Source organism: Phyllostomus discolor, chromosome 5, assembly GCF_004126475.2.
Source record: "Phyllostomus discolor isolate MPI-MPIP mPhyDis1 chromosome 5, mPhyDis1.pri.v3, whole genome shotgun sequence".
NCBI classification, from domain to species: Eukaryota; Metazoa; Chordata; class Mammalia; order Chiroptera; family Phyllostomidae; genus Phyllostomus; species Phyllostomus discolor.
The window spans coordinates 123,777,877-124,278,942 of NC_040907.2; the positions used below are offsets into that span (position 1 = coordinate 123,777,877).

At 38.0% G+C, this 501,066-nt stretch overlaps 5 protein-coding genes, 1 long non-coding RNA gene and 4 pseudogenes across 17 annotated transcripts; 3 read left to right on the forward strand and 7 right to left on the reverse strand.

Annotated features, from left to right (window-relative positions):
* Positions 1-3,335: 3,335 nt before the first annotated feature.
* On the forward strand, positions 3,336-86,090 carry P4HA1 (prolyl 4-hydroxylase subunit alpha 1). 3 transcript variants are annotated; one of them, XM_028512131.2, is made up of 15 exons: positions 3,336-3,551; positions 23,933-24,040; positions 25,137-25,233; positions 26,135-26,286; positions 28,899-29,036; positions 47,777-48,016; positions 49,790-49,986; positions 52,236-52,412; positions 54,691-54,761; positions 67,585-67,684; positions 74,936-74,989; positions 80,100-80,165; positions 82,945-83,013; positions 83,505-83,601; positions 85,065-86,090. In XM_028512131.2, the coding sequence occupies exons 2-15, from the start codon at positions 23,965-23,967 to the stop codon at positions 85,133-85,135; spliced, it is 1,605 nt and encodes a 534-aa protein (XP_028367932.1). In that variant the 5' UTR covers positions 3,336-3,551; positions 23,933-23,964; the 3' UTR covers positions 85,136-86,090. The 3 variants fall into 3 exon arrangements, with proteins under 3 accessions (XP_028367932.1, XP_028367931.1, XP_035882700.1); XM_028512130.2 differs by lacking the exon at positions 54,691-54,761 and adding an exon at positions 55,803-55,873 and having other exon boundaries at positions 3,347-3,551; XM_036026807.1 differs by lacking the exon at positions 3,336-3,551 and adding an exon at positions 18,175-18,195.
* On the reverse strand, positions 14,915-15,334 carry LOC114496568 (annotated as a pseudogene).
* Positions 86,091-120,966: 34,876 nt separating the features above from the next.
* On the forward strand, positions 120,967-138,830 carry PLA2G12B (phospholipase A2 group XIIB). Of its 4 annotated transcripts, none has more exons than XM_036026811.1 (4): positions 120,967-121,316; positions 132,669-132,745; positions 135,675-135,840; positions 135,931-136,208. In XM_036026811.1, the coding sequence occupies exons 1-4, from the start codon at positions 121,106-121,108 to the stop codon at positions 136,134-136,136; spliced, it is 660 nt and encodes a 219-aa protein (XP_035882704.1). In that variant the 5' UTR covers positions 120,967-121,105; the 3' UTR covers positions 136,137-136,208. The 4 variants fall into 4 exon arrangements, with proteins under 4 accessions (XP_035882704.1, XP_035882703.1, XP_028369587.1 ...); XM_036026810.1 differs by having other exon boundaries at positions 120,970-121,316; positions 132,669-132,757; positions 135,931-136,185; XM_028513786.2 differs by lacking the exon at positions 135,931-136,208 and adding an exon at positions 138,267-138,830 and having other exon boundaries at positions 120,975-121,316; positions 132,669-132,757.
* Positions 138,831-140,064: 1,234 nt separating this feature from the next.
* OIT3 (oncoprotein induced transcript 3) lies at positions 140,065-168,955 on the reverse strand. Of its 2 annotated transcripts, none has more exons than XM_028513071.2 (9): positions 168,740-168,955; positions 164,532-164,906; positions 162,980-163,087; positions 154,615-154,737; positions 151,466-151,588; positions 149,610-149,770; positions 147,680-148,095; positions 142,245-142,344; positions 140,065-140,844 (listed from the first exon to the last, which is right to left on the reverse strand). In XM_028513071.2, exons 1-9 carry the CDS (start codon positions 168,798-168,800, stop codon positions 140,674-140,676), a joined length of 1,638 nt encoding a protein of 545 aa, XP_028368872.1. In that variant the 5' UTR covers positions 168,801-168,955; the 3' UTR covers positions 140,065-140,673. The 2 variants fall into 2 exon arrangements, with proteins under 2 accessions (XP_028368872.1, XP_035882702.1); XM_036026809.1 differs by lacking the exon at positions 168,740-168,955 and adding an exon at positions 166,857-167,001.
* Positions 168,956-175,481: 6,526 nt separating this feature from the next.
* On the reverse strand, positions 175,482-410,780 carry MCU (mitochondrial calcium uniporter). 6 transcript variants are annotated; one of them, XM_028511835.1, is made up of 10 exons: positions 410,598-410,741; positions 397,191-397,304; positions 396,519-396,567; positions 234,158-234,227; positions 209,812-209,982; positions 208,767-208,871; positions 200,804-200,964; positions 199,201-199,404; positions 178,728-178,844; positions 175,482-177,414 (listed from the first exon to the last, which is right to left on the reverse strand). In XM_028511835.1, the coding sequence occupies exons 3-10, from the start codon at positions 396,543-396,545 to the stop codon at positions 177,337-177,339; spliced, it is 933 nt and encodes a 310-aa protein (XP_028367636.1). In that variant the 5' UTR covers positions 396,546-396,567; positions 397,191-397,304; positions 410,598-410,741; the 3' UTR covers positions 175,482-177,336. The 6 variants fall into 6 exon arrangements, with proteins under 6 accessions (XP_028367636.1, XP_035882709.1, XP_035882708.1 ...); XM_036026816.1 differs by lacking the exon at positions 397,191-397,304 and having other exon boundaries at positions 410,598-410,725; XM_036026815.1 differs by lacking the exon at positions 410,598-410,741 and having other exon boundaries at positions 397,191-397,969.
* On the forward strand, positions 215,981-216,497 carry LOC114496432 (annotated as a pseudogene).
* LOC114498307 lies at positions 239,800-239,915 on the reverse strand (annotated as a pseudogene).
* Positions 273,962-274,600, reverse strand: LOC114496430 (60S ribosomal protein L17-like). Its single transcript, XM_036026817.1, has one exon. The coding sequence runs from the start codon at positions 274,549-274,551 to the stop codon at positions 273,997-273,999; it is 555 nt and encodes a 184-aa protein (XP_035882710.1). The 5' UTR covers positions 274,552-274,600; the 3' UTR covers positions 273,962-273,996.
* LOC118500812 lies at positions 294,862-298,017 on the reverse strand. The gene is made up of 2 exons (XR_004903400.1): positions 295,609-298,017; positions 294,862-295,399 (listed from the first exon to the last, which is right to left on the reverse strand). It is a non-coding gene; the product is annotated as an uncharacterized LOC118500812 (long non-coding RNA).
* An 81,906-nt stretch (positions 410,781-492,686) lies between the features above and the next one.
* LOC114497109 lies at positions 492,687-494,062 on the reverse strand (annotated as a pseudogene).
* Positions 494,063-501,066: the final 7,004 nt, after the last annotated feature.

Consider the following 501,066-nt stretch of genomic DNA (forward strand, 5'->3'; position numbering starts at 1 on the left):
CATAAGACTATCAGCTGATTTCTCAAAAGAAACTTTGCAGGCTAGAAGGGACCGGCAAGAAGTTTTCAAAGTGATGAAAAGCAAGGACCTACAACCTAGATTATTCTATCCAGCAAAGCTATCATTTAGAATGGAAGGGCAGATAAAGTGCTTTCCTGACAAAGTAAAGCTAAAGGAGTTCATCATCACCAAGCCCTTATTATATGAAATGTTAAAGGGACTTATTTAAGAAAAAGGAGATAAAAATATGAACAGTAAAATGGCAACAAACTCACAGCTATCAACAACCAAACCTAAAAAACAATAAAAACAAAACAAACAACTATAACAGGAACAGAATCACAGAAATGGAGATCACATGGAGGGTTATCAGTGGGGAAGGGGAGGGAAGAATAGGGGAAAAGGTACACAGAATAAGAAGCATAAATAGTAGGTATAAAATAGACAGGGGGAAATTAAGAATAGTAAAAGAAATGGAGAAGCCAAAGAACTTATATGTACCACCCATCGGCATGAACTAAGGTGGGAGAATGCTGGTGGAAGGGGGAATGCAGGGTAGGTGGGGGGAATAAAGTGGAGAAAAAAATGGGAAACTGTAATAGCATAATCAATAAACATTATACTTAAAAACATTGCAGTTAAAAACATTTACTTTTATAAATTTTACAAAAGCATATACCATGTGAACATATTGCTAGGGCCTCTTCCAGGGCCTTGGAAAGGGCTAGTGCAAATGAATGTCCCTGAAATTTTCTTAGCTTTACAGTAAATCTGCCTCAAGATTTGGAGCTATTTTATTTATAGGGTAATTGACAATTTTCACTCAGCTCTACATAGGGCTGGTGGATAAGTTTACAACTCCATTTGAGGCAAAGATTTTCTAGCAGATCTTAGCCGGTTGTGTCAAGGGGTGGCTCACTGCTATTGGTTTACACTAGCAGTTCTCAAACTCTCTGGTCTCATGACCATTTCACACTCATAAAAAGTACTGAGAACTCCCAAAAGCTTTTATGTGAATCTTATCTATCAACATTTACTGTGTTAGGAATCAAAACAAACCTGTAAAATATTTTTTATTAATTCATTTAAAAACAATAATAAATCTGATGCATGTTCACATAAATAACATTTTTAAACCAAAAGTAACTATATTTTCCAAAGTAAAAAGAATTTAGTGAGAAAAGAGGAATTATATCACCTTTCTGTAAGTCTCTTTAATGTCTGGCCTAATTCTCAAATCTGCTTCTGTATTCAATCTGTTGTACAGAACATGTTCACTGTGGAAAACTCCATTGTACTTTCATTACAGTGAAAAAGGCAAATAAAATCTTACCATGAAATAATTTTGACCCTGGCCCCCCGACCATGTTTTCAGAACAGTTGATTTAGACATCACTATACAGTAGTCTCCCCTATCCACAGAGGATATGTTCCAAAATCTCTAGTAGATACCTATAAGTGCAGATAGTGTCAAATCCTATATATAATCAATACTATGGTTTTTTTTCAATGCATACATACTTATGATAAAGTTCAATTTATGAGTTAGGCACAGTAAGATATTGATAACAACATAATAAAATAGAATAAGTATAACAATGTACTGTAATAAAAGTTATGTTAAAATGGTCACTCACTTCAGGGAACCCCTTGCTGAGGATCAGTACTTTCTGGTGCAACACTTTGCTGTCAACTGGAACACAAAGCTTTCTGTTTATGCATTCCATCCACAAATGTAATGCCTTTTTCGTCTTAACTAAGGATTTGTCACACACTGTGGCCATAATTTTTTCAGTTTTAGGTACAACAGCAACACTAGCATGAATTTTTTTCTTTTTTTTCACAGTTTACAGATGGAACATTCATTTTTAGCAACCTTAAAATGTGATTTTTTTCTTTCCTTATTAAGTGAAGAATTTTAACCTTTTCATTTACAGCTTCTCTTTAGCATATCCGGATTGCCAGCCTCATTAATCTTGAGCTTTGGGGCCATTAAGTAAAAAAAAGGTCTTGAACACAAGCACTGTGATACTGGGACAGTGGATCTGATAACCTACAGGGCTGGCTACTAAGTGACTGATAGGTGGGGAGCATAACCATCGTGGGTAAGCTGGACAAAAGGATGATTCATGACCTGGGTAAAATGGAGCAGGCTGGCTCAAGATTTCATCACAGTACTCAGAGGTGTACAATTGAAAACTTATGAATTATTTACTAAATTGTTTACTTATGGAATTTTTCATATAATATTTTCATCCCATGATTGATGGCAAGTAACTTGAAACCACGGAAACTGCAGAAAGTGAAATCCCAGATAAGGGGAGATTACTGTATAGTTATTTTCTGGTTGCTTAGGGTTCCCAAAGTAAACTTTCTCTATTTCTGTATCTGTATAATGAACCCCACCTCCTAGATAACAGTCAAATGTTAATTATTAATCACTATGCTTTTTAGCATCCATGGAAAACTTCAGAAACAATTTTTGGCGGACAGTAAATCTTAGAGAAGGCATTCTTCCCTTTCCCTGACAAGAGAAAGATCATCTCCTTCAATGTATATGCTTCCTGATAGTAAGGCTTTCTTCTTTTACGAATACAATGACCAAGGAAAATGTTAGACTAAGACCAAAAACAACATTGGGTGTCTTTTATGTTACAACAACACAATCTAATATTTATCAAGTCCTTTCTGTATGTTATGCTTGTGCTAAGAACATTAGGTACATTATTACTTAATTCTCACAATAATCCTATGAGGTATCTACCCTGATTACTATTCTACACATGAGGAAACAGAGATAGAGAGGTTAACGCCCAGAGGTTAGCTGGGCCAGGAACAGAACCCAGAAAAAGAAGTGCAGAGTCCATTTTCTACCGATAAAGTATAAAGATGGGCGATGGAGCGAGATCTGCACGAGAGCAGAGGTGACAGAGGGAGCTTAAAAAGCAAAAGCCTCAGGACCACTCTCGGTATCCTACCACGGATATACTTTATTTTGTCCACCGGAAGCTTCCTTTCTGCTTTGTTTTCTACGCTATCATGCTCCCCTTCTCATATTTAGGATATTTCCTTGCTGGTGGCTTCATCTTTTAATCCTGGGGCTGATCCCGCCATTCAGGTGCTAAATAACGTGGTAAGAACGAGCAGGGCAAATCCGCGGTAACCACCGAGCCAACGGCGTGCTGAGCATTTTGCGCAGGCGCGTTAAGTCCCAGGCCTGGCTGCCGGCCCCACCCCCGGGCCTCAGACTCCACCCGCTAGCGGAGAGTGTGGGCGTGGGCGACGGGTGTGGGCTGGGGTGTGGGGGCGGGAGCGAGGCCGGGCGGGCGCCTGCGCAGTCGGTGACACGCTGGTGTGATAGGGCTCACGTAGAGAGGGCTGCAGTCGCCTCCTATCCAGCGTTGCCGTGGCGGCCTAGAGGTTATAAAAAGGCTTACTGGCTCCCTCTGCCGCCCAGTCGCGCCGCCAGCGGGTAGAAGAGAAGCAGTAGGTAACCCGCCCGTGTGCTGGCAACAGGGGACTGAAGAAGGCGCTCCTGCCCTACTTCTCAGGTGAGACGCTCCCCGGATCTTGGAAACTGAGGCCGAGGCCCTCAGGCAGCTGTGGTCCTTACTGTACCGCCCTGGTGGTCCTGTGCCTGTCCCTTTTGGTGGGATAGCTAGGGGGGCGAGGGTTCGCCAGTATTCCACCGCAGCCTCAGTGTCTTTTCTGGGAACTCGGCCCCTCGGCCTGCGCCGCGCGACCCCTGTTTGGCCCAGAGGCCCCTTTCTGCCCTGGTGTATGCTCTCTTACTCACCTCCTCCCTGGTGGGCGCCTCCAGCCGTTCGGGCTGCGGCAGCCTCCGTCCCCGCCCAGGGGACCAGAACTTTCGTGAATATTCCTTCCCGGGAAGGAATCACCCTGTTGATTTTTTCGAGCTCCTCTCATACCTGGTCCTCCCTGCAAAACTGATGGAATGTGCGTGCGGGACGTGGGGTTTTGGCTTCCCTGGCAGCAGATAGCTAGCATGTGGCCACGGACAGTGGATTTTAAAGCTCAGAGCTGAAGCCCTCCAGGCATTTTTCCCACTATCGAAAAGCCACGGGGGTCAATGGAGAGAAGTACGGGGCTAACTCAACTGTTGCGCACCGCGGTGCTGCTTTAGCAGCTAGACGTAGCCCCGGGCGGCGAGTTGCCGACTGGTTGAGGAAGTCGGCTGTCAGATCACCCTGTCTTCGGGGAAGCCTTCTTTTCCTTCCTTCTTTTTACACAGATTTTTTTTTTTTTAAAGCACAGGAGCTTCTCCCCTGTCCCTCTTTCTCAGCAGTTTGCTGTTTTTAAAGTCCACATTAGTAAAACGAATTCCATAGTTGTGTGAGAACCTTGAGTTGGAGTACATGAATGGCCCCCAAGTCTATGTCTTAAGGGGGAGCAGTGGTACCATAACTATGAGATTATTTTCCTAAATAATAGAGTATATTAAATACAGTTCAATTTTAAGAACTAAACATCTTATGTGTCCCGGATAGAGTGGAGATGACTCTTGGAATTTTTGGACTGTTTGCTTTTAGAACGGGATGAATAAGAACCTAGATCTATCTCCTTTTATGAATTGATCCGAAAGGCGAAGGCGGCTTGCCAATTTCAACTTAACTGTTTCTGGTTTCTCCAAGAGCTGCGGCTCCGACTTTCCCTTGGAATGCACTCGAAAGGGATGAAATAGCCACTACGTGAGAGGGGGAGGGGAAAAGACGTGGCAGGAGTGTTCTTTCATCAACTCTTTTGCTCATTTTTTTTTTTAGGTTCTGGAAAGAAACATATTTCTCTTTTAGGTTTAGACGTAGCTTATGAATGAGGCTAGTCTTTTCCTAAAATAATCAAATGAAATATTCATTCCGCATAGCGGGAACACTGGAATTTAATTTATAAAACATTTCAAAGGGATTTTTCCCATCGAGTTTCTATGGAGAAAACGGATACCTTAGGCAGAAAATATTCAAGAAGCTGAAAATGAACAGCCTTGAATATGTTTGGCCTTGATTTGAAATTTAAGTAGGTGTTTTATGATTTTTCTTTAACTTTGGTTTTTAGCTTGTGAGTATAAATTTCTTTTTGTGAGTATAATTTTAGAATCTGAAATATGAACTTCAAATTTAACTTTTTTTGTTCCGTGGGAAGCATAGGTTTTATCACTTACCTTTAAAAGTTATGTCATTTTTGGTTTTGAAACATTATGCCTTAAGTCCTGCCAGTATTTCAGATAGCTGATGGCAATGTTTCTTACAAATTTAACATAGACTAACTAGGAAAAGGACTACTTTGCCTTTTTTTAGGTGGCTGATGCTGTTTCCTTCACTCTTAAAACGAGTTTTATTTTTAAGTACAGAAAACCAGGGCTTTGGTAAGCAGGTAATTACATTGGCAATTTAGTATTTAGTGTCTTGGTAACTAAGGTAGTAAAATAGATGACAAATTGTATACAACTTTTAATTATTGCAGAAAAATTTAGACGGTGCAAAAACTATTGGAAAAAGAAAGTTTTTATCAGCTAGGTAGTCCAAGTTGTTGCAGGTGAATCTTGGCTTTTTGTTAAGGAGATGTTACCCTTTCTAAAACTGCAGAGTGGGTTGTATACTGACAAGCAGTGTCTTTCAGAAAGCAGTTGAGTTCAAATTCTTTTAATTCAGGGATGCAGTCATAAAGCTTGTGAGCCTTTATGTTTGTGGACAGAAAGCCTTATTTTACTTAGCAATTAATAATCACCTGAGATATAACTACTGCTGCTCTCAGATTTGAAAAGTGTACTCTGTGAAATACATAGTAGCAGTTCTCAACCTCATTTGAGTTCATGAAATCTATTGAGAATGTAATAGAGGGTGTGGGACCTGAGTGAAAAAATGCAAGTACATATACACATCTGAATGGAATTTTGTATTCCCTTTATAGATATTCTCCTCCCTCCTCTCAAGCATATGTAGAAACTTATAAGAACTAAACAATTAGAAGAGATGTGAAGTTAATCTTTAAGGATATCTAGGTATATTGAGGCAGTATTTCTTGAATATTTCTGAAAATTGAGCTGGGCTTTTGAGTCTGACTGGACTGAGTATATAGATGATAATAAATTTTTGCTAGAAGTTTTTTTGACAAACATTAATAGGTTGGTAGGAGAATTGTTGAATTGCTAAATTGTCTAGGCAGTCATATATCATATTTCCCCCCTTTGCCTCTCCCTGCCACTGCCCCCAACATGTAACATTTCTTTGTACTATTCTGAAAGTGGAAAATGCTTGAAGGTAAACAAATAAATCGCACAGGCCCTTGGTATTAAGCTCTGTTGCTCTTAAAGTGAAATCTCCAACCCTATAATTAAATCATAGTGCTGTGTGTGTGTGTGTTGTATGACTATGTAAGAGATAAGCCAAATGAATGTGTATGTATATTTGGGAAACTAGTTAAAGGTTTGCGTTTCTATATAATGAAAAATTTTAAATCTATTTTATTTTTATGTTTAATTCTCACCCAAGGATATGTTTATTGATTTTAGAGAAAGGGAGAGAGAGACATCGATGTGAGAGAAACATCAAATTGTTGTCTCTCTCATGTGCCCACCTTGGGACTGAACCCAAAACCTAGGTATGTGCTCCCACCAGTAATGGAACCCGTGACCTTGTGGTTTCCCAGATGATGCTCCAACCAACCGAGCCACACTGGCTGGGTGGTTTACTATTTTTAACTTAAATAGTGTTTTATCAAATTGATATACTAAGCCTCTTTCTCTTCTTGCTGGGCGTTTGAGCTGCTTCTCCATTTGTAAGTAGTGTCTGCCTATATAGTTACAGTAAACTTTAACCACTTTTATTCTAGCTGCATTTTCTTAAGGAAAAGAAACATGTCAATAGTTTTTTTTCTTTCCCCGAAAGGATTTTCTTGGGGAATTGGACTGGGTCCTAAACAGATGTTTAAATCTACTAGATTACAACTAAGGCACTTGACAATTTATGAAGTGTTCTTTTATATAGTTTGAGCTTTAGAATAATTTTGTGAGTAAGTTTTATATCATCCTCATTTTACAAATGAAGGGCTAATAGGTTGGGACTCAAAGAAGTAGTTTGCCCTAGATATAGTAAGTAGCAGAGCTATGTCTTGGACCCAGGTTGTCTGTTTTCTGATTCACACTTTATATTATTCCATCCTTGAGAATTGGTCAAACTGCCTCTGAAGTAATGGAAGGGGAAAAAAAAACAATGGCATATTAACAATGTATTAGAAAGTTTTCAACATTAGGAGTTGAAATAAGGTAGGGTTCCTGGTTAGTAGTAATTAACTTAGTCATTCTACTCAATTTTAAAAGCATTTATAATGTGCCCAGTACACATGGTGGGAAAAATCAAAAGACTGATGAGAAATGTTTCATAGGAGAAATAAGACATAAATGTTACATGGTATGTAAGCACGTTGCTAACATTGTACTTGATATTAAATCTGAATAAGTGTTGAATGGAAGCACATATCTAGATTCACATCCTCTACAACCATGAATTTATTTTCCTCCATTCTAGTATATGTGGTTTTATTATGTATATATTTTCGTCCATGTTATGTATTACTCCTTTTTATTGCTGAGTAGTATTACACTGTATGGATATACCACAGTTTATTTGTTTTTTTGGTACATTTACCAGTTGATAGACATTTGGGCTGTTTCCAGCTTTTAGCTGTTATAAATAAAGCTGCTATGAGCATTCATGTACAAATCTTTGGAGGGATATATACCTTCTTTCCTCTTGCATAAATATGTGGGAATAGAACAGCTACATCATATATGATAGGGAAATATTTTTTCCCAGTCTGTGACTTGTCTTCGTTTTTTTAACGATGTGTTTCAAAGAGCAAGAACTATTTTTATTCATGGACAGTATGTCTGTACAGAAAATTTGAAAGGTTGTTAAAAAAAGCTGTAGATCTAAGGTGAATTCAGCTAGGTTGAAGGACAATCAATATATAACAATCAATTGTATTACTTGATACTAGCAAGAACAATTGGAAATTAAAATTTAAAAGTATCATCCTAACAGTACCAAAACCCATGAAATACTTAAGTATTAACTTTTACAAAATATGTCCAAGATTTGTATACTGAAAGTTAAAAAAATGCTGATGAATGAAGCCAAAGAAGACCTACATAAGTGGAGAGGTATTTCATATTTATGGATTGGAAGACTCATTCTTGTTAAGATTTTCATTCCTCCGACACTGACCTATAGATTCAATACAATTTCAGTCCAGATCTCAGTAGGATTTCTTATAGAAGCCGATACACTAAATCCAAAATGGATGTGAAAAAAAAAATAGGAAAGGCAACACAATTTTGAAAAAGAACAAAGTTGGAAAACTCACACTACCTGATTTCAACTTATTATATAGCTGCAGTACTCAAGTCAGTGTGATATCGGAGAAAAGATAGGCATACAGATCGATGGAACAAAATACAGAATCCAGACACACAAAAATGATCAACTTGTTTTTGGCAAAGGTATAAAGGCAATTTAGTACAAAAGGATAGCATGGAATAGTTGGATATTGATATGCAAAAAAACAAAAAATCTGTCATGCTAGTGCACCTAGTTATCTCCTACTAGACACCCCCTGCCTAGGAATTTATTAAATATTTAGACAGTGTCACAAAGGCACTAATGGATATGAAATATGAAATAAAGTTTACTTTCACAATAAACTGCAAAAGGGTTCAAGGATAAGGGCTTAGGTTTAGTTCAGAATGAAGCAAGAGTGAAGAAGGGTGGTTGGTTTTAGTTTTTTTTTTTTTAATGTATTTTATTGATTTGCTATTACAGTTGTCCCATTTTCCCCCTTCACTCCCCTCCACCCTGTACACCCTCTCCCACACATATCCCCCCCTTTAGTCATGTCCATGTGTCATACTTATAAGTTCTTTAGCTTCTACATTTCCCATACTATTCTTACCCTCCCCCTATCTATTTTCAACCTACAATCTACGCTACTTATTCTCTGTACCTTTTCCCCCTCTCTCCTCTTCCCACTCCTCTGTTGCTAACCCTCCATGTGATCTCCATTTCTGTGGTTCTGTTCCTGTTCTAGTTGTTTGCTTAGTTTCTTTTGGTTTTGCTTTAGGTGTGGTTGTTAATAATTGTGACTTTGCTGTCCTTTTACTATACATGTTTTTTCTTTATCTTCTTTTCTTAGATAAGTCCCTTTAACATTTCATAAAATAAGGGCTTGGTGATGATGAACTCCTTTAACTTGACCTTATTTGAGAAGCACTTTATCTGCCCTTCCATTCTAAATGAAAGCTTTGTTGGATAGAGTAATCTGGGATACAGGTCCTTGTCTTTCATGACTTGGAATACTTCTTTCTAGCCCCTTCTTGCCTGTAAGGTCTCTTTTGAGAAATCAGCTGACAGTCTTATGGGAACTCCTTTGTAGGTGACTGTCCCCTTATCTCTTGCTGCTTCTAGGATTCTCTCCTTCATTTTTACCTTGGCTAATGTAATTATGATGTGCCTTGGTGTGTTTCTTCTTGGGTCCAACTTCTTTGGGGCTCTCTGAGCTTCCTGGACTTCCTGGAAGTCTATTTCCTTTGCCAGATTGGGGAAGTTCTCCTTTATTATTTGTTCAAATATGTGTTCAATCTGTTGCTTTTCCTCTTCCCCTTCTGGTACTCTTATAATTTGGATGTTGGAACGTTTGAAGATGTCCTGGAGGTTCCTAAGCTTCTCCTTGTTTTTTTGAATTCTTATTTCTCCATTCTTTCCTCATTGGTTTTTTTCTTCCTTCTGGTCCACTCTATTGTTTTGAGTCCCAGTTTCCTTCCCATCCTTATTGGTTCTCCATGCATCTTCCTTCATTTCTTTTATGGTAACCTGCATTTGTTCACCAAATTTGCGCCCAAAGTCAACCAATTCTGTGAGCTTCCCGATCACCAGTGTTTTGAACTGTGCATCTGATAGATTGGCTATCTCTTGGTCGCTGAAAAGGATGAGTCCTGGGGCATTGATCTGTTCTTCTGTTTGAGACATCTCTCTCTCTCTCTCTCTCTCTCTTTTTTTTTTTTTTTTTTTGGCCTGGCCACTCCTGTTACGGTGAGGGGCGGAGCCTTAGGTGTTCACTGGGGCTGGGCACCCCAGTTGCTAGATTGTGACATCGTATGTGGGGGCGGGAGGGAGAGGGAACAATGGTGGTATCTCTGTTCTCCTGGGACCTCAGTCTCTTCTCTGGGATCCTGGGTTGCGCACTTCACCCTGGTCCACAATCGCTGCCTCACTGGGTCTGCCAGCTGCTGCTTGCATACTCAGGGTCCACCCACTGTGATCTTGTGCGCCCCAGATGCCTTATGCGCCCAATTCACCCTGTTCTCTACCTGCCGCGATTTGCGCCCAGCTGCTCCTCTCTGCCCCTCCTACCGGTCTGGATGAACGGGTCTACTTCAACTTCTTGGCTGTCCGACTTACATTCCGATAAATTCTCTGTCAGTTCTGGGTGTTATTCTGCCTCTAAATTGTTGTTGTTCTAATCTTGGTTGTGCATGGAGGTACGGTGCGTGCACCTGTGCCTCCATCTTGCCGGAAGTCCTGGTTTTAGTTTTTATTGTGGCTTAAAGAAGGGACATGTGTGATAGTTCCCATGTCTGAGATATATGTGGTTTTAACTTCCCACCAACACTGAGGGAGGGAGTGACTGGATTTTCTTTCTACTTTTTTTTACATTTAAATATGGCTTTTATTAGATTGATATGAGTCATGTGTTTCACATTTTGATTTTTAAGACCATCTTAACAGTGATTTTTAGATGGATTTTCTTTCTTTAATTTTTTAAAAAAGATTTTATTTATTTTAGACAGAGGAAAGGAGGGAGAAAGAGAGGGAGAGAAACCTCAGTGTGTGGTTGCCTCTTGCGTACCCCCTACTGGGGACCTGATCTGGCCTGCAATCCAGGCATGTGCCCTTACTGGGAATTGAACCAGCAACCCTTTGTTTTGCAGACAGGTGCTTCATCCACTGAGCCATAGCAGCTAGGGCTTTAGGTGCATTTTCTTACTGCTTTACCCAGATTGCCTGAGGGAGTTGGGAGTGCTGGATGAAGAGGGCTAAGGGGGAAGATTAGGACAACTGTAATAGCATAATCAATAAAATATAATTAAAAATACAATCTTTTCCTTTATTGTATCCTCAGTGCAAAAAGTACCTCACAGTTTGTGCAAAAACTAGTTCAAAATGGTTGATAGACCTTGTGGTAAGACCTAAAGCTATAGAATATCTTGAAGAAAATATAAGACAAAATTGTCTTCACCTTGGGTCAGGCAAAGATTTCTTAAATATGACACCAAAAGCATGATCCATAAATCAATGCATTGTTAAATTCAACTTCATCAAGATTAAGAACTTCTGCTGCTGGAAACAGTGTCCTGCTGCTGGAAACAGTGTCATGAGAGTGAGAAGACAAGCCACAGACTGGGAATGAATACTTCTCTATCACATATCTGACAAGACTTGTATCCAGAATGTGGAAAGAACTTACAAAATTTAGTAAGTAAGCAACCTAGTTCAAAATTGGCAAAAGATTTAAGTAGAAAATTTCCCAAAATGTGTGGACAGCAAGTGAATATACCCAAAGATAAACATCATTAGTAATTATGGAATTGCAAATTAAAACCACAAGATATGACCGTATACCTAGTGAGAAAATTAATTAAAAAAATTAAGAAAAATGAAGGAAAATGACAATAAATGCTAATGAGAATATGGAGCAATTAGTGCTTTCTCCCATTGCTGATGGCAATGCAAATGATATGGCAACTTTAGAAAAACATTTGGCAGTTCTTTTTATAACATAAACATACTCTTACCATACAACCCAGCATTCCTACTCCTAGGTACCATACTTTAGCTGTGTATAATGTGCTCCCATGTATATTATGCACCCACATTTTTGTGTGCCTTATACATGGGATTATTATACCCATTATTATACCTATGGTATGTACTGTATTTTGCCATGTATAATGGGCTCCTGTGTATAATGTGCACCCACGTTTTTGGCCTGAACTTTCAGGAAAAAAATGTTTTAATTTTTCAATTCAATTTATTTATTTATATTTTGAAACAACCAATTGTATTCCAGGATATATTTTACATACAGACATCGTTATTGCTTTCTAGAGTTACACTTTTAATGCATAAACATAAATAAAAGAATTAAAAACATTTATATAGATATAGAATATAGTACCACCCATGTATAATGTGAATCCTTATTTTCCCTAAAAAATTTGGGCAAAAAAGTGCGCTTTATACATGGCAAAATACAGTATTTACCCAGTGAAATGAGAATGTATGTAATTTCTTTTTTTAAACAGCTATATTGAGATATAATTCACATACCATATAATTGATCTTTTAAACTGTGCAATTCAGTGGCTTTTAGTATATGCACAGAGTTGGGCAATCAAAGCAATACGAAATTTTAGAACATTTTATCACTCCAAAAAGAGCGCCCAGATTCATTAGCAGTCAGTCCTGTCCCCCTCCCCTAGACAGCCACTAATCTACTTTTTATCTCTGCAGGTTTTTTCATGAAGTAATGTTTCTGATGTTCATCCTGTTTACCACTGAATAATATTCCATTGTATGGATATATCATATTTTGTTATCCATTCATTTTGGGTTGTTTCCACCTTTTTGGCTATTATCAATAATGCTGCTGTGAACATTCATGTGCAGATGTTTGTATGAATGTGAGTTATCATTTCTTTTGGATATTTATCTAGGAGTGGAATTGTTAGGTCATGGTAACTCTACGTTTAACTCTTCTGAGGAACTGAAAAGCTTTTCCAAAGTAGTTTATACCATTTTACATTCTTACCAGCAATGTCTGAGTGGTCCAGTTTCTCCACATCCTTGTCAATGATGTTTTTTTCACAGTAGCTATCCTAGGAGCTGTGAAGTATTCTCATTGTGGTATTGCTTTACATTTCCATGATGACTAATGATGCTGAGTATTTTTTCAAGTATTTATTGGCCATTTGGAGAAGTGCCTCTTCAAATTCTTTTCTCATTTAAAAAATAGGTTATTAATTTATTATTCTTATTGTTGAGTTCTAAGAGTTCTGTATATATTCCACGTCCTAAACTTTTATTAGAACTACGATTTGCACATTGTATTTCACATTCTGTGTGTTGTCTTTTCACTTTCTTGAAGGACAAAAGTTTTAAGTTTTGATAAAATATATCCAGTTTATCCAGTTTTTTCTTTGGCTTCTTATATTTTAGGTGTCATATCTAAGAAACTTGCCTGGGTATTATTTCTAATTGCCTAACCAAGCTTGTGAAGATTTACACCTATTTTTTCTAAGAAGTTTATAGTTTAAACTTCAAAATAGTCTTTGATGCATTCTGAGTTAAACATTTCAGGATCAATTTAAGTTAAGCTTCATCTCAGGTAATTAATGTATTTGTTATTATGAATTAGATAATTTTTATTGTTTACTGTGATTGGTTATTGTTTGTATAAACATTATTTTCTAAAGGGAATGCCATTTTTTCAAATTATTTTTTAAGTAATATAACAAAAAATTCAGTCTTTAATGATGTTTTATTGAAAACTCTTTTTGAATAGTTTTCCTTCATCTCATATTCCTTTACTAAAGCTTAAAAAAGTCTAAAATGTATACTGTACAAAATTTTACTTTCCCCCTGTGTCCTTAGGGTGGTGAAGACATTAAAGTTCTCTTATCAGGAGTTCCAGTGTGAATCAAAACAGATGAAATTTGTTTTGGAGCAGAAGGGGGTTTATGGTGGTGTTATGCCAGCTAGTAGAGCTGTGGAGTCGATCATGTAGATTTTGCTAACTCTGTGTATGATTCGAATTTGTCTCTTCATTTTAGTGCTACTTTGACCTTGTTATTTAGCTAATTTATTTATTTATAGAGATACTCTATTAACAATATGTTTATTAAAGAAAAGGCAGAAGTTGAAGGAAGAGAATTGATTGTGAACCCACTTCTCAGACATTTTAAATATTTTTGGGGTTTTTAATTACTGTATAGTTTTAAAGTTTTTATGTGTGTATCTAAATATGTTCTTTAAATTTAAATTAGGCTTAAAAACTTCTCATATGTATATTTAGCACTCTCTAAATTAGAAAACAAACTTAGTTTTAAAAGTTTAAGTCTCTAAAGGATTGCTGCTTTTTATATTACTGCTTTTTAAATACTCCAGCCAGTGTTTTGATATTCATGTTATGAAATACAGTTTCTTTAAAAATTTATTTATTTATTTATTTTTAGAGAGAGGGGAAGGGAGGGAGAAAGAGAGGAAGAAACATTGATGTGTGAGATAAATATCAATTAGCTGCGTCTCGAGTGCCCTCAACCGCGGGACCTGGCCCACAACCCAGGCTTGTACTCTGACTGGGAATCGAACTGCCCACCTTCAGTTCGCAGGCTGGTGCTCAATCCACTGAGCCACACAAGCCAGGGATATATATACACAGTTTCATTAATATAACCAGTAATCTTACAACCAAGAGAAGATACTGCAAATTCTTTCTTAAAATGAGAAGTATATGTGTTAATATTTGGAAACACCAGCATTTATAAGCAACAAGGAAAACGTACACTTTAACATTTATGTCTTTTCCTTCTTCCCTTCCACTGCCTCTGTCCACTCTCTTTTCCTCCCACTCAAATTCCTAAACTATAAAGAATCTGCATCTGTCTGCTAATAGACTTGACTACTTATGTCTTCTTACTGTCTTAGCTCAGGTTTGAAGTCGTATGTGCTTCCCACCATTCTCCAAGTCTTTTCTTTCCCCACATGCCTTCAGACACCCATGGCAACAAATCCAGCTATTCTTGAGTTCTTGCCCCACATCCAAAAGTAACATTTTTTTTTTCTTTAAGTGAACATATCCTCATGATTTTATTGTCACATAATAAAACGAAAAATGAAGCTTAGAACTGTATCACTTGGCTATTTCTCTTATCTCCTCCCAGTTCAAAATGCTTGCATCTCTTAATAGCCAGCATTCTCTTAGATCTGCAGTTGGGCTCAACACATTCAAGCCTCAGCACAATCTTCTTTGTAGTTTTAGCCTTTTTTCAGAAAATCGGCTTAGTCTGCCCACCATAGCCACTCTGCTTCCTGTCATAACACCGCTTTCCCTGTGCATACAGAGAATCCTTGCCCTTCTTGTACTGTGTTACTTTGTGGGGTTGATGCTTGCCACACTTCTTACAGAATGTCCGGCGGGTTTTAGGGACTTTCACCATGTTTGTGAGAGCGCTAACAGCACGGAAAGCCGAAAGTAACATTTTTTAAGTGTCTTCTATGTGCCAGGTATCACCCTAGGCACTTTCATCTAAGTTACTATTTTTTTTTTCATTACGTATGGGCGGTCACATTTTGACCTCATATTTTGATACCTTATCTTTTCTCTTACTATGTTTCCTGTTAGAGGGACCACCAAATAAAGGTGGATATTCTTGATGAATCTTACTAATTTGGGGACTCTTGATCAAGTAATTTTTATGTATTCTCTGTCCTGGGAACTATAATCCTGACATTTTTTCCTACATCAGGACATGCATGCATTTCTAACTAAAGTATTTGAAATAGTTGAGAGGTATATTGTACAATTTAAAACTCAGTGAAGAATGGCACCATTTTAATAATAAATCATAAGATTTATTTATTTCTTAAACCTTCCCTATCAGCCTACATTAATTTGTAAAATGTTTCTGGTTTAGGGAAACTTGAATTTCTTAGTTGAAACAAAAATTTGAAACACTGAGTTTATTTATTATTTATTTTGCCTCTATGAATATTAACTATAGGGTTGATGAAAGAAACTGTATTACTTAGGACTCTGTGTTAAACAGAAACCCAGCTCATACTAGCACATAGTGGAATTTACTTAAATATTGTGGAGATAGGAAGTTGTCTTAACAACTGAGATCAAGGGTATGATTAGACTTCAAGAATAACTGGAACATCAAAATGTTTTCTTTAGTCTCTCATCTCTCTTTCTCTTTGCATATCTGTTTCATTTTTAATCTTTTCAGATATGCTTCATTCATTTCTTGTCCTATATGTCAAAACCTGGTTTGCAATTTCTCCCGAGCTTTATTTATGTAGATCATGCATTCAGAGAGTTCCACTTCTTTCTGAGTTTCATTTTCAGAATTTCCAGTGGAGAACTTTGACTAGTTGTTTGGTTAGGGAGAAGCGTCATGCGATATAAAATGCGTGTTGGAACTGTGGGGATGAATTAAAGGTAGAATGGGGAAGTAAAGGTAGAAGGGAGCAGTTTCCAGAAGGAAGGGCGTAGGGGTATTGGAGGTGGCATATGGGTGAAAACAAGTATTTTTGAAATTATCTTCATTTTTTTCTGACAGGGAATGTTTTGAACTTTGGAAGAACCTTCAAAATGCAGCCTGTGTAGCACTTTCAGTTAAGGATAGTATCTTGATTTAGAGCTTCTTTACAGTTAAATTTTAAATGCTGTTCAGTTGGAATTATGCCCATAACTGGGTTCACTGCTATAGTACAGAAAGCTGTGGGGAAGAGGCTACCATGATTTCTGAGGTTTTTAAAAAATATTTTATTTATTTATTTTTAGAGAGAGGGGAAGGGAGGGAGAAAGGGAGAGAAACATCAATGTGTGGTTGCCTCCCATGTGCCCCCTACTGGGGACCTGGCCTGCAACCCAGGCACGTGCCCTGATTGGGAATCAAACCAGTGATCCTTAACCTCACAGGCCAGCACTCAGTCCACTGAGCCACACCAGCCAGGGCTGATTTTTGAATTTTTATAGAAAAGTTGGTCATGCCATTAAAGCATATGTCCATCAGATTGTAAATACTAAAGATGTAGTACTCTTTGGGAGCAGAAATATGACTGGAATTCATGAAATTAAGTTAAAGCAAATGAATATTTGTAGAGGGATTATAGGGAAGAGCAGAAATATGACTAATTCTATTAGTAATCACTCTTAGTTGTCTTGGAAAATCCATCCTGTTTATATGGAAGAGACATGCCAAGTCTTTGATACATACCACATTGCAGTGGCCTGAATTAGGAGTCTGAATTTTTCATTGACCATAAAAACTGTCAAAAAGATTAAAATCCTAACACAGATGTCAGAAGACCAACAGTTGAATATGGGATATCTATGAGGAAAAATAAACTTAAAGCTGGAGCTCTCTAAAAGCAGGTTTGGAACAGTTGTGGGAGGTATGCAGCAAAACTGTTAGAAGGAGCTCTGTGGAAAATTTTTAGTGTCAGAGAAAGTTTAGATTAGAATATCAAGCATTCTTTTGTCTGCCCTACTAATTTTTGAGTTTGGGAAAGACAAACTTTTAGAAATGTAATTTTTTTTCTTGGAAGAAAAATGTTAGACTCAAAGGCTAATAGAATTATGTGTTAGGTAATTCATTGAATAACTTGTGCGTAAAATTCAGTGAATTCTGACAAATCAAAATTGTAAATATTTACAGTGTAGTAGAACTGTTTTAAAATCTGTTCCCAGGTTTTATTGACCTGTGAGTGTATGGGGACTGGACTTTCCTGGAGGAAAGACTGTAGGAAAATTTTGGATCAATAATACACTTTGCAGTTTATTTTTATCCAGGCCTACCTGAGAATAAATTTCCCAGGAAAGTTTTTTCCATACCATTTTTTTTCCATTTTTTTCTTACAGTGTTAAAACATAAGATTGATGTATATCAAATATTGTAGGGAATAGACATTTATGTTATAAAAAATAGTTAATAAACACTCATGAACTTAACTGTCCAGCCAAGAACCAAATATTATCAGGAATTTATCCATACTGTTTCAGCACTACATTTTATTCCAATATAAATTTATTTTTGTATCTTTGACTCTTTTGGCTTTCTTTTCCTTCCTTCCTCCCTCCCTCCCTCTTCTTTTGCCAAGTCTTCTCAGGGAGCTGAGATTTATTTTTTAAAGGAGATTTCATTTTCTTAAACCCATTTCAGTTCTATTTCAAGCATGTTTGAGGATTCAGAACAGGAGACATTTTATGTCTTACTAGGTTTTGATAAAGCCCTAATTTTTTTTTTTTGGATATTAGAGTCATAGCTGCTTGTAAATATGATTTGCTTTGCAAGCTGCTAACTGAATGAAGGTGGAAATAAATGGAAGTGACACTTCATCAGTAAGGAAATCGTTATGTTTTAAAAACCAGTGATTGATAAAGATATATTTAACTATGTCATGTCATATACATCACTTAAGATTTCTGAAAGAATGTGGTTGAAACATAGTATTAAGACAGATTCAAGGAGCCATTCCTTAGAGTAATTAGAAATTCGATATTTTTTCAAAAAATAAGTTGAAGTAAAATCTATTTTAAGGTCAGAGAGCACCTTTTGTGTGATTTGAAGGCATGTTTGCACCCAGTGTTTCTCAAAGTTTGATCCTAGGCCAGCAGCATCGGCATTACCTCAGAAGTTGAGTAAATTATCTAGACACCTCAGACCTTTAGGTGATTCCAGTATAGTTATAGTGCGAGAACCACTGCTATCCAGGGCTGTCTTTATTTTCATTAACTAGCTTAGGTTGGCTTGGCAGTTTGAAGTAATGCTGCATGGGTCTGAAATTCCTATTTTAAGTGACTGAAATCCTGTTGGGGGGAGCTGTGTGGAGGGAGGAGGAGGAGGAACAGCCTTGGGCCCTCCTCAGCTTTACAAAGTGTTTTGGGTGAGTGCTAATTACAGAACCAAATGGGAACAACCCCTGCCCCCCAACTGTTCTAAGTCCAGGATTTCTAAGGTTCAAGCCAACCTGGCCAATGCAAGAGGGGCTCTTGTGACTCAGAGAAGACCGTAATTGATGCTTGGACAAAAAAAGTGGGGATTTATAGGCTTCCTTAGCTGGGTTGGAAGATTATTGGGGTAGCTCACAGATTCAAAGCAATAATGGGAAAACTCAGGAGTGAGGAGTTTGGAACTGTTTGTCTCTGCAGGACTGTTTCCTGTTTGTAGATTGGGTTCCTATGTATCCTTGACAAGTGGGAGCGATGGCCACAGGCAGCTCCAGATTCACATCCTCTGAGCTTAGCAACTGCACTTAAGAGCTGCTTTTTATCATTTTACAAGTCCTCCCCGCCCCCCGGTCCCGCCCTAGCAGCTATGTTCATGGAAATGAAGGTGAGTGACTGGCTTAGCCTGTGTGATGTGTCTATCTCAGGGAGAAACGAAAACAGAAATGTGTGCTATTCCGACAATGTATGTGGATGTCCTATATCACTACTAGGTATAACTGTCTTTGAGCATGGAGAGAAATCTGGAGGCTTATAGAGTTAGAAAATGGGACATGTTCAAACATGTATAGTTAGCTACTTTTTTGTGTTACAGAGTAGTTAACCATTGCATTAAAGGCTTAGGTTGCCATAATATGGGAGTTGATGTTTTAGGTTTATTATTTTGTGTACAGTTAATGTTAATGTAAAGTGAATATGCTGCCCTGCCCGTAGTGGCTCATTTGGGTGTTATTCTGCAAAGTGAAAGGTTGTTCGATTCCCAGCAGGGCACATGCCTGGGTTGCAGGCCAGGTCCCCAGTATGGGATGCATGAGAAGCAACCACACATTGATGTTTCTCTCCCTCTCTTTCTCCCTCCCTTCCCCTCTTTCTAAATAAATAAATAAATAAACAAACAAATAAATAAAATCTTTTAAAAAAGTTAATATATCCTAGAATGCTCGAAAATACAGAGAAATAGAAAAAATCACTTAGTGTTCTGCTGTCCAAAGACAACTACATTTTGGTAAATTTTCTCTGCATGTTTTCTTCATAGTTGTGATATTATGTTAATTAAATTTTTAAAATAAGTATTTATTTATAACTTTCTGTCAGAGTAGTAGAAACTTTATCTCATTCAATCAGATTCTACCAGGGTTGTATGATGTTAATTTATTTTTTTTAAACTTTCTAAAATTTTTCTTACTAAATTATTGGGGTGACATTGGTTAATAGGATCATATGGGTTTCAAGTGTACAATTCTATAATACAATACAATATCTGTATATTGCACTGTGTGCCCACCACCCAAAGCCAAACCAGGTCTATTACCATATATTAGACCCCCACGCCCCCATTCCCTCTGGTAACCACCGCACTGCTGTCTGTGTCCATGAGTGTCAGTTTTATATTCCACATATGAGTGAAATCATATGGTTTTTCTGATTGACTTGTTTCACTTAGCTTAATATTCTCAAGGTACATCCATGTTGCCACAAATGGCAGTATTTTGTCCTTTCTTATGGCTGAGTAGTATTTCATTGTGTGTATGTACCACGTCTTCTTAATTCCAGTCCTTTTTCGAAGGACACTTTGGTTGTCTCCATGTTTTGGCCACTGTGAATAATGTTGCAGTGAACATAGGAATGCATATCTCTTTGTGAATACATGTTTTTGAGTTTTGGGGGTAGCTACCCAGGAGAGGGATTGCTGGGTCACATGGTCATGCTATTCTTAATTTTTTGAGGAACTTCCAGACTTTTTGGCAGTGGCTGTACCAGTCTACATTCCCACAGCAGTGAATGAGGGCTCCCTTTTCTCCACAGTCTCTCCATCACTTGTTATTACTGGTCCTGTTGGCAATAGCCATTTTTAACAGGTGTGAGGTGAATTTCATTGTAGTTTTGATTTTCATTTTCGTTTCCCCAATAGCTAGTGAAGTTGAACATCTTTTCATCTATCTGTTGGCCATTTGTAGTCTTCTTGGGTTTAGAGCAGTTTTAGGTTCACAGCAAAACTGAGAGGACGGTACAGATTTCCCATGTATTCCCTGCCCCGGCACATGCATAACCTCAACATCCTCTGTCAGGTGGTACATCTGTTATAATTGATGAATCTACATTGAGACATCATAATTGCCCAAAGCTCATAGTTTACATTACCTGTTCACTCTAGGTGTTGTGTATTCTTTGGGTTTGAACAAATGCATAATGACGTGTATTTATCATTTTATCACACGTAGCATTTTCACTGCCCTAAAAATCCTCCCTGCTTCATCTGTTCACTGCCGACATGTACTGATCTTTTTACTTCATAGTTTTGCATTTCCCAGAATGTTATGTGCTTGGAATCATACAGTATATAGCCTTTTCAGATTGGCTTCTTTCACCAAGTAATATGCATTTAGGGTTTCTGCATGTGTTTTCTACCTTAATAGCTCATTTCTTTTTAGCAATGAATAATATTCCATTGTCTGGATGTATCACAGTTTATCCATTCACCTGCTGAAGGACATCTTAGTTGCTTCCAAGTTTTGACCATTATGAATTACGGTGCTGTAAACATCTGTGTGCTGGTTTTTATGTAGACATGTGTTTTCAGCTCCTTTGCGTAAATACCAAGGATCATGATTGCTGGATTGTATGGTAAAAGTATGTTAAATTTTAAGAAACTGCCAAATTGTCTTCCAAAGTGGTGTACCATTTTGCATCCCCACAAGTAATGAATGAGAATTGATGTTAATTTTGAAATCTTCTCTCTTTTTTGTTTAAATTCACAAGTTAAAGGATATGTTCATTTTAAATTTCTTGACATAGCACCATCATTAAATATTTTTAATTGTTAATTTGTTAAATTTGTTTAATTGTTTATTTACTGGGCAGAAAGTATCTTATTTCAGTTTTTTGTGTCCTTCATTACTGAGTTGTTTTTTGTTTAGTTATCTATAGTTCCTCTTTTGTGACTTTCTACATTCTTAATCCACTTACCTATTAACATCTTACTGATTTGTGTGAGTACCTTAAATGAACTCTATTTTCTTTAGTTTCCCAGTTAGTAGTATAGTTTTTTTAAGCATATAAACCTAAATTATTTTGTGTATTTAAATCCCATCTGGCTTTCATTAAGTTGTTTTTATCATTTTTAAGTTTAGAAATTCTCTCCTTTGAGAGATCCAACAACTTTTTTGCTGTTATTTTATATTTGTTGATTATAACTCTTTAGTCTATCTAGAATTTATTTTGCAGCATGATAAGGTAAAGGTACATTTATTTTTCATATCGTTAATACTTTGAATTTTTATATAAGTGCTATCATTCTTAAAATGCAGTTTTTAAGCTTTTTTTAGTAATTTCTGTAGGCTAATGATTCTTGATTCATTATGAGGTTTAAGGATGAAGAAAGATGACAAGGAAACTTTAGTGACAGAATATATTGTAACAATGAAAAAATAACTTCTTACTTGACAAATCTAAACTTTCTCATAAGAGTTAAACATTAGACAGCATTTCTGATTAGCCTGCTGTTAGTACAGCAAAAGCATTTGTATTTTCTGGAAATAACATTTGTTCATGAAGGAAATTATGACATAGACCCGTTTAAAGTGAGAAGATTCTAGACGTTTCATGCAGTCCAGGATTTTGCATGAGCCTTGTGCTTTGGCAGGAGCCCAGGAGAGGAAGTGTCTGCATCTGCTACATTCTAGAAGCCTTCCCAAAGAGTTACTGTAGAGCAGCCAAGAGAGCAGTGTACTTTACTACTGTGTGGTTCTGGAAGTATCTGGAAGTTTGCAGCAAACTTGAGAAGGAGACTTCAAAGTACTTCCAGAATGTCAGTTTCTATGGTGATCAGATTCAAGTTAAGAAAGTGGGGTAATGTTTTGTTTTGGTTTGGTTTTGCAGTAGGGAGCTTTCCAATGTAAATTTTAACCCGCTGGTTTGGGTGAAGTCACTTGAGAAGAAACAGACAGAGGTGCCTGCAAAAAGAGGAATAGGGTGACAAGTCAGACAAAGGACCTGTGCAGAATAATCAGTAGCCTGTTACTGGGCAAATGATACGTTAATGGTAACTTATTCCCCTGTAAGGTATTAAGAATGACTTGAAGTCTGTGTATGTGATGGAGAAGGAACAAGTGGAGAATCAGGGCAATAGGGCATTTACGGAAAGCAGGGTAAAATCTTTCTGCTGCTTAATTGGTATCTGCATCCACCATGAAGAATACATTCTAGAAAGACAATGCTACCAGGCACAAAGAAAAAAGACTGAAGAAGTACTTTGCTGCCAAATTAAAAAAAAAAAAAAAAAAGCCACAGCTAAGTACTAGGCTGGGGATTTTTTACATAGAACACAGTAGATAAGATAAACTCGACACTGAGTCTTTTGAGAGAAATTACTAGCTTAAATCAACAGGGCTGTTTTTCCTTTCTTGGGTTCTGTACAACTTTTAAAAAATACCAGCTTCATTGAGGTGTAATGCATATACCATACAAATCACCCATTTAACGTCCATGATTCAGAAGGTTTTAGTACTGTCATTGTTTTTCCACCATCAGTCACCAGTCAGTTTTAGACATTTTCATCACACCCAAACCCCAAATAAGTTAATTGAACTTATTTTAAAATTTAAAACTATATAGGGAAAAGATGAAGCAAGTTGGAAATTAAAGGATTAATTCGAAAGCTCTGAAAACTTTGTTCTCTTTAGAATGTATTGTAACGTTTTAGAGTGTATTTTGGTAATATTTAAATTAGGTTACTTTAATAGAACAGTATATTTTTATGGGAAATTGATGGTTTAGCTCTGGATCACAGAGAAGTTATTTTTCAGGCTATCTGAAAGCAGTACTACTATCCAATTACTCTAGTTGTAGTAGTCAGTGATTAAGGAGAAAATAAACTCAGGTTGAATTGTTAAGCATAAATTATCAAGTGATAACAAACTTTTTTTTAACCTGAAATATCAAGTTAGTACTATAATTATATGAAAAATAAAATAGTGGCTCTTATTAAGTAATCAATCTATAAGAATTAGCAGCAGTTCTACAGGCAACCTTGGGGTCTGACTTACATTTTTGTTTGTAAGAAAAATAAGTTGGAAACTTTTTCTACTCTGCCTTTTAAAAATTTTTTGTAACGACCATATTTTTCTTGTAGGTGTGTGAACCTGTAAAATAAAGACTTTCAAAATGATCCGGTGTATTTTAATAGTAGGGATTCTACTTCGCCAGTCTTTGTCCCATCCAGGCTTTTTTACTTCAATTGGTAAGTCCTAAGTCTTCTTTGGTTTTATTGTTTTTGCATTTAAAATTTTTTATTTTTTTGCGTTTTAAGTTAGTAAAAAGAAATACACTGTATTCTAAAAGACATTCTCATTTTAAAATTCAGCTTGTTTTTCTTAAATATTTTTTCTGATTACAAAGGTAAAACATTTACAGATTAGAAACTTATGAAAATTTAGGAAAGCATACAAAAGAAAATTCTCTATTAATGGTTCCGCCCAGCAAATAATTTAATGCATATACTTAGTCTTTCTTAATATTTAGATATACACATTATTTCATAGCCTGCTTTTCCATTTAAGAATCTATTGTGAACCCAACTTATTTTTTCCTACATTATAATTTTAAGAAATCTATAAAGTATTATCAAAATGGCATATTGTTTAAAGGGGAAACAAATCAGAAGTACGTAGAATGTAAGACACTCACATGTCCTCTTACCCCCAGAAATATTCCTCATGGTTGGTGAGTATCCTTTTATGTTTTCCTGTATGCATACTTCATTGGTCTTAAATAGGATGTTTTTCCTTCATCTTGTTGACCAGCTTTACCCTTGTGTGAGTATAGAGCTAATTAAAACACAAGTATTGTATTTATGACACCTAATTTCAGGATATAAAATGATGAGTTCTCTCATTCCCATTATAAATAAATATGGATTATTGGATTTTCAGCTGTGAATAATGCTTTTTGTTAGTATAGTTTTACTTATGGAATAAAAAGTTATTTCTAATTAGCCTAAAAAATTAAATAATGGTGCGGGGGGAGTTGGGGTCAAGAAGAAATATTGATCTTTGGAAAGTAGTGTTGTTATATTTTTAGATGAGAAGACAATTTACTAATACAGTCCATCCTTGCAAGTTAAGGAGCTTGAAAATTAGAATTGGAACACATCAGTAGAAAAATTTTTGGCTTTGTTTTTATTTATCCGATTAAAAAAAAAGGAAGAAAAATATGCATTCTCCTGCCAGTTAGATTGTTTCATAGCAAGAAGCATTCTTGATTATTCTTAAATTAGTCTAAAATACTTGTGTTGATGAATATGGGTATTTGATAATCTTTCTTTCTCCTTCTTTAAGGTCAGATGACTGATTTGATTTATACAGAGAAGGACCTTGTGACTTCCCTGAAAGACTATATTAAGGCAGAAGAAGACAAATTAGAACAAATAAAAAAGTAAGAAAAAGTGTTTATTTATTATGACTGTGACTCTACCTGTTTTATTTCTAGAGCTAAAACATTGAGTGGAAATGAAAGCCATCTCTCAGTCTTAAAAAGCCCACTGAAATGGCTAAAATAGGAGCAAAGAAAACAAGAGTTAGGCCTGGGCCAAGAGTTCACATGGAAGAACATGGGTTGAGATAAGAATATAAATGGATATGGTTGTTTGACTGAAAAATTTTTAAAATGGTTGTTAATATCTTCTGTCCTCTAACCTCCTTAATCAAAAACACTTACTGGAGCAATTTCCCAAATCTATTTATCTTTCACTGCTATGATTCCATTCTAGAGATTACAGTGATAAGTATTGTTAGTATTATTTAATTGATGTTTTTCTTCAAAGGATAATTTGTTTTTAATTGACTTGGGTTCATAGTTAATCCTGACCTGAGAATTTGTATCTTTTGTTTAATAAGTAGCTAAGTACTCTTTTTTTTTGTTGCTATGAATGTAAAATTTTGGTGTAAGTATGATTTAAATGGACATATAACTGAATTCAGATTGGGCTAATTTGTACTTTGCAATAATCAGTCATTTGGCTTTAAGGACCTGTGCGGAAATGAATATTTAGACCATTACTAGAGGGATCCAATTACAACTTTTACTAAGATAGGTTTCATTTACTGTAACCATTTGAGAGGAAAAAAGCTAAAAAAAAGGTCTTGTAGTTATATTTATATTCTGCCATGCTAGATTTTATCCTTAGGAGCATTTTGCTTTTTAAAAAACCTTCATAATTTTACTTTTAAAAAGAATTTTTAGATATTGTTTTAACCCGAAAATCTCTAATACAGACTTTATTTTTTTAGTGCATTACTAAATTGTGTTTTCCTGATTATATGTCTTACATGTATAGATGGGCAGAGAAGTTAGATCGGCTAACTAGCACAGCGACAAAAGATCCAGAAGGATTTGTTGGGCACCCTGTAAATGCCTTCAAGTTAGTGAAACGTCTGAACACTGAATGGAGTGAGTTGGAGAATCTAGTCCTTAAGGATATGTCAGATGGTAAGTCAGGTGGTAAGAAAATGAGCCCCCCAAAGTAAGGCAATATTGCTACCACCTGTAGAAATGCCAAAAGTAGGGATATTTCAGTTCCCAGAACATCAAGTATTAACTGTTACAACTGAATTATTTCTGGGGTGTATTTATTTATTTATTTATTTAATTTATTTATATTTTTAGAGAGAGGAGAAGGGAGGGAGAGAAACATCAACGTGTGGTTGCCTCTTGCATGCCCCCAGCTGAGGACCTGGCTCACAACCCAGGCATGTGCCGTGACTGGGAATTGAACCAGCAACCCTTTGGTTTGCAGGCCTGTGCTCAGTCCACTGAACCACACCAGCCAGGGCTAGATAGTATTTTTGCAACTTAGGATTGTTTTACTTAATAGACAATAAATTTAAAAACTGAGGCTGCAAACAGTAATAAGTAATGTCTGTATTTGGAACAGTAAATTGTGATTGGAGTATTTTTTCTTTTTTTTTTTTTTGATAACATTTTTTAAAATTTTAATTGTTGTTGAAGGACAGTTTTCTGTCTTTTACTCCCATCCCAGCCCACCATAATTGGAGTATTAAGGTGTTTAAGGTATTTTATCAACAGACCCAGAAAACGAAATCTGAAGCTTAAGGAAGCAAAGGGATTGGGGTTAGTATGTAGTACAGGCTCAAATATCTGTTGAATGACTGAAGGTGGCAAAAACATTTTTTTAGATTTATTTTTTATTGTATTTTTCCATTATCATTTATCCCCCTTACACCCTCGCCCCATTGCCTCCACACTGTTGTCCATGTCTGTGAGTCGTTTTGACTCTTCCACTCTCCAACACCCCACCCCAGGGCTGCCAGGCTGCTCTCTATCCACGAGTCTGTCTCTGTTTTTCTTGTTAGTTCAATTTGTTTATTAGATTCCACATATGAGTGAAATCATATGGTATTTAAAAAATTTTTAAAGAAGGGGAGAGAATTGAGCTAGCTATATAGATGAAATAGTTATGTAAACTAAACTATTTTGCATAGGATAGGAAACTTTGAAAAGAAAAGTTAAGGCAAGCACTATGAATACTTCCTCACAATGAGAGGAAAATACCTGTGATATTTGCTGTCATATATAACACCATGACAACATTTTAAAGGTCGTGTGTGTGTATATACATATGTATTCACTCATTCATTTATTTAAAATTCTCAAATAATGATCTGTATGATCTGAGTTCTTTTATAAGGTAAACCTTGAGACTTTGACATTTTAATTGTGGTAGTCATTCATAAAGCTACTATATATATATTTTTTCTCTTTATTAAGGAGGATTTAAGCAACTTCTTAAAATTTGTTTTGGGACTAAAAGTCAGTATAGTCATCTGTAAAATTTATAAAACTTGTTTGTAAAATTCCATGTGGATATCGTGACTGAGAGTTGGTTTTACAACTAAAAAAAATGCTTTATATGAAAGCCCTTTTCCAGCTAGTTACTCATTTTTACATTTTCATTAACATAAAAATGCATAGCTCTTTGCTGATCAAAAAAGTTGGTAAGTAAATGAGAGGGAAAGGAGGTCTCATACCAAACTTTTATTGGCAAATGATGACACATTTTAAAAAATTTAAATAACTTTTTGGTTTTTTTGGTTCCTTAAAGAGTATTTAGCATCCATTCTCCTTAAGGGTTATATAGTTACCAATAATTAGTTAGTTTGATTTGTGATATATTTTATATATAAAGGTTTGAAATTAAGATTTTTATATAGAGCAAATCTTGATGAACACTATATTCAATAATTAGATCTAAATATATTTTAATAAACAAGTTTATTTGTTTATTACAAGTGTACATTACAAGTGTAAGTCTTTTTAAAGATTTTATTTATTTACTTTTAGAGAGAGAGGAATGGAGGGAGAAAGAGAGGGAGAGAAACATTAATGTGTGAGAGATACATCAATTGATTGCTTCTCACATGCCCCCAACTGGGGACTTGCCCTGCAACCTAGGCTTGTGCCGTGACTGGGAGTTGAACTTACGACCTTTTGGTTCTCAGGCTGGTGCTCAATCCACTGAGCCATACCAGCCAGGGCTGATAATCTTAAATATATAATCAATAACTCTTATTCTCCTTAAACAATTCCACCAAACTTTATATGTTTACATATTTATATAATGTATGGCACATGGAAGAAAATAACAATTTAAGAACATATATTTTACTTACTATCTATTACCTGAAAGTATAATTGGTTGCCCATGAATATCATTTTCAAATCTGTTGATTTTTCAAGCTTAGTGGAGGCTATGTTGTATAACTAAAAGCTCAATTATTATGTTAGTTGATCTGTATCTACTAATGCATACAGACATAATTTATTTGCATCTACTAACACAGGCATAATTTATTCAGTGATCTCAGATTAATACTAGCAAAGGTTTGGGAAAATAGAAGGAGTTAGAGGTATGTCATGTCTCATTCAGTGTATTTAATTTTTTCTCATTAAGCATGTGGAACACAGTATGGTAGACAATTATAATAAAATCAATTTTGAAAAAACTTTGTAAAGACTGTACTGGAAATTTGAAGTCTCTGAGGTTCTAAAGTCTCCCCACTCCCTTATTTCCTTATTTCCAGGCTTTATCTCTAACCTGACAATTCAGAGACAGTACTTTCCTAATGATGAAGATCAGGTTGGGGCAGCCAAAGCCCTGTTGCGTCTCCAGGACACCTACAATTTGGATACAGATACCATTTCAAAGGGTAATCTTCCAGGTAAGAGTTCTTTTAGTCTATAAAAAACACATGTTACCTGGCTTCTCTGTTCAGTCCTGTAGGACAGTGTTAATGTGAAAAAGACTTCACTATTTTAAGATTTTTAACTTTGTTTTGTAGCCTTTGAGGACAAAACAACCCTCTATTTCTCAAGGACTTAATAGGTGGGGGTAAGCTTCCAGCCTGTTACTCTGAAAGCTTATACTTACAAGGACTAACCTTAAGTAGGCAATTTTAGCATGTAAGAAAAAGAAACAATCATTTTCCCAAATCTTTTTATTTAGAACACCCAGTATTTGTATGTAAAGTTATAAGGGAATTGATAATCAAGGGTTATGTGTTCAATAATTTAAAAACCAAGACCCGTTGAGTATGTGCAGATTTTTTAAGTGTTCTGCAGTGTGAACATCCTGCTTTCTAATCTATTTTTGGCAAAACCCATGTTTTACACTTGATCATAGCCAAAAGGCTGGGAAGTGATACAAAACCCATATTTTAAAGTTATGGCTGATTATTCTATGATAATTTGCTTTGAAGATTTTTATTGTACAAAAACATATAAAAATTAACTATTTTAACCAATATTAAGTGTGCCATTTAGTGGCTCTAAGTAGTTCACATTGTTGTACAACCATCTCCACCATCCATCTCCGTAGCTCCTTTGATCTTGTAAAACAAAAACTCTATACCCATTAAACAATAAGTCCTATTTCTTTCTTTCTCCAGCTCGTAGAAATCATCATTCTACTTTTTTGTCTCTATGATTCTAGTATGTCATAAGTGGAATTATAAAGTATTTGTCTTTTTGTGGCTGGCTTATTTCATTTCACGTATTGTCCTCAAGGATCATCTATATTATAACGTGTCAGAATTTCCCTACTTCTTAAAGTTGAATAATAATCCATTGCATGTACATACCACATTTTGCTTATCTGTTCACTCATCAAAGGACACATGAGTTGCTTCCAAATTTTGTCTATTGTGAATAATTGTGCTATGAACGTGAGTATGCTAATATTTCTTCAAGACCTTGCCTTCCATTCTTTGAGTATATGTGCAGAAATGGAATTGCTGGATCATATGGTAATTCTATTTTTAATTTTTTGAAGAACTGCCATACTGTTTTCCATAGTAGCTATAGCATTTTATATTCTCAGTTTCTCAATATTCTTGCCAACACTTGCTATTTTCATTTTTATTTTTTTGATAGTAAGCGTTCTAATAGATGTGAGTTAGTATCTTGTTATAGTTTTTCATTTCTCTAATTATCAGTGATGTTGAGCATACTTTCATGTGCTTAGCAGCCATCTGCATACCTTCTTTGGAGAAATGTAAGTTTAAATCCTTTGTCCTTTTTTAATAGTGTTTGCTTATTTTTTGTTGCTGAATTTTAGGAGTTGTTTACATATTTTGGATATTAACCCCTTAGAATATAAATGATTTGAAAATATTTTCTCCCATTCTGTGAGTTGCCTTTTCATTCCATTGATACTATGTTTTGATGTACAAAATTATAAAAATTTCAGTGTCCAATTTATTATTTTCTTTTATTGCCCATGTCTTTAGGATCATGTGCAAGAAATCAGTGTCCAATCCACTGTCATGAAGCTTTTGTCCTGTGTTTTCTTCTAAGAGTTTATTTTATTTTATTTTATATTTTATTTTATTTTATTTTATTTTACTTTATTTTACTTTACTTTTTACTTTACTTTACTTTTTACTTTACTTATTTTTAGAGAGAGAAAGAAGGAGGGAGGAAGAGAGGGAGAGAAACACCAGTTAGTTGCCTCTCACACACCCCACAACCCAGGACCTGGTCAGCAACCCAGGCATGTGCCCTAACTAGGATTAGAATTGATAACCTGTCCCTGGCTGGCGTAGCTCAGTGGATTGAGCACGGGCTGGGGACCAAAGTGTCCCAGGTTCGATTCCCAGCCAGGGTACATTCCTGGGTTGCAGGCCATGACCCTCAGCAACCGCACATTGATGTTTCTCTCTCTCTATCTCCCTCCCTTCCCTCTCTAAAAATAAATAAATAAAATCTTAAAAAAGTTATATTATAAAAAAAAAAAAGAATTGATAACCTTTTGGTTTGCTGGCTAGTGTTCAATCTACTGAGCTACACCAGTCAGTGCTCTTCGAAGCGTTTTATTTTTTTAGGTCTCACATTCTTACATTTAGGTCCTCGGTCCATTTTGAGTTGATTTTTGCATATGGTTATGTAAGGGTTCAACTTCATTTTTTTGCAAGTGGATATCCAAATTTCCCAGCACTGTATGTTTGAAAGACTGTCCTTTCCCCAAATGGCCTTGACACCCATGTCAAAAATCACTTGACCATACATGTGAGGGATTATTTCTGGGCTCTGTTCTGTCTATGTTTATTTGTATGTTGCTACCATACTGTTTTTATGACTCAGAGCTTTGTAGTAAGTTTTGAAATCAGGAGGTATGAAACCTTCAGTTTTGTCCTTTTTCAAGATTGTTTTGGCTATTTGGGATCCCTTGAGATTCCATATGAGTTAAGATTCATTTTTTTTAATTATTGTAAAAAATGTCATTGGGATTTTGGTAGGGATTACATTGAATCTGGATTGCTTTAGGTAGTAATTGGCAGCTTAACAATATAAATTTTCCAATCCTATGGACATGGGATGTGTTTCCATTTATTTATGTCTTCTTTAATTTCTTTTTTTAATAGAATATTTTTAAAGATTTTATTTATTTATTTTTAGAGAGGGAAGGGAGGGAGGGAGAGAGGGAGAGGGAAAAAGAAAGAAACATCAATGTGCAGTTGCTGGGGGTTATGGCCTGCAACCCAGGCATGTACCCTGGCTGGGAATCAAACCTGTGACGCTTTGGTTTGCAGCCTACGCTCAGTCCACTGAGCTACGCCAGCTAGGGCTTAATTTCTTTTTTTAAAAAAGATTTTATTTATTTTTAGAGAGGGGAGTGGAGAGAGGGAGAGAAACATCATGTGTGGTTGCCTGTTGAGCTCCCCCCACTGCGGACCTGGCCTGCAACCCAGGCATGTGCCCTGACTGGGAATCTAACCTGCGACTCTTTGATTCACAGGCCAGTGCTCAATCCACTGAGCCACACCAGCCGGGGTAATTTCTCTCTCTCTTTTTAAAAAGTTTGAAATATCTCTCTTTTTAAAAAACGGGAGAAAGAAAGAGAGAGAAACATTGATGTGAGAGAGAAACATGGATTGGTTGCCTATTCCATGTGCCCCAACTAGAACCTAACCCTTCAGCCCATGGGATGACACCCAACCTACTGAGCCATACCACCCAGGGCTCTCTTCTTTAATTTCCTTCGCCAGTGTTTTATAGTTTTCATTGTACAAGTCTTTCATTTCCTTGGCTAATTCCTATGTATATTTATTCCTAGGATTGTTTTAGTAATTTTCTTTTCAGATTGTACATTGTTAATATCAGAAATGTATCTGATTTTTGTGTATTGACTTTGTATCCTATTATTTTCCTGAATTCACTTAATAGCTCTAACAGTTTGTTATGGAATATTTAGGGTTTTCCATATTTAAGATAGTATCATCTGCAACCAGAGATCATTGTATTTCTTTCTAAATTTGGATGCCTTTTACTGCTTTTTTTTCCTTAGGTGCATCTTATGGTGAGGACCCCAGATGCACCTTGGTTTTAGAGGAGGAAAATAGGGGGAAAAATTTTGAAGCAAAAAATGTGGTAAAAAACGTGTGTCTTACAGTCTGAAAAATACGGTGATTGCTCTGGCTTGAACTTCCAGCACTAAGTTGAATAGAAGTGGTGAAAGTGGGCATCCTTGTTCTTGAGATAAAGGAAAAGCTTTGCCTTTCATCACTGAGTATGTTTGCTGTGGGTTTTTTCAAATATATCTTTTATTATAGTAGGGTAATTTTCCTTATTTCTCATTTGTTGTTTTTTAATCTTGAAAGAGGGTTGAATTTTGTCAAATGCTTTTTCTAAATTAATTGAGATGATCATGTGTTTTTCCTTTATTCTGTCAATGTGGTATACTACAGTGATCAATTTTTATATGTTGAAACATCTTGGTGCTCCAGGAATAAATCCCACTTGGTCATGGTGTATAATCATTTTAATATGCTGCTGAATTCTATAGGCTTGTATTTTGTTGAGGATGTTTTGCATCAGTGGTCATAAAGGATACTTGATCTGTAGTTTTCTTGAGTCTTTGCCTGGTTTTGGTATAAGGGTAATGCTGGCTTCAGAGAATGAGATAGGAAGTATTCTCTGCTGTTCAATTTTTTTTTGGAAAAGTTTGAAAAGGATTGGTGTTAGTTCTTGAAATGTTCTGTAGAATTCTTCAGGGAAGCCATCATCAGGTCTGGGGCTTTTCTTTGTCAGGATACTGATTCAGTCTCCTTACTAGTGATAGTTCTATTTGGACTTTCTATTTTTTCCTTAGTCTTGGCAGGTTTTGTGTTTCCGGAAAATTTGTCCATTTTATCTAGATTATAGAGTTTCTGGGTGTGCAGTTTTTTCTTAGTATTCCCTTATAATCCTTTGTATTTCTGTAGAATTGGTATTAAGGCCCACACTATAATTTCTAATTTTAGTAATTTGAATCTTTTCCTTTTTTCTTAGTTGATCTAGCTAGAGGATTGTCAATTTTGTTGATCTTTTCAAAAAACCAACTTTTGGTGTCATTAATTTTCTGTTGTTTTTCTTTTCTCTACTTAATTAACCTCTGCTTTAATATTTCCTTTCTTTTGCCAGCTTTGGGTTTAATGTGTTCTTGTTTTTTTCTAGTTTCTTAAGTTGTAAATGGGTTGCCTATCTGAGATCCTTCTTGTTTTTTTAATATAAGCATTTATAATTATAAATTTCTCCCTTAGCACTGCTTTTACTGTGTCTCGTAAGTTTTGGTATGTTGAGTTTTCATTTTCATTTGTCTTGAAGTACTTCCTAATTTCCCCTGTGATTTCTTCTTTAATATATTTGTTGTTTAAAACTGTGGTATTTAAGTTTTACAATTTGTTTTATTGTTATAGCTTTATTTTATTAATGATTTTGAACCTCACATGATTATTTACTCTTTGCCATCTCTAACATTTTCTGTGACTGTGTGGCTTACTGCCATTACTATCTCCTTGTCATTATCAACTCAAGAAATAAGATACATTACCTTTGTCTTCATACTGAAATGATTTTCTTAGTAATAAAGTACAATAGGATGAGTTATTTGTTAAGATGTTTTATTGTTTGTCTCCATTCTTTAGGGGTGAAGTATCAAGTGGGAAAACTAATCATGGTGTAATGTCAAATACAATTTCTAGTAAGCTGGACTAATTCCATTACTTGGATTTCCAGAAATGTGTAAATTTAAAAATTTTATTTTGTTTCTACTAATAGTATACATTAAAAACTTCTCATTATGACTTTATTTTGAAAAATTGGCTTCTGATTTAAAACATCAATTTATTTAAGAGACATTAATTATTTAATGTGTGCCAACCATTATATTAGGTACTGGGGATGCAGTAATGCATAAGACTCACACTGCTCTTGCCCTTAGGGTGCCTACATTCTTATGATATAGTATGAAGAAGGCCTAAATGGGGATAATTGAGGATATGTGGGAGCACATAGAAGGAAACCTAATTCTGGACTTGATAAGAGGTGTAAAGGATGACTTCCTGGCAGATGTAACATTAAAAACACTGAGATATAGTCCAGCAATACATGAATGGATTAAAAAGTTATGGTACATATATACAATGGAATATTACTTGGCCATAATAAAGAATATCTTACTATTTGTGACAGCATGGATGGACTTAGAGGGTATTGTGCTGAGTGAAATAAGCCAGACAAAGACAAATATCATATGATATTATTTATATATGGAACCTAAAGAATAAAATAAAACAAAATAGAAACAGGCTTATAGATGCAAAGAACAAACTAATGAAGGCCAGAGGGGATGGGTATTGTGGGGACAGGGTTAATAAAGGTGAAAGAATTAAGAAGTACTAATTGGTAGTTACAAGGTAGTGGTAGGGATGTAAGGTAAAGCATAGGTACTGTAGTTAATACTTTAATAGCTATCTATGGTAATGGATGGGCACTTGAACTATCAGAGGGAACACTTTGTAACCTATATGAATGTATTTGCTGTGCTGTACACCTGAAACTAATACAAAAAAGTGTTGAATGCAAACTATAATCAAAAAATAAAATAAAAAATCAAAACATTGAGATATAATAGCTAAGATTTATCCAGGAAAATGGGGGTAAAGAGGAGAAGTGGGCATAAGAAAAGTATTCTAATCCACGAGAACATGTATAAAGGCCAGAGAGGAGGTGAGAGCATTTAATATCAGATATCTAACAAGTGGTTTGTTCAGGACATGAATAAATGAGTTGGGGTAAGAGATGAGGCTATATAAGTAAGCAAAAGCCATCTCTTGAAGGGATTTGTAAGCCATGCTGGGTTTTTACTATTCTTAGTGTAATGAGAAGCCGCTGAAAAGTTTTAACCAGGGAAGGTTTTAGAAATATTCTGGCTGCAGAATGGAGATTAGACTGAGACCTGGGGGTAAGGAAAAAGAAATCCAGGAGGAGGCTGTTGTAAAAATTTAAATACGAGATGACATTGGTAACTAGTGGGTATGGAGAGAAGTGGATAGGTTATCAAGCTACCTAGGAGATGGAGCAGTAGAATTTGATGATAAACTTGATAGGAGTTTCTGGCTGCTTCAACAGCTAGAGGGATTCCATTAAAAAAATAGAGAACACAAAAGAAGCATATTTTGTGTATATGGGGATAATAAATTTCATTTAATTTCCTGCATTTCTTTTCATTTGAAACTTTATTATCTTCCCTTCAAAATGGCATTGAATATTATTTAAACCTGATTTTGTTGTGTTTCTTAGGAATTCATTTGTTCCTCTGAGTACCTAGCCTTAATCTAGAGATTAGTTGGTAAGACTTTTCATAGAGAATGACTGAAAATAAACCACTCTAAGAATATGTGTAGTTTTTTGTCTGGGCAATGTTTATCTTTTCTCATGCACTTTGCGTCTCCTCATTGAATTCTCTTCTTCAAGTCACTGTTTTGGGCTAGTTCTTACAGAATTTTCCTTTTCATGAAAATTCATTATAAGTGTAGTGGCTGAAATTTCCTAAGCCATATTATATCTTGTAAGTGGTAGAAATAACACTACAGTGAACCAATAAACCTTTTAAGGCTTTTCGTTTGTTTGTTTATTCTACAAACCTTTCTCTGTTGTTAACAGTGAAAGATCACATTTATGTATAAAGGCCCCATGTGCACCTTCACTTTCTTCCTAGACGTAATGACTTCTGAACTTGGTGTGTGTTCTTCCGTCTTTTATGCTCTACTACAATACATATATTGTATTGTGTTTTTACACTTTAAACAAATAATATATTGTACTCTGTATCTTTCTGTAACCTTTCACTCAGTGTTTTTGAGTAAACTCATCCATGTTGGTCACAGTCATCTGACTGCTGTATATAGTATATGACAAAATTTATTCTTTTATGGATAGATGGACATTAAGATTGTTTCTGATTTTTTTGCCATGTTAAACAAGATTTTAGCAAACATCCCTGTTTATGTCCATGTACACACATGGAAGAGTTCATCTAGGGTATAAGAAGTCAGGGTATATGCTTCTTCACCTTTACTAGATATGACCAGATTGCTCTCCAGAGCAGGTGTGCCAGTTTACACTTTACCAGCAATATATGAGAGTTCCCATTTCTTCATATCCTTGCATACCCTTGGCTTTGTCAGACCTAAAATTGTAGTGTATAGTTTAGGTGTGAATGATGGAGGTGAGAGTTGTAGGGAAAGGATGATTTTAATTGTTCCCAAACAAGCAAACAAAAAAAAATCAGATAAATGTTTATTTCAGTGAATTTATATTTATGTCATGTTACTTCTTGATTCATTTTGTCTGTTTCTTGTTCTCTTTGGTTTGAAATGCTTTGTTAATATTTTAATATAAAATCTGGCCCTGGCTGTTATAGCTCAGAGGATTGAGCACTGACCTGCAAACTAGAAGACCATAAGTTCAATTCCCAGTCTGGGCACAAGCCTGAGTTGTAGGCCAGGTCCCCAGTTGGGGGTGTGTGAAAGGCAACTGATCACTGTATCTCTGGCATATCCATATTTCTCTCCTGCTTTTTCTCCCTCTCTCCCTCTCTAAAAATAAATAAAATCTTTAAAAAATAAAATCTGGTAAGTATATGCATTAGTATCAGTATAGACAGGTCCTTTAGTTTCAGGTTGTCCCTAACTCTGATTTGTTGAATAGATCCATGTCTTCCAAAGATACCGTACTTTTTTCTTTTTTTTTAGCTGTGATTTGGTGGTGGGGGGTTATGAAGAATGTCTTACACACAAAAAAATTGTATTTACTTTGGGTGGAAGTTGAATGTTCACACTCTTGGTCACTTGCATGACTATCTTGGTAAGTTGATAAGGTTGTTAAACCAGGGAGTAAATTCCCCACAAATCTCGAGCTCACTGAGCTATGGGTGTGTCATACTGCTTAGATGCACATACCAGCCTCCCAAGTATATGCATTTTAAATGTTTTTCTCACACAGATCAAGTTCTTATCCACAAAGTGTTCCTGTGCAGTATAAGAATTTTTAAAATAAATGTTCCAGTTTATAGATGAACAAAAATGTATTTCTAAGTAAATTTACCTGAAGTATCATGTAATATAGTTTATTTTGTGATAATAAATTAAAAGGACTCATTTTGGTGTTAGGTTACCTCATATTTGGGTTGCTACATTCAGTCTGATGTGCTAATGTCAATCATCCATGCGAATTCCTTAGAATCAAAGAAATGTACAACTTATTATTTCTTATCAAATTCTATTTGCCCTTTGTATGAAAGTTTTTGTAGTCTTTTTCTGCCAACATCACTTTTCCTTATCTCATTTTCTTTATCTTCTTGCCTATTTATTTTTTCTTTTCATGTTTTCTATTTTGGAAATAGCCTTCCCTTTGAAATGCTGCATCACTTCTTTTAAGAATCTAATTCCCAGACATTCTGCTTTTAATGGGATGTTGCATCACTTTTTTATTTCCTTCCTTTAAGAGTCTGATTCTGAGACATTCTGCTTTTTTTTTATTGTTATTAAAGTACAGTTGTCTCCACTTTCCCCCAGCCTTTCCCACCTTCCACCTTCGATCTTACCCCGCTTTGGCTTTGTCCATGGGTCCTTCATACATGTTCCTTGACAACCCTTCCCCTTTTTCTCTCCATTATCCCCTCCCACCTCCCCTCTGATTACTGTCAGTTTTTTATTTCAGTGTCTCTGGTTCTACTTTGCTTGCTTGTTTGGTTTGTTGACTAGGTTCCACTTATAGGTGAGATCATATGGTATTTGTCAGACATTCTGCTTTTAGTAATTGTGAGTAGATCAGTAGGTAAGAAGAGTAGAGATAATAACTAGCAAAGCAGAATAGCTAAAGAGCTACTATTTCCATTATGTTTTGAAATAATGTTGCCAGAATATCAGGTCATGTAAAAAGTATTACCGGTGCTACCTACGGTACATGGATTTATGATATATGTTCTTTTATGTCTTTTGCACATCCCTGAGGTCCTAATTGCTGCATTGTAAGTTCTTCTTAGAACCGTACACCAGTTCTCATAACTGAAAAACAATAGGAGAGTCAAAATGGGATATGTTTCTTTGGTTTCTGGAATTGCATCATGTTAAACTATTAAGTTTCATGGTATCTTTTCCTAGAGTGGAGTGTGTAGTAGAGACATAAGGGAAAAGTGATAAATGTGGATCTTCATCTTCATCTTAGGATACACTGATAATAAGTTACTATCCATAAGTGACTAACAGGAGGCAAAAAAAAAAGTGAATGGGGGTAGTTGTATGATTTGAATATTTGATTGTATTGATCAGTGTGATCCTTCAGTGTGTACACCTCCATGCTGGGACTCTGCCTGCTATTGGAATATGACAGGCCATCCTCAGCCTAGGGCATACTTTCCCTTAGACAGTGAATGTCTGATCACTAGCAAAATATGACGATGGCTTTACTCCCTCTTAGTTTATTTCTAATAAACTCCCTTTCTGCTAGACTTTTAAAAAATGTATTGACACCATGGGATATAGCTGAGTTTGGTTGTAGCCAATTTAGTGATTCTTTGAAGTGTATTGAATAAAAATGTATTAAGTAAAACACCATTGTGTTTCCTTTTCTGCCAGTTTCCCTTGTGATATCATCAGACATTTAACTAAATGTATAAGATTTTATCTGTTTGATCAGAGAAACTGGTTAGTCTGCTTTTGACCAATAGTTTGTTTTAAAAACTTTACCTTTCTGGAAGAATGACTTCTAGCACAATATTGATTTATTCTCAGTAGTGTATATTTGAAGGGAAATGTTGTCAGGTAAGTATTATTTATTTTTATTATCTAATTATATTTTACTTTTTCACATAGTAGTCATTTTCATTTTTGTTAATGTCAAAAAGGCACTTATGTGATTTTCTTTATAAGGCATAAAAAGAGCCCTATAGGGCATGACTTTCTCCTTTTTGGTGTTATTTATAATACATTTTGTTATGGAAAATACTAAATATAAAAAAAATAAAGGAAGTGATATAATGAGCCTCTTACTTATCCATCATTACTCAACTTCAAAAGTTTGTGACACTTTGCCATTCTTGTTTTGTTTCCTCCACTTTTTCTTGTTGCTGTTCTTACTGCTTTAAAAGCAAATCTTAGACATTGTATGGCTTTATTTATTAGTAATTCAGTATGCATATCTGATTAATTACGTCCTTTTTAAAAATGTAGTCACTGGTATCTAACCTAACCAACTAACAATGTTTTCTTAATATTATTTAATAGTTAGTGCTCAGTTTCTCTGGTGATCTCAAAGATGTCTTTTTACAATTGCATATTTTGGTTTTGTCTCTTAAGTCTCTTTTATTTTTCCTTCTCATCCTTTTTTTTCCCCCATTTCATTGATTAGTTGGAAAAACCTGGGCATATGTCCTGTGGAATGTACCACATTCTGGAGTTGTCTGATTTCTTCTTTTGTGTTGTTAACTTGTTCTTCTAACTCTTGTTTCCTGCAAACTGGTTAGCCTGAGGCTTGATTAGATTCATTTTTAAGTTAACTCTATAGGTAGCACTTTGAACTTTCTGTTAAATTGCATGACCTGATAACACTTCTTGTGATACTGATTGATGAGTAGCTTCAGTGGTGGGTGACTGATACCTCCATATAAAGTTCTCTCTCTAATTCTAATTAGACAAAATTAGAATTTTGTCTAATGCATTAGACAGCCTTTGATGATCATTGCCTAGAACTATTTCATTAGGGGTTGCAAAAAGGTGACTCTTCTTATTTCATCATTCTACTTTTATTAGCTGGAATTCTATAAATAAGAACTTTCTTGCAGGAACCACTTGGTTACCCTGAACTATATAATTTATACATGAAAGGTGAGATAAATCCTTGATTCTTTTTCTTGTGTCAGTTTTCAATCAGTTATATTCATTATTTCATTTGGTGTTCAGATTATCCCATTTTTAGGTCAGTGGAGACCTCTTTAGATTGGCTAATTGGTCTTTCTGAAGTGATTTTATTGTTATTCCTTGCTGTCAAGGAAGCTTCTTTGCTTTGTGTCCCAATTTTTTTCCAGGCTTACCTTATAAATTTCTATCCTAGAACAGGAATTAGACATTTCTATAAGGAGCTTTGATTCTTTTTAATGAGGGATGACATTTAGGGAGCAGAGTCTGGCTAGGTTCTTGGGATGTTTATTGCTGTTGAGTTTGGCATTGATTCTAGGTATATTCAATAAATACAGGTATGTGAGTTCATATTGTTAACTCTAATTCAAATTTAAGGTTACAAAGTTTATACTTGTATCTCTTTTATGTTGAAACTCTTGGTTCCAATGACATTAACATAATTACTTCTTTGTATTATACTATGCCTAAGGTAATTTCAAAATAACAGTACCTGTATCACTAGGGGCATTAAGACTATTGAATGCATTTTATTTCTTTGTACTTTTTATCCTTAGAATATATTATACTAGATATGATCAAAGTACTGTTTTAAAAACATGTTATTTGTGTGGTTATGCCCTCAATGTATTTTACAGTTGTGTTCATTTATTTCAGTTTTTTTTTTCTCTGATTTTGGGGGATCGTTCTCTTTCTATTTTATTATTAGTTTTACATTTTAATTTTTTAATTTTTAATTTTCTAGTTACATACGTAGGAGTGAAATTGTCACAGGTGGGCACAGGTAACCAGATTCTTAGTGATCGGGACAAAGAATTGAACCGAACACCCAGAATTTATAGTAGAGAACATGGGAGCAGGCCAACTCCCAAGCAGAGATTGACCTCATGGGCTGGAGGGACTCTATTCTTATAGGGCAGATCCTTCCTGGCTAGTTTTGGTGGGCTTTATTGTGCATGTACAAGTAGTTGCATTACTTTAAAGCTACTGTGCATGTGGTCTCCCATGATCCTCCCTGATTGGCCACCAGGGAAGAGGGTCCCACAATGCTACCAAATTGACCCCCGTTTCTCCTGGGGTCCCCCTGTACTAGGTTTGCCTTTCCCTAAGCCAGAGAATTATAGCTCTCCATGTTAGGGATTGGTGAAAAGGAAAGGAATTATTTATTCAAGTTACACAGCCTTAAGAGTAATGACTTAATGTCTTCGTTAGAATCGCAAAGTCCCTTAAAACACCTACAAATACACAGTCCTTCCTTCCCCCCTTTGCCCAGTCTGGGGTACCGTATCTCAGGAAAAGAAATAGCAGTCCATGGCTCAGGCAGCTCCCAGTTCTTCCTAGTAATCCATGCTCGGCTGATAGGCATCCCTCGGTTCTCAGCACCATCAGCTGTGTTGCTGGGATCTCCAGCTAAAGCTGCATGGTGGTTCTCTGCTAAAGCCACGTGGTGATTCTTTGCTAAAGCTGCAAGCTGCATGGTGATTCTTCTCATGGCTAAGGCGGGGGGTGGGGTGGGGGTAGTGTCCCCCTGTGTCAAAAGTGCGTGGCCCTCCTTACATGGCTGCAGCTGCGTGCTTCTCTTCAATGGACACTGAGTCTGGGTTTAAATATCCTTCCGGCTTTACTGGGCTCCATCATGAGTCTGCACAGGGGTGGCCCCATGTTGTGGAGCCAATCATCTCCAAGCTCTCACGCAGGCGCTGTAACTAGGGGGAGTTGCCTCCCAGTTACATCTTGGGGGGAAGTTCCTTCCATCCCTCTGGCTCAGAGTATGGCCACAGCTATTTAACATATCTATGCAACAAGTTAAAGGTTATAGATATGTGAAATGACCATGCCAGAGGGTAGCTGCAAAGGTTAGCTGCTATGCAAAACAGCTCTCAATGGCCCTGCTTCATGTGTTCCTTCCCTCAACTCACACCTGTGGTGAAGGGTGAGGATATCCTATATATCTTTCTAATATTTCCTGGACACCTTGAGTTCTGAACCCCATTACAAATCCTTCTTTTGGGGACCCTCTGGCTGTACCCTCCTACCCTCCTACAAAATTACTGGGTTACATGGTATGTGTACATTTAACTTTTAAAAAACTGCCAAATTGTTGTACCATTTTATATTTCTATCATCAGTGTTTAAGAATTCCAGTTCCTCCACATACTCGCCAACATTTGGTGTGTTCCTGACTTTGCCTCCCCCAAAGTCTCAAATATTTATTTCTTTTCTAGAAGTTCTATAGTTTCAGATTTCACGTTAAGCTATAGGATACATTTTGAGTTGATGTTTTTTGTAGAGCAGGCAGTAGGGAACAATGTTTGTTTTTAAAAATATGAATGGTTGAACAACATTTATTGAAAAGACTTTTCTTTCTCCTGTTAAATTGCCTTGGCGTCTTGGTCAAAAATGATTTGATCTATTTCCTGACTTGAGTCTGTTCCATTGATGTATATGTCCATCCTTACACACTAGCAAACAGTCTGAATTACTATAGTGAGTAATAAAGTAACATATATAAATATATAAATATAAAGTAAGCTTTATAAAGTATTGAAATCAAGTATTAGAGAGTATATCCTCCATTTGTGTTCTTTTTAAAATTGCTTTGGCCATTTTAAATTCTTTATAAATCTTAGAATCAGTATGTCAGTTTCCACAAATATGCCTGTAGGCATATTTTGACTGGGATTGTGTTGAATCTTGGGTAGATTTTGGGCAGCATTGCCATATTAACAATACAGAATTTTCTAATCTATGAAAATGCTATAGCCCTCCATTTACATAGGCCAGAGAAGTTGGGGTAGGAGACCAGATATTTTGACATTAATGTTAAACCACCATGAGTCTCACAATTACTTTCAACATTGTTGTCAAAAATTGGGTAAACTTTTCTTCCGCCTCTCCCTCCCTCTTCCTGCTCCTTCCCCTCTCTCTCTTTTGTTTTCTAGTCTTCTGTATCTTTTTTACTGAAAGCAAACTAATTACAGGCTTAGTTTTCTGTTCATACCCTATTTTTGTCCTCTTCTGTTCAAAATTTTTATATTGTTTTGGTTTCTAAGTATCTAATCTATTTGGAAATGTGTTGGCAGTGAAGCGTGATAACACATTGGCCAATATAGAACATGAAACTGTAAGTGGCATAGTGGGCAGTATCCATTTTGGGGTCTGAAATAATACCTTTTCATTAGATTGCCATGAGAATCAAATGGGCTAAAAGCTTGTGAAAGCTAAAACAACAAAATGTTGTTATTAATGTTTTTATTAACAAAGAGGCACCCCAAAAAACTTTTAAAAAATGAGATATAATTGATATATAACATTGTATTAGTTTAAAGTGTACAACATAATGACCTGACACATGTATGTATTATGAAATGATGACATATACATCATCACTCATAGTTACATTTTTCATGTGTGATGAGAACTTTTAAGATCTACTCTCTTAGCAACTTTCAAATATACAGTACAGTATACTGTTATCAATTATAGACACCATGCTGTACGTTACATCCCTAGAACTTATTTATTTTTTAATTATTTTATTTTAAATTTTTATCGTATTTTTCCATTATCATTTATCCCCCTTACACCCTCTTCCATTTCCACCCAACTCCCTGCCCCCACCCCCCCAGTAATCACATTGTTGTCCATGTCCATGAGTTCTCTTTTTTGCTCCAGGACTTATTTATTTAATAGGTGAAAGATACATCTTTTACCTTCTGACCACCTTCACTCATTTCTCTCATATTATTTGCAAAACTTTTTATTTTCTTTCAAGTTTCAGACTAGAATAATAAGATCCACTGATGTCTTGCTTTCGTTTCTGTTCCTTTCTTCTTCCTGTATGTAACTACTATTTTATTAGTTTGTCTATTTCCATTTCTTTTAGAAAATATAAGCAAATATATATTCCTATTTCATGTCAACATAAACACAGAAGGTAGCATCGTATAAATAATTTTTGTACTTTGGTGTTTTGATTTATTGGCATGCCCTATATCATCTCAGTATATAGGAATTCTCCTCATTTCCTTTTATAGCTGCATGTTACACTGTTTCATGGAAGTACCATAGATTATTTAACTAGGCCCCTATTGATGCACATCTGGTTCGTTTGCAGTCTTCCACATTTCAAAAAATAATGCTGCCAGTAACCTTGTGCATGTGCTGTTTTGCATTTTTGCTAAGTGATCTTTGGGATATTCTTCCTATTAGTGATGCCACTGAATCAAAGAGTGAATATGTAAATAATTTTGCTAATATTGTCCCAGTTTCTATTCATAGTAGTTGCATCATTTTGTATTTTCACTAGCAATCTATAAGAGTCCCTGTTTCCCCACAGCATCATCAAAAATGTTGTCAAACTTTGGGATTTTTGCCAACCTGATAGTTCACTTTTCTTTAATTTAGAGTGACTCATATGTGTACCAGTTTCTTTGTTTATCCTTCTTTCTTGTGTCTTAGACTTTTCTTTTAGAATTATTTTCCTCCTGCTTAAAAAAACACATACTTTAGAAGCCATCACATGCACTCTGTTTGGCTTGGGATTCATTGTGCTTCCTGAATCTGAAGTTCCATGTGTTTTAATTCTGGAAAATTGTCCACCCTTATTTCTTTAAATAGTGCCTCTCCCATGTTCTCTCTATTGTATTCTTCTGGAACTCCAAGAAGACATAATTAGACCTTATTTTTTCTTCCTTGCTTTTAATAGCCCTTTGTACAGTATTTATCTCTCCTCCTTGCTGCAGCTTGGGTCATTAATCCTGTGGTAATTGATTCAGCTCTCTCTTCTAGGTTTATTATTCTCTTTTTATATTATATCTATCTTGCTGTTTAACCTGACCAATAAGTTCTGATTTCATTGATTGTATTTATCATTTTTAGAAGTTCTGTTTTTCCTGTTTTGTTTTTTTTGAGTATCTTACATGTTCTTATTTTCTGTTTTTTCCCCTTTCCTTAAACATTTTATTCATAGTTATTTTGTATTCTTAATCTGATAATACCAATGTCTGAAGATCTTGGGGGATGTCTGATATTATTTGTGAATAGTTTCTGCTTATTGTGTTCATGGTGAGCTTTTATATCATATGCTTTGTAATTTTGGAGTGTGTGTACTTGTTTAGATTGTGTGTGGGAATATTGCAAAACCTGAGATGATTTTTTTTGTATAGTAGACAGTAAGGATCATTGTTCTTTAAAATATGAATATTTAGTTAGATTTCATAAAAATTAAAACATCTGTGCTTCAAAGTACACCATCAAGAAAGTGAAAAGACACTGGAATAAAACATCTAGGGTAGTTAAAAAGAAAGTGAAAAGACAACCCACAAAGTAGGTAAAAATATTTGAAAATCATATGTCTGATAAGGAACTTGTATGTAGCATATGTAAAGAATTCTAATAATCAGTGATACAAATCAACCAAATTTTTAAATAGACAAAGGCTTTACATAGATATTTTTTTAAATGATATACAGATGGACAATAAGCATGTGAAAAGATGCTCAGTATCATCATTAGGAAAGCACAAATCAAAACCACAATGAAATACCACTTCATACTTCCCAGAATGTCTGTAATTAAAAAGATGGACAATAACAAGTTATGGAGAAATCGAAGCCCTCACATAGCTGCTGTTGGGATTGTAAAATGGGCTGTAGCCACTTTGGAAAAGTGTTTGGCAGTTCCTGAAAATGTTAAACAGAATTACCATCTGACTAACAATTCTACTGCTACATATTTACTCAAGAGTAATGAAAACATGTGTCTGCACAAAAGCTTGTATACCAATCTTTATAGTACCATTACTCATAAAGGCCAAAAAGTGGAAACAACTCAGTGTCCCTACTGATAAACAGAGTGTAATCTGTCCATACAGTGGACTATTATTTGGCAATAAAAAGTATGCAGAAACCTTGGAAAGTATGGATGAGCCTTGAAAACATGCTAAGTGAAAAGGGCAGTCACAAAAACCATATGTTACATGATATCACCTATATGAAATAACTAGAATAGGCAAATCTGTAGATACACAAAATAGATTCGTGGTTGTCTAGGCCTGGGATAGGCAGGGGGAGAAAATAGGTAGTGTCTGCTAATGGTTACAGGGTTTCTCCTTTGGGTGATGAAAATGTTGTAAAATTAGACTGGTAATGGTCACACAATTCTGTGAATATACCAAAAGCTGTTGTATTTTTAAATGGGTGAACTTTATGGTGTGTGAATTACATATCATTAAGGCTGTTGGGAAGGGAAAGAAAAGGAGGAGCAGGGGAGGGGCCAGTTGACAGGTTTGCTTCTCTTTTGTCCATTCACCTCTTACCCAGATTATTGGTTAGGAGAAAGATAAATGTATCCGATAAGGTGATTCTTGATGTGTTAGAAAAATCGCATGCTTCAGCTTTATTGATGTTTCATTTTGGTTATCAAACCAAAATGACTGATAATTGACTTGTTTTTTACTTTCTTAATTGATGTTCAAATACAGTTGTCTTCATTTTCCCACCACTATTTCCCCTGCTCTACCCACACCCACCTCCCACCCTCAATCCTACCCCCCCTTGGCTATGTCCATTGGTCCCTCATACATGTTCATTTATGTCCCTTTCCCTTTTTTCCCATGTTATTTCCCTCTCCCCTCCCCTCTGGTTACTATCAGTTTGTTGTCGATTTCAAGTCTTTGGCTATATTTTGCTTGCCAGTTTGTTTTGTTAATTAGGTTCCACTTATAGGTGAGTCCTAAGGAAGTAAGCCAGGCAGTGAAAGATAATTGACATCTTGATAGCTAGGTCCCATGTGCCCTGTTGCTGTGTGATTCTTGCCATGTTTTATTATCTTATAAAATTTCTATGTATAGATTTAACATATTCCTTCCTGCTTTTCCTACCTCCAAGTATTGTTGTGAAGTTCAAATGAAATCTGTATAGTCCCAAATCAGCAATTTTCAACCGATGTGTTACAAGAATTTTTAAATCATGCAGTACCTGACTGTTTAGTCAGGGGCACTGACCTCTTTTCCCTTAGATACACAACAGTAGCCATCCAATGTGAATGAATCAAAATTATACCTACTTTCTGTCAGATTGGCAAAAAATATGTTTTTTGGTATGCTGGAGAGTTTTAGTAATTGGTTTATGTGTGCCATGAGCTTACAAAGGTCAAAAATTGCTGTCCTGAATAAATGCAGAGTAGTATTAAGAATCCTAAAGTCCTGTGTTTTCTTTCCACAGGAGTAAAGCACAAATCTTTTCTAACTGTGGAGGACTGTTTCGAGTTGGGTAAAGTGGCCTACACAGAAGCAGATTATTACCACACAGAACTGTGGATGGAACAAGCACTAAAGCAGTTGGAGGAAGGCGAGGTCTCTTCTGTTGATAAAGTCTCTGTTCTAGATTATTTGAGCTACGCGGTGTACCAGCAGGGAGACCTCGATAAGGCACTTTCGCTCACAAAGAAGCTTCTTGAACTAGGTATGTTAACTTGGCCTAATACAAGGGTATATGTAATATAGATATATTTGAATATATATCTCATCATATAGTTTTGGTACCTTTTATTTGTTAGAATTCAAGTGCCTCATTTATCAAACATATCCTCTTCCTGATTATCCTCTAAATAAATGGCAACTGCTTTTTCTCACCTAATGGTACTGTGGCAGCGACTGTGTTTCATTTCTCTGTTGTGTGCTCTTCAGGAATATCAAAATTGAACCTTAGCTAGCTAACTCAGTCGAAAATGTTTATTTACCATGTTGCTATGTTAAATGTTTTTTGTCATGTTTCCTTTAAAGGATGTTTTTGTTAATTGCGTTTCATACTCAAAAAGAGTGATTTGAAATAAATACATTGAAAATATATTTGTCATATTCAAATATTAGAAAAATGTGATGTCTTAAGAGGTCTTTAACACTAGTATTTTATTAAATAGAGATGTAGCATTTTTCTAAGTATCATTCAGGGTCCATGTGCATCAGAATTACTTGGATACTTACTAGAAATGAAAATTCCTTGGTTTCCACCCAGGCCTACTAAATCGGAATCTCTGGAGGTGGAGTTGTATGCTAATTAATTCAGGTGGCCTTTGGTATGTAATGAAGCCTTAAAACTTAAAAAATTAATTATTTTATGAATAAATAAATATGTGTATGTCGGGAGAGTGAAACAGCTCAAAAAGATGGGTCACCTGAAAGTGAACTTTTGATAATTAGGTGATTTATTAGTTGAATGAACAAATTGAGTTATTAATTCAAGTATTCTTTTTTTAGTATTTTTCAGTGATTTTTTTCCTCTAGACCTAAATGACTTTACTTATGGCACGAAAGTTTTAAAAATAGAAAAAGATAGAAAAGAGTCATCCATTGTTCAATCACCCAAAGATACCTATAAGTTTTTTGCTTCCTTGTTGTGTATACCCCCTTCACACACACACTTTTCCCTTTCTTTTACAAAATTAGGCTCATATTGTATATCACAACATACATTGTGAGCAGTTTCTCAGAGACAAGAAATATTTTACAAATAAGGCTAGATTTCCTAAACACTTCAACTAATGTCACAAGTGAAGTTTCTATATACTGTTCTGCCTTTTTTCTTTGTGTGTTTATGTGTGTGTTTTCTTCTGAATGGGTGGAGTAAGTTCTCTTTTCCCTTACTAAAAGATAGCTAAAAATTATGACTAGCAATTCAGAGACAATTAGTGGATTCTGGCTTATTTGAAAATTATATCTTGAGTTTTTCTAGTCTGTCTCATTTAGAATTTTGGGGCTAAAATCCACTCAGCCCTCAGAAGTAGGCTGTGTTCTGCATTTATAACTTATCTGTGGTAAAGGTTGCTTTTGAACTTACACAGTGTCTTTCCCATGTTAATTACATTTCAGTGTCAGAAAAATCTTTTCCATTGCTTAAAATAAGAATGAGAAATATTTTAAAATTTTACTTGACATCAAATTGATCATACATAGTTCCTTTGGCTAATTAGTAAGTTCTCAAAGTAGAAGCAGTAATTGCTACTTTGAAGTAAATGACTGGTTCTGTCTCCAGGATCCTTTTTATATGGGGTGACTGTATGTCCTGCTTTACTTGGGGCAGTACTGGTTTACACCTGTTGTTTTAGCATAATAATTTTTACTAATGCCTCTTCCTGGTTTGGAAGGTAAATTGTTTGGTTCTCTGTTTATATTATTGTATTCTGATATTTGAACAACTGTAAGCTTACTCATGGACATGCTCTTTCTCTTCTACTAGATCCTGAACATCAGAGAGCTAATGGTAACTTGAAATATTTTGAGTATATAATGGCTAAAGAAAAAGATGTCAATAAGTCTGCTTCAGATGACCAATCTGATCAGAAAACCACACTGAAGAAAAAAGGGGCTGCTGTGGATTACCTGCCAGAGAGACAGAAGTACGAAATGCTGTGCCGTGGGGAGGGTATCAAAATGGTAAAGTGGAAAAGCCAATTGTGTGTGAATGTGTGCATGTGTGTGTACATAGTTCTAGAGAGGATTGAGTATTTTTATATTTGCCTATATGATCAAAATCAGAATTACTGCATAAAGTTTTATAGTGTGCCACATCACCTTTTTTGTGTCACACTTAATATGCTCCAACTGTTAGTAAAATAGTTTTAAAATAACGCTTGTGAATCATACACCATTACATGTATTCTTGGTAATATTACACTTTTCATAGTTTAAAAGGCGAAGGATCAGATAATTTAAAGGAAGTGATAAATTTTTTTCTTATATCTTAATACAAAAGAGATCTTAGCTGTCTTAAGTAGAAACAGTACACCATTCTAATCCATCCTATGAAGCAATGAATTCATCTATACAATAATCTCTTCTGGTTTTGTTGCTAGTCAGCCTTGACAGGATTGCTTAGTAAGATGTTTGTCTAGTGCAGAAATATTAAAAATGCAGAAAGACTTTCAAGAGACTTGCAAGACTTTCAAAAGACTTTCAAGAGACTTAAAGATTAAAGACATTTATTCTTTAAAATACTAAAATGTGTCTATAAATATCCCTTTGTTTAATTGTGTATCTATATTTATGTATTTATAACTTTGAGTACCAGTGCTTTAGAATGGTAGTAGATAATAGGCCAAAAACAAAAGCATTCAAATCTGGAAAACAGGCATAGGTTTTTGTGTAGCCTCAGTACTTTTCAGAGCCTTTTTATGGTAATGTGTATTATGGATAGAGAGTATTCATTGCTTCTCAATGTTAACGGATAATGGAACTCTCTTTTGAGGAATATCACGTGGTACTAGTGTTCACTTGAATGTGGGCATACAAAGAAGGAAGTGAAATAGTGGATTTTTAAAGTAAGTATTTTTAAGTGTAAACATTGAAATAGTGTGTAACTTTTTCTCTACAACTAACGAACTTCAAGCTGGACTTAACATTTTGGTGTTGATAACTTTTGATACTTGATGACTTGCTGTTGACAGCATAACTTCTGACAGAAGACAAGTAGCTCCTGTCTATGTTGACAGCTTTGAGTGTTTGAAGTTCATGGAGTCCTGAAAGAACATGCCTACTTTTGCTTTGGGAGCTAATGAGTAAAGACAAGGACGGTAACACTTTGTTAGACTCATGAAACAGTATTTAAAGCTTCACATCTGAATATTTTAGTACCTTTTGAGGATAAGGACTGTTAAAAAATAACCACAAAACCATTATCACACCTAAAAAAATTCATACTGGCTTCATAATATCATCAAATATCTAATGAAGTGATCAAATTTCTAATAGTGAACACATTTTTTATAACTCTTAGAGAGCAAAATAGAACTCTAAGTGTACAACATGACTGCTGATTTGCCAGTTTGTGGATGTGACACAAGACGTCAACTCTGCCCAAAATCAAAGCATCGTTTTTCTCAGAATAAATTCATCTCATCATTATACGAAAGATTTATTTGGTAAAAAGCTTCGGATTTTACTCTAGGTAAATAAAGTACATGAGAATAAACATGAATCATCATTTGTTTTAGTATGTTAACAAATAATTAAAACAAAAACTGATATTATTTCTACTTCATATGACATACTTGTTTAATCAAGAGAAAATCAACCATTCAATAACTTACGTAGTTAGTATAATACATAGGTGGTTAAAATAAATACTTGCTTTCTGGACCACTCTATTTTAAATACTCAGTAAATAAAAGCACCTGGTTCCTTTAATAAGTTATTTTCTATCGTTCAGAGATACGCATTTTCATCTTTGCTTTAATTTATTATTATTATTTTTTTTTGCCACAAACATCTAACTGGGAGTTATTTAGAAAAACCTGGTTAGGTTTTATTTTACTTTTTAGAAACTTTCTCTTTCTGGGTGTTTCCCAGTTACTCTGTGATGTTTGGAGCAATGCTGATCATTCATTTAATATTTCCATGAACATTTCTTTCGTGTTTATAACACCTGAACTTTTATTTTGATGAGAGCAGGGTTAAAAAAGAAATCCTCTTTTTTTTCTTACTTAAGGCCTGCCATCTCTCTCCCTGAAACTAATCATTGATAAAATTCTTTAAATCCTGTAGGTCCTGTTCGATGCAAAATATTTGCAGAAGAACTGTTTCTTTTGTGTCTTCCTCCACAGATAACTCTCTGGATACACAAGCATGATTAGGCATTAAAAATATTATTACTCTAACATCTTTATCATTTTTAACTTTATGTTTAGACTCCTCGGAGACAGAAAAAGCTCTTTTGCCGCTACCATGATGGAAACCGGAATCCTAAATTCATTCTGGCTCCAGCCAAACAGGAGGATGAGTGGGACAAGCCTCGTATTGTTCGCTTCCATGATATTATTTCTGATGCAGAAATTGAAATTGTCAAAGATCTAGCAAAACCAAGGGTAAATAACTTTCTTTTTCTCTTCTTAATTTACTATACCTGTGTATCAGTTTTTCCTTTGCAAGATTACACATGATCATTGACGTGGCAGTAACCCCACAGATAGAGATATCGTTGCCACAACATAATGGAGCTGTTAACTAAACTGTATTTATACCAGTTGTTCCTCAGTTTGTTATCAACGCAAATAACATATCTTGCAAAACAGGATTTTTAAATTAAATTTATTGGGGTGACATTTGTTAATAACATTATACATGAAAATAGGTTGAAGCTTTTAATCATGAAAATTATGGATAGATTTTTATTTCACATTTAACAAATTTGTTTCAGCATTTTTCTGAGAAAGTTTTTTATGTGTTTCAGAGTCCTTTAGTTTCAGAGACTAATCAAAAATCAACTTTTTCATTCTTCTGTATTTTTGTCTGAAAGAATACTTGAAGTATTTTTATTCCCTTTTACGCATATTATAACTAGAAAGTAATTTGGCACAAGCATCCTGCTAATTTTAAGTAATAACATCATAGTTTTCTGACTTCAACCCATAGATTATTTATTTTAATAACAAGAACAATTTGGCCCTGGCCAGTGTGGCTCAGTTGGCTGGAGGTCCCATAAACCAGAAGGTCATGAGTTCGATTCCCAGTCAGGCCACATACCTAGGTTACTGGTTCATTCCCTGGTCAGGACATGTATGAGAGGCACCCAATCAATGTTTCTCTCTCATGTTGATGTTTCTCTCCCCATCTCTCATCTCCTTTTCCCTCTCTCTAAAATCAGTAACCGTGTCCTTGGGTGACAATAAAAATAAAAAGAATGAAACACAATTGAACATAAATGCCATCTTATAAACTTAGTGTTTAGTGTAGAAATTCTCTTTTTTGACAATGTGAGAAAGACTACCCTTTATGCTCTTAATAACCATTAAACCATAATGGTTTAATAACCATTAACTTGTTATTAAAACATATTTAGTCTTCCTGACAGAAAAATACAAACTGTCATCACCTTCATAAAGAGATTATTAAGTAAAATGCTAGGCATTCTTTTGCTCTTTTATACCACAGGAGTTGGCAAATATCTTCTTTATAGGTCCAGAGAGGAAATATCTTTTAGGCTTTGCAGCCACACAGTCTGTCAAAAACTATTCAACTCTACTGTTGTGGTGCAGAAGCAGCCATAGAAAATATATGAGTGTGGCTATATTCCAATAAAACTTTTATTTCCAAAAGCAGGTGGCAGGCTGAATTTGGCCCATGGGCTGTCATTTGCTGATCCTCGTTATATCATAAAGGTTGCATTATCTGGATATCTGTACTGCAGAATGACCTTAAAGTCAGAATTTTGTTGTTAAGTTTTACTACTTTTCCAAATTGCTACTTTTTGTTCTTTATCAACGATTACATTTTAAAAAATGGAAAAGGTGGTCTAGTAAATATGGATTCTTTACAAGTGAATTCTTGTAAATTTTTACTTATAATTACATCATATTCTGTCATTCTCTTTTGGATTTCTATTTTGATCCATTAGATGTGTTCAGTAACCCCAGTAAACCAAAGTGTCTTGGTAGACTGTTTATTAAGAGTTAAGGTTTGGAGGCCAAAGTCTTCAAAAGGGATGCTATTATTTTGATCAAGAGATTCAGTAGCAGTAAGAATTTCATACTCTTTTTGTTAACCACAGAATCATCCTCCATTTAAAAAAAGTTTAAAATATTATCTCTGCTGTCATCTTTTTTTTAATGTTTTTGACATTTTTGAGTTTTATTTACATTGTGCTTGGTCCAAGATTATTTTACTGTATATGTAAAATATATATGAGCACATATCTTGAAGTAAGACAAGATTAACCTTGAAACAAATTTTGAACATTAACCTTTGCAAAACAGTATCATCATAAAAAATTAAAATCAGAAGTTTGGAATGAATCTTTAATTGCAAATAGCCATTCTTATAACTAAATTAGACTTCACATTTTAGAAATTTTTCTTCATTGTCACATCCTCTAACCATTGAAAGAAATTTAATTTTTAATCTTTTTTGTGTACTCTTTATTCATGCAAAACAAAAACATTTTTAAACTTTTTTAAAAATACAAAAACCTAAAGAAACCACTGGCTTTCAAAGCTTAACACAAGGTGACTGGAACCAGTCTGTGGAGTTATTTTCTCTTTTCAGCTTCCATTGTAAAAATCCCAGAATTCTGACTGGTTGGGTAAATGTGATTCATTTTTTTTTTTTTGTTTTGTAATGCAAGTATTTTGATGGTTGGCTTCACAGCTGAGGCGAGCCACCATTTCAAATCCAATAACAGGAGACTTGGAGACGGTACATTACAGAATTAGCAAAAGGTAAGAGATATGTATGCTGCATATTTTGATCTCTAATGAGCGTTTTGTACATCCTACAGGAATTATTCATTTGAAGGAAGTAGGTCATTTTCAGGCTCCAGCTCAAGTCACCACCTGTTTATATACGCATGGATAAACGGCTTTGTGTTTCACAGGTCTTTCCCTTAAACTAGAAGTTGTGTTTTTAATCTTCAATTGGTCTGTTACTTTTAGGGAGTTAACAACAGGCTTTGCATCTCTCTTCAAGTCAGGAATTAAATATCCAGAAAATGGCTTGTTAGGTTTTTCTTCTTTTTCCCTTCTCACCAAAGGAGGGAAAAAGAAAAAAGAAGCAGCCTGGGTCAGTCTGGGAGTAGTCTTTGTTTTTGCAGCTCTCTCACATTCATAAATGCTGCAGTGAATTCATCATCCTTCATGGTGATTTTGTTGGCATTTGTTCAAAGGTCTTGTAAAATACCATTGTCATTTTGGAGTAATCTGTATTCCTCCTGTTGGAGTTTTTATATTAAAAAAAAACTTGTTGACTTAAAAGTTGGCGATGGAAAGTACAGAGTTATTTTTCTGATCTCTCTTCCAACTGCTATTACTTATAAATTTAGTTGCCTTATACTTTGCCAGAGAGACTTAACAACAGTCTTGTCTTGGTGAGAGTTTTCAAAAATGAATTTAAAAAGACAACTAATTTTTCTTTTGTCATAATACTTAAAGAACATTAAACTTCTAGCTCTGAGAAAGTTCCTGTGAAACCAGTGCTATAAATCATTTACATACAGCTTCAAATGATTATTTTTTTTTAAAAAAAAGTGAAAGGACAATAAATCTACAACAAAAATTTGTCAACTTGTTTTCTCTTGATTTGGAAGTGGCTTTTCTAATTGCCACCTTTCTAAATGTTTTTGCTGATTTGAAACCATTACCTACCATCCAGACCAATCCAAACCCTTCCAATCACCTGTGGCTTGGCAAAATAAAACAAAACAAACAAAAGTCCAAAATTGCCTGCTACGTGAGTAAGTCCTTGTCCTTTCTCTTTTTTTGTAGCTGAGCCGAGCTACTGTACATGACCCTGAGACTGGAAAATTGACCACAGCACAGTACAGAGTATCTAAGAGGTAAGGGAGTAATACAGAGCATTTTAGTCATATTTGGGTCATTTTCTTTATTGAGAATCTAATTTCCATAAAATCCATAATATGGTTTCAGAGACCTAGGCTTAGGCTTAGGTATTTGGTTACAGCCATGCCTGAATTTTCACGATGGACTAATAAACAGACATGGTTATGGGGCAGTTAACAGATTTTCCAGGGTAACTTACTAATTTTCAAAATCCCTCCTGTGACTCCCCAAACTGTACTGGCTAAGTGAAGTTGTATTCTCATATTGAAGAGGAGTTCCCAAAGACTCTTCGTAGAACAAGGCTAAAGCAGGGGTTTAAAAAATCTCTGGGTCACCCAGCAGCTGTAGATATTAAGAAGGTAAACGTCTTCAAAGATTATATAACAAATCTTTTGCAAGTCAGTTGGCTTTAAATTATTTGACTTTCACAATGTTTAAAGAGAATCTACTCAAGTCTGGACCACTGAAATAATTTTTAATAAGAGATAACTGTAATTTATATATATAAGGTGGAAGGAGCTCACAGAATAAGTGACATTGTTCCAACAGAACTCCTTTTCTACTTACTTATTTACATGTAGAAGGTTTCTTAGCTACCATAGAAGTGAAAATAGGATGATCTTTGAGCTGAATTCAGTCTCATTCTAGCAACAAGTGATATTTATTCACAAATATAATATCTAATTGACAGCAACAAAAATAAGCCCCATTCATCTCAATAGGAACATTTTAATATATTTTCACTTTTTATATTTGATAATGATTGTTTAATCATGTTATTTAGATTAACTGTATTACTGATTATTGTAATAAGTCATTCCAAAGACATTTTTAATACTTATGCGTTAATATTACAGGAAATTTACATTTTATAAATTTCTGTAGTTATTTTTGTTGTAGAGAAATATAATATGATTTTTAAAAAAGACTAGGCATAGAAATACATCACTCTAGGACAGGGCTTCTCAACCTAAGCACCATTGACAATTTGGATCAGATAATTCTTTGCTGTCAGGGGCTGTCCTAAGCTTTGTAGGATGTTTAGCAGTATCTCTCACACTCATTGGATGCCACTAGCACCCTTTGCCCTGGTTGTGACAATCAAAAATATTTCCAGACATTTCCAAATGTCCCCTTGTAGGCAAAATCTTCACCACCATTCCCTAGGACTCTGTGTCTCCAACCCCATGGAGAACCATTGTTCTAGGGTAAGAATAGAATGAAAATGAAAGTCTAAGGGGAAAAAAAGAATGGTGTAAAATTGTTAAGTGTTAAAAGCACTTTATTCATGCATTTTTTTAAGTAGATGATAATGGGCATCAAATCATTATGGTATTTAGAGTCCAGTGGATACATTAAAAAGTAATTTTTCAGAAATTACCACTATTTTCAGTATGACAGAAATAAATCTGTTGAAACTATTACATTAAAAAAATTTTAGTTGTCAACTAGAGAATTGTGCAAAGGAGTACATAGATTTTAAAAACTGTTTTAGGAGATACTCCAATAAAAAAAAAATGGGATATTACTGTGGTACGTCATAGCAAAGGTGCTGTGGAGGCTGGACAGATTGTGCTGGTGTGTTTACTTATTCTTTTTGGACAAAGCTGTTTGTTCTTCATGTGTTAACCTTCATCATCTCCCAAAACACATCTTGGATTTTTAACTGTCTGCCCTATACCACTAGCTTCCTTCTTGCTTCAGTTAGAAGACATAGTTAGAAGTTTCTGTAGTATGATTTTGATTCAGGAACACTAACAGATGGTAAGGATTTGCAGAAACTAATTTGTATTGTGCATTGTAATTAGCTAATTTTAAGTTAAGCTTAAGCTCATTTTCCATTTTATTACAGGACCTCTTTTATGTCTAAAAAACTAACCTATTATTTGTTACTGGGAAAAAACTTCAGCCATTATATATTTTATCAGAGATCATCGCATGATTTTTAGGCATTTTTGCTATCATGAGGCTTATAAGCATCCAAATTACCCAGATTTGGATACTTTTAAGAAATGTGTAAAACAAAATTTCATGAGCCTAGTGTTTGGAAAGTCATTTTTGGAAATTTTTTATATGTACAATAGGCCTGTTGAAGAAATATCCAGCCCACAGAGTCACTGGATTCTTACCAACAATTAAAAATAATTTTTTTTCTTAATTTTATTTTAATTGTTGTTCAAGCACAATTTTCTATCTTTTACTCCTATCCCAGCCCACCCACCCAGCCCTTCCCACCTCCCTCCCATAATTAAAAATAAATTATTTGGGGGAAGGTGACCTACAAATATTTTTCTTTAAGAACTAAATATTTCTAAACATTTTGAACTTACTTTTTAAATATTCTAATTGTATAGTTTGAGGAGCAATTTTATTAGGTTTTTGAGAAAGGTACAGCTATACTTTATATTACATATGGCAACAGAAAACATGTAATAGGTTAGCATGAGAAGTATTAGAAGACGGAGTAACACCAGAATAAATTCACCCAGTCTTGGCAAAGTATACAAAATGTGTGTGAGTGTCCAGAATGACCTAGTAAAAAAAGGAGTTGCATAGCAAGTGATTTTCATCTTTACTCTTTGGAAAATTGTTCAGCAGCCCTTTTAAAAATAAAATGTATGTTGAAAGAGAGGGTTTTAATTGTTAAAGAGGAATTTACTCCATAAAATGTCCAATACATTTAACATTGTAACAAAGAAAAAGTTTTTACTATCTTCAGGATTTATAGTTATGTTGGGATATTTTCTACCCATCACTGTAAATATGAATTTTGAAGATTCCTACAAGTGAAATAAATGAGTATTTTATGTTTTCTTCATATATTATATCTCTGAAATAGGCATCTCAAATGCAGAATAGAAGAAAGAATTTATGTGTATTTTTTAAAGATTTTATTTATTTATTTTTAGACAGAAAGAAAGAGAGGGAGAGCACATCACTGTGTGGTTGCATCTCACATCCCCCATACTGGGGACCTGGCCCACAGCCTAGGCATGTGCCCTGATTGGGAATTGAACTGGCGACCCTTTGGTTTGCAGGCCGGTGCTCAATCTACCACACTGCACCAGCCAGGGCAGAATTTATGTGTATTGAATTAATTAATGTAACTCTTTTGCTCTGGAAACATCTATATTTGAAAGGGTCAGAAGGGAATTTCAAATATCTGTATTTTGAGAAATTTCTAAGTAATTACATCATTTTCTGGGGAAGGAAAAATATGTTTTAGTGTTCTAGCAAATAGAATCTTCTTTGGGCAAAAGTATGTGTGGAAATCCATTACTGTTTAAAAAACAAAAAGTTTTTATTTACTTTATTGCCTGTGAACTTTTGGCAAGTCATCTCAGTCTTTGCCAAGATTAAAAAAGCCCTAAAAATTTACTAGAGCTAGTTAATGGAGGCGCTAGTAATTCTGGCTAAATCAGAGGAATGGAATTTTAGTTTTGAAAGGTAAGCATTCAGTTATGTGCACCAGATACCATATATTGAAAGAATAGCCCTGGCTGGTGTGGCTCAGTGGATTGAGCACTGGCCTTGGAACTGAAAGGTTGAGGTTGGATTCCCAATTGGGGCACATCCCTGGGTTGCTGGCCAGGTCTCCAGTTGGGGGGCGTGTGAGAGGCAACTGGTCGATGTTTTTCTTACACATCACAATGTTTCTCTCTTTCTCTATCCCTTCCTTTCCCTCTCTCTAAAAGTAAATCAGTAAAATCTTAAAAAAAAAACAAACGCAAACCACTAAGTACTAGAACAACCCTGATTTCTGATTGTTTAATTTAATGCAGGAAAAAGAATTCCAGATCCTGAAAAAATAGTTAACATATATCACAATATCATTGTGTCCACTGAGTTTTTAGCAAGGTTGTAACAGTGTAAATTCAGAGCTAATTTTTTTAGACTATCTGATAAGTCTTCAGTAATGTTGAAGACAGATTAGCAGTAATGGTTTAAAGGTGGAACCCAGATGAATAAAGTGTTTTAAATGAATGGAGTTTATTAGCTAAGATTATTATATTTTGAAGGGGTTTTCGCATGAAAGTCAAATGAAGTAACTTCCCATGTATCGGTAGAATTAATTTTCTTTTCTGGTGACTATAACAGAACCACAATTAAGATAATAGTGTTTTTAACCTGCAGTTATTAATTACTTTAACTGCTAAACTTCAAACCTTCCATTGAGATCATTTATAATATAATAAGTGCCAATTAAATCTTTTTTAAAAATTTAAACAGTTGAAATATTTTTGCCTCGATGATTGGCAAAGATGAAAAAAATTGATACTGGCAAGTATTTTATGAAATGGGCACTCTCATAAACAGTTTGTGGGAGTATAAATCTGTAGGTTTTATTGGAGGTCAGCATTTATTAAAATGTGAAAGTCATCAAGCAGTTCCACACCTAATAATTATCCTACAGAGATATTCCCACAAGAGTACAAAGATGCACAGAAATTTTTGTTACAGTATTGTTTGTAATAGAGAAAAAGAAATAACCTCATTTAACCAGTGCTTTATTGATAGACCTTCATGGGCATTTTGGAATTAAATGCATTTTTATTTTAAAAAGAAAAACAGTAGTTTAAAAAACAATGAGGACTGAGAATGTAATGTGGTACAGATGCTGTGGAAAATAGTCTGGCAGTTCCTCAAAAAGTTAAACACAGGATTATCATATATATGATCCCGAAATTCCACTTCTAAAGGGTCTATACCCAAAAGAATGGAAAGTTGGGACTCAGATACTTGTACACCCATGTTCACAGCAGCATTACTCACAACAGCCAAAAGGTGGAAGCAACTCAAGTGTCCTCTGCTGGATGAATGGATAAACAAGATGTCATATATACCTGCAGCGGAATACTGTTTAGCCTTAAAAAGGAATGAAATTCTGATATTATGTTACAACATGGGTGGACCTTGAGGGCATTGTGTCTAGCTGGAAACAGTGGGGATGGTTGCACAATTTGTGATTGTACTTAATGCCACTGAATTGTACACTTAGAAAATGGTTAGAATAGTAGATACCGTCCTCTGTATTTTACCATATTTTTAAAAGATGGTTAAGATGGTTAATTACATGTTACATGCTTTTTCACCATGATAATTGTTTTAAATGAGGCAGTGCTATACGTATTGACCTGAGAAGATGTCAGAACTATTTTCAGGGGGGAAGGTGCATGTGTATATTGTGGGGGGAGATTGGAAGGTGCATGGATTCCTGTTTTTTCGTTTGTTCTTTAATTCTCTCTCTGTTTGTTTATACGGAGGGAAAATGTTGAGATACTATATAACTTTTTGTTAATAGTGTTTACCTGTAAGGAGTGGGAGTAGGAAAGGGACTTCATATATTTTTGTATTGTTTGAAAGTTTTGTATTTCTTTTTTTATTGTTGTTTAGTTACAGTTGTCCTGCCTTTTCCCCCATTGCTGTCCCCTACCCTGTTCCCCCCACTCCCACAGTCAATCATCCCCCTCATTGTCCAGGCTATTTCTTTTTAAACAGTTTTATTGAGATACACATATGCCATCCAGTTTATTCATTTAAAGTGTACCATTCACTGGCTTTAGATATATTCAGAGAATTGTGCATCCATCGGTACAATCAATTTTTAACCCAAAGGACATTTTCATTATCCCGAAGAGAAATTCTGCACTTTTTTGCTGTAATCACCCAATCCTCAGTCTTCTCCCACTCAGCCCTAGGCAACCACTAATATCCTTTCTGTCTTTATGGATTCATCTCTTCTGGATGTTTCCTAGAAATGGAATCATATAATAAATGGTCTTTTGTATCTGGGTTCTTTCACTTAACATAGTGTTTTCAAGGTTCATTCATGTTGAAGTATCAGTAGTTCATTCTTCTTCATGGCTGAACAAATATTCCATTGTATGGATATACCACATTTTATCTATCTTATTCATCTATTGATAGACTGGATTATTTCTACTTTTTGGCTATTACAAGTAATGCTGCTCTGAACATTAATGTATAGGTTTTTGTTGGAACATAAGTTTAAATTTCTCCTTTGTGTATACCTAGGAGTGAAATTGCTAGGTCATGTAGTAACTTTGTGTTTAAACATTTGAGAAACTGCCAAACATTTCCAAAGTAGCAGCACCATATTATATTTCCACTAGTAATGTCATGGTGTGGGAGGGTCCAGTCTCTGTATGTCCTCACTACTTGTGATTGCATCTGCTTGATTACAGCTGTCCTAGTGGGTATGACACTGTATCTCACTGTGGTCTTGGTTTGCATTTGCTGGGTGGCTAATGATATTGTGCATCTATTTTATGTGCTTAGTGGGATTTGCATATTTTCTTTGGACAACTGTGTATTCAGATCCCTTAACTATTTTTAAATGATCTTTTATTGAATTGCAGTAGTTCTTTATATAGTTTAGATTTGCAGACATTTTCTTCCATTCTGTGAGTTGTCTTTTCACTTACTGGATGGTACCCTTTGAAGCGCAAGTTTGTTTTTTTATTATGATGTCCAGGTTATTATTATTGCTTGTACTTTTGATATTACTGCTAAACCACGGTTTAAGATCACAAAGATATACCCCTGTGTTGTTTCTAAGAGTTCTATAATTTTAGCTCTTATATTTAGGTCTTTAATCCCTTTTTAGTTATTTTTTTATATGGTGAGAGTTACAGGTTCAACTTCTTTCTTTTGAATGTGCTAATCCAGTGTCCCAGGACCATTTGTTGAATATAACAAGCATTTCATACATTTGCAATTTTAAAAGTATAACATGAAAGACTGAAATGGTCATTGCTAAGTGGTAAAGGGAAGGTGTTTTCCTTGGTAGCAGGGGACTTCAGGCTGAAGAGTAAGCAATTATAGTCAAGGAAAAGGTTAACTATAATAAGGGAAGCAATAACTGCTGAAATGAGGCCTATGGAATTAGAAAGTGTGGATTCAAAAGCATAGATAGAAGATCCAACCTCCGTGAGACTGAAGAACAATGCTTTTACCAAAGTGCAAGAGAAAAGATAAGAATAGCTGCTTAAATACTGGTGGTAGCAGGGAAGGAGGTTGAATATACCAGAAGTAGAAGGCAGGTTCTCTTAAGGTGTTAGGTTCCAGTATGAAGTAGGGAAAGTTGTCTTGTCAAGATGTATTTAATGTGAAACTTTATTAGAACACTTGCCAGTTATCTATAAAAATCATGTCAGTAGTTAGTTGCTTATAAAGTTCAAAAAACGATCAAATTATTGACAGGCAGAAAAAAATATGTACATTGTCCTACTGTGTTAGTTCAACATACTACATTAGTTCTGTATACTTCCTTACTACCTGAGAAACTCAGTCAGATTTTGGGAGAAATAAATTTTTAGTGTATTTATCAGCTATGTCCTTTGTAACAGTAAAATTCTTGGATCCTTCCTATTTCTGCTACACTGAGGAATTCTACTCAGCCAGTTCCTATAAATTTGCAAGAGACCACCAGACAAATAATTATGGTAGAGTAAATCTTAGATTAGTTCTAAGATGCATTCATTCAGCAAATATTCATTGAGCATCTCCTATGTGTGTGTGCCAGGCACTGTAATAGGTTCTGCAGATATAGTGATGAGCAAAACCAGGCAGAATTTATATGTATTTGGAACTAGTAGTTAAATGAAGACATCTTACCTTAATGAAATAACAAATTAATGTGTAATTACTGTGGTACATGTTTAAAGGGAAGGATGATATAGAACTATAAAAACATCAGGGGCAGCTGCCTGTTCTATTTTCAGGTGCATGAAGGTAGCCTCTTCCTGAAGTGCTTCAGACTGCAGGCAGTTGCCAGCTCTGAGATTCATGGGGGGCTGTTAGAAGCTCAGGATTGTTCTAGGGGTACAGTGGCCACCATTCTCTATCCTCCCAATCACTAGGGTGATTCCCATAGTAGCATCTAGCAGGAGCCTACCAAAGTCACTATGATTCTGTTAGGTATCAAAGGCATGAAGAACATTTTATTTTATTCCATTGAAGAAAATGTTAGGTGTATATGCAGGCAAAGACACTTAAAGAAGCAGAGTGCCAACAAGACCTCAGTCTTTTGAGGAAATAGGCTGAAGAAGATTCCCACTGGAATGGGATATTCTGAACCCTGTAGCATCTGGGAATGGGGTGGATGACATGTGCTGGCAGGTGTTTCTAGACTGAAGGACCATGGTACTAAAACAATAGCAGGGCTACACAGGGAGGGCAGCATTCTCTGAAGATGTAGTCTCAGTAGTTAGGAAATGCAGGGAGGTTGGAATGAAGGTTTGGATTCTTCAGCTTTGTTGATACTTACTTGGATACCAAGATTGGGCACAAAGTAGAGGGAGAGACAGTTACTGAAAGATTCAAATAGCATTGGGTGCTAAAGTCATCATCTGTTTCTGATACACATTGCTCTAAGAGACTAGTGCTACTGAGTGGACATGGTATAGGTGGTAACATGTGGCAATGTGGGATTAACAGATGATAAAAAGACTGTAGCCTCATTGATTCCTTCAACAAATATTTAACCTTCTCAACCTAGAAAAGGATTTCTGAGGAACATAAATTGTTTCTTGTCATTGGCTCTGTAGTCTAGTTTTTTCGTGGTAAAAGTAACTTACTTTAATAATATGTATACACATATATTTGTGCTCAAATTACCTCTTATAAGTATATGAGTGAAGAAAAACTCAGTTCAATGAAATGAAACTTAACATCTAGAATATGTAAAAATTGTTTGAAATCACTAACCCTTATTAAGGGTATAGTAGTCAATAGAAGAAATTGTGAAATACAAATCAAATGTGTAATGTTATCAATTATGTACCAAAATGGAAAGCTAGTTTTGAGAAGTGATTTAGAAGCCTTGCTATTTCAAAAGCTGAAAGTATTACAAAGGTATATTCCTAATCATAATTAATTGCCATTGTTTAATTATGAGGGGAAATTTAGAAGATTATAACAGCTGCATTTTACAACATTTCCCTACATATATACAAAAGACAAAGATTTGCTTGTGCTCCAAAAGAGGGCAAAATTAGAAAAGTCACTGTCTTGAACTCAATTGAGTATCTGTTACTTAAGAAGGAACTTGGTAATCATTGTGGCACAGTGAACAATTGTCTTACCAATGAGAAAGGTGCATTCGTATAACAGCTAAAAACCAGATGAGGTTTTTAATGTTTCATAAGATAATCTTAATCCTGGCAGTTATTATTATTTTAGTTGCCTTTCTGACTACTTCTCAGCACAGTTTGAGAAAATGTTCCTGAAATCAGTTCATGAAAAAGAATCCTAATATATTTTCTTCTGAAGTGGATGTGAGAAATGTAAATTTTACAGCAGTATTATTTGTCCTGGTTTAACTTTTAATAACATGTCATGTCATTTTCATGTTATAATTAGTGAAAAAAACAAAAAACTTCCTCCTCCTTCCTCTACCCCCACCATCCCCCTGCACCCCCCCCCCCCCCAAAAAAAAAGCTCTTACCTAGTCTGGCATGAGGAAGAGCCAGGGAAGAAGAGATGACCGAAGTGATGATCCAAAGGCTTCACTTTGAAAAAGAGGAACATTCTGGGCCAAGAGAAGAGCATGTGTACTAGCCTTAGGGCTCTAGGAAAAGTCCTTGAAGTGTTGCTGGGGCACCGGGAGAGAGGCAGAGGGTAGTGGCAGAGGCTATAAGGGAGCCCAGGACGGAGCAGCCAAACAGACTGAAGGGATATCTGGGGAATGAATGAGTGAGGAGGAGAGTTTTAGGATCGATGAACATTGGGATATGTTACTGAAAGAGCACATACAATGAGAATTAGAAAATCTTGTAAGATTTAGTAGCACAGTAGGGTAATGGGTGATATTAACAAAGTTTTGATGGAATACATTGAGAAATGAGCCTGTGGAAAAGTTGACTTGAAGAGGGAGGAGAAAGGTTGGTAGTTGGAGGGAGATGGAGAGTTGAGAAAACTTTTAAATTTGTATTTATTTAATGGGACAGACTTAAGCTCAGTTTAAGGCTATGGGAGGAATTATTGAGAACCGAAGTTGATTATATAGTAGAAGTGCTAGTCAGTGATTTATGGTTCCTAAAATGGCAGGAGATAATAGAAACTAAGGCAGGGGGTTAGCCTTAGATAATGGAGAGAAATCCCTGGGAACTGGAATGAAGGCACTAGAATGAATGAAAAGGAACAGATAGATGTAAATGTAGGTAGATTATATGGTTTTCATTTTCTGTGTGAGATAAGAAGTATGTTACCTACTGAATGAAGGGAGAGACTGAGGTGGGGTGGAGTTCAGGGTATAGGAGGGAGTAGGAGGAAGGGCCCATTTGAGGTTGGTGTACATTTATTTCTAGTGGAGCATGTCCCCTCTGTTTCACGACTTTCTTCAATAGGGTTTTGTGACTTGGGTTTTAAGTTTAGAGGGAAAAAATCCATTCAGGGTTGTATTTCTACCAGATAGTAGGATTGAAGCTCTCAGCAGGAATGTTGCTAAAATTGTGGGTCATGGAATCAAATCTTGATGAAAGGAGAGGTGAAGAAAGAACAAGACTAATAGACTGGGAAAGGGTACATGTAAAGGAGATACTTGAATTTGGGGAGTATCTTTATTTTATTGAGCTATGGTTTCCATACCATAAAATTTACCCTTTTAAAGTGTTCAATTCAATGGTTTTTAGTCTTTTTTATTGTGCAGCCCTTATCTAATTCCAGAACATTGTCATAACCCCCCAAAAGAAATCCTGTACCCATTAGGAGTCCCCCCAATCCGTCTTCCCCTGGCAACCACTAATCTACTTTACGTAGCTATCAATTTGTCTACTTTGGACAGTTCACGTAAATGGAATCATAATGTGTTGCCTTTTGTATCTGGCTTATCCTACTTAACATGATGCTTTCCAGGTTCTTCCATGTTAGCAGCATCAGTACTTTATTCCCTTTCAAGGCATAATAATCCAGAGCCTGGTTATACCGTATTTTATGTATCTATTCATCAGTTGGTGGACATTTGGGTTATTTTCACTTTTCGGCCATTAATAATGCTGCTGTGAACATTTGTGTACAAGTTTTTATAATCTTTCTTGGGTCTGTCCCAAGGAGTGCATTTGCTGAGTCCGGTGGTACCTCAGTGTTGAGCAGCTTGAGTTGTCCAGCTGTTCAGAGTGGATGCACCATATTGCCGTTCTGCCAGCAGCTATGAGGGTCCAGTGTCTTCACTTCCTTGCTGACCGTTGTCATTGTCCATCTTTTTCTCTACACCCATCTTACTGGGTGCATTTGGGTACTCACAAAAATTATTTATGCAAGTAATACAAGAGTATTTTTTTCTTATGTTAGTATTATTATAAATCAGGCCCAAAACCTTATGACCCACCCCAGTCAGTTCCTCTACCTAACCTAGAAAGAACAATTATGTCAAGTTTGGTATGGATTTTTCCAGAATTAAAAAAATCTCACTGTAGATAGCCCTATATATAGCCTTCTTACATTAACCCAACTATTTTCATAGAAACTACAATAAAAGAGGTCATTTTTTCCTTTCTAACTCCTAACTGTAAAATATAACATCTTTTTGAAATTTCAACATTCATTAGTAAAAATCATATTAGACAAGCAAATCAACTAAATGCCTAAAGGCTTATTGTCCCATGTGTAATAGCTTTTTAAATGACAGCTGTTGTGTTCATGTATTGAAACATCAGTAAAACTAATATTTTCTTCTTGTTCTTAGTGCCTGGCTCTCTGGTTATGAAAACCCTGTGGTGTCTCGAATTAATATGAGAATACAAGACCTGACAGGATTGGATGTTTCCACAGCAGAGGAATTACAGGTGGGTAATTATATTATCCTTGAGTTATATACTATCACATTACCCTTAAGTTATCTTTACACTTATTGAAAAAAATGCCTCAGATGAGATTTCCTGACACTACACAGGCAGCACTCAGTTGGCATGACAGGCTGGGACTGTAGGAGTGAATAGTTAAGCGGAACCCAGCAAATCAGTGAGAACATTAATAATCAGTGAGAACATTATAATTGTTCTGTGTTAAAATTTTTCAAAACATTAAAAACTCTTACTGTCAGTGAGTATAAATTTATAGGGAAGTGAAATAATGTGACACTAATATTTATTAAGTACACTATAATATTTTCTTTTTTTCCACTCCTAGGGCTGTTAGGTGGTAACCAAGGCAGTTCTTTAAAAAAAATATGTGTATATATGTATTTAATCTTTTCTATTGAGATACAATTCATATACCATAAAATTTACCCTGGTTGGGTGGTTACCCAACTGTATTCCCATAGTTGTGTAACCACCAATACCATCTAATTCCAGAACATTTTCATCACGCCAGGAAGAAACCTCACCTACTTAAAAGTGCAGTCATACCTTGCAGATGTGGTTTTGGTTTCAGATCACAGCATAAGGCGAATATCACAATAGAGGGACCTCACACCAGTTTTTTGGTTTCCCAGTGCATATAAAAGTTATGCTTACACTATACTGTAGCCAGTTAAGTGTGCAGTAGCATTATGTCTAAAAAAGCAGTGAACATTCCTTAATTTAAAAATACTTTATTGCTAGAAAATGTTCACTCATCTGAGCCTTCATCTGTCTTTTTGTTGGTTGTTGGAGGGTCTTGCCTGATTGCTAATGGCTGCTAACTGACCAGGTCAGTGGTTGCTATGGCAGTTTCTTAAAATAAGATAGTGAAGATTGCCATGTTATACATTCTTCCATTCACGAATGATTTCTCTGTAGCATGCAGTGTTGTTTGATAGCATTTTAACCGTAGTGGAACTTCTTTCAAAATTGGAATCTGTCTTCTCAGACCCTGCCTTGGCTTGATTAGCTAAGTATTTGTAATATTCTAAATCCTTTGTTGTCACTTCAACAATCTTCATAGCATCTTTACTAGGAAGAAACCCCTTTCTTTGCTCATCTATGAGAAGCAACTACTAAGATTGCAGTATCTTATTATCATCAGATCGCAGCAATTTAGTCACATCTCCAGGTGCTACTAATTCTAGTTCCCATGCTTTGTCCACCACATCTGCAGTAACTTCCTCCACTGGAGTCTTGAATGCATTAAAGTCATCCATGAGGGTTGCAATCAGCATCTTCCAAACTGCTGTTAATGTTGCAATTTTGACCTCTTCCAGTGAATCCCAAATGTTTTTTTCTTCAATTTAGTTATTTTTTAAAATCCTCACCCAAGGATATGTTCATTGATTTTAGCGAGAGATGAAGGGGTAGGGAGTGAGAGACAGAGGAAAACATCAATCAGTTGCCTCTTGTGAGTGCCCTGACTGGGTTCAGACCTGCAACCTAGGTCTGTGCCCTCACTGGAGATCGAACGCACATCCTTGTGGTGTATGGGATGACACTCCAACCAACTGAGCCACCCAGCCAGGTCACCTCCATATAGTTTTTTAAACTTCTTTTCTTTTTAATAGTTTTTTACTTTTTAATTACAGTTTACATACAGTATTATATTAGCTTCAGGTGTACAACCCAGTGATTAGACACTTATATAATTTATGAAGTGAACACCCTGATAAATCTAGTACCCATCTGACACCATACATACAATATTATTGGCTATGTTTCCTATGCTGTACTTTACATCCCCATGACTATTCTGTAGCTACCAATTTGTGCTTCTTAATCCCTTCACCTTTTCCACTTACCTCCCTAATCCCCCTCTCATCTGGCAGCCATCAAAATGTTCTCTGTATCTAGGAGTCTGTTTTCTGTTCTGCTGTGTTTATCTTCTCTTTTAGATTGCACATTTGAGTGAAATGATATGGCTGTTGTCTTTCTCTGTCTGACGTATTTTACTCAACATGATACCCTCTGGTCCATTCATGTTGCAGAAGGAGGATTTCATCCTTTTTTATGGCTGAGTCATATATTCTGTTGTACATATGCACCACTTCTTTATGCAGTCATCTCTTGATGGACGCTTAGGTTGGGTCCATATCTTGGCTATGGTAAATAATGCTGCAGTGAACATGCGGATGATAGATATATATTTATTACCATTATATTACTCATATTTTTTACATTTTTCCTTTTTCTTAAAGAAAATCCTTTAACATTTCTTATAATACTGGATTGGTGATGATGAACTCATTTAGCTTTTTCTTGTCTGGGAAGCTCTTTATCTATCCTTCAATTCTAAATGATAACCTTGCTGGGTAGTATAATCTTGGTTGTAGGTCCTTGCTTTTTATCACTTTGAATATTTCTTGCTCCTCCCTTCTGGCCTGGAATGTTTCTGTTGAGAAATCAGCTGACAGTCTTATAGGCGCTCTCTTGTAGGTCACTACTGCTTTTCTCTTGCTGCTTTTAGGATTCTCTCTTTGTCTTTAACCTTTGACATTTTAATTATGATGTGTCTTGGTGTGGGCCTGCTTGAGTTCATTTTGTTTGGGACTTCCTGTGCTTCCTGGACTTGAGTGTCTTTTCCTTCACCAGGTTAGGGATGTTTTTAGCCATTATTTCTTCAAACAGGTTCTTGATCCCTTGCTGTCTCTCTTCTCCTTCTGGTACCACTATGATGCACATGAATTATGCTTGATAATATCCGAGAGGTCTCTCATACTTTATTTTTTTAAATTCTTTTTTCTTTTCATTGCTCTGCTTGGGTGATTCCTGTTATCTTGTTCTCTAAATCACTGATTTGATCCTCTGTGTCATAACCTGCTGTTGATTCCGTCTAGTGTATTCTTCATTTCAGATATTGTATTTTTCAATTCTGACTCGTTCTTTTTTATGGTTCCTATGTCTTTTTTAATGCTTACTGTCTCTTTGTTTTCAACTCCTCACTATCATCCACTCTTTGCCTTAGGTTCTTGAGCATCCTATAATCATTGTTTTAAACTCTGCATCTGGTATTTTGTTTGCTTCCATTTCATTTAATTCTTTTTCTGGGGATTTGCCTGTTTTATTTGGGGCACATTTCTTTGTCTCCCCACTTTGTCTGCCTTTTTGTGTTTGTATATTAGGTAGATCTGCTATAACTTCCAAACTTGTTTTAGTGGTTTTATGTCGTAGGTGTCTTGTGGGACTCAGTGACTCAGTCTTCCAGATCCCCTGAGCTAGGTGCTGCAGGAATATCTTTTGTGTGGGTTGTATGTGCCATCCTGTTGTAGTTGAGTCTTGAATGCTGTTGACTTGACTGTAAGGATAGACCTCAGTCACAGTGTATGAACTGCTATGCAGGGGCTGTCCCCTGAGGTAGAGTTGTTCCAGCAGGGTCTGGTGCCTGCCAGGAACTGTCTTTGGATGTGTGGATTGTGTGGCTAGTTGGGTGAATTCTAGTGTGGTCTAAAGCTCACCCCTGGTTGTATCTGTTCTGGGTCCACTTGGGCAGGGTTCCAATGCAGATTGATGTCAGATGCTGCCTGGGCTACCTGCCTGGAGCTACCATGCAATTTGCTGTTTATAGCTGCCTCTTCTGGGCCTAGGTGTATGGGGGAAGGGCCAAGTTGCATACAAGAGTTGGCTTCCTCCAGCTCTGAGCTGGGGTCAGACCAGTAAAAGATCCAAGGCACCTTAAGGTCAACATCCACTGGTCAGCCACTTTGCCACCCTCTGAGGCTGCCCAGTCTTCCTTGAGAGCCTTCTGAAGAAGTATGTAGAGTGGACCCTGGCTGGCTGCCACCCACAGACTCTTCCACAAGGCGCAGGCTCGATAGGGCAGGGTGACTGGAGTTGGGGGGACAGGGCTAGTGGGTCTCCTGCTTGGGGGCAGCACAGCCAGGCACTTAATGGTGGGAAAATGGCCCCTACTCCAAACCATACCATTTAGTCTCTGCCAGAGTCACTAATCCTAGCTCCTCCAGGAGGCGCACACCACAGGTTCAGGAAAGGGTATAGCCAGCTAGCCCCTTTGCAGAAGCAAGCTCAGCTGCTTCTGGAGCTGAACTTGGTGGAGCCCCCGAGAGTGAGAAGGACTGGTCAAATGAGTCTTCGGTTAGGGGAATGGTGCCATTTGAGCTTACAGGGGTTGTGGATAAGAATGGCCCCCTGCACCATAGCTGCACCAGTGCCCATCTTGAGTCCTGGACAGGAACCTCCCTGTGGGACTGAGCTCAGTAGGGCAGGGCCACTGGGAGTCAGAAGGCCAGGCCAAGAGAATCATCAGGTGGTGGGGGCTCTAGCTGAGTGTGCAAGTGGGGGAAGAATGACTCCTGTTTCAGAGCTGCACAGCTCAGTAACTGAGTCTCCACCAAGAGCTTCTCCAGAAAAAGAGCACCCCCAAAGTTTTGCTGTTGGGTGCAGGGTGGTGTCACCAGTAGTTGGAGGCTTGGGCTAGTGCACTCCCCAGCTGGTGCTTGTAGAATAGGAGTGTGTCACCCTGGGAAGGTGGCACCTGAGGGTGGTATGGGATAGGGACTCAGTGCAGGGACTTCAGTAGCTGACCCTACAGATCTCTCCTTGGGGCCATGCCACCCAGATCTTCTCTTTATGACTCCTATGTATCCTGAGTTGCCTTCCCTCTATCTGAGCTCCAGGTAAAGTGTCTAAGAGCAAGACTATATGCACTGGCCCTTTAAGAGAACACCTGGGTTTCTAGCAGACTCCCGTCTCTTTCAGGCAGATAAGAGTCCCAGCTGATTTTCACAACTAGATGTTGTGCAGGTTCCTCATCCCAGTTCTGGTGGTCTAGGTTGGGGATCCTGGCATGGGGTTCAAATCCCACACTCCTCAGGTGGGGCTTTTGCAGCCCAGATATCCCTCTAGATTCTCAACAACCACAGGTGGGTGCAGGGGCCAGCCCTTTCTGTATCTTTGCACTTCCTACCAGTCTCTATGTGACTTCTTTAAATCCTTGATTATAATACTTCTGTTCAGCTCACCTTCAGTTGGTTATTCAGGTTGATTGCTCTATAATTTAGCTGTAAATCTGGCTTGGCCCTGGGAGGAGGTGAGTAGCTTCTATCTACTCCGCAGCCATCTTCAAAGTAAGAGTTTTTTGAATAGCAAAAGTGGAAGCATTTCATGTAGCTATTTCTTCTATATCTCCATTTAAGTTTGATTTGAATTTCATTTAAAGCATTATTCCTTTACATTTTTCTGTCATACTTTATCTTTATTGGTCAGTTCCCTCTTCCAATTATACATTTTCATAAATATCACATGGGTTCTCACTGGGAGAGGTGGCAACATAACCATGTGATTTGCTGTCTGTACATTATTCATACTGTATGTTATTCAGACTGAGTAATAGAGGTGCAGTGACCAATCACTGATAGACTTGGAACAAACTGAGGTGATTGGTCATTGATCTTGATATGCAGCTGTTACTGACTTAGCAGTCTGTGGACTGAAGACCTACCAGCAACATTCATACTTTATGCATTACTCCAAATGAATGTACCATGGTAACTGAAGTTTCAACTGTTGTCAGGTTCTGGTATTAATGGTTAGCTAAACCGTGTTATCTGAGATTTGTACATTTTGGAATTAGACAAAGCAGGACAGCCTATATTTAAATTTGCTTAATTAAGTTGCCATTCCATGGTAATCTACAACTTCCTTGGTATTTATCTGATTATTACAAAGTCTTTGCTGTATCTTTTTCTTTCTCCTTGGTACTTATCTGATTATTAGAGTCTTTGCTGTGTCTTTTGCTTTCCTGATCTGTATTTATTTCATCTGCTTAGCCTCACAGGCTCTTTCAGGCTACTTGATGTATTTCTTTTTAACAGGCTGATCCAACTCAAGGTGTCTATCTATAACAGAAGACAAGGTGGCTCGGTTGGAACATTGTCCTATACACCAAAAGATTGTGGGTTCAGTTCCCTGTCAGGACACATACCTAGGTTGCTGGTTCAGTTCCCCATTGGGGCATGTATGGGAGGCAACCAATTGATGATTCTCTTCCACCCTCCCTCTCTCCTCTCTTTCTAATATCAATAAACATATTCTCAGTTGAGCATCTGAAAAAAAAGTAGTAAAATATCCAGAGTAACAATAATTCACCTAGAACTTGGGTTTTACTGTGGATAACACTCTTTAAATTATGTTCTCATGTCATATCCTCAAAATTACTCTTTAAATTACATGATTCTTTCATTTTTGTTAGCATTTTACCATATTGTGATGGAAGGAGGGAGTAAAAGAAGGTGTCATTTTTCTTACTGTATAAGTAAGGAAATTGAGGTTACATATACTGTAACTGAGAAAGCTAGAACTTGAACTCAGACCAAATATTTTTCTTAAGTTCTTTTTGCTACTTCACCCTAGTACGTTGTAATAGCCAACTGAAGTTGTTAGAGCCCTCCAGCAGGAATAATTCAGTTGGTGTTAATTTCTTCCCTTTTTTACTTTAGTAGGGGAAAATGTGGGAAAGGGATTTTGTTAAAGGGTATTGGGAGTTTGCCAGCATTTTCAGGTTTGGAAAACATGCCTTGATTTAAATTCCAAAAGGAAGTATTTAGTGAAAATTAATCATAGAAATCTCATAATTCTTGTTTTAGAAAATTTTAATTCTAAAATTCTAATTCAAATTTTAGTTTGTTATATACAAGAGAAAAACATGCATCCCAACACTTGCTAAAGAAAAGCCTATTAACAAAGGTTCTCAAATAGCATATAGTAGCTACCCATGCTTTTTATCTGTGGTTACTTAGGAGCTCTCATTGATTTCAAATGTTTTGCTTTTCACCCTGGCCAGGTGGGCTCAGTTGGTTGGAGCATCATCGTGTACACTAAAATGCTTGGGTTCAACTAGTCAGGGCACATAACTAGGTTGTGGGTTCAATCCCCAAGTCAGGGTGCGTATGGGAGGCGACTCATTGATGTTTCCTTCTCTCCCCATCCTACTCCGGCCTCTCCTCCTTCCAAGCCCCCGCCCCACCTTCCTCTATCCCTCCCCCTTCCTCTCTGCCTTCCTCTTTCTAAGCATATCCTCAGGCGGGGATAAAATAAAATAAAATAAAATGCTTTGCTTCTTATTTCTCTAGAAGTACCTAACCATGATAATGTAAGAGGCCAAAATGGGGCTTACAGGTTTTTAAATAGTAATCTTGATAGTTTTTGTTCATCTTTGTTTCTCTCCTTCAGGTAGCAAATTATGGAGTGGGAGGACAGTATGAACCCCATTTTGATTTTGCACGGGTAAGTAAAAACAGTAGGAATTCTGTTCTTTAGTGTTAAAAATTCATAGCCTGTTTGTATTTCATGGAAGGATGATGGAATAAGTACTCTGTAAAACCTTTTTAACAGTAAAAAACAAACCTAGATACACAAGAAAATAATTTAGAATGCTTTTAAGTGCATTGATGAACCTGGATGAAACAGGAAATTATCAAAAGCAAACTGAACAAAGAAAACTTAGACTAAAATTAGAGTGTGAATGGGGGACAGAAAACACTGAGGCTGGTGGCATATATTTCCAGGAATCTACAGTTTGGGGGTGAACAGCTAGCTCTATGAGAGGACCTGCCATAATGCAGGTTATTGAACCCGAGACTCCTGCGTAAAACCTCAATCTCCAAAAGGATTTCATCTTCCAAGAAAGACAGAATGGCTTTGACGACAATGTGCTTTGAGTCAGGAGCCTTCAGGACAGTTGTGTCTCACTGTCGTGGCTGGAGTGTGGTGCCCATGGGCAGCTTCTGCTGGGAGTCTGAAGGCCTGGGCCTGCCCTCACATGGAGCTCAGGTTTGAATTTGTACTACCCTGGAAGAGGAGACGTTAATTTAAAGTTGTTAGCCTTAGTAGTGTCCTTGGTACTTGGCTCCCTGAAGAGAAGCATCCTCATTCTAGCACCTTGGGTATGTTAAAGATTAAGTTCAGCTAAATATGAACTAATTTTTTAAAAAATAACTAAGTGGTAATAAGGCACTTTTGGTGAGACTAGAGCCACCCACAGACTGAGATGTCTCTAGGATGTTAGACACTTGAATCGTCAGATGCAGACTATAAAATAACTATATAACATGTAAAAAAAAAAAATAAAAGGATAAAATTTAATAAGCTCTCAAAATGATTTAAAACATTTAAAAACAAAGAGAAGTTCTAGTTGAAAAAGTAATTGTTAGGATTTAAAATTTAGTGGGTAAGTTAAAAACACATTAGAGACAGATGAGGTGAATAAGTGAATTGGCTGATAAAATAGAAGAAATTACAAGAATACATTTTGAGAGACAGGAAGATAAAAAACATAAAATAGATATGAAGAGACTGGAGAATAATATAGAAGCAGTTTGCAAAAAGCTATTATTGCCCAAGTAGTCTTGCTTAAGATTAATAAATATTGAATCTTTTTGATTTAATATATTGAGCTATAAAGTATGGCATTACCAAATCTTAATTTAAGATTTATTGTAATTACATTAATTCAAAAAAATATGCAGGGTATTTTAATAAATTTCTTGATCTGTTACTATTTTTAAATAAGGGTATATTCTTTTGAAAGAAAATACAGTCTGTATATTGTGTTATAACTCTTGACTATCTTAATCTCATGATCTTAGATTATTTTTCTATGTAGACCAGCAAAAATATTTTTAGTCTTTTTTTCTATTTTTCTTTTTTAATCTTCTAAGCTGAACTATATTTTTTCTTTTTTCACGTATATTTTATTGATTATGCTATTAAACTGTCCCATTTTTTTCTCCCCTTTATTCCCCTCTGCACTGCAACCCCCTCCCACCAGCATCCCCCTACCTCCTGCCCTTAGTTCGTGTCCATGGGTCATATATACAAGTTCCTTGGTTTCTCCATTTGCTATACTATTCTTAACTTCCCCCTGTCTATTTTTGTACCTACCATTTGTGCTTCTTATTCCCTGTACTTTTTTCCCCATTCTCCCTCTCCCCCTCCCAACTGATAACCCTCCATGTGATCTCCATTTCTGTGATTCTGCTCCTGTTTTAGTTCTTTGCTTAGTCTTTGTTTTTGTTTTGGGGGGTTCAGGTATTGATAGGTGTGGGTTTGTTGTCATTTTATTGATCATAGTGTTGATCTTTTTCTTTCACAAGTCCCTGTAACACTCATGTAATAAAGGCTTGGTGATGATGAACTTCTTTAGCTTCACCTTATCTGGGAAGCACTTTATCTAAAGTGCCCTTCCATTCTAAATGATAGCTTTGCTGGGTAGAGTAATCTTGGATGCAGATCCTTGCCTTTCATGACTTGGAATACTTCTAGCCCCTTCCTGCCTTCAAGGTTTCTTTGGAGAAATCAGCTAATAGTCTTATGGGCACTCCTTTGTAGGTAACTGTCTCCTTTTCTCTTGCTGCTTTTAAGAGTCTCTCCTTCTCTTTAATTTTGGGTAATGTAATGTAATTATGTGCCTTAGTGTGTTCCTCCTTGGGTCCAACTTCTTTGGAACTCTCTGAGCTTCCTGGACTTCCTGGAAGTCTATTTCTTTTGCCAGATTGAGGAAGTTTCCGTTATTTTTTCAAATAAATTTCAATTTCTTGCTGTTCCTCATCTCCTTCTGTCCCTCCTATGATTCAGATGTTGTGATGTTTAAAGTTGTCCAGGAGATTCCTAAGCCTTTACTAATTTTTTAAATTTTTGTTTTTTCATTCTGTTCTGGTTGCATGCTATTCCAGATCATTTATTTGAGTCGAGGTTTCCTTCCTGTCACTGTTGGTTCCCTGCACATTTTCCTTTAGTGCACCTTTCATAGCCTTCACTTGTTCCTCTATTTTTGTGACCATACTCATATTTCTGTGAGAATCCTGATTACCAGTGTTTTGAACGCCACATCAGATAGGTCGGCTATCTCCTTGTCACTTAGTTCTTTTTCTGGAGTTTTGATCTGTTTTTTCATTTGGGTCATATTTCTTTGTCTTAGCACATGTGCTATGTTGTAAGGGGTAGAGCCTTACTATTCTCCAGGCCAGGGCTACCCACTTGGTTGTGACTCTGTATGTGGGTGAGGGGTTCGCAAGGGAACAGTGCTGTTTGCTCAATTCTCAGCTGGCTTTCAGTCACTTCCCCCACTTCCCATAAACAAATTGGGCCCTTCTGATTCCAATTCCCAAGTGGGCGGTTTGTGTACATGATAGGACACAGTGGGTCTCTACAATGAACTCTTGTGAGGCTGGGATTTCTCCCTCTGCTGCAACCCCCACAAGTTTTTACAACTAGCAGTTTTGAGGCTTTACTTTCCAGAGCTGGAACCTTGGGTTGTTGAGCTGGAACCTTGGGTTGTGCCGTTTGCCATGCTCCCCAGTTGTTCCTCCCAGTTTATCTGCATGCAAATATGGGACCACCTGGTCCACCAGCCCTACCTTGCCGGGTCAGCCAGCTGCCACCTTGCTGAGTGTCCTCTCTGCCCAGCTGCCTGTCTCCGCCTCTCCTACCAGTCTGGATCAATGTTTCTTCTTTAACTCCTTGGTTGTCAGACATCCATACAGTTCTATTTCTGTCAGTTCTGGTTGTTTTTTATTTTTAAATTTGTTGTTATACCCCTTTTGGTTGTGCGAGGAGGCAAAGTGTATCTAGCTATGCCTCTTGGCTATAGGACCTACCTGGCCAGAAGTCCTGTTTTTCTTTTTTTTTTTCTTTTTTTTTTTCAATTAATTAATTTTTTTAGAGAGGGGAGGGAGAGAGAGAGACAGACAGACAGACACAGAGACACATCAATGTGTGGTTGCTGGGGGCCATGGCCTGCAACCCAGGCATGCACCCTGACTGGGAATCGAACCTGCAACACTTTGGTTCATAGCCCGTGCTCAGTCCACTGAGCTATGCCAGCCAGGGCTCAGAAGTCCTGTTTTTCAATGACTGAAAAATGTCTGCAGGTCTTGGATGATGTGAAAGAGTTTAAGTCTGTACTAATGTAATTTTTTTCTTAGCTTTTTATTTTGAAATAATTACAGGTCCCTAGAAAGTTTCAAAGAAATGTACAGGAGCCCTGGATGGCATAGCTCAGTGGATTGAGCGCGGGCTGCGAACCAAAGTGTCGCAGGTTCGATTCCCAGTCAGGGTGCATGCCTGGGTTGCAGGCCATGACCCCCAGCAACCACACATTGATGTTTCTCTCTCTCTCTCTCTCTCTCCCTCCATTCCCTCTCTAAAAATAAATTAAAATCTTAAAAAAAAAAGAATTATCAGGTTACATAGGTCATGCTGTTTAAAAAAAAAAAAAAGAAAGAAATGTACAGGGAGTTTTATGCATGCCCCTTCACTCTGCCTCGCTATCTGAACACTATCAGAACCAGGAACTTGGCAGTGGCACAAACCACACAGCTGATTCATATTTCAGCAGTTACATGTGCACTGGTGTGTGTGTGTGTGTCAGAGTGTCTGTGGAGTTTTATTACATGTGTAGCTTTGTGTAACTACCACTAAGATACAAACCACACCATCACCACAAGACTACCTTGCAGTACTGTGTAGCTGCACAAACCCTTGTGCCTCCCTCCCCTCACTGCTGGTAACCACTAATCCGTTCTTCCCTACAATTATTTCATAAACGTTATGTGTATTATATACACTTACGTATTCTTTTTAGATTTCACTTAGCAAAATTCCCTTAAGATTTATCCAAGTCTAACAGAAAGTATCGGTGTTGTGTTCCTTTTTATTGCGGCATAACAGTCCATAGTATGAATGTACTGCAGTATTTTTAATCATTCACCCTCTGATAGACGTTTGGGTACTTTCCAGTTGTGGACTATTAACAGATAAAGAAGTATGTAAATTTCTGGGCAAAAAATACATTTTTATTTTTCTGGGATAAATGCCAAAAGACTACATTATATTTTAATTTAGATTTACATAGTCAGATATGAATTCTCCAGCCAGATTAAATTGCTGACTGTCCAAAAGAAAGTCATAGCAGCAGCAAACATTTGAATTAATTGTGAATTCAAAGTAAATCTCAAGGTAAACTTTCTACCCACAGAGAACAGACTTCATGAATGTAGCTAAGAGACTCTCATGTCTTGTTTTTTTTCTTTTGGAAGCTAAAAGTGCAGGTATTAATTTTTTAAATCTGTGAATAGTAACTGTTGGTTCTCATTATTTAATAAATCTGGGGTCCTTTCCACCAGCGATCTTATAAAAAATAATCAGTGTACAAGCTGAACCAACAACTAACCAGTATATTTGCATGCCTGCTGCATATAGTTCACTGGATATTATAAAGGAACCTTTTGGGGTTGTTTTTGTCATAGTCTTCAGCATATTACCGATGTTTAGTTGCCACTGGAGAATTTGCATTACTGAAGTTTACACCACTGAATTAGTTGTGTTTTATTTACAGAAGGATGAGCCAGATGCCTTCAAAGAGCTGGGGACAGGAAATAGAATTGCTACGTGGCTGTTTTATGTAAGTTATAGCTGAAATTTTTATTTTAAGTTGGGGTTTGATCACATAACTTACTTATTTTGATGTGTTCAGATGTTTGCTCTTATTTACCATCGTAGTTAAAGTTTTTGCAACTTAGTAAAGGCAGTCACATTTTTTTCTGGTTGTAACATTTAGTTGTACTATTACAACCTGAAGAAGAAAGTTAAAATTACTGATAGTCTCACTACTTGGAGACAGTCATTGTTGGTATTTTGTAGTATGGACTGTGGTCATCTATGTGTATATAAGGATCTCTCTTTATATGAATTTACATATTTGCAGTCAGATGATGACTGCAGATACACATTATTTTTATAGTTTTGAACTTTAATTGATACAAAAGTATACAGAATACTAACTATATAGCAATAACAATAATCTGTGATAGTCAGCATCCAGATCAAGAAGGAGCACAAACAGCACCGTAGAAGCCCCACCAAGGAAAACCATCCTCACATTGTTTCTCAGAGTTTCAAAATAATGTGAATTTTGTTTATTTTTATTTTTTTAAAAGATTTTATTTAGTTATTTTTAGAGAGAGGAAAAGAAATAATATGTGGTTGCCTCTTGCGTGCCCCCTTCTGGGGACTTGGCCCACAACCCAGGCGTGTACTCTTACTAGGAATTGAACTGGTGACCCTTTGGTTTGCAGGCCAGTACTCAATCCACTGAACCGCACCAGCCAGGGCTATTCCTTTATTTTTTTAATTAAGTATATATTCATACATGTAGAAAAAAATTAAGATTTGATTATAATCTCTGTCCTAGTTAACTCTTGCTGCATAACAAATCACCCCAAAACTGAATGGTTTAAAATAACTTTATTTTAATCTTTCATGGCTGTGAGGTTGACTGGGCTTCCCTCAGGGTTCTTTTGGATCTCTCATGCATTTGCAGCCAGATGATGACTAGCCCTACAGTCCATCTTAAAGGCTGACATTGAGGCTGGCTATTGGCCAGAATACCTGCCTGTGGCTTGGGCTTCCTCACACATGGTAACTGTATTGCAAGAGCAAGTATCCCCCTAAAAAACATAGCAGAAGTGCAGGGAACTTTTAGTACTTGTCCTCAGAAGTCAGATAATGTCACTTCTGCTATCTCACTTACTGCTGAAATGTCTCTCTCTCTTTTATTTCTTGCTCCCTGTATCATCTCAACCTTGTCAACCTCCTACTTTCTTTCCTTATTTCTGTCCTTTGTGATTTCCATCCCTCTCATCTATAGTATCTTAGATCTTTGGGGAGTAAAAAGACACCATAGGAATTAAAAAAGATTTAGGTACCATGAAAAAAGGATTTAGGATCAAAAAGGATTTAAGATTTATCAGTGAATTTAAAATGAGAGCAGATTATGGCAAAGGGAAAACCTTTGCCAGGAGAGAAGTTGATAAATACATTATACAATTTATACTGTAAGTCTTGTATACCTTTTAGAGATGAACTCCCCATAGAGTGTACTAATTTATATCCTACCTTAAAGTGCATTGTTTTTGTCACTTTTTGATCTTTCACTTGTCAGATTGGCAGTTATTGTGGTTTTAGTTTACATTTCTCTGATTAGAGAGGTTGAGTATCTTTTCAGATATTTTTGGCTGTACTTGTTTCTTCTTGTTTTTGTTTGCTTTTGTGAATATAATGATGCTGTGTTATTTGGTCCAATGTTTATTTATATTAGATTATTTGATATCAGATTATGTAGATTATTTGAGTATTATAACCCCTTCTGATTATACTTTGATTAGATTAATATTCATTTAACTCCCATTATTTAAGTACTATTCCTATGTAGGCTGCATAATACAACTTCCTAATTTCTCTAAAGTTGGTTTCATTGCTGTTAGTTAAGAGCTATGAATTCTTTGTTATTGATTATATATTTTTCATGGTGAAATGCCATTCTTTATCTCACTTAACGCTTTTTAATTTGACTTAGACTGTGTCTGATATTAAGTTCAAACTGTTTTCTTTGGTATAGTATTTGCCTGGCAACCCTTTTCTGTTTTCAGTGTTTGTAACTCAGCTGTTGTAGATGTGACTCCTGGAAATAGCATATAGTTGGCTTTTGCTTTGTGATACAGTCTTTATCTGCTTACACCTTGTATTTGTTACTTTTGACAAAACCTTCACAATATGATTTGTTTCCTTTGCCATGTTTTGTGCATGTGCTTCAGCTAATATGGAACGTTCATGTTTGAATTCTAGGTTACCCTGAAGACTATGTAATTCTTTAATCTTCTACTTTTCAGTTAATGTATGTTGATTCTCTACCACAAAAAAATGACAAAACTGATTTTAGTTTACTGTTATTTTTCTTTTTTAATTTCTATTTTGTCTAAGTTAATTTACTGAGCACCTACTAATCTTGAGATACTGTTCCAGACACTAAAGCTCAGCAGTGAACAAAAAAAATGGATGAAAGTGTCCTCCCATGGATATTATCTTCTAGTAGAATAATGTATATATTTATACTCTATATTCCTTCATTTGTCAATTTAACTCATCCTTTTTACCTCTGGCTGCAAGTGAAGTGCCTATCCCAAATTATATTTCCATCTCCCTTCCTGACTTTATAATTCCCTTATATGTGTACTTTTTTACTTAAGTATGTAAACCTAAACAGCATCTTTTGTTTTTTAAAAACTGAGTAGCAGGTACAAACTCACCTATGTAAGGAGAATTCCAGATGTGCTCATATTCTGGTATTCAGTTTAACGTCCTAGTACCAGCACTTCCGGTGATGGCTTTCTCACCTCTTACAGATGAGCGATGTGTCAGCAGGAGGAGCCACTGTGTTTCCTGAAGTGGGCGCTAGTGTTTGGCCCAAAAAGGTAAACTTGGTTTGTTATTTTAACTTTGTCTCTTTTACTTCTCCTAAGGAAGAGATGCATCTTTATTTCATGGTCTAATTAATGAATTACAATTTTAAAGATAGTATACTTAAGGACTATATTATCTTTAGGTAAAACTATGGATATTTTTATGGTGCAATTTGCTATGAGTACCTTGAGGTAATGAACCACCAAGAATTAGTATTTAAACGTTTTTGTTTCTAATATGGGTTTCATGTGATGTTTCCCCCTCCATCCTGCTGTTGCAAGATTTGTTTTGGCGAGTCTCCTTTTTTGGCAAGCAGCTTTGTAGTATCAGTGTTTTCATGTGATCACTAAAATTTGTACATGGCGCTCATATTTTCAGAATTATATTAGAGGAAGCAATAGCTGCCATAGAGGAGTACTTTCATAGGAGAAGAGGAAAATTCACTGCAAAAAGTTACAACCTGATATTTTATTTGGGCATAATTTTGTATTGCTCTCCACAGGGAACTGCTGTTTTCTGGTATAATCTATTTGCCAGTGGAGAAGGAGATTATAGTACACGGCACGCAGCGTGTCCAGTGCTGGTTGGAAATAAATGGGGTAAATATTTTCTATATTCTCCGAATAGAATTTGTGATTTTTGTTTCATATTTTGATATTATCTACATCTTAAAAGAAATTGAAAAAACTTTTCACAGATTTGCATGCTATGACTTTAATATAAAATGAAGATTCAACCAAGCAAGTTTCTCATTTTAACATAAATTTGCTTTTAACAGATCAGAATTTTGATGAGTTTTATTTTTAATAGTATTTCCACTTGTTATTTTAAGACTCCTTGCTTGACTCAGTGTTAAATAAGACAGTATCTTCCCCTTAATGGGTTCATAGTTGTCCCTGATTGAGACATTACTAATTGATAAATTATAGTGTAGCACATACTAATACAAAGATGAAAACAGAAGAATGGCAGCTTCTTACATTTGGGGAGGCTTATTTTTAAATTTGGTTTTGGAGATAGAGCAGTAGTTTTCCAGGCATGTTAGGAACCAAGTCTGGGACTATTAAGAGACGAGAGAGGTGCTTATTGTCAAGGTCATGAAGTGTAGGAGTTACCATATTTTAAAAAAGCAACAGGTGCAGTTATTTTAACATGTCATTTAACCCCATAGACCCACTTTAACGTGTGTCACTAACCACATTTCAAGTGCCCGGTAGCCGCATGTGTGTAGTAGCTACTGTGTTGGACACAGGAAGGTTAAGGAGTAACACCTGATCAACAGAGGTTTAAAAATCTTCCCTGACGATTACGTTTGAGAACCACTGGACTAGAGTGAAGAGAGGCTAGTGGAGGAGAGATCAGTTTAGAAAGGTTTTTCTGTTGTCTTAAGTGGGCGATGATGAAAGCGTGGACTAAGGAAGCAGCACAAAAGTAGGATACCAAAGACCGGATTCAGCAAATGTAAAGAAAATTGACCAGGTTTGACGAATCAAAGATTGAATATAGGAGTTGAGAAAGGTAAAAAAGTAGTTAAGAGTTACTAGGGGTTCCAAGTTCAGATATTTTGTAGATGTTGCTGCTATTGATTAGGTTCTGTGATACAGAAGAAGGACTAGGAAATCGATTGCTTTGGGGTTGCAGTAGAAAACGGTATCTTGGAACCAAGGAAATAATGAACACGTTAACAGTAGTGGTTGATCAGAGAGTTGCTCCTTTAGAGTGAAGACTTTGTGTTCATTTTAAAAATGTGTTTGTATTAGAGATTGTATTTTGCAAACAGGTAAAAGTATTCTGTCTGTACCTACATTTTCATTTAATATGTGTTTCATTTCAAGCCTTACATTGAACATTAGAAACTTTAGGAAATTCACATACATAGACTCTCAAATGTACACATATCTAAAATCTTTTCTGTTTCCAGCATTTAGTGAAGTATTTGAAAGACTGCCTAAGTAGTATCTGCCTTTATCTAGTTTTGGTCTTGAACTTTTAGCCCATAGAAAAACTTTATTAAAAGACCTAGTTCTTACCAGTGAATTAATAGATTTTGTTCTCTCCACAGTATCCAATAAATGGCTCCATGAACGTGGGCAGGAGTTCCGAAGACCGTGCACCTTGTCGGAGTTGGAATGACAGACAGGCTTCTCTTCCTCTCCTTGTGTACTCAGATGTGTCTGACACACACAGTTCCCAGTCTTAACTTTTAAGAGTTTACAACGGACTAACATAACACTCCATGGTTGATTCATTTAAGAACCTCACCCCATATTTCATCTGTGGACAATCACTAACTTTGTGGGTATTTTTTTCTTTTAAAAGTAACACTAAATCAGCACACTGTACATACAAAACCTTAAAGTTTAGTTGATATCACAGAGGGCAAATCAAGGCAGACTTCAAAATGAGAACTTTTTATATTTGTTACATTTTAAAGAACTTTTTGGTTAGAGGAAAAGTGTAAACATCTGACTATAGTATATCACTACATCTCAGTTGGTGGGTGGTAGGCTAGAATGTCTTATTTTCTGGGTCCGCCTGAAGACTAGGAATAAACGAGGCCTCTACTCTGGGTGCCATTCAAAGCTTACCCCTCCGCATACTTTTCTAAGTTTACTTTTTTCCTCCCAAGTCCTTTTAAAAGAAAGTATACTTTATTTTACCAGTCCCCATTTTCTCTCATAGCTCCTCTGTGGTGAATTTAATCTGTTTGAGGTAAAATAGTTTGATCTTAAAAAAATTTTAACAGTTCTACATAACAACACTGGGGTTCTCAACTAAAATGATCATCACTTGGTCTGTTTTTTGTCCTTTTTCTTAAATGACTGATGATTTTTGTCCATAAAATTTAGTTTTTATTAGGGCTAATACCTTGCCTCATTCTTGCTACAGCAGGGTGATGATACTGGCATCCTGATTAAATAAATATTGTGCCTTAGGAGACTGGAAATTTAAAAATGCACAAGTCCTTTCAATGATGAGGGAATTGATTTTTTTAAAGAAATCTTTTTCCTAAAAAGCCAAAATGTTTGTTTTTTCAATTCTGAAATGTGTTGTGACAATGACCTATTTATGATCTTAAACTTTTTAAGAAATGTTTCTGTTTCCTGTGTGGTGTTTTTCATGTTTGAATGTGTGTGCATACTATAGTGATAATAGGTTATTTCTGTTTATGTTATGGTCTATCCTCTTGGTTTTCATTTACTGTTAATATCTCATTTTTATGGAAGAAAAATTTAGGCTCTGTGAACTCTGAGCTGTTTAATCAGTCAAAATATGTTTCATTCAAAGGGAGCTCTACATCTTTCCTCTATAGTTATGAGGTTATTACAATAAGATTTTGAAAAAATATTAAAAAGTACAGTGTGGTACTAGCAATCTGTGAACCTAATGAAATGTGTTAGTGACCCTCAGGCTAACGTTCTACATTTCTTATGGTGAATCCTAATTCATACAAGGGCTTTTTATCCTTTATGCAGTATTTAAATATTTAACAAAGAATTTGATTAATTCTCCGGGAAAGAAGGTGAAAAGAAATCAATGGTACTTTTTCTCAGCTACCCTTTGTTCTACCACGACTATTATAGTAAGAAATACTGAGAATTGAGTTCCGGCCAAGATAGAGACATAGGTAGATAACGCTTCACTTTCTCACGCAACCAAAAAAAAGGATAACAACCACTTTAAAAACAAAAACCACCCAGGACAACTGCCAGAAAATTGTACTGTATGGGAGTACTACAACCAAGGAGTTAAAAAAGAAGTATTCACCCAGACTGGTGGGGAGGGGTGGAGATGGGAAGCCAGGGTGGAGAGGATACGCAGCAAGGCAGCAGCTGGCAGACTGGGCAGGTGAGGCAGCAGGTGAATGGGTGGTCCCACATTCGCATGCATATAAGCCAGGAGGAAGTACTGGGGAGCGAGATAGACCTTGCAACCCAGGGTTCCAGTGTAGAAAACTAAAGCTTCAGAACCTCTGGTCTTAAAATTCCATGGGGGTTGCAGCAACAGGAGAAATTCCCAGTCTCAGAGGAGTTCGCTGGAGAACCCTTGGGGTTCTAGAACATGCAGAAGCCCACCCGCCTGGGAATCAGCACCAGGAAAGCACCTGAAAGGGTACAATCCACTTGTGGGGAGCCAAGGAAGTGACTTAAAGCTGGGCAAGAGCCAAGCAAGCAGCATTGTTCCCTCTTGAATCCCTGACCCCCACATACAGAGCCACAATGCAGAGAAGTGGGTTTCTGTGCCCTGGAGAATACCTAAAACTCTGCCTCTTACAACATAACAGGTGTACCAAGACAAAGAAATGTGGCCCAAATGAAAGAACAGATAAAAAAATCCAGGAAAAGAACTAAGTGATGAGGAAATAGATGCAGAATTCAAAACACCAGTAATCAGGATGCTCATAGAAATGGTTGAGCATGGTTGAAAAATAAAGAAGTGAAGCCTATACAAAGTGAAATAAAAATAGGGAACCAACAGTGAAGGAAGGAAACCAGGACTCATCAACAACTTGTAACAGAAGGAAGAAACACACATTCAACTGGAATAGAATGAAACAATTCAAAAAAAATGAGGAGAGGCTAGGAACCTCTGAGACAACTTCATGCATTCCAACATCCAAATCATAGGGGTGCCAGAAGAAGAGGAATAGCAAGAAATGGAAAAACTTATTTGAACAAATAATGAAGGAGAACTTCTCCAATCTGGTGAAGGAAATAGACTTCCAGGAATCTCAGGGAGTCCCAAAGAAGTTGGACCCAAGTAGGAACACACCAAGGCACATCATAATTAGATTACCCAAGATTAAAGATAAGGAGAGAATCATAAAAGCAGCAAGAGAAAAGGAGACAGTTACCTACAAAGAAGTTCCCATAAGACAATCAGCTGATTTCTCAAAAGAAACTTGCACGCAAGGAGGGGCTGAAAATAAGTATTTGAAATCATGAAAGGCAAGGACCTACATCCAAGATTACTCTATCCAGCAAAGCTTTCATTTAGAATGGAAGGGCAGATACAGTGCTTCCCAGGTAAGGTCAAGTTAAAGGAGTTCATCATCACCAGGCCCTTATATAAAATGTTAGAGGGACTTATCTAAGGAAAAGAAGATCAAAACTATGAACAGTAAAATGATGACAAAGTCACAACTATCAACAACTGAATCTAAAAAAAAGTAAACTAAGCAAACAACTAGAACAGGAAGAGAATCACAGAAATGGAGATCACATCAAGGATTATCAGCAGGGAGGGGAGGTAATAGGGGGAAAAGGTACAGGTAATAAGAAACATAATTGGTAGGTACAAATAGGGGAAGGTTAAGCATACTCTAGGAAATGGAGAAGCCAAAGAACTTAAATGTATGATGCATGGACATGAACTAAGGTGGGTGGGAGGCAATGCTGAGGGAGTGCAGGGCAGAGGGGGACAAAGGGGATTAAAAAATGGGATGATTGTAATAGCATAATAAAATATACTTTGAAATGAAAATATTACTGAGAATTAAATTCAGACCTTTAGTCAAATTTTGGGCCATAGGTGATTTTTTTAAAGGTTTTATTTACTTTTAGAGGGAAAGGGAGAGAGAAAGGGTGAGAAACATTGATGTGTAGGTCCCTCTTGCACAGCTCAAACTGTCAACCCAGCCCACGCGTGTGCCCTGACTGGGAATTGAACTGGTGACCTTCTGGTTCACGGGCCAGCCAGCACTCAATCCCCTTAGCCACACCAGCCAGGGCACCATAGGTGATTTAAAAAAAAACACAAAAAACTTTCTTTGATGGAAACAATGTTAATTTAAAAGTATAGAAATAAAATATGGGTTCAAAGGACAAAAACCAACCTTTATTTCCATATGTATTTTATCAGGTAGCATAGAAATAATCTATTTTTGAAAGAAATAACATTCCATAATCTTACAGATATCCTTGGTATATTCACCCGCAAACCTCATAAAGGGATTGGTAAAGTTTTTCCTGTTTTAGATATTATAGAAGTATCCCAAGTTTGAAAGTTGCCCACTGTTTTTCTTTCCAAATGAAAAGGAGAAAAAAGATTCCAGTATAAAGCTTTGTGCCCAGTGGTGGTTACAGTCCTATTTTTGCTTTAATAGTGGGCTTTAGAATGGAGCTGTCGTGGACAATGTGGAGCTGGTTTCGTCACTAAGTGCCTGTCCCTGAGTGCCTGTCATTCACTAACTTTAAGCTATGCAACAGCATGGATGGAGCTGGAAAGCATTATGCTAAGCGAAACAAGCCAGGCAGTGAAAGACAAATACCACATGATATCACCTTTAACAGGAATCTAAACAACAAAACAAAACAAAACAACAAAAACTAGCAAAATATAACCAAAGACACTGAAATAGGGGATAGTCTGACAGTGACCAGAGGGGAGAGAAGAGGGAATTTCAGGGGGGAATGGGTAGGTTTACAGGAACAAATTTGGAGGACACATGGACAAAAACTAGGGGTGGGGGGTAATGGGGGGGAAGGGGGAGGGTTGGGTGGGTGGGCTGGAATGGGAGTAGGGGGGAGAAAACTGTACTTGAACAATGATTAAAATAAAAAAAAAAAAGCATGCAGTGAACTGAAGTGTCTACCAGAAAACTTGAACAGCAGGTTAAGTAAATGTGATAACTTCATAATGGTAGAATTTTTTAAAAATTTAATGACTAGCATTTTTAAGAAAGCTAAATGGTAAATGCAGTGATGAAGTAATCAACCATCTACTTTGTTGAAAAGGTAATAAAAAAGATTATTACAGCTTAAGAGGATTGAGTTGATGTAAACAGTGAAAACAAATTGTGTGTGTGTGTGTGTGAGACCTTACTGCTGCTGAGAAGAATGCAGATATCCCTACACAGCCATGTGTTGACTGGGATATGTAAACTGTATATCAGCTATGCTCTGACGTCCACCTAGCTGAAAAATGGACTTATCTACAGGGCCTCATGAGCAAAACAATTGGATGACTGGATTCCTGCCATTAAGAAATTTATAGTATCATACTGAAAGAACACAAGAAACAGCCGATCGTGATTAAATAAGTGTAAATCACTTGAGACAATAAACAATTATGAAATAGAGATTGCTAGGAGAAAGCAGAGTGAAAATTATACAGCTAGAAACACAAGAACTGGTCTCTTCCTTAGCGGCACTTATTTCACTACAGTAGGAGTCCGTGTTTTAGAAGGAACATGATTGGATATCTTAGAGAAGAAAGAATGAATTCACTAGAGAATACAAAATAATCAGGTTTATCAGGAAATGGATTTCAAACTCATATCCTCCTAATGTCCTTGAATATTATGCCACCACACTGATGAGTTTTGCAAAATGTACCAGTAAAGCTCTTGGATGCTTGCTTTATTAACTTTTATTTGAGGACTGTAATTTACTTTCAGTGTAAATATAGCCTTCACTTAAAATACATTTTTATGCAGGAATACTAAGTAATAAAAACATTAAAAGGAAGGCAGTCTTATCAAATGTAAAAGCAGACTTTTTACAAACAGAAACAAAAGGAGTGGAAGTCCATCAGGGTCTGCTTTTTGGGGGCCTGTTGAATTCCCACTGCAGCACTATTCTGTTGAAATTAGTTTACAAAGCAAGATAATCATGTAAAATAAGCCCTGAAGGTCTGGAAAAAAAGGAATCCTTAGATTTTACTTGTTCCAGTTTCCTAACAGGCTTATTTCTAACACAAATACGTTTTAAGCTAAGCACCTTAAAGGATTCAGAAAAGAACTTTGTAAATAGAACGTAATAGAGTGGCACATGCTTTTACATTTCAGGGCTTTTTAGGTTGATGAATTGTATACTGAGTCAACCTTTTCTACAAAAGGCATTCACTTATTTTTAAGTCCCCAGAGGGCCAGAATTATTGTAATGTCTACTTTAAAGCCATAAATGTAAAAAACTTCATAGCAATGTAGATTTTATGTGGGTCTGGATGTATCAGGTGTTAAATCATTTATTATGCAAATAACTACATAATCGTTAACTTCTAATAACATATTGATCTTGTTCTTGGATACTTATATAATGAAATATTGTTAACCCTTAGATGAAATAACAGTAGTTGAATTCAGTTCATATTCTATTTTTACTTTATATTTAAAAGGCAAAAAAGTTAGGGTTCTGTGACATGAAACACCTCTCAGATTTTTATCTGAGATGGAAAAAAGTACTCCTTATTAAAAATAAGCTGTTACTTTTCCTACATTCCCTTTTTATTCAACTATGAGGAAAGAGTGTGTGGAGAGTTCAATAAGGAAATAATGAAAGCTGCTGTGAAGCAATGCTGCTTGGTTTGCAGGAGGGCTGGCGTGGACCGTGTTACTGGTTCACAGCAGGAGAACCAGACTGCATCCAAATCGGAATAAACTTCATCAGTAAATACATGCTTTTTGTTCAGTTAGCTTTTTCATAAGATTTTTATGAGGGAAGCAGTGTGGTGTTTGTGCTGTGGTACAAGCTCTATCTCAGTGAGTGCCAGCTTTAAATAGCATTGTTCTAAAACAGTACAAATTGATCTACATTTTTGAGAGCACTACGGGGTTTGGATCTTGGTTGGAGCAGAAAAAACAGACTTTGTATGTCTGAGCATAATGGGAATGATAATTCAGAATAATTATTTATCTTCAAATGTTTCAAGGAATCAACATGTTTACATTTTAGCATTTTGTCTTTAAGGGGATAGATTTGGATCAACATTTCCGCTGGTTCTAAGACCACTTAATATGACTAGTTCTAGCTAGTATAAAACATATCTAACAATACAATTTCTAGAGGAAGATACTAGACCAGGAAGCTCCAGGTCCTTGTTCCCCCATGGAAACATGAAACTAACAACTAGAGCTGGGGTAAAACAAATGTTATAGAGATCTGGAAAACAGCCAAAGTGAAGTACCTTATTTTTCAGACCATGGGAGACACCTAGGTTTTAGAGGAGGAAAATAGGGGAAATTTTTTTGAAGCAAAATATGTGGTAAAATATTTAATAACATAAATAACATAATATTTCACCAGTGAAAATGTAAACAGAACTCGGCAGTATTAACAACCATTATTCCTCCCAAATTTGGTGGGGCGCGGGGGGGTGGGGGAGGTGGGGGGGGCGTGCGTCTTATAGTCTGAAAAATATGGTAACCAAGTGAAGACCCAATCAAATAAAAGCCATGTTCAAAATGCTAGGCATTTTCATGGTGTTTTTAAATTTCCCTTGTCCTGCCCGCAATCTGTGCAGCACAACTGGGAGGAAGTAGCTGCCTAATATATGTATTCCTTTTCTTGAACCAGAGGGAGCAGAGCAAACCCTGTTTGTAATGTTCTAGTCTGTTTGGCAGCTGCCTGATGGACTGGTCTGTTTGAGCTAACCCACAGCTCTGATGGAGAAAAGCAGTTAAAAAAGCCCATGGGACACCAATTGTTAAAGCTTCAGGGGGACTACAGACTTGCAGATGGTGAAGGCAAGAGACTTAGAAACTGGGGTCAGGTGTCAGGATGGGCGGGGGAGGACAAGATGGCGGCTGGACTGCAACCCGGAAGAGACGGCTGACATCAAAGCAGGGCGCGAGGGAACCACCAATGATATGTTGCTGCTTTGTTCACAAGGGACCAATCCCCAGCTCCCACAGACAGCCAACCCAAAATAAAAACCCACCCTTTTCCCTGCTCGGCGCGACTTCTCTGGCCCCCTTTCTCTGGACCAGAGAACCTTGCCCGGAAGTGCAAACTTCAATAAAGCTCTATACTGCCTAACTTTGTGTCTGATTTGCATTTATTCCTCGGCGGAGCCTAAGAAAACCTTTCATTTGGTGCCGAAACCCGGGAGGAGTCGTTGTCTACTGAAGACTGCTCCTCACCCTACTCTCTGAGGAGGCCTTGTGGCCACCCCCCAAGTCCGAGCACTGAACCAGGGTAAGTGCCGCCGTCCCTCAACTTCCTGGTCCTTGGACTCTGATTCCGGGTCCCTGTCCACCGGAGAGGCTGCTCTCCTACCGAAAATCGTAGTGCTACGTTGGGGGTAGCCCTTCTGGGAGAAGCTGTTCTCCCTCAGGGATTCAAGAACAGGTGGAGATGTCCCCTGGCCTTGAACTCCATTTCTGTCCGACTTAGTCATTGACTTGAGTTGCGGGACGCCAATTCTCGGTCACCGATCTTCCGTCCTTGGGACCGGGAATGGGAGGGCAGGGATCCAAACCAGACCCTAAGTCACCTCTATGGTGCCTGGCCTCAAGCAAAAATGGCTGATTTTTCTGTCCACTATGGCCTGGCCATTATATAAGCTCAATAATTGCAAAACCTGGCCTCCTGATGGCACTTTCAATTTTGTTACCCTTACTGACCTAAATAATTTTTGCAGACGGACTGGCAAATGGTCTGAGGTCCCCTACATCCAGGGCTTCTGGGCTTTGTGCTCCCGCCTGGACTTGTGCTCCCAATGTTCCACGGCTCAAGTCCTCTTGGCCCGGGGAAATTCTGAGCCTGCACAAGCTCCAAAACCAACTGCTCCGGAGCCTCCTTCCTCTTTTTCTGACTCTCCCAAAAATCTTTCTTCTCCTCCTCCTTCTCAGCTCCCACCAAAGGCTACTCCAGCCCCAGCCCTCCCCTCTTAACCAGATTCTCCCCCTCCTTCTGAAAACCTTTCTTCCCCGGTTAGCTCACATACTCGCTCCTGCCTGAATCTAGAGCCCCTAGACCCCCGTATTTGCCCCCCCTCCAGGAAGTGACGGGAGCAGAAGGTGTCGTTCAGGTCCACGTCCCTTTTTCCCTAACTGACCTCTCTTCAATTAAAAAATGCATAGGCTCGTTCCCCACTAACCCTGCTATGCCAGTAGGAGCCGAGGCTCTGCCAGAAGCCGACCTGGGTTGGGATTATCAGACAGGACAGGCAGGCAGACGGCGCTGTGACCAAATGATTGAGTGCCTGTTAGCAGGAATGCAATGGTCAGCTCAGAAAGCAGTTAACTAAAACAAACTCAGAAAGAAAACCCAGCCCTGTTCCTTAACCGCCTCACTGAGGCTATAGCTCTCCATACTCGCTTAGATCCTACATCCAATGCAGGGGCTACTGTGCTGGCCACCCACTTTATCTCTCAGTCAGCCCCAAACATTCGGAAAAAAAAAGGCAGAGGACAGCCCTCAAACCCCCATCTGAGATCTGGTAAACATGGCATTTAAAGTTTTTAACAACTGGGACAAAAACGCTGAGGCTGCTCACCAAGCGCGCCTGCAGCAGAAGGTAGCCCTGCAGACCCAGGCTATAGTAGCAGCCCTGAGGCCAGCCGAAGACCCAAGATGTCACAGCCCAGGGGCCAAGTCAAAGTCCGGGCCACCAAAAAGAACACTGCCAGGAGCCTGCTTCAAATGTGGTAAGGAAGGACATTGGGCCCACCAATGTCCAAACCCTCGACCGCCCACCAAACCGTGCTCCAACTGCTGGCAGCTCGGCCATTGGAGAGATGCCTGTCCCCTTAAAGGCTCGTTCCCAGCACCTCCGAGTGGGGGACCAGCCGGCCAAGGTGAGGACTCCTCTCCGGCCTTAGACTTCATGGGCGACTGACACGGCCCGGACTCAAACACCCCCCATCACCCTTGCTGAGCCCAGGGTAATGCTACAGATAGTGGGTAAGTCCATCTCATTCCTATTGGATACGGGGGCTCCCTATTCAGTCTTGCTATCACATTCTGGTCCCCTTACCCCTTCCCAGATCTCGGTCATGGGGGTTGACGGAACTCCATCGCGCCCCCTTCATACCCTTCCTTTAAACTGCAGCCTTCATAATGTCCCCTTCACACACTCCTTCTTGGTCATACCCTCCTGCCCCGTTCCACTCCTAGGAAAAGACATCTTGCAGTTCCTAGGGGCCTCCTTATAGGTCACATCAAGCCTAAACCCCTCCTCTCACCCTCTCCTTCCTCTGCTTGAAGACCCTACCCCATAACCCAGCCTCCAATCTTACCCACCCTAGTCAACCCTCAGGTATGGAACACCTCCAAGCCTGTTGTGGCCTCTCACCACACCCCAGTCATTATCACACTGAAAAACCCCACCATCTTTCCTTCTAGATCCCAGTTCCCAATCTCTGAAACCCATTGTAGAAATCTCAAACCTATCATCTCCCACATTATGGGGCAGAAACTTTTAATTCTGGTCAACTCCCCAAGCAACACCCCAATTCTTCCAGTTTGGAAACCATCAGGAACATACCAGTTAGTCCAAAACCTAAGGCTCATTAATGAAGCAACAGTCCCTGTCCACCTGGTGGTTCCAAACCCCTACACTCTCCTCTCCCACACCCCACCTACCACCACCCATTTTTCTGTTCTGGACCTCAAAGACGCCTTCTTTACTATCCCCCTCCACCAGGATTCATATTTTCTTTTTGCCTTTACCTGGAATGACCCCAACACCAACCTCTCACAACAACTGACATGGACAGTCCTTCCCCAAGGCTTTAGAGACAGCCCCCATCTCTCTGGGAAGGCTCTTGCCCGGGATCTTGCCGCCTGCAGCTTAGGCTCAAGCACTGTCCTCCAGTATGTAGATGACCTCCTCCTGTGCAGTCCCTCATTACAAGAGTCTCAGCAACACACAGCCCTCCTCCTTAACTTTTTGGCAAAGAATATCGGGTTTCCCCACCAAGGCTCAGATTTCCACACAGACCATCACCTACTTAGGTCTGTCCATAAGCCCTACCACACAGAGTCTCACTGCAGACCGCACTCGCCTCCTCGGTGAGCTCCTGCCCCCCCCCAATGGAGATCAGATTCTCTCCTTGGGATTAGTGGGGTTCTTCAGACACTGGGTTCCTGGCTTTGCCCTCTTGGCCAAGCCCCCGTACGACACAGCCAAAAACACTCCTACAGGCCCCCTCACATCTCCCAAGCTAGTGCAGAAAGCCTTCACTGTCCCGCGGGAAACTTTATTACAGGCCCCCTCCCTTAGTCTTCCCAATCCCACTCGTCCTTTCCATCTATTCACAGATGAGAGGCGGGGAATTGCGGTTGGAGTCTTGGCTCAGCTGGTAGGCCCAACATACCTCCCAGTAGCCTACTTATTAACACAGCTTGACCCTACCCTACGTGGTTGGGCATTGGGGAGCTCTGGGCATTGGGGAGCGCAGCAGAACTCGGAAAGGAAGCCCTCAAGCTAACTCTCTGCCAGCCGGTGGTCGTTTTCTCACCCCAACACCTTACTGACCTGCTCTCACACCAGGCTCTCTCACTACTAAGCCATTCACGCCTCCAGAAGCTGCACCTTCTGTTTATAGAGAGTACCGCTTTATCCCTTCGCCTCCCCCCTCAGCTCAACCTGGTCACCCTCTTACCAGCACCTACCATTGATCCTGAACCCACTCACTCTTGTCCCAAAGTTCTTGACTTTCTCGGGCAGCCCCTAGACAGGGTGTCTGACATTCCACTCCCCAATGCTGACCTCACTCTGTTCGTCAATGGCAGTTCTGTGGTGGGGGCCGATGGAAGGCGGAGGGCAGCCTACTCGGTGGTCACCTTTGCTTCCACCCTAGAAGCACAACCGCTGCCTGAGGGCACCACCTCACAAAAAAACAAACTCATCACTCTCACCCGAGCTCTCTCTCTGGCAAAAAACCAACCAACCAACCAGCCAAACAAACAAACAAATAACCATCTACACAGACTCCAACTATACCTTTCTCATTGTTCACAGTCACTTGACTCTCTGGAAGGAACGTGGGTTTCTCACATCTGAAGACTCTCCTATCATTAATGCATCTCTAATCTCTGAACTCCTCCAAGCTTTAAAATTACCTGCAGAAACAGCTATTATTCACTGCAAGAGGCATCAAACCTCACGAGACCGCATCTCCCAGGGCAATGCCCGGGCTGATGCTGAAGCACAAAAACTGACCACTGGAGCTTCTCCCTCCCCCACACTCTCCCTGTCCACCCCTGTACCTCCTTCCTATACTCCTCAGGAATACTCTTCCCTGTATGCCCAGGGTGGCCACATTGGCAGCAGAGGTTAGATCTTCCTCAATGGAAAAATTGCCATTCTCCAGCAGCAGGCTGTTCCCCTCCTCTCAGGAATCCACCAGCCACTGCACATTGGCCCCAAGGCTCTGTTCAAGCTCCTAGATACCCTCTTCTCCTTCCCAAATCTTCTCCAGTCCATCAAGCAGGTGCATGCTGAGTGCTCAGTCTGCTCTAAAACATTAACCCAGGGAGGCCTTAAACCCTGGTTTCCAACTCACCACATGAAAGGACATCTTCCTGGCCAGGACTGGCAAATCGACTTCACTCACATGCCTCCCCACAAGAAATTCTGCTACCTTTTAACTTTTGTTGACAAGTTTTCAGGTTGGATTGAGGCCCAAACCTACTTGCCCCTCCCTGATGAACCAGAAACGGCTGACCTCTAGCCCCTCCCCTCTATGCGCTCCCCTGACAGCAGGAAGTAGCCGGATGGAACACAACGCCCCTTATCCTACCCAAAAGGTCCGAAGGTCAGGATGGGCGGGGGAGGACAAAATGGTGGCTGGACTGCAACCTGGAAGAGACGGCTGACATCAAAGCAAGGCGCGAGGGAACCACCCATGATATGTTGCTGCTTTGTTCACAAGGGACCGATCCCCAGCTCCCACAGACAGCCAACCCAAAATAAAACCCGCCCTTTTCCCTGCTCGGCATGACTTCTCTGGCCCCTTTTCTCTGGACCAGAGAACCTTGCCCGGAAGCGCAAACTTCAGTAAAGCTCTGTACTGCCTAACTTTGTGTCTGATTTGCATTTATTCCTCGGCGGAGCCTAAGAAAACCTTTCATCAGGCTTTTAGGAAAGTAAGATTTAACAGCAGCCATGTATATGGAGAAATCAAAAAAGGACAAAGGCAGGGCAAGATGCATGCCAAGAAAAGACCTTAAGATACCACCTCAGGCTATTGAAAGTGAAAGGGTGGAAAAATATCCCTATCAAAATCCCAACAGTGTTTTTTTACAGAAATAGAAAAATCCATCCTAAAATTAATAAGGAATCTCAAGGGATCCTAAATAGCCAAAACATTCTCGAAAAAGAATGAACATGGAGGTATGATGTTTCTTGATTTCAAAACTTCCTCCAAAACTACAGTAATCAAAATAGTGTTGTACCAGCATAAGAGACATAGAGACAGTTGAAATAGAGTAGAAAGCTCAGAAATAAATCCCTGTAACTCAAAATCAACAACAAAGACCTGATTTTTAAAATGAACCAAGGGTCTGAGTAGACAATTCAAGAAGAAATGCGAGTGGCCAGTGAGCACATAAACAGGTGCTCATCACTAATCATTAGGGAAATGCAACTCCAAGCCAACTACATTCCATCTCATACCCTTTAAGATAGCTACTATGACACACACACACAAAACAAAATAGTGAGTGATGGTGAGGCTATCGAGAAACTGGAATTCTTATATTGGAATCCAAAGTAGGTAAGAATGTAAGATGGTACAGCCACTGTGGCAAATGGTATGGTGATCCCCCCAAAACTGGAGTTACCATATGATCTAGTGATTTCTGGGTATGTATCCAAAAGTAATGAAAGCAGGGAACAGAGAGTCATTTATACACATTTTAATAACATTCTTCACAATAGCCACAAGGTGGAGGCAACCCACATGCATAACTAAAATGTGGCATATACATCCAATGGAATGTTATTCAGCTTGAAAAGGAAAGCTATTTTGACACATGCGATAACAAGGATGAACGTTGGAAACATGTTGAGTGAAGTAAGCCAAACATAAAAGGATAAATATTGTATGATTTCAGTTATATGAGGTACCTAGGAAAATCTTTCTTAGAGATAGGAAGTAGAATGGTGGTTGACAGCAGTTTTGGGGAAGTGGCAAACGGCGAGTTATTGTTTAATGAACACACACTTTAAATTGGGGAAGGTGAAGAATTTTTAGAGATGATGAGGTGATGGTTGCACAACAGTGTGAATGTACTTGATGCCACCAAACCGTTCAACTGTGCAATTAAAGGTTAAAATGATTTTATGTTATCCAATCAGGGCACATGCCTAGGTTGTGGGCCAGGTCCCCAGTAGGGGGAGCGCAAGAGGCAACCACACATTGATGTTTCCCTCTCTTTTTCCCACCCTTCCCCTCTCTCTAAAAATATATAAATAAAATTTTTAAAGATGTTTGAAAAAAATAAGCATAAAATTACCCTGCAATCCAGCAATTTCTCTTCTGGGTATACAGCCAAAAGAATCACATTTGTATGGCCCTGTTCACAATGTTGAGCACAATGGCCGACCGGCAGTGGGGAGACCCAAGTGTTCACTGACAGATGAGTAGATGAATAAAATAAAAGGTATAAAGGAGGACAATTTTTAAAGTTAAAAAATTAACAATTCAAAAGAAAATAAAATAAGCAAAGATGATCTAACATAAATGTAATAGAATCCCTAAATAAATAAGTGAAGCCAAGTGAAGAAATAAAGATTAGAAATTATATTTCAGGAGAACGTTCTAGAGCCTAAGTACCTGACACTAAGGTTTTGATGCTGAGGCCTCCATTTCACATCCATCGTCTTGAACAAACATGGTCAGCTCTAGGGCACAGCTCCAAGCAAAACAGTTAGACAAGGAAACAGGCTCTCCCCCGAGTCACGAGGCTCCCCTTGTAAAATCCTGGATAATCTAGAATACTGACCACCTGAGTGTCCCTGCTTTTCCCATCCTGTGCAGTGATTTATGTTCTTATGCTTGAAAGTTGCCAATAAAGAAACCTTTGAAACCCTAGGCAACCTACCCTCGGTCCCTAATAAAGCCAGGCGTGTGTTCCCTCCCTTCCTAGCCATGACCTTGCCATGTGGCCCTGGGCATGCTCTGTGCCCTCGTGAGTCTGGGAGCACTCAATCCTGTTCTCCAAGGTTTCCTGATGGTTTCTGCTGAGGTGTGCCCTGCAGTCACAGTAAGAACCTCAGGCTGCTCCAGCCACAACATTGGCTCCCATCCAGGAAATATGGGGCGAGGCTCCCGCGGGTCACACATGCCCAGGCAGGGCCTAGGGCATTCCCAGCCAATGGGATCACTGTCAACAGGCTGGGACTGACACGACACGTTCTTGAAAGAAAAAATATTTAAAAACACATACTGAAAGAGCCCATTGTGTACCTCAGAAAATAAGCCAGAGCGACCAACACCAAAACATTTCTGTAAAGTTACTAGGCTTTACAGAGAGGGAAAAATTCCTTCAGGCATTTTGGCCAAAAGACCTCATTACTTACAAGGGAGAGAAAATTAGATCATCATCAGATGTTGATAGAAATACTTTATCCCAGAAGAAAATGGATTAATATATTTAAGACAGTCAAGGAAAGAACGTGTGAACAAAGGACTCTTTATGCAGAATTACTAACCTTCAGTGAGAAAGGGCACAGACAATTCTACGTGCGGGAACTTGGAAAACACTGCGCCTGTGATTCCTCCGCAAGGAATCTGGAGAATGAGCTTCACACACCAGAATGGAAATTATGAAATAGTTCGATATGAAAACAATAAGAAACACTAATTGTCAAGACTGTGGGTTGCAGTTATAGCAGCAGTTACAGGAAAATATTGAACTGTTAATGTTTATGGTATAATACCCAAAAAGACTCTACTCATAGTATAGCACAATGGAAAACAGTATGGAGGTTCCTCAAGAAGTGAAAAATAGAACTACATATGATCCAGTTTCCTCCTGCTGTATTTACCTGAGAGAAATGTAAGCACAAAATTGAAAAGGTACGTACACCCTCATGTTCACTGCAGCATTACTTACCGTCGCCAAGACAGCGAAGCAGCCTACATGTCTCTCAGTGGGTGACTGGGAGAAAGAACATGTGATCTCCACAGTCATCCCTTAGCATCCACGGGGGGTGGTCCCAGGACCAGTTTTGGATACCGCATTCCACAGATGCACGAGCCCCTTGTATAAAATGGCACAGTGTTTGCACATAACCTATACACATCTTCTCACATACATCGAATCATCTCTAGATTGAAGACTCTCTAGATTACATAATTAATACAATGTAAATAGTTGTTATACTATATCATTTAGGAAATAATGACAAGGAAAAAATTCTGTATATTTTCATTACAGATACAACCATCATAGCCCAACCACATAGCACACATCAGCAACAATGTAACCTTTCCTTTTGAACATTTCGATCTGCTGTTGGTTCAATCCATGGATGCAGGTATAGAGGCCAACGGTATATAAAATGGAATCTTAGCCATAAAAAAGAAGGAAATCCTGCCCCTTGTAACAATACTGATGGTCCTTGAGGACATTGAGGTCAGTGAAATAAGCCAGACAGAGAAAGGCAAATACTGTTTGATCTCACTTATACATGGAATCTAAAAACAAAACAATAAAACAAACTTACAGACACAGACACCAGATTATTAGTTGTCAGAAGTCAGGGATGGGGGTGGGGGTGAAATAAGTGAAAGTGGTCAGGAGGTACAAATCTCCAGTTATAAAATAAATAAGCCTTGGGAAGTGATGCACAACCTAGGGACCATAGTTAATAATACTGTAATGTATACTTGAGAGTATACATTGTTAAGAGACTAAATCTTAAAAGTTCTCCTAAGGAAAAACTGTAACTATATGTGGTGATCATATTGCAATATACATGAATATCAAATCATTATGTTGTACACCTGGGACTAATATAATAAGGCAATTATATCTAAAAAAAAAAAAGAATTATCAGGCCCAACCAAATGTTGATAGTGCCAAGTTTTAGAAATTCTGATCTCAGCCATTTGGTCAAGAATAGATGATGGAAATGTACTGGTTGGACTGAAGAGTTTGCTTGGAAAAATTATCTTTCAGTTCTTCAGGAAGTATTACAACTGAGCCTGATCAGATATCATGTTCCTCATTCAATTACCTTTTTCTTTTTTTTTTTTAAGATTTTATTTATTTATTTATTTTTTAGAGAGGGAAGGGAGGGAGATAGAGAGAGAGAGAGAAACATCAATGTGCGGTTACTGGGGGTTATGGCCTGCAACCCAGGAATGTACCCTGGCTGGGAGTCGAACCTGGGACACTTTGGTTCCCAGCCTGAGCTCAATCCACTGAGCTACGCCAGCCAGGAAATTACCTTTTTCTTAAAACATCAAAGGACATTATAAAAAAACAAAAATAATAATAATACAAAAAATCAATGTATTCAATTCAAAAAAGCATAGAGAAAACCCTTAGGTGATGGAAATAATTAGAGCTTAGGTGAAATTTTATAGCACTAAATGTCCATGTTAAAAAGAAGAAAGATCCAAACTTAAAAATCTAAGTTTAAACCTTAAAAAGCTAGAAGGGCCATACAGTGAAATATTACTCAGTGATAGAAAGAAATGAAGTACAGACACATGCTGCAAGTTGGTCAAACCCCCAATACATACAAAGAGGGGGGGCCCCAGGAACTTATTTCTAAAAAATTGTGTATTTATTACATGTTTAAACTTCAGTCACCTTCAAAGTACTCTCCATTTGATGCAATACACCTGTTGAGACATTTTTCCACTGCTCAAAACAGCTTTTGAACTCATCAATTTTGATGCCTTTCAGTGTGTCTGCCATTTTTTGTTTCACCTCTTTCACTTTGGCAGAATGTTTCCCTTTGAGGAGTTTTTTCATCCAGGGAAACAAAACAAAAAATGTCACTCAGGGTGAAATCAGGTGAATAGGGAGGGTGGGGCATGGGGACCATGCCATCCTTGGTTAAAAACTGCTGAACACTCAGCATAGTGTGGGCAGGTGCGCTCTAAATCACCCATGATGAAATCCACAAACACATCAAGTCTTCAAAAAAATTCCCTAAAGCTGTACACAGCTTCTCACAACAACACCAGCTGCTACACTGATACAGCTGGGTTCCTAGAACACTCACCTAGGGTGGGGAAGCCTGTACTACAAGGGGCCCTCCCTCCAGAAAATAATAACAGTTTTGGGGGAGTCTCCCCTATATACTAAGTGAAAGAAGTCAGTCACCAGGGATCACATATTGTCTGATCCCCTTTGAAATGTCCAGAATAGGCAAATCTGTACGGGAAGAAAGCAGATTAGTGGTTGCCTGGGGATAGGGAATTAGGGAGTGATGGCTAGAGGGCAGAGGGTTTCTTTCAGGGGTATTGAAAATGTTCTAAAATGTTTTACAATGATGAAAAAGAATTCTGTGCAATACTAAAAGTTAGCATATTGTACATTTTAAGTTGTTGAATTGTATAGTATGTCAATTCTATTTCCATAAAGGTAGTAAAGGTATTTCTTAAAGGCTTAAAAAAACAAACAAAAAGCCAGGGGAAAAAAGCTTAATAAAGTTAAAAAAATAAGTGATATAGAAAGTGGACAAACTATAGAGAAATCCAACCAAATCAAAGGCAAATTTTTTCAACAGCTCGATAAAATTGATAAAGCTCTAGCTATATTGATGAAGAACAGACAGAAAAAAAATTACCAGTATCAGGTGTCAGAAGGGGGAGATTACTACAGATTCTACAAATATCAAGAGGACAGTTATGAAATATTATGAACATCTATTGGGTTGGCCCAAAAGTCCATATGGTTTTTTCTATAAAAGGACACATTTTTCATTTTCACCAATAACTTTATGATACAGATATTTTGAGTATGTTGGCTATCTCCTGGGTAGTATAACACTAATTATTCTCAATTAATGTCTCAATTTGATCACTGTCAACTTCAACTGGTCTACCCGACCATGGAGCATCATCGTCCAGTGAGAAATCTCCAGCACAAAACTTCACATACCACTTTTGACACATTTAATCAGTCACAGCACCTTCTCCATACACTGCACAAATCTTTTTTGTTTTTTGCATTTCAGTTGCATTTTTACCTTTTTTGAAATAAGTGTAATATGCCAAAAATATTGTATATTTTCTTCCATCTTTGATATTAAAATGGCTACATAAAAATTCACCAGTTTTGATAAGTATTTTTTTAATGCACGCCGATATGACAGCTGTCACATCTACCAAAATTGTTTTGAATGAAGCTAAAGACAACTAAGCACTACTAGAACCATCTTACAGAAAAAAGCAAATGAAATTTTTGGCTAACCCAATAAAAGGGACATACATTGGAAAGGAAACAGGAAAGTAGTCTTTGTTCACACACATGACAGGATTGTTTGTAGAAAATTGTAGGGAATTACAAAATAGCATTAAAACTAATTGCAGGCTGACAGCTGTTGGGGGGGAGGTGACGGGATTGAGGGAAAAAGAACAAAACTCATGGAAAACAGTGTGGTGACTGCCGGGGTGGGGCGGGGTGGGGGTGCAGGTGGCAGAGGAAGGTATCCGGGGGATGAACGGTGATGGGTGGGGACGTGACTTGGGGGGTGAGCACACTGCACAGTGCACAGATGGTGTGCTGTGAAGCTGTGCACCTGACGCCTGTGTAATTTTGTTAACCAGTGTTGCCCCAATGAATGAATAAAAAGGAAAAGACTACAGTCGCTAAAGGAAAATGCCATCCTAATAATTAAATTGGACTGATTGTCAACAATTAACCAAGAATACGGAGTCCATATACAAAAATCATTTGGAAATTGAGTTTTAAAATCAATTTGTAAATTAACACTTAAAATGCAAAACAGTTAAATCTAATGAAATATGTGCAAGAACTATATAGTGAAAGATAGAGAACATGACTGAACAATATTAAAGAGGCCAAGAGTCAGTGGGGCTGTAGACGATGTTCATGGATCAGTTTCTCAATATTATTCTCTCCAAATGAATCTACAAATTCGACAAAATCCCAGTCAAAATCCAAGCAAGTTGTTTTTATAAGTTGATAAGGCTCATTCTAATGTTCACATGGAAATGCAAAGGGGGTAGAAAAAACAAAACGATGTGGGAAAGGGGGAACAAAGTTTAAAGGTCTACACGATGCAATGTAAAGACGTTTTATGAAATAACAGCAGTTAAGATAGTGTTACTGACTTCCTGTCAAGATGCCTGGGCTCACCTCCTTCCATAACCACAGTAAAATCACAACTAAATTATAAAACAACCATCACTGAAAAGCACCTGGAGACCAGTTGAATGGAATTCCAGCAACTAAGGACACAAAGAGAAGCCCTGAGACTGGCAGGAGGGGAGGAGACAAGTCTATCGCCCATGGTGTGGCAGTGGAGAACTGGGAGGGCTGTCTTGGCTACAGAGATGCCCCCTGCGGAGCGAGGGTCCCAGCCCCACACCAGACTCCACAGCCAGGGGCTTCAGTGCCAGGAAGTCAAGTCTCCACAATGTCTGGCTGGGAAAACCAGCGAGGATTGCATCCGAGGGAGATAGAAGGTCGTTTCACTAGCTGGACTGAGCATGGACTTGTTGGTCCATAGATTCACTCACTCTGGCCCCCAGTGCTGCGGCAGCTGTTTGAAAAGTGCCAGGGACATATGGGGAGGGACTGAATTGATGAGTTCGGTGTGACGGCTGGAGGGACAGGGGTCAGGGCAGCTCTATCCAGGGACAGAGTGCACACAGGCACCATTGTTTCTTTCCTGAGCTCTCCCCACACCCGGCCAGTAGGCACAGGCAAGCACCAAATCTGAGTTCTCCTATAACCTGGCTAACACCATTTGCCCCATCCTGGGGATTCCCTGAGATCCTGCCTCGCACATCTCAGGTGTGTGGCCCGAGCTGCTCCCAGTGGCCTTTCCACATAAGCACAGACTTATGCTGCAGTCATGCTGCAGACTTTCCTAAAATCTCTCAAAGGTCCAAAAACCACAGACAAGCAGTAGCTGGCCTCAGCATGCTTGGTATCTTTACTAAGAGACCCCAGAAAGGGCGACCAGCCTCAACTTATATTGTAAGTCCCATCAGGTGGCCCCAAACCTGGCCTAAGCTGTGACCACTGTTGGATTGGAACACAGCTCCAACTAAATAGCCACAAGCCTGGAGGCTGGCCTCAGCTTACTTCAGGGTGCCCAGCAGAGGGTGCCAAGCTCAGCCCTAGTGGCAGCCAGCCTCAGTTTGCAGTAGCCTCTCCAAGCCCAGCACAAGTGGCAACCAACTGCAGATCACTCTGTAGCTCTCACCAGGCAGCCCTCAGCTGGGCACAAAATGTGACTGATTTTGACCTGCACCAGAGCCACTTCAAAGATGCTCCAGAACTAATACAACCAGTGGCTGGCTTTACACCATACCAGAGCACTACCTAACCAGCACCACAAACAACACACACGAAGGGTGCACTCAGCGGGCACCAGAGCCCTGCTAGAGCAAATCATGCCTTATGGCACCAGCCCCTGCACAACGCCTTGTACACCACAGTCATGGTCAGCCGTTTTAGCCAGTCAGTCTTAGAGTTAGTCCCACCCAATGACATCCAAACAGCAATCAAGGTTTGCCTACAACAGGAGGGTGAACCACCCACACAAGGGACACCCTGGAGCTCCTGGCTCCAGTGAACATGAAGAATATGCCACTGGCCCTCACAGGACACTTACTACATAAAGCCACTATACCCAGACTGGGAGACACAGCAGACCTACCTAATCATAGAAGGACACACAGGGAGTCAGCCGAGATAAGGAGACAAACATGTTCCGAATGAAAGAATAAGACAAAACTCTAGCAAAAAAACCTAAATGAAATAGAGACTGCAATCTACCAGATACAGAGTTCAAAACAGTGGTAAGAAGGATGCTCATTGAACTCTGGGGAAGAATAGATGAACTCAATGAGAACCTCAACAAAGAGACAGAAACCATAAAAAAGGATGAGTCATAAATATAGAATACAAGAACTGAAATGAAAAAAATGTATACATTAGAGGGAATGAACAGCAGAGGATAGAATCTGTGATTTGGAAGATAAGGTAGCAGAAAACATCCATTCAAAACAACAAAAAGAAAAAATTAAAAAATATGAGGATAGTTTAAGGGTCTTCTAGGACAACACCAAGCATACCAATATCAGCATCATGGGGGTACCTGAAGGAGGATAGAGAGAGCAAGGAATTAAAATCCTATATGAGGAAGTAATGATGGAAAACTCCCCTAAGGTGGTGAAGGAAATAGTCATGGAAGTCCAGGAAGCACAGAGAATCCCAAACAAGATAAACCCAAAGAACTCCACACTAACACACATCATAATTAAAATGCCAAAGTTTAAAGACAAAGAGAGAATTTTAAAAGTAGCAAGAGAAAAGCATCTAGTTACCTGAAAGGGCGCTCTTATAAGAGTGTCAGATGATTTCTCAACATAAACTCTGTGAGTGAGTGGCAAAGTGATGAAAGCAAACACCTACAACCAAGATTACCCAGAAAGCCTCTCCTTTAGAATGGCAGGAGGTATAAAGAGTTTCCCAGACGAAAAAAAAAAAAGAAAAAGGAATTTATTATCACTAAACCAGTATTTCCACTATTATAAAAAATGTTAAAGGAATTTCTTTAAATAAAAAATAAGATAAAAATACAAATTAGAAAATATAGAAAAGGAAAAAATGCTTACTGACAAGGGTAAACACTTAGTAAAAGCAGTGCATCAACCAAATATAAAGCTAGTACAAAGGTCAAAATGCAAAAGTAGGAAGATCATATAAAATTACAATAATAGACTAAGAGATAGTAACAAACACATATACAAAAATAAGTTTAAAAATGACAAAACATAAACATTTGCACATGGGAAGCCAATCTTTTGGCATGCCTCATGGTGGCATTTGGTTCTTCTGGGGCCTCTATGGCAGAATAACTGACATCCCTTCATAATACTGAGTGGCAGCATTTTTCCTTGCTGTTTAGCATCCAAGCTAAGCATTCTCCTACCCCTGTATATTTTGAAACCTGATTAATATGATTTTTAATAATATTTTTGCTTAAATTAGATAAAGTGCTACTAAAGTGCTAATTTAGCTAAAAAAGTCATGGCCAATAAATAAACATGAAAATAAAATAAAATTATCATAATTTTCAGATTATATGATTGAGCATAGAGGGAAATCTGGGAAATATGCTATCCACAAATAACTAGAATACTAGATTGAAAGGATGTTATGAAAGTAGAGATAAAATGCTACTTACATTCAGAGGGAAAGAATGTCTAGCTCTGAAAGCCCAGTGGTGGTCTGGTGATGCTGAGAGGTGGTAGGCAAATGGTTTTTGTGCATAATCCTTGTATATGCCAATGAAATTAATCTGCTGGTATTTTGAGGACTTTTGCATCAATATTCATATGGTATATTAGTCTACAGTTTTCTTTCCTTGTGGGGCCTTTGTCTCGCATTGGTATCAAAGTGATACTGGACTCTTAGAATGAATTAAAAAGTGTGTTTCCACTCCAATTTTTTGGAAGAATACGAAGAATTGGTGTTGGGTCTTCTTTAACTGTTTTGTAGAATTTAACAGTAAAGCCATCTGGTCCAAGGCTTTTTGTTGTTGTTGGGCGGCTTTTCATTATGATTTAATCCCAAACTAGTCATAGGTCCATTCAGATTTTCCATTTCTTTATTATTCAGTCTTTGAGTTTAAGTAATTTGTCCCTCCCATCTAGGTTAACCAATTGTTGGTGTACATTTGTTCATAGTACTCTTATTTTTAAATTATATTTTATTGACTATGGTATTACAGTTGTCTTGATTTCTCCCCCTTTGCTAACCTCCACCCAGCACCCCCACTCCCTCAGGCAACCCCCCCCATTGTTCTTATCTACGGGTTATGTGTATAAGTTATTTGGCTAGTCCATTAACTATACTGTACTTTATATTCCCATGGCTATTCTGTAATTATCTTATTTGTACTTCTCAATCCCCTCACATCTTCATCCATTCCCCCACACTCCCCTTCCCACTAGCAGCCACCAAAATGTTCTCTGTATCCATGATTCTCTGTATCAATTCTTCTTGTTTACTTAGTTTTTTAGTTCAACAGATATGTTCATAGATATGTATTTATACCCTTTTATTATTAGTTTTGATCTTCATTTTCTTAAATAAGTCCCTTTAACACTTCATATAATAATGGTTTGGTGATGATGAACTCCTTTAGTTTTTTCTTGTCTGGGAAGCTCTTTATTGGCCCTTCTATTCTAAATGACAGCTTTGCTGGGTAGAGCAATCTTGGCTGTAGGTCTGCTTTTTTCATGACTGAATATTTTGGGCCAATCCCTTATAGTCTGCAAGGTTTCTTTTGAGAAATCAGCTGATAGTCTTACGGGAACTCCTCTATAGGTAACTAAGGTTTTTCCTCTTGCTGCTTTTAAGGTTCTGTCTATCTTTAACCTTTGGTATTTTAATTACGTGATGTCTTGGAGTGGGCCTCTTTGTATCCATTTTGTTTGGGACTCTGTGCTTCCTGGATTGCATGCCCATCTCTTTCACTAAATTAGGAAAGTTTTCTTTCATTATTTTTTCCAAAAGATTTTCAATTTCTTGCTCTTTCTCTTCTCCTTCTGCCCCTGCCCCACCATGATGTGAATATTGGACCTCTTGAAGTTGTCCAGAGGCTGCTTATATGATTCTCATTTTAAAATTTTTTTGTTATTCTGATTTTTTTCTTCCTTATTTTCCAAATCATTGATTTGAGTCTCAGCTTCATCTACTCTACTGCTATTTCCTTGTAAATTGTTCTTTATTTTAATTAGTGTATCCTTTGTTTCTGACTGGATCTTTTTTATGCTGTTGAGGTCCTTACTAAGTTCCTTGAGCATCCTTGTAACCAGTGTTTTGAACTCTGCATCTGATAGATTGCTTATCTCCATTTTGTTTAGCTCTTTTTCTGAAGTTTTGATCTGGTCTTTCATTTGGGATGTATATATATATATATATGTATATATATATATTGTCTCAGTGCTCCTGTTAAGTTGTAAGAGGTGGAGCCTTAGGAATTTGCCAGGGTGGGACATCTGATGTTGGTGCATTGTCGCACTCTATGTGGGGGAGGGGTCAGGAAGGGAACAGTGATACCTGCTCTGCTCTTGGCAGGTTTTCAGTCACTTCCCTCACCCCCTACCTGCAAATTGGGCCTTTCTGGTGCTGATTCCCAGGTGGGTGAGTTTGTATACATTCTAGGACCCTGTGGGTCTCGCCAACAAACTTTCCTGTGAGGCTGGGAGTTTCTCTCGCTGCTGCAACACCCACAGGTTTTTACTGTCAGAGGTTTTGAGACTTTATTTCCCCAGGCTGGAACCCTGGGTTTGCAGTCTGTCTTGCTCCCCAGTTGTTCCTCCCAGTTTATCTGCACCCAAATGTGGGACTGGCAGCCATCACCTTGTCTTCCTGGTCCTCTAGCTGCCACCTTGCTGTGTGTCCTCTCCACCCCTGCTGCCTATCTCTGCCCCTCCTAATGGTCTGTATTAATATTTCTTCTTTAACTCCTTGGTTGTTGGACTTCCATACAGTTCAATTTTCTGGCAGTTCTGGTTGTTTTTTGTTTTAAATTATTGTTGTCCATCTTTTGGTTGTGCGAGGAGGCAAAGTGTATCTACCTACACCTCCATCTTGGCCGGAAGTTGAGCTGATAAGGGGTTAACATCCAAAATATATAAGGAATTCATACAACTCAATAGCTAAATCAATCAATCAATAACCAATCAATCCAATTGTTTAAGTGGGTAGAAGATCTGAATAGACATTTCCAAAGACATATAGAAAACCAAGAGATACATGAAAAGGTGATGAATGAAACTATTCATCAGGGAAATGCAAATGAAACCACAATAAGATACCACTTCACACTTGTTGGAATGGCTATTATGAAAAGGGCAAGAATTAACTATTGGTGAGAACATGGAGAAAAGGGAACACTTGTGAACTCTTGGTGAAAATATAAATTGGTTAAGCCTCTATGGAAAAGAGCTTCTTCCTCAAAAATTAAAAATAGGCCCTGGCTGGTGTGGCTCAGTGGATTGAACGCTGGCCTGAGAACCATAAGGTTGCTGGTTCAACTTCCGGTCAGACCACCTGCCTGGGTTGCAGGCCAGGTCCTTAGTTGGGGGTAAGTGAGAGGCAGCCAATTGATGTTTCTCTTCCCCTCTTCCTCCCTTTTCCTCTAAAAATTAATAAATAAAATCTTAAAAAATAGAGCTATTATATATATGATCCAGCATCCCACTTCTGAGTATATATATTCAAAGGAAATGTTCACTTCAGCACTATTCATAATCTCCAATATATGAAAACTATCTAAGTGTCGATCTACAGATGAACGGATAAAGAAAATGTGAGACGTATGCACATGCCCACATACACCCCACACACATACAATAGAATATTATTTAGCTATGAGAGAGAAAGAAACCCTGACATTTGTGACAACATAGATGGACCTTGAGGGCATTATGAGTGAAATGAAGCAGATGGAGCAAGATAAACACCATATGATCTCATGTAGAGGTGGAATCTAAAAGACCTGAACTCACAGAAACAGGGAGTAGAAAAGTAGTTGCCAGGAGCTGGGAGGTTAGGGAAATTGAGACAATATAACTCAAAGGGTACAAACTTCCAGTTTTAAGATGAGTAAGTTCTACGGATATAATTACAGCATGGTTAATAATATTGTATTAAATACTTGAAAATTGCTAAGAAAATAGATTTTAAATATTCTCACCACACACACAGAAATGGTAACTATGTGAGGTGATGGAAGTGCTAACTAACCCTGCCATGGTATTCATTTCATTATATATAAGTGTATCAAATCAACACAATTAAATTTATACACCTTAAATTTACACAATGTTGTATCAATTATACTTCAATAAAGCCAGGGAAAAACTGGGCAAAGAGTGATTGAACAGACATTTCTCCAAGGATTATATACAAATGACCAATGAACACATGAAAAGATGGTTATCATCAGTAATCATTAGAGAATGCAAATCAAAACCACAATGAAATACTACCACATACCCAGAAGGATGGCTATTGTCATAAAAGGCAAATAACCAATATTGGTGAGGATATGGACAAATTGGAACCCTTGTGCACTGCTGGTGGAGGGGGGGGGTGCTGTTAATGGTGCATCCATTGTGGAAAACAGTATTATGGTTGCTCCAAAACTTAAACATAGAGTTACCATATGGTCTAGCAAATCTATTTCTATGTGTATACCCAAAGAACTGAAAGCAGGAACTCAAATGGATATTTGTACAGCAATATTCATAGCATATTATTCACAAAAAAGAAGTGTTGATACACACTATCACATGGGTGAACCTTGAAAACATTATGCTAAGTAAAACAAACCAGACACAAATATGGCATCATTCCACTTCTACTAAGTACCTAGACCAGGAAAATTCATAAGGACAGGAGGCAGAGTAGTATTTGCCAGAAACTGGGGGAAGATGGAAACAGGGAATTATTATTTAATGTGTATAGAGTTTCAATCTGAAATGATGAAAACGTTCTGGAGATGGATAGTGATGACAGTCGAAGAACATTATAAATGGACTAATGATACTTTCTGCATATAAAAATGGTTAAAATGCTATATGTTATGTGTATTTAACATACTAAAGAATTTAAAGTATCAGTGGAACAGAATAGAAAGCCCAGAAGTAAACCATGCCTTTATAGTCAATTAATATTTGACAAAGGAGGCGGAAACATATAATGGACTAGAGATAGTTTATTCAATAAATGGTGTTGGGAAAATAGGACAGATATGTGCAAAAAAATAAATAAATAAACTAGACCACCTTCTTATGCCACATCCAAGAATAAACTCAAGATGGATTGAAGACTTAAATGTTAGACTTGAGACCATAAAAATCCTAGAAGAAAACATAGGCAGTAAAATCTTGGATACTTCTCATAGCAACATTTTTTTATGATAATATCTCCTTGCACAAGGGAAGAAAAGAAAAAATAAACAAGTGGTACTACATAAAACTAAAAGCTTTTTGCACAGCAAAGAAAACCATGAACAAAATGAAAAGACAGCCCACTGAATGGGACAACATATTTGATAATGATACATGTGATAAGAAGTTAATATCCAAAATTTATAAAGAACTTTTAAAGCTCAGTACCAGAAAACCAAACATTCCAGTTAAGAAATAGGCAAAGAACCTAAATAAACATTTCTCTCAAGAGGACATACAGATGGCCAATAGACATTATGAAAAGATGCTCAGTGTCACTAATCATCAGAGAAATGCAAATTAAAACCACAATGAGATATCATCTCACACCTGTCAGAATGGCCATCATCAACAAATCAACAAACAAATGTTGGCGAGGAGGTGGAGAAAGGGGAACCCTCATGTACTGTTGGTGGGAATGCAGACTGGTGCAGCCACTGTGGAAAGCAGTATGGAGTTACCTCAGAAAATTAGAAATGGATCTGCCTATGACCCAGCAAACCCACTTCTGGGAATTTATCCAAAGAAACACAAAGCACTAATTCAAAAGAATATAAGCACCCCTATGTTCATTGTAGCATTATTTACAATAGCCAAGATATGGAAGCAGCCCAAGTGTCTGTCAGTAGATGAGTGGATAAAAAAGCTGTGGTACATTTACACAATGGGCTACCACTTGGCCATAAAAAAAGAAGAAAATTTTACAATTTGCAACAGCATGGATGGACCTGGAGAACATTATGACAAGTGAAATAAGCCAGTCAGAGAAAGACAAATATTGAAATACCATATGATCTCACTCATATATAGAAGCTAATGAACAAACTGAACTAACATGCAAAATCTCTGAGACAGACTCATAGAGAGCAGGCTGACATTTCTGGGGGCTGGAGGGTGGAGCAAGCCAAAAATAAAGAAAGAGAAAGAACTCGTGGACACACTCGTGTGGTGATTGTGGAGGGTGGGATGGGTGGAGGTGAAAGAGGGTATAGGAGTGACAAGTGGTAATGGAAAATACAATGAAAAATTAAGGTATCATGAAATGGAAAAAAATACCATTGATACCTCAAGTAAGATCTGCATCAACAGAAAAATTCTCCTCAAAGTTAAAAATGATCAAATATTTGCAGTTCTGGTCAAAATGTCAGTGTAGGTATATGCAGTACTCGAAACCTCTTACAACTAAATCAAAATTACAATAACCTGCAGAACAACCAATATTCAAAACCACTCGAAATCTAGCTGAACAGAAGTCCTATAACTAAGGATATAATGAAGAAGCCACATCAAGACTGGTCAGGAGAGCAGAGATGTGGAACTGGCTGGTCCCATACCTATGTGTAGCAGTTAAAAATCTGGAGGCATATCCTGGCTGTGGAGGTCCTCCCTGAGGAGCAAGGCAAACCAGCCCTACACCGGAACACCCAGACCAGAACTCCAGTGTCAGGAAGAGAAGTCCTCATAACTTCTGACTGTAAAAATCAGAGGGGATTGTGGCTGAGTAACACAGAAGGCTCCTGGAGTCTAAGGCATTCCTTTCTTAGGGCCCACTCACTGACTTACTTGAGCTCACTTGCTTTGAGCTCCAGCACTGGGGCAGTAGCTTGAAAGGCACCAGGGACATACAGGGAGGAGCTTAATGTCTGGCTTCAAGATGCGGGCTGGAGGGGCAGCTTTCTCCCAGAGAAAAGTGCTGGCAGAGGCCATTGTTCCTTTGCTGAGCCCTACCCCTGCAGAGCCAGCAGGTGGGCACCGTATCAGAGATTCCATCAACCTGACTATCACTGTTGCTTCACACTGGTAATTCCCTGAGACACCACACTTGACTTGTGTATCCATTAAAGTAATTTGCAGTGGCTTTTCCATAGAAACAGCCTCTCATGGCTCATGCTTTGGACTTTCCTAAAATCTCTTGAGCAAGGAACATCTGGACTCTGTGTGTCCTGTACCTCTTGCCCTTTCTAAGTGGCCCCATGCCCAGCACTAGGTACAGCTGACCATGGTTCACAGCTTGGCCTCTCTCAGGCACCTCCAAATCCAGCACAAGTAACAAACATCTTCAGATCACTCAGTAGCTCTGGTCAGGTGACCATGAGCAGGGCACAGGCAGTGGCTGACCTTGACCTGTATCTCCCAGGACGCCCCAGAGCCAGTTTACCCAGTGGATAGGTTCAGACCACACCAAATTACAACCCAGCCACCTTCATGAGTGACACACTGAAGAGAGGGGAGTTGGTGAACACTGAAGATCACCCGAAGTGAGTCCTGCTCCATAGGGTCAGCTCTTACACAGCAATTCCTCCACCATAGTCACAGCCAATCCTCAAAGCTGATTATCCTGGGGGTGAATCACTCCCAGTGACATGCCAACAGCAATCCAGGCCCAACTCTAACAGTAGGATGTACACAGCACACAAAGGGACACACCTGGAGTGCATGGTACAGGTGACAGGGGAGGCTATGCCACTGGACCCTACAGGACACCTACTACATAAGGCTGCTTTGCTTGGACTGGGAGATATAGCAGCTCTATCTAGCACATAGAAACAAATACAGGGAAGCAGCAAAAATGAGGAGACAAAGAAACAGGTCCCAAATGAAAGAATAGGAGAAATCTCCAGAAAAAGAACTATGTGAAAGAGAGGCAAGCAAACTACCAGATTCAGAGTACAAAATGATTATAAGGATGCTCAAGGAACTCAGTAAGAACTTCAACAACATAACAAAGAACATGGAAACCATAAAAAGAATGACTCAGAAATGAAAACACAAACTGAAATGAAGTACACATTATTGGGAACCATGAAACAGAAAATCAAATCAGTGGTTTGGAAGATAAGGAAGCAGAAAAACCCAGTCAAAATAACAAAAAGAGAAAGAATTTTTAAAAATAAGGATAGTGTAAGGAGCCTCTGAGACTTCAAGCATCTCAACATTTGTATATTCCAGTAGCAGTGGAGAGAGAATGAGAAATTGAAAAACTATATGAAAAAATAATGACAGAAAACTTCCCAAACTGGGTCAAGGAAATAGACATACAAGTCCAGGAAGTGCAGAGAGTCTCAAACAAGATAAACCCAAGAGATCCACACCAAGACACATCATAATGAAAATACCAAAGGTTAAAGATAAAGAGAGAATCTTCAAATCAGCAAGAGAAAAGCACTTATTTACCTACAAGGGAGTTCCCATAAGACTGTTGGCTGATTTCTCAACAGAGACATTTCAGGCCAGAAGGGATTGGCATGAAATATTCAAAGTGATGAAAAGCAAGGACATAGAATCAAAATTACTCTACCCAGCAAAGCTATTATTTAAAATCAAAGAACAGATAAAGAGCTTCCAAGACAAGAAAAAGCTAAAGGAGTTTATCACCATCAAACTAGTATTATAAGAAATATTAAAGGGTTTTCTTTAAGAAGAAAAAAAGATAAAAAATATGAATAATAAAATGGCAGTAAATGCATATCTATCAACAATTACTTTAAATGCAAAATGTGTTAAATGCTCCAATCGAAAGACATAGGTGATGAATTGACAACAAAACATGACCCTTGCATATGCTGTCTGTAAGAGACTCATGTTAGATCTAAAGACACACACAGACAGAAATAAGGGATAGAAAAAGGTATTTCATGACACTGTAAACAACAACAAAAAGCTGGGGTAGCAATACTTATACCAGACAAAACAAACTTTAAAACAAAGTCTATACAAGAGAGAAAGAAGGACCCAGCAATTTCACTTCTATTTGAAGAAACCCAAAAGACTAAATTGAAAAGACATATATACATTTATATGTTCACTGCAACAATTATTGAAAAAAGCCAAGATATAGAAGCAACTTATGTGTCCATCAATAAATAAATGGATAAAGAAGTAGTGCATATATACAATGGAATATGACTCAGCCAAAAAAAAAAAAAAAGAAAAGAAAAGAAATCTTGCCTCTGCAGCAACATAGATGCACCTAGAGGGCATTTTGCTGAGTGAAATAAGTCAGACAGAAAAAGACAAATGCCAGATGATTTCACTTATATGTAGAATGTAAGAAACAAAGCATAACAGAAACAGATTCATAGAGAACATTTTGATGGTTGCCAGATGGGAGGAGCATTATGGGAATACGTAAAAAAGGTGAAGGGACTTAGAAGTACAAGTTGGTATTACAGAACAGGCACAGAGATGTAGAATACAGCATAGGTAATGTAGTTGATAATATTGTAATAACCATGTATGGTGTCAGGTGGGGACTAGATTTACCAGGGGGATCACTTCATAAGTTTTGTAGGTGTCTACTCACTGGATTATACACCTGAAACTAATATAATATTGTACATCAACTGCAATTAAAATGAATAAAAAAGAAAATATATATTATTTGTGATCTTGCATCAACTGTAATTCAAATAAATAAAAAAGAAAAAAATATATTACTTGTGATCTTGCATTCACCAAGAGCAACTGGCATTGGTTTCAATTATATGAACTGAAAATGTTCAGGATTTCTGGCCAAGGAGGAGGCGTAGGTAGACACACTGTGCTTCCTCACAGAACCAAAAAAAGGACAACAACAAATTTTTTAAAAAAGCAACCAGAACTGCCAGAAAATCAAACTGTATGGAAGTCCAATAACCAAGGAGTTAAAGAAGAAACATTAATTCAGGCCAGCAGGAGGGGCAGAGACAGGCAAAGACAGGCAGTTGGACAGAGAGGACTCGTGACAAGGCAGAAGCTGGAGGACTAGGTCAGACAAGGCGGCAGCTGGTGACAGGGTGAGGTGGTGGCTTGTAGACTGGATGGTCCCACATTCACATGCAGATAAACTGGGAGGAACTGGGGAGCAAGACAGACTGTGCAATCCAGGGTACCAGTGAAGGGAAATAAAGCCTCAAAACCTCTTACTGAAAACACATGTCGGGGTTGAGGTGGCAGAAGAAACTCCCAGACTTACAGGAGAGTTTGTTGGAGAGACCCATAGGGTCCTAGAATGTACACAATTCACCCACCCAGGAATCAGCACTAGAGGGGCCAATTTGATTGTGGGTAATGGTGGAAGTGACTGAAATTCGGCAGAAAGCAGAGCAAGCACCACTGTTCCCTCAGACCCCTCCCCCACATACAGCCTCACAACTCAGCAACTGGGTTGCCCCGCCCTGGTGAACACCTAAGGCTTACTACATAACAGGCCCACAGAGACAAAAACAATGGCCCAAATGAAAGAAGAGATCAAAGCTCCAGAAAAAAATACAACTAAGTGATGAAGAGATAGTCAATCTATAAGATGCACAGTTCAAAACACTAGCAATCAGGATGCTCACAGAATTGGCTGAATATGGTCACAAATAAGAAGAAAAAATGAAGGCTATGAAAAGTGAAATAAAGGAAAATGTACAGGGAACCAACAGTGATGGGAAGGAAACCAGGACTCAAATCAATGGTTTGGAGCAGAAGGAAAAAAGAAATATTCAACCGGCACAGAATGAAGAAACAAGAATACAAAAAAAAAATGAGGAGAGGCTGAGGAACCCCCAGGACAACTTTAAACATTACAACATCTGACTCATAGGGGTGCCAGAAGGGGAAGAGGAAGAACAACAAATTGAAACTTACTTGAAAACATGATGAAGGAGAACTTCCCCAATCTGGCAAAGGAAACAGACTTCCAGGAAGTCCAGGAAGCTCAGAGAGTCCCAAAGAAGTTGGACCCAAGGAGGAACACATTAAGGCACATCATAATTACATTAGCCAAGGTAAAAATGAAGGAGAGAATCCTAGAAGCAGCAAGAGATGAGGGGACAGTAACCTACAAAGGAGTTCCCATCAGACTGTCAGTTGATTTCTCAAAAGAAATCTTACAGGCAAGAAGGGGCTGGAAAGAAGTATTCCAACTCATGAAAGGCAAGGACCTACATCCAAAATTCCTCTATCCAGGAAAGCTATCATTTAGAATGAAAGGGCAGATAAAGTGCTTCTCAGATAAGGTCATGTTAAAGAAGTGCATCATCACCCAGCCCTTATTATATGAAATGTTAAAGAGACTTATCTAAGAAAAAGAAGATAAAAAATATGAACAGTAAAATGACAACAAACAGTTATTAACAACTGAACCGGAAAAAAACAAACAAAGCAAACAACTAGAACGGGAACAGAATCACAGAAATGGAGATCACATGAAGGGTAATCAGCAGGAAGGGGGTGGGGGGAGAAGGGCAGAAAAGGTACAGGGAATAAGTAGCATAGATGGTAGGTAGAAAATGGACAGGCGGAGGTTAAGAATAGCATAGGAAGTGTAGAAGTCAAAGAACTTATATGTATGATCCATGGGCATGAACTAAAGGGGGGAAATGTGGGTGGGAGGCGGATAGAGGGGAACAAAGTGGGGAAAATGGGACCACTGCAATAGCATAATCAATAAAATGTATTAAAAAATAAATAAAAAGGGCCAAAAATGTTAATGAAAGTATACATTTTAGTGATCTAATAAATTTGCAGAAAAGTCAGAAAAATCTTATGATCAAGATATCACATATTAATACATATATTACATAAAATTATTACACCAAAATATTTGCAATTTATAACTTTATATTGTTACTCAGTTATCATTCTTATCCCATTATATTCTATAAGTGATATGACATTTTTAAAGGAAAAGCTTTATATTTTAGTCCCTTTAATGGCATGATTTCCTGCTTTTTGAAAATGAGTTCCGCATTTTCATTTTGACTGGGACACACAAGTAGCTAGACCTGATTACAGCTTTACTACTGAAGGCCTCATCATCTTTTTAAAAGATTTTATTTATTTATTGATACAGAAGGGGAAAGAGAGGAAGAGAAACATCAGTGTGTTCCCTCTCACATGCTCCCAGTTCCCAGCAACCCAGGCCTATCCCCTGAGTGGGAATCAAACCTGCGACCTTTTTTTGATTCACAGGCCGGCACTCAGTCCACTGACCCACACCAGCCAGGGCAGCCTTGCTATACTGAGTCATTTAACTTTTGTATCTCATTTCTTACCTCTTAAATGGGAATGATATTTACCCTGCTTTGTAAAATTGATGTGAAAAATATTTATAAGTATATATATATATTTTATAAATATATACATACATATATGTGCACACACACAGTGGTTTGAAAAGGTACAGGTGCTTTAAAATATGGAGGCACTGTTGATCATGTGAAATATTTTTCACTTCTACCATTCCTTGACTGAGAGTCTTTAGACAAACACACTTCTTATCTAAAATGAAGAAATTTAGTTCATTATATTTTATGGAGTTTTCCAGACTTTTGAGAGAGAAGCTACATTTGGTCAAAAAGTGTATCATTGTGGTAGACTAGTGATTTCAGGATGGAATTCATCTCTTCCTATGACTAATAGCAAGTATAAACTAAACATGATGTCAAAACACTAGACTTCCGTCAACATTCTTAAAGCCTAAAATTCCAAATAGTGTTTGTGAGGAACCCTGTGACTTTTAAGCAACTGAAGGCAACTGAGCACTAGGAGAACCGAGTTCCTCCAGGACCACCCCGGGCAGTCCGTAGATGCCACACAACTGAGTGTAAATAAAATCACTGGTGTAAGTGAAGAGACAAGCAGGCTCCAGCGCCAGGCTGGCTACAGTCGGGAGCCCCGCCAGCCTGGAGGACAGGGCCTGAGCACCAAACAGGGACGGAGGCAGAGGCAGGGGTCCCAAATCTGAATGCCCAGTCCACACACTCTGACCATGGGAGCAGGTGACATTGTTAACCCACGCTCACTGGGGTTTTTCTGAATCCTTTGTACATATTCCTGAATCTCCCTTGAGACCATATGTAGGCGACTGCCTTAGGGGTGGGGCTGGGACCTTGGGACAAGGACCTGTCTGACTCCAAAGGGCCAAACTTGTAACTGATCAATAGATTAACGAGCTGGTTGGGGGCAGAATTCCAATGGCTCCAAAGCCTCCTACAGATCGCCAACATCTCCCTCCTCCTCCAGGGCTGTGGAATCCACTTGGTAGTGTTCTCTCTTGCTGGCCATCCCTCCCACTGCCTAACCTTTGCCCTTTCTAATTGCCCTGATCTCATCCCAACCTCCATAGCTATGTTTAAAGTCCACCTCTAGGGAACACAGACTGAGTGTTCCAGATAATCCCTTTCGCGGTCCTGCCTGACCGTCAGGCCTACGGGCTGTGTGCCTGGGCTTCCCGGGACTGGCTGGGGTCTGAGGAGGACCCACCCAGCTACAGGATGAGGCTGGTCACCAGCTCCTTGATTCTGTGGCTCAGCCTGGGGGGCGGCCTGGCACAGAGCGACACCAGCCCTGACGCAGAGGAGTCCTATTCAGACTGGGGCCTCCGGCACATCCGAGGCAGCTTCGAATCTGTCAACAACTACTTTGATTCCTTTCTGGAGCTGCTGGGAGGGAAAAATGGAATCTGTCAGTACAGGTGCCGATATGGTGAGTACACGGTTTCTCTTTCTGTATAAGCTGCTCCTGGTGGACCTGTAAACGCCACTGCAGGGTCACAATGGGCCGTGAACTTTTTGCTGTCATTCACCTCTTAGGTAGGACTCACCCAGTGAAATCTGAATCTCAAGTAAACAACAGATAATGTGTTAATACATTTGAAATAGAGGGTCTGGCACAAATAATGCCCCCTCTTTTTATTACAAAATCATAAGCATGTGATTCTGTAACATAACAATCTCACACTCAAGCACACCATATGACATCTTAGGTGAAGTGGTCAAATTAACTCTATAAATTATTACAGCCATATTATCACCCTACCAGCCACATTCAAGCAGGCTTTACTTCTGCTGGATCCTGTATTTGGGATGCACTTATACTGACAAATTATTGGTTGTTTATCTGAAATGCAAATTTCAATGAGTTCCCTGCATTTTATCTGGCCATTTGAAGGGGTTTGTCGTGAGGTGGCACTCCGGGGAAAGGTGGCGTGGATGAGCAGCGAGAGCACAGAGGTGTTTGGGAGTTCCTAGGATGAAGCGGAAGCTGTGCATACGGAGGAAGTTTTGCCAGGGGCTGAGGTAGCTTCCTAAGTCACTCCGAGTTAAGCCTGGAAATGGAATTTTCCCCCTATAGTGCTGTCCACACTGTCCTTCCAGCTTTGCCGGTCCCTGATGGGGTCTGTTTGCTGCCTCTCCTCAGTCAGCAATGGCAAGCCTTCAGTGGGCAGGAAAGGTTATTGCCAGCTGCCTCTGCCCACCTAGGACCAGGCCCTGAGGGGACTGGGACTGTCCCTCAGGCCTGGTGCCAGATACAGCATTGTGAATGGGTAGGAGCATCATCACCTGGCCCCAGAGGTAAAGAGGAAACCTGGGTGCCGGGATGCATGCCTGGCTGCCAAAGAGGAGACCCTGGGGCCAGTTCTTCCTTCCCTGCTCTGAAGTCCACGTAATGGGAGCTGAATGCTGAGCCCTGGACCTTGAAGCTGGGAGGCAGGGAGTAACTTCAAAGGCAAATGCTTTAAAAAGCATATGCAGTCTCATACAGCATTGGTTTTACGGTTGAGTTGATCAAATGTTTCATCATGGGGCTAGGGATAAAAATAGAGAGCCAGTTTAGCCCAGCAGGAAAACACTTGCGAAATGTTTTCTCCAAACACTCAACAGACAGAACTCAGCTTTGAGAGAGACTCAGAAAAGCTACGTACTTGTAGACTCACCCAAGCAGTCTCCCTCTCCCCTTTTTACCTGCGGGCAGGAAAACTGCTCTCTTATAAGACAAGACTGACTGGGAGACAGTGGTTAACCATTGCTCCAGAATAAAAACTTCTGCAACACAGAATTTTAACCACCTATGATGATGAAAAACGAAGCTGCATTTTCTCTGTGAAGATGCCACAGGGTAAAATCCTGGTCTCCATCAGGACCCGCCTGGACCCCCAGCCATGGCTTTGTTGAAGGTGGGTTGTACACGAGCAGAGAGGCCTTGTCACTGGACTGTTCTTGGCCGGTCCACACCAATGGGGTGGGAAAACAATGAACTCACTTCAGATCTCAACACAGGGACTCTTTTCCTTCCCAGAGGCAACACAAGAGTTGGGTCTGTGGTTCAGCACATATGTACCAGCAGGAGTTTTTTTAGGAACACAAGAAGCAACACCTCTTCTTTCTTTAGCAAAAGAGCATTAAAAGATTTCAGCAAATTCTAGCTGAACGCTTCCACCTGGGCAGGCAGGGTCGGTGTCAGCTGCTCTTGGTGGGGGATGGGAATAGTCAACAGAGAGATTGCAGGAAGGCAAATAACTCCTCTCACTCTGAAAAACAGAACTGTTCAAGGAGGGGCCTGAAACGCACATAGAAAATATGGGTGAGGCCTTGTTACCTGGGGACCCAGCAGAGAGGAGGACCTGGATGCAGTGCCTAATCGGTACAGAATATCTTTTCAACTTGATTGTGAATTAAGCATTCTTTCGAAGAGATAATACCTAATAATTAGCCGAGTCTGTGCATTTTAGTTGGCCCTGTGATACACCTCTCGTAGACAGTATGTCTCTTCCCTCTTTAAAGCAGAGGTTCTCCGACTCACCTGGACTCTAAATCCATTGCTGGGCCCTCGTCCCTCCAGTTTCTGATTTGGTTGGTCTGGGGTAGGGCCAGAAAATGCGTGTTTCTAAGAGTCCCACGGTGATCCTGACACTGCTGGTCCAGGGACCACACTGAGAAAAAAAAATGCTTTTAAGGTTGCAATCTTTTGCCAGAAAGAACAATTTAGTGGCAATTAGCCTATAAGAAAAAAATTCTATTTCACAGGCACTTACCAATACCAGGCGTAGTACCTCGGGATATTGCGGGTTTCTTTCCAGACCACCATGGTAAAGTGAGTTTCGACCACCAATGAAGCAAGTTGTAATCTTTTTGCTGGTGGAGGGTCTCGTGGTCAGTTTGTAAAAAACACAACACCTGTGAAGCACAATAAAGCAAGGAGTGACTAAAGGAGGTGTGCCAGCACTTAAAACAACGGTTCGCTACCTTGGCCCAGCGCTTAGAATCACCTGCGGCTTCCTACCAAGCTAACCAATTAAACCAGAATCTCCGTGGGCTGAACTGAGCCAGACATGAGTATTTTTAATGTTTTCCAGGTGATTACAAAGTGCAGCCAAGGTTTGGAGCGGTATTTAAAAGGTCATTCTTGGAGAATTTCAGCCCATAGGTTATTCAGATGGGTAAAGGTGTGTTTGTACCCTGGTAGCCTACAATAGCGTGTCAACATTGCGTCCCACACTTCTTATATTTACAGCAATTCATTTTCACATCAGGACACAAATTCCGGTCAAAGGTTGGGCTACAAACAGTACAAGGAGATTCAGAACCATTGACAACACACATAGTACAACTGTTATAAGGAGTCTGCACTGATGTGGACAAGATTCCCTCTTCCACTGCAGAGGTTCTGATTTAGAGGCCAGTGATAGGACCCTGGAGCTGCTCGGGTGGTCGGCCCTAAGGGGAAAATCGTGGGTTCGAATTGGGCGGTGGCGAGTGGAATCTCATCACCGGTGACCTTGAACAAGTTACCTAACTAACTCTCAACCTTTGTTTCCTCATGTTTATAAATAATGTTAATAATACGTACTTTGGAAGGTTGTTGTAAAAATAAAAGATTGTATATCTAAAGAATTACTGCTATGGGCTCTGGCTGGGTAGCTTAGTTGGTTAGAGCAGCGTCCCCCTACACCAAGGTTGCGGGTTCAATCCCTGGTCAGGGCACAGACAAGAATCAGCCGGTGAATGTATAAACAAGTGAAACAACAAATCGATGTCTCTCTGTCTGTCTGTCTCTCTCAATTCAATTTAAAAAAACTTAAAGAATCCATGCTATGTATGGCCCATGACTGGTGCCAAACACATTTTATGAACGTTATGAGAAAGATGGTCTGATGAACAAGTTAACTGTGTATTCAGATTCTTCCAGTTCTTTCCCAGCATTAACAAACAAACAAAACAGAAATCCCAGTGGCTGGACAGCACCCTCGGCTTCTGGAAGAAATCGCTGAACGATTTGAGGTTCTGTGTCTGTGTGAAGCTCTCGGGCGGAGGCTCTCTGGAGCAGAATGTCGTGTCTTAGAAGTCATGATTGAAGATACTGTCCACACTGCCACACTTTGTAAAAGGACCTTGTGAGGAATTTCTTTCTGGGCTTAGTTCTAAGGAAAAAAGTATCTTCAAATATCAGTCTTTTTTTTTCATTAGACTTTCTTTTTATCTGTTTGAAATCTTAGAGCAAAATTTTATGGACCTGTGAGTTTGTATTTTTCCAGGGACACAATTCACAGCCTTTGTCAGATTCTTCAGGGGATCCAGAGCCCCAAAAAAGAAAACAGCTACTGGTTTAGAGACAAAGGTGGTTCTCGTGCCAGGACGCCCAACTGTCCCACTTTGCTGGGGACTGAGGGAGGGGTCTGGGGTTCCTGGGGTGTGGAGCTTTCAGTACGAAACAGGGACAGTCCCAGGCAAACTAGGTCAAGTTGGTCACTTTACCTCATGCCATAACTTTATCTACTTGAGCAGCTGAAATAGAATTCATTGATTCAATAAAACTGTCACAGTTCTGCTTTGTTCCCTTGATGTGTCACTCCTATGTCATGCTTGAGTGTTTCTGGAAGTAAGCAAGATGCACATTTCAGGTACAGGGCTCTGCCTCCTGGAGACCTGAGTGAAGCACGGGGCTGCTTCTGCCGGAGCCAGCTCCTCCTCGCAGAGAGGGACTCGCCCTCCTGGGAAGACTTAACCCTTGACCTGGGTCGGAAAGCCCCAGGCGGTTTTACTGCGCTTTTTCAGTGATGCAACTGAGAGAAAAGGTTGGCTCCAGTGGGCAGGGCAGCGTGCACAGTTGCGGGAGAACTAGAGTTTCCTGGCTGACTCTCTTCCAAAATCACTCTCAGTTCTGAGTATTTCAAGTGTTTTATGGTGGTTTACTTTATTCAGAAGTTTCTAATTTTCATCGATCAAGTCTGTCAGTCTTTATATTTTCTGAAATTTTTGTCTTGCTTAGAAAGCCATCCTCACATCACAATTATAAGAACATTCTGCTATTTTTTTCTGGGAAAGCAGTCAGCTAAGACATAATAAACGAGTACTGCTGTGTTCCAATGACACTTTTTTATGGACACTAAAATTTGAATTTCATATAATTTCACATGTTGCAAAATATTATCCTTGTTTTGGCATTTCCCCCACAACCATTAAAAAAAATAAAAATCATGTTTAGTTGGCAGACTATACAAAAACAGGCAATGGGCTGGACTTGGGCCTTTGGGCCAACCAGTAAATGATGGGATCGAGCCATCAGCGCCCACCCCTATAAATAGCCCAAACCAGAAAATAGCACCAACTTGTACATTATTAATGCCTGGACTCAAAACCTCAAACTGTAAACTCAACACAACTTGAAACTACTCACACTATAATTTGAAGATATAGTATATTATTCCTGTCAAGATTCAAATCATCAACTTTTTCCTTTGAACTTATACTTCAAGCTTCATTCCTAAACAGATTTTCTGCAACGATCATAAATATTAAACACAATAAAAAATAACCTTCATCAATAGCACACCAGTTAGGAAGTGCCTATAGCTGGCATTTCCTTGTCTTTCAAATCGGGAGATCAGAGGTTTACGTTCTGTAAATCCTCAAGTGCAGCGAAGGCCGAGGGAATGCATGGTGTCTGCTGTGAAAGGCCTGTAACAGGAGAATTGTTAAAGGTAACTTTACCATCAAATCTAGACAATTGTTTCTTCATTATGTTTTTTCTTATTTCTTTAAAGCTAGTACATACAGAACATTTGTAAAAGAGCAATCCAAATAAATAAATAAATAAATAAAATCACCATAATCTCACCTCCAAGATTAAATACACATTTGATCCTATGGCACAGTGTAATTATTTTCGTAAGTGTAATTCGATTACTGATATTAGTTAATACACTTTACCTGTTTCCCCCGCCAGTGCTTCCCTCTCTCTCTCTCTCTCTCTCTCTCTCACACACACACACACACACACACACGCACACACGCAGGTATAGTAGAGTTTTCAAGCGTAAGTTATACTTCTTGAGACCTTCGAAAAGTAATGCCGGCATTACTGGTGGGCTGGCAGACTCCATCAATAGGTATGTTCCCTCTCCGTTACAAAAAAGAAACATTGAGTTAAAATAAAACATTTTAAAAAATACTTAGACTAGAATGAAATAAAGGGAAACTTTCAAGTTCCAGAAATCAAGGGAAGACAGGAAGGGACAGCAGAGAGGGGAGCCACCACTGTGGCCGTGGCCCATGGGTTTCCAGTCTGGCACACAGGCAGACACCAGGGCTGGGGAATGGGCTTTAACGCTCAAAGAGAGGAAAAGTAACCTTTTACCTTTCCCAAGAACTGGGAAATTGGAACTGTATTGTTTGCACAAAGCTTAGAGACTGAGGAGCTGCCCAGTCTGTTTAAAAAAGATTAGAAAACCTCTATCCAGTATTCCAAGGAAATAGCAAGGATGTTTTCTAGTCACCTAGGGCTAGGGCTTGAAGGACAAATAAAGAACAATCACTAAAAATCCACTACTCCCAGCATATTCTAAGCACAGGTGAAAAATCTGAGAGACTAACATGAAGGATCTTGAGACTCCTAGCGCCGCAGCAAAGGCAATTGAGGGACCGCTCTATAGTGTACGACGTGTATGACCCAGAACACAGGAGTCCTTCAGAAAAACGAGCCATTCTGAAGATGAGTTCTCACTAAAATTTACACAACATGTGAAAAATAATACACCATAAGGAAGAGTCAGTAAACATTAAAAAATGAACATCCCCAAAGCTGGAGAGAATAAAATAATCTACAGAGTCTAGCACAAATAACACCCCTTTTTTATTACAAAATCATAAGGGTGTCATTCTGTAACATAGCAATATCACACTCAAGCACATCATATGACATTTTAGGTGAAATGTTCAAATTGCTGCCCATCTTGTGTGAGGTGCCATGTACTCTACCAACCACACTGAAGTAGGTGTTACTTCTGCCGGACCCTGTATGAAAATAATATAATAATATGTATAAATAATATCACAAGAATATTTGAAGTTATTAAAGGAACAGAAAACATAATAAAAATAACTCAATGAAAATGAACACACACATTTAAAAGAATTAAATTATATTCTAAGAAATGAAAATTATAGTTATTGAAAGAAAAAACTCAGTGGGTGAGTTAAATAGCAGATTAGTCATCACTGCAGAGAGAATTAGGAAAATATGAAATAGATTTGATGAAGCTAGTAAAAATTCAGTATATAGAGAGAAGAAATTGAAAACATGAAAGTGAGTTTAAGGAGCATAGGATTAAAAAGATTTACCACTCAGTGATGCGAGGCCCAGAAGGAGAAACTAGAGGAATGAGGAAAGTAAAATATTCAGACAATGGCGGTGAATTCTCCAGAGCTCAAAGAATCCCTAATCTTCAAATTGTTCAAGCAGGATAAGGATATGTAATTTTTATCTAGATACATTGTAAACTGTGGGGGAGGGGAGAAATTGGAACTCTTGTGCAGTGCAGGTCGGAATGTAAAGGATGCAGCTACTAATGGGAGGAAAAGGCAGAAAACTATAATTGAACAATTAAAATATTAAAAAAAAGGATGCAGCTACTGAAGAAAACAGTTTGACTGTGCCTCAAAAAGTTAAACATGAAATTACTATACGACCCAGTAACTCCACCCCTTCAATATATACATGCAAAAGAATTGAAAACAGATATCTGAACAAATACATGTGCACACTGTTCATAGAAGCACTTTTCCCAGGAGTCAGAGGATGGAAACAACCAAATTGTCCATCAGTGGATGGATGAATAAGCAAACTGTGGTATTTCCAGAGAGTGGATTCAGCCATGAAAAGAAATGGGGTAAAACACAGATAAACTGTGAAAACATTAAGTGAAAGAAGGCAGTCACAAAATGTTAGATATTGTATGATTCCACTTATTTAAATATCCATAATAGGTAAATCTCTAGAAACAGAAAGCAGATGAGTGGTTGCCAGGGATCGGGGTGGGGGGTGGAGGGGAATGGGGACCAGCTGCTTAAAGGGCACGGGATGTCCTTTGGAGGAGGAGGGAACATTTTGGAACTAGGTAGGGGTGATGGTTGCACAACATTATGAGTGCACTGAATGCCACTTTAAGATGGTTAATTTTATGTTATGTGAATGTCACCTCATTGAAAAACAGATAAATTAGACTTCATCAAACTTTTGATTTTCAAAAAATACTATTAAGAAAGTGAGAACACTTTATTGAAGGACAAAAGAAAATGAGAAGCTTTACTTTGCCCATGTTTGAGAAGACAGAATATTCTAAGAAAGTCAGTTGTCTCCATATTAATCTATAAGTTCAATGTATGTTCAAGCAAAATTCTGACCATCTTGGACTGTGCTGACTCTCAAATTCAGATGCAGGTGTAATTCAGACCCAGGAATAATCAAGACAATTTTGAGGAATGATAAAGAGGGAGGGCTTTAGAGAATAGATTTAGTATTTAAAAGTTAAAACGAAAATGGGGTGCAAAGGGGCTTCAACTGTACTTGTAATATTTAATTTAAAATTTTTATAGGAAGTTTGATGATGTTAACCTTTATTATGTTTGTGTAGTGGGTTCATGGGTGTTGGTTTCTCTGATTTTTCTTCAGTTTTGAAATTTTGTAATAGAATAATTAAAATACCTGATAGAAGACTAAAGAAAAAAATAGAAATGCACGTACCTCATTTCAGGGATTGATTTTTAGCTTTTTTCTTTTCTTTTTTTTTTAATATATTTTATTGATTATGCTATTACAGTTGTCCCATTTCCCTCCTTCTCTCCCCTCCACCCTGTACCCCCCTCCCACCCACATTTCCCCCTTTAGTTCATGTCCATGTGTCATACTTATGAGTTCTTTAGTTTCTACATTTCCCGTACTATTCTTGCCCTCCCCCTATCTATTTTCAACCTACATTCTATGCTACTTATTCTCTATACCTTTTCCCCCTCTCTCCTCCTCCCACCCCCCTGCTGCTAACCCTCCATGTGCCCTCCATTTCTGTGGTTCTGTTCCTGTTCTAATTGTTTGCTTAGTTTCTTTTGGTTTTGCTTTAGGTGTGGTTGGTAATATTTGTGAGTTTGCTGTCCTTTTACTATACATGTCTTTTCTTTATCTTCTTTTCTTAGATAAGTCCCTTTAACATTTCATAAAATAAGGGCTTGGTGATGATGAACTCCTTTAACTTGACCTTATCTGAGAAGCACTTTATCTGCCCTTCCATTCTAAATGAGAGCTTTGCTGGATAGAGCAATCTGGGATGTAGGTCCCTGTCTTTCATGGCTTGGAATATTTCTTTCCAGCCCCTTCTTGCCTGTAAGGTCTCTTTGGAGAAATCAGCTGACAGTCTTATGGGAACTCCTTTGTAGGTGACTGTCCCCTTACCTCTTGCTGCTTCTAGGATTCTCTCCTTCGTTTTTACCTTGGCTAATGTAATGATGATGTGCCTTGGTGTGTTTCTTCTTGGGTCCAACTTCTTTGGGGCTCTCTGAGCTTCTTGGATTTCTTGGAAGACTGTTCCCTTTGCCAGATTGGGGAAGTTCTCCTTTATTATTTGTTCAAATACGTGCTCAATCTGTTGCTTTTCCCCTTCCGATTCTGGTACCCCTATAATTCGGATATTGGAACGTTTAAAGGTGTCTTGGATGCTCTTAATCTTTTCCTCAATTTTTTGAATTCTTATTTCATCATGCTTTCCTGCTTGGTTGATTCTATCTTCCTTCTGGTCCACTGTATTGTTTTGAGACTCATATTCCTTCCTTTCACTATTGGCTCTCCTCCGCGTGTCTTCCTGCATCTGTTTTATGGTAATCTGCATTCTTTCATCTAAATTTCGTCCAAAATCCACCAGTTCCATGAGCTTTCTGATCACCAGTGTTTTGAACTGCGCATCTGATAGGTTGGCTAATTCTTGGTCGCTCAAAAGGATGAGTCCTGGGGGACTGATCTGCTCTGTTGAAAACATTTTTTTTTTTTTCCCTGTCTTTCCTTTTTTTTTTCCGGTCTGGTTGCTCTTGTTACGGTGGGGGGCGGAGCCTTAGGTGCTCACCAGTTGCTAGATTGTGACGTTATATGTGGGGGTGGGGCGGGAGCGGGAGCAGGGGGGCGGGAGAAAACAATGGCGGTAGTTCCATTCCCCTGGACTCAGACCCTTGTCTGGGCTTCTGGGCCGCGAGTTCTGCCCTGGTCCACAATCGCTACCCCTCTGGGTCTGCCAGCCGCAGCTTGCGTACTCAGGGATCACCGCTGCCTTCTTGCGCCCCTGGATGGCTTTTGCACCGATTTCTCGCCAAACCTTCCCCCAACCTCCGCGCGCCGCCGACCCGAGCCAGCCCCACGCCCGCCTGGCTCGTCTTCTCCTACCCGTCCGGATGAACGCGTCTACTTCAACTTCTTGGCTGCCCAACTTCCATTCAGATAAATCCTCTGCCGTATCTGGGTGTTATTCTGATAGTAAATTATTGTTGTAAATTATTGGTTTTCTAATCTTGGTTGTACGAGGAGGTATGGTGCGTCCACCTATTCCTCCATCTTGCTGGAAGTCCAGCTTTTTTCTTCAGTCTTACATTCTGTCTTGCATTCCTTAAAGGAGAACATGGGCTTTGGAGGCAAAGAAGACATCTGGACTTACCTCCTACTTCCCCCACTTACTGTGTGGCTTAGGCAAGTCACACGGCCTTTCAACCCCATTCTTCTTATCCAGGTTATTGATAAAACTACTCACTGGAAATGACTGTTCTGAGGTCACCCTAGGTCAAGTCGATCTTTATGATGACTGCCATTGATACAACTGACAAAAGTTCCTTGTACATATTTGCAAGATCATTAAATAACTGAAATGCGAAAAGGCTGTACTTGAACAACAATAAAAAATAAATAAATAACTGAAATGCCGTGTAGGAGAAACCAAGACATTAAAAGCTTTTCAGACAGGTTCTGCTTAGTTCTGTATTAGAAATTCCAAAAATAGGGGTGTTTTCTTTGTTCTTTGGTCAATAACAGTGTCTGCATCTATGGAATTTTGCAAAATTCCATTCTAGTTATTTTGGAAAAATATTTGTGGTAGTTATAATTCTGATTCCTGAAGTGTATGATCAGGTCATGTTTTCCTTTTTCTGTGCAAGGAGTGAGGCCGGGCAGTGGAAAGAGGAGTAAGAAACCCTAAGTTTCAGCTCTGTTTTGCCATGCACCTCATCTTCAAGGTCATGCACTTAAGAAACGTTAGAATTCTTTTTTAAAAAAATATTTATTTATTAATTTATTTTTAGAGAGGGAAGGGACGGGGTGGGGGAGAGAGAGAGAGAGAGAGAGAGAGAGAGAGAGAGAGAAACATCAATGTGCGGTTGCTGGGGGTTCTGGCCTGCAACCCAGGAATGTACCCTGGCTGGGAATCGAACCTGGGACACTTTGGTTCCCAGCCCATGCTCAATCCACTGAGCTACACCAGCCAGGGCTAAGAAATGTTAGAATTCTTATTAAATAAATGCTCATAAAATTCTTCGAGAGTAGGAGAAAAATGCCAAGCTTGTCCTTTATGAGATCATCATCACTACCATCATCACTACCATCATCACCACCTAATTTGGATGTATCTGCTGAGGAACAATAACTTTGAAAGGAAAAATTGAATTGGCTTTTAGATAATTTTTATTTCATGAATGCTTCCAAATGCTTCTTCTAAATGTTTCTTCCTGCTTCTTTGCTTTCTTTCTCCTCTAGGAAAGGCACCAATGCCCAGACCGAACTACAAGCCTCAGGAGCCCAATGGCTGCAGCTCCCACTTCCTGGGTGTAAAGGTACCAGAAAGTGTATGTACCACCCCCAACACGTTCTTAATGGATTTTCTTTTTTAATTTACTTTTTATTGTTATGCAGTTACAGTTGCCCCAGTTTTCCCCCATTTCTCTCCCCCACCATACCCACCCCCACCTCCCACATTCAATCCTCCCTCCCCCATTGTCCCTGTCCTTTATACATGTTTCTTGACGACCCTTCCCATCTTTCTCCCATTATCCCTCTCCCCCATCCCTCTGGTAATTGTCAGTTTGTTCTTTATTTCAGTGTCTCTGGTTGTGTTTTGCTGTTTGTTTGCTTTGTTGATTAGGTTCCACTTATAGGTGAGATCATATGGTATTTGTCTTTCACCGCCTGGCTTATTTCACTTAGCATAATGCTCTACAGTTCCATCCATGCTGTTGCAAAGGGATTGGTTTTAATTAAGACATATTGAAGAGTTATCACTGATGGAAGTGATCACTTATAGAATATAGTTGAGCAATGTGATTAAAATTTTAAATTGGATACAGAAGAAGGGAGATAATTTTTAAAAGAAGTATCTGATTTCCTTTACTCAGAGGCAGCTATCTCTCAGATAAGTCCTTATACAGTGAACCAAGAAATTGCCATCGCAAACACCTGCCAAGCTTCAGGGGCTCAGACATAACTAAATCTGAAACACATCTGAGAGCTTTTCCCGCACTGTGCTGGAGCCAGCTGGTACTGACCAGTGAGAGCTGATTGGGGAGCATCATCAGGACTTTTCGTGTCGGGAGTGTCAAATCAGCTACTTTTGGACTATTAACATCATAGAAATCTGCAAACATCCTCCCTAAAATAACCCTCCACACACACATCCGGCCACTGGCTAAACGTTTATCACGCACTGTGGACCATTTCTCAAACTGCCGGCCTCCCCTGAAAATAAGTTACACATTAATTTCTTTTAAGACTTCTTTAGTAAAGAAGTTTTATGTAAAATGTAGGCAGAGGAATTTCATATCTAAACTGATTTTTAAATTGTACCTTTACTAGGCTCAGCTTCACTTTTCTGATGATTCAAGAGATTTTACTTCGTAATAATTGTCTAAGCAGCATGATGCTTATTCTAACTAAATCCTGCTCCTCTGTGGGGCATTGTTATGCAGATTGGAAAATGGTCCCCTTCCCTCAATACAGTTTTCTTCAATTTGTCAGAAATTTATCTTACTATGCTGATTTTGTTAGAAAAGGAAACTTGACTGCTATTGGCTAGACATATTTCTTAATAAACAGATAAATCCATGATGTCTTGTGGGAAAGCACCCGTAGACATGACCCGCTGGTGTGTCGAACAGCCTGCGCAGCTGTGCGCCCAGCCTCGTCCGCAACAGTCAGCATGTGCATGGACACAGGAGAAAGACACTCATTTCAAATATATATTTATATTAGAAACACCACTTACTTTTGGCCAATGTATTTTAGTTGATGCCAGTTTAGCAGCTATGGAAGTGGTATGCATTATATTTTGGAAGTAATGTCATTTGGTTTGCTGATACAAACTCGAACTAGTTCAAGAATTTCCAATTCAGTTGGATTGAGTGATAGCCTCTGTACTCATAATTCTCAGCTACCTCTGTGTGATATATTTTTAGTTTTAGGGGTAAGGTATAAACAAAGTAGTTTACCCAGAATTGCAGTGCCCAGGCCCCTGCCTAGTCTAATAGTGAGTTAGATTATCTCTTAATGTTGCTTAAAAGGGCATTTAAACTGTCAAACTGCATAGTTTGCTTAGGTGGCTTTGGAAATAAAAGTTTGAATAAGAGAACACTTAGGAGACCCAAGGGGCAAGGACCCATAAGAGCTGATGAATCAACCCCCACCCATGCCCTAAAACCAGATTTTCACAGATTCTATCCAAGTCCAAGTTTATATCCTCAGAAAAACTGCAAAGGATTCCAAGATGCTCTATCTACACCTAGACCCATTCTGTTTCCATCTATTTTATACACCATATGACGATTACTCTTCTTTGTTCACTCTTTATATCATATCCCTTCCTCACTTAAGTGTTTATCAAGTCTAACTAGTTCCTTTGGAAGTCAAGGTCATCCATCAACTCAGCCTTTTCCCCTGTGAAAACTTTTAATATGTATACATTTCCCTGCTAAGACTCTTGAAGACTAAACAAACTAATTGACCTGCTCACATATGATTTGCTCATTATTTCCTTCCTTTACCTGCTATTTTCTAAGTCTACCCTAATTTCTGTTAATCCTCTCTTCATCTTCTTTCAAAATCCTCTAAAAAATTCCTGTTTGATTACTTTACATAAGGCATTCTATGAGCTTACTCAGCTCATGCCACAACATTTACATTGGTTAACAAATGCGCACACATGTGTGTCCAGGTGTGCGTTAGATGTGAGCAGAGTCCCTCGTGTTCAGGAGCTCTGTGTCCTTGCCCTGACTTTGCCCCCAACACGTCCACACACACACACACACACACACACACACACCATTAAAACAGTATGCGGTGGGTCTCTGATCAATGCTGGTGACTGCTTGAGGAGCTAAGGCTTTATTTTTCATAATTCTGAGTCTTGGGATCCTTTGCTCAAACAAAATCTCACATGAGTTTTAGCTAAATTTGGAAGTCTTGAAGCTCTGTCCCTGGACTAATGTTCCAATTTCTATTTTCATCACTGTAGTGGCCTGTGGATTTAAAAATTACTACAATCCAGAAGAAGAGAAAACAGATCACTCTGAGTTATTAAACTAATAATTAAATTGTGATTGAAACTTACCATCCTGTGACTATCAGCCTGACATATTTTCTCAAGTCACTGGTGTTTCTCAATTGACCTGAATATGTGGCAGGAATTTGAGAACTGGCTCGCTCAGCATAGGGGCAAGGTTGCCTAAGGTCCCTGGTCTAAACGTGGCATTTTCCTCCTTCTCTTTTCCCCAGATGGACTTGGGCATTCCAGCAATGACCAAGTGCTGCAACCAGCTGGATGTCTGTTACGATACTTGCGGTGCCAACAAGTACCGCTGCGATGCGAAATTCCGATGGTGCCTCCACTCTATCTGCTCTGACCTGAAGCGAAGTCTGGGCTTTGTCTCCAATGTGGAAAGTAAGTATCTTAAGGGCATGTACCTATGAGCAGGCACTTTTGTTCCCGTTTTCACACAGAAATGTATTCAGAGACCCTTTTTTCAAAGAGGCCGTGAGTGCTCATTGACCTTTATGGAACACCGAACCATGCAGGAAGGGCCGAGGGGGATGCTGGGCACTCGTGCGCTGAAGCTCTTGCTGTCTTGCCCAGGAGCTGCTGGCGCCACTCCTGATGGATGGGCCACACCAGGGCCTTCCCAGAGACATAAAAACTTACCCATTAACGTGGAGAAAGAGTTGCCCAGTTGGCTTTAGCTATCCATTCCACTGTTAAGTAATTTTCCATAAAAGGAATTATTCTGTATGGGACCACTTGGTTATTTTCTTATTTTGTTCTCAGTCAGGGAAAAAACTTTCTTAAAAACCTATCTTTTTTTTGTGTAAAGGTACTTGTGTACATGTACTTGAGGATAATTATTTTTAAACAGCTGCTTAGCTGATTTCTAACACTGATTCTGTAATTTCTTTTTCCTAATTCACTTTAGGAAAAATTTTAATCCCTTAGTTTCTGAAGCCAGAACATTACACCCAGGTATTAGCAGTATATATATTTTAGACGGTGATGTTTGAAAGTCCAGCTTGTAAAAAACTGACCCTGTACCACTGAGGTCAGTAGGAAAAATTGAGATCTTGTTCAAATATCCATATTCAGAGTGCAGTCCTTGAATAATCTATGAGGGCTTGAAAATACAGATGATTGATTAGGCTCTGCAAAAGGGAATCACTCTGCCTGCACCAGCAAAGGGTGAGGAAGTACTTGCTGCTCATCCAGGGTCAAGTCAAGTTACTTTCTTCAAGCAACGCCCTATTGGTTGTTTCTCCTAAATATCTCTGAAAACTTACTGCAAATTAACTCAATCTCTGGGTCCCATCAAATTTATTCTCCCCATAGGGACCAGACATATTTTTACACCAAATAAGTCTGGTCATCTTCCTCTTCCTTAGGATTAAATTCAAACTCCTTGCTATGACATACATGTGTTCATCTTTAGCCTCCCTCTTTAGCATCACCTTGCTTATTTCTGATTTCTCTCCTGACTTTTGCCTTTCCAAGGTACTTGGGTTGATGGCCCATATCTCTCTGCGTCTGCAGCTCCCTCTGCTTGGAACACTCTGATCATTCATTTATTATTGTTGTTGAAGCAGCTTTATCGATGGTGAAAAGCTGAAGGCTTTTTCTCTAAAATCAGAAACAAGACAAGGATATCCACTCTCACCATTTCTATGCAACATAGTATTGGAAGTCCTAGCCAGAGCAATTATGTAAGAAAAAGAAATAAAAGTAATTCATACTGGAATGGAAGACACAAAAGTCACTACTTGCAGGTGACATGACATTATATAGAGAGAAACCTAGAATCCCCCCAAAACTGTTAAAACTAATAAATAAATTTAGCAAAGTTGCAGGATATAAAATCAACATACAAAAATCTGTTGCATTTCCATACACTAATAACAAACTACCAGAAAGAGAATTTTTTTTAAAAATCCCATTTACAATTGCATCAAAAAGAATAAAATACCTAGGAATAGATTTAACTAAGGAGGTGAAGGACCTATACACTGAAAACTCTAAGACACTGATGAAAGAAATTGAAGGAGACACAAATAAATAGAAAGGTAGCCCATGCTCATGGACTGGAAGAATTGATATTGTTGTCCACACTACCCGCATGAATCTATAGATTGAATGTTATCCCTATCAAAATTCTAATAGAAGGTGTTCTGAGATGCCTTCCACAGCAATCCTTACCCCTAAAGGGATAGAGACCCATGCTATGGGCTCCTATACCACCTTGGGGTAACTTCAGTTACAGCGTAGTGTAACCATCTCTTCACCTGTCTATTCATCATCCTCTTTTTCTAAATTGCAAGATACTTGAGTTGGGGTCCCTTTGGTCTCTGTATCCCCGATGCCTGACAGAGTGGCCGGCCAGCGTTTCCAATAGGCACACCTGTTTTTCAGTGAGTAAATGGTGATTCACCCCACACTTGAACAGGGAAAGCTACAGGGAACATAGTAGTGTTATCTGAGCAAGTGTTCTGCAAAACTGATAAATTTTCCATGGAGTGACCATAGTGGTGTGGAAGATTCCGATGGCTAACCATGGTTTTGACCTGGAGGCCCATACAAGGAGGGTACCCCAAAGTATATTCTGCTCTACTAGATTAGATGGAAGCTTCTCTGAAAAACCTTCTTTTCAATGTATGCTTTTCTGAAATTCTGAATTTGATTCATTACTTCTGAATTTGAGTCATTACTTCTACTTTCCTCTGGGTGTGATGTCAACCTTGGAAAGACACTGCCTCTCTAAAATTACTCATACTGCTTGGGGGTAGTTTTAGGTATTAACTTTTATACTTCTCTGTGTATTTTTCAAGTAGCATGCGATTCTCTGGCTGACACTGTGTTCAACACTGTGTGGACCTTGGGCTGCCGACCCTTTATGAACAGTCAACGGGCAGCCTGCATCTGCGCAGAAGAGGAAAAAGAAGAGTTATAAGGAAGAGGTGATTCCCTGCTAGTTCTGAGTGACACCACAGCTGTCAGTACTGGAGAGGGGAACATGAGGCAGATGTGTCTCATGCCTTTTTCCAAAAGCTTGGACGCCTCAAAGCAGGAGGAAGGAAACACTTGACAGCTGGAACTTGAGTCCCATCCTTTGAGGAGAATTGGAAAGAAGACATGGAGTGATCTGAAGCCCACTCGTTACTTTAACGCTGGTCTCCCCAACTCAGACACATTCGCCTGGAAATTCAGGCTCTTCACTTAAAGACTCTATAAATGAAGACTAAATACTGGGAATCCTGAACTTAACAATCACATTCATAAGTGAAATTTTGGAGAGTCCAACCATTTGGGAAGCAGTGAGTTTCCTCTAGTCCATGTGTCAGTTGCCAGTAAGCATCTCACATATAATAAAGTGTACTTTTTAGAAAATTTGAAAAGAGATGAATGAATTCCATTATCACTAATTTGCTTCCATTTTGCTTAGAAGAAAACAGAACCCAATCTGGTGAGTTCCATCACTGATCACAGTTATTCCCTCTGGTGCTGAAGAAGTAAGAATCAGTGGTCACAGGCTTACGTGATAAAAGCCAGTGCAGGTGGAGGTCAGGTGGAGTTTGGTCTCTGAGGTTCCATTTCTTTTCCTTCAGGGAACAATTCCCATTGACATCCCCAAGTACTAGGTGGTCTTCGTATCATGTTAAGATCTGAGAAGCACTTCGTAAAAATTGCCACTGAAGATAACTTGAAAAGTCCCTAAAATCTGGGGGGGGGGGTGAGAGACAAGTGGCCGTTCCCCAAATAGTGGTTCTCAACCCTGACAGCAAAGTAGAATCAGCAGAGGAGAGCTAGAACACAAAGGCTCTCAGGGGGTGGCGTCCACGGACAGGTGCACCTTGTTGTGTTGAGTTTGGCTCTATTGCACTTCACAGACATTACATTTTTACAAATTGAGGGCAAGACCTCCCCCCAGAAAGAAAGATTATGATGTGCTTTATTGAGATACTCACTGTATCGTCGTGGTCTGGAACCAAACTGGCTGTATCTCTGAGGTACGCCCGTGTTGCTATTTCATAAAAGCGATTCTGATGCGCTGTGAGGACTGAGGGCCACGAGGGCAGGGATTGGCAACTGAAAGCCGGTGGACCACATCAGGCCTGACCCTTGTTTGCGTGAAGTCTGATTAGAACACAGCCGTGCTCACCTGTGCCTGCGGCTGCTCACGGAACACAGCAGCGGAGTTGAATACTTGTGACACAGACGGTGCAGCCCAGGAAGCCTAAAATATTTACCATTGGCCTTTTCAGGAAAATTTGGTAAACCCCCAATTTAGAGAAATTTCTCCTTTCCTTTCCTTTTGTTTCCTTTAATGTCACTGGTTCCATCAAGATGTTGATTGTAGCCATTTCTAAAAAGAAAAAGAAGAAAAGCTGTTTTCTGATCTTACGTAAACCCATAAAATTAATATTAAGAAATTGGATTTGACTGAAGATAAAATGTATCTCTACAGTTTATGCTATTTATTTCAATAAAATGTATTAAGCACCTACAAAACAGTATTTTATAACTTTTTCTATTGTCTTATCAATCTGAGGGTATAAAATACCAAAGAACAGGGCTTATATTACCAAATTTTAATTTTGTCTACAGTTCAGTTATTGAACCACAGAAATGCATGTTAATGAATTTAACATTTATTCATTGAAGACATTTCACTTAAGACAATATAAAAACATCAGAAGAAAATATTGTGAAAGAGAAAATTTAAACAGTATTTTTAGTACACACTTACATTGATGAATTTCCAAATCCCCTATAACTATTCTGTATTTGAATTGAAATTTCAGGGTATATTATTTACATATTTGAGAAGTCAATGGATATTTAAGTCATAGTTTCAAGCAACTGTTTACTTTTTTAAGTTCTTAATTTGAAATATTATACCCAACTTTTGATTTTAGTGGTACTACTGCATCCTATGCAAGGTGTTTTATTGTAGAAAAGACATGGAGGGAATGGGGTGAACTGCCTTCTGTGTGGACAGCAGAGCTTTCAGGCTTGGGAGGATGAAGCCCTAACGGGGTCGGCGGGTCGGCAGCGATCTGCCCTCTCGCGGCCCAGTGGGCGGGAATCCGAGTGAGTGGAGTCCAGGGGCATCTAGACCCACAGTGTGAGGTTTGAAGAATGCCAGTGTTCTAGCGTGTTGACGGGTGTTCTCAGGGGGAATGGGGAGAAGGTCCAAACAGGTGGGCAGCCCGAGGTCAGGTCTTGGGTGTTCGGGTCCTAGTCCTCCCAGTCGATGGTGATTGGGCCGCCTGTCAGCATCTGGCTCTGCATATTAGCTGTGCTCCCTCCTTCTGCCTCGCGACGCACTCGCCGGTGGCAGCCCTGGGCACAGCGCGACCGCTCCTCCAGCATTCCACAGACAAGGACCTGGCAGTGCAGAAACACTTCCTGCAAGGACCATAATTGTAATTAACAAAAAATTACAACAGCTATCGCTTGTGGGGCACTCTCTAGAAGCCAGACACTGCCACATGTTTCATGCAGATTATCTCATTTCATCTAAACAACAAACTTTGAGGTAGATGTTATCATCTCCATTTTAGAGATGAGAAAACAGACAGTAGAGAGATGAGAGAACTTGCCCAAACCCACACATTAGTGAGGTGGCACACATGGAGTCCCATGGGTAATTGAAAACCCCACGTCCATAACTTATGTGCAGGGCCAGGAGAGACCTCTGAGAAGGCAACATCTTCTGATGTGAACACCTTCGCTCCTCACATGGGGATGAGGAATAACATTGGTTCCCATGCACTTCTGCGGAAAAGAAGTTCTCTGAGCTTCTTCCTATAAGTAACTTCCCAAAGCATGTTGCCTGGTTGAGGAGGGACAGCAGGATTAGCCATCACAGTTGGCACTTGTTCTGCAGCAGTGATGCAGCTGCAAAGGATGTCAGTGCACTTAAATGCAGTGTGGAAAAGACTGTTGTTTCTTAAATTTGTGCTGAAATGTTTCAACAACAATGTTGAAAAAAACCCTTCCAGCTTACCCTCCCATATAAAACTGCTTATAACCTGTATATCCATGTATGCACATTTAAAAAGTAGCATATTCCATACGTATGTAAATTGTTATGACAAGTTTTTTCATATCTCCTTTTTCTGTATTTCCATATTTCTACTCCATTTTAATAACTACTTAATACTGCACTAACTGATATGGCTGCCCTATCTGAGGGCTTTTTTTTCACTCCCCTTAAACAGCACTATAAACACAGCCCACAAGTCTTGTTTTTCTTCTTTTGCTTGCTTGTTTTTGAGAATTAGAATTTTGAGAAAAAATAATATGGTGATTTTATGGTTATTATACATATTATTAGACAACTTTCCAGACAGTATACCAATTTATATAGCCATTGTATAAATGTACAATGTAATTTTGCAAGTGTTTTGATTCATAATTTTTATAAATTAATATGCATAAAAGTGTCACAATTGTTTTAATTGGCATTTTAAGTATTATTTTTCACTGAGTATTTCAATATTTATTTTTTCTGTGAGTTTTCTGACCATATTCTTTGCCATGTGGTCACTACACAGGCTTTTTCAGCCATTCCTGCTACAAGGGTTTGAAATTGGGATCATATAGTACTTTCTTCAAACAAGCAGTTATTTTATTGGGAGGGGCAGATAGTTACAACATTCATGAAAGTGTTAAGCTTCTAGATGGCCAGTTTTACAATATTTTTTCCAGAGGTGATGCAGATTGTAACTGTGGACTCGTAGAATGCGAACACGTTGGACACTGGGAAGGAAGGCTCAGGTGGCTGGGGCAGGGGCTCAGCTTACCTTGTGGTCTTTGCCCACAAACTTGAAGACAGGAACCTGGAAGTGCTTTGCGAGATGGTCCCGTGACGTGTACTGCTTTACTGAGTCATCTGAAACACAGCTAAAGTAGGACAGGAGAGCACGTAAGGCTTGATTGTTCGAGCAGAGGTGGAAAAACAGTCCAGGCCAACATGCTTGGTCCAAGCAGAGGGAAATTGGGTGGAGGAGGCTGGGCTGCACCCAAGCTTTCTGAGAATGAAGGAAAAATGAAATCCCTTTCCGACCCAGCCCTGCTCGTGGGCACTGTCCGTGCCAGCTGTCAGTCACTGTCCCCACAAACTGCACACGAGGACCTCCAGCTAAGTCAATGTATGGAAGCATTAGCAACAACAGCAACATTTATTTCAAAGATAACTTTTGACAGAAAGGTCTCTTTGTAAGGCTGTATTTTAATTTGCAATATATTGCAGGAATTCTGCATTCTCATACTTTATTATTGGTTTGAAAAGGCTTTTGTTTAACTGGAGCTCATAAATATTTATGGATATTTAATACATAGTTACCCCTGAAGGGGATTCAAGGGCGAGCAAACCCCAATTCAGAGAGCTGCATGAAGATCCAAGTTTCTTAGAGAATAAATAACTGGTTCTATTGGGGAAAAGTCATTCAGCTCCAAATTGTTTTAATCCCTCTTTTCCCAAATTTAATACCAAACTGTAGCTTGACAGGGTTTGGGGTTTTAATCTCAGGTCTACAGGGTTAGCTGGGGGAAAAGAAGTATTACAGATTTTCCAGTTTGAGGCCGCGGTTTAGTATTTATGAAACTTTTCTCCTTAAAGGTTAAAGGCCAAGGATCACACTGTATCATCTTTTTGCCCTGAATTCTAAATGGAGTTTTTTCTAAGCATTTTTCTTTTTATGGGTACCTAATAGTTTCTGTCCACCAGGCCAGGGAAAAAGGATCAGCTAGAAAGCCTGTGAAACTCAATACTTCCTCCATGTGCTAACGGACCACTTTCTAGTTCTTTAACTTGCTCTTTCAGTGCAGTTGAAAACTCCAACAAAATTGTTTAAAAGTAAGATGTCTTGACTGTATCATTATCATTATCTTACTCCGCTGAGCTGAAGAGGATGTAAACATAGAATGTGGTTCCTGTTATTTCTTGCATTTATGTATTTATTTTCACTTTCCTTATGTAAAATTAATTTTTGCCACCTTCCAATCATGTGCTGTGATAAATCCTGTTGCGCATCTAATCTGCGCAGCACACTCCGCGCGCGGGGCGCTGCAGAGCGCAGGCGGATGAACGATATGGTCTATGAAATCAAGGAGCGTGCATTCCAATGTTTATAACAACACTGGTAATGCAATGTCAAATGGCACTTTTGTCTAAGTGTCTCAGCATTTTAAATTTATCTAAAGATACTAAGGGGTGGGGCACTTGGAATAAAAAAATAAAAGAAAAAGAACCAAGATGTGCTTACAGAGTATAATACACACCATACTTCAAAGACTTAGCAGGAAATGTAAAATATCTCACTAGTAATTTTTTATTAACTAGATGTTAGAATGATAATATTTTGGAGAAATTGGGTTAAATAAAATATTTTATCAAATTTAAATGCTATTATTCTTCTTTAAAAGAAAAAGTGAAGCAGAAAGCGCTGCTCCAAGGCAACATGTTCCAGAATAGAATGCAGGACAAACTCTGGACCTTGGGTTGGTGTTTGCTGTGGTTAAACAATTTAGTTCTGACAACTTCAAGTTCATGTGCTACCAGAAAGGAATGGTAGATGATATTCCAAAGAAATTGATTATACAAAAGTTGCCCAGTATTTGATTTTGGATTTCAATATGTTTCTTTTTCTGGAGATTAAGTTTCTAATTCCACTTTGCCTTGGCTGGTATGAAATTATTTTGCATTCTCAGAGCATGTGTCAACTAGTGCTAGAGGGCGGTGACTCAGATGTGTTAAATATCAAGGGAAACCAGCCTCATTTACATTTAAGCTCAGGACAGTAAGTCATCAAACAATTTACAGATGTAAGTGAACTGCATTATGTTTACTCAAGGCTCTGCATTATTATGCTAAATGATCCGTAAAATTCATCAGGCAAGTATTCAGTGATGCTCACTCTGGGCTCAGCATTGAGAAGAGAGGAGAAGGAAGGTTTCTTGTTCAGGTTGGGAGGAATCAGGGAAGACTTCATGAAGGAAATAAACCTCACTGAATCTTGAAGGGCCAGTAAAAATCGCACATGAAGAAAAGGGCAAGATTTCAGGCAGAGGAAACAGCAGGTGCAGAGCCAGGAGGGTATGAGTGACAACAGAGTTTGGGACTTGCTCATCGTTCCCTCTGACAGGAGCGGGAACTGGAGGGCATAGAAATCAGAGGGCGAGACGCAGTGAGCCAGAGTGAGAGCTGGATTTTTATCTTGAGGGATTACCTCACATGCACCAGTACTGTAGTGCCCACGACTGTCCCAGAGATGGGACTATTTGCCTGTATTAAATAGGCCGACACAGCTGTGTTTTTGAGTTCTTGTCTCTACTTTTTAAGCATTATAATTTATTCCACAGTTTTTAATTTTCTGTTTTGTATGTGCTGAGGGCTGGCTGGGAAATGACATAGTATACCTTCTTAGAACTGTCTAAAAAAATGTCCTAAGGGTCTGAATAATGAATATACAAACAAACTTCACAAGTTTTATTGAGATTGCAGATTACATGATTCCCTGGTGAGTTATGATTATACATTTATTTTTGCAAAAGCAAATTTGAGTGGCAAAAGAAAACTCTCAATGTTAGAGAAATGTTCATTATTTTGATGGTAGTGATAGTTTCACAAGTGTATACATCATAACTTACCAAACTGTACACTTTAAATAGTACATTTATTGTATGTCAATAGTACACCGATAAGGCTGTATAAAACAATTAAAAAGGAACCAAAATGTACTCTCCCCCTAAAAGTAAATCAGTTCTCTAATCTCCTTGGCATTAAGTATATATCTAAAAAATAAATTAATTAAATATGATGCTTCTACTTTTTCTTTTAAAACTTTCCGGAGATTACTTAAGAGGGAAATAAAACCAAAGGACTATAGATCCTTGTGAGACCTATTACTGGCCATCCAAACCAGCTCAGAATGACACATTTTCCATATTCTAAAAACATGCTCAGGAGACTGACTATAGGAATCTGAGGCTAGAAGGATTCCTACTGGTAAACAGTTACATTTATCAATCAAAGGAAATCAAAAGCCATTAAAAAGTTTTCAGGCTTCTGGTCAAGATGGAGGTGTAGGTAAACACAGTTTGCCTCCTTGCACAACCACAGCAAAAATTACAACTAAACTACAAAACAACTATCACCCAGAATCATCAGAAAACCGAGCTGTATGGAAGTTCAACAATCAAGGAATTAAGAAAGCCACATTTATCCAGATAGGTAGGAGGGGCAGAAACGTGGAACAGGCAGTCCCACTCCCATGTGTGGTGGATAAAAATCTGGAGGGATACCTTAGGAGCAAGGAATCCCAGCCCCACACCAGACCACCCAGCCCAGGGTTCCAGTGCCAGGAAGGTAATTCCCCATAACTTCTGGCTGTGAAAACTGTGGGAGTTGGGGTGGCAGAAGAAACTGTGGGATTTTCAGGTGTCACCCCTTACAGAGCCCACAACAGACTTAGGACATACACAGACTCACTCCCTCTGGGCTCCAGCACTGGGGCAGTAGCTAGAAGGGCACCAGTGGCATAGGGGGAGAAACTGAAGTGTCTGGCATCGGGGCAAGTGCTTGGGGGCAACTTCCTCTGGAACAAAATTCCAGAGGCCAGGCAGCAGCCATAGTCCCCCTCTCTGAACCCTCCCCCAACAGAGCCATAGAGCAGCAACACCATATCAGAGGCTCCATCACCCTGGTTCACAAGGGTTGCTCTGCGCTAGCAATTACCTAAGTCTCTGCCCCATATAATTTACAGGCGCACTTTTCTACAATAGGACACACTATTAATGCAGGGAGTCAAAGCGGCTCTACTAATACATAGAAACAAATACAGGGAGGCTCCCAAAATGAGGAGACAAAGAAATATGGCCCAGATGAAAGAACAGAACAAAACTCCGGAAAAAGAACTAAACAAAATGGAGATAAGCAATCTGTTAAATGTAGAGTTCAAAATACTGGTTATTAGGATGTTCAAGGAACTCATTGGGTATTTCAATAGCATAAAAAAGAACCTGGCAAAAATGAAGGTTATAGTAAGTGAAATAAAGAAAAATTTACAGGGAATAAACAGTGGAGGGGATGAAGCCAAGCATCAAATCAATGATTTAAAACATAAGGAAGAAAAAACTATTCAATCAGAATAGTAAGAAGAAAAAAGAATCCAAAAAACAAAACCGAAGATAGGCTAAGGAGCCTCTGGGACAACTTCATATGTACCAACATTCAAATAATAGGGGTGCCAGAAGGAGAAGAGAAAGAGCAAGAAATTGAAAGCTTATTTAAAAAAAGTAATGAAAGAAAACATCCCTAACCTAGTGAAGGAAATAGACATACAAGTCCAAGAAGCACAGAGAATCCCAAACAAGAATCTTAAAAGCAGCAAGAGAAAAGCAGATAGTTACTTACAAAGGAGTGCCCATAAACTGTCAGCTGATTTCTCAAAAGAAACTTTTCAGACTAGAAGGGACTGGCAAGAAGTATTCAAAGTGATGAAAAGCAAGGACCTACAACCAAGATTGCTCTATCCAGCAAAGATACCATTTAGAATGGAAGGGCAGATAAAGTGCTTCCCAGACAAGGTAAAGCTAAAGAAGTTCATCATCACCAAGCTATTATTATATGAAATGTTAAAGGGACTTTTATTTAAGAAAAAGATCAAAACAATGAACATTATAATGGCAATAAATTCACAACTATCAGCAACTGAATCTAAAAAGCAAATGAAGTAAACCAGTAGAACAGAAGCAGAATTGTAGATATGGAGACCATTTGGAGGATTATCAGTTGGGAGAGGGAAGGGGGAGAATGGGGAAAAATGTGCAGGGATTAAGGAGTACAAATTGGTAGGCATAGAATAGACAGGGGGATGTTAAGAACAGTGTAGGAAATGGATTAGCCAAAGAACTTAAATGCAGGCATTTACAATTCAAAATTATTATTTGGAACTATCATATTCAATATTTTAACCTCAAATCTGCTTTTTTACTTAATCCTTTTTGTCTTGATTAATGACATCCAGGCAGTTGTCTGAGTGAGACCCCTTGCAATAATTTTTGACCCCCTAGTCCCACACCAGTTTTCACCTCCAAAATGTCAATGAATGGTTTCTGAACTAATTAAGAGCTCACAAGAGTGCCACATTGTTTGGGGGAAATTACTGAGTGTACTTGCGCACCTAGAGGTCACACATGAACTGGGAGTAATAAACCCTTTAAGCAGCATAATTACCCATCCTGGATAAGGTAGTACTTCAGGATCTCATCGATCTTGGAAGTGGGGGTGGCAAAACAGCTCTCCACCAGGCTTTCTAAGCCGTTCACGTGCACCAAAGGCTCAATTCCAAAGTAGAGGGAGTCTCGAAGCTTGAGGGTAGGCAGAGCTTCCCGGTAAGGCTCTTCAAACTCATTGTCCTTGAAGATCTCCAGAGTGAATGGGAAGATTCCATGACTGCGGCCCATGATTTCCAGGGGGGCGTTTCGGAGGTTGGGCACATATCCCTCAGAGATGGTGTACAGGCGTGGAAACTCGCAGGTCACCGGGATCAGCAGCTTGCTGGTTCGGATGATGATGTCCCCACTGCTTCCTGGTGTCTGCTTGGGTAGACCTGTCACGAGGTTGCTAGCCACGATCTTGTCATTCACCACCTGAGCCAGGCCAGGGTAAAGAGAGGAAAGAGATTTTACATTTGTTTCTACAAAGGTTACTCCACCTCTCTTCATAAACGTAACAATCTCCAGCCCTCAAAACACGTTAGTGATTTAGTTGCTGAAGCCTGTAGTGTTTTAATATTTTTTTACGTACTACTTAATGGTCAACCCACACATTCCTTGGGAATATTACTCATAAAACCTGAGCTATGCAGAGTTAGCAATTTCAAAGCTCCTATGTTTGAGAAAAGGAGAGCTTCTGCATATTATTTTTTCTGTAATCCTAGACCTGGTGATTATGCTGCAGCATGACCTTGTGCTGAACTCATCCACATGCAGAACTTCAGCTGTTACTCTTATGCACGTAATTTCCAATTCATTATGTCCAGACTCGTCTGCTCTCCTGTGTAGCAGAAAGTGACTCATGGGCATTCCCATGTCATTACCCACAGACAAAACAAACACGACTTGCCTAAAGCGGGGTCACCTTCTCCTCAAATAACTGTTCCATGTCTCACCCCAAGTCTAATAGCTCTCTGATTTTGTTTTAGTCAGATTCGATAAATATTTGTTTAATCTAATGATCACATGGGCCTCTGCATTGATCCCCAGGATCTAGGTCCTCTTTTTTCTATCCATCTTGTATACTTCTGATTTCATCATGACAGTGCCTGTTTAACCCCAAATGCCCCGCCCCCCTCACCCCAGCACACAAGACAAATCTCTGGAACTCGTCCAGTTTCCTTTCCAATATGAATTCCTGGCCTGTCAGGCTTCATTGCCCATTCACCTCAGCATAAGCTTAATTGCTCCATCTCTGGGACTCGCTCATTTGTTTCCCGTCTGAAATGCCCCATCTTCTCCTCTCCACCTGTATGAGAGGCAAAGCACACACAGGCTTCCACCCTGACGCAAGTCCTGCTTGTCTGGGCTGCTCCAGTGTCTCCCCCTCTCTGGCTTCCGACAACACCAGTCATCTAGATCACTATGTCTTTCTTATATTTTGTGTGTATTATCATCTCGGTACTACTGCATATGTTCTGAAAAATTGGAAATCTTATCTCATGTGTTCCTGAGACTCCCCAGCACAGAAATGTGCACAGATTCTTGGATGAAGGTATAAAACTTTTACCTCCACCTGGTTCAACACTTGAACTCACTTGTTACCTCATAAATGGACCACCATCTACCTCAGTCACTTTCTTCAAGTAAAACAATACTGGTGCTGATACACTCAGGAAAATGTCTACACACAGGGGAGAGATCAGGCTACATGAGAATAGAAATAGCAGAATTTTTCCTAACTTCCTCTCCTCACAGTGCCAGGACCATAGATAGATGCTCAATAATACATTTGTTAAGTGAATGACATTTGATGTTTTGAAATCTGTACTTTCGTATGGAAAGATTTCATCTAGGACACACACAAGCCATACCGCATACCTCTGTCAACTCCCTCCCAAGTAACTGGCTTTTGGTCATTCCCCAAGTGTCCTCCAGGAGGAACCTACATTGACCACTGTGCCGCATGTCTTGAGGGAGAAGACGATGTTGACGTGGGTGCCATTGGACACGCCTCGGCAGGAGGTGTTGGTCAGGAAGAGCTCCAGCCCACCGACCAGGTCCCTGGGGATGCTCACTTCAACGGTGCTGGACTTGCATGACACGGGGACTGTGGCAGAAAGGGGCTGCTGTTAGAACCGAGACGCCTGAATGAGAAGAAGGGCAAGGAAGGCTTCTAGAAGAAACAGTTTCACCAGCATGCAATTTGAGCTTTTTGTTCTAGTCTCCAGGAAATCTATGAGGCTCAAAACAAGCCGATGGATAAAACCAGGACTCCTGACTCCCAAGGCTGTGGTCAAATTATGCTCCTGAAGTAAGTCATTCCTGAATGAGCAAATATTGTGTTCAAGTTTCAATTCAAGAGACATTTATTTCAAAGTGTGGCTCACATAACTCTGTGAACTGAAACACCCAAAGGATTCACTTTTAGCACAAACACAATTTATTGCCAATACAGAAAAACTACTGCTTCGATACAGGGTTAAATTCAATAATGGCACTGCTTTGGCTTCCCTGTTAATTCCTGCTCCATAAAACAGGTCACAAAAGTGGCGTTGGCGCACCTGGGGAAGAGTTCCAAATTGTCTTTGCACTGTTCACTAGCCATAAACCCCAACTATAAATTCCACTTTAACTTAATATAAAAAGGTTGCTTTTCCTCAGTGTTCCCGTGTTCCCTTCTTTTAAGACTCTACAAATACCCTGAAGAAAGTATGTATGGGTACTATCAGAAAATACGTGAGGAGAATATCAATATTTGAGGATATGTCATACAAATTGGACAGTGAAAGGAAACCCAGATAGTTGCTCACTAATCTTTACTGGATGAATGGATTACTGGCCTGGTCATAAATAACTATGTTTCCAGAAAATAGCTCTCAGAGGACTGTTGATGTGAGCATTGTAAGTGTAGAGAGACGCGCCATCCTTTAGCGCTTTCAACTTGGTTTCACGACCCAATAATCTGTTAGAAAATAGAAGAACTCCATTGGTGTCTTTCACTTCTAAATGGAGTATTAGTTCTACAATTAGTAACAGAAATTAGAGAAAAAAATCAAAGATAAAAAAGCAAAGGAAACCAAAAGATTCAGCAATCCCATTTTGAGGTATTCATCCAACAGAATTAAAAGAAGAATTTCAAAAAGCTGTTTGCACCATGTTCATAGCAGCACTGCTCACAACAGTCAAGAGGTAGAAGCAACCCCAATGTCCATCAACAAGTAGCTGAATAAATAAAATGTGGCATATCCATACAACGGAATATTATCCAGCCTTATAAAGGAAGGAAATCCTGTCAGATGCTACTACATGGAGGAAACTTGTGGCCCTAGGCTAAGTGAAATAAGCCAATCACAGAAAGACTAACACTGCACAGCGGGGGCAAGGGAAATGGGAAGTGGTTTCATGGGTATAGATGTTCAGTTTTTTCAGTTTTGCGCAGTGGAAAAGTTCTGGAGATCTGTTACCCAACAATATAAATATACTCCACACTACTGAACTACACACTTGAAATTAATTTAGATACATTTTATGTAGTTTAGTGGATTAGTTTAGTAGATTTTATGTTATATATTTTTTATCACAATTTTCAAAACAGCAAAGCAAAATCAGTTTTTTGGTAATCTTTTCTTAGGAATCTTCTCCTTTGAAGGTTCCAGAATGAAGAGGCAGGGATGCATGCCTCAGAAAGAGCAGGAGTTTTCAAAGCTGAGAATCTTGACACTTCTGGATGAGAAAGGTAGGGAGTGGGGGGTGGGGGGAGAAGTGTGAATCAGAGCAGAGGTCACGCCTGTGCAGGTACTACCTTGGCAGGTGTGGTTATCCTCAGATAGCACCAGGCCCCGGGGGCATTCACACTGATAGCCCCTCTCAGACACCAGGCAAGAATGGCTGCAGCCGCCATTGTTGTTGTGGCACCCTTCAATGTCTGTAACAGAGACCGCAAGAAAAGGGAATGGTTTTTGAGGTGACACTTTGCATCTGTGCTTATACTTAGCCCATCACAGTGTCACTGGGGCCTAATAGTCACTGAGACATATGGGAAAGTCCACAAAATATGTTTATTAAATGTTATAGCTCAAAAGATCAATCTTACAACATCCACAGGTCTACCCACCTAAGCTAGTCATTTTGTAAAATACCCTTGAATCTGGATTTGTTTTTCTCTCTGTTTTGGGGAAAGAAGACCCAAGTAGCTATGCCTATTCATTTACCTACTATTACCTATATGGGCACCTTCTCACTACAAGGGCAGAGCCGAGTAGCTTCAACAGACTCTGTATGGTCCACAAAACCCCAGATATTTACTATTTGGCCTATACAGACAAATTTTGCTGACTCCTGTGCTAGGGGTAAGATAACAGAAGGGAGTGCTTTCAATCATCCAAGACACTCAAGAAAAGGTATCAGCTGGTTTCCAGTTACAGCTATAACTCACTTCAATAATAGTAAAATAATTAGTTCTTTGGCACATCAGTAAATTAACTTAGGATGAATTAATTTTTGTGAATAATTTTCAATGAGTTAATATGTTTAAACTTAAGAGAGATTAAGCTATCACCTGTTTATAAATTTGTGTAATTAAATAGGATCAAAGTACTCCTTTGGGTTTTTGAAATAGCTGAAAATATGTATAACAATGTAGAAGGAAGCACAAAAATATGCTATAAGATGTTAAAATCAACATTAATAGAAATTTTTTTCTTAAAAATGATCTTCCTTACTCTGGCTGGTGTGGCTCAGTGGATTGAGCACTGGCCTTCAAACCAAAGGATCACTGGTTCAATTCCCAGTCAGGGCACATGCCTGGGTTGCAGGCCAGGTCCCCAGTAGGGGGCATGCAAGAGGCAACCACACCTTGATGTTTCTCTCCCTCTCTTTCTCCCTCTTTTCCCCTCTCTCTAAAAATAAATAAATAAAATATATTTTTAAAAAAATGATCTTCCATCTCTGGCTGGCATAGCTCAGTGGATGGAGCACAGGCTGGGAACCAAAGTGTCCCAGGTTCGATTCCCAGCCAGGGTACATGCTGGGGTTGCAGGCCATGACCCCCAGCAACCTCACATTGATGTTTCTCTCTCTCTCTCTCTTCCCTCTCTAAAAATAAATAAATAAAATCTTAAAAAAAAAATTAAAAAAATATCTTTATAAAAAAAATGATCTTCCTTTAGTCATTTAATTTTGTTGAGTCTCGGTTTCAATATTTATAAAACAAAGGGTTGGACATGTTCATTCAGGTCTGAAACTGCAAAGCCCAAAATAAATTCAAATTTTAAGTTGCTTTAAAGGATTTAAGTCTCTTACAAGAATGCATCAAAATGTTTAGAATAAATATATCTGGCAAGTGTGACTAAGGGTCATTTTAGTTATGTCTTTTATTCCTCTATGATCTATAAACTTTAAACACAAAACAATAATATTGCTTAAAAATTAAAAAGTGCCTTTTATTTTTAAAAAGATGCAGTTATCTAACAGACTAGCTAAAGAAACAAATATTTGAATTATCAATACAATTTACAGATTACAAATATGAATCTTATTCATAAAGTATAACTCATATACTAATTTTATCTCCTGCTAAAATATTTTTCAGTTATGGTTATTAGGTTTAAAAATTTAATGAGCATTAACTGTAATATTTCCAATAAAATTCTCATGAATATTTACCAAAGTTCCTTGTGCAGCATCTCATTAATATTCAAATATGCAAAGATCACTGCATAAAATAATTAAGATTTAAGGAGAATTCAGGACATTACTATTATTCAATAAAACTTAAAGTAGTTTAACATTCTGGTTAATGGTTTTTGTTAATAATGCAAACTTTGTTCTATGGAATAAATTGTGGGTGCCAGCCATAATTTTCCCTTTTGGGGTAGGATCTTGTTATTTTGAGTATAACTAGAATAAAGTAGACTCTTGTAAGCAATATTACAACTCTATTTTGCCACACATTCAATTATCCTGTGGGACAATCACATGTCTTTAATAATAATAATAATAATAATAATAATAAAGCCATTTATATCTTCATATAATCTGCCACCAGTTGGGTTTTTATGCTCTCAATTCTGAATATCATGAGATTCAGACTAAAGTAGAAGTGTTCAAATTTTAGTTGCGATAATTTGCAAGGGCAAAATGTGCCTTAGAGAAGGGTATAATCTAAGTTTCATATATAATAGTATACAATTTCCATTTCAATTACTTAACATACATCACAAATTCTATTTTATTACTTAGTCATATAAAATATATAAAGCGATTTCACTATTAGAAATAATTTTACTCATCTCCAAACAATGTATTAATTTTCAATAAATGCAAAGCATACGGGGGTGGGGGATAGCTTCATGTAAACCAGTTTCCCAAACTGGTAGAAACACACATCCCAACTACTGAACCAGTCTCCGGGAGAGAGACCTGGGAAGGGCGAGCTGTGGAAGCACCCAGATGGTTCTCCTCAGCAGGGAAGTTTGAGAGAAACTGCTGCAAACCATCTGCTGTCTCCTGCCCGTGTTACCTTGCTACTGCAGGTGTGCTCCTTGGAGTCAAAGCATAGGTGTCACCTTGAAGTTAGTTACTTAGAAATGCAACATGTTAGCCTGACCCCAGACATACCAAATCAGAGTCTGCATTCGAACAAGAGCCTAGGGGATTCATGGGCACATCAGACTTTGAGAAACACAGGATACCTATTTTAATTTTCCAAGTTAAAAAGGTGGCTCTTTACCTCTTACTAAGTGCCACTCCCTCCTGTGAACTCTTGGAGACAAGATTAACAGTGAATTCTATCTGCAAGCACCCTCAACGATGATGAACCCCTTCTGTCACTTCCTTATACAGCCAAACTGTTACTCCTGCCTAACAGTGGGCAGTTTCAAAATCATCAAAGAATAAGCCCATGGCCTTGATCTGGGCTCCTGATGTGAATCCCTTCTTACCCATTCTCACCTTCACAAGTCCTGCCATCACTTCTTAACACACGGCCAACCCTGCACTCACAGCGAAATGAGTTTTTGAGGTTTACACAGATCTCACTACAGCCGCCATTGTTTTGTTCACATTCGTTCACGTCTGTAGAAAAGAAACCACGCCGTTTACATCCTGCTGAGCAACGTGATCTTCTTACCCCCTTAGCAGAATCCCAACATCTTTTCACATCACACTTTCCACCCAGCTCCCTCTCCGAGATCCAGTATAATCAACCACTTCTATCAACCTGAGCTCCTCAGCCAAGTTATTTTTTGTCTGCCCTTTGCTGGAGCAGAGTGCACCCACTTGCTTACCAATTCCCTCCTAAGGCCAAAACTGTGAGGGAAATAAAGTTCCTTTTTTTTAACCTGGGTTCACCTATTTATTTGCATTGGTGAATTTCACTTTCTCCAATGAGGTCCTGACAATTTTCTAAATAAATACAAACTTATACACCAAACTGCATTTTAAATGCATTAAATGAACTCACATTGCAGAAGAAAACATCTTCTGCATCTTCTGAGTTCATTTAATGCATTTAAAAAATCTTAAGTAAGTTCAAGACAAAATTTTTGAGGCAGTCTGATGCCACACATGAACAACTGCCCTCAAAATCCCTTTTAAATATCGGAATGTTCCCACATTGTACTTAAACAATAATGGTTAAGTCATTTTAACAATCTGATGGAAGAGAGGGACTCTTGCCTTTAAAAAAAAGCACAATTGGCAACAAATGTTGACCCCCTTCCTTCCACCAACAAAAGGAAGCTTGTGAGCTAAATTTGTCATGGCTTGGATACAGGACCGAAGCCAGGGACTGGGGTTGAAACAACCACAAGACGACAGGAAGCACGGCCTCAGGCCCAGGAGGGGAGACAGCTGGAACTAAAACCATGTCCAGGACCCTGGCAAAGGTGCCCCACAATGAAATGGGGCACAAGATCTTTGCTCCGAAGCTTAGGGAAGCAGTCAGGCGGCTCTCTGCCTGAGCTTCTAGGAGAGGAAATGCTGGCCCTCTCATGGTTGAGGTATGAACTTACACACTTCACACAGGGCGTGGGGATACTGAAGCTGAGAAACTGATGTAAAACTTGGCCTGTACCGGTGAAGCCTCTGTGATGCCTGACAGAAGCATGTGAAGCTGGCTGTAAAACTTCCATAAACCAGGTAATAAGGCTGGAGGCCACCCACCCCAATAAAACAATTACATCCGAAGATGGTTCACCATAAAACATTAAAAATGAGGAAATGATCTCCTACAAGAGGGAGCTGTCAAGATAACAAACAGGAGGCTTTGAACTGGAGATAAACAGAATAATCTAGAAAAATCCATAACACAAAGCTTTTTAAAAATCACCATAAAGATAAAAAAAGCCTAATAACCAAAATAAGGGTGTAGAAGGACAAAACAGAGTTGGAAACAAGTATGTAGCACTTAAAAATAATAATGTCAATAAGATTAGAACCTTCAGTGGATGGTAAGAGGGGCTGGCAGCCACCCTGGGTGTGGCCACACCAGTGCTTGGGGCCAGGCCTCTGTGCTAAGCCTGGACTGCTTCCCTTGAGACTGACATTTTTTTTTATGTGGAGAGAAATAACCTTCTACTTATTTAAGTCATTGTTATTTGGGGTCTATTGTTATTTACAGCCTGACTTAGATACTATACCCCAGCAATTCCAATTTTATAGGTGCATTCTATAGAAAATTTCCCACATGGGGTAAGGTATAATTTTTATGTTAATGCTAAGAACACACAAAACAATGCATATTGTTATAAGGTACATATATAAGTAATTAAAGCATAAAAACAGGGATCAGAAGAAAATGCACTAACTTTGAAACAGTGATTCCCCCTGGAGGATGCGAGAGGAAAATGAGATGGAGTGAGATGACCTGACTTGTACTTGTAAAATTTTATTTTCAAAAAGAAAGAAAAAAAATTTAACTATAGTCAAATCTGTGCATATGTGAGTCTGTTATATTTTTCTATACTTTTCTTTCTGCCTAAAAAAACTACACAATTTAAAATAAATTGTTAAAATTATATTACTTTTTTTTAAACTAGGGGTATATTGACACATGCATATAAACTTAAAACTTGCCTCTAATTTTAGAAAATTTCATGATCTCCCTGAAACTGATAGACCATAGTTAGGAACTGGGACTTTTCCCTGTGTACTGATAGGCAAAGATGTCCAAAATAAATTGTTAAGCAAGAGACATGGATGATGTGTATGATATTCAACCTTTGCTATGAAAAGAGGGGGGCAATAAATAAACATACATATATTTGGATTTTTACATCTCTCTGAAGAAAGCCTGGAAACATACATGAGTAAACAATATAAGAGACATCAGGGCAAGATGGAGGCACAGGTAAACACGCCTTGCCTCCGTGCACAGCTACAGAAAAAAAATACAGCTGTTCTACAACATAAATATCACCCAGAACCATCAGAAAATCAAGCAGTGTGGAAGTCCAACAACCAAGGATTTAAAGAAGCCACATTCATCCAGATGGGTAGGAAGGGCAGAGATGTGAAGAGGCGTGGAGATGGGAATGGCAGTCCCACATCCATATGTGGTGGGTTAAAAATGGGAAGAATACCTCAGGAGTGAGGGGTCCCGGCCCTAGTCCCGTCTACCCAGCCCAGGGTCCCAGTGCCAGGAAGATAACCCTCAATACTTCTTGCTGTAAAAACCAGTGGGTGTTGGGGCGGTGGAAGAAACTGCATCCTCATAAAGGGCCTGCAATGGACTTAGCAATGGACTCACCCCATCTGGGATTCACCACCAGGGTAACAGCTGGAAGGGGACCAGTGGCATACAAAGAAAAAATGAAGTGTGAACACCAGGAGACAGCTCCCTCTGGGGAAAACTCCAGAGGCTAGGCAGTGGCATTGTCCTCTCTGTGAGCCCACTCCCAAACAGAGCAGTGGCACGGGTTGCCCTGCCCTGGCGATTACCTAAGTCTCTGCCCCATACAACTTACTGGTGTGCTAAGACAGAGAGTCAAAGCAGCTCTACCTGATATACAGAAACAAACACAGGGAAGCTCCCAAAATGAGGGGACAAAGAAATATGGCCCAAATGAAAGCCCAATGAAATATGGCCAAAACTCCCAAAAAAGTTCTAAGCAAAATGGAGATAAGCAACCTATCAGATGCACAGTTCAAAACACTAGTTATCAGGATGCTCCAGGAACTCATTGGGCACTTTAATGCTATAAAAAAGACCCAGGCAGAAATGAAGGTTGTATTAAGTGAAATAAAGAAAAATCTACAGGGAACCAACAGTGGAGAGGATGAAGCCGAGAATCAAATCAATGATTTGAAACACAAGAAAGGAAAATTATTCAATCAGACAGCGAGAAGAAAAAATAACTAAAAAAAAAAAATGAGGAAAGGCTTAGGAACCTCTGGGACATCTTTAAACACACCAACATCTGAAGAGGAAGAGCAAGAAATTGAAAACTTATTTCAAAAAATAATGAAAGAAAACTTCCCTAATTTGATGAAGAAAATATACATACAAATCTAGGAAGTATAGGGAGTCCCAAACAAGATGGACCCAAAGAAGACCACACTAAGACACATCATAATTAAAATGCCAAAGGTTAAAGATAAGAGATAACCTTAAAAGAAGCAGGAGAAAAGCAGAGAGTTACCTACAAAGGAGTTCCCATAAGACTGTCAGCTGATTATTCAAAAGAAACTTTGCAGGCTAGAAGGGACTGACAAATAATATTCAAACTGGTGCAAAACAAGGACCTAGATTACTCTATCCAGCAAAGCCATCATTTAGAATTGAAGTGCAGATGAATTGCTTCTCAGACAAGGTAAAGCTGAAGGAGTCCATCATCAAGTCATTATTACATGAAATGCTAAAGGGAATTATATAAGAAAGAGAAAAGATCGAAACAATGAACATTAATTAACATTAAATGGCAATAAATTCACAACTATCAATAATTGAACCCAAATAATAAACTAAGCAAACAAATAGAACAGGAACAGAATTATAGCTATGGAGATCATCTGGAGGGTTATCAGCTAGTAGGAGGAAGGAGGAAAATGGGGGGAAAGGTGCAGGGATTAAGAAGCACAAATTGGATTTCTGGCCAAAATGGAGGTATAGGTAGATACACTTTGCCTCCTTGCACAACCAAAAGAAGGACAAGAACAAATTTAAAAACAAAAATAACCAGAATTGCCAGAAAATAAAACTGTATGGAAGTCTGACAACCAAGGAGTTAAAGAAAAAACATTCATCCAGACCAGCAGGAGAGACAGAGACAGGCATACAGTGCAAAGAGAAATTGTGGCAAGCTGGCAGCTGGCAGACTGGGCAAGCTGGCCCCTGGTGGAGCTGGTGGTCCCACATTTGCCTGCAGATAAACCAGGAGGAACAACTGGGGAGTGAGACAGACTATGCAATCCAGGGTTCCAATATTGGGAAATAAAGCCTCAAACCTCTGACTAAAAATACCTGTGGGGATTGAGGCAGAAGGAGAAACTCCCTGCCTCACAGGAGAGTTCGTTGGAGAGATCCACAGGGTCCTAGAATGTACACACAACCCACCCACATGGGAATCAGCACCAGAAGGGCCCAATTTGCTTGTGGGTGACTGAGGAAATGACTGAAAGCAGTTGAGAACCCAGCAGGTGGCATAGTTCCCTCTCGGACCCCTACATACAGCACCACAATGGAGAAACGGGGGTTGTTCCGCCCTGGCAAATACCTAAGCCTCCGCCCCTTACTATGTAACCAGCATGCCAAGCCAAAAAAAAAAAAGGCCCAAATATTTTTATTTGGGCCTTTATTTCAACAGATCAGAACTCCAGAAAAAAATACAACTAAACAATGAAGAGTTAGCCAACCAATCAGATGCAAAGTTCAAAACACTGGTAATCAGGATGCTCACAGAAATGGTTGAGTATGGTTGAAAAATAGAGGAAGAAATGAAGGCTATTAAAAGTTAAATAAAGGGAACCAACAGTGAAGGGAAGGAAACCGGGACTCAAATCAATGGTTTGGAGCAGAAGGAAGAAAGTAACATTCAACCAGAACAGAATGAAGAAACAAGAATTCAAAAAAATGAAGAGAGGCTTAGGAACCTCCAGGACAACTTTAAATATTCCAACATCTGAATCATAGGGGTGCCAGAAGGAGAAGAGGAAGAGCAATAAATTGAAAACTTATTTGAACAAATAATGAAGGAGTGCTTCCCTAATCTGGCAAAGGAAACAGACTTCCAGGAAGTCCAGGAAGCTCAGAGAGAACCAAAGAAGATGGACCCAAGGAAGCACACACCAAGGCTCATCATAATTACATTACCTCCAAGATTAAAGATAAGGAGAGAATCTTAAAAACAGCAAGAGAAAAGGTGAGAATTACCTACAAAGGAGTTCCCATCAGACTGTCAGCTGATTTCTCAAAAGAAATCTTGTAGGCAAGAAGGGGCTGGAAAGAAGTATTCCAAGTCATAAAAGGCAAGGACCTACATCCAAGATTGCTCTATCCAGCAAAGCTATCATTTAGAATGGAAGGGCAGATAAAGCGCATCTCAGATAAGGTCAAGTTAAAGGAGTTCATCATCACCAAGCCCTTATTTTATGAAATGTTAAAGGGACTTATCTAAGAAAAAGATCAACACACACACACACACACACACACACACAGTAAAATGGCAACAAACTCACAACTACCAACAACCTAACCTAAGAAAACAAAAACAAAAATGAACTATGCAAACAGCTATAACAGGAACAGAATCACAGAAATGGAGATCACATGGAGGATTATCAGTGGGGAGGGAGTGAGAGGGGGAAAAGGTACAGGGAATAAGAAGCATAAATGGTAGGTATAACATAGACAGGGGGAGGTTAAGAATAGTATGGGAAATGGAGAAGCCGAAGAACTTGTATGTACAACCCATGGGCATGAACTAAGGTGGGGGAATTCTGGTGGGTTGGGGGTTACAGGGAGGAGGGGAATAAAGGGAGAAAAAAATGGGACAACTGTAGTAGCATAATCAGTAAAATATATATTTTTAAAAAAGAAGCACAAATTGTTAGCTACTAAATAGACAGTTAAGAACATGATAGGTAATGGAGTAGCCAAAGAACTTATATGCAAGACCTATGGGCATAGCTAAGGGGGGCATTGCTGGTAGGAATGGGGGTATCATCAGGTGGAGTGGGACAAAGAGGGAAAATTGGGTCAACTATAATAGCATAATCAATAATATATTTTTTCTAAACATTTTACTTATTTATTTTTAGAGAGAAGGGAAAGGAGGGAGAATGAGAGGGAGAGAAACATCAAGGTGTGGTTGCCTCTTGCGTGCCCCAACTGGGGACCTGGCCCTCAACCCAGGCATGTGCCCTGACTGGGAATTGAACCTACTACTCTTTGGTTTACAGGCTGGCACTTAATCCATTGAGCCACACCAACCAGGGCAATGAAATATATTTTTTAAAAATGCAAGATTTTACTTTGAATAGGGTGGGTAGGAAATGGAACAAATGGGAGAGCTAGACATTTCACTGTATACCTCTCATGCTGTTGAATTTAGGTACTGTTTATATAATGTATTCAAAGTTGTGTTAAGATAAAGGCAAAGAAATAAATGAATCAAATTAATTGTGGTGATCACATTGTAAGGTATATAAATGTCAAATCGCTATGTTGTACATATGAAACTAATGTAATATTATATGCCAATTATACTTAAAAAACATAAAGAAGAGAAGTAAATGAACAAGTCTTGCCTTAAAATAAAGCCAAGCTCTGACCAGTGTGGCTCAGTTGGTTGGAGTATTGTCCCATAACTGAAAGGTTCAGGTTCAATTCCCGGTCAGGGCACATACCTAGGTTGCAGGGTTTAGTGCGCTGCTCAGGTTCATGAGATTCCCCGGTCTGGGAACCCCCCTGGTCTGCGCCTACGATCACCAGTCCTCCCATGCAGGGGAGGCAACCAATCAATGCTTCTCTCTAATAACAGTGTTTCTCACTCTCCCTCCTTCTCTGTCTAAAAAATGAAATGAAAAAATGTCCCTGTGTGAGGATTTTTTTTAATTAAGAAAAAATAAAGCCAAATATTTTCCAACAAACGAGTGTCTAAGTGTGAGCTGTGAGAGGGGGGAGAGGAGACGACAGGAGCCGTTGTGTCCTGTGCCCCAAACTTTTTAGCATTAAATCACACAGTCAAAATGGGCTTCACAGGAGCCCTACCAACTGCTATGGGGGCCTAAACAGGGCCCACAGGGTGGTCGGCGGGCTCATTCAGGGGACTGAAGAACAGAAGCTTTTCTCAATTAAGAAGCTGTTTGTGTCCCTTTCACTCTAATCCCCTGTCCACATCTGACCTGCTAGGCTAGTTCTCCTTGAGAAGGTGCACGGCAGGCCTCCGCTTTGTCCCTAGGCCTGTTCTAAATCCATTGGAGTCTGAGAACAAAAACATTCATGACATTAAAGGGAAAACATTATCTTCAGTCTTGGTTTTTCCAACTGTATTTTCTTCCAGTTCCAGACAACAGAACCAGAGCACGTGTGCAGTTAAATAACTCCGGATCTCTTACAAGCAGTCTGACTTCCCTCTCACACTGTTCAGAGAAACCAAAATTATATTCGTGCGGCTGTAGGAGGATGTCCTTAGACAATTCTAGACCCCACTGTCCAACAGAAATACAAAGAAAGCCCCGCAAATAATTAAACATTTTCTAGTAGTAGTATTTAAATTTTTTGTCAAAGAAATTGATCAAATTAATTTTAATTTTAATAATATATTTCATTTAATCCAGTATGTCCACAATATTTCATTTCAATATATCATCAATTTTAAAATTATTGAGATATTTTACATTTTTTAAACTAGTCTTTGAAATTCAGTGTGTATTTCATGCTTATATAGCATGTCTCAATTTGGATGCGAAATTTTCATGGGAAATATTTCTTCTGTATATAGAGTCATAAAATTTACAGTTGGCTACTCAAGTTTTCCCAAACACTTTCAGTTTTCTAATTACTGAATCAAGTATTGGTTTTTAAATTAAAATTAAGTAAACTTCAAGTTCAAATCTCCAGTCAAAGTAGTCCCATTTCCAGAGCTCAGTAACCACACCCGACTAGTGACTCCTGAGCTGCACAGCACCATTCCCGATTATGCCTAAACATGGTATAAAATTGTCCCAAAGCTTTAGTTAAGAACTAAAAAGACAAACTCCATTCCAGGTGTTCAGACACAAACTGGAAAAACAATGGAGCTCTGAGTCAGGAAGAGATTGTCATTCGTCCCTTTGATCTTAGTAGCCTGTTTTTACTTCAAGGCTAGTCCCTTACCGAAGCAGGTCTGCCGGTCGGGGCCCAGCATGGTGCCTGGAGCACACGTGCACTCGCCGGCACCCACGCAGCTGCCGTGGCAGTCCTCATCGCAGATGTCATAAAAATCTACGGAAGGATGAAGATGGCTTCTGTGAGGACTAGGACCAGAGGACACTCTCATTCATGAATTCAATCTACTAGCTTCTAGCCAACATCAACAGAAGTCTCCACAATGGAATACTACTTGGTTGTAAAAAAGAAACAATGTTATCCTTTGCGACAGTATGGATGGACTTGGAGAACATTATGCTAAGTGAAATGAGCCCGTCAGAGAAAGACAAATACCATATGATCTCACTCATATATGAAATCTAAACCACAACAACAAAAACAAAAAAAACAACAAGAAATCACACAGTTCAGGGATTACGTAAGTCCAGTGGAAAGAGATATGACCCAGGGATGTTTGTCATTCAGATCAGTGATTCGCAACTTCAGATCCACAGGCTCTTGTCTGGTCACAGAGCTTCTACAAATCTAAAGCCTCACCAAGTATGAGTTATAGATTAAACAAACATTATCTCCTACTTTTCCTATGTACTCTTTTTAAAATATATATAGATTTTGATAAGGGACTGATAACACAAAAACTTATTTTAAAGTATTATTAACCTAAAGTAGTTTTCCCTATATGATTAAAAAACATCAGTGGATACTAAGCACAATGCTATCACATAGATGGCTAATATAGATTTAAAAAAGGGGTTCTCCATACTTAAAAAGGTTAGAAATACACTACTTATACAACCTAAATCAACATTTCATTTTTTAAAAATTTTATTGTATTTTTCCATTAGTATTTAGTCCCCTTATATTCTCCTCCCTCCTGCATCACCACACTGTTGTCATGTCTGTGAGTCCTTCCTTTTTGCTCAATCCCTCCACCCCAACCTCCCTCACCCCTGCCCCACCCAGCTGTTTTCCTGCTATCTATGAGTCTGTCTCTACTTTGCTTGTTAGTTCAGTTTGTTCATTAGATTCCCCATATGAGTGAGATCATATGGGATTTGTCTTTTCTCTAGCTGGCTTGTTTCACTTAACATAATGTTCTCCAGGTCCATCCATACTGTTGCAAAGGGTAAAGCTTCTTTTTTATGGATGAGTAGTATTCCTTGAGTAAATGTCCCATAGTTGTTCTATCCACTCATCTACTGGTGGACACTTGGGCAGCTTCCATATCTTGGCGATTGTAAATAATGCTGCAATGAACATATGGGTGCTTATGTTCTTCCAGATTAGTGTTTTGGGTTCATTTTCTAATGTTTTGTTTGAATGAAATGAAGACAAAATAAAACAGAAATGATGAAAGTCATAGCTCCTTTCCCTTTCTATTCTCCAGGAATTTTTCAGAAATTTAAGAAGAGATCTCAGAAATCACAATCTAGAGGTATATGTGGCTCTAAACCCATGTTACTCGGACTCTGGGATACGACCATGCCTAAATTTCAAATGGCACTTTTCTCTTTGATGCCTTGTGGGGGAGGACGAAAAGCACAGGGAAGGTACTCACGACCACAGTAGACATGAAAGCAGACACTAGGCTTGGTCAGGCGATACACATAGTAGCCCCTAGGGCAAGCCTTGACCTCCACGGTGGTGTTCCAGAGGCAGCAGTTCCCTCTGAAGCTTGCACAGGCTTGGCGCTGCACGATGCCCTCATCCTCTAGAGGGTGGCTGCCATTGAGCCAGACAGGTGCATGGGTCCCACAGCTGTTTTCTGGTATGCAAAAGGTGGGCATGGCATCTCCTGCCATGCTTGTGAAGCGGTACCACTCCCCGTCCACGTGGTTGTCACACAGAGGTGGGCCTTGAGACTCTTCAAACTGGTGGTCAGTGTTCCTCCAGGGCTCATTCAGACTGATGTAAGCGGAACAAGGATCTAGGGCTGGAAGCGAAGAGAACACCTCATAGGGACCTTGTGATATATCCCATCCCAGAGACCACCTGATATATCCCAGGCCTGAGCCCACCTTCTTGGTCCCACGTTATCTGGGGTTCAGAAAGAGATACTCTAAAGTCCCCAAAAGTAGCTGTTTAAGATTCCCCAAGTTGACTTAAAACATGTTTCCCAAATGCCTTTTACAAAATTATTTCAAATCTGTCTAAGGTTTAGTGTTAGCATTGGGCTAAACTTGTTATCCACAGAAATCAACTGATGGAAGGAGAGTTGTTCCAAAGAAGGGAGGTCAGGGTTACAGTCTCATTGAACTCTGCGCTGGCAGACAATATTTCGAGTATTGTGTTCACACCTGGAGGCGATACTCCCTGGAAGCGATGAATAAACTTGGAATCCGGAGGAAGGTGACTAGGCATAGAAGGAAGTTTTAAATAATTTACTCGGGAAGGAGCTGAGAACTGCAGTTTAAAGAAGACTGAAGAATATGCATATAATTTTTCAAACGTCTGGATTGGGCTTGTAGAAGAGGAGTTAGGTATTCAGTTATAGGACCAAGAACAAATTGTTATGGGGAAGCAAATTTTGTTCAGCTATCTAGTCACAGACAGGTATCACAGTATGGTAAGCAGCCCATCTTTGGAAATTTTCAAAAAGTGGTCATTTGTAAGCACAATTGTAGCTGGAATTTTGCACTAGTGGAAAGTTTGACTTGATAATGAATGTGTGAAGCTCATCCTACTGAAGAGGAAACAGCCTCTGGCACAAGTCACGTGAAACACACGGAATACTGGCAAGTGGTTACGGAAGAGAGTCTCAGAGTGAGTATGTTCCATCAGGCCATTGGAAATATCGTGAACTTCGTAGATTCACAATTGGCCAGGGCATCACTGTGTACAATAGGGCAGAATTTTTCTGGTATGCATTCTTAGTGTATACCCCGCATGGACAAGCATCTCATCAAAAACATTTTAATGAGTAAAGACGTCAATATTCCCAATATTCTCCCTGTTTCCCTCAACTTCAGGAAAACATTGAACTAATGTAGGCAAATTGTATGAAGAAGCTATAAAACCAAGAAATTCTAGAAAGGAGCACTAGCCAGAGAGTACGATCATTCTTATGCATGTCAAGTTGACTTAACCGGCACTGCAGGCAGGGAACTCACACTAAGCCAACACAGGTTGTGGGCAGGGATTTCAGTTTTAGCTGATAACACACACTAATTAAGTGCAGATGGGGCATGATTGCAAAGTCTAAGCTGTCTAGAAAGTATTTCGGATTTTTCCAGTCTACATTTCACACTCAAGTTTACCCTCTAAACTTCACCTGCGGGTAGAGGAGGGTGCAGCCTCCTGCGCATGGCCCCAGGGAGCACGTGACCGTTAGGGGCAGGAAATAAGTAGGATGCTGCCCTTTCTGGAAATAACATACCTGCTGAGCTGCACTTGGCCGAGCAACCCTGTCCTCTAGAATGTCCCTAAGGCCTCACAACAATGCCCTAGATCAAAGTTCAGTGTCCCCAGAGGAAGGAATGTCGTCAGACAGACTCTCCTCTCAAAAGGGAAAAATTCCCTCATCTGCTCTCCCAGCTGTGGGTTTCCAGGGCAATCTCACAGATGATTATAAATTCATAGAAATATTTGTTTGGTTCTTTTCCTTGGCTGTAATTTTATAAGAAATGGTTAGGTACTCAACTTTTAATGGTTTTTACAGAAATTCCCAAACGTTCCTCAATAACTGTTTTACGATTTATAATGTTTTTTTTCCTTAAATTTAACTGTAATTTCTTGTGCTGTCTGTTAAAGTTCACTTCTGGCTGTAGGGGGGATATGGCACACACAGGACAGAGTTTCCTACTAACTCCTGTAAAATAAATAAATAATATGTTTTTAAAAAGTAATCCCCGCAATAGTCCTAACATTAAATATATCCATTCACCTCCACCTCTTTTAAGGCAGTAATTCAGTGCTTTTGGTAACCTGTTCATTCCTGTTTCCAGCCTCTCAGCGTGGAGCCCGCAATTCCATATTATGCACACGGGCATCCTAAACTGCTGACGTACAGACATGCCTCAGTCGGCAGAGCGTCAGAAAGAACAGCCCTGTGGTGTCCTTTCAAAGGTCAAGTCAGGAGGGCCTCGGCCTGCCAGAAAACTCTCCTGCCTTTACCAGGACATCCGCCTGCCAGCCATCCAGCAGGCCGCCCCTCTGGGGTCCCCACAATGGGGACGCTGGGACTTCTGTGCACCCCAGGCTCGGCACCTCGTGGTGGCCAAGCGCCGGGGCGAAGGGTACTGTCAAGGTCCCAGAACTTTTGTCCCAGGGTTTGCAGAACCAGAATCCCCAACCCTCCGGAGTCCTTGCCCTGGAAGCTGCCCCTCCCATCAGGCTCAGTCCTGGACGCCCCCTCACTTCCCTTCCCTCTCTGTTCCCTGTCTTCTCTACTCTCCCCTTTGGCTCCCCGCGTCACCCCCCTCTTCTCCTTTCCCTTCTCCACTCCCTTTCTGTCACTTCCCCTCCTTCCCAGGGCAAGCATTCCCCCGTCCCTCACTGCAGACACCCGGAGTTACCCTTTTATCTATCTTTCTTTGGGCAAGGGGTCAAAAGTCCTAGAAGGGCTGGGGGCAGGGCGCGGGGAGGAAATCTGGGAAGGGAGAAGGCATGTGATTGGGAGGCACAGGAGGCCCCCCTGGGGAGAGGAAGAAAGGCAAGCGACTGGGAGAGGGAGCGAGGTTGAGGGGAGGACGGCTTTTGCTTAGGAGACTCTTGGTTAGTTGTGGGCCACAGATACTGGGTGATGAAACTTAGTTCAAGCTTATCTTTTTTACATAGACTACTAAAAACAGTTTTAGATTGAGGATAATGGAGAAGATAGTACAAAGAGTTCCCACATACCCTACACCTACTTTTCCCTATTATGATACATCATACATGGTACCTTTGCCACAATTAATGAACCAGTGTTGACACATTATTATTAACTCAAGGACACAACTTATTTAGATATTCTTCATTTTATCGTCTTTGGCCCCATTCCAGGATTTCATCCAGGATAAAACAGTACATTTAGTTTTCATGTCCTTAGGGTCTCAAGCCTATTTCTAGTGTGTCTCCTCAAAGGTGCTAAAGCGAGGCCTGGCTCGGGGTCAGCAAAGTGCTGAGTTCCTCAAAAGTGCCAAGGAGGAATGTTCTCTCCCTCTCAACCTCCTCTCACATTCTCTTCCAATTAGAACTTAAATTCTACTGGAAAAGGGAGAGAGACATTTGTTAGTAACTGGAATTGAAACTTCAGCTGGTTGGCCAGTTTTGTGTCGGCCTGAGCAGGGAGACAGTTTAAGACTCATTCGGCCTGTGCACAGAGCCGTGCTTCCAGATGCCGACGCTGAGAAGTTTAATTTACCAGATCTGTGCCTTTCACGGAGCTATGGCTCGCAATTAGTCTCTTGGAAGTATTAAAGAGAAAAGCTCTATCCTCAACTCTAAACATCGCCGCTTTTGCTCTTAAAGTTGTAACTATAGAAGTGCCTCAAATATAAAGAGGTCAGACTTCCTTTTACACGCACTGTAAGCAACGTTTAGCTAGTGGAAAGCTGTTGGAAATGGCTGATCCAAGGAAATTTTGGCTGCCCAGGCAAGAGGCTAAGAAGACCATGAAACAGAAATTCTCTGAAAATATATCATCATAGGTTATCAGTGACTTTTCTTACACTATTGTAGACCCCGTATTTCAGATACTAGAATATAGCTCTTAATAATCTGTACATAACAGCAATTTCCCACAACAGAAAGTTCAGGATGCCGACTGCGTGCCACTAGACTCACCCATTGGTGCTGCAGGTGTAACGGTGATGAAGAGGCAGGTGAGAAGCAGCAACTGAGGCATCCTTCTGGATCAGCCACCAGAAGCAGACTGGAAACTCCTCGTAATTTCAGTTTCCTTTTGTCCCCTTCTTTTTCAGAGCACTTTTTAAAAAGCCTCGAGGCTCTTGTGAAGAAAGACTTTTCAGTGCTGCTTGGGGCTTTATCAGAGGAAAAGGATGAGTAAGATAAGCTGTCCATTGCTCTGGCCTTGACCCCACATAGATGCACTGCTTTACACTGTCAACCGGGTTACTTTATTGATATATTTCTTTGGGGAAAAATACTTACAACCCCTCATCCTCCTATTGTTTTCACTTGAGAATTCCCTGCAATGAGGCCTCCGTATCTTACCCAGAAGGGAACTGTAAACGAGGGGCGTCCCTCACATCAAAATCTTATTTCGTGACCTCTAGGAATTGACTTTGTGATGCTGCAGCCACGCCACTGCTACGAAGAGAGGACGGGAGGAAGCCCAGTTGCTGGAGCTGGTCACTGAGAAGTGTCTTGTTCAGAGGTCAAGTAGTTTACAAGAGCGCACAGAAAGGTAGTAAGGACAGTTGTGGAATGGGGATGATACTCTCTTATAGCAAACCCCTAAGTCTTTTATTGTGATCTTTGGTCTCAAAACTTCTTAAAGAAATAGGTTTAACTTGTGTTTTTATCAATTTAAGCAACAGTAAATATTGTTATGTTTTCATGGTGCTTCTCTTCCCCCAATTTAAAATAGTTTAGTATCATTTATTTTACTAATTCTCACACTAAGCTAGGGGTAGGAATTTCAAATTAGAAACTACTCCTTATGGACAACACTGGAAAGTAAGTGACACATTTTACTAGAGCTTCATTTTTAGCTGAGAGAGGGAAAACATAGAGACCTGTCTATAATGTGTCTGGAGTAATTACAGGCTTGAAGTTGGCTAGCTCCCTAGCAGTCCACACTGCGGGTACCTGAGAACTGGCACACGCTGTTACTGAAGACGATGTTAAGGTGAGGGATAAAAAGAAGGGTAGGGGCAAGGTTTTTGTGTGTTTGTTTTTAAGTCCTATATTAAACAAGGATCTGAATGAAATCAAAACTTTTCTTCCTTGATTTTACCTGGACCAGGTGCTTTGGGCTTCTGTTACTCCTATACTTTTTCTCTTCTCTGTTTCTTTCCCTGACAACCAAATGTCTAGTGACTGAGAAAGGACGACTATTGTCTTTAGGAAGTAGTCCTTAAACTTATCTTTAAAATATTTTAGCACAATGTTTTACTATGCTAAGTGGCAGTCAAATGATTGTGGCCCCTTTCCTCTAAGGGTTTCCGTTCAATTAAACACTAGTGCTTATACTAGGGTTCAGATGGTGGGCCGGTCCCTGGTTTTTGAGAGGGAAAAGCGGTCCCTGCAAGAACAGAGTTCGATGGCTAGCAAGGGATTTCCATGGACATGAACTTGTAGGTACTTGATCACTACTAATACTAGCGGAACACAGGCAACTTGACCATTAGCTGAAGTTGCAATTTGATGTCAGCAGCGAACGACTCTGGGACTGAGGAGCTGTCTCAGGCTGGGCAGTGCTGCTAAGTGTCAGAGTGCTCTCGACAGAAAACAACAGAACCCTGCAATTTCCTGTTCCTGAGAAGCTGTTTGAGTGCTCGGTGTGGGCTGCAAATCACCAGAGGATGTGCAGTCGAGATAAACCCAGATTTGCTGCCAGGACTGATTGCTTGAGTCAAGGACTTTTAGCAGATAGCCCCTCGGTTCTGTAAACAAGCATTCCCAGGATGGAAGGATTTTTTTTTATCCCACTTTTTTTTCAGTTGACCTGCCTTTTCATTTTAACTTTTTATGATGAAAAAATTTAAATATATACAAAGGTAAACAATAATGAACACCCAGCAGCAATTGCTAACGTTTGTCATTCTTATTTCATTTATACATCAGTATGCATTTCTAACACAGGAATGTTTCCATTTTCCATTATCGTAATATCATTACTACAACTTCAAAAACTTAGTAATAATTCCTTCATATCTAATGCCCATTCCATATTTAAATTTCCCCAATTATTTAAAAAATTTCTTTGTATTGCTGGTTTGAGACAGTCAGGATCCAAACAAGAATCATATTCTTAAGTTTTTAAAATCTATAATGGTTCCCTCCCCTCATTTGTTCCAGAATCCAAGTCATTTGTCCTGTAGAATGTCTCATAGTCTAGATATTGCTTCTTGTGGAGTCTTTTAGCCCGTATTTGATGTTAATTCTTTTTCATATTTTCTTTTTTTCTAATGTGTGTGCTATTAGAAATTAAAAACAAAAATATGGCCCTGGCTGGATGGCTCAATTGGTTGGAGTGTCATCCCTTACACCAAAAGGTTGCTGGTTTGATTCCTGGTCAGGGCACATGCCTGGGTTATGGGTTTGAACTCCAGTGGGGGCATATGCAGGACATAACCAATCAATGTCTCTCTCTCTCTCTCTCTCTTCCTTTCTCTAAATCAGTAAACATATCCTTAGGTGAAGATTAACTTAAAAAAAAAAAACTACACTGGTGATACTGAAAGAATTTAATGCATATGGAAGTGCTGGAAATAGATCAGTTAGGAGGTGGATAAAGCAATCTGCTGTTCAGGATAGATCTCAGGGAGAGGAGTGGATGATCATCCATGGAAAATGGGATCCAAGATTGAACCTCAGACAAGCCCAAAGATGTGGGCAGAGGAAGAGGATGCTGCAAAAGAGACTGAGTAGTAGTCAGATATTTCTAGAAGGAAATCCAGGAATAGAGTCACAGGAGCTGAGGGCAGCTTCGAGGAGGAACTGCTCAGTGGAATGATTCATTTATAGAACATATGTAAATGAGAATGTATAGAGTGGGTCATTTTATATTCAGTAGGCTACACTAAAATTAACCTATACATTCATCCTAAGGAAGTAATCACGTAGTGTGTTTTGGAGACAAGGAGTTTGGACATACAGGAGAGCAACAAACTAAAGTTTGTTGTCAGTGGTAAAAGTGAATCACAGCCCTTAACAATTTGGTGAAACTGAGTTCTAAAATCTAGTAAGTTCCACTTTTTGTGAAATCTTTCCAGGTACACTTTAACATTTCAACCTATTTGTTCTTGTAGTCATCTGCTACGTGCTTACCACGCTATGCCCTGACAAGGAAGATCCATTAGCATGTGAGGCGTGAACTCTATTCCTCCCATTCACCACATTTGCCATACTCACCAGTCCTCCAGTCACTTGCGAGGGTATGATTGAAAAGTTGAACGAGTTGTGACATAGCTGCTCTCTCTGTGCCTCAGTTTCCCTCTTTTTAAAGCATTGGTTTGATGAAATCAATGGTTTGCATCAGAATCATCAGGAGGACTTGTTATTGTTGGTTCCCTCCTACTTTCTGATTCAGTAAGGGGCAGAAAACGTGCATTTTTAAGACAGAGATGCCAAGCTCCTGCTCTAGGGACCCTACTCCCAGAATTCTTTTACTTTTCCAGCTCTACAAGTCTATGACCTTTTAGCAAAACTGCATTATCAACACTCGCTAATGGATTTAACACTCTCCATGATCTCCACTGAAAATTTACTAAAGCCTAACAGAATGTCGTGGAATATGTAGATGGTATTTGTTGAATGCAAACAAGAGCTTAACAGTTTCAATCTTCTATGTATACCATGCACATATCTTGGGGATATCCATTAGGTTGCTGGGAGCACTTTAGGTAGCTAAGGAGGCTCTTTTACATCTTCTACCACACTAAATGCAGTCAGACATTTAATACATTTTTAATTCAGACACTTAATGCAATTTTTTCCTTCAATAAATTTATTGGAGGTAACACTGTTTAATAACATTATGTCAATTTCAGGTATACAATTCTGTAATGTGTCTGTATATTGCATGTGTGCTCACCACCCGGAGTTTAGTCTCCTTCCAGCGTCATATATTTGACCCTCTTTATTCTCTTCATCCTTCCCTCACCCTCCCTTATCCCCGGTAATGACTCTATGTTGTTTGCTTCTATGAGCTTGTTTTGTTTGTTCATTTGTTGCTTTGTTTTAGATCCCACATAAGTGAAATCATAGGGTTCATGTCTTTTTCCTTATAGTTTATTTCACTCAGTATGATACTCTCAAGATCCATCCACTGAAATAGCAATTTCATCATTTTTATGGCTGAATAGTATTCCACTGTATATACATATCACATCATCTTTATCCAGTCATCTGTCAAAGGACACTTAAGCTGTTTCCATGTCTTGGCTATTGTGAATCATGCTGCAATACAGGGGTACACATATCTTTACAAATAAACATTTTCAATTTGGGGGGATATACACCCAGGAGAGGGATTGTTGGGTCATATGGTACCTCTATTCTTAATTTTTTGAGGAACCTCCATACTGTTTTCCATAGAGGCTGTACCAATTTACATACCCATCAGCAGTATAGGAAGGTTCCCCTTTCTCCACATCTTTGCCAGCACATCTTGTTTGTTGATTTATTGATAATAGCTATTCTGATTGGTAATAGCTATTCTGACATTGGTATGAGGTGGTATTTCATTGTGGCTTTAATTTGCATTTCTCTTATGATTAGTGATGTTGAACATCTTTTCATATGTCTATTTGCCATCTATATGTCCTCTTCGGAGAAGTGTCTGGTTTGGGCCCTTGGCGCATTTTTAATTGGATTGTTTTTTACTTGTATGAACTACTTGTGAATTTTGGACATTAGCCCATTTTCAGGGGTATCATTTGCAAGTATCTTCTCCCTTTTGTTTTGTTGATGGTTTCCTTTGTTGTGGAGAAGCTTTATAGTTTGATGTAGCCCCATTATTTTTGCTTTTATTTCTCCTGCATTTGGTGTCCAGATCACAAAAAACCCTGAGACCAGGTCCACAGTTAAGTGCCTGTTTTCTTCTATGTATTTTATTGTTTTAGGTCTTATATTCAAGACTTTAATCCATTTTGAGTTAATTTTTATGTGCAGTATCAGCAATCTAGTTTCATTCTTTTGTATGTGGCTTTCCAAGTTTTCTACCACCATTTATTGAAAAGGCTTTTCCTTTTTCCATTGTATGTTTTGGCTGCTTGGTCAAAAAGCAGTTGCCCATATATGTGTGGGTTTATTTCTGTGTTCTTAATTCTATTCCATTGGACATTTTTTCCATAGTGTCTGTTTTTTTTTTTTTTTCCCCAATACTATGCTGTTTTGATTACTGTGACTCTGTGGTATAATCTGAAGTCAAGGAGTGTGGTATTTATGACTTTGTTCTTTCCTCAGGCTTGCTTTGGCTACTTAGCATTTCAACACAAATTTGAGAATTTTTTGTTTCTTTGAAAAATGGCATTGGGATTTTGATGGGGATTGCATTAAACCTGTTTATTGCTTTAGGTAATGTGGTAATTTTAACTGTTAATTCTAATCCATGAACAACATGGAGTATCTTTCCATTTCTTTGTATCTTCAATTTTTTTTCAACAATGGCTTGTAGTTTTCAGTGTATCGAGGTCCTTTACTTCAAATTTATCCCTGGTATTGAAACTCTTTTTTGTTTCAAGGCAAATGGAATTGTCTTCTTTATTTCTTATTCTGATATTTCATTGTTAGTAGATAGGAACACAACAGTTTTTTGTATGTTGATTTTATATTCTGCAACTTTATTGTTTCTAATAATCTTTTGGTGGAGTCGTACAGAATCATGCTGTCTGCAAACAGTGACAATTTAACTTCTTCATTCTCAATTTGGATCTCTTTTATTTCTTTTGTTGCCTGATTGCTGTGGCTAGGACTTCCACTACTATGTTGCATAAATGTGAGAGTGGGCATCCTTGTCACATTCCTGGTCTTAAAGGAAAGGCTTTTTCACCTTTATGATATTACCTGAGGGTTTGTCATGTATGGCCTTTATCACCTTGAGATACTTTCCTCCTATACTCATTTTGAGTGTTTTAATCATAAATGGCTATTATATCTCGCCGAAAGCTTTTTCTGCATTTACTGATATGAGCATGATTTAAATCTTTTACGTAATAGGTGTTTTTTTGATATGCCTTTGATGAACTAGGCAGTATGTGATATTTTCTTGTTTGATTATAAACTTGATATGAACTCTTTTTAAAAAGATTTTATTTATTTTAGAGAAAGGAGAAGGGAGGGAGAAAGAGGGAAACATCAATGTGTGGTTGCTTCTTGCACGCTCCCTACTGGAGACCTAGTCCACAACCCAGGTATATGCCCTGACTGGGAACAGAACCAGCAACCCTTTGGTTTGCAGGCCAGTGCTCAGTCCACTGAGCCACACTAGCCAGGGGTAAACTCTTAAAATAACATTTAACCTTGGTTCATCCTTGAACAACTTTCTGGACTCTAGGAGACCACATGGGCAATCTGGTGGTCTGATATAAGGGATACTTTTCCTGTTGATCAGGAATTAATGAAATTAGTCTCAGTGTTGCCACTGGCTTTATTATGGTTATATAGGCCACTTACCCTTGGGTGGCTCTGGAAAAATAGGAAGGTAGTGACCATTCAAGCTCAGGAAAAATTAATGAAATGCTTGTTTTAAAATATAAGTTCTAGGAACAAATCTTGATTTCAAAATGGTATTTTTATAAAAATTAATTTTAGAAGTAAAAAGATTCCCACCTAAAATCACAGGAAAGTAAGTTTTCTCTTTTTTTTCAGTTTTGCCTTAAAGAATGAGATGCTATAGTTCAAAAATTGAATAAGTATTTATTGTTCCAGAAGTTACATTGCTTTTTATACATATTTCATAAATGATACAGGATTTTACACATGTTCAATATTTTGCTATTTGTTTAAAGGACTTTTCTCCACATCCTTCCTCCCTCCCTTGCCTCCCACACACCCTTAAAGGACTTGCTCATTGCACTGTGCTATTCTTCTTAAAAACCCTGTGCACAAACAGGATAAATGGTTTAAAAATAATTCATACAACTTAACAAAAAATAAATGAAGGAAGAGGTTGCAACTAGGGGGTGGGCAGGGGAAGGAAGTGGAGGAGGGGCTGGGAAGTGGGGACATGCATCCTTTCATTCCGTCATGCCAGTGGAAGGGGCGGTGGCAGGGGCAGCAGCAGCAGCAATCCTGGCTGGCCTTCAACCTTTGCAAGGCACCTGGAGTCTGGGTTTGTCATTAAAAAGCTTTCTTTTTATACACAATGATTCCAAAGGAGAAAGAAAAAGAGAAATAAATCCCTTGCCATGATGAGGAGGGATGAATGATGTGAAAGAAAAAAGCCAATCAGCTGTGTGGAAGCCCCATCATCCTCTCCATCCTGCCTCCACAGAAATTAAAAACAGAAGATTAGACAGGTTCCTTTGATTTTCAAGTGCATGTGTCATCTGGAAATATGGTAGAAAATATTTTGATAGAGTATAAGATTAAAGCTTCTTTCTCTTAATTTAAGAAAAAATTGGGTGAAGAAGGTAGGCTGAAAGAAGCCATAGAAATGTTTTCCTGTATAAAGATAAATTGCACCCTTTGAGGTCCACACACTTGATTTACAACTGCTGAAGCTGTGGAGGTGGGAGGGCTCACAGACAGTGTGGAAGTGTGTGCACGTCCTTCGAGATTAACGAAGCCTCCAGACATGCTGTCACACAAGCAGGTTAACAGTAATGAAATTATTCTGGTTCTGAAATGGCCACAAAGCCATGATTTTTAGCCAATTTGTAAACCTTACATCTTCCTGATTTGTTAATACAGCTGAACCCTCCCCTCCAAGTTGAGTTGTGGAGGGAGAGGGGACTATCAGTGGGATAGTTAAAGGAGGGAAATTCTGCCTCCTCTCAAAAGATTAATTAGTAGAAAACAAAACCAAACCAAACCTCATGCAGTGTTGCCAATAATTTCTAGATACCGATCCAGAGCACTGGAATATACAGACATTTAAGAAGGTAATAAAGATAATCCAAAGTGTCAATCATCAGTCATAAGTTGGTTCCAATAATCACATGGATAAAATATAACCAACAGGTGTGGGTGGTCCAAAAAGGGGCAGAAGCAGGAGAGACTGCTGGTTTACTTTGTTGAGGCTAGGTCCACTCGAAAATAAACGCCAATGACATGGGCTCAGACTCTGTTTGCCACCCACACAGCTCGAGGATTTGCTTTTCTGTATATTTATTGACTCCTATGTCAAAAATAAGAAAAGTTAAATAAAAAAAATAGAGCAGAGTGGGGTGCTGGTGTGTTATTGTTTTGTTGACCTGCAATGAAGATGCAAGAAACTAACACCCCAACATCACTTACTGTTTATGACTCTCTCTACTGTATAATATATCATTTCATCCAAGAACTGAGATGCTTGATTAAGACAAGATTCACTAAGCCCTTTGAGCTTGTATTTCACAAAGCTTGATCCTCAGATTTTAACATTACTTTCTTCCCTAAGATCCTTGTTGTTTTTGTTTTTGTTTTTTAGTTAAAGGTAAAAACCCTCCACCCCAACATGGCTCCCAGCTTCCACCTGCAATGTTTTAATTAAAAAGGCAATAGTTATAAACAAGTGTTCTTTCTGCCGGGATTCAGAGGCTCTTTGCAGATCAATCTTTTTCACCAATTTGTCGGAGGGGCAGATGTACTTGTAATGGGTCTCTCAGTCTCTTAAGGTCCATTTCTGCCTAGAATAGAAACAAAAGGTGAGAAAAACTGGCTAGGGAGGTTTTCATTAATATCAGTGTCTTCTAAGAAAAGGAAACTGTCTTTCCTCCATCACTATGCGTCAGAGAAATCATCTCAATTACTCTCAAAATAAGTGTCTCCGTGACAATGGGACAACAAAGAGGGACCAAAACCAAAGTCGGGCAGCTTCAGCTGTCAACAGAGCTCCAGCAAGTCTGTGCTACCTACAGGGCAGAACTCAAACATATGGGGAGCATCTGATGCACCCTGGTGGTATTTTTCCAGAGGGAAGCCCTTTCAACAAACCTTTGCCTGGAGCCAGAAATGTAATTTATGCTGATCAAGACTTTTGGTGTTATTTACCCAACAATTAAGTTTTTCGATAGCTGCTATGCAGCACCTTTAAAACTCACACTTGTTTGACCCTCGCCCTGGAGAAGCTAGATTAATAGGCTTAAGTTGGGGCTGAAGCATCTGCCTTTTTCATAGCTCCAGAGATGATTCTGTTGCATTCCCTCCACCTGAGAACCACCGCCCAGAACAACAGAAGACATTAGTCCTCTTGGGCCAACGCAGGAAGATGGATTAATAAGCTTATTCACAGCACAACCGCATCACCAAAGGGACACAGAAGGCAGAGGAGGTCCACAGAGGAGCAACTAGACATTTAAGAGGAGGGGAAGAGCTCCTGGAGATTTTTGAAAAATCTCTAAAGTCATAAAAGACTACAGAAAATAAGATGAGAATTTATTCACCAAAAACTAATACATCAGAGTGAGGAAGGCACACTCAGAAATCTGAAAGAAGTAATGATTATGAAAAATAAAATATTCTACTCTTTTTAAAAAGCACCTTGTAGTTCAATAAGCTCTCACCTGCTCCTGGCAAAGATTCCTAGTAGTCTCTCTCTCTTACCTAGATTCTGTTTTTTGCCCCATTGCTACTACACATTTCAGGTGAGAAATCTCTGGGTCAGTTATTATAGAAAGATTTTTAAAAAGCAAGAAAAGTAAAAATAGACAACTTTAAAGAAACAAAATGAAAAAGTAAAAATAGGTCTAAAAATTTCAACATGCTAGTATTAATAGGAGAGCTAGGACCCACATCTTTTCATCTGCTGTGTTATAAAACCCTCTAGAGGTGTTCATGCTAAAATAGCCATTTTTATCAACTAAGGAACAATTTATATAGGAAGAAGAGTGTTGGGTCATTCTTTCAGAGTTTACTCACTGAAGTGCTGTGGTTATAGACAATACTAATACCATACAAGGTGAAATTAGGACTTATTAAATTTTATTTGTAGAAAACTTACCTGAGCAATTGCATCCTTGAGTTGATTGTATTTCTCTAGGTCGAAACGTGACTTTTTGGCTCCTTTATGGAAAAATAATAAGTATTGTCTGTCTCTGGCTTCTGGATAAACATACTCCTACAAAAACAAAGGGGAAATTAAATTATTAGTCTTTAACATACTATCTTCACAAAATAGGCATTTATATACTGTTGAATAGATTCAACACATATACATACATATAAAGATATATACTGATGTGTTAAATATTTCTTTCTTTAAATTTTTATTGAGAAACACACACAGAAGAGCACACACACTAAAAATGTAATAAAAATGAATCATCACGTATTATACATGCTAATCATCACCAGCTTAAAAAAAATAAACACTGCCAACAACCCAGAAGCTCCCCTCCAGACCCTTCCCAATTTCTAATCCTCCTTTCCCCAAAGTAATAAATATCTTGACTTTTATTATTTACTTTCTGTCTGTCTTTGTAGTTCCCCTACTTAAACATACATCCTCTGGAACTCTATAGTACAGTTTTACTTGTTTTTTGAATTTTATAAAAATGGAGTCAGGGGACTTCTGGTTAAGATGGTGGCACAGGCAGACATGTCTCCCCTCTTTGCACAACCACATCAAAAGTACAACTAAAATATAGAACCACCATCACTCAGGAACATCAGAAATTGACCTGAATGGAAGTCTGACAACTACAGAATTAAAGAAACCAAACCTGTGCAGACTGGTAGGAGGGGTGCAGACATGGAATGGGCTGGTGCCACACCACATGGACAAAAATTCAGGAGGGATATTTTGGGAGTGAGGAGTCCCAGACCCATACCAGGCCCCCCAGCCCAGCATTCTAGTGCCAGGAAGATAAGTCCCCACAACTTCTGGATGCAAAAACCAGCAGGGATTGAGTCAGCAGAATAAACTGCTGGAGCCCCAAGCAGTTCCTCTTAAAGATCACACATGGAGTCACCTACTCAGACTCAGTCCCTCTGAGCCCCAGCACTGGGATAGCAGCTTGAAAGGCACCAGTGGTACACAGGGAGAAACTGAAGTGTCTGGCATCAAGGCGAGCAGAGGACACTGTCCCTTTGCTAAACTCTCCCCCCACAAACTTAGCAAGCTGGTGCTGTAGGAGGGTGCAGCCAAATGGTCCCCAAAAGAAGGATTTGTAATGGAGTTCAGAACTCAAGGTGTCCAGGAAATATTAGAAAAATATATAGAATGTCTTCACCCTCCACCCCAGGGGAAGGGACAATGAAGCAGGGCCATTGAGAACTGTTTCGCATAGCAACAGCCTTGCAGCTACCCTCTGATGTGGTCATTTAGCATATCTATAACCTTTAACTGGTTGCATAGATATGTTAAATAGCTGTGATCAGCTCTGACCCAGGGGAACGGAAGTAACTTCCCCACCAAGATGTAACTGGGGGGCAGGTCCCCGAGTTACAGCGCCTGCGTGGGAGCTCAGAGAACATTGGCTCCATGACATGGGGCCACGCCTGCCCAGACTCATGATGGCAGCCCAGTAAAGCTGGAAGGCTTTGAGAGTTCTGGCATGTGAGGCCGAGTGTGGGAGGAGTCGGAAATGGGGCTGCAGAGGAATATTGGCCGTGGGGATTTAAAACCCAGACTTGGTGGCCATTGAGGAGAGAACCATGCAGCTATGGCAGTGCAGGGAGGACTGCAGCCACTGAAGAGAGAACCATGCGGCTTTAGCAGAGTGGGGACTCCCGCAGCCGCACAGACAACACTCCGCGATGCAGCCACCTGTGGCTCGTCTACCGCCGGGCTCCAAGCCCCAGCCGGCTCTGCAGCTGCGGCCGCAAGAAGGGGCCACCAGTAAGTGACTCTGGAGCACCGGGTCACTGCCTGGCCGCTGCAGCCATGGTCAGGCCTCAGCAAGCTGCGCCCACACTCGCACCGCTCGAGCTCAGCCAACCTTGCAGCCACCTGCTCTGGCCAGGACACAATGAGCTCCGTGCTAGCCCTCTCAGCGCTGCCGCCGCCACCTCCACCACTCTCCCAGAAAGGGGGATCACTGCCCCCCCCCCCCCCCCGCCAGCCTTGAGAAGAATCACCACGAGGCTTTAGCTGGAGATCCTGGCAACACAACCAATGCTGCTGGGAACTAAGGAAGGCCTGCCAGCTGGGCACAAATTACTAAGAAGAACCGAGAGCTGCCTAAGCCACGGATATCTATTTCTTTTCCTGAGATACGGTACCCCAGACTGGGCAAAGAGGGGAGGAAGGACTGTGTGTGTTTGTGGGTGTTTCAAGGGACTTTGGGATTTTGACAAAGACATTAAGTCATTACTTTTAGTCTGTATAACTTGAATAAATAACTCTTTTCTTTTTCACCAATCTCGAGCATGGAGAGCTATAATTCTCTGGCTTAGGGAAAGGTGAACCTAGTACAGGGGGACCCCAGGAGAAACGGGGGTCAATTCGGTAGCATTGTGGGACCCTCTTTCCTGGTGGCCAATCGGGGAGGATCATGGGAAACCACATGCACAGTAGCTTTAAAGTAATGCAACTACTTGTATATACTCAGTAAAAGCCCACTAAAACTAGCCAGAAAGGATCCTCCCTATAAGAATAGAGTCCCTCCAGCCCATGAGGTCAATCTCTGCTTGGAGTTGGCCTGCTCCCATGTTCTCTTCTATGAACTCTGGGTGTTTGGTTCAATTCTTTGTCCCGATCACTAAGAACCTGGTTACCTGTGCCCACCTGTGACAGTTTCATATGTGAGACTCCATCAACCTGGCTAACACTGTTTAACATGCCTTGGAGAAGCCCAGACACTCTCAGCCCCACCCAATTTATGGGCCTACTCAAGCCAATTTTCCATAAGAATGGCTCATCTTGACAGCTAAATCTTACCAAACAAGCAAAAGCTGGCTTCAGTGAGCCCTAGAGGTAGCCAGATTAGATTCACAGCTTGGCTTTGCCTAGAAGTCTTCAAGCCCAGCACAAGTAGCAGTGATTTCAGATTGCTTTACAATAAGCTCAGGTAGGGAGGCCCTGAATAAAACACAGGTGGGAGCTGACCTTGGCCTTCACTGCCTGGGAAACCCTAAGGCCAGCATAACCAGTAGACAGCTACAGACCATGTCAGACCACCACCACCCTGCCCCTGCACAGCTGGTCCTCCAAAGATGGTGGAGATTGGTGGTAAGTGGTCACAGCCAGTCCTTGCAGCTGACTGGCTTGGTTAAATACTTCCCAGTGATTTGCCAACAACCATCAAGGTTCAAAAACAAGAGGAGGATATACTCAGCCCACACAAGGGGCATGCCCTGAGTACCCAGCTGGGGTGATAGGGGAGGTTATATTCTATTGTATGACTACATCACATTTTATTTATCTACTGTACTATTGATAGACTTTTAGAAATTTATATATTTTATTGTTTATGCTATTACACTTGTCCCAAATTTTCCCCTTTTGCCCACCCCCATCTAGCTCTTCATTCCCTCAGCAATCTCCAAACCACTGTCCATACCTATGGGTCATGCTATATGTTCTTTGGCTATTCTGTTCCCTGTGCTGTACTTTACATCACCACGATTATTCTGTAACTACAAATTTGTACTTCTTAATCCCCTGACCTCTGCACCCATTCCCCTACACCCCCTTCCCATCTGGCAACCATCAAAACATTCTCTAAATCTATGATTCTGTTTCTGTTCTGCTTGTTTGTTTAGTTTTCAGATAAAATTGTTGATAGGTGTGTATTTACTGCCATTTTATTGTTCATACTTTTGATCTTCTTCTTAAAGAAAACCCTCTAATGTTTCATATAATGCTGGTTTGGTGGTGATGAGCTCCTTTAGCTTTTTCTTCTCTGGGAAGTTCTAAATGATAGCTTTGCTGGGTAGAATAATCTTGGTTGCAGGTCCTTGCTTTTCATCACTTTGAATATTTCTTGCCAATCTGGCCTGCAAAATTCTGTTGAGAAATCAGCTGACAGTTTTATGGGAACTCCTTTGTAGGAAACCGTCTCCTTTTATCTTGCTGCTTTTAAGATTATCTTCTTATCTTTAATCTTGGGTAATGCAATTATGATGTGCCTTGGTGTGTGCTTACTTGGATCCAACTTCTTTGGGACTCTCTGTGTTTCTTGGACTTACATGTCTATTTCTTTCATCAACTCAGGGAAGTTTTTCTGTCATTTTTTTCTCAAATAGGTGGCCAATATCTTGCTCTCTCTCTCTTCTCCCTCCAGGACCTCCATGATGTGAATATTGGTATACCTGAAGTTGTCTCAGAGGCTCCTTACACTAACCTCATTTTTTTGGATTCTTTTTCCTTCTTGCTGCTGTGACATGGTATTTTTTGTTTCCTTATATTCTAAATTGCTGATTTGACTCTTGGCTCTTCCACTGTACTTTGAGTCCCTGTAAGTTGTTCTTTATTTCAATTAGTGTATCTTTCATTCTCTGACTGGATCTTTTTTATGCTGTTGAGGTCTTCACTATGTTCCTTAAGCATCCTCATAACCAGTGTTTTGAACTCTGTACCGGATAGATTGCTTATCTCCATTTTGTTTAGCTCTTTTTCTGGAGTTGTGATCTGGTCTTTCATTTGGGCCTTGTTTCTTTGTCTCCTCATTTTGGCAGCCTCCCTAGTTTGTTTCCACATATTAGGTAGAGCTGCTATGACTCCCTGGCTTGGTAGAGTGGCCTAATGTAGTAGGTGTTCTTTACGGTCCAGTGGCACAGCCTCCTCTATCACCCAAGCTGGGTACTTGAAGTACCCTCACTGTGTGGGCTGTATACACCCTCCTCCGGTAGTTGAGTGTTGATTGCTGTTGGCATGTCCAAGGTCAGCCACCACTTGTGATCTACAGATGGCTACTATTTTTACTAGGCTTGGAGGTGCTCAGGTGAGGCCAAGCTATGCACCAAGGCCAGCTGGTGCTACTGCCAGGTCTGGTTCTATTTAGAGAGAGGTATGGGGCTTGCTACGGCCAGATGCTACTTGTTTGAGAGAATTTAGGAAAATCTGAAGCATGAGCCAAGACAAGCCATTTGTATGGAAAAGCCACTGGAAACAGTTTGGGTAGGCCCGAAATTTGGGTTGGTCAGGGCCTCAGGGAATCACCATGGTGGGGCAAACTATAGGCCAGGTTGATGGAGACAGATATAATGCTAGCCTGCTGGCTCTGCTGGGGGAGAGCTCAGAAAGGAAACGATGGCCTTGTCAGCCCTTCTATGTGAGAAAAATCTGCTCTCAAGTTCTTACTCTGATGCTGGACAATTCACTTCCTACCATATATCTCTGATGCCGCTCTTGCACTGGAGGTCAGAGGGAATAAGGCTGAATAAGTCTGTGTGTGGGCCTTCTGAGAGACAATGCCTGGAATTCCACAAGTTTGTCTTCCACAACCTCAATCTCCATTGGTTTTTATATCCAGAAGTTATGGGGAACTTATCTTCCTGGCACGGGAATCCTGAGCTGAGGGGCCTGGAGTGGAGCTGCAACCCTTTCTTCCTGAGGTATCCCTCCTGATTTTTATCTGCCACACGTGGGTGTGGGACCAGCCTGTTCTGTATCTCTGCCCCTCCTACTAGCCTCGATGTGGTTTCTTCTTTAATTCTGTAGTTGTAGGACTTTTATTCAGCTCAATTTCTGGCAGGTCTGAATGATGGCTGTTCTGTAGTTTAGTTGAAATTTTGATGTGGTTGTGTCAGGAGGTGAGATGTGTTTACCCATGTTGCCATCTTTTCTGAAGTCTATTGATAGAATTTTGAGTTGTTTTTAGATTTGAGCTATTGTGAATAATGCTACCAAGAACATTTCTGGACTTATCTCTTCTGTTTGCGATACAGTAATGAGTAGAAATCCTAGATCATAGGTTATGCATGTGTTTGAATTTAAGAAGTGATATCAAACAGGTTTCTAAAACCACTGTACCAATTATACTCCCATCAGCAGAATATGAAAGTTTCCATTATTCTATATCCTTGCCAATATTTTGTATCACTATTTTTTTTAAACAGTTAGCAATTCTGGTGTGTGTGCTGAAGCACTACTTCATTTTTTAAAACACAGCTTTACCAAGATTTATTTCACATACCATACAATTCATCCATTTAAAGTATAATACTCAGTGGTTTTCTGTAGATTCACAAAGTTACACTACCATTACTAGAATCAATTTTGGAACATTTTCATTATCCCCCCATAGAAACCCCATACTCTTTAACAGTCACTTCCTATCTCCCTCAATACCTGCAGTTCTAGGCAACTACTAATCTACTTTCTAACTCTATAGATTTGCATATTCTATAGACATTTCATATACCATAAATGAAATTATTCAATTTTGTAGCCTTTTGTGTCTTGTGTCATGTATCAGTACTTCTTTTTACTGCCAAATAATATTCCATTAAATGGATATATCACATTTCATTCATCCATACATCAACTGATAGACATATGGGCTATTTCTTCTTTTTGACTACTATGAATAAGGCTGCTACGAACATTCATGTATGAGTTTTTGTGTGCATGTTTTCATTTCTCTTAAAGATATCTGGCATTTGTAGGATCACTCTTGAGGTTGAAGCTTTTTCATTTCATATATTATTTGCCATTTGCATATCCTCTTTTACATGTGACTATTCAAACCTCTTACCATTTTTTTCTATTGGATTGCCTTTTTCTTACTGATTTGTAAGATCTGTTTTTTTAAAATATATTTTATTGATTATGCTATTACAGTTGTCCTATTTTCCCCCCTTCACTCTCCTCCACCCTGTACACCCTCTCCCACCCATATCCCCCCTTTAGTCATGTCCATGTGTCGTACTTGTAAGTTCTTTAGCTTCTACATTTCCCATACTATTCTTACCCTCCCCCTGTGTATTTTCAACCTACCATCTATGCTACTTATTCTCTGTACCTTTTCCCCCTCTCTCCTCCTCCCACTCCTCTGTTGCTAACCCTCCATGTGATCTCCATTTCTGTGGTTCTGTTCCTGTTCTAGTTGTTTGCTTAGTTTCTTTTGGTTTTGCTTTAGGTGTGGTTGTTAATAATTGTGACTTTGCTGTCCTTTTACTATACATGTTTTTTCTTTATCTTTTCTTAGATAAGTCCCTTTAACATTTCATAAAATAAGGGCTTGGTGATGATGAACTCCTTTAACTTGACCTTATCTGAGAAGCACTTTATCTGCCCTTCCATGCTAAATGAAAGCTTTGCTGGATAGAGTAATATGGGATATAGGTCCTTGTCTTTCATGACTTGGAATACTTCTTTCCAGCCCCTTCTTGCCTGTAAGGTCTCTTTTGAGAAATCAGCTGACAGTCTGATGGGAACTCCTTTGTAGGTGACTGTCCCCTTATCTCTTGCTGCTTCTAGGATTCTCTCCTTCATTTTTACCTTGGCTAATGTAATTATGATGTGCCTTGGTGTGTTTTTTCTTGGGTCCAACTTCTTTGGGACTCTCTGAGCTTCCTGGACTTCCTGGAAGTCTATTTCCTTTGCCAGAATGGGGAAGTTCTCCTTTATTATTTGTTCAAATACGTGCTCAATCTGTTGCTTTTCCCCTTCCGATTCTGGTACCCCTATAATTCGGATGTTGGAACGTTTAAAGATGTCCTGGAGGTTCCTAAGCTTCTCCTCGTTTTTTTGAATTCTCATTTCTCCATTCTTTCCTGTTTGGTTGTTTTTTTCTTCCTTCTGGTCCACTCTATTGTTTTGAGTCCCAGTTTCCTTCCTATCACTATTGGTTCTCTGTGCATCTTCCTTCATCTCTTTTATGGTAACCTGCATTTTTTCATCTAATTTGAGCCCCAAATCAACCAGTTCTGTGAGCTTCCTGATCACCAGTGTTTTGAACTGTGCATCTGATAGATTGGCTATCTCTTGGTCGCTCAAAAGGATGAGTCCTGGGGCATTGATCTGTTCTTCTGTTTGAGACATGTCTGTCTGTCTGTCTGTCTCTCTTTTTTTTTGTCTGGTTGCTCTTGTTACGGTGAGGGGCAGAGCCTTAGGTGTTCACGGGGGGCTGGGCACCCCAGTGCTAGATTGTGACGTTGTATGTGGGGGCGGGGGCGGGAGGGAACAATGGTGGTAGCTCCGTTCTGTGGGACCTCGGTCCCTTCCCTGGGATCCTGGGTTGCGCGCTCTGCCTGGTCCACAATTGCCGCCTCACTGGGTCCGCCAGCTGCCGCTTGCGTACTCAGGGTCCACTGCTGTGATCTTGCATGCCCCAGATGGCTTACGCACTCCCAGTTGCCTTATGCGCCCAACTTTCCCTGCTCTCCACATCCGGCTGCTCGTCTCCGCCCCTCCTACCGGTCTGGATGAACAGGTCTACTTCAACTTCTTGGCTGCACGACTTCCATTCAGATAAATTCTTTATCAGTTCTGGGTGTTATTCTACCTCTAAATTGTTGTTGTTCTAATCTTGGTTGTGGGTGGAGGTATGGTGTGTCCACCTATGCCTCCATCTTGCCGGAAGTGTAAGATCTGTTTATATGAGTTTACTCTGGATAAGTAATACAAATATCTCCTCCCAGTCTGTTCACCCTCTTTATAGTGTTTTTTTAATAAACAGAATTTCTTAATTTTAATATAGTCTAAATTATCATTCTTATCTTGATGGTTAGCATTTTTCATTCTACATGAGAAGTCATTTCCTATTCCACAGTAATTGATATATTCTCCTATATTATCTCCCAGGAGATTTATTGTGCCACCTTTCATATTTAGATCTGTAATACATCTGGAATTAATTCTGTCTACAGTGTAAGGATGGGGTTGATTTTTTATTTAGGTATTCAGTTATCCTTACACCACTTATGAAAAAACTCTCCTTTCTTTGATGTGCCATCTTTCTAAAACCAAAAGTTAATTTGTGCTGGTTTCTACATTTTCTCTTCTATTCCTTTGTACTATTTGTTCATCTTTGTGCCACTATCTTAATTACTACAGTGTTATAACTAAAACTATATATAGTCTTCCATCTAATAGAGCAAATCTGCTTACCTAGTTTTTCCTCAAGTTTCCTGACTTTTCTAAATCTTCACATTTCATATAAATTTTAGAAGGAGTTTATTGAAATCTTTTACCCTTCCCCCAATTCAGTGAAATTTTGACTGGGAATGCAATGAATCAAACATTTCAGTTTGGATAGAACTGACATTTCTGCAGTACTTACTTTCCAGTCTATGAACATGCTGTATCATTGTATTAATTAAGTGTTCCTTAATTTTATGCTTTGTTTTGTTTGCATAGAGGTCTTGCATATTTTTTGTGTAATTTATTTCTAGGTATTTTTAAAAGTCATTTTAAGGACTTTCCTACAATCTCTCAAAGGCTCACAAATTGCAAATAAGCAGCATCTGGCCCTAGTGTACCACCTACCTCTCATTAAGCCCTAGCCTTGGTGTGCAGCTTGGCCTCTTCTGGGTACCTCCAAGCCCAACACAAGTAGCAGATAGCTACTTGTAGATAGCTCTGTAGCTTGCGCTGGGTAGTCCCAGGCAGGGAACAGGCAGTGACTGATCTGGTACCACCTGGTGGACAGCCTTAGACCATGCTGAATTACAACCCTACCACCTCCACAAATGACATACTGGAGGGGTGGACTTGGTGAACACCAAAACCCCACTGAAGCAGGTCCTACTCCTGCACAGCAGCTCCTCCACTGTAGTTGCCAGTTCTCACAGCCAATTGGCCTGGGGGTCTATACCTCCAGTGTTTCCAACAGCAGTTAAGGCTCAACTACAACAAATCAGTGCACACAACCCACACAGAGGTGCACTTGGAGAGCCCAGCTCAGATAACTGGGGAGGCTGTACCAGAGGGCCCTACAAGGCAACTATAAGGCCACTATACAAAGTCCAAGAGATGTAGTAGCTCTATATAATATATAGAACTTAGGGAAGCAGCCAAAATTTGGACAAAGAAATGGGCCCCAAATGAAAGAAGAAATCTCCAGAAAAAGAACTGAAATGGAGGCAAGCAAACTACCAGATACAGAAGTCATAACAATGAACATAAGGATGCTCAGGGAACTTAGTAAGAACTTTAACAACGTGAAAAAGGACATAGAAACCATAAAAAAGAACCGGTCATAAATGAAGGATACACTAATTGAAATGAAGAGAAATTGATCAGCAGCAGAATAGATGATGCTAAGAATCAAATCAGTGATGTGGAATAGAAGGAAGCAAAAAACATCCAATCAAGATAGCAAAAAGAAAAATAAATTAAAAAATAAAGATAATGTAAGGAGCCTCTTGGACAACTTCAAGCCTAACAACACTCGTATCATGGGAGTGCTGGAAGGAAAAAAGAACAAGAAATTGAAAACATATTTGAAAAAACAATGACAGAACTTCCCTAGTCTGGTGAAGGACATAGACATACAAGTCCAGGAAATGCAGAGAGTCCCAAACAAGATGAACTCAAAGAGGCCCATGCCAAGACATATCATAATTAAAATGCAATAGGTTAAAGACAAAGAGAATCTTAAAAGCAGCAAGGGAAAAGCAGTTAGTTACCTACAAGGGAGTTCCCATTAGAATGTCAGTCGATTTCTCAACAGAACTTTGCAGGACAGAAGGGACTGGCAAGAAATATTTAAAGTGATGAAAAGGAAGGACCTGCAACCAAGATTATTCTACCCACAAAGCTACCATTTAGAATCGAAGGGCAGATAAAGAACTTCCCAGAGAAGAAAAAGCTAAAGGAGCTCATCACCACAAACCGGCATTATATGAAATGTTTAAGGGTGTTCTTTAAGAGGAAGAAGAGAAGAGATAAAAATATGAACAATAAAATGGCAATAAATACACATCTATCAACAATTGAATGTGAAAACAAAATAAACAATCAAGCAGAACAGAAACAGACTCATATATACAGAGAATATTTTGATGGTTGCCAGACGGGAGGGAGGTTGGGTGTGAAGCGGGTAAAGGGATCGAGAAGTACAAATTGGTTGTTCTGGAATGGTTGTAGGGATGTGGAGTGCAGCATAGGAAATGTAGTCAGTAGTATTCTGGTAGCTAGATGTGGTGTAATATGGGTACAGGATTCATCAGGGTAATCACTTGGTGGGTTACATGGTGTCTGGTCATGGGGGTATATACCTGAAACTAGTATAGTATTGTATGTCAACTGTAATTGATGTATAATAAATAAAAGAATAAAAAATGATTAAATGGCAAAACAGTCATTTGAATTTTCATCTTTTATAAAATTTCATTTTCTAACTATTGTTGGCATATAGATAAGCCATTGATTTATGCATATTGACCTTTTACCCAGTAATCTTATGAAATCCACTTAGGGATTCAAAACAATTAACTTTTACATGTTTTTATATGTTTTTAAATGTATAACATCTATGAATAATGTTAGTTTTCTTTCTTTGCAATCTTTGTATCTTTTGTATCTTTTTCTTGACTTCTTTGCTCAGGGATGATTTATATTTGCTCCTGCCTAGAACTTGTGAACATGGGTACTCATCTAGTACTCACCAGAATTCTAGGACTACCTTAATCTAATTGCGGGATTGAGATGACTGAAGATGAGCTACAGTCTCTGGGAGCACCTAAAACAGATCTATCCTTATTCTACAATAGTAGCCTTTAGAGGTTCAGTTGGTTAGAGCACTGTCCCAATATGCCATGGTTTCAGGTCCCAGTCAGGACAACTACAAGAATCAACTAATGAGTACATAAATAAGTGGAACTAAAAAATCAATGTCTCTCTCTCTAATTCAATTTAAAAAAAGTGTTTCATCTCCTTTAGTGATCCTGGGACACCAATTCTGTGGCTTTGGTCCTTCTAGATTATCAAGTATGGCTCTGCTTCTTGGCTTTTCAGCTTTACCCTCCTTAATTAGTGTAAATAACCAGAGGAATAAGCACACTTATTATCAGTTCACTTTCCTGGGACTCTACTTCTTCAGGTCCTTGCCTAGTAATTTTTTCTATCTTGTTAGCTCTCAGGTGTCCACAGGCAGATGTGTTTAATATTTCATCTAATTATTCTAATTTTTCCTAATGGGAGCATTGGCCTGATTACCTAGTATGCCATACTAGAAGCAGAAGTAAATGTTTAATTATTGATGAGGACAGATAATAGGTAAATAGTAGCTAAAGGTACTAGAAAGCCTTTGGAAATGGATAGAATTGAAGTCTGAATCATCAGTTAATACTGACTGAAGGGATAATTGCTGGATTAAAAACTGAGGGAAAGCCCTCTGCTTTCATCTAAATTGTTGATATTAGGCTACTTATCCATCTTTGCTTAGAATATAGCTGTACACATAAATTTATTCAAATATAGTCTATGCTCCCTCTTTTGGGCAACAAGCATTCACAACTATATACTACACTCAGCAGACAGCTTGGCTATAAAGGGAAGAAATCAGAGAAGGAGAGGTTGTTTGACAACACAGGGAACACAAAAAATAAACTGGAGTAAGATACTGGAAGTGGCTGTGGAGGGTGGGGCAGAAAACTGGTAGAGGAGCTAGCCCTGAACAGGAAAATGCCACCTCTTATTTGAGCTCAAAGTAAATAGTGTGGCACTTGGTGCAAATATTGTTACACTCAAAGATTTAGGAACTAGAAAGCTTATATCCATTACCTCAATATTGTCGAAGAGGCAACATTAAGGGTGATATGGGGAGCTTAAGGTGAAGTCTCAGAATAACTACTGTGGGGAGGAGGGGGAAGGAAATCCACATAGTCACATGATTTTTCTCCAGCAATGTTCCGTAGTCTGGATATAGGATAAATGGTTACATTCATCCAAGATTAGGAATTTATAGAGTGTATATGGTGGAAAGTCAATGGGATTTTAAGATACTAAGAAGAGGATGACAATAGGATCTAAGTTTGACAGAAAAGAAAGTAACACATGAGGAAGGTAATAGTAAAAAGAGAGGGATATCAGGAACCTAAAGATCTGGATGAAGTCAAAGCAGAAAGTGAGTGAACAATAGACAGAAAATAAACTGTAGTCAGAAGTTAGCATGCTAATTTATATTACAAGTAGGGCAGTTCCAGGAAAGAAGGTCCTGAATAGTCACTGAAGTGGTCTTCTGGAGTAATATAAATGATGGTTGTTGGAACTGAGATGACAAAGGGTACTAAAGGTTAGATCAGTGTTTCTTTACTCATTTTTCATTACTGTCCCCCTAAGTAGCCTTTTAAAATATTTTTTTCTGATTACCCCTCATCCCCCTAAAAGGTTTAAGACTACAGATACACTGTATATATGTTAATATATTATAAACATCTAAGATGTTTTACTCCCAAGATCCAATTTTCTCCCCAAGGAGGCAACATCCCTGTTGATGAAAAGGCATGGGCTAGGTGGTGAAAAGGCATTGGATGGGTGGTCCACATGCATGCTGAAGTAGCTCAGAATGGCAATTCTTATTGTCAGGCTCATTTTTTTTTCATAACAGAAATTGATACTGAAAATTAATCAGTAAATTTAATATCGCACTTGATTTTATGATTTCCAGGAAATTGTCATCTTATAAAGATTCTTTGGGGAGAGGATCCAAGATGGAGGCATAGGTGGTCACACTGTACCTCCTCGCGCAACCAAAACTAAGGACAAGAATTTATGAACAAAAACCAACCAGAACAGAGAGAAATGAACCCAACAGAAGTCTGAATACCATACATCCAGTCCGGTAAGGAGGGGCGGAATCCGAGGCCTACAAAGAGGGGTCGAGGGGTACCGGCAGGAAAAATCGGTGGCTGGCAGATGCATGTGCGCAGGGCGCAGACCGCAGCTGACCGACCGGTGGCAGACTGTGGGTGCGGGAGGCAGCAAGCAGACCCAGTGCGGTGCACAAGGCATCTGGCTGTCCGCAGCCGCACATTCGCGTGCAGAACTTAACGAAAACCTGCAGCGCGACACAGACTGCGTATCCCAGCGACCCAGCACTGGGAAACAAAGCCTGAAGGCACCGATTAAAAACACCTGTGGGAGTTGAGGCCGGGAGATTCTATCAGCCTCACAGGAGGCTCCTTGGAGAAACCCACAGAGTCCAAGAGAGTGCACAAGCCTACCCGCCCGGGAGCCAGCACCAGAGGGGACCAATTTGCTTGTGGGAAGCGGCAAAAGGGACTGGAATCCTGGTGAGAGCGGAGCAGGTGCCATCGTTCCCTCTCGGACCTCACCCCCACATACTACGTCACAACCCAACGACTGAGGTGCCCCGCCCTGGTGAACACCTAAGGCTCCGCCCCTCATATGTAACAGGCGCGACCGGACCAAAGGAAAAAAAATTAAATTAAATTAAAAAGATGGCTCAAAGAGTTAAAAGACCCAGAGCCAATTTTGTTAAGCAACTGAGAAATAGCCAACCTATCAGTTGCATAGTTCAAAGCACTGGTGATCAGGATGTTCACATAATTGGTGGAATTTGGTCATAAATTAGATGAAAAAAAATGCAGATTACAATAAGTGAAATGAAGAAAAATGCACATGGAACCAATAGTGATGGAAAGAAAACTGGGTTTCAAATCAATGGAAGGGACCAGAAGGAGGAAAGGAACAACCAAACAGAAAAGAATGAAGAAACAAGAATTCAAAAAAATGAGGAGAGGCTTAGGGACCTCCCGGACATCTTTAAACGTTCCAACATCCGAATTATAGGGGTACCAGAATCGGAAGGGGAAAAGCAACAGATTGAGCACGTATTTGAACAAATAATAAAGGAGAACTTCCCCATTCTGGCAAAGGAAATAGACTTCCAGGAAGTCCAGGAAGCTCAGAGAGTCCCAAAGAGGTTGGACCCAAGGAGGAACACACCAAGGCGCATCGTAATTACATTAGCCAAGGTAAAAATGAAGGAGAGAATTCTAGAAGCAGCAAGAGATAAGGGGACAGTTACCTACAAAGGAGTTCCCATCAGACTGTCAGCTGATTTCTCAAAAGAGATCTTGCAGGCAAGAAGGGGCTGGAAAGAAGTATTCCAAGTCCTGAAAGGCAAGGATCTACAGCCAAGAATACTCTATCCAGCAAAGCTTTCATTTAGCATGGAAGGGGAGATAAAGTGCTTCTCAGATAAGGCCAAGTTAAAGGAGTTCATCATCACCAAGCCCTTATTATAAGAAATGTTAAAGGGACTTATCTAAGAAAAAGAAGATAAAAAATATGAACAGTAAAAAAAGACATCACACTCATAGTTAGTAACAAGCACACCTAAAACAAAAACAAACTAAGCAAACAAAGAGAATAGGAGTGGAATCACAGAAATGGAGATCACATGGAGGGTTAGCAACAGGGAAGCGGGAGGAGAGAGGGGAAAAAGATATAGAGAATAAGTAGCATAGACAATAGGTTAGAAAATAGGAGGAGGGCAGGAATGGTGTGGAAAATGTAGAAGCGAAAGAACTTATGACACATGAACATGAACTAAAGAGGGGGACTGGGGGTGGGAGGAGGTGGGCAGGGGGGAGGGGAGTGAAGGGGGAGAATGGGACAACTGTAACAGCATAATCAACAAAATATATTAAAAAAAAGAACATAAAAAAGATTCTTTGGAATGTAATATACTATTGGGATATATTTAGGTTGCTAGCAAAAGCAGTATCTCATCATAACAAGAATTTAGAAGAGTTAAAATTATGTTAAACAAGCATTTTGTTTCATGGGTGTTAATTATGGATATGAATATTGAAAAGAGTATTTAGTACAAGAATCTCTATATTTTATTTGGCCAATGTTTCCTATTAACAAACCACTAAAACTACATTATTTACTATTGCTATTTTGCAATTTGTCACTTGGGGACAATAAAAATGCTCTGGGAATCAGAAGTATAGCATTTAACTAGCAGTACAGGTAGGCTATTAAAGATGTAAGGCACTGTGTTAGGCAATCATAATTGAAAAAAACTAAATGTCTAGTGTCAAAAGATATCATAATATAAGGGAAAAGACATGATATATGAATAATTATAATACAAGATAGCAAAGGATGAGGAAAATGAGAGGCATAATGTACTTACAGGAATTCAGAAGAATTTTAAGTTGAGTATAGGTAAATGGGGTATTTGGGCGGGGAATAAAGAATATAATTTGAGCACTGACTGGTATGGCTCAGTGGGTTTGGCATCATCCCAGAAACCAAAAAGTTACTGGCTCAATTCCCAGTCAGGGCACGTGCCTGGGTTGTGGTCTAGGTCCCTGGTTGGGGGTGTGTGAGAGATCAATGTCTCTCTTGCACATCGATATTTCTCTCCCTCTTTCTCCTCCCTTCCCTACTGTCTAAAGATAAATAAATAAAATCTTAAAAAAGATAATTTGATTTGTTAGAGCACACAGTACATACACAGGGGGGTTGAACACATTAGCAGGCTAAGAAGTTTGGACTTCAATCAATACTAAGAAGAACCCATTAAAGGGGTGTGTATATGAGGTCTGTGGAAAAAGTCCAATCACTGTTAATATAATGAGAATGGTTAGTGCAACATCAATGTAACCTGGCAGCCAAGGAGAGTGGGCTGGAATGCATATGCGTGAGCAATGACAACTTCACTGTACTAGTCAGTGGGGTGATAGACACTGTTGAATGAGAATGTGTACTGTGTGGCCATTGTATTCAAAATGACTAAGGGAGTACAGCAATGAGTCTGCATCAAATTTTGCATTAAGCTTGAACATTCCTCTGCAAAAACTATTTGAATGATTCAGAGAGCTGCAGCTATGGGCAACTGGTGACTGGCAGCTTCATCACGACAATGTGCCCACTTATGTACCATGTCTGGTGCAGATTTTTTTGGCAAAAGATGAAATTACTCAGGTGACTCAGGCACCATACAGCCCAGATTTGGTGCCACGTGACTTCTGGCTTTTCCCAAAACTAAAATCACCTTTGAAAAGGAAGAGATTTCAGAACATGGATGAGATTCAGGAAAATATGATGGGGCAGCTGATGGCGACTGGGAGAACTGCGTGAGATCCCAGGGTGCCTACTTTGAAGGGGACTGAGGTGTCACTGTTCCATGTACAATGTTTCTTGTATCTTGTATCTTTGTCAAGGAATGTCTTTATTTTTTAACAGTGCATGGCTGGATACTTTCTGGACAGACTTTGTACAAGGCAGAGGAAGAAAGGACAGCAAAGACAGAAGAGGAAAGGGGGATGAGGGAAGGGGAAAGAAGGGTGAGAGGAGAGGGAAAGGAACACAAGAGATAGATATATGCAAGCCCTGTCTAGAGCTCTGATTAAGATACAACTGACCTGGCTATTAATTTTTGTTTGCACAGTGACTAGTATGAGCCAGACATGGAACTAGGTGCTGAAGACTATGAGTAAACAATGGTAGACATGAACAGTTTACTAACTCTCTTCTCTACTAGACAAGTTTGGGAGGATCAGAAAGGTTAAATAATGTTCTTGGGTTTTCACCTTTCCACACATACATAGGCCTATGATCACTGGTCTAACAACAGAAGCAAAATGCCTACATTTAATAGCAGCCATATAAAAATATAAAAGAAACAATTCTTAGCTTTCTTCTGTTTCCTAGGAAAACAGAAAAAGTTTCTCATGTGTTTCCCCTATTTCAATTTTGTTTTTTAATTTAAGAGAGGTTGGATCTGTGGTGGTATCACATACATAACAAGTGATAATAAATATCTCATACTGGCTTCTGGCCAAGATAAAGGCATAGATAGAAATGCTTCACTTCCTCGCACAACCAAAAGAAGAATAACAACCAATTTAAAACAAAACACAGCCAGAACAGCCAGGAAATCAAATTGTATGGGAATCTGACAAACAAGGAGTTAAAGAAGAAGGATTCATTCAGACCGGTAGGAGGGGCGGAGATGGGCAGCCAGGGCAGAGAGGCTGTACAGCAAGGTGGTGATGGCAGACAAGGCAGGCAATGTGGCGGCTGGTGGACTGGGCTGTCCCATATTCACATGCAGATAAACTAGGAGGAACAACTGGGGAGCAAGACAGTCTATGCAAACCAGGGTTTCAGTGCTGGGAAATGAAGCATCAAAACCTCTGGCTGTAAAAACCTATGGGGGTTGCAGTGGTGGGGGAAACTATTAATCTCACAGGAAAGTTGGTTGGAGGGGACTACAGGGTCCTAGAATATACACAAGCCCACCCAATTGGGAATCAGCACCGGGGCAGCACCTGAAAGAGCACAATTCACATGTGGGAAGTGGGGAAAGTGATGGAAAGTGGGGAGAAAGCCAGCAAGCAGCATTGTTCCCTCTCTGGCCCCTCTCCCACATATAGCACCACAACTCAGTAATGTGGGTTGCCCTACCCTTGTGAATACCCATGCCTCCACCCCTTACAACATACCAGTTTTGCTGAGACAAAGAAATATGGCCCAAATGAAACAACAGATCAGAACTCCAGAAAAAGAACTAAGCAATGAGGAAGCATCCAACCTATCAGATGCAGAGTTCAAAACAGTGGTAATCAGGATGCTCACAGAAATGATTGAATATGCCTACAAAATAAAGAAAATATATAGGGAACTAACAGTGAAGGGAAGAAAACTCTGACTCAAATTAACAATTTGGAACATAAGGATGGAAACATTCAACTAGAAGAGAATGAAGCAACAAGAATTCAAAAAAAATGAAGAGAGGCTTAGGAATCTCTGGGACAATTTTAAATGTTCCAACATCCGAATCATAGGGGTGCCAGAAGAGGAGGAAAAGCAAGAAAGTGAAAACTTATTTGAACAAATAATGGAGGAAAACTTTCTCAATCTGGTGAAGGAAATAGACATACAAGTCTAGGAAGTTCAGAGAATCCTAAAGAAGTTGAACCCAACGAGGAACACACTAAGGCATATCATAATTACATTGGCCAAGATTAAAAATAAGGAATCTTAAAAGTAGTAGAGAAAAGGAGAGAGTTATCTACAAAGGAGTTTTTATAACATTATAAGCTGACTTCTCAAAAGAAACCTTGCAGGCAAGAAGGGGATGGAAAGAAATATTCAAAGTCATGAAAGGCAAGGACCTACATCTAAGATTCCTCTATCCAGCAAAGCTATCATTTAGAATAGGAGGGCAGATAAAGTGCTTCCCAGACAAGGTCAAGTTAAAGGAGTTCAACCTATCACCAAGCCCTTATTCTATGAAATGTTAAAGGGACTTATCTAAGAAAAAGATAAAAACTATGAACATTAAAATGACAACAAACTCAAAACTATCGACAATTGAACCTAAAAAAATGAAACAAACTAAGCAAACAACTAGAACAGGAACAGAACCACAGAAATGGAGATCACATGGAAGGTTATCAGTAAGGAGGGGGAAGGGGAGAATGGGGGAAAAGGCAGAGGGAATAAGAGGCATTATGGATAGGTACAAAATAGGTAGGGGGAGGTAAATAATAATATACGAAATGGAGAATGCAAAGAACTTATATGTACAACGCATGGACATGAACTGAAGGGTGGGGAGTGCTAGAGAGAATGGGGTATTGGGTGGAGGGGGATAAAGGGGAGAAAAAAATGGGACAAAACTATAACAGCATAATGAATAAAATATACTTAAAAAAAAAACAAACCCTCATACTTCCTAAAGCGACACTCTGGACTTCCCAGCTACTAAAAAAATTGCATTGGCAACAAAAATTAGTTCTAGCTACTGATATTTATTTATTTATTCATTCATTCATTCCTCACCTGAGGATATGTTTTTATTGATTTAACAGAGAGAGAAAGGGAGAGAGGGAGGGAGAAAAGCATTGATTGGTTGCCTACTGTACATGCCCCAAATGGGGATCGAACCCATGATCTAGGTATGTGCCCTAACCAGGGATTGAACTGCAGTCTTTTGGTGCATGGGATGGTGTTCCAATCAACTGAGTCATCTGGCCAGGGCATGCTACTGATGTTTAATAAGTGAGCCTTTGTTGATAAAGAATAGGCCAAGGGTATAAAATGAACATATATCTAATTTTTGTCTGTCTTCCATAAAATAAAAAGTACAAAAACTCACATTTGCTTAACAACTTAGAAGTTACCCCAGATTTTAGTTTAATAATTTGATTAGGTATCACCAATTCTCCATTGCAAGAATTAAAAATAAAATTAAAAAGCTTGGGGCTGCTCTATTTGTTAAATTAATTACACAATATGTAAAAAGCCAAGCAACTTAGCTGAACAAGTTATCCTACAGCCCATTTTTCTCATTTTCCCTCTTGTTCTATTACTTACTGTAACATATTTTCCCAAATGTAATGCTTTCCTGAATGGTTTATATGGCCCTCTTTATAGTCTGTCAGCTTCATGAGGGCAGAAGTCATATCTCATATCTATTTCCTTCTTTAGCATCTAAATATGCCTGATACATAACCGGCATATGTGCGCACCTACATATAAATGATTACTTACAGGAAACCGGCCTTAGAAAGAACATGAGAAAAGAGAACTACTTTGACAAGCAAAATTTCATTACTCTCTCATAAAAAGGTACTCGAAGAGGAATTCTTACCTGGCGTGTCACTACAAAATATGCGTACATTGCCATGGCACTTCCGTAAGTGATGAAATAGGTGACTGGCTCCATGATGTCCCAGGAATATTCCCACCAGGTAAGTCGGGCCAAAATGCCAAACTGTGTGGCCATGTAGGCAAGTCCACCCCATAGCACCAAAGTGGTCCTCTTCTCAGCTTTTCTGCTGATCTCAATTCGTACCTATGGAGCACACATGATAGTGTGTAAAGCACTTTCAATAGAATCAACTTAAAACTCTTATTTAAACTGTTCTATGGTCACTAAAGAAACAGGGCTCAAAATCAAGATACAAGTTAGTCTCAGTTCTATTAAATATAGCTTGTCTTCCTAAATAGTACCTATTGTTTTCACTGAATAAAATATTTAGAAGGACTAATATTTTTTAGGACACCGTTTTGTGTTTCATGCTAGAAGTGGCTGAAAATACGGTGAAACTACAGGAGTAAGTTAGTTTCAACAGCTCTTCATCCACCTACAAGATTCCGCTCTTTGCGAAGAGAGACATGAAAGCACGCACAAGTTCCCTCACCACCATATATAAAATTTAATCTAGTCTCAGTTTTTACTCTGAGGGCCGACTAGTGGGCAGCACAGTGAGTTGGAGCACGGACTCTGGATTCAGAGGGGAGGAGTTCAGGCCCTGCCTGCAAATCACCAGCAACTCCATTATTGAGTTGTTCTGAGGATTAACAGAATACAGATAAAATACTCAGAATAATTCCTGGCAGGTAGTAAATACTTAATATAGGATCATAATTATTTTATTATAGCAGGTATTTTAAAAAATACTTTACATTTTGAAAATACCAAATTTAAATCTGATCCCCCTTCACAACAGTTCCTCAAAGTTTAATTTATCACAGTTTTCTAATGGCCTTACACTTAATGAGAACAACCTTAGGATGTGTGTTGATTATTTTTAAAGAAATTAGAAAAATTACAACATAAAGAGAATATTTGTATCTTCGTTAATCTCTTATAGTTTGTTGTATCATTAAAAAATAAGAATGACACATATTCACTCTAAAACAGATAAATGAAAAGAAGGAAAACCAATCATAATCTCTTTATTAGCATATTATATATATTTAAAATACATAAGTATGTATAAAGAGCATAATGTACTTAAAACTGGGTACACTTATATGCATACATTTTATAATTTAGGTTCCATAAAATATTATGAATAGTTTTCTATAACATATTAGAGCTACACAATCATTTTTAACAGCTGTATAATACTCTACCTAATTACGAACTTGACTAAAATCATTACCCTCTGTATTCAGAACCTTTCTTAATCAGCAGTTATTTCAATCTTTGTTGTAATGGTGGTAAATCTGGGTAAGGCCAGACATTTAGACCACAGAGCTCTAAGTTCATTATCAAGACTCCAAACTATTTCTTTTTAAGTTCTTTCTTAACTTTGGAACTTTTTTATGATTCGGTCCCCAAAACTAGATTGATTGACACAGCTCAATTACCTTAAAAAGCAAACATATGTGGAGATAAAACAGCAAACATATATGCTCTGGAAAAAATACCAGTGAAGAGAAAAGTCTGAGATTTGAGTCTGTACCTTTTCCAGGGGTGCCAGCTGCTCTCTGAGATCCTCTAATCTTTCGATCAGCTCCCTTTCCTTGTTTAGCTGGTGCTGCTCGATGCACAGTGTTGTGTACAGCTGCTGGACTAGGGTCTTCACATCATTCAGCGTTGCTGCATTTTCGTGGCTTAGGAGGTCTGAAAGAAAGAGGTTACTTTTTTTTTTTTTAATGTATGCCCTAAGCAAAGAGTTGCTATTCCTGGGACTATTAGACAATAAGAACAAGTCAGATTCACCCACAATAGGGATCCGCTTGCAGTGAGAAACTGCAGGGAATTAATAGTTCTTTTTTTAAGAGGAGGTATCTACAAATCCTAGAAACTATACTCGTATTTGGGCAACTTGAAAATCTTGAAACCAACATTCACCATTATATTATTGGAAGTTTAAATGCTACATATGAACTTACAAATAATAACAATAATCTTCATTAGATAAGGATACAAAACTTAAGGCAGTATGTTAAAAACTAGGAGAGATGTTTAGGATCAATCTGATCGTTCTGATTAAAATTCTGATCTCTGTCTGTGGCCTTGCCATTTAAAGTGATGATATTTTTCCCTTTAGTAACACCTGAGGAAAAACTACAGTATTTCAAATTTGTAAATGCAAAGGTATAAGTAAAAACACCATAATCCTATAATCTTAGCTCCCATACACTTCCCCTACCACACCAGTTTTTATTTATTTCCTGTTGGGAAAAGACACAGAATAGCTAGCTGCATGGACTTCATGCAGGACCTCATGGTCTGAAGGGCATAAAGTTACAAGAATGATTGAAAAAATAGTAGATTAAACTCTTTGATTCAGTATCTTTTGTGAGTAGTGTGTGTTGCCAGAAATCAAAAAATTATGTTTTGAGAACCTTATTTAAAAAAAGTTGGTTTCAGCTGTCATTTCTTTAAAGCATCAGAAATAAAGCTTTTATTTTAGACTAGCCTTAATGTGATATTTTTTTAGGTATACAGCCTAAGTTCAGCCCTTTTAAATAAAAAAAAAGGCCACAATCAGAATTAGCTATATATTTAAAAGATTCTTCAAAGATATTCATTAGTATAGTTATCACAGAAATTCAATCAATAAAAAATTCAAATAAGGGTAGCAAATTGGATTAGAGGAGAGCTGATGCAGTAATGGGGGATATAGTACCTAGCACAGTATCTTGCACACTTCAGTAAATTAATGCTGCACTAAAGTTGCAGCCCGCATTTGCACACAGCTGTATACTTTCCAGTCACCAGAAGAGGAAGCTGCACCACAGAAAGCAGTAACTTGTCTAGAATGTCACAGTAAAGTGGCAGAGTCCATGTCTCCTAACCCCCAGGCCTGGGGCTGAGTTATAATGCTTCCACTATACCAATATTTATATTTCCCTCCAAGCCCTTTCAAAAACTCAGTCTCTTAAGAAGGTAAAATTATCTGTGGTTAACACAACTGTATCATATGTATTACCCCATGTTATCTCTCCTCACAATAACGGCACAAGTAAGGGTGGTGCCCACAGTTTGTAAGTGAGGAATATGAATCCTATATAGGTATGATTAACAAACATTTCTGTACCAGGTACAAAAGTTCAGTTCCTCAGCCACACTAGCCACATTTTAAGTGCTCAATAGCCACATGTGACTAATGACTACCATATTGGATAGTGAGGAAACACAACATTTTCATCATTACGGAAAGTTCTATTTGATAACACTGTCCTTGGGATTTCTCCATCAGCCCTTCTTATCCTAATAGTTGGATGCATCTGAATTTCTAGGTTCTTTGGCAAGCTTTGAGTTGTCCACCTATGCCATCACTTAAAAATTGGTCACTTTTCTCTGATCTTTCAAGCTCCCTTTTCAGACTTTTACTTCCTCAGCTTCACATACAATTGTACAAGGCTACATTCCTATAATAAATCTTTTATTCCTTAATATTCATGTGGCTGCTTTCCCAATTGAACCCTGATTGACACAAACATTATGCATGATATGCAATTATTTGCATAAAAAGGGAAAAAGATCATACATTTATATTTGCTTACAAATGCATTGACTATCTTGGATAGAAAACAAAAGAACTAAGACCAGTGTTTGCTGGTAGAGAGAAGGGACAGGGATGAGAAAACTTTTTCCATACATTCTTTGTCTTTGGAAGTTGAACTTGAGAGTGTATTATTTATTCGAGACTAATAAAAATTTGATGTGCAACCATAGTACTGTCTAATATAATGAAAAGACTGTAAAATGATAATTCATAGAAGATCGATCTCACAGATGCTCAGTTCTCGACCTGGCTGAAAACAGAGTTGTTATCTTGCAGATGAGGAATTGGTAACCCCCTCGTAAACCAGGGACAAGGCTTTATTTTGACAGGAAGAATATGGTTCCAAGTATTATGCTGGTGAAGGAAAGCAACCACCTCAAAACCCTGACCCCCCAAAATCTGCCCACATATTTGGAGATGAAATTATAGGAACAGGGAAGATAAATCTACTAATGGCTTAACAACACCACTTTTGAATGATTAATATATGCTTCACTAAAAATGCACATCAGTTGCTTATTAATGGTTCTGCACTTGCCACCAGTGCCAGGAAAATTAAGGTGCAGAAAGGCAGGGAGATGTGCTAATAATGGGGATTGAAAAGTCTTTTAGCTACTAAAATGTTTTGAGAAGGGCTTCAGCTATTTGAGTCTCTGATAAAGCATTTGTTATTATTGGTATTTGGTTTACCTGCTTGACCTTTTCTCTCAAATTATGTACATTGTTAAGATAGAAGTAAGGTCTTCAGTATCCTCTGGATGGATACATGGGGGAAAGGGTTTAGTGGTGCCAATCAAAATGATTCTCCTTGGCGCAAAAACTTTCAACACTAGTAATTTAGGGCATATTTTCCTCTTCCCCAAGACTAAAAGGAAGACAGCTAATTACTACTTCAACATGGACTGGGATATTAGGCTTTTTGTGTTCCCTTTCCATATTCTTCCCTCCAGTGTAATTTAATTAGGTTATAAAGATCCTTTATTGCTAAAACAGTCACTCCACGCATCTTGCAGTGGTCAGAGGGGAGTCTAGCCATGTACAACTAACAGTAAGCAAAGGAAGGCAATGGAGTTTGAAACTAGCTTTACTGCTCTGACCTGCCCCCTGGTTCCATTTCAGTTTTTTTCCTGCCTCTTCCCTCCAGTTTTGGGGTTAGGTATAAGAGCTGTATATGCTAAAAGGTCCATAACACCTATGGACTGCCAATCCTATGGAAACATAAAATGTGCCTATATTAGATTCTATGGGAATGAGCCCTCCAGCCTAGTGCCTGTAGGAAGTGTGAGAAGTTCAGGATTACTAGTACACAACACTGGTAGGACACTGTTAGTTCTAAATTGCTATTCATAAAAAGGGAAAAGAAAAATAGGAGGGGGATGTGAAAGCTAAAGGGGGTAAGAAGTGAGTTAAAAAACAACTGTCCTGGAAAAGTTTTCTTCATTAACTACTTTAATTTCTATCAGATAAAACAGATTTGTTCCGTCTGCTCCGTGTATATATAAAATCCCAGTGTTCCTCCTCATTATCTGAAATCCCAAACCTAGTGCCTTTAATTTTTTTTCTTTTCACTAAAGAGTTACAATGAGGGGAAGAGAAATCTGCTAACTCATCCAGGTGACTGGTCTCCCTCTTAAGTACAGAAATTCAACCTGTTCTCATACTCCATGCAACTGAAAAAGTTGGTAACCTGGATGCCAGAGGTATAGTCCTCAGACAGGGAGAGGAAGATAACACGGTGGAAACAAAATTAAAACCTATTTTACATTTTATCAAGAGAAAAAGATTGTCTTTACTATGCTGTAAAAGGTGGGGAAAACGAAATGTTAATGGACTTGAAACAGTACTGCCTGAGTTCTGTGAGAGAGGGTATCTAACGGCACAATCTCTCACTGGCTAATTAACAGAGCTGAGAATGCTTTCATGTGTGAATTTAATATTAAAAAGGTTTTTAAAAATTCTACATCAATGCTGCTATTGAGTTTACCAAATTTCACACTTTAATTTACAATTATTCCATGAATTTCAGACTTTTGATCCTTGCAAACTTTACATTCTAGTTGATTTATAGGGAAGCTGGGTAGATATTCCACAGTTCTGAAATATTTAAAGCAGAACTGTTAGGCTGCTAAATTGATTACCAAGGAATGAAATATAATTTCTTCTCTTTGCAATTTCTAACTTTACTTTCCTTATTCAACTTGGGAGTAGCCTTGTTCTGTTTTGTTTTGTTGTTCAAGTAGTTTTCTGCCCTTTACCCCCATTCCAGCCCAGCCCCCCAGCCCTCCCCACCTCCCTCCAGTCTCCACCCCGTCCCCCTTGTTATTGCCCATGTGTCCTTTATACTAGTTCCTTCAAACCCTTCCCCCCTTCCCCTGAAATTCCCTCCCCTCTCCCCTCTGGTCACTGTCAACCTGTTTTCAATTTCAGCGTCTTTGGTTGTATTTTGCTTGTTCGTTGGGAGTAGCTCTATTTTAAAAACTAAAACATTCATTTCTGTTTTAAAAACAGTATTAGACAAGATGGTTGAAATCATTCACTGATTAAAATACTTCTAGTTTGTGATAATACAATATATGGAAGCTCATATCTTAACTTTCCTCATTGTTAAACTTTATATAGGAATACATTAGTCAACTTAAAAATTTTACTAATACAATTGAAAGTCTAAATAGAACAAACTCTTTCATTCACATACACACAAAATAACTGAGTATGATGCTCTCCAGGTTCATCATTTCAGAAATGGCAGGATTCTTTCCTTCTCATGGCTAAATGTATATTCTACTGTACGAGGTCTGTCCAGAAGGTATCCAGCCATAAAATATGAAAAAGAGGCATTTATTGAAGAAGACACAAGATACAAGAAATGTTGTACACAGGACAATGATGCCTCACTTCCCTTCAAAGTAGGCACCTTGGGACCTTCCATACTTCTCCAAATTGCCATCAGCTGCCCTGCTGTATTTTCCTGAATCTCATCCATGGTCTGAAATCTCTTCCCTTTCAAAGGTGATTTTAGTTTTGGGTAAAGCCAGGAGTTGCAGGGTGCCAAATCTGGGCTGTAGGGGGAATGAGTCACTTGGGTGATTTAATGTTTTGCCAAGAAACTCTGCACCAGATGTGATGCATGGGTGGGCACACTGTCGTGATGAAGTTGTCAATCAACAGTTGCCCATAGCTGCTACCTTCTGAATCATCTGAATAAGTTTCTGCAGAGGAATGTTCAAGCTTAACAGAAATTTGATGCAGATTTTTTGATGCATTGCTCTACTCAGTCATTTTGAATCCCATAGCCACACAGTACACATGCTCACTCAAAGGCCCCCACTGACTAGTATAGTGAAGTCATCATTGTTCACACATGCACATTCCAATCCACTCTCCTTGGCTGCCAGGTTACATCGATGTCACACAAACCATTCTTGTTATACTAACAAGGTTGGGCTTTCCCCAGACAAACTTCATATGTATATACTACATCTTCTTTATCCATTTATCCATACATGGACACTGAGGCTGTTTCCATATCTTGGCTATTGTGAATAATGCTGCAATGAACATGGGAGTGCAGCTGTCTCTTTGAGATCTTGATTTCATTTTCTCCCAAAAGTAAAATGGCTGGATCCTGTGGTAGTTCTATGTCAACCAAAGGGTGCCAAGCTTCCAATTATAAGATGAGTATGTTTTAAGGATCTAATGTACAACAAGGTGACTGTAGTTAAAAATATTATGATGTATATATACTTGAAAGCTGCTAAGAGAGTAGATCTTACATGTTCTGACCATAAGAAAGCAAGATAGTTAGGTGATGGAGGCATTTAACTACCCCTATTGTGGTGATCATTTCACAACACATATAAGTGTATCAATCCATTATACTGCACACCTAAAACTCACACAATGTTGTGTGTTAATAAAGCTGGGAGAAAAAAAGAACAAATTTAAAGAACACAACAAAAACAGAATAAAACAAGCCAGTACTTCTATTATTTTAAAGAGAACTTCTAGCATAAAAATCAGAGAAGAAAAACATGTAGGTATAGCTAACGTACAGCTAATAATTCCTGGTCTACATGTTCAACTATTCCAACTTAATAAAATCTGATTCAGGAATGCCTTACTATTTTAAAGGACATTTTTGCATCCTTACTATCTTTTTCTGTGTGTGTGTATGTGTTTTTAGCTAGTTCTGTCTCAATTAGCTTAAACATGAAGAGAATCTGGCCTTTGAAAAATCAAAATGCTACGAACTCATTTAATTCACTCAAATAGAAAGACCACCTGAGTCAATGGGGATTATAGTATCATAGGGCCTTCCCTCAGAGCATTTACAAAGGAAGGAATAATAACTCAGAAAAAAGACAACTACTCACTTCTGGTTGGCTGGGAGTTGAAGAAAGAATAAATAGCATCATTAAGGCTTCATAGGAGAGCTGACATTGACAATTGGGCAGGAGGTTAGGAAAAAAGGAGGAAGGCATCTTAAGCAGAGGAAAGATGAGTAAACACTGACAGGGCATAGTTTAGGAAAGAGCAAAGGACTACAGGGTGGAAGAAAAGTAGGCAACATGTAAAAGTCTTTTTTTTAAAGATTTATTTCTAGAAAGAGAAAGAGAGGGAGAGAAACATCAAGGTATAGTTGCTTGGTGTGCGCCCCATACTGGGAACCTGGTTCACAACCCAGGCATGTGCCCTGACTGGGAATTGAACCAGTGACCCTTTGGTTCGCAGGTCGGCACTCAATACACAGAGCCACCCCAGCCAGGGCAAGAGGAAAGTTTTAAAGGTAGATGTGGACCAGACTTTGGAGGTAATCAATGCTTACATTTTTACTCAGACCTTTTTCTGTATTAGACACAATTCTAAAAAGCAGAATTGAAAAATGGGGATGTCCTAGTAGGCTGATAGAGGGATAGTGGTGGTGGAAGGAGCATTAAGAATAGCAGTCAGTGACAATAAATATCAAGGCCAAAGAGAGAAAAGTGATTAAAAAGAAGGCATAACTCAAAATGCTATTTTAGAGGGCTATTTAGCATCAGTACTGTACAGAGCCATATTGGAGCCTGGGGTACAAAGAAAAATCAGCAACACTGTACCTTTATTTAAAATATTGATATTTTGTTCACCATGTTTTTTAAATTAACTTTGTTTTTTTAAATGGTGCATAATATTGTTATGCACCATTAATAATATTAATATTATTAATCAACTAATATTATTATTAATAATAATATTAATATTATGCAATGGTGCATAATATTAAAATATTATTTATTTTGATTATTAAGTTTTTGGCCACCCTCTTAAAATTTACTCCTGAGGCAAGTACCTGACTTTTCTGTATAAAAGCATGTACACACATCAGAAGTTCCTAAGGACTATTATTGTGTAATAATGGACTTCCAGCTGATGACCCAGAGCCAACAGCAACAAAAAAGGATTGTAGGGGAGAGCAACGGGGGGGAGGGGATGGGGACAAACGTAACTGAACAATAAAAAAATAAATAAATTTAAAAAGGATTAATTCCTATTATAAATATTTAAGAGGACAGGGAAGTCCATAATTTATTTTTAAAAGATTCCCCCTATAATGTTATTAAAACAATATGACTTTTAGCCTTTATGGAGGGAAGGTGCTGAGCTGAAGTTATGTAGAACATTCATTTACGTGAAACAGTGACAGAATCAGGTAATAAGCTTTCTGATGTCTAGGCAGAATTTAAGTTTCAGTCAATGTACTAGCCAAGTGCCAGGCACTCAATGAGTTCTTCAACTGAAACGAGTCTGTCTATAAATCTTTCAGTGTTCTTTGAATATCGTATGTTTCTCAAGGTTATCCAGGGAGAAGTTAAGTTTTTTCCAGAAGCCCTTCTCACATTCCTCTGACCTTTTCAGGGTTACATTTTACCTCTCTTTGGTGGTCGGACATGGTATGTTAAGTCATTAATGACCAGCTTAAAGTCATCAAGGAGGAGGAGGTCTATCCCTGTTGAGGCAGCAACTCGAACACCATCTGTGAAAAAAAATTTAATGTGAAAATTTAAACTGTCATATGGTCATAATTATTTAGGAATGGTCAGGAACAAGTAATTCTCAAAATAGATTTCAAAAGTTATATCTCTTTTAAATTTCATTTGGAAATCTAGTGTCACTGGGACATCTTATATTTGTCTATGATGGAAGGTGGTTCAATAAAAAAATCAGTATATTCTAATATATGGTACTTCTCAGTGTGGTTGCTGATTAGATGCCAATAATTTGTTAGGGATGAATGCTAGGTTAGCAAGGTACACCAAATGGGTCTACTAATTATATTACTAGATGAGCTGAATATTAAGTACATTTATAATATTTAGAGCATGGAAACATGGAAAATTGTTAACAATTGGTAAATTCAAGTGAAGGGTAAGTGGGTACTTACTGTATTAGCCTTTTAAGTTTTCTGTAGATTTAAAATGTTATAAAGTAAAAACAGGGAAAAAGGTAAGGCACTTAAAAAATAAATAAATGAAATAGGTATCATGTCAAATGGGAATTTTTAGTGCCTTACTTTTAATTTTTTAAAATAATATGTTTTTATTTTGGTAAACTTTTATGTGAATGCCATAAGAAAATCTAAAGAGGTACTAATATTTCATATCTCCAGAGATGAGTGCTCAACCACTGGAAAAATTTATTCTATGCCTAAGGTAATGATAGAAGGTCTAAATAATATAAAATGCCTATGGCATTATATGTGGGTTGCTTTTGAATGAGACTCCCCATGTATATACATTTGTTAAAACTGAACAGTTATACTCTGAGAATCAATGGGAGAGAAATCACTTTTTCTCCTGCCACTGGCTAAGCAAAGAAAGTTAAGAGTAAGGGACTCTTTTGCAGCTACGTGTATATGTGTGTGGGTGGTTTGGGGGGAAAGGATGGGTGAGAATTAGCAATGAAGGTGACTGTACCTGGTGAATAAACTGCAACTCTGTCAATTCCCCGATCCTCTTCTTGTAGTTGTCGTAAAAACACACCAACAGAGTCTGAGATAGGTTTGAGTGTGAACTGGCAGCGTTCACGCCGGGATGGTAGCCTCACAGATATCACAGGTAACCCATTTTGATACACCACTGTCACATCTGAATGGAAAAGAGCAACAGTCATATGAAAGTTAGATTTCATTATATGTTACAACTATATTATTACCATTCTTACATGGGATCTATTATTATTAGTATGGTTTAAAATGTTTTCAAAGGTTTATGAATATGTCCTTTATTAACCTATGGGAGATCATATGAATCATACAACTCACTTTTCAGAAAAACAAAAATATGTAAAGGATTATCTTCTAAGTGGATTGAGGAGAGGCTTTCTTCGGAATCTGAGGTACAGTTCTTGGTATTGCTGAAGAACTTTACTGGATTCCATTTAGTAAGATTTTATTAAGTAGCCAGCGATTGCTAGGTGACTCCATTATCTACAGGAAGTGGCTCATCAGAGCCAGAGCTGTCCAGGAGCTCTGGAGAGCCACGCTGGGTGTTTCAGTTGGTTGGAGCACTGTCCCGTACACCCAAAGGTTACAGATTCGATGCCTGGTTGAGGTGTGTGTGTACAGGTGGCAACTGGTCGATGTTTCTCTCTCACATCGACAAAAATTAAAAGAAAAAGAAGCTGTGGGGAATGAATGACATCTTGAAGTATACCAATAAGTGAGACTCTTACTCAAGGATAGTCACTCATATGTATAATGCAGTATTATATCCAAGGTACTTAATAAGTAAGCATTCTCTTACACAATATGGACACATTATGATATAATCAAAAATGGTTCCTTTTATGCTCTCCTGAACATCTTCCTGAGGTAAGTGAGAAGCCAAAGATTAACTATTTGGGATTTTCTAACAAAAGTTAGTAAGTTAGTGATATTATTATAAGCTACACAACTGAAAAGACTTTCCACAACAGTATGGCTCTGAATTCCTTATTTTTTTCCTCAATAGTCTTAATTTGCAGAGCCTGTCATTAAAACAAATGTCAGAATAACTCTTTCAGAGTACTAATTTGCAAATGAATTTTTAAAAATAGATTAATTTTGAACCAGAATTTTTTACACAAGCAATGAAGCATTTCAAGATAAGGTAGCATTGAGGAAGAAAAGATGCTTTAGAGTCCAATCTGAACTGGAATTCTGGCTGTTAACTTTGGACATACTACATAACTTCTCTGAGCCTCACTTTTTTAATATATAAAATAACTTGATAGACTTGTTGTAAGGTATAAAATAAACCATTTAAAACACTTATCACACTGATTGATACATAGTGCTTATATTGCTTTATTAGCCTTTTTAAAGAATCAAAAGGCACATTCTATAATGATCACAGATGCTTCAAACTTTCCATAGTCATTTACTTCTTCCTTCCTTACCTATTCTAGCAATTTATAAGGTTTACAATGTATACAAAAAGCTGTACACTAAATTCTTTCATGACTTAAATTTTTAAAACCCTTATTAAGGCATAATTTATAAATAACAAAATACACTCTTATTTTAAATGGATGAGTTTATGAATCTTGACATAATAATCAAAATTCCCTGAGCCCCGCCCCAGTTATTTCCTTAGTAACCAATGTTTCAATTTTTGTCACCACAGATAATTTGTTTTTGTACAGTTTCATACCACCAGAATCATATATTATGTACATTTATAAAAAAAATTATTTTCAGACAGATGGGAAGGGAGGGAGAAAGAGTGGGAGAGAAACACTAATGTGTGGTTGCCTCTTGAGCGCCCCTTACTGGGGACCTGGCCTGCAACCAGGCATGTACCCTGTCTGGGAATCACACCAGCCACCCTTTGGTTCACAGGTCGGCACTCAACCCACTAAGCCACACTAGCCAGGGCTTATGTATACTTTTTAACCTGGATTCTTTCTCTCAGCATAATGATTTTGAGATTCATTGCATACATTACTAGTTCATTCAATTTTTTTTTATACTGAAGGTGTCTTTTTCTTCAATTGGATTTTTTGAGGTGACATTGGTTTGCAAAACCATACAGGTTTCAAGTACAACTAAACAAAACATCATCTGCACACTGCACTGTGCTCTGTTCACCCCAAGTGAAGTCTCTTTCCATCCATTTCCCCTACCTTTGTCCACTTCCACCTATCTCCTACCCCTCATTCCCTCTGGCTATCACCACACTGCTGTCTGTTTCTATGTGTTATGTATATATGATTTTTTGTTAATCCCTTTACCTTCTTTCATCCAGTCTCCCAATGCTCCTCCCTCTGAGAGCTGTAGTGTCTTCCATGTAACCATTGTTCCTTCTATTTTGTTTGTCAGTTTATTTTGTTCATTATATTCCACATATAAGTGAGATAACATGGTATTTGTCTTTCTCTGACTGGCTTATCTCACTTAGCATAATAATCTCCAGATCTACCCATGCTGTTGCAAAGGGTAAGAGTTCCTTCTTTTTTTTATGGCCACACGATACTCCATTGTGTAAATGTACCACAGCTCTTTTTTTTTTTTTTAAAGATTTATTTATTTTTAGAGAGAGAAGGGAGGGAGAAAGAGAAAGAGAAACATCAATGTGTGGTTGCTGGGGGCTGTGGCCTGCAACCCAGGCATGTGCCCTGACTGGGAATCAAACCTGCAACACTTTGATTCACAGCCCGAGCTCAATCCACTGAGCTAAGCCAGCCAGGGCTCACCACAGCTCTTTAGTTGTCTTTAACTTCATTTGAAACAATTTTGTTAGATTGTATTGTGACAGCTGTCATATCAGTGTGCATTAAAAATACTTATCAAAATTGGTGAATTTTTGTGTAGCCATTTTAATATTGAAGATGGAAGAAAGTATAAAACATTTTCAGCATATTATGCTTTATTATTTCAAGAAAGGCAAAAACACAACTGAAACACAAAAAAGATTTGTGCAGTGTATGGAGAAGGTGCTGTGACTGACTGAATCTGTCAAAAGTGGTTTGCAAAGTTTTGTGCTGGAGATTTCTCGCTGGACGATGCTCCGTGGTTGGGTAGACCAGTTGAAGTTTATAGTGATCATATCGAGGTATTAACTGAGAACAATCAATATGATACCACATGGGAGATACCCAACATATTCAAAATATCCAAATCAATAAAATTCAAGAAAATGAAAAAATCTCTTATTTCATAAAAAAAACCATATGGACTTTCTGACCAACCCAATATTTCCAGTTTTTTCCCTCGTCAGCTTCCTTTTGGATAGTTTTGTTACGTGCTTCAATGTCACTGATATTTTCTTCAGTAGTGTTTAATCTGCTGTTAGTTCCATCTGTACTGTTTTCCACTTCAGGTACAATTTTCATCTCTGGAAGTTCCATTTTTCTACTTTTAATTTTTTTACCCTCACCTGAGGACATTTTATTTTCATTACTTTTAGACAGAGGAAGAGAAAGACAGAGCATTAATGTGAGAAAGAAGCATCAACTGGCTACCTTCCGTAGGTACTTGACCAGGGATCCTATGTGTTCAGACCAGGGATTGAATCCACAACTTAGGTATGTGTCCAGATTGGGAATCAAACCTGCAACTTTTCCACTACAGGGTGATGCTCCAAAAAACTGAGCCACATTGGCCAGGGACATTTGTTTATTTTTATAACTTCTATTTCTCTTCATGTTATGCTTTTGTTTTCCTTCTCCTCTCTGAATGTAAGGTCATATTTATAATACCTATTTTAAAATCCTCATTTGTTAATGTCATCTTCTCATCACTTATAGGTCTATTTCAACTGACTGATTTTTATTCTGGTTCCTTTCCTGTTTCTTCATATTCCTGGTAATCTTTGATTGACGGTTAGAAATTGTTAATTTTATATTGTTGAATGATGGATCTTGTTCAGTTAAGTTACTTTCAAGTCTTTACAAAGGTTTATTAGGACAGATCTAGAGAATCCTTTGTCTGAGGGCCAATTTGGCCCCACTTCCAAGGTACGGCTCTTCTGGGAGTCTCTACTGAATGTTCATGTATTCAGTGATGTCTCTCCTTTTGGCTAGAGAGAAGTCAAATGACTTCTGGCCCTATATGAGCACTGAGAATTATTCATTTTACAGCTCCCAGTAATTGTTTTCCATGGAAGTTGTTCTGGCCTGGTATTATGGTTTAGAATTTAGCCAAAACCTCAGGCTGTGAGCTAGGACAATATAGGGTTAATCCAATTTGTTTCTCTTCTCTCAGAGATCACAATCCTGTGCTGTTGTCCAATGTCTAAAAATAGTTGTTTCACACATTTTGTCTGGTGTTCTAGTTGTTGACAGTAGGATGGCAATTCCCATGGCAGTTAATTCTTTGTGAATACATGATTTGAATTTTACATAAAAACTAAAAAGAAGTCAAGTCAAAAATCTGCATTTCTTTCTTCCTTCCAAAAGGGGATCTCTGTTTCTAACGAAGAGGCCAGAGATAGTAATATGAACCCAATACATAGCATGTACAAACTAAAATTTTCAGTATCTAGAGATATTTGAATTTCAGTTTATCATTTCTAAAAGAATCTTAGCAATCCAGTGTTGTTTTTTTTAACATCAGAGCCAATAAAAAGAATATTCCTATGTCTTCTGCAGGCAGCAATGATGAGTTCATAAAATTAAGTGATTACCATATTTTTCAGACCATAAGACATATATGTAGGTTTTAGAGGAGGAAAACAGGAAAAAAATTTTGAAGCAAAAAATATGGTAAAATATTTATTAACATAAATAACATAACATTTCACCAATGTAAATGTAAACAGAAGTCAACAGCAGCATTAACAACCATTATTCCTCCCAAATTTGGGTGGGGGGAGCGCGTGTGGAAAGTGCGTCTTACAGTCTGAAAAATATGGTAACTTGTTCACCTGATATTTTTCCCCTCAATTATTTCCTTTCTATATGTGAAAAAACTATTAAACCACAGATTTCAAAAAACAGACAGTTGAATTTAAATAAAAGATAGGTTTTTAAATTTGATGTAGTCCAATTTGTTTATTCTTTCCTTTAAATCCCTTGCCCTAGGAGATGTATTGGTGAAAGTATTCTGCATGGGATATCTGAAATTTTCCTGTCTATGTTCTCCTCTTAGATTTTTATGGTATCACAACTTATATTTAAGTCTTTCATCCATCTTGGGTTTATTTTGGTGTATGGTGTAATTTGGTGGTCTAGTTTCTTTTTTTTGCATGTACCTGTCCAGATCTCCTACATTTATTGAAGAGGCTATTTTTAATCCATTTTATGCTCCTACCCGCTTTGTCAAATATTCACTGACCATAGAGACATGGACTTACCCCTTCCCATTCTTTCCCCGGTTATCCCTCACCCCATTCCCCTCTGGTCACTGTCAGTTTGTTCTTTATTTCCATGTCTATGGTTCTATTTTGCTCGCTTGATTGCTTTGTAGATAATGTTCCACTTACAGGTGAGATCATATGGTATTTATCTTTCACTACCTGGCTTATTTCACTTAGTATAAAGCTCTCCAGTTCCATACATGTTGTCATGAAGGGTACGAGCTCCTTCTTTTTTTCTGGTAGTATTCCATCGTGTAAATGTACCACAGTTTTTAGATCCACTCATTTACTGATGGGCACTTAGGCTCTTTCCAGCCCTTGGTTATTAGAAATAGTGCTGCTATGAACATTGGGGTACATAGGTTCTTTTGAATTGGTGTTTCAGGATTCTTAGGGTATATTCCCAGCAGTGGACTCACTGGATCAAAAGGCTGTTCCATTTTTAGTTTTCTGAGGAAATTCCATCCTGTTTTCCACAGTGGCTGCACCAGTCTGTATTCCCACCAACAATGCACTAGGGTTCCCTTCTCTCTACAACCTCAACAGCATTTGTTGTTTGTTGATTTGTTTATGATGGCCACTCTGACTAGTGTGAATTGGTCTATCATTGTGGTTTTAATCTGAATCTCTCTGATGACTAGTGATGTTGAGCATTCTTTCATATGTCTATGGACCTACTTTATGTCCTCCTTGGAGAAGTGTCTGTTCAGGTCAAGGAACATGTATTAAGGACCCATAGGCATGGACAACATGGTAGGGACTGACTGTGGGAGCAGGGGAGGGGGTATGGGAGGGACAGGGGAGAGCAATGGGGAGAAAAATTGAGAAAACTATAATTGAATATTAAAAAAAAGAGTTTGTCCTTTTGCATCTCGGCCACCAACATGCCATCCAGACTGAGGAAGACCTGGAAACTACAGGGCCACATGAGCCATGGCCACAGCTGCATCAGCAAGCACAGGAAACACCCAGGAGGCCAAGGTAGTCTCCCAGGTTACTTTGTGAAAGTTGGTATGAGGCATTGCCACTTAAAGAGGAACCAGAGCTTCTGCTCCACCGTCAGCCTTGATAAACTGTGGACCTTGGTCAGTGAGGAGACACAGGTAAATGCTGTCAAAAACAAGACTGGAGCCACTCCCATCATTGTTGTGCTGCGATCAGGCTACGACAAAGTTCTGGGGATGAGAAAGCTCCCAAAGTAGCCTGTCATTGTGAAGGCCAAATTCTTCAGCCGAAGAGCTGAGGAGAAGATGAAGAGTGTTAGTGGGGCCTGTGTGTTGGCAGCTTGAAGCCACACAGAGGGGAGTTCACTAATGCTCACAAGTGCAAAAGAGAAAAAAAAAAAGAGCTTGTACAATGCCCAAAGGTAAATTTACTAAAATAACACATTATTTTAAAATTACCAATGAAATCTTAGTTTATCCCAAAGAAAACAAAATATTGACTCTTGGGGAAAAAAAAATAAAAGATAGGAATCTATGAGTCTTAAACACATAAAGTATGAAAAATTTCACTAAAACACCAAGAGGTAAGTGTCACAGGTAAGTGCTTAGGGGTTACTGTTTTAAAATAACTGAGCCAAAATCAACAGAAAAAATTAAAGTCTTTCTCACTCACTTTAACTTTTTCCTTGAAGATTATGAAACTTTTCAAAGGGAGGAAACTGGCAGCTTTGAGAAACTCTGCAGGGAACAGCACATTTTGGAACTGATAAATCTTCATTTAATACTGCTTTTGAATTAAATCCCCAGGTCTCCTTCTTTTCCACACACTAGATTGTAATGTAAATGTTAGTTTTTCTTGGTTTGCAACCAATAAAGGACAATTACCAAAGTTTTCCCAGTTTTACAATAGATAAAATAACTGCTGGCTGTTGTGAAATCACAATGGGCATTTGCAAGCTAAGAGCAGTTGTCAGCTACTATTCTCTGGAGACAGATATTCTTTTTAAGTGTGAATTTCATGAAGTGACTTGGGCTTGGGTGTTTAAAAATCTTTTGCTTTGGTTTTCATTTCAATAAAATAAGAAATAATTTATGTTTTACAGCAGTGTGCTTCAAAGAAACCTAGAATATATGGGGCACCCAATGTCAATACTGAGACAGAACATGACAACAGATCTAGGCATAAAAATAAAAAGACAAGGAATTTTTCTGTTTAAAAGAACTGCATGGTAAACAGACATTTGGGTTAGAAGAAGGAATTAATTTTTTAAAAATGGAGCTGGGGCCTCAAGTATAAAAGATGTCATAAAACGCAAATGCTTGTTATTTAGCTAATTGTTAAAACATGTTTATGAAAATTCATAGTAGGGTATGTGGTGTTCAAAATAATGGGTAAAATATCCAAAATATGCCATCTATGAACTTGATTGTATATATAATAAAGACTTATTAAGAAAGGCAACTGGTACAATAAAGAAGCACATGTGGAGTACTTTCTGCAAACTACTTAGTTGAACTTTATACAATGGATGATTCCAGTAGCTTCTGTCTTGTCACTCACTGTCTGTTTCTTTCTTCCCTTTTTTTTGTAATATTCTACATCAGCAATGTGAAATATAATCACAGAATTTTAGTGTTGGAAGGGCCTGGGAAATCATACAGACTAATGCCCTTCTTTCACAGCTAGGAATAAAGTTAAGCCAGGTTATATGATGGTGCTAAGGTCACACAGTTCAACCCAATGCAAAATGGCTTTTCATCTCATCTTTTGACTAAAAAAAAAATGTTTTCTCTCAGGTCACATAAGACATTAAATGGTTGCTAAATTAAGTAATAATTTTAGCCCTTAACTTGTTTTAGCAGCATTTAATGATGTTAACCACTCCTTCGTTTTATAAAAAGCTTTCCTTTTTCCACACTCTCCTGGTTATTTTTACCTTTCTTTTTACACCTTCTAATTTTCCTTTACAGGCTCTTCTTTCTGTATTCATCCCATAAGTTTCTAAGTGCTTTGTCCTAGACCTTTACACTTTTCAATTCACATACTCTCTAGGAACTGGGACACACAACAGGAGGTGAGCAGTGGTGAGTGAGCGAATAGTCAGTCCCCATGGCTTGCATTACTACCTGAGCTCTGCCTCCTGTCAGATCAGTGGCAGCATCAGATTCTCACAGGAGCATGAACCCTACTGTGAACTGCACATGGGAGGGATCTAGACCACGCTCCTTATGAGGATCTAATGCCTGGTGATCTGAGGTGGAGCTGAGGCGGTGATGCTAGTGCTGGGGAGCGGCTGCAAATACAGATCCTCATTAGCAAAGAGGTTTGACTGCACAGAGACCATAATAAATCAACTGCTTGCAGACTCATATCAAAACCCTATCAGTGAGTGGCAAGTGACAATTAAGCTGCATCAGTGGCAGGCTTTAAGTCAGAATCATACACTTATTTTAGTCTGCATGTGGCCCACCCATTATTTTATTTACCACTTCTGTCTGTGCCTCTTTCCTGCACTGCACACTTGTCTCAGTCACAGTTTTGGTAAGCCCACAAGCTAGTCCTAGCATGTGGTGAGTTGTATAATTACTTCATTATATGTTACAATGCAATAATAATAGATATAAAGTGCATAATAAAAGTAATACAATTGAACCATCCTGAAACTGCCCTCCCTACCCTAGTCTATGAAAAAATTGTCTTCCATGAAACTGGTCCCTAGTGTCGAAAAGGCCTCAGGGGACTGCTGCTGTAGGAATTGTGCTGCTATGAACATTGGGGTACAAAGGTTCTTTTTTATTGGTGTTTTAGGGTTCTTAGGATACAGTCCCAGCAGTGGAATTGCTGGGTCAAAAGGCAGATCCATTTTTAGGCATATCCTTCCAAAGTGTCGGCCACTATCTAAATGCTGATGCCCCAAACCTATATTTAACTGTCTGCTGGACAACTAGGTTTCCCACAGGCATACCTCAAAGCTGAAAAATCCTAAATTAAACTAATCTCCTCAAACCACCCATCTCTGACAGTTTTCATCTCAGTCAATAACACCATCATTACATAAGTATTTTCCAATCCAGAAAATCATCTGATATCCTTGACTACTCTGTGGATGAAAAAGGGTCCACATACTAAACCTGGCAAGCTCAGGTGAGGCCTGCATGGTGTCCTTAGAAACTCAAGGACTTGAAAGTAACCATCACATAGGATGGTCTGAACATAAAAATTCCTAGTAACTACAAGTGAATCACTGTGGGTAGTCACACCCTGGCATGTAGCTTCCTTGATATGGCTCAATCTACCTTAAGTGAGCCTGTCTACTCTCTTGGCATCGAAGATAACATATTTTTGAAATGTTAGAGTAATCTTTTCCAGACGCTTTAAAACACAACTGCCTGCACCAGAGCTGGAGACCACAGAACCCCTCACTGTTATCTTGTTGCCCAAATACCATCTCTATTGCACTGTGTTTATTGAGGCAGCTTAGTAAGAAGCTAGGAAATTACCTGGCAAAGTGGAATGGGGAAACTGAGACAGATGGTTCAATGGTTGAGCAATTAGCAGCCAAGCAATAAATCAACAGATCTTATCTTCCCTAAACAAGGACACCTAAGAGCAGGAAGTTTACATCTCTTTTCCCCAAAGAGCTGGTAGCTTAAATCATCCTTGTCAGCAAGACAGAAAACAGAGATGCAATTAGTGCCATTAGAGCCAGATAAACCCAAGAATGAATGAAGTCAGGAATAAACAACAACAATCAGCAACAACAGTTAGAGCCAGACAAATCCTAGAAGTGAAGCTGACTAGAGAATGATCTCAAACCCCATTAGACCATTAGTTCTGATACATAAGCATATTTTTCTTCTAATTTTATTTTAATCACTGTTCAAGTAGTTTTTTGTCCTTTACTCCCATCCCAGCCCACCCACCCATCCCTCCCCACCTCCCTCACATTTCCACCCCCCCTAGTTTTTGTCCATGTGTCCTTTATATTTGTTCCTGTAAACCCTTCCCATTCACCCCTGAAATTCCCTTGTCTCTCCCCTCTGGTCACTGTCAGCTTGTTCTCTATTTCAGTGTCTTTGGCTATATTTTGCTTGTTTGTTTGTTTTGTTGTTTAGGTTCCTGTTAAAGGTGAGATCATACAGTATTTGTCTTTTGCTGCCTGGCTTGTTTCACTTAGCATAATGCTTTCCAGCTCCATCCATGCTGTTGCAAAGGGTAGGAGCTCCTTCTTTCTTTCTGCTGCATAGAATTCCATTGTGTAAATGTACCATAGTTTTTTGATCCATTCATTTCCTGATGGGCATCTAGGTTGCTTCCAGCACCTAGCTATTGTGAATTGTGCTGCTATGAACATTGGGATGCAAAGGTTCTTTTTTATTGGTGTTTTAGGGTTCTTAGGATACAGTCCCAGCAGTGGAATTGCTGGGTCAAAAGGCAGATCCATTTTTAGTTTTCTGAGGAAATTCCATACTGTTTTCCACAGTGGTTGTACCAGTCTGCAGTCCCACCAACAGTGCACTAGGGTCCCCTTTTCTCCACAACCTCTCCAACACTTGTTATTTGTTGCTTTGTTTATGATGGCCATTCTGACCGGTGTGAAGTGGTATCTCATTGTGGTTTTAATTTGCATCTCTCTGATAGCTAGCAATATTGAGCATCTTTTCATGTGTCTGGATCCTCTATATGTCCTCCTTGGAGAAGTGTCTGTTCAAGTCCTTTGCCCATTTTTTAATTGGTTTGCTTGTCTTCTCAGAGTGAAGTTGTGTAAGTTCTTTATATATTTTAGAGATTAAACCCTTGCCTGAGGTATCATTGGCAAATATGTTTTCCCATACAGTTGGTTCTCTTTTTATTTTAATACTGTTCTCTTTAGCCATGCAGAAGCTTTTTATTTTCATGAAGTCCCATTTACTTATTCTTTCCTTTATGTCCCTTGCTCTAGAGGACATGTCAGTAAAAATGTTTCTGCATGAAATGACACATAAGCATATTAAAGGACACACCTGGAAAGCTGATGAATATTCCGACTAAGACCTCACCTAAAATTCCTGCCTGCAGAAAATTGATAAAAACCCTTAAGACAAAGAATGACAGTGTGTGCTCTCCCTTGAGCATGCCTGTGCCCCTTTCCTTTTCCTCAGATGTGTATTTTCACTTTATTTCTCCTAAGCTCTAAGGACCTGACTTGTAACCAGGGGAGCAGTGGGCAGTGGCAGCTTATTTCAGGTTAACCCCCTGATTCAGTCTCCAAGGGCCCTCCTTTTGCCTCTGTGACTTTTCAGCAAGCCAAGCAACCCTACCATGGCTCACTTCTGCCTCTGTGACCTTTTTCTGAGACAAAGCAGCTCTGTTTGGCTCAGTTTTGTTGCTGTCGTCTTGCTTCTTCTATCCTATGCCTTTCCTTTGTCTCACTGTCCCAAGCTTTAATAAATGTACTGTCAAAATCACATGGACTTGTGTCTTGAAATCTTTGTGGCACGAAGTCAAGGATCCACATATCCCAGACCATGCTGGGACAGACTTGCCTCAGCCTGTGACATTTACCATGTTGTAACCACCAATGTCAAAGATATACATGTCTCTCCATTTTGCTTTTTATCCAATCCCAGAGATTTCTCTGCTTTGCATTCTCCTGCCTCCTTAATCTACCATTAACAGACTTCACATAACCCTCGATGTGTATCCTCCTTTTATTCAAATGTATAAAAGTGGCAAAACTGATATTCTCTGCAATTTTCTAAAACTGTTGAGATTTTGCTTCCTGGCAATTGTCATTAGTTTGGCTCAAATAAACTCATAAAAATTTGCTACAGGTTTGGATGTTTCTTACATCAACAACTCTTAGAGCCAGAACATGATATTCATCATATTTAATCGGTCAGCACATCCTTTCATTCTACTTTCTAAAATCCCTAACCCCTCCAATTTGCTCTACTACCACCATCTTATTCCAGGTCACTGCTGCCTCTTATATCAGCTACACTATATTTGAACTTCTCACTTCATTTCAGTCTTGCTCCTTAGCCACACTGAATCAGGTAATCTTTCTTTCTCCAAACCTCCCTCCCCCATGATCCTGAAGTCGGTATTTTGTGTTTATCATTCCTACCCATGATGCATACACACAGAGGCAGACATACATAAACACAGACACAGATGCACACACACATCTATATATTGCATTCAAATACATTGATACAATATATAGTAAGTATTGTGGTAGCCAGCCTCTGAGAGAGCTCTACACGATCCTTGCCTCTAGGTATTCACATCCTTGTGTGGTTCCATCCCACATCAAATCATGTCTGGTCTGGATAAACAGAATACAGCAGATGAGATGGTATGTGACTTCTGAAGCTATGCCATAAAAGACAGTGTAGCTTCTGTTCTGCTCTCTTGAATCACCTGTGCTGGGGGAAGCCAAATGAGGACAATGCAACACCCCTATGGAGAAGCCAACATGGAAAAGAAGGCCTCCCACCAAAAGCTAGCACCAACTCTCAACTATATTAGTAAGCTACCTTAGATTGGATCCTCCAGCCTCAGTCAAGCCTTCAAATGATTGTAGCTGACATGGGATTGCAACCCCATGAGACTTCAAATTGCCCAGTTAATCTGTTCCTAAATTCCCAATCCACAGAAACATGAGATAACTAAAGATTTTTATTGTTTTAAACCATTAAATATTGCCATAATTTGCTACACAGTTTTAAATACATATGAGGTTTGCCCAGAAAAAGTCCATCCATGGTTAATATAATGAGAATGGTTTGTGCAACATCAATGTAACCTGACAGCCAAGGAGAGGGGACTGGAATGCGCATGTGTGAACTGATGACTTCACTGTACTCGTCAGTGGGGGTGGTAGATGCTGTTGAGTGAGCACATGTACTGTGTGGCCGTCACATGCAAAATGGCTGAGTGAGTAGAGCAATGCATCTGCATCAAATTTTGCGCTAAGCTTGAATATTCCTCTGCAGAAGCTTTTCAGATGATTCAGAAGGCTGCAGCTATGGGCAACTGGTGACTGGCAGCTTTGTTACAACAATGTGCCCCTTCATGCACCATGTCTTGTGCAGAATCTTTTGGGAAAATATCAAATCACCCAGGTGATGCAGCCCCTCTATGGTCCAGACTTAGCACCCTGCAAATTCTGGCTTTTCCCAAAACTAAAATCACCTTTGAAAGGGAACAGATTTCAGACAGTTGATGAGATCCAGGAAAATACGACCAAGCAGGTGATGGTGACGGGGAGAACTGTGTGAGGTCCAAAGGTGCCTACTTTGAAGGGGACAGAGGTGTCATTGCTCTATCTATGTACAATGTTTCTTGTATCTTCTTCAATAAATGCCTCTATTTTTCATATTACATGGCTCGATATCTCTGGACAGACCTCAAATATTCAGCATAATTTTTGTATGTATTTAGACTTTACATAAATGGTAGCATTGTATACAACCTTCTACAACTTGGTTTTTATACTCAGTAACGCTTTGAGATTTATTCAAATTGAATCATATTTCTAGATCATTCATTTAAAGTTCTATGGAGAATTTTATTATTAAATATACAATTTATTTATCGGTTGAAAGCCGAGATTTTTTCTTCCCTATTATAATTTTTTTAAAAAGGCTAAGATAGTAGCCCTGGCTGGCGTAGCTCAGTGGATTGAGTGCGGGCTGGGAACCAAAGTGTCCCAGGTTCGATTCCCAGCCAGGGTACATTCCTGGGTTACAGGCCATAACCCCCGGCAACCGCACATTGATGTTTCTCTCTCTCTCCCTCTCTCTCTCTCTCTCTCTCCCCCTCCCTTCCCTCCCTAAAAATAAATAAATAAAATAAAAAAAAAAGTGAAGAATAACATAAAGAAAAAAAATAAAAAAAAAAGGCTAAGATAGTTAGCAATGTTTTTAGTTTCTGATGTAAATTTGGCCAACTTTTTTTTTTTTTACCTTTTAGAATTTTATGTTCCACATTTGTCATCTGGAATTTACTTTGTGAGGTAAGAAGTCAATTGCAACAGGACCACTGATTGAAGAGTCTACCCAATCTTCTCATTTACAATGCTAATTATATCACATGTCAAATTTCCATATTTGCAAGGTTTCTGTAATCTGATCCTACAATCTTTCCTGTACCAATACTTTACTTTGATTATCATTGTTTAAGAAATATATCTTAATAGGTGGTTTAGGTAATCCTTTCCCTCTTTTCTACTCCAAATTTATCTTAGTTACATGTATAGTTTTATTCTTTCATATACATTTTTAAATAAGTTCATGAATTCCTGTTGGGATTTTGATAGCATTGCACTGAGTTTATAAATTCATGTGGGGGGAAACTGACAAACTTTCACATTGTTGTCTACATGTGCACTGACATGGTGTAACTCTTCATTTATCCCTGTCTTCTTTTATGTCCTTCAATAAAGTTTATTGTGCTCAATAGTCAGCTTACAGATTTTTTACTAGTTCATGCCTAAATACAATCAAATATTTTATTTTTAATAATGACTTTTATACTTATAAATATCATTTCAAAAGTCCATATGCTTTTTTTTCATTAAATTATGGTATGTTAGACAAAAGTGAGAACACAATTTTAATAGAATGAACTATTATTTTGGTGATATTAAAGCCCTTCCTTATACTTAAGGCAAAATATATCATTGGAATTTATAATTAACATGTAGAAACAAAAATGCTTGAATCACAATAGTCTCAGAAGAATCCATTTAAATATGTAAATAAATAAAAACATCTTTAAATTACTCAAAATTTATGAAAAACCTGTCACATATTAACATCATTTGAAGAATACTGATTTTGAGAAACGTACATTTATGTAGAAAATATCTTCTCATACCAATATAAGAATACTCAATCATATAACCATAACTTTAGTAGTTTGATAAATCCACTTGTTTGGGGTCTTTATAACTAGTAGTACAAATTAAATTTAATCAAATCCACTATATGTTCATTGTGTATTTCACGTGATTTAGTATTTGTAAAACTGAATCTCTGCAGAAGTACGTAAAAAACTATGATGTTATAATTATGAGGCTTAAATGATAAAAGTTGTGAAAACAAAGTCATAAATCATCTTTTAATATATAGCATTATTAGTCTTATGTGAAATAGTTGTACAATCTATGTACCTTTTGTAATTCTGGTACTTTTAAAATCAGTTTATAAAACTATTTTCTCATAAATTTTAAAAAGCATTTGTGTGAGATAAAAGGGCATCCCCTCCCTTCCTTCCATTTGTGTACTCATTCTACTGAGAATTAAAGGTTTTATTTTGCTTTTGTAAAAATGAAACCCTGTACTAATATAGTGCTCTAACCCCTTTCTCTTTTTAAGAAGATGGTGCTGTTATGAAAGTAACTTCATTAAACTTTGACCCACTTTGATTTCTGGGTGGTGAAAAGTGGAATACAGTCTTAAAGTACAGTGCAGTGATGCAGAACAATTGGGGGTTTTGGAATCTCAGATTTGGTAGTACTCAAGTTCTACCACAGGAGACACCTTGAACCCCTGGACACATTACTCCATATAACTATACCTCAGTGTCCTTACCTATCTATAATGCATGGATTCCAATACCCCACATGGTTTAATGAGAATATATGAAAATGCCTGCTTTAATAGTTTTTCCTGTTTTTCCTAAAATCTAAAGTCCTAAAACCTAAAGACTGAAATCATATAACACGTCCATGAAAAAACTTTCAATCATGCCTTTAAATCTCAAGAGAACAAAAACGACCTGTTCCACTGAAGGCAACAATGGTTAAGAGTAAAAGTTATGCAAACCAATTCTTTGTTCCTTAATATTTTTGGATAATTGACCTCTTTGAGAATATGATGAAGAATTAGATTCCTCCTTTAGCCCAATTTCCTGAAAAATTCAAGCAACTTATACATAAAATTTTATACATTATTTTATTTCATTGGAAACTGATTTCCTTCATAATGTCTGCTATGGACTGAATTATGTTGCCGTTTTTCTCTCCCCAATTTATACACTGAAGCTCTAATGTCCAGTGTGACTATCTGGAGACAGGATCATTAAGGTTAAATGAGGTCATGAAGGTGGGGCCCTGATCTGATAGGACTGTGGCTTTATAAGAGTAAGTGTTCTTTCCAATCCCCACTGTGAGAGGTGGCCATCTGCAAGCTAGTACAGTTCTTACCAGAACCTGACCATGCTGGCACCCTGATCTCAGACTTCCAGCCTCCAAAACTGAGAGAAAATAAATTTTTGTTCCTTAAGCCACCAAGTCTATGGCATTTTGGTATGGCAACCTGAGGACACTACTACATTGCAGTTTTTTAAAAAGATTTTTTTATTTTTTTGTTTTTAGAGAGGGAAGGGAGGGAGAAAGAGAGAGAGAGAGAAACATGAATGTGCGGTTGCTGGGGGCCTTGGCCTGTAACCCAGGCATGTGCCCTGACTGGGAATCGAACCTGCGATGCTTTGGTTCACAGCCCGTGCTCAATCCACTGAGCTATGCCAGCCAGGGCTACATTGCATATTTGAAAAATCAATGTTTACAAAAACTGAAACATTTTTCTTCTTTTAAAGCAAAATCAATGGCTATTTGCTGTTTTTTAAACACACAATGAAATTAAAACCACAATGAAAACAAGACTACAAATTAAAACAAAATAAACTTTCACTCTATATAAAGGAACACTTCAATTATAAGACTGCTATTGTTTTGGAACATGGTACTTAAATATCATCTTTGATGTCTAAAAGGTCAGGCCTTTCTGCCCTGGCCAGTGTGGCTCAGTTGGTTGGAGTATCATCCTGTAGCCCAAAAAGTTACAAGTTCAATTGCAACTTTTCAGGGCACAATTTCAACTGGTCAGGGCACATACCTAGGTTTTAGGTTTGACCCATCGCATAAGGGATTGATGTTTCTCTCTCTCACATCAATGCTTCTCTCCCTCTCTGCCCCCCTCCCTTCCCCTCTCTCTAAAATCAACAAGCATGCCCTTAGGTGAGGAAAAATATAAAATAAAATTAAAAATAAAAATAAAATAAAAGGTTGTGCTTTTCTGTTTTGATGAAAAGAAGCTGTGAAAACTCTGAGATACTAAGAAAGGTACTCATATAATGTGGTAACAAAAATGATCATAACTTCTAGAGCTCAGTTTACTAGACGATGTGTGAGGGGTGTGCAAGCAACCTAAGAATTCTCTAAGACTTGTAGGATTGAATTCAGGTCATTGCTTTGATGCAATATCAAAATGAAAAGATTACAAATCCAAGTTTCAGTATTAAGGTTTCTCAGTGGAGATAAGCTTCAAGAGCTCTGAATTTTAATTCTGGCAGAGAAACTGACAAGGCTTTCTGTCCATGACCAGCACACAGAGAAACTCTTCTAGCAATTCGAAAATTTAGATTGTTGTCTATTTCTAATTGCCTAGTTTAGAGCTCTAGCTTGTTTAAAATAGTTCATGATCTTTCTACTAAGTCAGTAATAACAACTGTAAGTTCTTAAATTGGAAGACTATGCTCATTCATAAAGCCCTAGGTATCCCCAAATAAATCAAGCTATAACTCAACTCTTCTTCATATTAAGCTTTCTCCTCTTTTAAAAATTCCTGTCCAATGTTTAATCAAGTAAAGAAAAAAATTTCTATTTTGATTCTTTTTCTTATTAAATCTTGTTCTCATGATAGTGATTACTTGTGTGGTAGCAAGCAAGGCTTCCTTCAAGTCTGTTGGAAGAGTATTCGATACCAACCAGTTTATGCCAATGGTGGTGGTGGGGGGCAGTGCATTATTACGGTGGGTGAAGCTCCTCTCTTCTCCGAAGTAATATAAATATGCATGTTGCCAAGTTTGGAAGATGCATCATTTGTACAGAAAGTAAAGTAACAAGATCTTCCTCAGCGTCAAATTTTTTTTTTCTGGTATTTATTGTGGAAAAGAAGTTTAACATTTTTTCAAACATGGTAATAGTTATTAATAATGTTAACAGCCTTTCTAATTTCCATAAGAGAATCTTACATATTCAGGATTCCTCTTTGGCTGTGCCAATTTGCTTATTATCAGATAAAAACTAACTCTTCAGAGCAATATCAATAGTTTCATCGAATTGCATTGTGGAGGGAAGTGGAATAGTTTCCAATTTCTTCAGAACTTACTTCAAAATATTGGATTAATGTCACAATCCTAGAATAGATGACATCATCTGAAATTTGACATAAACCTGCTTCTATTCCAAGTTGAGCCAGTTCAAATATTGTGAGCAAATAAAGCTTAAAGTTCTTTCCAATTTCATTTGCCTGCTTTTCTTGGCAATGTGAAAGTCAATTTTGTAGAATCCTTAAAAAAAAAAGGGAGGGACTTTGTGATGGAACTAGTTCAACTACATTCTGGTAATGTCAAACTGAAACTTATACTTACAAAACATTGAAACTATAGAATATATTTCAAAAATGGAAAAATATAAGGTGTTTTGAGTTGTTCCAACTTCATATTTAGGTTGGTGGGAACTCTAACCACATTAAAACACTGAGGCTTTGTGTTCCATCTTTGGACTTTCATTACTTTCTTTTTTTGTTATGTTTTTTAAAAGTTGGAATGCAAGACGGTAGTGGTATGTGTTTGTGCCCTCAGTGTGACGACAATAAGTACAGAATTTACAGCTGTGTACAAGAGTGTGACCATTAATAACACAGCATGACTAAAAAAACCTGTCTTCTCTTTCCTCAAAAACTATTTCAAAAATGCTTGAAAATAAAGAACATGTACAAATCAACACTAAGAAGATAGTAATTTTTTTGGAATGAGAAAAAAACTTGGACACTTTACCAAAGAAAATATTTGAATGGTTAATAAGCATCTGAAAAGATGCTTAACATCATTAGTCATCAGTGAAATGCAGATTAAAACCACAATGCAAACAATCCGCTAGAACACCTATACTCAAGAAGACTGGCCATATACCAAGTGTTGGGGAGGGTATGGAGAATTTGGAACATTTATACATTGCTGGTGGGAATGCAAACTGGTACAGCTGTTTTAGAATACAGTTTTATAATTTATCAAAAAGTTAAGCATATGTTTACCATATGACCCAGCCATTCCACTACCAATTATCTACTCAAGAGAAATTAAAACATATGCCACAGAAAGACTTATAAGCAAACGTTGATAGCAGTATTATTCTTAATAGTTCAAAATGGAAAACAACTTAAATGCCTTTCATTTGGTGAGTGAATAAACAAAATACGGTATTTTCAAGTACTAAACGACTACTCAATAAAAATAAAGAACTACAATACATGCTACAATATGGATAAACCTCAAAAGCATTATGATGTGTAAAAGCAGCTAGATACAAAAGACTACATATTGTATGAAGCATTTATAGTCATATAAACCCTTTTTAGAAAGGGTTTAAATATAGATATAGAAAATAGATTAGTAGTTGCCTGGGGCTTAGGGTAGGAGCAGGGGTTGATTGCAAAACAGGAACAAAGGAATTTTTATGGGAGAAACAACCAGTCTAAAGCTGGATTCTTATGATGTTTGCATAACCACAGGTGAATTTTGTGGTATGTAAAATATATCTCAATAAAGCTTTTTAGAAAAAACTACAAGGACAATGACCTTGGCAGGGGAGCTCAGTTGGTTAGAGCACTGTCCCAATACACCAAGGCTGTGGCGTTGATCCCTGGTCAGGGCAGATACAAGAATCAACCAATGAATGCATAACTAAGTTGAACAATAAAACTGATGTCTTGCTCTCTTTCAAATCAATAAATTAAAAAAGAATTAAAAAAAAAGTAACAGGACACCCTGGCTGGTGTGGCTCTGTGGATTGAGTGCCGGCCTGTGAACCTAAGGGTCATCAGTTCAATTCCCAGTCAGAGCACATGTCTGGGTTGCAGGCCAGGTCCCCAGTAGAGAGTACATGAGATGCAACCACACATTGATGTTTTCTCCCTCTCTTTTTCCCTCCCTTCCCCTCTCTCTAAAAATAAAAAAAAATTTAAAAAAGAAGTAACAGGATAAAAATTAAGAGAAAAAATTTGGGGCACATATCTAATCCCCAAACCATTCATAGACATTAGATTAAGAATTTATATATATTTAGATTAATTAAATAGTTGATTATTATTAAACAGGAATTTCCAATAAACTTCCATTACTAAAATTACCCTCAAACAATTTTTGTAAGGAAATCTTACATATTTTTTGTTAACTACAAAATAAACTCAACTCTCTACCACAGTTCACAATACAGAGCTAACTGAACAGCATTACATTTCTGTGCAGAGAAACAAAGCCATACAGAAGAGGCCATTTTTTCCTTGCTCTTACCTTAGTTCACCTTTGGCACTTTCCCTGTAGCTAAGGTGAAGATATGTCCTGGCTTATGCTATTGAAACTGTTAGTACAACTCTGGTTGTCCCCCCTGCACTCTCAAAAGTGTCCTGGGTGCATGATAAATTATACACTCAACCTGTATATAGAAGCATCACTTTCATCCTTAACTTCCATCAACAAGAAAGGGAACACCTAAAGGCTTTGAAGGCCTTAGTTATAAATCATACAATTGTAAAAATTTCACAGTGGGTCATTTTACATTTGAGAATCTGGGGCACAGAGAAATTAAAATGAGAACCCCAAAATCACATCTTTTAGATTAGGGGTCTGTAACACTACCGTAACTACTACCCTTTAAAGAGTAAGAGTTTTCAGTGGGTAAGTAGTATTTCTGAAGGGTAAGTGCATTTTTCTCATGGAGGTAGTAAATAATATTATCTCCATGTCATAGATAAGGAAAGAGATTTTGAAAAGTTACCTTGCCTAAGGTTATAAGGTGGTTAAATAATGAAATGGGATGCAAACTTAGGTCTGCTCGACTCCAAAGACCTTCTCTTAACCTCTAAGCACAATGCCTCTCCTGAAGGGAAACACAAATGTGGGTCCAGGTGTGTGCATGTGCACCTGTGTGCAATACACCCCAAGCAGTTCTTGAGTTGAGGTCCATGAGACTAGGGGTTCTATGAGTTGGTTTAAGGGAGTCTAGTCTTTAAGAAATTACATGTAAAATTTCCTATGTGTATATATAAATTTCCTTCTAGAGAAAGAATCTAGAACCTACACTAGATCCTCAAAAGTAATTATGACACATACAAAAATAAATACCTTTTAGACTGCTTTAGTAAGGAAGTTAAACATTTAAGATAATCTATATATTTTGTATCAGCTATCAGAGGTCATAACTAAAAGATTTGCCAAACCACATTATTAACAAGCAATTACTAAGGGTAGTATATACTAGTGATATATACTAATAATATAAATATCATAATTATGCAATGTGCATATTTTAGATTTTGTACTTTTAAAAACTAGGGTCAAGCCTTCTTTTGGTAACAGACTATGGCCTGTGGTCACCACAAAGAGCAATAAATGATGGTAGAGCTGTTCACTAATGGTGGTTAAACTTTATTAAAGTAGCTGTGTATTAAGCAGAGTTTTCTCACATGCTCTGCTGACCTAAGGTAAAATTAATTAAGAAATACAAAATAAGAAAGATATAATTTGGTAGTAGTAAGGACACTCACTGAGTTACTGGTACATTAAATCAAGTAATTTTGTGCTTCTATTTCTTGATAGCTAATATGAGTTACTTTTCTTATTGGTAGGAAATTTAGAAGCCACACTCTTTTAAAAAATGTATCCTAATAGGACAAAAAGCCACTTTCTCAGGCCCTCTTTCCCAGGGCTCACTGGACCCCATAAAGCATGACTGACCCTAATTGTTTTACGAGCCTTTATCCTCAGGACTAGAACGTTACTGGAAGTGCCCTGAAGATGCAGAGGCTCTGGGAACTTGTGAAACAGAACACCCTAGACCGCAATGGCCACTGAACCCTGCACCCAAAGATAACATTGAAACACTTTGCAGGCTAACTGACACAGCCTGCTCTTAAAGCCACCCCATTACCCTACAGAAGCTCACTGCCCTAACCTCTCAGGGCTGGTGCTGGTACATATCTCTGCACCTGCCCTTTCCCTCCCCTGGGAAAGTGAAAATAAAACCTTTACTCTCTGCACTTTCTTCTCCTTGTGAATTCTTCCATGGCCCGTGTCACCAAACACCCAAACACTTTTAGCTTTTGTAAAAATATTACCATCAATCCCTCACACGACATAGGGACAACCTACTAGCATTTATGTCCTTGGATAACATGCAGACAGATATGCCAGTACAACTGTACCACTGTTACATTACTGAAATATTTTCATGCAGACTAGTATATAGGATAATAGTAACTACATTAAGTGGTAAAATTAATAATATAAATTCCCAAATTCACTAGTTCAAGCTAATTGACTCTGAATATCTTAACAACCACTGGCAGATGACTGTACTGCTGTAGTATAGTTTAGTCGATATTGAATATGCATAAGCTACTGGATACATATTAATAACACATACTGACAATATATAACAATTTCAGACAATGTTATGAAAGCTAGAAATTTTTGAATGAAATGCTAGTTTTGCAAAAGCTGAGAAGATTCAACATTATGAACAGTATTTTATACATTGAGAGAAATTCTCTCTTTATTGAGACTATGTATGCAATCATGTTACCCGGTAGAGGTAATGCAGGAAGGTAAGAGGACCTGGGAGTGGTGCTGGCATAGATGTGGACAGCACCCAGTTGGATGTTTAATGGGCCAAGACAGTGTCAGGGGTACGTGTGATAGCCGCCCACTGCTTTGAAGGGGCCAAAGAGGAAACGAAGTAGGTGGCATGGGGAGGTGGCATTATGGTGCGCTGGCTTTCAGCCACGTGGGAAATACTGGCATCTGCGCACATACTGAGTTTTGAATGGGGTCAACATACCTGCCTGTCCTCAGTAAAAAAGTACCATGCTGCTTTTTAATTTATATACATATATTACTTGAGCAGTTCTTTATGTCTTGAAGAGATAAGAAAAAGAAAGCCATTTACTATTTTTCTTATTTTGATTCTGGCCTATTTTTCCTTTCAACTTTTCCATATTACAAGTAAGTAATCACAAATGTACATCTCCTCCAAGTTTAGAGAATATGGCAAATATGAACACACTGTCTATATATTCAGATAACTAAACAGCTCTGGGAGGGGGTCTTGATATAACACTGCAACTATCTCTATTGATTAAATACAGGGGACCCTAGGACTTTCACAGTTCACCTGGGGTTTGTTCAGTTTCAGGTGTCCTTATATGTTTGGAGGATATTCTTTCGATGGCTACTCTAAGAATTAATGTTTATAAGGTTGAAATTAGATCAAACTAAACTTAACACAGATGAAATGTATTTAATAATCAGCCCTAAGCAAATAATCTAAACTGTAAATATACAACACTGGGTAAGAGAAATGACAAGAGGAATAGTAAAAATATCTCCTCTACTATTATAAAAACAAGCAAAATTTAGATCCTGTTGTCAGTGTGCAGCATCATGAACATTTACAAAGGACCACATACAGTCCCCAAGCATCTGTTCACTCTTTTCCACATCAAGAAGAGTATTATAGTCTTGACCCTACAGGAAGAAAAAGACAAGCAAGGGGGTGGGGGTAGGTCTCAGCTTTGAATTGCTTCCATGTAGGCTCCGATACCAGGAAGGGGCTGGAAATATTTATTATCCATATATGAAGACACAATGGTTAAAAAATACCAAAGATGGTGCTTCTGTGATCTCCCATTAACTATGTCCCTAGTTTTAAAACAAATGAAAAAAAGCTAGACAGTAATATTCCATACTATGAAAACTTGATGGTCTATTAGTTTTTCTCACGTATTCTTCCTCTAAATTCACTAGATCCTCATTCAAATTTTATTTCTCTTTTTTAAGCTCACTCCTTCTTTCTCTGACTCCCAGCCAATTTTAAGCAAAAGAGTATAGTTTATAAATTTATGCCAATTAGAGAATGGGAAACCTGAGTTAATAAGAGGGGAAAGAAACAGACACAAAAAATGGATTAAATGGATTTGCTACAACTCACCATCAGAGGGCACAACAGTACTGCAATAAACAACACCCAAATTCTGCCAAGAAGAGAGCCTCTGCTGCACCTACAAAATACAAAGACACAGCTCCAGTCAAGACAGAATAACAAATGTTATATGCATATCTGTGTATATATAAAAAGAATAGCTTTTTGAATACTTAAGTAATATGTATTCTCTGTAGAGAAGTTAAAAAAAGACAGATAAAAGATTCTCAGGCTGGTATGGCTCAGTGGATGGAGTGCCAACCTGCAAACCAAAGGCTTGCCAGTTTGAAACCCAGTCAGAGCACATGCCTGGGTTTACTACACATTGATGGTTCTCTTCCTCCCTTTCTCCTTCCCTTCCTCTTTCTAAAGATAAATAAATAAAAATTAAAATAAAAATACATATAAAGAAAATAAAAGTCTTTCAAATTCCCATCATCCTAAAATATCAAATTTTGCCATGTATACTGCACACCCATGTTTTGGGGCACATTATACATGGGATTACCACACCCATCGTATGTAGTCATTACAGCCATCTATGATGCGCGTCCTTATTTTTCCATCAAAAATCTGGGCAAAGGTGTGCATTATTCATGGCAAAATATGGTAACGGTAATGAACATTTTGGTTTGTTTTCAAGATTTCATACAAACAGATTTATATACACACATCACGCAAATTATTTTTTCATCTACTTTTAAAAATATTTAATATTAGTTTTAAGTGCTATCAAGTGTAAACTAAAGTTTCCTGCTTCCTCCTCTTGCTGGTTTTTAGACCTGCATTTCCAAAATGTCTTTTGCTAGGTATCATCAGTTATTAAATAACTATCATGAATTTACTGTTATTAGGTAAATATTTAGTCTTTCTGTTTATTCTCTTCTAAAAAAAACTTGGTCAGGAAACTTCATTCCTTGAATCTTGAATCACTACCATCTTTTGAATATTAGAAGGAAAACATTTCATCAAAGAGTAGTGTCACTGTGCATTCAGGTCTGAAATTCAGGTTCTCACATTAAACTAAGTTTTAGAAAGAATACTGCATTTGTTTCTGACTTGCTATATGCCTAATTTATCCCTTTGTAATTTTTGCTTTCCCAGCCCCCAAAACTGTTAAAGGAGTAAGAAAGGAAGGCATTAACTGACTAAAAACCAATGTATTAGCCTCAGAGTCAAATATTACATTCCACTCCATCAGCCCAAAGAAAGGTCACTCAGGACTCTGCAACAACACATGCCTTGACACAGCTGTGGCACGTAACAGACTTTACGTCCTTCGTGTGAATATCATTAACCCCCACTGCTTCCAACACAAAGCACACAAAAATGTGAACTGGCATTTATTTAAAAATGTAAATTATCATTTAAAATTACTTGAGATTACTTCACAGTTGATCACGACACAGTAATGTGTTTTGACAGTGGCATTATCTTTAAGTTAATATATGGGGATGGGCAAAAGTAGGTTTACAGTTGTAATACAAATAAATAATACAATAATAAATAATAATACAACAATAAACTCTGCTTTGTGTACTCACCACTGTAAACCTAGTTTTGTCCACTCCTATGTACGGTGACTTTACTGTGGACTGTGACTTTCAAAACCTTTTTTAAACAAGTTTCAAAACACCCAGTTAAACTCAATCTTACTCAGAGGTCCAAGGATGCTCTAGTTTAAGACTGGTGTGCTAGTAAACCCTACGATCCCAATCCTTTGCTTGAGACCCCTAAAAGGATTGAAAGAATACTTGGGCTCTATGAATTGGTTTGAAAACTAATGCTGGAAGACATAGGGAGATGAGTCCAACACCTTATTCTACACATGAGAAAACTGAGACCCAAAGAAGCAAAATAACTTACTAAGAGTCACTTATCAGAATCAGGATTCTGCCTGAATTAGCATCCAGGCCTCAATGCTGCTTATCATCCATACCAGGGATACTCATTTTCACCTGGGGCCACATCAGCCTTGTGGTTGCACTCAACGGGCCAAAATAATTTTAGGACTGTACAAATATAATTACTCCTTAACTGTTAAGGAGTTGAAGTTACACCTGGCCCTTTGAAGGCAGTGGCGAGGCTGATGTGGCCCCTGGTGAAAATGAGTCTGCCACTCCTGCTCTATATAAACTGCTCAGGGCCTCAGTCTTGTCTGCTATGTGCTAGGATATTTAGGTATTTCTTGGCAATATGATTTTATTTAAAATGTTTACTTTATATCTTTTGAATAAATAGGACAAGTACATGATATAAAATTCAAAAGTAGAAAAATGAAGTAAAAAATTACCTCTTTTACACTTAATATTGGTTTTCCTCCTATCCCTGTGGCCCAGCTACTCTTTCTTCTCTCCAAAGGTTAACTCGGAATCTAATCAAAGGCAGTGTTGCACACGCACAGTTTGTGCATTTATGTATGTGTTGGGGGAGGCTTTAAAAAACATATATAGCAGCATGCTGAGGTCCCATCACTCGTCTGTTTGTTTTTTACTTATCTTACTGGTTTTTAGTGACTGAATAGAGTTATATGTTATATCTTTACAAATGCCTACTGACAATCTTTGATTATTAAAATACATGGTACTAGAGTAAATATCCTTGCCTATGGGTACAGATATTTGAGGACAAAATACTTCAAGAGAAAATGCCAGTTAAAGTTATGTATACTTTACATTTTGAAAGCTATTAACAAATTGTTTTTCATGGAGGTTATAGGCATTTACATACCTACAAATTATACTCTTGTTCATTTAATGAGTATCTGGTTCCCAACACCTTCCTAAATAATGTATTATCAAATTTATTTTGAATGTCATGGGTGAACAGTATTTCACCATAGTTGTAATTTGCAGTTTTTGTATTACCACTGAGGATTTACGCACATTTTTGTCTGTCAAAGCATTGCTTATATTTGCTTTCCTATGAACTAAGTATTTATATGCTTTGCCAATTTTTTTCAATTTCATTTTTGGTCTTTGAGTATTATTTTGTAAAAGTTCTTTAAATATTAAGAAAATTAGCCCTTTGTCAACAAAATGTTACAAAATTTTCCCTGTTATTTCACTTTGTTAATGGTATTTTTATATTAGAGTTCCTATTATGATTTAGTAACTTACTCTAACTACAACCTTGGGCAAGTTCATTAACCCCTTTATGCCTCAATTCCTTCACTGAAAAATGGACAAAGAGTAATACTAGCTCTTACCACATAACTTTGCTGTGAAGACAAAATAAATAATACATAGTGTATAAGGCATTTAGAACAGCGCTGGCATACAATTAAATGCTCAATAAATGTTCATTTTTTGTTTTAAGTTGAGATCATATTAACTCTATGCTAACTTTTTCCCATACCAACATAAGGAAAACTGAAATCCTTATGATTTTGAGTGGTTTTACTGAAAAGCCTTCTTTCCATTTAAGTCTTTGTGCCCCTGAGAGACATATTAAAGTTTTCTTCATACAGATTTTGTATGTCCTTTCTCCTAATGCTTGCTCTCTTTCTTTCTCTCTCTGTCTGTCTAATGCAATGTTTTTTTAAATTGTCTTGTCCAATATTAAGATCATACATTTTTTGGTTGCATGTGCAAGTTATGTCTTTACCTGTCTTTTAATTTTTTTACTCTTCTTGAGTTTTTTTTTTAAGATTTTATTTATTTATTTTTTTAGAGAGGGAAGGGAGGGAGAAAGAGAGAGAGAGAGAGAGAGAGAGAGAGAGAGAGAAACATCAATGTGCGGTTGCTGGGGGTTATGGCCTGCAACCCAGGCATGTGCCCTGGCTGGGAATCGAACCTGCGACACTTTGGTTAGCAGCCCGCGCTCTATCCACTGAGCTACGCCAGCCAGGGCTTGAGTTTCTTTGTTTTTAGGAATGACTCTGAATAGTTTTCTTTGTGATCTAATTGGGATTTTCTATTAGGTAAGTTCAGCCTATTTATATTTATTAATACAACATACTGAGGCCTGTCCAGAAAATGTCCAGCCATTGTTAATATAACAAGAATTGTTTATGTTACACGGATGTAACCTGGCAGCCAAGGAGAGTGGACTGGAGTGTGCATGCATGAACAAGGATGACCTCATTGTATTTTATTTATTCAGTCAGTAGGGGCAGCAGATGCTGATGAGTGAGTATGTGTACTGTGTAGCTATTGCATTCAAAATGATTGAGTAGAGCAACATATCTGCATCAAATTTTATGTTAAGCTTGAATATTCCTCTGCAGAAACTATTTGGACGATACAGAAGGCTGCAGCTATGAGCAAGTGGTGATTGGCAGCTCATCACAACAACACACCAGCTCATGTATCACCTCTCGTGCAGAATTTGGCAAAACATATCATTCAGGTGACTCAGGCCCCCTATGGCCCATATATGGCACCCTGAAACTTCTGGCTTTTCCCAAAACTAAAATTACCTTTGAAAGGGAAGAGATTTCAGACAGTTGTTGAGATTCAGGAAAATATAACCAGGCAGGTGATGGTGATGGGGAGAACTGTGTGAGGTCCCAAAGTGGCTACTTTAAGGGGACTGAAGTATCACTGTCCTGTGTGCAATGTTTCTTGTATTTTGTATCTTCTTCAAGAAATGTCTCTATTTTTCATAGCACATGGATGGATACTTTCTGGACATATATATTTAATCTCTATTGAGTTATCAAATTTTATGCTACAAAACTTTATTCTTTCTGTTTTTATTGCTGCTTTATTTTCTTCAAAACAGTTTATGAAATGGGAAGTGCTTGCTTTGTTTTAGTTATACATGTAATTCTTCTGATAATATGGGAGATACATTTTTTTTGTGTTGGTATAGTAGTTATTTCAGAGTATAAGTCTAAGTTCTTTTAGCTGCTTTTAAGATCCAATATTATCTCTTTGACTTCATTTCCTACCACCCTTCCTCTCAATCACTCTGCTTTAGCCTCTCTAGACTCTTTCCTGTTTCTTGCGTGCACCAGCCATCTCTTGCTTCAGGACCTTTACAATGACTATTGCCTCTGCTTAGATTACTGTTTCTCCAGATAACTATTTGGCTCCCTTACTTCCTTCAAATCTTTACTCAAATTTCATTTTCCTACACTGTCCTACTCTGGCCATTCAATTCTATATATGGCAATCCCATCAATTGGTTTCTCTCTATATAAATGTGTGTGTGTGTGTGTGTGTGTGTATAAAATCACTGTGTGTGTGTGTGTGTATTCATTATTGCTCGTAATAGAAATAGTGTATGCTCGTACACACAATAGAAGTGTATAGCATAATGTATGCTATACACTATGTATACTTGTAATAGTGTATAACATACACTATTTCTATTACAGGCAATAATGAACTTAACATAGTTATGCTTTTCCTTCTCCTTTACCATCAAATTTAGTTTATTATAATATTTCTCTTAGCGTTTCTATCTATATATCTATCTTTCCACCTGCCTACCTACCTACCAACCAATCATCTACCTGCCTACGTACACCCCCACCTCCATACCTCTTTTGTTAGGTTCATTGATTTTAAATGGTATCTTTTGATAGCCTTCTTCATTTTTCCAATTTTGTTAGTTATATTATTACTACATTGTTAAGGTTTTAAACATTCATATTCAGCTCTGTGAAACCTAATCTTCACATTTGTTTTAGTTTTTTCCCCTCACACTGTGTAACCTGCTTCAGTGCCTGTAGCCAAAGGGCAGGGGCCAGGCAGTGGTTGAAGGCCGCAGTCTGTTGTGACATGGGGCACTATGAGAGACCATAAACCCAAACCCATGTGTTTGTTTTAATCTTAGCTTTATGAATCAATGGACTCTATGCTTACTACCAATACTTTAACTGTAGTTCCTCCTTTCTTTTCTTGGTTGAGTTCACTTCAAGTAGGACTCCTAAGAACTAAATTACCTGAAGCTTGGCATGTTAAAAATGTTTGTATTTGCCTTTATATTGAGTGATTTTTTGAATTGGTACAAAATTCCTACATTAATCTTTCCTCAAAGATGCCGTGAGTAAAGTGTTAGTGGTAAATGCTGCTTTGGCGAAGTCGGAGGCCAGCCAGCCACTTCTTCTGGAGAACTGAGCTCTCTTGGCTTTGCTGGGATTGGTAACCACAGGTGTCATCCCTCAGGGTCTTCTTGCACACATTTGACCTTCTCTGGATCTGGCAGCCTTTCTTCATATATGGTGCTTTAGGATTGCAGAGGTCTCTGTGGTTGTGCTGAAAATCAGGCTTGTATTTCTGTTTCTTACTCTCCTTGTTATAGTAAGGTGCTTTCAAGAGAAGGGTCCTTTATGGAGCCATTATTTCTTTAAGTAGGAACTTTTTAACATGGACATTTTAAAGCATACACGGAAACAGAGAGCACAATGTGATGAATTTCTTTCACCTGCTTCTATATCAACATTTTGTCAAACTTCATTAATCTTTATCTACTCAGTTTTCCCCCACAGAGTATCTTAAAGGAAATTCCAACCATCATATCGCTTTACCAGAAAATATTTCAGTACCCATCTACTAGGCCATTTAAAAACAGGAAGTCATCAGTCCTCCATGATTTTAAAAATTATTCTCAACAATAATAAAAGATGTTTTTTGGGGGCAGAGCATTACATAACTACATGGTTGCTTATGAATATTATTTGTTAGGATGCTATAGAACATAGGTTGGCAGATCAGCCACCAGTTTTTGTAAGTAAAATTTTACTTGGAACATAACCAAGTCCATTTGTTTACTTACCATCTATACTTCACTCATCTACTTTCACACTACAACAACAGAATTGAGTAATTGTGTAGTTAGTTGCAGGAGAGCTGAGTAGCTTCAGCAGAGACAGTATGACCCACAAAGCCTAAAATATTTATCATCTGGCTCTTTAAGAAAATGTTTGATGACCCTTGCTGTAGAATCTAGCCTCTGTAGTTTTCAGGTACTCCCTTGCCCAAAGTCCTTCCCAGTCACTTACTTCTGTAATGATACTGGTAATTATAAAATATTACTTATTAAGTGTTCACAAATGCACACATATAGGTCCTTTTCTTTATTTGAACCTTCTAAGCCTAGAGTTTAATAAGGTCAATAGAAACAAAAATGAAATATGTTTAAAAATGAAATGAAATGAAAAGAATTGAATGAAAAGTGCAATATTCCTTGAAATATGGCATCAGCAGCAACAACAACAAATAAAGCAAATCAAAGACAAAAAGAGGAATATAAGTTCTCAAGGCCAAAGAAACATTATTCTAAATTATTCCACAGCTATCCTAGATTGAATATATTTCATTGTTTAAATTGTATGGTTTTTTTAGTTTTTATAACGTATTTTACTTAACTCAGTTATCTAAAATATTGGTATTTTAACATGCAATCATTATAAAAATTATTAATGGGCTATTCCTCTTTGTGCTGAATCTTTATTATGCAAAATTATATTTTATTTAATTTAAATTTTTTAGTGGTGGAGGGCAAATGTAAATTGTATGTTCTTAATAAATCACAGCAAAATATGAAGCTTTTAATACTTGACTGATGATGAAAACTTTAAAAATATGTCAAGAAGTTAAAAACAAAACCATTCAGACAAACGGCTTGTATTATTCAAATATTTAAACTTCATAGACAGAGAACAAAATTACAGTTAAGAAAGTAAAAATACAGAGTGTGCAGAAATCATCAAAGAGTAAATCTCTAGGCAATATCAATGCCAAAGGAACAAGGCAATTTGGTACTAACACAGACCCTTGAAAAGGAAATACAAGCTTATACTTTTGGTATGAGACAGTCCACATCTTTGCTAAGTAACTTTAGAGCTTCTGCAAAAAACAAAGGTTTTCAGTTAAGTGAAAGTATAACATCTCTCCTGGTATTACAAACATTTCCCTTTCATCTTGACTCCAAGAGAAGAAAAATGCTAGTGTTATCAAGTTAGAGTTATATTACAAAACACTGTAATTTTATTTGTACAAGTATTAAGATCCAAATTAATAAATCAAATTTTTTAGTATTATAAAAAGACATTTAATGCCCTCAGAGCAAATTATTAAATTCAAGTCAAAGCTTACTTCAAAATTCTTTACCATTATTATAAATTATACAACTTCTCCTACACTCACCTTTCATTGTTCAGAAAAGCAAACTCAGCAATACATTCCTGCCAGCAACTTTGGAAGGCTGTCAAGTTTAAATAACTTGTCAATGCCCCCCAAATATTTGAAGGTGGTTAGACGTTAGACTAGAGCAGGAAAAAATAGAAGAAAAAAAAGAAAGAAAAAGGTAGTTCCTTATTAACCCAGTTTCCCTATTTATGAAAATTTTGGACCTAATGTCATAGCAAACAAATATTTTATTAATTGTGTCACACTATATCAACAAATATTAACTATATCAAACAACTTTAGGTGAAATAACTATATTTATATGTTTGTCTATGGCTAAAACCTTGTTAAAAATAGCCCCACTATACCACAAGTTTAGATATGTTAAATTATATCCCTCTGTTACATTTCCTTTAGTATAATATGAAATGCTTATATGAGAATAAACCCTATCAATGTATGTTCCAAAAGCTTCTTTATAAAGAGAAGACTACCCTACTTCAACAACTTTGCCAAACCTATCTCTAGAATCCAGTGTTTTAAGCATACTAGGATTAACAATGTACAACTACTTCAGTGGGTCTAAAGCAAGACATATGTATACCAGTTTCTACAAAATGACACCTGTTTTGTCCATGTCCTAGATACAACAAAATTATTGAAACATCAAATTAGAAATAATTTTTCACTACTTCGACTCTACCAATATACACTGTGGCTTCAAACTCTCAAGACCTGATAGAGGAGCCCTGGCTGGCATAGCTCAGTGGATTGAGCGCGCGCTGGGAACCAAAGTGTCCCAGGTTCGATTCCCAGCCAGGATACATTCTTGGGTTGCAGGTCATGACCCCCAGCAACCGCACATTGATGTTTCTCTCTCTCTCTCTATCTCCCTCCCTTCCCTCCCTAAAAATAAATAAATAAAATCTTTAAAAAAAAAGACCTGATAGAGGAAAAAACACACCACAGGTAGAAGACTTGAGCCCAGTTCTAACTTACAATCTTTAATTTCAACCCTAAGTCTCAGTTTCCCCATCTATTAAGTTGAAAACAACAGCAATGAGATAACATAATTGACTATTTCACAAGGCTGATGATATATAAGGATAAGCGACAATAAAAAGATGACATTTGCATGACTAACATTCTACCAAATGTAAGATATTAGGAAACGTAAACTCAAAACAAATCTTTAATTTACTTAAGAGACTGACTCTTATTACAAAGAACGTAATAAGTATAATGCATTTCAAAAGCCACAACTATTCCTAAACAAAGAGATATTATACAATATACATTATTATCCTTCTGATGTTAAAGGTCAACCTGATGTTTTAAAGAGAATCTCTTCAGATAGTACCATAAACATTTAACAAATCGAACTAGATACAAGACATATTTTATCCTTCTTTCAGTAATTCACCAAGGAAACAAAGTTTCTGATACAGTTTAAGTGAAGGTGGCAGTTACATTTTGTGAGTTAAGTAATATATTACAGCTTAATATTAGAAAATCATTTTCTCCTTGAATATATTACTAAAAATTGTTACTACATTAGAACATGGGCAACATTTCCCCCACTAGAATATACAGTGATCCCTCACCTATTGTGGGAGTTACGTTCCAGAGACCCCCGCGATAAGTGAAAATCTGCTAAGTAGCAGCATTTTATTTATTTTATTATTTATATATATTTTAAGGCTTTATAAACCCTTCCTATACTCCTATAAACCTTCCCCACTCTTATTAACCTTTCCCACACTCTTATAAACACTTCATTAGCTCTTAAACACTTTCTACACTCTTAAACCTACTTAATTTGAACAACATATAAAATGCTATGTGGGTACTCACCAGTGAAGTATACAGTTCTCCCTCGCTATATCACAGTTCACTTATACTTACAGTGAAGCTGCAGTAAGTGAACCGTGATATAGTGAGAGATGACTGTACTGTTACTTAATAATAAAAGTCATGATTCAATTTATTTATCTTTGATATCTAAGAGAATTTCACATCTATAAAACAAAGCAGTGTGAAGGACTTTTTGTTGCATCTTTCAACATCAGTTTTCTAATCAGGAAATCAAATTGAGCTCCCAGATTACATATAAAGTTATTCAAAAATTAATACTTGTTCACCAAACTCACATGCTCTGAGGATCAAGTAAGACATGTATATAAAACCATGGAAGGCAAGATCTTAGACATAAGATTCTTCACCACTGCTGATCTAGCAATAGACTAAAATAACCAGAACACTCAAACTTCAACTGTAACTAGTTATATATATCATTCAACATATGAGTTGATAAAATATCATTTTTATCCTAATATATACAAATACCCATTTAACAGTATCAAGAAATGCTCATTTAAGCAAATTCTCTTACATTAGGCTTTGAAATCAATAACTAAATTCTAAGATTGAAAAGGTGTTATTTCTAGTATATCACTACTTATAAAGTTAAGATAAATTGGTATAAGTAATATTTTTATTTTAGATTTTGTTATTACCCCCAAATTTAAAACCTATGGTTTATACTGTACAGGAACCAGAGTCCAAAATCTACCAAAAATGAAAGGTGGTATTCAGGAGATCCAAGATGGTGGAGGAGTAAGTGGAAGCTGCAAAAATGTCCTCCCAGGACCAATGTGGAATTACAACTAAATTTGTAGAGAAGTTGTATTGAATAACCAACTGAACACTAGCTGGAGAGAAGCCTTGGCTACTAACTAGCATGGACGCACAGAAGAAAGCACTTCACCACAATGAGACTGGTAGGGAGTGAGGAGGCATGAGAGGACTGGCTGGACTCCAAAGGTGGCAGCTGAAGTTCCAGAGGGATATTTCAGCAGCTGGAGTGTTTCACCTGAGAAGTGTGGGGTCTAAACCCCAAGCTGGCATCCCCAGCCTATAGCACCAGAGTTGAGAAAGGAACCCAGATAACATCCAGCTGTGAAAAAATGTGGGGTTTCTGTCCACCAAGGAGAGACAGCTAGAGTCACAGAGAGCCTGTTAAAGGGCCACTGCACAAAAGGGCCAATGCACAAAATTCCATTAGCAGCCACTTACCCTGAGCTCAGGCAGTGGCAGGGCAGAGCAGACTAGAGACACATAAGGAGAGTCTGGGGCACATGGCTCTGGGGAGAGAACTGAACAAACAGCCCCTAGGATCCCTGTGCTAGTCATTCTCCATACTGCAGAAGCCATCTTTCTCAGGCAGAGCACTCCTCTCCAAGTGACATCAGCCTGAGAGGAAGCAATAGTCCTGCCTGCAGGAATTACTCTGCCTCACCCTGTGGAGCTTAAGCTGGGCTACTGAGTACAGCTTGAGGTTGTATCAGTCATTAAGTCTAACAGCTAAGGTGGATGTCTGGTAGCTCTGGGACTTTAGCTGACCCTCCCCTGGCCCTGGCGCTGGTAAAAGCTGTCTTTGGATGCATAGCCTGGTTCTTTCTGAACATAACTAGGTCCAGCAGAGACAGCTACAAGTGAGGGATGGCTGTATTGTTACAGTATTGTTACAGTGATTGTTACAACCCAATTGTGGATTGCTGATAGGTCCAAATAGGTTGCCCAGGGCCAGTCACAGGCAACATCTGACATAGGACTGCACCAGAGTCTTTGCAGATCTACTTAATACATAGAAACAAACAAAAAAGGCAGTCGAATGTGAAGATAAAGAAATAGGCCCCAACTGAAAGAACAAGGCAATCCTCCAGAATAAGAACTAAATGAAAGGGAGGCAAGCAATTTAACAGAACAGAGTTTAGATTCATGATTATAAGGATACTCAACAGCATGAAAAAAAGACATAGAAACAACAAAATCTACTAAAACTTCACTGTGTAATCTAGACCCCTAGTTATCTGAGGCAATTATACACTGCATTTGGAATGTTTATACCCTGATGGATGCTACATTTTCCTTAATGGATATACTTTTACTTCCTTGGCTCTCATGAAACATATGTTAATGATAACAGAGCAAGGAATTTCTGCCTTCCTTAAATGACAACCCACCCTCCCTGCAGTGAATTGGAAAGTTATTTTCTATTTTGTTCCTTTCCTTCTACTTCTTAAGAACCTACTATTAACAGGAAAAGTGAAAAAATGTGGCCTCTTTACATCATCCTACTTGTTTTTATTACAACTATTATTTTATCTAATATTTTGTTATGAAACTTTCCAAACATACATCAAAATTCAAAGAATTTTACAGTGAATGCTCTTTATACCCTTTGCCTAGATTCTACATTAACATGTTATCTATCTACCCCTCTATTTTACAGAAACTCTTAACTATAGTTTTTAAAATCATTTTTAAATATATTAAGTCTCCTTCACAATCTTCATGAGCTGCTCTCGATTTCCCCTGTACCTCTTTTCATAGTCACACTGTATTCTAATTACCTGTGTAGACGCCTGCTTCCACTTCAGAGTCATGATCACCCTGAAGACTGACTTCATTTCTTTATATATTGGTACCTTCCCCTCACCATATACTATGAGAAAGTAGAATCTTAATATTTACTTGAGTTGTCTTCTTTGTCTTTTTCCTTATATCTCAATAACTTTGACAAGTTTTACAACTTGCTTTGTGTCCAGTTCCCCTCCCATGCAAATTGTTATTTTATTGCTAAATTATTCTGAGAAATAAGGAAGTACTTATTATTTCTATAAGCATTTTGGAAAATATTCAAAGCACATATTTTCTTACATGAATTAAATCCTTTTTTATTTTTAGCTAATGTAGGTATAAATGTATTCCATGTTGCATTGAGGTGGCTATTAAATGTACTTCTAATTATTATTCTCAAACAAAAAACACCCAAATGCAAAACCCTTACTTTAAGGGATTGTCTCATAAAACCTAGCTTTGTACCTTTCAACAATCATTTGCACAATTTAAAGTAGTATATACACTTAGATAAAGATGAGGAAATGAAATCAGAATGTAGACTACAATGGGAATGTGAACTCTCAAGTAGTTATCAAATGAATGAATGTAGTTAGTTTGAAATCTTTTAAAAAATTTTTATTTATTTTTAGACAGAGAGGAAGGGAGGGAGAAAGAGAGAAAGAGAGAAACATCAATGTGTGGTTGCCTCTCATGCACCTTCGACCAGGGACCTGGCCCACAACCCAGGCCTGTGCCCTGACTTGGAATTGAACCAGCGACCCTTTGGATCGCAAGCTGGCACTCAATCCACTGAACCACACAAAGCAGGGTGATGAAAGATGTTTTTATGGAGAGTAAAAATGGAACATCATTGGTTGTTCTTTTTGACTGACAGTTCAATTCGGCTATGGTTCTTTTTATCACTTGAATTCATATTTCCTTCCATAGTACCATTAAAGTCTGTAGAATCTCAGTATTTGTTGATATAACAATATTAGGAAAATAGGTAGTTGCATCTATAAATTAACGTATTGGGCTAAAACTCCCTCTTTGAAGTAGCATAAAAGTTAGGAAAATAAGAACTTTTAGAAATATTTTATTTTGGCTTTGATGATGAGTAACTTTATGTAACTAAAATATTTTGTAGTTTTTTCTTCTTTGCTGGTGGTGCCTGGGGACTATATGATTTCTGTGCTTGTTCAGATAACTGCTATGTAAAATGTTGTCAATGGATCTGCAACACCAGTTTCAGATGAACATATTAGAAATGCAGACTCTCAGTCTTGACCTCACACTTAGTGAATCAAAATTTACACTTCAGCAAGAACAGTCGTAAATTTGCATGCACATTAAAGTTTAAGAAGCTCTGCTATAGTTCACCTTGAATTTCAAATGAGATTCAAGGGGATACATTAGTTAAGTGTAGTAGTCTCAGATATTTTACCTTTCTCATTTATCAAGACACTAGTATAAGTATGTAGGGCTCATGAGGAGACAACATGACATAACAGGAAGGATATTGCATTGAGAGTTTGAAAAACTAGATTCTAGTCTCATCTCTCATAATGTGACCTTGACTCTTAATTCTCCTCATGTGAAAAATAAACAGGTCATATACAACATATACTGTAAGGCCCTTCCAATTCTGAAAGTCTATAAATTTATGAAATAAACCCTATTAAGCATTAAGAGAAATGAGTTAAGTGTGTAGCTATTCAAGAAATTGGGTATACTTTTAATGGTATAGAGGTCTTGTCCATCAATTATTTTACATTTATGTAAGTTTGAAAATCAACCTCTATCTTTCATGTTCACACTTGGTTTCTGGCAGATGCATAGTGGTGAATAACTTAGGGAGTGGGTGGCTACTATTAATAACTCCCTGCACTGCTTCCTTTGTTCTTGAATGATTATAAAACACAGGTAATAGACAGAATTCAGGAAAAATTAAGATCAGATTCTGTATTTTGTACAGAGCAGGAGATTGTTAATGTTCTTAAGAAAAACATGGCTGAAAAATTTAGAGAATGATTATGATGTTTGACGCTGTCAAATGGATCAGGAAACAAAGAATAATAATAATTATATATATACACACACGTGTGTGTAGAGAAAAATAAAGCATATATGGCAAAGTGTCAATAACTGATGAATCTAGATAAACGATGTAAGACTGTGCATTGTACTCTTTCTGCAATTTTTCTGTAGGTTTAAAATTTTTTCCAAATAAACATTGAGAGAGAAAAATAACATAATTCTTGCTATACATATAGATGATACATAGATATAAACTGACCCCCAAATGCCCTGTTCTATCCTTTTCCTTTTTTAAGAGTAAAATAGAATAGATTTATTTTTCTGTAACCTCCAAAATGTAAAAGAAAGACTAGGATAGAAGGAAAAAATCATGATGGTAGATTTCAGTATACACTCCCATGTTGTTTCTTTATTTTGCCTTTTAGTTACAGACTTGCTTATTCTTTTTCTTAGCTAAGGATAAAAGGGGGGAAAGAAGTAGTGATGAGAAGCCATCTCACATCTTCCTTATATTAATGAAGTAAAAAATTTCAAACCAAAAGTACTCCTTGTGTGAGTTTCAGAGCTGCTCTAGCTTAAGCTAATAATAAAAAAGAATGTAGTTACAACTCACAAATATAAATAACTACAGGCCCTTTTTATTCTCCTGTAACGAGAGGGACACAACAGCTGCTATAAAAATCACTCTCCAACCTCCCATGTGTTGTGTAAGTGTAATAGACTGTTACCACGAGAAGACTAAACCATAAAAAGAGAGTAGTTTTGCTTCAGAATTCCTTTTCCATTTATTGTAAGTTATTTTACCCAATTAAAAACAAAATGATCATGTTGTCTACATTTCTAACATAACTGTCCTGCTTAATTGTAAGTCTCAATCCAGAATATAATAGAATCATTCACTAGCTTACTGATAATGTTTTTTCGGTCCTTCAGTCCTACAGACTATCCAACAGGAATACCATAAGAACAACAAATCCACCTTCAGTTAATGATTTAAAAACATTCATAAGTCTTATTTGTCTTCAACACTCTAGCCTCATACAAATATACAGACTTTGACATATTTTCCTCCTTTTATCTACCTTTAGCAAAAGGAGTTTAACTTGCTTGATTTTTAATAATCCGTAATAAGGCTGTTCCAAGGTGTAACCTCAGATAATGGACACATTACTTAAAATTGATATAAAAGAATAACAGTCATTAAAGGTGTTAGTGCAGTACAAAGGATACGATGAAATAAGAGAGTTAAGGTAATTTTTGTATATGTGTAATTCTAAACTGCAAACACTCAATCCAGAATAGTCCTCAACCCATTCTGCTTGACTCCAGCCGATCTCTACATCTGTTCAGGGATCACATAGGGACCAATCTCTTAGCAAACCATTCTGGTCACAATTTGACACAGTCAGACAGACTGGCAGATCCTTATCTACCTATATGTAGACAGAGATCCTTATTACCACCATCACTACCATCCTCTTTGTTTTCTAAGTGTGCAGAGAGCCCAATTTTAAAAATTGTTTTATTTATCCTTAGTCTGTTCTACAAAGAATTTGGGGGCAACTACAACATACACATATCAAAAAATACTGGTAAATTTTTTAAATTCTAAAATTAAAATGTAAAAAACATGACAAAGGAAAATAAAAATACTAGAAGACAAAGATTTGGGGAAAAGGGTATGTGGGCCATCAAAACCTTCATAACTACTGCATTAAGTTCCAAGTTATTAACAAGAAAGAAAAATAGGACTGTAACCCACTAAACAGTCTTCAATAAACACCATTTCTCCGGTTAGGCTTTTCATGGGAGCTGGAAGGAAGAAAGTTGAAGATTTTGTTTTCTGATAAAGGCCTGGACTTAACTGTATGACATTTATTAATTTGTTTGGCTTTTATTGTTAACATTTTATCTATTAAATTCATCCATATTGTTGAGTATAGCAGTTCTTTTTTATTGTTGCATATATATGTATCTATTATATTAATCATTTGTATGAATATTACAAAATGAAAACTTGGGCTATTTCCAGATTTGGCTAATAGTGTTGCAGTGAACACTCTTTCTTTAGGTAAACTTATATATATATACATCCTTTGAATACATAGCTAGGAGTAGAACTGCTGGGTCATAATATACACATATGATCAACTTTAGCAGGTATTGTCAGTTTTTCAAAGTGGCAGGTACCAACTTACATATCTACTAGTGTTTAAGAGGTCCAGATGCTCCACATTCTTGTGACTACCTGATACGGCCAGTTTTATTAAATTTTGGGTATTCCGGTAAGTGTTCATGTTATATCCTATTTGTTTTATTCCTTGATGGTTAATGAGTTTGATTTTTTTTCGTTTATTGACCATTTAGATAATCTCTGTGAGTAGTCATTCAAATCTCTTGCTCACTTATTTGTTAGTTGTTTTTCTCATAAAATTTCTCAAAACAGTTAGGATATGAGTCCTTTGTCAGATATATGCATTGTAATGTCTTTCGGACTCTGTAGCTTGCTGTTTGTCTCTTAATGATATCTTGATAAACAAAACTTTTTAATGTTGTCCAATTAGAAATCTTTTCCTTCATGGTTAGTACTTTTTGTATCCTATCTAAGAAATCTTTTCCTACTTCAAAGTCATATAGCTATTCTCCTATGTTTTCCTTAACAAGCTTTATTGTTCTACCTTTCACATTTATATCTATATTTTACCTAGAATTTTTTGTCTGATGTGAGATGAGGCCAAGATTAAATTTAGTTTTTTTCCATATTGACCCAGCACCATGCATTTAAAAGACCATTCTTTTGCCACTGAATTGAGATGAAGCATTTGTCATAAAACAAGTATGTTGGATCTGTTTCTGTACTTTGTTTCATTTGTCTATTTGTCTGCCCTATACCAGTTCTGCAACCTCCAAATACTAAGTACTAGATAATACTAGAGCATTATTAAGTCTTAATAGCTGGTAATGTAAATCCTCCAAGTTTGTTTTTTCTTCAAGATTGTCTTGGTTTGTCTAAGTCTTTTGCATTTCTTTATACATTTTAAGAGCAGTTTGTTAATTCCCACAAAAAAATTTTCCTGGGGTCTTTACTGGGATTATATGGAATATATAGATCAATATGGGGAAAGCTGACAACCAAACAATGTTGAGTTTTCCAATCCCTAAACATGAATATTCCTTCATTCACTTGGGTCTTCTTTGTGATTTCTCCCTGCGGAGGTTTGGCACATCTTTAATTAGATTACTTGATACTTTTATGTTTTTTATATTATATAAAGAGTATCATTTTTCAAACTGCATCTTCTCTTACAATTTTTGGCATATGGAGATACAACTAATTTTTTAAAGACTTTGTATCGAAGTATAAGATGCATCAAAAAGAATATTGTTAAGTATTGTGGCTTGATGAATGTTTACAAACTGATCATATCATACATACAACTGATTTTTGTATACTGACTTCATCCAGTAATTTTGTGATACTCATGTGTTAATTTTATACATATTTTATCTGTAGATACTTTTGGATTTTGACATAAATGATCACATCACTGGCAAATACCAGTTTATATCCTCCTTCCTATTACTAAGACTTTTTTTCCTTCCCTATTGCACTGATTAGGACTTCAAGTCCAATGGTGAATAATGGTGGAAGCCATATCTTATCTCATGATCTCAAGAAAAAACTTCCAATATTTCCTATTAAATACAAATTTATTACAATTTTTTTCTAGGTACCCCTATATCAGATTAAGGGAGTTCTGTCTATTACTAGGTTGCTAAGAGAATTTTTTGGTTGCTCATGCTCATTTGTTTTGTTTATACCTATCTTTATTTTTGATATACCTATCTCTATGAAGAAAGTGGCCTATCCGTTCCCTTTCTTACAGTGTTCTCTTTGGCCACAAAAATAAGTTATAAAGTATTTCTACTTTTTATATTCTCTGAAAAAAAGTTTTTTTTTAATAGCTATTGTTTCTTCCTTAAAGACTTAAAAATTTGTTAGTGAAGCCATATGTTGGCCTGGAGTTTTCTATATGGGGAGGCTTAAATTATAATTAAATTTCCTTTCTAGATAGGGGACTGATTATGTTTTCTATTTCTTCTAGTATGAATTACATTGTTTTATGAGTGGGGTCATGCTTTTTAAAAAAAGTAACACTACTCCTGAGATGTAACTCACATACCATATAATTCACCTATTATAGTATACAATTCAATGCTTTTTCATATACACGAAGAGTTACACAACTATTAGTGGTGTGAAGTGGTATTTCACTGTGGCTTGGATTTCCATTTCTCTGATGACCAATGATGTTAAGTATCTTTTCGTGTGCTTATTAGCCAGTTATACTTTATTTGAAGAACTGTCTATTCAGATCCTTTTTAAACCCATTTTTAAATTGGATTATTTCTCTTTTTTAGTTTTGCTTTGTTTTTGTTAAGTCATGTTATTCTAGGAATTTCTCAATTTCATGTGAATTTTAAAATTTATTGGCATAAAGCTGTTCAGATACCCTCTTACTTTTTTAATAACTACAGAATCTGTAGTGATATTTCATTTTTTTTGTTTCTGATATTGGTAAATTATGTCCACTTCTCAATCTTTTATTATTTGGGTTGTTATTTCTTCTTTGATGCACTTAGAGCGTTCTCTGTATGATTTCAATCTTTTGATGTTTATTAAGGCTTTTTTATGCACTAGCTTATGGTCAGTTTGGAAAATATTCCAAGCACATTTGAAAATAGCCAAATATTCTACAGTTGTTGAATGTGGTATTATTTTCAGGGGCTTTTAATACCAGCTGAGTTAAAGCTGACTTTTTTTGGTGACAAAAACGGGCTTAACTGTTTCTTGCTTGACTAGAGAGCTACTCTATCACTGCAAAATCAAAATCTTCAAGAAACTGTTGTGAGAAACTTTCCAAATAGCGTATGTTGCTACCATAAACACTGTGGAGTTATAGTCAAGTAGAAAAGCATGTATGTTTGCTTCCCTTGATGAGATCAATTTCATGTTAAGAACCCAGACACACGTATTAATCTTATTAAGACGAGAAGATAAGTTTGGTCTGAGTCATTTTTACTTTCTGGAGTTACACAGCCTAATTCGTTTTAAACCAGTTTTCTGGAAAGAATGTACAATCCTTAAAAAGCTTATTGCATATAATTCATAACATTTAAACACCAGATGAAATTTAAAATTAGCTGACTACTTCACTACATTTTGCATGAGGGGAGAATTTCATTAAGAAAATATCAATTTTGTATTTCACACAGGCTTTGGGGATCAGATGTTTTGGTTTAAAATCCTTATAAAACTTTTGCTCTTGTTTTTCAACGTAGATCTTGTTCCCTTTCTAGTCTGTTTCCTGCAATCTAGGAATCCATCACTTCTCCAAGACACAAGTAACGGAGTTAGAAAGTTAAAAATGGACAGTGCTTTAAAGGTAAAGCAAAAATCAATTTCAGTTGGCAGAATGGGCACTGAATCTAGGAATAGAATTGGATGCATAAAGTTCAAGTCCTGGTCTCAAAACTGAACGTGTGAATTATAGTATCATGTCACCATGTGAACACAAAACAAAATAGAAAGAGAGCACATACAGTATGTAGTAGGGAATGACTATTGACCAAAACACTGTGAAACTTCCTATTATTGCCCCATTAAAAAATTCTAGCCACATGGATGAATAAGAAGTCCAAAAGGAGATATCTATCTGATCATTTGCCAGTAAAATATCAAGTGATTTCTTGTTATGCCCCTCTTTAAAGCAAAGCCTGAGTAATTGTGACATATAATCACCTAAACATGAAATGAAAAGTAAAAAGATACCAAAAATATTTATTTCTTTCCAACAATTAAGCTGGGAAGTTCATGAGTATAACTAGTCTGATAGGAGAATGAAAAAATCATTAAGAATCAAATCTAACAGTTCTTATTAAGACATGGCAAATAATAACTCATTTCTTACTGACAAACTCTGTACAAATGTTAGCAAATAATAGCAACAAAAACATAAGGTATGTAATTATATATTATACACATGCACAACACAGGTGAAATACTCTTTGGGTCACATGTAAGGTAAGTGGATAATATCTTTCAATAAATTCTCACTCATGGATGATGCCCACTTCAAGCACAACTATTACTTCTTGCCCTGTAACAGACATAGTCCACTCAACTTCATAGAATAAATAGGAAACAGTTTCTTCTTAGACTTATCTTCAAGGGGGAAAATGTATTTATTTTTAAGTGGGTGGAAAGAACATTTTTCCCCAAGTCAACTATACTGCTTAACTATGACATGCTTCAATGGACTGTATATTAGTTCCTATTCACTAGTATTGTATCACTGTTAAATTTCTTGAGTGTAATAGTTATATTTTAGCTATGTAGAAGAATGTTCTTATTCTTAGGAAACACATGCTGAAGTTTTTAATGGATGAAGTGTCAATAATATCTTAAAAGGCTCAGTAGAAATAAATTATACAGTGGCAAATGTTAACAATTAATGAATCTAGATAAAGGTAATTTGGATTTCCTTAGTAGTATTTCAACTTTTCTGTAGGTTTGAAAATTCTCAAATTAATAATTAATAAAGAAAGCTTTTATTAAAAATCCAAAAAGGCTAAGGTTGATGGGCTACCATTAACTAGGAAACCGCAAGTGCTAAATACTCAGAATATTGTAAGCTCTTTGAAAGAAAAAAGTTTCCTCTCTGACTTCCTCTTATATTTAATTTGACATCTTCTACTTAGTATGCTGGTATTTAAACCTACCTATCAGTATATAGCATATTGGGGTGAAGGAAATAGTGGGAAACCGTAGTAGCAACAATTAATGAAAGGATTAACAACTTGTATCTTAATAGTGTGTGTGTGTGTGTTAATTCTTACCTAAAACACTTGCCTAAAAAACAGATTCTTAATTTTAGAACATGCTGAGTTCTTTAATATCCCAAAGCTAACCTAAGCAGAGGGGAGAGAATACATTTCTTTATTATAAAAGTCAAACAGGAGCTGCAACAGTCATTATGGGCCATTTCGTTAGCCAAAAACACTTTGAAACACCAAGTGGAGGCCTAATGGTGACAGACTGGCTGCGATTCAAGAGGCTTACTCCTACCAACTGCCCTCCAGTGGGAGGGTCTCACTAGTATTTCCCTTAATGCATCTATTTGAAACACAATGTTAATCCCTAAGATCTATTTTTTGTTAAATAAAAATGCAAAGGGATATCAGTTTCCAAATATATAAAAGACAGAGTTTTGTGCGAATGCCTAATAAAAATTATTTTCTTGCCTCCTTTCTTTTTATCTATGGCCATTCTCCCTGCTCACCAAAATGTCAGACTGTGAAAGCGACTTCTTCAAAGTAGCTATTCAGTTGAACTATGGGTGACTTGCCAATTGTAAGGCCTATCCTGCCTCACCCCAATTTGTCAAAATAATGAAAACTGGTCTAAATCCCTCTCTAATATAGATTTTTAGAGATGCTAGTTAGGATCCAGCCACCATTCTCCATGGGCTTCTTTCACCAAATTTTCAAATGGCATCCAACAAAATATCTTAACTCATTTTCCACCTTGCACCCCAAAAGAAAACACTATAGAGACACAACAGAGTCAAAACAGGCATCTATTTATACACCAAATAAATATTCCTATAAAAGAAGGATTAAAAAGACTACAAGTTAGAAATTACTTTTATTTCCAGTGTACAGCTCTCAGTGCCATATATTTAATGTCATCGAATGTTGGGAATCGCCCTGCCTGGTTTCAGAAACTGTAACCCCTCATGGCTAAGGCTGAGACCTTGGGACCATAAGGCACTAAGGAGACAAAGCTTATCTCCCTGGCAGGGGTGCTGCTTCTTCCCCCTTTACTTCACCCTGCTTGGCCCCAAGCAGATGACTGGTTAGCCAATGATGGGTAGGTAAGGCTCCTCACGGGAGGGATGGCCTAAGACAAGAATGGTTATAAAGGGACCCTCAGGGAAGGAGTTGGGGGGCTATAGAAAAAAGGGGTGATGGACACTTGCACCTTGGCTTTGACATAGCCTGAGTCCTCATTCTGTCTGCAAAAAATCTCCTAATCTCTTGGCCTCAAGCCTGAAACAATGCAGAGGTGGGTGCAGCCCTGTGCTGGAAAGGGCGGGTTCCCCAGGGCAATTAGGGCTAAGAAAGAATACATAAGGATTTCTGGCAAGATGGAGGCATAGGTGGACACACCATACCTCCACGCACAACCAAGATTAGAACAGCAATAGTTTAGAGGCAGAATAACACCCAGAACTAACAGAGAATTTATCTGAATGGAAGTCGTACAGCCAAGAAGTTGAAGTACACCCGTTCATCCAGACCAGTAGGAGGGGCGAGGAGGAGCAGCCGGCGCGGGTCTTGGCGGGTGGAGAATAGGGAGAACTGGGCGCATAAGGCAACTGGGAGTCCATAAGGCATCTGGGGTGCACAAGATCGCAGCGGGTGGACCCTGAGTATGCAAGCGGCAGCTGGCGGACCCAGTGAGGCGGCAATTGTGGACCAGGGCAGAGTGCGCAGCCCAGGATCCCAGAGAAGGGACTGCGGTCCCAGGAGCTACCACCATTGTTCCCTCCCGCCCCCGCCCCCACATACAATGTCACAATCTAGCAACTGGGGTGCCCAGCCCCCCGTGAACACCTAAGGCTCCACCCCTCACCGTAACAGGAGCGACCAGACCCCCCTCCCCCCCAAAAAGAGAGACAGACATGTCTCAAACAGAACAGATCAATGCCCCAGGACTCATCCTTTTGAGCGACCAAGAGATAGCCAATCTATCAGATGCACAGTTCAAAACACTGGTGATCAGGGAGCTCACAGAACTGGTTGATTTGGGGCGCAAATTAGATGAAAAATGCAGGTTACCATAAAAGAGATGAAGGAAGATGCACAGAGAACCAATAGTGATGGGAAGGAAACTGGGACTCAAAACAATAGAGTGGACCAGAAGGAAGAAAAAAACAACCAAACAGGAAAGAATGGAGAAATAAGAATTAAAAAAAATGAGGAGAAGCTTAGGAACCTCCAGGATATCTTTAAACATTCCAAAATCTGAATTATAGGGGTACCAGAAGGGGAAGAGGAAAAGCAACAGATTGAGCACATATTTGAATAAATAATAAAGGAGAACTTCCCCATTCTGGCAAAGGGAATAGACTTCCAGGAAATACAGTAAGCTCAGAGAGCCTCAAAGAAGTTGGACCCAAGAAAAAACACACCAAGGCACATCATAATTACATTAGCCAAGGTAAAAATGAAGGAGAGAATCCTAGAAGCAGCAAGAGATAAGGGGATAGTCACCTACAAAGGAGTTCCCATCAGACTGTCAGCAGATTTCTCAAAAGAGACCTTACAGGCAAGAAGGGGCTGGAAAGAAATATTCCAAGTCATGAAAAACAAGGACCTATATCCCAGATTGCTCTATCCAGCAAAGCTTTCATTTAGAATGGAAGGGTAGATAAAGTCAAGTTAAAGGAGTTCATCATCACCAAGCCCTTATTTTATGAAATGTTAAAGGGACTTATCTAAGAAAAGAAGATAAAGAAAAAGCATGTACAGTAGAAGGACAGCAAACTCACAATTATTAACAACCACACCTAAAGCAAAACCAAAAGAAACTAAGCAAACAACTAGAACAGGAACAGAACCACAGAAATGGAGATCACATGGAGGGCTAGCAACAGGGGAGTGGGAGGAGGAGAGAGGGAGGAAAAGGTACAGAGAATAAGTAGCATAGATTGTAGTTTGAAAATAGATAGGGGGAGGGAAGAATAGTATGGGAAATGTAGAAGCTAAAGAACTTAAAAGTATGACACATGGACATGACTAAAGGCGGGGATATGGGTGAGAGAGGGTGTACAGGGTGGAGGGGAGTGAAGGGGGGAAAATGGGACAACTGTAATAGCATAATCAATAAAATATATTAAAAAAATAAAAAAAAGAAAGAATACATAAAATCCTGTGAAACCTGCTGTGCTAATACCCTCAATTTAAATGATAAGGGGAGAAGCAGGAAATGAGTTTGTTTCCCTAAAGTTTTATGGCCCTTTAGCTATCTGACCCTGACTCAAAATAGGTCCTCATAGTTCTTTGAAAGTGATCTATTGTTTCATCATTACTGCCTGACAATGATTGAGCTTTATGTGTGTGTGTGTATATATATGTATATGTATACATGTCTATACATGTCCTGTATTACTATGCAAATAAACCCAATAAAAGTCCATTGAGGAACAGACTCCTGGCCCTTCTCCTTTGAGAGATCAGCCACCTTTCCTACCCAAGCAGGACAGGTGTTGGTAGATTTATTCTCATCCGTGGTGGTGGTGGGGGTGGGTGGGTGGCACCTGTGGGCGGAGCCCCCCACAATCGAATGGCATCATTAAGACGATGCTCTGAGTCAAGGCTGACTTTATATGTCTTGACAACACAAGCTCTTTGAGGATGGCCAGAATATCATATTCTCCCCTTTTGGATTCAACACTACTAAACAAAATGATAAATAGAAGCCAATCAATTCAATAATCAAAGTGTTTTAAAGGAGTTCATGGTTCTAAAATGGAAATGATCACAGAAGCCAAGGAGAAAGGGGACCTTTGGTGGCTTCTCAGAACAGTACTTCCTGTTTTCTTTTCTTAGTTAATAAAACACTGTGAATATCATTATTACCATAACACAGCAATGATAATTTGCTCACACTTAGCCTATCTCTTCCCCTCCATCATTCTACACTTGAAGCACATGAAAACCTGAAGTCACATAAGAGGATACTGACCGAGATTACCACGAAGAACTTTTCATTCTAAATCTCAATTTTTTAAATCTGACATAGTCAGAGCAGTTGCTCAATCATTAGCTGTTTAAACCTTTTAGGTTTTCTACTCTGTTATTCTCCTATTATTCAATTCTTTTCCAAGAGGGAAGTTATACACTGTCAATTTTGCATATTTTCAAACAGTTATTTTCTATTTCACAAAATTCTAAAAGAATAAAGCAAGTCAGAATATCTACATTTAGAGGTTCAGGTAGTACTTGATTGAATAATGTTCAAACAGTACATGCAAGGCACTCAATAAATGTTAATTTTCTTCTAATAAAATTTCATACCTCTCTGGGTCACTCAAGTGGGCGGAGTGACCATTACATTAAATTCTCTACCTACTCTCCTTCTGTTACTTTACTAATACAAAATAAGACACTTCCAGCTTTTACTGGCACTTTTAACATTTTTCTGACCAGACCATAAGTCTTTTGGCAATTGAAAGTGTCACATCTCTTAATGATCATTTATAGTATTCACAATAACTGCCATGCTAAAGACAATAATTTAATACCCAAGGCCAGTGGCTACTGCAAGCAATACCTAAAGAATAGATTCAAATGCTTATCCAAAATAATGTTAGGTTTCCTCATAAACTGTTAGCAAACCAGAATACCTCAGCCTACTATTAAAAAGTTGGTAAGGTCAATAAAACCAAATAGTGTTGACACTCTGCCAGGAGAGGATATGTGAGGAGACAGAATTACCTAGGACTACGGGGTCCTACTACCTTATTGTGTAAATGGTGCCAGGTAAAATGGTAAGAAGCAAACATACCTGAGAAGAGTTTACCCTCTGAAGTAACAGCTTAGTCACTGTAATTACTTTATGTGTAATGTATATGAATTTGCTTTGAGTAGTCTTACATTTGATGCCAAAGCAATTAAAAAAAAAAAAGTAACAGAAGTTGAAGGGAGAGAACCAACTAAGGACTATTTTTCTGGATCTTTCTATTTTAGGGTGTATGTCAGGGGAGGATTATGAAGGAAACTGCCCCCACTAAATAATTATAAATTTGTGAAAAGAAATAGACAAAAAGGTTGGCAATAAGTTTCCTGCATAACACTTTTTATTAATCAAGTTGTTAAATGTAACTATTTATATGAATGACATTATGCTACTACTCCTCATCCTGTTTATATTTATTTGCCTAATAGCCCAGATGTATTATAATGAAGCTCAGTAACTTCACCAGGCTATATTTTAGTTTTAATCATGCTGTATTAGCTATTTAAAAGCACACACCAACTGGCTGGAAAGGAGTACCTTTCAGTTACTGAAGTGTAGGAAGCCAGAGGAAATTTCCTTTTATGTAAATGACTACTAAAAATTCTATTGTATAACCAAATAAATCTCTTCTTATTTTTTGCCCATTCCAACACATTCCTACATGGTATTGTTAGAGTATTTTAAATTTGTCATTGAAGTATCTGAAAGAAAAGAATCTGATGTAAAATGGAAGACTTACTAATGAGTGCTACATCATATGACATAATCAATTCCTAAATGATTCCAGTTGAATTAAGAAAAAAAATATGAAAAATGTAGAGACTGGAATAATTTTTTAGCCATGTTCAACTTTAAGGAGTATTTATTGATTCCTTGCTATAAAAGATGAAGGAGCAAATTTATACTTATTTTTTATCCCCCTTCCCCATCTGATTTGTTAGTTATTTTTATATCAAGGTTTATAAATTTATAATCCACTTTGAAAGTATAATTTCCACTGAAGTATATAAGTTCTGTAATGTAATAAATTTAATTTCTTATTATCACACTATTTTAGTCATGGCATAGTCCTGAATCTTTTAATTTGACTCATCTTTTGATGAGATATATTTCATCATGATATAATTTGTTTTAAAAAAGTCTTGTGGGTATTATTTTTGCTGAGCTCTCCATGCTAGACATTTTTCCTATAATATCCATGTGTTGTTTATGCTTAAAGAATTTAGCTGGTTAAAAAATCCTGGGTAAACCTCAGGACATGTTAGACATTTCTTCATTATTTTCTAACATTGTTTTTATTGTTGTTGTTGAGGAGTTAAGTAAGTCCAAGTTCTGTCCCTCACCCACTACCTAGATGTCCACAGAATTTTTTCTTTACTCTTCAAGTTCAGTAATTTGACCAAGATATGCCTTAATATCAGTTCTTCCATATCAATATTCCCAGGCCACAAGGTAGTCATTTTGAGTCAAGATTTTAATTATTTCAGGAAAATTTTTCTTCTGTTATAACCCTAAATATGTTTTCAGTTTCATTTGTTGTTTTCATCAAGCACAGAGGTGAGCAAACTACAATCAGACAAAATCCAGCCCATCTGTTTTTGAATATGAAGTTGTCCTGGAACACAGCCATACACAGTGTCTCTGGCTGCTCTGTACTGCAAGAGAGAAAGACGAATGACTGACTATAACAGGAACAACACTGACCACAAAGCCTAAAATAATAACTACTATCTGGCTCTTCACTGAAAAATTTTGCTGACCCCATGCATATATTAGCTATCCTTTGTTTTCCCCAAACTTCTTTATAATGTTTATATTGTATATTTTCTTTATGTAATTTCCTCCAGCCTCTCAGCCATGTTTCTGATTACATTTTCTGTTTCTCTCTCTCTTCTGAAAATTTCTAATGTGGCTCTCATTTCTCTAATGCTTTTCATCTTCTCATACTTTTTTCTTGAGGTTTGCACACTGGTTTTTCATCTCCTTCTACTATACTAGTATTTCTTAACATCTGTGTTGGAGAGGTTTTAAAAAATTGTTACTGTATTTTTGGTAACAGATAATGTCTAAAATTTATTTGAGTCTATGAAAAATTACTGGTCAGAGCTCAATAAAATCTCACTGGTTAGATCTTTAAAGCAATATAACACTGTCTTTTAGAGAAGTCAGTGTACAGTATTCCTTCGGATTCCCAGGAGGGCTCAGCATCCTCCAGCATGTGGTCTAGATTTCAAAGTATTTTGCGAGTCATGCTACATTGTTTGTATTGTTCGGCTTAGCCTTGTGCCTAGTTTCACTATTGATGGACTTCTTTTCTATTTCCCTGTCTTCTTGTTTTTAGTGAGTTTTAAAGGAGGCGGGAAGAGTAAATTTCTTCACTGTTACCTTCCAGTAAAGTCTTTTCTTCACACATAATATTTTAAAATGGGCTAATCTTTAAAGCAATAAACTATAGGCTTGCTAGGTTTTAATGCATCAGGAAATGAAAGATTAAAAAACCAACATCAGCAGTGTGAAAGAACTGCTTAGAAGAAGCCTGTGCCAGGAACAACATTTGTTTGGAGATCTGTTCGAGTAGCCATGCCAAATCAGTTGTATCACTTGGATTAAAAGTAGCTGCAGAATGCTGTACTATAAAAGATTTCCATAGCATACTTACAATTAGGTTTGGTATGAGGATTAGCAGTTTTACCTGACCATCAGTAACATCCCTTGTTGCACTCTTCCATTTGATTTGGTGCTGATTTGTTAACAAATAGTATGTGTATTACTTGCCTTTCCTTTCCTCTTGCCTACCATTCTGGTTCAAATATTTCCTCCAATTTTAGGAGGTTTAATTAAGTTATTTTTAAGGCTTAAATTCTTTAGGTTTAGGTAGTAAAATATCATGCTGTAGGTTAAAACACACATTGTACAGTATGAAGATGAATTATGCTTTTAAAATATCTATGTACAGACTAGAAGGACAGATGCCAAATAAATTTATAAGTGATTATGTAGCATCCCAAATTATTTACAGTGATCACGGAGAATTTCACAATCTGAAAAAAATCACAAAAATATACTATCCACAGTGCAGATATCAAAAGATATGGTATTCAAATTAATAGAATTTGCTAATTTGTTAAATTTTGCTAATATTTTTCCCCAAATTTTGCCTGATTTCTTTTTATCACCTTCTATATTTAAAAGTTTGGAATTCTGCTCTTCAGAGTTGTTTACTCTGAATCTTACATCACATCGCTAGTGGATGCCTCTGCTCATAAAATGGTCCTCTGTCTCAAAATGTTAATTTCCAAGTTGGCTGATCAATGGTTCTCACTCACTATATCATTTGAATCTGAGGTCTACTCATCCTGCTAAAACCTGTCTCATTTCAGCTTCCTATTGTTGGAATCTGTTTGGATTTTTGACATAAGTCATCCTCAATATATAAAAAATCCAGAACGTTGGGCTGGGATACTCACTAACAACTAGACTGTGTTTCAGGTTCTGGCAGCAGCGAGCCCTCATGCTATTTAATGGCATATTTTAAATTTCCAAGTCACAGAGGTGATTAAACTGTCAAGCTGCAGATCTTAACATTTACTCAAGGGTTAGTTGACCCACTCCACCAATCTCTGACAGGACAGTAATAAAAAGACAACATAAAACCTAAGTATTTGATAAACATTTAAAGCAGCAGTAAAATGAGAGCTTGTTTCCTCTTTATGTTGCTTCACAACAATTTGCCTCAAATGCAACAATAAGTTTATGGTATGTATTTTCAGAGTAGTCCTTCATTCCAAATGCTATTTTAGAAAATTATTTTTAATAATGAACCCTAAATATTACTCACTAGAGACTATCATTGTAGTTCCTTTATCCCTTCACATCCTGTATTCAACCTCAAAATCCTGTTCTCTGATCACTAGATCAGAGGTCTTTTTACTTCCTTTTGCTTTGTCTCTTGCTCTACCCAGTCTCTGCCTCACATTGATAATAAAGTATAGGAAATCTTTAAGTCATAAAATAAAAGCATCATACTTTCCATATTTTAAAAAAGCACTGTACACATCTAAAATGAGTAGATAAATAATATTGTTTTCTAAACTATGTTCTACATGGAAGCTGCTGTCAAGTGTGTTTAGTACATTAATGACAAGGAACATAGGCCTGGATAAGTGAAATTTATTTTTCTCCTGAAAAACAAGACACAGAGGAATGTTTTAGGTTATATCTCTGAACTTTATAAGATAAAATAAGACTGAAAAAGCCAGCAGGGTCCTTTTGGTAAAATTGTTTTCAAAAACCATTTATGTTATCTTAAGAAATTATCATTTTGTCTTCAAGTATAAGTTGGTTAATAAGGAATTTATTACATTTATTAAAACATTTATTAAAACATTTTCATGCCCTGGCTGGCATAGCTCAGTGGATTGAGCACGGGCTGCGAACCAAAGTGTCGCAGGTTCAATTCCCAGTCAGGGCACATGCCTGGGTTGCAGGCCATGACCCCCAGCAACCACACAATGATGTTTCTCTCTCTCTCTCTTTCTCCCTCCCTTACCTCTCTAAAAAGAAAATTTTAAAAAATCATAAAAAAACAAAAAACATTTTCATTATTTACTGTCTGAATACAAAGAGAAAAGAAAATCATTAACAATAAACTCAGACTTCCAGCCAAGATGGATGTGTAAGTAGATACACTGTACCTCCTCGCACAACCAAAAGAACAACAACGACAAATTTAAGAACAATGCCCCCCATCCCGAACTGACAGAAAATCAAATTGTATGGAAGTCAAACAACCAAGTAGTTAAAGAAACATTCATCCAGACTGGTAGAAGGGGCGGAGACAGGAGCTGGGTGGAGAGGACTCACGGCAAGGTGGCAGCTAGTGGACTGGGCAGTTCCACATTTGTGTGCAGATAAACTGGGAGGAACAACTGGGGAGCCAGAGAGACCACACAACCCAGGGTTCCAGTGTGGGGAAATAAAGCCTCAAAACCTCTGACTGAAAATACCTGTGGGGGTTGAGGCAGCAGCGGGAAAAACTCCCAGCCTCACAGAAGAGTTTGTTAGAGAGACCCACAGGGTCCTAGAAAGTACATAAACCCACCCACCCAGGAATCAGCACCAGAAGGGCCCAATTTGCTTTTAGGTAATGGGGGAAGTGACTGAAAACCAGCAGAGAGTAGAGTAAGTGGCACTGTTCCCTCTTGGCCCCCTCCCCCACATATAGTGTCACAATGCAGCAACATGGGTTGCCCTGCTGTAGTGAACAGCTAAGGCTATACCCCTTGCTATGTAACAGGTGCACCCAGACCAAAAAAAAATGGCCCAAATGAAAGAAGACATCAAAAATACAACTAAGCAATGAAGAGATAGACAACCTATCAGATGCACAGTTCAAAATACTGGTAATCAGGATGCTCACAGAAATGGTTGGATATGGTCACAAATTAGATGAAAAAATGAAGGCTATGAAAAGTGAAATAAAGGAAAATGTACAGGGAACCCACAGTAATGGGAAGGAAACCAGGACTCAAATAAACAGTTTGGAGCAGAAAAAAGAAAGAAACATTCTACCAGAACAAAAGGAAGAAACAAGAATAAAAGAAAATGAGGAGAGGCTTAGGAACCTCCAGGGCATCTTTAAATGTTCCAATATCTGAATTATAGGCATGCCAGAAGGAGAAGAGGAAGAGCAAGAAATTGAAAATTTGTTTGAAAAAATAATGAAGGAGAACTTCCCCAATCTGGCAAAGGAAATAGACTTTCGGGAAGTCCAGGAAGCTCAGAGTCCCAAAGAAGTTGGACCCAAGGAGGAACACACCAAGGCACATCATAATTACATTACCCAAGATTAAAGATAAGGAGAGAATTTTAAAAGCAGCAAGAGAAAAGGAGAGAGAGACCTACAAAGGAGTTCCAATAAGACAGCCTATTTCTCAAAAGAAACTTTGCAGGCAAGAAGGGGCTGGAAAGAAGTATTCCAAGTCATGAAAGGCAAGGACCTATATCCAAGATTACTCTATCTAGCAAAGCTTTCATTTAGAATGGAAGGGCAGATAAAGTGCTTCTCAGATAAGGTCAAATTAAAGGAGTTCATCATCACCCAGCCCTTATTATATGAAATGGTGAAAGCACTTATCTAAGAAAAAGAAGATAAAAAATATGAACAATAAAATAACAAACACAGTTATTAACAACTGATCCTAAGACAAAAACAAAAACAAAGTAAGCAAAAACAACTAGAACAGGAACAGAACCACAGAAATGGAGATCACATGGAGGGTCATCAACAGAGGAGTGGGAAAGAGCTGGAAAAGGGAGGGTTATCAGTGGGGGAGTGAGAGCGGGAGAGAGGGGGAAAAGCTATGCAGAATAAGTAGCATAAATGGTAGGTAGAAAATAGAAAAGGTTAAGAATAGTATAGGAAATGTGGAAGCAAAAGAACTTATATGTATGATCCATGGGCATGAACTAAAGGTGGGGAATGCAGGTGGGAGGGGGTATACAGGGTGGAGGAGAATAAAAGGGGGAAAATAGGACAATTGTAATAGCATAATCAATAAAATATATTTAAAAAACAATAAACTCAAAGACAACTTATGCATTTTAAATAAGAGTGACTTTTCTATCAAACTAAACTGAGTTTGCAAGATTCCTTTCATCCTGCTCTGAAATTCTAATGTAGTGGTTGAAAGAAAAGCAAAGAAAGATTCTAGTTAAGAAAAGAAAATGCAATTGTAAGAATAACCTGAATGAATCCCACTGATCTTACAATATAATTTTTTTACAATTAAAACAAAATTTTTATTGTTGTTCAATTACAGTTGTCCCCAAATTTCCCCTATTAATCTCCCCTGCCCTGCCCACCCCCTTCCATATTCAATACCCCCCACATTGTCCTTGTCCATGTTATTAAATTCAGAGGGTTAAGTTTATTTATTACATTGGATGTTTATTACACAGATAAACAGGCACAAGAAAATGTTTATCTCAAATGTTTATCATAAAACTGCCAGTTCAGTTCAGCAAAAAACATACATGAATACATGAACACATCAACATGATTTCAGCAAATGTTAATTTTGGCTCATTGATACTATAATGCAAATTTCCTCCAACATCAATAATCTTTTTCTCAAAACAACAGCCACCACAACAAAACCAAAAAGGCAGTCTGCCCATAAAACTTATTGTCCACTATTTTATAGCCTAGCCTTTATACAGTATAAATTTTATGCAGTTTTGTTTTAAGAAGCTGGCAGTAAAAGGTCTGAATTTAATTATCTTGGTTCAAAGTGTGACCCCAAGGAGTAAACGAATAAGGTATGCACTGAACAGCTGTGCCTAAAAGCATGTGCTGAACAGCTTTCAGGCTTCTCATTGGATGTAACCAAAAGAAGTTACCAAGTCTTTTCAATATTCTCCCTCAGCATATCCAGTCCTATCCTCCTTGCTTTACTATTCTCTCTACTCAGTATAAGCCTTATTTTAATTATGTTCTCTAGTGTCTCAGCTTCCTTGACCTCCTACACCCACTTTACTTGCGGTAAGCCTGTTTCATCAACTCCTGTCATAGGATGAGGCAATGGCTATTTAAAAAAAAAAAAAAGGCAATATAATTGTCTTTACTGACATGACTACAAATACATGTTTCCCAACCTTAGCTAGATGATGAGGTTTGCTCACTAAATGCTTTCACACATTTCTAGTAGACTCAGAAGCTTTTCAGAATTGCTTTCTGCATCTCGATAGGTAACTTCACCTCCTGTTTTACTGAGGTCAAGGTCTTCCAAAATTCACTTCCACAGTTTCTCTCTTTCCCATCGTTTCTCTCAATTTTCTTTTTTTATTCTGTATCACAGGACAACGCACTCCTACTCCTTGCAAGGTTAATTCATTTACTAAATCAGTTCCTTCTCACATCTTGAATGTCTTCGACTTCAATGGCTCTTTTCCCCAAACTTAAACATGTCTTTCTGTACTACACACATCCTCTGACCCCACCTACCCCACGAACTCTTCCTCACAGATCCTACTTTTGACAAATGAATTTTCACTGTTAAACTTTCCTTTGCCTTTATTTCATTTCTCATATTATTATGCTTTGAAAACATTTGATACTGATGACTACCTCCTCCCTCTTGAAATTCTGTTCTTTGAATTCCATGAAACTCCAAGATTCCTGAACTTACTCCTTGCCTTTCCATGTCTTTGACTACTTCTATGTTTCTTTCACTGACTCTTGCTTGTTCAGCTTGTTCGTTGTCTTTATCTTTTCACACTTCATTCTGCTTGGAGAGCTCAACTTTTTAAAAAATAAGTTCAAGTTACTATCTTAATGAAAATAATATCTTCAATCCTTTATCAAGTTAATTTTCAGATTCAAATTCCCTACTGTTAGATATCTCTATCAAATATACCTGTATGTTAATTTTAACTATGTTCCTAAACCTGCTCCACTCATGTGTTTCCTATCTTGATTAATTATAACTCCAACCGTCTGGACAGTCCTTCCAGCTTTAGGCCTTATAGCCCTATTAGAGTCTTCAATCTACTTCTAGCCAATCTCTTCTCCCAACATTAGTGTTATTCAGAGGTTAAGAGCACAGGCCCTGAAGTCACAAATGGATTTGAATCTCATGAGGCTCCCGCATTTATTAGCTTTGTGATTTTGAGCAAGTTCTTTAAATACCTCAAGCTTTAGTTTCTGCATCTATTAATGCAGATGTTGTGAGCTGTCAAATATTAATGTATAAAAGTACTGATACTGGAAAACACTGAAAAAATTTGTGATTCTTATCTGTTCCTGCAATAGCCTCCATTCTTTTATCCTCCTAATATATCCATCAAAATGTACCTGTCACCCTCCTAAATAAAGATCGGATGCTCTTCAAAACACTGTCACTGGCTTCTCTTTGCTTAAAGAATGAAACCAAAACTCCTTATGATTTTCAAGGCTTTGCACAAAATAAACCAATCTTAACTCCTTATCAAGGTACTAGTTCTTTCTAAAATATGACCTTAAAAATGTGTTATTAAAATCTCATTTCCTTTATCTCACAGCTCTCCATCCCATCAATATGAAGAATTCACCTGAAAAATTAACAACATTTTTTGGGAATTTCATTCATTAGTCAAAATTGTAGAATATTTTCTTGGGATTCTGCAAGCTTTTTTTAAAAATTTCTTGCAAGCCTTTTTAAATTAGTATTTCAGATGCACATGCCAATTCCTGTGACACACTCATCTGATTTTCATGGCAAACATTTACTTGAATCCTTTCTCAGTTAGCTGGTGATGAACTCGGCATCAGAAACCAAAGACAAGAGAACTGGCTGAGTTTCAGATACAGCAGGTAGAAGAAAAGTGAAGCCAACTACTGAATACAATGACAAAAGAAACCCAATCATCATGAGTGGTGATAATATGTCATTGTAAAACACGAGCATTCTTTAAATACATGTTATTCTTTTCCTGAGTATTTCTTACAGCGATCATCCATGTATCATCAAATAGAATAAAAGAATGATAAAGTTTCCTATTTCATGTTGTGTATTGACCAGATTGCATCTAAGTAACTGTTTTTACTTAGAAAAGTAATTAGATGTTTAAGTAAACAGAATCTGAACAGAAATTAATGATTATCTTTTCAAGTTCTTTTTCTATTTCACTAGTTTATCCTTCTAATAATTTGTAAATACACATTAACAAATTGTGTTATTTTATGAATAATACATGGTCCTTGGTAGAAAAGGAAAAAACCTCTCAGTGCCCTATCTTCTGTTGGCCATTCCTTATGACAGCCAGTACAATACCTCAGTAAAAAAGTCCAATATCTATTTTCTGATCAAAGCTTATATGTGCAAGGGAAGGAGGAGAATGAGAAGATATGTACATACAGACAGCTCCAGACTGAATGGTGTTTTAACTTATAATGTTTTGACGTCTATGGTGAAAAAGCAATATCCATTCAGTAGAAAGAGGACTTCAAATTTTGATCTTTTTATGGGCTAGTGGTATGCTTGCTGCACGACACTCTCTCGTGATGCTAGGCAGCGGCAGCAAGCCACAGCTCCTTAGCCAAGCAATCATGAGTGTAAACAACCGATAATCTGCAGTGTACTGTGTTATGTTTTTTGGATATTGTTCTGAGCATGTAGGCTAGGCTACAATGTTTGGCAGGTTGGGTGTATTAAATGCATTTTGATTAGCAGTATTTTCAACTTAAAATAGGTTGATTGGACATTATAAGTTGAGGAGCATCTACATGTACAAAAGAGTAAAATGAGACAGAAAAATCAAAGTATTAGATTAACTATTCCAATGAACAATTTAGAATTGTGTTACTTGGGAGCTAAAATTTGGGCTTTGATTATATCATGATGAGCAGCCCCCTTTTCTAATAAAAAAGACAAGAACAGAGTTTAGTGAACTTGAGTAAATTACATTAGTCTCCTTGGCTTAAACCACACTTAAAGTTACTGGCTCCAAGGAGAAGCACCTCAGTGATTTTCCTTTTTCAGGATTTTGGAAGAGGTACATTTGGTTCAATGAGCAGTCATTAAAATATTAACATTAAGTAATATATTCCTCAGGATTCTTGTTCTGGTTTTACTTCTGTTGACTGTGTTGTTAATGAAGAATTATTAAGTTACTATCAAAGAGCAAACCCTCCAAAGGTGAATTACTTTATAATGGTATTCACTTATGGCCAAATCCAGGTTTTCAAAGTCACCTAGATATCAAAATAATAAATGAAATAATGAAAATTCTGCTTCTATGTGTGATAAGCAATACAATAACTATTGTTTCTCAGTGATTTTAAAAAACCCGTATTAATTAGCAAAGCAAATGTCTCCCTTTAGAGCTGTGCTATTCAGACTATAAAAAGCATAACCTAGATAAACTGGAGTAATTTTACAAAACTCACCTCCACATTTGTTTTATACTGTATTAGTAAAAGAAATTCTATGCAGCTAAGTGACATCATGATAGATTGTACAAACCTTTTGTATAATTTCCAAAGGGAGGGAAAAAGTGGTAGGAGAACTGAGTTGTCACACAAACAGTAATGGATGTGTGCTGGACTCAAAGATCTGGGCAGTGGTAACCTGTGCCATAGTCATATTTCAAGTTGGCCATTTAATTTTAGTAAAAGATTATCACAAAAAATTAAAGGCACTTGAACTTTACTAGTTTTGTAATATGATTCTATAGCTCTATAGGAGCTATATGTCTCTCAGACCTTATTTTGTATCTCTGTAATCCTTACTCCTTAAGGTCCCAGTCCAGTGCCTTCTTATAGTTATTTGAACTGACCAGCCTTGTTCTGGCCTCATGGTTTGCATAATTTCTTTTCTCTGCCTGGAATATTTCTTCCACAGATTTCCACATGACTGTTATCATTCAGCTTTCAGTAAACATCTCCTCAAAAGGGTCTTCTATTTTCAGTCAGTCTAAAGCAGTTCAACAGTCACTGTGAACACAAGACTCTGCTTTATTTTATTCTTGGTGCTTCTCACTACGTGATTTCTTAGTAATTAGTATTTGTCCCCTTCCTTTTGTCCTACACCATCACCAGAACACAAGGCCCGTGACCAACTGGTTGGTTCAACTATATGTTCCTGGCACTGACATCAGTGTACCCAGCACATAATAGACACAATTCATTCAAATAATTACTGCATATTTGAATAAATCAATGAGCTGAAGGCCTGTAAATGAACAGAGCTGCCTGTAAAGCCATTCATGGCCTATTGCCTACCTATGTCTTTGGCTTCATCTCACACGAGGCTTTTCTTCACTCTGTATACTTCAGTGTACAATGGCCTTTTGTAACTACTTAAATTCTACACTCCCCTCTATAGGCATGGGGTCTTTCCCCATTCAGTCCATTTAGAAAAAAGACCCCAGTTTACTCTTTCATCTGGTTAATGCCAATTGATTTTTGCAAATCTCATTCAATCACCACCTCCTTGATAACCAGACTAGCCCAAACTCTCTTATTAAATACTCTTATAGTTATTATTATCTCTCTTCTAAACACTAATGAAAATATAACTTTATATTTAATTGTGAGATTATGGCTAATACCAGTTCCTTTATTAGACTGTAAGCTTCATGAAACCAAGAACAATGTCACCTTTACAGGGTCTGGCACATAACAGGCTCTCAATAAGTATTTATTACACATACATAAATATCTGTAGAATGAAGAAAGAAAATAACGGTTAAGACAATATTCCTTAATTTAAGGAATAAATAGCTTCTTTGCTATATAGTGCTCATGTAAAAGGGCCTATTTTGGGAATTAGAGTTGTTTTTTCTGTCTTTTTTTAAATTACGTATTTAACATTACAAGAGAAAAAGGGAAATTTGTTTTGCAATGTTAAAAGTTCCAAATAGCTATATTTAAAGCAAAATTTCAACATCAAGTTTTTAGACTTTTTTTTTAACAAATTAAACTAAAAAGTGGGGGATAGTGCTAACATGTCTTGATAAAAGGAGAAACATGCAGTCATTGTGCCCCCCAATGTGATGCAAGGGGAAGCACACAAAGTCACCTGTGATGCATTCTTGCCAAAACCTGAGCTAGAATCTGATCACACCTCTAGATATAATTAACAGCTTGTAGAAATACAGGAGATAGAAAAATATGTTTAAAAGTGCCACCAGGATTAACAGATTCTATAGGGTATTTCTACAGCACAAATAACCTGGTTTGTTCAACAAATAAATGTCAAGGGGAACAAATATAAGTGAAAGATGCAGTTCTCATGGGCACCTAGTCAAATGTAAGTTCTCTGTCAGAAATATATTTGAAAGAAATAAGAAAAGAAATATATTAGATAACTCATGCATACAATTATACTATGCCATAACTTTTTTCATTTTTGTTGGGTATAGCACAAAATAGAATTAATCAGTACACCTATTTGTAGTAATACTATAAGTAATAAGTGCATCTGTGTGTGAATTTTCTCATTTTTTGCATCCAAACTATCAACAACAAAAAAATGTCAATCAACTATGTTATCGAAAAGGCTGAATTAGCTCTCACCTTTTATAAAAATTTATGTTATAAAATTGTTAGATGAAGAAGTGATCAAAGAGTATAAAGACCAAAAAATGTACAATTAAAAAGTACTAAAGAAGTGTGTCAGTTAATAAAAATGTTTTAATATTCTTCTGGAATATGTATTTGTTGGTTCTTAAAATGTGTAAATTGTTGGAGCTCTCTTCTCATTCTAATATTCATTTATATTACTAAACAGAAATGAGTGAAGAGGAACCTATATATTAAAAGATAATACAGTATATGGTCCTTGTTTGGATTCTGCTTCAAATAAACCAACTGTAATAAAATATTAATAGAACAATTAGGAAATTTTGAATAATTACTAGTTATTTAATGATATGAAGGAAATATTGTTGATATTTTTAGATGTGATGATGGGACTGTGGCTATCCTTATAAGACAGAGAAATATATATTGAAATATTTTAGGAAAAATGCTATGATAAGTGATTTGCACAGAACAATCCAGTGTGTGTGTGTGTGTGTGTGTGTGTGTGGAAATGGGTGAAGGTAAAGATGAAATGTGATGGGCCATGTAGTTGATAACTGATAAGTAAGGTTATGGATACATGGAATTCCTTAAACTATTCTTTCAACTTTCCTAAAAGTTTTAAATTTTCTCTTTTTTTTTTTTACTTTCATTAGTTATTTATTTTATGCTGAATTTATTCCCGGGCCATAAGCTTTTGTTTCTTCAGTTTCTTCTGGGATATCTTCTTCTTCTGTGCAACTTCCTCCTCTGGTTTGGGAACGATCTGCTCCTTCTCCGTGAGGATCATCTCGATGTGGCAGGGAGAGCTCATGTAGGGGTTGATCCTGCCATGGGCTCGGTACGTTCTGCGCCGCATCTTGGGAGCTTTGTTCACCTGGATGTGCTCAATGACCAGAGAATCCACATCTAAACCCTTAAGTTCAGCGTTACTCTCTGCGTTTTTAAGCATGTGCAGCAAAAACTCAGCACTCTTTTTGGGCCACCGACCCTGTGTCCAGCCCCACTGTTTGGCCTGGGCACACCTACCCATGCCACCATTGTATCGGCGGAATGGGACACACTGCTTCTTTAGAGTGACATCTTTCAGATACTTGGTGGCTTTTCGGATATGCATACCCTTGATGGCCTGGGCAGTTTCGCGAGTGTTCTTAAAATGAACACGAAGATTTGAACCTCTTGATTTGCATGATTTTGTGGGGTTCTCCGGGTCAAGTGAGTAGCAAACCATCTTCAGAGGTCACCTCTGGTCGCTTTCGGGAAGAGCAAAAGTTTTAAATTTTCATAACAAAATATTAAGAACATAAATGGAAGCTTAAGGTTATTAGAAAAATACTTGGAGGATAGGAATTGAATAGATTTTGGGGTTCTCCAAGAAAAATCTTCAAACACAAGCCCCTTCTGCAGAGTTTTCAGCATAGGTAGATAAATTAATAGCAGAGGATGCTACTGAGGAAAAAAATTGAACAATCAGATTTATGAGTTTGGGTTTTTTTTCTTTGTGGCAAGAATATGTTCATTCCGTCCACTACTGCATTATTAAATGAAAGTTCTGCAGTTTCTTTAGGGCCACTGAGTCTTTATCACAATAGGCAAGCAGGGAAAAAGGAGAGACAATGGGATAAAGAAATAAACATAAAATTAGAACTGCTGCTTTTTTACAAAGAAATAGTTTCTAAAACAAACACACAGCAGGAAGAAAATCAAGTGGTCTACTTTAGGAGTTATATTCTCCTCCACAATAAGACAGATTATCAAGATGGTAAAACCCACCTAATTTTGGTCTTAAAAAGTATTCTGTTTTAAACCTATCTTCTCGGACAAACACACACACACACAACACACAAAGAAGGCAGCAGGTGGGGAAAAAATATTCTATTATAAGAGAAATACAGAAATGATGAGTCATGAATAATAAATAAAATAGGACACAATTCTTTTGGTCCATGAACTAAAGGTTGTACAGGGAATGAAACCACTGTTGATTAAGCTGTAGTGAAAAGCTACTTAACACAATTACTCAGGAGTTATAAATATGTTAAAACTAAGTTTGAGTGGCAATGTTTTTGTAAAGGACTGAAGAGATTTACAGAATCACTTTTCATGGGCATTTATAGAATAAAGAGAAATATATAAACAAATAGTATTTTAATGTTTAAATAAAGGAATAAAACAGAAAGTGAAGCTTTAAGAATTATGCAAATCAATGTTTTATTTGCTTTTAAAAGCAAAGGCTGAATAATTTGACAATATATTATTATGTAATATAATATAGTATTTGAGCAGGGCAGGCCCGGAGAGCTGTGACTGTCCAACAGCCTGGAGCAGTTAAGTGTTTACCACAATCTCCTTTCTGATCAATTCTGATGAAATCACAGATTCCTAGGCCTGATTTAGGTTCTTGCTGGTTTTACTAAAGCTGTTTTAAGACATCATTCAGAAGCCCTGGCCAGAGCTGCTGGCTTTGAGTCACTCATACTTATGTATGTATGTATGTATGTATGTATGTATGTATTTATTTTAAGAAAACTCAAACAGGCTTGATTTATATTTCAATTAAATACAAAATTATTTTTAAATGGAGATGGGGTTAACCAAATTTCTTTGTCTTGTCTGTTTCTTGTTCCTACTGTAGACTCACTGAAATGCTGAAGTTACTGAAGCTTGCTAGATGACTGGCTCAAGGAGGTAAGGAAAATCATCAGGTTACACTAGCAGCCTGCCTCTCAGAGCCATTTGCATTGGAAAATGCCTTATAGCCTTCAAGGAAGAATGTGCCAGCATCTACAATGTGGGAGTTTCTTTTTTTTTTTTTTTTTGAGCTAAATACTCTGTGTTCCAATTCCTCAAAGGCCACATACATACTCTTCAAAGAAATTTCACATTAATGTGGAAAACGTGCTTCATTATTACTTTGAGTTAATTGCCTAGAACCTGCATGAAACAAAATATTTCCTATTTTTACTTTTAGAATAAAGTGGCAATTTTGAAGAAAACTGACCAAAAATATTCTTCTAAGAAGTCTGTGTGTCAGAGTAAGTGTCAGCCTCTCAAAAGAAGTAGGGTATATGGGAAGAACAGGCGACTGAAGTCAGAAGGCCAGAATTCTAGTGTTAGCTCCAGTACTGATCTTTCTCAAGTTCCTCACTTCTCTCTGAACTTTGGTTTCTCCATCTATGATATGAGTACTCATTAGATGATCTTTAAGGTCCTGACTATAAAATTTTATCAAATCATTTCTGATGATACTACGACCCTTGATGATAAAAATATTTTTACATTCAAAATAATGTCACTGAATAAGGTACCTGACAATATAATCATTCAAAGTAAGGGTCACTGTACTGTACCTATAGTATCAACAGAGCAGAAGAGAGCTTTAGGAAATACTTTAGCAAAAAGGACTAGAAGAGTTTGAAGCAATACTAATTACTGTGTAGAAAATTATTTAATCAATTAGAACCCTTCACTGACCTTTGTTTCTAAATCAATTTAAAATTCTATCATACATGAATAGTACCTAACTTAATAGGTGATATTGTATCATAACACTAATAGAACTCTCCCTTTTCAGAGGAAGTACTCAAAGCACTAAATAGGGCCTGTACTCGTCTCCATCTCCCCAAGTTAGTGATAATATGCTAAAAGTTTTGGTCTTTCCTTTTACTGAAACAGTTTTAAAAATATCCAACATCTAAGATTTGTATACTAAGTTGGATATAAATTATATTTCTTTTTTGAGTGTAAATTATATTTCAATTTAAAAAATCTAATACTTGCTGGCAAGGTTAAAAAAATCATCCAAATACAACTCAATTCAAAGATTTCTTTAGGAAAGCACAACTTTCTCTTTTATTCAGAATTCTGTTAGAAGATATTTGCCTTTATAATCAGTGAATTTTCAGGTTTCAAATAAAGAGAATAACACAGAAGATGTAATTTTTAGACAGGGTAACTATGTGGATTCATTAAGTCATTCAGTAAATAAATCTTGACTTGCTGATACATGAATAAGAGGCTTTTCCATCTTTTGCATTATTTGTCAGATTGATTAGAAAAAATAATTAATAAAAGAAACCATGGTCCAACCAAATGTTAAATGTCCAATATATTTCAAAGCCATTTATTACACACTCATCACATACTATTTAACATATGAATAGACAATTCATAAAATCAGAAATACAAATGGCCAGTAACCAGAAAAAAAGGTTCAATCTTAATAAAAATTAAAAACAATAAAACAAGTTGTTTTCCTATCAAATTAAAATAAAGAGATTTTGCAGCATCTAACATGTGTAATTTGCCCCCACAATTCTACTTTCAAAATTTTTCTGTAGTGACTTGTCACAAGTATACAAAGATAGGAGTATTCATTGAAGAATAGCTTCATGAAGGCTTAAACTTAGTTTTGTCTACCATTGTATTTTCAAAACCAAAAAAGTGCCTTGGCACACAGAGGGTGCTCATTAAATATTTAATGAATGAATGTTCATTTAGCATTATTTATTCTAGTGAATATTTGGAAACAATCTAAATAAATTGTGGTATATCAATATAATCAAATACTACATAGCAGTTAAAAAGAATGAGGCTGAGCCCTGACTGGTGTGGCTCAATAGTTTGGGCATCATCCCGCAAAATGAAAGGTCACTGGTTCCATTCCCAGTCAGGGCACATGCCTGGGTTGTGGGCCCATTTCCCAGCTGGGGGTGCAAGAGGCAACCCATTGATGTTTCTCTCCCTCTCTCCCTCCTTTTCCCTCTCTCTAAAAATAAATAAAATCCTTTTTTTTTAATGAGGATGATCCATATATACATCTGTGAAAAGAATATTTCATGGAAATGTTAGGTATACAAATTAAGTGATAAAATTAAATACATTATGATTTTATATTTGTGTTAAGATATATAGTGTCGCCCTGGCTGGCGTAGCTCAGTGGATTGAGAGCAGGCTGCGAACCAAAGTGTTGCAGGTTCAATTCCCAGTCAGGCCACATGCCTGGGTTGCAGGCCATGGCACCCAGCAACCACACATTGATGTTTCTCTCCCTCTCTCTCTTTCTCCCTCCCTTCCCTCTCTAAAAATAAATAAATAAAATCTTTAAAATATATATATATAGTGTCATTCTGTATTTTAATATGAAATATATCCTCACATTTGTACAAGCATAGAAAAAAGTTTGAAAGAATTTATCTCTAAGCAGAGATGCTTGCTTTTTATTCTATAACACTTCTGTATTATCTGACTGACTTACAAATTCTAATTTAAAAAATTTCTAAAAATTAAAAGAAATTTAAATGCACTTAGAAAAAATTTTGGGAGGATGTGATAAAAATACAGTGGTTAGCCCTGGCTAGTGTGGTTCAGTGGACTGAGTGTTGGTCTGTGAGCCAAAGGGTCACTGGTTTGATTCCCAGTCAGGGCACATACCTGGGTTGTGGGTCTGATCTCCAGTTAGGGGCGTGTGAGAGGCAACCACACATTGATGTCCCTCTCCCTCTCTTTCTCTTTCCCTTCCCCTTTCTCTAAAAATTAATAAATAAAACCTTAAAAGAAATATAATAATTATCTTTGGGTTCTAGAATGATGGGTAGTTTTTTTCCCTCTTTTATGCATTTCTGTATTGTTCATATTGCATTGTTGAATATGATCTTTGTAATTAGGGACAATAAGTATAAAAACTTTTAAACCTCTACATATTAATTATGTTAGTACTGTTTTACTGTCAGATTGAAGCTCAAAGAGAGGTTAGAGATACAAGATCACACAGCTAGAAAGAGATATCTAAGGCAGGCTACAAAGAGTTATGATTCACCACAAAGATAACAGTTAAGAATATATATGCACAGCAGCTACTTATCATAAGGAAACAGACAGGTGCCTCATCAGAAGTCAGCATTTCTAGTAATCAGGAGCTGTGGTCAAATTGGGGAATGAATAAGAAATAGTGTGCCCACGTGTTGTTACTTGGTGTTAGAGGAGAAATCTGACATAGTTCCCTGGAATGTATTTTCCTTGGAGTTACAGGAGAAAGCATTTTAATATTATAATAAATAGATATACTTAGTACATAGTCGAATAAAATATACATGCAAGTTTCAAGTATAAAACATGAGATTTCAAAGAAATCTTGCCAAGGATTTCCCCACAATTCTGAGGGTATACTTCTCAGATTCTGTAGACACGGGTACTTTAGGAGCACAGCTTGAAAATTACCTAGTATAGTAACTTTTTTTTGTTGTGATGCCAGACGAAATCCAGTAAAGCAGATCATGTGATAGTTTTTGTGGATAAACAAAGTAATCATAAAGTTTTTTCAAAAAGAAATAAAATGAGGGCCCTGGCTGGTATAGCTCAGTGGATTGAGCTCAGGCTGGGAACCAAAGTATCCCAGGTTCGATTCCCAGCCAGGGCACATGCCTGGGTTGCAGGCCATAACCCCCAGCAACCGCACATTGATGTTTCTCTCTCTCTCTCTCTCTCTCTCTCTCTCTCTCTCTCTCTCTCTCTCTCTATCTCCCTCCCTTCCCTCTCTAAAAATAAATAAATAAATAAAATCTTAAAAAAAAAAAGAAATAAAATGAGAACAAAAGTTTCTTATTTCATTTGTTCAGTGCACAAGCATAGGTTACCAAAATCACCACAGCAGGCCTCATTTACTTGGCATTGTCAGAAAATTAAGTGTTCTACATAAGTGAGTTTTCCAGAAACTAAAGCTTACCCTTTTCAGTATCTATTCAGTAAGTTTTAACTTACTTCCCTCTGAAGAACTCTCAAGGCATTTTTACTTTAACTTTTTATTATTGTGGGAAAATTTTAATTTTGTTGTATATAGGTTTAATATGATTTCAAGTTCATCTGTTTATGACTTAAGTGAAGTTATTTTAATCCACTTGATTATGGGGGGAAAAGGTTGCATTGATGTTAAGTATGAAGTTGTATCACAGTATGTCATCATTCCATACTGTTTTGTTACAATGATGTAAGTCATGCCAGGGTGTCATCATTCTATTCTACATGTTGTCACTGATAAGCAGTCAGCAGCCCAACAGCTGAGGGACCCAGCTGGGGACTGATTGATAAGAGCATGTGGAGAAGTAACTATGGCAAGGGGGACATTTACAGACTACAAATAATGAGAGCTTGACAGGACTGTTTGAGAGTTTTGGTTTGGTAGAGGCAACTCTTTGATAATCTTAAAAACTCTCTGGAGATTCTCAGGGCATTAACTCCTGTCTTGAGGAGGCACTACTGGCCAAGGCAGTGGTGATAAACCACAAAGCAGGAATGTGGTAGTGGGGTAGGGCAGGGAAGAGTAATGGGGGAAAAATGGGGACAACTGTAATTGAACAACAATAAAAAACCCCAGAAAGTAGCCTATGAAAAACACCAGCCTGCCTACCAACACTGGCATCCTGATTCCCTAGCAATGTACTATAGTGACAGGGGACTTCACTGTGCTGGCAGCTGGAAATCATTCTTGGCTGTTCACCCACTCTCCTGAGTGCCTCCTCATATAAGAAGGTACACCTGGACTTCCGGCAAGATGCAGGAATAGGTGGACGCACCGTACCTCCTTGCACAACCAAGATTAGAACAACAATAATTTACAACAATAACTTACAAATAGAATAACACCCAGAACCGACAGAGGATTTATCTGAATGGAAGTTGGACAGCCAAGAAGTTGAAGTAGATGCGTTCATCCGGACTGGTAGGAGAAGACGAGTTGGGCGGGCGTGGGGCTGGCACGGGTCGGTGGCACGCGGAGGTTGGGGAAAGTTTGGCGCAAAATCAGCGCGACAGCCATCGCGGCGCAAGAACGCAGCGGTGGTCCCTGAGTAGCAAGCTGCGGCTGGCAGACCCAGAGGGGCAGCGATTGTGGACCAAGGCAGAACTCGCAGCCCGGGAGCCCAGAGAAGGGTCTGAGCCCAGGAGAACGGAACTACGGCCATTGTTCCCTCCCGTCCCCGTTCCCGCCCCCGCCCCCGCCCCCGCCCCCACATATAACGTCACAATCTAGTGACTTGGGTGCCCAGCCCCGGTGAACACCTAAGGCTCCACCCCCCACCGTAACAAGAGCCACCAGACCTGGGGGAGGGGGGAAGGAGAGACAGGGAAAAATACGTTTTCAACAGAGCAGATCAGTTCCCCAGGACTTATCCTTTTGAGCGACCAAGAAATAGCCAATCTATCAGATGCGCAGTTCAAAACACTGGTGACCAGAAAGCTCATGGAATTGATTGATTTTGGGCGCAATTTAGATGAAAGGATGCAGGTTACCATAAAAGAGATGCAGGAAGATATGCGGAGGACAGCCAATAGTGAAAGGAAGGAATCTGAGTCTCAAAACAATACAGTGGACCAGAAGGAAGATAGAACCAACCAAGCAGGAAAGCATGATGAAATAAGAATTCAAAAAATCGAGGAAAAGCTTAAGAGCATCCAGGACACCTTTAAATGTTCCAATATCCGAATTATAGGGGTACCAGAATTGGAAGGGGAAAAGCAACAAACTGAGCATGTATTTGAACAATAAAGGAGAATTTCCCCAATCTGGCAAAGGGAACAGTCTTCCAAGAAATCCAAGAAGCTCAGAGAGCCCCAAAGAAGTTGGACCCAAGAAAAAACACACCAAGGCACATCATAATTACATTAGCCAAGGTAAAAACGAAGGAGAGAATCCTAGAAGCAGCAAGAGATAAGGGGACAGTCACCTACAAAGGAGTTCCCATCAGACTTTTAGCAGATTTCTCAAAAGAGACCTTACAGGCAAGAAGGGGCTGGAAAGAAATATTCCAAGTCATGAAAGACAAGGACCTACATCCCAGATTGCTCTATCCAGCAAAGCTCTCATTTAGAATGGAAGGGCAGATAAAGTGCTTCTCAGATAAGGTCAAGTTAAAGGAGTTCATCATCACCAAGCCCTTATTTTATGAAATGCTAAATGACTTATCTAAGAAAAGAAGATAAAGAAAAGACATGTATAGTAAAAGGACAGCAAACTCACAATTATTAACAACCACACCTAAAGCAAAACCAAAAGAAACTAAGCAAACAACTAGAACAGGAACAGAACCACAGAAATGGAGGGCACATGGAGGGTTAGCAGCAGGGGAGTGGGAGGAGGAGAGAGGGGGAAAGGGTATAGAGAATAAGTAGCATAGAATGTAGGTTGAAAATATATAGGGGGAGGGCAAGAATAGTACAGGAAATGTAGAGCTAAAGAACTCATAAGTATGACACATGGGCATGAACTAAAGGGGGGAAATGTGGGTGGGAGGCGGGTACAGGGTGGAGGGGAGAGAAGGGGGGAAATGGGACAACTGTAACAGCATAATCAATAAAATATATTAAAAAAAAAGAAGGTACACCTCATGTCTTTAATTAAATTTATTGGGGTGACACTGGTTAATAAAATTATATAGGTTTCACGCATACAATTCTATAACACACCATCTGTATATTGTATTGTGTGTTCATCACCCCAAGTCAGGTCTTCTTCCATCACCATTTATCTCCTCTTTATCTTCTTTTACCTCCCCCACTCCTCTTTCTCTCTGGTAATCACCATACAAGGTACACTTCATATTAAATTTGACCTTTATTTCTTTATTTACCCTTGCCTGGAACAATAGGGTGATTAATCTGTCATTTGTTTGGAGTATGTTATTTCTACATTTTGTTTAGTAAGAGATATTATCCTACATGCTATTGGCTTGTGATATTATTATAATTCTACAGCAAACCAATGCTAAATAAATTGCTGACAAAGACACACTCAATCTCTGCATATAGCTTTTGCTGCCTCCCACAGAACAAAACAAATTTATATAAATATATAGTATGATAAATCCCCATATACCCATCACCCAGATTAAAAAATTACCAACTTTTGGTTGATCTTATTCCATTTGTTCTACATCCCATTTCCCTTACTAACATTATTCTGAAGAAAGTCCTAAAAATTATATCATGTTATACATTAATATTTCAATATCTCTAAAAGATAAAATTACTTTTAAAACATAATCACAATTATCAGACACAAACATTATCAATTTTTAGCAGTTTTAATGTAAATTTTTCTAAAATTTATTCATTTTACTTAAGGCAGAGTGATTATAAAACAACTTTTATTTGACAATTCAGGGTCAATATTCCTGAAAGTGGGGTTACATTCCAAGACCCCCCCAGTGGTTGCCTGAAACCTCAGATAGTGCTGAACTCTATAAATAGTATATTTTTTCCTATACACACATACCTATGATAAAGTTTAATCTATTATTAAAGAGATTAACAATAATAAAAATAATAAAATAACTAAAATAAGTTATTTCAACACAAGGACTTCGATACCTTGACCACTGATGTGATAACCAAGTGACTAATGAATGGGTATTGTATGCAGCTTGGATATGCTGGACAAAGGGACGGTACACGACCCAGGTGGGATGGCTGAACATTTTGTCATGCTATTCACAACAGCATGCAATTAAAACATATGAATTGTTTATTTCTGAAATTTTCCATTTAGTATTTCCAGACTGCAGTTGACCATGGGTACCTAAACTTCTGAAAGTGAAACTGTGAATAAAGGAGGACTATTATATACTCTTGCAATCCTTCTCCCCACCTATGAAGACTATGAAGAATACATCATATGCATACTATTCCTTTCAGGGAGAATCAATCGCTGAAGAATAACTACTAAGTATATACCAATAGAGCAAGGCTTTCAAGATTTTGAAATGCCGCCAAAAATACACAATTTGTTTCTTTGTCAGACCACAATATATGTTTCTTATTCCTCTATAATCAAAATGAAAAGCACTATTATGATTTAAATATATACTGGATTTGAAATCCTAGGATGTTACATTTCAACTGAAGTGCTGGTATTCACAAAAGTACTTCTGCAATCAAAGCTTTCTGAGTATGGTGGCATCCAGCATGCCTAGTAGCTTTTATTATATAACCCTCCTAGATACAAACCTATAAATAAATAAGCACCAGGGAAGCCCAGGAATACCCAGGGTAATTTCACCAAGCAAAAAGAGGTCCACTTTAATAAGAAATGAGAATTTCTACTCCCCTCCACCCCAGCCATCCCAACCTCACTCCTCTGATTTCAGCCTCCCTTGGTTTTGTCCATGTGTCCTTTACAGTTGTTCCTCAAAACCCTTCCCTCCTTTCCCCCCATTACCCCCCTCCCACCTCCCCCCTGGTTACTGTCACATTGTTCTTAATTTCAATGTCTCTGGTTATATTTTGCTTGCTTGCTTGCTTGCTTGTTTTGTTGCTTAGGCTCCACTTAAAGGTGAGGTCATATGGTATTTGTCTTTTACAGCTTGGCTTATTTCTATCATGTCTTTAAAAGAGAATAACTACTTTTGTACCATGATTAGAAATATGAATTTAATTCCAGAAGCCCAGGAGAGTTATAAAGATTAATCAATATGTTGATAGTCTAATTTTTTCCAGGGGTGCAAATTTGATGAAGAATTACATGGGCACAGGACTTAACCAAGATTAATGGAAGTAGAAAGGGAGAACTAGAAATATGGAGACAAACTCCACCAATATTACGTTTGAGGGAAGAGGGTAAGAAGAACTAACTAATCCTGTGTGTCAAATATGGTTTAATCTTACTTTGTATGGATGTAGTACGGAAATGGAGCAATTCTCCTATTTAAAAAAATCAGTGAGAAAGAGATCAAAACAAGATGAATAGACTATAAAATGATATAGAGCTAGCATTATAAGTTATTTTTTACTGATTGATTTGAGAGAGGGAAAGATAAACACTAATTTGTTGGTCCACTTATTTATGCATTCATTGATTGTTTCTTGCATGTATCCTGACTAGAGGTGGAACCCACAACCTTGGTATATTCACATAACCCTGTAACCAACTGAGATACCCGGCCAGGGCACATTATAAATTCTTAAAAGCTCCTACATTTACTTGACCTGAAGCTAAAGCTATTATAGTTCTAAAGATGTCTCAGGGCTACAGACCTTTGAGGAATACTGTATTATAGCTAATATGCACTCAAATTCAAATTCCAGACATTTCACTCTATTAGATATTAACTGGTATCCATACTACCAACATCAAAAGTTGAATTACATAATATTATTTAAACTTAGAACATCTTACTACTTATTTTGCTAAGATTATATTCTTAAACACCATTACTGTTTCCAAAATTTCCAGCCATACAATCCCATTTTTGGAACTGGTCAATTAACTGAATGTCAATTCTGTTCACTTGGTAGTGGTAGGTTTTAAGGTCCCTAGTGTGTACCTTAGCATACTTGTATGTAAATTCAGAGATAGTCAGTGGGAGGACCAAGGATAAAAACTGAGAAGTTACAGCCCTGGCTGGTGTAGCTCAGTGAATTGTGTGTGGGCCTGCAAACCAAATGATCTCGGTTCAATTCCCAGTCAGGGCACATGCCTCGCTTGCAGACCACGTTCCCAGTAGGGGGCACATGAGAGGCAACCACACATTGATGTTTCTCTCCTTCCCTTCCCCTCTTTCTAAAACTAAATAAATAAATTCTTTTAAAAAACTGAGAAGTTACAACCCTGCCCTCTAATTTTTATTCATCTACTACCCCAAACATACCCCTTATACGCCTCAAGGAGTAAACACAGTAATCATTCTAAATAGGTGCAAATGAACCAGTTACAGGAGTCAAGAACTCTAAGCACAGACTTATTTGTCAATTGCTTCCACTTATAGAAAGAGGTAACAAGATGAGATTCAAGAAAACAGCCAAACTAGTACCAAGATATCACATTCCATTCTAGACTGTTGCCAAAAGAAGGGATTCAGGCATACCCAACCTTATGCTCTTAGGTCCCTACTTAAGAAAATGTGATTTTTATTCCAATAGTTACCTGGTCTACTGCATTATATTTTAAAATAAGGAATGTTATAAACTAATAATCAAGTGCTGTGTCATGAGTTAATTACTCATGATGTACTACTATGTGACAATGCAAAATATAAAATGATTTAAGACATCTTCTTTACCCATCCCTTAGCGACATGGATGTGGTGTAAAATTTCCAAACAGAATGTATTAGATAAATTTTACTCATCACTGGTTTGTATGTGTAACCATTCATAGGTCCTACTATCTATGTGTTTTCACTACAATCTTACCATTTCAGGGTTACATTGGATGGAGAGCAGCCACTAGGTGTTTAACCAGCTGGAGTCATACATTCAAAGTCAGCAATTACCTGTTTAGGTAATGGCTGGATACCTATTAAATGAATAGGCCAGAACTCCCTTCATGACCTGGAATATAGAACAGAATCTGCCCTTGTTTCCTGACAACTGTTATTGCTTTCTTTGTTTTCTTTTTTTAATTGTTGTTCAAATACAATTGTCTCCATTTATTACTTTCTTCACTTTTCAACTCTGTACCTGCTATGTTAAGAATAACACTGAGACACTATCAGGAAGAAACAAATGAACGAACGAAAACAAGGTCCATGTCATCTAAGAACTAATGATCTAACTAGCAAAGCATAATACAATCATAAAAAGATATACATTAATTTATAAAAATGCTTAAGTGCAAAATGAGAAGTAAACATAATACAATTTAAATAAGTAAGAGAAAATGAATTTTCAGTGACAAGATTATTGTGGGCAGAAGTGGCCAGAGAAAGCTTCTTGGAGGGGGACCTCAGCTGGGTCCAGAAGGATGTGTTATTTTAAAAGCATTATGCTAAGTGAAACAAGCCAGGCAGTGAAAGACAAATACCACATGATATCACCTTTAACAGGAATCTAAACAACAATACAAAAAAACTAGCAAAATATAACCAAAGACACTGAAATAGGGGATAGTCTCACAGTTTCCAGAGGGGAGAGAAGAGGGAATTTCAGGGGGGAATGGGTAGGGTTTACAGGAACAAATTTGGAGGACACATGGACAAAAACTAGGGGTGGAGGGTAATGGGGGGGGGAAGGGGGGAGGGTTGGGTGGGTGAGCTGGAATGGGAGTGGGGGGGAGAAAACTGTACTTGAACAATGATTAAAATAAAAAAAAGATAAATGGGCAGCAGGTATGTCTTTCAAATTATGTTTTGTTTAGCTTAATATTAAAACCATTTTAAATTACATAATTAAGCTAATAGAAAGCATCAGCACAGTTAGGATCTGAAATTGGATACATTTGATTCTAAAAACTAATCTCTGTCTACCACATATGACTCATTCTTTCAGGTGGCAAAAGCAGTGGCTGCTCACTCAACATCAATGTGTTCAAAGATAGGATATGGATACTAAAAATTAAAAAACAAAACAAAAAAACTAGCCATAATCCCACAGTTATCCAGAACTACATGAACTAAACCCGGTAACATATCTGAACACCAGTCTCACATCTAATGAAATGATCTCACTGGCAAATCAGTTCATTATGTATCATTGTATTCTCGGACTTTTGCTGCATAGCTTAGTACCTTATTTAATAGAGTCGCATTCACTTACTGTACCATGGGCAACTTTTATCTACTCAAATTGGTATGAAAAACCTTGTAGACAATGTATTCTTCTTCTCTGGAATTTGTAAAGTGCTCAATACATTCCCAGAGTACATATGCAATAAATACCTATTAATTATGAGTTGCTGAGAAACATTCTTTGACTTCTATAAAAATTTCCTTTCCAAAAGGATTCTCTCTTCGTCCATTTCTATGATTATATAGCTAATACTAAATTAAGTGGTTACACATTCATGATAATGTTTTCCCTACAAATTAAACCAAGGTGAAATTTGCTGTCTTTGCACGGTCTTGCCACAAACAAGGGTCAGAGCTGAAGTGAGCCCTTATTTCCATGAAATGAGTCAAAAGAATTTTACACAAACACTATAAAGTGAATAAAATTGCAATTCTGGACTATATGCCAACACACAAAAAAAGCAGCTCATTTCAATCTGTCAGACAAATGCCTATTCAATAAGCATGATTTCCCAGAAAATATTTGGCTATTTTATATTCTGTGTCCTTAATCTGCCACTAACCAGGCCAATCAGAGAATGTTTTTGAACATTTAGATATGTTTCTATTATGCACATATTTAAAAACTTTAAGATGTATTTTAATAATGCATGTCTAGTTCCTGCATACCACAGACAAGTGTATAAACCTAAATGTAGGGGGTGGCAGGAGGGAAGGTGGGGGTACAGATGGAGGCAGAGAGAAGAAAGAAAAAGAAAGATATAGCTTCAGTAAATACACAACCACTAACCTTACTGCAGAGACACCAAGGTTATTAGAAAACTGCTGACAGAAACACTGCCAGGTTTGTCTGGAGCAGCCACCACTACCATTTGTCTCACTGACTGCATGATATGTGTGGAAACTGGGGATATTCTCCTGCTGGATCACAAAACTGCATCTGCATGCTAAATAATTAGAGCAGGAGGAGCCCTGGGTAAATGAAAAGAAGAGCAATCTCTGGATACGTGGAATCCCTGCTCCCTTGACAACAGAAAGATTATCCTTGCACAGCTCCATCAAGTAAAAGATACACTAGGAACTGGTTGACTCGTGTTTTAAAAACATTCTCTATGTGCTTTTTGCTCCTTACTCCAACAAGGGCATGATCATTTTAGAGCTGAAAATGCATCAGCACTTAGGAATTTCCCCAAATTTACTGGCTAGCAGGGATTCCCCACACTGGAGTCCAATAAAAAGGCAAAGCTGCTCGCTCTGCAGTATACTTTAGACAGAGAGGCAGAGTGCTTGGCAGCCCTCACACACACCCACGCATACCTAGGGACTGGCTTTCCCTAGCAACTTGCACTGAAATGAGATGGTCCTCATCTCTCTGCACAGTGCCACATTAACATTTAAAAGAGCTGTTGGGGGCTTTTCCTGACAGTCAGGACATCCAGAGACCTAATCCCCACCAACAAATTGCTTTGAGGGACTTTCTGTCCTTCTTAGCTATGCCAGTAGGCAGCAAAATTACTTAAATCTATTCTTAAACCTCTCCTACAACTAGCTGTAGCCAATTAATTACTGCACTTATTTTCCAACAAAATGCCTGGGAATATTATGCATGGCTACAAGATGGCTTATTTTAAGTAAATAAATCACACATTTTAGCTTTAAAAACCATAATTACTACCTGCATAAGAGACATAATTCCAAGATATCTATTAAGAAAAATTAGCCATCAAGGAACATGTATAAAGGACACATGGACAAAGACAAAGTGTGTAGGTTATAGAATGGGAGGCAGGGATGAGTGAGGGGGCGGGGAGGGGGTGAAAATGGAAACTGTACTTGAACAACAATTAAAAAAAAGGAAAAAAAAGCAAAGTTTTTCCCAAATGTGATCATCTTAATTTGATATGAAAAGAAGAAAGCAACAGCCTATGTACTTCCCTTTCAGTCAAAATCAAAGCAAGCAATCTCTCTCTGAAGAGTATTAGGCAATATACTACACTGGTTCTCAGAGGGAAGTAGAAGGAAATCTTTACTTTGAAAATGCCATCCCCTCAGAGATACAGGTAAAAGGGCTCTTCAACCTAGTAGCACAGCATGAAGGGTTAAGCAAGAAACTACAACTTGCAACAGTGACAGGGCTTCCCTTGGATTCCCTTGAATCAAGCGGCAGGGTTAACTACACAGCCAAAAAGGTACAGTAATGGGATATTGACTTTTGGGGGCTGGTTAATTTCAATAATGCATTTGGCTCTAAACTACATAATAAACTCATCCATAATCTGCTTTTGACACTAAAGACTCTAGGACAAAATAAAATAACTTGAGAACTATACAAAAGAACTAGAAAAACAGAGACCTTTGGTAAATATGGCGGCATGGGTAAACACAGCTCGACTCCTCACACAACCACATCAAAATTACAACTAAAATGTAGAACAACCATCACTCAGAACCATCAGAAATCAAGTTGAATGGAAGTCTGACCACTACAGAATTAAAGAAACCACATCCATCTAGACAGTAGGGGGTGGAGACATGGAACAGGCTGGTCCCTCACCCACATGTGGTGGATAAAAATTCAGGAGGGATATCTTGGGAGCGAGGAGTCCCAGCCCCACACCAGGCTCCCAAGTCCAGGGTTCTAGTGCCAAGAAGTAAGTCCCCATAACCTCTGGCTACAAAACCAGCAGGGATTTTGTCAATAGAAGAAACTTCTGGAGTTCCGAGCAGCTCCTCTTAAAGAACCCATTAAGAGACTTACCCAGACTCACTCCCTCTGAGCATCAGCACTAGGTATTAGCATGAAAAGTACCAGTGGCATATGGGGAGGGACTGAAGTATCTGGCATAAGGTGAGAACTGGGGGATAGCTTCCTCACAGACAGAAGGGTGGGTAGAGGCCATTGTCTTTTTTTTTTTTAACCTTCTCCATACAGATCCACAGAGCTGGCAGGATGGTACCATATGTGAGACTCCATCAACCTGGCTAAAACTATTTGCCCCACCCTGAGATCCCTAGAGTCTCTGTCCCACTCAACTCTACCCAAGTTGCTCCATATGAATGGTTGGTCTTGGCTCATGCTTCACAACTTTCTAAATCCTCTCAAACAAGCAACAGCCAGCCTCAAAGGGCCCCCAGCCCCAATACCTGTTGCTAAGTGGTGCCAGGCAGTAGCAGTAGCCAACCTAGATTCACAGCCTGGCTTCACCTGGGAATCTCCAAGACTAGCACGAGCAACAGCCATCTCAGACTGCTCTATAGCTCAGTCAGGGTGGCCCCAGGCAAAACACAGGTGGAAGCTGACCTTGGCCTGCACCATCTGGGAAGCCCTAGAGCATGCATACCCAGTGGGCAGCTCCAGTCCACATCAGGGTACCACTACCATGCCCTTGCAGGGCTGTGTCTCCACAGGCAGTAGTGGTTGGTGGTTAGTGGTTACAACCAGTCCTAGCAGCTAATTGGCCTGGATGAATCCCTCTCATTGACCTGCCAACAGAAATCAAGGACCAACTACAAAGAGAAGTGTGCACTCAGCACACATGAAGGGCACACTTGAGTACCCAGCTTGGGTGATAGGGGAAGATATGCCAGTGGACCCTACAGAACACCTACTATATTAGGCCATGCTACGAAGACAGAGTCTCATAGCAACTATACCAAATACATAGAAACAAACACAGGGAGGCTGCCAAAATGAGGAGACAAAGAAGCATGGCCCAAATGAAAAACTAGATCAAAGCTCCAGAAAAAGAGCTAAACAAAATGGAGATAGGCAATCTAGCAGATGTGGAATTCAAAACACTGGTTATAAGGATGCTCAAGGAACTTAGGGAGGACCTCAGCAGCATAAAAAAGACCCAGTCAGAAATGAAGGATTCACTAACTGAAATAAAGAACAATTTATAGGGAAACAACAATAGAGTGAATAGAGCCAAGAATCAAATCAATGATTTGGAACACAGGAAGCAAAAAAAAAAAAAACCCCACCAATGTAAACAATAAGAAAAAAAAAGAATCCAAAAAAAAAACAAAGATAAGCAGCCTCTGGGACAACTTCAAGAGGTCCAACATTCATATCATAGGGGTGCCAGAAGAAGGAGAGAAAGAGCAAGAAATTGGTAATATATTTCAAAAAATAATGAAAAAAAAAAACTTCCCTGATTTGGTGAAGAAAATAGACTGCAAGTCCAGGAAGCGCAGAGTCCCAAACAAGATGGATGCAAAGAGGCCCACTCCAAGACACGTCATAATTAAAATGCGAAAATTTAAAGATAAAGAGAGAATCTTACAAGCTGCAAGAGAAAAGCAGTTAATTACCTACTGGGCAATTCCCATAAGACAGTCAGATGATTTCTCAAAAGAAACTTTGCAGGCTAGAAGGTATTGGCAAGAAATATTCAGTGATGAAAAGCAGGGACTTACAGCCAAGACTGCTGTACCCAGGAAAGCTATCATTTAGAATAGAAGGGCAGATAAAGAGCTTTCCAGACAAGAAAAAGCTAAAGGAGTTCATTATCACCAAACCATTATTAATGAAATGTTAAAGTGACTTATTTAAGAAAAAGATCAAAACTATGAACAATAAAATGGCAATAAATACATATCTGTCACCAATTGAATATAAAAACAAACTAAGCACACAAGAAGGACAGAGACAGAATCATTGATACAGAAAGCATTTTGATGATTGTCAGATTGGAGGCGGGGCATGTAGGCAAATGGGTGAAGAGGTGAGTGGATTGAGAAGTACAAATAGATAGTTACAGAATAGCCATGGGGATGTAAAGTACAGCATAGGAAATGGAGTAGCCAAAGAACTTGTATGCATGCCCATGGACATGAACAATGGTGGGGGGATTGCCTGAGGGAGTGAGGGGTGCTGTGGAGGGAGCACAAGAGTAAAATTGGGACACTGTAATGGCAAAATCAATATAATTTAAAAAAATTAAAAATAGAAAAGAACTAAGAAAGAAACAAGCAATACTACTTAAAAAAACATTGGGAGCCAATCATGGGGAAGATTCTTCTATATGCATCTGATTTTAGGGACTTATCACACTCTATTCTCCATCTCATTCCACTTTATGTGTTTTTCTTGGAATTTATCTGCTTTCCCTCTACATTTGATAAAATGAACAGTATATGCTCTATACAACTGCCTCCCTGACCAAAAGCTTCTCTTTTATCCTGCAATTTTTAACTTGGTATATTTTTACCTCAAGAAAATGGGCTAGAAATCCCAACACTGTCCCACTAAGCAAGCTCTTTTAGAAAGAGATGGTTCACGCAGTGATGCAACACCTCTGAGATGCTAAAGAGAGACCTTGATGAGTGACATGTGGCAATTCCATATCTGGGTACAAAACACATCACTTTGAAGAGCCATAGATGTTTTTTCCATGTCTCTGTCCTGAATAATATTCTCTAAAATGAATAGCATCACACTTGTTTTAGACACGGGGATGGAAGTAAAGGAATGGGAAAAACTGAAACATAATCTAGGGATAAAATCCCACTTGATTGTAATTTATTGATGAATTCAGTTGGCTCATATTCTGTTGAGGATTTTTGCATCTATGTTCATCAGGGATATTGGCATGAAAAATCTTTTTCCATCCCTTTACTTTCCATCTGTGTGTGTCTTCCTATCTGAAGTGGGTCTCTTGTAGGCAGCATTATGTATGAGTCTTGTTTTCTTCCCTATTCAGGCACCCTGGGTCTTTTGATTGGAAGATTTAATCCATTTACATTTAAAGTAATTATTGATAGGTACGTAGTTACTGCCATTTTACTAATCAGATTTATCTCCTCCTCCATCTTCTTAAAGAAGACACTTTAACATCTCTTGTCACATTGGTTTTGGTAGTGATAAACTCCTTTACCTTTTTCTTGTCTGGGGAGCTCTTTATCTCTCCTTCAATTCTAAATGATAGACTTCCTGGGTTGAGTAATCTAGATTGTAGGCACTTGATTTACATCATTTTGAATATTTCATCTCTATGTTCATTGCAGCCTATTTACAACAGCTAATATATGAAAGAAATCTAAGTGTCCATTGATAGACAATTTAATAAAGAATTGGTACATATATACAATGGAATATTACTCAGCCATTAAAAAGAATGAAATCTTATCATTTGTGACAAATTAGATGAACCTAGAGGCTATTATGCTAAGTGAAATAAGTCAGACAAAGAAAAATATTATGTGATGTCACTTATATGTAGAATCTAATAAAACAAATGAACAACAAAAAGCAGAAACAAACTCATAGATACAAAGACCTGATGGTTGCCAGGTGGGAGGAGGTTAGGGTGGTTGGCTGAAAAAGGTTAAGGGATTAAGAAATACAAATTGGTAGTGACAAAATAATCACAGGATGTAAAGTACAGCTTAGGGAATATAACCAATAATACTGTAGTAACTATGTATGGTGTTGGGGGGTAGCTATTGGTAGATTTATCAGGGGATCATTTCATAAGTTATATAAATGTCTAACTACTATGGTGTATACCTGAAACTAATATGAAATTGTGTGTCAACTGTAACTGGAAAGTAAAAAAAAAAATAAACAACAAACTTAGTCCTTCAAACTATCAGGAAGCTTTACATAAATGTACCTAGATGGTGTACCTATGTTGAGTAATAAAATCCAACTTGAAAACAACCTAAACATTGGCATTCTCTAGCCAAGGCAGAGCACGTGCAAAGCAGTGGTTTTATTTAAGCTATTTAATGAAGAATGTAGGGTGGATATTAATTACACTTAAAGTAAATTCAGCTAAAACTTCATACCAATTTAGTTACTGTGTCCTTTTTTTATGACTGGGAACTTCCTTCATACTTTCCTGTGGAACTGTAGGCTGCAAATTGCCTAGTCCAGTGATTTTTCAACCGGTGAGCTGCAACAATTTTTAAAACATGAAATAGTTGACTATTTAGTCAGAGGCCCTGACCTTTTTTCCCTTAGACTGTCAAATAAAAAAATGACAAGAGCCAACACAACTATAGCTGTCTGGTGTCAATGAATCAAAAGTATACCTATTTTTGGTCAGATTGGAAAAATGTAATATATTTTTGGTGGGCTACAGAATTTAAGTAATTAGTTTCTGTATCCCATGAGATGAAAAAGTTAAAAATCACTGTCATAGTAGGAGGGTCCAGTGAGAGACACTAACAGTCACCAGTATTTCTAAATTCCTGGATTCTTGATCATTTATCTGGTTTCTTTTAAAATTCAAAGGCTAGTCCCTTGTATGCTACTGCAGGATGTTAGATAGCTGCACTAGAGTCCCAAAACCTCTCTTGTTCCTGGCCTTGCTAACTACCAGCCAAGATGCAAATTATGCATAACCCCTACATACAAGGAACTTACAAAGCAGTAAGGGAAAACACACATCTTTGTAAAGTTAAATAAAGTTAAAACGGGTTCCTCAGATGAGAAAGAAATTCAGTTAGACTTTTAAAAATAGATGGGATTTAAATAAATGGAAAGGAACAAGAGAGCATTTGGAGGAGCATGAGTGAAGAAGTAGATACATGTGAAGATGAAAATATGCCAGGCATGCTACAAATGGAAATGGAAGCCCTGGCTGGTGTAGCTCAGTGGATTGAGCACAGGCTGTGAACCAAAGTGTCCCAGGTTCAATTCCCAGTCAGGGCACATGCCTGGGTTGCAGGCCACGGCCCCCAGCAACCGCGCATTGATGTTTCTCTCTCTCTCTTTCTCTCTCCCTTCCCTCTGTAAAAATAAATAAATAAAATCTTTAAAAAAAAAGAAAAAAATGGAAATGGAACGGTTAAGTTGCCCTACTCTTGTACAAGCACTATGTAAGATTTCAGGTGGACTGAGAAAGAATATGGCATTCTTTTGTATTGCCAGTTCTTGCCCCCCACCCCCAATCCAAATGCGTGGTTAGATATACTATTTTGTGGAATCAGAAAGATCAAAGAGGATGGAGTACAGAGAATTGTTATCTAAGCAGTACAGAGGAGTCTGCAGCCCTGGCAGCACCCACTAGCTCCCCCCATAGAAGTCAGCACACATATCTGATTGAACTACAAAGGAGTTTCCCCTTTTTGCAGCTATGCATGACCACAAGTCACAGTGTCCTCATTGTATTAGAATCTATCATTTGGATCACCTACAAAGGTCCTGTCACTAAAATAGATTCCAGGGTCATTATCCCTTTGGTGAATCCACAAAGACCTTAAATATATCACAGCTCCAAGAGACAGGGTAAAAAAATGGAAGGAACTGACATGAAAGTAGATGCGTATTTATCTGAAGTATGTTAAGCAACTCATCATTCTCATTCTTCACCTAGAAATGAGCTCAGGTTAAGCTCCTACACTTAAGTCTCAACTGGTTCCCTGGAAAACAAGACCATTTATTTATATACAACTATACAACCACCAATTTTTGAAAACAAATATAAATACCCAAGCCCCAAAAGCCTGTTTTAATCCAAAATGGAATGAATGAATATACCTCACACACAGTGTATTTTGTGTATATTCTGCCTTCAGGAATCCTCACCACCTACAACCTGTCTAGCCTTAAGTTGAATATAACTCCACAATGGTTCATTTAAAATTGATGAATCTAAAAAACTGAAAGAGCAAGTGTCAGAGGCAAAGTAAGCTATGGGGAAAAACTGTTAAAGCTGGAAGCCAAGGCTAAGGATAAATCAGTTTATATACCTAAACAAAGAGGTCCCCAGTGGCTCCAAGTAACTTCAGCCTCAATAATTTCTGATCCTCCAAATCCTTGCCTGACAAACTCAAATCATCAAATGTTTCCTGATTACCAATAACAAGATACCAAATTCTACATAAAAAATCTACTCATCTAATATTCCCTCCCTTCACCCCATTCCAGTATTCCAATTCTTAAAATTATATTAAGATGGCAAAAATACCCAGAAATAAATGAATAAACTATTCATTCAATTATTGTCTCTACAAGTCAGTCAAATCAATTAAATAGACATCACAAGTCACCAAATTAAAAATTGTTTTATTATATTTGTTATCTCACATTTGTAGAATGTTTTTAATTCTTTAAGAGCCCTCTCCTGCCTAAAACTTCATTTGATTTTCACAGTCAGCCTATGAATATGAGGAAGGTGTTAGCAGGAGAAAACCAGAGATGCAGTTGATATGATAAAACTCAAATATCACTATTTTTGGTCCCCCGTCCCCGTCGTTAGACCTTTCTGGATGATGGGAATATTGGGGGGAGGGGGTAAAGTGAAACTTTGTGGCTTTCCAATTAAATAAAGTAGGTGTTATGTGCCTGCTCTCTTAAGAGATTATGGTAAATGTTTTAACAAGTAATGACACAAGTATCTTTCCTCCTCTCTTCCCAATTCACCCATACACACACAATATTAGCCAAGCAATATCTTAGTGCATTACTTTAAAAGAACTGACAAGCTTTTTCATTTTCTTCTTCCACAGTTATTTTTAAGATTACTTTTGAGATATAATTTATATGCCATAAAATTCACCCTTTTAAACTCTACAATTCAGCGGTCTTTAATATGTTACCATCACCTAAAGTTATGTAACCATCATCACTATCTTATTGTAGATAATTTCCATCCCTCCAAAAAGAACCCTCATGCTTATTCATAGTCTCTCCTCACTGTGCTTCACTCAGCTCCAGCAACCACTAATCTATTTTCTGTCTCTATGGACTGCCTGTTCTGGATATTATATACAAATGAAATCAGACAGTGTATGGCCTTTGTGACTGCCTTTTATTTAGCATATTTGTAAGATTCATCTATGTTATAGTAGGTATCCGTATTCATTCATTTTTGTTGTCAAATATTCCACTGTATGGATACAGCACATTCTATTTATCCATTCATTAGTTCATACACATTTGGGTTATTTCTACTTTTTGGCTATTATGAATAATGCTACTATGGACATTATACACACAATTTTTTATATAAGTTTGTGTAGACAGATGTTTTCACTTATCTTAGGTATAGAGGTCTCTCCAGAAGGTATCTAGCCATGTACTATGAAAAACAGAGACATTTATTGAAGATACAAGATACAAGAAATACTGTACATAGGACAATGAGCCTTAGTCCCCTTCAAAGTAGGCACCTTGGGACATCACACAGTTCTCTCCATCACCATTCACCATCAGCTGCATGGTCAAATTTTCCTGAATCTCATTGACAGTCTGAAATATCCATTTCAAAGGTGATTTTAGTCTTGGGAAAAGCCAGAATTCAAGGGGCACCAAATCTGGGCTGTAGGGGGGCTGTCACCTGGGTGATTTGATGTTTCACCAAAAAACTGCACAAGATGTGATGCACAGCGAGTGCACTGTCCTAATGAAGCTGCTGATCACTAGTTGTCCATAGCTGCGGCCTTCTGAATCATCCAAATAGTTTCTGTGGAGAATGTTCAAGCTTAATGCAAAATTTGATGCAGATTCCTTGCTCCACTTAGTCATTTTGAATGTGAAGGCCATACATCACATTGAGTACACACGCTCACTCAATGGCATCTATTGCCCCTGCTGATTAATGCAGTGAAGTCACCATTGTTCATGCGTGATATGCACATTCCAGTCCACTCTCCTTGGCTGCCAGGTTACATCAATGTCCCTCAAACCATTCTTATTACATTAACAATGGTTGGACTTTTTCCAGACATACCTCGTATGCCCACCTTTGATTGTTATTTCTCTCAACACCTCATATACCATCTCTGACGTGTGTGTGTCAGGTAAAATCTGGTCCAGTGACTACACAAAATTTGCATGGCACGAAGAACTGGGAGGACATGTAGCCCAACAAATTGTCTTCTCATAAACCAGTTAAAAAGCATAAATTAAATGAATTTTCAAAGTGCTTCTCTAGTAAAACAATTCTTGTTTCACTAGAACACCATGATGAGAGTTGAAAGAAGATTCTTCCCCTATTCCACTCACCAAACTAGCAAATCACATAGAAGAATATTTTCCCCACAAACATAGTCTGTCCCTTGTATTTCTTCTCTCAGAAGATGGTACCATCATTTAGGTGTCAAAATTACACATTTGGCCATCGTTCCTGACTCTGTCCTTCCAATTTCCTTCATTCAGTCACCAAAGACTGTGGGTTCTAGTTCTTACATAGCTGCTCAATCACCTTTCTATATGTTCAAGTCTAAACTGCATCAATGCTGTTCTCTCTGCCTCCAATCTATCCTCTACAACATAACCACTATTGTTCAAAAATGCTAATCTTTTCATGTCACTTTCTCACTTAAACCCCCTTTCATTAGATTTAGGAATTTTAAAGTTCCAAATATTTAAAGGGAAGAATCAAAGTACTATCAGATTTCCAATAGTCAAGTCACAGGTACACACTTGGGAAAGGGGCCAGAAGAAAACATACCAATTAGTGAGATGCCAGAGGGTAAAAAGAAGAGCAGTGGCAGGGCCGGGTTCTGATCAAAGCCAATACTAAAATTAAAAGTGGCATAAAAGCTATTTTTAAAACTAAATAAATTGCCTTTGTGGCACATTAAAATTGTAATATTACTTCACATATCATTTATATTAAATTTTTCAATTCAGTAAGTATAAAATAGAGCACCTACTACATGGAGGGCTCTAGGTTACCCACCTATATCTAATAAACCTCCACTCCAAAGACTTATTACAATTCTCCTTCCTCAACAGCACACCCCCTCCCACAAGGTAATACCTTCTCTATCTTCATTTTCAAACAGTGTCAGAAAGCGTTTATCAATGGAATAACAGGATGTCTGCAATTTGCTTTAAAATAATTCTGGGAAGGGATCTAGCAGGGAGAGGAGAGATAAAACACGACCGGCAAGATGTTCATACGCCGAAGCTGGCTAATGGGTATGTCAGAGTTCATGAGTTATTATCTTCATTTTGTATATTTTTGAAAATTTTACATAATAAGAAGTAAAACAAAACAAAACAAAACAAAACAAAACAAAAAGTTCTAAGAGTGACCCGGTGCTGAAAACATGATGACTTTCTCACTTGATATGGTGTCATAAAGGACACGTAGATTTTCATATTTCAGACATCACTTTGATGTAATTTTGAACCACAACTAAAAAGCTATTCTTTCAAATTTAATTGTAGAAGAGAAAAATCTTATACAAAAAGCTATAAGAAATGTAAGACAAATCAAATAAGGTTGATTTGCTTAGGTAACAGCTTCTGCAACTATACTATGGAAACCATGTTTGCTTTAAAAAACCCTGAGCAGCTCCATACTTCTATTCTTTTGTTCCTAAATCCATTTCAGGAAACAATTCTTAAAGTAAGAATCCATTTCACAAATATTTGATTTTAAACAGTCCTGATATTATATTATAGGATATTATTTTATTATTATAGGATAGACCACAGGACATTCTGTACTTTCAATAATAACATTTTTAAAAATACGATCATGCCATTCTCTTTATGTCTAAAACCACCCTTAGGTTGGGTACATTGCCCTACAGCAGGGTTTCTTAGTGAGCACTACTGGCATTCTGGGCTGAATAATTCTTTGTTGTGAGGGGCTGTCCTGTGTATTATAGCACGTTTAGAAGCATCCCTGATGCCAGTAGCATTGCTGCCCCCCACCAGTTGTTGCAAACCAAACACATCTCCAAACATAGCCAAACATTTCTTGGGGATGCAAAATAACCTCTTATCAAGGAATGCTGCACTACAGCAATTCGACAGTATGGTTTTTTTCTATTGCTTGTTTAAAAAATACCCTGATTTTGTTTAGCTTCATAAATATATTTTCCTAATCTAAGACAGTGAGAAACCCTGGATTGTGTATATATATCACTATAGTTACTTACAGGAACAGTTTCCTAGTCACAGAATCATAGAAGCAGCTTAATAATCTGAGTCAGTGTTCTCAGCATGGACCACAGCCAAGATCAATGGCTGTACATTCAAGAGTTTATAGGTTCTCTATAAGAAGTTTTAAAGTTTGTGCCTTGATCACTGGTAATCTTTGTAAATCTGGATGACCTGAAAGAATATTTTACAATTGAGTGTTTCCAGGACTTCTGTGTCCCTGCTTTTGTGTTTACCAACACGGAAAGTCATCAGTCTCCCTCACTATCCTAGGCTAATGAGAACAGCAGAGACAGGCAATACAGTTTGGCGTTGAAGGCCAAACGATACCATGATGCACTACATAAAAGACAATTTTAATAGAAACATGATAGGAGCATTAAATTATCATCTAGTGTGTAGTATCCTAGGTAGCCTAATGCAAAAGAATTTATAGGATAAGGAGCAATAACATATTCACATTGCAAGCAGCACTTTCCTTTCAGCAACCCATTATCATTCATCATATTAATGTTGTTAATATTTTGGTTTTGTAGTTTTGTTTGTACTTCATTTGTTTTGGTTTTGTGGCCCTACATGGATACAGCAAAAGGAACTTCTATTTAGCTTTATGTTTGTCCACACTATTTATTATTAAAAACAATAATATAATTTAAATCAACACTTGGAATACCTGTCCCTTTTAAAGGATCTGCACATTACTCAAATTTGAAAACTGCTGATCTAGTCTAATGCCTTCATTTTATTCAGAGGAAACTATAGTCCCATTGTATTTAGTAATTTGTCCAAAATCATTCACCTGATCACTGGCAAAGAGAGTATTAAAACTGCAAGTTGTTCGTGCACCTGTTATCCTATAGCTCAGTGCCTTTTGTAAATAACATACTTAAATAAACATAATTAAAAGGTTTTTTTCACATACCATCTTCTAAGTTGAACTTACAGTGGAACAAAATAAATCAGTATTAGAGATATAGTACAAAATAAACTGATGAATATAATAGAAATAGAGACATGGGTATATGGAACAGACTGACAGATCTCAGAGGGGAAGGACAGTGTTGTGAATGCGGGGGTGGCAGGGTGGGGGACCTGGATGGAGGTGGGCAAAGGTGAGGAAAATGAGGAACATTTGTAATAGTGTCAGCAATAAAACAAAAAAAGACTATAAGAGTACAATATTTTATAGGTATTTCCCTACAAAGTAAGACTATGCTAACCATGCTATTAAAAAATAAAAAAATTATATGGGTGTTATTCTTGATCACAAAAGGTACTAAGACTCAAATCCCAAACCTCACACTTGTTAAGTCTTCCTGACATTTAAGAAGGTGCTTATCCCTGGCCAGTGTGGCTCAGTTGGTTGGAGCATTATCCCATAAACCAAAAGGTGGCAGGTTCAATTTCCAGTCAGGACACATGCCTGGGTTGTGGGTTAGGTCCCAGGGTTCAGTCCCCACCAGGATGTGTGCGAGAGGCAACCGATTGATGTTTCTCTCTCACATCAATATTTCCCTCTCTCCCTCCCTTCTCCTCTCTCTAAAATCAATAAGCATGTCCTCTGGTGAGGATAAGAAGTTGCTTAAATACTGCATTATTTTTTATATAACCCTGAAACATTACAAAGTTTTCTAACCACACCAGTTTGTTACATTACCTATATATGACATTCATATAATAGAATATTTGAGTAAAATAAGTGAGGATTTATTAACTAATATTATGTATCAAATTCTGTGTGGAATGCTTTATATTACCTCATTTAACCTTCCCAACAATCCTATGATGTATCCCTGTTTCACAAATGAGGTTTATTAGCCAAGTCATAAAAGTATTAAGCTGAAAAGTCCAGAATGAAAACAAAGTCTGATTCCAGATTCTAAACTTGAGCTTTACGAAAAATTGCCATATATTAAAATTATGGTGTGTCACATGAAAAGATATTCAATATGATGCTATGTAATAAAAACACTTTAGAAAACAGCGTGTACAGGAAAAGTCAGGAAGGAGCTATGCCAAATTGTTAACAGTGAATATATCACTGGTTCTTATTTCCACATATTTGTATTTTCTAATTTACTATTTGCAGTGAGTAAATATTGCTTGTTAAAACAACAACAGCAGTTTTTTGTTTTTGTTTTTAATTCTCACCCAAGGATATGTTCATTGATTTTAGAGAGAGAGGAAGGGGTAAAGAGAGAGAGAGAAACATCAACATGAGAAACATCAGTCAGTTACCTCCCATACGCACCCTGACCAGAGATGGAGCCCGCAGCCCAGGCATGTGCCCTGACGGATGATCAAACCCACAACTGTATTTTGTGTATAGGACGATGTTCCGAATAACTGCCCACCAAGGGCAACAGAAACATATGCTGGGCAATCTAGTCATTCAGAGCAGTCTTGAGAACAAGACTGCCATCTTCCAGCTACATATTATGACTTAGGCCTCAAAGAGCTTAAATTAAAAAAAAAAAATCTTCTTTTTCCTATTTCTTACAGGAGGTAGTCTCAACATGACAAGATTTATCTACAAATATAAGAAAGGTCCCTACCCCCGCCCCCCCGCACATATTAAGGTTGAAGATTTTTAAAAAGACTTTACTTATTTATGTAGAGATAGGGGAAGGTAGTGAGAAAGAGAGGGAGAGAAACATCAATGTGAAGGAGAAACATCAACTGATTGCCTCTTACACAAACCCCAACCGGGGACAACCAGGCCCACAACCCAGGCATGTGCTCTGACCTGGAATCAAACTGGCAACCTTTTGCTTTGTGGGACGATGCCCAAACAACTGCGCCATGCTGGCCAGGAAAAGGTTGAGCATTTTTTGGTGTGTGATAATTACTAATACATGACAGCTTTCAAAGCTTCTCCATGATACAATTTGAGAACTATGCAGGAAATTTAACAACTTCATTAAACATTAATATGTTTCAAAGAAATACTGTATATGTGAAACTTATTGGCTAATCATTTAAAGGGAATGTTCCTTTCATTATGCTTTTAAAACTGTTTACTTCTGAAAGAAGCCTGTACTTGCTCAAAACAGAAGAGTCTTAAATGTCTCTGATGGCAGAGATTAGCTTTTAATAGTTGACTTTAATTCTTGGTTTTGAAGCAACAATGTGAGCAATCATATCAGTGATAGAGAACAGAAAGGAAGTCATTGGATTGCTAATGTATCATAGCTATGGGATTATTTGAATTTAATCAAACCTTTCTGTTCTGATCTACTTCTCATTTGACTATTAGAAACCGAAGAAAGATAACATTCGTCAGTCTTAGTTGTCTCACTGCTAGGATATAAAACTATGAAAATACCTACAACTTAAAAACAAAAGTTAGCCAAGTTTTTCCCTGAAACAAAAATGAAACTAGTCAGGAAACACAAATATTTTATTATTGCCTTCACCACAGAAGGTCTTCCTTGTTTCATTAGTTTCCTATTGTTGTAGAAAATTACTACAAACTTAGTGGCTTAAAACAACACATTTATTGTCTTACAGCTCTGGCGGTCAGAAATTCAAATGGAGTCTCACAGAGCTAAATAAATTCAAGGTTTCGCCAGGGCTGGTGGCTCCTTCTAGAAGCTGGGGGGGGGGGGGGGTCCACATCCTTACACTTTTCAGCTCAGCAGGGCCTCCTGCGCTCCTTGATTCATGCCCCTTTCTCACTCTGACCTCTTGCTGCAGTCATCACCTCTCCGCCCAGACTCTCACCTCTTGCCTCCTTATTATAAGGACCCTTGTGATTATATTAGACCCAAATAATCTCCCCATCTCAAGATTTTTAATTATAATATCCAAAGAAGAAATAATCAGTTTGTAAAGCACTGCATACTTCCTATAATTGGTTGGTGCATGTGGAAAAACAATTGGCCAAAGAGTTCAAGAGTAGCAAAGCTTTGTGACTCAGCAATCAAGTGTGCAACTACATTGTTATCAAACCTCTGAAAGTAATGCAACTAAGTACTGTACCTTCTGCTACCTCATCTATTTGATAAAAAGTAACAGCAAAAAAATTACTTACTTGACAGAGGAGATAGCATGATCAAAAAGTAACAGCAATAAAAGGCTACCACATGGGCCAATGTTGTTATGAACTAATTGCAGATTACCCTGGATCCAAAAAATATTTCATTCCACATCCAACAAGGCCCAAGGACAAATGGCAGTATATATTCAGCTGTGTAGACATAATGGAAAACAGTGAACAATATACCTTCTCAGTGTTTGCTGTACATTCTTCATCAGCTTGAAATATACATAAAAACCTATTTAAAAATCATTGAGACGTATTGGGTGCTATAGTATCTTGATAGTACTATACTTTTGTGTGAGTGTTAGACAAAAATAATACTAATAAAGCACCATTATACAACTTATAAGTGGGTTGTGTTATCTAATTTTGCAAATAGTTTGGAAGAAACTTTATATACTCTCAATCTGGCTTTCCTCAAGCCAGCTACAGCTGCAGTAATACTAGGGCATATCTTAATTTAAATTTGAATCATCTTTCCCACTGTGGCAACCTACCTGCTATCCTAAGAAGAGGATACTATTAATTAAGATTTCTTTTGACTTTTGATCAATATGCTGGTGTAGTTTAGTACTATACAGTACTAAAATCCTCCCACAACTACATTCAAATTACAGCTAAACTACAGATCAACCAACCGTCATTCAGAACTATGTGAAATCTAGCTGAATGAAGTCCTACAACTAGGGATTTAAGAAGCCATGTTGAGACTGATAGAAGGAACAGAGACACCAAACTGGCTGGTGTGACACCTACATGTGCCAGATAAAAATTCAGAGGGACATCTCAGCTGCTCCTGAGATAGCCCCTGAAGAGTGAGGAGTCCCAGTGCCATATTAGGCCCCACAGCCCAGGGTTCTAGTACCAGGAAGAGAAGTCCCCATAACTTCTGGCTATAAAAACTAGTGAGGCCTCGGTTGGGTAGCTCACTTGGTTAGAGCATCATCCCGAGACTTCATGGTGGCAGATTTGATCTCTGGTCAGGGCATCGATAAGAAGCAACCAATGAATCATAAATAAGTTGAACAACAAATCAATGTTTCTCTTTTTCTCTCTAAAAATCAATAAATAAAAATTAAAACAAAACAAAACAAAACACCAGTGGGGGCCCTTGCCAGGTAGCTCAGTCAGTTAGAGCATCAGTCCAATATGCCAAAGTTGAGCGTTCGATCCCTGTCAGGGCACATACAATGTCTTCCTCTCTCTCCCACCCATCCTTTCTTCTCTTTCTAAAAAACAAACAGTAGGGGTTGTGGCTGAATGAGACAGAGGGCCTCTAGAGTCCCAGGCAGGCCCTGTTATAAGGCCCATATAGGGACTTACTTAGACTCACTGCTTCTGAGCTCCAGTACTGGCAGATACTTGAAAAGACCCAGGGATATATAAGAAGGAACTGCATTGTCTGGCATCAAGACAAGAGCTGGGGCAGGAGGGTAGCTTTCTGTCAGATAAAATGCTAGCAGAAGCCATTGTTCCTTTTCTGAGACCCCATAACTCCCACAAAGCACACAGACAGGCATCATATCTGAGTCTCCATCAATCTGGCTCACACAGTTTGCCCCACACTGGTGATTCCCTGAGAACCTATGCCATCCAACTTGCAGGCACACCCAGAATTTTCCATAAAAACCACCAGTCTTGGCCCCTGCTGCAGAATTTCCAAAAATCTCTCAAAGGTTCACAAAATGCAAACAAGAAGCATCTAGCCTCTCACTAAATGGCCCCAGGCCTGGCATTAACAGCAACCAGCCTTGGTTCACACCTTGGCATCTAATGGACACCTCCAAACCCAGCACAAGTATCAGCCACCTTCGGATTGCTCTGTAGCTCAAACTAGGTGGCCCCAGGAGGACCCAGAGCCTGCGTACCTGATGGACAGCTTCCAACCATGTCAGATTACAACCCTATCACCTTCCTGAGCACCACAATCAAGGGGCAGACACAGTGAACACCAACACCCCAGTGAAGCAAGCCCTGCTCTGTAGAGTTGGCTCCTGCACAGCAGCTACTCCACTGTAGTGGCAAGTGATCTGCCTGAGGATCAGTCCCTCCCAGTGACACCACCAGCAAGCAAGGCTTAACTACAACAGGACTGTGCACACAGCCCACATAGAGGCACACCTGGAGTGCCTAGCTTGGGTGATAGGGAAGTTATACCACTGAGCCTTACAGGATACCTATTACAAAATGGCCCCTCTACCAAGACCAAGAGACATAGCAGTTCTACCTGATACAAAGAAACAAACTTAGGAGAGAAGCCAAAATTTGCAGACAAAGAAGCTGGTCCCAAATGAAAGAACATGAGAAAGCTCCAGAAAAAAGAACTAACTGAAATGGAGGCAAGCAAATTACCATAGGCAGAGTTTAAAACAACGGTTAAAAGGACACTCAAGGAACTTAGTGAGAACTTCAACAGCATGAAAAAAAAAAACATAGCAACCATAAAAAAGAACTGGAATGAAGAATAAATTTACAGGGAATCAACAGTAAAGTAGATAAAGCCAAGAAGCAAATCAGCAATTTTGAATATAAGGAAGCAAAACAACACCCAATCAGAAGATTAGGAAAGGAATAAAAATAAAATGAAGATAATGTAAGGAGCTTCTAGGACAACTTCTAGCGTACCAACATTCACATCATGGGTATGCTGGAAGGAGAAGACAGTAAGAAATTGAAAACCTATTTGAAAAAATAATGACAGAAAATTTCCCTAACCTGGCGAGGAAACAGACTTACAAGTCCAGGAAGCACAGAGTCCTAAACAAGATGAACCCAAAGAGGCCCACACCAAGGCACATTATAATTAAAATGCAAAAAGTTAAAGACAACAATAACCTTAAAAGCAGTTAGAGAAAAGCAGTTAGTTACCTATAAGGGAGCTTCCATAAGACTGTCAGCTGATTTCTCAAGAGAAACTTTGCAGGCCAGAATGGATTGGCAAGAAATATTCAAAGTGATGTAAAGCAAGGACCTACAATCAATAGTCTACCCAGCAGAGCTAACATTTGGAATTGAAGAACAGATAAAGAGCTTCCAAGATAAGAAAAAGCTAAAGGAGTTCATTACCACCAACCCAGTATTATGAAATGTAATGGCTTTTCTTTAAGAAAATCAGAAATATGAACAATAAAATGGCAATAAATTACAACTATCAACAATTGGATCTAAAAAACAAAATAAACAAGTAGAACAGAAACAGAATCATAGATACAGAGAACACTTATTTTAAGATTTTACTTATTTATTTATTTTTTGAGAGAGGGGAAGGGAGAGAAACATGGATATGCAAGAGAAACACTGAGAAACTTCTCTCAGGCCCCCACCTGACCTGGCCCACACCCCCAAGCATGTGCACTCACCAGGAATCAAACCAGCAACCTCTTGCTTTGTGGATCAACAGCAAGCCCAGGGCAATACAGAGAACATTTTTATGGCTGCTAGATAGGAGAGAGACTGGAGAGAATGGGTAAAGATGGCAAAGGGATTGAGAAGTATAAATTGGTTTTCCCGGAATGGTCGTGGCAATGTGGAGTACAGCACAGGGAATATAGTCTATGGTATTCAGGGAGCTATGTGTGATGTCAGATGGATGCAGGATTTATCAGAATGATCACTTGGTGGGTTATGTGGTTTCTGGTCACTGTGTTCTACACCTGAACCTAGTATAGTATTGTATATCATCTGAAATTTAAAAAGTAAAAAAATGATTAAACGACCTCCCAAAAATAAAGATTTCTTTAATCCTAGGATTTTAAGAGGCCCCTAGCCTAATTAACATATGCAAAATTTCTTAAGTTAGATAAGGTGGTACATTTACTCTTACCTTACTTTAGACCAGGTAAATGAAAAACTCTCTTCACATAATAGAGAAGTGCTAGATAAAAGCATAACAAATATCCCTTAAAATGCATAAGCAAGCACACAAGGGAAAAAAACTCATGGGCCTAAAAATAAACTGAGAACTGAAAACCAGAGCCCCAGAGGAAATTCCTTGGTCTGGGTAATACACAGACTTCAGTTTCAAAACTTACCATGGTGAACTACATCAAAATTTAAAACATCTGTGAATCAAAGGGCACAACCAACAGACTAAAAAGGCAACCTATGGAACTGAGGAAAATATTTGCAAATCATTCTGATAGGGGTTAATTCAAAGTACATAAAGAACTCTTATAACTCAATAATAAAAACAACCCAACTAAAAAATGGGCAAAGGATTTGAATAAACATCTCTCCAAGAAGATTGTTACAAATAGTCAACAAGCACATGAAAAGATGCTGAACATCACTAATCATTTGGGAAATGCAAATCAAAATCACAATGAGATACCACCTCACATCCATTAAGATAGCTACTATTAAAAAGAAAAACAAAACAAAATAATGTGCATTGGAGAGGATGTTGAGAAACTGAAACCCTATGTACTGTTGGTGAGGATGTAAAATGGTGCAGCCTTTATGGAAAACAGTATGGCAGGTCCTCACAAAGGAATAGAAACTTAGATATCTGCACATCCCTTTTCATAGTAGCATTATTCATGGTAGCCAAAAGATTAAAACAACCCAAGTTTCCATCAACAGATGAATGGATAAACATAAAGTGGTATATGAATACAATGGAATATTAGCCTTTTAAATGGAGGGAAATTCAGACACATGCTACAACATGGATGAACCTTGAGGATATTACTCTAAATCAAATAAGCCAATCACAGAAAGACAAATACTCTATGATTCCACTTATATGAAATACATAAAGTAGTCAAATGAATATATATAAAGTAGAATGGTGGTTCATAGGAGCCAGCAGGAGGGAGGCATGGGTAGTGTTTTTTAGTGGACCTAAGGCTTCAGTTTTATAAGATGAAAAGAGATTTGAAGACTGTATGTACAACACTATGAATGTACCTAACACTACTGAACTGTACACTTAAAAATGGTTAAGACAGAAAATTTTGTTTTATGTGTACTTCACCACAATTTTTTAAAAATCTACAACAGAGCTGTAGATAAAAATTTGAGCTATTAAAAAAAGTAAGGTAATGACTAAGATTCTCATATGAAGCCAGAACTCTTGAAGCGCAACATTCTTTTTTTTTAAATTTTATTTATTTATTTTTAGAGAGGGAAGGGAGGGAGATAGAGAGAGAGAAACATCAATGTGAGGTTTCTCGGTGTCATGGCCTGCAACCCAGGCATGTACCCTGACTGGGAATCGAACCTACGACACTTTGGTTCACAGTCTGCACTCAATCCACTGAGCTACGCCAGCCAGGGCTGAAGTGCGACATTCTTAATGAAGGAATGGATTATAAAAAAATCTATCCATACCACAGAGATATGACAAAGAAACATACCATCAGCCTGATGTCTATTCAAATAAGTGTAAGAAACACTCAAGCTGAGAAATACAGAAAGTTGTGCTGAGACATGATAATCTTGGGGAATCATAAAAAAATCAAACTCAAACATTTTGGGAGACAAAAACTTTAACTTAGGCAACACAGAATTCCCACATACAAAAAAAAAAAAAAAAGGAAGAGGAGGAGACGACCACTAGTGAAGGTAAAAAGCAACTAATGCAACCAAATAAAACACATTAGGGAATAATCCACCATGGGTAATATTAGACTCCTATCCCATGAACTTTGAATACTAGAAAACATCTGATACAGACTATAAAGCATATTAATTTAAGATAAATAAAGACCAATAGAAGAATCTGGAAATGTTTTAAAACTATAAAAAGTATGGGTATATTTGAAGAAGAACCTAACAGAACCTCTAAAAATAAAAACTATACACTAAAAATTAAAATTCAAGGTTCAAATAACACAAGACGTCATAAAGTATGAATGAGTCAGATATAGAAAAAGTATCCATGAAGCATCAAAAAAAGATAAAAACTTTAAAAATAAAAAATAATGAAAAGAACCACCACCATACTGCTAACAGATGCTCCACAGAGAGAGAGAGATAGGAGTGATAGTGGGGAAAAAAGCAACATTCATAGTGACATTTGATTGAGAATTATCCAGAAATTAAAGACGTGAACTGAAACATGATAGATAATGTGCATACACACCACACACATTGCTGTGTAACAGAAGAAACACACACAAAGAGAATATAATAAAAGACACTGAAAAGCACATGAAAACATCCTCAATATAACTAATCATTATGTCATACTATACCCATTAGAATAACTATTACTGGGGTGAAAACCAGAAAATAAAGGGTGTTAGCGAGGATATGGAGAAATTAAAATCCTTGTGTATTACTGGTGGAGATATAAAATGGTGCAGTTGCTGTAGAAAAGAATATTTTTTTTTGAAAAATTAAAAGTAGAATTATTATATCTAAGTTTGATCCAGCAATTATACTTCTGGGTTATATAACCAAAAGAACTGAAAACAAGGACTCAAACAAATATCTGTACACCATTGTTGATAGCAGCATTATTCACAATAGCTAAAAGGTAGAAACAACACAAATGAAATGGATGTTATTTTATCCATTGATGGATAAACCTGAAGAGGTAGTATGTACACACAATGAAATATTATCAGCCTTAATAAGCCAACACAGATGAACACTGAAAACATTACACTAAGAGAAATAAGCCAGAGATACAAAGGACAAATAATACATGATTCCTCTAATATGAGGTGCATAAAATAGTAAAATTCAGAGAGATGAAAAGGAGAATAATATTGTTTAATGAGTACAGAGTTCTCATTTGGGATTATGACAAAGCCTGGGAAATAGTGGTGATGGTTGCACAACATAACAGTACTTAACATCACAGAACTACTTAAAAACGGTAAGATGGAAAGTTTTATGTTATATATATTTTACCACAATAAAAAAACGCTGGAGAAAAAATACAGATCATATTAAAAGAAACAATAATTAGAGTGATTTTAGATGTGTAAACAAAATGGAATTTTATCATTAAAAGACTGAGATAATGCAACTATCAACTTAAAATTCTATGCCACCTAAACTGTCATTAAAGGGTAAAGGAAAGGGAAAACATTTTCAGAAAAACACAGAATGAGAGAGTTCACTACAAATAAACCCAAGAGAAAGAACTAAAGGATATACTTCAAAAGAAAAAAAGTGAATCTAAAAGTAAAGGAATGGTGAAAAGTTACTGGCAAATCTATACCAGAATTATATAAAAACTAGTAAAAATAACAACAACAACAAATTTGGAGAAATAAAAAACAGAATTTAAGACTAGATAAAAAGAACATTTTTGTACATAGAGGAATGACAGCAGTAAAACATACCAGGTTTCCAGATGTATGAAAGAAAGAAAGAGATACTAATTAACTTTAGACTTTAAGTCAGAAATGCATGTTAAAATCACAAGGGCAAATAAATACTAATAGAATATATAAACAACAGACAACTCCTAAACCCATCGAGGGGGAAATGGGTATAAAGCGTACATTATCAGGAAGAAACAGCAAGAAAGGTGAAAAAGCTTAAGTAAAACCCAGAAAGAATAGGGTGATTCTAGAAAGGAAAACATAAAATGATAAAAATAAATGCAAATGGAGACAACTTCTAGAATGCCAATTTGAGTTCTATGGGTCCTCTATCTAGACAGCAAAACAATTATAACAAAATATATTTTTAAAAAATTGACCATTTAGGGGTTCTGGAAATTTCCCTAAAGATACGTAGCAAATCAAGAAACACTGATTCAAGAAAATACATTAAATCTCTGTAAAAACAGCAAAAGTTTATGGCATTTGAGCCACAACCTGCTTCCTCCTCCATCGATCCTTCCCTGAGTTCACCTAGATGTAAGCTCCACTCTGGGTGAATGAAAACAAGAATGCAGAGGTTCCTCATTCCTCAGCTCCCAGCTGAGGAGTATGGTATCTTCCCAGAAGGGGCAGTTCATCTGCATTTCTCATCTGTGTTGCAAAAGTTCTATAATAGACAAGAGCAGAGGGGTCCATTTCTTAAACCCATTACCACTCACTGGGCAAGTTCTACCATAGCAGGCAGGCCAAAAATACTGGATCCTGATTGCCTTTGCCCCAGCTTGCTCACAGGGTGACGTTTCCATAACAGAATACCAAATAGGAGTGTCAATCCAAGAGAAGGCATCATTCTTTCCTTACTCGCATCTTCAGGTCAGTGTCAGGGGTAAAGGCAGACCGTAAGAACAGAGAGCTCTGAAGCTCTCCCCAAGTGAACTGACTTTATTTGGAACACAGGGTGGGGAATTCAAGCCTGAAAACACTATAAAAGAACAATAAAGATTTTGGTGGTAGGCAATCAAGAAACTTAACAAGCTAAACCATAGAACATCTAAAAATTTACCAGAGAACCAGGGAAAAAGACAGCTAAGAGTCCTTCTGGGCTCAAAACAAGCCTCAAATGCTTGCCATGTGGCCCAAATTTAATAGAATCGGGGCCTGAAAGAATTTATGCCATAAGCATTTACTGATAACAGAGCAATCAGATGGCCATTAGTGGAGGCTAACAGCTGGGTGTGATACCTATAGAAGCAGACAGGGAGAACAGGAGAAGAGATAGCCACAGACAGCCCTGCTAAAACCACCACCATCCTAGGATGATTCTGTGCATGCCCAAAACTGTGACTTTGAAGAATATAAAGAGGCTACACACTGCAGAGAAAATAGACTTCACTAAGATGATACACCCAATAAGTACAAAATAAAATTTTTGTGTTATTAGAACATTATACCATAAAATAATTCAGAGAAGGACAAACACCATATAACTTCACTTATATGTGGAATCTAATGAACAAGATAAACAGACAAACAAAAATGAAACAGACTCAGACACAGAGAGCAGACTGGTGGGTTGCTAAAGAGGGGATTTGGGAGGCTGGTGAAAGAGGTGAAGGGATTTAGGAAGTACAAATTGATATAGTTACAAAATAGACACAGGAATGTTAAACAGCATTGGGAATATAGTCAACAATATTGTGAAAAACTATATGGTGCCAGGTGGGTACTGGAAATATCGGCATGGGGAACACATTGTGAAGCATATGATTGTCAGACCACTATGCTATACACCTGAAACTGATATAAAATAATACTAAAAATAAACTGTAATTAAAAGATAAAAAAGCATTATGTCATAGTTTACTTATATCTTTTTAACTGCTACATAAAATGATGGTGTCTTACAACTGATGGTACTTTAGAGGCAATGAAATATAGTATATTAGTAACAGCAATGTTACTAATGGACTACACTCATCATTTAAGAGGCTGAATTTTTCATCTTGCTAACTTAGTACCTATAATGCACTGAGGCCAGACTTCCGGCCAAGATGGATGTGTAGTACATACACTATGCCTCCTCACACAGTCAAAAGGACAACAACAAAATAAAAAACAAAACAAAACAAAACAAAAAACAACCCAGAACTGACAGAAAATTGAACTGTATGGAAGTCCAGCAACCAAGAAGTTAAAGAAATATTTACCCAGACTGGGAGGAGGGGCAGAGACAGGCAGTCCCCAAAAGGCAGCGGCTGGAGGACCAGGGCAGGCAGGGCAGCAGCTGGTGGACCGGGTGAGGTGGCAGCTTGCGGGTTGGACAGCCCCACATTCACATGCAGATAAACCCGGAGGAATAACCAGGGAGCAAGACAGACTGTGCAACCCAGGGTTCCATTATTGGGGGAAAAAAAAACCCCTCAAAACCTCTGACTGAAAACGCCTGTAGGGTTTAAGGTGGCAGCAGGAGAAACTTTTAGCGTCATAGGAGAGTTCATTGGAGAGACCCAGTGTCCTAGAATGTATGCAAACCCACCTACCTGGGAATCAGCACAAGAAGGGCTCACTTTGATTGTGGGTAGTAGTGGAAATGACTGAAAACTGGCAGAGAGGAAAGCAAGTGGCACTGTTCGCTCTCAGACCCCTTTCCCACATACAGCTTCACAAAGCAGCAATGTGGGTTGCCCCCACCCTGGTGAACACCTAAGACTCTGCCGCTTACTACCTAACAGACATTCGGAGACAAAACAAATGGCCCAAATGAAAGAAGACATCAAAGTTCCAGAAAAAATACAACTAAGCAACGAAGAGATAGACAACCTATCAGATGCAAAGTTCAAAACACTGGTGATCAGGATGCTCACGGAAATGGTTGAGTATAGGTGCAAAATAGAGGAAAAAGTGAAGGCTATGAAAAGCGAAATAAAGGAAAATGTACAAGGAACCAACAGTGATGGGAAGGAAACCAGGACTCAAATCAATGGTTTGGAGCAGAAAGAAGAAAGAAACATTCAACCAGAAGAGAATGAAGAAATAAGAATTAAAAAAAAAATGAAGAGAGGCTTAGGAACCTCCAGGACATCTTCAAATGTTCCAATATCTGAATTATAGGCATGCCAGAAGGAGAAGAGGAAGAGCAAGAAATTGAAAATTTATTTGAAAAAATAATGAAGGAGAACTTCCCCGATCTGGCAAAGGAAACAGACTTCCAGGAACTGCAGGAAGCTCAGAGAGTCCCAAAGAAGTTGGACCCAAGGAGGAACACACAAAGGCACATCATAATTACACTACCCAAGATTAAAGATAAGGAGGGAATCTTAAAAGCAGCAAGAGAAAAGGAGAGAATTACCTACAAAGGAGTTCCCATTAGACTATGAGCTGATTTCTCAAAGAAACCTTGCAGTCAAGAGGCTGGAAAAAAGTATTCCAAATCATGAAAGGCAAGGACCTACATCCAAGATTACTGTATCCAACAAAGCTATCATATAGTATGGAAGGGCAGATAAAGTGCTTCTCAGATAAGATCAAGTTAAAGGAGTTCATCATCACCAAGCCCTTATTATAGGAAATATTAAAGGGATTTGTCTAAGAAAAAGAAGATAAAAAACATGAGCAGTAAATTGATAACAAACTCACAGATATCAACAACCACACCTAAAAACAAAAACAAACTAAGCAAACAACTAGAACAGGAACAGATCCACAGAAATGGAGATCACATGGATGGTTATCAGCAAGAGAGGGGGAAAAGGTACAGAGAATAAGTAGCATAAATGGTAGGTAGAAAATAGACAGGGAGAGGTTAAGAATAGTATGAGAAATGTAGAAGCCAAAGAACCTATATACATGACCCATGAACATGAACTAAAGGTGGGAAATGTGCGTGGGAGAGGGTGCGCAGGGTGGAGGGGAATAAAGGGGAGAAAATGGGACAACTGTAATAGCATAATCAATAGAATATACATATATATATATATATATATACATGTATATATATATAAAAATGCACTGAGTTCAAGATTGATTTGCCTAATTCTAGTTTACTGGAATTTTACCAATACAAAATCCTACATTCATTGAGATTACATAAAGATTTTTAAATCAAGAAATTAGTTACCAAAATCTTTTGTCAAAAAGTTCTTCAGAACCTTATTAACTATAAAGCAGATATTTAAAGAAAACATGCATATCCTGCAACCTGGACAAGAGAGGTTAATTAATAAAATACCAAAATGACTTCACAGTCAAGGACTTTCACTTAAAGAGGATACCAGAGTTAGAATTAATGAAAGATTATATGGTAATTTTATTTTATGTAGAAACACAATTTAAAAAAAAAAACTGTAAGTCCTTTTTTCTTGTTTTCTTCTCTAGTTTAAGAACTGACTACCCTTCATTTCCCAATTCTCTTTTTTCCCCTGAGAAACTTTTTGCTCTAACACAGCAATTTTCAACCAGTGTACAGCAACACACTGGTGTACTAGAAGTTTAAAATATGCAATATCTGACCATCTAGTCAGGGGCACTGACCTCTTTTTCCCTTAGATTATAAAAACAAAAATAACAACAACAAAAAACCGGACAACAGCCAACACAACCATAATCATCTGGTGTGAATGAATCAAAATTATAGCTACTTTTTTTTTTTTGTCAGTTTGGCAAAAAATTTTGGTATGCCACAGAATTTTAGTAATTAGTTTATATGTGCCATGAGATGAAAAAGGTTGAAAACTGCTGCTCTAATAGATAGTGTTAAACAAAAAACTTAACTCCCATGCCTGAAAGCCTTTTAAAAGAAAGAGTTTATTGGGCCACAATAGAACAGTCCAAACCACCAATAGCACCACTAGGTTTGCTGTCCTGGAGTGACAGGTGTTTTTTATATATCAAGTAGGAGAAAGGAAGAAAGAGGTAAGTCTTGTTTGACATTCACATTGGCTACAGATAAAGGAGGCCAGGTAAGGTAAAAAAGGGCTAGTTCAGCTAGGGCTAGGTGCAGAGTCTCCTTAAGAAAAACGTGTTTGTTCCTTTGGATTGGTTGTGGGAAACAGTTCTAAAAGTTATACATACACAGGGTGGTTGGCTGGTAGATGCCTGGACATTAATCCAAAGCTCCAACAAACATTCATGAATGTCAACAGTCTTTTCTCAAAAGTACCCAGCTCTTAAGAGATTCTTTTTCTCTTTTAGCCAGCTGTAATTTAATTCAGAACTTCTCAGAATTTTTTTGTCATCAGAGCAAGTCACTTTAAGAATCTTAACATTTTCTAAACCCATATCTCTATGGTCAATTAATATTCGACAAAGGGGGAAGAAGCATAAAATGGAGTAAAAATAGCTTCTTCAACAAATGGTGTTGGGAGATCTGGACAGCTACATGCAAAAAAAAAATGAAACTCAACCACCAACTTACACCATACACAAAAATAAACTCAAGATGGATAAAAGACTTAAATAAAGTCATGATACCATAAAAGTCCTAGAGGAGAACACAGGCAGGAAAATCTCAGATATTCCATGCAGCAATATTTTCACTAATATGTCCCCTAGAGCAAGGGACACAAAGGAAAGAATAAACAAATGGGACCTCATTAAATTAAAAAGCTTCAGCACGCCTAAAGAAAACAACATTAAAATGAAAAAGAGAACTAACTATTTGGGAAAACATATTTGCCAATGATAGCTCAGACATGGGTTTGATCTCCAAAATATATAAAGAACTCACACGACTCCACTCCAGGAAGACAGACAATCCAATTAAAAAATGGGCAAAGGACCTAAACAGACACTTCTCCAAGGAGGACATACAGAGGGCCCAGATACATTTGAAAGGATGCTCAGCATCACTAGCCATCAGAGAGCTGCAAATTAAAACCACAATGAGATACCACTTCACACCAGTCAGAATGGCCATCATAAACAAAGCAACAAACAAGTGCTGGTGAGGATGTGGAGAAAAGGGAGCCCTAGTGCACTATTGGTGGGAATGCAGACTGCTGCAGCCACTGTGGAAAACAGGATGGAATTTCCTCAAGAAATTAAAAATGAAAAAGCCTTTTGACCCAGTAATACCACTGCTGGGATTATACCCTAAGAATCCTGAAACACCAATTCAAAAGAACCTATGCGCCCCAACGTTCACAGCAGCACAATTTACAATAGCCAAGTGCTGGAAAGAACCTAAAAGCCCATCAGTAAATGAGCAGATCAAAAAAAACTATGGTACATTTACACAATGGAATACTGTGCAGCACAAAGAAAGGAGCTCCTGCCCTTCACAACGGCATGGAGAGCATTATGCTAAGTGAAAAGCCTGGTGGTGAAAGACAAATACCATATGATCTCACCTGTAAGTAGAACCTAATCAACAAAACAAATAAGCAAGCAAAATATAACCAGAGACAATGAAATAAAGAACAAACTAACAGTAACCAGAGAGGAATATGTGTGTGCAGGAGGGGATAACAGGGAAAGAAGAGGAAGGGTTGTCAAGGAACATATATAAAGGACCCATGGACAAAGCCAAAGGTGGGTAGGATTGAGGGTGGGAGGTGGCAGTGGGTAAGGCAGGGAGGGGAAAGTGGTGGTGGGAAAACAGAGACAACTGCACATGAACGACAATAAAAAAAAAGAATCTTACACTTTCTATGTTCCCTTGGAGGTTATTCTTTAAAAGCTGAGGTGATAATCTAACTTGTACCTAAATTAAAAGTCAAGAGCCTAACAAGAGGATAAAACAGCCAGTAAAATAACCCCTCAAACATTCACTTTAATTCCTAAAACAACTCTGAATTTTTAGGTTTATTTTATCAATAAGAATACTAAACTTCAAAAATGTTAACTAATTTGGTCAAAGTCACTCAAATAAATAAACAAACAGAAAACAAAGCTCAGACACAGCACTTAAACACAAATCCTAAATCCTTAATTTTCACCCTTTATAAATTCATCACAGCTTAATACGCCAGAAAAAAAGAGCTGAAATGAATCCATTTCATACAAAAAAACCCAGATACACTCATGAGACTTCAAACTGAGCTCTTCTCCCAACAAACAAGAATTCACATGGTCCTATATAATCTCTGAGCCTCTCTAACCTCTGTCTCAGTTTTCTCATCTGTATATTGCAAGTAATATCTTTCCTAGGAAACCTCAGAGCTGAGAGGACCATTATAGACAGCAGAAGAAAACCGTTTTAGTTTGGAAGCCCCTAATGTTCTAAACCAAAGTAATCCATTAAAATAATTTTTAAAAGACATAAAATAATTATAGTTTGAAATAAATAATACTTTTTATATACAGAATCTGTAATGGCAGAAAGCAGGTCAAGGGGGTAGCCTGTGACAAGCAGTCCAAGGAAGGGATTAACTGTAAAGGGATACAAGGGCATTTCTGGAGTGATAAAAATATCCTGTCTATGTGACTGTGGTGAGGGGGTTTGCATGGGTATACATGCTTGTAAACTCATTAACTGTACACTTAAAATAGGGTTATAGTTCATTGTGTGGTAAATTACAGCTAAATAAAGTTGATTTAAAAAGGAACAAAAGACAGAATCAAGACCAGACCATATAGAAAAGTTCTCCCCAACAAGAACAATCTCTTCTGAGAGAAAAAAAAAAAAGGGAAAAAGAGCTACCTAAAAGGTTGAATTTCTAACCTTCTCTTAATTTTATTCCAATGGATATAAAATTCAAGAAATAAAAAATAGTCTGCAGTGCTTTTTTTCTAAAACTTTTAGAGCTTCTATAACTCTCTGGTGAAAAAAGGAATTCCTTATTCTTGACAAAGTTATTTACCTCTAATATCTGCAATAGAAAGCCCTTCAAGTTATTAAAATAATAATCTTTGAAACATAAGACATGTCCCAGGAAATAATAGCTTTCCAGAAGGAGGTGGCATAAAGCACAACAAAAAAGCTAATGAACTTTTCCCTACCTCCTACTCACAACTCTTTCCCATCATTTCTCATTTCTAATGAAACCATTTGTAGATTCTGCAACATTTTTTGAACAAAACTGTTTTAATTAATACATTTCAAAATGATTAGATAGTCAAATTAATTATACTATGCTATCAACAAGTGAATTCTCATAGACTGAATTTAATGGACAAAGCACAATATTTTCACTGGCCTTTCTTCTCTATGACCGCTTAATGTCTAATTCTTCCCTTCCTAAAGGCATATATCACATCAGAATGTCTCATTTTAACCCATTCTACAAATTTACATTCATTCATTAATCCAGATAGTGGCTACTAAACAAGGAATTTTCAGTGAAGTTGTGCTATATAAAAATTCACCCTTATGGGAAGGAACTAGCCAAAGAACATATATCAATAACCCACAGACATGGAAACATTGTGGGAATGCACTGTGGCAGCATGGAGTGGGATGGGCAGAGGAGGGCAAAGGGGGAAAGGTTGGGACAACTGTAATAAAATAAAAATAATAATTACAATTTCTGGCTAAGATGGAGCCATAGGTAGACACATTGCGCCTCCTCCCACAATCAAAAGAAAGACGACAACAACAATTTAAAAACAAAAAAACAACCAGAACTGACAGAAAATCGAACTGTAAGGAAGTCTGGCAACCAAGGAGTTAAAGCACACACACTCATCCAGATCCGTAAGAGGGATGGAGATGGGTGTGCAGAGAGGATTCACTGCCAGGTGGTGACTGGAGCACCCATTGAGGCAGCGGACTGTGGAGCGGAGCACACAAGGCTGCAGCTGGCGGACCCAGCTGTGGCTGGTGAAACAGGCGGTCCCACATTCACGCACAGATAGACTGGGGTGAACAATTGGGGAGCGAGACAGATTGCACAACCCAGGGCCCCATCGTGGGGAAATAAAGCCTGAAACCACTGATTGAAAACACCTGTGGGGGTTGAGGAGGCAGCGAGAGAAACTCCCACGAGAGTTCGCTGGAGAGACCCACAGGGTCCTAGAATGTATACAAACCCACCCACATGGAAATCAGCATGAGAAGGGTCCAACTAGCCTGTGGGAAGCGGGGGAAGTGAGTGAAAGCCGACATAAAGCAAAGTACGTACCATTGTTCCCTCTCGGACCCCACCCCCAAATACAGCTTCACAATGCAGCAACGTGGGTTACCCCTCCCAGCTGAACACCTAGGGCTCCACCTCTCACTATGTAACAGGTGCATCAGGATAAAAAAAAAAAGCCTGAATGGAACAACAGATCAAAGCTCCAGAAAAAATACAACTAAGCAATGAAGAGGTACCCACCCTATCAGATGCACAGTTCAAAACACTGGTAATCAGGATGCTCACAGAATTGGTTGAATTTGATCATAAATTTGATGAAAAAAAAATGAAGGCTATGCTAAGTGAAATAAAGGAAAATGTACAGGGAACCAATAGTGATGGGAAGGAAACTGGGACTCAAATCAACAGTGTAGACCAGAAGGAAGAAAGAAACATCCAATCAAAAAAGAATGAAGAAACAAGAATTCAAAAAAAATTAAGAGAGGCTTAGGAACCTCCAGGACATCTTTAAACATTCCAACATCCAAATTATAGAGGTACCAGAGGGAGAAGAGGAAGAGCAACAAGTGGAAAAGTTATTTGAACAAATAATAAAGGAGAACTTCCCCAAGCTGGCAAAGGAAACAGACTTCCAGGAAGTGCAGGAAGCTCAGAAGTTGAACACAAGGAGGAATACACCAAGGCACATCATAATCACATTACCTAAGATTAAAGATAAGGAGAGAATCCTAGAAGCAGCAAGAGAAAAGGAGACAGTTGCCAACAAAGGAATTCCCAGAAGACTGTCAGCTGATTTCTCAAAAGAGACTTTACAGGCAAGAAGGGGCTGGAAAGAAGTATTCCAAGTCATGAAAGGCAAGGACCTACATCCAAGATTGCTCTCTCCAGCAAAGCTTTCATTTAGAATGGAAGGGCAGATCAAGTGCTTCTCAGATAAGGTCAAGTTAAAGGAGCATATCATCACCAAGCCCTTATTATATGAAATGGTAAAGGGATTTGTCTAAGAAAAAGAAGATAAAAAATATGAACAATAAAATGACAGCAAACTCACACTTATTAACAATCACACCTAAAACGAAAACAAAAACTAAGCAAACAACTAGAACAGGAACAGATCCACAGAAATGGAGATCACATGGAGGGTCATCAACAGAGGAGTGGGAATGGGAGGGGGGAAAGGTACAGAGAATAAGTAGCATAGATGGTAGGTAGAAAATAAACAGGGGAAGGGTAAGAATAGTATAGGAAATGCAGAAGCCAAAGAACTGATATATATGACCCATGGACATGAACTAAAGGGGGGGAATGTGGACAGGAGGGGGTATGCAGGGCGGAAGGGAGTGAAGTGGGGAAAACAGGACAACTGTAATAGCATAATCAATAAAATATATTTTTTAAAAGTTTGCAATAAAAAAAGATTAAATAAATTTTAAGAAAGTCAGACCATCCCCTGATAAATCCCATTCTCTTCATATGGCCCTAAAGTAATATAAATTAACTTAGAATGTCTTGGTGTAGGGGTTCAGAAAGAGCCACCCCAAGATGTGCCTCAGTGATATGTAGATTATTTTGAGCTAAAAAGCAACTGAGACTCTGTGGGATCAAGAGAAATTTCATCCTGCCCTTCCCCCAACCACCACCAGCCCCAACCATGTAGAAGAATTTGAATTAGGGACCTTGCCCATAATATGAGATTATCAGAGATAACTTTTTTTGACCTATGTATTAAACTTCTATTTATTAAACATCTGCTCTTCCTAACACCCTGCAATGACTCCTTGAAGCCCCCCAAGGCACCTTACATTAGAATGTCACATATACGCATTTTCCCTTTCTGTCCCTTTCCCTTTCTCTCATGTATGGGGGGGGGGGGGGGCGGTCTCTGATGCTTATCTATGTGGGATTCCCATACATATGTATGTAATTAAATTTGAGCTAATCTGTCTCATGTTTGATTATTAGATCAGCCAAAAAACCCTGAGGGTAGATGAAAGTTTTGGGTCCTCCCTCAATGGCAATTACATTTCATAGTTAACTCTGTGTAGACTGTGCCCCATGTTTCAATTAGAAATATTAAAGATATATCCCCAAATCTGTTTGGGGGAATGCAACCATTTAAATTCAAATTATAATTATTCCCTACTGCATACTTTTCCTAATAAAATGGTATAATCATTGTTTAAACTTCTTATTGTTTAGGCAGTATATGTACAATAAGAACTCTTAGTCCAGGCCCTGGCTGGTGTGGCTCAGTGAACTGAGTGCCAGCCTGTGAACCAAAGGGTTGCTAGTTCGATTCTCAGTCAGGACACATGCCTGGGTTGCAGGCCAGGTCCCCAGTAGGGGTCCCTTGAGAGGCAACCACACACTGATATTTTTCTCCCTCTCTCTTTCCCTTCCCCTCTCCCTAAAAATAAATAAAATCTTTAAAAAAAGAGAACTCTTAGTTCAGGTAGTGGACAGAAAATATATGGGCAAATATTATACTTTCATCTACCAGACCAAACACAGATTCATCTTTCAAAATAACTGGAATTCCTAGCTATGCAATACATTAAAATGCTGTATAACCACAAGGAAAGAATACCATGTCTACATGTAAATTTCACACTCAGTCAACAACCATCTCTCTGAATTTTTTTGATATCTTGAAGTTATAACTTCCTTCTGCGGCCAGGATTATACTGCCCATTAAATTGAATAATGGGCTGTTTGGCAAGCCAGAAACTGGCTCAATCAACACAGCATACCAAAGGAAGGAAAAGTAAACTGGAATAGACTTCTACAAAGGTCTGATTGCTTAAATCATTTAGTGGAAGTAAAAGCCACAGAACAGGGAAAGGCAAATATGTGGCCAAAGTTATATAAATGTGCAAAGGATGCCAAAGGGGAAAAAAGCTTGCCCTTAAGAAGAGAAAAAAATATAACAATTCAACCTAAACTTTTTGCATACTTACTGACAGTAAAAGGGTACTTTCAGAGAAGGAAATTAAGAATTTGGGTTAACTCTCTACAAGGTTCTTCTTATCTTTCTGTGTGTGTGTGTGTAGAGGCAGTATTATTACCTTATGTACTCAAAACTTTCTTTCTGTATTCTTCTATCGCAGACGGTATAACCCAATCATCTAAGCCAAAAACTTAATCACCTGAATTATATATAAAGATACATGAGCAAAAGTAACAGCCTTTTCACTGCCTCTTTACCTCCAGTCTTATTCTTCCTCTGGACAGATGAGAATGACCTAACTCAAGTGAAATCTGATCACTCCCCAGTTTCAAATCCTTCAATGTCATGTAACTGCCTATAAGATAAATCCAAGCTAGAAATACAGTATGAAAAGTCCACATAATCAAACCTTCTCTCCATCCTTATGTCTCCCTATTCACTATCTCATACTAAAACTTGAACTAATTTATGGTTCCTTAAAAAATAAATAAAAATAAATAAGCCATGCTATTTCACGCTTCCATATATACTCATATAGCTCCCCTTAACTCAAATGCTTTCCCTAATTCATCTTGATAACCACCCAACAGCCACCTCTCCATATTCCTCCTTCACCCAGTTCAAGACTCAGATGATCTCCTAGTTTTTCCTATACCCTTAAATTGGTTATTTTTCCATAGTTTTTTGGTGTGGTAGATAAAATAATGACCTTCAAATATGTCCACACTTTAACCCTCCAAAGTCTGTGAATGTTACCTTACATTGTAAAAGTTACCCTATAAGTGGGGTTAAAAACTTGGAGATGAGGAGTTAAAATCATCCTCCCAGTTTACCCTGATAAGCCCCATCTAATTACATTAAGTCCTTAAAGTCATTGTTAAACTGGACCTACTGCTGCTGGTTTTAATGATGGAAGAAGAGATTATGAGTCAAAGAATATGGGTGGCCTCTAAAAGCCAGAAAAGTCAAGGAGATGAACCTTCCTGTAATGTGTCCAGAAAGAAACACAGCTCTACTGACATCTTGATTTTAGCCCAGTAAGACACGTCCGATTTCTGACCTACAGAATGGGAAGATAATAAATGTGTGTTCTTTTAAGCCACTAAATTTGTGGTAATTTGTTATAGCAGCAACAAAAAACAAATCCACTTGGGAACAGTTTCATGGTGTCATATTATTACTGTGGGTCAGTTTGAGGGTAGGAATTCTCTATCTTAACTTAAAATTGTATTCCCAGTACCTAGCACAGCTCCTGTCTACAGAGATGCTCGACATTACTTTAGAACTGACACATGTTCATAATTTAATTCCAAAGAATCCTAGTACTGCAATTCAAAAATTTTTCTTCAATCCAGAATCTCAACTGGCAATATAAATTGCTTTCATTTTTCATCAATCATTCTAGGCACAGAGATCTATTAATACCAGTTTACTTCTTCTAACTTTTATTAACAGGACAAGTCTTCCCACAGAACTTGCACGTAGGTAGCTTTTATTAAAATCCATGGTCCTCTTTCATATCAGACCATATATTCTTAAAAAATCATATATATTGTCATTAGGAACATATTTTTAGTTCTATCAATTTCAAGATCCACTAAAAACAATTTCATCTATCCCCTATTTTTAACTTAGGTCTCCTGAATATCTAACAAAATAAATTACTACTGGAAGTTTCTCTCTTAAATCAAGAATTTAAAAATACTAATAATGTACCAAAGTGCCATTTCATAAACCAAAATTCACATGATTTCCCCATTTCAGAGACATGGTAAATACTATGGTTTATCAGCAAACATTTTTTAGGGCATAAGAGGTGCCCACCTCTGTAGTAATTAAGTGTTTTACAAGCATTCCTAATCATTACAATGGCCTTAAGGAGGTAATTCTACATATTATGCCCATGGGGGTTGGGATGGAAGGTCTCAGAGGGATTAAGTAGCTTTCGTTTTTATTGTTGTTTTATTTATTTTTTATTTAAAAATTTAATCCTTGCTGTATTTTTGACATTACCATTTAGTCCCCTTATACCACCCTCCCACCACCAATCACCACACTGTTGTCCACGTGCATGAGTCCTTGTTGCTCAACCCCACCACCCACAACTGCCCCCCACTAGCTGTCATCTGTTCTCCATCTATAAGACTGTCTCTGTTTGCTTGTTAGTCCATATGGTACTTGACTTTCTCTGACTGGCTTACTTCACTCATACAATGTTCTCCAGGCCCATCCATACTGTTGAAAAGGGTAAAATTTTTTTCTTTTTTTATGGCCAAGTAGAATTCCATTGTGAAAATGTCCCATAGCTGTTTTACTCATATATTGATGGGCACTTGGGCAGCTTCCATATCTTGCTGTCTGTAAATAATGCATCAATGAATATAGGGGTGCTTATGTTCTTTCAAATTACTAGTTTGGGTTCCTTCGGATATATTCCCAAAAGTGGGATTGCTGGGTCAAAAGGCAGATCCATTTTTAATTTTTTGACATATCTCCATATTGTTTTCCACAGTGGCTGAACCAGTATGCATTCCCACCAATAGTGCAAAAGTGTTTCCCTTTCTCCACATCCTCACCAGCACTTGTTGTTTCTTGATTTATTGATGATACCTATTCTGAAAGTTGTGAGATGATATCTCATTGTGGATTTAATTTGCATTTCTCTGATGATTAGTGACATTGAGAATGTTTTCATGCTTATTGGTCATCTGTATGTCCTATTTGGAGAAGTGTTTATTCAGGGTCTTTGCCCATTTTTTAATTGGATTGTTTTGTGTTTAGGTATTGAGTTTCATAAGTACTTTACAAATTTTGGATATTACCCATTCTCGGATATACTTGTGAATATGTTCTCCTATTATGTGGGCTGCCTTTTTATTTTGTTGATCTTTTCCTTTGCTGTGCAAAACCTTTCTAACTTGATATTATCCCATTTGCTTATTTTTCTTTTGTTTCACTTGCCTGGGGAAATACATCCAATAAAAAATTTCTAGAGCAATATCTAAGATTTTGCTGCCCATGTTTTCTTCTACAATGTTTATGACTTTTGGCCTAAAATTTAAGTCTTTGACCCATTTTGAATTTATTCTTGTGTGTGGTGAAAGAAAAGTGATTTAGTTTGATTTTTTCTGAAAGTATGTGTCCAATTTCCCCAACACCACTTATCGAATAAACTATCTTTAGCCCATTGTACCCACTTGCTTCCTCTGTCGAATATTAATTTACTATGAAGGTGAGTTTACTTCTGGGCTTTTTATTCTGTTCCACTGATTTATGTGTCTCTTTTCATGCCAGTACCAGGCTGTTTTGATTACTATTACCGTGTAGTATTGTTTGTTATTGGGTAGTGTGATTCCTCCCACTTTGTTCTTCTTTCTCAGGACTGCTGTAGCTATGTGGGGCCTTTTGTGATTCCATGTAAATGTTTGAAGTATTTGTTTAGTACAGTGAAATACATCATTGGAATCTTGATAGGAATTGCATTGAATCTATAGGCTGCTTGGGTAGTATGGACATTTTAATGATGTTAATTCTTCCTGAACAGAATATGCTTCCACTTATTTGTATCTTCTTCCCTATCTTCTTCCTGATCTTAAGGGGAATGCTTGTAGTTTTTGCCCAATGAGTACATTGCTGACAGTGGTTTTGTCATATATGGCCTTTGTTTTGTTTAGGTATGTTCCCTCTAGGTCCTACTTTTCTAAGAGTTTTTATCGTAAATAGTAGTGCTGGATTTTATCAAAAAGCTCTTTCTGCATCTATTGATACGATCATGGTGGTTTTAGCCTTCATTTTGTAATGTGGTAAATCACATTTATTGACTTGTGAGTGTTGTACCAACCGTGCATTCCTGGAATAAATCCCACTTGATCATGGTGTATGATGTTTTTGATGCGCTGTTGTATTCAGTTTGCTAAGATTTTGTTGAGGATTTTAGCATCTATGTTCATCAGGGATACTGACCTGTACTTTTCTTTCGTTGTAGTGTCTTTATCTGTTTTTGGAATTAGGATAATGCTGGCCTTGTAAAATGAGTTGGGGAGCCCTCCTTCCCCTTGAATTTATCAAATAGCTTGAGAAGGAAAGGTGTTAGTTCTTGGAGTGTTTGGTAAAATTCCCCTGAGAAGCCATTTGGCCCAGGGCTCTTATTTGTTGGGAGTTTTTGATTACTGATTCAAATTCATTAGGTGGAATTTGCCTATTCAGAATCTCTGATTCTTCCTGATTTAGTTTTGGAAGAGTGTATGTTTCTAGGAATTTATCCGTTTCATCCAGGCCGTCCCGTTTTTTGGCATATAATATGCATAATATTTTCTTAAATCCTTAGTATTTCTTCAGTGTCAATTGTCATTTTTCCCCTTTCATTTGTGATTTTATTTATTTCAGTCCTCTCTCTTTTTTTCTTCATGAGTCTCGTTAAAGGTCTGTCAATCTTGTTTATTTTTTCAAAGAACCAGCTCCTCACGTATCATTTGTTTAGACTGTATTTCATTTATTTCTGCTCTGATCTTTATTATTTCCTTTCTTCTACTCATTTTTGGCTTTCCTTTTCAAGGAAATCTTCTTAATTGATTTAAATCTTCTTAATTAATTGAGCCTTGTTTTGTGTCCTAAAATGAGGTCTGTCTAGAAACATTCCATGGGCATTTGAAAAGTATGTATATTCTGCTGCTTTGGGTGAATGCTCTGAAGATATCAATTAAATCCACTTGAGTCCAGTGCATTGTTTCAGCCCACTGTCTCCTTGTTGATTTTCTGCTTGGAAGACATTCATTGAAGTCAATGGGGGTTTTAAATCCCAAACTATGACCGTATTTGTGTGGTGGCCATCCTTTTACGTCCATCAGGATTTGCTTTACATTTTTAGGTGCTCCTATTTGGATACCTACATGTTTATTAGGTTAGATCCTCTTGTTGGATTGTTCTGTTTATCCTTATATAGTGTCCTTCTTTGTCTCTTACCGTAGCCCTGGTTTTCAAGTCTCTTTTGTTGGATATAAGCACTGCTACATCAGCTGTTTTTTCTTTTCCATTAGCATGAAATATCTTTTCCCAACCCCTTACTTTTAGTCTGTGTATCTTTTGATCTGACATGGGTCTCTTGGAGGCAGCACATATGTGGGTCTTGTTTTCTTATCCATTCAGCTACACTGTGTCTTTTGGTTGGAACATTTATGCCATTTACATTTAAGGTGACTATTGATATGTATGTAAGTTCCATATTATTGTTAGACTGTTTCCCTCTGTTTTTTTTCTTTCTCTTCTTCTTCTTAAAGCCTTTTATCATTTGTTGTTAACAAACTCCTTTAAGCTTTTCTTGTCGGGAAAATTCTTATTTCTCCTTCAATTTTAAATGATAGTCTTGCTGGGTGAAGTTGCCTTGGTTGTAGGTCCTTGTTTTTCATCCTTGAATATTGACACCATGCACTTTTGGCCTGAAATGTTTCTGTTGATTTCAGATGCCAGTCTAATTGGTGCTCCCTTGTAGGTTACTACCTGCTTTCCTTTTACAGCTTTTAGGATTCTCTGCTTGTTTTTAAGCCTTGACATTGTAATTATGATGTGTCTCCGTGTAGTCCTCAGTGAGTCCAACATGTTTGGGACTCTTAGTGTATCCTTTTCCTTCATCAGATTAGGGAAATTTTCAGTCATTATTTCTTCAAATAGCTTCTTGATCCCTTTCTCACTCTCTTCTCCTTCTGGTATTCCCACGATGCAGGTATTTTTATGCTTCTTGTTGTACAAAATGTCTCTTAAGCTCTCCTTATTTTGTAAAATTATTTTTTTCCTTTTGCTGTTTCACCTGGGTGTTATTTTCTATCTTGTCTTCCAAGTCACTGATGTGATCCTCTACTTCCTCTAACCTATGGTTTATTCCTTCCAGTGTATTATTTATCTCAGATGTTGCATGTTTATTTCTGACTGATTCTTTTTCATGGTTTCTATGGGTTTTTTTGTGGTTTCTATGTGTTTTTCCTGCTTTTGAGAATCTTTATAATCATTACTCTAAACTATCTGATAAATTGCCTGCCTCCACTTCATCTGGAGATTTCTCTTGTTCATTTGGGGTCTATTTCTTTGTCTTCCCATTTTGGCTCCTTTGTATTTTCCACCCTATTTGTTTAAACTAATCAACTGCTAAAACTAATCTGTTATTAAACTAATGAAACTGTACTCAGTAGCCCAGCTTGAGCACCACCAGGCTGGGTAGAATAATTCCTGCAGGCAGAGTTATTGCTTCCCCTCAGGCTGATGCCACTTGAAGGGGAGTGCTCTGCCTGAGAATGATGGCATCTGCAGTATGGGGAATAACTCAGCACAGAGATCCTGGCAGCAGTTCCTTCAGTTCTCTCCCCAGAGCCACCAGCCATAGACTCTCCTCAAGCATTTCTAGTCCACTCTGCCCTCCCTCTTCTGAAGCCCAGGATAAGTGGCTACAAACAGAATTACGTGCGTTGGCCCTTGAAGAGGCTCTCTGAGTCTCCAGATATCTCTCTTTGGCAGTCAGAAACCCTGGTGCTTTTCACAGCTGGATGTTGGCTTGGTTCCTTTCTGGTTCTGGTGCTGTGGGCTGGGGAGCCTTGCTTGGTGTTTAGACTCCACACTTCTCACAGAGAACCTCCCCGCCACCCACCTCAGCCACTGAAATATCCCTCCAGAACTTTAGCTCCTGCCCATGGTAGTCCAGCCAGCCCTCTCACCTCTCTGCACTCCCTGCTCTTCATGTTTTGGTGAAGTTTCTTTCCTTTGTTATAAGGCTTCTGTTCAGCTAGTGTTCACTTGGTCATTCAGGATAATTTCTGTACATTTAGTTGTTATCCTAGATTGGTCCTGGGAGTAGGTTAGTGTAGCCCACTTATTCCTGCATCATCTCAGATACTCTCTCCCATTCTTAATTTTTTGAGGAAACTCTATTGTTTTCCACATGGCTGTACCAGGAAGACAAACCAATTAAAAGATGATCAAAAGGACCTGAGTAGATAGACCCTTCTTCAGAGAGGACATATGGATGGCCAAAAGACTTAGGAAAAATGCTCAATGTCACTAATTGTCAGAGGGATGCAAATTACAATCACAAGGGGATATCACCTTATACCTGTTAGAATGACTAACCATCAATAAATCAATGAACACAAGTGCTTTCGATGATGTGAAGAAAAGGGAACTTTAGTGTACTGTTGGTGGGAAAGCACTCTGAGTAGCTATTTTAAAAAAAGATTCTATTTACTTATCTTTAAAGGGAGGGAAAGGATGACAGAAAGAGAGAGAGAAACATCGATATGCTAGAGAAACATCGAGCAGTTTCCTCTTGCATGTCCCCTTCTAGGGATCTGGCCTGCAACCCAGGCGTGTGCCCTGATCTGGAATCATACCTGCGACTTTTTAGTTTGCTGGACGAAGCCTAACCCACTGAGCTACAGTAGTCAAGGCCTGAATAGCTATTTTTAATGTTTCTAATGAAAGGGCTTCCTACCTGGTTCTGCCTATATTTTGTTTCCCTGCATCAAGTTTTTCTTTACAACCTGATAGTAGCATGCATATTTCCTTTCTTCTCATTTTTTCACTCAACAAATACTCATATTTGTTGAGTACCTTTGCTGTACATAGTAGGGCATAGAACCTAGTGGTGTAACTATTAGCTATAATATTCAAACACAGAGCTATCTGATACCAGCCATATTAGCATTACAATAGTTGTTTAAAAGTGAAAAGGAAAAAGACTCTGTGAAATACTTGAATGATTACCAGGCTAAAAAGGAAAATGATACAAGTCACATCATGTACCTGGAGAATCCAAAAGATTTTTTTGTGGTGGTAAAAAAAGCTTTTGTACATACAATGTTCTAGGATTTTTAGGTAACTTTGTCAAAGGGGCATAATTGTCAACTCTATTTATATAAATATTATCTCCTTACTAAGTTGGGTAAGTCTGGCTCTACAGACATACATCATTTGATTTATATTTATTGAAGCTGTGTCTGTCCTGAGCAAGAAATCTGAAGTACATTATTTTCAGACCTCCTATTAGTTCTAGGATATGTAATAAGACTTCAATGTTTGAAATATCTGAAATTGCCTCCAAACAGAGATTATCCTAGCCACTATGTGTATGAGGGTTTTATACTATGTTATCATTGTAATGTTAGCTGCCATCTGAAATCTAAAGTTAATGCAAAATTTGTTATAATTGCTACCATCTAAGGTAGGTCAGGTTACAGAAAAAATAATTTATTTAACCCTGCAGAGGTCGGCTGATCTGAGAGGTACAAATTCTTTTCTTAAACATTGGTACATATATCAGGTGTATAGGTTCAAGGTCATGACTGGCTGCATGTTTGTATGTGACAAATGTTAAGCCATAATGTTTAAACCATCAATTTATTACATGGGTTTTGTAAGGGCATGTGATATTCAATAGTAAATTGTATCCAGGAGATACCACACTCTCTAAAGTTGTGTTGGTGCAGTTGTTTTTTCTTGCAAACTTCGAAGTCAGTGTTGTATGTTTTTTTCATTTACTGTTGGAAATGGCTGGAAAAATATATTGATTTGATAATCCAAGAGATGTTGAAGAACTTCAGCGAATGCTAGTTGAGTCTGATGATGAGAATGATAGTCAAATGTGAAAATGAAAGTGATTGAGAAGATGAGGATTATGTGGAAGTTCATTCAGAAGATTCAGATACTGAGTAAGATACTTCTAGTGAAGAAAGTGAGGATGAATTAGACACGAATGAAGAGTATTTTTTTTGGAAAGGATAAAGAATCAAAATGGAGGAAAAGTCCAAAAAGAAGACAAATTAGAAAACAGCTGCAGAGCATTTTGTATCTAATTCTGTTAAGTTCGACCAAATGCAAAAAATGCCAAGACAGAACTTGAAACTTGGAACTGTTTTATCACAAGTGATATTTTAGATGTAATCTTATTATATACAAATAAATACATACATTCTATCTCAAGCTGCCTTTCATGAGAAAGAGATGCTAAACAAATAGACAAAATCGAATTGAAAGCATTTTTGGGCAGATATCTAGCTGGTTTCCATCACAGCAATTGGCTAAATTTTCAGGATTTATGGGCTACTGACGGTAGTGGGATTGGACTTTTTAGACCTATGATATCTTTATGGAGATTAGATTTATTCTTCACTGTATCAGGTTTGATGACAAACTTTCCCGCTTAGAACACCTGAAGTGGACAAATCAGCGGCTGTGAGAGACATTTTCTCAGCATTTGAAGGAACTTGTAAATTATGTTACTCTACAGGACAGAGTGTAACAGTAGATGAAACGTTACCTGGATTTAGAGGCAAATGTGGGTTTAGAAAATCAATATATTCCATCCAAGCCCAGTAAATATGATATAAAAATTTTTGCTATGGTCAATTAAAAAGTATTTTACACAGGAAATCTTGAAATATGTGCTGGTAAACAGCCCAAAGGTCCTTACTTGATTAGTAATAAACCAGCAGACTTAATCAAGAGACTTGCAGAATGTATTTACTCAGGATGTAATATTACAGCAGATAACTGGTTCACTGATATAAATCTTATCTCCAATTTGAAAAAGAAGCAACTTTCATATGTTGGTAATTTTCATAAGAATAAACCCCAACTACCCCCTGGATTTGTGTCTTCTAAAAACAGGCCCCCAAAATCCAACTTATTTGCTTTTGGTGCAGATTGCACACTTGTATCTCATATACCCAGAAAGGGAAAAAATGTAATTTTAGTTTCAAGTGTGCATTTTGATAACGCCGTAAATTTATATTTGCAAAAGCCTGAGAGTATATTACACTGAATGAAGTCAGGAGTTGACACTGTGGACTAAAAGATTGTCATGTATGATGTATGATGTGGCCAGGCTCAGCAGAAGATGGCCTATGGTTATATTGTACACTATTTTGAATATTGCAGGAATAAATGCTCAGACTATTCACATGCTGAACAGCAATGTGAAAATAAGGGAATGAACTACAGAATATTTATTAGAAATCTTGCAACGCAGTTAGTGTTAGAACAAATAAGAAGGCGTTCAGAAATCTCTACAGGTACACATAAGCCTTTACACCTGAAAGTTCATCAATTTCAAATACAAATTGAAGGAAATACCAGTGACAACATAGATATGGCTCCCTCGACAAACAGAAAAAGAAAAAGATGTGTTAGGCGCTACGCATCCAAAATGAGTCACCAAAAATACTTTTGCAAGTGTTGTGAAAGGTATGTATGCCTTGAGCATAGCGATGTTGTTTGCAGTAACTGTTAAAAACGTTTTGCAAAGCCAACTATGTAAGATTCTGATTAATTAATGTTAAAGACATTTTTTGGTGGTATTTTTTAGCAATACTCATGTTTCTGTTACTGAAAAAAATTTTTACTCATGTTTGTATATTTAAAAAATAATTTCTAAATTGTAACTGAAATAAAAATATTTTATTATATAAAACTAAAAAATCCCAATTTGCAGTGTTTAAAAATTTTGTTCACATTTCAGCATATACTAGTAATGAATGTATCTCTTGGATACACGTGACCTATGCTGTAATTTTTTTGACCACAACCTCTGCAGGGTCAGAGAGGTGACTGATTTCTGATATTTTTTCTAGAAGTTTGCTAACACTTAAGGGGGCGTTGGTAAGCATGAAAGTTAGCCTATTCGAAATTTGGATATATAAAGGAGAAATTCTCACCTACACTGAAATTGTTTAGGTCTTTTCATCCTAACTCTGGGAGATGTGACAAAACCAGCTAAAAATATAAACTAAAAGTATAGGGAAAGTTTCATGAGTAGATTGTAGAGCAAAAGTACTAGAGCATACTAGTTTTAGTTTATTTTTATTTGAACTCAGTGTTCCTTCAGTTTGCTGTGTTTATTAGTACATGTTCAGGGCCTACATTTGCTTCCTTATCTCACATTTCACTCCTTCTCTGTGGATACATTTTCCAAGATGCCACTGTGGTCTTAAAATCTATGGTTGTTTGCTTTGAGATTTTTCAGGGATGGCACAGTGCCTAGAAAATAGTAGGTACTCAATAATTTCTTAGAGAATTAAGCATGCCTCTTGAAAACAAAAGTGAGGAACATGGCATTTTAAAACTATTCTGAGTTTTATTTTTGTTTTCATTTTCTTTTAAAAATTGTGAAGGAGAATATAGTGCTTGTTACTAAAGCGTAATGAGGACTGTTCTTGCTACAGTTAATTTTTGTTGTTTGATACTTTTGGGTACAATCACAAAGACTTTAGAACTAACTTAGTAATATCCCTGCTATTGTTATAAAAAATTATTATGGAAACACTTCAAAACATAGTCTATTATAAGATTAATCAATAGGTATATAATGTGGCCATTTATGTAATTAAATTTTTTTCAAGATTTTATGTATTTAATTTTAGTGAGAGGGAAAGGGTGGGAGAAAAATATCAGTGTGTGGTTGCCTGTCACGCATCCCCACCTAGACAAGAGCCCTGAGTGGGAATTGAACTGGTGACCCTTTGGTTGGCGGGCTGGTGCTCAATCCAGTGAGCCACACCAGTCCATGTAACCAGGGGACACCTAGTCACCCTAGTTAAAGGGTATTGTTGTAGCTTGGCTTTCTTTTTGGGAATCCTGGTAGGCTGTGGAAAGTGAATTTATGCACGTTATCAATGTTAAAGTCTTGTTCTGTCTGCAGGGGGAAATCTCCTTGATCTCAGAGCTTAGATAAGCTTTTATTCAGAGAACACTGAACTTGAGAGGTTGAATAAGAAGGAAAAGATAAAGAATTTTAATTTAACAGATTGATAATGTCTCTCATTCCCCGCAAGAAATGTTTTGCAGCCATGAAAACAACATGATAGAAGAATGTTTCCTTTTAATTGTGTGATGTTGTTGTTTTTAAAGTCTAGATTGTGTGTAAAAACAGATACAAATAAACTTTAGTACTTTCTTCCTAAGAAAATTTTATTGTATGGCATTGATTACATATTTGATGTTTATTGTTTGGTGCCACTTTTAGGGTTTTTTGTTCACCTGTGAGGAAGATGTCATAGTATTTATGTGGAGACCATCTAACTGCATGATCTGGTAGCCTTTTACATTTTCAGGTGGTGGATATGTGGTATGTAATACAATATATCTTGGATATACATAAGTTTGATTTTTTTTTGTTATAACGTTGACTTTTTGGGGTGTACATTTATATTAATTTTGACACATGTAGATTGCTGTAACCACCACAACGATCAGAATACAGAACAATTCCATCACCTCTAAAATTCTCTTGCTCTGTCCATTATACTGAAACTCTCCTTCCATCCCTAATCCCTGGCAGCCTTTTGTTTATTCTGTTTCTGTACTCATGCCTCTTGCAGATTGTCACAGAAATGGAATCAGTTTGTACCATTTGGAGATTCACTTCTTTCACTCAGCAGGATGCCCCTGAGATTCATCCATGTTGTTCCATGTATCAGTAGTTCGTTTCTCTTACTGCCAAGTAAGATTCTGTTGTATGGGTGTACTATAGTTTGTCTTGTGCCAGTTTTGTTAAGTTTTCAGTAACTGTTGTTCAAATGTTTTTTTTCCTGCACTATACTCTTTCTGTCCTCCCTGAGGGCACAGATATTATACCTTGTGGTATTGTCCCACAGTTTCCTGAGGTTTGACCTCCTGAGAACATTGTTATTTATTTGTCATTCATCCAGCAAACATTTTTTAAATGTAAACTTTCACTTTATTTTTTTCTTAGCTCTTTATTTTAATGTATTTTTCATTACCATTTAGTCTTCTTATACCCCCTCCCCCCGACAATCACCACACTGCTGTCCATGTCCATGAGTCCTTTTTCCTTTTTCAGCATTTTTGAACACTTGTTATCTATTTTCCTGTTGATAGTCATGCAGCTTTTTCCAGTTTTTTTCTATGATAAAAATGTTGCTTTCGTGAACATTCTTGTACAGGTCTCCTTGGGAACATATGCCAGGTGTTCTCTGTGGCAGTTGCCTGTGAGTAGGATTGCTAGGTCATAGGCTTTACATAGTTTTTTAATAGATGCTGCCTAAAGTTGTCATACCAACTTACTTTTTTTTAAAACTAGCAATGCGTAAGTGTTTACACTGCTCTGTGTCCTTTTCAACACTTCATGTTGTCAGGTTTTTTATTTTTTATCTGTATTACGGGTATGAAATAGAATTGTATGTCTTTAAATCAGTTTCCTGTTTCTGTATGAGTTTGTACATTTTAACATATCTGCAATTTATGTTTCTTCTACTGTGAGTTGCCCACTTATATTTTAATCCATTTTTCTATTTAAAATAGGCTATTAGGACCAATTTTCAATGTTTTCTTTGTAATTATACAGTTTTAAATATTTGTCCTTGCATCAAAAAAACCACGTTCAATGGCTTCTAATATGAAATTAGGGGTCCTTAGTTTGTCTTCTCAGATCTTCTACTTCAGAAATCTTTGTTCATGTTCCATCTTCTGAAAGTTTGCACAGTTTTGATCAATTTTATAGACTGAATATGTTTTCTGTATAAATTCAAATTGGTGTTTTATCTCAGCAGCTGAAACATATTTTGTGTTTTTAAAGCATTAACTTCACCTATGAATTCATGGTTAGATAAGCAGCCATTTTTGATGTGTGATATATACCATGTCAATATTGCCATACATTGTTAGTAAAATACTGTACCAGTGACAATACATGTGTATACTACATAGCGCAGAAGTGGTTAACATTGGAAATATAATTCTCAAACTACCCTTGTGTTTCTGGCTTCTTCCTAGTTGTCTTTTAAAATCAGTTGCGGTGGTTTTATTTCTCTATGTCTTGCTTTATTTGTGAGCTGTGTTCTAGTTAAGAGGTGTTATGCTTTAGTAATTTAATACTAACATTACACCCTATACACAAAAATAAACTCAGTGGATAAAAGATTTAAATGGAAGTCGTGAAACCATAAAAATCTTAGAAGAAAACATAGGCAGTAAAATCTCGGATATCCCACGTAGCAGTATTTTTGCTGATATATCTCTTAAGGCATTGGAAACAAAGGAGAAAATAAACAAATGGGACTATATCAAATTAAAAAGCTAAAGAAACCATCAGCAAGGTGAATAGGGAACCCACTATATGGGAGAACATTTTCACCAGTGATATATTTGATAAGGGCTTAATCTCCAAAGTATACAAAGAACTAACACGAGTACAACTCAACACCAGGAAGACAAACAACCCAATTAAGAAATGGGCAAAGACCTGACTAGACACTTCTCTAAAGGGGACATAAAGAGGGACCACAGACATATGAAAAAATGTTCAACATCACTAATCATCAGAGAAATGCAAGTTAAAACCTCAGTAGGATATCACCTTACACCTTTTGGAATGGCTACTATCAATAAACCAACAAACAAGTGTTGGGGAGGATTTAGAGAAAAGGGAGCCCTAGTGCACTGTTGGTGGCAATGCAGTCTGGTGCAGCCACTATGGAAAACTGTATGGAATATCCTGAAGAAATTCAAAATGGAACTCCCTTTCGACCCAGCAATTCTACTTCTGGGGATATCCTAAGGATCCTGAAACACCAACACAAAAAAAGTACATGCACCCCTATGTTTGTAGCAGTGCTATTTAGGATAGCCCAGATTTGGAAACAGCCAAAATGCCCATTAGTAGATGAGTGGATAAAGAAGTTGTGGTACATTTATACAATAGGATACTGCGCAGCAGAAAAAAGAATAAACACTCACATTCACAACAGCATGGATGACTTGGAGAATATTATGCTAAGTGAATTGAACCAGTCAGTGAAAGAAAAATACCACATGATCTCACTTATATGTGGAATCTAATGACCTCAATAAACTAATGAGTGAAATAGTAACAGAAGCTTAGGTACATGAAACAGACAGACAGCTGCTAGAAAGGAGCAGGGGGATGGGATGAAAGATGGTAAAGAGATTAACCAGAGAACATTTATGCACAATCCACAGACATGGACAGCAATATGGAGATTGATTTAGGGAGGGGAGAGGGTGAAGTTGGGTGGAGGTGGGGAAAGGAAGAAAGAGCGGAAACAACTGTAATAGCATAAACAATAAAAATAAAATTTTAAAAATAATAAAAAATAAAAGGTGATGTAATTCATAAGGGTTTGCATTTGTAGAATGTTTCTATTCTTGGAAAGCACTTTCATAAGTTTATAGTGCACTGAAATAACTAAAGTGTGGATTTTTATATTTATCTGCATGATATAGTGTTGAAAGAAACAATTAATTCCATATGTATATCACTTTATAATTAAAAAAATCCTTTTCATACATTATTTCAGAGGATACTTACAGAGGTTAAATGATCTGCTGAGGATACAGCACAATTTAGTGACAGATTCGGATGTGAATCCAGAGGTTCTTGGTGTCCATTCCATGAAAATGTGTCTTAATGGACACAGCTATCTATAGTAATATAGAATTGCTTATGCCTGAGTGGTAAGAAAATACAGGCATTAATAAAGTTGAGAAAACATTCCCCCCCCCCCCCCTTAGTACTACTGTATCAGTAAATGTGTAATTGGCATGCTGGTAGTAGTAATAACTGAAGATCAACCAAACAACAAAACTTTTAAGCACATTTAGAAGATAGACATGAAGGAATCTTAGCAATCTTAGGTCTTCATTTTATTTCAGGTTTTTGCCTACTGCATAGGTCACCATAGCAGAATTCAGTTGCAGAATTGGAGGCTTCTTAAATTCTTTAGTTTGCAGGACTGTGGTAAGTGTGTGTTCTCTGTAGCTGAATTATGAGACTGTGAGACTCTAAGCTTGAAATTTATGGTAATAGAAACTCTAAATATCCCAAATATTGCAATATGGCTAGAAGGAGCCCCTTTCTTAAGGGAGCAGGATCAAATATCTATTTTGAGGTTGAGTAGAATCAATGGGCAGTTTCTGAGGAATGCCATTTCCAAGTTCAGAGAAACTACAGTTGTTCCCCTATGTGTAAATCTGGTGGTTTATATGTCTCACATGGATATAAAGCAGTCTTTGCCATTGAGATGCTCTAATTTTAAGCAAGAAGGTTTAGTCTCCCTGAGGTGATTTTTCTTTTTCTTTTTTTTAAGTTAGCTTTGGTAGATTATAGGATTTTTTTTGGAGTGGACACCACTAAGTCTTAGGCCCCTTAAATTTGTATTGTTTACAGATCTCTCTGATGAGATAATATTTTTCTCAGGATTTAAAATGATCTATGATCATAAATATCCTCTCTAAAATAAGAAATACCCCCAAAATGAATATATGACATAAACATCTTAAGTGTCTATACCAACAGCAACATCATTTAATATTTGTCATGAATTTACCTAGAACTAGGTGCCAAGAACTCTTTTATTTACTAATTCTTTATATAAAAATTATAACACAAGGTAGTTTATAAAATGTTTTCTCATCACAATTGAACATTCATAGAGTTGTCTTGTGAAGTAGATGATACTCATTTTACAAATGAAGGATCTGAGGCTCAGAGAGTTTGTGATACAACTATACATGGTGGTTACGAATTACTGGTTACAATTTACTGAGCATTAATTAAGTGCCTAGCACTTAATTTAGTAAACACTTGTGTCATTTTATGACACAAAACCTCACTATGACACAAGTACTGTTTTCAAACACATTTTCCAAATGGGGAAACTGAGGTTTAGAGTGTTAAGTAACCACTATTAAGTAACTTGCCCAAGAATATAAAACCTAGTAGTAAGTAGTAAAGTAGGCAGGTTCACAACTAGCTTATAAGACTCCTTTATTTGGAAAAGAAGTAGGCACCCACCCTGTGGTGAATCAGTTAAATAACTGAAACAATTTCTGGGCTGCCACACCACCCTAGGCAGTAGCTTGGGAACCTGTGTTAGGTGCTACTTTTTCCAGCACATTGTAGCCCCCATTTTAGGGTGGATGGCTCGGTGAGCTAAACATGGGCAGAATTTCAGATCCATTCAGCTTTCTTGGCTCGGTGTCTTTGTACAAACTTTGCCACCTACCCAGTGATCTTAAAGCCAGGATTTCAATCCAGGTTTCTCTTACTCCTGAGCCTGTACTTTATTTAATAGCAGACTGCCAATTAATGGCAAAGTTAATAATTCAATCCAAGTTTTCTGACCACAAACACTTTGCTCTTTTGGTTATATACCATGCAGTTTGGTTACAGAATTACAGATAACACTGGAGTTCCATATTATGCCATGCCCATTGCTTAGTTCCACAGACAGTGTTTGCTAGTGATGGTAAAGAATTATGAGGGTTGCCCTGTCCTGTGTGGCTCAGTTGGTTGGGTGTCATTCCTGAAGCAAAAAGGTCATCAGTTTGTTTCCCTTTCAGGGCACATGCCTAGGTTGTAGGTTCAGTCCCCAGTCAGGTGCATACAAGAAGCAGGCAACCAATCGATGTTTCTCTCCCACCCTTCTTATCTCTCTAAAAATAGATAAATAAAATCTTTCAAAATATGAGGGCTTAGAAGGGGAGAGTTAAAAGAGTTATAAACCTTACATATCTCATAACTGAGTTCTTAATAATGTAGTTCAAGACTTGTATTCTGAACTACAAGTCTTGAACTACTTCAATTCTGGCTTCACCACCTAGTTAGCTGTATGACCTTGACCAATTTAGGGAGAAAATATAGTATAAGGATTAAGAGCATGGACTCTGGACTCAAATTACCTGGGATCAAACTCTAACTTACTAACTAGCTATGTGAACTTGGGCAATTTTCATGTAATATCTTAAGCCTAGTATGTAATAATAGAGATAGACTGGGGAACAGTAATTTCTAACCCAATGAATTGTGGGAACTGCTATGTAAGTTAAATATATAAAGCATTTAGAACAGTGCTTGGCACATAAATATATACAGTAAATACTATTTAAGTGCTAGCTGATGTTGTTATTGTTGTTAGTATTACATCATTTTGAGTTTTGTGCTGTAAGTAAAAGCAGTTTGATTTGCTGAAAAATAAATGACCATCTAAATATGGTCTCTTGGGACTTTTTCTCCCCAGACAGGAGTTTTTAAAGATTATGTCAAAGTACTTGCTTTAGGGATAGTAGCCCAACTGAGATGAAAGTAAGGTGTGGACAGCCACATAGTGTTCTCCATTTATTTTTTTCTGAAATAATGTTTGTATTGTGATATCAATTTATGTTTGGGTTTTTAGCATTTAAGGATTGCATTTTCAGTAGATTACTTAGGTTATAGCCTCTAATAATTTTTTATTCTTAAAAAATTTGTTTTGGATCATTAACCAATTTTGGGAGCCTTTCAGAAGAAATTGTAATTCACTAGATGAATGGGAATTCCTGGTTCTTGAAGCTGAGAATAGCATTATTATTGCCTGTTGTATTCTTTGTCAGTACAGTTACTGACCTGTTTTTAATAGTACTTTTGCTGTATTTAAAGGACAACTCAATCTGAGAGACTCCCTGGTTGACATAGCTTTGGTACGACTAGCATAGTATCTACGTAGCTTTTGTCATTATTTTGTTCACTAACTTTTATTTGTCTGCTTTTTTGCCCCACCCCTCTCTACTCTTCTTCCTTATTTCAAATTATGCTCTGGGAAGTCAGAGTTTTCATTTCAAGGCCCATCATGCTTAAGCTATTTACTTACAGAATAATACATATTAAAGCACCTAAGCACATGAAAAAGCTAATTAACATTTCAAAATAGTAAATGATAAATTGCCAAGCAAGTGGGTTTTTTAAAATTTAAATATAGTTGGTGTACAATATTATTAGTTTTAAGTGTACAATATAGTGGTTCTACATTTCTATACTTTACAATATGATCACACCATGCAAAGTTATCACAATATTATTAACTACATTTCCCTTTACCTTTTTCACCTACTAAGTGGTTTTATTAGTCAGGGCCTCACTAGGAAAACAGAAACCATCTCCAGTATTTACAACAAAAGGAATTTTTATAAACTATTTTATTTATTTACTTTTAGAGGGAGGATAAGGGAGGGAGGGAGAGAGGGAGAAAAGCATTTATGTGAGAGAGAAGCATTGATTAGTTGCCTCTCAGATGCACCCTGACCGGGGACTGAACCCACAACCCAGGCCTGTGCCCTGACCAAGAATCAAACTGATGACCTTTCAGTTTTCAGGACAACGGCCAACCAACTGAGCCACACTGGTCAGGGCAACAAAAGGAATTTGATGCAGGAAAATTATAATACAAGCAGTGAAGGAGCTGAGAGTTAGTGGGGAGAAGGTGAGGTAATATAGAGATCACCAACAGAAAGCCATTACCACTGCCACCACTACCACCCCTTTTAGCAGAAGAAACAAAGGAGCAATGCTATTGCACAGTGTACAAATATTATTGTTTTGGGGAAAGGAGAAAAATAGAGTATTTAATTTTGTTAGGTAAGGACAAGTCCAATGTAATTCATCTCCCTCTTCCCTCCCCACCCTGCAAAAGCACAGAAAACCTCATAAAAACAACTATTTTTGAGTACAAAGTTTCTTTTTCTAGGAGTTGCCAGCCTGCATGTCAATGCTAAAAGATTAAAGTAGTTTAAAAAACCTGATAATAACAATAATAATATCACCTGGTTCTAAGATACAAAGAAAATAGAGTTATCTTATGGCCAGAGTATCTTTTCGCACCTTGCCACATGATGGTACTTTTTTTGATATTTATGATAGTCACTGCCATATGACTTCATGGCTACCTGTCACTCTGAAAGGTTTTTGCCAAATGTGAAGGTTGACTTTTCCCAAATTCTATTTTTTTAGTAGAATAAGCTATATAAAGTGTTGATCTAAGAAATCTACTTCTTCTTACCGTAATAATTGACTTTGGATTTGAATTCCCAAGTCTACTACTTTTGAGCTTTTAATTAATCTGAAGAAAGATACTTGGAGATACATGATGGTGGAGGAGTACATGGAAGCTACACTAACTTCTTCTCAGGACCAATCTGTAATCACACCTAAATTATAGAGAAATCATTCAGAATAACCAACTGACCACTAGCTGGAGAGAAGCCTTATAACTGTGGACGGACAGAAGAATCCATTTCATCACAATGTGACTGGTTGGAAGTGCAGAGGAGACATGAGAAGGCTGGCTGGGCTCCCACAGGTGGCAGCTGAAGTTCCAGAGGGATATTTCAGCAGCTGGGGTATTCCCCCTGAGAAGTGTGGGGTCTAAATCCCAAGGTGGGCTCCTCAGCCTATAGCACCAGAGCTGGAAAGAAACCCAGATAACATCCAGTTGTGAAAATCAACAGGGTCTCTGTCTGCCAGGCAGAGATGACTGGAATGCAGAGAGCCTCTTCAAAGGCTGACGGACAAAATTTTGTTTGTAGCCACTTACCCTGGGCTCTGGCAGAGGGAGAGCTTGGTGGACTAGAGAGGCTTGAGGAGAATGTGGTGCTGGTGGCTCTGGGGAGAGAACTGAAGGAACAGCTAACAGGATCTCTGTGCAGAGTCATTCCCCGTATTGCAGGAGCCATCTTTCTCAGGCAAAGCACTCCATTCCAAATGGCATCAACCGGAGGGGAAGCAATAGCCCTGCCCACAGGAATTACTCTACCCTACCCTGTGGTGCTTAAGCCTGACCACTGATTACAGCTTGATTAGGTTAACAGTGGTTTGGTGGTTTTAGTTTAACATCTGAGGTGGAAAATACAAAGAAGGAGTCAAAATGGGAAGAAAAAGAAACAGACCCCAAACAAAAAAACAAGACAATTCTCCAAAGGAAGAACTAGATGAAATAGAGGCAAGCAACTTATCAGATAGAGTTTAGAGTAGCGATTATAAGGATACTCAGCAGCATGAAAAAAGACATAGAAACCATAAAAAAAGGATCAGTCACAAGTAAAAGATGCACTATCCGAGATAAATAACACAGTGGAAGGAATAAACAGTAGGTTAGATGAAGCAGAGCATAGACTCTGTTTTGGAAGACAAGGTAGGAAAAAACACCCAGACAGAGAAAAAAGAAAAAAGAATTTTAAAAAATGAGGAGAGCTTAAGAAGCATTTTGGATAACATAAAATGTAACAGCATTGGCATGATGGAAATATCAGAAGGAGAAGACAGTGAGCAAGGATGAGAATTTATTTGAAGAAATAATGACTGAAAATTTCCTGGTGAAGGAAAAAGTCACACAAGTTCAGGAAGTTCAGAGGGTTCCCAACAAGTTGGACCCAAAAAGGCCTACACCAGGACACATCATAATTAAATGATAAGGCTTAAAAACAAGGAGAGATCCTAAAAGCTGCAAGAGAAAAGCAGGTAGTAACCTATAAGGGAGTACCAATTACACTGGCATTTGAGTACTCAACAAAAACACTTCAGTCCAGAAGGCAGTGGTGTGAAATATTTGAAGTGATGAAAAGCAAGTGCCAACAACCAAGGCTGCTTTACCCAGCAAGGCTGTCATTTAAAATTGAAGGAGAAATAAGGTGATTCCCAGGCAAGAAAAAGCTAAAGGAAGTTTGTTAACACCAAACCAGTACTGCAACAAATGTTAAAGGACATGCTTTAAGAAGAAGAAGATAGAGAGAAGGAGAGAAGGGGAAGGGAGGGGAAGGGAAGGGAAGGGAAGGGAGAGAGAAAGAAAGAGGAAAATAGTCTAACAATAAAGTGGAACTAAATGTGTGTCTATCAATAATTACCTTAAATGTAAATGGCATAAATGCTCCAACCAAAAGACACAGTGTAGCTGAATGGATAAGAAAACAAGACCCACATATGTGCTGCCTCCAAGAGACCCATGTCAGATCAAAAGATACACAGACTAAAAGTAAGGGGTTGGGAAAAGATATTTCATGCTAATGGAAAAGAAAAAACAGCTGATGTAGCAGTGCTTATATCCAACAAAAGAGACTTGAAAACCAGGGCTACGGTAAGAGACAAAGAAGGACACTATATAAGGATAAACAGAACAATCCAACAAGAGGATATAACCCTAATAAACATGTAGGTATCCAAATTAGGAGCACCTAAAAATGTAAAGCAAATCCTGATGGACGTAAAAGGAGGCACCAACACAAATACGGTCATAGTTTGGGATTTAAACACCCCATTGACTTCAATGAATGATCTTCCAAGCAGAAAATCAACAAGGAGACAGTGGGCTGAAACAATGCACTGGATCAAGTGGATTTAATTGATATCTTCAGAGCATTTCACCCAAAGCAGCAGAATATACATACTTTTCAAATGCCCATGGAATGTTTTCTAGGACAGACCTCATTTTAGGACACAAAACAAGGCTCAATTAATTTAAGAAGATTTAAATCAATTAAGAAGATTTCCTTGAAAAGGAAAGCCAAAAATGAGTAGAAGAAAGGAAATAATAAAGATCAGAGCAGAAATAAATGAAATACAGTCTAAACAAATGATACGTGAGGAGCTGGTTCTTTGAAAAAATAAACAAGATTGACAGACCTTTAACGAGACTCATGAAGAAAAAAAGAGAGAGGACTGAAATAAATAAAATCACAAATGAAAGGGGAAAAATGACAATTGACACTGAAGAAATACTAAGGATTTAAGAAAATATTATGAATATTATATGCCAAAAAACGGGACGGCCTGGATGAAACGGATAAATTCCTAGAAACATACACTCTTCCAAAACTAAATCAGGAAGAATCAGAGATTCTGAATAGGCAAATTCCACCTAATGAATTTGAATCAGTAATCAAAAACTCCCAACAAATAAGAGCCCTGGGCCAAATGACTTCTCAGGGGAATTTTACCAAACACTCCAAGAACTAACACCTTTCCTTCTCAAGCTATTTGATAAAATTCAAGGGGAAGGAGGGCTCCCCAACTCATTTTACAAGGCCAGCATTATCCTAATTCCAAAAACAGATAAAGACACTACAAAGAAAGAAAAGTACAGGTCAGTATCCCTGATGAACATAGATGCTAAAATCCTCAACAAAATCTTAGCAAACTGAATACAACAGCGCATCAAAAACATCATACACCATGATCAAGTGGGATTTATTCCAGGAATGCAAGGTTGGTACAACACTCACAAGTCAATAAATGTGATTTACCACATTACAAAATGAAGGCTAAAACCACATGATCGTATCAATAGATGCAGAAAGAGCTTTTGATAAAATCCAGCACTACTATTTACGATAAAAACTCTTAGAAAAGTAGGACTAGAGGGAACATACCTAAACAAAACAAAGGCCATATATGACAAAACCACTGTCAGCAATGTACTCATTGGGCAAAAACTACAAGCATTCCCCTTAAGATCAGGAAGAAGATAGGGAAGAAGATACAAATAAGTGGAAGCATATTCTGTTCAGGAAGAATTAACATCATTAAAATGTCCATACTACCCAAGCAGCCTATAGATTCAATGCAATTCCTATCAAGATTCCAATGATGTATTTCACTGTACTAAACAAATACTTCAAACATTTACATGGAATCACAAAAGGCCCCACATAGCTACAGCAGTCCTGAGAAAGAAGAACAAAGTGGGAGGAATCACACTACCCAATAACAAACAATACTACACGGTCATAGTAATCAAAACAGCCTGGTACTGGCATGAAAAGAGACACATAAATCAGTGGAACAGAATAAAAAGCCCAGAAGTAAACTCACCTTCATAGTAAATTAATATTCGACAGAGGAAGCAAGTGGGTACAATGGGCTAAAGATAGTTTATTCGATAAGTGGTGTTGGGAAAATTGGACACATACTTTCAGAAAAATCAAACTAAATCACTTTTCTTTCACCACACACAAGAATAAATTCAAAATGGGTCAAAGACTTAAATTTTAGGCCAAAAGTCATAAACATTGTAGAAGAAAACATGGGCAGCAAAATCTTAGATATTGCTCTAGAAATTTTTATTGGATGTATTTCCCCAGGCAAGTGAAACAAAAGAAAAATAAGCAAATGGGATAATATCAAGTTAGAAAGGTTTTGCACAGCAAAGGAAAAGATCAACAAAATAAAAAGACAAGCCACATAATGGGAGAAATAATCACACACCTGATGAGGGCTTAATATCCAAAATTTATAAAGAACTTACAAAACTTGACACCAAAAAAACAAATGACCCAATTAAAAAATGGGCAAAGAGCCTGAATAGACACTTCTTTAAAGAGGACATACAGATGGCCAATAGACATGAAAACACCCTCAGTGTTACAAATCATCAGAGAAATGCAATTAAAACCACAATGAGATACCATCTTACACCTGTCAGAATGGCTATCATCAATAAATCAAGAAACAACAAGTGCTGGTGAGGATGTGGAGAAAGGGAAACACTTTTGCACTGTTGGTGGGAATGCAGATTGGTGCAGATACTGTGGAAAGCACCTCAAAAAATAAATCTGGATCTGCCTTTTGACCCATGATTCCACATTTGGGAATACGTCCGAAGGAACCTGAAACACTAATTTGAGAGAACATAAGCACTCCCATGTCCATTGATGCATTATTTACAATCGCCACAATATGAAAGGAGCCCATGTGCCCATCAGTAGATGACTGGATAAAACGACTATGGGACATTTACACCACAGAATACTGCTTGATGTAAAAAAGAAAACTTTACCCTTTGGACAGTATGGATGGATGGGAGAACATTATGGTAAGTGAAACAAGCCAGTAAGAGAAAGACAAGTACCATATGATCTCATTTATGTGTGGGATCTAATAGAAACAAGGCATGGGTACATGGGATAGACTGACAGCTGTCAGAAGGGAAGAATATAAAGGGGACAGGATGAAAGAAGATGAAAGGACTGGCCAAAGAACATGTATGTACAAACCATGTACATATAACAATGTGGTAATGTCCAGAGGGAAGGTGGACTGGGAGGAGGGCAGCAAAGAAGTGGGAATGGGGACATCTGCAATAATGTCAACAATAAAAATAATAAGCCCTGGCTGGTGTGGCTAGGTGGATTGAGCATCGGACTGTGAACCAAAGGTTTGTAGGTTCAATTCCTAATGAGGGCACATGGCTGGGTAGCAGGACAGGTCCCAAGCATGGGCCGTGCAAGAGGCAACCACACAATGATGTTTCTCTCCCTTTCTTACTACTTCCCGTCCCCCTCTGTAAAAATAAATAAATAAAATCTTTTAAAAAATAATGGAAAAAATAGCTACTCAGTATGGAATGATGACAAAGATCTGGAGATGGAAAGTGGTGATGGTAAACAGCAATATAAATGTACTTAACTGAACTATATACTTTAAAATGGTAAATTTTATATTATGTACATTTTACCAAATTCAGCCAAATGTGACTACAGACTTTCACAGGAAGACACTGAGGCAATGATGAGAAGTTCTGCCCATGTAAAATACTATAGTACATGGTACAGTAGAAACTTAAAAATAAGTAAAAAGGCTCCCACTAAAAAAGATGTACTGCAAAGATACTCTGTTTAACAAAATATCTGTGATTGCTGAGTCACTGTGAGAAAAGTAACATACTGTGGTAACTGCTTGTGTATAAAATACTAAATAGCATTTACTGCATTGGAAGAAAAACTAAGTATAACTTAATGTAAACAGAGAATTTGAACATGGAGAAATACACTTTGCTTAAAAAAACTGAATTGAACTATTTTGATCTAAGTTGTTCAGAAGCCTTTTTTTTAAAAAAAAAGAGTTTGTTTATTCATTTTTAAGAGAGAAATATCAATGTGTGGTTGCCTCTTGCTAACCCCGTCCTTAGGACCTGCCCCACAACCCAGGCATGTGCCCTGACTGGGAAGTGAACTGGTGACCCTTTGGTTCCCAGTCTGCAGTCAATCCACTGAGCTGCACCAGCCAGGGCAGAAGCCTTTTGAGTTAATAGGGTTTTTTTTTTTTTTAACTCATATAGACAAAGCACATAAGCAATTTTATAATGTTAATATGAAATACTTAATTGCAGACCTTGTTATACAAATCCAAAAAAAGGGCAGATCACTGTAAGGAGAGAATACTCTATCTTACACTAACACCCAAGGTTTAAAGAAAATATAAAACCTTGAATGGTGTTATGGGGACTATCTGCTGACCCTGAGGTCTACCTGAACATTCCTGCAGTACTCCAACAACGAGTCTGGCAGAAAGAAATCTGGTATGAACCAGAGGTTTTAAGAAAGGACAGTGGGCCTATGACTTTGAATTTACTGCCAGCCTTGATCAGTCAGCCAAAAATTCTAGCATTTTCTCCTCCTCACCAAACTCTGGACTTAAAAACTAGTTGGCAAAATGAAGTCAGTCCATTGATCAATCAAGTCTGCACCCAGTCTGTCACTAAGTAGGAACATCATGTTACTGTTGACAACCACCACAAAATCTTTTTAAAGACTTTTTTAAAAAAAAAATCTGCTTTAGATCTAGAATAGGAAAAATGAAGCCAAAAGATTATACAGTTATTACATTACTCCAGAATAAAATTATGGAGCATATAGAAAAGACTTCCTATATTAAAAGTGAGTTAAAAATGATTAGGTTAAAATAATTTTCAAATAAAAACAAAACAAAATATAAATATATGTGTGTATACACACATACACACATAAAACTGTCAAGAGGGAGATGTAATAATGATGAACTATAGCATAACCTACATAAACAAATGGCTGAATTATTGGAAAGAACCAGAGTTTATTTATACCGACGGATAATACCTTGCTCGCTTCTCAGAATCAGCTGCCACCAGACACCAAGAAAACTTCAAGTGGAAGTAATGCTACTCCACAGAACAATGGTTCTTTTCAAGCCTAATTAGTTAGTCTCAATTTCTATCATGCATACAGAAAATCTGTCGTATTTTCTTCATAGCTACTTTCCAATAAGAGTGCATGCTCCTCTAGGTGCTAATGGAAAATAAATTTTTATTGGTTAAAGTTTCATTCATCTCCTTCTAAGTTTATATCAAGAAGCTTATACTGCAAGTTTCTAGAAATATAAATGTGACTTATATAGTACCTTAAATGAACAAGTACAGAAAAAAATACTCCCAATAATCAAAATACTGCTGTTACACGGTAAGTACTAAGTATAAATATTAGTCCAATGAATAAAAAATGAATTATAGTTAAGTTTACCATCTCCCCCTCACTAAGTACGTATATCAAAGGGGCTCTGGAAACCTTTCTCTAGACAGCTCATCACCAGTCAATGCTGTAAACACAATGTGGTGATCAAGTGGCTCTTGCTTTGCCACTCACACTCACACTCATGCTCATGCTCACACACCATTAGATACCAAAATCAAATATAGGGTACTTGTTTCCCAATTTTCCCTGACTTGCTATCTTGAATAAAATTCTTAGTAGTATTTATGGCTTTGTATCCCTTAAAAATCAGTTCAGGAGTTGCCCAAAGAACAAATGGCCATTCTGAGTATATCTTCAGGACAAAGACCTTTCCTAACTCAGGTACTCTGGTGCTTTCTGTCTCCTACATGAAGAAAATCAATCCTTGCAATTTGTCAATAGTCCAAGCACCACCCACGAGCAACAGATTCTTTTAAAATTAATGGCTCATCATCATTAGGCATACCTGTATGGGTGGAAGTTGTTGGTAATAATGTCTGACTTACATCCCACTGTGTCCTACATGAACCCTCCCAGGTATAATTTTTCACAGTCACTCTGGACCATGAATAGGCAGGAACTCAATGAACATATAAAAAAATGGCTATTATTTATAAATAAACACACTGACCAGTGATAACCAGTAGATTGTGACTATAAGAATCACATTCATTTCTGAGCATTATTCACTTAACCAAAAGCCTGGTAGTCTTTTAAAAAAGTGGCTGAAATGTGTATAAAAATTCTGAGAACTTCTGTGGGGAAATGGTAATGCAACAGAATATAACTAAAAGAGAATTGTAAATCTGAAAAAAACCCAATGATGACAAAGATGGACAGACTACACAGAAAAAATAGGAACAAGTGGAAACAAGTGGAAAACTAATCAAATAGAAGTTTTAGATACAAATAATCCATAAGCAACAATCAATTTGAAAGCATGACACAGGAAATGCCAACACCGGTTACCATGGACCACTGGGAACATGGGCACTCTTCTTATACTACAGATGGCTTCCTTCCACCTGGTATGAAAATAGGTTTCACTTTCCAAAGGAGACCATTTCTGTATGTTTATCTTTTTCAGTGAATGCCTATAAATCACAGGGGCATATTTTTGACATAATTTACTTATGTGTATTAAAATCTACGTTTAGTCATGGTCAATAAATGCTGTTCTCCCATGGGCTCAATTATTAAATTCATTAACTGTTGTATCTGAAGGGGGAGGTTAATTGTGTTTATAATTAAATATATGAATAAATGCATTAATATTTCATCAACAACTACCAAAATATGCTGGAAGAGCCTACGTTATGCCAAATACAGCTATAATCTTTAGGCATCCAGTAAGTCTTTCCTATTAGATCTAGAAATCCTCCTCTCTCATGCTCTTGTCTCCACACTGCCACACTGGATTAGGATCTGTCCTGACAAAGAGTTTACTAAGAGATACAATCACACATAAGAGCAGCACATTGGTTGCACTGGCAAAGGAGCAAATGACTCATGGCACCTGTTGGTTTGAACCCACCCTTCTACGATGCTAGCTTTTATGGCCTTGCTAAAATCAAAGTTTGAAATTAAGAAAACAAATAACAGCCTAACTGGTGTTGCGCAGTTGGTTGGGTATTGTCCCGCAAAGGGAAAACTTGCCAGTTCGATTCTGGTCAGGGCACATGCCTGGGTTGTGGGTTCAGTCCCCGGTCAGGGTGAATGTGAGAGGCAGTTAATTGATGTTTCTCTTTCAACATCAATGTTTGCTCCCTCTCTCTATCCCTTCCCCCCTCTCTAAAATAAATAAATAAAATCTTTTTTTAAAAAGAAAACACATAACAAATCAAATATAAATTGGAATAGGAGGAGTCAGAAGTCAGAGAGAAATGCAGAACTGAAAATCATGATCCTAAAGCCTGTTGTTCAAAAAATTCCAATGAAATTGAGCCCTGGCTGGCGTAGCTCAGTGGATTGAGTGCGGGCTGCGAACCAAAGCATCGCAGGTTCGATTCTCAGTCAGGGCACATGCCTGGGTTGCAGGCCACAGCCCCCAGCAACCGCACATTGATGTTTCTCTCTCTCTCTCTCTTTCTCCCTCCCTTCCCTCTCTAAAAATAAATAAATAAAATCTTTAAAAAAATTCCAATGAAATCAATAGGTAAGTTTTGTTTTGTGAAAGCCATTCCTAATGATATATTCTGTCATAGGAATGATATATCATTCCTAATGATATATCACTGTTATGATCAGACATGAACCATGGAGCTTCCTATTTTGAGGTAATGGAAGGGAAAGCTTCATGCTACAAGGAAAAAGACCATGATGAGAGCACTCTTTGCCAGCTGGCCTTCGAACAGTAACCAAAAGAGCTGTCACTAATCAACATACAGCAAGGTGGAAAAATGCTGACTGACAGGATCAAAGCAGAGTAACAATAAAAATCCTAATTTTCTTCACTGGTTAAGTTCATATACTAAGCCTACTTTAACATATTGGAAGCTGAACAACCACACACCCCAAACCCTACTCCCACAAAAAGTCAGAATACAGGAGCATAAGAAGTTGGCTCTCTTTAAAATGGAAAAGTTCCCTCTACGTCATAAACAAAGAAGCCTGAAGGACTGCTGCAAGGCAGGCTACTAAAATAGTGAATTTGCCTAGAACTTAAATTAATACTTTTTAGCTAGAGTTCCAAAAAAAAAAGCATATACACAGTCTGACTTTTTTACCTTTCCTATTTCCAACACTTAGGATTTTTTAAAATCCTATTTGACACAACACAATTTAACAAGATTCAAATTATGCTAAGCATAATTCCAAATGTTAAAGTGTATAAAAGGGTCCACCTCACACAGTACAATCTAGAGATGATGTATGATAGAATTGTATACCTGAATCCTACATTATTAACCAACATCACCCCAATAGATTTTTTTAAAAAAGGATCTACCTCAAATCTCAATATGAATTTTCACTGCAATGTATACTGGTCATTCTGGCCTTTTCTATTTTGGGCAACTAGTCAACTAGTCACTAGCAGTCAAAAAATATTAATATAAAATATACCTAGACATTCTAGTTGATAGTTCCTACCTGAGTAATTACAATTTCCTGTGCATCTATCAATACAATTTGTAGTACATCCCTGTAGCACAACATTTAAGCTTAAGTATTTATACTAAGTGCACATAGCACTTGCCTTCTAATACATACTCAAACACACTTTTGGCTCTAGCTAAATTTAATGAGAGGACTATACAAAAAAAATAGTATTCAAAAATATAGTATTTTGAATACTATTTTTCAAATAAACAAAATAGGTGGGACCCTAAAGAATGAATAACATTTTGACCGTGAAAAGGGTCAGGAGGGACACCGTACACGAAAAGAAGCTGTGAATAAAGACAACTGTAAGGCGTGTTTGGAGAATCCAGCACAACAAAAGCCTAAGTTGCAAATGGGAAGGCAAAAAAGAATATGGAAGATTAGACTGGGTTCAAACCATGAAGGATTTTCAATACCAAAGCTTCTGAATTTTAAGCCATATTCTCCAGACAACAGGCAGCAGAGGATTTTAAGCAGAATGGTGACCATTAAAAACTGTACCAAATACAGGGGGCTGAGTCAAATAGCTGAAAGGATTAAGGGTAAAAAGAAAGTCATGGACACAGACAACACTACGGTGATTACCAGAGGGAAGCGGTGGTGGGGGCAGGCAGAAGAGGGTAGGTGGAGATGAATGGTGAAGGAAGAAGACTAGACTTCGGTTTGTGAGCACACAATGCAATGTGCAGATGATATACTGTAGAACTGTACACTTGAAACCTATATAATTTTGATTAACATAACCCCAATAAATTCAATTAAAAAACTGTACCAAATGCATAAATTCCACAAATAAGAAACGACACAGGTAAGTTTCACAAAACATTTCCTTATGCTCTGTTACTTATAATCTTTGACTATTGAAATATGAGACCACAATGTCAACACCATAGCTATCCGTACTCAACATTTCCCTTTTCAAGACAGTTAAGAGTACACATTTCCTTGCTTAGCATAAACTTTCTAGAAAGGCTTTGTCTTGTTGTCTCATTTTTATCTAAAACTAACAGCACAAACCAGAGGAAGAAATAGAGCCTTTTCTAACATTCACTGAATCTAAAAGCTAAATCCGGCATGCAGGGCACACATTACTTTATTATTACATATGATTGGCTCTATTCTTGACTCCATGTAGCTATTTTTGATTTGTTGGACATATAACTAAGGAGGAAAAAGGGGGATGAACTCGCCTAAAGTTATTCATATAAGTTTATTCCAATTCCTTCTGTATCTTCCTCAAATAAACTCTTTTTGATTACTATAATTATAAGCTTTATTCCATTAACAGAGCTAGACAGCTTTTCACTGGTTTTTATTTATGGCAGACTGTATATTTGTCCCCAGTTTCAGTCCAGGCCCTTGCTCTCAATCTTTTAAAATATTACAGGATTTAAAAATTAAAAGTTTAAAAAGTAAATAAAATATTACTGGATTTCTCCAGCTGCACAAACTCCCAGAAGCTTGCAAGCCCTAATGATTACTAAAAAGCAACTGTATCTACAGATAACCCCCATCTACACCACTGCCCATCCCTACTCCCATGCCAACTTAAAAGCAGGAGGAAAATTAAGGAGTTGTTGGGGATGTAATCAAATAGCATGCTGCACTTGGTGCCTATATCCATGGCAGCCTACCTTCAAAATTCAGGTCAAAAGATAAAATGCAGAAAAGGTTGAAACACTACCAATTTTCCTCCCAAGGCATTCATATAGAGTTGCTTCCCTATCCCCTCATTTCTAGTTTTAAATTATTAATCTCTTACAATTAGGTTATGTGCTATTTGAGATCTGGGGCCAAGGGCTAGCAATGTGGCCCTTTCACACAGAAATTATAGGACATGTTGTTGGTTGTTTTTTAAATTAGGTATTTCTTGAATTGAGGTTTCTGCTCATCTGTTTTACCATTTTGGGCCCTATATTGCTCGAACAGAAAGGTCCTGCTATTGCAATAGTACATTAGAAATCACTTCTCTTTGTTTTCTTACCCCCAAGACACAGTTTACACCTTTAACACCTCCAAGAATGCGAATGTATGACTGAGGAGTTTAGATTATACCATTATTTTGGTACTAACTGAAGAACTGCTAAAGTCTGGAGAAAACAAGAATTATTTTTGAAAAAAAAGTTTGTGGCCACTTAGAGTTCAAGCCACAGGTCCTATGTCCTACCTGCTTCACTAAGAAGACTAAGAAGCTCCGGGGTAAAAATGTGGGATGCTCACTGTAGTGAATACCATAGCAAGTTATAAACAACTTTTTGTGGAAACTTTTTATAAACATCGAAAGCAACTAGCCCATGAAAGCTCTTTGACCAAATGCTAACAGAACCATTTCTCCTAGCACTACAGTCTCAGACACGGAACAGCTGTGTGTTGACATCAAGCAACAATATCCAAGATCGTCCACCATTTAGATTGCTAAATTCCTGGCCTAAAGATCATCATAAGGGCACTGTTAATTGGCGAAGGAAACACAGTAGTAACTCCCTTCACTGACATATTACATAATTTAAAAGTATGAGAGAACTGCAGCATTTAAATCATTGGAATTCAAAGCTAAAATTTACTAAGATAATAATGGGGGACGGGGTGTGGCTCAGAGTTTTGTTTACAGCCTATTTACTAAGGCAGCTTAGCAACAGTTCTCCTAAACATCTCCAGGAGGCAAGTGTTGGTCATAATCTTTCTTTCCCAACGCGCATAAAGGGCCAACTTGGTATCGGGGGATAAAATAGAACCAACTATCTTAGGGAAAACAAAAGATGTCTGGGTTAGAAGAAAATATTTTCCTAAGAGAATGCAACAATTTTTTCCACTTTCACTTCCTTTTAGACCTAGGAGCCTTTATAAGTACTGGGGCGTGTGAGGGGTGGGGTGGGCTGGGATAGTGGTAACTAGGCAGCAACAGCCAATAAGGAAGAAAAATGAACCATACAAATTAGTCAGAATCTTACTATTTAGCTGTCTAATAACCCAAGCCTGGAACTGGAGGTAAATCTTAGCTTGCAGAATGATCTGCCAAAGCCCAACCAGCCTTCTCTGTCACCATCCAGAGAACTACTGAAAGGAATAAAGGCAAACATTAAGCAAACCACTTTCCCAAAGATGTAAAAATAATTCATGTATCCAACTTCCATGTGTACACACACCTCTCCATACACACAAAGGGTTTTAAAGGCTAAAAATGTTTATATTTACTGTTGTTTTTGAAATTTTAAAAATTAAAGTATTAAATTATATTGATTTTCAAAACAAGATTATGACTTTTTAAAAATTTTATTTTTATTAAATAATTTTTATTGTTATTCTATTACAGTTATCCCAATTTTTCCCTCTTTGCCCTCCTCCACCCACCCCAGCGCCGCTCCCACAGTAAATCCCCACACTGTTGTCCATGTCCATGGGTCATTCATACACGTTCTTTGACTAGCCCCTTCCCCTTCATTTCACCATTATTCCCCTCCCCCCTCTCCTCTGGTCACTTTCAGCCTATTCCATGTTTCCATGCCTATGGTTCTATTTTATTCGTTAGTTTATTTTGTTCATTAGATTCCTCTTATAGGTGAGATCATATGGTTTTTGTCTTTCACTAACTGGCTTATTTCACTTAACATAATACTCTCCAGTTCCATCCATGCTGTCACAAAAAGTAAGATTTCTTTCTGCTGTGTAGTATTCCATTGTGTAAATGTATCACAGTTTTTTGTTTTTTAAAAAATAGAGTAATACATAGTTGTTGTTAAAACTAAAATATAATATGGAAAGTGGTAGTCCCCTGTAATTGCATCCCCCAGAGACAACCATTATTAACAGTTTAAACCCCAGGATTCTACAATTTTCTATAATTACAAAACCTCAAGGTTGAGGACCTACAAAGGTAAGTATGTGTAATGGAGCACCTTCCACATCCCTATACCCCCAACTACAGATAACAAAATACTCTTTAGAGTGTCGCTGCCAAGTGTTTAGCCAGCCTCTGCTTGAACAATTCCTTTGACAAGGACCCAACGACCTCTCAAGGTGGTCCACTCCATCTTATCGGAGAGTTTATTCTAACACCTTCCTGTCAGATCATCCTGGTTTCTCTCTTCAATATGCCTGTTTAAAAATGTGTACCCATCAAATAAGGTACCCAGAAATGAACACAATATCCTAGAACAATCCTCATCCTCCTTGACACTTTGCTTCTATTAACAGAGTCCAAATCACACTGTGCACTCACATTAGACATTTCTGTCAAATGAAACCCCCAGGTATTTTTCACGTTACCTGCTATTAAACCACATAGCATCTATCCACGATAGCACTTATTTTTAGAATCCCATATGAAATTTTACATGTATCAATGTTTTAGTACATCTTGAGCAATTTAGTCCATCCTTTATCCCAATAACTATTTTCAATCTCTATTTTGATAAAATAATACATTAACTATACAACTTATTGACAGCATCAGGTCATATATAGAATTGCAAGGCAAGTCATCAATATTTCATCCATGTTATTAATAAAAATGTGGGATGTTACACTACTACTCATAGCTATAAAAGGACTGAAATTCTGATATGTACTACAACATGGATGGACCTTGAGAACATTATGCTTAGTGAAATAAGTCAGACACATAAGGACATATATTGTGTGGCTACGTTTACATGAAGTACCTAAAATTGGCAAATTCATAGAAACAGAAATAAGAACAGAGGTTACTAAGAGATGGGGGGAGGAAAGTTACTGTTTAATTGGTACAGAGTTTAGGGGAGGTGATGAAGAAGTTTGAGGTATAGAGAGTGGTGATGGATACATAACACTGTGAACATATTTAATGTTACTGATTTGTACACTTACAAAAAGTTAAAATAAACACTATGTTTCGTATATTTTACCACAAAAGAAAAAAGAAATGAACTATTGATACATACAAGTGAAAAAAAATAACAATCTCAAAAGGTGAGACACACTGTTTGAGTCCATTTAAATAACATTCCTGAAATGACAAACCTATAAAAATGGACAGATTAGTGGATGACAGGGTTAGAAAGTAGGGAGGGAGCTCTGGCTAGTGTGGCTCAGTGGACTGTGTGCCAGCCAGTGAACCAAAGGGTTGCCAGTTCGATTCCCAGTGAGGGCCTGGGTTGCAGGCCAGGTTCCTGGTTCGGGGCATGCGAAAGTCAACCACACACTGATGTTTCTCTCTCTTTCTCCCTCCTTTGCCCTCTCTCTAAAAATAAATAAATAATTTTTTAAAAGAAAGTAAAGGAAAAGATGGATGTGTTTATAAAATTACAAAAGGAATGATCCTTATGGTAATGAAACTGTGATGTATCTTTACTGTGGTGGTGGATATAGAAGCCTATACATATAATTACATTGCATAGAACTAAATAAACACATGCACACATGCAAATGAGAAGTAAATCTGAGAAAATGGAGTAAGACCAGTGGATTGTATCAATGTCAATATCCTAGTTGGGATATTATACCACCACATGTTTGCAAAATGTTACCATTGGGTGGGGGGGGGGGGGGGGGGGAAGGGAACACTAGGTCTCTCTGCAAGGTTTCTCACCACAGCATGTGAATCTAGAGACATACCTCATTTTACTGTGCTTCTCTTTATTGTGCTCCACAGACACTGTGATTTCTACAAATGGAAAGTTTGTGGTACCTCTATATCGAGTAAGTCTACCAGCATCATTTTCTAATATTTCCTCACCACGTGTCTCAGTGTCACATTATGGTAATTCTCACAATATTTCAAACTTTTCAACTATTGTTATAATTGTTATGGTGATCTATGATCAGTAATTTTTGATGTTACTATTGTAATTGTTTTGGGGTATCATGAATTGTGACAAGATGGTGAACTTCATTGATAAATGTTGTGTGTGTTACAACTGCTCCATTAACCAGTCATTCATTCCCCCATCTCTCTCCCTCTCCTCGAGGCTCCCTATTCCCTGGGACACAACAATATTGAAATTAGGGCAATTAACAACCCTACAATGGCCTCTAAGTGTTCAAGTGACAGAAAAAGTGGCACATCTCTCACTTTAAATAAAAAACTAGGAATGATTACACTTAGTGAGGAAGACATGTTGAAAGCTAAAAGAGGCCAAAAGCCAGACCTTTTGTGCCAAATTGTGAATGCAAAGAAAAGGTTCTTGAAGGAAATTAAAAGTGTTAATCCAGTTACCACAAGAGTAATATGAAAGCACAACAGCCTATTGCTGATACAGAGAAAATTTTAGTGGTCTGGATAGAAGATCAAACCAGCCACAACATTCCCTTAAGCCAAAGCCTAATCCAGAGCAAAGCTCTAACTCTCTTCAATTCCGTGGAGGCTGGGAGAGGTGAGGAGGCTGCAGAAGGAAAGTATGAAGCTAACAGAGATTAACTTATATTGAAAGAAGCTAACAGAGAAAGACTCATATTGCAAGAAGATGCCATCTAGGATTTTCATAGCTAGAGAAGAGAAGCCAATACCTGGCTTCAAAGATTCAAAGGAGAGGCTGACTTTCTTGTTACAGGCTAATGCAGCTGGTGATTTTAGGTTAAAGCCAATGCTCCATTACTATTCTGAAAATACACTCTGCCTGTGCTCTATTAAAAAAACAACAAAACCTGAATGACAGTGTATTTGTTTACAATATTGTTTACTGAATATTTTAAGGCCACTGATTAAGAAAAGAAAAAGATTCCTTTCAAAATATTACTGCTCATTGACAATGCACTTCTCACCCAAGAGTTCTAATGGAGATGGCACAAGACTAATGTTTTTTTTCATACCTGCTAACATAATATTCATTCTGCAACCCATAGATCAAGGAGTCATTTCAACTTAAAAGTCTTATTATTTAAGAAACACATTTCAGAAGGCTATATAGCTGCCATTCCTCTGATGGATCTGGACAAAGTAAACTGAAAACCTTCCGGGAAAGATTCACCATTCTAGATGCTATTAAGAACATTCATGATTTATGGGAAGAGGTCAAAATAGAAACCTTAACAGGGATTTGGAAAAAGTTGATTCCAACTCTCATAAATGACTTTGGGGGGAGGGGTGGTTCAAGACTTCAGTGGAGGAAGTAGTTACTTGTGGTTATACTAACTACTATATTCTAACTATAGTAGTTAGATGTGAAAATAGCGAGAGAACTAGAATCAGAAGTGGAGCCTGAAGATATTACTGAATTATTGCAATTTCATGATAAAACTTTAACATAAGAGTTGCTATGCACTGATGAGCAAAGAAAGTGGTTTCTTGAGATGGAATCTACACCTGCTGAAGAGGTTGTGAAGACTTTTAAAATGAATTTAGAATATTACATAAACTTAGTTGATAAAGCAATGGCAGGGTATGAGAAAACTGACTCCAATTTTTAAAGAAGTTCTGTGGGTAAATACTATCAAACAATATCACATGATACAGAGAAATAGTTTGTGAAAGAGCCAATTAATGCAGCAAACTTCATTGTTGTCTTATTTTAAGAAACTTTCTCAACCCCCTCAACCTTCGGCAACTACCACCCTGATCAGTGATTAGCAACCAATATCGAGGTAAGACCTAGGCCAGTAAAAAAAATTATGACTCACTGAAGGTTCAAAAGATGGTTAGCATTTTTAAGCAATAAAGTATTTTTTAAGATTTTATTTATTCATTTTTAGAGAGGAAAGGGAGGGAGAAAGAGAGAGAGAGAGAGAAACATCAATGTGCGGTTGCTGGAGGTCATGGCCTGCAACCCAGGCATGTGCCCTGACTGGATATTGAACCTGCGATGCTTTGGTTCACAGCTCGCACTCAATCCACTGAGCTACACCAGCCAGGGCAGCAATAAAGTATTTTTAATAAAGGTATGTATATTGTGGATTAGACATACTGCTATTGCACACTTAGTAGACTACAATATAGTTTAAACATAACTTTTATATGCATGGGAAACCAAAAAATTCCTGACTCTCTTTATTGTGATATTTGCATTATGGTGCTGATAGAGAACTAAACCCACAATATCTCCAAGGTATGCCTATAACTATCTCAAAATTAAAATTTTAATTAAAAAAATAATTTTTAAATGCAGAACAAAAGTGTCTGCCTATTGCAACCATTTTCCCACTGTCTACTGTTATCATAGTCACTACAACTAGAACATCGTATCATTAGGCACATTTGTTCTTTTTATTAGAATCCTTTGGATATTTAGTTTTAAGTCCATTTAATTATTGGAATGTAAATCACTCATTTTTTACAAGAAAATCATTATAACTTTGATTTCATATCTAATATCTTAATTTAAAATTTTCCAAAATTAACTTCATTAACTATTACTATTCCTAACTATTCCTAAAGCACAGTGTTGCCCAATATAATTCCAATATGTGAGTTATATATATAATTTAAAAGTCTATAGCTACATTCTTAAAAGTTAAAAAACAGATAAAATTAATTTTAATATTTTATTTAACACAATATCTCTAAAATATTATTATTTTAACACATAAATAACTTGATATGTATGTTACACTCACAGCTCATCTCAATTCAAACTACACACATTTCAACTCACCTGTGTGGCTAGAGGTTACTATACTGAACAGCATGGATATAACATTTAATTCAACCACTATTTTCACAACCCTATATGTAAAGAAAAGTAGGGTACTCTGCAACTATTACTTTCTCCTTAAAAATTGTACAATTTTTAAAATCCATTTTTTAAATTGTTGTTCAAGTACAATTGTCTCCATTTCCCCACTATGACTCCCACCCATCCCAGACATCCCCACCTCCCACTCTCCATCATATCCCCCTCTGGCTTTGTAAATGTGTCCTTCATACATGTTCCTTGATGACCCTTCCCCCTGTCCCCCTCATTATCCCCTTCTACCTCCCCTCTGGTTACTGTCAGTTTGTTCTTCATTTCAATGTCTCTGGTTCTATTTTGCTTGCTTGTTTGTTTTTAATCATCCATTCTAGAATCCTGCTTATGTCACTAGTCTTTCTTTGGTCTGCAAATCTACTTCTTCTCTTTTCACAAGCCCCATCTTTAATCTTCCAGTACTTCTCTCATTTTGTAAGATTTCTCAAAGGCCACGTAATCTCATACGTAAATTCTGAGTACCGTGGAGTTTTGTTTTTATTTTCCTGGGATAACTATATGCTCCCTTATAGGCTCTTCACTATTCTCACCCTTAGACTAGCTTTTATTAGTCTCATTTCCAGTCTTCAAGTCAAAAGAGATTCCTTATCAGAAATGTGAATAAGAGGTAAAGTATGCTTCCACTGTCATCTGTTTTAACAGCGTTATATATAAATAGCACATCCATGCTTACCTATTCCTATTATGCCACAGTTTTTAAAATTGTGCTTATTATCTTAGTAATTTTAAGCTTCATCTCATTTTGAGCCCATTATGATTAACACTCTAAAGTCATTCTTGATTATATATCCTCCCCATTGGTATTTTGTAAATGTCCGTTTGGATCCGAGTAAAGCAAAACATTTTATTTTATTTTACTTTATTCTATTTTATTATTTTAAATGTTGTCTAAGTACAGTTTTCTGTCTCAAAAAAATTCTTTCTTTTAGTATGCATCAGACTTTAAAGGATCTTCCTTCAGTTCTTATTCATATTTCCAATTAATATTGTGACTATTAATTCAAGAGATTTTCTTGCCTTCTTAGACTACATTCCAATTTAAAGCCTCTGTTCATAGATTCCTATCTATTTTTTAAATTTTAAAAGTGTAACTTTCAAAATAATTTTCCAAATTTTCTTAGTAAGTATATTTTACCATTATAGTAAAAAAAAATTCTTTAAAAAGAAAATAGGTCCAGGTTTGCTTTGTCTACCTTCTATGAAATTAAATGATCAGAAAGACTTGTCAAGATTGATAGATGTTTGGTTGATATTTTGCCCAGCTAGCCACCACTGGAAGCAGCTGCTTTGCCTGGGCAAGTAGAACCTTGTCCATAATCATTTCCCCTGAGAGATTTATTAATTGAAGCCCAGTAAAACATCCTTGATTCTTTAATTAAAATCTTAAAATCAGATCTTGTACAAGGTCAAGATGGAGGTGTAGGTAGACACGTTTCATCTCCTCATGCGACCACAAAAAGAATTACAACTAAATCTCAAAACAAATAACTCCCAGGACTGCCAGAAAATCCAACAACCAAGGATTTAAAGAAGCCACATTCATCCAGATGAGTAGAGGAGTGGAGACACAGAGACAGGGTGAAGAGGCAAGGAGACATGGTGTGGCATAGAGAGGCAGTGGCAGCAGCAGAACAGGCACAGGTGGTCCCACATTTACATGTGGTGGGTAAAATCAGGAGGGATACCTTGGGAGTGATCAATGCCAGCCCCAGGCCAGACCAGAGAGCCTAGAGTTCCAGCGCTGGGAAAGTAAATCCCCATAACTTCTGGCTGTAAAAACCAATGGAGGTTGGGGCAGCGGAAAAAACTGCCAGATTTTCAGGAAACTCCATTGAAAGTGACTGCACAGTCTTAAAATGTACACAAACCCACCCAATATTGGATTCAACACCAGGGCAACAGTTGGAAGGGCACCAGTCACATATGAGGAGTGGGTGAAGTAACTAGTAACAGGGTGAATGCCAGGCAAACCTCCAAAAGCCAGGAAGTGGCACAGTCCCTTCGCTGAGCCCTCCATCCACACATAGCCAGAACGTGGTGAAGCAGTTTGCCCCACCCCGGCAATACCTAAGGCTCCACACCAAACAATTTACAGGTATCTTTTCTATAATAGGTCATGCTACTAAGACAGGGAGTTAAAGCATCTTAACCTAATACACAGAAGCAAACAAAGGAAGGCTGCCAAATTGAGGAAACAAAAAATATGGCCTAAATGAAAGAACAGAATAATCCCCCCCCACAAAAGAACTAAACAAAACAGAGATAGCCAACCTATCAGATGCAGAGCTCAAGACACTGGTAATCAGGATGCTCAAAGAACTCATTGAGTATGGCAACAACATAAAGGAAGAAATGAAGGTTACACTAAGTGAAATAAAAATCTACCAGGAAGCAAAATGAAGGGGAGCAAGCTGGGATTTAAATCAATGATTTGGAACATAAGGAAGAAATAAACATTCAACCAGAACAGAAACAAGAATTCAAAAAAATGAAGGTAGTATAAGATGACTCTGGGATATCTCCAAATGTGCCAACATCCAAATCATAAGGATACCAGAAGGAGAAGAGGAAGAGCAAGAAATTGAAAACTTATTTGGAAAAAAAATGGAAAGAAACCCTCCCTAACTTGGTGAAGGAAATAAACACACAAGTCCAGGAAGCACAGAGAGTCTCAAACAAGTTGGACCCAAAAAGGACCACACCAAGACACATCATAATTAAAATGTCCAAGGTTAAAGATGAAGAGAGAATCTTAACACATTGTTTGCGGGTAGTTTTTATCCCGGGCTCTACTACCAGTCAACGTAAAATGTATAAATATGTTTCCCGCATACAATGTGTTAAAAGCAGCAAGAGAAAAGCAGAGAGTTACTACAATGTAGTTCCCATAAGACTGTCAGCTGGTTTCTCGAAAGAAACTTTGTAAGTAAGAAGAGACTGGCAAGAAGTATTCAAAGTGATGAAAAGCAAGGACCTACAACCTAGATTAATCTATCCAGCAAAGCTATCATTTAGAATGGAAGGACAGATAAAGTGCTTCCCAGACGAGGTAAAGCTAAAGGAGTTCATCATCACCAAGACTTTACTATATGAAATATTAAAGGGACTTATATAAGAAAAAGAATATGATAAAAAATATGAACAGTAAATGACAACAAACTGACTGACAACTATCAACAACAACTGAACCTAAAAACAAAAACAAAAGCAAACTAAGCAAATGACTAGAATAGGGAAAGGGAGATCACATGGGAGGGTTATCGGCCAGGAAGGGGAGCTTGGGGGGAAAGGTCCAGGGAAAAAAAAGCATAAATGATAGGTACAAAATAGACAGGGGGATGGTAAGAACAGTACAGGAAATGGAAAAGCCGAAGAACTTATATGCACGAGCCATGGACATGAACTAAAGGGAGGGACTGTTGGAGGGAAGGGGGATACCAGGTGGCAGGGGACAAAGGGGGAAAAGTGGGACAACAGTAATAATATAATCAATGAAATATACTTTTAAAAAAGATTGGCAGATGCTCAATTTCAGCTAAAAAAGACTCACTAAATTCTGCCCCCCTCCAATATACACATTTTTGAAGCATAATATATAACAGGTATCATCAACTGAGTGCCTATTAAGCACTAGCTTATATGATTTTCATGCATTGTCTCATTTTATACTTACAACAACCTTACAAGGAAGGTTGTTGATCCCATTTTATATATGAGAAGGCTTATACTTAGAGGGATAAATGTGGCTTCTTCAATATCACCCAAGGAGGAAAAGGTAGATTTTGAAATCCAGTCTGGCACGACAGCCTGTGTTCTTTCCAACCCTCTCTACCTTTCTTTCAGCATACCTTACAGATATTCTATTTGTGTATTTTACTTTTTTCCATTTAACATTAATCAGGTGTAACTGTTCTTGCTGAAAGATTACATTCATATTAAACCCAGTAAATGCAGAAAAAAATCAAAAGACCAATTTTGGTATCATGGATGCTCTCTCCTATAATTTGATCAAGCTAAGGATATATTTAATAGCCTTCCTTTGCTACTATAATAGATGGTACACATGATTACTATGTAAATCATTCTGATGATTCAGTTAAACCAGTTATGAATTCTTTGAATACCCAAATTCCTTTCGAGGGAGTGTAAAACAAATACATAATCCAACTGTTATGTACAAAACCTTGCAATACTGAGTACAAGTGTTTCTTACATTCCGTAGGAGCGAGTGTACTTAAGGAGTGTTCCAGGAACCAACAGCACTGTTTGACACATTCAGCAGTAATGGCTTACCTGCTCAATCAGATTCCCATAGGAACTAAAAGAATTTAATTCATTTCACCAGGTCCTAACACATTTGATCTATATTGGTAGTGCTTTATAATTTCTTCTACTTACCCATCTTTGTGAATCAACAATTTCCATTTCAATTTTTAAAAAATGACCCATTGTCTTTCTGACAGGTACTTTAAAAAGCTAAATGCCACTGAAAAGGACACATGACTACCTTCTTTGGGAAAAGATTCTGAGCTATAAGGTGGAAAAATGAATAAATGACAAATTCATAATGAAATAAAGAAAAGCTTTAAAAAGACATCCCTACTCTTACAACTCAACAATATAAAGACAAGTAACCCAATTTAAAAATGGGCTAAGGATTTGAACAGGCATTTCTCCAAAAAAGATATAAAAATGTCTGATAAGCACATGAAAGTAGGCAACATCATTAGTCATTAGGGAAATGCAGATCAAAACCACAACGAGATAGCACTTCACACTCACTAGTATGGCTAAAATTAAAAAAAAAAAAAAAAAAAAAAACCCACCCCTCTCATTTCATTGAGTTTTCTAATCAAAAAAGCTCATATCGTACCATTTCTTTTCTTTCCTTTTTCTTTTCTAGAAATTGGGTGGCTGTACCAGAATACAATTTTCCTTCTTGGTTATCCTGTGCTTCAGATGATTATGTAACATAAACTAAACAATAAATAAATAAACAAAAACAATAAATGAGCATTGATGAATAATGAGGATGTAGGGAAATTGGAAGCCTCATTCACTGCTGACAAGATTGAATATAGTGCAGTTGCTTTGGAAAACAGTTTGGCAGTTCCTCAAAAAGTTAAACATAGAATTATCCTATGACCTTACAATTCTACTCCTATGTATATACCCTAGAGAAATAAAAACGTATGTTCACACATACATATACACACACAAAAAATAACTTGGGCAAGAATGTTTATAGCAGCATTATTCATACTATCCAAAAAAGGAAACAACCCAAATACCCATCAGCTGTTGAAATATTATGGATGAAATTGTGCAATAAAAGGAATGAAGTACTGAAGCATGATGCAACATGGATGATCCTTAAAAATATTATGTTAAGTGAAGAAAACCAGTCACAAAAAGGCCATGTGTTGTATAATTACATTGAAGTAAAATGTTCAGATTAGGAAAATCCATAGAAATAAAAAAATAAATTAGTGATTTCCAGGGGATGGGTATAGGAGAGAATGATGAGTGACTTACTGCTCATGTGTACAGGGTTTCTTTTCTTTTTAATTTAAATTTTACTTTTCAATTACAGTTTACATGCAATATTATTTTTGTATTAGTTTCAGATATACAGCATAGTGGTTAGAAAATCAGATAGTTTACAAAGTGGTCCCCCCTGATATTTCCAGTACCCACTTGGTACCATATAGTTATTACAATATTATTGACTATATTCCCTATGGTGTACCTTTACATCCCCATTACTATTTTGTAACTACCAATTTATACTTCTTAATCCCTTCACCTTTTATCACGCAGTCCTCCAACACCCCTCTCCTCTAGCAACCATCAGCCTATTCTCTGTATCTATGAGTCTGTTTCTATTTTGTTTGTTTATTTGGGTATGGGGTTTCTCTTTGTGGTGATAAAAATATTCTGGAATAGCCCCAGCTGGTGTGGCTCAGAGGACTGAGCACCAGCCAGCCTGTGAACCAAGGGCTCCCATGTTCAATTCTCAGCCTAGGGTACATGCCTGGGTTGTGCACTACGTCCCCAGTGGCAGGCACATGAGAGGCAACCACACATTGATGTCTCTGTCTGTCTTTTTCTCCCTTCATTCCCCTCCCTAAAAATAAATAAATAAATAAAATTTTTTTAAAGAAAGTATTCTGGAATAATTGCATGTCGCCTGATAAGAACACCTAGAACAAAACTAAGTCAGACGAGTTAATAAATTTATTTTATCATAGGCTTTTTCTATATATATCCTTGATCTTTCTTGCCATTTAAAAAAATGATACATATAATTGTTCCTTTTGAATACTCTAAAGTAAATAAATACAGCCCAACATACCAGTAAAGGAAAACCATAGCAGTTTTCTGAGCTCAGAAAACAATAGAATCTGAGAATAGGTAAAAAGAAAGTTTAGTACACTTCAAACCCAATAAATGAAAAGAAAAACCAAAAACAGGATGATTAATAGGGCCTTAATATTCACATATTCATAAGGCAGCACACTCTACAAACAGTAAATACTGCATTCAAATAGAGTAGTCTGTCCAGTGTGCGACCTGAAGTAACTTAGTCCCAATTCTATTTCCTGGATGAGAAAGGGGAGTCAGCATGATTTTCATCCAGATTCTATAGAAAATAAGATGAATTCCCAGCAATTATTCCAAATTATTCCACCATTACTATCATCTACACCCATCAGTCAGTACTCTTTAATCTACAAACATAGCAAAACAAACAAAGTGGTTTAAACACTATAGAAATACTGTCCATGCATGAAGAATCAGGGGTAGACTCAGGCTTTCAGGCTAGTTAATCCAGCAGTTTCACAATGTCTCCAAGAGCTCAGGATGTGTCCATCTTTAACCTCATTGGCTGATTGTCCCTATGGTTTTAAAGATGACACCCATGGCCCTGGCTGGCGTAGCTCAGTGGATTGAGTGCAGGCTACGAACCAAAGTATCGCAGGTTCGATTCCCAGCCAGGGCATATGCCTGGGTTGCAGGCCACAGCCCCCAGCAACCGCACATTCATGTTTCTCTCCCTCTCTCGCTCTCTCTCTCTCTCTCTCTCCTGCCCTCTCTTCCCTCTCTAAAAATAAATAAATAAATCTTAAAAAAATAATAAAAAATAAAAAAAAAGATGACACCCAGGAGTGTGTGGATTGCAGGCTTCCTTGTACTCAGGAAGTGGAAGACTGAAGGCTCCCTTATCCACAGTCCTTTCCTTCCTGTTGACTGGGCCAAGTGAGGTCATGTGCCCATCCCAAAATCAGTTACTACCACCAGAGGAATTCTATGAACAGAGGGGCTTAGACCTGGGTTCCTGAATTAATCATTGGCAAGAGGAATGAAATTTGATTGGCTTAACCAGTGGCTTTTTAACTTTGTCAACCATAAGCCACAATAATACACATATTTTATATCAAGATTCAGTATAGCCCTGACTGGTTTGGCTCAGTGGGTTGGCTGTCATCCTGAAAACCAAAAGGTCACTGGGATTCAATTCCTAGTCAGGGCACATGACTGGGTTTCAAGCCAGGTCCCCATCTGGGGGTGCGCAAGAGGCAACCAATTGATGTTTCTCTCACACGTCAATGTTCCTCTCCCTCCCATTCTTCCTCCCTTCCCCCTCTCTAAAATTAAATAAATAAAACCTTTTTTTAAAGACTCAGTACCATCAAGCATATACAGAGACAAATTAACATTTTATGAAATAATACTTATCTTTACCATACACAATGCACTAAAAAATTTTAATCCTCCTCTGAGGATATGTTTTCATTGATTTTTAGAGAGAGAGAAAGGGAGGAGTAGAGACAGAAGGGGAGAGAAACATCAATGTGAAAGAGAAACATAGATCAGTTGCCTCCTGTACACTTGCCCGACTGGGGATCAAACCCACAACCTTCTGGTATATGAGACCATGAGCCAATCAACTGAACTACGTGGCCAGGGCTCTATTAAGTTGATTTTATGACCTTTTAATAGGTCATATCTGGCAGTTTCAAAACTACTGTTAAATTAATCAGAGTTCACATGTGAAGCTAGGGTCAAATTCTGACACTATATTACTGCTGAGCAGTGGGGAAAAGGTAAAATAGTTATTGAGGAGTCAACGATTACACTCAACATCACTGACAGTGCACTTTTCAATATATTATCTTACATGATCTACCGAAGTAGTATTGGAAAAATCCAAAGTATATACAAACAAGGAAAAGAGTTTGTCTTCTCATGTTGAAATAATGTTAAAACTTTGTACATGTGCCCTGGCTGGTGTGGCTCAGTGGATTAAGCTCTAGCCTGTGAACCAAATGATTTCTGGTTTGATTCCCAGTCAGGGCACATGACTGGGCTGCAGGTTGGGTTCCCAGTTGGGGGGCGCATGAGAGGCAACCACTAATTGCTGTTTCTCTCTTTCTCCTCCTTTCCTTTCTCTCTAAAAATAAGTAAATAAAAATCATTTTAAAATAACTTTGTGCATGTTTGGGATTAAGAGGTCATACTCTAAACTGTTCACATGGATGCATTCTCTGCAAAGTACCTACAGGGCATGGTCATCAATATTATTAGAAAGGACAAATAGGAGAAAAAAAATCTAAAAGAAGGCAGAAAAGATATAGTTAACACAGTGGTTCTCAACCAGGAGTGATATTTGGCAATGTCAAATGACATTTTCTGGTATCACAAGTGGGGAAGGTGTTACAGGTATTTAACATGTAGAAGCCAGTATGTTGCTAAATATCTTACAATGTACAGGACAGTGCCCAAACACAAAGAATTATCTGGTACAAAATATTAGTAGTGCCAAGGCTGAGAAACTCTGAGTTAGAATAGTACCACCTATGGTCTTGTTAGCCCAGATAAAGTCCAAATGCTACTCTGCAGTATGACAATATTAGATGCATCTGGACTATCCATCCCCATTTGAATTGGAAATGGAAAATGGAAAACAGTGAACAAGAGACATAATCTCCTTTATTCAGAGTGGCAACTGTTCTGCATTTCAAAGGCAAATATCCTCACTTGTGGGGTTGAGTTCTTTTTAAAAAGAGTCTAAAAAGCATTTTTCTACCACTTGACTAGATAATACAATTATTTAATAAGAACAATTTGGGGTTGGAGCCTTTTGCCATTCTGAAGCTGTGATGAGAGCTAGTATAATGTGACAGGACATAGCTGAGCAGTAGCTATTCTTAAGTGGGAGCTAACCAGCAGCTGTTCCCAAACAGCAGCCTTTCCCCATTAAGCAGTTGTCTCAAGGCCAAAACACTAACCTTAGTTTCTGCTTTTGTAAGCTTGCTTTTAGCAGTTGTTCCCCCCTCCCTTTTTGCCTTGTAACAAGCATATGAAAGTAACTACAGCTTGAGCTCATTGCTCAGAATTTGGGATTCCCTCTGAGCCCACGTGTAATGAAGAATCGTGCTTTGCCATCTCCCCAGAGTTTGAGTTATTTTCCTCAACATTTTGGTTCCCTGACCGGGAAATCGACTCACACAGCAGGTATTTTGCCTCCGGTGAAGGCAACCCAGGGGGTTGGCGGAGGAGCCCTACTGCAAGGGAAGGAGCACGTGCCCCAGTTGTTTCAGGCTTCCCGGGGCAGAGACCCCCGTGCCGCATCCCCAACCGCTCTAAGACCCGGGCGGAGGGGGAGAGATGAACCACGAATGGTCAGAGGCACCAATCGGAATCAGTAAGTGCCCCAGGGACCAGACCCGAGACCAGAGAGAGGCTGATCACCTCTCAATAGGAAAAATTCAGGAGTCTGGGCCAAGGCTCAGACCATCGGACTCCTACTCGGGGGAGGAAAAGTTGTAAACTCTGTGTGACTGTGTGTGTGAATGTATCTGTGACTCCACAAGCCCACCAGACTTACGGAGTCTGATTGGGCCCTCACCTGCGGCGTACATGCGAAAGATCCCCTTTTCCTTTGTTTGTCTGTGCCGATCAGGAGAATTCATCATGGGGGTTGGGGGGGGGGGGTTCTGCCACAGTACTGGATTGCATGTATGTTGGAGATCGGACAGCAAGCCATGTGGGTGTGCCACCATTTTGGGTAAAATGAAGGATGAGCCACATGGGTGCCCCACCGTGGAAGGTGGAGTGTGCATGGGTGTCATCATCTTGGATGATGGGTCACATGAGAGCTTCTCCATCTTGGAACTGGGCAAGGTGCCAGGCTAAGGGCTCTCTTCAGATTATAGGCTGTATGCTGCTGCTGTGTGGGAACCACATCAGTCTGGTTCTCTGTGTAACTGGTTCTGATAAGCATGGCTCTGGTTCTGAAGGACATGAACTGAGGTCCAAGGGTGAACATCTGACCTATAGGGTGTTTGCAGGGTCTGAGCTTCAGAAAACTGCAGGATGTCCCTGAAAATCTAGGGAATTTTAGCGGAAGGTACCAGCAGTGCCAGGGACTTTCGGCTGCCACATGCTGAGTTTAAATATAGTCCTCCCCAGAGTGGGAAAGGAACCAGGATTAAAAGAGAATGATGGTTAAATCTGAATGAGTAAAATCATGTATAAAGAATGTAAAGTTTTAAACCTGGAGTAAAGGAAACCTCAACTATTTGTTTTCTGGTTTTGTGGGAAAAGAGCAAATTTCTAACATTGGTGTTGTTTCTGATCAGAAACCCTCTGCACTTAAAGACCTGTTTAAGGTCACCTGTAAGACCTAGGAAAGGTCACCTGTAACCAGTTGGGGAGAATGCCTTTGCCACTCAGGACCCAGGAAGGGTCATTTGGGGCTGATGAGTGCTTCAGCCAGAGGCAAAGCAGCATGTCTCTGCCAAAAGGCCAGGCCTGAAGGAGCATGTGTCTGCAAGGCACTGATGGGCGCATTGGTGCAAGAGAATGCCCCTACCTGTATATTGTTCTGGAACTCTGTGTTTTGGATTTTGCTCTGTATCTGCTCTAAAAAGGAAATTAAGGATTCCAGGGAAGATCGAAACTTCACACTCTGTAGGAAAGTAAATAAAAATATTATATATATATATATATATATATATATATATATGAAGAAGGTCTGTAGAAAACTACAAAGATAAATGGAAAAGTAAAAGTTTTAGGAAGGAATTATGTGATATTAGTTAATAATGGAAAATATAAGGCATGGAGATACAATCTTGATAGATATCAGAAGGAATATGAAAGAAAAAATAGAGGGTTTGTGAATGTTGAAGAAAATCTGTGGAAGTAAAAGTTTTAAAAAGCCTAGTAAATATCAGAAGGGAAAGGATTTTCCTTCACACTTTGTATTTTTCTCCCTACCTGATCCCTCCAGAATTTGGCATTCTGAAGGAGTGAGTGAAGACATAAGGTTTCTTTGCATAAAACCAGTAAGACCAGTAGTTAATAGTGGTTTTGTTAACTAAAAATTTGACTGGAATGTCACGTCTGAAAGAGGAATGTATAGATTCTGGTCATCGCCAGAAAGCCCTGAGGAACTGGGATTGACTTGCGAAGCAAGCGTATGCCCACGAGAAAAGCCTGGTACTTTGGTTGGTTGTGCAGTTCATGGCAGTCTTTCCAGGGAAGGAATGAAGGTTGCTTTCATGAAAGATGGCCAAAAAGGAACCTGTGGGCACAATGGAGGCCTCAAGGATCTGAGTGAAACAACCGGTACAGGTGAAGCCAGATGGCGGATGTGTGGCTCTGCTTCTGTGCCCTGAGGGGTGGGCTGAGAAGTCAATCTAAAGGTTCCCTGTGTGAGTTCCAGCAAAGCAGAATTAAAGATCATAAGTGATCCAGACTGGTCTTGGTGTGTTTATGCAAACAAACAGTAAAAATTAAAATCAGGACTCAAAGTAGTCCCATTAATAACGGTGAGGGTGATCTTAAGGAGAAAAATTGTGGTTCAAGGAAAATCACAATGCTCAGTATTGGACACCAGAATGACGCAGCTAACTGTCTTGAAAGCATCTTTTCGTTTGGAAGTTAAAACTGGTTTTGTAATATCACCAAAGATGTACAATTTACAGGTATGGAGGACCTGTCAAATTGCCATTGCTGAATGACATTGCAGGAAAGACCTCGCAACTGAATGTCTTCCCAAAAGACAGTCTCAAAGGCACAGAGACTGGTTTGAGGACTATTGTGTGAATTAACCTGTGTGTTCTTCTGTTTTCAAGGACGTATGCCTATGACTTCATTACCTGAGTAATTGGTTGCAATATAGGCCTCACTTAAGGAGCCCATTCTTCATCATCGCCCCCTGAAACCCAATGGTTTGGCTGAACTGAGTGGTTGGGTTAGTGAGCAGTTTGGGCGATCTGTGGGCTTCACTTTAAAACTGATTTTCCCTTTTCTGTCTTGATGGCTTAGACAGGAAAGGTTCAGATATCTGGAAGGAGGGAAATCCTAATACATTCCCCTCAGCCCGAGTAAAGTATAATGGACCACAAGAGTTTTGGATAGGTGTAGCATGCCTTGTACGCCTTCCTCCAGATAAGCCATTCTTTACCTAAGCCCCTGCCTTTGTCATTTAGTGGTTATGATTTAATTGTGCCTTCCAACTCTCTCCAAATCTGTCATCTCCAGAATATGACCAGGATGCCAACAGTCCAGTAATGCCAGTCTTTGAACACCAAGCCTGCGACTTCCTGGTGACAGCCAACTGACCAGGATTCTGTAAGGTCCTTTCCCTTACAGGAAGGACTCCTTCCATGCTGCACCCCCCTTCAGGGCACCCCAGACCCACAGGTAGGTAGAACAACGTCCATTTCCAGCCGGAAGCAGTTACAAGAAGATGAGACCTTCGTCCATTGTCCTTTAAAAAATTTAAAGTGGGTATATATCTAAAATGAGAAATTGTTACAGGGTGCAGCCAAGAGAGAGGACCCCAAATGGGCATTTAAAACAGGGTCCAGAACTCAAGGCAGCCAGGAGGTTTTAAGATGTCTTCACCCCTTCCTCCACAGGTATAAGTTGGGGGAGGGACACACAGAGCAAGAACATGCAGGGCTATTTTGTACAGCAACAGCTTTACAGCTAATCCATGGCATAGTCATTTGACATACCTATAGCCTTCAGCTGGTCACTTAGATATGCTGAATAGCTGTGGCCATGCTCTGGGCCAGGGAGATAAAGACTCCCCTGCCCAAGATGTGACTGGAAGGCAGGTCCCCCGGGGTTGCAGCACCTGCGTGGGAGCTTGGAGAGGATTGGCTCCATAACATGGGGCCACACCTGCCCAGACCCATGATGGCAGCCAGACAGGAGCGGGTACCGGCCCTTCCAGGATCTGCAGGCCGTCTACAAAGCAGCCATCACCTGCCACCCAGTAGCCCTGAACCCATACACCCTCCTGAGCCAGCTTCCCTCAACAGCAATGTGGTTTACCTGCCTTGATCTGAAGGATGCCTTCTCCCGCATTCCTGTGGCACCTTCCAGCCAACCCATTTTTACCTTTGAATAGAAAGATCCACACACAGAGGTCAAAACTCAGTTGACCTGAGCTAAACTGCCCCAGGGGTTTAAGAACTCCCCAACCTTATTTGAGGAAGCCCTAGCAGGAGACCTGAAGCCCCTCGCTAAGGGGGGACGGACCTGACAATTCTGGTGGCCCATCCTGGTGGGATGGGCTCCTCCTGGTGGCCCATCCCAGGAACAGTGCTGGGAGGGAACACACACCTCCTCCTGGTGGCCCATCCCAGGAACAGTGCTGGGCGGGAACACACACACTGCTGAAGCGCCTGGCTGAATTAAGGAAAGAACACCAGAAGCACATCCTGAACACACTCCTACTCTTCACGCTGAGTCGCAGAGGGCACACTCTGTGTATCTGAAGTGCCCCCACAGCCGTCCTTGCAGTCCTGTCATGGCCCTTCACGGTGCTCTGTTGGGTTCACCTGCCCCAGTGGCCTACAAGCTCCCTCGGGGCTCCAGCAGTGTCGCCAGGCGCAGAGCTCAGCACCCAGGCTTGTCAGAAGTACTCACAGTGTGATCAGGGGCATGGACAGAAAATGGCAGAGTTGCCAACACCCTCCAGAACCTTGTCTGATTTCTGAGAAAAATGCTCGTTCCCCTGAGGAAAAGCCAGCCTGCACCCTGCTGCTGTGGAACTCGGCCCTACTACCAGTGTTTGAAGGGTCCGGACATTAAGCCCCTAGAATGGGGAGAAAATGAAGAGAAAGCCTTCCAAGATATCAAGGGATGCCTCAGTGATGTTCCTGCCCTTGGACTGTCAGAGCCGGGCGGCCTTTTGATCTATATACCCACAAGAGAGACAAGGTAGCCCTTGGGTCCTGACCCAGCCTGTCAGACCATGGCAACGCCCAGTGGTTCACCTGTCTAAGCAGTTGGACCATGTCGCCACCGGCTGGCCACCTTGTCTGAGGCAGTTGCTGCTGCCGTAACCCTCTTGCAAGAGGCAGACAAGCTAACTCTAGGCCAAGAAGTCAGTCTTCACATACCACACACAGTGAACAGCCTCCTTGCCAGGCAGGGGCATAAGTGGCTGTCGAACCCTAGACTGACTCAGTACCAGGGCATCCTCCAGGGAAACCCGAGGGTGCATGTTAAGACCATGAAACAAGTCAATCCAGCCACCTACTTACCGGCAGAACTTGGAGACCTGGACTGTGACTGTCTTGAAGTAACCAAAGAGGTCCACGCCAGCCGGCCAGACCTCCAGGACCAGCCCCTAGCCCAACCTGATGTCACCCACTACATGGACAGAAGCAGCTATATGGTTGAGGGCAGGAGAGTTACCGGGTACGCAGACCAGGAAACTGGACTGCTCTGGACAGACTTGTTGCCGCTAGCATTGCCTAGGTTGCAGGAATCACCCCTTGGATCCACCACAGCCGGGCCAAAACAGCAGCAGATCCTGAGAACCCGAGGACTAGGCCTGCACCTAGAATACCCACGCTGAGGCACCGGAGGACACCAGCCAGTAGAGAAGACACCAAGGAATGGACCATTGTTCCACAGGGTACCTGACTTTAATTGGCACCTTCGAAGGAGCATTGGAAATTGGGCTAGTGACTGTGGCCCCTGCAGAATGGAATCCCCACAGAGCAGATCACCCTAGGAATAGTTTATCTCTGTTTGGTCTCTGCATTTGGGTTTATTGTATGCTTCGCTTAACAAATGCGTCCCCTGTCTCAGCCCCAGCCTGCAAATGCAATACCCCCAGGCATAGGATTATGCTGAGCGGTAGAGTGGTCTCTTACTATCTCCCAAGGTCAGCTTTCAGCTGACCTTGCCATGCCATCGGGTTGCGTTCAGCCACAGCAATCCCTCTGCACTTGGGGAGGGAAGGTACCCGACTGGAGTAATATCCAGGACCATAGGATACCAGACCCGGAAGCGTTAGGAATATGGGACCCTGCATCCTCCGGACCTTGGCCCAGCACCTGAGGCCACAGTGACTCATAGGGCAGCCACCAAAGTGTTAGCCCTCCAGCGGTACCAACACCAGTATCAGCAGTTGCAACCCTCCCAAGGACCTCAGCCATATAGCCAGGAATATAGCGATGCTAAAGGGATAAAACACCTTATAGCATCAAAGGGGGGAATGTGACAGGACATGGCTGAGCAGTAGCTATTCTTAAGTGGGAGCTAACCAGCAGCTGTTCCCAAACAGCAGCCTTTCCCCATTAAGCAGTTGTCTCAAGGCCAAAACACTAACCTTTGCTTCTGCTTCTGTATGCTTGCTTTTAGCAGTTGTTCCCCCCTCCCTTTTTGCCTTGTAACAAGCATATGAAAGAAGCTCCAGCTTGAGCTCATTGCTCAGAATTTGGGATTTCCCTATGAACCCACACGTAATAAAGGATCGTGCTTTGCCATCTCCCCCGAGTGTGAATTATTTTCCACAACAATAATACAAGTAACAGTAGCAACAAAACATTGATTCTGTACATCAAGGTGAGAGGAATAAACAAGTGATGTCTCTAAAGACTCATCCTGTTGGGGCACTGGAATGAAAACTGAAGGAGTCATCCCACTACTAACTTGACATGTAGTCTTCCTAGTATTTCTTATCTTTGCTAGAAACCTCATGCTGTTCTCCTCCTAAATGGTATATAAATAATTTGTCACTCCATGATATCCAACAGTTCCTAGGGTTTAAAAGCACAGAAATATCTTTCTTTTCTCCACACCTATATTACACCCACACTCTCAATCAGACATTTCAGGGGAAGAAAAAGGAAATAAAATGAGTGACCTCAAACTTGCGCTAAAACAGAACAAAACCCTCTCTCCTTCATTATCTCGTATTATGCTCCTCTCACTCACTACACCCCAGCAACATCAGCCATCTTGCTGTTCCTCCAATAAGCCAACCTCAGTCGCAATTCCAAACCCCAACCCTGGTCCCACACCAGGGCCTTTTCACTTGACTGCATTGAACTACTCTTCACCCTTACTACATGGATTTCCCCTTGTCATTTAGGGCTCAGCTTAAGTCTTGACCTCATAGAGGCCTTCTCTGACTACTCAAATCTAAATTAACCCTGAAATCCCTCTTTACCAGATCAGATTTCCCATGGTTTTTAATTACTATGCACCTTTAAATAGCCTTCCTCCTTTTGGAGAATTTCTCTTCTCATAATTCCTGTCTCCCCAAGAAAAAAGGCAGATAGATATTCACTTTACCAGCCTCTCTTGCAAATTGGAAGCAGACAAGTAAGTGACCTAAGTTCTGCCAGCTTAACATATCCACATGATATTTCAATTAGGAAACAAGTGAATATGGAATCCATTCTGAATTCCATTCCACCACATGGAATCCATTCTGAAGGACATTGCAGACAGAGCTTTCTTTCAGAAGGAGAAATGAGATGGTCCTAGCAGTTGCACCTCATTCTCAGGATAGGCAGTGGCAAAAGCAGTAGATTTCAATGATGCAGGTTAGTGGTACAATTTGGGCATTGTTACTGGCTAAGTAGATGCCAAGATTGATTCTCTGGCTTCCCCCAAAGATTCTGTGACCCTCCTACAACCTTTAAAAATAGTTTTTCTGCTTAAACTAACTATAGTGGGTTCTGACATTTACAACTAAGATATTTAATTCATTCCTTACAAATGTTTCTTACTGTCTAATATTTTCTTGTTAATTATCTTATTAGCTGTCTCTCCCCACCAGAGTATAAACTCCATAAGGACAAGGACATTATCTTGTTCTTCCCTCTATACCCAGTATTTAGAATAGTGCTGCACATTCAAGAAGTACTCAATAAAAACTCTAAGAAAAAAAAAACCTCTCTATTCTTCTGGCCAAGATGGAGGCATAGGTGGGCACACCGTACCTCCATGCACAACCAAGATTGGAACAACGGCAATCTAGAGGCAGAATAACATCCAGAACTGACAGAAAATTTATCTGAATGGAAGTTGAACAGCCAAGAAGTTGAAATAGACCTGTTCATCCAGACCAGTAAGAGGGGCAGAGACGAGCAGCCAGGCACGGGTCGCAGCACGGAGAGCAGAGAGAGTTGAGTGCATAAGGCATCCAGGGGGCATGTAGGGCATCTAGGGCGCAGAAGATCACAGCAGGTGGACCCTGAGTATGCAAGCGGCAGCTGGCAGACCCAGTGAGGCGGCAACTGTGGAACAGGGCAGAGCGCGCAACCCAGGAACCCAGAAAAGGGACTGAGGTCCCACAGAGAACAGAGCTACTGCCATTGTTCCCTCTCGACCCCACCCCTACATACAACGTCACAATCTAGTGACTGGGGCACCCAGCCGTGGTGAACACCTAAGGCTCAGCCCCTCACCATAACAGGAGCGATCAGACCAAAAAAAAAAAGAGAGAGAGAGAGAAAGAGAGAGAGATGGCTCAAACAGAAGAACAAATCAATGCCCCAGAACCCCTTTTAAGCAACTGAGAGACAGCCAAACTATCAGATGCACAGTTCAAAACACTGGTGATCAGGAAGCTCACAGAATTGGTTGATTTTGGTAGCAAATTAGATTAACAAATTCAGGTTACGATAAAAGAAATGAAGGACAAATGCACAGGGAACCAATAGTGATGGGAAGGAAACTGGGACTCAAAACAATAGAGTGGACCAGAAGGAAGAAAGAAACAACCAAACAGGAAAGAATGGAGAAATGAGAATTCAAAAAAACGAGGAGAGGCTTAGGAACCTCCAGGACATCTTTAAACGTTCCAACATCTGAATTATAGGGGTACCAAAAGGAGAAGAGGAAAAGCAACAGATTGAGCACATATTTGAACAAATAATAAAGGAGAACTTCCCCAATCTGGCAAAGGAAATAGACTTCCAGGAAGTCCAGGAAGCTCAGAAAGTCCTAAAGAAGTTGGACCCAAGAAGAAACACACCAAGGCACATCATAATTACATTAGCCAAGGTAAAAATTAAGGAAAGAATCCTAGAAGCAGCAAGAGATAAGGGGACAGTCACCTACAAAGGAGTTCCCATCAGACTGTCAGCAGATTTCTCCAAAGAGACCTTCCAGGCAAGAAGGGGCTGGAAAGAAGTATTCCAAGTCATGAAAGACAAGGACCTATATCCCAGATTGCTCTATCCAGCAAAGCTCTCATTTAGAATGGAAGGGCAGATAAAATGCTTCTCAGATAAGGTCTAGTTAAAGAGGTTCATCATCACCACGCCCTTATTTTATGAAACATTAAAGGGACTTATCTAAGAAAAGAAGAAAAAAAAAACATGTATAGTAAAAGGACAGCAAACTCATAATTATTAACAAACACACCTAAAGCAAAACCAAAAGAAACTAAGCAAACAACTAGAACAGGAACAGAACCACAGAAATGGAGATCCCATGGAGGGTTAGCAACAGGGGAGTGAGAGTGGGAGACAGGGGGAAAAGGTACAGAGAATAAGTAGCATAGATGGTAGGTAGAAAATAGACAGGGGGCAGGGGTAAGAATAGCATGAGAAATGTAGAAGCTGAAGAACTTGTAAATATGACACATGGACATGAACTAAAGGGGGGGAAGTGGGTGGGAGAGGGTATACAGGGTGGAGGGGAGTGGAGGGGGGAAATGGGACAACTGTAATAGCATAATCAATAAAATATATTAAAAAACTCTCTATTGATACATAAATATACACTTAAGAACCAGGAGGAAGAAATTTATTGGGTTGGCCAAAACGTTTGTTTAGTTTATTCCATACAATGCCATTGTAGTGCTTACTTGTCTTCTAACTTCATTCAAAACAATTTTGTTAGACTATATGGTGACAGCTGTCATATTAGCGTGCATTAAAAAAGAATGGTAAATTTTTGTACAGCCATTTTAATACTGAAGATGGAAGAAAATATACATTTTTGGCATACTACGCTTTATTATTTCAAGAAAGGTAAAAATGCAAGTGAAACACAAAAAAAGATTTGTACAGTATATGGAGAAGGTACTATGACTTACCAGAAGTGTTTGTGAAGTTCCTCGGTACTACTGACATTTTGGCCAAATAATTCTGCTGTGGGGCTGTCTTATACACATTGGAAGATGTTTAGCAGCACCCCTGGCCTATACCAACTACAAGCCAATAGTGGGAGATAGCCAACATACTTGAAATATCCATGTTAGTAAAGTTATTGGTAAAAATGAAAAAGGTGTCTTTTATTTTACATAAAAAACTAAATGGACTTTTTGGCCAATGCAATAAAATATTGGTGCTATGGGAATTAATAGCTAAAAAGAATCATGTGAACTGAGAAGTCAGAGAGGCTTCATGAGGAAGATGGCACTTTGGTATTGAAAAGATGCTCAACATCACTAATTATCGGAGAGACGCAATTAAAACCACAATGAGATTATTACCTCACACCAGTCAGAATGGCTATCAACAATAAATCAACAAACAACAAGTGTTGGTGAGGATGAGGAGGAAAGGGAATCTTCATGCACTGTTGGTAGGAATACAGATTGGTGTAGCTACTGTGGAAAGTAGTATGGAGTTACCTCAAAAAATTAAAAATGGATCTGCCTTATGACCTAGTGATCCCACTTCTGGGAATACATATATCCGAAGAAACACAAAACACTAATTCAAAAGAATAAATGCATCACTATGTTTACTACAGCATTATTTGCCAAGATCTGTAAACAGCCCAGTTCCATCAGTAGATGAGTGGACAAAATAAGCTGTGGCTCATTTACACAATGGAGTACTACTTGGCCATAAAAAAAGAAGGAAATCTTACCTTCTATGATAGCATGGATAAACCTAGAGATTATTATACTAAGTGAAAAAAGCCAGTCAGAGAAAAATAAATACCATTAGATCTCCATTTGTATGTGGAATCTAATAAACAGAATGAACTGATGAACAAAATAGAAACAGAGGCATGGATACATGGAAAAGACTGATAACTGTCAGAGGGGTGGAGGCTTGGGAAGGGATCCCTTCAAGGTGAAAGGATTAAGCAAAAATACATATATATAACATGCAGGCAAAGACAACAGTATAATGATAGCCAGAGGTAAATGGGGGTAAGGAGTAAATGGAGGTGGGCAAAGGGGGGATAAATGGAGACAGAAAGAGACTTTACTCTGTGTAAAGTCTCAGATGGACGCATGATGCAGTGTGCAGATGATGTTTCATTGAGTTGTATGTTTGAAACCTGTATGGTTTTGTGAACCAATGTTACCCCAATAAATTCAATTTAAAAAAGAAAAGTAAAGATGGGTTGTAATGATCTTTTTACAGGGCTGCAGAAGAAATATATTACTTCTAAAGGATGAGAACAAATACTGGAAGTGTGGCAAACATAAAAAAAGTGTTAAGGAAAAGTGTGTTCAGATCATTGAGAAATATTTTATAATGCAAGATAGGCAAGATTATGAATGGTTCTGAATGGTAGGCTTGGGAATGTTGTATTTGATAATGTTTCAAGAACAGTAATCCTCAATGAGCATTTTAATCTATTCTTTATTTTAGATGTTATCTGCTGTGTAAAACTACAACAGCTACCCACACATTTTCTACAGCATTCCCTCTCTGAACATTGATGTTCTATATTTATCTGTTCAAGCTGAGAGACTACTAGAGAAAGAGATTCTCATAATTAATCTTCTTGTAACCAAGCGAATACCCAATTTAAAGATTAAAGTCTATTATCAAAATGTCCTTTATTCCATAACCCTATCCTCAAAGTCAGATTTTAAAATCTCTCTATTACATTTACCATTCAGTCTATTAGAACACTACACTGATATGAGGACATAAATTAGAACTCTGAGAAAAAAAATTAGTTTTCTTTTGTACTAAGGTAACATAGTGATTCAGAACACAAAAAGACAATCAATTTTATGAAAATAACTCTTCAGATAAAGTCTTCTAAAAACCAGCAAATCCTATAATTAACAATTGTAAAAAGACTACATAATTACTATATTTTATGGTCTGACACAAATTAGAAGGGACCTTAGCAAGACTTTGTTGTAGATTTTCAAACAATCTGACAGTAGTTATTAAACATTATTAAATATACATATATCATATGTACATATTCTTCGAATCAGCAATCCCACTGACTCTATCTCATAGAATAAATGTGCCAGCACAAATTAATTACTACAATGTTTACAGTGACAAAAAAAGGAAAAGTAAATGTCCATCAGCAACAAGAAATGAGCTAAATGAACAAAAGTGTAGCCGCACTAGAAAATAACCTTACATATAATGACATATTTTATACAGCCATTAAATGAATAATTCAGAGCTATACTAGTTCACTTGAAGGATGTTCCACTAATTATATTATCGAGAAAGAAAAATAAGATGAAGAAAAAATGTATAATACAATCAATTTTATAAAACAAAGTAAAAAATAAAACAACTATATATATGCACATGTGCCTGGTGGAATGTGAATTGATAGGCAGACAAAAAATAGGTAAGATAATAATTTAGTATGCAGAAAAACATGGAAGAATATACAGTATAAAATATGGTTATTTTAAAGAGAAGTATGGGAAAAGTGAAATACTCAAAATGAAGTAAAAACTATAAATTCAGTTATGTAAAAATAAATGTGTAGACACAGAATTAGTGTTTTTTAAAAGTACAAAAATAGAAAAAGGGTTATATAGAAACTAGCCAATCTAACATTTCAGAATGATCCAAATACTCACTTACTTAACACTAAGTGCCTATTTTGTGCAATGAGCAAGAAAGAGGGTTAGATATCTCCTTCCTAATAACAGATCTGGTAACAAAGAATCAATCTAGTCCCAAGGATGCCCATTCCATATTAAAGGTGATATAATGAGGGAGAGTTCTTCCATGTGGTTAGCTGAAATGTGCTTCATTTAAGGAGAAAGAATGAATCTAATCTAACTTATATAATTGTTTTCAGGTATTTCCAGGACTAATATTTTATTCACTTAGCCACATTTACAGGTAGCTCCCTACTTTCATACATAATACAACCCTTAAGCGTGCATAAAAGTTGAAAGTGTAGACTCAGACTTAAGGGATTTAAATGTTAAAAAATGGCAAACTGAAAAATAAAATGCCACTCAGATCACAAAGGGTTACTTTGCCTAATATACAAAGAATGACTAGAAATCACGAAGAAAAAGACCAACATCACTATATGAGTTAAGAAAAAGGAATTTTAATGTGCAGCAAAAAGGATATACAGTTTTTTAAAAAGATATTCAAACCCCAAGTAATGTAGCTCAGTAGGCTGGGCACTGTACTACAAACCGAAAGGTCACCAGTTCCATTCCATGTCAGGGCACATGCCTGGGTTGCAAGCCAGATACCCAGTTGTGGGTAAGTGAGAGGCAACCAACTCATGTTTCTCTCCTTCTCTTTCTTCCTCCCTATCCCTCCCTCTAAAAGTTAAATAAATAAATAAATTTTTAGATGATATTCAACTTCACTCATTTAATGCAAATTAAGTCTCCAATGAGATACCATTTTTTTCACCAGTCAGATAGAGATACAGAAGCTTGACAACACACTGTATTGGCAAAGATGTAAGCACAGTAATTTTCAAACTCCCTGCTTTTAGGAACACATTTTATAAACTCATACAAAAACAATGATAAATGCACAAGGTTATTCACTGTACCAATGCAAGTAACAAACAGCAAAAGGGCGGTAACAAATGTATAACAGAGAAAATTGATTTTTGCTTAAGTGTAGTTTATTTGTATACCTTTATGAAGTACTAAAAAATAGCAAAAATAGCAATAGCACCAGATAGCAATTCTAAAAGATTTTTTAAGACAGTATTTTGTAATATTCCTGGTTACCAGATCTATAGATAAAAGGTCAGGCTTTCTTGCAGCCTCCGAAGAATCTGACACTTTTCACTAAAATGGCAAAAGGTTTCTTAAAGATGGTATCTCAAACAGATGGACTTTTACAGATGTTTCAAGCAACCTTACTGGAACCTGTGGCCATCACTTATGAGTATGTAAGATCACGGGCAGTGCAGTAGCCAATTCTGTTCACACAGTAACATGTTACAGAAAGCTCAGGAGGTGAACACTAGCTTTTTACTTTTTTTTTCTTTTTTAATTTTCCTGAAACTTGTTTCAGGGGAAAAGATGATTTATTCTTTAAGACTCTCGAATGTGCCAACAAAAAATTTATTTTGAAAATTGTATTATAAACAGAAAAAATGATAAAGCCACTCTTTGGAATATTATACTGCCATTAAATGTTCATGATACTCTGTTAAATATTTATTACAATGCTAAACAAAGGAAGCAAAATATAGTCATTTAGTTTTGTATTATAATAAAAATGAACAATAATTCTTCTATCAAAAGCAAAATAAACATAAAAATGTCCGGAGGGCAATACATAAAAATGTTAACAATGGCTGTTATCTCTGAGTAGCATTTTCTTCTTCCTTTCATTTTTCTGTATATTTTAATCTTTCTATGATAAAGATTTAATATATAATTATATATAAGTAATAGCTTTAAAATGGATAAAAGTGTTAGAAAATTCTAAATGTGTTAAAAAAAATAAGAATCATAGCATCATATACCTAACAGAAGACTAAGTCTCTCTTTGTTATCTCTGACAAATGTGTCTGATAATTAATAAAAAGTGTAGTTGTAAAAATAAAAACTCTCAAATGTGCTCTGAATCATAAATTGCTCTAAAAAAATATAAAAGTCTTAATTTTAACAAACCTTACAAGATAAACATTTTTCTAAACACAAAGGCAGAAGAGGAAATTAAGCTTTCATAAGAGAAAGGGACTTATTCTCCATATCCAAGAGTATTGAAGAAAGAAATACTGCAAATTTTAGTTAAAATGTCTTTCAAAGTAACACACTCACAAAAAAGAAATTGAATTTTTTTCTCCATTTTTGAATTGTGTGCCAGGAAGAAGTGCCAGTTTTAAGTTCAAGTTATTCTATTCTCTGACCTCTATGAATCAAATCCCCCCAAAAAATGTGTTCTTATGATTACTCAGCAAAGGATTAATTTGGAAAAAGTAACTCTGGCTATCAGAATTTCAACTCTAATTTCACTACAATTTTATTTGAAAAATACTTACGTTTATAAAAAAAAAAAAAAAAAACTCCAAAAGTAACTACAACTTAATCTTGGTTCCTCATTGTAATGAGTGTCTATGCCTAGACTAAGTCAAGAGGAGGGTTGAAATCCACTTTAAAAAAGAAAAGGGGGACTTCTGGCCAAGATGGAGGTGTAGGTTGACACACTATACCTCCCTGCACAATCAAAAATAAGGACAACAACAATTTAAAAACAAAAAACAACCAAAACTGACAGAAAATTGAACTGTATGTAAGTCCGACAACCAAAGAGTTAAAATAGACATTCACCCAGACCAGTAGGTGGGGTGGAGTGGGGAGGCCAGTCAGCGAGGAGTCGAGGCACAAAAAGCGGTGGCACTGGGTGCGCAAAATGGAAGCGGGCAGACCCTGGGCACAGGGTGGCAATGGGCAGACCCAGTGAGGTGGCGATTGTGAAGCGACACGGTATGCAAAGCGCTGGCTGACCAGGCGGTCCCACATCCATGCGCAGATAAACCAGGCAAGCCTGGGGAGTGAGACAGACCATGTAACCCAGGGCCCCGAGGCCCGGAAATAAAGCCTCAAGGCACCAATTGTGGACATCTGTGGGGGTTGAAGCGCAGGGAGAGACTCCTAGCCTCACAGGAGAGTTCGCTGGAGAGACCCACAGGGTCCTAGAACATATACAAACCCACCCACATGGGAATCAGCACCAGAAAGGCCCAGTTTGCTTAGGGGGAGCAGCAGAAGGGATTGAAATCTGACAGAGAGCGGAGCAAGTGCTATTGTTCTCTCTCGGATCCCACCACCACATACAGTGTCACACCCAGCAACAGGGTTGCCCAGCCCTGGTGAACACCTAAGGCTCCACCCCTCATATGTAACAGGAGCAACAAGACGAAAAAAAATGGCCCAAATGGAAGAACAGATCAAAGCTCCAGAAAAAAATACAACTAAGTGACAAAGAGATAGCCAACCTATCAAATGCAGTTCAAAGCACTGGTGATCAGGATACTCACAGAATTGGTTGAATTTGGTCACAAATTAGATGAAAAAATGAAGGCTACACTAAGTGAAATGAAGGAAAATGCACAGGGAACCAATAGTGATGGGAAGAAAACTGGGACTCAAACCAATGGAGTGGACCAGAAAGAAGAAAGAAACAACCAAACAGAAGAGTGAAGAACTAAGAATTCAAAAAAATGAGGAGAGGCTTAGTAACCTCCAGGGCATCTTTAAACATTCCAACATCCGATTATAGGGGTACCAAAAGGGGAAGAGGAAGAGCAACAAGTGGAAAAGTTATTTGAACAAATAATAAAGGAGAACTTCCCCAATCTGGCAAAGGAAATAGACTTCCAGGAAGTCCAGGAAGCTCACAGAGTTCCAAAGAACTTGGACCCAAGGAGGAGCACACCAAGGCACATCATAATTACATTAGGCAAGATTAAAATTAAGGAGAGAATCCTAGAAGCAGCAAGGGATAAGGAGACAGTTACCCACAAAGGAGTTCCCATGAGCCATGAGACTATCAACTGATTTCTCAAAAGAGACCTTGTAGGCAAGTAGGGGCTGGAAAGAAGTATTCCAAGTCATGAAAGGCAAGGACCTACATCCAAGATTGCTCTATCCAGCAAAGCTTTCATTTAGAATGGAAGGACAGATAAAGTGCTTCTCAGATAAGGTCAAGTTAAAGGATTCATCATCACCAAGCCCTTATTATATGAAATGTTAAAGGGACTTATCCAAGAAAAAGAAGATAAAAAACATGTATAGTAAAATGACAGCAAACTCACAAATATTAACAACCACACCTAAAACAAAAACAAAAAGAAACTAAGCAAACAACTAGAACAGGAACAGAACCACAGAAATAGAGATGACATGGAGGGTTATCAGCGAGAGAGGGGGAAAAGGTACAGAGAATAAGTAGCATAAATGGTAGTTAGAAAATAGACAGGGAGAGGTTAAGAATAGTATGAGAAATGTAGAAGCTAAAGAACTTATGACACATGACCATAAACTAAAGGGGGGAATGTGGGTGGGAGAGGGGATGCAGGGGAATGAAGGGGGGGAAATGGGACAACTGTAATAGCATAATCGATAAAATATATTTTTTAAAAAAAGAAAGAAAAGGTAGCCCTGGCTGGTATGGCTCAGTTATTTGGAGCACTATTCCATAAACCAAAAGGTCACGTGTTCAATTTGCAGTCAGGGCATATACCGAGGTTGTGGGTTCAGTCACTGGTCTGGATGCATATAAAAAACAACCAATCAATGTTTCTCTCTCTCTCTTACTCTCTCTCTCTCCCCACCTCCCCCCGACACACACTTCTTCCTTTCCTCCTTCTTTCTCTAAAATCAATAAACACATCCTTGGGTGAGGATTAAAAAAAAACAGTATGCTAAATTGGTCCATTAATTTTAATATTTATGTCCTCATAAACTATTTTAATCTTCAAATAAAATGTACAATTTTCTCATTATTTATGACAGATCTTAATACTCAAAGTGACATTGTGAGAATAACATACTACATATACCTAACCATAAATATTGTTGAGTTCCTCTCATGGAGCTCAAGTGAACAGTTATTTCAAGTTGCAATTGCCTATGACGGGCCCAAACTGATCTGTTTATATGTATTGCAGATATTTGCATTTCAAACAAAATTAAATGCTTCTTTTTCAGTCTCAACAGAATTATAACCATTATCTCCACCTACAGAAAACCCTGGCTAGAAAAAGCAGCAATGTATCACTATTGCCAGGCATCAGACAGGTATAAAAACACTGTGGCATATATTAGAAATCTCAGGACAACTAGTAAAATAAAATTCCTTCCATACAAAGGATGCTCCCAGATGGGGAAATACACACACTCAAATGTGCATCTTTTTTAAAATCCTCACCTGAGGATATTGTAATTGATTTGAGAGAGAAAGAGAGACAGACAGATACCGATATAAGAGAAAAACATCCATCAGTTGCCTTCTGTACAAACCCCAACCAGGGATCAAACCTGCAACCCAGGTATGTGTCGTGACTGGGAATTGAACCCGCAATCTTTTGGTATATGGGACAACGCTCAAACCAATTGAACCACCAGGCCAGGACTCAGATGTGCATCTTTAAAAGAACTTCATAGTAGTAATTCATTCAACAACTACTTGACTAGAAGAAAACATACGCAGTAAAATCTCAGACAGAGCTCGTAGCAATATTTTATCTGATATATCTTCTCAGGCAAGGGAAACACGAAAAAATAAACAAATTGAACTACATCAAACTAAAAGGTTTTTCCACAGCAAAGGAGACTATCAACAAAATAGAAATCCCATAGAGTGAGAGAACATATATGCCAATACACCTGATAAGGGGTTAATATCCAAAATTTATAAAGACCTTACAAAAGTCGACACCAAAAAAACAATCCAATTAAAAAATGGACAAAGATCCTGAATAGACACTTCTCCAAAGAGGACATACAGATGGTCAACAGACATATGAAAAGATCCTCAATCATCAGAGAAATGCAAATTAAAACCACAATGAGATGTTATCTCACACCATTCAGGATGGCCATCATCAACAGACCAATAAACAAGTATTGGAGAAGATGTAGAGAACACAGAAGCCTTTGTACTGTTGGTGAGAATGCAGATTACTGCAACCATGTGAAAGGCAATATGGAGATGCCTCAAAAACTTAGAAACAGATCTGCCTTTGGATCCAGCAATCCCACTTCTGGGAATATATCTGAAGGAACCCAAAACACTAATTTGAAAGACTATAAGCACTCCTATGTTCATTGCAGAATAATTTACAACTGCCAAGACATAGAAGCAGCCCAAATGTCTGCCAGCAGGTGAGTTGTGTAAAACTATGGAACATTTACACAACAGAATACTACTCGGCCATAAAAAAGAAGAAAGATTTACCCTTTGCAGCAGTATGGATGGACCTAGAGAACATTATGCTAAGTGAAATAAGCCAGTCAGAGAAAGACAAATACCATATGATCTCACTTATATGTGGAATCTAATGAACAAAGTGAACTAACAAGCAAAATAGAGACAGACTCATAGATAGTAGGATGACAGCTATTGGTGGGGGGTATGTTAGGGGGTGAAGGGATCAAGCCAAAAAAAAAAAAGGACTCATGGACAACAGTATGGTGATTACAGAGGGGAGGCAGGTATAAGGGGGTTAAACAGTAATAGAAGAAATACATTTAAAATTTTTAAGGGTAAAAAAATTAACTACTTGGGTAACTGTGTGTCAAGCATTCTTTTAGGAGCTAAAAATTCTTTAGTGAAGAAGGTGTTCCTGCTCTAAGGGAGGGGAACAGGAAGGAAGAGCAAGTAATATCCAATATATATTATAATATGTTGGAAAGCCAAAAAAATAATAAAACAAAATACGTAACAGAGAAAGGGAATGTTGAATAGATGGAGGAAGATTACAAATTTATATTGGCAGGTCATGGAAGACATCTGAGCAGACTTGAGAAAGATAAGAAGTAAGCAATCCTGCATGTATTCAGGAGAAGAGTATTCTAACTGTAGAAAATGCAAATGCAAAATCCTGTGAGGTAGGTGCATGTCTGGCATGACTGGGGAACAACTAGGTCAGTATCACAATATTGGAGTGGCCAAGGAGAAAAGTGGCAGCAGCTGGAGGGTCAGATGGGGAGCCACTTTCCAGCAGTGGTAGGCTGGAGTTGCCTGGTAACCAGCTGAAGAACAGGTACATTCTACAACTTTGAGTCCCATTGTGGGAGTAATTATACCACAAAAATAGGCAAATAGTACAAATCAGAGGCTTTTCCCTCTCTGGAAATCCAATTTATCAACACATTGCTGTCTATGGACCACTTTAAGAACAGTCATGTGCCATATAACGATGTTTTCTGGTCCACAACAAACCACAAAAATGGCAATATTATAATGGAGCAGAAAATTTCCTATCACTTAGTGATATCATAGCCATGTTAATATCATAGCACAACATGTTACTCATATTTGTGGTGATGCTGGTGCAAACAAACCTACTGCACTGCCAGTCCTATAAAAGTATAGCATATATAATTATGTACAACACATTATACTTGGTAATGATAATGACTATATTACTGGTTCACATATTTACTATACCATTCATTTTATTATTGTTTTAGAGTATACTCTTTCTACTTATTAAAAAAGTCTGCTGTAAAACAGTGTGCTGTGTTTCATAGGCAGTAATACACTTCATGTTTACCATGTGTCTCTTGGTTGCATCATTTCTCTTTCCTCAGTTTAATCTCATGTTGTTTTGTACAGCCACAGGCTGTATGGTTTTGTAGCCTAGGAGCAGGAGGCTATACCATGTGGTCTAGGTATGTAGTAGGCTATACCATCTAGGTTTGTGTAAGTACGCTGTATGACATTCCAACAATGAAACTGCCTAATGACACATTTCTCAGAACACACCCCCACTGTCAAGCAGTGTGTAACTGTGCTTTGTCTTTCACTCTAAGTGAGATCAGAAGCTGTTGGAAAGGTAGTCTTCTGCCTCCCCCTGCTTAAGTTCTGAACAGAGAGAACAAATGGCAAAAGTAAGGAGACTAACTTGGAGGCTGTTAGTATCATCTAGGTGAGATATGGCAGTGACCACCAAGGTATCCAACCTTTTGGTGTCTCTGTGCCAGAAGAGGTATCTTGGGCTACACATTAAATGCATTATGACACATATAATCACAAAAAATATCATAATGTTTTAAGTAAATTTATGATTTTGTGCTGGGCTGCATTCACAGCCAATCCTGGGCTGCATGTGGCCCATGGACCAAAGGTTGGATACCCCTGAAAGTGCCAGTGGTGAGAAAGTGAGAAAAAGTCCAATTCTGGATACCAAGAGCTGTTCTGATTTAAATCAATATGCTGCAATAGTAAACGAGCCTCCTGCCTACAACTCAATATATACATATATTTACTACATTTTTTAAAAAGGGTAGGAAAGTGTTGCTAAGGAGAAGGGAAGAGCCAAAAATTAATTTTAACTAAAGTAATCAGAAGAGCCAAAGGTATCAATAAGAAAAAAACAGTAAAATCATGAAAAGGGGCGCCCCTTGGGAAAAGGACTCTACATTCTTGTTAGGTTGGAAGTGATGCCTTGAAAGCCAAAAGAACATGTCAGATGTCAGAAAGGCCAGACTGAGGCTCGCTCACTGATCTAACAAAGACAGTCACTGGGAAGCACAAATCCCACTAACATACACACAGTGATATAGCCAAGTCACCTCGACCTGGCTTATCAGATGATATAATAAAAGAATGGGTGGACATTGTAACTTGTGACTTTACTTAATACAGACTGGAAAAAAAGTCTTTTCTGATGCATCCCAAAAACCTAATTACAGTAGAATACAGTCATTAGCACAAACTACTTTATCCATCTTATAACACAGATAGGACTATAACAGCTCCAGTAACACAATGGCACTTTCATAATCCTATAATTCAGAAAAAATCCTATAATTCAGAAAAAATCCTATAATTCAGAAAAAATATATACATTTCTATAGAATATATATTCTATGGGATATAACATATACGACTAATATGTTTAGTTTGTTCTCCATATATCCCTTAAATGTTAGCAGTGAATTTTGTGTGTGTGTGTCTTCCCAGAACTAACACTTTTTGTATACTCTTTTCTTCAAGAATAACATGAATACAGAAATATATATATAAGCCTGGAGAATTTTCACAAAGTGAACCCATAAAGCTAGCATCCAAAACAAGAAACAGAACATAACCAGCACCCTGGAAGGTCCCTTCAGACCCCATTCTAAACACTTTCCCCAACCCCCAACAAGGATAATAAATTCCCTGATGTCTGATGCTGCAGATTAGTTCTACCTGTTTTTGAAATTTATGTAAAAGAATTACAAAGTATGCACGCTTTAGTGCCTGGCTTCTTTTGCTCAGCAATGCATTTGTGAAATTCACACATCATTCATTACATGTAATTGTAGTTTGTTCATTCTGATCACTATTCAATATCCACTGTGTGGCTGTACCAGAAACTTATTTACCCATTCTACTATCGATAGGCTTTTGGAAAATTCCAGTTTGGACTATTACAATTAGCCCTACAATAAACATTTTTTGTCCATGACTTCTGGTGAATATAAGCACACAGTTCTGTTGTGTATAAATATAGGAATGGAACTGCTGAGTCATAGAGCATGCATGTGTTCAACTTTAGTAAATAACAAATGAACTTTTAAGGAAGAAATATTTTAAGATCTTTATGGGGAAATTTGAACGATTAATGATTTATCATAAAGATTGACTTCAAATACTACTTTCAGGAAGGTAAACATATTGTTCCAAATTGCTTCCAAAGAAGGCAATTTACTTTAGAATATCTTCACCTGCAAGTTAGTCTATGACAATAATGGAAGTAACCATGTTAGTCTTGTCCTTTTCAGAACTGATGATGCTAAATATTTTAGAACAAACAATTGAGTCATTACTATCAACAAAGTAAACCACCTCCTCAATTTGCTACAGAATATAATGTTACCAGTCAGAACTCTGCAACAGTTACACCTGTACTCATATAATCATACTCCCTCAAATTGAAAGGGACTTCAGAACTAATCTAACCTGCGGGTGGATGCCTTCTATATCAGTGACCATGATCATGTTAACAGACATTTATTTAACCCTGGAACAGAAAAAGAACATGAGGCAAAATCTAAGGAAATCAGAATAAAGTACAGTCTTGAGTTAATAACAATGTATCAACATTGGTTCATTTATTGTAACAAACGTACTATATAATATGAGATGTTAATAATAAAAGATAAATTGGAATTCTGTGTACTATTTTCACCATTTTCCTGTAAATCCAAAAGTTTTTAAATAAAATTTATTCTTAAAAATCCATTTAAAACATGGTAACATAATCTACAGATTGTCATAAACTTGCTAAACTCCTCTCAGAATGCAATCCAAATGAACTTTAAGAGTTGTCATACACCCACATGCGCATACATATACACGCACATGTAAACTCTTCATTTAAAGGGGTCAGACACACAGACATGTGGGGGAGGTATTCTATCTATGCTGATTTTGGTTTTACTCCTGGCTCTGAAATTATGAACAAGACTCAGACTTCCTTTTTTATTCCAACTAATCTAACCTTTTTAGTATACACTGTAAGTGCTTAATGAAAAAGCAATCCCCTAGTTATCTTTAAACAATAAAATAAAAGCATCCAAACTCTAAGTCAAATCAATTCTCCAGTAAATCAAATTTTTGTGGTTTTAATCACTAAGTCTTTCCTTTCACTTCAGGGAGGAATAAAGGGAAAAAACAGACTGTGCCTTACAGCTGGCAGGGAAAACAAGTAGCCCTAATATTGGATGAGAGCTAGTAGAAGAACCTCTGGGCAAAAGGCAGGAGATTTAGCCTCTGGTTTCAATTCCACCACTGATCTGCTCTTCAGTCTTTGAACATTTTCCTGAACATCTTATCACTTCTTGGCTATGCCAGATATCCTAGTTAAATCTTTTATGCTATCTGTTCTATAAAACCTTTAGAGTGTCTAAAGAGAAAAATACTATCCTACCACTGAATGAATGTTTATACCTACTGAGGAATTGGGGGGAGGGGGGGGACTTTCAACTGTGATTCTAGAAAGTTTATATCTAAATGCAACTTGAAATGTGGTTCTTCTATAGCATGAGTTGGCAAATTTTTTCTTAGAGAGCCAGATATTTCAGGCTTTGTAGACCATGTGGTCTCTGGCAAACTCAACTCTGTTGTTGTGTGCAAAAGCAGCCATTGACAATGTGTGAGTAGATCTATCCGTATTTGATAAAACTTTATTTACAAAAACACAGTGGCCCTGGCTGTGTAGTTCAGTTGGTCACAGCATCATTCTGATATAGTAAGGTTGCAGATTCATCCCTAGTCAAGGCACATATAGGAGTCAATCAGTAAATACATAGATGGATGTAGCAACAAAAGTCGTTCTCTTTCACTGTCTCTCTCTTGTTGTCTCTCTCAAATCAATAAATAAATTTTAAAAAATAACACAGACATCCCAGCTATAATTTGCCAATCCCTGTTCTATAATATCAGGGGAAGAAAAATCAACTGGCAAGATCAATTTTGGTAAAACCACATCATGAATTCACACTGAAACAAACTGTTTTGTTTGCAGGAAGGAAATGCTTATGAATCATGATCTTCACATACCTGAGAATGTTCAAGTTTCCCCTGCATGAACAGGTCACATCACCAATACCTAAGACAGAGCAGGAAAACACTCTCCCTTACATGGTTGTTATGACATAACAGGGAATATGTTAATTTATGTAGGCAAAATTTACAAGGTGACCTGCAAAAGTAAAATACCAGGTTTTAGCAATTTTTTAGCAATAAATACAGAAATCCAAACCTCATTAACATTCACATCACTTCCATATATTAAGGTAAACTGATTCAGATAAATGTCAAGGTCATCGGCTTTCCTGGGAGAGCTGTTCTTTCTCCATGTAACCCAGACCCTTACTTATCCATAACCTGTTAAATTTCCAAAAGGCCAGAGTAACTAACTGTGAGCTAACAGAAGTTCTGACTGATTCTGGGATGAGACAGGGGTTGCTCGCCTGCACATAGTCTAATCAGGCCAAGGTCAGATCTATCATCCTTTAGGGTCTACCCTAATAAAAATATTCCATTCTGCAGAAGTCACCTAGCTAAATTCAGCACCATGTTAGCTACCAGGTGTTCAGTAGCAGGCTGGAGCAAAGAGCCATCCCACAAGGATCAAGCAAGTGCCTTTTTAAAAGCAAATCTTAAAAAGTTCCTCTACATGGCTTTGCAAAGTAAGCAAAAACCATGCCAAATAGTAAAAAAGGCACTTACTTGACTCCCACAGGCCAGCTCCACACTCTAGCAGCTAAGATGTCACTAGCATGGCACATGGAGCAAGGTGGAAACGGTATCTTGCCAACCACTGTAGGAATGGTAGTAAAAGACCTAAAAGAACAGAAAAAAGTAAAGTCAATGTAAAAGGAAAAGGCCCTCCTGAGCCTGGTGACATGGGAACCTCAGCATATAATGCCAGAAAAAGAAAAGGAAATGTGAAAAGATCTTATTTAGGTCAATTTTAGCTACCAATTAGACAGCTATAGTGACCCTTAGAGCAAAAGGGCACTTTTAAAGGAATGAGCATTATAACTTAGAATAAATCCAGATTGCTTATGAGAAACTGATAAATGCAGTTTGTCACAAAAAGAGTATTGAATCTTTGATAACCACACAGTAAGCTCATACAGATATAAAAATAGAGAATCTAAAGCAACATTTCATAAACTAATACTTTTAAAAATAGTAAAGAAGGGAAATTTTTTTCACCCCATCTCTATGCTTCCAGCATTCAAAAAAACAAACAGAACCATAAAAAAATGAAAAAGTAAGAAATGTTTTTAAAAACTTAATGGGACCCTGGCAATAGAAGACAGACTATCCAGGTTCACTCAGGAACTTTCAGTAGTTTCAGAAGTTTACAAAATTTAGAAATCTTGGTGTGCACACACACAAAATGTCTCCTTTATTTGCCTAGCCACACAACTCTCTGTTTAGCAGTTGTGTTACAAAATGCTTGACTTGGCCCTGGCCAGTGTGGCTCAGTTGGTTGGAGTGTCATCATGTATACCGAAAGGTTGTGGGTTCAATTCTGAGTCAGGGCACATATCTAAGCTGCAAGTTCGATCCCCTATCGCAGCTTATAGGAGATAACTGACTGATGTTTCTTTCTCTCTCTCTCTCTCTCTCTCCCGACCCAAAATCAATAAACATATATATTTTTTAAATGCTTGACTCAGTAAACTGAATCAGAGATCATTCAAAAAAAGAACAATGGTAACTTTTTTAAAAGCCTATTTTCACAAGCACTACCTCCTCTCCCCATACTTACATTTTTCATGGGTAAAACAATTTGTGAACAAAAAACAATATTTGTGTGATCTGCATGAAAAACACCAACAGTGAAAAAACAAAATCATTCTCAGGTAGTAATACCCACTCTCCTCTTCTATCTAATCATTTCTACCAAAAAAGAAATCTCTTCTTTTACTTGCAGATACGTTCAGCATCCTTTCCTTCAGAACCACAATGGAAGAAACAGGAGGTTGAGTTTAATTATCCTTGACATACAAGAATTTATCCAATAATTTAAGTTTGTATTCTTAATCAGTTTTAGCTTAAAGACTATTATTGCACTATCCCATAATTCAAATATGCTTAAAAGTTTGGTCACATTTTTAAGATAAGCTGGTGATTCAAACTGCACAGGCCTCGATTAATTTAATTAGAATGGGATGTTCACTGTTAATAGCATATCTGGCCAGACTACATCTTGAGTGCCTAACTAACATTTTCTTCTCAATTTTGGCTTGTGTTTGCCTTGCCTTGGCAACAGTCCCTGGAAAGCACACCATCTATCAGTGTTTCCCTTGATGCATCAGCATTTCTGGTTAATGCACTACAGCAAATCATTTGGAGGGACAACCTGAATGAAACTCTGCACCATGTATTCTGCAAAATTTTTCAAACCATTATCAAAGATGTTACAAATGAAATTGCATGAAATTAGCAAGAAATATATTTACCACAGACTGCCTTTTAAAACAATGACTACAGTTATTGGCTCAGTTTGTTGGAGCATTGTCCAGTGAACCAAGGGGTTGTGAGTTTGATTCTCAGTCAGACCCCATGCATGAGTTGCAGGTTCAGTCCCCAGTAGGGGTGCATACGGGAGGCAATGGGTAGATATATGTGTGTGTGTCTCTCTCTGCCCCCTTCCTCCCTCTGTAAAATCAATAAACATATCCTCAAGTGTGGATTTTTTTATTAAATAAAAAAATTAAAACAATGACTATAATGTAAGAATATAACTGGCAAATAATATCTATTATTAAATAAATGAGATTTATTAGTAAGAGAAATATTTACTGCACACCAACTACCTGCCTCAAAAAAAAGTAACTCACCTCATTCCTAGGCCTTGTTTTCCTTTGCTCCACAAAAGCCAAGACACAATTCAAGAAGTCCATTTACCACTTAAGATACATACCCTTTTACAAAATAAAGGGGTAGTCCCAAATTTCAAATTATCTCAAACACAAAGAAAAAAAAAACAATAAATGCCAACAAGTTTCCATCCACAGCCTGTGTGCACTTGAAAAATCTGAGAATTTTAATACCATGAACCAAGATTTTGCTGCAGCATTCAATCCCTCATGAGGTCTCTGTATCCCAGCAGATGCTGTTCCGCATTTTCCAGAAGACATATTCATCTGTGTAATGAAACGTTACTCTTCTCTGCTTACTCTTGGGAAGGACAAAGGATTTTCCCAAGAATACAATAAATGAGGACATTCCACACCAAAAAAGGAAACTAGCTATTTTTAAAGTCAAAATAACATCCTCAATCTAACTTTACAAATGATGTAATATATTCTTCTTTCCTACTCCCTCCCCAATATTCAGCTAACAAGACGTCCAGTCAATAGAAGAATTATTAAATATGTAAAATTGGGAATGACACTTCACAAAGGAGTTAAAAATGAAAAATGAGTGAAGACTAAGTATTTTTTAAAGTATTAATCAAAGAGAAAATTGCACAAGGATACATACAGTATACTATCATAAGGTTTAAAACATACTTACAATACTATATAAGGCTCTCTGTATAAACATACACAGAATAAACACACGCATGGGAATGGTAAACACCAACTTGGAGAGGATGTTACTTTCGGGAGAGAGAACAGGAAATAGGAAGCATACTTGGGGCAGCAATTTCAGTTATAATATTAATTTCTCAAGTTAAACAAAATACATTATTCTACTTGTTTTTATAGATATAACATACTTCATAATCTAAAAAGAAAAGACTTTTTCCCTTGTATGTTGCCTAAACACAATATAATTTCCTTATGAAGGGCCATCTCATCCCACCCCTCCTTGCCCCCCAAAAAAACCCTGTTGCTGGAAAAGCCTTGCCAACGTAAGCTTCGTTGAGAGCCTGCTCTTCAGGAGTTTTCTGTCTTTTCTTCCACTAGTGCTGCCGCTTTCTGATACTGGCTTTGATGGGATCTTCAGATCCATAACCCAGCTTGTCTCTACTTCTAATCTTACCAAGAAGACAAAAAATCTATTACAGTTGCCTTTTATTCCCCCCACCCCTTTTATAGCTAAAAGCTCTAACAATCATTAAAAAGAAATCACTATATATTTAAAGCTCACCTGACTTTGTAACACTTGGCCGAGTTATGAACTTATTTCATTGTGACTCAAATGCCAATGCAGAATGAGATATTAAATTAAAGAAAGTACTGACTGGAGTTTAATTCTTCATCTAATAAATAAATACTCCAAAATTCTGCAATACGTCATACTGTAATTGTTTTCCCAGCTCAACTGTGCTTAGATATTTTGTTTTGAAGCTTAAGTCAAAGCTGGAAATAGAAAAAAAAAATCATTTTCTTTGGGGTTAAAAAAAACACAAAGAAACAAACCCTAACTACTAACGTGCATACAAACAAGACATTCACACAGAGTATACAGATCCCCTCAAAAATAAAAATAAAACCATTACCACCTCTTCCTGATCAGAAAGCTCATTTATCCTGTCTATTCAGTGCTTCCAGCACCAGCACTCAAAGATCAGGGAAAGAGGAGCAAAAAGGAGAAACTGACAGAGACAGACATAAGCTGGTCTTCCTCTGTTTACAAAAGAAATACATTTACATCAAAAGCAAATAAAAAACTTTTAATCTTCTCATTAGGTTTTTACTATTTCTATTCCAATCTACCTTTAAATACTTCTTTAAAGTATTCTGTCATCTATACTCTGTTTTAAAATGAAAAAATAGGTTTTTATCACACTTGGCCACTTGCCACAGCTCTGCTTCATGGCAGCTAGCAGAATTCTGGCAATGCAAGATACAGGATACAGGGGGCTGCTGGAAACACAGAACATTAGTTCCAAAATAAACACCTCCAAAAATCTGTCATCTTTGGAAAAAGATATGTATATATGTAGGGACCCAAGAGTTGGCAACATCTCTTTCGAATCGTTCCTTTCTCTCTTCTGCAGTGCCCAGCCTTTCACCTTTCCCTCTTTCCCTACTCACTCCAAATACTTGCCTACTAAATGCAGTATGTAAATTTCTTAAATTACTTATAACACAATAGCACTACAGTCTGTTTCATTACTATTTTAATTTAGCATTTTATATAGTCCTGCTTGTTTCAGCACAATCTGTGAACTCTTAAGGTTATTGGCTGCTGCCTGAATCAAAAAAAAAAAAGTAATTCCTTCTTCATATCTCTGTGACTCCCAACGCTGTAGTATCTAGGCACAAAGAACAAGCTGAGCTATAGCTGCATTATCCACAGGGTTGAAGGATTTACACAATGGTCTCTAGGACTTTTAACTCATTCTCATTGATCCAACACTGACAATATCTATGTTTTTGCCACTATTATGCTCAGTTCACAGAGTTTGGGCGAATACACTACCATGTGCAACTAATTACTTATTAAGGTTTTCACACTCGGGCTAGCAGGCAACAACTCAGAATTAATAAGTTACTAGAGCAGGACCATCTCACCTCAACATTCCAGTATTAACTGCTTTTTTCTTTCTCCCATCACTCCAACTCTGGAAACCCCAACACATTTTCACCTCTCCCCCTACTCACTCAGCAGTTTGAATTGGAAGAAGAAGACTAAAGAGAAAAATGGAACTAAAGGCATAATGACCTGTTTTAAGAAGAACGCAGGATAAACTGTTCATCAAGATGTGAGAAGTAACTATGTAAACTTGCTGCAAAGGAACTAGAAGGCTATCTTTCTTCACTTCAAGCCCTTGAACCTTGTGAGAATAAGCAAATACATTATACTTGAGCTTATGATTTTTTATACAAGCCACCCAATAAAACAACATAAAAATTACTTATAATGTGTTATGTAAAAATGACATATGTCTTAGGATTAAAGAAGCCCTTTAGGCTCACCTAATCAGGCAACCTTATTTATTAAGACCCAAAAGGTTAAGTCACTTGTCCAAGGTCAAATAACAAGTTATGGAATAGAAAGGAAGAAAACCCTAAGCCTAACTCCCCCTAACGGGCATCAAATATTACAAAAATGGAAAGCTAAAGAGAACTAAATCAAAGAAAATTACTCAGAAGTATTTATCTAATTAATGAACGTAATGTTAAGAGTTTCTGCTTTGGAAGGGTATAACAGAGAACACACACAACAAAGATTTGTTGAGTGCTCCTTATGCTATGGGATCTTTCTCACACTGCTGTGCAAATTTTTCAGATTCTAATAGTAGGGGGCAGGAATGTGGGGATAAGGTGGACATCTAATTTGACATATAAATTTAAAAATCATTTTAAATAATTAAACCAGGTCAGCACATTTTTATATACAAAAGTAGAAGCATAGAAGACAACAAAGCAGTATATTTATCATGACTGTAAAAAGGAACACACGAAGTTTCAGTGCCTGAGAAACAGTCTCAGATGCCTTGAGTTAAATTGTCTTTCTACCTGATACTAGCTGATATTCCCTTATCCAATCACCAAGTTCCGCCATTCTAGTTCCTAAGTCTCCCTTCTCTCTATTCCCTTTTGTCTATCCCCAATGCTCCTGTCCTAGTTCAAACATCTTGTACCTGGTCCATTAAGATGCCCCTTACTGTTATCTCTCCCTTTCTGGTCCCCTCCTCTTCAATCCAGTCTTCCTGCTGCTGCTAGTGTGACCTACCTAAAAGCACAAACCTGATCACGTAACCCTTCTACCTGAAATTCTTCACACTCACCTATTAACAAGTAAGATTATTCTAAACTGCAGCTTAAAGTTGTAAACTCAATTTAAGTGGGTCCCAACCAGTATTGTTTAACAATACAGAACAGAAATTATGTATGACTCATACATAAAAATAATGTTTCATAAAACTGTCCTCCGTTTTAGGTACACATGCGGCTGGGTCATGATATAAAATGCATTTCTACTGTGGTCTGGGTTGAGTTTTAAAACAACAACAACAACGAAACTCTGACCTACGTAATAAAATTTCAGCTCCTTCACAAGTCCTTTCCCAGTCTAATTCCTCACAGTGGTTATGAGACAAGCTCTGGAGCTAGACTGCTTGGGTTTATATGCAAGGTATGCCACACACTGGCTGTGTGACCCTGGGCAAGTCATTCACTAGCTCCGTGTCACTGACCAGCTGTGACCCTGGGCAAATCACTTAACCAGTCTGAGGTAACTCAGTTCACTATCTGTAAAACAAAGATAATAGTATCTACTCATAGGGTATCACAAAAATTAAGTGAAATTTTCTATGTAAAGTGCTTAGCGCATGGTGCACTTGATAAATATCAATTACTACTGATAGCACTACTACCGTACAGTCTAATCTCTAGCTATTCCTGCCTGTAGTCCAATTATTACAAACTACTGGCTTATTTCTTCCTACTGTCACGTCAGATCTCGCTTGGTACTGCCTAGAATGTGCCCCACGCCTTTCTAGGCCCCACACATTGTATCTCCCCATATTTTAGTGTAAGGAAGGCCTCCCCTGTGAAACCTTCCCCAATTCTCTCAGGTAGGTCTAAGGGCTCCCACTAAATCACCGTTAAGAGGAAAAAAATGGCACAGCTAGTTATAGTCTTTTTTTGACAAGGTCTCTTGGCCAGATGACTACTTCAGAGGCATCTCTTTTTCCCAATGTGACGGCATGTCACAAAGACTAGGAGTTTTGACAGATACTTTATGAATGACTCCAGGTTCTTAACATTTCCAGGTCCTGGTTTTCTTGCCTGTACAATGGGGGTGGCATTTTGCCTGAAGGGTTGTTGTGTAGTACACTATACAATGTTCTATAAGTGTCTGACATAGAAGCAATGCTCACTAATTATCAGGTCTACTAAGAGGAACTTTTCAGAATCCTGAACTAAATTACAAAGATCCCTAAGAAGTTTGCCTTAGACCCTTATCAGCTAATACCTGGAGGGGAAGGTGGGAAAACAGACTTAAGAAAAGTAGTTAGTAGGAAGGATGGTGAGATCTCTTGGAAGAAAAGTGCAGTAGATTCTTGAGAAGGAAACACAGAGAAAGGAGAGAAGATGAAAGGGAAGAAACACACTGATACCAGTGTGGTACATCTTTAATTCTAGCCAGAACGAGACTTAAGTCTCAGCTCCAAAGTATGTGTCTTGTCCATCTTTGCATCCCTAGCATTAAAACAGTTGATGACATTTAAGCAGTGAATGTATCTCATCCTCTGGATAATAATATCTCTCATAGGGTTATAGTTAGAATTAAATGAGGTAACACAATGCCCTCAGACCTTAGATGTTTTCTCCTGTATCTACACCTCTCACTACACAGGTCAGATAGTTCAAGCTAACCTACCTGCTTTCCTGTTATTTGACCAATTATCAGTCACATTAACTTTCTCAAGATTCAAGGAGACAATAATGCTCTTAAACATCCTGTAACACCACGTACTATCAATAAATAGGAAGTCCAATGTAGGCCTGTCTTAGAAGGCAAAAAAGAAGTTAAAAGAATCCTGTAACCTATAAGTAGTACCGTTTAAGACTGCATGCTTGAGACTGTCCTCTGGATAGCCTTATTCACCCCATGTGCTCCTTAGCAATCTCCTGGTGATTATTACAAGTGGTCCACAAATAATAAAGTGGACAGTTAAGTATTAAGAAAAGAATATGTAAAAACTGAAAATTTTAGTAACAAAGAATAAAGGGTAAACACCACTCTTCTGGATAAATAAGTATTATTAATGCCCTTAAAGAACCTTTGGAAAATGCTCTTACATTTAAGAGAAATTTCAAAATGCAATGTCATGTTATTCAATTACTCCAAAACTGCATTAGAAAAAGTTCAGTTTTGACATGCTATTAGACCCAGCTGGTGATGTAATTCACCAAGTTATATTTTTATCACTAGAAAAGATTCAAACCTGTATACAGTTTATGGGTCAAAAACTCACTAAACTTACTAATTTTACTTTGCTTGAAGTCAACTTTAATTTTACACAGGCAGTCTCACTGTAAGTACTTAAAGTACAGTGAAACAAACAAATGGACTGTTTCTCTTTTGCATTCAACACGCAGAGGACAGGTTTTTAACAGATGTCATCAAGCTTGATCTAAATCAGGGAGTAATTCAAGACTGAGTTTGAGTTTAGAAACTTACTGAAGGAATTTGACCCCAATTCACTTTTAAAAACCAGTTTTGGCTTAATATTTTTAAAAATGTAACACAGAATTATGTAATTGAACTGATGGGAAAGGCAGCAGACATATGAAACATTTTCAGCTCCAGAGTAACTTGCTGGACTACTAAGGGAAAAGCCAATCCACTGCTCTTGCACTCTTGTTTCCTTAACATAAAGTCTTTTTTAGCTCTAAATATCAAGATTCTTTTAAGTACATGTCTTCCATTCTAACATCTTAGTTTTTCTAATATGTTATTCCAGTATTTCTAATATATCCATGAGCCATGCTATGGTATTAATCAGTTAAATAAAGAATGGAGGGGTTCTGGCCCAGTAGCTCAGTTGGTTAGGGTATCATCCCAATATGCCAAGGTTGGGGGTTCGATCCCTGGCCAGGACACATACAAGAAGCAACCAATGAATGCATAAATAAGTGGAACAACAAAATCAATGTTTCTCTCTCACGCTCTCAAATCAATAAATTTTAAAAAATCAAAAGAATAGAGGATTCCCTTATATAGAGTGGCAAGATCTTAAAAGGTAATCTTGCCCTTAATCACAGGAAAACAGTAATTTTTAAGAAAACCCGCAGTGTTGCAAAGTTAGAATATAAAAAGAAATAAAAGCACCATCTCAGCAGTTATTCAGATAATGGTATCAATGAAGTGCTATTTCAGAAGACCATGACCACTCCCTGCTTTCAACTTCACATGTGAGGCAACCCCCAAACCAAAATGATTTGACATTCAATTTTTTGCTTTTGACATACACCATTTTTGATGCTGCATTTTCTATTTAGTTTCCTTTTGGACTAGAGTTCCATTAAGTATATAGAGTCCCTTGGGAAAGAAAAGTTCAAATAGTCAAAATTTGATGAACAAATCCAAATTTACTGATTCAAATATTTTATGGGGTTCAAAATCAGCAAGATATTGAGATAAACAAAAAATGGCTGCTTCCTAAAAAATACATCTGCTCTAAACATTTATCTAAAACCCTCAAAATTTAATATTAGATTAGACAACAACAAATCTAGAATCTGTTTCAAACATATAGTTCCAATAATCTGGCTATCTAGCATACTTTTGCTGGCTTTGGACAGAAAGGTAGTACCACTGTAGAGCTAATCCAATGAATGGTACCTACCCTCTCCATCAATCTATCATAAAGAAGTGCAATATACAACCAAAGACAACTCTGGCAATATCAAACTTAAAGCAATTACCCAAGTATGACTACCTAAGCAACAGGCCATTAAACAAGTCAAAATGGTGGGGAAAGGTGGAGGGGGCAGTGTGCCTGTTCACTGGCAGGCAGGCAAAAGGTACATATTCACTTAATGCTTCTCTGAGTGTCACCTGTACACCCAGCACTGTTTTGGAGCTGATGAGAGACAGGAAGGTAACAAGATACACAATCTTTGCCTTATCTTCCCAGTAAGATAAGGTAACACAAATGAACATTTAGAGAACGAGACAAGTCGGTGTCAATCTGTGTCCTGAAAATAATAAATCCTACCATAATTCAGAGGGCAAAATAAAACAATGATAAGGGACTAAGAGCCAGAAACTACACAAATCAAGATTCAGACTAGGACTTCTCCTTGAATCCACCTCTATTTAAAAGAAGTTTAATCCCAGGTGTCATTAATCACAAATGTAACCTAACAAGTCATTTTCCAAAGTTCCCATTAGGTCCGTTTTCTTACATGTAAAATGAGGATGAGAGATCCAAAGAGGAGTCAAAGTTCATAGTCTCTAACCTGAAATGGACCTTAGAGGTTAGAGAAGTGATTAAAACTGAAACTCAGCTACAAGAACTGCATAAACATTTAGTATGGATTTATGCCTTCAGTGCAGTGGAGAATTTGTGCTAGGGTGAATCTGGCAAAGTAAGGCCAGGCCAGACCAGACCATGAGGAACCCAGTTAAAGAACTGGGACTTGCCTCTGTGTCAAGCAATGTAATCTGTCAAAACTTTCAGGTTAAACTGAAATGATATCTCTGCCAAAGAACTACAATGTTAAAGTACAAAGGGACAGCCACATACTATAACAGTACAATGACAGACTTAAGAAAACTTGAGATTTAGTAATTCAGCATAGCCGTTGACCACTAGGAAATACCAACAGTACGGCTGTCATAACCAGAGATGAAACAACTTGATTTAGCAAAGGAATTACACAGCTCACAATGAAATGCAGTTCCCCCTTAAAGAATCATCCTTGAAAATAGCAGCCACCTTCACTAACCACACAAAAAGTCATGCAACAAACATTTTACGTCAGTCTTGGTTACAGTTGCAAGCTGGGGAGCTTCACACAAGAAAAAAGTATTGGCTGTTCACGCAGGAAAGGAAAAATTACTAGATGGGGCTAAAAATATTGAATAAACCCCTGCACTTTTACTCCTACTTAGTTGAATAATGTTTTAATGAGAGAAAGGGAGTTATGTTTTATAATTTTGCAACTACATTTACCAATTAACTGAACTGTATTGCTTAGAACTCGTTCTCCAAACTAGGGACAGACAGATTTCAAAAAACATGCCTCTCAAGCAAAACTAACCAGAACTGTCATGCCCCCTGTCTCTAGTTTACCATAACGACAGCAGAACAAAAGCAGCACAAGCTGGACTTGTGATCCAGTTCAACGCAGAGTGCCATCTGCTGCACAAACACAGGATGTCTCCGATGTAAGATTCAACCTCTGTGTCTCAGGGACTTTCATAAGGGCAAGTTGGTTGTTCCCATATTTGCCTAAGACATGTGCCTCAAACCAGTATCTACTTATAGAAGATTTCCCATTCATGGGGCTTTGAAATACCAATACTTTCCTAGCAAACAATAGTTAATTTATGAGGGAGAGAGACACATGAAGGAGCAATTGCACTGTAAAATAACAAGAACACAGTAAGGGGGTCAAAATATCTGGAGTGGGTGGGAGTCCTAAACTGTTGCATATTAGCTGTGTAATTCTGACCAAGTCTCTCCCATTCTGGGCCTCAATTTCAGGCATAAAGTATCAAAAATTGAACAAATCTCTAAGAGATACCCTTCAAATTGAGTCTTGTGAGGAATCACAAAATAACAGATGGAGAGCTCTATATATGACGGCTTCAGAGCAATCACAGAAGGAAAACACTCTTTACATATTTTAAATAATCAGTTGTAAGATTCTGAAAAAATTGAAGTTCATTTACAAGTCACCATTCCCATAACATGTCTAACCTTCAGAAATAAAACTTCACTTTAATTGTGCTTTCAGTTACAAATTCAGTACATTACGTTTACCCACCCCAGAATAGCACAGAAGAACACTTCCATGAAGTACCCACACAAGGATTACACTCACAGCCTGACAGATTCACATAGTGGAAAATACACAGGGCACAAAATTTTAAAATGCTACATGAGTACCACACCCCAATAGTTGTAAAAACAAACTGTAAAGTCAGAAGACATATTATTAGAACACAGAGACAAAGACTACATGGGAAGTCTTTACACTGTTGAGGGACAGGGAACTACAACCCAGCTTTTGGGTGCTCCTGTGTTTCTAAGAGAACAAAACACGTAACTGGAGGCTATGAAACATGCAAATCTAAACTGAACTGTGAAAAAGCTAGGCTCTCACCCAAAAGCTTTAGCAAAGCAATGTCAGTTTGCCAAATATGAAGAAGTACAATTCTGTCACAAGAATAAGAATAGGGTCCATACCTATGACTAATAATGACAACATCATCTTGCATTGACAGAGCGTTGGTTCTTTTCAAAGCCCTTTGAGACACAATCGTATGCTATCATTGGTCTCGGGGTATCCTCTCTGAAAACCTCCAGTTCCGTTTCCTCTCAACAGCCCTGCCATCAGAAAAAGACAGGTGGATGTATTCCTGGAGCTGAAGGCACTGGTGTCTCCTACCAGGCTGTCTGCAGCGACGCTCCCGTTACCACACTCCAGAACTTAGCCCCAAGGAACTAAAACCCACACTCTGTCTATCTCCGAGTTGGCCAGAGACCAACACATATGGGTCTAGAAAGTCCAAAAGAAGAGAACCTGCCGACTTGTTAGGTCTAGAACTCCATGGCAAGTTGATGTCTTGCAACTGAAAAAAAATCACAAAGACACACACACATACACACACCAAGGTTGTTCAAATAGAAACTCCCGATCACTGCCAGCCAATGAAAACCAGCAATAACTGGCGAAGAAATCCACCAAATCCCCGACTCTGTGAACAACTTATCATATCCACTCCCCTCTGCTTGCTGCCCACCCCTCGTCCTCGGGCACGCGCGAACAAGTTTATGAGCCAGCCCTCCAAAAGGACCCCCGGGGACCTTTAAGGACCTGAGGGAATGCACTGCCTCCTGAAGCAATGCAGCATCCATCGCAAAGAAGCTGTTCCCCGTGCCCACACACGCAGGAAGTCACAGGGCGGGGGATAAAGTTTGATTTTCCTTCTTGCCCATTCCCAAAGGGCCGAGAGAGGACCAGGGAGAGACCCCGCTGGGGTCCTGGACTGCTCTCCGGAGACAGTTCCCAAAAGCATTGCACTGCCACTCGTCTGACACAGACGCACGGCAGCCGCGGCAACTCAGACACCCAAAGCCGCCCAGAGGAGGAGGCAAAGGGGACAACTTGCACGGGGCTCACTTCGGGAGCAGCGGGGCAGAGCGGTTAAGAAAGGAGGGAGGGACCGAGGCCGGGGGCGGGTCAGTGAGAGGTTCAAGTCCTGTGCCTTCCCCGCCCTGGTGTCCCCAGTCCTGCGGGAACATCCCCGCCGTCGCCCCTCCTCCTCCTCCTCTCCGCTCCCTCCGCTCTCCCTCCCTTCCTGGTCGCCGCCGCAGGCGCCTGAAGGGCACGGTGGCCCCTCCGTGTCCGCCAACCTCGGGAGCGGCCGCGAGTTGAGGTAACTAGCTCGCTGCCCCGGCGGCCTGCCTGCCCGCGGCTCCCACAAGGCAGCGCCGCCCCGCCCTCCCCGGAGCCGCCGGGCGCGCTCACTCACCGTCCGGTGGTGGTGCTGCTGCTGCTGCCGGTGGCGGCTGACACCCAGCCCGGGGAAGCAGCCAGCAGTCAGCGCTCCGCAACCGCCGGCGCCCACGGCACCGCCCCGGGAGGAGAGGAGCAGCAAGAGCGATCTACCTGCGGCGGCCGCCATCTCTCAACTGGAAACGGCGCCGACCCAGGCAGCGCAGCGGACGGCTGGGGCGGAGCTGAATCCCGCCATTCACCGGAGCCGGACCAACTGCAGGCCTTGACTGAGTTAATGAGGCGGGGCTTCCTGCAAGGCCCAATAGACAGGCGGGACAACCACAGTTGAGGCTGCCAGTCACCTCCAGAGTTACCTATTGTGGGACATAGTCAATTACGGGCAAATTCTAGGGAACTGGTAATTGGCACCCGAGCTCCCTATAATAGCAGCAATAGAGATGGCATATTCGATTCGATTAATCTGCATCAAAGATAGAGCTATGACAAGGTTAACTGGGGGAAATAGATATTTGTGCAAAGCTTTGTACTCCGTGAGTGTTCTAAGTTGGCAAAATAGGCACCAAATTAATGATCATTAACTAGGTATGCTTGGAACTCTCAACGACATGCCAGAATTATTATTCATGAATGATGGCATTTGGATATGCTGAAATGAATCCTACATCATAGGGCAATCTAATGACTATGCTTACCAGTAGCATAGTAAGTAGCATAGTATAGAGGGGGTAGAATGATCATGATACCAAAGTCCCAGAATGAGTACATGCCATTGGAGTGAATTAACAGACCTGTGTACACTTCAAGTACTCAACTCATTTACTGCACCTTAATACTGATATTCTTACACTCTCCAGAAGCAATACTCTGTATTTTCGTACCATCTTTGACCTTGTTAAACTACAGAAACAAAACATGTTAGGTAATGTAATAAAATCATATAAAATGTATTTTAATGAATTTTCATAAATTAGCTAAAGTAGGCATTATAAAACACTTTGGAGTAACTCTTGATCACTTTCTCTTGAAAAATTCTTTTTCCACAAGAAATAAGCTCATATTGAGAGCTCATTAAAGACTGAAAGATTTGGGGTTCCTGAGTTCCCTTGACAGGATTTTTCTTTACTGTCTGTTTATTATTATGAACTGGTTACTTCTCACAAGTCCTTTCAAAATATGGAGCAGGAAAACAGTTAGGTAATCAAATTAAAGTGTTATTCTAAATTTTAGAAAACATATTTGAAGCGTAGCCTTAGGTAATAAAGAAAAAACACACAAAGAATTTATTGTATCACTTGTTCTAATAATATTCTTTAAAGCTTAACTGAAATGGTACTTTTTTTTTTTACCAAGAGTAGGTAAATAATGAAGTGAAGCTATTGGTTAACTTAATCCTTCCAGCCCACTCCAGAACAGTGTGATTGGCTTCTCCAGGACATACTATCATGCCACTCACCCAAAATGCATTTATTGCCCAACAGTGGAACCTGACAGTTCAGGAATGAGATAAGCCCCTCCTTCATGTAACAGCTGCACACATTAATCCCCTTAGTTGGAAATCTGTGACATTCCTGAAACAACTTCCCTTCATTTTCTATAATTATCCCATCTGCATTTTATGTATTTACGCATGCATGCTGTGCCAGTGCCATTTCCATTGCCAACTTCTCTCTTGCCTCCTCACGCTTCTTATTTAGCTTACTATTAATTTTAGTTTTGTTTTTATTTTCTATGCCTTCATCAAATATGGCTATGAATCAGGATTGTGCCCTCTATCTCTATCTTGCACTTTGAGTTCTATTGGAATTGCCTTTCCTCTATTTTTCCAAATATAAAAATCAGATGCGTATCCAGCAGTACTGAGATTTAGTTCTGTGCATTTGCAAAAGAACCACAATAAGTGGGTATTTTTAAGTACATAAACCTGAAACTGGAGGAATTACCAAAACTTTCTTCTTACCTCTTTACCAAAATCTTTCATCTTTTATCTACAAAGATGAAACCACGGATGCACCACAGATACAGATAGGCTGTGAATTTGAGAATCCATTGACTTAACTGAATTCTAATAATTCATGGCTAGAAACTAATCTAAACAAATGTCAATTACCTCTTCACAGAGAAGATCTTTTCCATAGCCACATCACAACAGCTAGTTGGCCAGGCCCCAGAAGGAGAAAGTATAGATAGTTCAACAGGAAGTCATCTGCATACCTTTTTAAAAAGTATATATGCAGGGAAATTATATATGAAGGGAAAAGGAAATAATATTTATCAACTACCTGCCATTTCAGACACTGTACCAATCACTAGACATATTAAGTTTATAAGAAATTGTAAGGTAATCAGAAAAAAAACTTTAAAAAATACCATAACTTTTAAAAGTAAAATGTTGAAGAAAACTTAAATATCTTCCAACAGGTAATTGGTTAAATTGGAGAATAACCCTGTAACAGAACATATGCAACCATTAAAAAATGAATTGTCAAATATTATAACTATGGTGTCAGATGAGTACTAATCAGGCTGATCACAAGTTATATAAATGTCTAATCACTATGTTGTACACCTGAAACTAATATAATATTGTATGTCAACTGTAATTGAAAAATAAAAATCTAAAATAAAAAAGAATTATCCCATTTATACTTTTTAAAAAAGTAATAATATAGCATAGATGATCCTTTTAAAAGTTTAATATATACATATATAATTTAATAGGTAGATAGTGATTTCTGGAACAATAAATAAGAAAACATTAACTCTGGGGAGTTTTCAGGGATAGCTACCTTTTTGAATGGTTTAACTTTTCCCCACCTTCATGTTACTTTTATAATTATAAAAATACAGCCACTGAAACCTGCATGGCTGCAGAATTGTTTTCTGTGCCCATCCTTAAAACAGGCTGATCTTTTTTTTCAGCTAAAACTAATCAGAACACATTTGCTGGAGCATGAAATCCTAACTAGGTTTCCTGCTAAAATATACACTGAACTCAGTTCCCAAGTATGACTCAACTCAGTGGAGCATTTGCTTAAGCATTCCAGAATAACCAGGGTAGATGATGCACACACAGTTAGTTCATTAACATGAACAAGAAAACATGAAAGGTTTCTGTTTAGAGGCCTGAGAACTGTGTTTCATGGTACACTGATCATGTAAATTATTATACAAGTCAGATCAGCAATTCTTAAAGATCAGAGAAAAGCATATGAAGAAGAAAAGCAAGAGCGAAGTGTTTAGTCTTCAATCAAATATTTATCACAAACCACAGTCTATTTCTCTACACCTACTCACCTGCAGTCATCTCCCCAACACTACTACTCACTTTCACACGACTTCCTACTTTCTGTGATCTTTTATATCCTTTTTCTGTCCGTTTCTGTGGATCATGAATATTTTTAGTAAGTGTAGCTTGGAGGGGCTCAACTACTCTTAAGCATATCTTTTCCTGTCTAACCTATATCTAGTCTCACTTCACTAAACATGCATGCACCTGTGCACACACACATTCTTTCCTTCATTTTGTTTCATGAATCATTTACAGACTTTATTTTTAAAATATTTTATTTATTTATTTTTAGATAAAGAGGGGAGGTTGGAAGGAGAAATAGAAGGAGAGAAACATCAATGTGTGGTTGCCTCTTGCACGTCCTCTACTGGGTACCAGGCCTGCAACCCAGGCACGTGCCCTGACTGGGAATTGAACCAGCAACCCTTTGCTTTTCAGTCCCACACTCAATCCACTGACTCACACCAGCCAGGGCTACATACTTTAAACATATAATTTAGTAGATACATTTACATACTCCCCCTTAACATTTTTTGTGAGGCTGGAATCTCATGCCCTGGCTCCAAAGGATGACTGACTTAATATTCATTTTATAAATCAGTGACCCTGCAATCTAACATTCTTTTAGGTTAGGAATAACCTAAATGTCAAGAGCACAACACCAGGAAAATACTGAGTTAAGAAGAGCAGGGCTTGTTCAAATAGGACTGCCTTTGTTCATGGCTCTCAGGGTTGGAAAGGTTGGCAGCAAACTTTAATGCTATCTTTTTTGTATTGCCTTTCTATGGCTTTTGCTATTTACTAGACCTTTGGAGTCAGGAAGTCTTTTGTCTCTATCTGAAGTGATTCAAAGGGGCAGGGCAATAATTTTGTACTCAAATAAACCACACCTCCTAAGTGAGTAGGAATTCAGCACCCATTCTTACTGAACCCTACATCATCCATTCCAGAGTACTTGAAATTGCTCAAAAAATCATAAGAACCCTCTCTGACAAGGCTGAATTATAACAAAATATCAAATCAGTAAATGGTTCCCCTCTCTCAGCATGCTCCAGGTATTTATTATACCCCGAGCATGCCCTGACCTTCCAGCCTCCAACTCTTTGCTCTTATGGTTCCTATATGCAACTATTCTACTCTTTCGAAGACCACCTTGGGCACCTCTGAGACTGAATGTTGAGGTAAAATTAAACTCTGTAATTTGTTGTTTGTCTTTCTTCCATAGTACTTTGGCACTTGATTTGATCTGAAAACGAGGTCAGCCACATCCCTTTATTATCAACCCTATTTGATTAGATTAACTTGGCTGGCTGAGCCACAGTCCCCTTTTCTTTTACCTTCTATGTGTATTCTCTGTCAAAATTGTTTATGTTACTATCTTTCTCCCACAGAGCTGTTCCCAGTTACAGTTGTCTATCTGGCAAATTAATTTCAGTTAACTCTTTAGACAATGACAAGCACTTCCTGGATTGCATTTTTTTGCACAACATTGCCCAAATTTCAGCCTCTCTGGAACTGAACTCAGTGTCATATGCTGGATTTACTCTCCATTGTGTTATTATGTACATAATCTTCGTCAGTACTTACAATGAACACATAAAGAGTGGACTATGGGTTGCCCTTGGTGAGAAGCAGAGGGTGGAGCAAATGGTGGGTGTGTGACTGGTCATTGCCAGTTAACAACAGGTGCAAATGCTTCTCTTTAAATTTAGCCATTGCACTTGGCGTGTTTTCTCCCAGGCTTCACTTAGAGCAACGACTGCTGATTTGGAAAGGACCAAGGAAAGGATGACGGACAGGGTCACATTTATTAAAAGGCAAAGAGGAACAGAGTTTTGTTCTCTGTCATTTAATAAAAGCTAGCCTTAGAAATAAAAATCAGCACGAGTCTTAAAAAGTATAAAGACAGCTTATAAGAGTGAAAAGGAGGAGGAAATTATTTAAAAAGGTAATAATCATTAATAAATCATTCTTAATTAGCACTTTAAAAGCTATTCCAGCTGCCAAAACTTGGGAGCAAAGTTATCTAAAATTTGTGTGGAGACTTGGAAAATAATACTATTAATTGAGAGTTAGGATACGAGTAGGGGATAAGATCTGGATGAGTATAATTTACTTATTTACTCATTCAATCAGTCAGTCAAGAAAAAAATGTATTAAATATATATTATGTGCAGGACAATATACTGTAGGAGAAATTTTTCCAAAATTCACATTTTGTACATAATGTTTTTCTTTTCTAACCTTTTCTATCCTAACCTTGGAATTGGATCAATTCTTTCCATACTTTGCAGTCCAAAAGAATTACTGAAAAATCCCTTGAATTACCTTGGAGCAACAATATAACATATATTTAAAACATACTACTAATGTAATAATCACATCACCAACAATAGTATCAAGAACACATAAGAAAAATTGTAGTTTCTTGTTGTCAGTGTGCAATAGGGTATAATTTTATTTAAATAGTTTCAAGCTATTTAATTTCCTAGAGTATAAACAAAATTTCAGTCTCAGAATTATAAGAATACATTGTGTTCTTTTCTACATGCCTTACTTTGCTAAGGCATGTATATTGAATCAGGGTCCTCAAAGGGAATACCTCATCAAAGAGAATAACTCATTTAATGGATTTGTTAAATTTTAAGCAAGGTTTATAGCATCTGTAGATGCTACCACTTTAAGATCCTGCAGTAATTAGACCTATTATTTATTCAACCAAGACATAATTATTATCAAGAAGAAGAGGGACTTCTGGTCAAGATGGAGGTGTAGGTAAACACACCTCACCTGCATGCACAACTACAGCAAAAAATACAGCTACACACCAAACAAATATCACCCAGAGCTGGCAGAAAATCAAACTATATGGAAGTCCAACAACCAAGCATTTAAAAAAGCCACATTCATCCAGACAGGTGGGAGGAGCAGAGACACAGAGAGGCCCAGAGTGCATGGAGACACGGAGTAGCACAAAAAGGCACAGAGATGGGAATGGGTGGTCCCCCATCAAGGTGTGGTGGGTAAAAAATGGGAAGGAAACCTCTGGAGTGAGGGATCCCAGCCACAGTCCAGACCACCCAGCCCAGAATCCCAGCACCAGGAAGATAAGTCCCTATAACTTCTGGCTGTAAAAATCAGTGGGGATTGGGGCAGTGGAAGAAACTGTCTCCTCTTAAAGGGCCTGTAGTGGACTTAGGACTCACACAGACCCACCCCCTCTGGGATTCAGCACCAGGGTAACAACTGGAAGGGCACCAGTGGCATACAAGGAAAAAGTGAAGTGTGAGTGCCAGGAGACAGCTTCCTATGGGCAAAAATCCAGAGGCAGAGAGGCTCCCAGAATGAGGAGACAAAGAAAAATGGCCCAAATGAAAGACTAGAACAAAACTCCAGAAAAAGAACTAAGCAAAATGGAGATAAGCAACCTATCAGATGCACAGTTCAAAACACTGTTTATCTTGATGCTTCAGGAACTCACTGGGTATTTCAACACCTTAAAAAGACCAAGGCAGAAATGAAGTTTGCATTAAGTGAAATAAAGAAAAATCTACAAGGAGCCAACAGTGGAGGGGATGAAGCTGAGAGTCAAATCAATGATTTGGAACACAAGGAAGGAAAAAGCATTCAATCAGAACAGTAGGAAGGAAAAAGAATTAAAAAGAAATGAGGAGAGGCTTAGAACTTCTGGGACATCTTGTAAACAAACCAATGACCAAATCATAGGAGTACCAGAATGAGAAGAAGAGTAAGAAATTGAAAACTTGTTTGAAAAAATAAGGACAGAAAACTTCCCTAATTTGGCAAAGGAAATAGAGACACAAACCCAGGAAGCACAGAGAGTCCCAAAGAGGAACACACCAAGACACATCATAATTAAAATGCCAAAGCTTAAAGATAAACAGAGAATCTTAAAAGCAGCAAGAGAAAAGGAGAGTTACCTATGAAGGAGTGCCCATAAGACTCTCAGCTGATTTCTCAAAAGAAACTTTTCAGGTTAGAAGGTGCTGTTAAGAAGTATTCAAAGAGCTAAAAATCAAGAACCTACAACCTAGATTACTCTATCCATCCAGCAAAGCTATTATTTAGAATGGAAGGGCAGATAAAGTGGCTGCTTCCCAGACACAGTAAAACTAAAGGAGTTCATCATCACTAAGTCATTATTGTATGAAATACTAAAGGGAATTATATAAGAATAAGAAGAAGATCAAAACAATGAACATTAAAATGGCAATAAAAACACAACTATCAGTAATTGAATCCAAATAACAAACTAAGCCAACAAGCAGAACAGGAACAGAATCATAGATTTGGAGATCACTAGGAGGGTTAGCAGTTGGGAGCAGCAGGGGTCGGGGGGAATGGGGTAAAGGTGAAAGGATTAAGAAGTACAAATTGTTAGGTACAAAATTGACACGAGGATGTTAAGAACAGTATAGGTAATGGAGTAGCCAGAGAATTTATGTGCATAACCCACGAACATGAACTAAGGTGGGAGGATTGCTGCAGGGAATAGGGGTACCAGATGGAGGGGGGCAAGGGGAAAAACTGGGACAACTGTAATAGCATAATCAATAAAATATATTTAAAAATATAAATAAATAAATTTAAAAAGAAGAGGAAATTTTCACTTACTACCACTAGATTATAAACCAGAAGAGCATGTGAAAGGGTCCTGACTCAACAACACCCTGAGTTAACTTATAAATACCATTATTATTAATTCACATAATGTAGAAATGAATCCTCACTTAAGAGGATTTAAGAACGATTATAAAGATTTAATAGTTCTTTTAAAATTGGCCTTTGCTGCTTTCTTACCAATTTTGGTAAGTGTTTTGGAGGGTGAAAAAATATAAACATAAACAAATAAATGGGTCCTTCTCCCAGAAATACTCCTGGGAAATGAATGAGTCTTGTTAAATTAAATTTTACATGTAGGTTAATAGTAAGCAGGCCAATTTTAAAAAGTAAAACCCGCATCGGTCATTTCTGGAAAGCATTCTCTGGAATCATAGTTCATCTCCGTTCCATGTTGGCAGGTAGATTTTCACACGCGCTCCTGACAGACAGCAGCCTGTGGAAAGCAGCATAGTGAATAAGACAGGGTTCGGCTGACACAAATTCAAAGTGTGTTGATTGTAATAACTACATTGTGCCCAGATATCTCCTTATGAATTAAAGAACATGAGCTATTTTTAAATATAACAGAAGAAAATTTCTTCTGTAACTGTAGTAATGGCTATCCCCGAGTTCCAAGAAATTCATTCATTCTTTGAATAAATAATGTGATTCGTTGGTTCAGTAACCACAACTAACAAAGTAAAAGCTCTGGCCTCCTGGAGCTCACCATAAAATGATGAGAGATCAGGGAAGTGGGAGAGTATTGTAGGAGAGCATCTAATCCAATTTTGAGGATCTGGGAAGGTATCTCAGGGGAAGTAATATTTGGTGAGACGTGTAAGATTAGTAGGAGTAAATCCCAGGGGGAGTGTAGTGAGATGTGAAACTAGAGTGGCAAAAAGAACAGGTTATATAAGATCTTACAAACAATATTAAGGAATTCAGATTTTACACAAAGAACAAATGTAAATTTTGAAGGATTTTAGAAAAAGGGGAGATTAGAGAACAGATTAAAGACTAGAAAGACTAAAGACAGGGAAACAAGTTAGGAAATCTAGGCAAGAAATGCCAATGGTATGATTTATAATATTGGCCATGGGAAAAAAATGGACTAATTTAAGAAAGACTGTATATAAGTTGAATCAATAGGTATTGGTAATTGATAAGATAGTGGGGTGGGAATGAAGGAGAGTAAGGTATCAAGGGAGATTTCTAGGAGTCTCGCTCGGATAACTGAATGGATGTTGATATCATACACTGAAAAAGGAAACACAGGAAAAAAGATTTGTTGGGGCAAGACAAGTTCAGTTTAAAAAATGTTATACATCAGGTGCCTTGAGATATCCAAGCAACAATCCTCATCAGACAATTGGTTATCTTAGTCTGAGACTCACGAGGGACTTCTGGGATATAGAAATAGAGGTGGGGTCATCAACATTTAATGGACAGTCGGTAACTAAAGCCATGGAAATGGAGGGTACTACCCAGGATGAGAATGCAGAAGAATGGGAGATCTAAGGAATTAGTTGACATTTGATGTGCTTCCATAACATGTGCTTAACTAATATTTGATTTGAGTAAATGAATGCATAAATAAAAACATGAGTCTTAATAAAATATATAAGGCATTTTTAACATTTGCACAAGACTTTTTCAGATAACTGATATTCACAGGCCTCAGATAGTTAGTGGGTATGAGTTGTTCAATTTTCAAAAATACCCTGCATTCCTGAAGAATTTTTTTAAATCTACTGCAAGGCTATTATTTTATTACAATGAAAATATTTATAAAGTTCCCAAGCTGAGTTCTAATACTTCAGAGAGAAGTATTACATACAATACTTACATATTTGGCATAGTTCCTTGTACATAATCAATGCTTAATAAACATGTGTTCAAAAAGATTTATAAAATGAAGGAATAACTGCATGAATAAAATATATACATGTATCTCCTCATAACAGAGTCATAATATCTTCACTCCACTATTCTCATATTTGTTGAGGTACTACAATAAGAACATAATAATTTAGTCCCTAGGGCCATTTAATCAAAGGAGGCACATCTGAGCTAGTAAGGATGCCTGGGCATGTGGACAGAGAGCTGTATGTGTTGAACTCATATCCAAAACATACAATGAACTCTCACAAATCAATTTTTTTAAAAGGCAGCAACCCAGTAGAAAAATGGGCAAAAAACCTGAACAGATAACCCACAAAAGAAGAAATCAAAATAACCAGTCATATATGGTAACAGAAGATTTGACTTTGGGTGGTAGGTACACAAAGCAATAGACAGATTATGGATCATAGAATTGTATGCTTGAAACCTATATAAGCACTTTAAGCTTACCAAATAGTTGAAAATTATGAAAAATACCAAGTTTTGGCAAGAGTGTGGAGCATCTCAACCCTTATGTTGCTAGTAGGAGTATACATTGGCACGATCACTGTATCGGTCATAGTGCAGTCAGGAGACAGAAACTGCATCAATCACTTGAACAGAAACAATTTAACATAAAGAATTATTAATGAGGGCCCTGTCTCTAATTTTTAAAAATTCTAATCATTTTCCTTTGTTTTCTCAGCCCTAGCGATTTTAGCTGCTTCCTGCAATTGCTAACTCATGATCCATGCAAGTTTTCTTTCTACCCTTGCAGTTACCTAGTTAACATCTTTATAACTAATTAACAGTTATTTGTATTCATTTATCTCTGTTCAAGTAACTGGTATGGTTCTTGTCCCCTGACTGATGCAGAATTGGTACTTGGAGTGATCCAGGAAACAGACCCTGAAATACGGGATGTAAAGACAGTTGTGATCAAATCTTTGGGCTTGAATGCTGTACTGAGCTCCTTGCCAATAAGAAACATGATGCTAGCAATCCATGGCATGCAGTATATTCACATTTAAACAAATTATCACCTATGGTGAATGTGATTAATTGACTACTGAGACAAATGTCTTGGCCCAAGTGACTGCTACACTTTACCAATATGGCAATAATGATGACTTCTAGGACTGTCTTGTGGCCTAGGACCCAGACATCTAAAGATATAGGTTCTTTGAATATTGGGAAAGGGGCTACAACAGCGAGAGTTTTAAAATTGAAATTGTACAACTCTTATCCTGGTAGCCAGCAATGATTCTCCCACACACTACCAGAGTTAAGTCTTTCTTTGAAACTAGTCTATCCACATCAGAGGGATAATTGAATGACTATATTCAAAACTGGCCAAATTTCTATAACAAAAGTTTCTATCACTAACATTAAAAGATATGTATTAGTATTCCTCTTTTACAGATGAGAAAATCGAGGTGAAGTAATTTGCCCAAATTCAGTACCGAAACCCAGGAATGAAGAACTCTAGCCCCTACTCTTTTAAGCGCTGTCATCTGCCTCTCTGGAAGCCAGCACTCTTTTTATTTTAGTTTTTCAGCACTTTTGATAGGCAGTTCAATACAATACTCTTTAAGCTACAAGTCAGCATTGCTACCCCACACTCACCCCCAGGCACTTCAGTTTGTAATGGGAAAAAAGAAACATACAAGGGCAGGCCTGAAAAAAAATGACAGATTCTCCAATTTAGTCTCTCAGTCCCAATAACTTCATTGATGTCCAAGCATGTAACTGACTCACCCAAGCCGTAAAGCTATTTAGTGGTGGAGATAGAACTATAATCCAAACTTTCTAACTTTCAAGGCAATTCTCTTTTCACCACAGTACCACAAAATCTGTTCCTCCCACATTCTCTTCTTTCAAAGGTGGGCATTAGTATAGGTTCAAAGTTTTTGTTGACTCTTTAAATGGACTGGCTGATGTGGGAGAGACAGGATTGTTCATTAATGTACACAGCTTCTACTTCCTGATCTGTATTCAATGCCATTTCCAGTTTTGTACATTAACAGAGTGCAGAGCGACTGTGTGCTGTGCCGAAAAGTCCCCTGTTTTCAAACTGCTTCTCCACATTACCTTCGCCTCAGCACCTCAAACCCTCATCCTGTTTGCTCCTTTGGGTTGAAACACTGGACACCTTTCTTAAACTGCCAGGAGACACTATAACTAAAGGTATGTCTTACCAGTTCCTTAGCTGGAGTTAGTTTATACAATTAGCAGTCATCTCTTAAAAGAGTCCTTAAAAGAGTGAGCCTCTGGAGAGATTAGGAGTTTCATGGCAGGGTAAATGGTGAAAGATGACTCAAGAGGTGTGAGGGAGGGTACAGTGAGAACTGCCATGATGGGTCATGGCTCTGTGTAGTCAGAGCACCTGGGGAAGGTGGGAAGAAACTGAAAGTCAAGAAGTGCTACAAAAACAGAGTGGAGAATGGAGTACCTTTGTATACATGGAGAGCCCCTTTTGCACATCTTGGAGAAGGGAGCACAGACTGGATTTCTGTTCCTCCTGGCTCCCTCGTACACTGAACAACCATTTCTGACTGACTAGATAAATCACATCCATCACAACATTTCTCAAGGGCTGCCCTGCCCACCACCCTGCTGTTGCTGCTCTTTCCCAAGACAGCTCCAGCAAAAGAAGAGATAACTAACATTTACCCTGCGCGGCCACAGCCTTCAGTGAATTTACTTAGCCCCTACTCTGTGTGGTCACTGTCCCCACAAAAAAAAAGAAACAAAAACCTCAAAAAATTAGATAATATTTCCCCAACTTAACAGTTGACAAAAATAATGGTTCAAACAACTTAAGTAATTTCCCTAAGGCACATAACTAAGAAATCATTCAAGGAGGCTCAGTACTGTACTGTATGCAGAGCTGACTCAAATTGACTGTCTGTTTGACTCATGCTTATCTTTGTCTCACCATACCACACCCTTTCACAGAAAAACGCTTCCTAAATTGGTGTAGGTGTACATTCCAGTTATACCAACCCTATTCTTTACTATGCTGCATTGACCTTCAGTGGTCTCATTTATTCACAGGTAAGCACACAGCTTTCTCATTTGTAAGTAGACCATCTGGCAGGCTGCATATGGAAGCAGACCCTTTGACAAGGTTACATGAACGTTAATTAAGTCTAGATTTGATAGCATTTTTTAAAGAAATACTGTTAGTGATAATATTGAGTGCTAGCTATTAGCAAGGTGCTGTGCTGTGTACTATATAAACATTACATTATAACATCTTGTTCAATCGTCATAAGATTTCTGTGAGGAAAATACTAGACTAGCCCCCCCACCATTTTTCAGATGAGAAAAGTGTGATATTGAGAAGTAACTTGCTAAAGGTCTCCTGGCTGCTAAATAGTGAAGCCAAGATATGAATCCAGAATATCTGATGCCAGAGTCCACACACTTAACTTACTATTTTGTACTAGCTCCCATGGTATGGAACAGTTTGGGAGATGAGAATCTCAGTAAATCCTGGAAAACCTTAGACTATTAGCTCAAAAATCATCACTGTGTGCCCATAGAGGATGGAATCATGATAAAAATAAAAATAAAAAAGAAGTTTTTATGTTTTTTAAATACACTGGTATCTCGGTACTCATTAATTTGTTCTGATGACTGGCGAGCAAGCAACACTTGATGAAGCATTTTCTCTTGTGGGGTAGCATCGTGATTCATACAAGTTCTAGCAAGTGCAATAAGTGGCAAGCAAGCACAGAGTGCTGAAACATTTTTCTTGTCAAAATGCAATGAGTACCAGGTTTGATGAGTTCTGAAGCCGAAGAGTAGCAAGGTACCACTGTAATTTCTTCGACACATTAATTTCTCTGGTATGGGTCAGTGAACTAGATGGCCAGCCATGCCTTTGACTTTTTCTGTTTCTTTCACTTCTTATTGAAACATTATTGAATAATATTGGGCTTTTGCTATGGAGAAGGCACTACAGTGCCTAACACTGAGCTTAGTGCATAATGGAGAATATTCACATATTTATTAAATGATTGGTTAGAGAAGGCAGAGGTTTTGCCTAAAGTTTTATAGATGCAGGCCCATAGGAATTAACCACTAATTATTTTGATAATTTTATCACCAAATCACTAAAACAATATTCCACTGGGTAGGGGTTGAGTTAGAATCTATGCTTAATGTTAACAACTTCTGAATTGGTGATAGTCAGCAAATGCTCAATAATTATAAACTTTCTAGGGAATAAGTAAATTAAAAATAACACTTGATTGCTTTTTACCTAAAAATGTAAAGGCTCTGTAATACCTCATATTAGACTGTGCTAATATCTAAAGTTTGTAACTCAGTTTATTCATTAGTGTCTTCTACCTTGTTTTAGAAAGTACAGGAAATCCTTTATTTATATCAAGGCCACTCACAGTCTGCATTTCAGAACTTTGCCTGCAACCATCAGGCTGCCTTACAAGCCTATGGTGCACAGATACTTTTGAGGAAATGCATCTCTACCTTGTTGCAGAAAAAAGACCCACACAACTGGTGTCTAATGTCTGTACTTTGCTAAAGAAATATATGAGACAAATAGGAATGCAAAACAAAGATCCCTGCATCCATTTTTCAAAAAGCCATCAAGTAGCATAAGTTTATCTAGAAGTTGTCTCAAAGATAAATGTTAAACATTGCTATAGTCTTCTGTGACATAGTGGAAAGGGTATTATAGTTGTTTTGTAATAGGGTAGGTCTGGCCAGATCACAGGGGAGCAGAGAGGAAGTTCCCAGTCCGGCACAAGAAGCTGTCCCCCGACAAGAAGTGAGAGGGCAGGGAAGAACCCTGAAAGGTTTGAAGCCACAGCCTGAGAAATAGGCTTACTTACCCTGGGGGAGGGTAAACGACAGGTGACACAGCCAGAGTGAACTTATACAGAGCATGCATAGGCTGAGAAGTTTGCAAAACACACGTATGACAAATGACGGCCTGCCCCGGGCAAACAGACTCTGAGCCCCTGTGCACGACTAAGACTCTGCTCCCTTTCCACAAAATGGTAGCTGGAAGAGGGTCAAGGACACTGAGGAGCTGACAAACGTGGCAGACATTGGCACATGCTGGTTGAAAAGCCAGACACTAGGTTGCACATGGGTTGCTGGGAAGGGACTTTAAAACAGAACACACACAGAAGCCTGGCTCTCTTCTTCCTTGCCTCATGCCCCCAGTTGGGATGGGGCACAGGAGTGCTTGTGGGGCTGGCAGATGCCAGGTCTGCTCAGGGTTCATGGGGCATTTTGCCTCACACAGTTGGGAGCCAGCTCACAGAGGTAGAGTACTGCACTGGTATGTGCCTTGTTGGGCACCAGTCCTTGGGTTGCTGTGACCTTGTGCAGCATACCACACAGGGCCTGGACTGCTTCCACTCTGTCACCCTGAGAGAGGCATGGGCCAGGGGAGTTCCTTGACCCCAGGGCTACGAGGAGCTTTGGACACTGGGGCCAGGGGCCCAGCAGAATGAGCACCTTGAACAACTGGCTGTGGTGATCTGGCAGCATGCCCAAGCCCCAGGAGAGAGAGGAAGCTTCATGAAGAGATGGCAATGCTAGAACCCACAGTGCATAGTCCAGAGAGAGAGAGAGCCTGGGGTGTGCATAGCTGTCTTGAGTTCCAAAAAGGACAGGTAAGGAATGATGGAGAACTTCTGGGCGTGGGTTTGGATTTCAATCTTTCTGGAAGCAAGGAAATTTCTGTGCTTTGCAGAAGAGTTTGGCTTACAGCAGGGATTCTCCCAGCCTCTTCACATTTGGTACCCTGATGGTAAAAACCTTTTTCCTTCCCCACAAATCTTTGTGTTATGCTTGTACATGGCAGCAGGTGGCAGGGCCCCAGGCTGCCCAGTTACAGTTTAGGAGACCTGGATTCTAAGCCCAGGTCAAACTACTCTGCAATCTGTGTGTCCTTAGGCAAAACACTTAACCTTGGCTACTAAATATATAATATTCAAATAATAATCTCCTCTCTGGGGCCCTGACTGGCGTAGCTCAGTGGATTGAGCACAGGCTGCGAACCAAAGCATCGCAGGTTCAATTCCCAGTGAGGGCACATGCCTGGGTTGCAGGCCACGGCCCCCAGCAACCACACATTGATGTTTCTCTCTCTCTCTCTCTTTCTCCCTCCCTTCTCTCTCTAAAAATAAATAAATAATAATCGTAATATAATATAAGTAATATAATTTATTATTATAAATAATAATAAATAAAGATCTTTTAAAAATCTTTTAAAAAATTTAAAAAAATAATCTCCTCTCTGGGTTGTTATAGAAGTTTAAAAAAGAGAATTCACATAAAGCTATATGGCATCCTAAAAAAATATCAGTTTGTGTAAAACCAGAAATATTATGTTAAAAATATTTCTATTGTTTTCTTCTCTTTAGAACAGGTTTAATAACATGTATTTCTCCTGTACACATAGAGATAGATACCCAGTGCAACTGAGCAACTCTAAAGGTGTTTTTTCATATGCTAATTTCTTATTTAAAAAACAAAAACAAAAACAAGAAAAGACTTATGAGGAAATAGATCTTTGTTTATTTGGCCTCGACTTTTCTGGAGTTCTGATATATATGAAGAGTTTCACCACTGAGGAAGCCTGTGTGAGCTTCACATCCCTTCCAGCAGGGCAAGATGCCCATGTTCTTGAAAACACACAAGAAAAGTATCATGGGTGAGCTCACAGAATGAGAACTTATCTCACAATATTGTGTCTTTTATAGTCTTTTTCAATTGGTGAAGTTTCTTGATTTCTGGATTGTGATTTGTCTCATTCATCTCAATTTACAATGTTCAGCAACAGATGTCTTAAGTGAAGGGTGAATGATGATACACACCTCCTTCCCTTCCATTTTTAGCTCTCCTCCTTTGGCCTATTCTCAGAGTTTAAATGGACCATATTACCTCTCAGGCGAACCCACTGGACTAGCCAACCCATTGAAAAACTGAGTCCTCCAGTCTGCTGATTCATACTTTTTTAAGTAAAGGAATACCTGTTTTTAACATGGAATGTGTTTTTTTTCCTGATTCCTAATGAGCTTCAGTCAACCAAGATCCTTTGTATATCATACAAGTAAAAACTTAAATCACAGAAGAAATGACAGTGTCCAAAAAGAATTTCAATTTGAAATTTTTCCCTCTTAGATAAGACAAAAAATGAATTATTCTGCTCATCTATAATGAAAAGGTAACTGAACTAATGCCAGTTAGTCTCTAACAACACTAGGCTGCCACTTTTTTATGAAATTCAGTAATTTAGTCCAGCAGCTAAATGGCAGGATCGGTGGATAGGGAGTTGGAAGACTTGGACTCTGTTTTCAGTTCTAGCTCTGGCTCATTACCATTACTTTACCCTGACCACCTTCTATTACTACTTGAAATCTCAATTATATTAGCAATGCAGAATAATTTGGAAAAACCACCCTGTAAGCTAATGACTAAGAAAATGCAGCAGTCCTATTTCCGCAATCGATGTACACACACACAAAAAATTTTATCTAATTTGGTGCCTCAGTTTCTATACCTGTAAAAACATGATCAGTTATTTGCTCCTCTTTCCCCCAATTCCCTCACAGAAATGCAGTAGTGGAAATGGTACTGATGCTGTAAAACATTTCTGATCTCTCTAGACCAGGGGTGTCAAACTCGTTTTCACCGGGGGACATATCAACTTTGTTGTCATTGCCTTTGAAGGGCTGAAATAATTTTAGGACTGTATAAATGTAATTACTTCTTAACTGTTAAGGAGTTGAAATTACCTTTGAAGGTAACTGTGAGGCTAATGTGGCCCCCTGTGGAAATGAGTCTGACACCCCTGAGTAGACTGTTGCTTCATAAAGAGAAATGTCCTTTTTATTATTTCAACTAGCATTTTTAGGTACTTAGTGCCACCTGAGTTTGAGCCATATCAATTCCATTTGGATAAGATAACTGTTTATATTGTCATTTTTTGCAGAACCTTTGCAGAAATAAAATAGGCTAGAGAGGGTAGGCTTTAAGAAAACAGATTTATTCCACAAAAATTGTGATTTCTTGTGGTTAAAAATTTCTTCTGATTCACCTCTGGCTGGTCTGGCTCAATTGGTTGGACTGCCATTTCATGACTGAAGGGTTGTGGGTTCTATTCCCAGTCCAGATGCATATGGGAAGTAACCAATGGGCGTTTCTCCCTCACATTAATGTTTCTTCCTTTCCCTTCCTGTCTCTCGAAAAATAATAGAAAAAATGTCCTCAGGTGAAGTTAAAAAAAATTCTTTGGATTCCCATTACTACCCCTAATCATCTTAACTTGAGCTCAGAGATAGCTTATTAATTCAGAGTTGTCTAAAGCCACGTTGTCTATGTAGCAAATACCAGCTAACAACAGAGGATAGCACTCAGTTGATCCTACCTATTCTAGGATTTTTGTAAAGTACCTGAGAAAAGTGTGTAGGTAGTGAGGGATCTTAAATCTAATAATAGCTGACAGATAGCTTCTAATCTGTTTAGCTTTGTGTGTGTCAAAACTAAGATTTTTTAGGGATATTCACCTATCTCATGTAGATGATAGAAAGATTGACAGATAGTAAGTAATATTCTATCTAATTGCTAAAAGAATTATTATTCTTATAATGCCCATTTTAATTTTTAGAGATTGTGATGACAATGTATTTTGTTATACAATCTCTGTCATATTAGAATACTATCAGAGCCAAAGCTCAGGCAGTGAAGGAAAAGATTCTTAGACTGAGACATGAAATCATACTAGTTTTAAGATGGGTCACAAACTGGAAGATCAGTTTATGAAATAAAAGGAATAGAGGAACATAAGAACCAAAAATCTCAGCCAAGGAAGATCCAGGATGTAGAGTTAGGCTGGTAACCAACAGAGATCCTGGCAGGCAGGTCAAAACTACAGATGCCTGGCAGTAAGTATTGGGGATTAGTCACTAGGAAACTGGAGCCCAAAGGCAGGAAATTCAGTTACAAAAAATAAAAATAGAAAACCTATAAACTCCTGGAGGACAGATCTTTCTTCATTCATTCATTCATTCAATAAATATATATTAAATACCTTTATACATATGCCAGACACTATTTTAGACACTGGGGAATCAGCAGTGAACAAAACAAAGTTCACTGATCTTGTGCAGCTTATATTCTGGTTGTGGGAGTAGGGAGGACAGACAATAAATAAATAAGTAGACAATACAGTATATGAATAGAAACAAATCTTTGGAGAAAATATAAGTGGGTGGGAAAACAGAGTGGTAGAGAAAGCCTCACTGAGAGATGGTATATAAGCGAAGATTTTGGCAAGATAAGAGGAAAGAGTCATGCGTTAAGGAAGTGTTCTCTGCAGAGAATATACCACATTTGAGGACAAGCAAGGAGGCCATCAGAGTAAGAGCAGAGTACAGAAGTGGGGAAAGTAGCAGATGATGTCAGAAAAGTAAGGAGAGAGGCGCCAGTAATTTAGGCCCTGAAGATCATTGCGAGGGCTCTGTTTTTCACTTTGAGTGAGATGAGAAATTATCAGAATATTGACCAGAGGAAAAGCACATGACTCAGAGTTTAAAAGATCAGTCTGACTGTTGTTTTGAGACTAGATTACAGGTGGGCAAGGACTGAGGCAAAAACATTTAGGAACTATTCCAATAATCCCACTAAGAAAAGGCTGGTGTGGTTGGAGGGGTAAGAAGTGATTACAATATGGATATATTTTGAAGGTAGAACCATCAGAATGTGCTAATGGACTTGAAGTAGGATGTGAGAAAAAGAGTCAAAGTAACACCAAAATTTTTAATCTGAAAAACTAGAAAATGGAGATGCTATTTATTGACATAGGAAAGATTGTAGAAAGTCTTAACCTTCTCTACTTTCTCATGGACTAGCACAATGACAGACACATGGGAATATTCAACAAATACCAATAATCTCATCTGAATCTAGTGTCTGTGTATTTGAGATCGGAGTTGTTCTAGAAACAAGACTGACTTGTTGAAGTTATTAAACTAGACCTTGGTTCTAGTTTCTGGGGCAAGGTCAAAACCAGAGGTACAAGAGCTAACTCACACTAGCTAGAAAGACCCAGTTGCTAAGTTTTCAGGATATTACAAGCCAGGTATTAAACATAGTCATTATTTAAAATTAAGTTATATAAGCTTGTAGCTGGTAAATAATGTTTAAAAAAGGCAAAACTCATCACTTCCTAATTATTTTAATACATTCTATTAGCATCTAAGCTCTTAAAGTTATGTTATTTATGTTTATTGTATCTGCATGATAGAAATAACGGTGTGCTACTCTGCATCTCTTTGCAACTCTGTGGTCAGCGATGTTATGTCAGTAGATTTAGATTAGCCACTGATTTCAGTATTTTCAATAGAAATTGGCAAATGCTACAAATGAGGGCTGCCCCTCCCCTCCAGAGCTGGTTAAATCAGCAGGTGGGGATTGAGTGGTGCCAGCTCTGAAGGCAATGATAGGTGATGAGCAAACCATTATTTATTTTATGAATATATACAGGTACAAGCACTGCACACAGAGTGTCATAGTATGGTTATACAAAGAGGTCTTCCTTGTTCAGGTCTGGGAGGAATGGGGACTGCAGAAATTGTGGTAGGTAACAAACAAAGAATTGCACATAGTGAAACAAAGGCCTGAATTATTGACCAAACTAGGAATTGCTATAAGAGATTAGCATCTACATTCAATCAATACCTTTGTAGAATTAAACCTGAAACAAATTATGAACCATGAACAGGGGACATTAACAGCTTCAGACTCTTTATTTGTACGTCAATATGATAAGGGATGAGGAAAAAATGGAGACTAGTCCATGCCAAGAGTAGTGACTGCATATGTGTGAGACTTTCCTGCATCAAGAATCTTATGGTATTAGGTCTTGTGAAAAAGAAACATTAAAGATACTAAAGACACTGTCTAGTGATTTCTGTGAGACAGCTAGAAAAACTGTGCTGTTTCGTTTTATTTATTTTCATTTTCAAAGAACAAAGATGGAATCCTAGGAATGTGAAGGAGTTGTTGAGAAAAATAAGACAATTAGAGAAGAAAAAGTATATATAGTTATATGTATATGTGTAATTTTATATATATATATACACATATGTACACACACATATAGAATGAGGTCTGCCTGGAAAAAGTCCAGCCATTTTTAATATAGCAAGAATGGTTTGTGTGACATTGATGTAACCTGGCAGCCAGGGAGAGTGGATTGGAATGTGCATATATGAACGAGGACCTCACTGTACTAGTCAGTGGGGTGGTAGATGCCATTGAGTGAGCACTTGTACTGTGTGGCCTTTGCATTCAAAATAATTAAGTGAGTAGAGCAATGAATCTGCATCAAATTTTGCATTAAGCTTGAACATTCCTTTGCAGAAACTATTAAGATGATTCAGGTTTTCAGGAACCATGCAATGAGTTAAGAACAACTAAATATGTGGCACAAATGCTTCAAAGATGGTCAAAAATCTATTGAAAGTGATCCACATTCTGGAAATCTTCAACAGGCAGAATGCCTGAGAATATTGACCATGTACAGGCTGCAATCAATAAAGATCAGCAACCGACAGTGAGAGAACTAGAAGTTGATCTGGGGATTCCAAAAACTACTGTGTCCAAGATTTTGATGCAGGATCTTGGCATGAAATGTGTTGTGGCAAAATTTGTTCTGCGGCTTCTGCTACCAGAGCAAAAGGAACATCATGCTGCTGTTGCTAATGACTTGATTCAAACCACTACTGATAAACCAGGTTTCCTCAAGAAGGTCATAACCAGAGGTGAATGGTGAGTGCATGGATATGATCTGGAAACAAAGGCCCAGTCATATCAGTGGAAGCCTCCTGGTTCTCCACACCCGAAGAAGGCACAGCAAAGTCACAGCAAGATCAAGACCATGTTAACTGTGTTTTTCAATTGGGTAGGTGTTGTCCATCACAGGTACACTCCTCCAGGCCAAGCAGTTAATAAGGAGTACTACCTCAATGTTCTTTGTCAGTTGAGAGATGAAATACAACAAAAACAGCCATGGCTACTGGCAACTCGTGATTGGCAGCTTCATCACGATGACGCACCCACTCATATATCACGCCTCATGCAGAGTTTTTTGGTGAAGCATCAAATCACCCAGGTGACTCAGCCCCCTACAGTCCAGATTTGGTGCCCTGTGACTTCTGGCTTTTCCCAAAACTAAAATCACCTTTGAAAGTGAAAAGATTTCAGACTGTCAGTGTGTTTCAGGGAAATACTATGGGGCAGCTGATGGTGATTCCAACAAAGGATTTTGCAGTGTTTTGAGCAGTAGAAGAGACACTGGGAGAACTGTGTGAAGTCCCAAGGTGCCTACTTTGAAGGGGACGGAGGCATCATTGTCCTATGTACAATGTTTCTTGTACCTTCTATCTTCTGCATTAAATGTCTCTATTTTTCTTTTTTTGGAATTTCTTTTTTAAGTAGTTTTTATTGATTACGTTATTACAGTTTTCCCAATTTTTCCCCCTTTCCCCCCACCCACCCACCCTGCCCTCCCAACCCTCCAGCATTCCCCACCTTAGTTCATGTCCATGGGTTGTGCTTATAAGTTCTTTGAGTCCTCTGTTTCCTATACCATTTTTATCTCTCCCCATCTATTTTATGTTTACTAATAATGCTTCTTCTTTCCTGTACCTTTTCCTCTCTATTCCACCTCTCTTCCTCCCCACTGAACTCCATCTGTGTGATGTCCATTTCTCTGATTCTGTTCCTGCTCTGACTGTTTGCTTTGTTTTTGTTTTCATTGTTTTTCTTTTCTTTTAGGTTCATTTGTTGATAGTTATGAGTTTGTTTTCTTTTTATTGTTCACATTTTTTATCTTCTTTTTTCTTATATAAATCCCTGTAACATTTTATATAGTAAGGGCTTGGTGACGATGAATTTCTTTAACTTGACCTTATCTGGGAAGCACTTTATCTGTCCTTCCATTCTAAATGAAAGCTTTGGTGGATAGAGTAATCTTGGATGTAGGTCCTTGTCTTTCATGACCAGGAATAATTCTTTCCAGCCCCTTCTTGCCTGCAAGGTCACTTTTGAGAAATCAGCTGATAGTCTTATGGAAACTCCTTTGTAGGTAACTGTCTTCTTTTCTCTTGCTGCTCTTAGGATTTTCTCTTTGTCTTTAATCTTGGATAACTTAATGATGATGTGCCTTGGTGTGTTCCTCCTTGAGTCCAACTTCTTTGGGACTCTCTGGGCTTCCTGGACTTCCTGGAAGTCTATTTCCTTCACCAGATTGGGGAATTTTTCCTTCATTATTTGTTCAAATAAGTTTCAATTTCTTGCTGTTGCTCTTCTCCTTCTGGCACCCCTATGATATTTGGCTATTGGAATGTTTCAGGTTGTCCCAGAGAGTCCTCAGTCTCTCTTCATTTTTTTGGATTCTTATTTCTTTGTTCTGATCCAATTGGATGTTTATTTCTTCCTTTTCTTCCAGATCATTGCTTTGAATCCTGATTTCTTTCCTGTCATTGTTGGTTCCCTGAATATTTTGTTTTATTTCATTTTGGGTATCTTTCATTTGCTCTTTCATTTTGCAACCAAGCTCAATGAGTTCTGTAAGCACTTTGATTACTAGGGCTTTAAATTCTCCATCAGTTAGGTTGGCAATGTCCTCATCGGTTAGTTCTGAGGTTTTGCTATGTTCTCTCTTTTGGGCCATATTTCTTTGTCTTGGTGCACCTGATAAGTTGTAAGGGGTGGGGCCTTAGGTCCTCACGCAGGCAGGGCAACCCACTTTGCTGCACTGCCTGTGTGGGAAGGGCTAGAGAGGGGGCAATACAGCTCGCCTGCTCATCTCTTGCTCACTTTCCAACAGATTCTCTGTCAGACTGGAAGTGTCTCCCACCACAGCAGCCCCATCCTTAGCCCACAGTCAGCTCTGAGTCTCAGTTTTCCCCTTGAGTCAGCCCCTCCAGTGCAGCTCCAGTGCAGCTCCAGTGCAGCTCCACTGCACTCGGCAGTCAGCCCCGCCCGGCAGCCACCTTACAGCGTTTTTTTTCTGAGTCTGCCCTCCTCATCCACCTTACCAGTCTGGTTGTTCTGGTTGATTTTTTTTCTTTAATTCCTTGGTTGTCAGAATTCTATACAGTTTGATTTTCTGGTGCTTCTGTTTTTTTATTGTTTTTAGGTTGGTTGTTATATAGTGAGTGGCTGGATACATTCTGGATAGGCCTTGTATATTTATCCTCACTCAAGGACATTTTGTCATTGCTTTTAGAGAGAGGAAGGGAGAGAGAGAAACATCAATGGGAGGGAGAAGCATTGACCTGTTGCCTCCTGGGGATACACTAGGATTGGGGATTGAACTGGGGATTGAACCAACAACCTAGTTGTCTGCCCTGACTGGGAATCAAACCCACACCCTGTGGTTATGAGACAGTGCTCCAACCAATTCAGCCATAATGGCCAGGGTATATATGTATGCATATATATATATATATATATATATATACACATATACACATACACATATATATATGACAACAGTGACAAAACACAGTATCTAGTGATTCATTTTCTCAAGAGAAGCAGAAGTAAAAATATGTTTAATTATAAAATGGCAATTAAAATGGCAAAACTTGAAAATGACAAAGATGACTATGAAAACAATATATCTTTGATCCTGTTTTCCCAAATCTTACCACGTCACTGATTCTAAATGTTTCCAAAACTGTTCTTTTTTCCTTTAACTTGAGTATATTCATTCTCCATCTCCCATTCTCCCCACTGGGATTTATTTTCTAAAACACTTATGAAGTTTATTGAAAACAATAAAATACAGAAACACGAGATTCTCATTTTAAAGTAAAATTGACAGCATTTTCCAGAATTTTCTTGGTACTGCGCCATCCTTATCATTATTGAAAAAAGAAAAACTTGTGTCTTTAGATCATTGTTTAATGGGTCCAACTAGCAAAGTTTGTGGCCTCGAAGAGCTCCATGCTAAAAAAAATTGTTCCAGCACCGCTCAAAGCATGAACTGCCCTGAATTGGAGCCAGTCCCAGTGCTGCAGTGGGAGAGGACCCAACAGCTCGCCCCACTGGTTTTTTGTTCAGAACATTCATCTTTATTTATAATGTTTCCACAAAATTGTTTTTCATAGCTCGGTAAAACTTCATATTTTGCAGAATCACTTAGTTTGAGCAGTAGTCTACTTTCCCCAGACACATTTATGGATATGGGGATATGGAGTTACTGGGTCAAAGGATAGAAACATTTTGATGGCTTATGGGTTTATTAAGACTCTAGTAATGCATGGAAGTACCTGTCCACTGTACCCTTGCTTATTTGATATGAGTGTTTAAAGTATGTATTAATCTTCTGACTGGAAATACTTTATTATTGTTTTAATTTCTATTTCTTTGATTACTAGTGAAACTCAATAACTTTTCCTACATGCCTGTTCACTAATACATATCAATTGTCATCCATTTCTTCAAGACCTAGAGTACTTTCATCAATTTGTATGAGCTGTTTATACAAGAAAGATAATAGTCCTTTACATTTAGTATCTTCTGCAGATATTTTCTCATTCTTTTGTTGCCTATTCATTTTAATTGCTTTTAAAAATTCTGTTCACATTTTCCTTGGATTTTTAAAAAAGTTGATGCTAAGTAATAATCACCTCCCAGAGGCTTATTACATATCCTATTTTGATTTTTCCATTGTTTAATATTATACCTACTCTTTAATTAATTTGGAAATTATTTTGATGCATAGTATAAGAAGATGATCTAAACTATTTTTCTTCTAAATAGATAGTCATTTTGGAATGGTTCTTCTTTATATTACTGATTTAAGACATCCCCTGTATCACACATTAAGTTCCTAGGTATAATGAGACTATTTCTGCCCTTGAATATTTTTTCACTTGTACCACCCTGTTTCAATATAGTCATTTTGGAATATATTATATTCAATTAATTTAGTCTTTTTCATAATTAAAAAAATTCTTGCAAGCTCCAGTCAAGATGGTGGCATAGGTAATTGTGGTACTTGAATCCTCCCACAACCACATCAAAATTACAAGTAAATTACAGAACAACTATCATTCAGAACCACCTGAAATCTTACTGAACAAAAGTACTAAAACTAAGGATAAATGGAAGTCACATCAAAACTGGTAGGAGAGGTGGGGATGCAGAACAGGCTGTTCCCACACCCAGGTGTGGCAGATAAAATTCCAGAGGATCTTCTCCTTCTAGCACCTTCATGATGTGGAGGTCCCTCATGAGAAGTGAGAGGGCTGAGTCCACCAGGCCCCCAGCCCTGGGTTTCAGTGCCAGGAAGAGAAGTCCCCATAATTTCTGAGGTGTTTCGCTTAAAGGGTGTGCAAATGGACTTACTCAGACACACTTGCTTTCAGCTCCAGCACTGTGGCAGCAGTTCAAAAGCCACTAGGGACATAGGAGGAGGAACTAAATTGTCTGGCATCAGGATGAGAGCTGGAAGAGCAGATTTCTTCCAGAGAGAAGTCCTGGCAGAGACCATTGTTCCTTTGCTGATCTGTCCCCTCACAGAGTTGGCAGGCAGGCACCATATCTGAGTCTCCATCAACCTGGCTAACACTCTTCACCCACCTTGTTGAATTTTTGAGACCCCGCCCCACCCAAGTTACAGACCCACCTAAGCCATTTTCAGTGGCTTTTTCATAAAAATGGCCTCTTCTGGCTCATACTTCAGGCTTTCCTAAAATTTCTCTAACAAGTAACATCTGGCTTCAGTGTGCCACATACTTCTACCTGAGTGGTCCCAAGCCCATCATTATCAACAGCCAGCCTTGGTCCACAGTTTGGCCTCTCCTGGGTGCCTCCAAGCCAGCACAGGTAGCAGCTATCTTCAGATCACTTTATAGATCATGACAAGTTACTCCCCTATGGTTGTCACAGCCAGTTATCATTATCTGATCAGCCTGGAAGTGAATCACTCCCACTGAGGTGCCAAAGGCAATCAAAGCTCAACTACAACAGGAGGCTGCACACAGCCCATACGGGATGGACAGTGTACCTGGAGTGCCCAGCTTGAGTGATGCAGGAGGCTGTGCCACTGGACCCTACAGTCAGATACCTGTTGCATAAGGCCACATAACCAAGCCTGGGAGACATAGCAGCTCTAACTAATACATAGAAACAAACACAGGGAGGCAGCCAATATGAGGACACAAAGAAACATATCCCACATGAAATAACAGAACAAAACTCCAGAGAAAGAACTAAACAAAATGGAGACAAGCAATCTACCAGATGCAGAGTTCAAAACACTGGTTATGAGGATGCTCAATGAACTTAGTGGAAGAGTAGATGAACTCAGTGAGAAATTCAACAAAGTGATAAGAAACATTAAGATAGAGATAGAAATCATAAAAAATAGCCAGTCAGAAATGAAAACTACATTAACTAAAATGAAGAATACATTATAGGGAATCAACAGTGGAGTAAATGAAGCTGAGAATCAAATCAGAGATTTGGAAGATAAGGAAGCAGAAAACACCCAATCAGAACAGCAAACAAATAAAATAAAATAAAATAAAATAAAATAAAATAAAATAAAATAAAGAATCCAAAAAGATGGTGATAATTTAAGGAGCCTCTGACAATTTCAATTTCGAGTGTACTAAGAATTTTATCATGGGGGTGCTGGAAGAAGAAAAGAGCAAGAAATTGAAAACTTATGTGAAAAAATAATGACAGAAAACTTCCTGAGCCCGGTGAAGGAACTAGATATACAAGTCTAGGAAGCTCAGAGAGTCCCAAACAAGATGAACCCAAAGAATCCCACACCAAGATACATCATAACAAAAATACCAAAGGTTAAAGATAAAGAGAAAATCATAAAAGCAGCAAGAGAACAGGAATTAGTTACCTACAAAGGAGCTCCATTAAGGCTGTCAGCTAATTTCTCAACAGAAACTTTGCAGGCCATTAGGGATTGGCAAGAAATATTCAAAGTGGTAAAAGACAAGGACCTACAACTAGGATTACTCTATCCAGCAAAGTTATCATTTAGAATCTAAGGACAGATAAAGAGCTTTCCAGACAAGAAAAAGCTAAAGGAGTTCATCACCACCAAACCTGTATGACAAGAAATGTTAAAAGGTCTTCTTTAAGAAGAAGAAAGATCATAAATATGAATAATAAAATGGCAATAAATACATATCTATCAACAATTACTTCAAATGCAAGTGGATTAAATGTTCCAATCAAAAGGCATATGGAAGATGACTGGATAACAAAGCAGAACCCTTATATATGCTATCTACAAGAGACTCAACTCAGACTTAAAGAGACACACAGACTGAAAGTAAAAGGATGGAAAAACATATTTCATGAAAAAATAAAACAAAAAAAAAGCTGGGATAGCAATATTTATGCCAGAAAAAATAAACTTTAAAACAAAGGCTATATAACAGGAGACAAAGAAAGACCCAGCACTTCCACTTCTGGGTATTTATCTGAGGAAAGCCAAAACACTGAATCAAAAAGACATACATTCATATGTTCACCGAAGCATTATTTACAATAGCAAAGACATAGAAGCAACCTAAGTGTCTATCAATGGACGAATGGACAAAGAAGTGGTGCATATGTGCAGTGGAATATGACTCAGCCATAAAAAAAAGAATGAAATCTCACCTCTGAAACAACATGGATGGACCTAGAAGGTATTGTGCTGAGTAAAATAAGTCAGACAGAGAAAGACAAATGCCAGGTGATTTCACTTACATGTGAAATCTAAAAAATGAAATAAACAAATAAGCACAATAGAAACAGACTCATAGATAGAGATCAGACTGATGAATGCAGAGGAGAGGAGGTTTGGGAATGGGTGTAAAAGGTGAAGAGCTTACGAAGTATAAGCTGGTAGTTACAAAGTAGACACAGGAACATAAAACACAGCATAGGGAGCCCTGTCTGGGTAGCTCAGTTGGTTAGAACATCATCCCAATATGCCATGGTTGCGGGTTCAATTCTGGGCCAGGGCACATACAAGAATCAACCAGTGAATGTATAAACAAGTGGATCAACAAATCAATGTTTCTCTGTCTCTCTCCCATGTTCTCTCTCTAAAAATCAATAAATTTTTAAAAAATACACAACATAGGAAACATAGTCAATAATATCATAATAACTATGTATGGTGTCAGGTGGATACTAGATTTATTGGAGTAATCATTCAGTAAGTTATATAATGTCTAATCACTGGGTTGTACACCTGAAACTAATATAATGTTGTATGTCAAATGTAATTGGAAAATAAAAAATTATTTAAAGTAAAAAATTTTTCTCTCCTATTATTTGCATTCTTACTCCTCCAGATCAAGTTTTATAATTATTGTACCTGTTACAAAGAATTTGGTAGTAACAACAGTCCTTTTATTTTATAAAACAATAGCTATTTCCCTATTATTCTTAATTATGTTAACAATTAATTAGGTTAACCAGAATGAAAGAAGTAAAAGTTAGCTCATGATACTCAGTTCCATAGTATTATCTGAAACACTTCTATATCTCAGAAGTCTAGTGGAAAAATATTTTTTAAGATATAAAGGTAACAAAACATCTATGAAAACTTCTCTCTGGAAAGCTATGTTATGATTTCAAAGAAGAAATATTTCTCTTTGAAGCAAATAAATGCGAAGAATATGAAACTCAAAGTGACTGAAAACATAAATTTACATGCCTTTGAGTATATTATATATCTTGTCAAAAACCTTTGACAATCATCCTGGAACTTTAGCCTGAACATTGTGTGAACAATTTAACAACAGAGCTACTTCCACTCTTGTCCTAATTGAAGCTATTTTCCACGTACATTAATTTGCCTAAGTACACTCAGAGCCTCCTAGAAGTTAAGAAAGATACTTTTATTCAAATTGATTTATTCTTCAAAAGTGATAAAATTATTAGAAATCATAGAGAAATTGAGAGTTTCTGTGTCTCTTTAAGGTAAATATTTCCTGATACTTACAAAAATGAAAATTGAAATGAACTTCCATGTTCATTTCAGCATTATTCACAATAGCCAAGATGTGAAAACAAGCTGAATGTCCAAGAATGGACAATGAATTATCATTTACCCTGAAGACTTACACATTTTCTAGATTTCTGTAATTACATAATTTCCGGCTGTATAGCCTTGTTTTGTTATCTTAATAAAGCATAAATTATGTCAGTTGTGGAACTGGATTTACTCAGCCATTGAATAACCACACCTCTATAATTAGAGATTTGGCAGTCATCAGAGAGCGGTACAGTCAGCACCAAAATATTGTGCCCCGGGCACTTATGTGAACACTATTTTTTTTTTGTTATTCTATTACAGTTGTCCCAATTTTTCTCTCATTGCCCTCCTCCTCCCAGCCCACCCCCGACTCCCAGTCAATCCCCACACCATTGTGCATGTCCATGGGTCATTCATACATGTTCTTTGACTAGTCCCTTCCCCTTCTTTTCTCCATGTTCCTCTTCCCCACTCTCCTCTGGTCACTGTCAGTCTGCTACATGTTTCCATGCCTCTGGTTCTATTTTGCTCATTAGTTTATTTTGTTCATTAGATTTCTCTTATAGGTGAGATCATATAGTATTTCCCTTTCAATGACTGGCTTATTTCACTTAGCATCATATTCTCCAGTTCTGTCCATGCTGCCACAAAAGGTAGGAGTTAACACTATTTTTTAATGAATCTGTAAATTAGCCAAGAGATTCACTAAACACTAAGGACATGATGCCTAGCCTTTATCTCTATGAAATTAATAAGCCTAAAATTTGGAAAAAAAGGCTCTGGATGGTATGGCTCAGTGGATAGAGTGCTGGTCTGCAAACTGAAGTATTACCGGTTCAATTCCCAGTCAAGGTACATGTCTGGGTTGTGGGCCAGGTTCCCAGCAGGGGGCACGTAAGGGGCAAGCACATTGATGTTTCTCTCCCTCTCTTTCTCCCTTCCTTTCCCTCTCTAAAAATAAATAAATAAAATCTTTTTAAATTTTTGGAAAAAAGGTCTCATGGTTATAAACATAGTACTTTCTATGCTTTCCACAGTTCAGAAAAGTCTGCTTCCTCCTCCCCCACCCAACTGGTAACTTACAACTGTTTGAATTGTGCTGGGAACGCTTAAAATATAGGAATTCTGAAGAGAAAGTGATAAGGAGCCAGTCAAGAAAAGATATAATGCTTTTTCAGAAAATAATCCAAAGCTTTTAACAGCTGTCTGCAATAACAGGAGTGGTTAAGTAAACTATAATTAATTTACACAGGAGTATTTTATAGTCATTAAAAAATGAAGCAAATGTGTCTGTGTTGACATAGGGAAATATCTGATACATAAATTGATAAAAGGAGCTTACAAAAATAAGATCTCACTTTTTTATAAGAAAAAATAGTACTTGAATATATGTATAGGAAGACATTAAAATAGTTTGCAGGTGTTGAACTCAATATAACTTTAATTTTCTTCATATTTTTGTATTTTCTGAATTTCTTATAAGTGTTTACTTTCATAATCAGAAAAAAAACAAGAAGGAGATTTCTGTTTTAAAAAACAGTGTATATGGGTTGCTTGGTGATGAGAACACAGGTTCTCTCTCTTACTCTGCTCATCTTTTAATTCTGCTTGTTCCTAATTGGCTTACTACTGCATATAGGTTCACTGCAAAATACAGTCTAGTCCCAAAGTAAGAAAGATGACTGCCACTGGCTCCAGGCTCCAAACTGCATCTACAATTAACTCGAGCAGATAGAGACAATTTTTCCTATTGTTAGTACCTGTAGACCCAGGGAAAGCCCCAAGACTGAAAATCTACCTCTGTAAATAGAGGGCAGAGAAAGACCAAAGAAAGACACAGGCTATTCCAGCCTGATGATTAGCAGAATTTATTAATGAAAATTTACATGCAAGGCATGTCTTGGACAGCTCCAAAAGAAAGTGGATATCCTCTGTCCCACTTGACCGGCACCAGAGAATTATATGGGGTATTAAAGGAGTGGAATATTCATTGATACAAGTAAGTGAATGCTACCAGGTTTGGAAGTTACATGCTTGACCAGGTCTGGACTGGTCAAGGAACCAGCACATAGCAGAAGGCAGGGAAAAGGTGCTAATTTGTGTCAGAAGAAACATTGACTATGATCAGTCTCTAAAGGGTGTTTGCAGTAAGCAATCTCTGTTCTGACCTGAGTCTAGCTCACAGGCTACACAGTGTCACACCAGGGAACAATCTCTCATCCACACCTATTGACTCCAGCAGAAAAGTCACAGAGCAGACTGATTGTGGTGACTTGGACCAGGAACCAAAATGTCAATGGGAGTGCACGGGAGTGGATAGGGGATGTAATTTCTGATGGGACAGGTGTTGGTCACATTACAGTTCCTATGGCCAGGGCAGAGGGGAAGTCTGTATTGAGTTGGGCCCAATAGAAAAGAGGAGTTTTACCATCTGAAGACGGAAAGAGGTAGTAATGCTGAAGAAACTGAAATAACAGATATCCATTATAATGTTCATTCTAGATTCTCATAATAATAGTAATGAAGTTCTTAAAGGAGTTCCCACAGAGTATTTAAGTGTTTGGGAATGGAAACCACCTTTCAATACATAAACCACAATACTTAACTCATTCAGTAAATATTCAAGTATCTACTCTGTGCTTAGTAGTCTATGTGCTTAGTAGTCTATATCCTACCCTGCCCTTGTAAATCTTACATTTCAGACATCAGTAACAACCCTAAACAATGAGTCTAAAATTGGCCTCTGGCTAGAAATTTTATTGCATTAGTTGAGATAAAAGAAACGGCAATTTGGATTTCATATAATTATTTTTTTATTTGTCTGTAAACACCATAGTAAAATCCTATTCTTGAAAGAAGCCAAGCTGGGATGAGTCATGAGATTAATAAGCAAGTGAGAAGAGTTCCAGCTTTTGTGCCTTGTTATTAATGGAAACTTACATTATCTAGACACACCCAAGGTGTTCTGTAGCACCCATGAGCTTTAACCTCAGTGTTACTTAACCTGCCTTTACAGTGACACTGGAAAAACCAATCTTGAGGTACTTATTTAATTTCAAGCAAAAAATCTTTTTACTGTTGACTCTGGTAGCAATAAGCAAACTTCCCTTTGCAGGTCAATAGGGTAAGGTACATGAATCAAAACAAGATATTCTTGTTACATGTCTTGTTAGTGTTTAACTACTATAGACTGAGTGTTTGTGACCCCCCCATTCATATATTGAAATCTAATCTTTAATGTGATGGTGTTTCAAGGTGGGGCCTTTGAGAGGTGATTAGGTTGTGAGGGATTAGTGTTCATATAAAAGAAATCCCAGAGAGTCCCCTTCCCCTTCCTCAGTAAGAACACAGGGGAAAGATGGATATCAGTGAACCAGGAAGAGGCTCTTGCCAGACACCGGATCTGCAAGTGTTTTGCTCTTGACTTCTCAGCCTCCAGATCTGTGAGAAATAATTTTTTTAAAGCCACCCAGCCTATGGTATTCTGTTACAGCAGACCAAACAGACTATGACATCTTTTGTATAGCAAAGACCTAACACTGAATTTAAAAGCTTTGGAAAGAGAATAAATGTAAGTTTTGGCAAATGTATATTTATGCTTCTCCTTTTTTTTAAGCCTCGAAGAACATAGCAATTATAATACCCTAACACAGTGATGCTCAACTTTGGCTGCACATTAGAATAATCTTCTAAAAAATACTGGGATGAGGGTAGAGGGTGAAAACTGGGCATTGTTATTCTTTAAAAAGTACTGTAGGTGATTTTAATATGCAGCTAGAATAAGACATACCCACTAGAGAAGGGTAAACATGGATATTTTTAGTCTAGAACACTTAGTTGTGTTCATTTTATTGCCAGTCTGTCATCAAAGAATCATTTTAACTTTCTTTATTTACCCACCTTTAAAATGGGAATAAGTGATCCCACATACATTCATCCTTCTTCCTTCCTTTCACTCTTTTTCTTTTTTTCCCTCCTTTTCTCTTTCTCATGTATATATTTATTCATTGCTTCTCAACCTTTTGACTAAGATCAAGTGTAGTATTTATTCATTCAGTCACTCATTCATTAAACAAAGATTTAATAGGGCTAAGTACTACACTAGTTACTAAGGATACAGGAATAGAATTTGTACATTCTCTCAAGTATTACAGTATTAATAAGGTAGCACATATAAATTAGTCATATTGAGGTTCTCAAGTAAAGTTTACTTTTTAAAAAAATACACGTGGCCCTGACCAGTGTGGCTCAGTGGGTTGGGTGCTGTCCCATATACCTAAAGGTCGTGAGTTCCATTCCCTGGTTGTGGCATGTATAAGAGGCAACTGACTGAAGTTTGTCTCTCACATCCATGTTTCTTCCCTCTCTTTCTCCTTCCCTTCCCCTCTCTCTAAAAATAAATAAAATATTTTAAAAAATGCACATCAAACTTTCTCTTGTTTGATTTACTTTGCCAAAAAATGTACTGAAGCCTGAGTAGCTGTTTCAGGCAAACATCAACATTCCTAACCTATTGCCATATAGTAAGCTGTCCCTCTGCCACAGAGTAATTTTCAATCTTTCATATATTTAATGAAAGGATGTAAATGCCTATAGTCCACAGGTTCTACATAAGAAAAGATTCAGGGTTACTATCAAGTTTAATAAGGAATTATTTTAATTTAAGACCCTTCAGATGTCTTTGGAATATTTTGCGAAGTTTTGTAACTTCTGATAATGCCAAATCCCAACGGACTCCAACAGTGTGGCTTGATCATTGGCTCTTACTTAGCAGATGGAGGCAGGATCCTATACCCCAGAAGGTAAAAAGGCACTTTCCTGTAACTTTCATTCCATTTTCCCCATTTTTAATCTCCAAGTTGCAGGACAGCAGCTGGTCAAACACCCACTTCAGTGGCCAACCTGGCAACTGGGACAGTGGGATACCTCCTGGGCAGCTGGGCATTATCATCTATTGACACATATTTAAAGCTAAGAACAAATGCAGCCAGTCACTTTACCAATAGATACACCACAATCATTTCTGATGCAGTAATGCACCCACCGAATACCAAAAGACAAAAGAAAAATATTTTGAATTAAAATCAACACCAGTGGAAAAATAGCAGCAAGGATAAAGAGAATGATCTTCCTGCCAAGAACAGATTCAAAGCTAACAGGTTCCAACAGAGCAAGCATCAGCCCTAGCATAAGGTTTCCTATAACTGGGAATTTGAAAGTGGTGCTACCATGTAACTGTAATTATTATGAAGCATGGGTTTACTCACAAAAGGAAAAACATAATTAAAAGAGAAAAAAGGAGAATCAACACAAAGAGAATAAAGTAATTCTAGATCTGGGAGCAGACGGATTTACATTTTTGACATATGTAACCATTCAGTACTCTCCATGAATACACCATTGTGGCCTGAGAAATAATAACATTACTGATACTAATGACAACTAACAATCACAAAGCACTTATTTTATGCTAGGCACTGTTAATGCTTTACATGCACTATCTCATTCAATCTTTTTAACAACTCTATTTACCAGTATTCCCATTTTCCTGATGAGAACAATGGAGCTCAGAGAATTTATGTAACTTGCTTTAAGGTAACACAGCTTATAGTTACTTAGGCTGAGATATGAAACCCAGACTTGCCTGATTCTAAAACCCATGCTCTTAGCCATTACATAATTCACTGTCCTAACTCACAACTACAGGTTATATAGTTAAAGCCATCTGACTCAGAGAGGATTATAGTACTTTTAAAACTTCTATACTTCCCTGGCCAGTAGCCCTGGCCAGCCAGTTGGTTAATGAATCCATAAATAAGTGGAACAACAAATCGATGTTTCTCTCTCTCTTCCCCTTCCTCTCTTTCTCTAAAATACAAAACAAAATCAACTACAACAAAAACAAAAAAACTTCTGTGCTTTTTGCAACTACCCTTGGCCTTTTGCAGGGCATCCGTCATCAGTAATAGACAAATCTCTAATGGTGATATAGTGTACTTGCAGGTAGTTAGTTGCAAATAGGAAGCAATTTGCAGCTGCTGAGTGTGCGCCGCACAAAGTTAGGGGTTGCAACCCTCCAGTTGGGTGCAAATGTGAAACAGACAGCAAAATCCATTAATATCTACTGTAGTAATGAATTACAAGAAAAAATATGGCTAAGACTAATTTTGGCTGCTCTTCTTTAAAATAAAAATAAGTAAGAGGTGAAAGATTACAGACTTAAAAAATAACTACATGTACTTTGTATTTATAACCCTTTGTACTCAAAAGCAGTAAACATACCACACACACAACATATCCAGATTGTCTTGGACATGGTTAGCTAACGTGGACATCGGGTGTGTTGAGCTGAAGTAGCTGCTTCAGCCTCTGTTGGAAAAAATTATGCAAATCATATGATAGGGAAGTACTGTAATTGATTTTCTGGAGTTTTTTTAATTGATTGATTTTAGAGAGAGAGAGAGAAAAGGAGCAAAAGAGAAAGGCAGGCAGAAACATTGATTTGTTGTTCCCCTTATTTGTGCATTCATTGGTTGATCCTGTATGTGCCCTGACTGGGGATCAAACCCGCAACCTTGGCATTGGGGACAATGCTCTAACCAACTGAGCTACCTGGCTGGGGCTTTCTGGGAATATTTTAAAAATGAAGATTTTTTGCCAACACCAACTCTTTTGTATTGCACCAGATGGAATGAGCTGACTTCATTAGGAGTTGATTATGAGTTGCTAAGGACAGGTTTTGGCCCATGATATACATTTTCATATGCTTTGAACAGCCTATATACATTTGATGTAAGTCTCTAGTCTACCTCTGAAATTTAAAGCTTTTTCCTATTTTAAAGTTCAAGACCCATATTTTAATATATTTTCATATTTCACTTCCATGCATATATGGAGATTTTTTTAAAAAATCACTGAATCAGGAAAAGAGGAAAAGAATTACTGGTAATTGGCTTCAGCAGATGTGTAAGTTGTTTTGGTAGCCTCTTAAAGTGTATATACATCAACCTTTCCAATAAATATAAGAAAGTTTTGATTAACAGTTACAGGCTGTATGTGCTGTGTTGGCCATGGTGTCAGAAAATCCGGGTTCACATCCCCAAAGTTGATATTACTGCTGGGTCCTCCAGTAGCTTACTTGAATCTGAAAGTGACCTAGTGCAGTGCTTCTCACACTTTGTGGTGCATAAGAACTACCTGGAGAGTTTGTTAAAGAAGATTACTAGTCCTCATCCCTGAGATTCTGCCTCTGTAGGTCTGGGGTGGTATGGGGAAATTTGCATTCTGATGAGCACTTAGGTGAGTGAGAAGCTTGCCTATTCATGCATTGAGTAGTACTGATCAAAAAGTATCCGTGAATATTAAAGTTCACAAATAATGAACTTTAATCACATTCCTAGCCAAATGAAAATTGCATGGCTGTAAAGGTAAACTACAGAGAAAGTAGAAACTGGCAAAACGTGTATGTCCATTGGCTGGATAGAACCATGATTCTTAGAATACTAGTCAAAAGCTATAAGTATTTGCTAGAGGTCCTCTATGAAATAATTAAGAAAGGTCCTTTTGTTACATGATGATGCTAGGATGACGAATACAGAAATTAATGATAGTGTTTGTTGAATTGAAAGGTTTGGCCATAAATTAGAGAAATAATTCAGCTTGAAGCAAATATCCTGATTCTAAGCCTTTCACAATTGTAATTTGATCTTCCCAGACCAGTAGTAGAGGGACCAGCAGCATCAGCATCACCTGGGAATTTGTTAGAACTGACATCCTTGGGCTACATCCCAGATTTATTGAATGAGAAACGCTGGGGGTGAGACCCTGAAACCTGTGTTTTAACAATCCCTCCAGGCAAATCTAGTGCAGAGGCGGCAAACACAAGGCCCGAGGGCCAAATCCAGCCCTCCACCTTGTTTCATCTGGCCCTGCACCTTGTTTCTACCAGGCAGCAGTGCCGAGCTCTCGCTTAACTGTTATGGAGCAGTTACATTTATACAGTCCTAACATTACATTCAGCCCTTTGAAGACAACCCCAAGGCTGATGTTTTCCTGGTGAACATGAGTTTGACACCCCTGGTCTAGTGCATGCCAATGTCTAAGAGTCACTGTCAGACCACTGGGTCTCCAATTTAGCATGCATCAGAATCAGAATTACATGGCAGTACTTGTTTAAAATACAAGTGCCTGTTCCTTCCTCAGGCGGCCTGTGGGCCTAACTTTAAAATACTTTCGGGGTATTAAAGTATTACTAACTTTAAAATTCACGGGATTCCAATGTAGACACCATTTTGAGGAACAGTGCCCTTAACTAGAGGTTTTCAAACATTTTGACCAGGACCCACATTTTATATCAGGACTCAGTAAATATACATATATTTATAACTAAAACAAGACTTTCACAAAATAATACTTACTTTTATACATGCAATACATTTAGATATTTTCCATTCTATTTCATTTTTAAAATGCTGCTGGCAGAACCACAAGATTGATTTCATGACCCACTAATGAGCTGCAACTGCAGGTTGAAAAAATCTGCCCTGGATCAGTGCTTCTCAAACTTTACAGTGTATTTAAATCACCTGGAAATCTCATAATGCAAATTAAATTCAGTAAGGCTGAGTGGGACTTCAGATTCTGCACTTCTAAAAAGCTTCCATGTTTTGCTAATGCTGTTGATGCATAGACATACTATCCTTCTAATGGCAAGGCCTGGACTACAAAGCATGGAAAAAGGTAACAGTAAACTCGATGCCCTCCTGTTGTGAACCCACCTCACTTGATGATTCGGAAGAAATTGCAACTAGGGTATTATCCTGCCCAGATGCAGGGGAGAGTTGTCCTTAACATCATTGACAGTAGTTTTGGGGTTTGAACTCTCAGCCTATGTACGTGGGTGTAAGTAGGAAATGATTCTCAACAGATGTCAGAATTTGTAGTTCATTCATGAGAAACAGGAGATTTTTTGTCTTTTATCATCTACCTGATTTAATACCAGAATTGTAAAAATAAAAGACTAACAAGGAACATTTAGTTCTACAAAAATGATCTATGTCTTGTGTCACATTATTAAAATATTTCTTCCTACACAGTTGAGGAATTTTAAAGGAGAGGAGATACATAGGGAGGACAGTATACTGCAAAGGCAAAACTGGCGGACTGATCTCTGCATGCGGCACTACCTGAATTCACGGGCTAGATGTGACCTTCACTCTTGAAGTCTCAGAGACCCAATAAATCAGCTACAAAATGATGCCAAGACTCTCAGAGGGCTGATTGACTGACTGACTAGTTCATAAAGATGAATATGTAAAATAAGAATGCTAGATTGTTTATTTTACAATGAAAAGTATGATTGCCAAGAGAATTAACCCCTGTGTCTTTAGGCTTGTATCCTTTCTCTTCCTTTAGGAATTTTATATAGGAAGGCAAGTTATAATTATGTACAGTTTGCTGCTAAGCACGGAGAGTAAAAGAAGTACATGTTTATATACGCATCATCTCCAGAACAGAGCGCTCATAACAGGGCACCTTTTCACTCGGCCGGGCTTTAGACACGTTCTGTCTCTGAGTGCCTCCGTTTTCTGGATGCCTGTGGCTGACAGATCTGCTTTCCGACCGAATCTTTCTTTAACCATATTAATACATTTAGTCAGCACACTAAGTATACTGTACTTTTTAGGTACATATCTCTGCTCTAACGCATGATTATATGTTATTTGTGTGGTCTCTCAGAGGGCAGTTTAATGTCCACTGTTTGGAGGAACATCTCATTTTTTCCCTTTTATTAATGACAATAGGTTTAACTATTGGACTATTGGCATCAAGGAAATATCATTGTCTCTCCATTTCAGTCTAAATATTTTTCATTCTTTTAAAAAATTTTATTTTTTATCACATTAATGTACTGACAGGTGGTGGAAAGATTGAGCAAAAATTAAAAAAGAGAAAGAACTCATGAACATAAACAACAGCGTGGTGACTGGGGGGTAAGGGGTGTGGGTGGCAGTGGAAGACAGTATGGGGGGATAAATGGTGATGGAAAAACATATTTAAAAAAAGACTAATATGATACATTACATAGATTTAAAGACCAATAATGCTACAATGATTGTAACAACAAAAATATGGTGGCACACAGCCTCTGTTTTCCCAACACTTCCCCTGCAACTACCTCCCCAGAGGCAGCCAGCTTTTACTTCTGGAAAAAATTTGTACTGCCCCTTAAACTCCATTCGTGTTTCTGATTAATATCTTTATGCTGTTATTTCTTGAGTTTTCCCTCTTGGACATTTACTATAGAAGATGAGGATTTGGAAATCTTATACCCACATCCACACATTTACTTCTATTTCTAAACTCTATATCATGATGTTTTAATGTCAATAGTTTACATTATGAGGACTGTATAAATATTATTCATAGCTGAGCTCTTTCTTGTGTAATATCTTGGCTTTCCTGGAGTTAATGATTGCTTCTTACTTCTCCCAGTTAGCTCTTTAAAAAACACATTTATAACGATTTTAGATTTACGAAGAACTATAAAGATAGCACAGAGGGTTCTCATATACCCCATATCCACTTTCCCGTATTATTAACATCTTACATCACTATAGTACACTTGTTAAATTAACAAATCAATATTGATACATTATTTTTATTAACTAAAGTTCATATTTTACTCAGATTTTCTTAGTTTTTATCTACTCTTTTTTTTTGGTCCAGAGTACCACATTCCATTTTTGCAGTCACTTTTCTCTTGGACCTAACTACACCTGACAGTTTTTCAGACTTACTCTGTTTTTTTCCTTTTTGTTGAATTTATTGGGGGTGACACTGGTTAACAAAATTATACAGGTTTCAGGCGCACAGTTCCACAAAACATCATCTGTACATGGTATTGTATTTTCACCACCCCAAGTCAAGTCTTTGTCCATCACCATTTATCCCCTCACACCCTCCAGGGCCTCCCCTCAGACTTACTCTATTCTTGATGACCTTGACAGGTTTGAGGAGTACTGATCAAGAATTTTGTAGAGTGTCTCTCAATTGGGATTTGTCTGATATTCTCATGGTTAGACTGGGCCTTTTGGGAGAAAGGCCATAGGGATAAAATGCCATTTTCATCCTTCCAGTAGGGTCCCTGTATCTGCCTTTTTCCCCCTCCTGGAGGCATTTCTTCCACAGCCCTCTGCCCTGCTCCAGTCTGGATTTGGCACTGCATCTCAGCCTGCTGCCATACTAAGGATGATATTCCCAGTCTTTCTTGAGATACTCTTCACCTTCCTTCCATACTGGATTTCTGTTCCCTGCATTTCTCTCTTCCTCCTCCTCCTTTAGTTTTCTTTGCATTTGGCTATCCTCTAATAGGCTCCTGAAAGAGCATATAGGAGATTTTTTTTTTTTAGTTCCTGTAGTCTGAAATGTCATTATTCTGTTACACCTGATAGATAGTTTTGATTATTTTGCTTTGTTATTTATTTTATAATTTTTTCCACTTCATTTTTTTTCAGTTCTTTCACAGTCATATGTTAGATTTTCTGGATTGGTCTTTTCATTTTCTTATCATTCTTCTCCTATTGTTCATCTCTGACTTCTGTTACCTTCTAGGAAATTCCTTTAAGTCTATGGTTTTATTATAGGTTTAATTTACCAAAGTTATTTATTGCTCTTTAAATATTTTTAAAAGCAAGCCATTCATGTTTCCTGTATTAAATACTTTCTTTTGAGGATACTAATTTTGAAAAATATTTTCTTCAATTCCCTGTACTCTGTTTTCTCCAGCTCCCTTTTTCCTGAGTCTGTCTCTGTCCTTCCTTCTCGTTGACAGTTTCTTCAGTTCTCTGGCTGCTTCTTGACTGCCCTTTCATATTTGAGTGAGGGGCTGAAAGACCTGATTGCAAACTCACTGTGTGTGAATTAGACTGGTCTCCTGGTGGGCATTCATGTAAAGGGGGAGGTTGGTCACAGGCTTCAGTTTGGGCACTGTGAGACTGGGTGCTAACATTCCAGAAGTTGAATGTGGGGAGAGGGACAAGAAAAGGAGGAGATGATCTCAGGATTCAGAAAACACACTTAATTCTCTTTTTAAGTTTTATGTCTCACCCCTGCCCTCTACTTTGCATAATATCTCTGACCTCAAGGTCTTTCTAGATCAATTCAAGAAGACATTGCTAGAGAGGAAAAGGGATACTCGCTGTCTCTGCCGGGGAGCTTAGAGAGGATCTGTGGTTCTAACACATTGTACATCACATTACCAACCATATTTTTGGACTATAAAATGCACTTTTCCCCCCTAAATTTGGGAGAAATAGGGGGTGCGTCTTATAGTCCAGATGTAGCTTGCTTGGCTCGCGGGGGGTGGGGGGGCAGCAGCCTATGTTATTAAATATTTTACCACAATTTTTACTTCAAAATTTTTTTCCTATTTTCCTCTTCTAAAACCTATGTGCATCTTATGGTCTGGTGTGTCTTATAGTCCAAAAAATTCAGTATGCACCTGTTTTCAAATCACACCTCAACTTCTGATATCCTGGTACCTCCAATGACTAAAGTTTTTCAACTTCTGCAACACAATCATCTTCTTGTTGGCTTCTCCATTTGACCAGACAGATTTCCATTTTTCTTTCTGTTTTACCAAATTAATGACTAGTCTTCCGTCTATTCCTCCTTTTCCAGCTTCATCCATATTTAATAAATTTACTCCTCATCTTTCCATTCCTGTTGTCATTGTTTTAGTTTAGGCCCTCCTCATTTCTCTCCTACTCTGTTACAATAAAAGTCTATGTGTTCTCCATGTTTTTTTAAAATTAAGTATATTTTATTGATTATGCTATTACAGCTTTCCCAATTTTTCCCCTTTACCCCCTCCACCTTGTACACCCCAACCCTCCAGCATTCCCCCAACTTAGTTCATGTCCATGGGTTGTCCATATAAGTTCTGTGAATTCTCTGTTTCCTATACCATTTTGACCTCTCCCCATCTATTTTATGCCTACCAATTATGCTTCTTCTTCCCTGTACCTTTTCCTCCCTATTCCTCCCCTCCCCATTCACTGAAAACCCTCCATGTGATGTCCATTTCTCTGATTCTGTTCCTGTTCTAGTTGTTTGCTTAGTTTTTGTTTTTGTTGTTTTTCTTTCTTTCCTTTTTATTAGGTTCATTTGTTGATAGTTGTGAATTTATTGTCATTTTACTGTTCATATTTTTTATATTCTTTTTCTTTCTTTTTTTTAAGATTGTATCCATTTATTTTTCGAGAGGGAAGGAAGGGAGAAAGAGAGAGAGAAAAACATCAATGTGTGGTTGCTGGGGGCCATGGCCTGCAACCCAGGCATGTGCCCTGACTGGAAATTGAACCTGTGATGCTTTGGTTCTCAGCCCACGCTCAATCCACTGAGCTATGCCAGTCAGGGCTATATTCTTTTTCTTAGATAAGTCCCTTTAGCATTTCATATAGTAAGGGCTTGATGATGATGAACTCCTTTAACTTGATCTTATCTGAGTAGTGCTTTATCTGGCCTTCCATTCTAAATGATAGCTTTGGTAGATATATTCTTGGATGTAGGTCCTTACCTTTCATGACTTTGAATACTTCTTTCCAGACCCTTCTTGCCTATAAGGTTCCTTTTGAGAAATCAGCTGATAGCCTTATGGGAACTCCTTTGTAGCTAAATCTCTCCTTTCCTCTTGTTGCTTTTATTTTAAAGATTCTCTTTATCTTTAATCTTGGGTAACTTAATGATGATGTGCCTTGGTGTGTTCCTCCTTGGGTCCAACTTCTTTGGGACTCTCTGGGCTTCCTGGACTTCCTGGAAGTCTATTTCCTTTGCCAGATTGGGGAAGTTTTCCTTCATTATTTGTTCAAATAAGTTTTTGCTCTTGTTCTTCTCCTTCTGACACCCCTATGATTCAGATATTGGAATGTTTCAAGTTGTCCCAGAGGTTCCTAAGTCTCTTTTCATTTGTTTTGAATTCTTATTTTTTAATTCTGTTCTGGTTGGATGACTATTTCTTCCTTTTGTCCCAAATAGCTGATTTGAATCCTGGTTTCCCTCCTGTCATTGTTGGTTCCCTGAATATTTTGCTTTATTTCACTTTGGGTATCTTTCATTTGCTCTTTCATTTTGTGACCAAGCTCAATCAGTTCTGTGAGCATTTTGATTACCAGGGCTTTGAACTCTCCATCAGATAGGTTGGTTATCTCCTCATTGCTTAGCTCTTTTTCTGAAGCTTTGCTCTGTTCTTTCATTTGGGCCATACCATATTTCTTTGCCTGGGCTCACCTGTTAAGTTGTAAGGGAGCAGGACCTTAGGTATTCACTAGGACAGGGTAACCCTCCTTGCTGAGCTACGGTGCTGTCTATCAGGGAGGGTCCAGAGAGGGAACAGTGCAGCTCGCCTGCTCATCTCTAGCCCACTTTCCAACAAACCCTGGTGTGAGACTGGTAATTTCTCCCACCATGGCAACTGCCATAGTCCACAGTTAGCTCTGAGTCTCATTTTACCATTCATCTAGCCCTGCCCACATGGTCCACCACCTCACTGCGAGTTCTCTCTGTCCACCCATCTTACCAGTCTGGTTGGTCTGGTTGACTGTTTCCTTAATTCCTTGGTTGTTGGAGTTTCATGCAGCATGATTTTCTGGCACTTTTGGTTGTTTATTGACTTTGGATTAGTTGTTATCCTCCTTTTGGTTGTGTGAGGAAGCGAAGGGTTTTTACCTATTCCTCCATCTTGGCCAGAACTCCCTGTTCTCCATGTTTTTAATCTTTTTCCACATCCACTGCTCCCCAAATTTTCTTTCTAAAACATAAATATTATTTTTCACTTGTCTGTTTAAAATTATTTGAAAGTTTTCCTGTTACTTACTAAAATAAATCCCAAACTCTTTACATACAACTCCGCTTTGTAATCTGGACCCTACATAATCTTTCCCAATTTCATTTCTGCTACCAACCCAGTGTAGTACTCTACATTGCAAAGTAAACTATTTGTCATTTTCTGACACAACTTCAGGATTTTTTATAAGTCCTATCCTCTTCCTAATGTCCTTCCCTTTTCTCTTTCTGGAATAGTATTACTCATCTATCCAAGCTCAGATCAAACATAACCTCCAAGAAGACTTTCCCAATCCCCAGAATGAATTGTCATCCTCTCCTCTATACTCTTATAGTACTTATCACAAACTTCTATTGTGGCCTCTTTATATTGTTCAGTGATTATTCATGAGTCCATTTCTCACAAACCTGTTCTACTCATATTTGCACTCTTTTTTCCCTACCCACCCTTCACCCTTCATCTTATAGCATAATATGTAGAATATAGGAATAAGCAGCTAACATATACTGAACACTTAGGCTCTTCATAAATATTTGTTGAATAAATAAAGGTAATGTATGAGATATTTGAGGAAGTCTGAGAGTTTCCTGCCCTTAGGATGTCCTGAAGTGTTAATTTTAGGCTTACACAAAAATATACTTGCAGGCATATGTGTGCATTTCCTTAATTGTGACTAATGAGAAGGCAGGCATGGAAATTTCAGACAGGCAAGCCTGTAACTTATGCAATCCTGACTGTAAGGTAGTTTAAAACTGGTTAGCACATAACCTTCAGAAAGTACAAATTTTCATCTCTTTATTTACTGTTGTATCCTTAATGCCTGATACATAGTAAATATTCGTATCAGTCAGGGTACCAACAGGAAATATTTGGCATACTTAAAATAAGGTAATTTGAGGAGAGACCATTTATAAAGGTGTAGGTGGAGTTAGGAAAACCACAACTGATGTCAATGTAGCCCAGGGCTTATAATAATGAGAAGCTGTTTCTACCACCCTAGGTCTAAAGGGTGAGGTTGTGTAGAGTAGGCTACCATGCATTGAGAAGAACAATGACCATCAATCACAGTCACCTGATTGCTGGAACGGTCACCCCTATGAGGGTACCTCAGTCAAAATCACAATATTCAAAAGCATGTAATGGCTGGTATTATTACATAAAGACTCTAATCTTGTAAGAGAATCATGTAGCAGGAATCTCTGAGCCAAGGCTGCCAACTGTGTGGCATACATGCCACTACCTCTCCCTTCCACATCCCCCAATCTGACCTCTAAGGCAGATTTCTTTGTCAGCTAATAGTTCTCTTTACCACCTTACCTAGAAAAAGTTTTTCCTACTTCACCCAGAAAAATACTTCTCAACACAGTACTCCAGGCAAAGACTACAATAAATTGCTATTACCTGGCATGAAGCCTGTTTGTCAAACTGGCTCAAGCCAAATAAGGACACAAGCTGGGTTAGTAGAGTCTTTCCAGTTTGAAGTAGGTCCCTAGCCATCAACTGGGGATGCAGAGGTTGGGTCAGCTGCAAGGAGAAGGGACTGCCACATACTAGGCTAAGCAGGTATTTGAGGGGCCTCAGATAGCCAGGCTAGGGATCAAGTTAGAATTATGGTGATAAGGGAGAAAATGATGCAAATCACCAATCAAAATAAAAATTCAACAGACTGGTCAAAATAATGACTGTTGAGAAAAAGGCATAGAGTAAGTATATAGGATATGTTTATCAAAGCAAAATTGATTTCAGGCTCATTAACTGGTAGACATGATATTTCTGATATGCTGGTAGGAATGATGTGGACTGACTCCAGATTTGGTTATGACTGAACTCACAGCAGCTAGAAGATCTTAAGTACTTGCCACTAAGCAGGGTACAACAGGGAAAAAACTAGTAAGTTGCTTTCTTTATTCTTCTCTCCTTCATTTTAAAGTTTTTCTAAATTAAGCTAAAATTTTAGCTGTGAATGCTTAATTAAAATAAGTATATGAGATCATAATTACTATTTACTGAGTATCTACTATGTCTTTTGCTTTAGATATGTTCTCATTAATCTGTATGACAAGTGTATAAGGTAGATATACTTATACTTACTTTCCAGATGAAGAGATAGAAGTTTAGAGTAATAAATCAAGTAAGTTGCAGCTTTAGGGTTTTGATCCAAGCTCATTTGGCTTTTGTGACAATACAGATGGACCTACAGGGTATTATGCTCAGTGAAGTAAGTCAGACAGAGAAACATAAACGCTTTATTATTTCACTTATATGTGTAATCTAAAAGCAAAACAAACAACCAAACAAGCAAAACAAAACAGAAACAAGCTCATTTGGCTTTAAAGCCAGTGGTATTTCTGATACTTCATCTGCCTGTGTTACCCTATTAAGACCATGATTTTAAACAACCTTAAGTCTTGGATTCCTTGGGGTCATCATAAATCATTAAGATAAGCACACTTAATGTGAGAAGGCCCTAAGAGGATAGCTATTGCTACATTGCATAATATTAACATGTTTAAGAAGAATCAGAACATTTTATTCATCTTTAATTTTTTTCATGTTAATTATTGTATCTTCCATACTCAAAGTATTTTCTGAGAGAAATCATATCACTCATGATTCCTGATGCAGGGCAATCGTACTATGTTCCTTTCCTCTTTCATACATGCCCTCCCCAGGTGTACGGCCCAGGAACAAGCACCTGTCCTAAGAGCTGCCAGTCCTGGACTAGCCTGTGACCTCCCACACAGCCTAGCATGAAAAAACTAATTAATCCAACTACCTGAGATTTTTCTCTCTTTGATGCTGGAATTTTCAAATACAAAGAATGTCATGGTGGATCACAGCAAACCAAAGCAGAAGCTGTGAAATAAAATAAAACAAATCAGATAAACAAGTATGTGACTCAGGGTTCTAACAAGAAACATATGGCATGTGCAAATGAGGATCAGTTGAGGAAAGTTTACCTACAAAGAAACTAATTACAGATGTGCAGGGTAGGGTATAGGGGGACCACAGGGATGTTAGAGGAACCCAACCTAGGTGGCAAGGGAGCTATTACCATCCTTAGATTTGAAGGGACAAGGGAATGAGAGGTTGGAGGAAGGAAGTTGTGTAGAGTGAGTCATCTTGAGAGGAGCAGTGATTTTGGTCAAGAGATAGTCTGCTTAAAGAGCCCTTGCAGGGATGGAGCCAGAATAAATCCACTGACCTCTTTCTGTTAATATAATATATACAGGACAGGTCTCCAGGAAATAGAGCACTGTGGAGAAGGCTGAAGAGTGGATCTGGCCCTGGCCAGGTAGCTCAGCTGGTTAGAGTATTGTCCTGATATGCCAAAGTTGTGGGTTTGATCCCTCGTCAGGGCACATACAAGAATCAACCAATGAATACATAAATAAGTAAAGCAACAAAATGATGTTCTCTCTTTCTCTCTCTGTCTCTGTCTCTCTCTGTCTCTCTGCCCCTTCTTCTCTTTCTCTAAAATCAATCAACAACATTTTTTTAAAAAAAAAAGAGTGGATCTGGAGGGGCAAACTGAAGATATTTTAAACACAGCAAGATAAAAAGAAAGAACAAAACAATGAGTAGAGGGAGGAGAATAGAGTAGACATGTAGACTGAAAAAGGTACTGTAATAGAAAAAGAACAGCCCTGCCTGCTGTGTCTCAGTGGCTTGAGCTCTGGTCTGTGAACCAAAAGGTCTCTGGTTTGAGTCCCAGTCAGGGCACATGCCTGTGTTGAAGGCCAGGTCCCCATATGGGGGCTTGTGAGAGGCAACTGACTGGTGTATCTCTCACACATCAATATTTGTCTGCCTCTCTTTCTCCCTCCCTTTCAATCTCTAAAAATATATAAATAAAATAGTTTTTTAAAAGAAAAAGAACATATTATCCACAAGAAAGACTGAAAGGTTAGCTAATTCCTGAAGTTGCATCAGACTTCCCAGTTTGAAATCCAGTTCCAATTTTAGTCTAAGCATAGATTTACAATAGACTCTCTTACTTTACAATAGTCTATCAATAATTCTGTTTCTTGCAACTCCAAAAATCTAACAAAATGCTGGGTACAATGACAATACAGTTGATTCCTGAACAAGCTAGGGTCAGGCACACTGATCCTGCACAGTCAAAAATTTGTGTATGACTTCTCAAAAACTTAACCTCAGTTGGTCCTCCACATCCAGATTCCCAGCCATGGATGGAAAGTTGTCCTGATCAATTCAAACCTGTGTTGTTCAAGGGTCAGTTATAGTGCATCCCTCTTAGAAATCCTGCAAAGACCTTTGAGACATGTAGGCCACTTACTGAGAAAGAATCATAACACTCTCCTCAGCTTTTTGTGAAGTATCTAGGTTTAAAAATAAAGGTGTCAGTGTCATGAAGCCCACTTACTGTGAAAATTGAGAAATTATGAAACTGACCTAATTAAGTGAACTCTCTTGAATTATGAAAAACATAGATTGCTATTTGAAAGAATTGCAGACCATCCTACAGGAAATTAAAATAATAAATGTTTTCTTTAAATGTCTCCCCCCCAAGCTTTATTAATTTATTGATGTACTAGGCTGCTCATATTTAAAACATACAATTTGATCAATTTTACTATATGAATTCATCATTATAGTCAAAATAATGACATTTCCATCCACTCCAAAAGTTTCTCATCTCTCTTTGTAACTGCTCCCTCCCTAGCTCACATCCTCAGGCAACCACTAATCTACCTCTGTCACTATAGATTAGTTTGCATTTTCTAGGATTTTACATAAATGGACTAAAGAATATACATATTTTGCAATTTTGTATACATACAGTTTTTTTCACTCTGCACAATTATCTGGAGATTCAATTATGTTGCTGTACATATCAACGGGTGTTTCTTTTTTCTGAATAGTTTCCTCATATAGATATACCTCAATTTGTGCATTCATGTAATGATGGATATTTGCATTATTGGGCTATTTTACAACTGTTCATTTTAAGGTATAAATAGGAATAATATTTTTCTGGAAGACCAAGAGATATTAGAAGCAATTGTTTCAGTAAATGGAAATTCAAAGCTCTAGACCCAGAGTCAAAAAATATGGGTGGGTCATTTACTGGCTGTAAGACTTGGAGCCAATAATTTTAAACTTCCTGAGCTTTGATTTCCTAATCTGTAAAAAAAAGAGAGAGAGAGAGAAAAAGAGGGTTAATAATACCTTCCCTTAGGATTTTGAGAGGATTGAATAAGACAGTTCATATATTTACTCTTTATTAACATATTAAATTAGATTACTATGAAAGAACATTGAGAAGTTAGGGAACAACCCCTTTTACTTTTCTAGACCTCTTTGTGGGCCCCTGTATTTAGGACCAAAAGACATTATCAAATACCATGGCTCTGAGCAAAAGATGAAATATGTTGCTCAGTGTCTCCTCCTTGGTCTTCCACTCCCTCTCTTTCCTCTTCTTTCTCCTTCTCTCCCCATTCCCTCCTCCAAGCTGATTGTTATTGCTAGGTGCCCCTTTCTTCTTGAGAGCAAGGCCCATTTCTTTTCCTCTGCTTTCATATTGCTTAATATGTTATTCTTATATCAGCTTCTCCATGAATAAACAATGTCTGTGCAGAAAAAGTCCAACCATTCTTAATATAACAAGAACAGTTTGCATGACATCAATGTAACCTGGCAGCCAAGGAGACTGGACTGGAATGCACATGTGTGAACAAAGATGACTTCACTGTACTAGTCAGTAGGAGTGGTAGATCCCATTGAGTGATCATGTGTACTGTGTGTCCATCGTATTCAAAACGACTGAGGGAGGAGAGCAACAAATCTGCATCAAATTTTGTGTTAAGTTTGAACATTCCTCTGTGGAAACTATTCAGATGATTTAGAAGGCTGCAGCTATAGGCAACTGATGATTGGTAGCTTCATCACGACAATGCGACTCTTCATATTACGAGTCTCATGCAAAGTTTTTTGGCAAAACATCCTATCATGCCAAATCAGCACCCCTGCAGGCCAGATTTGGTGCCTTGAGACTTCTGGCTTTTCCCCAAACTAAAATCACCTTTGAAAGGAAAGAGATTTCAGACCCTCAATGAGATTCAGAAAAATATGATGGGGCAGCTGATGGCAATTGGGAGAACTGTGTGGGTCCCAAGGTGCCTACTTTGAAGAGAACTGAAGTGTCATTGTCCTATGTACAATGTTTATTGTATCTTGTATCTTCTTCAGTAAATGTCTCTATTTTTCATATTGCATGGCTGGATACTTTCTGAACAGACTTCATATACTGAAGTAATAATAAGTACTTATATAATGTTTTATAGATTACAGTGCATTTTCAGATACATTATTTCATTCTGGCCCTCAAAATTCCCCAGAAAAGTAGGCAGAGCAGATATCACCCCCATTATCAGAGGAGCAAATTAAGGCTCAGAGAGGTTAAAAAATGGCTGAGATGAAAACCTAGCTGTTAAAATATCAGCTCAGAATGACTTTTACCTTGGCACACTGCCTAACAACATTCTTCACAGGATTCAGGTAGGCACTTTAGCCTCCAGCTAATACTAATATGTAAAATCTTTGCAAGATAAAAGGTCAGATTTTATTTTTTAAAACTAATACTAGGTGTCATTTTGATGCTTATGCTGAAATATATGCTTTTATATGGACCCACAGGAGATCTTAAAATTTTCAGGATATAGCATGAGGACTGTAACTATTTGTAAAATTTGAGATACACATGACTATTATTCTCCATCCTCCTAAATACAATACTGAACAAAATAAGAATTTAAACTTACTATAAGTACTCCATACTAGTCAAAAGTAATTTCTTTCTAGAAACTGTTTCTGGTTTAATTTGAGGATGAATTATTTCCAACTTTTTCTTTTCTCCTTTTATCTAATCTTACTTAAAACAGTTTTTTGACCTATTACAAAGGTTTAGTAATTGACAGCACATAGTACATCTATTTTGAATTTACATCTGTGTATAAAGTTCAGGGTTTTCATTTTCTTTTGGGCTAATCTTCCCTCCCGTATCTCCTGAAAAAAATTATTTTTTTCACCTGCAGATAAAAGAACAAGAAATGAGTGGAGAACTCTTCTTAGATAATCACTCTGTGTTTTTATTTCTTGGTCTTAAAATAGACATTATCTCAGAGAATCTTAATTGGTACTTTATATGGGGAGCATATGACAAAGGGCTTAGCAAATAAACCCTGATACAAGATAAGCTAGACTGTGTACTCTTCTTTTCAGAATTACATTGATTGATATTGTAAAATAAATTGTATTAATGAATTGTATTATTTATTGATATTGACTGTAAAATAAAATCTATTTACTTATACAGAGGGATTTAATTTAGCTGAATTATAATAATTCTGTCTCCTCTAATAAAAGTGAATTGTTAATGAGATATTTAAAAAGGCCATAAAGACTTAGGGAAATACTTTTCTATTCATTTTCATATAAATGAGATTTCATATTTCATAGAGTGAGTTTATAACAAGGCTTATAATGTATTATTTTCCTAAAAATCTAAAAGTGCTGTAAACCTAATGTTAATTTTTGATTAATTTGATACTAAATGCTCCATGAATTAAAGAATGCTTATAGCTTTCAACCCCGTAAGAATTATTGGCTGTATTTCAAAAGCACTAGGAAATGCAACCATCTTACTCTGGAGATTAATAACAATCCAACACCACTTTACTATGGTGAAATTTAAAATTTATCAAACTAAAACTTATAGATTAAGAGTGACATAAGTATACAATTTAAAGTTATAAAAGTTACTACTAAAAGAAAACAACAATGGAAAGGAAGAGAAGGTGAGGGAAAATGAGAAGTAATTTAAGTGCTAAATTTTGTATCTTTCATAATTAGTAATCAATATTGTTCAAAACTGATAAATCAAGAAATGAAGACATCTTTATATTTATTTTAGACCTTGTAATAACTGTCTAAAATTTTTAGTCATGTGCATACACTTATAATTTAAAAATTAAACCACAAATATAACCTTTAAAAAATCTTATTTCTTTCTTTCTTGAGAGAGAGATGGGAGGGAAAAAGAGAGGGAGAAAAGCATCAAGGTGCCTTTGGAAGGTACCCTAACCAGGGACTGAACCTGCAAACCAGGCATGTTCCCTGATCAGGAATTGAACCTGCAGCCTTTTGGTCTGCAGGATAATGCCCAACCTACTGAACCACACTAGCCAGGGCCATAATATAATTTTTTTAAAATGTGACTTACCTAGAGTAAGTATTTTGAGCTTCAATTCTCCATCCCTAAACTGATTCAGGAGACAGGAAAGCAGCTTGCCAGGGGATATAGCTGTTCTTTAGTTGCTGTTTTGAATAAAGCCTTATCTAGATTATGGAATTATGTTCATTACTCTTCTCTGAGAAACTAAGATAAGTGGACTCTGCCTCCTAGGACATAATGATGTTAAGCAGAGGGGCAAAAGGAGGTGATTTGCCAGCCCTTAGTTAAATAGTAGTACAGTATTTCCTCTGTATCCATGGTTTCACTTTCCCTGGTTTCAGGTAACTCTTGTCTACCATGGTCTGAATATATTAAATGGAAAATTACAGAACTAAACAATCCATAAATTTTAAATTGTGTGCTGTTTTGAGTAGCATGATGAAATGTTATGTTATCTTGCTCCATCCTGCCCAGGACACAAATTATCCCTTTGACCAGAGTATAGAGGCTGTATACCCTCACTACCCACGTGTCACTTAGTAGCCATCTCAGTTACCCAATCAGCTATCATGGTATCACAGTGCTTGTGTTCAAGTAACTTGTTTTATGTAATTATGACCCCCAAACACAAGAGTAATAATGCTGGCAATTTGCATATGCTAGAAAAGTCATAAGGTGTGTCTATTAAGCAAAAAGGAGAAAGCTCTCAGCTTAATAAGGAAAGAAAAAAATCATGCTGAGGTTGCTAAAATTTGTAGTAAGAAATAATCTTCTATCTGTGAAATTATGAAGGAAAAAGAAATTTATGCTAGTTTTGCTGTTGCACCTTAAACTGCAAGTTACAGACACAGTGTGTGATAAGTGCTTAATTAAGGTAGAAAAGGCATTACATCTTTGGGTTAAAATGTTTTTCAATGACAGTTTACGTTCAATATTATTTTGTATTAGTTTCAGGTATACAGCATAGTGATTAGACTATCATATACTTTACAGTGTTACCCCTAAAATTTTCAGGATCCGCCTGGCCCCATACATAGTTATTACAATATTATTGACTGTGTTCCCTATGCTGCACTTTACATCCCCATGATTAATTCATAACTACTGATCTGTACTTCTGAATCCCTTCACCTTTTCACTCTGTCCCCCAAATCCTCCCCCTCTGGGAACCATCAGTCTGTTCTCTGTATTGGTGAGTCTGTTTCTGTTTTGTTTGTTCATTTATTGTTCTTTAGATTCCACATATAAGTGAAATCATATAATCTTTGTCTTTGACTGACTTATTGCACTTGGCATAATACCCTCTAGGTCCATCCATGCTATTGCAAATGGTCATATTTATTCTTTTTTATGGCCTAGTAATATCCTATTTCACAAATGTATCACAGCTCTTTTAATCCATTTCTCTAGTGATAGGCATGTGGGTTGCTTCCCTAGGTTGGCTACTGTAGACAATATTGCAATGAATATAGGGGTGCATATATTTGTATTTCTGTGATGATTAGTGATGTTAAGCATCTTTCTTATATCTATTGGTCATCTGTATGTCCTCTTTGGAGAAGTATCTATTCAGGTCCTTCACCCATTTTTGCATTGGGTTGTCTTTTCATTTTGTTGATGTTTTCATTTGCTGTGCAAAAGGTTTTTAGTTTGATGTAGTCCCTTTTGTTTATTTTTTTCCTGTGATTTTTTTTTTTTTGCCCTGAGACATATTGGTAAAAATATTGCTCTGAGAGATGTTTGAGATTTTACTGTTTATGTTTTCTTCTAGGAAGTTCATGTTTTGTGACTTACATTTAAGTCTTTTATCCATTTGAGTTAAATCCTGCATATGGTGTAAGTTGGTGGTGTAGTTTCTTTCTTTCTTTTTTTTTTCTTGCATGTATCTGTCCAATTTTCCCAACACCATTTATTAAATAGACTGTCTTCACCCCATTGTCTGTTCCTGTGTCCTTTGTCAAACATTAACTAAGCATACAGGTGTGGATTTATTTCTGGGCTCTATTCTGTTCCATTGATCTGTAAGTATGTTTTCATGCCAGTATCATGCTGTGTTGGTTACTATGCCCTTGTAGTATACTTGGATATCCCTCCAACTTTGTTCTTCTCTCTCAGGGTTGTTGTGGTTATTCAGGGTCTTTTGCAGTCCCATAGAAACTTTTGGAATATTTGTTCTAGTTCTGTGAAATATGCCATTGGTATTTTGACAGGAATTGCATTGAATCTATAGATTGCTTTGAGTAGTATGGACATTTTAACACTGTTAATTATTCCTATCCTTTAGCACAGTGTATGCTTCCATTATTTGTATCTTCTTTAATTTCTTACTCTGGTGTCTTATAATAATCTAAGCACAGCTCTTTTACATCTTTGGCTAAATTTATTGCTAGGTATTGTATTTATTGTATTGTATTGTTTTCCTTATCTTATCTTATTATCTTTTTGAGAGAGAGGGGAAGGGAAGGAGAAAGAGAGAGAAAGAAACATTGATGTGAGAAAGAAACATCGATGATTGCCTCTTGAATGTGCCCCAACCAGGGACCGAACCCACCTGACTGGTAATGACTCAACCAACTGAGCCACACCAGTCAGAGTGGTATTTTTTTTAAATGTAATTGTAAGTGCAATTGTTTTTCTTAGTTTCCCTTTCTTATAGTTCATTATTGGTGCATAAAAATGCAAACAATTTGTGGACATTTATTTTGTACCCTCTGTTTTACTCAATTAATTTATCAGTTCTAGTAATTTCTTGGTGGAGTCTTTTGGGTACTCTATGTACAGTATCATGTCATCTGCAAACAATGAGAGCTTTACTTTTTCCTGTGCAATTTGGATGCCTTTTATTTCTTCTTCTTGTTTGATTGCTGTAGCTAGCACTTCCAGACTATGTTGAATAAGTGTGATGAAAGCATCCCTATCTTATTCTCAATCTAAAGGGAAATGATTGTACTCTTTACCTACTCAGTATGATGTTGGCTGTGGTTTTGTCATATATGGCCTTTATTATATTGAGGTATGTTCCCTCTATTCCACTTTGCTGAGAGTTTTTTATCATTAATAGTTGTTGGATTTTATCAGATGCTTTTTCTGAAACTATTGAAATGATCACGTGGTTTTTCTCCTTCATTTTGTTGTGTGTTGTATCATGTTTATTAATTCATGAATATTGTACCAACCTTGCATCTCCAGAATAAATCCCACTTGGTCATGGTGTACAATATTTTCAATGTATTGCTGGAACTAGTTTGCTAACATTTTGTTTAGGATTTTAGCACGTATGCATGATGCATGAACATAGCACCTATGTTCATCATGCATATTGGCTTATAATTTTCTTTCTGGTGTCTTTAACTGGTTTTTGGAAGTAGATAATGCTGGCTTCATAAAATGAGCTTGGGTTCCTTCCTTCCTCTTGAAGGTTTTGCAATAGTTTGAGAAATATTGGTGTTAGTTCTTCGAATGTTTTGAAAAATTCACCAATGAATCCATTTAACCCAGGACTTTTGCTTGTTGGGGGGATTTCTTTTTAAATTACTGCTTCAATTTCATTGGTTGTAATCAGTTTATTCAAGTATTCTGATTCTTCCTGACTCAGTTTTAGAAGATTGCATTTTTTTCCAGAAATATATCAATTTCATTCAGATTGTCCAATTTGTTGGCATATAGTTGTTCATAGTATCCTCTTACAATTCCATGTATTTCTGTGAAGTCAGTTGTTACTTTTATTTCTTCTTCTTTTTTAATTTTAAATGTATTTATTGATCATGCTATTATAGTTGTCCCATTCCCTCCCCCTTTATTTACCTCCACCTTGCACACCCCTTCCCATCTGCATCCCCCACCTCTTAGTTCATGTCTGTGGGTTATACATATAAGTTCCTCCCCATGTCTATTTTGTACCTACCATTTATGCTACTTATTCCCTGTAGCTTTTCCCATATCTCCCTCTCCCCTTCCCTACTGACAACCTTCCAGGTGATCTCCATTTCTGTGATTCTGTTCCTGTTCTAGTTGTTTGCTTAGTTTTTGTGGGGTTTTTTAGGTTCAGTTGTTGATAGTTGTGAGTTTGTTGTCATTTTGCTGTTCATATTTTTTAATCACCTCATTTTTCTTAGATAAGTCCCTTTACCATTTCATATAATAAAGGCTTGGTGATGATGAACTCCTTTAACTTGACCTCATCTGGGAAGCACTTTATCTGCCCTTCCCTTCTAAAAAGCTTTGCTGGATAGAATAATCTTGGATGTAGGTCGTTGCCTTTCCTGATTTGGAATACTTCTTTCCAGCCCCTTCTTGCCTGAAAAGTTTCTTTTGAGAAATCAACTGACAGTCTTATGGGAACTTCTTTGTAGGTAACTGTCTTCTTTTCTCTTGCTGCTTTTAAGACTCCTTATCTTTAATCTTGAGTAATGTAATTATGATGTGCCTTGGTGTGTTCCTCCTTAGGTCCAACTTCTTTGGGACTCCCTGGCCTTCCTGGACTTCCTGGAATTCTATTTCCTTTGCCAGATAGGGGAAGTTCTCCTTCATTATTTTTTCAAATAAGTTTTCAATTTCTTATTCTTCATCTTCTCCTTCTGGCACCCCTATGATTCACATGTTGGAACATTTAAAGTTGTCCCAGAGGTTCCTAAGCTTCTCATTTTTTTTTGAATTCTTGTTTCTTCATTCTGTTCTGGCTGAATGTTTATTTCTTCCTTCTGCTCCAAATCATTGATTTGAGTCCCGGTTTCCTTCCCATTACTGTTGGTTCACTGTACATTTTCCTTTATTTCACTTTGCATAGCCTTCACTTTTTCCTCTATTTTGTGACCATACTCAACCATTTCTGTGAGCATCCTTATTACCAATGTTTTGAACTGTGCATCGGATAGGTTGGTTATCTCCTCATTGCTTAGTTGTATTTTTTCTGGAGCCTTGACCTGTTCTTTCATTTGGGCCATTTTTTTTTTTGTCTTGGTGCATCTGTTACAGAATAAGGGGTGGAGCCTCAGGTTTTCACCCAGGTGGGACAAACTACACTGCTCTGTTAGGGTGCTCTGTTGGGGAAGGGGTTCAAGAGGGAACAATGTCACTTGTTTGGCTCTCTGCCTGCTTTCAATTACTTTCCCCACTACCCATAAGCAAATTGGGCCCTTCTAGTGCTGATTCCCAGGTGGGTGGTTTTGTGTACATTCTAGGACCCTGTGGGTCTCTCCAGCGAACTGTCCTGTGAAGCTGGGAGTTTTTCCAGCCACTTCAATCCCCACAGGATTTTTCAGTTAGAGGTTTTGAGGCTTTATTTTCCCACACTGGATCCCTGGGTTGTGTGGTCTGTCTTGCTCCCCACTTGTTCCTCCCAGTTTATTTGCTCACAAGTGTGGTGCCGCCCAGTCTGCCAGCTGCCACCTTGCCACAAATCCTCTCTGCCTGACTGGCAGTCTCTGCCCCTCCTCCAGGACTGAATGAATGTTTCTTCTTTAACTCCTTGGTTATCAGACTTTCATATAGTTTGACTTTCTGGCAGTATTGGTTGTTTTTTGTTTTTAAATTTGTCGTTGTCCTTCTTTTAGTTGTGTGAGAAGGCACAGTATATCTACCTATGCCTCCATCTTGTCCAGAAGTCACTTCTCTTTTACTTTGATTTTATTTATTGGGGTCCATGCTTTTTCTTGATGCGTCTGATTAAAATTTTGTCAATCTTGTTTATCTCCTCAAAGAGTTAGCTCTTGTTTTCATTGATCTTTTGTATTTTTGTTTTACTCTATCTTGTTTATTTCTGCAATGATCTTTATGGTTTCCTTCCTTCTACTCACCGTGGGTTTTGTTTGTCATTCCTTTTCAAATTCCTTTGAGTGTGAAGTTAGATTGTTTAACTAAGCTTTTTCTTGGTTTTTGAGATAGGCCTGTAATGCTATGAATATTCCTGTTAGGATTGCTTTCCCCGTGTCCCACACTGGGATTATTTGGATTATTATATCCTCATTTTCATTTGTTTCAAGGTATCTTTTGATTTCTTCCTTGATCTCCTTGTTGACCCATTTATTGTTTAATAACATGTTATTTAGTTTCCCTGTCTTTGCATGTTTTTCAGTGTTCTTTTTGTGATTGATTTCTAGTTTCATAGCATGATGGTCAGAGAAGACACTTGATATGATTTCAATCTTCTTAAATTTATTGAGACTTGTTTTGTATCCTAACATGTCTTCTATCCTAGAGAAAGTTCCATATGTACTTGAAAAGTATGTATATTCTGGTGGTTTGAGGTGAAAATGCTCTGAAGATATCAGTTAAATCCATTTGTGAGTTCTTTATATATTTTGGAGATCAGACCCTTGTCCAAGGTATCATTGGTAAATATAATTTCCCATATAGTTGGTTCCCTTTTCATTTTACTAAGTTTTCTTTAGCTGTGCAGAGCTTTTTATTTTGATGAGGTCCCATTTGTTTATTCTTTCCTTTATGCCCCTTGCTATAAGGGATATGTTAGTGAAAATACCGCTGTGTGAAATATCTGAGATTTTCCTATCTATATTCTCCTCTAGGACTTTTATGGTGTTGTGACTTATATTTAAGCTTTTTATCTATCTTGAGTTTATTTTTGGTTATGGTGTAAGTTGGTGGTTAAATTTCTTTCTTTCTTTCTTTTTTTTTTTTTTTTGCAGCGGGGGAAAATGGAGACAACTTGAACAACAATAAAAATTACTTAAAAAGTCCATTTGATCTAGTGTGTCTTTTAAGGGCTCTGTCTCCTTGTTGATTTTCTGCCTGGAAGGTCTATCCATTGAAATCAAAGTGGTGTTAAAATCCACAGCTATGACTGTATTTTTGTCAACCTCTCCTTTTATGTCCATCAAGATTTGCTTCACATATTTATGAGCTCCTATGTTGGGTGTGTAAATGTTTACTAGGATTATATCCTCTTGTTGGATTGTTCCCTTTCTCATTATGTAGTGTCCCTCATCCCTTACATCCCTGTTGTAACATGGGGTTTAAAGTCTGTTTTGTCAGATATAAGTACCACAACCCCAGCTGTTTTTTCCTTTCCTCTACTTTTAGTCTGTGTGTATCTTTCAATCAGAGATGGGTCTCTTGGAGACAGCATATATATGAATCTTGTTTTCTTATCCATTCAGCTACCCTGTGTCTTTTGGTTGGAGCTTTTAAGCCATTTACATTTAAGGTGATTATTTATAGATACATATTCAGTGTTATTTTATTGTTAGAGTATTTTCCCTTGTTGTTATTTTTTCTTTTTCTTCTTTTTCTTAAAGGAATCCCTTTAACATTTGTTGCAGTACTAGTTTTGTGTTAACAGACTCCTTCAGCTTTTTCTTGTCTGAGAAGCTCCTTATTACTCCTTCTATTTTAAATGGTAGCCTTGCTGGGTCAAGTAGCTTTGGTCATAGGTCCTTGCTTTTCATCACCTTGAATGTTTCACATAACTCCTTTCTGCCCTGAAATGTTTTTGTTGAGAAATCAGATGACAGTCTAATTGGTGCTCCCTTGTATGTAACTACCTGCTTTTCTCTTGCAGCTTTTAGGTTCTCTTTTTGTCTTCAAGCCTTGTCATTTACTTCTGATGTGTCTCAGCGTAGGCCTTTTTGGGTCCAACTTGTTGGGACTCTCTGACCTTCCTGGACTTGTGTGTCATTTCCTTCACCTGACTAGAGGAGATTTAGTCATTATTTCTTCAAATAGGTTCTCAGTCCCTTTCTCCCTCTCTTCTCCTTCTGGTATTCCTGTGATGTGGATGTTGTTATGCTTCATGTTGTCCAAAATGTTTCTAAGTTCTCCTCATTTTTTAAAACTCTCTTTTCTTTTTCTTGCTCTGCCTGGGTGTTTTCTTTTTTTTTTTCTACTTTGTCTTCCAAATCACTGATTTGATCTAACCTAACTGCTTCATCTAACCTACTGATTAGTCATACCAGTGTATTGTGTATTTCAGATATTGCATTCTTTATTTCTGACTGGTCCTTTTATACGGTCTGTGTCTTTCTTCAAGCTGTTCAGTACCCTTATAATCGTTACCTTAAACACTCTATCTGATAAATTGCTTGCCTCCATTTCATCTAGTTCTTTGGGAAAGTTGTCTTGTTCTTTCATTTGGGGTCTGTTTCTTTGTCTTCCCATTTTGGCTCCTTCTTTGTATTTTCTGCCTCAGATGTTAAACTAAATGATATATCCTTAAGCTGTAATCAGCAGCCTGGGTTAAGACTACAGTGTTGGGTAGAATAATTCCTGTGGGCAGGGCTATTGCTCCCCTCAGGTCGATACCACTTGGAGAGGAGTGTACCGTTTGAGAAAGATGGCTTCTGCAGTATGGGGAATGGCTCAGCATAGGGATCCTGGTAGCTGTTTCTTCAGTTTTCTCCCCAAAGCCACCAACCCTAAATTCTTCTCAATCACCTCTAGTCCACACTGCCCTCCCTCTGCCAAAACCCAGGGTAAATGGCTGCAAATGAAATTTTGTGGGTTAGCCCATGAAGAGGCACTCTTTGTTTCCAGCTGTCTCTCCCTGGCAGACATAAACCCTGCTGCTTTTCATCACTGGACATTATCTGAGTTCCTTTCCAGCTTTGGTGCTGCAGGCTGGGGAGCCCAGCTTGGGAGCCCAGCTTGGGAGCCCAGCTTGGGGTTTAGACCCCAAACTTCTCAGGGGAACCCCCAAGCCAATTAAATGTCCCTCCAGAATTTCAGCTACTGCCTCTGGGAGCCCAGCAAGCCATGGCACCCTCTCCGCACTCCCTACTTGTCTTGCTGTAGTGAAGTAGTTTATTCTGTCTGTCCTTGATTATAAGGCTTCTCTCCAGCTAATGTTCAGTTAGTTATATGGGATGATTTATCTACAACTTAGTTGTAATTACAGATTGGTCATGGGAGGAGGTTAGTGTAGCTTCCACTTACTCCTTTCCCATCTTGGATTACCTGACTAGTATGTTATTGTGGTCTATGTGACCTCTTTTATTATATTGTATCATTGTTGAAGTTCTCCATGATTTTAACCATTTTTCCTAAATCTCATGAGTGTCCTTATATGCATTGTTGTTGTTGTTGTTTTTTGTAAATTCTATTTATTGATTTTAGAGAGAGAGCAAGGGAGAGAGAAAGGGAGAAAGACATCAGTTTGTTGTTCCTCTTACTTAAGCATTCATTGGTTGATTCTTTTATGTTCCCTGACTTGGGATTGAACCCACAACATTAGTGTATCAGGACAATGCTCTAAGCAACTGAGATATCCCTCCCCAGGCCTCTATACCCGTTGTTTTGACCTCTGTATCTGGTTGATCAATTGCCTCATTTCATTTAGTTTTTTTCTGGAGATTTCTCCAGTCCTTTCATTTGGGACATGTTTTTTTGTCTCCCCATTTTGGCTCCCTGTATCTGTTCTTTTTTGTGTATTTGGTAGATCTGCAGTAGATATGTCTCCCAGTCTTGGTAGGGTGGCCTTATGTAGTAGGTGTCCTGTGGGACCCAGTGATGCATTCTCCTTGATCACCTGAGCTGGATACTTCAGGAATGACCCCTTTGTAGGTTATGTGAGCCCTCCTACTATAGTTGAGTCTTGATTCCTGTTGGCTCATCCATGTTGGGGGTCAACCCTCAGGCTTGCTGACTGTGAGGATTGACTCTGTCCACAGTATACAAGCTACTGTGTGCATGCTGATCACATGAAGCAGAATTTGATGCATCAGGGGGATATCTGTCAAGATCCCCCTTTGGATGTGCCACTTGTGAAACTAATTGGATTCTGATATGATATTGTTTGAAGTTCACTAGTGGGTGTGTTGGCTTGGGGGACTTTTGGGAGGGACTCCAGTATAGAGCAATGTCAGACAATGCCTATGATTGGTCCTGGTCAACCTGTTTGGTGCTACAAAGCAATCCAGTTTGTGACTGCCTCTGCTGGGCCTGGGTGTGGGTGGGAAGGGCCAAGTTGTGCACCAAGGCTGGTTTCCACCAGCATTGAGCCCAGGGACAGGTCAGCAAAAGGCCCAAGACACCCTGAGATCCACCTTCACCTGCCAGATGACTTTTGCTCAGTCACTAAAAGAGCCTCTGGTGGTACATGAGTTGTATGATGTAGATACTCAGTGAGTTACCAGGTGGGGTTTTCATCAGATTGAAAGAGATTCAAACTAGGTGGCACTGCTGGGTCTCAGGTTCCTCAACAAATGTTCCAGGGAACAACAAGGTCATCTGCCATCCACTGAATGCCCACTGACCTTTGTGGTGGGACAGGGTCTCAGGGAGTTTTCAAGGAGAGTTTATCAGGCCCAAATAGACCAAGATATGGCCATGTGAAGAGAGGGCTCTGCACCAGTGGGGTGTGCAAGGGAAAAATGGCCTCCACCCTAGAGCTATACTACTTACTGCCCCAAATTCTGACCAAACCTTCTGGGCCACTATGAGTTGGGAGAGTGGGGCTTTTGGATCTCCCTTTGGGGGTGTGGTACCAGTCAGGCTCTCAGGAAGGTGAGAAAAATGACCCTGCACTCCAAAGCCTCACAACTCAGTCTCTGACACCCCCTAGTCTGCTGGGATATCTACACCCTGGACCCGGGCAGTTGACTCCTTTGCATGGTGTGAGCTCCAAAGGGCAGGGTGACAGGGAGTCAGGAGGGTGGGGATATTGCATTCCTCCAGGCTGATGATACATGGAGGGTAGTGCCTCACCCAAGAAAGATTTTTTCTGCAGTGTGGGAGAGGGATTTAGCACAAGGACCTGGGCAGCTGTCCCTTCAGCAATCTCCCTAGAGCCACACAACCCAGCCTCTTTTTCAAATGACTCAGTGTGCTCTGAAATGCCCTCCCTCTGCTGGAGCCCTGGGTGGGCAGCTGTAAATAAGATTTTTTGTGCTGGCCCTTTAAGAGGGCACCAGGTTTTCAGAAACCCTTGTCACTCCCTGGGGGACAGAATCCTCACTGATTTTCAGAGCCAAATGTTTTGTGGGCTCTTCTTCCAGGCTCTGGTGATCTGGGATGGGGAGCCTGGCAGGGTCAAGAACCCATGCTCCTTAGGTTCCTTAGGGGAACCTTTGCAGCTGAGTTATCTCTTTGGATTCTTAGCCAAAGCACATGGGTGCAAGGCCAGCCCTTTTCCTGTCTCTGTACTTCCTACCAGTCTCTTTGTGACTTCTCTATAAATCCTTGGTTATAAGACTTTTATTCATCTAGTCTTCAGTTGGTTATTCAGGTTGATTGTTCTATTTTAGTTGTAGTTCCAGTTTGGTGTCAGGAGGAGGTGAATGTAACTTCCACCTACTTAGCCACCATCTTGGATCCTCAAAATTTTTTGAGAATTTTTCAAAAATTAAAATTTTGAGAAAGACCACATTACATAACTTTTATGACAGTATATCATTATAATTGTTCTACTTTATTAGTTTTTGTTGTTAATCTCTTACTGTGTGTAATTTATAAATTAAACTTTATCATAGCTATGTATGCACAGGAAAAAACATAGTATTATAGGGTTCAGTATTACCTGTGGATTTAGACATCCCCCACAGTGGGGGGTCTTGGAATGTATCCCGCATGAAAAAGGAGGTACTATTGTATTGCTTTAGAAGAGAAATATTTAATGCGCTGTGGAGAAATAGAACACACAAGGGTTGGAATCCCTTCCTTTATATAGTTAATATTGCTGACTAAGCACTTTAGCTTAGAAAGAAATTCAGTTCTGAAGAGGCTGGGACCCAACCACAGTGTCTTGCACATAGTGAGCATTTACTGATTTTCCATTGAATTGACAGAGGGCTGTATAATGATATGTAATGATACAATTAATGGGCCCATTCCCATGAATCCAGATTCATTTGCATTGAGAAGCCATCCTGGAAAAAAAAGTTAGTGGGTAAAGTCACACTATTCATTGGATTGAAAGAACCCTCTAACATAACAGGTGCCCAAAGTGCCTGGTGTTACTTCTTTTATTTTTATAACAATTTCTTTTGACAGATTCCGACTAGCATTCTGGCTATCCAGTAAACAGATTTCCTAAGCATCTGGATGGAAGCTTAAGCCTAGTGAAGTATGACACACCCATAAGTTGTATTATCATTCCATGACTAACTTTGATCCATGAGTCATTACTGTCACATCTTGTTGGTATATGTTTTATATGTATTACACTGTGCATGTTCTTGAAAACATGTCATTAAAATTTCAGTACAATTAAATTAATTACTGGTAAAGGAAGTTAATTCAGTCTCATTTTAGAGTAAACAGCTGTATGGAAGGAAGTCAAGTTTACTATGGATTAAACAACTCTTAAATTTAGGAACAAAGAGGCTGAATTGATGTGAGGATGCCCTAATGTTTAATTTCCTTTGTCTTGGGTTACCCTACACTCATATTCAAGAAGATTCAAATGCATGTAGTTTGTGTGGAAGGGCAGGGGAAGGGGAAGAATGACAGGAAAAGGAAGGCAGTTGATAGAGGGTGCATTATCAACTTGGCTACTGAAGTAACCTGGGAGGGGCACCAACAGAGAAGACTAAATTTCCCACCAGATTTCAAAATGGAGCTATGGATTTAATTGATATTTAAAAAACTAATATAGCATTTCTTGTGAATCCTAGTTTGTTGAGTAAGATTTATATTCATTTAGTTCACCATCTACAGCTGATACTTATTACTATTATTTAGCTTAGAAATAAATGAAATGTTGAAGAAGCTGGAACCCTATTTTCTATTGAATTTAGAGAAATGCATGATGATATATAATGATACTAATACTGGACCCATCCACATTAACCCAAAGTCATCTGAATTGAGAAGCCAGCCTGAAAAAAAATATATGGTGGTGGTGGGAACCCCACTCCATAAGAATTATTGTGGACCTTTATGGTTCTGGATCACATTTCAGGTCATCCTCTTGATTATGTCAATCAGATTTATGGCAAAATACTTGAATATGTGTTCTCTGTTCATTTTTACTTTGGGCATTTCTCCTTATTTTTTTATATTATGAGATATATCCAACATATATAAAATAGTATAACAGATACTTGTATTTTCAGCATGCAGATTTTAGTTTATTTGCTCCAGTTTTTTTAATAAACAAAAATGCTCTAAAGTAAAGCCCTGCCTTCTCATCTCTTTCTATTTTTCTCATGATAATGACTAACTTTAAGGTGATATGTATTTGTTCCATGTTTGTTTTTATATTTCTACCTTAAGTGCATCCATTAACAACATAGTATTTTTTGTGGTTTTAAACTTTATTTAACTGTCAAAATTCATATCATCTTTTGAAACTTAACTTTTTAACACAATATCACATTATAGGATTATCTATGTTGTTACATTTAGCATATATAGATTTCTGTAGCATGAATAAACCATACTGGCTGCATTTTTCTACTCATGCATATTAGTTGTTTCTAATTTTTGCTATTATAATAAAAATGCTGCAATGCACATGTGCTTGGTTTTCTGTAGGGTATCTACATAGAAATGGTTTGTCTTTTCATGTAATTTATAATAACCTTTACAAGATGGAAGTTTCTACTCTTAGGTCTTTATTCTAGATGGAATTTATTTTTTGTGTATGCTGTGAGGTAGGAAGGGATCTAATTTTGTCTTGTCCATATGGAAAAATATGGAAATTTTCCATTTTTTCATATTAAACTAAAATATTTCAGATATAATCTAACAAAGACTTTAAAAACACCCATAATACCATTACCAAACCTAAAAATTAATAAAAATTCCTTAATATTATTTAATCTCTTACCCATGTTAAATTTTCCCAAATATTTTTTTATGGCTTATTTCTTTGAATCCAGGTTCAAACAAGGTCAACACATTGCATTTGGTTGACACATCTTGTAACCCATTAGTCTATGAGAGTTCCTCCTCTCCTAATTTTTAGTGCCATTTACTTATTTAAGAAATGAGATCACTTGTTACAGTTCCACATTCTGGATTTGATATTTTCATCCTTGTGGCATTATTTAAAATAGTCAGCTATCCACCACATTTCCTACAGTAATTTGATCTAGAATCAGGGGCATGCAACCTACAGCCCACAGACTGCATGCAGCCCAGGATGGCTATGAATGCGGCCCAACACAAAATTGTAAATTTACTTAAAACCTTTTTTTTTTGCTCATCAGTTTTCATTAGTGTTTGTGTACTTAATGAGTGGCCCAAGACAACTATTCTTCTTCCAGCGTGGCCCAGAGATGCCAAAAGTTTGGACACCTCTGACAGATGCTTAATTAGAATCCATGTTCAATCATTTGGGGCAGGAATATTTCATAGGTGGCTCTATGTAATTCATATTTCATTATATCAGGAGGAACATAATATCTTATTGTCCATTTTTTAACACTTTATTTTTTAAAGCAGTTTTAGATTATAGGAAAACTAGGCAGATAACACAGAGTTCCTGTATCTACCCCACTTCCACTCCTGCAGTTTCCCTATTACTAACATTTTGCATTAGTGCAGTGCAATTGTGCAATTAATGAACTAATTCGTTACCTTATTATCAACTGAAGTTCATGGTTTATTCACATTTCCTTAGTTTCTTACCTAGTGTCCTTTATCTTTTCCAGGATACCAAGACTGTCACACTTTTAGTGATGTTAATTTTGAACAGCGGGTTTAAGTGTTTTCAGTAGATAGAGCTGTTATAAAGTTCTCTACTTAACCTTTCTCTTAATGGTTTTAGTTAGCATCTATTGGTAATCATTTTCTACATCTATTATCTCATTAGGAGTTGCAAAATTGTCATTTTAAAAATTCTATAATTTTGCCCTGGCTGGCATAGCTCAGTGGATTGCGCGAAGGCTGTGAACCAAAGCATCACAGGTTGGATTCCCAGTCAGGGTACATGCCTGGGTTGCAAGCCACGGCCCCCAGCAACCACACATTGATGTTTCTCTCTCTCTCTCTCTCTCTCTCTCTCTCTCTCTTTTTCCCTCCATTCCCTCTCTGAAAATAAAATAAATAAAATCTTTTTTTAAATTCTATAATTTCTTCTGCAATTATTCACTAGAATTCTCCTATAAGGAAAAACTTTCCATTTTCAGCTATTTGGTTACTTTCAAAATACTGTAAAATTTATCTTGCATAGATTTTAATGGTTCTAATATACCTTATGTGATATGTGTGAGAAATTCCAATTACTTTTAACTTTTAATTACTTGTACAAAAGTATAAAGAAAAAAATTTATACTGCTAATCAAAAGCTGTGGCTTTCATCTTCCTTTAAGTAATTTCTGCTATTTATGCAGATAACCCCAAACCATGTTGAAAGGCTATTTAAGTTGCTTTAAAAAAACTATTATAGTACATTTCTTTTAAACAGAAAATTTCAGGCACTTAATTGGCATTAACAATTAGTACTCACAGAGTTTAAAAATTCAGTTATAATAACTATTATTCCTAGTTAATTTGCATGATATAGTAACAAAGACCTTAATAATTTATAGCAGAGGAACTGAGACCCAGAGTCAAAGGAAGTGGCCTGAGGGAATTCTGTAATTTAAATACATAGGCCTATTAAAGAAAATTATAAAAAGAAAAGAATACATAAAAGAATATGAACCTTTTACAAAGATAAGGCATAGCAGTTGTTTCACCTCTCCCAAATATAATGTGCTTCAATAGCAGAAACTTAATTTTCTAATACTAGAGACAATTACATGTGAGAACCATAGGAAAAAAATAAATAAATGCTTGGCAATCAGTCAAAAAGATTTCCAACAAAATACAGTAGCCCCTTTGGGCTAATTAACAAAATATTGCCTATGATTCGCTGTCTACTTTATTTATGTTGCTTACAAATATCAGTACCACAATCATTTAAAAATTAAGAAGGCATGATACAAATTTTTAAAGACATGTAAGATGGTGTCCTTGGCTGGCTCTTTTAAAAAAATTTAAATTAACAGTTCATATACATTGTATTAGTTTCAGATGTATACCCAGTGATTAGACATTTATTTAACTTATGAAGTGATCACCCTGATAAGTCTAGAACCCACCTGATACCATACATAGGTATTACATTATTGACTACATCCCCTATGTTGTACTTTACATCCCTATGACTATACAATTTTATACCAATTTTGTACTTTTAAATCCCTACCCTCCAACATCCCACCCCCTGGCAACAGTCAAAATGTTCTCTGAATTTCTGTAGCTTTGTTTGTATTCTGCCTGTTCATTCTTTTTTTCCCATTTTGTTTTTTAGATTCCACATGTAAGTGAAACTATCTAGCATTTGTATTTCTATGACTTATTTCACTTAGCATAATACTCTCTAGGTCCATCCATACTTTCGCACATGCCAAGATTTCATTTTTATGGCTGAATCATATTCCATTGTACATATGCACTACTTTATCCATTCATCTGTTGATGTAAACAAGTTGCTTCCATATCTTGGCTATTGTAAACAATGCTGAATGAATATATGAATGTATATATCTTCTTAAATTTAATGTTTTGGATTTTTTTCAGATAAATACCGAGGAGTGGAATTGCTGGGTCCTTCTTTGCCTTGTTTTTTTTTAAATATATTTTACTGATTATGCTATTACAGTTGTCCCATTTTCCCCCCTTCACTCCCCTCCACCCTGTACACCCTCTCCCACCCACATTCCCCCCCTTTAGTTCATGTCCATGTGTCATAAGTTCTTTAGCTTCTACATTTCCCATACTATTCTTACCCTCCCCCTATCTATTTTCTACCCACCATCTATGCTACTTATTCTCTGTACCTTTTTCCCATCTCTCCTCCTCCCATTCCCCTGTTGCTAACCCTCCATGTGATCCCCATTTCTGTGGTTCTGTTCCTGTTCTAGTTGTTTGCTTAGTTTGTTTTTGGTTTTGTTTTAGGTGTGGTTGTTAACAATTGTGAGTTTGCTGTCATTTTACTATACATGGTCTTTATCTTCTTTTTCTTAGATAAGTCTCTTGAACATTTCATAAAATAAGGGCTTGGTGATGATGAACTCCTTTAACTTGACCTTATCTGGGAAGCACTTTATCTGCCCTTCCATTCTAAATGAAAGCTTTGCTGGATAGAGCAATCTTGGGTGTAGGTCCTTGCCTTTCATGACTTGGAATACTTCTTTCCAGCCCCTACTTGCCTACAAGGTCTCTTTTGAGAAATCAGCTGACAGTCTGATGGGAACTCCTTTGTAGGTAACTGTCCCCTTATCCCTTGCTGCTTCTAGGATCCTCTCCTTAATTTTACTCTTGGCTAATGTAATGATGATGTGCCTTGGTGTGCTCCTCCTTGGGTCCAAGTTCTTTGGGACTCTGTGAGTTTCCTGCACTTCCTGGAAGTCTATTTCCTTTGCCAGAATGGGGAAGTTCTCCTTTGTTATTTGTTCAAATAACTTTTCCACTTGTGGCTCTTCCTCTTCTCCTTCTGGTACCCCTATAATTTGGATGTTGGAACGTTTAAAGATGCCCCGGAGGTTACTAAGCCTCTCCTCATTTTTTTGAGTTCTTAGTTCTTCACTCTTCTGTTTGGTTGTTTCTTTCTTCTTTCTGGTCCACTCCATTGATTTGAGTCCCAGTTTTCTTCCCATCACTATTGGTTCCCTGTGCATTTTCCTTCATTTCACTTAGCGTAGCCTTCATTTTTTCATCTAATTTGTGACCAAATTCAACCAATTCTGTGATCATCCTGATCACCAGTGCTTTGAACTGTGCATCTGATAGGTTGGCTATGTCTCGGTCGCTTAAAAGTACTTGCTCTGGGGCTTTCAATTCTGTTTGAGCCATCTTTTTTTTTTCCTTTGGTCTGGTCACACCTGTTACATAGTAAGGGGTAGAGCCTTAGGTGTTCACCAGGGTGGGTCAACCCATATCTCTGGGTTGTGATGCTGCATGTGGGGGAGGGGTCTGAGAGGGAACAATGGCACTTGCTGCACTCTCTGTCAGATTTCAGTCCCTTCTGCTGCTTCCCCCAAGCAAACTAGGCCCTTCTGGTGCTGATTTTCATGTGGATGGATGTGTGTACATTCTAGAACCCTGTGGGTCTCTCCAACAGAACTCTCCTTTGAGGCTAGGAGTCTCTCCTGGCACCTCAACCCCCCACAGGTGTTTTCAATTAGTGTTTTGAGGCTTTATTTCCCCAGGCTGGGACCCTGGGTTGTGAGGTCTGTCTCGCTCCCCAGATTTACGTGGTTTATCTGCATGTGAATGTGTGACCGCCTGGTCAGCCAGCCACCTTGTGTGCCTTGCTGGGTCTGCCCACTGCCACCCAGCACCCGGGGTCTGCCAGCCACTGCCTGCATGCCCAGGGTTCACCCACTGCCGTCTTGTGCTCCCAGGGTTCACAAGCCACCAATTTTTTTTGCCGAGACCCCTCTCTGCCCAGCTGCCCAACTTCACCCCTCCTACCAGTCTGGATGAATGTGTCTATTTTAACTCCTTGGTTGTTGGACTTCCATACAGTTCAACTTTCTGTCAGCTCTGGGGGGTTTTTTGCTTCTAAATTTTTATTGTCCTTATTTTGGTTGTGCAAGAAGGCACAGTGTGTCTAACTATGCCTCCATCTTGGCCGAAGTCCTCTCTTTGCCTTGTTTTAAAGTCTAATTTGTCTGGTATAAGTATTGCTACCCCAGCTTTTTTTTTTTTCATTTTTATATCATATCTTCTTTCATCTTTTTACTTTCAGTCTGCGTGTGTCTTCAGATCTGAAGTGAGTTTCTTGTAGACAGCATAGGCAATGGTCTTGTTCTGCTATGTATTCAGTCACTGTATGTCTTTTGATTGGAGCATTTAATTCATTTGCATTTAAAGTACTTGATAGATATGTATTTATTGGCATTTTATTATTTTTTAATTTTCTCTCCACCTCCTCCTTCCTCCCCTTCCTCCTCCTCCTTCTTCTTCTCTTTCTTTTTCAAGAAGACCTTTAACATTTCTTGTAATACTGGTTTGGTGGTGATGAACTCCTTTAGCTTTCTCTTGCCTGTGAAACTCTTTATCTGTGCTTCAATTTTAAATCATAGCTTTTCTGGCTAGGGTAATCCTAGTTGCAGGTCCTTGCTTTTCATCACTTTGAATATTTCTTGCCAATTCCTAATGGCCTGCAAAGTTTCTTTTGAGAAATCAGCTAGAAGCTGAATTCCTTTGTAGGTAACTGGCTGCTTTTTTTCTTGCTTCTTTTAAGATTCTCTTTGTCTTTACCCTTTGGCATTTTAATTATGATGTGTCTTGGTGTGGGCTTCTTTGTGTGCATCTTATTTGAGACTCTGTGCATCCTGGACTCGTATATCTATATCCTTCACCAGATAAAGAAAGTTTTTCATCATTATTTTTCAAATAGGTTTTCAATTCCTACTCTTTCTCTTCTCCTTTCAGTACCCCCATGATGTGAATGTTGGTACGCTTTAAGTTGTCCCAGAGGCTTCTTACATTATCCTTATATTTTTAGATTCTTTTTCCTTTTTGCCACTTTAATTGTTTTGTTTTGTTTTGCTATCTTGTATTCCAAATTGCTGATTCGATTTTCTACTTCATCTACTCTGTTAATTCTCTATAATTCATTCTTCATTTAAGTTAGTGTATCCTTCATTTCTTTTTTATGGTTTCCATGTCCTTTGTTATGCTGTTGAAGTTCTCACTGAATTCCTTGAGCATCCTTATAACCATTTGTTTGAACTCTGTCTGATAGTTTGCTTGCCTCCATTTCATTTTTCTTTTTCTGAATTTCTCCTGTTCTTTTCTTAGGGTCCTATTTCTTTGTCTCCTAATTTTTGCTGCTTTTCTATGTTTGTTTCTATATGCCAGGCTGAGCTGCTACATCTTCCAGTCTTGGTAGAGTATCCTTCTGTAGTAGTTGTCCTATAGGGCCCAGTGGCACAGCCTCCCCAGTCACCTGAGCTAAGTGCTTCAGGAGAACCCCATGTGGGCTGTGTGCACCCTCCAATTGTAGTTGAGCCTTGATTGCTGTTGGCACATCACTTGGAGGAATTGACTTCCCAGACTGATCAGCTGCAAGGACCAGCTGTGACTACAGCAGAGTAGCTGCTGCAACTTCTGCTAGGCTTGGAGGTGCCCGGGAGAAGCCAAGCTGCAAACTGAAGCTTGTTGCTGCTTATACCAGGCCTGAGGCCACTTAGCTGGATGTATGGGGTATGCAGAGACCAGAAGCTGCTTATTCGAAAGATTTTAGGAAAATCTGAAGCATGAGTCAAGGGAAGCAGTTTGTATCAAAAAGCCACTGGAAATCACTTTGGTAGGTCCACAAGTTGGGTGGGATGGGTTCTCAGGGAATCATCAGGATACAGGGCAAACAGTGTTAACCAGGTTGATAGGACTCGGATATGACATCTGTTTACCAGCTTTTAGTGGGGGAGCACTAAGTAAAGGGACAATGGCCTATGCCAGCACTTCTCTGTTTGGGAGAAAGCTGCCTCTCCAACTCTCATCCTGAATCCAGACAATTCAGTTACCCCCTTTATGTCCCTGGTGGCTTTTGAGCTGCTGCCCCAGTGCTGGAGCTCAGAGTCTGTAAGTCTGAGTAAGTCAACTGTGCAGGCCATTCAAGAGGAACACCTGGGACTCCGTCTCCTTCAGCCACAATCTGTGCCAGTTTATACAGCCATAAATTATAGGGACTTCTCTTCCTGGCACTGAAAACCTGGGGTGGAGTTTCTGGTCTGGGGCTGAGTACCCTGGCTCCTGACGGGGACATCCACAGTCAAGATATCCCTCCTGATTAACCACCACACATGGATGCACCAGCCCATTCTGCATTTCTGCCCATCCTACTAGTTTCAACATGGCTTAATCTCTGTGTCCTTAGTTATAGGACTTCTGTTAAGCTAGAGTTCAGGCAGTTTTGAATGATGGTTGTTTTATAGTTTAGTTGTAACTTTGATGTGGTTGTGGGAGGTTCTGAGTACCCTGTCTACCTATACTACCAACTAGATCAGAAGCCCTTGGCTAGTTCTTGAAGGAACTTTTTATACTATCTACCTCATGAACATATTAACAAGTATATTACCAGAATTGGGGCATATACTCAATTAAATATACCAGACTTACCTGATTCATGTTAATGACCAGTGGAGGTAATAGCTGAGGATGAGAGACTTAAATGGATAGTAAAGGAGAGAAATGGTGAGTACTAGTTGTGGCCTGAGACTAATTACACTTAAGGGGGACTGTAGCTTATCCCACTAATCTTCCTCTTTTAAGTTTCCCTTTAGGAAAATAAACCAACAGGAACCATGGCCAAATTACTTCCTGAACATATATGGAGTAATGGATTCATGCAGAACAAGAGGTGGACTGCGATAATCATGGAGTTGCCCAACTCCATGAGTTGCTTCAAGAGAAACTCTGCTTCAAGAGATTCTGCTGCAGGGAGAATATCTGAGTGACAGCTGACATTTTTGGCTCTAATGCATTCGTGTCAGGCCATACTACCCTTAGGTTGCTCCCAGTCAATGACTGAGCTCAGTAGGGTATAAGAACAACCCTATTCGTGCACAAAGCAGGATTCCTTTAATTGGTGACTTCAGCTCAGGAACTTCACGCTTCGGTAATATTTTCTCAGGATTGCTTTATGATCCGAGGATCTTCCCACCCAATCCTTCCTTTTGTCTTTCCTGGCACAGGTGTTAGGCCTGAATGGCCCTCCTTTTCTAATCCCACTCCCTTCCCCTTTATCTTTTTAATTATTCCCTCCAATAAATTCCTTGCACATCTAATTTCATCTTGGTGTTTGCTCTTCTGTGGACTCAAACTGATACACGTACAAAAGAGTTTAGCCTACTAGGTTAAAGTTACAGTTGTTTATAGCAAGTATAAACAACTTCTTGGAACAACTATATAAATCCACAGATGGTTTATAATACGATACATTCTGTAATTTAAAAATAATATTAATGCATATTTACATGTAAAATATTGAATGGTTTGAGGATCTTAATCAGCCATCAAATATCTCCTGGGTTTTTGGTCTTTGAAGATACATCTCTCCACTATGTAAATGCCACTATCTAGTTTTAGGAGGGTGTGATTATGTACAGAACAACTTTCCTTCTAAAACCCTTTAGGAACTTTATTATAATAAAAGCAACTCCAATCAGATTCTACTTTCCACTTGTTCTTATCTGTTAAGAGTGGCTCTGAGATATTAAGAACCTGTGTTTCTATGTGCTGTAAGTAAGGCAGGGCATACCAGCAGAAGTAGAAACAGAAAGTAAAAGGAGGAAGAGGTCAATCATAGTTCATGGTTTATTCTATTTTTTCCTCCTACCAACAACAACACTATAACTTTGGTGTGCTTTCTTTCTAGTGCAAATTAAAGATAAATGGAAACAACAAACCCTGGGCATCCTCCAAGGCAACTGATCCTGGACCTAAGTCACTTACCATGCTGAGGAAGCTGTGGATTCCTTGAGTGTTTTTGTTTTGATTTCCTAACAGAAAAAAAATATCATCATAGTTATATGGGTTTGGACAAAATCATATGATATCCATCAAGAACAGTGAAAGTAAGTTTGATTTGGGAAAAAAGGAGCAGTATCATTATATTTTCTTGGCTTACTTTTAAGTCCCTTACATTGAAAAATATCCAGCACTTAATAGAAAACACTTTATCTGGGACTTCCAGTCAAGATGGAGGCATAGGTAGACACACTGTGCCTTTTCACACAACCAAGATAGGGACAACAACAGTTTATAAACAGAATAACAACCAGAACTGACAGAAAATTGAACTGTATGGAAGTTGGATGACCAAGAAGTTAAAATAGACACGTTCATCCAGACCAGTAGGAGGGGCAGAATCAGCCAGCCAGGCTCGGGGAATGGTGCGGAGAGCAGAGCAAGGCCACAGCGAGACCCTGAGCTCACAAGCGGCAGCTGGCAGACCCCAGCCAAGGGGTGGCAACTGGCAGACCCAGCGAGGTGGCAATTGTGAAGCAAGGCACTGTGTGCAACCTAGGATCCCAGTGCCAGGAAATAGAGCCTCGGGGCACTGATTGAAAACACCTGTGGGAGTTGAGGTGCAAGGAGAGACTCCCAGCCTCACAGGAGAGTTCTGTTGGAGAGACCCACAGGGTGCACAAGCCCACACATATGGGAATTGGCACCAGAGGGGCCCAGTTTGCTCGGGGTAAGCAGCAGAAGGGACTGAGGTCCCACAGAGAACGGAGCAAGCACCATTGTTCCCTCTTGGGCCCCACCCCCACATACAATGTCACAACCCAGTGACGGGGAGTGCCCCACACTGGTGAACACTTAAGGCTCTGCCCCTTATATGTAACAGGTGTGACCAGACCAAAGGAAAAAAAAAAGATGGCTCAAACAGAATTGAAAGCCCCAGAGCAAGTACTTTTAAGCGACCGAGACATAGCCAACCTATCAGATGCACAGTTCAAAGCACTGGTGATCAGGATGATCACAGAATTGGTTGAATTTGGTCACAAATTAGATGAAAAAATGAAGGCTACGCTAAGTGAAATGAAGGAAAATGCACAGGGAACCAATAGTGATGGGAAGAAAACTGGGACTCAAATCAATGGAGTGGACCAGAAAGAAGAAAGAAACAACCAAACAGAAGAGTGAAGAACTAAGAACTCAAAAAAATGAGGAGAGGCTTAGTAACCTCCGGGGCATCTTTAAACGTTCCAACATCCAAATTATAGGGGTACCAGAAGGAGAAGAGAAAGAGCCACAAGTGGAAAAGTTATTTGAACAAATAACAAAGGAGAACTTCCCCATTCTGGCAAAGGAAATAGACTTCCAGGAAGTGCAGGAAACTCACAGAGTCCCAAAGAACTTGGACCCAAGGAGGAGCACACCAAGGCACATCATCATTACATTAGCCAAGAGTAAAATTAAGGAGAGGATCCTAGAAGCAGCAAGGGATAAGGGGACAGTTACCTACAAAGGAGTTCCCATCAGACTGTCAGCTGATTTCTCAAAAGAGACCTTGTAGGCAAGTAGGGGCTGGAAAGAAGTATTCCAAGTCATGAAAGGCAAGGACCTACACCCAAGATTGCTCTATCCAGCAAAGCTTTCATTTAGAATGGAAGGGCAGATAAAGTGCTTCCCAGATAAGGTCAAGTTAAAGGAGTTCATCATCACCAAGCCCTTATTTTATGAAATGTTCAAGAGACTTATCTAAGAAAAAGAAGATAAAGACCATGTATAGTAAAATGACAGCAAACTCACAATTGTTAACAACCACACCTAAAACAAAACCAAAAACAAACTAAGCAAACAACTAGAACAGGAACAGAACCACAGAAATGGGGATCACATGGAGGGTTAGCAACAGGGGAATGGGAGGAGGAGAGATGGGAAAAAGGTACAGAGAATAAGTAGCATAGATGGTGGGTAGAAAATAGATAGGGGGAGGGTAAGAATAGTATGGGAAATGTAGAAGCTAAAGAACTTATGACACATGGACATGAACTAAAGGGGGGGAATGTGGGTGGGAGAGGGTGTACAGGGTGGAGGGGAGTGAAGGGGGGAAAATGGGACAACTGTAATAGCATAATCAGTAAAATATATTTTAAAAGAAAAAAGAAAATACTTTATCTGTATTACATTGTTGACAATATCAAATATCAAAATGATATTGAAATGTGAAATACCCAAAATCATACCTTTGTATTATAGCAAAGTAGATTCCTTTTCTCCAGGGTGATATGAATTGTGACTCCAGGTTTACAGAGAAATAAATTCAACAAAACTGCAAATATTAGATCTTAACTTTTTTAATGTTTTCAGTGATAAAAATGAGGAAACTTGCAGGGATAAAACTGTTTGAGGTATGTGTGCAGTGTTTATTTTCTGTTATCTATAAATGTATTTAAGTATAAATATTTGTAGAAGACATTTATTCACTCAATTAATATTTACTAATTTTCCACAATGTGCCAGATACTGTTTTAGGTTTTAGAATGTTTGAGATCCTCAAAGGGGAGATGACTCCCAGTTTGGCCTTAGTGACACTGTTAGCTCAGCTATTTTTAGAAAGTGACAGCATACTCATTTTGCTTCTTAATAAAGAGTTTCATGTGATATTAAATGCTGGAATATGATCTTCCTTTCAGTTCTCATTCTGTACTATCATGAAAATTACGTCCAATAAATGGAATTTTACACACCAATCTGCTCTTTGAAAACAGATAGCATACATCAGGAAATTCTAGAGAGAACAAAGAAAATAAACCAGAGGAAATTATCAAAAAGATAAATCAAGAAGATATCCTGGAGCCAAAGGTTAAAAATCCCCTGATAAAGGACCTATTTAGTGGACAATAGATTGTATAAGTAAAATACCCACAACACAGCACATCATGCACAGGAGGGAAAAACAGGGAAAAGCCTAAGAACTTTCAGAGAAAAAAAAGATGAAGAATTAAAATTGCCTCTCACTTCTTGAGACCAACACTGGAAGCTAGAAGACAGTGGTACAATGTGTTAAAAATCCTCAAGGCAAACTATTTCTAGAGTTCAATACAAGTTATACTATCAATTAAGTATCCAGCTGGACCAAACAATTTTCAGACTTATAAAATCTCAAAAAATTTTGAATTCTTTCCTAGGAGGCTACCACCAAAAAGAAACAATAAACTAGGAAAAAGGAAATGCTCATTGAGAAAGAAAGAGAAAGAGAAAGGCAAAACAGAAGACTAACCGTCTAGGATTTAGGAAGTCCATTGTAGGAGAGAGATAAATAGGATTCCCAGCCAGTAATGAAGACAAGTTCATGCATGACAGCTGTACTGGAGCACAGTAGAAAAGGTGGAGAGACAGGGGGTTCCAAGAGACACAAAAAATAAGAAGTCATAGCTTTTCTGATGGGTTTGAACATTTTAAGATATTCATTCATAATAAATATTTATTAAGTGACCACCTTGAGCAGCAAACTATTCTCATTGAGCTTTTATTCAAGCAGAGGGTATAAGATAATAAACATAATAAACAAATAAAACAAATATATTGGAAAGCAATAAAAGCTATATTTAAAAAGTAACGCATCATGCTAAGCGAAATAAGTCAGGCAGTGAAAGACAAATACCATATGATCTCACTTTTAACAGGAATCTAAACAACAAAACAAACAAACAAGCAAAATATAGCCAAAGAAGCTGAAATAGAGAACAGGTTGACAGTGATCAGAGGGGAGAGGTGAGGGAATTTCAGGGGAGAATGGCAAGAACAAATATAAAGGACACATGGACAAAAAAATTGGGCAGGGTGGAAATGGGAGGGAGGTGGGAAGGAATGGGTGGGCGGGCTGGGATGGGAGTAAAGGACAGAAAACTGTACTTGAACAACTATTAAAATAAAATTTTTAAAAAAGGAAAGCAGGGTAAGGAGGATTAAAATTGCTCTAGGTAGGGAGGGGTATAGGTGTACTCATATATTACAATTTAAAATAGGATGGTGAGGATAGACTTTATTGTAAAATGGCATTTCATCTGAAACCTGGAGGAATTAGGGAATTAGTCATGTGGGTATCTGGCAGAAGAAGTTTCCAGGCAGAGGGAAGTGGCAGTGGGGGTGGAGAAATGTGAGAAGGAGAAACGCAGGAGAAGCAGTAGAAAACAAGGTCAGAGAGGCACAGGCTGGGGCATACATTCTGCAGGGCCTTGTTTATCACCGTCATACCTGCCTTTTCTTTCAGGGAAATAAAGATCCCCTGTAGGATTGAAATAATTGGTTTACATTGTATTTATTCATTTTTATTTATTTTTAAACTATACATGGAACTTTATTTTTTTTATCTATTCACATCTTTATTTGTAAGTTCCCTAAGCATGACATATCTTACTAAAGTGTTTTTTTAATTTTATTTCATTACAGTTGGTCTTCAATATTATTTTATATTAGTTTCAGATGTATAGCATAGTAGTTGGACATTTATATAATTTACAAAGTGATTCCCTCTCCCCTGCCCTGATAATTCAAGTACCCACCTGGCACCATACACAGTTATCACAATATTATTGACTATATTCCCTATGCTGTACTTTATATCTGTGAGTATTTTGTAACTCAATTGGTTTTCATTTTTTTTAATTAAATTTATTGGGGTAACAGTTTAAAAGGATCACTCTGGCTGCCATGTGAGAAGACACTGTTGCCAGATAAGGGTGGGAATAGGGAGATACTAAGGAGGCAATTGGACTGTCTAATAGTTGCTAATAAGAAGGTATTTACCCCAATACTTCAGGTAAGGATGTTGGTAGGCTACAGTGATACATCTGTTGAAGGGTTGAAAGAGAAATTAGTGACAGACACATAGAAAACTAAGTAAAGTTTCAAAATAAGCCAATTATTAACTATAGGAAAATCAGAAATTATATAAGAAAAGGTACTTACAGTAGTTCACGTGACTCAGTTGTAAATAATGTTTCTTTATTGATAATCATGTAAACACAAAATATTAATTTATCCAAATATTATCATATGGCTGTATTGGGAGGGTATGTGATGAAAGTATGTCTAATTTCCCTAACACTGAGAGTTTCTACATATCACATAAAAAAAAAATCAACCCAATGAGATCTTACATTTATATAATGAAATACTATGCAATTGTAAAATAGAAGGAACTCTTACCTTTTCCAACAGCATGGATGGATCTGGAGATTATTATGCTAAGTGAAATAAGCCAGTCGGTGAAAGACAAATACCATATGATCTCACTTATATGTGGAATCCAAGAACAAAGTAAACTGATGAACAAAATAGAAAGAGAGGCATGGGTATATGGAACAGACTGATAGCTGTCAGAGGGGAGGGAAGGAGGGTAATGGGTGAAACAAGGTGAAGGGACTGGCCAAAGAACATATGCATAACCACTGGACACAGACAACAGTGTGGTGATGGCCAGAGGGCAGAGGGGGAGGCCGGGAGGGGAACCAGGCAAGGGGAGAAAAATGGGGACATCTGTAACAGTGTAAACAATAAAAATAAAGTAAAAAAGTAAAAATAAAATGTACAAGGGGTATAAACAGATAGTTCAAAGGGGAAAAAAAGGAGACATGAGTCTTAAATTTCTAAAAACAAGTTCAACTTCCCTCAAAATAAGAGACAGGAAAGTTGAAACTACACCGAGATGTCTCTTTCCTCCTAATCAGATTGGCTAAGACCCAGTAGTTTGATAACACTCTGTGTTGAGAAGGATATGGGAAAACAGGCCTTCTTACATACTACTGGTAGGGGTATAATCTATCGGCAAAATCTATCAAAGTTACAAAATGTAGATACCCTTTTGGGTTGGACATGGAGATGGGCCACCCAGATAGCCCTCTTCAAAGAAGGTCTTGCTGTCCAGCTGCTGGAAGTTCTGTCAGCAGACAATCTTTCAACTGTCATCCCTTTCAAGTTTTGCCTTAACTGCAGAGTTTCCTCACTTAAGGTCAATGCCTCCCTGGGGCAGCCCAAATCCAAAAAATTATGGAAGCGGGGGTATAAAAGCCCAGTATAAAAGCCCAGTATAAAAGCCTAGCCATTTCCACCCAACATGGGCTGATTCTGGTAGATCATTTCAGCTCCACAGCTTTCCTATGGTATTGACTGAGGCTGCATGGGGCCCATGACAGTTCAGCTTCTCCTTCTCAATCCCACTTTCTCCTTCTTCTTTCCCCCTTCTTTCACAAGGGCATGCACTAATAAACATTCTGAACTCTAAATTTAAATTTCTGTCCTGAAATTGGCTTCTCAGAAAACCTAACCTGTGAAACTTTTGACCCTCTACTCCATTTCCAGGAATTTACTCTGTAGATTACTCACACAAGTAAAATGATGTATATTCATAGCAGATTATTTGCAAGAACAAAAATTGTAAACATCTTAAATGCCTGATTAGATAAATTAGGCATTCCATTGTATAGTACGTGCAATTAGATAGTGGCATGTCTATACAATGGAATATCATGAAGCTCTATAAAAAAGTTGAGGAAGCCTTTTATTTAATGATATGAAAAGGTCTTCAAAGTATGTATATGTATATTTGTATATGTATAAGGGATGCATAAAAACTAATGTCATTTGTTGCCTTGTGATTTGAGTGTTTCAGGGACAGAGGTAGAAGGGACATTTTTCAATTTTAAACCACATGGATGTGGTATGTAATGATTAGAACAATTTTTACTTGTTGAATTTTTTTACTTTTAAAAGTACATATAAAAACTATATATGCACAACTTTGATAAAATAAAAATTGAATTTAAAAACACCTGTTAAAGAAAAAATAAAAGAACAAATTGTGCAGAATGATTCCCATTAAAAAATGTACACACATATAGACACATTGGTACAGTACAGAAAAAAGTCTAGAAGAATACAAAAACTTAACAGTGGTTATCTTTGTGGGTAACGTTAGAGTAGAGAAGATAACTTTTTTTTACTTTATTAAAATACTAAGTTTACTTCACATATATTTTTGTCTCCCCACCACTTCCGTTTGTCTGACTACCACTACTACTATGTTCTATCATAACATTTTATGCATACTTAAAACTAAGCAAAGGGTAGAGTTCCACCTCTAAAAACTAAACAGGCACTTTGGACAACACATTCTTGGCATTGGAACCTGGGCAACATTTATCAAACACAGTAGGGGAAGTTCTCACTCTGCATTATAAAAAAGACGGCCAGATATCAACTGTTACGGAAATGAAATAAGATGGAGTTTTCCAACAAACTGTTTAAACTATTTTCTTAAAGGGACTTCCTCCACTGCCAGAGATCTTGAATAGACTCCTAATCAGTCATCTAGAAGTAATTCTTTACACAATTGATGAACTTGGGTTCCACTTTGGGAAGAGGACCACGTTTTTCTAAAAGGGCTTGCATTTTTACTTTAATGTCTTCTACAGAACTAGGTCCTTTCAGTGTTTTAGGAGTTTTTTTCCCATTTTTTGAAGGATTCTTGACCTTTTGATCTTGGTGTTGATGGTTTTTGAATCTTTCCCATTCAGGTTAAATTTTTGTGCATTTTTTGGCTGAGTATCTTGTATAAATTTCTTCAGCTTCTTCGTCCTCAAATCATCGCCGCCACCACCACCACCATCATCATCATCTTCATCATCATCATTACTGTCATCCTCATCATCTTTATCAGCAGCACCTTTTAATTTTTTCTGTGGTATTTGATATAACTTCCAGGGGAAGAACACTTTCCAGATAAATTTAGGAGCTTTACATCCTCATCCTCTTCATCTTCTGATTCTGCATCTTCCTTCACAGCTACTAAATGTTGTCTACTAATATGCACAAGCTCTGAACCACACTTCAACCTTAAGACCACCAGCAGTGTTACTTTAAAGCCACCAAGGGAAACTGTTGACTGTACAGACATTGTTAAAGTTGTCAGTGGACTGCCTTCATAACCCACTGCCTCTGCTTCTGAAATGTGCAGTTCATCCTTTGTACCAGCCCCTAAACGGATCTTTTGTAAAGATAATTGGTGCATATCATTATCCACCTTAAAGTGATAATCTTTGTTGGGCTTCACTTTACAACCGAAAAGACAGTTCTGGGGCCTCAGAGGGCTCATGTCCATGTCCATCCAATCTCCCACACTTAGGTGGGAGAGAAGATGGATGGAGACAAATGACTTTTGTTCTGCCAAACAGACATGCAGGACAGAGTTGCACCAGGAGAATTTATTTCACATGTTTCTCAACTGTTTGAATTTAAGAGCTTGCATACATTTGTAATTAGAAAATGTTTAAAATTGTGAGACAAACTAAAACAAACAAACAAAAACCCTCAGACTTAACCAATTATTTTAGAGAAAACATTAGATGATGCTTATAGGAACTAGAAAAGCTAATTACCTAAAATAGTTTAGGAATGAACAAGTATACTTACTTTGCTTCTTGTCCCTTCTTTAACCTTGATTCATCTGAGTAACTGGCTCGGTTAGTCAATTTCTTAAAACATCTGGAATGGAATGGTGGGGAAAGATCCCCAGCAGCTACATTAGTGAATAGGATTTTGTGGTAATCCAGCTGAAAGATAGCACCAGTAGTATAAAAGTGAGATTGAAATAAATAGATATAAATTTTTAAATATAAGGAGAAATAATCAACAAGATTTCTTTATTTGATACTGTGAATGGTTATAAGGAAGGGAAGAGATTCAGATGACCCTTGAGCTTCCATCTTGTAGAACTGAGTGAGTTGTGATGTTATTCCTTAAGGGGAGGGGCACCTTGTATTACCTTATCAGATATATTAAAACAGTGATTTTACGCACAGATAAAAAAATTCTAGAATCAGCTTTTAATTACAAATATAAAAAGTTCCTACAACTGGGATTAGGAAATTTTTGACCTCTTGTAAATCCAGCTTCTTTGCTTCTTATCGATAGCATATAATAAACTAAAATTATAAAAGATGACACTTCCGGCAAGATGGAGGAATAGGTGGACGTACCGTGCCTCCTCGCACAACCAAGATTAGAAAACCAATAATTTACAACAATAATTTACTATCAGAATAACACCCAGATCCGGCAGAGGATTTATCTGAATGGAAGTCGGGCAGCCAAGAAGTTGAAGTAGACGCGTTCATCCGGACTGGTAGGAAAAGACAAGCCAGGCGGGCTCGGGGCTGGCTCGGGTTGGCGGCGCGCGGAGGTCGGGAGAAGGTTTGGCGCGAAATCGGCGCGACAGCCATCCGGTGCGCAAGAACGCAGCGGTGATCCCTGAGTACGCAAGCTGCGGCTGGCAGACCCAGTGAGGCGGCGATTGTGGACCAGGGTGGAACTCGCGACCCAGAAGCCCAGACAAGGGTCCGAGTCCAGGGGAACAGAACTACCGCCATTGTTTTCTCCCGCCCCACTCCCGCTCCTGCCCCGCCCCCACTTATAACATCACAATATAGCGACCGGGGTGCCCAGCCCCGGTGAGCACCTAAGGCTCCGCCCCCCACCGGAACAAGAGCGACCAGACCGGAAAAAAAAAAAAAAAAAAAAAGGAGAGACAGCGGGGGGGGGGGGGGGGGGGGGGGGCAAAAAAAAACCTATGTTTTCAACAGAGCAGATCAGTCCCCCAGGACTCATCCTTTTGAGCGACCAAGAACTAGCCAATCTATCAGATGCGCAGTTCAAAACACTGGTGATCAGAAAGCTCACGGAACTGGTGGATTTTGGACGAAATTTAGATGAAAGAATGCAGATTACCATAAAACAGATGCAGGAAGACACACGGAGGAGAGCCAATAGTGAAAGGAAGGAATATGAGCCTCAAAACAATACAGTGGACCAGAAGGAAGATAGAATCAACCAAGCAGGAAAGCATGATGAAATAAGAATTCAAAAAATTGAGGAAAAGATTAAGGGCATCCAAGACACCTTTAAACGTTCCAATATCCGAATTATAGGGGTACCAGAATCGGAAGGGGAAAAGCAACAGATTGAGCATGTATTTGAACAAATAATAAAGGAGAACTTCCCCAATCTGGCAAAGGGAACAGTCTTCCAAGAAATCCAAGAAGCTCAGAGAGCCCCAAAGAAGTTGGACCCAAGAAGAAACACACCAAGGCACATCATAATTACATTAGCCAAGGTAAAAACGAAGGAGAGAATCCTAGAAGCAGCAAGAGGTAAGGGGACAGTCACCTACAAAGGAGTTCCCATCAGACTGTCAGCTGATTTCTCAAAAGAGACCTTACAGGCAAGAAGGGACTGGAAAGAAATATTCCAAGTCATGAAAGACAAGGACCTACATCCCAGATTGCTCTATCCAGCAAAGCTTTCATTTAGAATGGAAGGGCAGATAAAGTGCTTCTCAGATAAGGTCAAGTTAAAGGAGTTCATCATCACCGAGCCCTTATTTTATGAAATGCTAAAGGGACTTATCTAAGAAAAGAAGATAAAGAAAAGACATGTATAGTAAAAGGACAGCAAACTCACAAATATTAACAACCACACCTAAAGCAAAACCAAAAGAAACTAAGTAAACAATTAGAACAGGAACAGAACCACAGAAATGGAGGGCACATGGAGGCTGAGCAGCAGGGGGGTGGGAGGAGGAGAGAGGGGAAAAGGTATAGAGAATAAGTAGCATAGAATGTAGGTTGAAAATAGATAGGGGGAGGGCAAGAATAGTACGGGAAATGTAGAAACTAAAGAACTCATAAGTATGACACATGGACATGAACTAAAGGGGGAAATGTGGGTGGGAGGGGGGTACAGGGTAGAGGGGAGAGAAGGGGGGAAATGGGACAACTGTAATAGCATAATCAATAAAATATATTAAAAAAAATTATAAAAGATAACTACCACCTGACTAATAATAATAGTGGAAATAAAATGACTAAATAAAAGGTTCATGATGAATGTTCTAGCCAATTTTAGAATGAAGTCTAAGAGTGAAAAATTGGAGAGTCCTTAACTTTTTAAAAAAACAATTTAAAATTATAGGAGAATTGTTAGACCAGGACAGAGAACTTCTGGAATAACAGTCATTCAAATTCATTGATTTTTAACATTTTGCTGCATTTGCTTTATCATTCTTTCTCTCTAGATATTTTGATTTATTAATTTTTCTGAATCATTTAAGAATAGATTACATTCATCATGCCCCTTTACCTCTTTATACATTAGTGTGTATTTACTGAGAAAAAAAGATATTCCTTTATATAATCACCACCTAGTTATCATATGTGGGAGCTATTTTATCTAATCTATGGTCCATATTCCAATTTTGTCAATTGTTCCAACAACTCTTATAGTGCCCCCTCCCCCATACAAGTTCCAGTTTATGGTATCAACTGTAGTCATCAAGTCTCTTTAGTCCCTTTTAATGTGGAACAGTTACTTCCTCGGCCTTTTTCTGTCTTTCATGACAGTTATTTAATAGGATGTTCTTCAATGTGGGTTTGGTTGATACTTCTTCATGATCAGATTCAAGTGATGTTATGCCCTTCGGGAAGAACTTGATCACTAACCAAAAGTGTTCCTAGGTTCTCCACTATATGGTTACTCTTTTTTTCTTCCAACAAATAGCACACAATCTATGGGAAGATACTTTAAAAACATGGAAGTATATTGCTTCTCATCAATCCCCCCCTCTAAATCTAGAATCCATTGACAATGTTTCCCCAAACCAATCTTTTTCATGATAATTGAAAAATGATGATTTTCTAACTCTATTAGTTTCTTTGTATTTATCAGTTGTCAATCTCTTTTAAGAAATAACTTTCCTGCCATCTGTCTTTCTTTTTAGTAGAGAATCGTGGATTCTTTTATTCAATGAATGCTAATTTACTACCATTTTTATTTTGGTGCTCTAGTTACCCCAGATATGGTGAATGAGAAGCCCTTTAAGCTGGCTCCTGTTGACATGTGTCCATTTTATTCCCTGAGCACTTCCTTATTTCTGGCACAACAAGGTATTTCAGGTTATGTTGTATCTTCCCTCCCTAGTCCTGAAATCAGCTGTTTCTCAAATAAGCCTAGACTGATTTTCATGGGGAAAGGTATATAGAAATCAAAATCTGGGTAGGGAGTCTTTAATTTTGAAGTTAATTTCAATCACGAAATCAAGAGGACTATACACCAATTTTTAAAAATCATCATATTGGCCCTGGCTGGTGTAGCTCAGTGCATTGAGTGTGGGCTGTGAACCAAAGCATCGCAGGTTTGATTCCCAGTCAGGGCACATGCCTGGGTTGCAGGCCAGGTCCCCAGTGGGGGCCACATGAGAGGCAACCACACATTGATGTTTCTCTCTCTCTCTCTTTCTCCCTCCCTTCCCCTCTCTAAAAATAAATAAATAAAATCTTTAAACAATTTTTTAAAAGTAAAGTTTATTAAAAATCATCATATTTATGATTATCTATTTCTTTTCCCCCCTTGTGTTAAGAAGGAAGGAAATTTTAAGCTTGAGTTTTTATTTTTCTTAGTTACTTGAATATAAATAATAATAGTTACAATTAATAGCAAAGAACACCCACTGCAACACCCACTGGATCATAAATCTCTACGTTGCCATTTGTCATATAACATATCCTCAAAAGAAATTTGTGATGGAAGACTCCACAGGTTTTGAAATACTACTATAAGGTAATCTCTGGAACCCTAAAAATAAGTGTAATAAAATACAGGGCATCTCATTGAATTCATTTTAAAGAAATTGAATCAAATCTCTATAGAATAACACTTTTTGCAGTCACATGCTTGTTGAAAAAGATGTCTTGCTTTTTCTAGTGGTATAGTATATTGAAAACTGCTGTGGTAACATTTTGCATTATTATTTTTATGTGATAAAGGCAGATGTACTACAAAATGTTTTAAGTGAGTACATAAACTTCTATTTTAACTGAATGAAGCTGAATATGTACTTTTCCTCCTGGTAACACAGATTTTTCAATAATGATATACTTCTGAAATAATGAAGATGAAATAAAGAAATCATATTTCTTTATTGATAGTATGATAGTATGATAGTACTAGAGGCAAGGACCAAATCCATTTCCTTGTTCCATGTGCTTAGTATTCATGCCCAAACCCACCATTACATGGGAATCACCTGGGTCACTTTGTAAAATCCAAATATCTCAGTACCAACCTGGGCCACTTAAATAGCACATCTCACAGTCCAGGCATCTGTATTTTCAAGATCTCCCCAGATAATTCTGAGACATCTGATCATCAAACTAATTTGGGAATTACTGAACATGGCAAAAATATATTTATACCAGGGTGTAAGTCTCTTTACATATACAAGTTGCTAAAGGACAGGATCAGTGCTTATAAATTTTTATAAGCCCAGCACCTATTATGAGTCTTGGATATAGTAAGCATTGACTACATACATGTCTATGAAAAGATTTTTTACTTCAAATTTATGGGAGCCTTAATGTTAGTTTGTGTAGGGGATATAAAGCCACCTTAGTGTTATTATATATTCATGTGACAGGAGACACTTTGCACAGCAGGCTGAAAGATGAAAATAATTGAATCGGTGGACTGGTTTCTAATGCCGAATATTGTTTTCAGTTATGATTTTGAATTCTGCTGACTCTTTCTATGCTCCTGAAAAATGAAGAATGCTCATACTTATAAACTGTCTGTCTTCTTTCACTTTCTACTAAATGTTCTACTTGATGCCAAAATGACTAGACAAAAAAAAATCCCATAATAGCCAACATGTGTATGGTTTAAGACACTGGTTCTTAACATGTGGTCCAATGACGCCTGGGGTTTCCCAGAAGCCCTTTCCAGTGATTCATAAGATCAAGACCTTTCCCTGATCAGAATAAGCTGTTATTTACCTTTCTCATTCCCATTCTCTGAGTGTACAGTGGAGTTTTCCAAGGCTACCTGATGTGTGATATTGAAACAAATTAATGAAGAAAAGATAGAAGATTCAGCTGTCTTCTATAAGTAGACATTAATGAAATTTATAAGAATGTAAAACTGTGCTGTTCTATTTTTGGAAAATGTAGTTATTATTCATAGAAATATGTTATTTTTAAATGACTAAATTAAAAATTTTTATTAAATTAAAACACTTCACTTTTAATTTATAATGTAAGTATTTATAGATATAGCACACATAAACACAAGTTGTTTGGAGTCCTCAATAATTTTTAAGAGTGTAAAGGGTTCCTGAGACCAAAGAGTTTGAGAACCAGTGACTTGTGTTTTTACATGTTATTTAAAAATTAACTCAAACGGTTATTTAGTTTTATATAGACAAATATTACCTAAAATCAGGATTGAATTTCACCAATTCTATTCTTAAAAATAGAAGTTTTTCAAAACTTATATATTGAAAATTTTATTTTCTTTTTCCCTTGTTCTGAGAAACAGTTGACCCAGATACTTCTTAAAGTTCCATGAGTCCCCAAAATGTTCCACAGTAATCTATGACACAATTTGAAGTTTCCATCATCAGAGCTAATGAACATGCTGCCTGGGAAGGATAACATGCTAAGTGCCTACTAATAGATAGGGAAAGATTTCTTTAGCAGATTTCTCATTAACAGAGAACAGGCTCCAAATGGAAAGACAAAACACATTTTGATAACTGAGAAGCCAATCATCAGAGATTTCTAACTCCTGAGACAGGTAGATCCAGAGGATAACAGATTGAAGAATAATACTGCCTAAGGGTACAGACCTTAGTGCCCTTCAGGTAAGGTGTGTGTCCCAGCTAAATACAGCATTTACTGCATTACTTGGGGGTCTTAGCCTGCATCCCCACCTGCAATTAAATAAAAACGGTATCTATCCACATAGCATGCTTGTAAGCAAACACTGGATTGGATGTAAAGTGCTAACGCAGTGAACACAATAATTTGTTGTTCTTAGGTTAGTGGGGAGGGATGATTCTTGAGAAAAAAATGAAAGTTATTTTGCTTACTTCACAATTTAACTGATTATAGTGCTGACTTCCTTCTTTTGTTTCCATAGTTGTAGAATTTTCTACAGCTGTGCTAAGAAAATTCTTCAAGATTTTTAAATTTGAAAGTTCTCTCATATCATTAACAAAATATTTTCGTTCTATTTCCGTAGTGAGAGGATCCTTCTCCATCCTCATTTCTCATTGCAATATTGGAGAAAAACATATGAGTAGTTAGGACTAAATGCTCCAGCATATTAGTTTGCAAAGAGAAAACTT

Coding starts and splice junctions, on each gene's coding strand:
- P4HA1 (XM_028512131.2), top strand. CDS start 23,965: ATGATCCGGTGTATTTTAATAGTAGGGATTCTACTTCGCCAGTCTTTG. Junction 26,287..28,898: donor CCTTAAGGATATGTCAGATG/GTAAGTCAGGTG, acceptor CCTTATTTCCAG/GCTTTATCTCTAACCTGACA. Junction 74,990..80,099: donor CCCATTTTGATTTTGCACGG/GTAAGTAAAAAC, acceptor TTTTATTTACAG/AAGGATGAGCCAGATGCCTT.
- PLA2G12B (XM_036026810.1), top strand. CDS start 121,106: ATGAGGCTGGTCACCAGCTCCTTGATTCTGTGGCTCAGCCTGGGGGGC. Junction 121,317..132,668: donor TCAGTACAGGTGCCGATATG/GTGAGTACACGG, acceptor TTTCTCCTCTAG/GAAAGGCACCAATGCCCAGA. Junction 132,758..135,674: donor GTGTAAAGGTACCAGAAAGT/GTATGTACCACC, acceptor TCTTTTCCCCAG/ATGGACTTGGGCATTCCAGC.
- OIT3 (XM_036026809.1), bottom strand. CDS start 166,986: ATGTCTGTACGTCAGCAGTTTAGGATGCCCGTGTGCATAATATGGAAT. Junction 164,907..166,856: donor CTGCCTTAAAAGAGGTGGAG/GTGAATGGATAT, acceptor CTTCGCTTCCAG/CCCTAGATCCTTGTTCCGCT. Junction 149,771..151,465: donor GGATAACCACACCTGCCAAG/GTAGTACCTGCA, acceptor TTTCTGCCACAG/TCCCCGTGTCATGCAAGTCC.
- LOC114496430 (XM_036026817.1), bottom strand. CDS start 274,551: ATGGTTTGCTACTCACTTGACCCGGAGAACCCCACAAAATCATGCAAA.
- MCU (XM_028511834.2), bottom strand. CDS start 410,750: ATGGCGGCCGCCGCAGGTAGATCGCTCTTGCTGCTCCTCTCCTCCCGG. Junction 199,405..200,803: donor AGCTGGCACCCCTGGAAAAG/GTACAGACTCAA, acceptor TGTGCTCCATAG/GTACGAATTGAGATCAGCAG. Junction 177,415..178,727: donor TCAAGGATGCAATTGCTCAG/GTAAGTTTTCTA, acceptor TTTCTATTCTAG/GCAGAAATGGACCTTAAGAG.